Consider the following 521,218-nt stretch of genomic DNA (forward strand, 5'->3'; position numbering starts at 1 on the left):
CATGGCTCTCTGAATTCAGTGCCTCCAAAAACACCAATTCATCCAACCAGGAACAGGCAAGGAATTTAGAAAGTGAAATGAACTTCAATAGAAAGTGACGATTATCAACACTTAGGGCTGTCTGTGTGGAGTGGACCTCCCTCCCTCACCTCTTCCATTCCAACACAGGAAGGAGAATAGAGTGCAGAGGACAATGATAAGGACAGAGGGACAGTTTAGAATTTGCTACAAGGGGTCCTTAACAACACCACACATTTATAAACAAGAATAATTGTGGTTCGCTTGTTCCCCTCTATTCACATTTGCTCCAGAGCTAGAAAGAGATGGCTTTTTCCTTCCATTCCCTTCTCACAAGTCTGGTTCAGAGGAAAAAAATAAAAAATAAAAAAGAAAGAGAAAAAAATTAAAATGCTGAAACAAGGTATTTTTTTTCCCCTCTGGATGAACTGTTTTACAATAAGCTACCTGCTGGGGTCAGGAAACTGAGATCACTGGCCTTCTGTACACACAGAAAATCACGAGGAGGATTCGTGTCAAAGAGCCTTCGCAGGGAGACGGTCACCCACACGCGACCCCTCGTACCTGGTCTGGCTTTTTACTTGAAACCATCTTTCTCCTCTGCTTCTCCTCCTTTCCTCCTTCCCATCTTCCTTCGCAGAAGCCATGCCACCAGCCCTGCGGGAGACCAGCTCCCCGCCAGGCTAGCACGGAACACCCACTGTGCCCACGCCCTGAAGTGAGGTCAGAGAGGAGAGGGCTGGGGTGGCAGCAGGAGAGGAGAAGGGAGGGAAGGGGAGGTTAGGAGCAGGCTGCCCCAATAGGGAGCATATTTTCTTGACGATGAGGTGTGTGTGATGCTCAAAGGAGAGGGGCATGGTCAAAATCAAAATAAATAGCCCATGGACATAGGCGGCCCCTCTCTGGGAATGGTAATTGCCCAGGATGAAAGTTTATCCAAACACACGAGAAAAATGGTTCATGTTGGAGGAACCAGGGAAGGGGGGCAGTAAGGAGGACTCTTTACTGGAAAGGAGATATGTTTACACCATTTTATTTGCTCCTTAGTTTTTAATGTTACTCTGGCCCCAGGTCCTGTAAACAGAACAGCTTTTCCATTCTCCCATGGTGCCACGAGGGCCAAAGATGTCACAGACCATGGGGGCGCCAAAATTCCCGGGCGACTGAGGGCTCACTGTCATGGGATCCCCCACCCAGCTGGGGGTCTGCCAGGGAGGGCTTGTCGGTCTGCAGTGAGGAGGGGCGTGACTGGAAATCTAGGTGTGGAGAGATGAGAAGCCGTCTGGTTTGTGGGTTCCCCACAATCAGCTCTTCTCTCTGTCCCAGGGGAGGAGGCAACAAATGAGGCCCCGCGTCCCCAATGTCCGTGTCTCACTGAGTATTCTATAAGCCCTCCTTAGTCGCTAGAGGCAACTGACAGGTTCTAGAGAGAACTTGGCCTTTGGGGGGAAATGAGTGACTGGTATTAGAGTCAGATGAGATGAAGGTGGTGCTGAGAACGTCTAGAAAGGAGAACCAGTCTTATGAGAGTGAGTGTCCAGACACCACGAACCTCTACACTCAGCTCTATCTGCAAAACCGAATCCAACAACCCAAAGAGCTTACCCACAGCCTACGAGAACCGGACGCTGCGTCACGTCAGGAAAACATGGGTGCCGTGGGCCAGTTCACATTCGGCGTCTCCTCTTCCCACCCAGGCACAGACAGCCTCTGAGCCGAGAGTCCTGTGGACAGGTCGCCATGGCCCCACGTTCCGAGGGCAGAGCTGAGCTCTCCCGTTTCCTGCTCTCGGCTCAGAGGAGGCTCAGCTTCGGTGCGACTTTCCTTGGTCGCCCTGAATCCGGGTTCATCTGACACCAGCTGCTGAAGGTCGGCCCCGACGAGATCAAATCCTATACCCGAGGTGCGCCCGTGGGAGAGGCAGGGCCACATCTGCCCTGGCTCCCAAGATCGGGCCCCCAGGTCTGTCTCCAAAAAAAGCTGGCGATGGCATCGCCAAAGCAGCCGGTGATTGGAAGGGTCTGAGGATTACAGTGAAACTGACAATTCAGAACAGACAGATCCAGACTAAGCCAGTACCTTCTGCCTCTGCCCTGATCATCAAAGCCCTCAAAGAACCACCAAGGAACAGAAAGGAGCAAAACAAAACAAACAAAAAACATTAAGCACAGTAAAAATATCACTTTTGATGAGATTATCAACATTGCCTGGCAGATACAGCACCGATATTTGGCTCGAGAGCTCTCTGGAGCCATGAAAGAGATCCTGGAGACTGCCCACCGTCACGCTGATGGCTGCCACCACTCCTGTGACATCACAGATGACATCAACAATCATGCAGTGGAACGCCCAGCTAGTGAAGAACTACAAAGGAAAATACTTCAACGACAGATCACTTGACAACCAAGAAGAAAAGAAAAAATATGTATCTCCCTGTTCCCAGCATAGTCAGCTCTGTCCTAAGCACCACTGCACCTGCAGTAACTCAGTCCTGCCTTTCACCCACCCCGTGAGGCCGTTTGAAGATATGGAAATTGGATGGAAAGGCTAAGTTACCCCGCGGTGATCCCACAGGGGAGTGGCTCAGGCCCAGGCAGGCTGGTGCCAGAGTCCTTGCTCCTCAGACTGCCCTGTTCTGGTCACCTGCCTCTCTGGGAAGGTGGTGACGATGGAAGATAGGAGCCAGAGTCCCTACACTTCATGAGAAAGGGCCTCTGCCCCTACCCCTGCCAGCTCATGTTCTGCTGAAGGGTAAATGAACATCATCAGGTAAAAAAAAACAAACAATGAGACCTGGGTATTTTGTTACAACAGCTGGCTGTGATAAATACAGTTAGTATCTTCGATTTTTCCCACAATCAAGTGGTCACAGAGAAACTGGAACATTGCACATAGGTTACCAGACGGGAGGGCTGTTGGGAGAATGGGTGAAAAAGGTGAAAGGAGTAAGAAGCACAAAATGCCAGTTAGGAACACAAGTCACGGGGACGTGAAGTCCAGCCCAGGGAATATAGTTAATAACATTGTGATAACTGTGTGTTGTGTCACGTGGGTACCAGACTTAGGGGTGATCACTTTGTAAGGTATACAAATATCTAATCACAAAGTTGTACACCTGAAACTAATATAATATTGTATATCAATTGTAATTGGGAAAAAATTTTTTTAAAAAGTTCAAAGCAGAGGATGGAGGGGACCCACCAGGACCACCAAGCCATGCGCGTGGCCAGTTCCCAGGCCAGCCGCAGCCCTGGAGACAGGCAGTTTTCAGAACAGAACAATGTATCTTCCACACCCTGCTCTCCTCCTCTCCAAAACCCGGGTAATTTATGAATTACCATAAAAAGTGTTGGGAGGGAAGGGGAGAGCAAGCAAAGGAGGAAGAAAAAGAGAAGGATACGGAAAGCAATTAAAAAAAACCCTTCAATAGAGTTTGATAACCTGGGGCACACGGTGATTGGCGCCTGACGGCACACAAAAGCCAAAAGGCAGGCCACAGGACGGGTCAACTTAAGACTTAATGTTTGCCTTCCGCTGAGCAAACTAATAAATCCCCTGCAGTTTTAGCCACGCAGGGCTCCCAGTTTTTATTTACTGGTCAGAACCGTAGGCAGGTTTGTTGCTTCCCCGCCCAGCCGCCCCGACCAAAGAGCAGGCCCCGCCCGTCCTGCCATCAGTCTGTGTGTCTGTTTGCGTTCTCCTTCAACAAACTTGAGTTCAGTGCGGCTGAGGAGTGCAAACAGCTTTGAAGTATTCTTTGGTAATGGACTTCCCGGGACAGCCCAGTGTTTCGGCTTGTGCAGGCCAAGGGAGGAGGAAGGACTGATGAGAGAACAGGCAGACGTCACCTGAGCCAGGCGAGGCTCCAAACTAGACCCATGGGAGTGACTTCAGAGGATCCTCGAGACCAACCATGTCTCCTTCCCCTCCCATTTTGCAGATGAGAACACTGAGACCCAGAGAAAAGGTTTGAATGACTTGCCCATGACCTTGGAAGCAGGCTGAGGCTAAGGCAGGATGAGAGTGCAGGTGGCCAGACACCACCCCTTCCCCCAAGGTCAAGGCTCTGACCTAGGCAGAGATGGGCTCCTTCTGTCTGATTTCTTTCCAAAGAAGAGGTGGGGGAAACGGTCCTGCTTTCCAACAGCCTGGCATGAGAGTCTTGTCCAAGGTCAGTGGCCATTCCCAAGGTCACCTTCATGTCTTTACTCTCCTGAGCAGAGGGACTTTCTTCACCACTAGAAGCTCCTAGCATTCTGTGAACACACAGGTTTCCAGGACCATTGTAAGAGGATAAAAGTCTTCTATGGGTCCAGTGACAATGCCTGGAAAAATCTCAGAGGGGACCTTGAACAAAAACCTTGGGGGAAGAGGGCAGGTTAAGTTATGCTCAGAATGAATTAAAGCAGGACCAGTAGGTCCAGCATGTGGGTGAGATGCTGTTTCATTGTCCTTTGGGCAATGTCTAATATACTCTTCTCACAGGGCACAAAGATAGCAAATCTTTTACATCACAAACTCCATCAAATATGACAGCATGGTGGATGTCAGAGCTAGAAGACCTTCGGGGTACATGTGACCTGACTCCTTTAATTTACATGGAAGGAGCCAAGAGGAGGGATGTTGAGACAGAACTCAGGTTCCCCTGGTCTCCTCACTGTGCTTATCAGCATAAGACACACAACCTGGATCCAGAAATAAGAGATGGGTCCATGTGGAGGAGAGGGCAAAATAATGCATTCGGCTCAAAATCTCATTGAGAAACTGACATGCGTGGCTAGTTGGAAGCCCACGAGTTGCTCTTTAAAATTCTACAGCTCCCCTACCAGGTTGACTATTGTTCAGCCTCTCAGAGTTCTCCCTCACTGTGCCAGGAAGGCTGCCTCTCCAGGGCGGGACGATCCCTTGTCCGGTGTTGGAATGGGAGTCCTGCATTATCTGAGGCAGATACTGCAGAGTGATGCTATAGACCCCTTCACAACCTCTGGGACTTGGGAATTCTTTGTGGATGAGAAGATAAGAGAGAAAGAGGAGATTGTTGTTGGCCTAACAACAGGACTCCTGGAAACAATGACAACATGTGGATATAGATGTTTTTGTTTTTTTCTTATTTATTCATTTTAGAGAAGAGAGGAAGAGACAGAGAGAGAGAGAGAGAGAGAGAGAGAGAGAGAGAGAGAGAAGGGGGGAGGAGCAGGAAGCATCAACTCCCATATGCGCCTTGACCAGGCAAGCCCAGGGTTTCAAACCGGCGACCTCAGCATTTCCAGGTCGACGCTTTATCCACTGCGCCACCACAGGTCAGGCCGACATGTGGATATAGATGAAGGCAACATCTAAAATGAATCCATCTTGGTAAAAACGAAAATGGCACCCCAGGCGCTGGGCAAGCATTTCTTCAGTGGCAGTGAGGGTCAGAACAGAGGTAAAGACCCAGGTGCATTGAAGGGTCGGGATGGGGTCTCCATTTAACACATGAGTAATGGAAGAGAATAGCTTCTAGACCAGTGGTTCTCAACCTTTCTAATGCCGTGACCCCGCAATACAGTTCCTCATGTTGCGGTGACCCCAAACCAAAAAATAATTTTAGTGGCTACTTCATAACTGTAATTTTTGCTACAGTTATGATTCGGAATGTAAATACCTGATATGCATTATGTATTTTCCAATGGCTTTAGGTGACCCCGCCGGGGTCGCGACCCACAGGTTGAGAACCGCTGTTCTAGACGTTTGCATGCTCATCTGTGTCCTAGCATGCAGCGGCCTCCCTGTGGCCACACAGTACACACGATGAGCAGGATGAGCTGAAGACCCGCGTTTCAGCCTCACAGACGCGCACGGCCATCTTTCAGCAGAAATGATGAAGATCTGATCCCTTGGCAAGCAGCAACAAATGCAGGATGGCATGAATCCCGAACGCCTGGCTTTGACGAACCTGAACAGAACCTGTAATTTGCCTTCAGATTGTTCTTACTTGTCATGAACACCAAAAACTGGGCTGGCACGACCTTCCTCTCCTCCACCCGCCACAACCCGCCCCACTGTCTGCTCCTTCCTCCCAGATCAAGTCCCTGTCTGCAGAGGTCAGCGTGAGCAGGGAGCTCCCGTCCCACACTATCTGAGTCGAACGCAAAGGTTTTTCTAGGAGACTTTATAGGGAGAAAGTATACACTTAAGCCCAATTTACATGCCCTCGATATTTTAAAGGAGTCTAGAGTTCAAAAGAATTTCAGGAAGTCCTCTAGCTAACTCCTTTGCTTGCCAGACACCACCATCCCAAAGATTTTAGCTCTTAGTCTCTGTCTAGCCAAGATGAAGAATTTTCTTCTTGGCTTATTGTTCTACATAAAATATGTATGTATCACATTACACACCACTGTCCATAGCACTCTTATAAAGGAAGCGGTCTCACCCGCCTCTTTATAGCCAGGTTTTCATTCAATGTCATACAACCCTACCATTCTGAAAACAACTGCTTTGGTAAAGATTGGTGGCTGAACCAATGATATCTACCTACCAGCTGCCCAGAAGCCAACCATATGACCAGATGCAAAAGTCCCGAATGGCGAATGGCCAAACCAATCAAGATACCAGCCAGCTGCAAAAGATCAAATAGAAGCAGAGCCAGGATCATCAAGTCACCCAGCAGGGTGACCGAGTGTTCTGGTCTTGCCCAGGACTGCTGCAGGTTTAGCACTGGAAGTCCCACATCCTGGGAAAGCCCTGAGCCCTGGGCACCCTCCACTCATCGTGACTGCAGAATCGGGAGCGGTAGATCCTGCTGCTAAGCAGATCGGGACGACCACGGCGTGACCGTTCTGCACTCCCTGGAAACCATCGATAGTAATGAGAACTCTTGAATGACCTGGGCTTCTTGGGAAGGTCTAGTGGGGCAGCTGCTAGGTAGATGGTTTCCTGGAAACTTGAAATACACCAGCATTTATGGAGCGAATATAAGTGGGTCTCTGTTCCTTGAAACCCCAAGGAATCTAACTGATACAACGAGTATGCCTGTCAAGGAAGGAAGGGGAAAACCCTCAAGCAAGCTTGCTGCTTCAAAATCACTGTCTGCTCCAGAAGATCCGCTCACTCGTTTTGTGGGCATCTGAGATGCCAAGAAGGATCCCACTGCTTCAGTGAGAAGACACCAGAGTCACTCAACGGTCACAGAAACACTTCATCTACAACGCAGGGAAGAGGTATATGCCCAGCTTTAATTCTTTCTTACAAAGGCAAGCTATCCACTGGCTTTGGAAACTGAGGGTACAAAACACGTTTGGCTGTGCGTGCTGGACAAGGCGGAGGCATGGTAGATACCTGGGAAGCACTTTCACCCATGCCCATGGCGGCTACAGAGTGAATGCAACAAACAGCACTCGTGTTTCATGCCCACCCCTCCCATAGTCAAGGGTGGGGCTCATCAGCACACACCAGAGGAAGAGGGTCCACAATCCATTCCACCCCCTCTGGTGGCTGGGTGGTCCGTACTGCAGCCCCCACCCTGAGTTCTGGTGTCGACCCCAACGGCCGCCTGAGAGAAGCGGGTCTTCCCAGCTGACCGAGCCTCTGTGTCCAGAGCAGGTGGCTGGCACAAACAGGGTTCACTTCCTGCTCCCCCAGGTGCACACCTGCGTGTGATCCCAATCCAGGCAGCTGAGCACGGGGAACACCAGCCTTCACGATCAATCCGGCTCCCTCACCGACGTGCCTGCCAACATCCCCGAGAGCCCGAGAACGTCACTGCACCGACCAGCGTCACCCTGGAGCTGCGCAGCCAGATGCCAACCAGACGGGAAGGAATGTGTTCCAAGGCTGCTCACACAGCCACACACACACAGTTCCCGAAAAGGAGCAGGAACAAAAGTTAAGATCCTGTTTGACCTGCATGTAGTTAACTATTCACTCTGTATCCGCCAGAAGATAATGGAGCAAACAAGAACTGCTGTACAGCCCACATGCGGACTGGGGGGCAAAACAGGGTGCGGTAAACGGCCCTGGGGCTCCTGGGAGTGGGGGAGGACAGTCAGGAGCCGGTGGGGGCAGAGGGGAGGTCTGCCGTAGGGAGGAAAACAAGGGCTGGGATGGTGGCGTCTTCTCCAAATGCAGGGCACAGCCAGCGACGCGCCTCCCAGCTCACGCAGGTCATAGACTGTTCCTCAGGGCGAGGGTCTTTGCTTCCTCCCTAAACGTCCTCTCAAATCCAGAGCCGTCTTTATTCTCCAAAATAAGAGGTCTCGATCCCATCTAGAGCTCTTGCCTCTCCAGAGGCAGTCGCATCAGAGGCAGGTCCTTCGGTGGGGACCGGCGGCACACGTTGTCTTCACGAAGCTTGCTGGCGGGAAGGAAGCCCTTCACCACTCCTCCCGTCATGGCCTGCAGACCAAAACACAGTGTGAGCGTGAGACCCTGCTCTCCAACAGAGGCCTGCAACAGTGACCACCACTTTGCTGACCTTAGTCCGTCGTGTTCTAGCTACTGAAAATACCAGTCACTGCTTCCAAAAGCACGATTTTTGTTAAGGGAAAAAAGAAAGAAAAAAAAAAAAAAAAGAAAAGGCCTATTTATATATCTCAAGCAACTCCCTGTACACTGAATCATCACCTTCACACAAGTCTGACCACTACACCCATAGTTGGTTTTTAAAAATATACCACTAACAACAGCCAGCCCAGAGGAAGTGGAAAATTCTGTTTTCAGCATGTCACTATTGTACGTCTATGAGATGCGGAGCAGGGAGCTGGAGGTATTAGATCACCCACTTTACAAATGGGAAAACTGAGGCACAGAGGGCTCCCATGTTCTCGGCCTAGAGGCGCCAGGGGTCTGGCCCCTAACCCTAATGTCCGCTTTGGGGGCACGTCTCTCTGCTCTCACAAGTCCCTTAAAAATGAACTAGGAAATTATCCAGAGTGGACAGAAGTCCCTAGGAGGAAACCAGAGAACATGGTTTAACACAGGGGTCCCCAAACTACGGCCCGCGGGCCACATGCAGCCCCCTGAGGCCGTTTATCCGGCCCCCGCTGCACTTCCGGAAGGGGCACCTCTTTCATTGGTGGTCAGTGAGAGGAGCATAGTTCCCATTGAAATACTGGTCAGTTTGTTGATTTAAATTTACTTGTTCTTTATTTTAAATATTGTATTTGTTCCCGTTTTGTTTTTTTACTTTAAAATAAGATATGTGCAGTGTGCATAGGGATTTGTTCATAGTTGTTGTTTTTTTATATCTGGCCCTCCAACGGTCTGAAGGACAGTGAACTGGCCCCCTGTGTAAAAAGTTTGGGGACCCCTGGTTTAACACATTGCTACTTCTCTGAGGCTGATGGCAAATCAATGGGGATGAACTTGGACTCACCCTTCCTGGCTTCCTAATCCCTCTGAATTTCTAGTGACAAATATTTTAGCACCACTAAAATGCCCACCGGGGACTTACTCATTTTAAAATTGATGCAGGCAAGGGGCCGATTCCCAGACAGAGATCATCTGGGCTTCATGACAGAGGAGGCCCACTGGGTCTCTGACTCAGTGACTGTCAGCCTACAAGGGACGCAAGTGCATGCATCCGCTGGTACTGGACCATATTGGATCTGACGCTGTAGACACAGTCGCGACCCAGACGTGACCAAGGCAGGCAAACTCCACTCCCAGGCCGTAATAGAGAGGTGACACTGATCAGTCAGGAGGCCAGCAGGACAGCGATATCTCAGGGACGTGGGCAAAGGATTCTGGGGCCATCTGGGCCCAGAGACCCTGTTCTGTCCCTCTAGACCTCAGCCTGGTGCAACGCTGTCCTCCTTCCTGTGGGCTGTGGCTGACCGCCTGGCAGGGGTGTGTGCAGCTGCCTTGTGTGAAGGCCAGAGAGAAGGGTGCTAAGTGTCAGAGATGGGTGAGTGTCACCCTGAGGGCCGGGGAGATGGAACAGGGAGAAGATGGTAAAAGACATTTCTGTGCAGGAGGACTTTGAAAGGAAACAGTCTGCACATTAGAGTCACCTACCCAAAAAAGCCAGCCAACATGCCTACGCAGAGGTGCTCTGGAGTTCCAGGTGGCACTCTGACTGGTGGCCAAGAGGGACATCGTAAGTCTTCTCCCAGGTGTTGCCTAGGGCCTTCCAGACACTCTCATTTTGAAACTGAAAATACTCCAAATACCCTCAGAGTTCTGCTAACTTTCCTTTCCCCTCCGGGGCAGCAGCCCTTTCTGCTGGCTCAGACAGGGCCAGGAGAAGCCTTTCTTTTCCTCAGGAGATGCACGCAGCTAGCAAATTAATTGGCAGTGGCCAGGTGAATCACACAGGGACTTCCTTCTTGTTGCCCGGCAACCGCATGCACTTGGCAGCAGGACATTAAACACAGAGGGGAATGTTGGGAGGTACTCGCAAAATAAAATAAAAAGCAAAACATACAACACCCCAGACTCATCCCAGCATGGCCAACCCAGCCAAGGAGTGGGGGTGGGGGTGGGGGTGGGGCCGGGGGTCGGGGTGGAGACAAGGGAATCAGCAGAGCAAAGGAAAATGAGGTTAGAACACTACCAGTCTAAGCAGAGCTGACACTCCCTCCTTCCCCACGCCACCAAATTCCTCTAGGTGTAGCAATCATATTTGACCAGACACGCCTCTGTTAACCTAGAGAAAGGCAATAGGGAGCACACGGATTAATAGGCACCGAGAGACTGAAAAGATTACCTAGAAACACAAAGCCCAGAGGGCTTATGAAGTTTGCTGAGGGGACAGATCTGCTGTGCATGTGTCTCCACTGCCCAAGTTAAGTCACTCTGCCACCTCTAGGCAGGGATGCCCTCCCCCTAATCCTTTTCCACTTGAATGTTTTTGTGTGCCCGTTGCTATGGTCACTGGGTGCTGATTAGACAAGCCTCCTAACACACTGCTTTGCCCTTCAGACCCTGTCTCTGGCCTCTTTGAAAACTCAGGAGACAGAAGGGAAATGAACGTGTATATTCTCTGTTTGGAACAGCCCAGGGGAGAAGAGCTGGGGACAAGGACAAGAAGAACAGTAGCCAGTGGGCCACTGTGGCAGGCTGAACGTCTGCCCCCAAAGATAACCGTGCCCTAATCCCTGCAACCTTGAACGACAGCTTCCAGCGCAAGGGGGACTATGTAGATGTAGATCAAGGCTCTGGAGCTGCAGAGATGATCCTAGATGATCCAGGCAGGCCCCTGTGCCATCACTAGAGTCTTTACAAGAAGAGGACAGCGGGGGGACATCTGACCCTGGAGAGGCTGGGACGATTGGGATGGAACCCTGAGGCCAGGCAAGCAGGTGGCCCCCGGAGACTGGAAAGGGCAAGGGCATGGACGGCTCCTTAGCCCACAAGGAACCAGCCTGCCGGCAGCTGGCCTCCTGGCCTCCAGAACTATAAAAGGATAAATTTGTGTTGCTTTAAGCCACTTAGTTTGTGGTAATTTTATAGCAGCCATAGGAAGCTAGTCTTGTTCATCAGGGCTCACCGTGTCTCTGTTTCCCCAAAGACCTGTAGGAGAGGGTATCACAGCACGGATATACGCAGCAATGGAACAAGGCTGGTCAGAAGGGACAGAGTCCATCAGTTGGCGCAGCAAGGTCTAAGAGACCCCTCAGAGGTACAAGGTCAGGTGTCTGAGAGCAGTGGAGGCGAGAAGCAGCCCAGGCTTTGAAGTGGCTTGTACGTGACGTCATTTGTGACTGTACCTTGGGCCCACGGCTTAATCTCTGAAAACCTCTGTTTCATCCTCTGCAAAATAAAGATAATCCTGTCTGCCTTGCAAAGTGTTTAGGATTAAATGAGATGCTGCACACAGAGCACCTGGCACATGGCAGATGCCGAATAAATGCTAACTTTTAGGAGGGCTCTGTTAGTTACTTACCCCAATATCTGTTCTCCCCCTCTTCTACTCAGAAACGTGACTCTGATTTCTGGCTGGCACACTGTGGTCCAGAGTGAAAAGACTCTGTTCCTCAGCCTCCCTGGCAGCTAGCTGTGGTCATACGACTAAGATCTGGCCAAAGAGATGTAAGCAGGTACTGTGGAACTTCTGAGGCGGCTGTTCTCAAGGCGCTGGGAAGAGTGTGATTGTCACCTATCTCCCTTTACTACCTTGTGCCTTCAGTGAGGACATGATGGCTGGTGCTCCAGCAGCCACCTTGGACTATGAGGAGAATTGAAAATGAGAGTCCTGCATAAGATGATTGAATAGGAAGAGGGAAGGCCAGGTCCCTAATAACCCCAGAACTGCCACAGTAGCCTTGGATGGCATTTCTCTAGATTTCTGTTACATGAGAGAATGCTCTGTATCTTCATTATTAAGTCACAATTATTTTAGAGTTTTCTAATAACCACGATGCATTATAATATATCACAGATCTGGAAAAATAGGATTTTGACTCAATCTAGAGTAGTGGTTCCCAGCTTCAGCAGCGTCTGGGAACTTGTCAGAAATGCCCGTTCTCAGGCCCCACCCCAGACCGGCTGAATCAGGAGCTCTGGGAGTGGAGTCCAGCAATCTGTGCTTTAGCATGTCCTCCTGGCGATTGTGTGCGCACTCAGGTGTGAGAACCACGAGCCCAGAGCAAGTCTTCTCAACTGTGGCACTAGTGACATCTGGGGCTGGATTATCCTTGGTGGGGGGCAGGGGAGCTGTCCTGTGCATTGTAAAATGTTTAACAGTATTGCTGGCCTCTGCCCCTCAGAGGCCAGTAGCCACCACCTCTCAGTGTGACCATCAAAAATGTCTCAGACTTGGGCCTATGACTGAGATGGGTGAGATGGGGGGGGGGGGGCAGAATCGCTCCAGTTAGGACACACTGTCTCTGAGTAGTGGTGCATACCTGACCTTGGCTGCATATCAGAATCACTTGGGAAGCTTTTTGAAACTCAAAACCTTAGACCCTGCCCCACCTGTTTAAATCAGAATCTACCAGGGCGGACAGGAGCCCTTACAGCTTCCCAGGTGATTCTCCGTGAGGTCTGGCCCCTGCAGAGGACCAGCAGGCCCCAGGGGAGGGCGGCTCCGCGCTGGGGAAGGCGGTTGCCCACCTGACCCCTGACTCGGGAAAGGACACAAGATGCTCCCGAGCAGAAACTGGAACAAGCAGAACTGGGGCAGGCTTGGGAATGAACATCTAGCTGCCAGATGGGGTGGTGAGATAGGGTGGCATTCCTGGTGGCTGTGTCACCTCACTTCCCTTCAGAACAGGGTGGACGCCTTTCGGTGTGCCCCATGAACAACCACACAATGCCTCGGTTTCCTCCCCTAATAAACAGAGCCCAGGAGCCAGCTCCCACGAGGTGCTGTCAACATTATTTGCTCATTCAACCCGAAGACCTGTCTTTAGACAGGGATCCAGCAGCAGGCCTGTTTAGAAACGGGAGCACAGTTCTCCTTCCCAGTCAGTGTAAACTCCCCAGGCGCTGAAACCGGAATCCTCCCACAAGGACACACTTGAAGCAAGGAGCGGGTTCCCACACAGTCAGTGTAGCCTGAAAGGAAGCTTGGCTAGGGGTCCGTGGCTGGGTCAGGGCAGAAAGGAAGGGAAGAATTACGTGAGAACCCAGGAACAAAGAAAGAAGGTGAGCCGGACAGGTTGATGCTCTGGCTCCTGGAAGAGATGGATGAAGCCACGTGTAGACTCTCTGTCCTGCCAGGCGGTCTCTTGCTTTCCTTGTTCCATCCCCAGCCAGCCTGCTGGAACGCCGAGTCACGCTCTTCCTTCACTAAGTCGAGAGTGTCATTGGAGGAGGCAAAGAGGAAATAAAGCAGGGGAGAAGAGGAGGAAGAAGAGGAGAAGGAAGAGAAGGAGGTAAGGAGGAAAGAAGGGGGGGGACAGGAGGAGAGGAAGACAGAGGGCCTGGAGGACAGACGAGAGAAGCCTGCTGGGTGAATCAAGTCTTCGCAGTGCCAGGATGCACCGGCCTCTCTGCCCCTACTTCTTTCAGTCCCGCCTGGCCAGCCCGGATGGGAGCTTGTGGACTAGGTAGGAGTCTATAATACATACGGAAAAAGCCAGGTCCTGGGAGGTCTCTAGGAGGTTAAGGCTTAGTGGGAGGGAACCCACCAGCACCTTCCCTGCCTTTCCCAGAGGTCCTGCTGTCTGTTCTTCCATTCCACTTCCGGCGGCTGAAAGGAACAAAGTACTAGAAACCCTATCGCTCTGCACCAGTGGTACCCAAGAGGCAAGGGACCCGGGTCCCTTTTCTGTTCCTGCGCAACAAGTTCGGCCAACGAATGCAGGACTCCGCTTCTGGCATCGACCAATTCCAATGCTCCCACCTTCCTCTCCCCACACCACCAACACCCCCACCCCCAGTCAAAGCATGGCTCCCACTGGGCCGAAACCCCTGGGCTCCTTCCAGCCTGTAAACCTCCTATGCAAATGTCCTGACTCTTGCAAATGTGTTAAGAACTAAACCTTCAAAAGCGTTCCAGATGTTCTGTTTGCATAGTGCTGTTTCCCCGCTCCTCTCTCCAGAGGCCAATGCATGGTGTCCAGCATCCTGATGGCCCAGATGGATTAGGCAGCGGCCAAGAGGAACCGCCTGGGGTGGGCGGGGCGGGGGCCCTCCCCCCAGGACTGCTCTCACCATCAACTCTCCCCCGGCAAAGATGAGACTCTATACTTCCCCTCTACTCTTCCACCATCCCTTACACTGTTTCTCCCACTCTTATAGGTCAGGTATAAACCCTTGGGATTTGTACCAGCAAAAATCCTCCAAAAGACCAGAAAGGCGCAAGTCTGAGATTCCCATATAATAAGCTTGCAGGCTTGGTTTTCTCTGAGCACCTACCTCAGGTCTCCCTCAAACTTCTTTGTGACATAGAGCCAAAGGGCAAAATGACACAGAGTACCCCTTCTATGTAAAATGTTAAATAACCATCTCAGGAGCCAAGCCAGCCAAAGGAAGGGAATGGAGTTCATAACCTGTCCAGGTCCCCCAGGGCTGGTGGCCTCTGATCCATAGAAAAGTAATTGCCAACGGGCAGCCTTGTGCACACACAGCCACGCACGCACCCTGCCCAACATGCACACACCTGAGGGTCCAGGACTCTTTGCACAAGGTGACGCCTGCCCCCTTTGATGCTTGCCGGATGTGTTCCCATTGGGTAAAAACCAGACCTCAATAAATCCCGGCATTATCAAGAGGCCGGTGGTTTGCAATTGCATCAGCCTGTTATCTCCGCTGTCCTGGGTGGGGCTGCTTTGTGGTTCTCCACTGAAAAGCATTAACTTCTAGGTGGATCAAAGACCCTTCCGAATCAGCCAACCTGGATCCCTTGTTTATCCCCAGGAGATTGTTCCTGAAGATGGACTTCTAAGATAACAAGGACCCTAGCCTAGCCCCACACTCCCTCGGTCCTCTCCTTATCATTCCTCTCCTTATCATGCAATACGTCCCTCAGGGCTGACCTACTGGCCAATCACAAGGCCCTTCTCTTCTCTTGCTTTGGATGGACCATTTAACAACGGAAATGGGGGATTGGCCAGAGTGTGCCAGCCCTGCTGCCAACAATGGGGATCAAAGGAACAGAGGGATGCCTACTTGGAGCCCCTCCCCCATCTATGATTCATGCCAGGGAGGGGTTCCAGAGAGGAGGGTATTTCCTATACTTTTTCCTCAGGAGGATGAACTGATAGGGTTCCCCTCACCTGGTCCTTGAAGTCGCTTGTCGACTCTCTACCCAGATGTTTGAGGCCTAGCTGTCAGCTTGCAGTGGGGACACTGTGGGACCCTTGAGTTGCCTGGCTCTGGGGCACCAAGAAGGACTGCCTGTCAACACTGGAGAGAAAGGACATGTGCACTCAAGAACTGTGGGTGCTGGCAGGCTTCAAGGCCTCCCTAAGGTTCCTCTGCTCCATGAAGGTCTGTTGGTGGTCAGTTGGAGGCACGCTACAGCTGCCATGTTTCCCTGCTTTGTGTTCAGAGTACCCAGCTTAGTGTCTGGCCCTGAAGAGGTGCATGAATGGATGGATGGATGCATGGATGGATGGATGCATGGGTAGATGGACACATGGATGGATGGATGCATGGATGGATGGACACATGGATGGGTGGATACATGGATGGATGAATGCACGCATGGATGAATGAACACATGAGTGGATGGACGCATGCATGGATGGATGATGCATGGATGGATGGATTCATACATGGATGGATGCATGGATGAATGCATGGATGGATGCATGGATGGGTGGATGCATGGATGGGTGGATGGATGGACGAATGGACGAATGGATGCTTGTATGGATCCATGGATGGATTCATGCATGGATGGATTTGTGGATGGATCGCTGGATGCATGGATGGATGGAAGCATGGTTGCATGGAAGCATGGTTGCATGGATGAATGCATGGATAAATGGATGCATGGATGAACAAATGAATGGACAAATGAATTAGCATCATAGACTAGTCATCTCACAGGTGTGGGAGGGACGTGGGGATGGATACTCATTCCAATAGGAAAACACATGTCACTGGAGACACCTTAACTTAATGGTGTGGAGTCAGATCAAGGTTCCAATCCAAAATCCCGGGCAAGTTACCTCTTTAACCCTTCAGCAAAACAGGAATAATGGTAGTACCTACTCCACTGTAGGGCTGGAGTGAGGGCGGAGTTAAATACTAAAAACTTAATAAGTGGTGTCTGTCATTAGTACTGTATTTCCTAAAAAAAAAAAAAAAAAAATTAGGCAGCACATCTCCAAGGAAGAACAATAAGTCACTGCCTCGGTCATGTTCTGGGTGCAGACCACACCTGAAAGGTATAAAGACACCCTCCAGGTCCCTCTTCCATTAATCCTTTTTTAAAAATCAATAAAGTTGTTCCTAGCATTTAGATGAATCTTACCCCAATTCCTTCCATGTTCCTTCAACCATCCCTAAAAATTCTGAGAACTCCATGAGCAGGGAGCAGGCGATGAAGCCAGGAGTCTGGGCCGTGTGACAGTGCCCACCTACCTCTAAGGAACCGCACGGTGAACAATGCAGCCCCCCGACCCCCACTGACAGAACAGGGCTATCCCCCAGATTCCATTCGAGTGGAAGTGAGTCTGCACTCCAGCTTTGCTAGTACATCACGTGGAAATGCACAGATATCCTTTGTTTTCAAGTCTGATGTCTTTCCCTTGCTTCTCACCCTTCTAAATGTGTCCTCTCTTCCTCAAACCCCTGGCTTGCCTGTTTGTCTCACTCTCGTTAGAGACCCAACAGCCTGAAGAGCCAGGTTAGGCCAACCCAACAGGAAGGGATGCTCACAGGACCCTCTCTGGTCTGCCCGGCCCCGGCACAGCGAGGACAGCATGTGGCGCAGGTGCCAAGGTGATAAAGGAAACGGCCTCAGCACCCTCTGGTCACGAAGAGGCCAGGCTGTTACTCAGAGCTGCAGCTGGGCTCCAGGAGGCCCTAGGAGGTCAGGCAGCAAGTTCACAGGACAGGCCACCCACACGGCACATCAGGACCGCTGGACTGTCCCCGGGGCCAGCGCGGCTCTGGCCCTTGGCCCTGACTCGGAACAACACTCCACCATATGGCCTCCCTTGGGAAGGGTGAAAAGAGGGAAAGAAGTAAACCCGGGACAAGAAAGAGCCGCCCTCCCCCCATGTGGGTGCCAGGAACCCTTCCTGGACTTGTGGGAAGGACAGCTAGAACTGTCCCCAACAGGTGTCAGTGAATGAAATGGGTCACTCTGAGAGCAACACCACCAGAGGAGATCAGGTCAACCTCTCCGCAGCCCCCAGATGTTTCGAGGGGGTGGGGGTGGGGGGAGGTTGAGCTGTACTTCAAAAACCCTGAACCATGGGTTACTTTACACTCTTCTAATTAAAGACCCAAACTGGATTTTCATGTTTGCCAGGAGAGCTCTGACCCAAGTGTAGGCAGCAAAACAGGAAGAGAACTGATCTCTGTTGTTCCCTCTCCTTCTCTCCCCCACCCCTCCCTGTTTTTTTCTCTCTCCTTCCCTCTAAAAGCATAAGGGCGGGGTGGGGGGGGATTGCTGCAAACAAAATCTTGGCAGCATTGGCCTCTAGGTCCCCTGGAGCCTGCCTGTGTCCTGTTGTAAGCTTTTCTCTTTTCTTTGGTCCCATGGACACCAGTACCCATCCTGGGCGATCCAGGCAGGGCCGAGGGTGGAGGGGATCCGGGCGAGGCTCTGGGAATCGAGAAGAAAGAGGCGAAAACCAGATTCCCTGGCACTGATGTCAAGACAGGAGCCCGACCGCCTCATCTGGGCGGAAGGCAACCTTCCCAGGTTTCTGGGCGTGCTGGGACTTGCTGGAATCCAGAGCCCTGGCTGGCAGGCCGAGGTGGACAGCGGACCCAGAATTCAAAGGGGCAGCAGAAGGAGGGGCCCCAGGGGAGTAGAGGGGGAAGTTTCAGTGAGTAATATAAATTAAAGACAGAAAGGATGTCAGGCCACCTTCACTTCCTTCCTCTCCTAATGGGAATTATCTCATTAGCTCTGAGCTTCCTAGAGGCTGACTTTAAATGATTCCTGTAATGGGGATTTCAATCCACAGTCCGCCCCCCCTCCACCACCACCACCACCATCCCATCTGACTCCTAGGAGAGCTAAGAAGGGCTCTTAAAGGGACAGCAGCCAAAGGAGGCTAGTTCCATCTACTGAACCCTGAATACTTTCTGCAAACATGCCACACAATGGTAACACTGCCCTGTCACCCTTTATTGCCACTTGGAATTTACTGGGAGGAAATTGTCATGCATATGATGATAGGTTCAATAATGACAACCCCATCCAAAAAATAATAATAACGATGATATTGATAATAATAATAGTCACAGGGTAAATGTTACCTTACATGGCAAAAGAGACTTGGTATATGGGATTAAATTAAGGATCTTAAAACAGGAAGATTGTCCTTGATTATCCAGATGGGCCCTAAATGCAATCACGAGGGTCCTTATAAGAGGGAGGAAGAGGGAGACTTGTGACTAGAGAGAGAAGAGTGTCATGTGACCACAAAGGTAGAGACTGCAGTGTTTGTAGCTACAAACCAAAGAATGCTGACAGCTTCCAGGAGCCGGGATAGGCCAGGAATAGTTCTTCCTTGGAGCCTGGGGAAGGCATTGGCCCTGCCAACAGCTTGATTGTTGTCTTTGGGGGGTTAAAATCAAGTTTCACTTCAGATTTCTGGGCTCCAGAACTGTTTGAGAATTAACCTGTGTTATTTTACACCAAGTTGGAAGTAATTCATCATCGCCGCCCCGTAAACTAGCACAGATATGAATAAAGTTCTTGTTTATAAGGATTGTCAGCAAAGCCTTATTTCACAACAAAAGAAAAAAAACACATTGGAAAAAAAATCAAAGAACTGCTAAGAAAATAACTATGTCCTAGTCCTACCATAAAATACCAAACCATAAAAATACTGCAGCATTATTTCATAATGAAAGATTAGTACCCTAGAACTGAATATGGATCTTAAATATTTCCCTTGCCTTAACATAAATTTTCCTAACGGTATGAGGCGTGTAATTACTCCTGTCATCAGATAAGTCGCATATTTATTTGCAGGGTGATGAGAGGGTTAAGAAATTTTTGGTCTCTTTTTGGAAACAGAGAAGCAGAAACTGCGGACAATTTCATGAAGGCAGATTAAATGGTCAGAGGATCCGGGGTGGGTACCTTTCTGGGCACTAAAGACGCCAAGTTTCCCCAGCACAGGGGTTCTCCTCCATACACACCTCAGCCGGGCATCACTTTGAGCCCTGCCTCCATCTTCACACCTTCTGCTCTGGGTCTGTTTCTCCTGCTCTTCTCTTATGCGAGGATTTGTCATTGGATCCTTAACTACTTACATCTGCATCTGCAAAGACCCTTTTTCTAAATAAGGCCACATCCTGAGGAGCTAGGCCGACATAAATTCTGGGGGAATACTAGAATTCAGTCCATAAAGACAGCTCGTTCCCCCCCCCCCCCCCCCCCCGCCTCCATGTTTCAGCAATGTCACAAAATCTTCTTTGATTTTTCCCAGATCCCAAAGAGCAATCCCTTTCGGAAACATCCAGAGGCAGAGGGAGTCTCCCTACGTGGATGAACTTCCCCAAAATTAGAGCTGCCAAAGTTAGGTGGGGGGGGACCTCGGGGGAGATCAAGTTCCCTGTCGCTGGAGTGTTCAAGCAGAAAACACCTGTCTGGAAAGACTTAGAGGCAATCCTGGGTCTGGCCGGGAGACAGAATCAGGCGGTCAGAAAGAGTGTGGTTCTATGAGAACAAGAATCGTGTCCTGTCGACTCAACATCGTCCTGGGCACAGAAAAGGCTCCAGACAGATGCTCCCTGCCCCATCAGATGCCCCTTAAACCTCAAAGTCCCTCCTTTCCATGAACGCACGGAATACTACAAAGGAAGCCAAGCTAGGAATCAGACGGATTGTATATTCAGCGACGGCTTGTTAAGAACCTTTTTTTGTATCCCGTACTATGGGATATGATCTGATACTCCTACAAGCCTCTCTCTTCTTTGATGGCAAAAAGGTGACAAACCAGGACAAATCATATGACAGGAGACACCTAAATCAGCACCCCCTACGATGATGTGGACTGAGAAAGGGAAGTGGTGCCACCAGAGTGTCTATAAGGGCTGTTGAAGGGCCCCCCGGGAAAACCTAAGCAGTAAGGCCCTGGGTTCTATTTCTGCTCCCGCCCGCCCACTGGGAAAGTGAGGGAAAGCGGAGGAGCTGTCCTGCGTGGCAGCCGCAGCCGGCTGTCTGCTCCGGCGGGAGCCCGGGCACAGCAGACCCGCCCGGTGGTGATTTATCAGCTGTGGGAGGCCCAAGAAGCTCTTAAGCCACAGGTGGGTGCCTGTAAAGCCACCCTCCTGGGGGAGCACAGACCTCAGGCTCTGCTTTGCTGCTAATCACCTTAAGCACCCCAGTGTTCCAGCCCCAATCTGGGTGGCCCCTGCCGCTCCCAAAGCCTGGGCATGTGCTCAGTGATCTCAGCAGGCCTCACACAAGCCCTGTTGAGTAAGCAGGACAGGTGTTGTCCTTAGTCCCACTTTACAGATGGGGAGACTGCTGGGGCGGTTCGATGGCTTACTCGGGGCCACCCAGGGAGTACATGTCCCAACTGCTAGTACAGCAGCTCCTTCCACAGACCAGGTGCTCAGTGTCCCACCCACTCTGCACTGCCCCCGAGGACGTCAGGGCTTCACCTAGGTGGCAATGATAGCAGGGGACAGCTTTTCCCTCGGCGCTGGGCTTCTCTTGTGGCCGTTGGCTGGAAAGCCTGACCTGCTGAACCTCTCACCTCGTCCTGTTCAGTCAGCCTTCCTCCCCCTAACCCTCTGTTGGAAGAAGAGGGCCATGGACCGGGCCGGGCCGGGCCAGGGCAGGCGGGGTTTGTGCCCAGGCTGGGCTCGAAGCATGCTTCTGAGCCCCGGGAGGGGAAGCTGCCCCTGGGCATTTCTCCAGGCGTGGAGAAAGACAGAGGGCAAGGCAGAGCTGATGCGACAGTCTAGCTCAACGCAAGGAGCCCAGACTTCCCAGCACGTCCTATAGCGGCCCCGGGGGCTGGGCTCTTGGTTTTAGTAAGCTGCCTCAAGCAGCCTCAGGAAGAGGTTGGGTGAGTGCTGGGACAGAACGGAGCATGGTCTGCCTCCTCGGGGCCTCAGGCCAGTGGGGCAGGGGCCTCCATGGCAGATGGCGGGGCTCCTTTCTGGGGGTGGTGCTCGGGACCAGCACCGCCACCCCACCCCAAGGCATTCCCGGAAGAGCTGACTGAGCCCCAGGAGCCAGGTGGGGAGGATGGGGTGGGCGGGGCCAGCCCATCCTCAACCCACTCCCAGAATGCCCAGACCCGGGCTGACACCAGGCCATTCCATTGACGCCCTTCCCCATCCCTTGCACCCTCAAGGGGCACCTTGGGAGACCCCCCACCACGGAGAGCTTCCAGGGGCCCTGCGGCATCAGGGGCCGGGGCAGAGAGGAGCCGTGAGAAGGTGAGCGGACGGTGTGCGAGCTGTGAGGAGCCTGCAGCGACCGGGTCAGCGTCCGGTTCCCATGACACTCTTCCTGGCAGAGTTAATAACTAACCACGCTCCAGACAGGTGCTGGCGGCCCAGCCTTAGGAGTTCTTGTTCAGGGTGGCAAGTGAGTCACTTCCCTTGTACAGTTTGCCGGCAGACTGAGTCACCCGGAGGCTGATGCTTCTACAGGCTCTCACACTTGGGCTACATAACATCCAGGTCCATACCTCCAACCGGCTCCCTCCAGGTCCGCTGGGCCCAGGGAGCTCGCCTTCATGGTCCAGCCCACACAGCACCCCCAGGACCTGGCCTCCGCCCCTCCCGCTTAGCACCCCACCCCTTCAGCTGGGACAGTGACTCCCTGTCCCTAGGGGAGACTGGAGAGATGTCTGACAGAGAGAGACAGAGAAATAGGTCTGCGTTACCTTTGACCTTTACCCTAAACAGCACCCTCACACCTTACCAACGCCCTGCCTGGACTTAAAGACTAGAAGTGGAAACTTCCAGAACTGATGAGCCAAAGGACAAAACTGTGAGGCAGTAAGTCAGTTCCACCACTCTCAGGAAGGACAGAGGCTGAAGAGTAGGTAAACCGAGTCCCATGACTGTGAACACGCCTCCCTACTCCCGGTGTCTGGTGCGAGGCAGGACTGGCCACTGAGGCCACCAGACTCCTCTGGTGGCCCTGGCATACATCTCTCGGATGAATTGCTCAGATAGGTGTCAAATAAATATCACCTGGTAAAAGAAACTCATGTCTCTTCTGGGAGGAATCCTTCCTTCCTCACGTGCTCATGACTTTGTTTACAAAATTTATTTTCTTTTCATTAAAAAGAGAGATTAAGAAAGAGACAAAGGAAACATGCGAAAATTAAAACCAGAAGGGGGGAGGGGAGAAAAACCTCACCAAAATAGTTTGGGGATTTACTTTTTCTTTTTAATCCTCAGAAAGTCCCTCTTGCTACCTGGTTTCTAAAACAGACGATAAACACCAGAGATGACATCAGGTTGGGGCAGCACGGAAGGTCTCCCTGCCAGGGGCTCCCGGCAGGTAGGAGACAGACAGGTTGTGAAGAGATGACACTATTTCTATCCTTAGAAGATGAAAACGGAGGAGGAGAAATGCCAGCAGAGGCTAGGTGCTGGGTGCGGCGGGAAACCTGACGCCCCACCAGACGTCAGCCCTTCGGGTGAACTCCACTTGTCTAGATGGGGCGACACGGAGCTCCTCCCCAGCCTCCAGCCCCAGCGCGCCCTGTCTCTCTCCTCATCTCTAAGGCATCACAGTGCATGTTACCTCTGGGGCACAGGAAGCTGGGGCTTCAGCTATGGGCTCCACGGAGCCCCCGGACTTTCCAAACTGAATTCTGAAACCCTCCTGCTGCGGCAGTGGCTTTGGCTGGACGCTCGCAGACCGCGAGGGCCGTTCCCTGCCACACACGTCTCGCACATCACATCTGAGCAGACGGCCAGCCAGGCGGAGCCCGCAGCCCCACGGGTAGGGTACAGATGCCTGAGGACAGAGACTCCACCCCCAGTGGCTGGCTCAAGAGACCAAATGAGTCATGATGCCTGACCGGTGACCATGATGTCCCAGGGTGCAGTGGGAAGCCTCGGGGACAGAGCCTGCTTGCAAAGACACAAGCCACGGTGACTGACTCACATTTGGACCCGAAGGGAAGTTCCATCTGCAAGTCCTCTGGCGAGCTCTGCCCCCAGCCCTGGGGTGAGGTCACCCCCTGCCGCTGCTCAGAACTGGGACTCGCTTCTGTCTCCCAGGCCCCGGCTGGCTTCTCACTCTCAATTATGGTTCTGGCAGCGATCACCTTTGCAGCCACAGCGCCTCTCCCTCCTCGCCACACACGCATGATGGATGGGCCCGAGGAAAGAGTGTGTCCTCCGCAGGCGTCAGAGTTTTCATCCGTAAAAATAGTTCTCTCTCGCCCTGACCGGTTGGCTCAGCGGTAGAGCGTCGGCCTAGCGTGCGGAGGACCCGGGTTCGATTCCCGGCCAGGGCACACAGGAGAAGCGCCCATTTGCTTCTCCACCCCTCCGCCGCGCTTTCCTCTCTGTCTCTCTCTTCCCCTCCCGCAGCCAAGGCTCCATTGGAGCAAAGATGGCCCGGGTGCTGGGCATGGCTCTGTGGCCTCTGCCTCAGGCGCTAGAGTGGCTCTGGTCGCAACATGGCGACGCCCAGGATGGGCAGAGCATCGCCCCCTGGTGGGCAGAGCGTCGCCCCTGGTGGGCGTGCCGGGTGGATCCCGGTTGGGCGCATGTGGGAGTCTGTCTGACTGTCTCTCCCTGTTTCCAGCTTCAGAAAAATGAAAAAAAAAAAAAAAAAAAATAGTTCTCTCTCCTGATGACCTCACACACGAGCCTTTGGGGCTCCAAGGCCACGGCTCGGACTGCCCTGGGAATGCACGTGTGCTTCATCGATGTGAGAGCACTGACTATGACCGCTGCTAGGCGGACCCAGCCACTGGGCTGCCCTCTCGCTCCACCTCCCAGGGTCACTGGTCTGGTAGTAAAAGAGGACCCGGCTCTGAGCAGCAGCGCCAGTGGCCAGGAGTTTGGCAAGGTCATGGGAAAGGCCCTCACGCTTGGGAGAAATGCCAAGTCAAGACTCCCCTCTGCCCACTGTCTTTTCCTTCTCCAAGCATTTCCAACAGAGTATGTCATCAAGTAAAAGGGGCTCAGGCGACAGTCCTCAGCTAGCTCTTCCGCCATATTGCATGAGTTACAGGAAAGTCCCCCAAAGAGAGACACAAGGTGCTCCCTTATGGGCTCGGTTCTCAGTACACCCACCTTCACAGGACACTGGCCTAAAATCAGCAAGACCAGGTCCTCGCTGAAGTGTTATAACCAAGACGAGATTTCTAATGTGAGCTGTGGAGCCCCCTCCCCTGCCTCACCTGGACGGTCCCTGTGACCGTGGAACAGGGAAGACAAAGGAAGAAGGGTGACATTCCTGCAGTCAGCAAGCCCCACATTGCTGGAGGGAAGAGGAAGAGGAGAAGGAGGCAGGAAGGCGGCAAGGACACAAGGAGAAGCCCTTCAGGGCTTCAGGGAGACCAGAGGCATGCCCACAAGCATCGTGAGCCTCTCCATGATGTGATAATGTCACCATCAGGTGTCCTTTGAGAGCAGCCTGTACTCCTCACTGCCCGAACACAACAGAAGGGAGAAACGGGGCCTCTGGTCTCTCTCCTCCTACAGTGTTTCCAACCCCCTTTACTCTTCCTCTTTCACTTCTGTTCGCTGCTGCTGGGCCTGCAGCCTGCCCATGTGCCCCCTGGCACGACGGAGAGGAGAATGACTCTCAGATTAAGCCATGATCCCAATGCAAGAGGCTATCCAAAACGAGGCAGTCACAGCTGTTGAGAATCAGCCCCCGAGAGGCGTCATCAACTTTCAGTCCATCATCACCATAAAGGCTATTCTACTGCCCTGTGTATCTGAGCGGACAGGAGAGGAATAGGCATCTGCAGTGCGCCCGCCCCGCTGAGCTCCCTGTTCCTCTCAGCTGCCATAGCAGCCCCTAGTAATCCCATCTCAGCACGCGTTGCTCCAACCTTTGCTGTCCCCTGTGGCTCCCAGTTCCCTTGGTGGAAAAGTCCGATGCCCACCCACCCCCAGCCCCCCGACCAGCCTCTCCCTGGTCCGGACCTCAACCCCAGGTGCTCAGCTCCTCCAATTAGCTCCAATGCCACCGGCACTCTTGTCCTCTAACACACCAGGCACACTCCTGCCTCAGCCTCAAGCTAGCTGCTCCCTCTGCAGAAAGCTGTTCCCCCCAAGCACTCCCAGGGCTCGTTCACCTCCTCCCAGCCCGAGTCCAGGTGTCACCTTCTCGATGAGGTGTCCGCCTATCAATGCTGCCACCTGCCCTCCGCTGCTGGCCCAGCACACTCAGGCCGCCGTTCCTACCCATTTCTGTTTCCCCCACAAGCCCATCTGCTTCACGGGTGATAGACGCTTTACTTAGTCACCATTTTTGCTTTCTCATCTACCCTCCCCAACTGGAAGGCAAGGTCCCTGAGAGCAGGGTCGTGTTCTCGCCTTGACCAGACCGGCGCACAGTAGGCATCCGATAACTAGCTGCCAGATGATGAAACGGATGAATGAATGACGTAGTCACTGCCATTCCTAAAGGGTAAGGCGCTATGCACCTGATGGAATGGTATTCAGGCTGGGGGGTCACCTGAGGAGGGAGGGAAGAGGGCTGGCCAAGGCAGAGGGTGCTGTGTTCAGAAGGGCAGTGCCCACTGGTTTGCCTGGAAATCCCCTGGGAGTCACTCATTAACTCCCCTTCCCCCATATACACACAGTCTGACAGCCACCCAAGCCCAGACAGCAGCGTTAAGAAGCATTTAAGCAACCAACTCCCCTTTCCAGCCCATCCTCCCACCATTGTCTGAGCACTGAGCCCATACGGGCTCCTAGAATGAGCACTGAAAAAGGATGGGGTGAATGGCACACCCAAATAACAGACAACAAGGCTCAGTCCCAGCCCCCGCCCCCACCCTCAGGGCACCGGCTGCGAATCTCACTTGGCAGGTGAACTCCCAAAGGTGAGATGAAGTGTCAGGGAAGGCGTGGCCAGTGCCATGGGGCCCCGGCTGTGGGGGATTTTTGAGAAGGTGAGGCACACAGAAGGTGACATGGGGCGCGGGGAGAGGTGAGAATAGAGGCAAGGTGCAGAAATACTCCAGGCCTGGGGTAGGACGCCACCCAGGGGAGCTGGGCAGACGCAGATTGGGGTGGGAAGAGGTGGACGACACTAGGGAATGCCTCCTGAGATGTGGCTGCTGAGGCAATAGAGGGAAATGACTTATTATTATTATTTTTTAAGCACAAAGTGACATGATGAATATCAAGTTTGAGAAAGAGGCTTAGGAAAACACACAAAATTTCTCTGGGAAAGAAAGACTGGAATTGCACAGGCTGGAGCCCCTAGTGGGACTCCTAGATGGTGCTGCCAAAGTCAATGCCAGTGGGGTGGCTGAGAGAAGAGGGAGAGCAAGTCAGGAAACCTCTGTGGGGCACCTGTCAGGACTCAGCGTTCTCGTGGAGGAGCCATGAACAATGCCAGCCACCTTCCTCGTAACTGATCCCTGCAGAGGAAGACGGACGAGGAAGGAAACCCAGAGACATGGCGTCTGGGATGATCTAAACCAGTGGTTCTCAAACTTTCTGAAGTCGGAGCGCATTTAAAATCCTAGAAATAATTGCAGGCGTGCTATATACAAATTTCTGAGAAATATGTTATAATAATTAAGTCAAATATTAAAGAAAAATATATAAAATTCAAGCGTGCTTTTATGGTAATTAAATGAAATAAATATGATGAAATTAAATTTATTCTGATATTAAAAAACAGTTTTATGTTACTTTTTTTTTTGTATTTTTCTGAAGTTGGAAACAGGGAGGCTGTCAGACAGACTCCCGCATGCGCCCGACCGGGATCCACCCAGCACGCCCACCAGGGGGCGATGCTCTGCCCATCTGGGGCATCGCTCTGTTGCGACCAGAGCCACTCTAGGGCCTGAGGCAGAGGCCATGGGGCCATCCTCAGTGCCCGGGCCATCTTTGCTCCAATGGAGCCTTGGCTGCAGGAGGGGAAGAGAAAGACAAAGAGGAAGGAAAGGGGGAGGGGTGGAGAAGCAGATGGGCACTTCTCCTGTGTGCCCTGGCCGGGAATCAAACCTGGGATTCCTGCACACCAGGTCGATGCTCTACCACTGAGCCAACCAGCCAGGGCCTATGTTACATTTTTATGAGTTATATTTTTTAGAATTCGTAAAAAAAAGAGGGGTTAGCCCTGGCCGGTTGGCTCAGCGGTAGAGCGTCGGCCTAGCGTGCGGAGGACCCGGGTTCGATTCCCGGCCAGGGCACATAGGAGAAGCGCCCATTTGCTTCTCCACCCCTCCGCCGCGCTTTCCTCTCTGTCTCTCTCTTCCCCTCCTGCAGCCAAGGCTCCATTGGAGCAAAGATGGCCCGGGCGCTGGGCATGGCTCTGTGGCCTCTGCCTCAGGCGCTAGAGTGGCTCTGGTCGCAACATGGCAACGCCCAGGATGGGCAGAGCATCGCCCCCTGGGGGGCAGAGCACCGCCCCTGGTGGGCGTGCCGGGTGGATCCCGGTCGGGCGCATGCGGGAGTCTGTCTGACTGTTGTTCCCTGTTTCCAGCTTCAGAAAAATGAAAAAAAAAAAAGAGGGGTTAAAAAATTTTAAAAAACAACAAAAAAGTTATCTTTTTATATATGTAGATACATTCTTAGTAAGATTTAGTAAATTCAGCAGGTCCCAGTGCGAATGTATTAAGTTTTTTCATTCTTGTGTTTATGAGAAACATGAGCCTGATGTGTCCTAGCAATTTCTTCAATATTTGGGCTTATATTTGAAAGGCAAACTCTCATTTCCTCATCAATACATTGAAGAGAATTGCTCTTTTTTTTACTCTTAATTGTGTTGAGTGCAGAAAACCCCCACCATACATATCATCTTAACTTTACACCAAACAAAGGATAGAAGAAACTTGCCTCCAGTCTTTTCCGGGAACATGGGGGGTAGTGTAAACAATCTAGCACCACAGCTTAACAGCCTTTTGCAACCTAATCAGGCAAGTGAGGTGGGGGGTTGGGCTGACTGTCAGCTTACAGCCAATTCCCCATAACTCTGTCCCCCAACTATCTAACCTCCAAAAACCCTGTTGATTTTTTGGTCCCCAACAGGCACATATTTCTCTGGAATACCATAGGGCTCACCTGGAAATCTTCTAGGGTGCACCAGTGCGCCCTGGCGCACACATTGAGAACCACTGATCTAGACTATCTGTGTTATCTCATTTAACTTGCAACCTCCCCTGACCACAGGGCATTAGCATCACCATCTTACAGATGAGAAAAAACAGGGGCTTTGCAATTTACCCAACATCATACCTAGAATAATAACAAAAAAACAAACACACAGAAACAACCTTGACACCTGCTGTATGCTTACTGTGTCCCAGGCACTTCACTCTGTGTAGTCTCTCATTTCAGGGATGATCTTTATTATCCCCGTCTTACAGATGTGGATGCCAGAGTCTGGTGAAGTCAAGGGCAACCATCTATGGCCAGCAAGGAAGGAAACAGGGGAAGCAGGATTTGAACCCAGGTCTCCCAGGTCCATACTCTTTGCCTCTGGGCTGCAGCGGCAGTGGAAAATTGGCACCATAACCTGTCCAGCCCTAAAGCCACTTTGCATCACCCAGCAGCCTCTCTCCCAGGCTAAGCAGGAGAAACGAACATGCTTGGCAGCCTCCAATCACATGTGCCCATGTTCTGAGCCACCAGCTACCTTGGCTATACCAACACATGCCTATAAGGGAGACTTACAGCCAGAAGGACAACTGCTGTGGATGGTGGGCTTGAATAGTTGGGGCAAATCCAGCCGCTGTAGTCAGGGAGTGGCCCCATACCCAAATCATGCTTTATTAGGACCACACATAAGTCTGCAGCATTCCAGAAAGCCCTGAGCTCCCCTTCAATCCTACAGTCAGTCTCTGAGCACCTGAAGGTCAGCAAGTGCAATCCATACCAAGACCTGCAGGCTTTGAGCCACCTGCACAGACTGCAGCACCTCAGTGCCCTGCTTCGGACCCTGTGTACAGAGACCAGGCGGGAGTGGATACACATGCACCCAGCTGCTGGAACAAGGTGCTGTCGCTCAGAATGGAGACAGAACACAGTGCTGGTACAGGCTCTGGCTTGGAATCCTGACTGCCTTGCTAAATAACTGCACAACCTCGGGCAAACACCTGTACCATGCTTTCCTCATCTGCAGACTGGGTATAACATGACCGACCTGCTTGGGCTGGGAGAGGAGAACACAGCCCGGCTTGGACTGGTCATGGTGAGTGTTATTGCTGATTAAGTTGTGTCTCTGGACCTTCTCTGATGGCTCCTGCCCACCAGTCTCTGCTCTAGGCTGCAGGTGGGTGCATTAGGGGTGGCGGGGCAAGGGCTTCTGCTGAAGAACAAGCATAACCCCCAAAGCAACAGGAGCCGCAGAAGAGCGGCTGTGCTCCTATTACTGGTGTGCTCAGGCTCACCTTTCCTCTTGCCCTTTCTTGGTTCGAAGCACCTGCCCAGCTTGGCCACCAACCTCTGATTTCACCTAGAAAAACAAGGAAAACAATGCTCAGGAAACAGGATCATGAAGCTCATCTTCCAACTTAAAACATAGAGGGAGTGAGGTCTGTGACTGTCCTACAACTTCCCCAGGATGTAGGGGTTTAATAGCTGTTTATCCTTCAATACAGAATAAACCACATGAATTCAGAATAAAGGGAGAAGTCCATTTCCTATGTCAGTCAAGGACATGGCAAAATCAAGACTACTTTCCAGAAATATAGGGTAATCACCCAAAGAAACTGAACCAAAAATAAACTAAGATGTAAATGGATATTATACTGGATAGCGATTTTTTTCAAGTTATCACAAAACTTTAATTCAACACGGACCATTATGACAAAATCATCTATTGCCAGAGTGCTGAGTAGCTCTGTTTTTATGGAGTCTTTCACTCAAAGGCTTCTATTCTACTCTTTCTGAGTTTTTCTATGTTCTGACCTCATGACATCCAAATTCAGTAAATAGGATAACACATGAGGAACATCCAGTTCTGTGTCCAACTCCTGCCCTGCACTCAATAAATATTAGCTATGCTTTTATTAATTTTACTCCTGCTCATGGGCTTCTAGAGAGCTAGGCAATTCCATACCATCCACATAATTCCTGAGAAGATGTGCACAGCTCTCCACAGTGTTGCGATTCCTGCTAAAATATTTAATCTTTAAATCTGAGCTCTGCTCACCTAATTCAGACACCAGGAAGAGTAGTATTTCAAAAGGTGTTGAAAGATAATAGCCGCATTCTCAGTTTCCCCATCATTAGCTCAAAGAAATCACTCTAGACCCTGAGTTTGGCAAAAGAAAACAGAGAGAAGAAAGAAAAAGAGGGGAAAAACAATACCATCAGATTTGAAACAGAACACTTGTAACCTTCACTCACAAGAGGAAGGATTGTTTGGGTGGCGTTTTGTTCTGATGCTGTGTGCACACACACACACATCACCTCAGGCCTTGGACCGCTCCCTAGTTTCTAGAGTTACTGAGGACAGGAGCCAGGCTGGTCTTCTGCAGCCACCGGCCACCAGATCAGTGTCCCAGCCCACTCTGCCAATCTCAGGGACCCATGTTTGCTGGGCCCCATGCTTTCTCTGCCACACCAACGAACTTTCCCCAAGACCAACCTTGAATGCAATGTGGCGCTCTTGACCACAGGGCAAAGACTGCGACAGTTTTAGCTCCGATGAACCGTGTAACACTTGGGACATAACTAGACAACTTGCAAAGGCCGCACAAACTCTTCAAAATGAAGCAAGCAAAACTACAAGATACTCTCCAAGTTCAACTCCGACCCCAGAAGGGATTTTCCCATTCCTGTTGCAGTTTTATACAAAGCCACTCCCCCCGCCATCCCTACCCATGTTCAGTGTATGAGGTGCAGAGCGTTTGATAAACTCATGGTGTTTGCAGCCTTACCTTTCCAGGGGAGATAAGAAATTTAACACAAGTAAATCTAAACTCACCCAGCCCCATGACACCTCAATCCATCAATTAGGAGCAGACACTGAGAAGGGATTAGTGGGAGACTAGAGGGGGTCTTCTGTAAATCCTATGATGGGGGAAAGACAAGGAGGGGAGGCAGGGTTCAGAGTGGTGACTCACTAGAATCACTGCCCCTTCCCCTGGGACGCTGGAAAATCACACTGAAACCTGGGCCCCGGCCCCAGCAGTTTGGGTTGGTATTAAGTAAGATCGGGGCACTGGGTTTAAGTTTCCTAAGTAAGTCTAATACGCAGCAGAGTTTGAAGATCAACCAGAGATCATATCTAAGTTCAAATTCAGGGGGTCTAGGGTAACAGCCTGAGATTCTGCATTTTTAACAAGTTCCAGTCCTGGTGGTCCACAAAACACTGAGAGCAAGGGCTTAGAAGGGAGCTGTTCAAACACCCCCTCCACCCCTCCCTAGAACTTCAGGCAAACTGACCCCACCTGCTCTCCAGCCAGGGCTTTCCCCTCTGAAGTGGAAACCATCACTTCTCCAGTAGGCCCTGGATACCTGCCCAGCTGACTTCTGGAATGTCAGGTGAGTGAGGGAGATGTCACTTACACCCCAAGAGACAGCTGCCCCCTCTCCTCTCTCCTATGACCCAGTTCCAGGCAATCCAACCTCTAGAACCACTGCACTAAACAGAATGCTTAGTGTCTGCTCTATTCCTTAAGACAGGTGGGAGTCTGTTTCCCCTCTGCTCTGCACGCTGGCCTGGCCACGCAGGGCAGGCGGAAGAAGTGGGGCCACCGGGCTACCTGGATCGGACCCTGGCTCCTGCTCGCTTCCCTCACACTCTGGCTTCAACATTGGCTACATGGAGACCGCTGTGGCCGCGCGCACACCTCCTGCTGCCGTTCCTGTCCTCAGTGCGGACAACGGTGGGGCAGGGAGTGGACGGCGCTCCCTCAGAAGCAGGCCAACAGTGGCACACCACACCCGTCACCAAACCTCTGAGGGAGGCCTGAGGCAGCCACCGGCTACCCACAGCCTGTCCCCAAAGGTCCCTCCCTTCCCACACCCCCCACCTGGCCAGTTCCTTCCAGTCAGCTCCAGGGCTGCCTTGAGCCAAACACCACCTAGCGGTTCTCAGCCCAACCAAGGTAGAAGGGACAGCTCTTTCTAAACCCTGCTGACTGAGGAGCAAAAGGCCTGGTAGGTGAGGCCACAAGAGGACATTAGCCTGGAGCGCGTTCCACACTGACTCGCTGCCTCCTCCAAAAAGTGCCCACAGCCCCTGTGCGAGTGCCCTGCCGGCCACGCAGCCACACGCTGCAGGCGGAGACCAGGGTGTGGAGGGAAAGGGGGCTAGGATGTGGAACTTCAACACTTTATAAGGAAAGCTCCCCAGAATCAGAGGGGAGTGACAAAACAGGCCCAGTTGCTGTCAGGACACCAAACCCTGGGTCCCATTTCTAGGAACCTACCTATAGTTGATGTATCTTTGTCACTAAGCAGTGACAAAGACCCACAACACTTTTCTCCCCATTGATTTGAGAGAGAGAGGGAAAGGGGAAAGGAGAGAGGGGGAAGGAGAGAGGGGGAAGGAGAGAGGGGGAAGGAGAGAGGGGGAAGGAGAGAGAGAGGAGGGAGAGAGGGGAGAAGGGGAAAGGGAGAAGGGAAGAGAAAGAGAGAGAGAGAAAGAGAAGCATCAACTCTTTGTTGCACTTATTGTTTCACTTACTCTATCTGTGCACTCATTGGTTGCTTCTTGTACATGTCACACCATGCTTTATCCACTGAGCCACCCAGCCACAACACTGTTAAGGGCCCATGAGAAGGTTCTAATTTCTTTTATTTACAGGAGAAATGAAATGACTGTAATATAAATGCCTCTATCACCACGAATGCAGCCTGGATGACATTCATCCTTCTACCACCACAGTCATAAAATGTAATTTTAATATCTTTTTTTTTTTATGGGGAAAGGGACTCATGCAGGCAAAAGTGCCCAAGGTCACGAGCATCACAATTCATCGCTGCACTTGCCTACTTCCTTCCAATCCCTGAACCTGCCAGCCTTCGTTCAGACCCTTGGTCACATGCCCCCACTGACCCTCGCCACCCACTGACTCTCTTTCACAAAGACCCTCCCCTAACTGCCCACGCGGGTCTGCCCTCTGACCCTGGCTCTGTTAGGAGCGAGCCTCTGCCTTCCATCCGGGCAGATGCTCCAGCAACTACCGCCCCCGCCCCTTCAGGACCCGCCCCTGCAGGACCCGCGCGCGCAGCCGGGCAGGGCAGAGCAGGACCTCTGAAGTCCAAACACCCTCCCCCAACCCCCCCTGCAGCGTAAACACCAAGCACACATCACACCCGGGCCTATAAAAGATAATTATACAATCTGATCTGGCAAATTAGAGCCATAGAACTGTCTAATTCATACAATGAATTCGAGGGTTGGATCAGCAGGAAAAATTACCCTGGATCTTTATTGGGATTTGCCCCCAGGTCAGGATTACGGTTTATTTATCTTTTTTTATTTTCTTGCTGAGGGGGTGGGCGGGGAAGGCTTTCTGGGCTCCCTCTCCCCCTCTCCCCCTCCCCCTCCCCACCCCACGCTGGTTTTCCGTTTAGACAAGCAAGTCCTCCCCGCCCCTCCGTGTTCTTTCCCACAGAGTACCCTCCTCCAGCCAAAACTCAATAAAACACCAACAGAGAGAGATGATAGATAGATAAGTAAATAATTGTTCACGAAAGTGGAGCTGGGGCATCCCAAACCCAAACCAAGGGCTTCATTAGCTGGCACTGACGCAGTACAGAGTAAACAACAACAACAGAAAAAATTACATGTCTAGATGGCAATTTACCTCCTAATTATTCTGGCTTGATTCTGACATGTTTACTTGGAGAACACTCACATATACATATTTCTTTAAACACACCTCTCTCTCTCCCTCTCTCTCCCTCCTCCCCTCTCCAAGGAGACTTGCAAGAGAAGATGGCTGTTTACAGGAACTGGTGCCCGTCTCCTCAGGCCATTAAATGGCTAGATCACCCAAGTGTGGTGACTACAATGCCAGGACAAATTGACACCAAGCGAGGATCATCCGGCCTCTCACCAAAGCAAACACTGAAAAGGGCAGCAAGCTCTCTCCTCTCCTCCCTTTTGCACCTTCCTAGGAGTTCCTCCTGGGAAAGAGAGTTCCCTACCCAGACTGCTGGGCCAGCCCTGTGAAGGAGCGCGTGTCCCTATCGGGGCCTGAAAGACAAAGCCCAGCAGACACAGAGGTATTCAGCATCGACACCTCAGTTGGCTCCTGCAAAAGAAGGCCGCCCTGAGAGACAGCAGGGGCCCCAGCAGCCTTCTGCACGTTCAATGTCAGTGCGATCTATCTGGGGCATTATGTAAATGTGCCTTTCTATGACACTGACCCGGCTCACAGAAAAAGTGTGTGTTGTGTTGTTCTAGGCTTATGTCGGGGATGTGGGAGGGGGCTACAGCATGTTTGTTCTTTAATCAAGGTGCACGACCCCCCCCCCTTTGAATGAGGATTTATCGTATGTAGGCAACCTCACCTCAAAAATCTACGTACAGACGAGTGTATGTGTGTGTAGACATGTATATAGGCATGGACACAAGAACATGAGCTCATGGGAAAACAAACCAGCTCTAAATAACCATCTTTGACTTTAAAACAATGGAGATGTGGGTTTCCCAGGCCCGGTCCGCAGGATGCTAGGTGACCCAGTTCAGAGGGGTGGAAAGGGTGCTGGAACTTGCAAACATATCTTTCGCTGGACTGCAGTCTTTGTAGACTTCCGGCCAAATCTCAGACTCTGATTCCAAAACGGTGGAGACTGGCACACACTGCTTGGAAGGGGATCAACACCATGCCATGCCGACTGCACTGAGGTGTCCGGGAAAAAGAAGGGAGGCAGCGAAGAAAAGTGTCCCTCTTCCCAAACAGTGACTACGGTGACACAAGGTTTGTTCTGAACTACCCATCCTATCCATTGTATCCATTCTGGGCGTGGAAGGCAGGAAAGAGACTGCCGTGTAGCCAGGAAAAACGCTCAGCACATTAGTAAGCGTTCAAAAATCATGTCACACATGGATGGGTTTGAGAGGAAAAATCTTAATGTGACCATGAACTAGTTATCTCCCTGCACCCCCTTCCTGGCTATCCACTTTCTCAACTGAAAAACGGGGCTAGCAGGAGAGACTATTCCCTGCCTGTAGGAATCCTTCCACAACTGCTAGCCTCCTTCACATCATCCCTTCTATTTCAGGATGTCAAACAGGACTCCGCTGGTCACTGTTTCACAGGCTGGTTATTGGTACTAAATTAAACCATGTGTTCAATTGCAAAGCACATTTCCCAGCTGTGGTAAGTACTCACTAAGTGTTAGCTATTATCGTTATTGTAAAATAATAATAATACACTGCTGAATTGCATAGGTTCTACAAACAAACCTAGAAGGAAAAAGCAAGAGTTGTCCTCCCTGGGTAGTGAGTTCGTGGGTGATCTGTTCTCTTATTTTTGCATGGCTATAGTGAACAGGCATTGTTGGGTGAGGGAAAAGACACACCACAGTGTTTTAAAAAGAATAAATAATAAAATGGACATTCATCATCATTAACTAGAAATACAACTATAAATGCAATTTTAAAAAACCAGTTAAAAGATCAATAGAAGTTGCAAGATTGTGAAATCAGAAATAACTTGGAAATCAGGGTTTGGTAGCTGTATGTATGACCCCAAGTCGGGGGTTCAAGGTGAGATCTGGCACGGATACCCTTGGGATCTCCTGCAGGACCCAGAGTGAGGGTGGGAGAGGCATGCTGAAAGGCAAGACAGCTCGGAGGCGGCCACGACTCCCACTGACAGAAGAGGAGCAGCTCCCACTGCAGTCTCAGTCGTTCTCGGCTGGAACCATGAACTTAACCGAGAATTCTAACCTGGCTGACAGGCTGCAGGCCACAGGGTCGAACAGACCTGCTCGGTGGCATTTTCCGAATACCTGTGCCATTATAGACAGACGGCTCTGGTGACATCCGCGTTTCGGGTCAGGACCTACAGGCCCTGAGCTCTTCCCAGAGCCTGTTACACAACGCTGGGGTGGAAAAAGAGGTCAGATGCCACGACAGCCTGCACAGCCTCCCCCCCCCCCCAGAAAGAAGGGGCTCGCTGCTCCACGTGAGCACGGAGGAGAGTGGATCTGAGCTTGAGAACTATGACCCCGGCACCTCGCCCCAGGGCCCAGGACTGAGGAGCTCTCCCGCCCCTCTCTGGTGGTTCCTCTTCCTCCTGGGTCCAGCACAGAAACAGACTGCAAGGCTCAGTCCTTAGACCAGCTGTAGTCCCACCCTGTCTTCCGGTCCTTGAAGACCCCTGAATCCCCGCCCCCTGACCTTCTTCTTGAGCCCCGTGTGCCAGCTGCCTGCAGGGCAGGCTAATCACTGATTCCCAGAGGACCTGAAATTCTCCCATGCTAACGGGACCTCTTCTGTTCCTCTCAGCGAGGCTTCCCTCAGAGCCTCCCTGTGTCTATGAATTTTTAAAATTATTATTGATTTTAGAGAGGGAGGGAGAAAGGGAGGGAGGGAGAGAGAGAGAGAGAGAAACACCAATCTGTTTCTGTATGAGCCCTGACCAGGGCTCGAACCCAGTGGTGGGAGTCAGCCAGTTCGCACCGGTTCAGCAGAACTGATACCTAATGTTTTGTTGAGTTCAGAGATCAAGTTGTTAAAACGGCACTGGTAATCAGGGCTCTCTCTAAGGTGGGCGCCTGGGCAGCCACCCAATGTGGAAATCACAAATTTACATTCCTTACTCTTTTTTAATGTTCATCTGCGAAACAGCGTGTTCTAAGCACCTGTAGTAATGTTTACCCCATCCATAGGTGAAAAGAACTGCAAGTGAGGACGCCAATCAAGAAGCAATACGGAAATAGCTTAAATAACAGTTCTACTGTCTTTTGTCAGGTATTACTTAAATTTTTTTCATTAATATTTTTAAACTGTTTCTTATAATCTAGTTTAGTGTATCTCTTTTATTTTTCTTATGAAATAATAAACTACCTTTTGGAATACCGTTTGTTTATAGTACTTAAAATGGTCATTAGGGTAGAGAACCAGTTGTTAAATTATTTGAATCCCACCACTGATCAAACCTACAACCTTTGTATATAGGGACCACACTCTAACCAACCAAGCCTGTGTCTGTGAATTTAACTGAACTCTCTTGGTCACCCAGAGGAGAAGCCCTCCTCCACTAATTGAGTTAATGACTGACTGTACCTCTGGTCAGCTCTTCTGGTAACATTGCTCAGGATGGGTCTTAGCTTATACCCCCCCCAGCCTCCTCCCCAGGGCCATGACAATAGACTAAGTAAGACCCCTGAGAACAGAAAGCCTCTGTTTTATTTTCCATTGCATACCCAGAATTCATTGCATGATACAGCCCTCTTTCCACTGAAGAGAATGAATGAATGTTAGCATTCCCCTGTGGAAGATAAAATCATAGACACACAGAAAGATTTAAAACTTCCTCCAGGTCATGTGGCTAGTAAGTGGTTGAATCTACACTTGCACCAAGCTCTTCTAGCTCCAGGGGTAAAGCTGAAAGTGACCTTGCCTTCTACTGTTGCAATCATTCCTCACCTGGGATCCTTGACTTTAGACTTGCCTGTTTCAGTCCGTTGGACATATCGCCCTCCCTCCCAGCTTACCATTTGAAAATATCCACCAGCTCAGCCAAATCCTGCTCAACGGCTCCCTCCTGCCTTCCATGCATAGACCAAATCCTTCTGCCTGAAATCTGAGGCCACCTGTTTCTGACCACTCCTCTGCTCTCTCTAGCCTCATAGAACAATCTAATCTTTGCTCCCCATACTTGCAACACCTCCCTTGCTCTGCCTCTCCCCAACACTTTCCTTTTAAGCCCAGAGCACAAGTTTCACTTCCCCATGAGAAGTCTCTTGACTTTCCAGCCCTCAGTGATGGCTCGCACTCGAGCCACAGTATTACAGCCCGCCCTGAACGTAAGATGACAGAGGGGACAGGTTAGCTCTCCTCTCTCCCCCAGGGGATTGTCACATGTTTTAGGGAGGGCAATATGCCTCCTGTGCTTGGATTCCTACAGCTTAGTACAGCAGACAAATCATTCACGAGAGCAGCATGGGGCTCTCCCTCAATGTAGGCGACCGACCTCAACAGTGGCAACGCTCTCTCAAGCCCGCCAAGCCGGAAGAGCTAGACCTCTTGATGGCTCTCGGACCTCTCCGGCCTTGCCCAACCCACCTCCAGCTGGAGCTGCTAACACTGGTCCATGCTGGAGCTCCCCCTGAGTCTTCGTGTCTCTAACGTGAGCCTAAAGACAGAGCCCAACCCATTGTGCTTAAAAAAAAAAAAAAAAAAAAGCAAATCAAAAGTTTACAAGCCCATTTGGTTGTCTCTTTAAAAAACACATCTTTGCACTCCAGGGATGCCTCTGAGTATGGTGCCATGACCCTCAGAGACACAGAAGGGGCGCGTCCCTCGGAGGGCTGCTCTCGACCTGACCCGCGCCAGGCTGACCCACAGAAGGTGTGCTGGACCCGAGGCCCGCACCTTCACCCCAGCCTCGGCCCCCGTGTGTCAGTTTCACCATGCTTAAATGGAAACTAGCAAACTCAACTCAAAAAAACACTTTTCCAGTGATATTTTAAGGGAAAATGAGATCACAGAAAACCAGGGAGGTAAATTTAAATGGTGTGACCCCAAGCAACATTTTATTTTTTTTTTCAAAGCATTCCCTGAAAGGCTTGTTCACCAGATGAGGGGCAGGGGACACATCTGGGGAGACCTGAGCCCTAGAGACCACCTGGGCAGCGGCAACACTTCTGCTCACATGAAAAACTCTCACGATGCTACGCAAGCCTACACCCTCACTGCCAGCAGCCTCCTCCGCTCCGAGGCGCGCGCAGCCCCAGAGGTCCCTTTGGTTTGTGAAAGCGGCCGACAGCTCCTTTGCCAGCGGGTCAACATTCAGCCTCTGCCAGAGATACCAAATGTTTCCTAAACCCACCCCAAGCCCAGCTCACTGAGTTATGAATAGTTGTTCACGTTAACTTGGGGCATTAATTAAAAAACGTTCAGCCAGGCAAATTCTCATACTTTTTAAAAAGTCATTTGGGTAATTGCCTTTCCATGCCGCAAACTTTCCAAGCGACTGACAGGTTGACATTTCACAATGTTGTTTGTTTTAATCAAGAAAGGGAGGAAAGAGCCAGTGTGGTGCCCAGTTCATTTGTCAGGTGCTTTGATTTATTGATCGGCAAATCCTCCACTAATAGCTGTACAGGGAGGTTGGGGGAGGAAGGCTCCTACCTTCTGGGGTCGGTGTCTGAGCTGGTAAGGAGTGAAGTGGCCCCAGGGCATTGGCATAACCACTCTTCCTTCCTTCTCCCCTCTCCCCATGCCCAGCTCCCAGCTCTCAGCCTGGGCCGTGCTGCAGAACCACCAAGGCCCTACTTCAGCCTGCTCCCCATCCCCACCCCCTGCCCCCTCTACCAGAGAAGGCTATTTCCTGAACCAAATGGGGGAGGGGCGACTTCAGCAAACTAAGGAGTCAGGGAGCAGGGGGCACTAAATTCATAATGGTTTCTCAAACTTTTTTCGAAAAGCAACAGAACCCAGAATCAGGTTGGACCATATATGAGCTTGAATCTCACTGCCACCATTTCTAAGCATTCAACTTCTCTGTGCCTCCATCTGTCAACAACTTGCATAAAAATAGTACTTATGCATCATGTCGCTTGGAGGGTTAAGTACATTAATATTGGGGAAAGCACTAACAGTGTGTAGTGCAGAACAAATGCTATGTGTGTATTCGTTATTTTTAAAGTATCTTTTCCTCCCTAACAAACTTTCATGTGTGACCCCGGCCAGCCAGAGCGTGGAGGGCCGGGCCTCACCCAGTCCTCCTATGCCCTGCTGCCCAGGAACCATCTAGGTGCCCCTAGGCTCAGCATGGTCCTGGGGCATACAATCTGACGGCCACTGCTCATTCTGAGGACTGAGGAAATTCGACTTTCCACTTGACACCATAAGCCTGCCCATACTACAAAGTTTTCTGCAGAAAGACAAGTGAGCTAGCTCTCTGGGAAGGCGACACGAGGAACTAGTCCAGGTTCCCCCACCCTCATCATGTCAGGGTGACGACAGGTGGACAGCCGGGGGCAGGCACGAGGATGTGTGGAGGCGCACACCCAGCGGCCAGCACTTCCTGGGCCACACTGAGACCAGCAGGGCTAACAAACGCCAACAGGGGCCGCCGCACACCCTGGGAGAGAAAGAGGGGCTTTCTTAAGGAAAAACCACCATAGAGCCTTCCAGAAACCTTAAAACAACCAACTACAAGACACAGACAGGCATGGACCTCATCTAAAACCACTGCACACCACATGGGCACTTCTATGTGGATTGAGCATCTACTGTGTCAATTGACCAGACTAGGTACCAGCAACACAGAGCAGAGACGGCGGGTCCCAGAGTCCCCAAGTCAAAAACCTAGTAGGAAAGATGACATCAAAAATAACAGATGCCCACATTTTGTGGTATGTGTTACACATATCACATATACATAAAACAATGTTACGTGTTATATAGTAACACTGTATATTTCATATGTATATTTTAATGTGGTATGTTTATAGTGTTTATGTGTATATATTTTTATATTATGTGTTATATGTTATCTATGTATGAATATAATATGTCTAATATGTACAGTGAGACTGGAGATAAGGGGGCCCCATCTCCCTTGTGGGGGGTGGGGCTATCTGGGCAGGTGAGGAGGTACAGGGGTACAGGGTCATCTGTCAGGGGATTAACATGGTAATGTTGGGCCTATCTGAGTATAAACAACAACTCTGGCACATTTTAGCTGTACAATCTTGGACATCAGAGTTTTTAACACTGTTAGGAGCATCAGTAAAAAGAGCATAAGGTATGGATAGCCACCGGCCAGCAGGCAGTAGGTGATCAATTAATCGCCCAGGAGAGAGGGAGAAAGCTTGGCAGAGGCCGTGTTCGAATGAGGCCGCCGGGAGGGGCTTGGCTGAGCTCAGAGTCAGACGAGCAGGCCAGAGGCCCTCCTGGGAGCCCAGAGGCAGTGCAGCCGACCCTGCACTTATGCGGCGTTATCACTGCCATCGGCAAAATCTGGACCATCGTTCCTCCTTCTTCCTGTCTCCCTGGGATGTCTGGGGACACATGAGAACCAGGCTGAGGCGGGGGTGGGGGTGGAGATCTGAGATTTCAGAAGAAAGGCAAGCCGTGAGCTGAAAGGTTGATTATTTTACTTGTGGAAGCCATGTGTGGGCAATGGTTGTGGGTTTTTCTGGGTTTATCAGAAAATCCTAACAGAAAAGAGGTTATTTAACCAAGAGCAGAAAAGAATGTGCAGATATTTTAAAATATTAAATGGAATCCCTAAAGCCCCATAATATGATGCCTCCCTTTCCAGGCTTGGCTGATTAGAAAGCGAGCTGTGACCAGGGCCTGATAAAAGCAGAAGGTTGTTGAACTTGGCTCTCCTGGTCCCACCCGATGGGCCCCTCTCACGACTGGACAGCCCGGGGGGGGGGTAGTCTGACTCCACACACAATGAGATAGCACTGCCTTCTAAGCCACGTTGGGAGTGTGATTTTCAGAGACATTGCTTTAAACTAAGAGTCGGAGGTAAGACGATGAGGAGCCTCAGTCATCACATTCCAGGTTCCTGATGAGACCCGGAACCTGTCGGGACTTGGGGTTCACTCCCGCCAGCCCGTCGACAGATGTGATTAACTCAGTGGAAGGCCGGGGAAGATGGAGAGCAAAGCAGGCTGGGGGACCACTCGTTACACCAGGACATAAGCAAGCAAAGTTTTACCAACTCACGTAGGTGAAAGGCCCAGTTCATGACTGGGGAGGAGAGAGGGTGTACTCTCTCAGAGAGAGGTAGGTGGAATTTCCACTAGCGAAAGCATCAGCAGGGTATTTGGCAGCTCTGGTTCCCAGTACACACCATCCGGATACATTCATCTCCTTCTACCTGGCTGTCTGAGCGCCCCCAACTCTCTCACGGCTCCTGTGAATTTTTAGCTGGGTCTGTATTATAAGGATTTATGGAGCAGTCTTACTGTCCCTATTAGGATGGACACCCCTTGAAGGCATGGCCCCATAACCACCTCATCTTTTTCTGCTGTTGGATTGACATAAAACCCTTCAGAGTTTTACCCTGAGAAACCACGCTTCCCCAAAGCCTCCTCCACTTCGGAGGGGGATGGAGAGTGGGGGTGTCCAATCCTGCCATCATCACACTCCAGACTATGTCTAATGAATGACAGGCCAGATTTACTTTAACACTAAATGGTCAAGAGATCATTGAGAGAACCAGAGGCTGTATGTAACATTTATCACTAAATGGCTTAGAAGCCTTATAAGTTAACATCTTCTAACCCTTCCCTGGTGTGAGCAATAGCTATTGAATACCTTTCAAAACAGACAGCATTTGCAATCAATCAGAAGAGGCAGCAGGGAACATAGGGACAGACAGGAGACAAGAGCTAAGAGGTCTTTATCTACAGCACGGTTCTCAACCTCCGCAGTAGAGGCCTTTGGGGCTGGACCATTCTCTGTGGTGGGGGCTGGTCGGCGCCCTGAAGGCTGTATAGCAACTTTCCTGATCTCTCCCCACTAGAGGTCAGCAGGATCCCCCAACTGTGACAATAAAAAATGTCATTGTCAAATGTCCCCCTGGAGAGAAGAGGGTGCCAAATTGCCCCTGGTTGAGAATCAATAGGCTACAGTCAGTCAGCTCAGTCACAAATTAGCAATGGGATCTGAAGAGCATCAGGGAACTTCATACCTCAGAGGACATCAGCTTCTCATCCATGAGATGAGGAAATTGGACGGAATAAAAAAACAGGTGCACGATATCACCTGAGGGTACCTGAGATAATTGCTGGTCACACCTAGGCATGGCATTAAGGATCCCTGAGTCACACAGAAATGCGTTTCCCTTTTCTAACTCTTCCCATTCTGATCAAAGCAGGAAGAACTTTAAGCCCTTAGCTTCTCTGCAATTCTGGCTACAAGAAGAGGGCGACAGCAGTGCTCAGGTCCAGAGCCTTGGGAAAGTCACAAAACCTACATCTTTGATGATTTTTTTTCATTGTATCTTCTATTTATGTCCAGTGACCCTGGGTCCCATTTACTAAAGTGATACAGAGTTTCCTTTTAAAGTACGTTTACTTAAGGAAAATATGAAACCACATAGAAAAATATTAAGAAAACAATAGTCCAAGTAGCAGTATGTAAATAATCGCAAAAAGACTTAGGAAGCGCCGGAAAGGTTAACTCTGCCCTGCCCACATAGATGGCTAACTTCCTACTACACATGTTCTTGGGGGCCTCAGGTTAAACCCCAAGACTTGAGGCCACATTAGCAATTTTTAAATCCTTGAAATCAAATTCTCTTTATGGTTCTGTTATATGGGTTGGTCATTTGTCATCTGTAATGGACTTATTAGTGTGCCCCCGCCAAATTCACATGTTGAAGTCCTCAGGACCTCAGAATGGGATCTTAGAAGTAAGGTCAGTGCAGATGTAATTAGTTAAGATGAGGTCACACTGGAGCAAGGTGGTCCCTTCATCCAATATGGCTGGTGTCCTTATAAAAAAGGGAATTTTGAATACATACATGCGCGCGCACACACACACACACACACACAGGGAGAATGTCAGGGAAAGGTGAAGGCAGACACCTGGGTGGGGTTTCTATGCACTAAGGAGTGCCAAGAATGCCGGCAAACTAGCAGAAGCCAGCGAGAGATCTGGGATGGCTTCTCCCTCCTAATCCTCAGAAGAGACCAACCCTGTCACTACCTGATCCTAGACTCCCAACCTCCAGATCTGTGCAACAATAAATTTCTGAGTGGTAAGCCACTCAGGCTGTGATACTTTCTGTTACTTCAGCCCTAGCAAACTAACACATCACCTTAAACAGTCTCTCACTGGGAAGACTGTGTGCTGTACTCTGAACTTCCTTGCGGGGCAGGAAATGCAGACACAGTTGCCAGAGAATTTGTGTTCATTTAGAGCTGGGGAAGTAATGACAAAGGAAGATAAAAAACAAAAACAAACAGCAAAAAAACTCTCCACACCATCTCTGTTCATATACAGCTCCGTATGCTTGCCATATTTACATCTCCACAAATGGAATAATTGAGATATTTGCTCATTGCTCTCTTTTCTCGGGTTACCTACAGTCAATCGGTCAGTCTCAAATGTGAAATGCAGGCATGAAGGGGGCCCCAGGGTGGAGGCAAAGCCAGGCCTAGAACTCAGGTCTGCTAGCACAGATACTATGAACTAGAACTTGGAGCCTGCGGGGTTCACACTGTCCTCCTTCCCTTCCAACCAGAAGACTCTGACTATCCAAGGATACTTGGAGGAGACCCCAAAGTTCCCAACATGTGAGCATCTGAGAATTCATGATCAAAAACAAACTCTCAACTTAGAGGGATGCTGCAGTGACTGACAAAACTCCTAAGCCCTTCGGACCCTCCTGCGAAAAGTGGCAACCCCAACAGAGTCAATGAGCAGCCTCAGGGGTGACCAGGGGCACCTCTCACACAGCCAACAGTGGAAAGAAATAGAGATTTACCTTACGAAGCACCAAGTCAGAACCCAGGACTTTTAGGTTCCTGCCAAGTAGCCAGGAGATGGCAACTCCATCTTTTTGGTTAAGAAAAATGCCCCTAAAATTAATTAATCCTCTCTGCAGTCACAGCAGCAAATCAACAAAACTCATGATTCCCCTTACATTTTTTTTTCCCATTTAAAATAAATCCACCATACTTCCAGCCATCTGGTTTGAGAGATCAATAGGCTTGAATGTGAAAGGGCAATCCTTATTTTCCCTCTGACGAAAGTCACCAAGCACAAACCGAGCCAACAAGGACGTAGGAAGCCAGAAGGCAGAACCGGCCCGACTGCAGATCACAGGCGCGGTTTGACCGACCACGCGGGCCACGCCATCGGCTCCCGTCCCAGAGGCACGAACCCAGACACCAACTGGGCATCTGTCTGTGTGCGGCAGATGCTACGCTGGGAGCCGGGGCTCTGTTGGTGACAAAGCCAACACAGCCTCTGCCAATGCCATTTGTTTGTCTTCCAGGCAGGGACACAGCTCATGAACAAGTAAATACCAACATTTGCACCTGGGTCATGAAACTTCTACGAAGAAGAGCAGGACATGGGGTGGGAAGCCAGTGACAGTGACAGCCAAGTTCCCTCTAAGGAAATGACATTAAGCTGGCCCAGAAGGCCAAGTTCACCATAGGAGTTAACACCGAGAGCTGCACTGTCTAGCTGCACCCTGGGCATCTGTGGGGCGGACCCAGGTCTGAGGACACAGGACAGAGAGCAGAGATTCAGAAAGTTAAGACACAACAAGAAAGACTAGTCCTGAGAGAACACCAGGCCCATGAGGAGACGAGCCAGGGGAACACGCATATTCAGACAGCAGACCTGTCCTCGAGGGGAGGTAAGACACCCCCAGAGCCCCGAGAGCAGTGTCTCTCTCTAGCAACGGCCCCTGCATGGCTCTGGGCTCTGGGAAGGCATTGATGAGGGCCTAGAGCATGGCCACTCAACATTTTATCGCCATGAGTGGAGCCTGGTTACAATTTTTAAAAAGCTTCCTGATTCCTAGTCCCTCCTCGTTGGAACGACCTCACCAAGGCAAACCTGGAAAATCCCTGGGCTGCTCAGCCCCTGGAGCTCAAAGTTCTCCTCTTCCTGGCCCCACCCGCCAATGGAAAAGTACTGGCCTCCCAGTGGCCAGCCTGCTCCTCAGGGTCCCAGCTGGGGACAGGTCTGTGCTTCCCCACCCCACACCTCACTGGGAAACCCCACTCCACTGGGTTGAGCCCCAACCTCTGTCTCTGGCCATTGGTTTCACACCCTTAAATGATGCTGCCCAAATAACCAAGCAGTCAAGGGTGGCCAGGGGCCAGGAAAAATGCCTTGAAAAGCACGAGCCCTTCAGGTCCGATGGTTCACACCCCATCTAGGGCACTGCCTGGCGTGCAAAACAAACGGGAAGTTCTGGGACAGCGAAGAGGGAAAGGAGCCCCCACACCCTGCCGCCCACAGAACAGCAGAGGGTCAAGGCCACGGGGCGCTGGGTGACCCTAAAGGCGGTGCTCCCCGAAGTGTACTGAAAGAAAATGCAGAGGTGGGGCGGGGTGGACACCGGGACCCTCGTGCCTCTTTTCATAAGATGACACACCTGACTGGTCAGGGCACACCTGGACTGCTGGGCAGGCCAAGCTCCCCAACAGTTGCCCACTGTTCCCAGGCGGAGAGCCCTGGCAGCCCGGCTCCCTGCAGACAGGGGGGCTTTCTCCTCCTGGGCGGGCCACGCCTTCCCCGGGCACATACTCCCTCCGCCCGAGGGTTCCGTCCAAGCCCCAAGCTCTGACCACAAAATGTGCCCTTTTCTTTGGCGGGCTCACCTCAGACGTGAGGTCTCAGGGAGCCAAACCACCGGCTCAAAGGACATCCCCAGCACATTTCTTTCTAGTCAGAGGGTCCCTGGCTGGGGGCCACAAACAGCACCTCTCCCCCTTCCCCACCACTTCCAGGACTCCAGAATGACTCTCAGTTCCTGCTCTACTGAAGGCAGACAAGCAGTCACCTGAAGGAGCTGGTGGCTTGAGTGGGTGCTCCAGGCCAACCCCTAGCAGGTCCGGCCAACCTGCGGCCACAGCCCGGCCCCTGCGCACAGAGCCTCCGGTCTCAGCCCTGCCGCGGCTGCGTTCGCTCCGGGATTGCCCTAAAAACACAAAAAACGTAATGGCAAACCCTCCCCATGAGGTGGGGGGCGACCACGGCCTCCACCAAAATACCCCAACGGCGGGACAGAGGGACACTCTTCAAGAACATTTAGAGGTTTAGAGGACTTCTTGTGTTTAAAAAAAAAAGAAAAAAAATTTTTTTGGGTCATACAAAACCTGGTTGTGAAAGGAAAAGAAAATGCCAGCCCTGTTTGACAGACAGCAGATTTATGACCGTTTTTTAAAGCCTCAAGTACGTCACAAGAGCTGGCCCACCCACTGCACTGCCCCAACAGTCAACACGGCCGGGCGCCCACCCCCGCCGCCCCTATCGGGCCTGTGGTCCTCTGCCTCTGAGCAGCCCTTGTTCCCCCGGCCGGCCTCGGGGGGTCAGAGAGATGCCTGGCTGTCTATCTCCGGAGCGTCCGCCGCGGGCTCGGCCGGCAGAGCCGCCAAGACAAACACGGCCGCTCACGCCTTCGCCACCGGCAGGCCGGCCGCAGATGTTCATAAACACGCCGGGGTTGACGGGCTGCCCGTCCGCTTCTCCGTCCACTTTACACCCGACAAGTCAAGAGATCGGCATTTTTTTTTTTCCCCTTCCCTTAACACACGAACTCGGTAAACTGTTGTCAGACTTGGCGATGAATTTATGAATTTTGGCCTCCAGATGTGGCTGGAAATAAAAGTAAATACAGGGTGTGAGGCAACTGCATTTCAGGTTTGCGCCCTGCGAGGCTGAATCTGCAAAAAAACTGGGGCTGGGAGGGTTGTGGTGGTCTTTCTTCAGTGAGACACCAGGAGGGAACTTTCCTAAAGGTAGGGATGCCATTCAGAGCAGGAACAGAGACGTCAAGGACCCCTAGAAATTTTAGGGTGAGGATTAGAATGCAGAGATTTGGACTACTATTTAGAGTCATCCAACAGTCCAAATCCTCTAACCTGCTGGGTCCCAATACAGCCCCCTGACATCTCTGGTCCTCAGACCTGTCAGAGCAAAGTCTTTGCATGAGAAGAACTGAAAAGAATTCCTATCATTAGATCGACTTTCTGGTATCATTGATGTAGAAAGAAGAGACAGGGAAGAAAAGAAGCAAAGAATCACAAGTGGACGAATAGGTCTGTCTATTCCAAACACGAACCAATAGGCTCTATTTGATTTTGTAGATCAATAGACTTACGGGGCTTGGGCATCTTTCAAATCAGAAGTCCAACTTAACTACCCATACGAGAAGCAGGACAGAAAACAACCAATGCACATCTGAAAAAAATGCAACGTGTTATAATTTGGCATTTCTTAGGCATTTTCTTTAGAAGGAAAGAGAGAGAGCGAGAGTGCTCGAGGCACAGTGTCCGACTGAAGTGGAATACCGCATGTCTGTTTGGAGTGTATTTGCTTTAGCAAAGTAATAAAACAAAAATTCATAAGGCAAAGGTTTTCTTGGTAACAGGTCAGTGGAAATATTTGTGAAGTCGTGACCAACTGCACAAACTGAAGATGTTTCCCCTGGAAAAGGCTTGGCAAGAGGGGGAAACTGACAGGCTGGACATGTGTATTAACAAGGGGCAGCGGTCAATACAATCCACCTCTGTTCAGATCCCAGAGAAGTGGCCAGTAAATCATCTCCAAACTCTGAGTAACATAACCACATCTGCATGAAAATCGGACCAAGGAAGCCATTGCAAACTGTTGCTTTGGGGAGGTCATTAGCTATATACTCGGGACTTAAATGATGAGAAAATGACTTGGGTTGTATAACGTATGGGTTTTATATCTTGTTTGTTTGTTTGTTTATTTGATTTTAAAGAAAAACCTTAAAGATGTCCTCTTCTGGGTAAGAAGTCTCAGATTCATCAAATTATATCCTCAGGAAGACTTATGAAGGTCAATGATCAAGTCTCTACTTCTGGACTTTGATGTCATTGGATGCCACAAGGCAGGTGGCTAGCTCACTCATCTGGTCAACCCAAAGCCGGTTTTTATAGCCTGAAGTGTGCTTTAACATTTTTTGGAATTAGATAAGATGAAAGAGGGGATTTTAAAATTTGACATAAAAATCTAGATTTCTGGATGGTCCTGAAAAAAATTAGCAGATCTAGCAACCCCACGCTGGTATTCCTACACAGGGATGAGTAGCCAACGCTGAGAGGCAGCTGCCTCTCTGAGGCAGACCATGCGATCGCCAGGGTACTGCAACCCACACCATTTCAAAGTACGAGATTTATTATCCTGGTTTAAAAAAAAAAATCATCTCTATGACACGGTTCTTATCTGATCTCTCCCATGTGAATGTCAAAGGTAGTTGTTGCTCCACTAAGTCCTCCTACCTACACACATGGCTTTGTAACAAGGCTCAAAGATAAGAGAGGGTTTACCACCAATGATCGGTACTGTAAGATGTTTGCAGCGCAAACCAGCAGAGCTTCAAGGGCTGTGACACTCCAAAGTTCCTTAGCTCCTTGCATTGCTGATGCTGCCTAAGAGGTAGTGTAAAGGGACACGAGCCAGCAACCAACAGACAAAGTCATCTCTCTCTTCCCGCCAACATTTGAGTTACTATCACATGTGGATCACAATATTAATGCAGTCTCAAGTGGCTTACAATCTTTTCAAAGGCTTACAATCTAGCAAATGTCTGTTTGTGCAAGGACACAGGAGCCAGTTTGAAGGGGCTCCCATTGGCCAAATCTGGGATGTTATTATGAGCATCAAAAAAATGAAGTAACCAGTGAATTATAAACCCCTGAATAACTAGGAATTCAGGAGCCTGTGCCTAGAGTAAATAAACAGACTTATAAATAAACAGGGGAGAGGGAGGTCTCTTGCTAACAGTAGAATGCCAAGAGTGAAAGGATAAATGTGGAGAGAGCATCCGAGTTGGAAAATCACCTGCAGTCATCACGGTAAAGACTGGATCAGGCAAACACCATCACGAGATGCTACTTCTAGGAGGATTTTGATGAGGCTCTTTGCTGGACCTTAAAATGTCTACCCCAATACACTGTTTAGTAGTTGCAAGGGAGAAAAAAATCCACAGTAATTGTACACTGACAAAATCAGACAATACCATACACAGGTGGCCAAAATTAACACTGCCAATCACAGATAGACATTGGGTATCTCTAGATGTGACACACTGTGAAAGACCCCATTTCACCTTTCCAGTAGTCTAAACACATACCCTCAACCTAATCACCAGGAAAAACTTCCCAACACTAAATGAGAAATTTCCTATTAACAAAATGGCGGAGGAGAGACGCTGTGTTCTTTTAAAATGTCCATGTCATGAGAAACAGAAAGGCTATGGAAATGTTCCAAATTCAAGGAGGTTAGAGAGATACAACAACTCAAAGCCATAGCTGACTCTAGACTGGATTCTTTGCCAGAGAGACATAGTGCCATGAAGGACATGATTAGCTCAACAGACAAAGCTGGAGGTTAAGTAGAAGTATCCTATCAATGTAAATCTATGAAGGTCATCGCTGAACTCTTCTTGGATGTTGATATCATTTGTATTAGACATTGTCACCTAATTATATAAGAGTGTACACCGCTTCTTAGGAAATACACACTGATGTATTTAGAGGCAAAGGCCCATGGGACTTACCCTCAAGAGGTTTAGGAAAAGACTACAGAGAGAGAGAGAAAACACGTGAACCTGGATAAAGTATGTATGAGTGTTTCTTGTACTATTTTTAGAATGTTTGAATTATTTCCAAATTAAAGCTAAAAAATCCGTGAGCATGTATATATCAAAGCAAGACAGCACACAAGCTCACTTGAAGCACAAATCTATGAGACGGGCCACTCAGAGTGGGAGAAGCAAACACCATGGACAGGAGAAGTTCGAAAGGTTTAACATGAGCCTGAGACACAGGGCGTTCTTAGAGTTAAAAATGGCTGGGCTTCCCAGACAACGGCAACAGCAGGTGCTGAGATCAAGCAACCGGAACCTAAGTGCCTGGTGGGGAAAAATATAATATTTGGCCCAGAATAGACGATCTATGTCAAAGGGGAATGGATCTAAGGCTAGAAAGAGAGCCTGGGGTGGACTTAGGCGGCAGGTTAAGGAGCTTACTTTCAGAAGATAAAGTCTCCCGTAGGAGCAGGAAATCTTTCAACAAAGGTGGTTTATATAAAAAGGTGCGTTACTAGTATGTAGGACAGGCTAAAGGGATGGGCTCTTGAGACAGGCAAACCGAAGGGGAACCACGGCCAAAGTCGAGGTTGGTGGTCACCAGATGGCCACAAGGTGAACGTCAGAGTCCCACAAGACATAGGCAGGCTAAGGGCTGCTAGAAGACTGAATCCAACCTGTCTCACACTAACACGCTGTGTTTTTCAAGTAACTCATAGATAAAATACTAAATCATTACTCAGTTAATAGGAACCTGTGAAAAAAAATGTAGCATTAAATTGGATTTCCACATTCAAAAGGATAAGACATTTCGGGGGTGAGGCGTCAGCCTCCTGTCCATCAACCAACCTCCTGTCCAGAATGAGGCCAGAGAGGGAGGGGGCCCAAATGCTCTCTGCACAAGAGGGAGGGAGGTGCCACCTTCATTCCAGCTGCAGCACAGTGGTTAGAGAGAGCAGAGCGCAGCACACTCCCAGGAAGGGCGGAGAGGAACAAGACAGAGTAACTGTTGCACGCTACAGGTACATATTAAATCCCAATGACGCACTGAATGACAATGAAAAGGTAAAAAGATAATAAAACTTAATGCTGATGATGTCCACACAGACTAATTTACTCTCATGGGGAATGGGAAAACCTGCAGCCGAACACAGCCCGGGGACACTGGACTTCTAGGGCAATGACCTTGAGAGGCAGACATTAAAAAGGACATTCACAGGCCCTGGCCGGTTGGCTCAGCGGTAGAGCATCAGCCTGGCGTGCGGGGGACCCGGGTTCAATTCCCGGCCAGGGCACACAGGAGAAGCGCCCATTTGCTTCTCCACCCCCCCTCCTTCCTCTCTGTCTCTCTCTTTCCCTCCCGCAGCCAAGGCTCCATTGGAGCAAAGATGGCCCAGGCGCTGGGGATGGCTCCTTGGCCTCTGCCCCAGGCGCCAGAGTGGCTCTGGTCGCGGCAGAGCATCGCCCCTGGTGGGCGTGCCGGGTGGATCCCGGTCGGGCGCATGCGGGAGTCTGTCTGACTATCTCTCCCCATTTCCAGCTTCAGAAAAATACAAAATAAATAAAAATAAATAAAAATTAAAAAATTAAAAAAAAAAAAAAAAGGGACATTCACAGAGCTGGTATTGGAAGACCTCTCCAGGCTGCAGAGGTAGGTAGGGAAGTCATTTTTTAAGTGTGGGGTGTGGGCCAAATCCCCGGCAGTGGATTGGACTTTACAGAGAAGGCTGCAGCTCCTCCCTGAGAGCAGAAGGTGGGTTGGGTGGGAGTCTGTGGGTGGCAGTCACTGACCAGTCAAGGGTGAGTTCGGGGAGGAAGAACTAAGAAAAGGTGACTAGATCTGAAGTGGTCTGGAAGGAGCCACATGGCAGAGTGGTGAGAACTAGAGTCAGACTCCCCACAGGAAGGGATGGGTGAGCTGTTAGAATAAGGTGCTGGATTCACAGAAATCTCTACTTCTTTGGGTAAGGGGGGTCGGGGGGAATGTGTCATTGTCCAAAAAAGATTTCAGCTCAGAAAGGTCCCCGTGCCTGTCCTCAGCCAGCGGTGAGAGCATTAGAGATGACAGAGGGACAGTGAGCACTGGTGCCTGTCCTCAGCCAGCGGTGAGAGCATTAGAGATGACAGAGGGACAGTGAGCACTGGTGCCTGTCCTCAGCCAGCGGTGAGAGCATTAGAGATGACAGAGGGACAGTGAGCACTGGCGCCTGTCTTGTCAGGTGCAGGAGTGAGTCTTCGGGCCCAGCTGGAGGGAAGAGCGCAACCCAGGAACCAGCCGGCCAGGCAGGCAGGAAGAAACAGTGCTTGAGTGTATGGATGGGGAGGGAGAGCACAGATGGGGGGGGGAGAGGTGACTTCATCGTCAAGAACGGACTGAAAAGGGTCAAGGTGAGGATGAGGCACAATCAAATCAGAACGCTGTGCTGCTGAGCTCTCTTCCCCGAAGCAAGGTTTAGGAAGGGGTTAAGTGGGATTCGGGAAGAGGAGCACTGAGGGCTGGGGGAGAGGCCGGAAGAGTCAGTGCAGAGAGGCGAAGGACAGGGCAAAGACCAGGCAGAGGGATATTTCATCCCAGTGGGACCCCCTGCCCTTGTCTTCATTCCATTCTATCTGCATATCACTTACCTGGCTCAGTTAGAAACCATGGTAACAGGAAGCCCGAAGGAATGACTGAAATGCTAGGAGGACACCATGCCACATGGGGCCACACTTCTGTTTTCTGTGGAACCAGATCCTTTAGCAACAAAGGGTGAGATGGCAAGCAGGCCATGGCTGACTGTTCCAACAACCGGATTTGACCTTTATGGGACAAATAAGCCAGCAGCAGCTGTGGCCAGGCTGTGGACCAGGGACAACTGAAGGCTGGGTTCTCAAAGACCTGGCAACTCTGGGGCCTTTGTGCTAGGAGCATCCTCCTCCTACTGCCAGCTCACACCCACCCCGCCCTGCTCTCAGGTAAGTAACAGCGATCAGCTTCCTCAAAGGGCACAGGAGGAACCTGGTCTAGACTTGCTGTGGCTCTTGGGCCTCAGTGAGTGTCTATTTGCTCTGTATCTCCTTCCCCATCTATACCAGGTGCTTCATAACCACAAGATCCCATAGAAAGGTGCTACAAGCTAAATGTTGTACTCCACCCCCCCCAAATTCATATGTTGAAACCCTTATACTTGGTCCTGGCCGGTTGGCTCAGTGGTAGAACATCGGCCTGGCGTGCAGGAGTCCCGGGTTCGATTCCCGGCCAGGGCACACAGGAGAAGCGCCCATCTGCTTCTCCACCCCTCCCCCCCCTTCCTCTCTGTCTCTCTCTTCCCCTCCCGCAGCCAAGGCTCCATTGGAGCAAAGGTGGCCCGGGCACTGAGGATGGTTCTATGGCCTCTGCCTCAGGCACTAGAATGGCTCTGGTTGCAACAGAACAATGGACCAGATGGGCAGAGCATCGCCCCCTGGTGGGCGTGCCGGGTGGATCCCGGTCGGGCGCATGCAGGAGTCTGTCTGACTGTCTCCCCATTTCCAACTTCAGAAAAAAAAGAACCCCTTATACTCAATATGAAGGTATGTGGATATGGAGCCTTTTGGAGGAACTAGGTTATGAGGGTGGGGCCCTCGTGATGAGGTTGGTACACTTATAAGAGAAGACATGAGCCTGACCGGTGATGGTACAGTGAATAGAGTGTCAACCTGGGATGCAAAGGTCTCCGGTTTGAAACCCCAAGGACTCCATCTTGAGCTCAGGATTGTCGGCTTGAACATGGGATCTTCGACATGATCCCAAGGTTGCTGGCTTGAAGCCTGAGGTTGCAGGCTTGAGCCCAAGGTCACTGGCATGAGCAAGGGGTAACTGGCTCAGCTAGAGCCCCCACACACACCAGTCAAGGCACATATGAGAAGCAATCAATGAACAACTAAAGTGACACAACTATGAGTTAATGCTTCTCATCCTCTTTCTCCCTCACTCTCTCCATTCCTGTCTCTCTCTCTCTCTCTCTCTCTCTCTCTCTCTCACACACACACACACACACACATTAAAAGAAAGAGACATGAGAGAACTTGCTTCCACATCCTATCCCACCCCTACCCTGCAAAAACATGAAAATACAAGAAGGTAGCTATCTATAAAACACGAAGCATATTCACCAACCTAGCCACACTGGCACCCTGATCTTGAACTTCCCAGTCTCCAGAACATAAGATTGAAATATTGGCCGTTTAAGTTCCCCAGTCTGTGGTTTTTTAGTTACAGCAGCATAAGCAGACAAAAGCAGAAGGTAAAGGCTTTAGATGGGCACACAAACAAGACTCAAAGCAGCCCACAAAGTCCCACGCCTCTGGCCAGTCACACAAGGGTCTCTGTGCCACAAAAAAGTCCATTCAGCCCAAACCTGGTGGCATTATCAACAGAAAAACCTACACTCCTCCCCCTCTGGCCCCAACGTGAAGTCCATTTTCTGACCTGATTTACTCGATCTGTAGTGGAGAGGATTGAAGGGCCAGGAGCACCCCCACGTGTCCACTGGATCACGTCCACAAGAGCCAGGAGACCCAAAGACCCGCAGGGATCCACGGGCAGGCCGAAATGTTCCTGAATCTTGAAGATTTTATTTATTTGTTTGTTTGTTTGTTTGTTTTTAACCCTTGGGAAACAGTTGGACATGGGTGCTGTCACCACGCAGGTTCTGCCTCCCAAGCCCGCCCTCCTCCCTTTTCCCCACGACACCTCCGCGTGGCTCCCCGCAGGCCGGGGCCAGCAGCATCTGGGATGAGCGCACAGGAAATGCCCCAGCGCCCACAGGCACCCCGAGGCGGCTCGCACCATGGTGGTCCTTGTCCACGCGGTCACGGCCAGCAGCCAGACACCCTTGGTCCATATGGCTCTGGCCCTGCCAACCACAGACATCTTCAAACACAGCCCGTGAAAAGAAGCATTGGTTCAGCTCCACACCCACCACCATCCTGGGAAGAAGGGTCCACAAGGAAAATATTTTCTTAAAGTAACTCCCTGGTTTGGAGGGGGAGGGTGGTTTGCCTGCCACAGGGGAATTATTATTATTATTATTATTATTAATATTATTAATATTATTATTATTTTAAGAAAAACATTTAGCTGCCCCTGTAAGAGCTGCCTACAGGGAGTCAGAGGAAAAAAAATGTCACCCCCTCTCTCTCCAGACCTGCCTGAATGTGAGGTTTGGCTCCAGACACCAAGACAGGGCGAGCCAAGAGAAAGGTGTGCCTTGGTGGAGGACCCATCCAGGAGTCCAGTAAACTTGAATCTCAACCCTCGCTGCACCCACCTCCCAGCCCGACGGCCAGTGACTCACGCCACCTCTCCAGCTTTGGTGGCACCCTCCAGTCAAACCTGGGACTCCTGACCTCACTGGGCAGCAGGCACATTAGCTCATGTTTATTATGCGCTTTGAAGATGAAAAAGCCTGTGCCTAACGGGGGCTATTATTATTATTATTATTATTACTGTAACTACCTGTGAAAAATAGAGAAAAAAGATTCCCATCTGTGCCTTAATGATCAGCTCCAAGCACCCAGAAGCCAGACATATGGGCAGTTGGTCCTGGTAGGCAATTACTCTCCGCGGCTCACGCTTCTGCCCACGGCACGAAGAGAGTGGTTCCCAAGTTGGGGATGAGGAACATCACAGGGGGGTCCCATTTTATTTCAGGTGGCAGGCAGATGGCACAATATAGCATCAAATCACAGAGGGAAGAAGCAACTCTCTTTATTCCCACTGATGACATTGACCGAGGAAGGCTCGGCTCAGGGAGGCCCTTCCGGTGACAACTCTCCATGTGCTAACTCGCCCTTCAGTGTGAAGAGGAAGAGAACCTCAAGCCCAGAGGACAGGAGCATCGGCCTATAATTTATACGCATGGTTTTTATTTCAGTGTGCTCGGTATTTTTATATTTGCTTTGTAGGGGAAGTGTCACCGGTTCGCTACATTTCATTTTAAAATAATTCTTCTTTAAACAAGAGTTTGCCTGCCTCGGCCCTCCTGGGACTTGGGGCTGAATAATTCTCTGTGGAGGGGTCTGTCCTCTGCATCGTATGATGTTTAGCAGCACCCCTGGCTTCATGCACCCGCTAGATGCCGGTAGCATCCCCCCACCCCACCCCAGTGATGACAACCAACAATGTCTCCAGACATTGCCCAATGTCCCCCCCCCGGGGGGGGGGCAATTCCCTTCTTCTTGTTGAGAACCATTGCTTTAAATCAACACATTGAAAAAAAAAGATTTAAATAGTAAAGGTTGGAGTAAAACGGCTCTCGTTTGAGAACACCTATCACAGAGAAGCATTCTTGCCTACGTCTGCTCCAGTCCCAGGAACACAATTCCAGGTCCCGAGGGCAGGCATCAGTTCTGGGCCCCCCGTATCTGAATACCATCATTCCACAGGCTCCGTTTTATGCTGACAGATGGACAAGAGCTTCAGCCATTTCTGAGTCACACACGAGAATGTTTAGAAACTACTTATTTCTATTTCAGGCCTCTTGCCGGGGTCATGCCCCGCTTATCAGCTCTCCAGAACTCAGTGGATACCTGCTTGTCACGACGGGTATAACTGCCCAGCAGCCAGAGAAAAGAATGAGATTAGGACAGTCATTGGGAAACACTCAGACATGTCTTGGGGGTTCCAGATGGGTCTTCCAAGACCTCCCAGTTCCTTCCTCCCATAGAGAAACTGAGGCCCAGAAAGAACGGATCTATGATGAGTCCCCAGGACAGAGCCGGTCTGCCACAGAACAGGCGAGGGAGGTCTCCTTTAACCGTGAATTCTCTCCAGTACCACACCATGCCTGGAAACACACAGGCTGAAAACAACATCCCTGCCCTCGTGCTCAAAATAGGATACAAAGGCTTATACACGGGCTGCTTTGAACGTCTAAATATCAGCGGCAACAAAAGGATGTAAATGAAATAATTAGAACCTGCATTGGCAGCCGCCTGCCAGGCAGAAGGGAAGGCTGTCCCATCCCCAGCTGCAGCTGGGCACCCACCTGACACAGCCAGTGGGCAGCCACTACCAAGGCCGCATGGGAAAGCTCCCCCCCCCCCCATGGGATGTCTTCCCTCTCTCTCCCCTCTGGCATTTTCATTCCTCACCTCCTTGTCCCGTGATCACAAGGAAGTGAAATGACCAAACTTCCCGGTTCATGCAAAGTCAAGACCGTCCATGACGTGGACACCAAAAAAAAAAAAAAAAAATCTCATTGTGAAGACTTGGTGTCAGCTCTGCCCAAAAATACTTCTGTCCCAGACACCAGCAGCAGCCTCTCAAACAGTCAGCTCACAAAGGGAGTCTGTCTGGACCATCGGCAGAAAGGACCCGAGAGAAACATGGACGGCCCCACCTCTGGAATCGGAGCCCTGCGTCTCCAGGCTTCCGCGGGGGTGGGAGCCCTGTGAGGACCGTGCTTCCTGCGGTCCAGAGGACAGCCCTGGGAAGCAGCTTTCACTGTCCCCACTGTAAAGACGAGTAACCTGGAGGGCACCCCTCTAGGGCAGTCCTACTTCGGAATTTGGAGAATCAAACCAACACAGGCTAGTAACAGACATTCACGAGGCAACTTACAATGGTCGTATCACCTATGGGCTGTCCCACCAGTCAGGAGATGGATATTCACAGAGCCTGCCTCATGAAAGCGAAAGCCCAGAGTAGTCCTCCCAGGACAGTGGGACACAGAAGCCACAGTCTGGTCCCTGGGAACCTGGAATCCTGGCTCCCTCTTAGAGAGATACCACGGGTGGTATGTGATTCACTGGGAAAACATGAATGGCACAGATTCTAAAGGCGATGGGTGAAGTCAAGAGAAAAACGCCTGGGGGCCGGGTTGCTCTGCGGAAGAACTGAGAAGATCGAGCCCGGTCACTGCTGGCAGGAGAACAGGTGCGGGCAGAGTCCACGAGGTGAGAACACTTAGTGCCGCCTTGTCCGTCGGTGTTCTCTGCAGCCCAGAGGGTGAGGCTGCCCTGCTCTCCCCCGTCAACTGTATGGGGTACTCTCCAGGGTCCCTGAGCATGCGGTATATCCCCTCCAAAAACAGGCACCAGGAAAACTGGACCTGGACTCATTTCTGTTCCAATTTAGAATGTAAACAATTGTTTGTTAAAGTGATCAGTTTCTACTTTGCTTTTCAAGAATGTAGCATAGTGTAACAGGAGACGGCACTTCTTTATTTCAAAAGCATCTGATGGCTCTGGCCAGGTAGCTCAGTTGGTTAGAGCATCATCCTGACTTGCCAAGGCTGCAGGTTCAATCCCTGGTCAGGTCACATACAAGGATCAGCCAATGAACCCTGACTGATGGCACAGTGGATAGAACGTCATCCTAGAGCACCAAGGTCACTGGTTTGATCCTGGGGTCAGTGGTTTGAGCCCTGGTCAGGGCACTTATGAGAAACAATCAATGGGTGCACAACTAAGTAAAACAAGTTGATGAGTCTCTCTCTCTCTCTCTCTCTCTTCCTCCCTCCCTCCTTCTCCTTCCCTTTCTATCTCTATCAAAAGAAAAAGCATCCCTTGCCCTGGCCGGTTGGCTCAGCGGTAGAGCGTCGGCCTAGCGTGCGGAGGACCCGGGTTCGATTCCCAGCCAGGGCACACAGGAGAAGCACCCATTTGCTTCTCCACCCCTCTGCCGCGCTTTCCTCTCTGTCTCTCTCTTCCCTTCCCGCAGCCAAGGCTCCATTGGAGCAAAGATGGCCCGGGTGCTGGGGATGGCTCTGTGGCCTCTGCCCCAGGCGCTAGAGTGGCTCTGGTCGCAACATGGCGACGCCCAGGATGGGCAGAGCATCGCCCCCTGGTGGGCAGAGCATCGCCCCTGGTGGGCGTGCCGGGTGGATCCCAGTCGGGCGCATGCGGGAGTCTGTCTGACTGTCTCTCCCTGTTTCCAGCTTCAGAAAAATGAAAAAAAAAAAAAAAGAAAAAAAAAGAAAAAGCATCCCTTGTTCATCCTAATATAAAGAAAAAAAGAATGCATGGTTAAGTGGAACAACAGATGAATGCTTCTCTCTCTTCCTCTTTTCTCTAAAATATGATAAATATTTTTTAAATTTAAGAAAAAGAAAGCATCTGCTGGTGGTGTCCCTCTTAACTGTCATCTCTTTGCCAGGCCCTAGGACTAGAAGAACAGATCCCACTCTTAAGAAGACTTCAGTCTGAATTAGGGGATATTTGAGGGATGGTGAACAATAAATAAAAATTTTACAAATCTGTACTACAGCTAAGTAACAACACTGTGGTTGAGAACATCACCCTTGCCCACCCCCAACACTGACTAGGCCAATCTGGGTCTTAGAGTACCTGCACGGACATGGTCCCTTTGACGATGGACACAAACTCCTGAGAATGACCAGGGCACTGCAGGCCCGAGACAAAGCCGTCTCTGTCCCTGAGAGAACCGACAGCCCTGGTGGCACGACAGATGGCAGGGAGACAGGCAGGACGGAGGGCAGAAGACAGCCAAGTTTTAAAACATGACTAAAATCGCTGGTTGGCAGTTTTTGTTTGTTTTTTAGTGAGAAAGGGGCAGACAAGAAGGGAGAGAGATGAAAAGCATGAACTCATAGTTGCAGCTCCTTAATTATTCGTTGATTGTGTTCTCATATGTGCCTTGACCTGGGGGGGGGGGTCAGCAGAGTGAGTGATCCCTTGCTCAAACTAGGGACCTTTGGGTTCAAGCTAGCAACCATGGGGTCATGTCTATGATCCCATGCTCAAGCTGGTGAGCCTGCGCTCAAGCCAGATGAGCCCATACTCAAGCTAGGGAGCCTGAGCTCAAGTCAGTGAACTCAGGGTTTTGAACCTGGGTCTCAGCATCCCAGGTCTACACTCTAACCACTGCACCATCGCCTGGTCAGGCACTGGATGGTAGTTTTATGCTCCCTTGCTCACCCTAATATTTAAAAAAAATAACACCGCTCCTGGAATCTCACATAGGTAACCCAGTGACATGGGAAGGACGCTTACTGAAGAGTTGGTCTCGTGTGAAAGAGCTGGGGACAACCGAGGCGCCCATCACCAGGAGAACAGACCCATAACGGCTCGTGCGTGCACTCTGCGCCTGCCTAGATCTAGAGCGGGAGCTGGCAAACTTTTCTCTGGTCAAAGGCCCGGATTGCAAGCCAGGCGATCATGGTCACAACTACTTAATTCTGCTGCCTTCGTGAGAAGCAGCCCCGTGGACAATACAGAAACGAAGGAGGGGGGTGAACGCCAATCATACTCTATTTACAAAAATCAAGGACCAGAGCCAGCTGACCACTGGCATAGAATGTTCTTCCCCCGATACACCTGCCTGGTCTCTGTTCCAACGTTCTCTCCTGAAGAAACCTTTTCCAGTGTCCCACTCTTAACCGCACCATCTCGCCTTCTCGGGTTTGTTCACAGCATTGATGGTGCCTGGATATTTGTTTATCTACCTATAGAATGCTTTCTCTCTAGCAATGGAGAGCAAAGGGTTGTTTTTTTCTTCCGTTTTGCTCATGAGCAGCCCCCGGCACGTCAAAGGTGCTCAGTGACTATCTGTGGGGTGAAGAAGCAAAAGGTGGCCTTACTCATTCAGTCCTGTCACCCAGCAATGCAGGTGTCTCGTACTGTAGGGCGAGGAAAGACCTCAAAGGTCAGCCAGGTCACCAGAACCACCTCCCTGCCCAGGAAGCCTGCATGCTAAACTACCTTACACTCTGGTTCCCCCCCCCCCTTTCTTTCTGGAATCTCCAGAGAATCTGGATAGTGAAACCTCCGTTGATGCCAAGCCCAGGTCGCTGCTCTGCGCTGCAGCGGAGAAGACCCGCTGTGAGCCAGCAGCACGTCCCGTCACAATGCGCCAACCCCTTCAGCACATTCCATGAGTGGGCTTGGAGACAAGAGGGAAAAGAAGCAACGGCAAAGGCACCTCTCTTCTCCGTCTGCCTGCCTGTGACTGCGGGCGCTCACTTCCTGAACTCCAAGCCCGCTTCTCATCTCAGCGCTGACACAGTGAAACCTGCCTTCTTAAGCCTCCAGGGTTTTCCAGCAGCCTAAACCTCCACCGTCGCACAGCCCGCAAGGCTTTGCCGAGCAGATTATAATCCCTACCCCCACACACACACACACACACATACACCCTCCCACCCTGTGATTCACCACCAGGCTAATCTCTACTGACAGATTACGGATCTACTGTTCTGCTCCTCCCGAGGCAGAGGGAGGCCAGACGGGACTGCCGACTGCAGAAAGAAAAGGCTCCCATCTAATCCACACAGAACCACACAGGAGCTCTTCCCTGAAGTGCAGCCTCGTGGCTGCCCCTCCTCCCTGGGCCACCCGCTCCTTTCCCACCTCCCCCTCCTCCCCTTCCCCTCCTCCACACAGGACCTGGAGGACCCATGCAGCCGGCAGCTCCCCCCCACCCCCCTGCTCCATCTCCCTGCAAGAGTGTATGGCCACACTTTCTGTCCAACCGGTTCTGCCCTTTATTTTTGTTTCAGGGAGGATTATCGCCATGGTAATGTCCAGGTGACAGCAACAGGAGGGGGAAGAAACCCACCTACATTCAGCCCTTAATCCCCTGAAGCTTGTCCAAAAGCAGTCGTCTCTGCTACACAAGAAACCCGACTCGAACCTCGGACCTATTGCAAAACAGAATAAACTATGTTGAAAAGGGCTGAGCTGTGGCCTGCAGGCCGTGTTCCTGGAAGGAGAAGCCGTGCATCCAGTGTCCCCAGCAAAGGATCGGCAAATCACCAGCACAGAGGCAGGTGTACATTTTCAACAAGAGAGCGGCAGAAAGGGAACAGGAAGCAGACTGTGATTGGGGATGGGGGGCGGGGAGTGGTTTTCAAATGTGATTCAGATAACTCTCCATGATCCAAGGATAACCACGGCACGTGGGGAGCGCCTCCCACCCAGGCAGGGACGGTCATTTCCACAAGCTGTGCTCACGACGTGGTCGTTCTATCTGCGCCTCTACCCGGAGTGGGTGGGCAAAGAAAACAAAACCCAGTTTCCAGGTATTAGCTTAGCACCCAGTCCACAAACATCCTCCCTCTGCTTCCGAAGAACTCCGGGGCCCCTGAAGCTACGCGCGCATCCGCCAAGAACCCAGGAAATGAGGAAGTCATTAGAGCGTGCCTCCGAGCTGCCCACAGGGACTGTCAACACACTCGCAGAGGACAGCGGGGGCTCAACGGAATGCGTTTATAAATATGAACTCGTAACTGTGGTTCATTGTTTTTAGGGAGCTTTGTTTTGTTTAAAAAAAACAAACAAACAAGGATTGTGTACCATCAAGTGCTGGGTACAGTATATGGCAAATGTGACAGAGCAGGGGACACCCCGATCAAATCATGTTCTTAACGACATGCCTCTGACCCTCATATGAACGCTTCTCAGCTCCCTGCTTTGTTTTGTGTTTTTCGTTTAATTATTAAGGAGGCACAGACCAGATTCCTTCTCTTCTTGGCTGGATTCCCATAAGAGATACCGTGTTTTAAAGGCTTTCTTGTTCTTACTACCCAGGAAGGTAGGGACAAGCCCAGGGCTTTTCAGTAGGAGAACATCACAGGTAAGGAAGAGGAAAGATTTTATAAGAATGTAAAAGGAGGGTTTAATCAGGGGGTCTCCAAACTTTTTACACAAGGGGCCAGTTCACTGTCCCTCAGACGGCTGGAGGGCCGCCACATACAGTGCTCCTCTCACTGACCACCAATGAAAGAGGTGCCCCTTCTGGAAGTGCGGCGGGGGGGCTGGATAAATGGCCTCAGGGGGCCACATGCGGCCTGCAGGCCGTAGTTTGGGGATGCCTGAATTAAGTGATGGCTGGTAGCAGTGCGAAGGGAAGGCCGGTCTGGTATCTGGCAGGCCGGCTGGCTCTCACACGTGTATCAGCTTTGCAAGAGAAGACGCAGTGGTGAGAGGCTGTGGTGAAGTCTGTTACTTCTCCTATGCGCCATCCCTGCAGTAAGAAGGCCTGGTGGGCCAACTTATCTGGAAAATGTTGCCAGAGCGCTCAGGCTGATGCCTGAGAGAAAGTCAGGAGGCCGTCCAGGGCTGGCCTTGCCTTTCTGAAATCAATTAGAAGTGGCCAGCCCTCTGCCCACACGACGTGAGTGTGCGTGCCAAATGAGGAGACATCATGCTCGAATGGGGAATGTTGCGTGCAAATCATGGGTTTGGAGCAGGACTTTGTGGGGAGAGAGTCTTTGAGAAAAATGTTGGGATGGCTGCAGGGAGGCAGGCCATCCATCAGAACCACCTCCTCCCCCTCGGTCGTGCAGACGAGTTCTCACCACCCTCAACGGACACAGAAGCGGTAGCTCTTGTGAGGTCCCAGCATGGATGAGACACATCCTTGAAAACACACACGCACAAACGCACGCCTGCACATGCATCCACTCACATCCACAGGGAGGCTCAGAGCCCCATCTCCTTGGCCTGGGGTAGTTCACACGGAGCTGGGTGTTACCCATGGGAACAAGTTCCTCCAAGGCCACAGGCGGTTGAAACTCCTGCCCCAGTGACAGTGTCACTTCTCCCAGACACTGGCTCCCTTGGGAATGTGTGAGAGGCTCCTCCAGAGCAAAGAGCCACAGCTGGGGTGACTCACAGGCTCACTCTCAGCCAGGTCGGTCACCCATGAATTAGCGGTTTCTACCCATTACTCAGTCTCCTCCACGGGCCCATCCCATGGCTGATCCAGGCCTGCTGGCTGGTGCCACCGTGCAAAGACGGGCATTTGCCTAAAGCAGCCTTCATCCTGTTCTGCCCTCCTTCTCTCCTTCAGTGCTGCGAGTATGCACAGTGCGTCCTATGATGAGCAGGGGGCACCGTGGGCAGGGAGAAAAAGGCAAGAAGCAACGGTTCCCTCTGCTGAAAAATTTGAAACTGAGCTCCAGGTCACCAGTGACACTCCATTCAGCTCACCCTTCTCAACCCCAGCCCCAGGGATTGGTGATTTTCCACATTCAAGAGTCCTGGCTGCCATCACCTTTCCAGAACAAGGTGGAGAGGAGGCAGAGTATAGACAGAGAAGCACATATGATAGGTGAGCTCGAACAAGCTCCCCCGCAATGCTGTTTGACGTGGAGCCACGGTAGAAGGGGGGGGGGGTGAAAGGTGGAGATGTGCTATGTATCCCCCTGTTCTCCTTCCCTTCCCAGCCCCACCCACTGGTCCCGGCCCCTTTAACAACCTGGGGGGCTTCATTCCTTAAGGAAACACTCAGCCCCTGTACACACTGTCCAGAACAGCCAGCCTCAGTTTCCCCATCTACAAAAAATAGGGTGATCTTTATCAACCTTGTGTGTTAATAACACATGAGAACAGAAAGAAGTTTTCCAACTGTGACTGGCTGTCCAGAACTCAAACACAGTTTCCTCTTCTCTTATTTTAAAACAGCAAAGTTTGATCTCCCTTTATTTTTCTTTAAGTGATAGGAGGCGAGATAGACTTCCGCATGTGCCCCAACCAGGCTGGCAACCCCTCTTAGGCCAATGCTCAAATCAACCAAGCTATTTTTAGCACCTGAGACTGACGTGCTCGGACCAACTGAGCTATCCTCAGTGCCTGGGGATGACGCTCAAATCAATTGAGCCACTGATTGAGGGAAAGGAGGTAGGAGAGAAGGGGGAGTGGGAGGGAGACAAGCAGATGGACGCTTCTCCTGTGTGCCCTGACCAAGAATTAAACCCGGGACATCCATATGCCAGACTGACACTCTATCCACTGAGCCAAACGGTCAGGGCCAGTCTTCGTTTCTAATTGTTAGTGGGCTTTATTCCAATCAGCAGTAGGTTCTATCATTTTTGTTCTGGGCACCTACACCGACCCTCCCTGGTTAACAATTAGACCTCTAGAAACAGGATGGCAAACTTTCTGTAAAGGGTCACAGTTTCAACTTTGTGTGTCGCTGAGTCTGTGTCAGAACTAGTCAACCCTGCTGGAGCCGTAGGAAAGCCGCCATAGGCGATCTGAGAACAAACAGGCATGGCTAAATTCCAACAAAACTTTATTCATGGGCACCAAAACAAATACTTCATATCGCTTTTCACACATCACAAAATAATACTTTTTAAACAAATGTTCAGTATGAAAATGATTCTTAGCTCGTGAGATGCATGCAAATGGGCAGCAGGTTGGTTGTGGCCTGAGGGCCGTAGCTTACCAACCCAGTTTAAAATCAAATTTATAGGAGGAAACCCTCAGTAAGGTCTTCGATTTGAAAGAGATATGTTAATAATGATAATAACAGCTGACATTTATTGAGCACTTACTACGTGAAAGGACTCACCCGCGGACAACTTCTTTCTGTTCTCATGCGTTATTAACACACAAGGTTGATAAAGATCATCCCTATTTTTTGTAGACGGGGAAACTGAGGCCGGTGAGCATACTGTTAAGGCCTTGAGTTCATGGAGCAAGAATCTGAACCCAAGAAATCTGACCCCAGACAGAGACACGTGTTCAGCATCCTGAAAAGACAGACGATATTGAGGAGGTGATGGGAAGGGAAGAAGGTTTGAGAAGCCTCAGGTTTGGTATGACTCATTCCAAAAGAAGCCACATATCAGGGCCACTGCTGAGGAGGGACACTACCTCCTTCCTGCACCCATGGCCCTCTCAAATGTTCTCCCAAGTGAGACAGAGCTCCCAGGGGCTCCAGGAACAGTCCAGCCCTGGGGCAGGGGGGCGGGGGGACGCATTTTACAAAGTGGCTCCTGTAGGGTGACTCACAGAAAGAAGAGCAATGAAGGGGCAGACTGCAGGGAGCTGAGCCTCGCATGGCTCAGTATTTTCTGCCCTGGTAGCTCCCTGCCCCCTGACACCATCCCGCAGGATACCCGGAAACGGGGCCCTGCCTCATTCACAGCTCACCGTGAGAGGCCTCTGCCTGCAGCCTCCCTGCTCTCCCAAATCTTCCCTGTTTCTGTCCTCCTCCCTCCCCGCCCAGCTGCCCACTGCCAGCCTCCACCTTCCAGACGGCCTGCTAAAGGCCCTCAGTGCCGAACCCCCCCCTCTGCCACCACCCAGACAGAATTCCATTCAAAACGGGGAACGGAGGGGGGTTGTCCAGGGAAGAGAGCTGGGTGGCTGCTTTCAGTTCCTTTTAGGCCCGCTGCCCAATTTCTTTTCCATCCCAGGCACCAAGGCACATCTGGTGGAAGAGCAGTCCTTGGCTGCCTCTGGGCCCACCACACCCGGTGGAAAGCCAAGGATCCTGGATCTAAACCGACCAAATCGAGAGAGAGAAGCCGGGCGGGCCGCTGGAGCGGGGCTCCCTGCCCTGCAGACACACACGCGGGTTTCCCAGTCCTCAGGACTTCAGGAACCGGAGGCCCCAACCCACCACGGGTTCCAAGAGGCCATCGGTGCAGGAGGCAAGCGTCTCATTATGTAAAACACGTGGCTTCTTCCTCTTTCTCTGCATCCTGCTAGCAATTTTGTATCCGGTTTGGGAATTCCAGGAACATCTGCCATTGTCTTTTCACCCAACCACACATGTGCAAGCCGCCCAAGGGCCGGATCATGTCCCTACCTGCCGGTGCCCTGTCATTAGCCATGCACTGCACAGCGAAACATATAAAACCTCGGCCGGCAACCACACCTGCAGGATTCCACCTCCCTGCCTCATCCTGCTCCAACCAGAGGCACAAAGACCAAGTCAACTTTCCTGCGGTGAGAGCGCGCTGCGGCTCCCGCGGCTCCGAGGGCTTGTTTGAACAGCCAAAGTCCTCTAACCAAACAGACAGGCACATTTTTAACACGGCTTTCCACCCCCACCCCTGGCCTCCCCTTTCATGTTGGCTTTCGTGTGGCAAGGTCAGGGGAGGCCAGGTGGGATAAAAGTGAGGTGCAGCTGAGGTTAAGATGCTCAGAAGAGGCCCTAGCTTGGTTAGTTCTATTTCAGGCCTCCTCAGTGGCCTCTGGTCAGATCAGAAAGTGACTCTTTGGGATTGAAGCACCCAAGATGCCAGAGTCATCTCAGGAGCCAGCGCCCCTCTTCTCGACTCTCTGAGCCTCCATCTGTAAAATGGGGTGAAAACAGTGCCTACCACGTTATTGTTTAATGAACTAACGTAAGTGATGCACGTAATACATTTAGAAGACTCTGTGGCTTACCATCCAAACCGACCAGTGATTACGAATATTCGTTAGTATTATCAGTCCTCGTGTCCGTTATAGAACCCTGTCTTTACAATGCCACCCTGTACACCCTGAAATTCACTCACGTCCCTGCGGCTCATCAGCGCCCACCAACCTTATCACTGGTGTCTCTCCAGGGTCCACCCTCACCCTCTCCTTCATTTCCCAGCCCTCCCACCATGGGCCCACCCAAGGCTACATCTTTCCTGGAAGTGGATGCACCCAGGGTCCCGGGGCCCAGGGAGTCTGGCTGTCCCTGGGCCCCGCCCCACCCTCTGTGCCACACCCCTGTAGTTTTCTCTGTTCAATGCTTATCTCCCGTCAGCTGTTCGCTGGGCTCCAAGAGGAACAGGACCGCATGCGTGCATTTCTCCCTACAACCTGGTATTATCGGATGCAGAGAGGGAACCCAATAAATGATGCCTAAATAAATAAAGCACCACCTCTGGCCTCTCTTCCTAATTCCCAATCCCCGCCTCTAGCAGGGTAAGTAGACACCTTGCCATGTCCAGCACTCAGGCAATTCTGGAAACTCATCGTAACCCCTGCTGGGTCCTCCACCTCAACTAAGGCATCACCCCCCTATCTCAGCTCAGCGCAGACACCCAATAATTTCAAATTAAACAATTAGGAAAATAATGAGGACTGGCCTAACATGAGCTTACATTTTTTACATTGTCTTGGATGCATGCTGTCCATTCCACTGCTCCAGTGTCGCCTGTGTCTTCACCCTCTCCTTGACCACTGCTGAGGCTCCGACACTGACCCTTGCTGCTCGTCCCTCGCTCGCCTGCCACCTTGCCCTCCCTTTTTTGCTGCAAGGGGTCAGGTCAGGTCAATCCCTAGCACCAAAGCCTTCCAAGTTCTGCAAGCTCCCAGGCCTGGCTGTTGAGATCCTCCCTCCTGCTGACCCTACCCACTACTGGAACCCCCACCTAACTCCGGGCCAGCCCTGGGAAGCCCTGCCCAGACCCACCGCTGGCCCTGGGCTCGAATCATGCTTCCGTCTGAAATGGCTGTCTATGCTCTCCTTCTCCAGCCCTGCCGAGTTAGTCCAAGTTCCTTCGAGGCTTCCTCAAAGCTGTGGCTCCTCTCTGACAACTTTCTCCATCTCCCCCAGACACAGCTGCCTGCCAGGTCCTTCCACCCAGAGCCGCGTGGATCGCTCACCTAGCACTCCTAAGTTCCACTTGGTGTTATCCTGGTCTGCCCATCCCTTGAAAACAGGAACCAGACCTCACACTTCTGGGCCTACAAGGGACACGTTGCATGGATCAGGCACTCACATATTACGAACGCATCTATAGTACAAGGGTATATACCTATACTTTTATTTTGCTCACACAGTGACCACTGGAATAATAGAAAATGTACCTGTGACCCTGTAGCAGGCACAGGGTCACATTTGCCCACACCAGGTAGGACTCATACCTCCAAAAAGAAACAGTGAAAAACCCAGGCACATCTCTCTGGACCCTCCAACCCACTTCAGTGGCAACATTCAACCATTCCTCATCCACCGTTTTATTTTACAAGGTCAACTGCCATCCAAAAATAGTCAATGAAAAAAATCCAGAAATAAGTGATCATGACTTTTAAGTCACGCACTTTCCCGAGCAGCATGGTGGAACCCTACACCGTCCTGCCGCGTCCTCCCTGGGACGTGAATCAGACCTTTGCCCATCAAATCCGTGCCATAGTCGCTCCCTGCCTGCGAGTCACTTAACAGTCGTCTGGGTCATCAGATTGATGGTTGCAGTATTGCAGAGCCTGTGTTCAAGTCACCCGTATGTAACTTAAAAAGCACAAGAACAGTGATGCTGGCCGTTTGGATATGCCACAGAGAAACCAGAAAGCTTTCTGTTAAGTGAGAAGGTGAGGACAGCACGATAAGATGATTGGAGAGAGACAGAGAGAGGCCACATTCACTAACTTTTGTTACAGCATACTGTGGTAACTGTTCTCTCTTATTATGACTTACCGTTGTTCCTGTCTTACTGTGCCTACGTTGTAAAGTTAGCTTTATGATAGGTGCGTGTGTGTCGGATGTCTGAAACACTACTTGTGGTTTCCGATGTCCACTGGGGGTCTTGGAATGTACCTATGGTGGAGTCAGGAGACTACCGTTCTTGTATTTCATGCAAGGTTTTGTTTCTACAAAGTGATAAGTAGCTACAATATCTTTTAACTACTAACGTATTCCAACCAATGCACCTTAAACATGAGAAGAGTGAGGCCCAGAGAGGGGAGGTGTTTTGTCTAAAGTCACACAGCTGTTTTGGGGGTTGGGGGTGGAAGCTACCTCTAAACCAGCCAATGCTCCTGCACCTTCCAAGCAAGTCCACGTTCCAGAGAGGGATCCTGCGGCTCACTGAAGAAAAGAACTGCACACAACCTGGGGCTGCCCCAATCCCACACATCGGTTCCCTCATTCATCCCATTTCCATCGGTAGGTAACTCGAAGCTTCCCTTCCAGGCAGAGGGATCTCAAACCCAGCCGTCCTCAGAGACCAGGCGGAACACGGAAATGAGTAAAGCTGGCTGGACCGGAGACTGAATGCGGAGCTGAGAGGAACTGGAAGACCCTAGGCGGTCTAGGCGGTGGCACTCGGCAGCCTCTCAGGAGGAACACTGGCTCAGTCCTCAATCAGTTCACGTTTTCAAGTACAGCCAGAGACACAGAATTTCACAGGAAATACCCACAATCTAAATATGGGCAACTACATCAAACCATTTTAGCACAAGGTATTAATAAAAAAATAAACACACACCCATACCCAGGACTCCGGGGCCGGCCCTTGGTTGGTGAATTCGCCCCTTAGGAATGCCTTTCTGGTCGAAAGATCAGTTAACAGAATAGAGAGAAGCAAGGTCTGAGAGCTGAGCTTATAATGAACTTTGGGTCCTAAAGAAGTATTTCAGCATAACACAGAACTTCTAACAATGAGGCAGTTTTAAACCACCTAAAAATATCCCACACTTGTAGCCATAATACCCATGCAGGGGCTGGAAGCAGGGCATTCTGGGGGAAATGGACGATAGCAGCAACCCAGCCATGTTTTTCTAATAAAACTCCTCTAACATGCTCTCCCTTAAGAAACTGCGGTTCTGATTTTAGAGGAATAATGACGACCATAAATTAAAGAGAGAAGCTCCAGAGGCTTCCAGTGTGAGGCTGCTTGCTTGTAGAACATCCTGAAATTCAGACAGACAGTAAGTAGGAGAAATGACCCTCGTTATCTGGGCCAGCCCATCTCCCACTTCCCTCCGCGTCCCGTCCATAAAACAAGATGATTTACGAAGACATCAGGAGGGACCTCTCGCTTCCCCTCCACAGAATTTATTCCTCTTTAATGGGCTGCTGTGCTTCCCCCTCCTTTCTAATCTCTTCCTCTCCTGTCTGCTTACCCTCCCCAGCGCCGCTCACCACTTGTCCAAGGGACAGTCAGGGCGTCGAGGTGGCAAAATGCTACCGGCCAAACAAAATGGCTCAAGGACCAAAGGAGCAAGCTAAGTTGGCAAGGGGGAGGCAGTGGCCGCAGAATGAAGGGGCTGGATGGGCAGAGGTGGGTTTTCCTAGACTCCCACCTGGCTCTTCTCAAGGGAGGAAGCTTGTCACAGTACATAATCCCCCCTTGAGTGAAAAATCAGAATGTAGCCGACAGTGGTGGCAGGGAGAATTTACCCTCTTAAGGGGGACCCTAATGATTTATGCTTGGGGACTACTGGGGAACAGCATCTAGAATTAGACAGCCTTGGCGATGACTCTAAATCCCTACCCTTTCTTGCTCCTACCCAGTTCCTGTCTTTTCCAATGAGCCACGGCTCTGAGGCATGGAGGTTAGAAAGTGAGGGGAGGTTTGGGAAGTGACATACCTGCTGGGGAAGGTTCCTGCTCTAGACAGCAAGACAACAGAAGGGTCTCCTGGGGCGGGGGGTAAAAAAAAAGCCTCGATACTATTAATAAGACACTTGTTTGCCATGTTTTACAACGCTCCTTCATTGACATCGCTCACTGATCTTTGTGACAGCTCTGCTAGGTCAGTGTGACTCTATTTTATGAACGAGAAACTGTGAGGCCCAGAGAGGTTAAGATGATTTGCCCAGGTCACACAGCTTACTAGGGACAGACCTTCTTAGCCCAGCCCAAGTTTAGAATGATTCCTTATTAAAAATACCTAATAAAATTGGGACAGGAAAAAAAAATTTTTAATTGAAAATAAAAGGGAAATATGCACATATTCCTAGTTAAAATAAAAGACTTAAGGTCAGACTGAAGTTTGGAAAGCCATCTCAGATAACGCTGGGGCAGAGGCAGCCAAGCTGTGTCCTGCTAAGCCACATTCTTCGTTTTCAGCAACAGGAGAGGATTCCCACCCCCACCTCACCCCAATATGGAACTATATTCTCTTTTCCCTCCAGGCCCCAAATGCCTTTTAATCTTCGCAATAGCTCTACAAGGTAGAAGACTGTCAGGAGTGACGGACTCCAGATCACCCATAACTTCATCGGAAACCTTCCGCACAAACTCCCTATCGGCCAAGTAACCCAAATGGCTCCTCTGGGAAGGGGAGTTTTCTCTGGGTGGGGCCAAAGCAAAGTCAGGGCTGTATTGTGGTCTCAGGCTCCAAGGCCTCCAAATGATCAGAAAGAAAAGTGTCCATGGGTGGAATCCTGTGTTTCCACACCTGGACCCAGTATAGACCCACCCTAGTAGACAGACATCTGGGGCCACTTGACTGAGTCAACTGGGAGTGAAATAGCGTATTTCTCAAGAGTCTAAGTCTGCGTGAGCGAGCTGTGAGATCACACAGAACCAGTGATGGTCTGCAGGAAGGCAGAATCCAGACCAGGGCTCCACCCACCCTGAGTAAACTACTCCAAGCCAACCCATACCTTAAGCTTGGTAGACCAATAGGCTGTATTTGTCTTTCTCTTTCTCTCTCTCTCTCTCTCTTTCTTTCTTTCCCTTTGCCTACAGAGACTTCCATATAAATATTGCTCACCGGCTCACTTCCCACTAAGAGCAAAGGAAATTCTGAGTCTTTACCTTTACCTAATGCATGCAAGCTACTTTCTTTGCAACATCAGGAAAGACTGGTTCATTATTCTAGCTTTTAGAGATTCAAGTAATGGGTCCTAAACTAGATTTTACCAGGGCTCTGCCAATCAGAGGGCAGAGAATGAAACAGGACCCTGACCAGGAAAGCACGCCTTCCTTAAAAAAATCAGCAAGTTGTGACATTTAGGTGGCTACCCAGTTCCCATTCCCCCACACCCTCACTCCCTCTGGGGCCCCCGCCCCCTACCTCAAGCACCCAGCTGGCTGCCTGCAAAGCCCTAGAAGGTGTTAACTGATAAGCAAGGTGGTAATTTAATCATTTATATGTCTGAGTGTAGCCAATCCCTCCCAGGGGCTTCTGCGGATTCAAAGAGGGTTCTTTTTGAAAAAGAAAAAAAATATCTTTACAATTCAAAAGAAAAGTGCTCTGACACAGGGATTCCCAACTTTGGCACTACTGACATTTTAGGTGGATAATTATTTATTGAGGGGGTTTGCCTTGTGCATTGTGGGATGTTTAGTAGCATCCCTGGGTTCTACCCACTATCACATGCTGGTAGTAAGTACCTCTCTCCTTACTAAATTGTGGCAATTAAAAATGTCTGCAGGCCCTAGCAGGCTGGTTCAGTGGTAGAGCATTGGCCTGGTGTGTGGATGTCCTGGGTTCGATTCCTGGCCAGGGCACACAGGAGAGGCACTCATCTGCTTCTCCACCCTTCCCCCTCTCCTTTCTCTCTCTCTCTCTCTTCCCCTCCTGCAGTCAAGGCTCCATTGGAGCAAAGTTGGCCCAGGTGCTGGGGATGGCTTCATGGCCTCTGCTTCAGGCGCTAGAATGGCTCCAGCTGCAACGGAGCATCGCCCCCTGGTGGGCATGCCAGGTGGATCCTGGTTGGGCACATGTGGGACTCTTGTCTCTCTGCCTCCCTGCTTCTCACTTCAGAAAGATACAAAAATGTCTGCAGACATTGCCAGATGTCCTCTGGGTGGAGTGGGGGAGATCACCTCTGGCTGAGATAACTTATCTATTGGTTCAGGTGGGAGCAGAGTGAAGAGTAGGAAGACCTATTTCTGAGGCCCCCTCAAATTATAGATCCTGGGCAGCTGCCTTCCCAGGCTACCTACATAGCGTTTTGGAAACCTCAAGGTGATACCAGCAGAGAGAATGAAATGGCCTTCAACATCAGAAGAAAAAGCCAGGGCAAAATCAGATTCCCAGAGTTCTCCATCCGTGGTAGCTCTGGAGGAAAAGATACCACGGCCATGAGAGGAACTCTGGCCTTCCAGAGGGGCCGAGGGCCACTTCTAAAGCCTTTGCCTCTTCATGGAGGTTACCTGTCTCCTTGTTGTTTTGCCTTTGGCTCTTTGTCCACCATCATTATCTCTCCTAAGTCTTCCGACATGTCTGATTAGTAGGAGGCAAGAGGGACAGGAAAGGGCTAAGTTGGTTTTTATTTACCTGGCCAGGTGTGAGTTTGGCCCCTGAAATTATCCTGGGAGCTGGAGTCGAGCTAGGACCCTTATTAAGATGCTGAGAACACAGCAGAGGAGGGAGGGATGGAGTGGGGGGAGGGGACAGCTGATGAATTGAGAAAACGCAGCCATGTTTGAATAAGACTGCGCTGTGGAATGTGGGGCCCTTTTTGTGTGCTCATTCGTTTGAAACAAAAGCGAAGAGAATGGACCACAAAGGGGTCAGTGGGAGGGAAGAGCGGCAGCCAGTGGGTTCCTGTGAATGGACATGGTTTTGGGGGGGCAACGGGGAGGCGGGACGGTGATGGCACTTCTCCTCAAGGCCCTAATGGGCGCTGGCAGATGGAAGTCCGTCCACAGGAGTCCTCCAGCTCATTTATTTTATTCCTGTTCACAATGAATAGTTTATTCCCCAAATTTAATCACTTAAACTTCCTCTCTAGACCCACCCTGCCCGGTGCCCAAGCAGCCGCCATGAGCACTGGGAGCAGGACGAGTCTGTGTGGAGGTAAGTGGAAACTGCACACCGGGTTTCCTAAACGTGGTGTAAACCCAGGTAGACTAGCTCACAAAACGTTTTCATATTGATTGACTGTTGGCTTGATAAGATTGGGGGTAGGCCCTGGCCGGTTGGCTCGGTGGTAGAGCGTCGACCTGGCGTGCAGGAGTCCCGGGTTCGATTCCCGGCCAGGGCACACAGGAGAGGCGCCCATCTGCTTCTCCACCCCTCCCCCTCTCCTTCGTCTCTGTCTCTCTCTTCCCCTCCCGCAGCCAAGGCTCCATTGGAGCAAAGTTGGCCTGGGCGCTGGGGATGGCTCTGTGGCCTCTGCCTCAGGTGCTAGAATGGCTCTGGTTGTAACAGAGCGATGCCCCAGATGGGCAAAGCATCGCCCCCTGGTGGGCGTGCCGGGTGGATCCCGGTTGGGCGCATGCGGGAGTCTGTCTGACTGCCTCCCGGTTTCCAGCTTCAGAAAAATGAAAAAAAAAAAAAAAAAAAAAAAGATTGGGGGCAAGCTGGGTTAGGTAAAATGTAATTAGAAAAATTGGTTTCATCTGTTTCCTTTGTCTTTTTTTTTTTTTCGATGTAGTTACTAGGAAGCTGAACGTTGCCTATATGACTTGTGTTTGATTCCCATGGGACAGCACTGCTCTAGGCTAATAGTTCTCAGTTTCTGCTCTCTCCCTCCTCTCCTGCCTCCTCCCCTTTCTTACAGATCTATACCTCAGATGATCTGACCCTTTCAAAGAGCATATCAATCTTCATTCATTTGCCAAAGATATTCAAGGTATCTTCGGTACGCAAAGGACTAAGTTGGTATTTGTGGGAACCCCAAACTAAATCAGACTCTCGGATAAGAGACTAAGGCTCTGAAGGACCGGATTGGCCCTTTAAGAAGTGAGGTCCAGTGGGCTGGCCCCAGGTGATTCTGCAACACAGAGAGTACAAGCACCCTCCTCCTTCTCCCCAGGCTCAGCCACCACACTGGATTGGGGCCATCTGAGCAGCTGGTGAAGCTTAGCTTTCACCTTCCACACAGAAGTAGCTTTTCTGGCTCTGCCTATCTTCCTGGTGACACTCCCCCTGCCACCTGTTGTCCCTCTATATGTCACAGCTTCCTTTTTTGGCCTTTCCTGGAGAACACAGGATGGTCCACTCCAAGAGAAGGACCTGCATTGGAGGAGACGCAGTGGTGGCTTCCGGCCCCGAGCCCGCCCCTTCCCTGGCCAAGGGCTGCGGTTTGTCCAGGCCGGGCAGGCCCACAAAGCAGTCACGGGAGATGGCTGGGAAAGGGCGGTCATGGTCCCAATCTACTGCATGCACATTGGACAGTAACTTCCTTCCGCAAAGTCCGAGTACGTCAGCCACCAGTACCATGACTGGAACAGGGTTCCAAACTGGGAGCAGTTCTGACACTCTCCGGGGCATTTGGAAACATGTGAGGACCTTTTTAATTTCCGGAACTAGGGAGGGGACACCACAGCATGAAGCATGTAGAGGCCGAGGGATGCTGCTCAACACCCTACAGCACACTGGACAGCACCCCCTCAAAGGGGTCCTCTGGCCCACAGTGCCAACATCCCAAGGCCGAGAAACCTCAGTCTGGGATACGGAGGAGACCAGCACGCCCCCCGCCCCCCACCGCCAAGCCAGAGCTTGCTCTAATCTTCGCATCAACGCACACCCATCGCACCCATCATCCCTCAACAGCACCTTCCAACAAACAGGCCCGGGAGTGCATCCAGGAAACCTCAGGGATGGGGCGAGATGAACCACTGGGAGGCACAAACATGATTAAATAAATTAGCCCCACTAATTATCAAGTGTCTAACTTAGCACCTGCAGCAGCAGCTGGGCCTGCACAGAATTGAGCAAACACCATCCCCGACTCGGGCGGGCTCTGGGCACGCGGACCTGCTCCTCCCTGCCTTCCTCTGGCAAAGCCTCTGCGGAGAACACACTGAGCAATAAATTCTTGGAGCCGAGTGGCCGCCCTCTGGAGGTGGCTGCGATGCCACAGCCGCCCCGGGGGCACCAGCACACCCCGCCAAAGACATTCCCAGAAGAGATGGTTGCTCAAGGCAGTAAAATCTCCCCTGAGGCTGAGGTCCTGGCTGCCCCAGCTGCTGACTTCTGCATTTCACCCAGGCTCCTGCCTCCAGGAGAAGCCTTCACCTGACAATCCTGAAAGGTCCCAAACAGGATGCTGCTGCCCCTCCCCCGGCCTGTCTTCATGGCTTCTCTGCTCTGTTCCTCTGGGTCTGATAGCATGTTTTTAATTGCTCAATCTGGAAGCCCCGTGATTCGTTCTCTGAGGAGGCATTCCCACGAAGACCCACAGCCCTGCATCCCGCTGCTGTGGTTACCCCGCTGGCTGGTAAAGTCTAGCTCGAAGCCCACTGAGCAAGGTAGACTCACCAGGCCACCTGGTGGCCCTGTGTCCCACTGGGCAACAGTCAGACACTGCTGGACCACGCATCTCTCAGTGTCCCTGGCTGCTTCCACCCCGTCACGCAGCGGCAAGGAAGGGGTCCCAGGACCCTGCTCGGGGCCACATCTGAATTTTCTTTAAAATCTGCTGTTCAAGTGATTCTACCAGATGCCATACTTTACTGGTTGGAATGGTGACACCCCCTCCCCAAGATACATCCACATCCTAACCTGCAGAATCCATGACTATGTCCTTATCTGGGAGGAGAAAAGGGTCTTTGCAGATGAAATTCATCCTGGATTACCAAGGTAGGGAGTAAGTCTAGTGACGAGTGTCCTTACAAGAGACAGAAGAGGAGGAGACAGACACACAGGGAGAAAGAAGGCCAAGTGAAGATGGAGGTGAGATTGGAGGGATGGGACCACAAGCCAAGGAATGTCAGGAGCCCCCAAGAGCTGGAAGAGGCCAAGAAGAACAATTTCATCGAGCCTTCAGAAAGGGCACCTCCATTTGGGACTTCGGGCCCCCGGAACTGTTAGAGAACAAGTGCCTGTTGTTTTGCCTAGTTGTTAACAATTAGCTCCAGCAGCCCCCGGACACTAACGCACACACTGTCAACGCCACTCCTAATCAACCATCCTGCCCGGCTACGTGGCTTATGTAGTACCAAACATGGAGCTCTGGGCTTGAGTTGTGCATCCATTCGTTCACATTTTTATCAGATATCTACTTGACCCAAATGTCACCTCCTCACAGGCTTTCAGTGTCATAACTCTATCAAAAATGGTCCTTAACCTAGAGTGTCATGCTCAGTGAAATCAGTCACTCAGAGAAAGACAAGTACCATACAATTTCACTCACATGCGGAATCTCAAGACCAAAGTAAGTGTACAAACAGAACCGATAAACAGACTCATAGACACAGCGAACAGATTACGGTGGCCAGAGAGATGGGGGGGGGGGGGGGGCTGGGTGAAAAGTTTGGAGGGATCGAGAAATACAGATCGGTAGTTACACAATAGTCACAAGGATGTCAAGGCCAGCCTAGGAAACATAGTAAATAATAGTGTCATAACTATGTGTGGTGCCAGGTGAGTACTGGAAATATCAGAGGGGACATGTTGTCAAGTATATGACTGTCTAGCCACTATGCACTACACCTAAAACTAACACAAAATAATACTGAATGTCCATTGTAATTGAAAACTAAAAATTTTAAAGAGAAGTTAAAAAATGGTCCTCAGTCGACCCTCACACATCACTCTGCAGCCTCCTGTCCGTTCCCTCCCTCTCCAGACCCGTGTCACTCCCCAGCACCCTGGGTATATTTGGATATGATCTATCTCCCTCCTTTGATCATAGGTGCCCCAAGGGCGGGAGCTACCTCTGTTCATTTCACACTGGCTCCAAGGATTAGACGTACATCATAATTTGTCTCTGGAAAAAAATGGGAATTTTCTCTGAAGGGAAATTCCTGTACTCCGGATAGCTAAAACACATTGCCTAAAATGCCCCTAAATTTTTCACAAGTGACCAGTTTTTTGCATCCCCCAGATCTCATACTTTCTTTAAGAAACCCGTGTTAAGATGCACAATGGGTGACAATGGGGGGGGGGACAAATGGTGCCCCCACAAGCAGAGGTCATGTTGCTTAGCAGACCTAGGCGCCTTGTGCAGCCAGCGGCTCTGATCATGGTAGACACCCAGGCTTACAATGTCCCTGCACCTGAGAACATTCACGATATTCTCACAAAGGGCAGACCCAGCTGGACATGCCCATTAGGGCCTCCATATCCCAGGACACTCTACGTAAAAAAATTACACCCTTTGGTCAGCAGGTAGCGCGGCCCAGGAGAATACAAATGGGCCGGGGAGCGAGTGCTGGTGTCCCCGGCAGCCACTAAAGAGGCCACCCTTCTTCACTCCTTGTCCAGGAGTGAGAGCTGCTGGTTATGCCCCAGAGTGGTTTTAGGTTTGGGTTTTTGGTGATTTTTTTTTTTTTTTTTTGGAATGGGTTAATAAATAAGCAGAAGTCCCAAGGGTTTTTGATGCAGGGGACATTCACAGGAGGAAAAACTTGGGGTAACAGGAGAACTTGAAAAATTTAAAGAAACTTTGTCCCTTCCAAAGAAAGCCAAAACTATTATTTGTATTTCAGTCTGCATTCATTTGGAATGCTTAAAAAATCCAGTGGGGATAGCGGCTCTTTCCTTAGCTTTGCATTGAAAACAGCCTGTCCACTTTTGTGCTAACCCAGTCTAAAACCACGTTCGGAAAGGAACCTTATCCTCAAAAGATAGAAGAGAGACAAAAAATCAGCTTCTCTCTCCGGGCAAAGGATGTCCCTCAAGGAGAGGTCATCGAAGTGTGGTCTGCTTCACACTGAAACAGAACTTCACACACCCAACCCGCCATCTCTCATCACCTCCCCACGGAGAACTTGACCGTGCACAGACAATCTCAAACACCACTCTGACATCACTCCCTTCCAGCCTCGTGCCTCCCGCTTTGCACAAAGGGCAGCCACAGCCCAAGACAACGGTCCGGCGACAAGCTGGGACACCGTCGTGACAACTGGGAAAGTTGGTGGCAGGGAAAATGACCACTGACACACTGTTTCTTGGCAGGCAGGTTGTGCTGTGGGCGCTAGTGTGTCCCTGTAAAATTCCCCGTGGAAGCTCTAACCCCCAAGGTGACTATATTTGGAGATGGGGCCTATACAAAGTAATAAAAGTTAGGTGACATCGTGAGGATGGGGCCTTAATCTAATAGGATTGGTGTCCTTATGAAAAGAGGAGATCAGAGCTCATTCTTTCCCTGCCACATGAGGACAGAGAGGGAAGGCAGCCATCTGCAAGCCAGGAGGAGGAGTCCACACCAGACCTGACCACGCTGGCTGACCTCAGAACACCATCCTCCAGACACTGAGAAAATTCATTTCTGTGGTCTAAGCCACTCAGTCTATCCTATTTTGTTGTGGTGGCCTGAGCTCACTCACACAGGTTGGATAGTTTGTTTCTTAAACCTTTTCTAGTTCCAAAAAAGAGCTAGCATACCCCTCCTTATAAAGAGCCACCACAGAGCACTAACAAAAACAGTCCTGAGGAGCTTCCAGGGAAGGGGCACCGGCCCTGTGACAGGCAGGCCCTCGACATGCCACACACCACATCACCCCCTTGCTCACCAGCACCAAGCATGGGAGAGGGCGTTGTGGCCCCCTTCCACAGAGGAGGTCTCTGAAGTTGGACAGGAGGTGGAACAGCCATTATCAATTTCTACATCCGGTGGCACTGTTTGGTATCATCTTGGTCATTTCAGGATTCTTCAGACACTTAGCCTCCCTGGGGATCCAAAGCTGAAGACCTTCCCTGCCAGGTTGTAGGGAGGTTTATCTGCTTAACAGAAAGCCTCCTACTTAAAATATGTGTGTACAGTACAGGGGTGGGCAGAGGTAGGTCTACAGTGGTTCATCCAAATAAACAATGCAACAATTAAAAAATAACAATACAAGAATACACTGTGTTTCAGTACTCACAACTTTTGCCCACCCCTGTGTGTGTGTGTGTGTGTGTGCACGTATAAATGCAAAGAATAATATTTAGAGTATACTTTTGGCTAAGATTCAAAATAACAATTCCTAAAACAAAATAAAATCTATTTTCTTCCGGAAAGCAGGAGAACTATTAAATTCTCAAAAACAATAACAAAAATATAAGATCATTTCAATGAAAACTTAAAAAAAATAATAATAAAAACCATGGGAGAAAGTAGGAAAGTCATAAAATTAAACCCAGGCCAGGGTGGGGGTGTCTCAACTTCCAAAACAAGGTTGAGAACTGAAGCTTGGATGTGTTTACCTTCTGTAAAGAGGGGAAATCATCATAAATAGCAATGGTCCATATCATTAAAAGATGCTAAGAAAAGAGTAACTTCAAAAAAATAAGCCTGCCTGGCCTTTGGTCCCCTGGCTCCTGCTGGGTGGCCTCGAGCCACCGCGTCTGAGAGTTCTGCTTCTGTGTCCCTGAAAAGACGCTAACGAGCATTCCCAGAGGAGCAGTGAGAACCAGAGGCTCAAGACCAAGGTGGTTGGTTCTGAAGAATTTCTGGAATGAGCATCCTGAGTCTCAGACACTCCAGGGCCCTTGGCCGGGCACGGAGGAAGAGGAGAATCTCAGACGCCCTCTTCGCCCTCACGGAGAGCAACCAGAAGGGCAGTGTCGAAAGCCGTTCCTGTCGGCACGCTGGCATCTGGGGTGCCCAGTCCCGCCTCCCGCCGCCCGGCACTGCAGCCCCTGAGACTCTTTCCTGGTCAGACCAAGGCACACAGACCCCCTTCTAAGGTTTTCCATGCCACCTCTCCGGGCGGCGCTGGCAGGTCCACACTGCTCCCTGGGGCTGCATAATTAGCGGGCTCCCGGCCGCCATGCCTGGTATGCTGCGGTTCCCTGCTCCCAAACCCAGCCCGCGAGCCTCCTCCTCCCAGGCGCCACTTCTGCCGCCGCCACACACCGTCCCCACCCTTCCTTCCCCCGGCCCCACCCCGCCCACTGTGGGTCCCCACACGGCAGCCCCGGGGCCACCGCCACCCTCACACTGACACGTTCCCTAATCCGCTGGCGAAGGCAGAGCAAGTCCACAAAGCCCTGCTGTCACCACCTCGGAGCCAAATGCAGTCTCAACCCATTTAGAAATGCTCAGTGCGCTGGTGGGATGGCAAACGGGAGGGCTGGCGGGGATGGCTCTCTCAGCCGGGCCCACCCCTGCTCCCCGCTCATCGCCGAGTCCACCACCGACTGCAAGGGGAGATCTTAAAGGGTCCTTTAGTCTATCCCCCTGCCTTGGGCAGGGCTGTACTCAAAATAAATGGGGGAAATGGCTGTCTGTCAAAAGGCCGATGCCACCGTCTTTACCACACGCATAGGCTGCAATGCAGTCAATGTCATGTCCGCGCATTTGACAAGTAACATTCAACACACAACAAAACACCACCTATCCCTGTGTCCACGCCCATGAGGGATGACCACAGGGACACCCTGTCCCCACCCACCCCGTCGTGAATGCCCTCTTCACGTCAGCTGATGCATTTTCCATCTTAAAATGGAAATGTGCTCCCGGGGAGCACACCCTTTCTTTGTGTTCTAGAGTTGGCGTCCAGCTTCAGCAAGCAAGCGGATTTATATATATATATATACATATATACACACACACACACACATACACACATATATATATAATAAAAAAAAGTTATATGACTTTAATTAAATGCACTTATTAAAAGGGTGACATGTTTGGAGAGGCTGTCTCGCGCTGGAGGCACATTTTCCAGCGTGCTGTAGAGCGTCTGCGTCCGTCCGCTCCAGGCAGTTTTTAATGCACAAATAAATCCGCACCTGACGTGCTGACAGATTATTATGCAGTGTGGCAGCCAACAAAAGTAAACACAGGGGCAAGTTTTAACCTCTTGCAGTCACAGAGCTTTCCCCACTGGGCCCGGCTCAGGTGCACCATGCTGCTGGCCGAGCCTCCTCTCCAGCACGCATCTTCCCGTCCTGGAGCCGTCCCGGAGTGTGGCATGAGTGCAGGGACAGGAGACAGCCAGGGAGGGGATGGAGAGGAAGATCGGCCCCCAAGCACCCTGCCTCCCTTCCATCCTGTTTATACTCCGGCCACTAAGATCCACAGGCTTCTGCACAGCGGGCTCCTCAGCACTCTGCCAGGACACTCCACAGGTCCTCCAGCCAGCAGCACTGGCTGTGCCGACAGAGAACCCAGCCAGGTGTTTCTCCCGGCTTTGCCCAAAGTGCAAGAGTCAGGACAGCTCCCAGAAAGCTAAAGGGGCATGGGGTAGCTGCCATACTTTGGACCTGACGTTATGAATGCAAAATTAGCATACAGTTAAGGCATGTATTAGAACTGTTTGTCTCATGTGGCTTTGGGGACAATGCGCTTGCAAAGCGACCCTCCAAAATCCAAGGTTCAGGTTGCACTTGCCTGGCTCATTCAGTGTGGTCAGGGGCTCATTCATCCCACATCCCATCTTTAAGTTGCTATGCTATGACCAGACTTCTTAAGACCAAGGTTTCTTTATCTGTATGATCTATCTTCAGCTAGGGGAGGGGTTTAGGCAGGGGAAGGAGAGTCTTATAATGGAAGGCTGTTCTCCCACAACCCACAGGGGTTGTCATTCTATTATCCTATTACCCAGTGGCTGAGAGCAGACAATGTATTCTGCATCTGTAACAATATAGCTATTGTTAGTATAATTTATTAGGTGTTTGCTACAAAGTATACCCAGTGCTAAGTCCTTTAGTACATTATCTCATTTTATCTCCAGACCCACCAGAGTAGGGATCATTAATCCATTTATTATTACAGCTAATTTGAATAGCTACCCGTGCTTTGTACTATTAACTCTGTCAATTATATGATCTTCAGTTTACAGCTGAGGAAACTGATGTTTAGGGAGAGTACGTTATTTGGCCCAAGGAATCCATAACATGATCCCAAGATGCACAAGTACAGAGAAGCAAACCCCATCAACCTTGAGCAAAAACAGGCGCATATATTTCAAATATAGAGAAGATCAATTATGACCACTGAAGAAATATTCTTTTTCTTTTTCAATACATAAGACTGGGGAGGCATACACATACTTTTAAAATAACAAGAAAATTTGGGCACAATGAAGTGTGATCAAATACGCACGGAAAATTTGGTTTCTCTTTGTCAGCACACCTTTTCCTCTGGTCTAGGAAAGACCAGCCAAATTCACATCAGTGCACTGAGGCGTCCCCCACCAACAGACAAGGATCCAGTTGGCCATTACCAGGCAGACCATCTATCTAGCTTGTGAACACCTGTCAGTCTCCTGAGTCTGGGGTATACCCCACTTCATGAAGTAAAATCTGACATCTACTACCGAAGCTGAAAATGCCCAGTCCTTCTTGTCCCAGCCTCCCTTGTATTTAGAACAAGAGCAACAGGCTGAAGGTCCTGTCATCTGTCACACCTGTGCCTGACTATGAACCTGAAGCAGTAATACAAAGTAGCAAACGTCCCTAAAGAAAGTCACTCTGGCAAGCGTGGGGTCATGATGGCAGAACTGCAGCTCTGCTTGGAAAGGCAGTGGTTCAAGCACTACCTCCTGTACCCAGCCAGTGTCAGTGGTGTGAGCTGTGATGGACATGCCCCGCAGCCGGCGTCCTCAGACCAGCTCTGCAGCGTTTGGGACATGCTCTGGGCTGTGGAGTCTCTAACCCTGGTTTCCCCACCCTCACTCAGTTGCTGACCTAATGTAATCTGCTTTTTTCCAATCCCCTTTCAGCTTAAATTATCCAGGGCTGATTTCTGTTGCTTGCAAAAAGAACTCTGATGGATACAGGATTCCATACAGAAACCCTGGCACTGGTACATGGAACTTATAACACTGTGTCTCCTGGGTTGAGTTTTTGGGTGTGTGTGTTTGGGGGGGTGGGTTTTGCCTTTATTAATCATAAATTTTTATTGCAATAAAATATAGAACAGAAAAATGCATATCTCATGAGAGTACGGCTCATGAAATTTTCACAAAGTAAACATATCCATGTAATCAGTATTCATTCACATCAAGAAACATGACCATTACCAAGTACTCCCAGAAGGCTTCCCTTTCATCACCATCAACCAAGGACAGCCACGATCCTGATCTCTGACAGCACAGATTACTTTTGCCTGTTTCTGAACTTTGTGTATGATCATACAGTCTTTACCTGGTCTATGTATTATGTTTATCTGTTTCTATTTCACTCAATAGTATACTGTGAGAGTCAGCCACACTGTTGCATGCAGCTGTAGCTCATTCCTTTTTCTCTTCTGTATAGTATTCCACTGACTATACCACAGTTGACTTATCCAGTCTACTGTTAACGGGCATTTGGGTGCCTTCTCATTTGGAGCTATTTCTAAAAAGGCTGCTATAAACATTCTGGTACATATCTTTTGGTGAAATGTGAACATGTATTTGTTGGGTATATGTTGATGTTCACAAAGTACACATATGTTCAACTTTGGTAGAGGCCACCAATTTTCCAAAGTGGTCATATCCATTAGAAGGATTGTCTAGAATTGAACTCCTAGACAATTTTTGCCCCAAAGATATAAGATACTGGAAAAGATTGAGAAGAGTAAGGAGAACGGTGTAGGTAAAAACTCATCTGGGGGCACTTTCTCCTTCAGCAATGATCCCACGGCAGATGTATTAAGAAGCCCTGGCATTTGGCACTTTGCCTTTCTGCTTGACTTGGGTTAAATGATTGCTGACAGGTCACTGTGAATGTCAAGGGCACAGCTGGAACAAGCCTTTTGAACTCTCAGCCTTTTGACCCTGCAGTAAAGACTCACAGATTCCTGGAAACTAGCGGCAAAGCCTCCCATCCCTTACCCAGGATCATCCGAGGGTCGATACCCTGTGTTTGGACTGGGAGCACAGGCCTGACTGCCTGCTGGGCCCGCAGTCACTTAAATCAGGCCCAGAGGGCCGGGTGTGGCGGGACCGGGTCAGGAGTGGCGGGGATTCGAATAAATTGAGAGCGAATGTCCCGTCTTAAAAGGACATTTATTACTCCAAGTGTTGATTTTTGCCATATGGGAATGAAGAGCCCGCTCTTGCCAGATTTTCTGACTTTTCAAGGAAAGCTGGAAAACTAGATTTTTTTTATGAGATATTGCAATTTGTAATGTTGGCAAGTACTTTTAAGAGAAACAGTGAACAGTATCAGCCCAGCAAAACACAGCTAAGGATCAGAAGTGGCCCTTGAACCACTGGTTGGCTGTCTATGGTTCTGATGGACCCACATGTCCCACTCATCCTAAGGGGCTTGCAACTGCGGCCCAGGGCAGCGCCAGTGCAAACCCCTGAGCAGGAACGCTGGAGAGCTGAGATGAGAACCCAGCGCCTCCTCTCAGGGCTCCCTCCTCCTGGAAGACCCTTTTTGTTACCCTGATTAGGTCAGCATTGAATCTGAAGCCCCGAACATCATGAACACCTTGGCCAAGACGCCTCACACCTGAGGGAGAGCAGCTCCTTCCATCTCTTCCTGTTCACCTGGCGGCGACCTGTGGTGTGGTCATCACAGGTCGCAGGCTCTGCCCCCAGCCCTCTCTGCGCTCAGGGAATCCATTCGCACTGTCCACACCGGGTGAAGGGACGCGGGAACTTGAAAAGCAGTTTATTATCCAGGGAAGAAGTCATCGACAGGAAGACAGTCCCACTTCAGCAAATCAGACCTGATTTCTAGTTCGCCCAGCCTCCAAGGTGACTTTTCATTGTCTAGCTGAGCCAGCAACCCTGACATTGAGGAAACTGGCCACTTGGCTCTGTCTCTCTATTTTCTTCCACAAATGTTAAGCACAGTTACCACCTCCCTGCCTCTGCCCCCTCTCTATCCAACGGCTCCCAGAAAACACATCTTTCTCTCTCTCCCTCCCTCCCTCTCTCTCTCTCACATACAAACACCCATTCACCAATTCCAAGAGAGAACAGGTAGGAACAAAGCAGCAACAAACATGGATGGGAATACAATTGCCCTGTTTGGTCCTGGCCTTACCAGCCCACTTGCTCGTTCCTCATTAGGCTGGGCACATAGTGGACACTCGGTAAGTGTTTGTCTACTGTCCTGTAGTTCCCAAGACAAATTTGCAAAGCCCCGTGTGAGCTCTTGAAAGAGAAGCAGACAGCTGCTCTGAATGACACGAGTGCCCACCAAGGCTCTGTAATCTCGCCACCCCCCATAAGCAGGTCGAGACAAGTATACCCAGACAAAGAAACAGAGGCACAAAGGGTTGCTGAAGCCACCCGGGCGAAGGGCAGTCGGAGAAGACAGAGAGGCAAAAAAAAATGCCTGTTCCCGATCATAAGCTCCTCAGCCCTGAGTGTACTTCCTGCCCAAGTGGCTACGTGTCAGCCGGTGGCCATGATACTTATTTAATAAATTAAGAACCTAAGTAAGTGCTCAGTAAACACCAGCGACGCACCAGACACTCTAGGACAGTGGTCCCCAACCTTTTTTGGGCCACGGACCGGTTTAATGTCAGAAAATATTTTTACGGACCAGCCTTTAGGGTGGGACGGATAAATGTATCACATGACCGAGACAAGCGTCAAGAGTGAGTCTTAGATAGATGCAACAGAAGGAATCTGGTCATTTTTAAAAAATAAAACATCGTTCAGACTTAAATATAAATAAAACGGAAATAATGTAAGTTATTTATTCTTTCTCTGCGGACAGGTACCAAATGGTCCATAGACCGGTACCGGTCCGTGGCCCCGGAGGGTTGGGAACCACTGCTCTAGGTCATGAACTGAGGTAATTCTTCCAACAATCCTCTAAAGCTCAAATGAAGAATCTTAGCAGGATAAAGAGCTTGCCTAAGAAAATTCCCAAGTTAGTCTCTAAGGTTCTACAGTCAGGGGTTTGGGGCCATGTGGTACAGGGACATTCTGGGTTGTCACAATTCATGGGGTACTGCTGACCGTTTGTGGGCAGGTGGCAGGGATGCTATCTTCATCATACAGGACTCTCTCCACCTCAGTGCCAGCAGCACCCCAGTAAACCCTGGGTTTCTGTTGCATCTGTGTGCGCGCACGTGCGTATGTGTGCGCGGGTGTGCGCGGGTGTGTGTGCGCGCGCACACATTTTAGAAAGGACAGAGCTGGGATCTGAATGTGCAAATCTGACTCAAGAGTCTCTGCCTTTCTCACTTTTCTGTTTTGCAGTCTCAGAGGAGTGCCGACTGCCACGTGGACGGCTTCTCGGGAAACGGCTGACTGTATTTGGGCAACACCTTCTAGTAACTTCAGCTGGGAGAGACCAGCTCTTCACCTAGAACAAAAAAGAGATGCCTACACCTACAGCGAAGCACTGTAGATAGTGTTAGGAGGAAGTATTTAATTTTTTAAGCTGGCATAGCTTCAAAGGCTGCAGTTTCATAGAAGAGAGCAAAAATTAATCGACAAAAGCAGACCAGGAGGAGGAGCACTAAATAATTACCAAAGGTCAAACAAAGTTTGAAGGTTTGAGCACCACGGGAGGATGATCGGTGACTCTAGTGTCCACAGGACACGCCCACAAAGACAGTGGGGCTTAGGCTGGCATTCAACAGACAGAACTGCGTCCAATCAGCAGGAAAGCAGGGCAGGTGACAGCCCCGAGGAGGCGACCTTAGAGGCATCAGAAAGGGGTATACCAAAAGGGAGGTCTGCACGGGATCGAGAGGAAGGATCCCACCTACATCCAAGGAAGTCCACTCTCCGTCTGGTAGGACAGAGGACTCCATCACAGGGTGCGGGCCAGACACATGGCCTTGGCCATTGCGGGAGTGAATGAACCGGACAGGAGTGGGTGGGATAAGGGGTCCGTGGGAAATTCTCTCAATAAACCCACCTGCACTAGAGCCTCCCTGCGCAGGAGCAATGGAAACAGCCAACCCTTTCTCCATACCCTTTTTGGTGTTAGATCTACTGGATAGAAAACCGTGTGAGGGACCTAAGAGGTGGGAAAGGGTGGGACTTCAGGGCCTGTTTTGGAGTCTGATAACCAGAAGAATGATGGCTGATAGACTCTCCTGAGGAGGGGAGGTTAGCCACAGAGCATTCAGGTAGAAAGCTGTTGGGAGGGTCAAAGCTGGGGTTTGGAGACAACCTTGTCCCTCTCAGATACAGAGGGAGACCTCTGCCTGCAGTAGCAACCTCCTGTGCTAATATGCAACATCAGTCACTCCCAGTGAAACTCACCTCCTCATACTATGGCTTCGTTTCACCCCCACCATTGAATTTAGACTGGCCCTGTGACTCGCTGTAACCAACAGGATGTTGCCAAAGTGACATTGTATTAGTTGCAGAGGCGTTCAGTGGCTCTGATAGCCATGTAAGACATCACTGCTGGAGGGACACAGATAGACCACATGGAGAAAGGGAACCCCAGAAATGGTAAGGAAAAACAGAAAGTCCAGGTGTCCCAGTGCCCCCCCCCAAGCTTAGCCCCCAGCCAGCTCTGGCTGCATGAAGCATCCTGAGTAACCATGAACCCGACTAGCTGAAGAACTGCCCAGCCAAGCTAAGCCCAGATTCGAGAATCATGAACAAATAAAAGAGTTGCTGCTTTAAGTCATTACTTTTTGGGGTGGTTTGTTACACAGCAAGGTGACTCACACGTCCCCAAGGCCACCCACTGTGCACGCACGCCCGGCTGGCCCTGTGAAGCTCTGTGTGCAGGCAGGTATACGCCGGTCCTTCGTGACAAGAAGCATGGCTAAAAGCAGCAGTGAGGCCGAGTCCCTGCCGTCTTCAAATACAGCCCTCCATCTGCTGGTACCCAGGCTTAGCACCGAGTTGACAGCGAGATGTACATTCACAAAATGAATGCGTAAGCAGCCAATCCAATTTTAAGAGAAGCCTTCCTTCTTGCAAACCTTCCCAGGAACACATAACCTCCAACGCCAGGAAGTATCCTCGTCTATCTGACCGTAGTCCCCAAGGCTCCTGTGTCCAGCATGGGTGGGTGACGGCCCGTCACCATCTCAGTGCTCATCAGCGCCACACCTTCCTCAGCCCAGCAGAGTCCTCTTTCCGTCTGGAAAGGTGGCTCCTGTGTTTGACTCCAGAACATGCGATTTTCCCCATCTTTTCCAGAGAGGTGTTGAACAAGAGCCTCCCGGAGATCATGTCAAAGTGCAGATTCCACTTTGGTAGGTCTGGGGTGGAGCCTGAGAGTCTGCATTTCTAGGGGGCTCCCAGATGACGCTGTTGCTACCTTTGGGTCACCCTTTGCAGGTGAGATTGAAGTGCAGAGAGAAGGTTCCACCACGGACTTCAAGTCCCTGCAGATAGACAATTCTCACGCAAGTGTCAGGCTTAAGCCAGTGCCAGGAGCCAGGGTGGGGCCTACTCAGCTACAAAAGGCTGGTTTAACAGGACTCACTCGCCAGCCACCTATGGAAAGGCTCAGGCTTGAGAATCGCCCATGGGGCTTCTTAAAATGCATATTCCTGGGCTCTCCTGCTGGAGACAGACCGGGTGTGCGGCTTTGAGAAGTTGCGTTGGGTGATCCTGAGGTACAGCTGGGTTTAGGATGACTCATCTAGACACTTGGGAGGCAGCGACCCCCAAAAAGTTAAGACTCGAAACTATTAGCGAGCCAATCCTTACGAGGAGTTACTCCATTCCAGGCACTGGTCTGGTTTAATCCACAGAAACTATTTAAACTTCAGCACAGCTCTTTACCTGGTAAGTACTATTATTCTTCCCATTTTATAGAAGGCAAAACTGAGGCATAGGGCAGCTAACTAACTCGGCAAATGCCACACCCCCAGGGAGGGCATGGGTCAGGATCAGGACCCAGGTATTCAGCTCGAGTCTGCATCATAAGCCACTACATTCTAGTGCTCTTGTCTACAGTCAAGCTAAGCTCCTTGGAAACTCCCCAGGGTAAACCACTTGACCCACAGAAGCAGAGACTGTCCAAGCAGAAACCACACATCACTGATTCCAAAGCATATTAATACGTGTTCCTCAGGGCGAAAAGGTAGGTGACGACCTGAGTCTGATTTGGGAAACACTTCATTAAAGGAAATCAAACCTTTCTTCCTGCAGAACTTCTCAGAAACACCCCAGAAGACACAAGCAGATGAATTCCCAGAAGGGGGTGCCTTTGGCAACGTTCTCCAAATGGACTGCGTACAGCACCCTTCCGCCCAAGAGCACCCCAAGATATACGGAGGTCAGGAAACTCCCTTCAGGAACCATGGGCCCAGAGCAGAGTGCTTCTCAAACTTTAATGTACACATGAACCCCCTGGCCACTTGTTCAAATGCAGGGCCTGACTCACAGGCCTGGAGTGGGGCCCGGGACTCGGCATTTCTCGCCAGCTCCCTAGCGACACTGACGCTGCCTCACCCTGGGCCTGGCGGGGCCCGGAGAACAGTGCTGGCCAGCCCCGCTCTGCTCAGCCTCCCCAGACAAGCCTTCGTCTAGCTCATCCTCCCCAAGAGAACAACCCAGAGGCTCCGGCCACGGCTAACCTCCCCAAACCGGGAACTCTTCCACACACTGCAAGTTCCACCCCAGGCCCTCGGGGGATTCCAGGCCCTTCCAGAGAAGCCGCCACCCTGGGGTCTGCACCCCAGCCCTCCTCTCCGCCCTCCCATGCCCCGCACCCCCTGTGCTGGCCTCGGAAAGCCCTCAGTGGGAAGGTCAAGTCCACGCAGCGGGCAGGCGGGCGGGCAGCCTCACACCCAGCTGCCAAGGCTGCTGAGGATCCTCGCGCCCGGCAGGGACGGGGACGAGGTGAAAGGAGGCTACGTCGAGAGCAAGGAGGCCCCGTGAGGTCTTGTGACCAACTGGGCCTCCCGGTGCCGCCGCGGAGGCTGTGCCAACGCGCAGAGCTGAAATACTTGGCCGTTCTCCGAAGCAAACACCCAATCTAAACAGGCCCTGGTGTGTCTCCGAACAGACTGTGTAAATAAGGGGGGGGGGAGGGAAAAAACCCCAACTGGCCACAGATCCCGCTTTCAAACACGTCGAAACAAAATAATCCCTCTCTCTGCCTCTCTCTCTCCCTCTCTCTCTCTCTCTGCCCCTCTCTCTCTCTCTCTCTCTCTCTAATTTCCACTGGTGCTGAGGCCTCGCGGAGCCTGGCTGGCGGCTTGTTAGAGCCCGCGGCGTACCTGTCCTGCATAGGAATGAGGCCGGGAGGGGTTACCTGATACCCGGCTCCGCAGGCGGGCGGGCAGGCCAGGGACAGCAGCTCCGCAGTCAGAGTCCAGGAAACAGTAAAAGCTGTTCTTAGAGCAACACTGAGAAGGGACCGGGGAGGGGGAGGGAAGCGAGCTGCAGGGGGGCTGTCCAATGAACCTGGCTGTTCCCAGGGCAGCCCAGTCCCCAAAACTAAAAAAATCAAACCCTGTGTCCCAACAGCAAACCCGGCAACACAACACACAGGACACAGGCTCCGCAGAACACAGCACAGCAGAAGGCGCTCCGCCTGGGCCGCTCGCCCCCAGCGTGGCTCTGAACTCCCAGTGTGTGTCCAGACTAGGGGGCAACGTGCTGTGGTTTGATGCTGGGCTGGGATTCAGCTTTGCACTAAAGGCTGGGTGGGTAGATGAGTCATTTGCAGACTAGGACCCATCTGCCCCCCATTCCCCAACCCCTACCCCCCTCCTCTGCAAGTTGAAACAATGGAGTTGTCTTTCCCAGGTTCCTGCCAAGGCCTCTTACGCAATCTTGGATCAAAAGGGTGGTGGGGAGGGAGACAGGGAGGGACTCCAGACAGGGCTCTGCCTGTGACATCAGGCTCAGCTGTGGGGACGCAGCGTGGCTATCTGACCCAGGAGGGAGTGCAGGATGGCAGGGCAAGGTGGGTGAAGAAATGGTGTTTGATCTGTGGAGCCCACGGATGTGACAGGTGACCCTGGAAGAGGGCGGGGCCCGGGGCAGGTGGCCTCCCCGGTCCACATCTGCCTTGTACCTCTCAACAGGCCCCTTCCCTGCAGGTGTTTCACAAGGCGGTTATTTCCGATCCTCTTTACTCAGGAGAGACCAGACTCAGCCGGTGAGCCCCGACAGCCCGCGGCTCAGCAGGAAGAGAAGTCCAGGTCTCAACTCCAAGGATATCATCAGATCCTTAGGAAGCGTCTGTTGTTGTAATTTAAAAACACTGGTTTGAAGAGAGGCTGTCTGAGATTATCCGGGACCATGGGCAGAGCCAACCCCGCACCCACAGTCAGGTTTATGCTTCCTCTTCAGTATTAAAAATAAATAAATCCCTTATACATTAACGCACATTTAACATGGAGTGTCCATTGGCATACAGTCATCGACTCAGCACTGTCCATAAGAGCCCAGAAAAACCAGACCAGGCATCATGCTAAGGACCTTCTAGGCAGGGTTCTCATCCCACAACCACCTCCCCCATCACACAGATGAGTACGTGAGGTTTCCAGGGTGAGGACACGCAAGGTCAGGCAGCCAGCAAGCGGCACCTGCTGGTTTCAACTCGCAGAGGAGGGGCGTGGGTGGTGGGGAGTGGGGGGCAGATGGGTCCTTCTTTCCCCCGCGGCTCTCATGGCACTGACCACTCGGTACCTGGAAGTCGGCCACTTTCATTCACCTTCTGTCCCCAAGTCACAGAGCTCCCAAAGGCCAGACACCAGGGCTCACTGACTTCCAAATGGCCCTCAGCCTCCAGCTTAGCACCGCGGGAACAGGAGACCCCTGGATAATGTGGACAACCAGCGATGGAGGGGGGAGACAGCTCTGTCCCTTTATTAGGGTATTTACTGAGCATCTACTATGTGCCTCTCACTCTGTTGGACATGGGGACCTCGCTGCGCTGGGAGAGCCCAGGGACAGGGGCTAAGACTGTCACGAGCCGCAGGAAGGAGCGACGCCTGTCCCCTGGGAAGCGGACAGAGATGCAGTCCTGCCAGGCACATGCTTGTCAACTAAGCAGAGAAAACTGGTCCACGAGAGAGGGAGGACGATGGAACCAGAAAGCCCTACTTTTCTGAGGGAAAGGAAGGCTCCAGAGGCCAAACCAGAGGTCGGCTGCCTCAGGAAGTCCTTCCGTCCAACAGAATCACCGTTCCTGCCACGTCAGCCTAATCCATGTCTGAGCAGAGGCAGTGCGCATGACGTACAGTGAGGACGTGAGGTGCCACCACACACCCACCTGAGTGGCTAAATGTAAAAAGTGACACAACCACATGTTACCGAACTTGCACGCCTGGTTGGTGAGAGTGTCTCCAGGCATTTTGGGAAAAAAGTCTGGTGGTTTCTTCTAAAACTACAGAGACACCCACTCTAGGACCCGGCGCTTACACTCCAAGGGCTTCACCCGAGACAATGGAAATGGGCATCCTCAGACAGTCTGATCAAGAACATTCATGGTACATTTATTCAAAAGCCAAGCACAGGCCGGAGAAAGGATGAGCTGACCGTGGGAGAGCCACCCAAAGCGTCAGCCCTCGGCTATAAAAAGGCACAGACCCCTGACACAGGCGGTACCGGCCGAGTCGCAGAAGCACTGTGCTCCCACAGGGGAGCGAGCCGGGGTGCTGGGGGCGTCTGTGCCATGGACCCTGCAGATTTGCACAGAGCATGCAGATTTTACCTCCTGCCAGACAAGACAGCACTGCCGCCAAACACTGAACTCCAGTTAATGATACGCAAGCTGTGGCATCTGGAGGGAAGTCCACAACTTACTTTGAATGGATCGAAGACAAGGGAACAGAGAGACACCGGAGGACCAGCTGGCTATGTGACAGAGCAAGTCCAACAAAGTCAGTTATGGATTTGGTAGTGGGTATTCGGGTGATCACTGTAAAATTCTTCAACTTTGGAGTGTTATTTGTAAATTTTCATACTAGGTTATGGGGGTGGGGGAAGAAAAGGAGAGGGCATCCCAAACAGCTCCATGTGACAAGGACACAGGTACAGTGAGTTTTCAGAGCTGTTTCCACAAACACAGGGTGTACAGGTTCCAAAGGTTGGGAAGAGGAAAGAGGGGAGAGGGAAGAAAGGGGAGAGGGGAGAGAAGAGGAAAGGGGAGAGGGGAGAGGGGAGAGGGGAGAGGGGAGAGGGGAGAGAAGAGGAGAGGGGAGAGAAGAGGAGAGGGGAGAGGAGGGGAGAGGGGGAGGAGGGGAGAGGGGAGAGGGGAGAGGGGAGAGGGGAGAGGGGAGAGGGGAGAGGAGAGGAGGGGAGAGGGGAGAGGGAACAGGGGAGATTAGAGGGGAGAGGGGGGAGGGGGAGGGGAGAAGGGAGAGGGAAGAGCAGAGGGGGAGAGGGGGGAGGGGAGAGCAGAGGGGGGAGAGGGGAGAGCAGAGGGGGGAGAGGGGGAGGGGGGAGCAGAGGGGGAGAGAGGGGAGGGGAGAGGGGAGGGGGGAGAGCAGAGGGGGGAGAGGGGAGAGGGAAGAGGGGGAGGGGAGAGCGGAGAGGGGAGAGCAGAGGGGGTAGAGGAGGGAGGGGAGAGGGGAAAGGGGAGAGCAGAGGGGGGAGAGGGGAGAGGGGGCAGGGGGGAGGGGAGAGAGGAGAGGGGAGAGCAGAGGGGGAGAGGGGGGAGAGGAGGGGGGGAGAGGGGGAAGGGGAGAGGGGAGAGGGGCAGGGTGGCCAGGTACTGGAGGCACTCAGGGCCAATTTCAAGCCACCCGATATGGAGATTCACTCTGGGGTCTGGGTTAAAACCAAAGTCACAGGGGCCTGGGTCTGCATCCAGTTATTCCGCACAGGATGCAATTTCCTGTTCCCCAGGATTAAGCACCTCTTGGACTTGAAATGCCTCTCACTAAATAGCATTTTGATGAGTTAAGTGTAAATGAATCAGAAACAAATGACTTAAGTTTCTCAGCACACAGACAAGACTGAAGGGGAAAGAGAGAGAAAGAGGCAGAGAGAGAAGGGGACATCATGGGGGAGGGAGGTCCCTGTTTCAAACTGGGCACAAAAACCACTATTCTGTTCACATGATTGATTGACTTGCTGATCTCCACCAAGGGCTTCTGGGCCCAGCTCATTAATATTCAAATGACTTTGAAAAATATTTCTCCTCCTGGAAAGCAGAGGGGGAAAGGAAACGCTTTGAAGTCGTCCTCATTATTTTATTTTTTTTTTCAAAGGTAAGGCAGTATATTTTTATCCAATATTAAATAAATATATATATATTTATAATACATTCAAAGCCTTTAAGCCTCTGATGTCGGTTCGGGATGTTTTTTGTTTTGGGTTCTGGAGGGTGAGCGAGAATGGTGTCTCTTCTTGCCAAATGTTCTGAAATCACAGGACGTCAGACCCAGGACGACATGATGGCAGAGAGGGGTTCAGACAGGCTCTAGGAACCTTTCTCAAGAGGTAAGCAGTGGCCTAGCTGGGGTCAGAGTGCAGGTGACACCATTTCCAGGGCCATGCACGGAGCCCACTAGCCCTAGGACAGCAAGCACCAGGCTCTGGCTTACAGTTGACCATCCCCGAGGCTACTTTTCTTGGACATGCAAATTTATGGTACCATTCTTTTATCAGTCACCACCAGGGAGGGTGACAATGGGACACATGGAAACTGCTCTAGTACTAAGAGGTAAGGTAGGGCAAGGACATGTGAAGTCAATGGACCTTTATGAGAGAATCTGGGCTGGGAGAAAAAAAAGTCACACCTACAAAGAATTTTTTTTCAACTGGCCTAATTTAGACACAACATATACAAACAGAAGCCGCAAAGATTATTTGGGCACTGGGCACAGGACTGCGGGGTGCGAATGAGAGTCGCATAACCGTGATTCTCAAACACTTAATGTTTGAGTAGCAGCCCATAAATTCTTATTAAGTGAATTAACAAATAAATATAATTCACACTCTCTACCATGGAAGTGGTCACGATTAGCATAAAAGTTTTCAGAAAAGATATGTTCTGGGAAGAAATGCAGATCATTAATCAGGCTGCATTGCTTTAATTAGCTTTGCAAATGGCCTTATGAATGCGAGGTCATTAAACCCATTGTACAGACTTTTTTTTATAAATAAGTCACAAAGTAACTAACTGCCAAGGCCCAGATCTCTCCAATTCTAATGTCATGCTCTTAACCATAGCCTATCTTGCCTGCCTGGCATCCCAAGAAGGGTGAACTTCAACCCTGAAGGACTCATGAAGTCTAACGGAGAGACAGACAGGCTAGAGTCTCAGAACAATGATAACAAAACAATACTGGAATGCTACTTTCTTTCCCCAGAGAGAATGAGCTATATTGATTTTTTAACATAAAATAATTTTCATGGTAAATTAGATAATCAAGATCACCTATAATCACAGCACTCAGAGGTAATCTGTTCATCTTTCATGAAAAATTCTCCAAAAACTATAACTGGCTCATATGCTTTAAAAAAAAATTGGGGGGGGGGAATACTTTTAGATACACAAAAAAGTTGCAAAGATAGTCCAGACTCTGGTATATCCTTTATCCATGAAGAACAAAATGTCACGAACACTTGACAGAACCAAGGCATATTGGTCAAAACTGAGAAGTGACCGTGGATGGGTACCTTACTATTCCCTACAGATTTTACTCGGATTACCCCAGTTTTTCTGCCAATGTCTTTTCTTACTGGTCCAGATCTGGTCTGGGATAGTGCATTGTAGCACACTCATACAGGCCTTAAACAGATTGTTTTTATTCAACAACACAGCACAAACTTATTTCTACATCAACAAACAGACGTCTAAACCATCATTTTCAGCAGCTTCACAGTATTTCACTCTATGGAGGGGCGACACCCTCATCCTGAAGGGCATTCCCATTGCTTTCTTCTGTGTATTGTTGTATAAACACGGGATGGGCCAATTTACCTACATGGTGCGGACCTATTCTCAGGATACACTTTTAGAAGTGCCTGGAGATGAGTCAAGAGTCTGTCCTTTGAGGCTTTTAATTCCTTTTCCATACTTACCTCCAGAAAGCCCAAACCCCCTTGCCTTACCACCAGAAGATCAGTAACTGGAACTTAGATTCACATGAGATAAGTAACTCCTCATTTAAACTAGCTCTTCCAATATGGTAGAGAGAAAACTGCGGGATTGGAAAGAGTTCATGGACTTTCAAGACAGTATATACCTCCTCCAACCCCCCCCCCCATCCAGACTCATCATTTTAAAGAGCCATCCAGACATTAACCCTTCATTCTCTTCAGTTCAGGCTGTCTCCACTGGGTCGGACAGACAGATCTTTGGGTCACTGGCATTTCGATCATGGGATCACTTCGGAGTTCAGGGGTAACCCCCACCGAGTTTAATTTCCGTTTCCTCCCTCTGTCGTGTCTACTGACACGGCCTGGAGGAAGAGCTCTGAGCAGGCTGTGCAGTAATGCAGGCAGCAGTGGAAAGGACAAAAGGAGTTGACAGTCAGCAGAGTTCTATGCCTTTTATTTTATTTTGTTTCTTTTTATGATGACAGTGATGAGGAGGAGGGGTAGGGATGACAAGGTTGCTGGCCTCTCTGGAAATGGCCCACACTGAGCGTGAGCCAGGAGCCTGCCCAGCATGCTAACTGTGGCTGCGGTCTCTCTCCCAGAAGAAGCCCATATTTTATTTTAAGACTCCTGTTCTTCAATGCAAAACATTTGGTCCCCATGCCTAGCGCTGGAGAATGCGATATATTTGAGACAACTGGGGAAAGAAAAGGTCGCAGGGTAAGTTTAGAGAAATGGAGACCAACCTCATGCTGGGGAATTCTTAAGTGCCATCCTGGCTTACAAAAAGAAAGAAGAAGAAAAAAAAAAGAAAGGAAAGGAAAGGAAAAGGAAAAACAAGCTACTGGTCAGAGGGAATGCTCTCCTCTGCCAAGCTCAGCTTGAATTAATACACAACACAACCTCGCGAAGGGGGAAGCACTGCGTTAAACTAAGAGTCTCTTCTCTAAACACCGCCGATTAATTAAACAACAGGAAGCGGGGCATATTCTGGAGGAAAAGGGGCTGCGACACGAGATGCTCTCATCGCCCTGGCGTTTGCGATCTTGTCGCTCTGGTCAACCACACCCCCGGATCAGGAGGGACCAAGTCTGGGAGGCAAACGGTGCCAAGTCCATTTCGCCAAGAACAATGCCCACGATCTCGAGTTTGTTATCTCCCTGGGGCCGCGAGGGTCGGACTGAGCGGCTGGTGGACCCCATTTCACTTCTGAATTCTGCTCACAAACCACAGGAGGTTCCTCCCCAGGGAGAGAAAACTCTAACTGGTCACAGAGATCCGGGGTCTGCCCAGACAACAGTCACGTGCCCCCTTTCCTACACAGTTTTCCCTGGTCACCAGGGAGGAGAGGGTGTCAGCTGAAGGACAACATATAGAATCTCATGGCAGGAGAGGGAAAAAAAAAGAGGCTGTTAAAACAAAGGGGACACGCCCACTTTTCAGCTGAGAAAGTAATCTAGTACCCCAAAGGACAAGCTCTGCACAGGGAGCCCCAAGCCTCAGACACGAAAGCAGCATTGTCCCAGGGTGTCTTCCAGTGCGAAGCAAGTGCATTTCTGTAGAGGGAGCCTTTTTAGGCCCATTTGGGGGGCTCTGACGTGTGGGTAGGTCCACCTATCAACCTTCAATCCAAACCCGAGCCGTGACAGACCAGACCTTGGGACTCTGGCTGTGCGTGTGCACGCGTGTGCCCATGGGTGCTGGATCATGAGATGGCACTAGCCAAGGGTGGCCACACGTCCCAAAGCCCCAAACTATAAGCCATACTCCCTCAGGGTTGTGGGCATTTTGTTTTCTTTTCATTGTGAAGGGTTATGCACAGACCGTAAAAGCGGGGGGCTATACGAACAGACCTTTGTACTGTAAATAAAGCATGCTGTTGGGATCACATAAAACCAGCAGCAAACCAAGCCTGGCCTGAAGGGATCACCTTGGTGTTACTGCAGGATGCAGAACTCCAGCACAAAAGAGAAACCTCACAGAGGTGACTCAGCGGACACCCTGGGGGGTGGCGGGGGGGGGGGGGAGGGAGGAGGGAGGAGGGAACCAGGGAAAGCAGAAAACTCCCTGGAAGTCCCTATAGACTGAATGACAGAGGCTTCAGCCAGGACTCAAGCTCAGGCCGGATCCAGAATGCCAACTCGGTGCTGGGTCACAAGATAACGAAACTATGTGTCTCCTTTGCTGAGGGGTTCTGATTCCAACGAAGGTAGGTTGGATGCTGAAGGTCCCAGAGGTGGCTTGGGAGCACCTGCTGGAAGGACCTCATATGTCCCCTTCCTCTCTGTGTCTGCAGGTCACAGAACCCAGGAGATGTCATTCAAGGGCAGCTGTGGCCCTCAACCCTTAAAGACCATAAATGCCTTATTGCCTTCATATCACCTGTAATCCCTCCAATTACCATTTACTTTTATTTAAAGCAGACGCCTGTAAGAACTCGAGGGCGTGTTCAGAACTCGGTTTCATTGTTTCATCCAGTGTACTTTCCTGGCTGGCATCAACCGTAGAGGTGCGTGGGGTTATATGTATACGCACAGGCTTCCAGAAACCCCAGGCCTTCCCCCCTCGCCTATTCCCAGGTCCCCCTGCTGCAGGGACCTGGGGCGGCCACCGCATTTCCAGCGAAGAAAGAGCACGGGCAATTTGGGAATATGGGGTGCCTGAGGAGAGAGACATCGAGGCTATCAAAACCCATCAAATCACAAGAGTGCCCAGTGCTCCCGGGACAGCCAGGCAGATGGGAGCAAGGAGACCAACTGAAGTGGGCGGGCAGCAAACTCAAAGGCTGAGTCACAGCTCCTTCCTGCCCCTCCGTCCTCCCGGAAGACAGGGGGAATGATTTCACTCCTGGGGCCCTCTCGCCAGCCCTCACTACTGTGCTTATCTGGAGGTGGACAGTGAGAGGAGGAGGAAGGGAAAGCCATGACACCTCTGGACTGGCCACCAGGCTGTGACCAGGGAGGCTGTGGGTGACAGATGGCAGGGCTGGTTGCGAGCTGTGAAGTGTACTGCTAAACAGCCATGCCAACTTCAAGAGAGAGTTGATCTTGGCCACCCATGTTCAAAGGGCTTTCTTCCACATGTGCCTGGGCTAGACAGGAGTTGGGGTCTACCAAATGGCAGAAAGGTCTATCTCCTGTGGGTTTGGGGGTCATTCATTCATTCATTCACTGTCAACAATTAAAGAGGCCTCTCTGTGCAGGTACTGGAGATACAGTGTGGGCCAAAACCACCCACCCTCCCAGTCTAGGGGAAGGGATCAACGGGATCAACTTTAAACAAACTGACACAGCAATGTATCTATGGCTGCAAATTGTAATGAGACTTCCAGGGGTTGGGAACCCAGTTATATGAGCCTCTGACAAATGAACTTGGCCTACAAGGTCAAAAGCCTGAAAAAAAAACCTGCTGGATCTGCTCTTGACTTTGCATGAGTTCCTTAATCCTCCTACCAAGCCTCACTTTCCCCATCTGTAAGACGGGCCAATCTAGATGTGTCTCTTGGGAGGCTTCAAAGTGAGAATGCATTTAAGGACTTTGCTAAATGAAAACTCTCAATAAAATTGTTCCTTGGTTTTATCCGGAGTTCCCCTTAGAATAAAGGTATCACTCCTAAGCCCATGGGGTCAGACCTTGAGGCTCACTCAGCAAAGCTGCAGAGACCCCCACTCACCTCTTCCCCAGCAGACAGGCCCAGGCTTTCCCGGAGTCTCAGAAAAGTCTGACCCTTTGCATTCCCTGGTCCAGCTGATTCTAGCGAAAACCTCTAACCGCTCCCATGATTTCAGTCCTGGGTCTCTTTAAGCAGCCCCTGCCAGCCCTGTGGGGGATTCATGGTGACTCAGCCCTGGCCCCAAAGAAGCTGGAGGCACTATCGCTCAGCCAGGATGTGGCTGTGCGCCCGTGAGCTGGAGACAAAGCTGCTCCCTGGGGCCTTCCAACGCTCCCCCCCACCTCCCCTCTGCTTGACAGGCACAGTGGCGCCGTCCCCAAGGTGGACGCTCAGGGGCTGGCTGCAGCCCGGAGGGCCCGAGGGCGAGACAGCAGGCCACCTAGCCCCAGAAGAGAAACCAGCAGCTGGTGGGAAAGGCGGGCGTTCCTGCAGCTTCTCCCTTTCTCGTTCCACAGCAGCTTCTTGAGCACAGAGTTCTGCTCCTTTCCCCCTCACTCGGGAAGCAGGACCGTGGAGGAAACCAGGAAAATGAGGGTGTAACGTCGAGCTCAAATCTGGCAACCCCAAGAAGTTCAGAAGCCCCTCCGACATTGTAATCGGCCTATTTCCCACCCATTCCCAAGCAAATGTGCCATGCGATCCATTGGAACCATATCACAAACCAGTGACAGGAAAACGCCTGGGGATTTCTCTGCCTCACACTCTGCGCCACAGTGCAGAGGGGGCTCAGATGTAAGGGAAAGAGGACATGGTCTCCGTCCAGAGCCCGAGGCCCCAAGAATCTCCTTTCACAGCTGAGAGAGAACATGCGGTCCAGTCTCTGTGAAGGCAAGATGAGGTCACCCAGTGAGAGGCCAGGACCAGGCAGCTCCCTCGGGGGGGAGTCAGTGTCCACCCTCCCTCTTCACGGGTACCTGGTGGGCGCAGCTGAGGGGCCTTCCAGCTCAGCGTTCACAGCCACACTCAGTCTCGGGAAGTCAGGGCCAGTCCACCTGAACCCTCTCGGCTGGTACAGAATTCACCAACTCCGCTCAGCGCTCCTCTGCTCACGGTCTTCCTTCAAACACCCAAGCCATTGTTACTTCATTTCTCCGACAGAAAAATAAAATCAAACCTTTCACCTGTTTGCAGCTGTCTCCCGAGGCCCACTTTCCCATTATGTCTGAAACCATTTCATCTCAGGGGTTGTACACAGAGGGCTGTCTTCCCAGGTGTTCAAACCTTCATGTATCTATAGTCACCGAGCTCTAAACTGAATTCCTAGGAGTATTTCAAGAAGAGAGTCTTGCATTAAAAAAAATCAAAATCGGCCCTGGCCGGTTGGCTCAGCGGTAGAGCGTCGGCCTGGCGTGCAGGGAACCTGGGTTCGATTCCCGGCCAGGGCACACAGGAGAAGCGCCCATTTGCTTCTCCACCCCTCCGCCGCGCCTTCTTCTCTGTCTCTCTCTTCCCCTCCCGCAGCCAAGGCTCCATTGGAGCAAAGATGGCCCGGGTGCTGGGGATGGCTCTGTGGCCTCTGCCCCAGGCACTAGAGTGGCTCTGGTCGCGGCAGAGCGAAGCCCCGGAGGGGCAGAGCGTCGCCCCTGGTGGGCAGAGCATCGCCCCTGGTGGGCGTGCCGGGTGGATCCCGGTCGGGCGCATGCGGGAATCTGTCTGACTGTCTCTCCCCGTTTCCAGCTTCAGAAAAGTACAAAAAAAAAAAATCAAAATCCAGTCAAAACTGAATAGGATGAGCTTCCCTGTGTGTCAATGGGACCTCAATAGACCTAACATCAGGAGGAAATGCTCAAGTCCATCCTTCCTAAAGAAACACACACACACACAATATTAAGGAGAAAAAAGGAAATTAACATCTTTTTGCTTGGCTGGAGTACACTACTGATTTTTTTCATTAAAATTAAAAGCTCCCTCCTTCAGAAAACAAAAGCGGGTTCGGTCCCAAGGGCCAAGAAAGTGATGGAACCTGCAGTTGGAAGGCGCCCGGCCAGATTCTGCCCGGCTCTCCTTGAAAGGCCCGCGAGTGCCAGCCCCGAGCGGGAACCGGGGGAGCGGCCCACTCCCTGTGTCCGCACCGCAGGGCTCCCACGGGCCCGGGGCCAATGATTCACAGACGGGAACGGAACAAAGAGGTTACGCAACTCACTGATCACAACAGCCCCAAACAGAGCCTGACGTCAGGTGCCCCCAGCACTGCCACCGCCTGCCACATGCAGTCACATAGTAGGTGTTCGAGAAACCCGGACCTGTGCTGGGCCACTAATAAAATGAAGCCACTTGTCCCCGTAGCCCTGCAAGGAACCGGCCCTCGGAGGTGCATATTAATTGACCCTTCCACACTTTCTGAGCCTATTTGTGTCACCATCGTCCCATGGATCGGCCTCCAGGAAGGGAAACATGAAAGCGTCGTGAATAGCCTTAGAATGGGAGAGATTCCAAAAAATGGTGGAGCCAGAATAGAAAAAAAAAAAAAAAAAAGGGAACAGTTTGTTTTGTTGCTGACTTGGATGGAGACAAGGTTTCCTCCTTGTCACGGACCAGACCAAACGTTTGGAGCTTTTCAGAATCCCGACAATCAGCAAATGCATCTAGTTAAACCACACACCAAAGCCCTGTACAGTTTCTAGAACTTGTCAGAACTCTAGAATAGCAAAGGTTAATGGGGGGGGGGGGGGGAGTACGGCACTGATTATTTTTATCCTAGATTTTATTAACAATAACCAATTACTGTACACATCAGACATGTCAGGTATCACAGAAAGTGGCTTACGGTAACTATGGCACTCAATCATCACACGATCGTCACAGCCCTGAAGGATGGCCTCTGTCATCCCCGTTTATAGCGGGAAAAACTGAAGTCGCGCAGTGAGGCCCAAGTCCACACCCCAAACGTTGTTATGCTGACTGATCAAAAGTGAGGCTCTTCTCTAGAATGTGCTGCTGACCCGGTTGTCTAGAGAGGAACTGGTCCCTTGGCATGTCAGATTTCTGACCCACATGGTCATTGGCAGTGGCACTTGGCCAGATCACAGGGTGAAGGGTGCTCAGGAGGGGTCCCTCTCCACGTAGCCTTCCCCAGGCCTTGGCCACACCGGACCCTGAAGCCCGCTTGTCCCTGATCAGCCTGGCATACAGGGAGGGCCTGGTGGCTTCAGTGAGAGTCCAGTTGGCCTCCCCAAGTAGACACTGCTGAGTCTCCAGGGGGCTAGCTGGCTACTGGATGGCGTGAGCAGAGGCTCAACCCTGCCAGGAACAAGGGATGGCGACCCCAGAAGTGCCCGGCAACTGTCCCACGGTCCCTCGGAGGTCATGGCACCTCTGACTAGAAAACCCTGAGCAGAAGACAGAAGTGCATCTCCAGCCCTCGAAGGCACGATGTGAAGACATTGTGTGACTCTGTTCACACAAGGGCTCCAGAATCGGCAAGCACACAGAGATGGAAAGGAGAGTGGCGGTTTCCAGGGGCTCCGTAGAGGACGGAGAGATGCCCAGTGACTACCGAATGGGCAGGGGGTTTCCTCTGGGGGTGACCCAAAAGTCCGGGATCTGGATAGCAGTAAAGGCTGCACAGGTGAATGAACTCAATGCCGCTTGAAAATCATTTACAATGGTAAATGCTATGTTACATGTATTTTACCATAATTTGGGGAAGGGGGAGAAAAAAAATCAATCTCCAAAGAATCGTCAGGCAATCCTTAGGCAATCAAACATGAAACCCAACCATAGAGCCAGGTCTTAGCCTCCAGAAGGCGTAGAACTGGGTGTTCCCCGAAGACCCTCAAATTTATAAACTCAGTAGTATTTAAAGAGCGGGTGGAGTGGGCAGAAAGGGAAGGGAGAAGGCGTGTGAGGCAGCCAGGCGGCCCGGGCCAGACTGCTGGCTCATTATGAAGCAACCCGGGGAACAGGGAGTCAGGCCACCCTCCCAGCAGCCTCCCGTGGACCCTGCCGCCCGCCTGGCCGCCCCCTGTCCACCTGGCAGGCATCGCGGTTACTTTCTTGGGGTCAGGAGCCCAGTGTCCTTGGTCTGCATCACAGAGTCAACAACAATTTATCTGCCCTGGGCAAACAAGGCTGCAGTAAGTGGCGGAACTCTGACAATATTTAATGACTCGGGGTGGCAGGGGTGGGGGGGCCGTGCAGGAAGGAGGGGCAGACGGGGAAGGAACTGGAGAGAGCAGGCAGAAAACTCCGGGGGAAATTCCGTGGGGGGAGGGGAAGATAAAAGGGGGCTGTAAAGCAATTTTGACAGGTTAACAGACAGGTAATATTCCAGCGGTGTTGACTTAACCAGGCTAGCGCTCCATGCGGCACCGATTAGGCCCAGGCACCGGAGCCTCGGCAGCTCGGGCTTTCACGGAAACAAAGGTCCAGTCAGAGAAAACCAAACAACAGCCCAGCAGATGCAGGCAGCCTGGCCAGCCGCTCCCCTCCGTCGGAAGCCACCCGGAGATGCTTCCTGGAGACCGATCTGGAGAGATAACTTCCCGCGAGATGTGTGGCAGGAGCTGCCACCTGGGGACACTGGGCCTGGCTTCCGACAGCTCTGAGTAAAGGGCAGGGCACAGATGACCAGGGCAAAATGCCCCTCATCCCTACAGGTGAAGGCCGACCAGCCCCACAGCTCCTCGTCCTGGGAAGACAGCTGGCTAGGCCCACCTGCTGTCCCAGGGCTGCAGGCTCAGGACAGTTAGTCAGCAATGCAATTGCAATGCAATGCAATTCATGCCCGCGCCCAAACAAACCCCAATGGACTCACCCAGGTTCATCCCCAAACGGTCACCCACGGGGTAAGTTCCTTAACCTCTCTGGGCCATTTGAATTGCCTCATGTGTAAAAAAACCAGGACAGTAACTCTCACCAGGCTGTTTAATGAACGCATTACCACTTCCATGTTCACAGAGTGAATGTGCATGTTAATATTAAGTTGAAATTAGATAATTATGAGGACTAAATAAATACAGTCATCTCCCTTATCCACAGTTTCACGTTCCATGGTTTCAGTTACCCATGGTCAAACGCGGTCCAAAAATATTAGATGGAAAATTACAGAAATAAACAAGTCATAAATTTTAAATTGCACCCCAATCTAAGGAGCATGATGGAAATCCCACATTGTCCCTTTGCATCTTTCCTGGGACCCGAACCGTCCCTTTTTCCAGCGTCTCCATGTTACACACGCTCCCAACCTGTTGGTCACTCAGGAGACATCTAGGTGACCAGGTCAACGGACCTAGTATTGCAGTGCTGTGTCCAAGTCACCCTTACCTTATCAGTCATGGTCCCAGACCCACTCACATACTTTCATTACAGTCTGTTGTGATAACTGTCCTATCTTGTTCTCTTAGGCACTGTCTCTTCCTGTGTCTACGCTGTAAATTAAACTTGATCGTAGATACATATGGACAGGAAAAAACAGTATATTCAGGGTTCAGCACTGTCCGTGGGTGTCAGGCATCCACCGAGGCTCTTGGGGGTGTCCCCTGTGGATAAGGGGGGACTGCGGTCATGTGTGGGCATGCACACGGCCTAGACCACAGTAGGTATTAAAGACGTCCTAGTTCTTCTTTGCAGCTGCCTCTACCATGCCCCTGCCCAGATTAGGAGTGTGGTCTTTTGAATACCGCAAAAGGAGCACATCGGGAAGTGCTCGGTTCTTTTCAAATGCAGGAAGGCTGTTCTAGGTCCACCCATGCTCTCGTGGATTGGGGACAGAGCTTCTTCTAAGAACCAAAAGAGGCGCCATGCTGGCTCAGGTTCCATGGTGAGACCCCCAAGACACCCCCCGCTCCCTGAGACCTTGGCAGCCACACTCAGCAACCTGATACGGTCCCCTGCACCCCGACTCCTCAGAGAGCAAGAAAGCGTTCAAAGTCGCAGAACCGGTCCACAAGGGGGCCAAGACTCTGACTTCATTTCCTACAGGGTGCCCTGGCCTCCGTTACAGGACGCTATTTTGAAGCTGGATTATATATATTTTGGGTTATTTGGAAAATCATTGTGGCTTTAGATAATAAAATTCTGAGTGACATCTGTCAGCCCTGGTCACCATGAGTGGGTTGGGCGGCGTTTCCTTTCTTTCTCGTTTCTAAAAGAGCAATGAAGTAAGTGTTACCAAGGAAGGTTTGTAAGAGTCTGCAGGGTTATGTATTAAACACTCTCTTGAAATGGGTCCCAGTAGCGTGTACCTGAGCCCTCGTTACAACAGGCCTGCAGTGGTGTGCCCAAGAGCTGAGCCGGCCAATGCTGGCAGCGACACGGAGTCAGAATCAGAAACACCTGGCCGGAACCACAGGGCCATCTGGTCAACCACCTTCCTTTCACCAGCGGGGAAGCAGAGGCCCCAGGAGCTGGAGGCGAGTGTTCCCAGGCCCCATCCCACCCTCTCCAAGGCACCTGTGAGAGCCCTTCCTTGCTTCGCACTCCACGACATAGAGCAGCACTCCAGCGAGCAACAGATCATCTCCTGCTAATTTTACTAAAAAGGCATCTCACGACAAAACCCCTGCACATGAATCTCAGCCCCACCTCTCTGTTTTCAGGAGGCAATTGCTATTCCCTACTCAGAACAGGGTATCTCTGAGGACTGCCTTTTGGTTATTCGGCATGTCAGTCTTTACCTAGGATGGGGCCAGTAGCTTAGGAAACACCTGGGCTGTCCCAGGGTCAGTGCTAGGGGAAGGGGCCATCTGCAAAACAGACTGTGAATGTCTGGGTTCTTCAGCCCACAGGAACCCCTGACCAAAAGCCATCATCTTCGCTGTGCTCTCTGCTCCTGGCAGCCCCCCCCCCAAGCCCTGTGTGGCCATTATACATCGACAGCCCCGTTTGATAGAGAAGCTATGGAAACACAGAAAGGTTGTTTGTGTCCTAGACCTTGAGGTAGTATCTATATGTGCCAAGAACACACTAGACACTCATCCAAAAGGGACGAAGAGTTAGAAGCAAAGTTGGAACACGCCTCTGGTCATTATAATAACCTGCTGGGATGACTTCACAGAATCTTCCCCCCCCAAGAAAATTTGATCAACATATATTTAAAGTCTGAAATTTTGTTCAGCCTTTTCTCATTAGAAGCTCAATTTGGCACCTAGCACCAGAAAGACATCAATGAGCATTTGATGAAGAGATGAGCAAATGTGGAAGGCAGCAAGCCTTCCGGGGAAACTGCAAGATGAACAGATGCACATAACATAGGCACACACTACTCTCTATGACGAGGGCCTGGAGATGAGTTGGGAGCTCCATTCAAACTGAGGGGGAATCTGCTGTAAAAGTTCCTGGTTTCAAACCATCTTCTCTCGTCCTGATCCTTGTGATGTAGGGAAGGCAGGACTCTTCTCCCCATGCGACCAAGGAGAGAACGGAGGGATACAGACAATGAAAAGCCGCCCCAGAGTCTCAAAATGAACGAACAGAACTACCATTCAACTCATTCCTCTTCCACGCTGTTTTTGATTCTCTTGATAAGAGTATGCTAGAGCCTTAAATCTCTCAAAAACTGCATCTTGCACATCATACCGGAAGTTCTCAGACAGATCTAACTCAGAGGACAATGAAATAATCTCACATCCTAGCGGCCTTGCCAACGGCTGGTGCTTAAAGCACGTCACCATCTGTGGCCTTGAAGCCCAGGAAAACAACCCTAATCGCATTCTGGAAGTCTAGGAAAGGTGGCTTGCCAGAAGAGAGAAGTATGAGATCACACCTCAAAGCTTTCTGGGCAAGGAACACTAGAAATGAGGAACTCTGTGGGATTCTCCCCAAAGATCCCACCTTTGTCTTGTGTACGTCTGTTTTATCGCCAGGAACACCGAAACTATCCCCACCCCCCCAATCAAGACCATGAGCACCTGGTCAGAAGCAACGTCAGTGCTCCATACATGGGAAATTAAGATTCTGGATCCACAATGCACTGGCCTTAAAAAAAAAAAAAACTCTCTGCTCCAAATGTTGTCTAGCCATTCTGGAATATTACTCAGCCTTCAAAAGGGAGGAAATCAAGACTTTACTTTCAGGGATCATTTCAATAGTTTGTTACTAAAAAGAAAGGAAATCCTTTCGCAGGTTACAGCAGGGGTGAACCCTGACATGGACATCGCGCTCTGTGACATAAGCCAGTCACAAACGGACAAACACTGTATGACTCCACTTACAGAAGATTCCCCCGAGGAGTCAAATCATGGAGGCGGACAGCGGAACGGAGGTTGCCGGGGGCTGTGGAAAGGGTTAACGGGGAGCTGGCGTGTCCTGGGCACAGAGTTGCAGTTTAGGAAGATGAAAAAGCTCTGGAGAAGGAGGGTGAGGTGGCGGCACGACAACGTGGAGGTGCTTGACGCCACTGAACGGTACACATAAAACTGGGTAAACTGGTAAATTTTATGCTATGGATCTTTTATCACAGTTAAAAATAAATAATGATTTTTTCTAAAACAAAAACCTCTGCTCAAAGTGTAACTGGGGTTTCGAACTACCTTCCCCCCAATAGGACGAGGATGTTCAATGGACATCATTTCAAAGTCACGGTGCCTATGACTCTATCTCTAACTCTCCAAACATAAGACGAGCAGCCAACAGAAAGGACAGTCAAGCCGCCCCCAGCACTCTGACACTTCATCCTCCAGGTGACGCGAAAATCATCTCATCACCCATCCCGGGAGAGCAGGCTGCCAATCTGAACAAAGGGCCTCGGGAATATCAACATGGATTGCTACACATCGATTGTCCAAAGTCCAAAAAGTTGCCACTCTTTGAAGGAGGCCGAGAAGAGAGAGAACTAAAAACCAAGAAGAAAAGCAACAAAGGTTAGGTATTAACAGGCTCCAGGGAAGGCAAAGGTAAGCCATCCGGCATGAGACGGGGGCACCAGGGCAGAGCCGGGCGGGAGGCCTTGCCCGCGTCCTCTCTGCTGCTGGGCAGGCGCTCAGTCTCTCCAGAGGAGTAAGTATCTTTAGCTCTTCTCTGTGATGTCGGCTCGAAGAAAAAGAAACTGTGTTTAACCAGAGTCATGGAATAGAAAGGGCAGCCGCTCTTAAAACATAGGCCATAAAGGTGCTGGAAGGTTGGTTCCGCCCTTAAAGGAAATAAAATTTATGGTGTTTCAGATAAAACGCTCAGGATGGAAACCTGGCCCGATAAAAATCAACCAATGAGTAAAAAAGTTGTCTTCAAAGACAGTGTCCCCATATTTCAGCCACAGTAAGGCCCTCAGACCCACCACGCTTTGTTGGCCACGCAAACCCAACCTAGACACATCTCCACCAGCACCCAGTCCTTCTTTCTCCGTCAGACCCACAGACTGGTCTGTTGACCACTTGGCTGAGATGGTAACCCTTTCCGTTTGCAACAGTAACAATACCATTAGTCATAAAATGGTTATCAGGTGGTGGAGGGAGAAATTACTGGCTGAGAAGTGACAAGACACCTTCCAGACTGCCAGGAATATTCTAGTTCTTCATTTGGACAGTGGTCAGGTGGATGTAGACATATGTAAAAATTCATTGAGCAATGCATTTAAATTCTGTTTATAGACATTACTCTTTAGTTTAAAAGTATACATACACACAGAGATTTTTTTTAAAAACCATAACATGTTTATTTCATGTCCAACTAGAGTCAAGCTGTTAGGGCCCCCGTGGAATACATTCATTCCCTCCAAGCTCCCACCTCTTGTCCTCTGAAACCCCCAACTCCTGTTCCCTAAGTTGGCTTCTCCAACAGGTCACGCAGAGGAGAGGAATCGAAACAATTCAAGTAGCTCATTTCCTGTTTGGATGAGTGTTGCAAGGTGGTTGACAGAAGCTCATGACAAAAGTTAACTAGAGATTCTCAACAAATCCAATGCTCCCCACATTGTGCTGAAATATGTCACTCAAGAATTCCCTGCATTAAAAAAGAATATGGGCCCTGGCCGGCTGGCTCAGTGGTAGAGCATCAGCCTGGTGTGTGGAAGTCCCAGGTTTGATTCCCAGTCAGGGCACACAGGAGAAGCGCCCATCTGCTTCTCCACCCCTCCCCCTCTCCTTTCTCTCTGTCTCTCTCTTCCCCTTCCGCAGCCAAAGACTCCATTGGAGCAAAGTTGGCCCAGGCACTGAGGACAACTCCATGGCCTCAGCCTCAGGTGCTGGAATGGCTCCGGTTGCAACTGAGCAATGTCCCAGATGGGTGGAGCATTGCCCTCTGGTAGGTATGACAGGTGTATCCTGGCACATGTGGGAGTCTGACTGCCACCCCGCTTCTAACTTTGGGGGAAAAAAAATATATGGGTCCTGGCTAGTTGGCTCAGTGGTAAAGTGTCAGCCTGGTGTGTGGAAGTCCTAAGTTAGATTCCTGGTCAGGGCACACAGGAAAAGTAACCATCTACTTCTCTCTCTTCCCCTCCCCTTCTCTCTCTCTCTCTCTTTCTTCTCCTCCTCCCACAGCCTGGCTCAATTGATTCGAGTGTGTTGGCCCCAGATGCTGGGGATGGCTCCATGGAGGCTCTGTGTCAGGTGCTAAAAATAGCTTGGTTGTGAACATAGGCCCCAGATGGGCAGACCATCAGCCCCAGACAGAGGTCACAGGTGGATCACTGTCAGGGCACATGTGGGAGTCTGTCTCTTTATCTGTCCTCCTATCACTTAAAAAGATAAAAAAAATACAATAAAATAAAATAGAATATAGAATGAACATTCTTCTCCACACCACAGGCTTTCAAATACCAAAACCAGTTGGCAGTCTCCCTTCAGTCACCTCTTGGTCAAGGCATTCCTCTGTTCCACACGTAACACCTCGGATGACAGCAGTATGGTATTTCTTACATGGCCCCCTCTCTCTCCTGGCTCCCCTCCTCCAAACACACTCCAACCCACAGGACCCCAATATAACCAACTCCCCTTGTGTTCTCTGTGTGTTTTAACTTCTTAAGCCCACTCCTATAACACTTCATTCATTCAGTAGGCGGTGTTCAACTTCTCTTTTCATTGGTAACCCCCTTTAAGGGAAGGAAAATACCCCTGGGTCAACGCAAGCTCGCAGCATCTCACCCGAGTTACTAGCCCGGCTCTGGTTCAGTCTGGACAACATTGGTGCTTTGCTGACCCTCCAAGAAGCTCTTTCTATATTTGTCAACTGCGATGCTAGGACCAGCCCCACAGGTTCCTAGCCCAGGGCCCAGTACTGCAGGCGCTCAGCTGACGCTCACTTTCATTACTGTACCTGCTCCCATGGGCCGCTCCCAAGCCCACCTTTGACAAGTATTCTGGCCTCAGGAACCCACAGGTGCCATCCACAGGAAGCCAGGGGGGAGGACTCGCAGCCTTTCTCCAAGGCCTCTGTGGCATCACCTTGGAGCCTCGAGTCGGCACCAGGAAAACAGCCCGACGGGTAAACAGTAGTTCCTGGAGCCCCCCACCCTCTGGCAGCCCCTCCCAGAGCCACCGTTCCCAACCTCGGCCTCTTGAGGAGACCTGCCTGCCTCATTTACTACACAAAATAGAAAGCAGCCCTCAGGTTTCGGTCTAAGGCATTCATTTGTGGTTTTTATTTATAGTCCTGTATATATTTGTGCACAAACAGATACGCCAGCCAGAAAGCTTAGGTCCAGGTACACACACACACACACACATACACACACCAGGAAGAGCAGGATCTATTTGCACGTATGCACAGCCCAGTTAAAGATAAGCCCATTTGCTGTTTCTAGAAAAACAAGAATCTATTATACTTCACATTTTCAATTCCATCCAGAAACACCCTCAAAAGGACCATCTAGTCAATGCAATCAACTCTCAAAGTTCCACCAATTAGTTGAGTACAAATACTAGCAGACTTTCGCCCTTTGCTCTTAATTAACCTGAGAATTTGAAAAATGGGGGGGGGGGGCAAAGAGAAGAACACCCGGCCTCCAAAACTCACCCCAAAGCCATCTCTGACAGCGTACGACTGTCTCCCTTTACTACTTTGCTACCAGCTACCTCTCTACAGTCCACTAACTGACCATGTCGCCCGCAGTAGCAGGTCCTGAAGTGTGTTCGGTTCATCTAACAGGGGTAGAGGTGGGGCAGAGAGGAAATATTCCCAGTGATGTAATTCATCAGTTGCTGTGGACCAAGAGGCAGCAGGACAGGTAAGCTAAGAGCTGGCCCAGGATAGATCCTTTTATCATTCTTTGCACTTTAAAATATAACCTCCCCACTAGCAAAATTTCCAGAATATCCTGCAGCTAACGTGATGGCTGAAGTAACCGTCTCTCCCACATTTGTTTCTTTTTTTTCTCTCTCTCTCTCATTTTGATTATCTCCCAGGACATCAGCTGCCCTGGCCATCCCTCCCTACCAAGGATTCCAAAGTCCCCTCCTGTCCACTCACGCCCACTTTATGAGAAACATCTCCACAGTAGCGATCTGGGCCCATGGTGCGGTGAGAATAGCACCTGCAACAATGTTGCAACCCAGAAGCTACAAAAATCATGAGAAAACTTTTTATTGCGCACAGAAGGCAACTGGAAGAGAGGGGAAATGTTCTCTGGCTAGAAGGGTCTGTGCCTGGACCCACAATTTACTGTCGCGGGAGGGCGCTCGGGAGGGAGGCACCCTTCGTGACTTCTCGGGGAGTGCCTGGGTTTGGACCAGGGGGACGCTGGAAACTCATGTGCGTGATGTGCAATGTGCTGTAACGAGGGTAGAATAAGTTGCAAAGTTCCCAGGATTTTTGAGAATCTCTATGAAGGTGAGTTCCAAGAAATTTCCATGCCGGGCCTTGAAGGAATATTTAGGCCACGTCTCTAGACCTCCTAAGAGTATTGGTTTAATTCTGTGTCTAAATCTCTAGAAAGGCTTTGGTGTCAAAACCTGAAAAAAAGCATTTAACAGAAAAGAATGTATTCGGCGCCTTGGTTATATATAAGGGTGGGCAAAAGTGGGTTTACAGTTGTGAGTACCTGAAAGTTTATTCTTAATTATTATTTTTTAATTCTTGTATTTTTGTTGTTGTTGTTGCATTACAACTGTAAACCTACTTTTGCCCACCCCTGTATCTCGCCCTGCATCCACTCTGACCTTCCCTCCAACATCTGCATCTGTCCTCGGCCCCCTAAGAAAACCTACACACTCCGAGAAGTGGAGCCCTGCCGTCTCAGGGGTTATTCGCCTGAACTCGGTGTACATGAGAACACAGAAGGTGTGAAAGGAAATCTCAAAAACACATTTCCTTCTACAATCCAGACACGTTGGTCATCCATAATTTCATGTGGCCAAACCTCCAATTCCAGCCCTCCACTCAATCCACACCGAATCACAATCACTCCTCCAAGGAGCCACGCCGCGCCCATTCAAAGCAACACAGCATATGAATATGCTCAAACCCAACCTTTCAAATATATTTACGTCAAGTCTCCCTTTGACAAAGTTTCTCATCTTACCAAGATTGAGGATTTGATCCCGGGTCAGGGCACATATGGGAAGAAAACAATGAATACGTAACCATAACTAAGAGGAACAACAAGTGAATGCTTCTCTCTCTCTCTCTCTCTCTCTCTCCCCCCCTTCCTGCCCTTTCCCCTCTCTGTCTCTCTAAAAAGCAACAAATAAAAAGTTTCTCATTTTATCACAAAAAAATAAATAAGGACGCAAATGAAGGAAAAAACATTCGGACAAGGAAGCAGAAGGAAGTGATGTTATTATCTCATTATTAGAAAGATGAGTTGTCTTTTGTTTGTTTGTTTGTTTGTACGCTGCTTTCTGGCATTGAGCTATGCGTGGTACCTGCAGTCTTTCGTGTTCTCTACCCCAAGACCTGTACCCCAGTATCCGCCTAACTTCAATATCACCATCACTTAAACACACACTTGTAAGCCTCTGAGCAGTAATACATACTGTTCCCTCTGCCAGAGACACCTTTCCTCTCACACTTCCTCCCTGAAGCATTCTTTGAACACCTCTTATCCTTAAAGTGAATGTGCCTTATGAGGTCTTCCCTGCGCCCACGGAGTCTCACATCCCTCCTTGTGCCCCTAGAAGCCCAGAGTTCTCTTCAGACCCTCGTGGCAAGCCCTTGTCTGTCTAACTGCTCTATAAGAACTGTCCCCAAGGGCACTTAGTCACAGGAGACTTTACAGCCCCACCATGCAGAACAGTACCAGGCAAACAGGGATGCTTAACAGGTACCTGTGGAATAAATTAACAAGTGAATGTTTCTCCCACGAAGATCTACAGATAAGAGCTTTTATTCTTTAAAGACAAAAACACATCTCAAAACTCATTCCAGATGCCGACATTTATGAGCATGAAGACCCACACCTCAACCTCAGGGCCATCTGAGGAGACCACATCCAGCCCGCAATGTACCTGAGAAAATGTCTCCCCTGTGCGCTTTGCCCAACCAATAATCACTTCGCTTTCTTGCTCCTTCCCACTTACAGCATTCGGACAGTGAGTCTCAGAGGCTCTCAGGAAGGGTGGGAATGCAGGCCTAACAGTATCCACCTGACGTTTAGGTCCTAAACCCAAGCAGGGTCATCCTGGCTTCTCACCCACCAGTCCAACGGGAAGAGACGCCTTGGCTCCGTCTCAGCCCGGAGCAAGCCCTGCCTGCCCGCAGGAGGCCGCCCGGCCGCAGTCAGCGGGGTGGGAAGGGGCGGCCGATAGCAAACCTGGAACAGCGACCTCTCTGCCTGCTACGTCAGAGGTGGGTGGACTAGGTGTGTGCACACGGCTGTCACCATGTGGTGAGTGAGCTATGTCCTGGATGCTTTCTGCTTGGAGAGCCTCCCGGGAGGCAGACACCCCAGAGGGGCCCAACCACAGCACGTAGCTGTCCAGCTGGTTCTCATCCAGACAGCAGAGATCCAATATCGAGAGATAACCACAGGCCCCTGTGTCCTCAGCCCGGGGGCTGTTCAAGCCCACTTCCCCCCTCCGATCGTCCACAGGCAGCCGGGGAACAGGGATGGGGCTGCTATCTCACCCACCGGCATCCTCCACTGGAGCAGGCCATCTAGATAGAGAACAAGTCAATCATTTGGATTCTCTGAGGCCTGCCTATGTGTCTTCCCCCAATCCCAGCTGGAGAGGTGGGCTGTTCCCTGCCTGTAGATCTCGGTATCACCTGGAACTGCACAGAAAGGGAACTTACGCCCTGGAAGGGACCGCCTGACGAGGTTCACGTTCCCAGCTTTGCTCCCAACAAGCTGTGTAACCTCAGGCAAGTTACTTAACTTCTCTGAATATGTTTCTCCATTCACAAGACAGTGAATAAGACTGACCTGCCAGAATCGTGGAAGGTAGCAGGATAACCTGTACAGAACACCCGCTCAGCAGAGCATGTGGTCGATAAACAAAAGCTAGTGTCTAAGACAGGGGTCAGAAACCTATGGTTTGCAGCCAGATGTGGCTCTTTTGATGGCTGCATCTGGCTCACAGACAAATCTTTAATTAAAAAAAATAGTAACGTTAAAAATATAAAACATTCTCATGTATTACAATCCATTCATTTCCTACCGTACATGTTCATGGTTGTGGGTGGCTGGAGCCAATCACAGCTGTCCTCCGGGACAACTCCAAATTTTTATTGGATAATGCCTAATGTATACGGGTCATTGTATGGCTCCCACAGAATTACATTTTAAAATATGTGGCGTTCATAGCTCTCTCAGCCAAAAAGGTTCCCGACCGCTGGTCTACGGTATTCACACAGTGTCTGACTATAAGCCCCTGGAGGGCAGGCAGTCGTCCGCAGTTCTTGTGAAGTGCTGGTCTCAGCACAGCCTTAGCACAGGCAGCCTTCCTGGGAACGCCGGGCTGCCTGCAGGCGGGATGTACCCCTGCTGAGACACACCAGTGAGGCATGGAGGTCTCTGGGACAGCAGACCAGGGGTCCCCGTCCACGACAGCCAAGCTCACACAAGGTGAGCCTCGCCACTCCAGAAGGAAAGGAAATGTCAACATTCACACACCCCCAAACTATCGCCACCGGTTGAGCTAAAAGAAGGGCCAGTATCTTTACCCAGAATCCACGGGCCAGCCCCCAGCATCATACAACTAAAATAACAAGAGTCACCCGGGAGATATTGGGGGATTCGGGGCCCCGCATACGTGAGTATCCCCCCCTCGATTGTAACATGGGGGGCAGGTTCAGTGGCTCATCTTCATTTGTCTGGGGGCCACTTCTGGCTGTCAAAGGTGGTAACTGACAGCCATCTTCGCTGGAGAGCTACTCTATTAACAACCTGAGTGAGTGTGTGTCTGTCTGTCTGTCTATCTTCTAAAGCTGTACTATGCTTTGCCACACAGGGTGGAAAGATGCCTCAGTAGGAGACCCTTGGGAAAAAACTCCCTTGATCCAAAAGGGAGCTGCTCTGACTGACACCTGTCCATCAAAAAGCCCCTCCTACAGGCCCTGGCCAGTTGGCTCGGTAGTAGAGCATCGGCCTGGCGTGCGGAAGTCCTGAGTTCGATTCCCGGCCAGGACACACAGAGAAGCGCCCATCTGCTTCTCCACCCCTCCCCCTCTGCTTCCTCTCTGTCTCTCTCTTCCCCTCCCGCAGCCAAGGCTCCATTGGAGCAAAGTTGGCCCGGGCACTGGGGATGGCTCCTTGGCCTCTGCCTCAGGCGATAGAGTGGCTCTGGTTGCAACAGAGTAACGCCCCAGATGGGCAGAGCATCGCCCCCTGGTGGGCGTGCCGGGTGGATCCCGGTAGGGAGCATGCGGGAGTCTGTCTGACTGCCTCCCCGTTTCCAGCTTCAGAAAAATACAAAAAAAAAAAGCGTCCCTCCCTACAAAAAGTAAATGGTGTCACCCTGCCCAAGTCAGGTCCTCACGTTCACTGTGTGTCCTCCTTCCAACAGGCAGCAACCCTTCACCACACATCAACCTCTCCAGCACAGACCACTCAGGCTCCTGGTGCTCACGCGCACCCCAAGGTAACTCGGGCACTGCCTTGCTAAGCCTTCCCCCGAATGTCAATGAAGGGACTCTCTTCTTTAAAGAAATCTGAGGAGCCACAGCAACTTAGAGACAGAAGGCACTTAGGCAGGGTAGCCCCGGGAGTCACCCCAGACCCTGCGTCCTACCCTGGCTCTCTCTTCCTCTTCTCCCCACTCCCCGCCAGCCCCCGCCTGCCTGGGGAGGTGCTCCGTGTCACTGCATCGCCTCTCTGATGCCCAGGGCCACACTGTCTAGCTCTTGTGTTCTTTCCACCTCCGGGGTACATGCACACAACACACTTGCAGCCCTGAAGGAAGGTGCCTCCACCACAAGACATGGTGGAGACATTTTTTTCCATGTCTAATGACCACAGCTGTGCATATGCATTTTTGAATGCTTCATTCCTCTATTCAAAGCCCCAGGGTCAATTATTGAACAGTTTCTAAAATGGGAAACGGGTCCCAGGACATCTAGAGGAAGAAATCCACGCAGCTCTGGAACAAAGGTCCTTGGTAAGGGGTGGGACGAGCCTCCATCTGACCGGACACTCCCACGTCGGAGCACTGACGAGGTGGTGGGTGAAACGGGAAAGGGTAATGTTGGGGGTTAGGATGATGGCCAGTCAGCAAAATGGGTCAGCACCGAGCTCCTTCCAATTCTTGCTCCAGTGCTGGACATCCGGGTGACTTTGGGCACCGTGCAGTGACCTGTGCCCACCACTGAATTCCTAACAATGCCAGGGTCTTGTGAGGATTAACTGGAAGAAACTAGGCAAAGCCCTTAGCACAGCGCTGGACTCCTGGGAAGGACTTAGTAACTACCAGCTTTTAAGAAATCACCCTCCCTTATCTCAACTTTCTCTGCATCCACCCTATGGAATGGTTGGCATTTACCCCATTTAAGGGATAAGAAAATGGAAGCCAAGAGACAGACGAAACCAGAGTCTGTGCACCGGGCAGTGTGGCTGCAGCATGCCAAGCCCCTGGCCTCCGCAGGCCTGGGGACCCGAATGCCGCCTTGCCTGGCACATCAGGGCTCTGGCAACTGTAGTGACCCGTTTCCTTTGTCCCTGTCCCCTGTGGTTTCTTTCCAGAGTCCTGAGAAACCACAGGACCCCTTGGGAGACAGCCAGGCAGTGTGTCCAGAGACCAGCAGCAGCAGGAGAAAAAAGAAAAGAAAAACGTGTTCCTCCTCCTGGTGGTGGGTGCCGGCATGGCCCTGAGAGGAGGGGGCTGCTCCACGGCCAGCCCCAGTCTTCATCCAGCCCCTGCTCTCTGCGACCCTAGGTGGGACCAGAGGCTTGCTGAGTCCTGCATTTGGATGAGCCCTCCCTCCCTGGGAGCCAGATGGTCAGCTCAGGCTGGCCAGATTTGCCTGCCCCGGGGAGGGAAGGAGGACCTGGGAGAAGCAGCAGCCTGACCCCCCCTCCAAGGGCCTTCTGCATCTGTCTTAGAGTCCTGCAGAGGGACAAGGGCCTGCTTCTGTGACCGCTGTGCCCTGCCTCTCGGCACCCAGACCGCAGACGCCTGCGCAGGCTGCTCTGGGTGTCCCTGAGCTCTGCTGGGTTCCAATGAGGCTGCTCCCTCTCCAAAGCGAAACCGGGCACCACCGCCCAGTCCTGGCCTCCCTGGCTGCTTCGGTTCGGTCATCCTCTTCCCCATGTCTGCCTCACCGCCTCGGTGGGACCTTCTCACACAGCAGCCCAGCTGAGAGCCATCTGCACTTCGACCTCATACATGGACCTACACAAACCTCAGATTCAGAAGCCAGCTTGCCAAGGGAAAACACATCCCTGGTGAGTCACATTAACAGTCAGGCAACCAAACCAATGAATATACGGATCCCATCTGGGGGTGTAGGGGGACAGATCTGTGCCATGACGGTGCCTCTCAGACTGAGCTACCGAAACAGAAAAGTGACTTCTGGATGAAAAATCACAAAGCCTTTTTATCTCTCTCTGTGTGTCTCAGCATTTTGTAAAAGGGCCCTGCCAAACGTTTGGCGTAGAATAAGAAACTCACTTTTGAATCAAGCCTCTCTTTTTTTTTTTCCTTTTGGATTTTCTCCTTTTGCATTCCATGTTCGCCAGCTTTCTTGAACTCGGTGCCAAACACCTCCCTCCCCAGGGAGGCGCTGGAGCCCCAGCCCAAGCCGAGACCCAGCCTGCGCCCCAAGAGGGATTGTTTGGAGCAAAGTTAGAGCCACCATCCTGGGACAGCCTGAACGGAGGAAACAGACCAGCCGGGCCACTTCTCCCTTCAATTCCTCCCCAAAATCAGAGTGGAAATTAAATTAAATTGTAGGTCTTCAGCATGCCCCGGGCTTGGGGTAACTGCCCTGGTAAAGAGCTATTGGTAAAACTGCACAAACAGTGGTTCGGGCAAAAAAAAAAAAAAAAATCAAAACAAGTAAGAAAAGAAACATGTTTCAAGGAGAATGAAATCAGTGGCAAGGATCCTCTGAATTTCCAGGCCAAGGAGAGGGATAAAAAACGACCAAGACCCAAGCTTCCTCCATCGGGGGTAATAACAGCAGGCGCTGGACTCGGAGCAGGAGGAGCTCCCGCTGCCGGGCTGAGCCCCTCAGGCCCCCAGAGCCAGGCGCCTGGAATAACCAGGCAGGACCAGCCGGCGGCGGCCAGCAAAGGCGCGCCCGCGCCCGGTGGAGCCACAGCGCCATCAAGCGGCCGCTCGGGGAACAGCCGCACAGGGCATAGGGAAGAGGTCCAAGGCTGGAAGCCTCCGCGGGCCCTGAGGGAGGGTCTGGAGCAGGGTCTGGCCCGCCAGGCTATCACTCCAGGCCCTGGGGCAGAAGCCTGCGGACGAAAACCAGCTGTCCAGGCACGCTACACAGCCCAGGACAGGCCTGGAGCTGGCTTCCCGGGAAGACGTTCAGGGCTGCTTTTGCAATCGGGGACCCACTGTCCTCCAGCAACTTGCTCCAAGTTAAAAAAAAAAAGTTTGTTTCCCAACAAAAGCGGGGTCAGCAAAGGGAGATCTGATGGGCAGCAAGACTGCCGACCACACCCTGAGGCTGCTCAGAGGCGGGCACGCACGCACACACACGCACACACACACGCGCGGCCATGAGTCACATATGAGGCCCCAGGCCTGTGAGATGGGCTGTTGGGTACATGAGCTTAGGTCACCACCCACAGCCCTGCAAGGTCCCCACACCTAGGACAGATCCCTCTCTACCAGAATATGGCATGTGACTTCATGTGCTTCCCGGGATAGAATCTGGACATCGGAAGCAAATCAACTCAGGAGATGAACATATAACCTCTATCCACAGTCCACTGAAGGAACCCAATGGGGGAGGGGGCGTCCTTAACACCAACCAGGAATACACCTAGTAATGCGAATACTATATAACAGGAGAGCAAAAGAATCCAGCGTTTGCTATGCGAGCACCACTGTGCTAATTCCTCTATGCACATCATCTTATGGAATCTTAGCCACCACCTTAAGAGATGGGTGGCACTTAGACAGTTTTTGTTTTAAAGAAAAGAGATGTACCCAGGGTAAAAAGGCTTGCCCAAGTTCTAGGCTGGTGAGTGGCAAAGCCAGGCCTGGACCTCCCAGCCTGGAGCCGCTCATTGCACAGTGTTCGCAATCCCCACTTCCATCCAAACTCCTCTCCTGGGATGGGTCTAGGCTTTGTGGGGCCTAAAGCTTATACATTTTTCTGGAGGGAGGGGCAGCTTCTCTAAGAAAATATAAACATAGAGCTAGGTACAGGGGACTGTTGTTTCATTACCTCCAGGATAGACCCCCCTGTGCTCTCCAGCGCCCCCTTGTGCTGGCTTCCCTGAAACACGCTGCAGTCAGTCAGCCCTTCCAGCTCTGGACTCTGCAATCGGCAGCCGTGCCCCTGCTTGTTCCTGAAACTCCTTTGACTCCAGGCCACCAGATGACACCCACTGCCAAGCACAAGGAGTGTGCTGCAGACCTTCCCCCGGAGGGGTCTGCACCCCTGACATTTCCAGCCTGGACACCATGCTTTCCTGGTTTTCCTCTCTTTTTCTGTGCTCCTCATTGGTGGGATGTCTGTCACCTGCCCCTTACATGTCCAGGTGACTGTGGCAGAGGACAGAGGGTGACCTCAGAGACCATCACACCTGAGGTTTCACCCCTGACCCTTGGGTAAGGGCTATGCGACCGTCAGCAAACAAGTCACCTTCTGTGAGCCCTTTTTCTCTTCTGTACAGTTAAAATTATATACAAGTTCTTTAAAAGATTAAATGAGACAATACACATAGTTTGTTTAGTAGGACGCTTGATACACAGTAGGCCTCCACAATCGCCACCGTCAGCCCTGAGTTCCAGTCCATCTCTGTCTCCTGGGCACTGGATTACTATTTCCAGCCCCTGCAGAATTATCTTAGCTGTGGGCCACTCCCAGGAACTCATCTTGTCTACAAGTGCCCTTCCCACCACTGTGAAGCCTGTCCCTCCCTTTCTTTCTGCCAGTTTCTAAAAGGCACCATTGACTAGTCAGGATGGAGACAAGAAATCCAGGACCCATCCTGAATCCACCTTCCACTGCACCAAAAATCTCCCTGGGTCCACAAGGGCCCTCCCTCAGTCCCCCACCCCCTCTCCCTTGTGCCTTGGGGCTGTGGTGCCCCTGATCTAGCACTTGGACCTTTGGCCAGCCTGCTGAATGATGGGCCTTCCTGCTGCCCGCAAGCCGTCCTCCTTGCCGGGAGCGTGAGCTTCCTGAAACACAGCTCAGACCCTGCTGCTCTTCTTTCTCAAACCCTGCAATGTCTCTTCTTTTCCATCAGTATGACGTTCAACCCAGGATTCGCAGGTTCTTGTCGCCCATGTGCCTGCCTCATCTCCCCCTCAAACTCCGTGAGGTACTCTCCTCAAGGACCCTCCCCTAAGGGACCCGCTCAGACATCCCAAACTATCTGCATTCCCCGGACCTGGCACCAGGTGCCGTCCCCCTCCGTGCCTGGGTACACACTACTCCACCACCTGGAACGCTCACCTTGTTCTCTGCCAACCACCCACAGACCCCAGTTCGAATGTCACTTCCTCTGAGAAGCCCTCCAGGATGGCCCTCGAAGTTCAGGACCAATTCTTTGTGCCTACGCCGATCATAGCACTATTCCAACCCTATGACCTTAGCGTTCCTTTCCTATTTCCCAGGCTATGTGTGAGAGCACCAACACCTTGAAAGGCAAAAGAATGCAATGGTCCAGAGGGCGGGTTCTGGAACCAGATACCCTGGGGACAAATGCCAGCTCTAACTATCCCTTCACCCACAGCTGGGTGAATTGACCCCACCTCTGGGTGCCTCTACTTTCTCATCTATATCACGGGATAGGATGGGCTCTCCCTGAGAGAGGTAGAAAGGATAAAGGAGCTTAGACCAGCGCTCGACCCAAGCCAGCACTGACCAAGGGGAGTGTCACGCCAGCCCCACAAGTAATTTGAAATGTTCTAGTAGCCATGTTGGATAGCTAAAAAAGAAACAGCTGAAATTTACAACATGGATGGACCTTGATAACATTATACTGAGTGAAATAAGTAAATCAGAAAAAACTAAAAACTATATGATTCCATACATAGGTGGGACATAAAAATGAGACTCAGGGACATGGACAAGAGTGTGGGGGTTACGGGGTGGGGGAGAGGGAGGAGAGGGAAGGGAGGTAAAGGAGGGTCACAAAGAAAACCAGATAGAAGGTGACAGAAGACAATTTGACTTTGGGTGATGGGTATGCAACATAATCAAATATCAAAATAACCTGGAGATGTTTTCTCTGAACCTATGTACCCTGATTGATCAATGTCACCCTATTAAAATTAATTAAAAAATTTTTTAAAGTTAAAAAACAATATGTATTTTCAAAGCCATGAAAGTATTCTTGTAAATTCAAACGGTAGTCTCATTCACATTATTATACCGCATCATACAAATTAAGATCCGCTTTGCTTCCTACATTTTGTGATATGATTTCCGTCATTGGCTTATTTGAATGAGAAGTCACTTCCTCTGGCTTATAAAATCTGCCCCTCATATCAGAGCTTCATTTTAGGCCAATGTCAGGGCTTCATGTGAGACAACGAAGGAACTGCCAGCTTCGTATCCAATGATCTGTTGGATTGATTTTTACCTGTGGGACTTCCACTGACCGTCAAGCAGGAACTCCTTTTCTGGGTAAGGGCGGGACGCATCAGTTTGCTCAAGTTTGAATTCTAATTTGAGGTTGTTTTATTAAATGCTCAGGTATTACTTGAGCAAATACATTTCATAAAATAAAGTATTCCATTGGGGGTTAACTTCATCACAAACAAAATGCTACACATAAAATAAAGAAACAGCTGAAATTAATTTTAATAGTGTTTACATATCCCAATATATCTCAAATCTTATCATCACAACGTGAAATCGATATTTGAAGAATTAAGCTAGCTCGCGTTATTTTCTTCATATTGAGGCTTTGAAATCCATTGTGCGTTTTACACCATGAGCCTCTCAGGTCACACAAGCCCTGCGTGAAATGATTTCAGGCCGTGTGGGGCCCCCGTGTGGGGCTCCCAGTGGCCGAGCGGCCTGCTCAGGACCCCTTCCCTGGGCAAGGATGCCTGGAAGCCTGCGCCCCGCGCCTTTTCTCCCCTTGCTGCTCTGCTGTCCGTCCCTCCGCGAGAACCAAGCATAGCTGTGATCACACGACTGTGCTCAGTGCCTGAGCCCCTCCGAAGGAGCCGTCGGATCAACTCCCTGCACTCCTGGTTTCTGCGAGGACAGTGTCTCCCCAGGTGCTGGTCTGCTAGGCCGGGGCCCCTCCCAGCTCCGTGCACTTCCCACTCCTAAGGCAGAGCTCAACCTTGACCTGCCCCTACTGGATGGAATGATCCGTCTAAATAGCTGAGCTGAGCATCAAACAGAGGGGGCCATTTTTGCTCATCTCTGCCCCCAAGATCAGCATGTCCCTCTGGAAGGGAATTAAATATCTACTGACTATTAATCCCATATACTCTCTGGCCTAATTGTCCTCATATGTGAGGATACGCTACGCAGTGGAGAGGGTTTAGTGCTGGGGCACCACAGGCGGGAGTTTTGATGAATTCCTCCGCGACCCAGGTGTCACTCCTTCCATTTCACTGGTGGCTCACACTTTGCCAAGGTCGCTCGGGACATCCTGCCCAAAACACATTTATTACATGCCAAACACTAAATACTGTTATTTTAAAACAAACAGAAGGTGAGCACGCCACGCCCAGGTTGGCTGTGCGGCGTTTCATGGTGCAGGCACCGAGAACACAGCCTCTGTCAAGGCTGCTGTATTAAAGGGCTGACTTCACCTGGCTGGCCCGCTCTCACTGTCGCTCTCTTTTAGCCGGCTGCCACGATGTGACCTGCCCTGTGGAGAGGCCCATGTGACAAGGAACTAGGGCCCTCGATCCAACAGCCTGCACGGAACTCAATCAATCTGGCCAGCAACCACTGAGTGAAGTTGGAAGTGGACCCTGCCTCTCTCAAACCCTCAGGTGACTACACACCCCCACCCCAGTCACCACCCTGACCAGTAAGCCACATGCACATTCCGACCCCACAAGAACATGGGTCACAGATGTTGCTGTTCTGAGCTGCTACACTGGCGGTTACTTGTTATGCAGCATTAGATAACCAATATAACAAGAGACGTACAGAGAACAGTGCCTGCCACATATTAGGTACTCAGTTGCTGAATGAGTCGGTGAAAAGAAAGAAAATTGCATGCTAAGGGGTTGACTGACTACTTCAAATACCACTTAGATTCAGGCAGAGTATACATTAGTAGTTGTAGAAATGCCAACCTCTCCGCCAGGTCTGAGCCACCCCCAGCATGCCAGGCTGCTACAGTCACCTCCGACGGGCCTCTGCCTCCTCCTCACTGCTCATACGCTCCCAGACAGGGTGCAGGCGCGTATTCCCAAAGCCCCCGTCCAGAGCTTTGTCAGCACCAATACCAGCAATGTCAAGGCCCAAAGCGGAGAAGGCCCTCCCAATGCCGCCCTCCCATGCCCCCTGCCTGCCGGATGTCCACAAAACTACGCAGGGCACCCTCAGGCTGTCCCTGAAACTCTCCCCCTGCTAGTATAAGACACTCTGGTTGCAGCTCAGAATGTCCCAAATTAATCCTTTTTTTTTTTTTAATTTTTTTTTTTTTTTTTTTTTTCTGAAGCTAGAAACTGGGAGAGACAGTCACACAGACTCCCGCATGTGCCCAACCGGGATCCACCCGACACGCCCACCAGGGGGCGACGCTCTGCCCACCAGGGGTGACGCTCTGACCACCAGGGGGCGATGCTCTGCCCCTCCAGGGCGTCGCTCTGCCGCGACCAGAGCCACTTTAGCGCCTGGGGCAGAGGCCAAGGAGCCATCCCCAGCGCCCGGGGCCATCTTTGCTCCAATGGAGCCTCGGCTGCGGGAGGGGAAGAGAGAGACAGAGAGGAAGGAGAGGGGGAGGGGTGGAGAAGCAGATGGGCGCTTCTCCTGTGTGCCCTGGCCGGGAATTAAACCCAGGACTTCTGCACGCCAGGCCGATGCTCTGCCGCTGAGCCAGCCGGCCAGGGCCCCAAATTAATCTATTTTTATGGGCACCTCTAAATTGCTCTCTATCTCCTCATTAAATTAAAGCCTTTCCCACTATAATGAGACGAACTCCTCACGATGTCTGAGAGGCGACCCCACGTCATTCGGCTGGCAGGCTCCCAGGCTCCCTCATCGTTAGCCAAGCCCCAGCAGGCCAGGACCCTCCTCTCGCCCTCCTGAGCATCTCACCCCCAAACCTCAATGCGTGGCCCCTGGATAAGGGGTCTTCTGGAATGCCATAGTAACCATCCCTAACATCCACTGCAGAAGCCATAGTAACCAGTGTGTATACAAATGTCCCCATTTAAATAAACCAGTGGGCTATGCCTCAACTTCCCCTCCCAGCAACCACATTGAAACCCCACTTGTGAACCCAGCTCGTGCCTCCTTCCCTGTCCTCACTGAGTGGGGAGCCCCTCTTCTCCGTTACACATCTCAGTCCTGCGCTGCACGTGCACAGCCTCCCAGGAAGCCCTGGACCAACCCCTTGTAAAAGGGAGCATCCCTCCCACTCCTGAAACTCCCACTTCACCCGGTTCTCCCCTCACATTTTCTCCTTTATTGTCACCTGCACACAGGTGTGTACATGCACACCTGCACACACACTCACAGCCGTGCTTCTGTCCCACAGCTGACGGCCTCGCCACAGAAGACAGGAGTCCCTCAGCAAAACGCGCTTGTGTTTAACGGGACTCAGTGACCTCTCAACCACAGGAAGACACAAAGGGCTAGCTGGGGAAAAACCTCTGTGTGTGCGGTCCATGGGGGCATCTCCCAAAAAACTTAAAAGATAAGAAAAGTCATTCGTGTGAAGAGTCCAACTAATTAAATCAGCAGATAACGAGAGGAGACGGAGCCCTGTGAGTGGGACTGTGACACTTACGGGTCACGCTGATGCACTGCATGGACGCAGCGGCCTCCGTGCACACTACTGACACATGAGCGATCACACCCCCACGTGCACACACGCACTGTCATACCTGTGCACGCGCACACACTCCCACACCCAGGGTGGAGGCCGAGCCTGGTGCTCCTCCCACATGAGACTGCCCACGTTCCCCCTACGACTGGAGTATTGGGGGGGCGGCCACCAACAGAGGTCACCGCAGAACTTCGTTCTCACTGTACCAGAAGACCCCACCTAGTCCAGACCCAAGTGGGTAATCTGACACAATCATTACTGTGGGCTTTTAAAAAGGTAGAGATAAAAGAAATGACAAAGGACTAGCCACTCAAACCCGAATATCCCTCCATGCTTGAAAGGAATTACATGGTCAAGACAAGGAAGAATATGAGCCCACAGCGATATAAAGAAATGACTGAATAGACAAATTAATGGGCTGGGAGAAAAAACAAAATTCTTTTACAGAGAAATTCCAAATAATATATGTAAATACCTCCCCTCCAAGAAACGAGCTTTGCCCTGGCTGGATAATTCATTGGTTAGAGTGTTGTCCCCTTATTCCAAGGTTGTGGGATCAATCCCAGGGCACATACAAGAATCAACCAATAGGCCCTGGCTGGTTTGTTCAGTGGTAGAGAGAGCATCAGCCTGGCATGTGGATGTCCCAGGTTCAATTGCCGGTCAGGGCACAGAGGAGAAGCGACCATCTGCTTCTCCACCCTTCTTCCTTCTCTCTCTCTCTTTCTCTCTCTCTTCTCCTCCCACAGCCATGGCTCGATTGGTTCTGGCAAGCTGGCTTTGGGCGCTGAGGACGGCTCCATGGCCTCTGCCTTAGGTGCTAAAAAAAATGGTTCCGTTGAAATGGAGCAATGCCCCAGACGGGCAGAGCATCGCCACCTAGTGGGCTTGCCCGGTGGATCCCGGTCTGGGCACATGCAGGAATCTGTCTCTCTGCCTCTCCTCCTCTCACTAAAATAAAATAAAAAATAAAAAGAATCAACCAATAAACACATAAATAAGTGAAACAAGTCGATCTCTCTCTCGCTCTCTCGCTCTCCCCCTTCTACCCTCTAAAATCAATAAATTATTTAAAAGAAACGGGCTCCCTTCCCCTTCTGTTGAGTGTGGGCTGGTCTACATGGCTCTCTTCTCATGAACAGACTATGGAGAGAAAAATAATAGCAAGTTGATAGTGGAGAAACCTGGCGGACAGCACAGCATCTGAGAGATCCAGGTCAACATCACCAGGGACAGATCATGTTGATACCGCACGCCCCTGATTTGATGCAATAAGCCTACATCACACCTGTGGTGTTTTCCCCCAAACCCCAGCCTATTATGAGAAAACATCAGACATGCCAAAGGGCATTCTTCAAAACACATGACCAGGACTCTCCAAAACCGTCAAGGTCATTAAAAACAGAGGAAGACAGCGAGACCCTGAAAAGACTAAATGCAATATGAGATTGGGTTAAATCCTCAAACAGAAAAAGGTTATTAGTGAAAAACAAATAAAGTCTGTAGTTTAGTTACAAGCATTGCACCAATGTTAATGTCTTAGTTTTTATGATACCAGGGTTATAAAAGATGTTAATAGTATGCATAGGGGCGTGCAGAAACTCTCTGTACTAACTTTGCAACTCTAGGGCAAATCTAGAATTATCCCTGAATAAAAAGTTTATTTTAAAAAATGTGTTTGATATAGCAGGTGCATAACTGGTCAAAACCATCATCCACTCCCAGGAATTATAGAACCGGATGATGTCAGGATCTGTATACAGTTTCACTGGCAACAGATCTGTGGTCCACCATGAAATGCAACAGAATAGCTACCGTGTTCCGGGTGCTTTACCTCTAATTCCCCAAACTGGTTTCATGTAAATGCACAAAATCTTGGGCTGGCCTCAAGCTCACATTGTCTACCACGAACCCCAGTGCCCTTTCCGAGCCTAGAGGACCACCAGCTCTTCCCATCAGGGCCCTTGGGCTCTGCAAGAGACCGGGGAGGGGTCCTCTGTCAGACGGGCTGCACATTCACAGCATCCGCCCCTGGAGGAAGACTGTCTTTAAGAGCTGATACAGAGAAGAACCACTAGGTGGCGACAGACACCAGCAATGTCAAGGAGAGGTACTCCCTCAAGGACAAAGAGCAGAGGACGAACCTAGAAATTTCCTCTGACAAGATTATGCCTTGGCGACATGGGAGTCCAGAGTCCCCAGACATCTCTACCAGTGACAGCACATGGACAATGTGACCTAACAAGAATGGACAGAACTGACCTAGAAAGCTCTAGACTACTCTAGACCCTATCAATGTCATCCTTGGATCCCAATTACATAGAGATTATAGCAGACTAGTTCATTTTAGCTTTCTCCATGGTTTTGCCATATATTTTCTACTTTTATTTTCTTTGCTTATAAAAACAAAGTTTCAAATAAACTGCCTTAAATCCTCTTGGTGGAAAGGTCCGGTATAAGTAGGCTTAACAGTCTGCAAAGATATACGACTTTTTAAAAAGAATGTCTGGCTGAGGTGAGAAAAGGCAGCCTCGATTTTCAGATGGTCAGCCCTAATCTGGAATTGGTGCATTTGTAGACGCACTTGCAAAATCTTACTTGAACACTAGAGGGCATCGTAGCCCAAGAGTCCGGCTAGCCCAGACCTGTGCAGGCTCCACAGGAGGAAAACGCCACACTGAGAAAGGACGCCCTCCGGACCCCATCACCATCCCAGGTGCAAGATGCTGCAAGATTCAGGCCCTCCTAGGCCTCTGACCTTCCAACCCCCACTTTCCCATCTTCGTCCACAGGGGTGGTCAGTAAGTAGGCGCCTGAGGACACGGAGCTACAAACCCCAGCCATTCAGTCTGCACTTGTATTAAACCCCTCATGCCACCAAGAGCTGGAAAGAGATGGGACCACTGACCATCTGCAGAGCACGTGACTTTACAGGACATTTTCTCCCACTCACGATGCACACGTACACACGTGTCACCAGCAACCTGAGGACGGTCCCATTAGCCAGTCTTGCAGGTGAGGGACCTGAATCCCAAAAGTGTGAATGACTTCTACACCGGATGTCAGGGCCAGTTGGTAGCCGGTTGGGAAGTCCAATTCAGCCCGGAGAGTTTTCACTTTAGTGCAGAAGCTCCCCAAAGGGAGACAGGAACCTGCTGTCTGTCATGTTCTCAGTGACCCTGAGCTGGGGCAAACCTGCGGCCAGTGCTGCTGGCCAAGCTCGGGCTGGGTCCCCACTCTAAGAGCTGTGACCACTCTTCAGGGCCTCAATCTCAGAGCAAGGGGCTTGGCCGTGGTCAGCTGGACACAGGGTCACAGTGCCCAGGCCTACGGTATGTTTAAGGGCCCGTGAGCCTGTTTTATTGTGAAATTAGAATTAAAATGAACACAGCCTTGGCCAGTTGGCTCAGTGGTAGAGCGTCAGCCTGGTGTGCGGGGGACCCGGGTTCGATTCCCGGCCAGGGCACATAGGAGAAGCGCCCATTTGCTTCTCCACCCCTCCCCCTCTCCTTCCTCTCTGTCTCTCTCTTCCCCTCCTGCAGCAAGGCTCCATTGGAGCAAAGATGGCCCGGGCGCTGGGGATGGCTCCTTGGCCTCTGCCCCAGGCACTGGAGTGGCTCTGGTTGTGACAGAGCGACGCCCCGGAGGGGCAGAGCATCGCCCCCTGGTGGGCAGAGCATCGCCCCCTGGTGGGCATGCCGGGTGGATCCCGGTCAGGCGCATGCGGGAGTCTGTCTGACTGTCTTTCCCCGTTTCCAGCTTCAGAAAAATACAAAAAAAAAAAAAATGAACACAAACTTTAGACTGAAGAAAATGTTTTCATATATAAAATTAGTATATTTGTGTTTATACCAACATTGTTATTAAATATAATTATTTTCTTAAGGAGGAGGGGGCCCAGGAAGGCACAAGTGCCTACGGCTCCTGGAAGTCTGAATGCAGCCCTGAGCAGCCTGGGGTGGCGGAGAAAGCAGGGTCCCTGATTCAGCACTTGGTTAGGGGTTCTAGAAACAGAGACAAGCTGGGTGTCCCCTGTCTTGGCCATGAACCCATTCCACGTGACACTGGCAAACGCCGGCTGCTGGACTTCTGACCAACCTCATCCACGAACAGCAGGAGGAAGAACCCAGTGTCCTGGGAAAACGAGCTCAGGAAAGGGAGCAGGGCAGAGGGAGGGCTCTGCCTGAGTGGAGGACCCGCATCAGCACTGAGGTGCCATCTCCCCTCCCAGTGAGAGCTCAGGAAAGGGAGCAGGGCAGAGGGAGGGCTCTGCCTGAGTGGAGGACCCGCATCAGCACTGAGGTGCCATCTCCCCTCCCAGTGAGAGCTCAGGAAAGGGAACAGGGCAGAGGGAGGCTCTGCCTGAGTGGAGGACCCGCATCAGCACTGAGGTGCCATCTCCCCTCCCAGAGAGAGCTCAGGAAAGGGAGCAGGGCAGAGGGAGGGCTCTGCCTGAGTGGAGGACCCGCATCAGCACTGAGGTGCCATCTCCCCTCCCAGTGAGAGCTCAGGAAAGGGAGCAGGGCAGAGGGAGGCTCTGCCTGAGTGGAGGACCCGCATCAGCACTGAGGTGCCATCTCCCCTCCCAGTGAGAGCTCAGGAAAGGGAGCAGGGCAGAGGGAGGCTCTGCCTGAGTGGAGGACCCGCATCAGCACTGAGGTGCCATCTCCCCTCCCAGTGAGAGCTCAGGAAAGGGAGCAGGGCAGAGGGAGGCTCTGCCTGAGTGGAGGACCCGCATCAGCACTGAGGTGCCATCTCCCCTCCCAGTGAGAGCTCAGGAAAGGGAGCAGGGCAGAGGGAGGGCTCTGCCTGAGTGGAGGACCCGCATCAGCACTGAGGTGCCATCTCCCCTCCCAGAGAGAGCTCAGGAAAGGGAGCAGGGCAGAGGGAGGGCTCTGCCTGAGTGGAGGACCCGCATCAGCACTGAGGTGCCATCTCCCCTCCCAGAGAGAGCTCAGGAAAGGGAGCAGGGCAGAGGGAGGCTCTGCCTGAGTGGAGGACCCGCATCAGCACTGAGGTGCCATCTCCCCTCCCAGTGAGAGCTCAGGAAAGGGAGCAGGGCAGAGGGAGGCTCTGCCTGAGTGGAGGACCCGCATCAGCACTGAGGTGCCATCTCCCCTCCCAGAGAGAGCTCAGGAAAGGGAGCAGGGCAGAGGGAGGGCTCTGCCTGATGAAGGACCCGCATCAGCACTGAGGTGCCATCTCCCTCCCAGTGAGAGCGCTGTAGCTGGAACTGAGGAGTGAGCAGAGGAAGAGAGAGCAGCCCCGAGGAAGAGCAGCCAGCTGAGAGGGCCCCGCCACCGCGAAGGCCAAGTCTATGGGCTTCCATGGCCGCCCCACCTGCAAAGGCCTGGGTGAGATGACCGGGAAGGGAGCACATTTCTACTGTCAGCGTCTTCCTACTGCTCGATAGTTGTATGAAGCCAACTGTGGTGTCAGTTTTGCAGATGACTGTTCAGGCATTAAAACTAAAAGCAACGACAAGGAACAGAAGAGCACAGAGAAACAAGAGCAACAGGTGAAGTCGGAAGTGAGAACTGCATGGTCTGAGAGTCCGACTCTGCCAGACCCAGTTCAGGGCCAAGGACAAAAGAGACCTCCAGAGAGCAGATGCCTGGCGAGGAGGCGGGAGTCCAGGGAGAGCTCCTCTTTAATATCACGTTGTTTTGAATAACAGATATGGCTTAAATAGTGGTAAAAATAGAAACTCACAGAGCATGTCACAGAGAGAGAGCAGCAGAGAGAAGCATCAACCGTCCACACGCTTCCCCCAAGCCCACGGTCAAGTCCATCCAGGCCAGTGGTAGTCAACTTGGCCCCTACCGCCCACTAGGGGGCGTTCCAGCTTTCATGGTGGGTGGTAGCGGAGCAACCAAAGTATAAATGAAAAGATAGATTTAACTATAGTAAGTTGTTTTATAAAGATTTATTCTGCCAAACTTAGCAAAAATCCAACATAAAGTACTTGGTAAGTAATTATTATTATATGCTTTAACTTGCTGTAACTCTGCTTTATAAATTTTATAAAGTTACTTCCCTACTTTATAAATCACCATTACTGTGGAACCAGTGGGCGGTTAGAAAATTTTACTACTAACAGAGATACAAAAGTGGGCGGTAGGTATAAAAGGTTGACTACCCCTGCTCTAGACCATGGGGTGAGGATCACCCATCGCCCCTCTTCCTCCCCTGACTGCAGGTGAGAGCAGCCTGGTGGGACATCTGCTGCCTCACAGCAAAGCTTTTCCACCTTCTCTGACTGTGAGGGGGCCACGTGCCTCTGCCCACACCTAGTCCCCTGGGTTCTGTGTCCACCTACATCTTGACCAGTCCGAGTAGCAGGCACACTCGTCCATTCTGCACGTACTCACTGCCCACAGGTGTTCCCCTCACCTCTTCTCTTTGGCTCCCAGCTTTGAGCCTCACACCTGGGGCTGAGTCTACCTCACCTCCCTCCTCCCCTGCCTGTACCAGACCTTCCTCACAGGTTTGCCGAAGGAATCAATGGCCCAGCTTCGAGCCTCACACCTGGGGCTGAGTCTCCTTCACCTCTCCTCCCCTGCCTGGACCAGACCTTCCTCACAGGTTTGCCTTTGAAGGAATCAATGGCTCCTCCCTGTCTCCCTGGATTGGGGCTGGGACAGCGGGGAGGGATTTGGGGAGACATGCAGAGGGGAGGGGACAGTCAGATTCTCCCAAAACCCCCCTTCAGGGGAGCAGAGAAAATACAATGGGAAAGGCAAGTCCTTCCTGGCTGGAAGGAGTGCTAGACCAAATTCCATCTTCCACTTACTTTAATTGCCAGGAAACAGACCTTCTCCATCTGTCATTATGACTTAATTGAGTCATAACAGCCAGGAAGGAGGAAGCCAGGTCCATTAAAACTGGCTGGCAGTGCGAGCCAGTGCATCAGGAGCCCAGGCAGGAAGCACTAAGACCAGACACTGCTCAGACCCCAGGGGCACCCCCAATCCCACCCCACGCCACCCCTGCTCCACCCAAGCCACCTACATGGCATGTTTCCTGTTCACCCAATTCCCTGCCACGTATTAAAATCTGGGCACACACGCACGACTCACTGAAAAGTCAGTCACTTTCTCAGAAACACGCCCAGTGAAGGAAGCCAGGTACACAAGACTATAGACGTGTATGTCCATGGGTACAAATGTCCACAGAGGGTGAGTGGACACAGCAGACCAGCACTGGTCCAGGGCTGGGCCATGGGGGTGGGTACGGACTGCCAACAGGCACAAGAGAATCTGCTGGGGCTGCCGAACATGTTTTCAAACTGCATTGAGGCGACAGTCGCACAACTTTACACATTTACACGTTTACTAAAATTCACTGCCTTGTTTGTTTACCATAGGTGAGTTTTATAGCATGTAAAGTATACCTCAATAAAGATGGCTTAAAATAAACAGCGTGGGCCCGGGAGGCAGCTCAGAGGACAAGAATCAAGCATCACTCTCAAACCCGTCACCTGTTGGCAGCAAGCCTCACCAAGAATGTCCCCTGTCCCCAGGCGCTGCCAGCCCCGGCTGACCGTCAGTGGGCTGGACAGACTACGGGCTTCAAGGTCAGACAGACTGAGCCCCTCACCAGGTGTTTGATCCTGGGCATGCTTCCCGACTTCCCTCAGCCTCAGTGTTCTCATCTATGAATCAATGAAAATAGTATTCATTCACCCACAGGGTAATGTCAATTTAACAAGGACTTCATGAGACTGCAGCAGTGAGCCCGAGACTATGCTAGAAGCTTTGGACACCAACAGAATAGGAAAAGCGCTGTTTATAGGTTTACAACCTTGGTGATACACTTTAAAAGCAACTTGAGGTAGTTGAGGGTGAAACCTCAACACCAGGGTCTAAAACAGAGGTCCCCAAACTATGGCCCACGGGCCGCATGCAGCCCCCTGAGGCCATTTATCCGCCCCCTGCCACACTTCCAGAAGGGGCACCTCTTTCATTGGTGGTCAGTGAGAGGAGCATAGTTCCCATTGAAATGCTGGTCAGTTTGTTGACTTAAATTTACTTGTTCTTTATTTTAAATATTGTATTTGTTCCCGTTTTGTTTTTTTACTTTAAAATAAGCTATGTGCAGTGTGCAGAAGGATTTGTTCATAGTTTTTTTTATAGTCCGGCCCTCCAACGGTCTGAGGGACAGTGAACTGGCCCCTGTGTAAAAAGTTTGGGGACCCCTGGTCTAAAACGTCAGGGCCTGAAAAGCCCAGAGGTCAAGCTGTGGCCTGGAGGGCAGGGGTCCCCAGGAGGGCTTCTCCGGGGAGCTGGGGGCCCTGCCAGCACGGATGGGAGACAGGAAGGTCAGAGAAGAACATGGCTTTCTGGTCCCAAGCCTGGCTTACAATCTGGCTCTTCCTCTCGCTGGCTGTGCCGGTGAGATCAGAGCAAACGAAATCCCTTCCAGGATCTGTATCAGAAGAAAGAGACAGCACGGAATGCCACAGGGCCTGGCACAGAGTGGGTACTCAGTTACCCCTGGGCACCCTGGGCCCTTAGAGCTGCACACTGGCGAGGAGGAGGGAAAGCATCAGGCAAGAGAACACCGAGTTACCATGGAGATGAAGACGGCCTGTGGAGGGGCCGTAAAGGGATCAGCCTCCCAAATGCCTCCTTCTCCCTCAGAAGACCTCAACGCGGCCAAGCCGGCCAGGGATAACATCCCGGTCCCTCCACCTCAGCTCCCGGTCCCTGACAAGCAGCAGACGAGGCCCGGAGCCGGCCCGACCCAGACAGGGAAGGTGAGCACCATCTTCTCCAGGGAAGAAACGGGTCCCACCTGGCACCTGTCCCCATGTCCATGGGCCATCCTCAGGAGCCTGGTGTGTGCTAATAAATGAAAAACAAGGGAGGGCCCTGGCCGGTTGGCTCAGTGGTAGAGCATCGGCCTGGCGTGCAGAAGTCCCGGGTTCGATTCCCGGCCAGGGCACACAGGAGAGGTGCCCATCTGCTTCTCCACCCCTCCCCTTCTCCTTCCTCTCTGTCTCTCTCTTCCCCTCCTGCAGTGAGGCTCCATTGGAGCAAAGATGGCCCGGGCACTGGGGATGGCTCCATGGCCTCTGCCCCAGGCGCTAGAGTGGCTCTGGTCACAACAGAGCGAGGCCCCAAGATGGGCAGAGCATCGCCCCCTGGTGGGCGTGCTGGGTGGATCCTGGTCAGGCGCATGTGGGAGTCTGTCTGACTGCCTCCCCGTTTCCAGCTTCAGAAAAATACAAAATAATAATAATAATAATAATAATAATAAAAGAAAAATGAGGGAGGACCAACAGGAGGAAAAGAAAAGGGAAATCACATTGGCAACGTGAAGCCCCCAAGCTGGGGCTGGTGGGCAGCCAGAGCCAGCAGGGCCTCTGGGAACCTGGGGGCGGGGGGAGGGGGAGGGGCAGCTCCAGAGAGGCAGGGAGAAAACCCCTCCTCCTCCCACTGCTCAGGAGGAGGACACAGGGATGCACCTGCTGACTTCCCCAGCCCCTCTCTCAAATGCAAAAAATACATAAACTCCTGTAAGATGACTTGTCAATAAGTGGCAGGAACCCTCTAACTTTGGGAGGGACCGCCACCCTTTAGAGTTGACAGAGCTAAGTGGCAAGTGGGCGACCTTGAGCCAGTCATTTAACCTTTGTGAGTTTTAGGCTCTACCCCGGGGACCCAGAATGAACAGCAGCCCTCACCAGGCTATCAGGACGGCTGACACGGCCACGGATTGCCCAGCAAGCGGCCCTCCCTGTCCCTGGCAACGTGGCCTACTGTTTAGCCTAGGAGCCAGAGGGCTCAAGTTTGGAACCAGGTGGAACCACTTAATCGCTGTGTGATCTTTGATGGGTTACTTGCCCTCTCTGTGCCTCAAGTGTCCACATTGGTAACACAGGGCCCATCGTCATACCTGCCTCCCAGCATCATCATGAGGAATAAGTGAGTACACGTCTGTGTATGCATGCACGCCCGCATGTCTGAGCGCACCTACATGTTCAGTAGTCCCCCTCACCTGTGGTTTCATCCTCCATGGTTTCAGTTAACCATAGTCCGAAAAAATTGAAATGGGAAATTCCAGAAATCAACAACAACTCCTATGTCTTAAATTGCATGCTATTCTGTCTAGCGTGATGAAACCTCTGCCCTCCCACCCCATCCCACCCAGGACATGGCTCACCCCCTTGTCCCTCCCGCGTCTCCAGGGTGGAGGCTCCTTGTCCGCAGTCACTTCACGGCCGTCTCGGTCAGCTTGACTGGTGCTACCACAGGCTTGCATTCAAGTCGCCCGGTGTGCCCCATCATGGCCCCAGGGCACAAGAGTAGCAATGCTGGCAATGTGGACGTGCCTAAGAGAACCCGTAAAGCGCTTCCTTTGGGTAGAAAGGTGTGTGTGGAGAAAACACGCGGTACACAGGGTGCGCGGTACCATGGGTGGCTGCAGGCATCCAGTGGGGGTCTTGAAATGTATCCCCTGTGGAGGAGGGAGGACCACTGTGTGAATGCACATGGTTGTGTGTGTGTGTGTGCCTTAAAACAAGAGATACTTGGAACACAGAATTGCCACCGTGTTAGCAGGTACCATCATTAGCTAATACTATTACACTTGTTGACTCTCAACCATAGTGGAGGTCGTAATAACCTTGACAAAGCAGAACGACTTTCCTTAGAATGTACGCCTCTCCTGAGGGAGGATGGCCCCGTGTGACCCGACACCCCAAGTGGAGTCTGTCAGAGCTGAGCGTGCACACCCCACACCAGGATTCTCCCTCACGGCTCCCACTGGCTGGCGGCCAGCAGTCCAAGTTCACCCAGCACAGGCTTCTTACGGGTGGTCAGGGCTGCAGTGCTGGGGACACGTCACCAGAGGGACGGCCGCCACCCTCACTCTCCCAGGGCTGCTGGGCACGGTGAGTCCTCACACCCATGCACGCATAGCATGAGCGAGGCCAAGCTCACCAAGGACTACAGGGTCCCGACAGAGAGGGCAACCTTTCTGCCAACAAGGGAAGGATGACCAGAACCAGTCAGGGGTCCTCAAGACCCTCTGGTTTAAAAGCAAAGATCAAAGCAAAAGTGAGCCACTGGGTTTGGGGATACACGCTCACTGTGGGCAGCAAGAGAGTTTGTTTGCAGAAAACATAAAACTGTGGGGAAGTGTCGGGGGGTGGTCTCGGAGGGCTTCAAGAGGGAAGCACTCCAGAAGGAAGGTCTGTCTGCCTGCTCCTGCAGCCTCCATGTCCCACAGGTCTCTACCTATACAGGGTGGCCAGCTGAAGGGTGCCCCACGAGTGTCCTTCTCCCCAGATCCCATAGCTGTCTGTCTCGAGGCTCTGGGGGCATCACTGTGCAGCCTGACTGTGCAGCCATGCTGAGCCGGAAGCGAAACGGGAGCCCACCAGGGGCCCGCGAGTCAAGGCCGAGCCCTCCACTCACCCGCGCCCCCAAACCCCAGGGACAGTCTCCTGTGGTGTGTCCTCTCTCCAGCCACCCCAAAGGAGCTTAGCCGATCAGGAGGTGGTTCCCCCAAACTGCCCGACACGCAAAGCATCGGAACCAGCCACCCCAGAACCTCGGTCCCCCGGTCACCCTCGTGAGGGCCCAGGTGCCCGGGACAGCAGCTGAGATTTTCCAGCACCGGAGTCCTCCTCACATGCCTTCTCCCTGCCCCCCAGCCCTGACCTCCCTGAACAAAGGTGCTTTTCTCACTGCCGCTCGGAGCCACCACACTCTCGTCAGACCTCTGCTTGTTTTCCTTCTGCTCGGGCCCATCTTGGCGGGCCTCCCCAGGCACCACCGTCCCCTGGAGACAAACCCCGTATTGTTTTCAGAGCCCTAATAAATGACAACACTCCTCCACCTCCTGCCACGAGCTCGGCCAGCCCGCCCGGCCCCCCCTTCCCGGCTCAAGTCAGCCTTGTGCTCGAGGGCCGCCCTCCCCCAACCAGAAGACAGGGGTCCCGTGTTCAGGGGAGAGAGACCGGCCGTGCTGCAGCGCCCCCTCCCCGGGCGTGTTAGCAGGTGGAAATGTGGTCCAGAGGTGGGTGACGTGGGTGGGAACATCCGTCACCCAGCCCCCGCCCTCCCACTCAGCCTGGAGGTGAAGGGGCCGTGGGAAGGCGGTAATAATTCACAGCACCAGCGGTAAGACAGAAGGGTGTTCGGTAAATTTCCCCAAATCCGGCTTTCATCCTCCCCGGCCCTTGAAAACATCAGTGATGTAAAAAACAGAAAAGGAATTAAGTCAAGCACAGACATTTTCCCCCCACTCATCAAATCAACGAGTTTGATCTGGGGCGCTCAGTGATTGTCGGGCCCAGGGGTCATTGATTATCAATAAGGGCTTGTTCTGGGCTGTCTGAGTATGGGCTGCACTGGTGTGCAGGGGCAAGAAGCCAAAATGGAGAGACATAAGTCTGCTGCCGAAACAGACACACACACTCTCTCTCTCTCTCTCTCTCTCTCTCTCTCACACACACACACACACACACACAGAGACTGTTCCAGAATGTACAGAACAGTCCCCAGAGCCTCCAGCTTTCCTCTGGTGACGAAGAAGACAGAAGGGGGTAGCAGCCACCCCAACCTCTGCAGCCGACAGCTCTGAGCCCTGACCTCACGCTCAGCACTGCGGGTTCACCAACCACCTGGGAGGGGAGCGTCTCGACTAATGATCTCAATCCGACCTCCAACAGGGCTGCTTCTCCCCACCCTCAATCAGGCTGCATGGGCCAGTGGGCGCTCACATCCTCATGGGCCACCACTGCCAGCATCCCACCCTCCTCTGGGCAGGGATGGAGGTGGAAGTGACATACTAACCAGGGCAGGAGCGACCTGAGCCACAGGGAGGTGAGAGAGAAGAGCCCAGTGACAAGTTAGTGCCTGCACACACCCAGACACAGAAGCCACGTGTATGCACACCCTCAAGCATGTGATTGCTCTGTTTAGAGCTGGGCAGGACTTTAGGACACATCCCTGGTACTTTGCCTTTGAAATAAACGGAGGGGCAGGGCCATAGGGAAACCTGCCCAAGATCACGCATCTGGGACGTTAACAAGCTAAGGTTGAGACCCAGATCCTCTGACCTTGGGTCCAACACAATTCTCACCATCTGCCTTTATGTCACCAATATACAGGCTAGTGAGACTGAAGCCTCTATTACACGGTAAGTGGGTCCAGAACACACCTGTGTGAAACAAGGGCTCCCCGTGTGGTAAAGGTGAAGAAATCATCAGGGCACATCTGTTAGGGTGGCCACCCTGCCAGAGTGAGCAGGGAGGGTGTGGGGAAGGGTGGATCATCAGGGCACATCTGTGAGGGTGGCCACCCTGCCAGGAGTGAGCAGGGAGGGTGGGGGAAGGGTGGATGAGCACCGAGTGCATCCCCGTCCGCCGTCTGGCCCTGCTGGTGGACACTGCCACTGTGGCGTGTGGCCCTGCTGGTGGACGCTGCCACTGTGGCGTGTGGCCCTGCTGGTGGACGCTGCCACTGTGGCGTGTGGCCCTGCTGGTGGACGCTGCCACTGTGGCGTGTGGCCCTGCTGGTGGATGCTGCCACTGTGGCGTGTGGCCCTGCTGGTGGACGTCTGGCCCTGCTGGTGGATGCTGCCACTGTGGCGTGCGGCCCTGGGCATTATCTCAGTCCCTGGCTGGCAGGAACTTCAGGCCAGAAACTGCCTTTTTTTTTTTTTTTTTTTACAGAGACAGAGTCAGAGAGAGGGATAAGATAGAGACAGACAGACAGGAATGGAGAGAGATGAGAAGCATCAATCATCAGTTTTTTGTTGCAACACCTTAGTTGTTCATTGATTGCTTTCTCATATGTGCCTTGACCATGGGGCTACAGAAGACCAAGTAACCCCTTGCTGGAGCCAGTGACCTTGGGTTCAAGCTGGTGACCTTTTTGTTCAAACCAGATGAGCCTGCGCTCAAGCTGGCGACCTCGGAGTCTTAAACCTGGGTTCTCCACATCCCAGTCCAATGCTCTATCTCCGCCACCGCCTGGTCAGGTAAAACTGTCCTTTTCTTAATCCTATCCTGGGAGACTTGTCCAGGAACACACCAGAATGCAGAGACCCACCCTTCTAAGTGTCCAAGAGGGGCTGCCACTGTCCCTCCAACAAGTCTGACATCTACCTCCATTCCACATTCTCATCCTTATCATCACCACCCTTCCCATCCCTCCTCTCCGAGACCACAGCCTTGGCTCCTTCCTGCTCCGTCCCAGCCTCCCAAGTCCCCCACTGGCTACCTCTCCTCTGTGCAGTCCTCGGAGCCTGTGGGTCCGTATCACTCACTGTAGAACAGAGTGTGGCCTCTCACATGACCCCTGTCAACTCCCCCTGAATTCCCAGAACTCCCCTCCCTCCTGCCTCTCTGCCCAGGCACTGGCTCACGGTGCAGGGTGCTTCTGAGACGGTCTCCTCCTACAGGATGTCCCTCTGGAGGGTCCAGCAGTGTCTGCCGCCCGCACGAGGTCAAGTTCTCATGGACATCTCTCCTCCGCCACTCCCAGCGTTTCAGGGCGATCCTCACTCTCCCAGTCACACTCTAGGCAGGTCCCGGGTGGGATGACCTCAAGTCCAGCCCTCTCAGGATAAGACGGGCTCAGCCCGACAACGGGATGGCCAGGAGCCTCCTGACATTGGAACGCCGGAACGCAGCCGTTGACAGCACTGGCAGCCGTGATGCACAAGCATCTCTCTGAGCACAGCCAGGATGCCCCCCTGGGAGGGCCCATCAGCGCCCCCTGCACCCCCACAGTGCTCATCCTGGGAAAGGGAGGGGAAGCAGGGCCTCACACAGGCAACCTGGGGATGTCAGAAACCCTCCTATCTCCCCAGCCACTCACACTCACACTCACACACACAGGCCCATCCCCAGGGCCCAGCACTTGCCCTGAGAAAACAAAATCAGAGGACAGAGTCAGAGTTGGGGCTGGGAGCTGGGTCAGGGTGGCCCTCTAAGAATCCGTGGGGACAGGTCTTTCTCGGCCATGGCTCCGGCAAAGTCCCCCAGTGCAGTTTGGTTGACGAAGCAGCCGGCACCTCCTCCCAGCCCCTACTAAGTTGCGGCAGCTCCAGCCTCTCTGCTGTCTCCCCACTGGAGCAGGTGCGTGTGGGTGCTGGGCCCTCCAAGGGACCATGTACTGGGGACACAGGGCAGACAATGACATGGCTTCAGCTCTCGAGCCCCTCAGTGACAGATGTCCAGCCCATGCCAGGACCGTCAGGCCAGGAAACACAGGGAGGTAGTGGACAAGTCCAAAACCAAACCAGCACCAGAAGTCAAGGGCCTGACCATGACCTCCGTCCCCTAACACTTACATGCCCCTTGGGCGACCCTTGGTCCCCCACTCCGGTCCCCAGCTCTGCAGCAGGCGGACGCCTTCGACAGACACAGCATTGCCATCCTTACGCCCACCATTCCAGGTCTGTAGAACTGTTAAGAGTTGAGATATGGATACAGTGCAGAGCACTTAGTAGGTATTCAACAAACATCAGTCCAATGTGAAGAGCCAATCATGGAAATCCCAGGTACACATGACTGAGTGGAAGGCCGTATGCCACGTACAACAAAGGCTATACCAGATAATTATGGCTGGGCCACACATGGGAGTCAGGGGTTGCCCTGACACACCCAGGTGGGGCACACACAAACATATACATGCCCAGGTGGGGTGTGCACTCACACACATGCACACACACACACCCCCAGGTGGCCAAATTTACCCGTGATGTTTCCCATTAGACCAGAGGTCTTTTAAAACACAGCGACGCCTGGCCACCAAGCAGGTGAGTTTTTCCTTATCCAAACAGACAGCGCAGGGAAACTAGGGCTTTCTCTCAGGCAAGCCAAGGGCAGAGCTGCCCGGGACCCCTAATGACCGAGAGCAGACAGGGGAGGTGGCCTCTCCCCTAAGAAATGAAATGACAGGATAATAACCTGGAACGCTCTCTGCACCACACACACAGACACACACACACACACACACGCACGCACGCACACACACACGCACACACACACGCACACACACACACGCACACACACACACGCACACACACACGCTTTGCTCAGATCCTGGACTACACTCTGATCTCCCTGCAGGGCGGGCGAGATAAAAGGGGTTTTGTCCTCCCTGCGCGGGTCTGCGTGAGTTTATCTGACACTCCAGCCCTCTTTGTAAGCAGAGTGTCCCAGGATAAACGCTCCCTTAAGAGTTGCTTGGCTGGGACAGAGGGACCCTCTCCAGAGGAGAATGGGGAGCTTGTTCCGATGGTCTTTTAGTACAGGGGGCGGGGTGTCACCGAGGACAGGCCTCCAGCAGACTCTCACAGAGGGTCTCTGTCCCGGGGCTACAATGGAGGGAATTCTTAAAGACCCAGATGCTGACAGGGGCGGGGTTTCTTTCTCCCCTACGAGGAGAGGAGGGAGGTGAGGGCAGGAAGGGGAAGGCGCGCAGGAGGACTCCTGGCTCGCCAGGACGGTTCGGGTTGAAACAAGGCATCTCAGCTTGAAGAGCAAGCAAGTAGAAGGCGAGCGGGTGGGCAGAACTCCACCTGGTGGCGGTGCGCCCTGCAGCTGCCCATCGGCCACCCACACCCCGGAGGGAACCCACCAGTGGGCAGAAACGGACCTCATCTCTACCCCAGTGCAGGGCCACTGTTCCACTGGCCTGAAAGAACAACCTTTACAGGCGGTGTGTGTCCAAATTTCATCCTGGAAAAGGGGGAGGCAGACACCCTCAGTCCCTTAGACAAATAACATCCTCTCCAGCCACAGGGCAGGGAGGGTAATTTACTCTTGTGGTTGTTTATGTCACCCCAACAGATTTCTGAAGGCATCCCAGATGGTCATACATGATGTTTTTGTTTTGTTTTTTGAGCGTGGGTGGGGGAGACACAGGCGGGAAGGGAGAGAGATGAGAAGCATCAATTCTTTGTTGCGGAACCTTAGTTGTCCACTGATTGCTTCTCATATGTGCCTTGACCAGGGAGCTCCAGCCAAGCCAGTGATTCCTTGCTGAAGCCAGTGACCTTGGGCTCAAACCAGCAACCATAGGGTCATGTCTACAATCCCATGCTCAAGCCAGACAAGCCCACACCCAAGCTGGCGACCTTGGGGTTTCGAACCTGGGTCCTCAGAATCCCAGACCAACACTGTATCCACTGCACCACCGCCCAGGCAGGCCACACATGATCTTTTATAGAGACTGCCCCCACGAGATGGTCCCGTGGTTGGATTTCCTTGATGTTTAATTGAGCATGTCTCCGAGAAGCCGAGGGCACTGCTGCGAGCGCTGGGCGCGGTGTGACCTCTGGGACGGTCGGGCGTTTCTTCCTGCCTGCCCTGCTCTTGGTCATCTGCGGAAGGCCAAGAAGCACAGGGAGACGGCCTCCACGCAGCCATTAATCACGGATCGTCCAGGACATGCCAAAGGTACGTGGGAGGAAACGCAGGCCCCGAGATGCGGGGTAACTTGCCCACGGCCTCAAAGCAAATAAGGAGCAGAAACTGGGCCAACACCAGGGCTCGTGGCTGAGCCACCAATTGTGGCACGAGGGATAGACGCATGCAATGCTTAGGACCGCTCGGAGCAAAGACCGGGGATGCCTTCCATAGCAAGGCACGTAGCTGTTGTTCCAGTGGACCGTGCCGGGACAATCCAGCCAGAGTCCATGGCCCCAGCAGCCACAGCCACACGGCATCACAGTGGCAGAGCACTGTGGGCTACCAACCTGTCCAGTCGTGGGGTATGAACATCATCTTGACCGGTCAGAGTCAGGACAGGCGCTCTGAACTCAGAAATGTACACCTCTGGTTTCATTGAAGAAAAAAGACCCATGCATGCGAAACAATCATGGTGGTAACTAATATTAATTAACAATACAATATAATCCTCTAGGTCGTTAGCACTATGGCTCGGGGAAGGGAAAGATTGGCCGAAAACGAAAATGTTGAAAAAATCGAGGTTGGTATTCTGATGGTCAGTTTATTCAAGTACAACCCGGGCAACCACTAGACAATACCAGATTCTATGTCCCCTCTGCATGTGAGTGTCACTGCGTCTGCCCGGAGAGAGGAAGGAAGGGGACAAAAGTGACAGCCCCTGAGGAAGGAGCAGTCAACAGGTCTCAGGGAGGAAGGCACTGACACAAGCCCACTGCAGACCCCAGAAAGGCAGAGCTAACCCTCTCCCCCTACACCCTGCTCCTGGCTGCCCCCTCAAGCCAACAGAGGTTCTCAAGGCTAGTCATGCACCACATTTGCTCTGCCTGTTAGAGTGTACACGCCGCCTTTGAATAAGCCGTGTCACTTTAAGCCAGCAGGGGCTGCAGCCCAGATTTGACACTGCCAAGGGAAACCGAGCCATAAATGGGACCCCTTGGACAGAATATGGACTCTTCTTGTCCAGTGAAGTCCAGCCACATCAGCGCAGAGACGCAATGAGCCCAAGCAGAGGCGGCCACAGAGCGGGTCCATTTCTTTAAGACGGACACCGGGTTTAAACCAAGAAGGGGAGAAAAAATAAAAGGGAGGAGGACTCTAAGATTCAGTCCAGTGAATGAGACACAATCTGCCTTCCTTCCCCCTTCCCCAATCACAAAGCCACACAGGCTCCAGTTTCTACCCTCCCAGTCACGTCAGTTTAAAGGGTCTTTGTGCAAAGAACAAATTCATGGTGGTTGATGGGAGTGCAGCTCAGATGGGGCAAGGGTTTCTCACCTGGCCCTTATCCCCTTGGGGGTGATGTTGGTACAGCAACCAACAGCTCTCTGATTTCCAAGCATAACATCAGAAGGGCCAGCTGAGCCACAGGTCTGACCCTGCAGGCTCCCCTGAGCTTGGCGCTCGGGGAGCAGAAAGCCCACAGCACTGTCCTAGTGACTGAGAGTCAGCGCCTGTCATCACAACGGTACAGTGATGCCTCAGGAACAGACCCGTCCACCTCCCTGTCCCACTGGCATGTGTCCCAACCTTACAAACCTTCTTCAGCGCGGATGCTACAACCTCCCCCAGCACCGTCTCCCAGCGCCAACGATCACAGGAGACAAAAATTGTGGAGGAAATTCGGCTCAGTCTGCTCTAACCCCAACACCCTTCATGGGGTTTCAACAAGACGGGGGCTGAGGATGCCAGCGCCTGTTTTGGGGCCCATGTGCCTCTCCTGGGGGAGGAGACAGAGGCAGGGCGATGCTATGGGGGAACGCACCGATCCTAAAGACAGACAGACCCATCTCTGGACCCCGACTCCATGCTTGCTCGTGGGAGAGGGGAGGCCATTATGGACAGTGCACCAAATCAGCTTTCCCATCTGGAGAGAGGAATGGGGGGGTGGCCAAATGGAAGAGGTAGAAAGAGGGGAGAAGCCTGGACCCTGGGATGCAGTTCGTGAGAGCTCCACTTCAGGGAAAACTCTGGGAGACAAGCCTTTCAGTGCACGTTGATGCTACTTACTAGAGCACTGACTTCCTGTGTCACCCGCGAAGGATGGCGGAGTCGGCTTCTATCTCACTCCACGCCCAACGGGATGCAGGCCTTGGCCCACCGGGAGAGGGAGGAGGGAACGGCTTTAAACTTGCCAGCGGGTTACGGGGAAGGAAGACGTGAAGGATGAATCAGAGCTCTAGAGAGACCTGATCAGATCCCCTTGACTTGGGGCATCCAGCACTTTCCAAGAAGCAAGGGTCCAAGCCTGCGCCTAGGAGCTCAGTGGGTGCAGTCAGTATGTGCCCACGGGGAGGCTGGTCAAGGTCGGGTCCTGCTGCCCAGCAGGGTAACTCTGGACAAGCGAGTTAAGCTCTGGGACCCTCAGCTTCCTCACCAATACAAAACCATAGGTAGCAGGCTTCCTAGGACACCCTTCTGTAACACACGGTGACCACCCCTCTCCTCCCACTTCGCCGCCCGCCCTAGAAAGGCCAGTCAGACTCAAGTTTCAGAGTAGAAACAGTCCATCCCCATACCGTGAGCTTCTTCCTCACAAGGACAGCTGGTGACACCTGCCAGGGCAGCAGGCTTCCTTGAAGAGCTCACACCACCCACAAGCATGACTCACTGTTCCTCAGACAAAGCCTACCTGTGTGACATACGGACAAAACAGGCAAACTAGGGTCCCCCACCTTGTACCCAACGACCTGCAGATCAAGGCCGCCTGTCTAACAGGGAGTCCCTGAAAGTGAGGCCATCTGTTGGCACATGAATGTGTGAAGACAATGGAGCCATCTAAACAAATCCACTTTTACTCAGTCTCCTCCCTGGGTGGCCAAACACAGGAGCCCAGTGAGGAGTCTGCACACACCTATTAGCCCCTCTCCCATCACCGGGCTCTTCAGACCAGGAATGGGTCACAGTTGCCTCCACAGGTGGAAGAGATCAACACCACCCCCTAGAGAAGCTCAGAGTAAGGGAAGGGGTTTCCTTCGCTCTGGGAAAAATCTCGGGTGAGAGATGCCATCCCAAGCATCAAGTTATTACAATAACATCTCATTGGCATGGGTAGTGAGAACCCAGCCATGGATCATCTACTGCAAGGCTGCACTTAGAGATGCAAGAGTCAAATCCCCAGCTCCCCGGAGGGGCAAAACAGGCTCTCAGGTTCAGAGATTCAGAGGAGGAGGGAAGCACCGTTGAAGTTCATTCATTTACCAACACTCCCTGAGCACTCACCGCCCCTGTTCTCACCTAGTACTCACAGGTACCAGGTGTACAGAGGCAAACAAAGTAACTCCCTGCCCCCACCACGCATTCTGCTGCATCACCCTGAAGCCCAATTCATTCATAGTCAGCATCTGGTGTTTCCCTTCATCCTTCCCAGCTTCCTATGGGCCTCAGTTTCCCTTTGCAGAATGCCAGTGGCTCTGGAGAGGAAAGCTGGTACCCCCGCAGACCCAGGTAGGAGACGCATGACCGCAGGAGAGCCGCAATGCAGCCACCTGCTGGACACAGGGCCGGTCCAGGTCGGCCCTCGGGAACTCTGGCACTAGCCGTTCTCTGGCTCTGGGTCTGTGGCTCTGGGTCTGTGGAAGCAGGAGGCCTGCATGTTTCGTCTCTTTCCACTCTGACCAGGGAGGGAAACGTAAAGTGAGAAGAGGTGGAAAAAACCAGAGAGCCAACAGGTCACCCAAATGGCACAAACCCTGACTTCAGTTACGTGAACAAGCAAAACCTCAACCACACATGCCAGTTAGAGCTCGGTTCTCTGTAACCTGCCACTAAATGCCCTCAACCTAAATATACTCTTTTGTCACGGATGAGGAATTGAGCCCAGAGAGGCCCAGCAACTGGTACAAAGACACACAGACACAGGTGACGGGGCTGGGATGGGACCAGGTGTCAGATACGAGCCAACACCCGAGTTTAAACCATGGCTCCATTCTTCTGAGCTTCAGGGCTTTAAGAATATCCCGTAAAGTCTCTAAACCTCAGGCGTCAGAAACCGTAATACCCGCATCCGGGCCCCAAGGGATCGAGGGAAATGGAGACCAGAACCAGCTGCCCAGGCCAGCGGCAAAGGTTGGCTTCTCTCTCCTTCCCAACGTAACTGCCCCTTGGCACGCAGCACCTCTTGAATCCCGACACAGAGACACTGAAGGATCAGGGATGGGATGTCGTTTAAGGAACAGCAGGATCAAATGGTGTTTGACTGGTAAACTGTGAACGCCTCCAGACAGACAGCCGTCTTCCCCAAGCTGGTGCCTTACAGACAGAGGGCGAGGATGACAAGGGCAGAGAGAAAGGGTTTGGGAAAGGGAGAACGGGCCAGGGTCAAATATAATGTGGGAGGCGTGGGGAGGGAAACAGGAAAGGGTGAGGAAGGCAGTCCCAGTTCCTGCAGAAAAGCCCGTGGGGGGGGGGGTGAGAAACCAGGACCATTTGGGCTCTCTGGTGGACCACATTCCTGGTTCCCGCCTTAGAAACAATTAAAAACCCAAACATCTAAATTTACCAACTGGCTTGCCCATGGCCACATATTCCCTTCATTCTGAGACACAACTGTCCATCAGCGTGACCCTGGGGCCACTAAACAAGTCTGGTGTGAGGCCATGGGCAGAGGTCACAGGGAAGGTCACACACAGCAGGCAGCCTCTTCTCCTTCCCCTGCCTCCTCCCAGAGAGAAGGAAGCCACAGGCTTGGGACATTGTGGTCCATTCTGTCACGCCACTCACAGGTTCGTTTCTTGCTGCTTCATTTTTAAAATAAAAAGAAATAACATAATGAAAAAATAAATTAAAATGAGAAAGAGGGTCACTTTCCTCCCGCCATGTGGGGAAGCGTGCAGAGGCCCTAAGAGGCAAAGATATGCAAAGCTGGGGAAGGGACACACCGGTCCCCCGGAGCCGACAGAACCACTGCCTGCCAACACCTGACCCCACCATGAGTCCAGACACACGTCTGGGAATGCCCGATGACAAACCAGAACAGACTGAGCTTCAGGGTTCACACACAGCTTCAGGAAGAAAACCCTAAAAAGGAGGTGACATTTCTTTCTTAAGCCACTCAACTGTGCCGAAAAGAGTTCTATAGAAAAACAGTTTTCAGTATTTTTCAAAACAAGTCACACTCACCAAACTTCAGATTCGAAATTTGATGAAACAGGACATGTGGGCAGAGAGGACGATGCCCCCTAGAGTTCTCTCCAATTGTGACTCCAATCTCCATCTTCCCAGCACTCCTTACACCAACACTTCCAAAATGCTCACTTGTCAGAGTGCACCACATGAGGAGTTAGGAGTTCCCCATCTACCTACACCACCTTCCTCACCTGTGCCTTACGTCCACTTCCAGAAACTGGGAGTGATGCCTGACTATTTCATCAGGTTGAGGGTGACAGATGGGATGTGGACACAGAAGCACTTGAGAAAAAGTCCAGTGCAAATGTTCGGGACCTACAGAACATGCTAGAACACCAAACCTTTTAATTTAGAAAATACAGACACAGCAGAGGGACTGGGAGCTGAGTCCCCGCGTGGCCTCCCCTCTGCCGCTCCTTACGGCTTGAGTGAAGACTCCTCCTCAAAGAGGAAAAGGAAATCCCACAGGTCCCTGGAGTGTCCACAGGAAACACTCTAACCATCCCGGTCAGTCTGCCTTTAAAATTAGTTAGTGGGATTCCACTTCACAGTCACTGGGACGGCTGTTCTCATAAAGAAAAAAAAAGGGAGGAAAAAGGAGAAAAAAAAAGAAAGAGGAAGGAGGAAGGAAGAAGGAGCAAGAAGAAGGGAGAAGGAAGTAAGGAAGAAGGAAAAAGACAGGGAGGAAAAAGAAAGGAAGAAAGAAGGAAAAAGGAAGGAAAGAAGGAAGGAAGGAAAAAGGAAGGGAGGAAGAAGGAAAAAGGAAGGAAAGAGGAAGGAAGGAGGGAGGAGGGAGGGAGGGAGGGAGGGAGGGAGGGAGGGAGGGAGGGAGGGAGGAATGCAGGCAGGCGTTGACACAGATGCAGAGAAACTGGAAACCTTATGTACTGTTAAGGGGAATGGGAATTGGTACAGCTGCTGTGGAAAACAGTACGGCAGTTCCTCAAAAAATTAAACCTAGAATGACCTGTGCTCCAGCAATTCCCCCTCTGGGTGTGTACACGGAAGAACCAAAGGCGGGGACTCAGGCAGGTACCTACACAGCCATGTTTACGGCAATAGGTGGAAGAAACCCGTGTCCCTCCATGCATAAACAGACGAACACAATGTGGTCTATCCATACAATGGAATATTATTCAGCCTCAAAACGGGAAGAAACTCTGACACCTGCTACAAGATGGATAAACCTTGGAAGAGGTAATGCTAAATAACATTAAGTTAGATACAAAGAACAGATGTTATATGACTCCACTTAGATGACAGAGCTACAGTCCTCAAATTCAGAAATTCAGGAAATAGAATGGAGGTGGCCCAGGGCTGTGGGAGGGGACAAGGGAATTGGTACTGAATGGGGATAGTGTTCTATTCGGGACGAGGATGATGTTCTGAAGGTGGCTGATGGAGAAGGTCACACAACAATGTGAGCGGACATCATGCACACTTAAAAATGGTGAAGATGGTAAACTTCCTGTGATGTGCATTTTACCACAATAAAAAATGGTTAAGCCTGACCAGGCAGTGGCGCAGTGGATAAAGCGTTGGACTGGGATGCGGAAGACCCAGGTTCAAGACCCCAGGGTCGCCAGCTTGAGTGCGGGCTCATCTGGTTTGAGGGAAATTCACCAGCTTGGACCCAAGGTCGCTGGCTCAAGCGGGGGGTTGCTCGGTCTGCTGAAGGCCTACGGTCAAGGCACATATGAGAAAGCAATCAATGAACAACTAAGGTGTCGCAATGCGCAACGAAAAAAAAAATTTTTTTTAATTTAAAAAATGGTTAAAATTAAAAAAAATAATAATAATAATTGAGCAAAGAAGGTACAAACGCAGGAATGATCACTGTCACTCAGAGTTCCTGCGGGCGTCACTCACATATTGAAGAACGGACCCCCAAAGGCCAGCCTCCCCGATACCTCTGTCTCATGCCTGCAGCAGAGCGAACCCCTCCCCCACAAAGACTGCTGAGTCAAGTCTGCATCCCACGGGCCCAAAGACCACGAGAGCCCACGTACCAAAGAACTGACATGATGTCACCATCTGAAGAAGCACCCAGCCAACAGTTGATATTTGTAGAATTAGTAGAATTAGAGAGAAGACATCGAAGGCAAATGATTGGAAAGGCATCTATAACAAATCAGAGGAAATACGCCACTGATGGCTCCAAAGCCATCCGATGGGACTGCTGGACAGGCGGGGGTGCTCTTTCCTGTCCCCCCCCCCACCCCGGCTTCCCAGTCCAATGAAAAGAAAGGGAAGGGAAGGAAACCACTACAGTAAAATGAGGTCAGGCAGGGGCCCACGGTTCAGGCAAAAGAAGTGGGGCTGAAAACCATTCAAACCAGACCATGTCAAGGGCATTTCCCACCTACCAGGAGCCTCCGAGACCTGAGGGGAGAGACATGGAAGGTCCCATTTATTTCAGGAGACCCAGAACTACTGCCACATTTATCGTTCACCCAGACGTAGCTACTTCCGTCTTCGCCAACTACAAAAGGCACCCGGTTTCCAGACTTCTGTGTAAAAAACCTGTACCAACAGACCAAATATGGGAGGAGGTGATGATTCACATCACAAAAAAGAACCCTTTGACAGAAACTCGCCACTTCAGCATTCCTCCAGTTTCATGTTCCTCCAGGCCTTTTGCGTATCAAGTCGATCAACCGAGATTGGTTTGGCGTAGACATCTTTCTGGGCACAGACCTAGTCTATAAGGAAAGGGAAACTGAGCGATTTGGGACAGAGCTTCTTTAGCCAGTGGCCCCGTCCCAAGGGAGGAAATTCATCCCAAACCATTCTGTCCTCATATAAAGTGAGCTGGGTGCATCTGTCATGTGAAAGGGTGCTAACTTGGTGTGGAGGACCCGAACCAGCTCCACGGTGACAGGGGACATCACTTAAGATGAGGTCAGCCAGAAGTAGCAGTGGTCTTCATAGGCACATGAACACAGGTACCAGAAAGTTGTCAAAGGGCACTTCCCAAGCTCCTGTAGAACTTACAATCCCCCAGCCCCCAAGGAGAGAGATTGCAGAATATAATTTATTCCTCAAGCCCAGAAATACAGTTCCTTTATCTTTTGCCCAAATATAGCCATTTCTGTCTTAACCAAGTACAAAGGGCACCTGATTTCAAGACTTCTATGTCAAAACCTTCACCAACAAGCCAAATAAGAACATGTGGAAACCCAGACCAGGTGGTAGTAAGCCAGAAAGGCTTCCTGAAGGAGGAAAAAAAGAGAAGCTTTGTGGCCAAGCAAGCTTCAGCAGGAAGATTCAATGTGGGCTTTAGCTGACCAAGAATCCAGTCAATTCCCCGTTTCTTAAAGTGTCCATCTGTCTTGGAGTGGCCTGGGCAGCTTGTGAAAAATGCAGATCTCTGAGCACATTCTGTCCCTACATATACCAAAACAGAACCTATCAAATTGGGGCGGCGAGCAGGGATGATCGTTAAGAACACTCATTTTTACCAAGTTCTTTAAGCAATTCATCCCAAACTGAAGGCCAGGGGGCCTGACTGAGCAGCTCTGAGTGGCCCACATGAATCTGGGAAGAGCTGCAACTCCTGAGAAGGCAGGACCTAGGAGAGGGGACGAGGCAGGCGTAGGCAGAAGACTGTCCCAGAACCATTCAGTCGCAACATTCCCTACCCCTGTCCCACCGAGACTTCCTCTTATGATCCTCACTGGAGCTGGCTGGTTATAGAAGATGCTGGTGCCAGTGTGGGAGAGGGAAGGGAAGGGAGAGGGGACCAGGAGAAGCCGGAGCAGGGGACTATCTCTCAGCTTACCAACTATAATAGGAAGACTGGAGACGTATCAAAGAGGAAAAGAAAAACCAAGCCTGGTTGACCCATACCCTAACAGTAACAGGAAAACTCTCTGTGGACAACAGAAGTCCGTTGTATTGAGATTTAAGGAACCTCAAAACTTCCACATCCCAAACAAACATCCCCTGCACCCTGGGGGTGACCACTCCGAGCAGATGCAGACAGAGACTAGAGGCAGACAACCCCAGAGACTAGAGGCAGACAGCCCCAGAGACTGGAGGCAGGCAGCCCCAGAGACTGGAGGCAGCAGCCCCAGAGACTGGAGGCAGGCAGCCCCAGAGACTGGAGGCAGACAGCCCCAGAGACTAGAGGCAGACAGCCCCAGAGACTGGAAGCAGGCAGCCCCAGAGACTGGAGGCAGACAACCCCAGAGACTGGAGGCAGACAACCCCAGAGACTAGAGGCAGGCAGCCCCAGAGACTAGAGGCAGACAGCCCCAGAGACTAGAGGCAGGCAGCCCCAGAGACTAGAGGCAGACAGCCCCAGAGACTAGAGGCAGGCAGCCCCAGAGACTAGAGGCAGGCAGCCCCAGAGACTAGAGGCAGGCAGCCCCAGAGACTAGAGGCAGACAGCCCCAGAGGCTGAAGGAAGCAGACAGTCCCAGGTGCACCTGTGTCTTGTGCAGGAAGGTCGGACTAATGGGGCCTCTGGGGTGGGGGGCAGGACAAGAGTCTTTTTCATAGTTTTCCCCAATTTCTCACAAGTCTCTCATGCAAAGCCACTCTATCGCCATCAGTTGCTCCTCAAAACCTCTCAGGCTGGCTCTCCTCACCCCTCTCTGGAGAAATAAATCCCGAAAAGAGACGTGGGATCATTTCTTGACCCAAGATGGTTTGGCAATACCCTAAATCCATTCTGATGTGAGAGTAGAAACCCGTGTTCCTTTAAATCTGCCCAGGTAACCAGGATATGCTCTTGGCAAGGCTTGTTCCCCAAGCACCCGCCACGCCACACCTGCTGCTCCCTGGCGGCGTGAGTCACCCGCACGGCACCACGGCACACAGGGCTTGTCAAGGGCGACTGGCTACTCTCACGCACACCAGATGGCATCCATCCACCTACCCCACGGAATACATGTCGGGACAGATCGGATTGTAACCCAGTTTTTATTGAAAGACTCTTCCCAGTGAAGGTTTGTAGAGAAGGAAGGAGGAAGGGACACAGAGATGCTCCTCCCACTCAGGGTCAAGGCTCCGCTCCCCTCCCCTCTGAGCCTGGAAGGTCTCATTGCTCTGCTAGCCATAGATGCGGAGGAGGGGCGAGTTTACCTGGGGAAGAGGTGTGGGGGCTTCTCAATTGTACTCCTCCAGAATAAATCCCAGGCTCTCCTGTACAGGTCAGCGCCTGGAGTCAACAATATTGTACTGTATACTCAAACATTGGCTGAGAGGGTAGATCTCTTATTAAGTGTTCTAATCACACACACGAAAATAATAATAAGGTGGGCAGGAAAAAACTTTTAAAGGCAATGAGTAGGTGTATGCCATAGATTGCAGAGTTTCATGGTGTATACTTATCATGAAACTCATCAAGTTGTATACATTAACTATGTTCAGCTTTTTGTGTGTCATACCTCAGTAAAGAGGTTTAATAAAAAGAGGCCCTGGCCAGGCAGCTCAGTTGGTTAGTGTCATACCAATGCACCAAGGTTGTGGGTTACAGGTTCTGTCCCCAGTCAGGGCACACACAAGAAACAACAAAGGTATGCATAGAGAACTGGAACAAGTAGATCTCTCTGGATCTCTCTCTTTCTCTTCCCTGTCTCTAAAATCAATAATATCCTTTTAAAAAAAGGAAAGACGGTCTGCTGAAACCCTCTGAACTCCCACTTTTGTACAAAATAGCATGTTCTGCAATGCAGGATCCTGAATCACAAATCATTAGCAGGACAAATGAAGAAAACTGAGTAAGGCCTGGAGCTTGATTAGCAGTCAATGTTCACCCCCTGGGCTTGGGCACAGGGCTTCGGCTCTGTAAAATGTCAACATTTAGGGAGGCTGGGTGAAGGGGATAGGGGAAACCCATGTGCTATTAAGGCAACTGTCCTGTAAATTCAGATGTATATCAAAATCAAAAGTTAATTTTTTTAAATAATGACAATATTGTTAATCCAGCTGCCTAGTAAATTTTAACCCATGGAATCGCTAACATAATTTACATCTTAGTCCTGAAGGCAAATTTTACCTATCTCATACCAATGCTGATCAACTCTTAGATGCAGGAAAAAAACAAAACAAAAAAGCCACAGTATTCTGGCTCCCAGACATAGGTCATCTGATGGGTAGGTGGAGCGCTCTTCCAGAAAGCCCACCTCAGAAATGTGCGCCAAGAATGACATTCCTCTGACTTGAGCCATGACTCAGATTTAAAGCAAAGATAGTGATTTCTAGGAATCTTCCAAAGGTAATGATCCCAAATGTGGACAAATTCACGTGTACAAAAGATGCTCATGAATGCATCTCTTCTAAGGGTAAAACTTTGAAAACACCTTAGTGTTCAACAATGGGGAATTGTTGGAGCAAGTTATGATTCAATGCCTGGTGCAGAATGCAGTTATTACAAAGGGAACCATCCAAATAATATTGGGTGAGGAAGGAGCAGGAAACAACGTTGTACATATTGCAGGCTTTCAGCGGGGAGGAAATAATTGCCAGCATCACTGTGGGAATTGAGTAGTTTTTCCTGATTTTTGCACTTTTTTGTAGTTTTCTATAAAAGAGAGGAAGACCAGGATTGCCTTTAAAATCAGACAGGGTGCCTAGCTGGAGCAGCAGGTCCTCTCAGTAGGACAGTTTCAAAGGGGCCTGGCCTGAGGGTGGGTGGGGACAGCCACCAGGAACATTGCTTTGCCAGCTGGGCAGTTCCAGGGACCCGGTATGGCCAGAGGCACAGCTCCTGGGGGAGCGGGCAGCAGCACACATTCACCTTTTTCCTTCCTACGGTGCCAGGCCCTCCCCTCTCCCCCAGGCAGGTGCGAACTGGAGGAAACAGTACCCTGAGCACAGATCAAGGGAAACCCTTGGCAGCTGCCAGAAGTTTTCTATGCAGGAGGGACTTCTGGGCTGGAAATGGCCCATCACAGACAGGCTGCCAGTAGGGGTGCGGGGAGGGGAGGGAATCCCACATCTGGGAAAGCATCTCCAGGAAACCATCCTCAAGGGGGAGGGAGGCCCTGGGGTTGAGGACAAGCGCCCAAGTGGGAGAAGGCAAAAGAGGACCCCGGTTTATCTGCATATCACAGAGGACCGGGGGAGAGCGGACTGGCTCCCTCATTCATTCAAGGAACATCTATTTCGCGCCTATTCAGTGACAGGCACCGTGCTGCCCAAAACAGCGTGGACACAAAAGGCCGAGGAAAGCAGAGACCATGGATACAAGAACGGTTTGCTTTCAGTTCAGGACTCAAGACGAAGCCCCCTCTCCGTGCTGGCCAGGAAGCCTCTTCCAATGACAACTTAGGTGGAGGTTGTGCGGATGGGGACGGCGGGGAGGAGTACGCACTAGACCGAATTCCTGCCACCTTCTATCCATTCCGAAACCTGCCCACACCTTCTTCCCAGTGTCTGCCTGACTGGTGATGCAGTCCTTGCAGTAAAGCCGACCAGGGACATCCAGAAAGACATCTGTCCTTCATGCCCAGCGGTGAGAGAGGCTCGGCTAGGTCTTTTCCGCAAGCGCTGCGCCCCAGTCGCCTTCTGAGTCGCCAGTGGCCAGACGCCAGAAGCTTACCGAAGCGGCTCCGCTCCCTAAGTAACGGGCTCCGGAGGGCGACAGGGCGCAAAGGTAAGTGCACGGGCCGCGCAGTCTTTCTCCTCAGACTGAGCTCGGTCCCGCGGGGCAGCCAGGAGCTTAGCGGCGCTGGGGGTTGCTGGGCGAAAACCGAGAACACCTGAGATGGGCGCTGACCACCGAGACCTGGGCGATCAGCTCTGTATGGAGACAGAGGGATGGCTAAAATGTCCTCTGAGAAGAGATCAAATACAAGAAGAAAAACTTCAACCCAGAACCCCGAGACCTTCAGAAAGCGACGCAAGGTAGTGGGGGTAGGGAATCAAATTAAACCCTTCCCCCGAAATGCAGGAAAACTTACCTCCAAGTAAGCGCCCCGAGTGTTAGATAGAATGAATCAATCCACGGATGGACACGAGGTCTTGAGCCCGGCTGATACGCACCAAGTAATCCACGTTAGGGGTCCAAAGCACCCACCCCATTACCCATTTCCCATCCAAGGTCTAAGAGCTGGTGGCCGGCCCCTGCGCTCGGGTCCCGCGGAGATCGCGGCGAGTTCAGGGGCTGGGGTTTCCAAGGGCCGCATTCCCGGGCCCGGGGGCGGACGCATGATTCCAGCGGGTGCCGGGCGTCCCGCGGACCCCGGCGAGGGTATCCCGCCCCCTCGCTCTGGGAAAGCATTCAGCCCAGACGCAGCTCCTTGCCTTCCTTGGCTGCGCGCATCGCTAGCACCAGCCTAGATTCCCGCCGGAACCCCTCTGCCAAGCCCAGGAAAGCTTCAAGGGCAAATCCGCTCTCCGCCACGAGTTTGCAGGTCTGCAGAGTCCAGGGAGCGTAGAGTGGGTGCCCACGGGATTAAAAGAAGCTCGGGGGTGGGCGAGTGCGGAGCGGCGGGTGCCAGCTGTGGTGGCTGCTTCCTGCGGGTTCCATTGGCTCACTGTGCGCCCGAACCACCTCCGCGTTCCGTCCCGGGCCTGGCCATTCGGCCCTTTATATACCCGCCTGTCCCAAGGAGGGGCGGCCTGGGGCGGGGCGGGGAGGAGAGCCGGGAGGGGCGTTAAGACGCCGAACTGCTTCCTGGGAGCTGTAGTTCTGTTTTCCTAGGCACAAATGCAGAGCAGTTGTTAGAAGGTTAGGGTCCACGCGGAACAGCCATCCTCCCTTGCGCCCCTCCTTCCTAGATAAGGCTGGGATTCCAGCCTCACTGTCAACTCCGTTAAGTCTAGGCTGGTCTTAGTGGCATAAGGTGGGTCACATCAAATCCCTAAATGCCTCCTAGGATGGCAAACCTTCTAGTTCGGGAGTCAGACAAACCCAGCTCGGTTGCAGTCCCTGCCTGCCATTAACTGGCTGTGTGGCCTTCATGGAGGAGTTACCACGGATCCCTCAGATTCTTCATCTGACGCAGAGGATAGTGGTGTCTGCTTCCACAGAATTTTAGCGAGACCACGGTCATCGTTGACCCATGCAAGATGGCCTGATCTCCCCACTTCTGATAGGAACAACTGATTTCCTTATACTTGTTCCCTACACTTGTTGGCCAAACAAACTGGATCTGAAGGCTCCACTTCCACAAACCAATCGCCACTCCGAAACCCTCCTGGATTAAAGTTCTAGAGCTTGCCACTGCCCTTCTGCAGGCTTCAATTTCTGCAGCTGCCTCCTCTTTTATTCAGCGCTTGAGCACCTGTGCACATTGGGTGTGTGAAGGAGCTCATAAGGACTGAGAGGAAGGAGGGGCATTGTGATAAATGGGTGGACATGAGAATGTATGGACCAGGGGCACCTAATCCTGCCTGGGACATCAGCCAAAGAGGCCAGTGGACAGGTGTCTGAGCTGGGTCTGGAGTGGGTAGAGTTGTCCAAACTAAAAGACAACAACAAAGGAAGAGAGAGAGCTGTCTGTATGGAGGAAACGCTGAGGCTATAAAAGAGAGGGGACATGCTGAAGAAGAGGGCAGGGGCTTAGTTTTCTAGGGCACCTGTCCAAACTAGGTGGCTTAGAACACTGGAGTGTATTGTCTAACAGCCTTGGAGAATATCTATAGATATGTGTATAGACATGGGTTACAATACATACATGTATCTATCTCCCTGTTCTCTCTGCAGAGAGGATCTATTGAATAGAAGCAATAACACACCAGGAGCAATGAGCACTAGATCCATGTTTGCTTCTAATACTGTTGTCCACTAAAAGGAAATAGGGCTCCTTAGAGAAATGGCTGATTCTAGGACTGGGGTAGAAAACACATGAGCCTGGAGCATCCTGTAGAGCCAGACAGTAAGAATATGTGAAAACACGTGCACACACACTCACACACACTCACCGTGGGGCAGTTGTTAGGTTTGCGCACTGGTATGCCGGCTGCAAGCGCTTTGCTTGATTAGTGCGTGAGCACGTGTGCATAGCCTATGTAAGGCTCTGGGTGCTTGCACTCAAGGGACTGTGGATGGCGGGTTGTGGATTGCCTGCTCGTCACTGTGAGGGGCCATTTTTTGCTGTTTGCTTTGCCTGAGAAGAGGTTTTCCTCTGCCTGTTTGTTCATCCGCCACTGTGAGACTTTATTAAATGGTAATGGCCTAACATTTTCTAGCTCCGCAATTTCTCTACCATCTGCCGAAATCCAATGTGGCCCTGCCTGGCTTCAGCCACCAGCATTATACTCACATACCCACTCACGCACACACAACGGGCTATGTCAGAGGGACACAGAGACCACCTGAAAATGGCCAAAGCTGGGGAACTACCTGAGCAAAAAAATGAGTGCAGCAGCATTGGATTATAACCCAAAGTACAGAATAAATACTCATGAGTCCATAATGATATCATTAGGTAATTTATATTTTTACAAAAGTATATGAGGGAAAATAAATCAAAGCTAGGAGCAATTAAGCAACGTGATTAAGGTACAGAGCAAACAGCAACGCCAGGGCTCAAACCCAGAGTCCGCTCTCAGCAGCGTCTCCACCCTGCTCCACAATTCCACACAGCATATCTGTAGATTTCCTGGGAGCAGATGCTGAGTCTTTCTGCACTGACCCCTGCTGCACCGGGCTCGTTCCAGGAGGAGTAGGTGCTCAACATGAGCTGGCAAGAGATTGTGGATAAGCAGGTGGAGAGCACCCCATGCATCCCCCGTCCTCTTGTCCGTCTTCCTGCCTCCTGCCTGCCCAGCCTATAGTCTTTCATCACCTATTCTACACTCCCCCTGCTAAGAGGAGATGTCTCCAAAGAGCCTGTGACGGTGACAAACAAGGTGCTGGATGTAAAAGGGCTGGAGTGCAGCAGAGAGGGGCCAGTGTGATGCTGGGATCTGGCTTGGGACACAAGTGCTCAGAACCAGATAACCTGTCTCCATCAATTCACATACATAAGCCGTGGGAGAGGGGCACTGGATTGTAGGCCATGCCTTTGGGAGAGTCTAAGTTTCCACTGTTCCCCCTGTTAAAATGGAAAACCTATGTAGGAGAAGGTCCATTTCGAGGCACTAAAACATCAGGTTAGGTGTGAGCCCGAATAGATCCTGGGTTCAAAGCCCAGCTCTGTTACTTTCTAGTGGAGTGACTTAGGCAAGGTACTAACAAGTCTGTGTCTCAGTGTCATCATCTGTAGAATGGGGATAATTCATAAGGCACAAGTGTGTTAATTCCTGGGAAACATTTGGGATGGTGCCTGGCCCAGAGCAAGAACTCAGTAAATATTGGCTGCACCTAGACAATAATAAGACCACCAGGAAGCTTCACTTACATAGTAGACATGAAAGAGGTCCCTAAATCACAATATAAGTGTGAGATAAGGAGTTATTATTATAATTATTGTTGTTGTTATCATCATTGTTCCCACAACATGCAAATCCTGAAGAGGATACAAGAGATAAATAAAACATAGTCCCAGCCCTTGAAAAGTTTACTACTGGGAACTGCACTGTCTCATACAGTAGCCAGGAGTTTAATTTTAACTAAAAGCAAATAAACTTTAAAGTTCAATTCTTCAGTTGCCCTGGCCACATTTTCGGTTCTCAGTCACAGCGGGGGTCTGGTGGCTGACGTTTGGACAGTGCAGGTACAGGACATCCTGTCACTTCAGAGTCCCACTGGAGCTTGTTTCAAAGTGCAGAGCCCCGGGCTGCACCCCGAGCATCAGCGTCTGCATGTTCTCATGCACATTTTTTTTTAAGTTTTTAATTTTGCAAGTGGTCTTAAGTATGTACATAATCCTGCTTTAAAAAAAAAGAAATCCAAACCTCTTGGGCAAAATGTTTGTTTTAAACAAATGCCCCATTCTGCAACGTTCTTTTTCCTATTAGCAATATGTTTTGAAGAATTTTCACAAATCGAGAAGTTCCAGGGAGATACAGTAGTCGCCCCTTATCGATGGGGGATGCATCCGAGACCCCCAGTAGATTTCTGAAACTTCAGATAGTACAGAACCCTGTATAGAACATGTTTTTCCTACCCATACACACCAACGATAAAGTTTAATTCATAAATTGGGCACAGTGAGAGATTAACAACAAAAAATAATAAAATAGAGTAATTAAAACAACATACTGTAATAAAAGTTATGTGACTGGCTTTGTTAAAGGATTCAGTAAAACAAGGATGACTTGAACACAAGCTTGTGATACCGCGACAGTCCATCTGATCACCTACATGGCTACTATGTGACTAACAGACAGGGAACATTCTACATCATAGAGACACTGGACAAAAGAGATGATTCACATCCCTGGAGTGACAGAGCAAAACGGAGCGAGATTTTATCACCGTGCTCAGAATGGCCAGCAATTAAAAACTGATGCATTGTTTATTTCTGGAATTTTCCATTTAATATTTTCAGACCACAGCTGACCGCAGGTAACTGAAACCAGGAAAAGAGAAATTGTGACTAAGAGCAGACTACAGGACAGCCTGCAGAAACGGACATGGAGGGAATGCACAAAGCCCCAGACCGGCCCGGTGCCCCACGGGTGACGCTCAGATCACAGCACGTGCATACTGACCAGTGGAAATATGCAGATGAACTTGGTGCTGATGTTCAAAGAGAAGTTTGCCCAGGGAAGAGCACATTTCAGAAGTGAGAAGGAATATCTATGAGCACTAGTTATAAAACTCAGGTTGCTGGGTTTCCTATGTTTGGTGCACAGACTGACTAAGAGACAGGCGAACCCAGACAGATTTGAGTGCCCCAGAACCACCAAGAAGTTTCAGATAGGGTCAGCCCCGCCATTAGATTTCTGGCACATTCCATACATATAATCATGTGAGGGCTCATTGGAGCCCAGATCTCTCTCTTTTTCACATCATAAGATTATTGTCTTCTTCTTCAATTCTCAATGATATAAAAAAATTTTTTTCATTGAGCACTTACTAATTGATGGGCTCTATGCCAACCATTTAAGCAGTTAATGCTTACAGTAAACCTAAAAGATATGATATAATATCCTCGCTGTCTCACAGATGAGATGCCTGAGACAGAGCAATGTGCCCACGGCCAAACAGCCCTGCCACCATCTTCCTCCCGCCATCCTCGGCCTCTGCGGCTTCTGGGACCTTGTGCATGCTTTCTTTCTTTCTTTTTATTTTTTTATTTTTTTTTTTTTGTTGATTGTTTTTAAAGAGAGAGGAAGAGGGAGGGAAAGACAGGAACATAGATCTGTTCCTCTGCGTGCTCTGACCAAGGATCAAACCGGCAACCTCTGCGTATCCAGACCTCACGCTCACTGACCGAGCTAGCCGGCCAGAGCTTGTGCATGCTCTCCCAGCTTCATCCCTCTGCGCTTCCTTTTGCTTTGGCAGCCAGGTCTCTGCCCCGCTGACCGACTGACCGTCTCTCCCTGCTCCCTCAACACGAGATACATCCCAGGCTTGGGTGGCTGTTGACTCATCTCCCCCCTTTGACATCTGCCCATCTCACACCCAATCCTGCCCACTGTGAGGCTGGCAAGACTCCGGGCCTGTCTCCAGCTAGGAAACATCCTGCCTACCTGCTAGATGCTTCCACATCCCACAACCTCGAGCTGTCTAAGAACCAGCGTCTTCACCGTGCACTGCTGGTGCCTCACCCAACATGCCCTAGCTGCCCAGCTCCCCGTCAGTCCAGGGAGCTGTTCTAGAAAGTGCCTGCTTCCTTTCTCAGCCAACTCTGGTTCCTGTTTGTGCTCCTTATGCACCTGGGGCTTGTTCATCTCTTTACAGGAGCATCTCAGGAGTGCCAGGGTTTAACTCCCCAAGGACAGCCTCCAAGCAATGAAGGAGGGGAGTCGTTGAATAAACCTCCCATCTCATCTTTTCCAGCCTTCAATTCAGCATCATATAAGGAGGCGGGGGGGGGGGGGGGGGGGGGCAGACACCAGATACCAGGTGCATATGGGCTGAGGGTGGGGGGCTCAGAGCTTGGGACTGGCAAGGGCTCCCTGGGGTTAACAGGAAGCCCTCCCAGGTTTTGCAAGAAGCTTTGTGATGCAAATATTCTCAAAAACCTAGGTTCAGGTAGGCCCAGGCATTCACCTGAGATGCCCTCTCTTCTCCCTTGGGTCCTTTCTGCCATTCCAGACAGCATGTCAGATGGGAGGGAGATGCAATTGATCAGGGCTGGGAAAATGCCTCAGCCTCACCCTGCTCCTGCCCACAGCCCCAGTAAGGAAGAGGCGCACAGGCGCGCCCCTTGGAACACTGAGGCTTTGTCTGCGGGAGGTTCTGAAATCAGCCTCCTCATTTTAGCTCATTGGGCATTGAATGTGCCGACTCTTCCTTCTCCTCACTGAAGAGTTGGGAGGGCAGGAGGAAAGTGGGGGCGAGGGGCGGGAAGGAAGCTTAGCAAGGCTGACATGCATAGCCAAGCCTGTCCCCCAACATCGGTGAGGTGGGCCCGTTAGTACCCTACCTCCCTTCCAGGTGAGCAGGTTGGCTTAGAGAGGCCGAAGAACTTGACCGAGGTCATGTGGCGGGTAGATGCCTGAACAGTCTTTGAACTCCAGTCATTCTGACTGTAACCTGTGGGTTTCCCCTTGACATTCCCTGCCTCTTGGCAGGCCAGACCTCAGGGCAACTGAAGGGGTGGGTCTCTACTGAAGAAATCACAGGTGCAAGGAAGGAACAGGCCCAGATTCAAATTCTGGGCCAGCCCTTAGCAGAGTCCAGGTTTCCTACAGGAAAGGAAGGGCTGGCCTCGTATCATAAGTCATCAGGCTTTTCCACGGGCTCCACAAAAAAAGGTCCAGGTGATGAAACAGAATAACAAACCATCCTTTTAGTTAATTCATTCAATTAAATATTTATTGAGAGGTTTCTAGGTGCCACGCCCAGCATAGGGAGAAATGACAAGAATATATCCTTGCAACCTAGAAGCAGAAGGCACATTCCAGAGGAATTGATTCAACACTTCGTTTCACAGATGTGGCAAGTGAGGCCCAGAGAGGGCAAGTGATTCACCCAAGGTTACACAGCAAGGCAGCTGCAACTTCCAAGTCCTAGGGAAGGGAACTGACCAGACAGTGGAGCCTCTGAGTAGCCCTGGTTCTCAGGAAAAGGTAGGAAATGTCATTTGGTCCAACCTAATAGTCATGTCCTAAATCAGTGGAGCCGGAGAGCCAAAGCTCCCTGATGTCCCAGGGAAAAGGAACCCGCCACTGACACTTCCCAGAAGCCAGCCTCCCTGCAGGAGATGCTCTGATGCAGACAAGGCCCAATTAGGAGCTAAACGTACATTTAGCACCTGAAGTTCTGATGCCGGGAAGCTGCACCTCCAAAGATCTTTGAGCTAATCTGGTATTTCACAGGTAAGATTTCCAACCAAAGAAAAGGAGGCTTGGTCTGACTACCCAGGAATAGGACCTGGTGGGTATCTCAGGGACTGCCCCTCTTACTTGGCAAATCACCACCTGACCTGTCCACCTGGCTGAGACCTCCCCTGAATAAGAAGTTTCTAGCAAAGAAGCACAGATGGTCACAGAAAGCAAGAAATGCCAGGGCTGGGCCTGGCTGGGTTGCTCAGTGGATAGAACATCATCCTGGTGCACCGAGCAGGTTTGATACCTGGTTAGGGCACATACAAGAAGCAACCAATGAATGCACAACTAAATGGAACAACTAAGTGGAACAATGAATTGATGCTTCTCTCTCTCCCTCTTTCTCTTTCTCTGTCTTTCAAATCAATGGAAAAATTTAAAAAAAGAAAGAAAGAAAGAAACATCAAGGCCATGGAGGTGGGCACAGGGCTATAGCATGGCAGAACATCAGGTGTCTGTCCAAGTGACGCCTGCCCTGCCCCCTTTGAGAGTCACTGTAAAACGCGACCCATAGAAGCATGTAATGCCCCAGAGAGCAAGTTTGCATAGGAGCCTTGATTTTCTCATTAATAAATCCCATAATTCCCCTGGAGAAATTCTGATTCAAGACACTAAACAAACCAGAAGGAAAATGACAGGGCAAATAATGTTCAGGCCACTCCTGATCAGTCTCTGCAGCGAGGTGGTCATAAACACCCCAAAGCCATGTGTATCCGCGGCTGTCAGTGAGAGCTCAGGGACTGGATACTCAGCTCTCACCTGAGAGAGTGTGTCTAGGAAAAGCAGCAAGCTGGACAGCATGGCCTGCTCTGCGCCCCAGATGCCCAGAAAGGTGGAGTCTGCATTAGAAAGATTGGGTGGGGAGAGAGAGGAAGGGACAGGATGACGTACCAGTGGGGCAGCCGCTTCTGCCTGGGACACCTTCCTGCCCCAGACCTTTGCACGCCTGGCTCACTCATGTCACTCAGTGCTCTGCCCAAATGACACCTCCTTTGAGGAGCCCTCTTTGACTACCCTGTCAAAGTCCTCTCCAACTTCACTATTGTCTTCTAACCCACCAGCCCACCGGCTGGAGGGGGTGGGGATTGACTACCCTGTCAAAGTCCTCTCCAACTTCACTACTGTCTTCTAACCCACCAGCCCACTGGCTGGAGGGGGTGGGGATTGACTATCTGTCAAAGTCCTCTCCAACTTCACTATTGTCTTCTAACCCACCAGCCCACTGGCTGGAGGGGGTGGGGATTGACTATCTGTCAAAGTCCTCTCCAACTTCACTACTGTCTTCTAACCCACCAGCCCACTGGCTGGAGGGGGTGGGGATTGACTATCTGTCAAAGTCCTCTCCAACTTCACTACTGTCTTCTAACCCACCAGCCCACTGGCTGGAGGGGGTGGGGATTGACTATCTGTCAAAGTCCTCTCCAACTTCACTATTGTCTTCTAACCCACCAGCCCACTGGCTGGAGGCGGTGGGGACACATCCTTGACTTATCATGTGTGGATGAGAAGGGACCTCCATCGCGTAACACTTCTGACCTCTTTCTCCACACCATCCTCAGGGCAAGTGGGCTGAAGGGTGGGTGAGATGGGTCCAGGTATTTCGAGTGGGAGCAGCTAATCCACTTAAGGAAACTGAGGATCTGAGATTGAGTCCCAGAAATGATAGCCCTGCTCTGAAGATTCAAATGTCCCCTCTGAGGTCTGTCGGGAGGACTAAACTGGAAAGGGAATGGAATTCTTAGGGGAGCCAACCTGGTTACAACCCAGCCAGCTCTGTTCATTATAAATCTAACGCTGGCACTCTACCTGTGTCATTCCTGTGTCCATCTCTCCATTGGTTTAAAATCAGGCAGGGGCCCTGGCCAGTTAATGCAGTTGGTTAGAACATCATCCCGGAACACCAAGGTCACAGGTTTGATCCCCAGAAGTGAGTACTGAATGCACAACCAAGTGAAACGATAAAGGAATGCTTCTTTCTCTCTCCCCTCCCCACTTCTATATCTCTAAAATCAATTAATAAAAAAAATTCAGTCAGGGACCACCTTAAACTCTTTCTACATATTCCTTTACTTCAGTCTCTTTCCCATTAGAATACATATGACCACCAGAGCCTGGTTTTGCTCACCTGTGTGTCTCTAGTCCCTAGAAGAGTACCGAGCACACAATAGGTGCTTATCAGACATTGACAGGGGAAATGGATAGCCATCATTAAGGGTCTATTATATGCTAGGCATGTGATGACCCTGACCCCCTCAGCACCCTCTGAGGCAATGTGATTGAACCTGTGTTTTTACAGATGAGGACACTGGCATTCAGAGTCAGGATGACCTCCCCACAGTCACACAGATGATAAGTAGCAGAGCCAGGCCCTGAAGGCAGGGAGAGGTCACATTCTGTGGTCTTACCCCTAAAAACCACATTGGAAATTCAACGCTGTCACAGCAGTGTAGTCGTTCCAAATGGAAAGAACAACTCTTTACTTTATTTGAAAAATTGACCTTTCACCTATCTATTTCCAAAAATTATTTAAGAAATAGAATATCTAACTGGACTATAACAAGCAAAGAGTTTGAATTAGTAAGTAAAAAATAAAAATAGGCCCTGGCCAGTTGGTTCAGTGGTAGAGCATTGGTCTAGTGTGTGGAAGTCCCAGGTTCAATTCCCAGTCAGGGCACACAGGAGAGCCGACCACCTTCTTCTCTACCTCTCCCCCTTGTCTGTCTGTCTGTCTGTCTCTCTCTCTCTCTCTTTCTCTTCTCCTCTGGCAGCCATGGCTTGATTGGTTCCAGTGCATCACTCCCAGGCACTGAGGATGGCTCCATTGAGCCTTCGCCTCAGGTGCTAAAAATACCTCAATTGCAAGCATGGCCCCAGATGGGCAGAGCATTGGCCTCAGATGGTGTTGCCTGGTGGATCCCTGTTGGGGTACATGCAGGAGTCTCTCTTTATCTCCCCTCCTTTCACTTGTAAAAAATAAATAAATAAATAAACAAACAAACAAACAAATAAATAAATAAAAATAGTTATAATAATAGTAAAAACCTCACACAAAGAAAACCATGGGACCAGATGGCTTCACAGATGAGCACTACCAAACATTTAAAGAATTAACACTAATCTTTCACAAACTCTTCCAAAAAATAGAGGAGGAAGAATTCCTAACTCATTCTATAAGGATACCCAGTAATACCCAGTATTACCTTGTTACCAAAACAAGACAACGATAACACAAGAAAATTAGAGACCAATACCCTTTATGAATATAGATGCAAAAATCCTCAACAAAATACCAGCAAACCCAATCCAGCAGCAAATAAAAAGATCACACACCATAAGAAAATAAGATTTATCCCTGGATGCAAATTCGATTTATCATGAGGATTTCAGTCAATGTAATATGCCAAATTATACTGCTCACAAAAATTAGTGGATATTTCAAAATGAATATGAAGTAATAAAAAAAGAAGCATTTGATTTTTTTTTTTTATTAAACAAGAACATCAGTAAAGCAAACAAGTCAAAGAAAGTTGTTCGATTATGCAGGTGAGATGCAAAACTAACTTATTTCATTGATGAAAATGCACTATACAAAAGGCTGAAAGTTCTGGAGTGTCTGCACATTCCCTGACCCCCTAATTTTATGAGCAAAATTAATTGAAAAATAATTGAATCAAGGGCAAAAACCACATGATCATCTCAATTAACACAGAAAAGACATTTGACAAAATCCAAAACCTTTTCATAATAAAAACACTTAACACACTAGGAATGGAATGGGACTTCCTCAACCGGATAAAAATCATCTATGGAAAACCCACAGCTAACATCATACTTAACTGTAAAAGACTTGATGCTTTCTGATCAGGAGCAAAACAAGGATGTCCACTCTCAGCACTTCCATAAACATTGTACTGGGGGTTCCGGCCACAGCAACTAGGCAAGAGTGAGAATATGGGGAAATTGGAGCCCTCATACATCATTGGTGGGCATGTAAAAAGGCATGATCATTTTGGAAAACAGTCTGGCAGTCCTCAAGTGATTCAACATAGTGTTACCATATGACTGAGAGTTTTCCCACTCCTAGGCATATACCTGAGAGAATGGAAAACCTATGTCCACACAAAAACTTGTACACATATACTCACAGCAGCATTAGTCAGAATAGCCAAAGGTAGAAACAAACTAATGTCCATCAGACTGATGAAGGGATAAACCGAAGTAGTCCATTCATACAGTGGAATACTATTCAGCAAAGAAAAGGAATGAATTACTGATCCACGCTCCAACATAGAGGGATCTTGAAAACCTTGTGTCATATCAAGCTAGACACAAAAGGTCACTTATTGTATGATTCAATTATATGAAATGTCCAGAACAGACCCATTTACAGAGACAGAAAGTAGGTTGGTGATTGCCAGGGACAGATGGAGGGAAGCAAAGAGCTAAAGGGAGAAGGTACAAGCGAGGTACCCTAATGTAACGAGAACGCTCTCTGTGTGATGGCATCATTGCATTCCGACCTTCCAACTGAACCTCAAGAAAATAGGTGCTTTTGGAAATCACTGTAATTTCAGTCTTCCCCATAGTGGAAATGAAATAAAACCATCATCACTAAAGACCTTTGAAACAGTTGGAATATAATATTTAATGGAAAATTGTGAGATCTTGAGATTTCTAGCACAAGCCAGGCACCAAGAAGTGACAATCTGCCCTCCACGCGTGGCTATCAGAGCTTGTCTGTTGAGGGCCACTTCTCCGTATGCACTTGATTGCATATCAATCACCTATTGCCTTTCTACTTCACTGGGTGGCTTTTGGCCGGGCATTCAAAACTTATCCACAAAAGGAAAGGGTGGGTGACATATTCTCCTGTTCTGAACTCTATGACCACTTGGGTCAACACCGGCAATCCAGAGCCTATGAAGCATGCCAGACTCTCTCTTTGTCCTTGAAGGGATTATATTTCTCTTAATGGCCACAAATTGGAAATCATAAACAATGGACCAAGCTATCAAGAAATAATATATATTTTATACCTAAATGCTAATTTATTTATTTTTTTTCCTAAATGCTAATTTAACAGGGTACCAAACTAGGTGGTAGGAATACACAAAAAGAAAAAAAGAAAGATGCAAATACCACCTCTTTCATTCTTCGCTCAATGTCCCCTTTTCAAAGAACTTTGAGTCTCTGTTTAAAATGTCAAACATAGCCCTGGCCGGTTGGCTCAGTGGTAGAGTGTCGGCCTGGCGTGCAAGAGTCCCGGGTTTGATTCCCAGCCAGGGCACACAGGAGAAGCGCCCATCTGCTTCTCCACCCCTCCCCCTCTTCTTCCTCTCTGTCTCTCTCTTCCCCTCCCACAGCTGAGGCTACATTGGAGCAAAGATGGCCCGGGCGCTGAGGATGGCTCTGTGGCCTCTGCCTCAGGTGCTAGAATGGCTCTGGATGCAACAGAGCGATGCCCCAGAGGGGCAGAGCATCGCCCCCTGGTTGGCATGCCAGGTAGATCCCAGTAGGGCACATGCGGGAGTCTGTCTGACTGCCTCCTCGTTTCCAGCTTTGGAAAAATGAAAAATAAATAAATAAATAAATAAAAATAAATAAAATGTCAAACATGCTTAGATATGGGTTTTTTTCTCTCTCTTTCTTTTCCTTTGGAAAGCAGGACCACGTGCTTTCAACTGCCAGTAGCCCTCATGCAACCATACTTGTGGTCAGCCTTAGAATGAAGGCAACTCAGGGGCTGAGAGAGCTAAAATCAAAGAATCTGGGTCCCTGATGACATCAGTGACTCATTGAATCAATTAGTCCTGGAGCCCGTCCTATCTCCAGAACAGATCCTTGGTTTACACTCAGGACTACGTCAGGTTTTGCGTCACTTGCACATAGAGCCTCCTTGACTAATCACTAGTTATGCTGACTGCTCCAGGCTCAATTCAAGTCTGGGTGCCCGGCCCCCTTTGTTATTGACCATCCTGTGTGATCTGAGAGAAGTCACTTAACCTTCCTAAACCTATTTCTTCCATCTCAAACACAGGGTGAATTTTTCCAAGCCTTTCTTATTTTGCAAGGTGACTTTGAACAACGATGGGATGCAAAGGGCCTGTGGGGCACTGAGGCAATCAAATTAGCATCACTGTATCACAGCTTCTTACCTCTTGGATCTTAAAATCCTAAGAGGCTTTGCACCGTCCTTTTAATACAAACAGGACATCATTCCAGCTTCACATCTACACCAAGAAGTAACGAGTACTGTTATTCCCCTGTTTGTAGATAAGAGAACAAGGTCAGGCATGTTGAATGACTTGCCCAAGGTCACATAAGCTGGGCTCAAACATGTGTCATCTCCTTTATGGCCCATTATCACACAGCCTCAATCACCGCCTTATCACATAAATAAAGCCATCTATCAGCAATCAGAAAATAACAAGGTGTTCCTACATCGACATCACCATTACCCAGTTTATGTATTTGCTTAACTGATAGCTCTGTCTGTTAAATTGTGAACATGCCCAGTGGTATCAAGGGAGCCCAGTCTCTTCATGAGGATCAGCTTGTTTGGAAAAATAATAAGCCGTTTCACAAAGCCTGTAATGAACATTAAGGTGCCCAGTACCCTCCCTTCCTTTGAGAACAACTGCTCTTCCCACCACATGAACAGAGTGAATCCACGAGAGAGAAGAAAACTAACGTGAAGAGAACAAGTTCTCCACGTGTTCTGAAGATGGGCTTCATTCTTCCCTCCCTGCTTTTCGATGTTTCATTCTTTCATTTGGATTTCCTTGGAGCCCCAAATCCTGCAGGTCAATTCCTCTTTGGGTCCGTGCCACTATCCTTTGGGTGTGTGTCACTTGGCGACTAAAATTCAGTGCCGAAACCGCACGCCGAGAGGCCGGGATGAAGAGAACTACAGCAGGTCCTGAGGTTGGACAGCGCTCCTAGCACACTGTGCAGGCGCTTAAAAATAGAGGGGTGCTATTTTCCAGCGAAAATTTCTCTGCTCTTTTGGAAGATGTCTTAATAAATGTGAACAAAAGGCACATTTTCCTGCTCAGAATTCCTTTCTGCTTAGATAATGCTGGTTCCTCTACAGGTGGGCCCACCCCAGGGGTCTGTGGGATGGAGAAAGGCCATCTCTATCAGCACCCTGAGACAGAAGGCTGATGCTGCTGGAAGGGTGTGACTGTGACCTGGAACGGCACCTTACCTTGGTGTCCCACAGCCTCATGTCTTCCCCTTTCATGTATCTTATACTCCATCGCCTGATGGATCTAAAACATACCGAGGATCTTGATTTGTCTGCCCACAACTTAACCAACCCAGCCCAAATGTGCCCCATGCTCACCTGCCTTTTTTTTTTTTTTTTTTTTGCTATAATTTTTCCTCTGCTTGGAGGAGGGGCTCCCTTCATTTCTACCTCCCAGGACCCCACTTTCCTTCATGTGCCCCAAAGAATGTGCTCTTTCCCGACTCCCTGCCCTCCTGAAGTGTTTTGCTTGTCCCCCTCCTATGGCATACATCCCATCCAACCTTACATAACCGTCACCCAGGCACATGGGCTCTTCCCTGTTTTCCTCACCATGTTGCAAACTTAAAGCTCACCCTGTTTCTTTCTGTAGTTGCCCCTAGTACCTAGCCAAGCAGCTGGCTTGTAGTAGGTGTCTGACACCTGTATACTGAAGAAATGGATGCAGCGACCACCTGTGAGACTGTCCAAAGGCCAGTGTGCGCTACATTTCTTTGTCTGTCTCTCTTATCCACGTAACAACATAAATCAAGTATGGCCCTAATAAGCCCCATGTTAATAGTGGGGCATACGACTAACCCCATAATTTACTTGAACTGCTTTAGGAAAACACTTTCAAATAGCTTTACAGCATATCTAGGCACTCAGGCTGGGAATAGATTATCTAGAGATTTATTGGATCATCAAATGAACTAGAGGACAAGCAGCACTGTGTTAGTCTAACACAGTGACAGTGACCCAAGGCCCCTAAACCATCCACATGTGAGAAATCAGCCATCAGGCTCCATGTCATTTACAACTCACGGGACAAAGTACCCCCAAAGTTTGAGTGAACCTGTCCTTGGGTTCGTGGACGCAGTGGGAAGAGTCTGAAAGTCTGAAAGTGGTGATAATGGGTGTAGGGGGGGGCGGCTGCAGGGGGAGGTTGGGGGAGGAGAGAAGAGAGGAACTGTCAGAAGTGCAGTGATTGAGTGTCTGTCTCTTTCTTCCTCTCTCCCTCCCTCTCTCGCTCCCTCCCTCCCTCCCATCACCCTGCCTCTCGCACAAGGAACTATTGAGAAGGGACAGAACAAACGCTCCCTTATGCGGCTCCCACAGTGTTGCTGAGTTTGTCCCAGACAGCTGCCTGTAGCACGCTATGGTTACTCATTACCCGGGTTCCCAGGCAGGAAAAGGAGCAAACTTAATAGACCCGAACTAACCCTCAGCTCAAATGCTCCAGCCGTAAATAAATAAATAAGTCAGGTGGACTGGGACTAGGGGAGGGAATGGGGGAGAGGAGGACGGGCAAGAGGACCGATGGGAAAAACCCAGAGTTTCTGTAAGGGAGGGGGAGGAGGAACGAGCAAGGAACTCTCCCTCTGGAGAAAGGACAGAGGGGCGTTTGTGCTGCAGCCTGTCCTTTGCCGGCAGAGTGGACTCAGTCTCAGCTGGTCATTCACAGGCTTGCAGAGAGGAGGACTTTGATGGGAGAGGAAGGAAAGTCCCATGTCTCCAGCTCCCAGGCTCCGACCTGCTAAAGAACCCCTTGCTTCCTGGAATGACCAGCTGCCACCGTTTGCTAGAGGCTTGGTGACCTGAGGCGTGGGTTGTGCCTTCCCTCTGACTCTCAGAGCAAATGCATTAGTCCACCATCAGCACCACTTCCACTGAGCAGAGGCACAGGTGGGGATTGATACAGAAGGCCAAGGGACTAAGAGGCGAGGTGACTGGGTATGCAGGCAGTCATATCCCCCACTGAAAAACACCTGTACCAGTGGTTCTCAACCAGGGGCGATCTCTCCCCACTCCCCCAGGGAGCACTGGGCAATGTCTGGAGACATTTTGGGTTGTCACAGCTAGGGGTGGGATGGTACTGGCATTTAGTGAATAGAAGCCAGGATTCTGATAAACATGCTACAATTTGGGACGGCCCCAAATGTCACCATGCTGAGGTTGAGAAATCCTACTCTAGATCTGTGTATGGCTCAGAACCCAGGCCACCTCTAACTTTGCAGATGGCTTCAGTCCACAACAGTTCCATAAATCCACCCACTCATCCAAAGTAAATCAGGGAGGAACATCCTAGAAATGGCACATGCAATAATGTGTCCATCTCCGTTTGACTAACTCTGGGAACAAAACCACAGAACAAACAGGACACCCACCAGGGAGAAGAAGAGGGTCTCCATCAAACTCGTGTGCCTGGTCAGTAAGCAGACTGATTAATTTCAGTACCAACGGGCATGGAAACTTATCCCTTTGTCTTAGAATGTGTGCTGCCCCTGGCCTGCTGGGGGCCCGGGAGGTTGCATTTGCGGTTTAGTTTTCTCCCTACTGAATTGGTTGCTCACCAGTCAGATGATCTTACAGAAGACTCATTTAATAAAGTCAACATCTCAAGACCACTGCAAAGTTTAGTGAGCTCTTTCAGGAGTTTAAAGGGCTTCCGGAAGGACCTCCTGCAGAGATGGTGCATGACCCAATTACTGTGGCCAAGTGTGCAGTAAGTGTGGACAACTTCAAGGCCACTGTGAGGGTTGTTTTCCAGTGTGGCTATGGCGACCAGTGCTGGAGGGCCTAGCACAATCACGGTGTATTCCAGGAAGACCACCAGCTGCCCTGGGAAAGAGAGCCCGCCATCGGGCCAGTGAGCCTGCTGCAGTCATGCAAGTTCCTCAAAGTATGTGTGGAGGTGGGAGAGGGTGATGTGTGTGTGCACGTACATGGCATATGTATGACATGTGTGCATGTGTGTGGTTAGGTATGACATGTAGGTGCACATGTGATTAGTACGTGTGTCTATATGCACATGTTGTGTATGTGCCTGTGATGCACTGATATGTAGAATGTGACGTGTGAGTGTGTGCCACGTGTGTGGTAGGTATGATGTGTGTGCATATGTGATGGATGTGTGTTGCATACATATGTTGTGTGTGTGCATGTGTGTGGCCCACCAGCTGATTAATGCCAGAACAAGAGGACCAAGGAAGATTCCAGAGCTAAGTCTGTGCTAAAACATCCTTGATTGATGGGTACTTTTGGGGAGACAGGATACCTGAGTTCAATTCCAGTCTCTCTACTTTGGAGCTACATGACCTTGGGCAAAGTGTTTAACTTCTATGGGAGCCCAGTTTCTCCCTCTCTAGGAAGGGATAATAAAAGCACCTACCTTGTGGTTACAGGAACCAGAGACTTCACGTAAAACACCTCCGCTGGGTGCAGTCTAAGCACTCAGTAGATGTCAGCTGTTCTGACTATCACTACTTTAGGGGAAAGTTCTGCCTGGAGCCTTGCCTAACACTGCCTGCTCCCTCCCCTTCTTCCCTCTGGGCTGGTTTCAGTGTCTGCTTACCAGTCCTCTCTTGACTTCAGTTGCCTCTCAAAGGAGGTGTCAAAAACTACAGCTGTCCCTCATCCATCTGGCCCAGACAGGAAGGAACAGGGTGAGCTGATCACCAACCAGCCACCTCAAGGACCCAAAGCCTTCCGTGGCGGCCCAGCAGACTGTGAAAAACACCTGGCTGGGGCTTCCCCCCTTCTGCCAGCAGCTGACGCCAGCCTCCCTAGATCCCCCAGATGCCTGATGACAAAGTTATTGCCACAATAAAGCCATGACGGCCACTATCAACACTCTATCAGCCTCTCCTGCCCTTCACAGCCGGTTTGTCAAAGCCGCCCCTCCCTTCCCGTTGTTAGCTCGCAGCCCTCTTATCTGCTGCTGGAGACAGAAGTCTCTGGTTTAATTGTGGCAAATTAATTATTGAACTCCATCGCCAGCTCCTCCCCACTACAGCCACTCCCCTGCAAGGCCCAGGCGGAACCCAGGGCATCATCCCAGCCCGGCTGGGCCACCACACTCAGTCGCAGACCCAGAGAGGGGCTCAAGGCCACCAAGTGAAACTCTTCCTCCATGAAGCCTCTCCCAACCCTTCTTCCCGGGACACCTCAGGGGCAGCATGTCTTTGTAACAACACTGGATGCCTTAAAACTCCTTTCTCGGAAATCAGTAAATGGTGTTAGGCCACATAACTCCCCAGCTTATTACCGCTGAGCTGTATTAGCCCCTGTGCCCGGTTCAGAGCAGGTGCTTAACCAGCTGAATTGTTGAACGAGCACAGGTCAGCATCCTCTCCGATTCAGTCCAACCGATTGGACAATAGTTAATGTATAGAAAATACCACAGGTAACTCATTCATCTAATCATCACTAATTGCACTTTGGTGTCAGACACTGTTTGAAGCACTTCTACCAAAGAACCCTAGAGGCTGCCTTTGATCTCTATTTCATAGATGAGGAAACAAAGGCTCAAGGAGGTTAAGACCTAAATGAGTGGCAAACCAAGAGTCCACCCCGGACAGAGCCCACACGCCTACGCGTGACATTAGGCTGCTCCTTCAGAGGGTTTTACCTGGGAGTGCAACAGCGACGTGAATACCTGGACTACGCCACCCAACTTAGGATCTAGAACACAACCAGTACCACTGGTGTTCTCTGCACAGTGCTCCCCAATCGCCATCCTCCCTCATCCCCAGGAAGACAAACATGCTTCATTCTGTGTACTATTCCCTTTATTCTCATTGTGGTTTTACTACATAATCATGGACCTCTAAACAACATGCTGCCTAGTTAGGTTTCTAAACTCCATCAAAATATTATGTTACAGGCCCTGGCCGGTTGGCTCAGTGGTAGAGCGTCAGCCTGGGGTGTGGAAGTCCCGAGTTCGATTCCTGGCCAGGGCACACAGGAGAAGCACCCATCTGCTTCTCCACCCCTCCCCCTCTCCTTCCTCTCTGTCTCTCTTTTCCCCTCCCCGCAGCCAAGGCTCCATTGGAGCAAAGATGGCCCCGGGCACTGGGGATGGCTCTATGGCCTCTGCCTCAGGCGCTAGAGTGGCTCTGGTCGCAAAAGAGCAACGCCCCGGATGGGCAGAGCATCGCCCCCTGGTGGGCATGCCAGGTGTATCCCGGTAGGACGCCAGTGGGAGTCTGTCTGACTGCCTCCCCGTTTCCAGCTTCAGGAAAAAAAAAAAAATTATGTTACATGCAGCCTGCCACTTCCCTACCCTGCAGCCACGAGCATTCTTTCCTATATTTTCTTCCCTACTCCCTCCACCTCAGCACTGCTGGGTAGCATCGAGGTCATTTAAATTTCTTTTTAAGGATATATTGTTTACCAAGTGTCCCAGAGTTTATAAATAGTTCCTCATCCATCATCTTTTTTTTTGGCATGTAACCCTCACTCTTTCCTTTTTCTAGAAGGCTCCCTAGGATGAGGACCATAAAATGGGCTCTAGGTTGGCCAAAGGGTTTCTGGGAATTTCTGGGCAGCCTAGGAATGGCACTGGGCACCCCAGTCAATACTTCCTGGATGTTTCACAGCCTGTAGAAAAGAGCACAGGATAGCAACGTGGTTAAGGAATGGGCCTTGGAGAAGCCTCTAGTGGGTTTGACTTCTGCTGTATCGGTATATGTTACTGGCACAATTGTTCTACAAACAAATCATCGGAACACTCAGTGTCTTACAGCAAGTGGCATTATTCCCATATTAACAGGCCAACAGGCTGACTGTGGTCTTGCCAAGCTGGGGTGGACTCAGCTGGGCAACGTGGTTTGAAGTTGCTTGTTGGCTGAGCATGGATCCCAGGCTATGAGTTGATAGCAGTTACATGCTGCTGCATAACAAATTGCCCCAAATTGAGTGGCTTAAAACAACAATGATTTTTTTCTTTCTCGTGGTTCTTTGGGTTGGCTGGGTAGATCTGCTGGTCTTGCCTCGGCTCACTCATCTGGCTCGGATCCAAGATGGCCTCACTCATACATCCTGCAGTTGGTGCGGGCTGTCCATTAGGGACCCTTGGTTCTTTCTCACGTGGCCTCTCATTCTCCAGTAAGCCAGACTGACTTCTTCACAACTTGGTGGGCTCAGGGTTCCCAAAGAACAAGAGTCTAATATGCAAGGCCACTTACGGGCTAGGCTGTGGGACCCTCACGCATCACTTTGGTCACATTTTACGGTTGAAAGCAAGTAAAAAAGAGTGGCCCGCTCAGACTCAAAGGGAAGCAATTAGGATCCCTCTTGTGATGACACAAATGACAACTTCACATTGCAAAGGGGCCTGGATTCAGGGTGGCATGATTCATTTGTCAGGTAGAGTTAATTATTAACACAATCCACCGCAGTTCGGAGGCAGGTCTACTCCACGTGTGTTTCTTTCTGGAGCCAAGACTGACGGGCCAGCAGAGACCCGGGACGGGCTCTTCTGAGGTGAGCCCGGGAGCCCAAACCAAGCCACACTCTGAAGCCTCTGCTCCTGGCACGATGACTAACATCCCACCTGCCAAAGCGAATGACATGGCCAAGGCCAGTCTCCATGGTGCAGGGCTAGTCGGAGGGGAGGGGAATGGATATAAACTGAAAAACAATCCCACCTATGACGGGCCCGCTGTAACTTCCAGTATTTAGTTCTCGCCTTAAACACAGGGGGTAACTGCTCCCTTGGATGGTGGTTTTCAGGCAGAGTGACCGACTCGTCCCAGTGTGCCTGCATCGTGCCTGGCTTGAGCACAGAACATCTTACATCCCGGGAAAGCCCTCTGTCCTGGGTGAACCGGGATGGTTTGGGCACCCTGTTTGGAGGAGTAAATGAGATCTTCCTGATAATCTCCACAAACTTTCTTTGTCTCGACCATCCCCACTCCACAGAAGTGAAAAACAACTCCTCAGCAGCCTCACAGCATTGGGGGAAGAAACACTACATGAACCTGGCCCTCTCCAAGCCGCCATCACCTGCTCCCTCTCCCCTCCCTCCCCTGCCGCGGCCCACGCCCTGCTCTCCTGAGCTCCTCTCTCCGGGATCTCTGGAGGAGAACGGGTGCTTTGTACAGAAACTGAGGCCCAGAGAGGTTAAGCGGGGTACCTGATGAGGAACGGAGTGTTTGGGCCAGGTGGGAGCAGAGGGTGCACACAGGAAATGGGGCTACTGATGGAGACAGAGGGGCTAATCTCTGGAACAGAGACTAGCCTATAACCAGGCAAGTCCTCAAGGGGCGGGAGGATGCCCGGCACAGCCCCCACGTGGCCTGCTCCCTGGCTGGGCTTACCCGGGAACGCCTGAACCTAGGCACTGAGCCTCCCAGCCTCCTATAGCTTTGGGCCTTCAGGAAAGGCCCTACACTGATCCACCAGGGCCAGAGTCCAGTCCTGTCCTGGCCTTTGATTCACTTGCTGTGTGACCTGGGGCAAGATGTCCAACCTCTCTGGGCCTCAGTTTCCCTGTTTATGAATTATTCCTGACTTCCCAGAAATCACTGGGAAGGTGAGCAAGGGAGCCCCCTGGAACTGGGAGGTACCATTACAGGTTACTTGTTTCAGGCCATTAGCATCAGGCACTTTCCACTGACTGTCGGGTCAAATTAGATGGGAATGCAACTGAGGTCAGGCAACGAGAAGGTGCACACACAGGGGGAAGGGGAAAGGGGGAAGGGCAGGATGGGGGCCTCTGCTGGAACATCCCTTAAGTGGTGAGAGAACTGCCCCGGACCGACTGGATGATGATGAGGGGAAAGATACTCCGGAGCTCCCACGGTTTCTCCCGCTTCCCTCAGAACCCCAGTACTGAGAGCTGGGGTGGCCACTCCCGAATCCTTGTCCCGGATTCTTTCCTTTTCCGAGGGCATCGAGAGGACAAACACCTTCTGATCGGAATGTTTTTCCAAATACTCAACATCTGGAAGGACCTGTTACAAAGGGCCCCTTTGTGCAGCCGGGAAATGGGCTGGCAATAAAACAGCTCCAGACCCTGCAGAGCTGGGGTGGTGGTGGGGGCTGGGGGAAGAGCGGATGAGGGAGGGGGCGGGTGGGGGAGGGGGCGGGGGTGCTGCCAGGAGGACGCTTGAGAGAGTGAGCTCAGCAAGAGGTGTACCCTGTGGCACAAAGCACTGCATGATGGCCAGCACTTATTTAGGGCTTCCTATGGGCTGGGTGTTGTTCTAAGTGCTTTATCTTTAGTGTCTTATTTATATAAAAGAACATTTAAGAGATGGTCACAGAGAGGAGGACAGACGTATCTGAGAAGGCAGAGAGATTGAATGGAACAGGAGAGTGGTGGAGAGATGGAGGAATTCACACAATAGGAGGGAGCGTTTTCCACATCAGGGCAGGGCAAGGCCGAGAAATAATCAGACTTAGAATGTGAAAAGGTGACCACATCCCAACTCTATTTCTAACTAGCTTTACTGCCCAGGTCCCTGGAACTGTGTGCTTGGGCGGCAGGCATAGTACCTGTGCAGAAGCCTCTGGCCCCTTCATTCCTGCAGGTGGCTGTCCGTGAGTGTGTGCACGCCCACGGGGTTCCAGGAACCTGTGATAGCAGACCATGGAATGCGTTGTTCTTCACGCCTATCCTGCAATAAACAAGCAATACTCTGCCTCCAGCCCCAGGGTAGTCCGAAAACACCACAGGAAACACTTCCCACTTTGTGGAAAGTTCCTCAGAGACTCAAGGCCTGGTATGCCAAAACCCCTATCAACAATCTAGAAATTGAGAGCCTTCTCCTGATTCTTTCAAAAAGTATCTGGAAATCAATTCGGGCAGCTCTTGCAGGTCTCAGAATCTTGAGACTGGAAAGAGTGTCAGGAATCGGTTACAAATTTGAAGTGGATGGACCATCTTGATGGGCCGTGTTAAAATGCAGAGTCCCAGGCCCTGTTTCAGACCCAGAGAGTGAGCAGGGGTGAGAAGTGGGAATCTGGGAATCTGCATGTGGTAAATAAACTCTCTGGTGATTTTTTTTTAAATGCACATTTAAGTGTGAGAAATATTGGTCCAAATCATGACCCACCTTTTGGGAGAGCAACACTTACTAATCTGAGATACATGGCTGTTTATTCAATTCTTAAACATCTCTAAAATTATTTCTCATATTTCTCAGGATTCAGTGAATCTTTTCCAATTTTCATTTTTTCACATCCAATTTTACCTTTCTAAGCTATGTGCTGGGTGAGTCACTGAATATTTTCTTATTTAATATCATGACATGCCTCTGAGTTAGGTATAGGATGGAGGCAGTTAGAGAGGCAGGAAGAACAAAGAGAAGGGAGATCACAGGAAAAGGAGAAGACAGACATGAGAGAAGACACTTCCTTGTCCCCTAGCTTTGGAAAAGCAATAAGGGGACTTCTTAGTGTATCCTGGTCATTTTTATAACCAGAACATGGACCTGTATGCACCCGACCAAGATCCACCCGGCATGCCCACAGGGGAGGGGGTGATGTTCTGCCCATCTGGGGTGTTGCTCCACTGCAACCGGAGCCATTCTAGTACCTGAGGCAGAGGCCATGGAGCCATCTTCAGTGCTTGGGCCAACTTTGCTTCAATGGAGCCTTGGCTGCAGAAAGGGAAGAGAGAGATAGAGAGAAAGGAGAGGGGGAAGGGTGGAGAAGCAGATGGGTGTTTTTCCTGTGTGCCCTGGCCGGGAATGGAACCCAGGACTTCCACACTCTGGCCCAATGCTCTACCACTTAGCTAGCCGGCCAGGGCAACAAAATTCTCTTCTTTTTCCAGATTCCCTTGCAGCTAGGATCGACCATATACACATTCCTGACCAATGAGATGTTACAGGAAGTTGGCTGAGGTGCTCCTAGGAAATCTTTTGCTTTCCTGATAAAAGGGAGGAATGCAGCTGCTGCTGACCCCCTCACCTTCCAGCCTTGGATAGTGTATTAGTTTTTAAGGGCATCCACAACAAGTTATGATAAACTTGGTGACTTAAACCAACAGAAACAAATTATTTCCTAGTCTGACAGCCAGGAGTCTAGAATCAAGGTCTCAGCTGGGACATATTTCTTCCAAAGGTTCTAGGGAAGAATCCTTCTGGGCCATTTCCAGCTTCTGGGGGCTCCGGACATTACTTGCCTTGTGGCAGCATCACCCCAATCCCAGCCTCCACCTTTATATGGCCTATGTCTCTGCATGCCCCTTTCTGTCTCTCCTATGAGCTTGCTCACTGGATTAGGGCCTACACTAATCCAGTACAATCTCATCTTGATCCTTACCTTAGTGACATCTGTAAAGACTCTATAAGGTCACATCTAATTGAGAAACAGGAGGGAATTATGCCGTATTTCATTCAAAATGTTATCACGCTGTTTAGGTTATTAAGCTTTATTTATCCAGTAATTAATAAGAACAGAATTTTAATTTAAAAAAATGACCAAAAATAGTTTGGAGCACTATGGCAACAACCCAGAAAGTATAAGGCAAATGCCCCTGGCTGGGGTGGGTCAGGCTGGAAAGTCTCGTGGAAGACAGCAAATGCTCCCTCCAGGTGCCAGCGTGGAGCATGGCCAGAAGGGGCTCTCTCAGCCTTGGCTCCACAACGTCCAAATTTGCCTTCCTTAGTGAGGATGCCCAGTGCCCTACTGCTCCCCAAACTCAAAAGGGCAAGGAGTGAGGACAGGATCCAGGCCCCCATCTCTCACAAGGTGCTGCTTTCAGGAGCAGAGCTCAGAAGAGCAAGCTGAGAGAAGAAAAGTCAGGGCACAGGTTCCGGGGAAAGGACAGTGGCCACGGCTGTCCCTCTCCGCACATCTGCTTCTCTAAGTCTGGCCCTGGAGAACAAAGCCAAGATCTTAATCACCCAGCATCGCTCCGGCATGCCGAGTGTGTGATACACCTGTCTCCACCGTCAGGCAAATGAGTGGGTTCACAGGCAGAGGCCTGCCCTGCCAAACAATGCTCCCCTTTGTCCCTGCCCAGAGCTCAGGATCAGCAAGGAAGCCAAATCCATCAGCACTTGTCAGGGCCCTTGATACACACAATGCAAGTTGTGATCCACATTCTCCAGCAAAGCCCCAGGCTTCAAGCAGGCAGCTCTCACTGACACGCAAAGTGTCAGTCAACCTCCTAAAATCCAGGGTGGGGACCCGGTAAAGGGGGGCACTGGGTTCTCATTCCAAAAAGCCAACCTGGGCCAGGGAAGGTGCCCCTGAAACTCTGACACATCCTTTCTTAAAACCAGGCCCGAGAGAGCTGCTTTAAGGAAAACTATTTCGCACATTGGCAGAGGGCTCTTCAGCTACTTCTGCTTCGGTGACAAACACGAGGTGCCTGGGTGGGGCCTGCATGTCCCTGGCTCACATGACCAGCAGTTTAAAGGACTGAACCCCACCCACCTGGGGAGGAGGAGGATGAAAGTAGAAGTTCCCAAATAGGATTTGCTACACATGTGACAATAGCCACAAAGGTGTGACACCATCCTTTGCAGCCAGGGAGGCTGCAGGCTCTGCAGAAGTGTCCCCCCAGCCTGACCAGGCAGTGGTGCAGTGGATAGAGCATCAGACTGGGATGCAGAGGACCCAGGTTCGAGACCCCAAGGTTGCCAGCTTGAGCGCGGGCTCATCTGGTTTGAGCAAAAGCTCACCAGCTTAGACCCAAGGTCGCTGGCTCAAGCAAGGGGTTACTCGGTCTGCTGAAGGCCCACGGTCAAGGCACATATGAGAAAGCAATCAATGAACAACTAAGGTCTCGCAACGAAAAACTGATGATTGATGCTTCTCATTTCTCTCCGTTCCTGTCTGTCTGCCCCTATCTATCCCTCTCTCTGACTCTCTCTCTCTCTGTCCCTGTAAAAAATATAAATAAATAAATAAAATGCTTTAAAAAAAAAAAAGAAGTGTCCCCCCAAAATCCCCATTTTGTGTCCTAAGAGAATCTGGAAGTGGTCCTGATGGGTGCTGCCCGTGTTGTTACGTGCATTTCGTGACAAGTCCTGCAAACCACTCCTGGCTGTCTTATTCTGTCCGGTCATCCCCCTCTCTTCCCACCCTCCATTGACACGACCGCCAGTCACCCAGATCGGAATATGCAAGCGTTTTCCTCCGACAGGTTCCTAGATTGGCCCTAGCACTCAACGCAGAGGGAGGGCACAGGAGAGACCTGTCCCTCTGGGGGGGGGGGGGGTCACTGCCACCGTCTGCCTAGGCCACAGGGACCAGGCACGTTCAGAGCTATGATTCATGCGGACTCAGCCATGGCCCTGGGGTCTCCTGCCCTGCGTTCACCCCAGAGGCGTCCCTATGGGAACGAAATGAACTAATGAATGAGTTTCAAGCAAAGCACAAATTCCCTTAGAAATACCAAATATTATTGTTGTTGCCAAAGGCCACAGCTCAACTTATAGGGAAGAAATAAGTTGTATGCAATAATTTAAAGTAAATTACATAATGCCACTTATTTTCTTGTTGTGATAATAGTTTCAGGGTAATGTGAAAAAAAATCTTTTCCTTTTTGAGATGCATATGACCTGTTCATGAATAAAATGATGTGATTTTTTTTTTAATAATGAGAAGGAGGGAGGTATAGGGGCAGACTGGTAGGGGATGGGGGCTGTTGGAACTGGACGATGGGTACACGGGGGTTTGCGCCACCATTCTGTTTACTCAAGTGTAGGTCTGAAATTCTCCATCATAAAAAGTGAGACAAAAATAAGTCTCAAAGAAACAGAGTAGAGCATCAATCTGCCAACATTACAACTTACATATGCGTTGTAAAGCCAATGATCCGATCTGGCCTCGCTTTTATTTGTTTATTTTTAATTTTTTTCTTCTTTTTCAAGTGAGAGGAGGGGAGATAGACAGACTCCCACATGCGCCCTGACCGAGATCCACCCAGCAACCCCTGTCTTGAGCCGATGCTCTGCCCATCTTGGGCCATGCTCACAACCGAGCTATTTTTAGCACCTGAGATGGAGGCTCCATGGAGCCTCAGTGTCTGGGGCCGATGTGCTCTAACCAATCGAGCCAGGGCTGTGGTTGGAAAAGAAGTAGATGGGGGTAGGAGGGGGAGAAATAGATGGCTTCTTCTCCTGTGTGCCCTGACTGGAAACCGAACCAGGGACATCCACACACTGGGCCAATGCTCTACCACTGAGCCAACTGGCCAGGGCCTGGCCTTGCTTTTAAATTGTAGCAGCTAAAATAGTTTTGGTTTTGCTTCTATTTTTTTTTTTTCTCCCTCAACCAAACAGTAAAAAGGTGAGAGTCAGCGCCTGTCGGAGTCAGACGATAAACCACTCACCATTGCGGGGAGGGCTACAGAGCAGCATTAGTGACATTTACGCCCCTAACACTGGTGCTGCAGGACCAGCTCTGTCACACGATAGGGAACAGGTGGGCTGAAGATGGCCGCCATGTCTAAACTCAGGATACACTGCGATCAAAGCGATGGGAATGGTTTAAAGGGAGTCTGTCGCAGAAACGCCATGAGCAGAAGGAGAGGCAGATTGGCTGGCTGGCAAAAATCATTTTAATCACCTACATTCTCCTAGAGAAAGCTTGCCCAAGAAGGGCATCGTTATTCTTTGTGTAGGATGATGGAGAGGGCAGCGTTCCCATTATTAACGGGTGTGTTGCTCAATGTACTGGTATCCTCTGAGTCTTCTCTTGCTATTTGTATTCTTAGAGGTTAGAGAGGTGATATAAAAAATACTAGTTCAATTGCTGAACCCTAACTGTCACATTCAAGTGCATACGTGCTATCTTTCCTTCTGATTTGCAAGATCTCATCTCCTGCTCAATTCACGTAAGCACCTAATGCCCTGGGCTGGTGCAAGTCCTCTGTGTACTTGCCAACAGACGAGTGGTGCTGAGCCACTCGTGGGACGTGGGCAACACAGGAAGTCAGAGCATCAGGTGTTTCCAGATGATATCTCCAGGGGCCAAACAGGTGGGACCAGCCTCCCTGAACAGTAAAAGAGAAAATGGAAGCTGAGCTCGTGGTGGGAGGAGCCTCGGTGTGGGTGGCGGTGGAGCCCTGGGCAGGGAAGGGCATGTTACTGAGGCAGCCTTGTGCCCTACTTGTCCGCTGCACTTTACCAAACCACAAAGCCCGCCTGGCGCTCCTCTGCCAGCTGATCGCAATCTGCATGCTATCAGCATTGTCATCTCTCACTGAGACACGCAGTTAGTGCTGCGAATTCAAAGGCACCTAATCTAATCCTGCCTTTTCCGAAAGCCATGTTGTTTGGCCACCCAGGTCTGCCGGTGCTAACAGTGCCAGCCTTCATCCCTGTTACTTTCCCTCTCCCCTTCTCCCTTAGATGCCACTTGCACCCCAACCCTACCCCAACCCAAACCTTCCACCCTCGTTCTTCGTTTATTTCACAGCTGGGAGATGACGACACAGAACGACACTACCCCTGACCTTCCCTTTAACTTTGGTGGCTGTGTCATCTAGCCCGACTGTCCCTGTGTCCGGTGCTGGTGCCTGGACCTGCTGAGGGCTAAGCAACGTGGCTGACTGACGGAGCTGTGAGGAAGATGACCAGAAACTCACATCAGCATTTCTGGTCTGTGGAAAGAGGATTTTACTTTTAGCACCTGCTGACCTGACAGAATTGCCAAGAATTTTCTATTTGCCGAGGGTTCTACATTAAACACACATACACACCCCTACCTCACCCCTCTTCCAAAACAGACATCACTTATGGGGTAAGGAGACACCTTTTGCGAAGGAAGATGACATGGTTCTCAAACCTTTCAGGTTTCCAGATCGTTATCCACTCTAATCTCCACCAGACAGCCTGAAACATCTCCCTTACATTCAAGTGTGAGTTCTAAAGCCAGAAAGTGAAGGCTTGATTTCGACCACCAAACTGTGTGGTTTTTTTTGTTACACAAGTTGATTAGACAACTTTTGAATACATAGATATATAAAAAAGTCCTGGGAAGACTTCTAGGTCTGTACGTTCTCACAGATCCGGTAGCAGACTCCAATTTTTGGTTACTCTGGTCCTGGGGCTTTCCTTCCCTTTCTTCTGCCGGCAAAGTATGGCCAGTGGCTGAGACTTAGCCATCACCATGGATATCTTTCTAGGAGTTGGTTTGTAAAAGTTACTAGGCCAAACTAAAGACAATGACCAAAATGTAGCCATCTCTACCACATTCCAGTGGGTGTCAGCATGGGAACAGTGACTTGAATCTACAACATGTTTACAGTGCACTCTGCTGTCTCAATGAGAGAAGTGGGGGAGGAAGGAGGAGACTGGCAGACGCTGCTCCCCATGCCTCCAGCTCCTGCGTCATGTAAAGAAGTCAAGAGTTGGGCACAGGCCGGACCCAAGTTCTAAGGGATCAGCTCTTGGAAAATCCTTAGAGAAGACAAGGGCAGAAAGACCAGGATTCATTCCCCAGGGCTCACGCAGCACTGCCCATCTCTCTCGGGGGCTGCCTTTGACTCCTGTCTCCTCCCTGTTCACTAACCCTTCTGTCTTTGCATTGCACCACTCAGAAGTGCACTTGCAAAAGGGAGAATAAAAACAGGTCATGCCCTGGCTGGTTGGCTTAGCGGTAGAGTGTCGGCCTGGCATGTGGAAGTCCTGGGTTCAGTTCCCAGTCAGGGCACACAGGAGAAGCGACCATCTGCTTCTCCACCCTTTCCCCTCCTCCCCCTCTCTCCTCCCCTCCCTTCCTTTCCCACAGCCATGGCTCGAATGGTTCACACAAATTGGACCTGGGTGCTGAGGATGGCCCCCATGGCCTCACCTCAGGTGCTAAAATGGCTCGGTTGCCGAGCAATGGAGGAGCAGCCCCAGATGGGCAGAGTATCGCCCCTAGTGGGTCTGCTGGGTGGGTCCTGGTCAGGGTGCATGCAGGAGTCTGTATCTCTTGCCTCCTTGCCTCTCACTATATATATATATATATATAAATAAATAAAGAACAGGTCACACCTACATGTAGTTTATGGTGTCATACTTATCCTGATTTATGAAACAGATGACCATGAACTGATGAAATCAATTTGTGTGACCTAAATTTATGGGCCAAGGGAATATGGGCTGTCACTGCTATGACTATGTCATACCATGTAAGCCTCCCTCTTGCTAGCAATCTTACCAGGAGGCTGGTTTGATAACATAAGCAGCCATGTTGGGAAAGTCTACATGCCAAGGAACTGTGAGTAGCCTCTAGGAACTAAGGAAAACCTTCAGCCAACAGTGAGCAAGAAGCCCGGGCCCTACAGCTGCAGGGAACTGAATCCTGCCAATCACCAGAGCGCTCTTGGCAGCAGTCTTGCGCATCAAGCCTCTGGATCAGGGCACAGTCTAGCCAACAGCTTGGCTGCAGCCTTGAGCTTGTGAGACCCTGAGCATAGAACCCTGTTAAACCATGTCCCGACTCTTGACCCAGAGAAACCAAGATAGTAATGCATGTTGCTGAAGCCACTCAGTTTGTGGTAGATAGAGTCTGTTATATAACACTAGAGAACAAATACAGTGACCATCTTTTGCCGAATTACCAAATATAACCATCGTCCACATGGAAGAAGTCTGCAGATTCATGAACCATATACTTAAGACTGTTTTTTTTTTTCCTTTTAACTTGCATTATAGGCTTTTCTTAGTAAGTGAAAAAATTTACTTTTCTGTAATTCCACATATTGATTTCAATCAGCATTTCACTAAATGAGCAGAAAGGGGGCAGATTCCTATTGAAGACAAACTTTGAAATCTAAATGTAAGTGCTAATCTTAAATTAGTCTACTGCTCTTCTGTATGAGAGACCTTCCAGTGGGTAGTAGTGACCAAGTGCATATTGCACCCTAATCCTAAAAGGCAAAGGTCAGAGAGAAGGGGTGCACCACTAACACCTTCACTGCACCCCTACAAAGCAGAACCAAACTTTGGCCAAGGGCCTCTCCTCTCTTTGTACATTCCCCCCCACCCAAACCTGTCCTCCATTTTCACTTCTCCCTGACGCATCCTGGACTTCTTGGAGGTCATGGCTCTTGCAGTCAGTGAAGGGAAATATTAACCTGGCCTAAAATCCCAGCACTGGGTCCTCATCAACTCCGAACAGCTAGATCCATACGCCTTCCTAATGGACAGAGAAGAGGGGCAGTGAGGGACTTACTAACTTCATAGATCATAGTTTGCCCAGAGATCCCACACAGTTTCCGGCATGAGCTTTTAATTTGGGGGACAGTCATGGGGCGCAGGGGTGCTGAGATACTGACCACGAGGTCTACCCTGTGCAAAGAACCATACATATACCTTCTGTGGGCCAGTGCAGTCCAGTGGCCGTCCAGCTCCTCTGTCCACTCACGTCTTCCATGTTTTAGAACAGAGGGCTGTAGCCCCATGTGCTAAGGACGCCTGAGGGTCCTGAGGCTGTGGAGGTCTCAGTAACAGCTGTCGCCTGGGAATGAAAAGTGGCCATGCAGAGCCCCCTTTGCCTTCAAGCCAGCAGCAGAGCCTGGGCACTGACAAGATGATGGGACATAGAAGGGAAGAGGGTGGAGTAGATTCAGGGGTGCTGTTAGCCACAGCTCTCATTGGCAGCCCTGCTGGAAGGGGGAGGCGACAGCCCCTTCCCGGTTCAGTTCTTCCCGCTGGAGGACACAGCAGCAGCAACAGCAGCACTGTGAGTTGTGCTCCCCCAGCGGGACCACACTACCACCCCTTTCACAGCTGCAGGCTGGGCTGTGTCCAGAAGATGACCAAAAGTGAATTCACTACAGAGGGCTCCTGCAGCTCTGCCGAAGCCTGGAAATCCCGCGGCCCTGCAGGCCTCCCTGCCCTGCCCCGCCCTCAGATGGAGCGATGCCAAAGCGCAGGACCCAGGTGAATTTAGCGTAAAGCCCAGCAGCCTGAACAGCACGGAGGCTGCTTCACAGGCCCCCCTGCCAAAGCGCTGGGCCTCATTTTGTGCCTGTACTTTTGCACTGTTTTTGTCAAAGAGCGCTCCTGAAATGGTATAAACTTCACATTGCCCCAAAGCCGGCCTTGGAAGGGACAAGCTGGGAGCGACCACCCAGTAGAATGACGGCAGGGAGCCCGGAAAGACAGGGGTCCCCTTGGTGGCGTCGGGCTGGCCTCGCTGTGTGCCAAGCGGGGTGACAGAGGATGAGGGTAATGTCCCTCCACAGGCCAGCAACCAAGGGAGGTGGGTCTCCGGAGCACTGCCCGTTGCGTGCAAAGCTGGGCGCCGCCGCGCGTCCTGCCCCGCCCCGCGGCCCCGCCCCGCGCAGGTAAACAGCACCGCCCGCCCGCAGAGACCGCCCGCAGAGACCGCCGGGGCGTCGTCCCCGGTGCTACGCCAGGGCCCGGGGAGGTGGGGAGGCTGGAGGCCGAGGCCCTGAGGCTCCACCTCCCCACCCCCGCCCTGCTCCCCGGAACGTGAGCTCGCGCAGGCAGCCGGCCTCACCTGGCCCATGCGCCCGGCCGCGTTCTCCTTCCGCCGGGCATTCCGATCACACCTGCGGGCCGGGCTAGGAGGGATGGGGTTGACCAGGCCAAGAGGGCGGCAGCGTAGGTAAAAATTGATGGAACGCTGTACCCTTAAGATCTGTGACTTCGTTACATGTAGTCATCATACCTTAATGCCAAAGGACGGGGAAACGACAAGCCCTGGGCTGTCATTTGCTACCAACCTTCTCACCAACATATTTATAGGGGGTGGAGGTGTGGCAGGAAGTTGCTTCAGGAAAGCTTTGGGGAGGATGGTGGGAGGTCGATTTCTGCATCCCCTGGGTAAACAGAGCCATCCTTGCCCCTGGCTATGGCCACCTGGGCATGTAAGACTTCCTGGGTTAATGGTATGGAAGTCAAGGAGGGTTGAAGGAGGTTGTGAGAGAGGTGGTCAGTGTCAAGTTCGTTCCCATCCAGGACTGCAGTTCTCTGAGGGGTGGTGCTCAGGCCGAGGGACCAGCACTGGAGGCCATGGCTAATGCGATGGGGCCATGATGATCCCAGACCTCCAGTTTTCTTGATAGATATCTAATCAATGTTCAAGCCTGTTTTGCCCGTAGACCCTGTGAGGTCCCCAGAGCCTTCCGCTGGGTTCCTGATTACTGTGGTTTGCAACAGGGAATCTAACTCACCTTTCCTAACTGAGCTCTTTCCTTTGCTTTGACTGGTGTTAGAAAGATGCTAGGGCTAACTTTTCAGCTGGCTCTTACATTCACAAACCTGGAAAGAGGCAGCACTGAGAAGGACTGAACACAGCACAGGTTGCCCACAATGATATCCCTTTTATTGATATTAATCACAGTTATGAGGTCTCATTCCTCAGAAAGAAGTTTGCATTACATAGAACTACGTATGAAGACCGCACGTCATCCTAACCAATCAAGGCCCCGGATGTATCTTCCATTCTGATCGTCAGTGCTTCGAAAAAACAAACCTTGATCGGCCCTGCATGAGGTTGGCCTGTGGGGGTCTTAGGGCATTCACAGAACAGCAAGCAACCAAACATGTAAACTCAGGGCAGGTGCTGACAACACAATGCCTGGATGCCTGGCTCCCGGGCAGCCTGCTGTGTCTGTGGAGCCCACTCAGGGTCCTACAAGCGGCTCCTCTGACCAGTGAGGGCGGCAGGCCTCAGCTGTGCTTGAAGCAGATAAATTCTTTCATCCCTACTGGAGAAGCTATGTGTATGGAAGAATGGATTGGCTTCTAGTCTAGGTCAAGTTGTTGTCTGGGGTCATTTCAGAAGGAGGACTTGCTGAAAATTTACTTTAAAAAGGGAAATGTAAAAAAAAAAAAAATTCTTCTTTTCCTACCTGTTCTTCCTCTCATCCTAAGCACTCTGGCCAAACTCCAGCAAAGCTTGCTATAGCTCCAGAGTTCTGGGTCACGTTACACGTTACCAAATGGCCAGCAAGAGAAGGACCCATCACAGATGCCAAATGTCTTCAGTTAAATTAGCTTAAGCAGCTCTGTCTATAACAAAAGGACGGGTTGGAGTTCTAGCAGTTGGCTGGTGTCCCCAAGTCTCTTAGGAGAATGAAGGCTATAAACTTATCAAAATAAATGTCGTGGGATTTGGAAACCATGACAAACCACTTATTCCATACACAGCAGAGGTCTCTGATCAAAGCTACCATCTCTTCTTTTCACAGGGCTCGCTGTGTGTTCACAGTTGTAGTAATTCCCTAATTCCCTTAATTTCAAAATGTCAATCTTTGCACACACACACACACACACACACACAATTAGAGAGAGAGAATAGCTGATTTTCTTCCCTTTGTCTGTGTCCCAGTCTTGTTCAGTGTCTCCCTCGGGAGGCAGAGGAAGGTATATTCCTCCTGGGACTGGGTGGACCTTGGCAAATAGTAGGTGGCTACACACACGATGCTCCCATTCCAGATTGGGACTGACAGACGAGAGATCCTGGCCATTCTGCTCTGAGTCACTAAGCAAAGTGCTTAGGAGACTCCTTTCTGGGGAGCTTGCTTCTGTAGGCGACCTTGGGAGTCGCCGTGGGGTCCAGCGAGGGAGACTGAGGGCCGGGAGCAGAGATTTCCGTGCACGGGAATCCCACCGAAGGAAGAGTCCATCCAGGGGCCAAACAAAAATCTGTAGTTCCATTAACACCTTGAGATTCCAAGAAGAAAACCAATAGCTCCCTCAAAAGAAAAGTAAAAACTGTCACATAATCAGAGTTGATCTGGGATAATGAGATGAAAAGAGAAAGTAAAAATGTTTTAATGTGAACGAAGAGGTTCGTGGTCCCACGGAAGCCGAGCATTGCCATGTCCTCGTGCAGCAGGTTCCTGGGGTCCGAAGACTTCACTCAGCACTAGCCCAGGCCAACGTCCAGGGACATCATCACGACAAACCCCACGATGGAGGCCCAGGATGCCAGTTTCCCATTACCACTAGGAGGGAAGGAAAGGAAGAAAAGTACGACCTTAGTATGCACTCTGGGACACTGTCCACACTGAAAGCATCCCCTGCAAGGTCTAATTCCAGTAGAAAATCTCCTACCACTCTTCAGCATGAAAAGATTGATAGTTAACATTTATTGGGGCTTATACTATGCCGGGCAGGCCGATTAACTAACATGTGTCATCTCAAAAGGTGACCACGTGATTCTTCTTCTCGGTTCACAGATGTGGAAACCAAGGCTTGCCAGAGGTCACCTAGCTCGGCTCTGGGATCCACGCTTGAATAGTTAAGAGTGGTAATTAAGTTCTTGACGATTTTATTTAATCTGACCTTGTAAACTACTATAGCTTCAAAATCATGCTGTTGCAATACCAAAATGAAATAGAGAGAGGAAGCCCTCAGTCTCCCTGATACCTGGCCTGTGGACAGACAATGAGACCGTGGAGGTATAGCTTTAGCTAACAAAGCTCCCCTCTCTCCTCATTTCAGCCCCAGGAAAGTCGAGAGAAGGTGGAACAGAGGGAGGGAGAGAGGAAGGGAGGGAGAATATTAAAAAATAAGTCTGTTTCATGGGGGGGGGGCAGGCGGACAGGCAGGGCGTATATGCCACTGCCTCATATCACAGGGTCTGTCTCTCCACCCACCTGCCTGTTACCCTTCCCCCCCTTTCAGTTTCAGAGCACACAGCTGCAGGGGGGCTGAGGATGATCTTGGGAAACGGTAGGAAGGGGTGGAAATAAAGAAAGGAGTGCCAAATGCAAAAAAGGAGGGGGGGGGGGAGATCTGGATGGAGGCGAGGCCCTGACTGGGACAGACACAGACGGCAGGGAAGCTCTCCAACCTGATCTGAGCTTCAGGGATGATGTCGTCCATGACTACGTAGACCATGGCGCCAGCAGCAAAGGCCAGGGCGTAGGGCAGGAGGGGCTCGGCTAGAACCACGGCAAAGGCCCCGAAGAGCCCGGCCAGGGGCTCCACCATGCCGCTCAGCTGCCCGTACCTGCGGAGAGAGCAGAGACACGTGGCACTCACCGCAGGAGGGCCAGCAGCACTCAGCACTTGCAGCTGGCTGACTGATGCCAGAACGCGATGCGTTTACCCCACGCCATCCCTGAGCGCGGCAGCATGCAGGCGCCTCACCAGCCTGTTCACCACTGCCATTTCCCTCCCCACAACCTGCTGCAGTGCAGTGCCCCACCCCCGGGTTGTTGGGTTTTAGAGTTTTGAGTCCTCTGCATTGTTTTCTATAAAATAACAGCACTATTGAGATCTAATTCCCATGCCACAGGGCACACCCACGTCATGTGTGCAGGTCAGTGGTTTCTGTCTACTCATAAGGCTGGGCAACCATCGCCACTATCTCACTCCCAAACACTCTCATCACCCCAGAAAGAAACCCTACCCCCATTAGCAGCCGCTCCCCACGCCTCCTCCCCGAGCCCCTGGCAGCCACGACTCGACTTTTCATCTCCATGGATCTGCCTGCTCTGAACATTTCACAGAAGTGGAATCACACACTGCGTGGTCTTTCCATTGACATCTGCACTCAGCTCATAGTTGCAGGGGGCACTCCCACGGGAACACGCATCGGCACTGGATTCCTCGACGGCTGTCTCAAATCCCTTTGTGTGGATACATGTTGTTTGGCCATCCATCACTTGATGCCTATGTTGTCATTTAGAGGCCAGGACAGTGATTCAAAGAGGTAGGGACATTTCCCAAGGACAGTGTGCCTGGCACGTCTGTGGGCTCGGGCCACAGCTGTACCCCTGCTGAAAGAGCTGTGCCCATCCTCTTCTGAGGATGAGGTGTCCCACCTGGCAGTGTTTGTATGGAGAGGCTGCACCTACAACCTGCATCTTGGATTAAGGTGAGATTCTCCTTTTAAAAAATCCTTTCATTTGCACTAGGGAGAGTGCGTCTCTGTTGCTTACAACCACAGAAGTTCTGAATAAAACAGCAGCCACAGGGCACGGAGAGTTCAGGGAGGAAATAATCCCATACCTGAACTCCACAGTTGAGCCCCACCGGCAAGAGACACCAACAGAAAAGGAGTTGGGACAGCCTTCCCACTGTCCCTTGCTGTGGGCATTTGGGAACACACATTGCCTGAGCCTCAATCCTTCCATCTGTGAAATGGGAGTGAGACGACGTCCCCGCCCAGCCTCCAGATGACAAGATGGTAACAGGGCAACTTGTGGGGCCTGGGAACTCCCCCCTCCCTGCTTCCCCCTGGCTGGCAGCAGGCGGTGGGCATGGGGTGGGGGCTCGGTGCTCCTGAACCCTCTAGAGGCCGTGACCCCGCGTCTCTTTCAGGTATCTAACTCTTGGCCTTGCTTCTGCCACTTTGGGGAAAAGTAGGTTTCATGTCAAACTCAGACTGGAGGCAGAATTTTTAAAAGTTTAACCTCAGGGTCTGGACGCTGACCACGATGCCCCATTCCACTGTATGAAATGACAGTTACAACTTTCAGGCTCATGGAACTTGCATTTAAAAAACCCTCTAGGCCCTGGCCAGTTGGATCAGCGGTAGAGCGTCGGCCTGGCGTGTGGGGGACCCGGGTTCAATTCCCGGCCAGGGCACATAGGAGAAGCGCCCATTTGCTTCTCCACCCCCACCCCCTCCTTCCTCTCTGTCTCTCTCTTCCCCTCCCGCAGCCAAGGCTCCATTGGAGCAAAGATGGCCCGGGTGCTGGGGATGGCTCCTTGGCCTCTGCCCCAGGCGCTAGAGCGGCTCTGGTCGCAGCAGAGCGACGCCCCGGAGGGGCAGAGCATCGCCCCCTGGTGGGCAGAGCGTCGCCCCTGGTGGGCGTGCTGGGTGGATCCCGGTCGGGCGCATGCAGGAGTCTGTCTGACTGTCTCTCCCTGTTTCCAGCTTCAGAAAAATACAAAAATAAAAAATAAAAAACCCTGTAAGGCCATCTTGCCCTGCCCTTCACTCTAATTCTCTATTCCACAGACTCCAGCAGTGGGGAAAGCGATCACAGAGGGTGGAGATAAAGTAATCTGAGTGTGTGTAAGAACTTGCAGGTCACAGGCCCTATACAGTGGGAGGCATTTTTATTGTTGCTGTTGCCAGTCCTTTTGCATGCTATTACATCCATTCTAGAGCAGTGAATGCTTTAACGGAGAGGCGTCCCAAGGCTCAAAATCCTCAGCCGAGGGCAGAGGTCAGACTTCCAGTCTTGGAGTCACCATGGATAAGCCGGGTGACTTGAGCTGGTCACCCACACTCTGGGCCATGGTTTCCACCTTGGAACACTGGGAACCCACCTTCCATGTCACCAAAAAGGTAAAATTAAGGAACAGACTAGAAAGCCCTTTGAAGACAATGAAAACGCTAGACATCATCTCCCCAGACACTACTGACATAATCCTGGTCTTCACACTGACAAAGGTTATGATAGAAGCTATTATAATGACTCTTGGGGACAAAGGCCGTGGTGATATGAGTCCAAATGAAAGGTGACATAAAAGAAAACATAAGGGCTGCCACAGTTCTTCCCACCAGAGGGGGGAAATGCTCAACACGGAATGGATGTGGCGTGACTCCACAGAGGTGTTTTGCAATAGGAAAGATGGCCATTTGGATTAGTTTTATGGAAAGGCTAAAGGTCAAGCGATGACTTTTTTGAGGTCCCCTCACAGCTCTGGAGGTGTAAAATTCAACCAGACGGTCACATGTGACCAGAAGCTCAAGGTTTGCTTCCAGGTCAGGAGTGACTGGAGGCAAGAAGCCGGCACAGAGGACTGCTCTGGGCTTCACGTCAGCCACCACCCCAGCCTCCCGACAGCAACCCTCCCTAGCACTTACCAGAAGGCTCTCCAGTTGGAGAAGCCAGCCCCTCGCAAGGGCAGGCTGACAGCAAGGCCCTCGGGGAAGTTCTGGATCCCGATTCCAATGGCTAGATTCCTGAAAGACCCACAAGACACATGAAGGCGGTCATCCAGACACAGGCACCCCACCGGCAGAAGCCCAGGGCCTTGGCCCCATGCATCCTGTGGTGGGAGAGATCCAGGCAAGGCTGGGGCCGGGGGAAGAGGAGAAAGGTTGGGGCACGTGTAGCACAAGGAGAGGAGGGGGCAACATGGGTCCATCACCCCTTCGTGCTGTCCTTGGTCCCTGGGGACACTCCAGTTTTATGTTGCTACAGTATAGCAGAAAACATGCTGGCTGGGTGGTAGGATGGTCCCAGTCCTGCCACTTAACTGTACAGCTTTGCATAAATCACTTCACCATACCTCAGGTCGTCGCCTAGAACAGGAAGGGGGTAAGTGGGGATTGCTGCACCTACCGTAGAGGCCTGCTGCGACCAGTGACCTAATGCCTATGAATGCCCAAGGCGTATGAGCTGCTCAGTGCATTCTGGTTCCCATCCCTCACGGCGTGGGGATCCGACACATCACATTCTATCAAGAAGCAATTTCAGAAAGGGAACAAGAAAGGATGCAGAGTCAGACAGAAACTGGGTCTTCTGGGTGGACTCTCCATGTGGGTCTGGACCTGGCCCCACATTTCTTTGTTCCCCATGTGGCTCACTAGGGTCCTCTCTCCTCCTGCCTCTGCAGGACACTGTGCTGTGCAAACTGGTCAGCTGGTCAGAGCCAAGCCTTGAGAGCCCGCTTCATGCACAAACCAGGTATTGGGATGCAAAGGGAGGGAGCGGCAGAGACCGTGCAAGTGCAGTGTGTGACCTGGGAGGGAGAGGCACGCACATCAATGGAGAAGCCCCGTTATGCACACTGCAAACTACTGCAAGGGAAATGAACGTCAACTTTCAGAGGAAGCGGAAGCGTCAGTCTGAATGCATCGGAAGGCAGTGTTAGAGGGTCTACCTTGGGGACAGGTCCATGGGGCAGCCCCTCCACAGAGGACCCACCTGATCACCAAGGAGCTCAAGGGTGTGAGAAGAGGGTGCGACTTGGCAGGCAGTGCCGGACATGCGGCCCGAAGGCTGTGGGTAGGTGAGGTAGAGAAGGGAAGCTGCACCATCACTCGGCAGGCAGTGCCGGACATGCGGCAAGAAGGTTTGTGGGTAGGTGAGGTAGAGAAGGGAAGCTGCACCATCACTCGGCAGGCAGTGCCGGACACGCGGCCCGAAGGCTGTGGGTGGGTGAGGTAGAGAAGGGAAGCTGCACCATCACTCGGCAGGCAGTGCCGGACACGCGGCCCGAAGGCTGTGGGTGGGTGAGGTAGAGAAGGGAAGCTGCACCATCACTTGGCTTTCTAGTCCATTTGCTCATGCCTGTCCCTCTTGCTAACAGGAATCCACCCATCAACTCTGGACAGCGACAGTACTCCACCCTGTCCTCCTGCTCTTTAACCGCCCCTGCCTCCTGGGACAAGGACACACTTGCTGCCTTGGATGGTCCCGTTCGGCCAGCCCTGGCCATGATCTCCTGTTCTATCCTCCAGCAAAGAGCACCAGGGACCATCCTCAGTGTTTAATATTGAACCTTTTTATTGGAACTCAGCCTGTACTGTCTTTTATCCCCCAACTCACACACATAAGTTTCATAAGAGGCTCAGGCACATGGGAGGCTACAGGGTTAATGTCTGCCTGGGACACATAGGAAAACACTGACCTTACCAGAATCATGCATGTATTTCATTTACCGAACTCTCATCCTGTCCCTTCTTAACAGATTTACACTTCCCCCCTACATCCAACCATTAGCTCATCAAAGTGATGGCATCTGGAAAAATTATTAGTTCTTTAATAAAGGAAATGTTCTGGTATCTTAGGGACGAAAGGTCGCTCGCTTGACAACTGTTCATAAAATGAAACGGACAGACAAGAAGACACCCTGGTCCACCCAGCCCACGGCGTGTCCACCAAGGGCCCCTGGCTACCTCACTGTCTGCTGGCCTCTCTTGTGGGTGTGTTTGGTTCCCGCCCATGTTAATCTAAGGCAGCTCTCTCTTTTTACTTCTGAGAGAGGAAAGGTTCAGACAAATGCTGACCTTATCCCATGATCCACGGGGCACACAGGGAAAGTTTGTAAATATTTTAGGCTTTGAGGAGACTGGGTCTCTGTCACTGTAGTGGAAGAGCAGCTAATATGTAAGCAAATGAGTGTGGCTGTGTTCCAATAAAACTTTATTTACAAAATGAATGTCTGGTAGTGGGCTGGATTAGGCCCAGAAGTGGTAGTTTGCTGATCTTTGCCCTAATATCTCAGTGGCTGCAGAAAGATCTGACCACATGGGACCAAAGACCCAATGTGGGTCCTCTAATGAGCAAGGTCAAGGTGTCTGACCAGATCTCCAGGACCTTGTCAGATGTGGAAACAGCACACTTGGCTGGCTTGCTGTCCATTGCCGTCACCTGACCTCATGTTTACAGACGAAAGCATGCCTTCTCCTGGTCTGACCATGATGAGTTACCAGCCCAATGTCCAAAGTCCTTGCCATGACATGGCACCGACTGCAGCCATCCACCAGGCGGGCTGTGGAAGCCTCCTCCACATCCTGTCCAGGAGCCACCATCCTGATAAGCAGCACAGAAACTCTATTCTTCTATCCCTGGCAAGCCAGGTCACCTCTGCCCTGCCCCAGCTCTGCATGGGGCTCCCAGCCCAGTCAGGTGCCCCGCCCCTGGGATCCTGCCAGGCAGCTCTCAGGGCGCCGTCTCACCGCTGATCACGGAATCTCTCCCCAGGGCTCCTTGGCTCCTTTGCCCAACAGCAAGGGCTGGACCACAGCTTCCCTGTCGTTCCCACCTGCATATGTCTCTTCTTAATTTGGCTTTCCTACACACACACACACACACACACACACACACACACACACACACACCCAGCATGGTATGGTCCCTTGCTCCATTCTAGGCCATGCATCTGTTAGGGGTGACCTGACGGACAGGCTTAGTTCCTTCCACGCTCTCTGCACCCTTTCCCACTGGCTTCAGCTCTGGACCATGAATTAAACCCAGAGTTCTCCTCCCTGGCTCCACATTCCATTCACCATAGACCTAAGACGTTACCAAAGGGGATGAGGATGAGGATGATGACTGCACTTGCGTCCCTCTCAGGGGCCCCTTCCTTGCCATCCTGACACCCAGCTGAGGAGCTTCTCAGGGTGGCCCCAGCTGTGAGCCAGGGACGCCAGTGGCCACTTGTGAATGCATCAGGCGGCCTGCAGACAGGGTGCTTTCTGGGCACAAAACCCGATTTGGAGAGACTCGGAGGGACCTTTGAAAACCAGGAGCAGGGGCATCAAAGCAGAGGGTCACTGTGGAGACAGGACACATTAACAACAGTGATAAGATAATGGCCACTCTGTGCCCAGGGAGGCAAGGAGCAGAGGGCAGCAGTGCTCCAGTGGGCAGGGCTGGTCCCTCAGCAGTGGAGGCTGGGAGTTGACTTAGGAGCAGTGAGGACGTGGAATGGCGAGCAGGGATGGGCACCGTGCCACACTCACGCCCTCCTGTAGTCTTGCTGGGCTCTCCCTGCAGCCTCCACACCAATGGGACTTCCTACAGACACCCCAAGGCAGTGGAGCCTGGTGGGCCACCCCTCCACTTTTAACCTTGGGAAGCAAAAGCCCAAGTGAGAGGCTATGAAGATTCAAAGCAGGACTCCAAAACAGGGGAAACCCCAAACTTTGCCCTCAGGGACAGTGGAGCCACTATCTCTGTCCTGTCATTCCTGGCCAGAGCACAGAGACACCATTACCAGTCTGGACCACGGCAAGATAGTGGCAAGGAGAGGGAAGTAGGAATGAAGGACTCTTTGAGGGGAGAAACCATTGGCTAGCCCCTGACTGCATCCCTGCCCTCTGGTGGGGTCAAGCAAAGCCCAATGGTGACCTGTCACCCAGGCTCAATTGGGAGTAACAAGGCAGGGGAACCCATGGAAAGGGCCAGGAGGGCCTCCATGGCAGAGGAGGGGCAGGGGAGGAGGAAGAGTGTGTGTGAGGGGGGGTACAGGGCGGGTCTTACTGTGGGGCTGTCACTGCAGGGCATGGGGCAGACGGCGCCTGGGGGCTGGCCTGCAGCTGCAGCAGCAGAGCAGCCTGAAGAAGTCTCTCCCCGGGAAAGCAGAGCCCAGGGACTGTGTGGGAGGGTCACCTCTGGGGAGGAGCTGGATTTAGCTTAGAGCATTCAGAGGTCTCCTTTTTTCCTTTAAGGATCTGAATTTGCTAGGAAGGCGACCCGGTCAGTGTTAGGGAAAGTGGGGCTGTTTTTAAGTTCATATCCTAGGACTCTGTAGTTTCTGTTTTGTGTGTGTGTGTGTGTGTGTGTGTGTGTGTGTGTGTGTGTGTGTTTTAAATGCCACTCTGCAAGAGCGAACGGCAAGCAGGAAGGGGACAAATGTCAGTTTGCTTCTTTGACTTGGGCCGGAGGTGAGCAGCTGTGGGCTCTCGCCACGGAGCTCTCTCTTCGGCAGTTAAGCAAGTGTGTTAAGAGGTCAGAAGTCCCTGAATGCTGCTTGAGTTTTGTAATGGGCACCAGGGTGCCCAACTGCGCAGGTCTGCCTGGGACAGAGAGGTTTCCTGGGACTGTGGACAGTCAGTGCTGAAGCCAGGAAGTCCCAGGCCGTATGGATGACTTGGCCATCCTCAGAAGCACCCAGAAACCCCACGGAGGGAAGAGGCAAGCCTGGGTCAGAATTCCAGTCTGCCACAGAGGCTGGTCACACAATTCTGGGCGCTGGGCAGGCGCTTTGTAAGAAGGCCCTATCCAGCACTTCTGATGGGTCAGCACAAGCTTCAGCCACCTCTGGACCTGTTAGACGTGTCTCACTGCACCCTCACCAGCCCCGTGGGAGCCACGTCCGTCTGTGTGGGTCTCTCGTCTCCAGCCCAGCCCTGAGCTGGCCGGGTCCGGCCGGGGCAGCAGTGACAGCGGCAGACACTGTGCTCTCTGTCTGGGGCAGGGACCCAGGGGCGTTTCAAGCTGCTTAGGGCAGGAGGCAGAAGGAATGCCCCAGGGGTGGGGGGACCCAGGAAGGAGTGGGGACGGCACCGGACCCTGACAGGTGTGGGCGGCCGGGCCCACGACGGGTGCCAAGGAGGTGCAGGCCGGGAGGAGGTGCCCACTCTCCAATCGGATGCAAGGGCAGAAGCAAAGAGCCCGAGGCTGCTTTCCAGTGCCTCTCAGGGACAGTGCTGGCCCTCAGCCTGCTAGTTAGGGACCCTAAGAGGTGGACCACAGGAAGAAAGGCCACCCGGTGGGCAGGTTCCTGGTCTTCCCGGAGGCTTGGAGGCAGCCAGAGGCCTGACCCATGTCTTCCGGGGGCAGGGCGACCTTCTTTCCTCCCGCATCCTCCCCCAGTTCAGCCCTGGAGTGAAGTCAGAGAACATGCCCTGGGCCTAAGTGGAGGCCCCTTGTTCAACACCTTCGCTGTTAAGGTAGAAAACAAAGGTACAGAGAAGTTCACTGTCTTTGAAGGTGATGTGACACATTGTGAGTAAGAGACCTGTGACTCAGTACCACCTACGAGAAGCCTGGCCTTCACTTCATCTGTAATATGGATATGAAACACCCCGCTCCCATCCTCAGGGTTCTCCAGGGGACGGGAGGCGATCACAGTGGAGTGCTGGCCATAGCTCACAGCCCAGAGCGGACGCTCCTTCCACGGTGGCTTCTGTGAGTCAACCCTGTGGAGCTCCCTGAACGCCCGGCAGGCGACCTCCCCGGCCTCGCGCTCTCTCCTCTCTCGCTCGCTCACGCTCCTCAGCCTTTTGGTCTGTGGCTCCCTGCTCAGAGCTGGGGCCGAAACAGTAGCTTCCCAGCAGTGACTCCTGAGCCCCCCACGCCGCCCCGGGCCACGTTCCAGAGCTCCCTTTGAGGACTTTACAGCCTGAGAGAGGCCAACGAGACCTGCCCACGGATACGGACAGGCCAGCGCACCCGACCCATGCCGTAAGAGAACTGACTGCGCAAGGCCGCAGGACAGCTCTGGCAGAGAAAGGGGATCCAGGAGAGAAACTGACATCTAAGGTGGACCCTGAAGGATGGGGGTCGTTCTACCAGCTAGACAGAGACTGTCTACCAGGGCGAGGGTTGGGGGGGTACATTTCCTACAGGAAGAAGGAACAGTGTGAGCAAGGGTGTGAGGCAGTCGGCGAGGGGACCTGGGTCTTCCTTTCCGTCTCCTTCCCCAACGATGTAAAGCCAACAACACGAACACAAACAAGAAATCGCAATGGAGTCAAAGCCCTCTCTCCTGGACACCGCCTTCCCGAGAATCCTCTCCGGGGACAGCCACGTCTACTGGCTTTTGAGGGAGGACCTGAGTGCTCACTGCAATGGCCCAGCCCCACCTCAGGGGCCTTCCCAAGGCCAAGTGTGAGGCTCCACCCCATCTTTGGAGGCAGAGCCTGTGCTAAACGAGATGCTCAGAAGGGTTCCCTTGAAATCCATTAGTCTGCTGTCTCCACTCAACCCTTGCATGGGAACACCTGGGGCCCCGGGCCGGGAAAGCGGTCAGCCAGGCACCGGCACCAGGAGCCTGAGCCTGGGCCTGGGGCAGCGGGGGGAACGCAGACCCGCCATGACCACCGACTGGCGGCCAAACCAGCTCACCTTTCCTTACCACACCCCGTGGGAGGGAGCCGGAGGTCCTCGGGCTAGAGTTAAAATGATGGCAATCGTTGCTGCCATTTATTGAGAGTTACTAAGCGCCAGGCATGGTTGTAAGCGTTTTACCTGTGGCAACAAGCTTAGCCCTCTCCAGCACCTCCTACCATTATTGTCCCCATTTCACAGATGGGAAAGAGATGCCTGAGGAGGTTCAGCGACTCGTCCCAAGGTTACCCAGCCACAAAGTCTAAGTGGGGGCTCCTACCCACTGCTGTCTATGCTTCGGATCCTCTGGCCTTACACAGAGCACTCCCACCATCACAGAGAGATGGCTGCCTGGGCTCAGGTCCCCAGCAGAAAAGCAGGTACTGCCTATGCCTGCCCAGCCAGTGAGCTGAGGGTCTGGCCCGCTCTGGAAGAAAAGGAGAACAGGCTGGATGGGGGAGATGTTAACCAGAGGCCTCAGGGTTAGTGGGGTTCCAACCATTACATCTTGTTTAGAGCGGGGGTTCTCAGCCTCGCCACTGCGACGTTCTGGGCTAGGTCATTCTATGTTGGGGGGCCTGTCCAGTACATGGGGGGGGGGGTCTTGAGCAGCATCCCCGGCCTCCACCCACTGGATGGCGGTGGCTTCTTCCCAGTTGCGGCAATCCACAGTGGCTCCAGACATTGCCAAGTGTCTCCTGGGGGCCGAATCACCTGGTTGAGAACCACTGACCTAGACTAAGCAACAGTTTAGGCAATCTTGCTCCCTCAGCAAATATCTGAACACCAGAAACTTCTCAGACCCGACAAGGAAAACCCTTGATCTCATGCATCTTACTGAGAATTTTGAGACTCAGTAGAGTTAGGTCTTCCAGGGACCTTAGGGGCAAGACTGATCCCCGGGATTCAAGGTAAACACAACACTCGAGACTCACCGGGCCTCTGTGCCCTCATACGGAAGGCAGGAGCTCTAGAACCTCAGTGCTGCCTACTCCAGGGCCCCCTGCACGCTGTGGTCTGTGAATGGCACCCCCTGGAGTTGTGCAACGGCACATTCCTGCTCCAAGTCCACCCACTGGTTATTGCTCCGTGGAGGGCTCAGTTCTGGGGTTGGAGGCAACAAGTCCTGGGGAAGGTGGTGGAGAGCACCGTGATTTCTCTGAGAACGGGCGCGTGAGCGTCCACACCACATGCAGTCCTGCTCTCTGGGCTTCGGTCTCCGGCAGGCAGGTTATGAAAGAAGGGCGGTGTCCTCCTGACAAGCCTCGCCTCCCCCTCTTCTTTTGGACCCTCCCCTGTGCAACAAGCGTGCGCGTTCTTGCGTGGCAGGCCCTGACATACTGTTTTGATTGTTATCATCCTGCCCTGAAAGGCCTGATTGTTTGGGCTTGGCGGTGACATCACCGGCTTCCCACTCGGGCTGCCTGCTGAGGTGTGTGATGAGCCCGCAGGTGGGAAGGGGCTGGATGTTCCCTGAAGGGCCACCAGCCCTACCTGCTCAGTGGAACTGGCTTAGCATGCAAGGGATCCTCCCTCACCCCCGACCTTCAGTTCTGGGAGGCTTATTACCACAGGCTGGAAAGAAGAGATGACCGGCCCATTCCCTGCAAATCTGCCACCTTGCTCAGAGTGGGCAGGGTGGAGCCCAGGAAGTCAAACCACAAGGCAGGCTGGTATCTGAGGGTGACTCAGGCCGTCGCTGTGTACCTCCCCTTGCTGAAAGGGAGAGCAGCCTCCCAGGTATATCTGGGACCTCCAACGCCCTGAGGGGTGTCCTGGGGACCTCATCTACTCAGTCCCCCAGCACAGCCCAGGTTGGAGGCCGCCAGTGTGATATAAAAGGCCCCTGGGGTTATCTCTCTAAATGTAACATGTCTACACAGCTATTAAAAGATGCATACTAGGAGATGCACAGGAGCTCTACCAATAATAGCCCCCAGAATGTAAACTAAACAAATGCTCATCGACAAATGAATGGAAAAACTGTGCTCCCTCCACACAGTGAAGTGCTATGTACAGCAACGAGAGTGAACAAGACATCTCAGAGACACGACGTGGAGTGACATGGACACACAAGAGTCCAAGTGGTGTGATTTTATTTAACGCAGAGTGAAATGGACACAAGAGTCCGAGTGGTGTGATTTTATTCACATCAAGTCCTGAGTAGGCCAAACCCGCTCTATTCAGTTGGGTGTCAATGGCCAGTGGCAACCATTTGTTGGTTAATTCTCCTTAAGGTATTTGGGATTTTAAAAGCAGTGCTTTTGAGCTGGCAATAAAGAATCTCTACAGGTAGGAATTCAGGTCCTACGTGGGGGAGGTGGGTTACCTTCTGGGGAAAGAATAACTTCCCCATGCCTTTTAATAAAGATGTTTTGTTGCTGCTGACTGACTATGTAGAGAAGATTCTAAGTGCTGTGCTTTATGAATTTTTAGAAACTTGATGGATTTCACGAAACCCACACCCCGATCAAGAAAAGGAACATCACCGGCAACCCCAGAGCACCTCAGATCCGGGCATCCTGCTCATCACTTCCCGGCAGGACCCCCCCCCCCCAGGAAAATCAATGCCCTCACTTCTGGGGCACAGAGGAATCGCGTCTGCTTCTGGACTTCAGGTAGATAGCTCAGCTGGCCCTGGGAGGCCCTGGGAGAGGCCACGTGAGGCTCTGGCTCTGCCTTCTCGCCTGCAGACTTGGCCTGTGGCTACTTACTTCCCTTTGGCCACAGTTTTAGAGTTCTTCTACAAGGTTTGTTCTCAGGATCCCTAAGTTCGTCACCCCCGACGTCTCCTTGCACCCCAGTCCCTTACTGGTCGAAATGCTAGAGCCAGTCCATCGGCGGGATCAACACTTTAGGGGAGGGGCTGTGAAACGACACTCGTTCTCCCGAATGCAGAGTGCTCCTGCAGACCACTGGGGCACCTTCCAGGGCACACGCTTCCAGGGAGCATCAAGTCCCGTCAGAGCATCTGTTCTTTCCTTCGCTTAGGAGGCTTCAGTGCATTTTCCATGTTGTAGACACAGCCACCAAGGCCACAAAGGGGTGAGTGACGACCCTGAGAAGACAGCCGGGCACTGCAGTAAGGGGCAGGTGCTGCATGCCAAGGCCCTGCCTCACCGCAGCTCTTCCTGTAAAGCCGCAGAAGGCAGGGAGAGGACTTGGCTGGCGACAGACCTCGGGGTCATTCTCGGCTACTCTATCATGCCTCACACAATCTGACAGGGAATCCTGTGGATCGATCCTCAAAACCTGCCCAGAATCCAGACACGTCCTCGCTCCTCCAGGGCCATGGGCAGGGGACGCCCCCATCTCCAGCTTGATTTACTGTGACGGCCTCCCTCGGCCCCTGGCTTCTCTCCTTGCCCCTCCAGCCTCCTGTAGGCACGTCTGCCTCGTCAGCCCACGCTGCTCCTCTGCTCCTGTGGCTTCCCACTTCACTCCAAGCGGAGCCGTGACCTTCCCCCGCTGCAGTGACCTGCGTGTGCCCATCCTTACTCCTCTTCCACGTCACCTCTGGCTGCCATGCTCACCCACAAACACGGCTGCTTACTCCCACCGTAGGGCGTTTCCATGGGAACATCTCTTCACGGATAGCGGTGTCTCACTTCTTTACTTCTTCCAAGACTGGGTCATGTGGCTTTTGTTTCCAAGGCTAGGTCACAGAAAACATTGTGACTTCATGTGTGTCTCTTGACTGCCAGCTCTGGGGGAAGCTGGCTGCCACTCCATAGGAGCCCTATGGAGGTGCCCATGCGATGAGGTGTGGAGGCTTCCTGCCAACAGCCGCGTGAGGGCGCCATCTCGGCCGCGGATGCTCCAGCTCCCGCCCAGCCTTCAGAGGAGCGCAGCTCTGGCTGAGCTCAAGGGAGACCCCGAGCAGGGCCCTCAGCAACACTGCTCTTGAGTTCCTATCCTACAAAAATTGCGAGATGTTTTCCTGGTTTAAACCACCAGACTATGAGCTATTTTGTTATATAATAGGTGACTAAGAGTCACTCTCTCAATGCCATCTACCCTTTCTCCCTTATCTACACTTGTAAACCATCATAGCACTCCCATTCCCCCTTAACCCGTCTCCTCATCCTTCTCCACCTTCTCCTCCCAACATTTTCGGATAGCAATTCTTACATATCAACCTACTACACAGTATATCCATTTATTACGTTTATTGTTCAATCTTTCCCCCACATCTGGCATCAGAACAAGCTAGGAATCTTTGTTCACCAACGTGGCCCAAGCCCCTAGCAGAGTGTCAGGTGTACACAGCGCCGAAACAGACGTGCACACAGACACGGACCCGTGAACCCTAGCGAGTAAGGTGTCATCTCTGTTCCCAGCTGCGGGTAATCCATCAGTGGCAAGCATGTCACACCCCACTGGGCCTTAGTGTCTTCGGCTGTAAAGAGGTTAAATAAGCTCTTTTTCAGACCCTGCGTCTTGGGATTCCTACACAACAAGGGCATTGTGGGTTCTCCAGGTTCCCAGGGCTGCAGAGACAGGCCCCTGCCTTTGCCAAAGCTCGCTTTCCTCTCCGTGCACATCTGGAAAGCCAGCAAACAAAACCATCACATTGTGCACATCTGGACAGCATAAACCAATCACTCTGAGAGGAAACTCTGAAACGGCAGCTCAGCAAAAAACGCAGGGCAGGCCAGGCAGGAGGGGCTGAAAGGCTCCTTTCTTCTCTGCCCGCAGAACAATCCTCTGGGCACGATCTGAGAGGCACGCTCTGCTGCGGAATAACATACGCTCTCAATCGCCCCCGCCTGCGGTCTCTGTCACATCGCACGCTCTGCCTGGCTCCTGGCCAACACAGAACTTACAGAAGAGGGATTTCTGCCTCCCCGCCCTCCACGGCCCCCAACTCTGTTGTTTAGGCCAACTATACCTTCACTTATCCTTGGGGCATATGGACCAAGTTCAAAGCTGAACACCACCTGCTCCTCCTCCTCCTACAGGGAGAGTCATTGAGCTGCACGCCTCATGCAAACTGAACAGAGAGCTCTGAGCTCTGCTGAGAAATTGCTGGCTATTTGCATGCAGTGGGAACGGGCTCCCCTCCTTCTGTGGCTGAGAAGAACTGCCAGTCAACACACAGACTATTGTTTGACAACCAGCCCGGGCTCCCAGAACAAAGGGGAATGATATTCCTTTGCAAATGAAATGAGGTTCAGGGGCCCCGCACGCCCTGCTATCTCTTCAGCTAGCAATGATGGGCAGTGCAGAGAGGGAGAGAGCATGCGGGAAAATGGGGGGGGCGGGAAACATGGGCTTCCTATCCATGTGCCACTTCGCAGCCAGTGACATCACTGGCTCGATGGCCAAGACAGCTTGGCACGCTCAAGACACAGGAAAGCTCAATGTGCAACAGGGAGCCTTTCGGTCCATGTCCTGTGAACAGTAAGGGATGCCCGCAAGGAGGGAATGAAGGTGGGAGAAGCCGTTGGGGTTGGGGTGTTGGGTCATCCTTCATCGTCCTTCAGACGTCTCGTAAGGCTGCAGGCAAAGAGGTAGGAGCAAGACACAGAAAGTGATCACCTTACAGCCCAGCCCCGCACCTCGCCCTCAAACAACAGCACCTCCCCGAGACTCAGACCATTCCGCACCGGTGCGAGCACTGCTTTCTACTCCGAAGCCTAGCCGCACTGAAGCAGAGCCCGCAGCCGGCAGCCCCTCGGCCTCCAAGTGCAGATGGAACCTGAAGGAAAGCAGGCGAGAAGCTGGGAAGAAGTCTAACAACAAAGACATCTCTTCCCTCTAGGTGCTGTGTATCTAGGGCGTGCTGTCTAGCTAGCTGGGGACTTGGAGCTCTGTGGCTGGGGGAACCAGTGCTTTCGTCTTTTCCATGTGGACAGCTGGGGGTGGGTGCCCGGCGCACTCCGTGAAGCCAGTGTCCGCGGAGTGGGCTGGAGAGAGCCAGCAGCCGGGAGGTTTCACACCTGCTGCTGTGCACACGCTTCTGAGGCACCCTAGTCAGAGTGGCTTTTTCCAGAAATGCCAGGTAATGATCCCAGAGGGGCCGGGCCAAAGGCAACCGTAGCAAGTGCCTCAGCACAGCTCACAAAGCCCCTACCCTGTATCAAGTCCAATCATCTCATTTTACTCTGGCAGTTACCCTATGCAGGAAATGTCTTCAACCGATTTTATTGATGAAGAAACTGAGCCTTAGGGAGAGGGTTACATATCTCTTCCATGTTCATCAGCCTATAAAGAGCACAACTGAAATCCCAGCTTGGATCGCTGATTCCAGAGTCCAAGGGCTTCGTGCGTGTCCAGTGCTGCCCACTACACTCCTACAGAAACAGTGCAGAGGGTCAGTCTTCCTGTGATCTCAGCATATGAGGGGAAGCCTGTGCTTGTGAGCAACATTTCACACCGGGGAGCCATCTGTTACCAACTTCCCAGGGCAGGCTGGTGTGCTGGGGGACCCAGCACAGACATTGTAAAAGATCCCGGTGTACTTAAAATAGTAGTGTTGCTTAATTATCTTTACAAGAAAAAGAGGGCCCTGGTGTTCTCAAATGAATGGCTGGCTTCTGACACCTGGTGTCCAGTTCTTTCCTGACCTAGTCAGTACTGCAGAGAATTCCTTGGCTATACGTAGATGTCAGTGGGCACGGATGGGAGACGGGTGCCGGCCGGGGGTGGCACAGAACATTCCAGAGGTATTGGGAGTTCCCAGCCTTTGTCTACGGGGGAAGATTAAACACTATCGTCTCTGGCCCTCCACTTCTTTGATATGTATACCTGAAACCTGTGTGTTCCTATGGGCCAATGTCACTCCATTAAATTTAATGTCTAATTAAATAAATGGAACCCTGCTCACGCCCCGTGATCTTCAGTGTGTGACTTCTCTCTCTTAGCAGTGTTTCCCAGGTTTGCCCACACTGCATTGGGTATTATCAGTTCTTCATTCCCTTTTCAGGGCTGAATAAGTATTTCATTGTATGAGCAGACCACATTTTGTGTCCCCATTCACCCACTGATGAGCATTTGGATGGCTTCTACCTTTTGGTTACTGTGAATAGTGCTGCTGTGAGAACTGGTGTACAAATTTCCAATATCCGGGGTGTATAACAGGAGTGGAATTGCTGGGGCAGTGGCTAAATATTTGGTGCTTGTGTTAGGAGCAGTAGACGCCATCTGAGTAGGAGCCATGGGATGAGAAGTGTGTTTTTAAGCATTCGCTATGGCCAGTGTGGGTGGAGGGTCGGAGGGAGGCAGGAGTGGGCAGTGGGGAACGTTGGTCCTGGAGGGAGACCAGGTGAGGGTGTCAGGGGGAAGAGGGAAGTGTCAGATTCCACCTCCCTTGTCACCTTAGCCTCTACCATTCTTTCAATCATAACTGTGGTCATCTGACCACAAGGGAGAAAGAACCATTTTCCCCACTGACATTTTCTTATGAAATGACCAGTGAGTCAACAGCAGAACCCAGTGTGGTTGAGACAGGATTGGCGTGCCAAGCCAATCCTGAACTCTTCCCAGATACTTTATGCGGAACTCACTGCCCACCCCCACTAAAACTTTCATGGTCTCTTCTAGCTCCGAGCCCCCAGTATGTCTGTGGGAACCATCTCCTATAACCAGGCTGCAAGCAATCTTGAGGTGATTTCCACCCCGAAGGAAGCCATTTATTCAAATGGAGCCTCAGCTATCTTATCAGCGGGTATTTATATAAACTGCCTGACTGATGAGTCAATTTCAAGCACGGGGTAAAAGTGCAACCCTGAGTAACCTTAGGGACCTACTGCATTGCCTTGAGGTCCCCATTTAAAACACACAAACAAAATGTCCGCACAACACACTGAAACAACAGCGGTCCACCTCCCCACTCTGCAGGGGACCAGCTGGTTGGACAGGAACTCTCGCCCAGACTTCACATGAGCTTTCTCCATGCTTATTCAACACTGGCGGTGGTCCAGGAAGTGGGCGCCCTCCCCTCAGACTGCAAACCTACCGTGTGCCCAAGTTCTCAGGGGCTTCTCAAGAAGGATTGCTGCCTACAAAATCTTCTGGGTCACCCCCACATTCTAATTCAGCACAAGCAACCATTGGCAAAAGACCCACTTGGACTCTACCTCAGTAGGTCCTGGTTGGGCAGGAAGGGACAAAGGGTGGGCATGTGAATGGATACAACAGACACTCCAAGGGAGAAAGAAGTAAGATGTCCAATGTCACGACTCTTCCTTCATGTTTGCTGCTCCACTCACCCAGTGGAGAGAGCAGAATTTTCACAAACACATGTCACGCCCAGCTACTTGGCTGATAGAAGTTTCCACTGAGAGGCAAAGGGTTGATCTGGTAGAAACCCCATTTAGGTAAACACGCTGCCAATAAACCAAAGAGCAGCTGAAAGGCAGGCTGTGAGAGGTCAAGCTCCTTGGCCACTCCATCATTAGCACTTCTTTTTATTTATTTATTTATTTATTATTGATTAATTATTATTTATTTATTTATTATTATGCCGGGATCCACCCGGCATGCTCACCAGGGGGCGATGCTCTGCCCATCTGGGGTGTTGCTCTGTTGCAACCAGAGCCATTCTAGTGGCTGAGGCAGAGGCCACAGAGCCATCCTCAGCGCCCGGGCCAACTTTGCTCCAATGGAGCCTCGGCTGCGGGAGGGGAAGAGAGAGACAGAGAGGAAGGAGTGGAGGAGGGGTGGAGAAGCAAATGGGCGCTTCTCCTGTGTGCCCTGGCCGGAAATCGAACCCGGGACTCCTGCACGCCAGGCCGACGCTCTACCACTGAGCCAACCGGCCAGGGCATCACTAGCACTTCTTAGCGAAGACTGCGGCCTGGGATTCCTAGGAGTTCCGGCAGCTTGGGGATCTTCCCAGGCTAAAGGCAGGCCTTCCTCCTGCCTGCCCCCCTTTAACAGCACAGCTCACAGCTGCTGGTGGAGGGCCCCTTCACTCCCGGGGCAGTGCCATCGGAGGGCTTAGAAGATTACACAATCAGACTTTTGAGGGTAAATATTTGCCGTGACTCACAAAGTTTTCTGCTTTTGTTTTGGCCCCTGAGAAGCCCCAGGGCTATTTCCCTGGGCCTGTTAACATCTCCAGATTATCTGCAGGCTACATCCAAAGAATCTGTCAGGATCCCTGGACAGCTCATGACTCAAGAGCCTAGGTTTCCTGAACCAGTTTCCCTTCCAAACCCCGGGGAAGTAGCCACACTCACCATGCCAGAGGTCAGCGGAACGTTCAGGGCACCACATCCTGCTAAAGTCAATGGTGTGAGTGTTCGGCTTGTGGCCTGGAGGCTCAGTCAGGCCCATGAGACAGACAGACAATATACGAGCACAGTAACTGGTCGTAAAAGCAGCAAATGCAAAAGAGCTAGCAAGGCAGGACAGAAGACCTTTCTCTCTGACCAGCGAGCTGACAGAGCCACCACTGGGGTTGGGACAGTCCTGCACAGCCAGTCCTGACAACAATGGTCAAGGGTAACTCCTAGGACTCTCCTCCAGAGCTGGGCTGCTGCGGCCTTGGTCTCTAGTGGCTTGAATCTGTCAGCACGCCTGCAGCACAGGGGCTTTTCCAGGCCACCTAGGGGTTCCAGTGATACATTAAGCTCAGGGACAACGCAGCTGTCACCCTGTGACTTCTGACTAAGGGTGGGCCAAGCACGAGAGAGGAGTGGTGCTGAGCAGGAAAAGGACCTTCCACTGAACTCTGCTGAGCATTCTTTTAGTCGATAAACATTTAGTGGGTCCTGGCCGGTTGGCTCAGCGGTAGAGCATCGGCCTGGTGTGCGGGGGACCCGGGTTCGATTCCCGGCCAGGGCACATAGGAGAAGCGCCCATTTGCTTCTCCACCCCCCCTCCTTCCTCTCTGTCTCTCTCTTCCCCTCCTGCAGCCAAAGCTCCATTGGAGCAAAGATGGCCCGGGCGCTGGGGATGGCTCCTTGGCCTCTGCCCCAGGCACTGGAGTGGCTCTGGTCGCAAAAAGAGCGACGCCCCGGATGGGCAGAACATCGCCCCTGGTGGGCGTGCCGGGTGGATCCCGGTCGGGCGCATGCGGGAGTCTGTCTGACTGTCTTTCCCCGTTTCCAGCTTCAGAGAAAATACAAAAAAAAAAAAAAAAAATTTAGTGAGCGCTTCCTAGTGCCAGTCCATACTCTCAGAACACAGGGAGCAGACATGACAAAAGGCAAGTATAAGAAGCAAGCAAGCAAATACTTCCACACGTGTGGTTAGTGCTAGGAAGGGCACATCCTTGTTGATCTGGGAGGGAATTTCAGGAGGGGACCTAACTTAGAAAGGGTGGTTAGAGATAAGACTCTTTAAAGAGGTCAAATTGAAACATGTCTGAAGAATGAAGGGGAACTGGACACATTTAGAGAGTGAGTGTTGGAGGAAAGGAACATTCCATGCACAGGGAAGAGCCAGAATGAAGACCCATAGCCTAGATATGCAAGATCTTCGTGTGTTCAAGAACTTTTTAAAAAGTCCTGTGTGGCTGAAGTCCACTGAGTGAGGGGGAGGGTGAACTAAAACTTTATCCCAAGAGCACCGACCTCAGGAACACGGCAAGGTCAGTCTCGTGATGGGTCTGAGCCAGGCTCCTCGTGCTGTTTGCGTGGCTTCCTTCCTAATACCCCTGGAGGTGCGAGATGAGCAGCTAAGATTAGGTCATGACTTAGGAACACGGGTGACTTCCTGGTTTCAAAACAAGCCAGATTTCCACCCTCTGCACCAGCTCTATCCACCCTGGACCCCTTGACCCCCACCTGCAGGCTCCATTCTAATCCCCAGGACCAATCCTGGGCAATACAAGATAAGCACAGGAGTTTCTAGTCCAGTAATGCAGCACTCAACACCCCCTCTTTGCTGACCTGCAAACAGGGTATCTCTTTCTCCTAAGCTTGGGCGAGGCCCTGCCACCCAGCTCTGTTGCTGGTATGCTTCCTGCCTGACGCGGAGTTTTTCTAGGATTGGAGCCTCATCTGGCTGGTGCTGTGTCACCTGTCTCTGCTCCAAGAGCCCAAGTGCTGCCTGAACCATCAACCAGTGTCTCGAGTCCTGCTCTGGGACAAAACTCTCCAGAGCTCCCAAAGCTGCCTGCGATGTGCTGCGTCCCAACAGCGCCCGGCCCTGGGTCCCACCACTGCCTTGCTCCACCTGCCACTAGGACCCCGTGTTCTGCGTTGCTCTTGGCTGGTTCTTGCTGGTAAAGACCAGAGGTGGATTAAGGTCGGTTGAGGCCCTGGGCACAGAAGAAAATATTGGGCCTCTTAAAAAAAAAAAGAGAGAGACGGAAAATAAAAATACATGTTAACCATATTTTTAAATAAATAAAAAAATACTATGTACTATTAATGTTAAAATTGCACATACGAAACCAAACTTGGTGTCATTAGAAAACAGTGTCAAGTTGGGGTTTTGCGGGGCCCTTCAGAAGTCGGGGTCCAGGGTGTGCGTCTGGTGCACCCGCTGTTAAATCCGCCTCTGGTAAAGACACCGCACTCCTCCTGCCTGGGGCCCTTCCCTCCAGATCCTGGACCAGCCAGGCTGGTGGGGCTTCCTCTAGGCATATGCACCTGGGTGCTTCTGCTAGTGAGGAGGCTGAGTCCTAGGGCCAGACCCCTGCCCACCTCTGGTCCAACAGCTGCTGTGAATGCCCAGATGTGGCCCAAAGTATAACTGCCCAGGGTGCCCATCCATGATACGAGCCTTGGTGTGCCCACAAACAGGAATTAGGGTATGCATTCAAGTTTCCACGGGGAGAGTAAAAGCAGACATCCTTCCTGAATATACTTATCTTGCAGCAAAAGAAGTTTAAATTCGAATGCCACCAAATCAGGGGCTTAAGGGGAACTCCACAGGTCACTGGGCCCATCCTGTTGTTGTTCGCCATGAAAGGGAGTGTCGTGGTCCTGGCCGGTTGGCTAAGTGGTAGAGCGGTGGTCCAGTGGGTGGAAGTCCTGGGTTCAATTCCCGGCCAGGGCACACAGGAGAAGTGCCCATCTGCTTCTCCACCCCTCTCCCTGTCCTTTCTCTCTCTCTCTCTCTTCCCCTCCTGCAGCCAAGGCTCCACTGGAGCAGAGTTGGCCCAGGCGCTGAGGACGGCTCCATGGTCTCCACCTCAGGTGCTAGAACGTCTCTGGCCACTATGGAGCAACACCCCCGATGGGCAGAGCATCGCCCCTAGTGGGCATGCCGGGTGATCCTGGTCAGGTGCATGTGGGAGTTTGTCTGTCTGCCCCCCTCCCTGCCCCTTCTCGCTTCAGAAGAATACAAAAAATAAGGGGGAGGTGCTGTGCTGCCTGGCAAGGGGTCCATCCCAGTCACGCCAGCCTCTCTCAGGGCATTCACAGATGCACGAGAGGCTCCTAGAACAGCTACCTTCCAATTCATCAGGCAGGGGAATCCTTTCCTTCCAGTAAAGTCTTGGGTAAAAGCATAATGTTTAAAACAGAGGGAGCCACACCTGGCTCCACACCCCACTGTGGAAACAGTGTGGCTCTGCGGGAGAGAGTGTGGAAGCCGTGGCTCAAGTCCCAGGCCCCATGCCGTGCAGGCAGAGACCTTAGTGAGGGCGGGCACGGAAAAGGGGCAGTCCACGGTGCCAGGGGTATGGGCAAGGCAGTGACAGTCCGTCACTGTTAATAAAACTCCACTGCCGGGTGTGGCAAAAGTAGGTTTACAGTTGTGAGTGTGCAAAACAGAGTTTATTCTTACATTATTGTTTATTGTATATATTTTTTCATTACGAACAGCTGTAAACCTACTTTTGCCCCATCCTGTATATTTTTATCTACATAAATACTTAAAAATATTCTAATACTACCTTTTTAAAATAATTTTTATAAGACCTTTTAAAATTATATTTTTAATAATACCTTTCACTAAGCAGGTATATGCTGAGACGGAGCCATTTAAAGACTCTATTCTGCTGTGGAACCTCCAAAATCTCTGATAGGCAGGTATAATTATCCCAGTTTCACACCAGCAGGAGCGAGGCTCCAGGAGGCTAAGTGCTGTCCCCAAGGCCACTTGTCTCCTGGGGAGGCATGACTTGAACCCGGATGTGTGCTGCCCACACCCAGGCGTGTCCGAGGGCCCCTCTGTGTGAGGATTGCATGGCTCCCTTCGCACAGCCTGGCTGGTTACAGATCAGGAAGCGGCCAAAAGCTTTACAGGCCGCTCGAGCTGACTCAAAGGCTCTGGGCTGATTAACTTGAACTGAAGGGAAAGACATGTGTGCTTTGACTCCACAGCGCTTCACAGGCCTGTCGGGGCCTGTTTCCGCCCTCTAAATGAAGAAGTGCGCTCTGCCCGGCGCCTGGCAGAACAGGAACGGGCCGCGAGATGCCTGGATGAAGGACGCAGGGAAGTACAAAGTATTGTCATTGTTGGAGATGAAGCCGCTGCCTGGCTCCGAGAGGGCCCAGTGGCCAAGCATCGCTGCAGGCAAGGAAAGATGTTCAGATTTTCTGGGCAATAATGCAACTCTTCTAACTGGAAACCCTGTGTAGCCATGACCTTGTGCTGGACAACCACGTTCATACAGGCCAGGCCACCACTCAGTGGCTGCCAGGCCATCACAAATGCCCCCTCCAAGAGCTGCTTCCCAGGCAGCAGGGGATGAGTCAGCTGTCCCCTGGGTGTCCTCTAGTCGCCATGGGAGGAGATCATTAGGGCAGTAGCAATTCACAGATACATTTCACAGAGGCCCCGCATAGCTGAATCCCTCTCCCCAGGGCAAGGGGTGGTTTCAGGCAGACCAAAGCAGCAGGGGCCCAGAGGAGGGGATTTGCACCTGCTGGCATGTGGGCGTCCCTAGACCCCAGCTGCTGGCTCTGGGTGCTCAGAAAGGGTGCTGCAGTTACTCCATCCCCACCCTTGCTCCACAGGTGAAAAAGTCAAGTTTACCTGTGACCCCTGACCCTTCACCCTATGAGTCCTGGGCACCCCATGTCTGTCTGCTGCACGGCTCTCTCTGGTGCCAGGGCCCCTCCTGGAGCAGGCATCCAGGTCGGCCAGCAGGTGCCCAGGGTTCAGCCGCCTGTGTTACAGTCTCCTAACCTCTCGAGTCAAAATTTTGTAGAAATTTGGTGTCTTCTGCATGGTGACAGCCTTGTAGGTGACCGACCAGGTACTGAGTTTCATGCTCAAGTATTACTAAGTGATTCTAAATACAGTTGACAAGATAAAAATCCCACCTCCTCTCACTTTCCTAAGACAGATAATGGAGAAGGACTTGTCTTTTCTAAGAAATTAGCCAGGCCTGACAAATGACCATTTGACAACTTTCAGCTGGGCCCTTGAGCAGCTGTGCAGGTACATGCGAGGCCTAATGCAGCTCAGTTTATAAAGAGGAGGGTGCGCATAGAACCACCGTGTGACCCAGCAAGTCCCCTCTGGGATATACACCCAGAGAACTGGAAGTAGGCTTCAAACAGATACTTGTGCACACACGTCTCATGACCACGAAAGGTGGAAACAACCCAAATACCCATCGACCAGCGAATGGGTAAACAAAATGCGAGATACACACAATAGAATAGTATGAAGTACAGATAAATGTCGCAAGGTGGATGAACCTCGAAAACACTGTGCGCAGTGGAAGAAGCCACGACATAGTCACATGTTGTGTGATTTCAGTGACAGGAAATGTCCAGAACAAACCCCCGGAAAAAGAAAGTAGATTAATGGTCACTTGGGCTGGGGGGAGGGGAGAATGGGGAGTGACTGCTTAATGACCACGGGGTTCCCTTTCAGGGGAAGTTCTGGAACTAAAGGTGGTGGTTGCACATTACTGTGAATGCCAGTGAACTGCTCCCTTGAAAATGGCTCATTTTGAATGCAGTCAATAATATCGTAAAAACTGTGTATGGTGCCAGGTGGGTCCTGGAAATATTGAGGAGATCACTTTGTAAAGTAGGTGATTGTCTACTTAACCACTGTGCTGTACACCTGAAACTAATACAAAATAATACTGTCAACTGTAACTGAAAAATAAAAATGACAATTCTATGTTATGTGAATGTTAGCTCTATTAAAATAGAGGGGGGGTTCAAGGAAGGGCAGTGCCAAGGCTCTGCACGAGGGGGGCCTTGTGGGTGTGGGGGAGGAGGGGGCGCACTCTCCTTTCTCCTAAGGTGTCATCCAAGAGGGACCTGCTGGGGAGGGCGTGGCCCGTCCGCACCCGGGCCGGTCAGGAAACAGGGGCGGCTCCAGGAGCCCAGTCTGGACTATCCCATGAGTCGTGGGTTAACAAAGAACACTGGGAATCCCTGGAACTTCAAGGACACGTGCCCGTGTTGGTCCTGAGCACCTATAGCTGGGAAGGGGGACTGGAGCCAACCTGGGGGGAAGGCCTGGGAGGGCTTCTAAAACTGGGTAGGAAGCAGAGGGTGAAAGCAGGACCACTGGGAGAAGAAGGGAGAAGGTTCGGGAACAGGGTGGGGTGGAGAGCTTACACAGGCCCCATGTCGGGGTTTTAGCTCCTTGGGTACCTTCCTCTTGGAGTACAGAAAGAGTCCTGTTTCGTGAACACCTTTGTCATCTCTTCCCCTCCTTTACTGCAATGCCCTTTGGGTTCCCCAAATCCTTCAGTGACCCTTGACATGCCAGAAGTGCCACGTGTGGTGCAGGACAGGAACAGAGAGGCCGAGTTAGCAGGAAAGTCGCCAGCTCATAGTCTCCACTCCTCTCTCTCCTTGCAAGCCAAGTGCTCAAGAGGGTCACAGCAGGATCCTGAGGTAGCCAGAGTCAATGGGGCCGGGGCCAGGCCCAGGGGCAGCTGGGGGAGGGGGGTCAAAGAGCCCCAAACAGCAGCCGCTCCATGGAAACCTCCGGAGCAGATCAACCAGGCTAGCTTTCCCAAACGTGCAAGGTTGAGTGCTCTCACGGGGAGGGGCACGTATAAACCGGGCCGCGCGACTTTATGTGAAATCTCCTCTCCCATCTCAGCACATCTCTCAACCTCTCGAAGCCGCATCTGGAAGGAAGGCAGAGGTGGACTTAACGGTGGGCACACCGGGCGCACGCCCTGGGCCCCGACTTCTGAAGGGCCCCGCAAAACCCCAACTTACACTTTTTTCTAACGACAAAGGGCCCAATATTTTCTCCTGTGCCCGGGGCCTCAACCGACCTTAATCCGCCTCTGAAGGAGGGATTCTATAAGTAGAGATGTCAAGCACAAATGCAGCCTGTAGACGAAGCCTCGCGAGTCCACAGGAGGATAGGCGGCCGGGGAAAGAGAACAAACCTTCAGCTCAAGTCTTGGTTCCATAGTCTCTCAGAAGTGACCTTGTATAAGTCACTGTAGTCTCATACCTGTTTCTGTGTAAAATGAATTGCACTGTGTTCTAAGCATCCTCCACACAGCGATGGCCTACCGCACCCTCGGGCAAGCCCCACTGAGACTTATTATTTTTTTAGGAAATGGCTGGCTAGTGCAGCCACTCTGAAACTGACCAACCATCCGGCCAGCATGTTTACATTCATCTGTTAACAGATGTCTCATGATCACCCATTTGTGCTGGAAATGCAAGAGAGCTGATGTCTTTGTCTGCAGAGAGCTAACATGCTGGTGGCTGCCATCAGGAGATCTTGATATTTGAAACAGTCCATTAAACAGTTTCAGCTGTTGGGAGGTTAAGTTCACTGCCATTGCAAAAGCCAACCTGTGGCATTTGGGAGAACTGTGCACAAGTGAACACTGACTATGACTGCACCTGACTCACATTTGAGTCATGTCTGTGTGTAGACACCTTTTGTTCCCGAACGTTATCTCCAAAACATTTCCGGGACCTTGCAAACATACGGCTTTCTGGACCTGGTATTTCTGTGCCAGCTATGACACTGTCAAATTTTGGCTAACGGGGCTAATGGGACTTCAGCCTGGAGGCATCAGGAGATAGGGAACAAGCCCCTCCCACTGAGCCCAGGAGCTCTGGTCTGACCAGGGAGACTGCGATCTGCCCCCTGCCTAACCCAAGTATATGTCTACCCATTTGTGCTGAGTGCACTTTGTAAAACTGTTCAAACCCTAAGGTCATGAGATGGGGGTGGGGTGGGTGGGGTGAGGAGAGAGAGGACAATGTAGGTTATACATCTTAATCTCAGTGCCCATGAGATACCGCACATTGGTTAGCTGGGGGCCGGAGGGGAGGGAGAAGGAGAAGCAGAGACAGTGGCATTGAAAGGTCAGGGCCACATTTCCTAGCATCTTGTGAATTCACTCATCCTTGTTGGAACTGGGCTCTGAACTAACCAAAGTCTGCTTTCTCAGACAAGACCCAGTTTGCCAAGAAGAGCTAGTGTTACATACAATCTGGGCCCATCCAGCACTAAGAGAATATTACATTCTGTCAGCATTCTGTGCCTTTTATCAGATGCCAAATATCCTCACATAAACGAAACATCTGGATCAATTTTAAATTAGATAGAGTACCCAGATGGAAATAGAAGAGAAAAAAAAAACCCAACTATGAATGTTAGAATTCAAAGGTATCCCCAATCTAGGGCAAAAAGCTGAGCGCCCAATGAGGCATGAACTTCAGCCACCCCACACCTGGGCGCGCCCCATCCTCCAATTGTCCCCTGAGCCCAAGAGGATGTGTGAGCACTGACTCCTCACAGGTCCCACTTCCCCAAAGCTGTGTGGGCCACTGGCTGGCCAGCATGCTTGGCCCTGGGGAACTTCCTCCCGCTCCGCCTCCCATCTTGAATCAAAACAGATGTGAAGATTGGCAGAGCTCTTTAACCAGTCAGCTGCCTAGATACCAGGTGGGGCCCAGTCTAGAGAGAGCTTGCAAGCCTTGTAGGCATTATTAAAACACTTTGTTTAAAAATCAGATCCCTGGCCCTGGCGGTTGGCTCAGCGGTAGAGCGTCAGCCTGGCGTGCGGGGGACCAGAGTTCGATTCCCGGCCAGGGCACATAGGAGAAGCGCCCATTTGCATCTCCACCCCCCCCTCCTTCCTCTCTGTCTCCCTCTTCCCCTCCCGCAGCCGAGGCTCCATTGGAGCAAAGATGGCCCGGGCGCTGGGGATGGCTGTGTGGCCTCTGCCCCAGGCTCTAGAGTGGCTCTGGTCGTGGCAGAGCGATGCCCCGGAGGGGCAGAGCATCGCCCCCTGGTGGGCAGAGCGTCACCCCTGGTGGGCGTGCCGGGTGGATGCCGGTCGGGCGCATGCGGGAGTCTGTCTGTCTCTCCCCGTTTCCAGCTTCAGAAAAATACAAAAAAAAAAAACAAAAAAAAAACACACCAGACTCCTAAGCCGCCCGTTCTTTGGGTGGCTCCCGAGTAGCAAGCACCTTTCTTTTCAGAAGGGCGTCAGACCCCTCACTGTCTCGAGAGAGCTGCACTCTCAGCCACAGAGTCCAGCCACCTTTGTCCCCAGAGCCTGAGCAAAGGCGGGTCCAGTCTTGCCTGCCCCGGGCCAGACTCTTCCACAGTCACCTTCCCAGAGCACACGATTGGTCATTGCCGTTCCCCTGCTCAAAACCTCTCCACAGCTCCCTACTGTCTACAGCAGGCTTCAGGAAACGGTGTCCGTGGGCCAAACCTAACCTGTCCTGTTTTTACACATAGAGTACATTGGAGCCCAGTTGCACCCCTCTACTTATGTCTTAGTTATGGCTGCTCTGGAGCTACAAGGGCAGAGCTGAGGGGTTGCTACAAAGCCTGAAATGTTTACTGTTTGGCTCTTTAGAGAAAAAGATGGCAGACCTGGTAAGCCCTCCAGCCTCCCCTGACGCTCCAGGGACTATCGCTGTCTGTGTGTCCACACACAGGGCCTCTGGGGAAGGAGAGGAAGAGGAGATGGAGGATGTGGTGCCTGGCTCCCAGCCTGCAGCCACTGCCCAGGGAAGCAAAGCTGGCAAGTGGCCGAGAGCGCTCGCACTGGTTCTGCTGGCACAAGAGTGTGGGCACTCTCAGGACTCGGCCTCCAGGTGCTGCGGAGCTGACCTCACAAAACCCACCGTGAGGTCACGACCGGGCTGTAGAACAGGTACATTTAAACTGAAGATACTGCTTAGATCTGAGGTTGCATGATTTTCTTTCTTTAAATTGTAGTCAGAAATCTGACAGTGGCTCCTATGGGACACTTGCCTGAGCCCTGGGACCCGGTGCCACTTCCTGCTCTGGCTTCAAAGGAACTCTCTCCTCAATGTCTCTCAGGCAACACAGTCCCCTGTGACCTCAGCAGCTCGCCACTCTGTCACCTCTGGGATGGGACGCCTCCACAGTGCTCCCCAGCCCTGCCCTAGCCACCATGGGACCTCATAGTTGGGCCAGCTTTTAAATTCCTCAAGACAGAGCTAAGGGCAGACCCTGAGCCAGTTGAAGCTCGGCTCCCCCCAGTCTGCGAGCTGCCGAGCCCCGTACACTGTGGGGTAGCAACCAGTGCTTTGTGAGGGGAGGGGTGACTGGGCACCCACGAAATATCACTATCCCTATCCTGCCCTGGTTGTTTCCTGGCTGGAGCTTTCTTCTCCGCACGCTTACCCACCACCTGACAGTCATGCTCATCTGTTCCCTGTCTGGCCCTGCCCACTGGAGGAAGGTGAGCTCCGGGAGAGGAGGGCACGGCCAGGGTTACGCGTGGCTGGAGCCTGTGTCTGGAATGATGTCCTGCAGCACGTGGCACTTGGCAAGTTGTTACTGTGGAACATGTCTTTACAACAGGAGAACCTCGCACAAAAAAGTATACAGTGGGCTGCATGGCGGACCCAAGAAAAGACACGCCTGTGTCCCAGAACCTGTGAAAGTGTCCTCATTTGGAAAAGGGGTCTCTGCAGATGGAATTTAAAATACGGAGATGGTACCCTCCTATATTACCTGGGAGGGCTCCAAAGCCAATGACCCATGTCCTTACATGAGACAAACGGAGCAGACAGACAGACAGAAGAGGAGGGTCCCACGATGATGGAGGCAGCCTGGACGCATGCCGTGCACAGCCGAGGGCTGCTCGGCGCTACCCGAAGCTGGAAGGGGCAGGAAGGTTCTCCGAGGACAGGCGGCCCTGCCGACACCTCAATCCCACATTTCCGTGCCCCGGAACTGAGAGGATCCTTCCTGTTGCTGCAAGCCACCCAGTTTTCGGTAATTTGTAAAAGCAGCCACAAGATTCTAGGATAGAGGGGGGTGGGCATCCATAACACCTGGACGCTGGGCATGGTGAAACAGACCCTGGTATGGGGCAAAGAGTCTGCGAGGGTAGACACATACTAATTAAGCAAAGAGAAAAGTCTACATAATTACAGCTTGTGACAGGGCTGAGGAAACAGGTTGGCTGGTGGGATTGAGAATAAATGGGGGTGGGGGTGGAGGTGGAGAAGGAGGCAGAGGAGTCGGCATTTCTGCTGAGGTCCTGGGGGGAGGGGGAGCAGTGTGGCTTAGGTCTGCACCTGGTCCTCCCCTGGTCCTCACCGGGATCCCAAGCTTGGCCTCTGCTCCTGCCTACCATCCACTCTCATCCTGTACCCCACTGACAGATGACCTTTTTAAAACACAAATAATGACAGTCACTGTTTCAAAGGTGCCTACCAGGCAGGCAAGTGCAGGATGTGAGCTGGCTAATGCTAATTCCCAGTCTACAAGTTAGAGACCTGAGGCTGCTGCATGAAGTGACACTCGCGAGGTTAAACCAAGGTCAGACTCCAAAGTCCGCTCCTCTTTCCACTGGGCTTCGTGGGCACTTCTCGCTGTCCTGTCTTGTTCAAAGTCTCTAGGGGCTTCTCAATGCCTAACCTTAACCCCGCACTCCTTAGAGGAATACCTAGTGCCCCAACTCTCTCATTTCTATACAAAGTTTCTTCTAATCTACTGCCGCTCCCCATCGGGGACCTTCCAGTTTACCCACAGAGACCGCCTCGCCTCTTTAGAGCACTATAAATTACACTATATGTTGCATTATGCATACATATTATCAGAATATTGTTATTACCATTGCCTTCCTTCTTTGAGCTCCTCCTTGTGTTCTGCACGGTGTAGCTGTTTTACACATACACTGGGAAAGGTTTTTTTTTCATTTTCTGTTGCATGAGGTTTTAGAACTGTTTCTATATATTTCTGCATTGCTAATTCCAAATCTGAAATCCGTTTTTGGTGCATGCTCTAGTTTTTATGCAATTTTAAATTTTTTCTTACAGTTAATGGCATGCATTGTTTTTTAAATTGGAGTTAAAGGGCAACGACTCTTGGATTGAACATAACCACAAGACAATTAATGCTTTACAAACATCACTTTTACATAACTGTAGTTGTTTTTAAATGTAAAAAAAGTATTATCTGATAAAAATACCCTCTTATTTTAAGATCGAATCATGGCTTCTTCGAGTATGTGTAAATGTAAGAATAGTCCTGACACCTTCTGTTATATATGTGGCTGTTTACACACTTCAACGTCAAAGGTGCAATATTTCATCATTTGTGACATGTGCATATATTGCCTATTTTCAGCGGTTCCAATTGGTTATTCAACTCATCTGTGAGAAGATTATAATGACATAAAAATTGTCCTCGACTTTTGAAGTATGAGGAGCATAACTGGATCATTTGTGTGGATCTTAAAGTGGTAAATTTCCTGCTAGGACAACAGAGAGGTTTCACAAAGTATCCTTGCTTTCTGTGTTTGTGGGACAGCAGAGCTCGGGAAAAACACTGGACACAGGAGTGACCGAAACATGAAGCTCTGGAAGTAGGGATACAAAATATTGTGAGTGAACCTGTAGTTAATCAAGATAGGATCATTTTCCCCCCACTTCACATCAAACTTGGCTTAATGAAGCAGTTTATTCAGGCTTTGAATAGAGAAAGTGAATGCTTTCAACATATTATTTCTGCTTTCCTGCCTTGTCTTTCTAGAAGATAAAAGCAGGTGTATTCAATGGACCTCAAATTTGAACCCTCATATGTGACGAAGAATTTGCCAGGAAGATGAATAAGGAGGAGAAAGCAGCATGGCAGTCTTTTGTGGCAGCTACAAAGAACTTCCTTGGCAACAAAAAAGCAGAAAACTATGACAGTATCAAAGGATACTGTTGGCTTTCCGTGACATTGGATGTAACATGAGCATTAAGATTCACTTCCTGAACAGTCACCTTGATAAGTTTCCCGAAAATCTTGGAGCTGTTAGTGATGAGCAGACTACTGCTGGAGCATCAAACGAGATTGTCCTCAACAAGTACACAAACGCAAGAGCTACAAACGCAAATTTATGCCTGAATAGAATTTAAATAAGTTTTGCACAAATTTTATGATTAGATAAGTGTTTTAATATGTGCTATTTTGAAATTGTAGACAAATTCTGATGCAATAATATATTTTAGTGTATTAGTGTATTTACTGCATTATATAAATTATTATATTTTCACAAAGATGATGCATAAGAAGATATTCTACTTCATTATGTTAAACTAAATGTTGAAAATTTTACAGTAAAATGAAAACCTAAAATCTTGAATTGCAAAAAAACTGTAGCTTACAGAGAAAAACTAATGTCAGATTTGAGCTCAGCACACTTGAATTAGGTAAGAACAAGTGTTTTTGTGGATGCAACAAAAATTTTCTTCCCCAGTGTTATCAGCTTTCGAGATACATTTTGCCTTGTGCATTTTGTACGAGGAAGTCACTTAGGACCCCAGCCCAAGGCTGCGGACGCCTGTTTGAGCCCAGCGTGTTCACCAGACTTTGCCCACAGGGCCTTTGTTCCTTTCTGCTAAGAGTAACTTCAACTTTGACACGGTCTTTTATGATTTTGCTGAGGTCTTTTATGGCAAAATCTCCCCCGACAGCCCCCAGATGAAGGAGTCTCATTTCCGTGGGCTCCCAGTAAAGACCCAGGATACGGCTGGGTTGGGGGTGGGGGAAGCTAGGGAGAGGCCTTGGCCCACCCAACCTCCCATAATCTCCATTCATGCCTCTCACCACCAAACCATCTCGAAGAAGCCAATATTTCAAGTGCCTGGAACAATGAGTTGGTTGTACCACAGCACAAATCCCAAAATCAATCGCCCCAGCTAAGTAAGCTCTCCCTGGAAGGGACACTGAGTCACGGCTGTGTACGTGTCCCCCAGCAGGGACCATGTCCTTGAGGGCAGAACTCACCTCTGCCTACGCTGACAACTGGGATGGGACTCAGCAAGGGGCCCAGAAATTTATTAGCAGACAGGAGCCACACAATCTTTGTTATCACAGTTACAGCTTTGTCTAGAAACAATGTTGCCTTTCAAATTGTTTTCTGCCTGGGACAGTGGATTTATAAACTGAACTGGTGACTAGGAACAGAAGCCTCAGCTGCAAAGACTACATGCCTTGTTCTAAGTGGGCCTGGGTTAGCATATCCTGATAAGATAAATACAGATAATGAGCTGCTGGAGGGGGTGTGCCTGTATACATATATACATGCCTCCAAGTATGAGTTTAGGTGCCCATGGGGCCACCGTTGGGGCTGCTCTGCAGATCAAAGGGTGGGGAGAAAAAACCACTTACTGGAGCTCCTTCCAGAAAGGAAGTTGGATCTAATTCTAAGATGTTACTTTTGTCTCAACAGCTTGGAAATATCCTGACGTGGTTACTTCTGAAAGGGGGGCCCTAACACACTGGCTCGGGTGTTTTCAGGGAAAGGGGGCTGGGTTACCGCTGTTGAAGCTGGTGACGATGTGTGCATGGGTTTATTGTAGTTGTCTCTCATTTGTGTGTATGTTTACAAATTTCCAAAATAAAATCTAAAAAAAAAAAAAAAAAAAAAAGCATGTTTGGCTAAATAATTACTGAAGCTGGGTAATGGGCATATGTGGTTTATTACTATAGGAGTCTCCTTCCTATGTGTTTGTGTGAAATGTCACACGGTAAAAGAAAAAAAAAAGGACTGGCAGAAAGACAATGGCTTAAAACACCCTTCCTTCTTGTTCATTCATTCATTCATCCATTCATCCATCCATCCATTCAGCAAATATGTATCTGTGCCACCTAGTGTACTAGGTGCTTAGGTTACAACGTCAGACAGGACAAACGGGGTCCCTGGCCCCTGGAGCTGACAGTATCCCCACAGTCCAAATATCTTGCCAATAGGAACACCCACCTAGGCTTCCTCAACTATGATGGGCACCTCTGGGGTTAGGATTGGTGGGGGTTGGGCAGGGGGAGCTGTTCTGAGCTGGCATCTTAGGAACATCCAGTCTGTCACCCCTAAGAAGGCTGGAGCAGGATGGAGGCAGCGGCACTCCAGGAAGTCCCCACCATGTGTGCTGAGATCTATTTACTCACATCATTCTCCACTAACAGCTGCCCCCTTGTCCCTTCCCTATAGGGCTGAAAGGTATTTCCAGAAGGGTTCAGCCCACCTGCTGTAAAAACTCAGGATATACAACTGTTTTAAAGGTCTCTGGGGACACAGCAACTCTGAGAGCAGGTCAGGCAGGAGAGGCCAGCACTGTGAATGTTGTCAGCCGGGGACCAGGGGACAAAAGCCTCTGTGCTACCCTCTGCGGCGCTAACTGCGCCACACGTGATCCATCTTACTTGGCAGGGGACAGGCAGCCAAAACCCTGAAGTCACCAGGGTTTGACACCTAAGTTCTCCCTCAGAAGGCATTGTCAGAATCTGGGTTTTGGTGGAGCCCACACCTAGAAATCAGCCCACGAGCAACCCCAGGAGGGGCTCGCCTGCCCCAGAACCACACCTCCGATATCCTACCCAGGGCCAGACAGAAAATGAGCCACAGGGTTCCTGCAAGGACAGAGCTCTCTTCTCTGACTAGGCAGTGGTACAGTGGATAGAGCATTGGACTGGGATGTGGAGGACCCAGGTTTGAAACCCCGAGGTCGCCGGCTTGAGCACAGGCTCATCAGGCTTAAGTATGGGCTCACCATCTCAAGCGTGAGGCCACTGGCTTGAGCGTGGGATCATAGACATAAACCCATGGTTGCTGGCTTGAGCCCAAAGGTCGCTGGCTTGAGCCCAAGGTTGCTGGCTTGAGCAAAGGGTCACTCACTCTGCTGGAGGCCCCCAGTCAAGGCACATATGAGAAAGCAATCAATGAACAACTAAGCTGCCGCAACGTAGAATTGATGCTTCTCATCTCTCTTCCTTCCTGTCTGTCCTTATCTGTCCCTCTCTCTATCTTTCTGTCACAAAAAAAAAAAAAAAAAGAACAGAAGCTCTCAGGAGAGGAAGGTCAAAAACGTGAAAACCTCGGCGTCAGGGCACCATGTCTCCACATGCTCTTCCAGTAGCAAGAGCCATGAGGGCCCTGCTTCCTTTGGCAGGACATGGGCACGGTTTGTGTTGGCTCCTTTGTTAAACGTAGAGCTCATGGTTTGCATCCTGCACTTGCTCTGATGAGTTTGATGGAGACAGAGAACTTTATTTCTATTTTCCCGGCAGTTTTCCATCAATGCCATGGGGAGAGGTGATTGTAAGTCTCAGAATCAGGTCACTTCTATTGATCTTTGCTTCTAGACCACACAGTTTGAATGGAACTTAACACCAGGGGTACATCTGACTATTTCTATACATTAACATCCAACAGCTAGATGGAGTTACTGATTTCTGAGCCTCTCCCAGAATGGCACAATCCCTGTCCTCAGCTTCTCAGACCACAGTGGGAGAGACCCACAGAGAGTCCAAAGTGAGCCAGCTGAGGGCCAGGAAAGGGAGACAGGGAGGTGGAGGGTGCGTGTATCCGCCCCACCACAGCCCCGCAGAACTCTCAGCCTGAGTTCTCAGTCAAGCACAGATGTCATGACACGGCAGCAAGACACTTGAACGTTCTATTCTGGTGGCAGACTTGAAAAACTTCGGAAGAACTGGCTCCATTCTGTAGTTCTTATCGAGATGTTTGGCACAGTTTCGGCATTACCCACAATGCCTCCCCGGAGGTTAGAGACCTGGAATTCCGCCTTGAGAGAAGGAGGTGGGGGGGAGGGGGGAAGACAGGCCAAGCCTCTGAAGTGTGGCTCCTCAGGGAAACAGGGAGCAGCTGTTCCCTTCCCACTGGAGAGGGCGTACAAGTGGCTTCGAGGGTCAGCAAAGCAGGAAGGCCTCGGGTGAGCGACAACTCTTTCAGAAAACAGTAAGTAACGCAGTTTAGGGAATACAGATGTTTCTCAGGGCGGACAGATCACTAACCTACTCTGCCTGCACCTACTGTGTTATGTGCAAACACTAATTACAAGCTCTCTGCGCTCTGTTGTCTTGAGTCTTCCGTCCCAGGCTAGAAACCTACTGTTTTTCCCTTACCCAGCACCTGGTGCAGAGCTTGAACGTAGGAGGCCTTCAAGAACATACTACTCAGGGCAGTGGTTCTCAACCAGTGGTTCTCAACTGGGCAGTGTCTGGACACATTTTTGGTTGTCATAGCTGTGGGAGGGGGTGCTTCTGGCATCTTGTAGGCAGAGGCCAGGGAATCTACTAAAAACCCTACAGTGCACAGGGCGCCCCGTGACCAAGAATCACCCAGCCCCAAATTGTCAGTTGTGCCAGGTTCTGGCAATCACGTTTGCACGGCAAGCAGAAAGGGTGCCTGGGAGAGGATGTGGATGTCTCTTTTCCAAGGAGTGGATTCCAGCTGTCCCTGTGGGTGTGCGGGTCTGCAGAGCACAAGACCTCACAGGGCTGCTCGATCTCTCAGGCGCCCTATCGCCCTGTCCCCAGGCACGGAGGCCGGGGTTGTCACCTTCTCCTTCCCCTGTCCTCTTCCACCTCCTCGGATGCGTGTCCTGGGCTCTTCCTCCCGTGTGTGGGGATTTCCACCAGGAGTGGATCCTTTCCAGACCGTAAGGCAGTGAAAAGTCCTGCCTGCGGGGCTGAGGTTCCTGTTGTGTCTACATGTCAGGAAGGTGGGAGACAGCAGTGCAAACCCTGTTTATCAAAACCAAATCCCTCTAGATGCAAGCCCCAACCTGCAGAGACTTTTGCAGCCAAGTCATAGGATATGCCGGGCAGATGGCCTTTTTAATTATAGCAGTTCTCCAGGGGGTCAGGGAAGTATTGTAATCAGAATACATGGCAAGCAGAAGAACTGCTAAAGGGGCATATTCCTGCCAGGGGGAAGGTAACGGGCACCAGGGCCTCAGAGGTAGGCTTTGGGGCCACCTCTGCCGCACAGGGCTCCAGGCCTGTCACCTCCACTTTTTGTCTTGACAGCAGCACACAGGGTAAGGTTTCTGGTTCCTATTTTTCTGTTGAGCTGAAGTGGTTTTTCTCAGGCCAAACTGAGGACCAACAGTCTTTAAATCCTTTTCAGAAAGCGGTAAATTTTGCCAACCAAGATGGACTCAGGGTTCTCAGAGACCCAGGCCCTGAACGAAGGTGGGGAAGGCTGGGAGCTACCTTTTCCCCCAGTACCTCTTTGGGAGATGCTCAGAAATTAATGTTTCTGTTTGATGATCCCTAGACAGAGGAACCCACTTCGTAATAGTAAAAGCTATTATTTCTACCAGAGGGTACAGGCTACATGCCAGACGCTGTTCTAAGCATGTGACACACATTAACTCGTCGGTCCAGCGGAGATACCCTTATTGTCCCTGAGTTACAGATAAGGACATCAAGGCACCGAGACCTTGAGTAACTTATTCAAAGTCGCTGGCTAGTCACTGGCAGAGATGAGACATGCACCTAGGAAGTCTGGTTTCGGGGTCCGTGTCTGCAACACTGTGCTGGGCTCTGTCTCTGGAGAACCACTCCCTGAGTTGTCGGACGTTTGGACTCAAGAAGCAAAGGCAGCAGCTATGTATATATCACAGGTCCCGCGGAATATACTAAAAGAGGGCTCCAGTATGCAAAGTGCCCGACAGTTTACAAAGCACTTTTCTTCGACATGATCGCCAGGGGGTCCTGCGAGGCTGTGGATGTGACAGTAGCACACAGTAACATCGTGACAAAAAAAGCTAAAGCACCCTCTCTCTTTGGTCAGTATATTTAAGAAGAACCAATAATATTAATCACAAAGGACCAAGAGTGGAAGGCCCCCTCTGGCACCTTAGGGTGACCAGGCAATTCCCCTAGGGAACCCCCTGTTCTGTTCTCAACCCGTGGGGTTCAGCCGAGTTTCCATCCTGAGCTCCAGGCCCGATTTTACTCTGGACAATGTATATAATTTCCATCCCTCGAGTCACAATAATTGATTTGTTCAAGATAGAGTATGTGATATGTTTGTCTAATCAGACCCAAAGGGAGCTATAGAGAAGAGGGCCTATTTCTGTTGGGCTTGAACCTGGGAGGACATAGAGCTACAGCTGTTAGCAGGAAGCCAGCCACCGGGCCCTCATGCAGAATCTGAGAATCAAACCGACATTGAAGACAACAGAGCTGAGGGAGAGAAAACAAGCAGAGGTCTTATGATAGGATTTGTGCCCCTGGATCAAGCTGTGCCTGAAGCCCATGTCTCTAGACTCTTCAGCTCTGTGAAGAACCAGTAAATCCTCTTTTTAGCTTAGGACAATATGACCAGTAGTTCTGTTTCTTACAAATATTATAAATGAACACTAAAAAATGTCTCATTAATGCTACACTAGTAGTATGACATAGTGCGAAGGTACACTGCACTAGTTAGGAACAAAGAGAGGAAAAGGTTGGCCATCAAGCTCCTGCTCCCTTTCTCCACACCTGTGTCTGAAAGGGGAATGTGAGCTTGGGGTGAACAGAGGAAATGTGGTTGACTGTATAACAACCATATGATAAACACAGACTGATTATCTGTGAGTGTCATTAGTAAATTCATGGAATTTGTTCCTCTGTGAGTCACTCACCGAACTGTACCAACTCTCTCCTTCATAGTCACACTGTCCCCTCCCAGCCATTCGCAATTATAGGCTCTGGGGGACAGACTAGGGGGATCAGAGTGGACAAGTTGGCCCTTCTTCTCTATCTGAAGGTCTGCATAAAGGTTGAGCCTCCTAGCAGATGGAGGGCTACTAGCTCAGTGGTAAAGTCTGGACAATGCGCATCTTCCCAGCACGTTCACTAAAGCAAAATGCTTTAGCCTAGGACAGTTACTTCTTCTTCTTTATTATTATTATTTTATTATTATTTGAGAGGAGGGGAGAGAGATACAGAGACAGACTCCCACATGTGCCCTGACTGGCTCCACCTGGCAACCCCTGTCTGGGGCCAATGCTCTGCCCATCTGGGACCATGCTCACAACTGAACTATTTTTAGCACCTGAGGCAGAGGCTCCACGGTGCCACCCTCAGTACCTGGGGCTGGTGTGCTGCAGGAGAAGAGAGAGAGAGAGAGAGAGAGAGGGGAAAAAGGGGGGTCGCTTCTCCTGTGTGCTGACCAGAAATCGAACCCAGGACAGACATCCACAATCCAAGCCGATGCTTTACAAGTCAGTGAACTGGCCAGGGCCCAGTTACTTCTTCATGGATTCTTGACTGGGACCATTCAAACAGACTAAAAATCAAGCAAGCATCACATTCTCCCATTGATTCTATTCTCCATATATTTTTCTCTGGTTCCACAGTCCTCAAGAAACCCCCAGAGATTTTTCCGTTGCTGGATCCGAGACCCAGGACTTCTGGCTCTGGGCTGTCCCTGGGAAGTCCACTCTCAGTGTGAGGAACCAACTGGGCAGAGGGGGCCCTGGTGTGTGTGAGCTGCTAGCACTGGCAACCAGCTGCCTGCCAACACCCTGGGTTTCAGATGTGGGGTGTCATCGTGTTTGTTTTCCTGATGATTGAATTACTCATGCTTCATCTGTCCACTTCCCTGAAACAATGATTTTCTGGATGCATCTGGAAACCCGAGTCTCTGCGGTTTGTCGGGACTGGTTTCTATTTGCGGAGAAGCGGACCTTGCTTGTCTAGGGCAGAGACCAGTGAGTTGTGCTGAACTCTCGATATCCTGGGGGTCCTGCAACAGAGATTTCTGCAGCCACTCCAGGAATCAGGAGTCCTTGTGGAAGACTTCTGTTCCTTTTGGGAGCACCCAGTGGAACACGGAAGTGGGGGGAACATCTTGCCAAAGCTTCAGTGTTTTTAAATGATTCTCAATTCTCAGGGAACAAGAAATACATTGCAGGCCTAAAGGGCAGCAGCAAAAACAAATAATGGCTGAGCCTGTTGGTAAACAGACCCAGCAGAGACAAGAGGCTTGTTCACGCTTGCCTATCAGACAGAATTTAATACTGTCCCATTTCTGTTTTCCTTTCACCCGTGACCCAAGTTACAGCTTGCTTAATTTCTGTTTACAGTGTGAGTCTCACAGGGATGAGAAGAAAGAGCGGTCTGGTCGGAGGTGGGGAAGAGGGCAGCCTTTCCCAGAAGACCGGCCGGCAGACTGGTGGTCCTCCACCCGGAAGGCACAGCAGTCACCTGCGGAGACCACGCCCCACTCCAGCCCAAATCAATCGGAGCGGGCGCAGGGGTGGACCTGGGCATCTGTATTTTAAAGCTCCCCAGGTGATGTCAATGTGCAGCCAAGGTTTAGAAGCCCTGCCCGAGAGCTATGCTATCCAATATGGCAGCTGTGAGCCAGGCATGGCCATCGAGCCACTGAAACATGGTAAATCCAAATTAAATGTGTTGCCAATGTAAACACACACTGGCTGTCCAAGAGCTAGCACAATAAAGAGAATGCAAGTTATATTGATTATAACTGAAAATGCGGGCTGTCCAGAGTGACAATGTGTGTTTGTGTGTGTGTGTGTGTACAGAAAAACGTGAGTGGTGCTGTGGGGTAGATCAGAACTTGATAAGGAATTACTCAAGGAAGAGGAAAACAGAAGAAAAATGTGGATGTCTTCAAGTACCTCTTAAGCAATCATCATTTCCACTGATAAGAAGACCAAATGCCTAGTCATCTCCCTTGGCACACCCATACCCCCACGGACACGCATGCTTTTTCTGGTATATCGTCAGTAACTCATGGTTCATTTTCTTTCCACCAAAGAGAACATGAGTAGGAAAGCAAAAGGCTAAGGTGTGGATAATAGTTTCCAAGCAAAAGTCAAAGTTCTACCTCAAAACCTCCTTTTATCCATTCTACTCAAGAACGACAAAAATATCCTCAAGGTATAATCAACGGTAAAGGTTAATCAGCAGGGGGCAAGTCAACAGAATATAAAAATAAACACATAATCAATGATAGTCTTTGCAGAACAGTAACTAACTACGTGGTAATAACCTTGTACCAGACATGGTGGTCAATTTGCCTGCTAAGTCCACTGCAGTGAGCCAGTCTACTCTACCTCAGTTCCCTGTGGTCCTGCCTGAACTCTGGAACCGGGCAAAGAATTTCTTGAGCAGCCCCAGGAACTCTCATGTGTGACAGTTCATTTTATGGGTCTATGACTGGTCTATGGGGTGCCCAGATATTTGGTCAAACATTACTCTGGGTTATTTCTGTGAGAGTGTTTCTGGATGAGACAAACATCTTAACCAGCAAAGTAAAGCAGATTGCCTCCACAGTTGGTGGGCCTCATCTAATCAGTTGATGGATTTAATAGAAGAATAAAACAACTTTCCCCAGAGTGAGAAAAAATTCTCCAGCAGATTGACCTCAGAACAGTACTCCACCACTGGTTCTCCTGGGTCTCAAGTCTGCTGGCCTACACTGCAGATTTGGACTTGCCAGACTTTGTACTTACATCAATTCTTTATAGTAAATCTCTTCCACTTTATATATATACCCTATTGGTTCTGTTTCTCTGGAGAGCCATGACTAAATACATCAGGCCATTCCTCAAGTCTCACCTGCAGCCATCACTCCTGAACAGTGCGGATGGTCTCTGGGAGAAGTAAGGGCTCCGTTTCTCACTCACGGAGGCTGGACCCACAGCTGCTGCCTGGAGGAATGGGTAATACAACTTGAATGCATGAGGGAGGTGGGCTTGGACCCAACAAGCAGGAAAAGGAAAGGCATCCTGAGATAACTTGCCTCTCTTTTCTTCCTCCACCTCCTACCAACAGTTTTGAGACTTAGCCATTCCATTCAGTCTCTTTGAAGACATTCCTCAACGATGTTCCTTGTGGCCCGTGAACAAGCACTGAGATTTATTTATGGAGGGGCCACCACCCACTCACTGACACTCCTTACTACGAACTTAGTCTCCGGCCTTCCCCACGCTGTTCACTTCCTTCCAAGCCCTGTCGTGTGTCAACATTGCCTCAGGCTCTGTTTTCTCAGAAACTAAGACTCAGACACTGGCCTTTTCCTTTTTTCAATTCATTTCTTGACCAGGAAAGAGCTGAGCTCTTTTTTTGATCGGGGTCCCCATGGATTGGACCAGGGGGGTCCAATATCTGGTTCGAGGTGAACTGATATACAGGCTGGTAGTGCTTTACCTGTTGTCTGAGGATCCCTCCCTGAACAGAGATGAGCTGATCTACTCAGCTTCTCTCTCCCAGTTCATTAAAATTTAACCAAGAGAGAGGTGTGCAATGCACAGTGGCTGGTGGGCAAAGAAATTATGAACCAACTGCCTTATTCAGCTGTGTGGAAAAGTGAAGGAAGTATGTTTGTGTGTGCATGTGAGTGTGTGTGTGAGAGAGACAGAGAGATAGACATTGATTGAGACTTTTTTAGGCCCAATTTCATTTGTTCACCAGGCTGCAGGTGTCTCTGACCCTAATTTCCCATATGCTCTAAACCAGGGGTCCCCAAACTTTTTACACAGGGGGCCAGTTCACTGTCCCTCAGACCACTGGAGGGCCGGACTATAAAAAAACTATGAACAAATCCCTATGCACACTGCACATATCTTATTTTAAAGTAAAAAAACAAAACGGGAACAAATACAATATTTAAAATAAAGAACAAGTAAATTTAAATCAACAAACTGACCAGTATTTCAATGGGAACTATGCTCCTCTCACTGACCACCAATGAAAGAGGTGCCCCTTCCGGAAGTGCGGCGGGGGCTGGATAAATGGCCTCAGGGGGCCGCATGCGGCCCGCGGGCCATAGTTTGGGGACCCCTGCTCTAAACCCCTGATGGCGTACCTTTTTATAAAAACCGCCCACTTTTGCAGTGCTGGTCAACCTGGTCCCCCCACCCACTAGTGGGCGTTCCAGCTTCCATGGTGGGCCAATCATGGCGCCAAATGGTTGCTCTGCTACCACCCACCATGAAAGCTGGAATGCCCACTAGTGCGGGAGGGACCAGGTTGACCAGCACTGCAAAAGTGGGCAGTTTTTATAAAAAGGTTCGCCATCTCGGCTCTAAATGAACATCCCTTTTCACTTGTGCTGACTGCTGAGCAATCTGAATTTAGTCTGTTTATGAGTAACCTGCTTTTCCTCGTTGAGTGATTTTGCACCATTTTCTTTATCTCTGCCACGCAAAGAACCTTAGGGTGTGTCTACTTGCGGGTTTCCTTTTATTAAATTCACCCAAACGGGGTGAACTCTCTTCAGCTGTGTCCTCAGCTATCCTCCCCTCCGGGACCCAGGTGTTCCACTTCTTCACGATAACTTTGACAGTGGGTCCTGTTCAAATAGACCTGGTTGTTCCCCAAGCAACATCGCAGGATGTCTGTTCTGCCAGCCACACCTCCTGCTGGCCCTCTATCTCATTTCTTTCTATCCTCTCCCCCTTCTAATTTATTTTTTTAAAGAGGAAGTTCATCCGAAAGGCAATATGGAGAGAACGTTTGCAGGATGAACAATCTGAACAACAGGAAGATGTCTTCACCCTCCTAAAATACTGGATGCAGCCCTCCCAACAAGCACTGTTTGTGACGCTGAAGTCTGAGCTTTCGGTCTGTTTTGAAAGGTCTCCGAGGCCCCACTGGGTGATGTGAGCAACCTTGCTCGGAGCTTATCAGTAACCCTCCCCTGGAAAGCTCTGCCACTTCCTCATTTCTCTATCAACAAAGACCCTTGGTCAAGAGATATGCTTTCATGTATTTAATAAAACCGTAGAGGGAAATAAATTGAATTTTAACCTTGAAAGTCAAAACCACAGGTCACTGTTGAGATATAATCAACAGCAGGATGGGACAGGCCAGAGAAACCCAAGACCGACGACATGGACAGATTAGACACTGTGGGCCTCACGGGGAGAGGTGAGGTCAGGTGGTATCAAGACAGAATGTAAGAAGAGTTATGTCCTGCCTGACCAGGTAGTGGTGCAGTGGACAGAGCATCAACCCAGGACAATGGGGACCCAGGTTCAAAACCCCCAGGTCACCGGCTTAAGTGTGGGCTCATGCAGCTTGAGCATAGGCTCACCAGCATGAGCATGCGGTTGCTGGCTTGAGTGTGGGATCATAGACATAACCCCCTGGTCTGTGGCTTGAGCCCAAAAGTCTCTGTCTTGAGCCCAAGGTCACTGCCTTGAGCAAGGGGTCACTGGCTCAGCTGGAGCCCCAGGTCAAGGCACATATGAGAAGAAATCAATTAACAACTAAGGAGCCACAACTATAAGTTGATGCTTCTCATCTGTCTTCCTTCTTATCTCTCTCTCTCTCTCTCTCTCTCTCTCTCTTACACACACACACACACACACACACACACACACACACACACACAGAGAAGAGTTGCATCCAGGTAAGGAAATACAATTCAAGAACCTGAAGTGAAGGGGACAACAGGAAAAGGAAGCACCCGTGAGGAAGGATGGACCAGCAGCTCAAAGCCCCAGCAGATAAGAAAGTCGAAAGAGTCCAGGTGAAGAGAAAGGTCGGAGACAAGAGGCAGGCTCAGCAGGCAGAACTGGCCCTCAGAGCCTGGGAGACAAAGCTTGGCGCCCCTGGTGTGCAGGGTGAAGACCCTGTAGCCACTGACCAGGTAGGAAATGGGGTCAGAATCCAGGCTAAAAGAATTCAGAGCCAGACGCCTAGAGCCCATGTCAGAAAATAAGTAACAAGGTGGGAGCCAAGCCTAGGTGAGGGGTCCGAGAGCAAGTTTCACCCTGATATTGGGCACGAGTCTTATGCCTCTGACACAGCAGGCACTAGACCTGCACTCCATGACCGGAATGTGACGCGAGTTTCCAAGAGGAGGTGACAAGCCTACCAAGTGTCCTAGAGAAGGCGGGGCTGTAAAGCACCCTTCCCTAATACAGATGAGCAGTTCCTAGGTTAACGGGGTAAAACTCAAAGTGTTCTTACACTCTGCTCTGAAGTTAACCATCAAGCTCCTCGGTCTCTCCTCCCTCCCTCAGAGTCCCAGTCTCTGTGACAGGCACTAATCATCTACCTAGCTGTGTACATCAAAAAACCGGGGGTCAGGGGCTCTAGTCATTTTCATCCCCCATATCTAATTAGACTGCAAGTATTACCCTGATACCCAAACCAGACAAAGACATCACAAGAAAATAAAATGAAAGGCCAAGGCCTCCTGTGAATACAGGTGCAAAATTTCCCAACCAAGTTTCAGCACATCAAATCCAGCAACACATAAACAAGAGATTATAAATCATAACCAGGCCCTGGCTGGTGAGAAAGCTCTGGGCTCACAGCTGGGTCCCAGTGCCATGTTGAGTCGAGTGGCACTTTGACATCAGTGAGCAGAGGGGCTTTGGGCAAGGCACTTAACTTTCATCTTCCTCCTGCGTAAAAATGTGGATCTCTGAGGTCTCTCCCAAGGGGCATGCAAAGTTGTAAGTCTTTACCCTTAACGGGCTAAGTAAGGCCTTTTGGACCTCAGCCTCACGGCGTCTCCTATTGCTTCTCCCTCCCCTGGACTGAAAAAATACCTAGCTCAGGCCCTCTGCCCAGCCCCCCCCCCCCAGCAGGCTGGTGGGGCCTCTGGCTCCCCAGCCTGCAGGCGGGCGTGAGGTAATGCGAAAGGGGAGCGGGCGGAGGCCACACAGATGGTCCAGGGAGGGCCCGTCCCTCTGCTCTGGCCAGAACTGAAACCTGACGACCTATCTGATGGAATTACCCTGAAGAAAGGAAATTTGTCTTTAAGAACAAGTGAGAGGCTGATGACTGAAGTCCCAAAGAATTCTGTGCTTGGACCTTTTTTTTTCTTTTCTGTTGTTTGTTTTCTGGCACAATCTGCCTCTGTTTCCGAGCCGAGCGCCGCGCTCCCCATGACAAAGGCCTCTTTCTTGCGGCCATTTAATAGCTCCAATACGGGGGACAGCCCTGGCTCTCCCATGGGCCGGCGTCTGAAGGCGGCCGCTGAGAAAGGAGACAGCCACCGCTTTCCTCCAATTTGGTACAAATTGAACTGAGAGAGACCTAAGGGGGGAGGGCAAACCAAAACAGAACCTTAACTTCCTCCTGAAATAAAAAATGAAAGCCACAAAAGGATGGAGGAGAACCAAATGCAACTGGGAGGGAAAAGAATATGGATTTAAAAACAATGCCCAGGGCTGAGAGTCCGCCATTGACGAAAGCCAAGTGCAGGTGGGAGGGGGTGGGAGGCCCTGGGCATGAGTTTCCTGTGGCCGCGGTAACAGAGCACAGCAGGACTGGGAGGTTTGAGGCCATGGAGATTTAATTCTCACGGCCCTGAAGGGCAGGAGTCCAAAGCCAAGGGGCCAGCAAGCTGAGCTCCCTGCAAAGCCCCTAGGGAAGGCTCCTTCCGTGCCTTCCTCTCCTGGGGCGGCTGGCCACCCTTAGCCGTTCTTGGCTTGTGGCTGCATCACTCTAATCTCTGCATCACTCTAGTCTCTGCCTGCCGTTCCACGGTGGGAGTGTCCCTCTGTGTGCCTGTGTTTCCTGTCACCTGGTGTACTCCTCAGCGTGTCTTTTCTCCTCATCTCATAAGGACACCAGGCATAGGGATTTAGGACCTACCCTAATCCAGTATGGCCTGATCTTAACTGATTATAGCTGCAAAGACCTTATGGCCAAGTAAGGTCACATGCACTGGGGGTTAGGACTTCTGACATGCCTTCCTGGGGGACATAATTCGACCATAATACCTTCGTTCTAAAAACCCAGGGTTCCTACTCAGCTGGCTACTGCCTCCCGTTCTGGAACCTGCGGCACAGGGAGACTCTCGCTCTGGAACTCCAGCCTTCCAGTGACCCGGCCGTCCCTCTGCTTCCCAGGAAGTGGGGTCACAACAGAGACCAACGAGATCATCTCAGTATCACCTCTTTGGAGTGTGGCATCTCACTGCGCGAAGGACCCAGCGAGGGTGAGGGTGCCGTCTGGAGTGAGGCTCAACACAGTCTTTAGTGTGAACACTTGCTGCTAGTGAGACTGGCCAGAAAGTCTATTCTTCACTGGGGAGTTTTTCTATTCTTCTATTTCCCAACCTGCCAAATGAGGTGGGATTTTAAAGACACATTTGACAGTGAAATAAGAATTCCTACAGCCGGTACAAAAGCATCCGCAGTGGGAGGTTAGACACTTACAACTAAGCTGATCCCACTTCCTATACCACTTTGGGGGCAAGTTCTCAAGCCCCTCCGGTCACAGCAGACACATAATGCCTTAGGAGGCAGGCAGGAGGAGGCACTGGTTACAGTCACAGGCTGCAGGGCCAGGCTGCCTGGGTTCAAATCCTGCCTCTGCCCCTTACTATTCGTGTGCCTCTGGGTGTGTTCTACATCTGTACTAAGTGGATACTCATTTATCCCTTATGGTGGGGGGGGGGGACCTTTAAGGATTAGCTAATACACATGAGTTGATGAGCATGGGATCTGCACAGGGACTGACCTCAGTAAAGGCTGGCTTTTAAGCCTGTCCTACCCGGTGGTTGCCAGAGGCAGGGGTGGAGTGAGAGAGCCGGGCGGAGGTGGTTCATGGGCTTCCGCAGCAGAAGGAACTTAGTTAAACCCTAACCCTGCCAGTGGCCGTATTCATGCCCTCAGAGAAAGCCCCCAGGCTCTGGGCTGCCCTTCTCCACTCGGGGGTGGCAGAGAGACCAAAGCGACGCACGTGAACAACTCGCGATGGCAGCTGTCCCAACTGGTCCCACACAAAGCACTCCAGATGCCTTTCTTCGCTGGCAAGGCTGAGAAATGCAGACTGCCACCCCAAGGGGCCGTTGGCTGGGACTCCCTTGAGGGCCCTGAGCTCCGGAAAGCGTGGCCGCTGTCTGCCTTGAGTTCCTTGTCCCAAGCTGTGCGGGAGGGAGGACAGGGCAGTGATGGGAACTGGGAGAGAAGAGTGTGTCATCTCGAGCGCCGGGGAAAGCCACAAAGAGACCACGCTCCTGTTCTCGGAGCTCCGTGGGCTCTGCAGCTCCCCCCCCAGGCCCGCTCCGGGCTGAACAGAGTGCACGTTGTGTAGAGAGCCAGCCCCCGTGCCAAGATGTCAGCCTGTCGCCAGAGACCTGGGTGGGGGCGGCTGGGGGCGGCAGGGTGGGTGGGGAGGCCGCAGCATAAACAGCCCCTTGTGCAGCTGGCAGGCAGAAGCGGGTGCTCAGTGCTCGGCAGACAGCGGAGGCAGCCGGGTGTCTCCCTTCTTGTTCTGAGAGCATAACTTGTGTGGTCACATTGGAGGGGCCTGAAAGTGAGTCCAGGGAATTCGGGGTGGCGGGGCAAGAAGGGGGCAGCTCGTGCTGCCAGGAGGGGCTGCCCACTGTGAGGCTGCCCTCACCTGTAGGGTTCCAGACCACCAGTGGCCCCGCTGCAGAGCAGACCGTGCACTACCCAGTCCTGGGTTTGCTCAGAGAACAGAGAGGCGGCCCAGGCTCCCTCCGCTCCAGGTGAGGGTGCAGGGTGGGAAAGGCATGCACCACACAATGACAGCGAGGACACTTACTGAGCGGACCGAGGGAATGGGCTGTGCTGAGACACACACGGTGGCAGCAGCATCCTGGGAAGGCTGAGGGGGAAACTGAAGAAAGAATGCCAAGGCACAGAGCACAGAGCCCAAGACACAGGACGGCAGAAGTGACACAGGTCACTTCCTGCCCCAGGCTTCTGGCCTGCATGCTGGTTCCACGCAGCCTGCGCAAAAGGCTCTTGCAGCGATGATGTTTGGGGAACGGACCTTTCAAGGTTAAAAGGTGTAGACCCTCAAAGGAGTCGAGAGTAGCTTCCTGTCCTTGCACTGTCCCTTTCGCATTCTTTCTTCCTCTCTGTGTAGGGTCACAAACCACTTCTCCTCTTGGGTGGGAGCCCGGTGTCCTGGAACCCAGGTGGGGATGGAACAGGCTGGGCCTCTGTCTGCAGCATCCGCCATGGGCGGGCCAATACGCAAACACAGTAAGCTGGAGTCAGAACACTCATCATGACTGGGGCTCAAGTGCTAAGATATGGGAGAGTGAACCCGCAAAAGGCTCTTGCAGCGATGATGTTTGGGGAACGGACCTTTCAAGGTTAAAATAAGCTCTTGCTCTAATCTGGTTCCTTTGATTTTTAAAGCTCCCTTTCTCAAATCATTAATAGAGTGACCTTGTGACTCAGCAATCCCACTCCTAGGTATGAACCCCAGAGAAATGAAAGCACGGGGCCACTCAAAACCTGTACACGAGTGTTTCACAGCACCTGTCTTTATAGCAGCCAAAATGTGAAAATGACCCACATGTCCACCAATCAATAAACGGATTTACAAAGCGTGGCCTCTACTCGGTGGGCTCAGTAACATCTCTGTGGTCAGAAGGGACAGCTGGATGGGCAGACAGGTTATGACCGGACTACCTGTCTCAGCCTGGCTCTGCCGAGGTGTCCGGCAAGCTTCAGGCCCTTCCTCTTCACTTCTGGGGAGGATGAATACATATTATTTTTCAAAGGTCATTACAAAAATAAATGTGTTATCCCTAAAATGACATAAGAAATTTTATTGATCTGGGGGTGGTCCTTCTCCTACCTGGTGTAGACCCTCAAAGGAGTCGAGAGTAGCTTCCTGTCCTTGCACTGTCCCTTTCGCATTCTTTCTTCCTCTCTGTGTAGGGTCACAAAAAGCTACGTTGTTCTTCTCTGACACAGTAAAGTGAATAAGACGATAATGGAAATCTGTTAAGTGCCGAATTCAATGAAGGGTGAAATGTCAGGGCCAAAAGAGCTGGAATATGAAGAGGCTACTATTTCGAAAGTGCACAGAGCATTTTTATAAACTCGCACATATAGGTACGTGGTCCTTAACTCCTGCAGTTATGACTTCCATATAAGCTGCACACTGTCTCAGACATCTGCACCTCTCACTTGCCTTCAGCACAACTACTTTTGTCGTGGTTTTTGTTGTTGTGTAAGTCGCCGACCAAGCCATGACGTCGAACTCCCACATGGTGGCGCTGTCTGCCTAACCCTGCCTGCCTGCCTACCCTTCCAAGCTCCACCACCTCTTAATAATTCAAGGTAAGGCTATCTGCGTGTGGGAGGACTGGAGAGAAACTGAAGAGGAGCTGTGAGTAGAGGGCTCTAGAATTCCAAGCAAGGCGGTTTGATGGTTTCAAGAGAAGGCTTTGTTTGCATACAATAAAATCGAGAGCTCAATCTGCCACTGCAAATAAACAAGAGCACAAAACTTTACCTCTAGTTCTGCTTCAGTGACTGAAGGGCATGAGGGAGTGGGGGACGAGGACAGTGTGTATCATTCAGCAGGGAAAGGTGCCAGAGTATCTGGATCCAGGTGTGAGAGTATTTCCTCCCCTGGGCACCCTCCGGTCTTCATGCTGGGGTTCCGTTCTCCAGGGAGACCAGGCTGGGCTCTGGCTTCCCTGGGGAAGAATGGACCCAATTCACTGGGCAGAGAGGTCACGACTGGCAACCTGGAGGAAGGAAGTCTCCCCAGAAGTCTGAGAACTTGCCCCACTGCTGGGCACCCTCAGAGCAGCTTGGGATATGGAGGCAGCTGTGGCAGCTTGCACCTTAAAAGATGCTTGACTGAGCAGTGAGCTATAATAAAAACGTTTTCATTTCAGCTAAGACCCCTCTCCACAGCTGTGATGAAGTTTCTCTTAAATTTCTCTGAATTTAACTTGCAAACCCGTTTTTGGAAATATACTGGAACCAAAGTAGGGGGTCTACTTGGATGCGCAGACGCAGAGATGTAATAGAGCTAACACACACAGGTGTACCCATCACCAGCTAGTGCTGACTAATGACCAGGGAACTGTGTTTATGGCCATCTTCAGTTTCTAAACAAAGAGGTGCTGAGTTGACTAATGGCTGCCATCTTCAATGACTGTTAATATATTAACATACATACTGGTTTCTGAGCCAGGCAAAAGGATGTATCTGACTTACATTTTACTCTTGGATCCGGGAGGCAAACATACACTTTACAATTTATTTTAAGGTTACCCATGTGAATGCAGTGAGCTATCTTGTGTCCAAATGCAGGCTAATCTACCCAGCATCCTTTGCGGTGTGTCTGGGTGCTTGAGAGCATGAGCTGGTTGGGGGTCTCAGCAGGAAACACAACCAGGCGTACGGCAGGGATGTGCTCTGTGGGTTATTCACAGCACACCGTGAGGTCCACAGCCAGCAGCACCCCCCCTGGCCCATGTGACACGCAGCCTGCTCCAGGATGCCTGTTGCACCTATCAGTCAGTGAGTGACCATGGGTGACAAACGCCTCCTGACATGTGCTCAGCCAAAGCTTAGAAAGGAGTAACACATGAAGCTGAACGTTTAGGCACGAATAACCGTGTCCTCCCCACTGGTGTGAATTATGCCCGCCGCGGAGTTAAGTGAGAGCTGAGGACATGTTTCCTGTCTGGAAAACATGTTCTCTGGAGGTAATGATGTTTCAGAAAGGAAAATCGCTTAAGCAGCCAACTCCCCGAGGGACGTGCGGTCTGAAGAATTTCTCTGTAGTGAGACCAAAAGAAATCACGAGGGTCCAGTTCAGAAAGAAGAAGGCTGTGTTTCCCTTGAACTGCGCTGCCCTTTGCTGGCTGGGATTCTTCATCATGCAGGGGAAGCTGAATTGTGAATGAGTGTCCCCACGCAAGCCATCTCACTAGGAAGGAAGGTGGTCGGAAGGGAAGAGAATGTTGGAGAGAGGGCGCCACAAAGATGGTGAAGTAACAGCGTCTGGACTCTAGATGGCAGCAGCCATACACACATTCTACACCAGGGCCTACCTGTTGTCTTTCCCGGTAAAGGAAATTGCAGGAAGAGAAGACAGGGCCTTTCTAGAGTATTTACATTTCCTTTTCTTGTGAATGGTTATGATGCCACAGATGAGAGAAGAGAGCCTTCTGCTTCCAGATGCAGAATAAACAGTAGGAAGTGTTAAAAAAAATTATCACTAATAAATCCGAACTAAAACTAGAGGCCATGTTGGCTAAATTAGGGGTCTGCACTTTTTCCGTGAAGGGTCTGAAAGAAAGATACTGTGGCAATTACACAACTCAACCATTGCAGCACGACTCTGGCCCACGGACCATAGGCTGCCGACTCCCACCCTAAATGAACAGGACAATCTCCCTGGCTCAGCCACCTTGGTCCACGTGGACCCCAGGAACATGCTGAGCAATGCTTTTCTTTTCCCGAATCCATGCAAATCCAGTTTCCTCTCGTAACCCCCTTCCATGGCACTATGAGATTACCTCTGTCTTTTGGACACTTGAACTTAAAATCTCTCCCTTCTTCCTTTCACACAATAAAATCAGCGGACAAATGCCACCTGTTGGTCCCTGCATTTAATACCTCCTCCTGCCATCGGTCCCTCTTTGCCCCCCCCCCCCCCCCACTGGCACATCCCTATCTGCTTGTAGCAGCTAAAACACACAGCAGCAGGAGTCTGTTTCCATGAAGATGGACCCGTGCTTCACGATGTTCCGTCCACCTCCTCCTCCCACACTGCCCCACGGGAGCCGGGTGAGTGTCTGAATCTTCTCTCGGGCTTTGTCACTCCCTGCCTCAGCACCGTCACATGGCCCAGCCTATGGATCTTCCCTTCCATGAAGTGCCATGGGAACTCTGTCTTGGTGATGTGCCCGGCCACCGGCCCTGAAAATGCTTTGGGACCTCCCTTGCTCATCGTGTTACCTGTCCTTACCACCTCCACCTAGCCAAGCTGACTGTCCCCACATGCCTGATGAAACACACCCACTCTCCAGAGGCCTGAGACAAGGGAAGGGCGTGCCCTTCGCCCACTGGTTCCTTTCAGAACTCGGTTTATGCCCTGCTCATCTCATGGAGCCTCCAGGCTCCGCTGCCCACTGACAAGTCGCTTTGGCTACGTCATGTTGACTTTCAATTATTACTGCACTGAAGTCAGAGATTGTGGTCTGAACAGTGGGGATCTGGGGTGACGCTGACCTTCTCTATGGCTCAACACTCAAATCCAACGGTTTTCAACCTTTTTACACTTGGGGATTGGTGAAAATAGGAGAATTTCTTCAGGACTGCTAAGGCAGAAATTACCCTGAGCATACGTGAATTAGAAGATCACTGCATCTCTATTCTCCATACAACACCAGGGTGGTTGACTCGTTCACAGACTGGCATGAAATTTCTGGTAGATCAGTAGCTGATAAATATTGCTCTCATCAATTTGGAGAACATGCACACTTTGCCTGAAAAGAATGTAAGTTTCCCAGTTGCTGGGTTAGGGTCCTCTATGTCCATTAAACACATCTTGTTAATTTTTATATCCATTTTATCAGTGCCAGAGAGCAGAAGGACACTTGCCCACCCACGTGACAGAGGTTTCGCCTGCTTTTCCTCCCCACTCTGACAAGTGTCCTCCCCCCCTCCCCGCCTTGGAAGGCTCAGGCTGCCAGACGCACACCAATGCGCGGTGTTGTATCATCCCACCGCGCCAGCTCTCCCGTCATTAGCTACTGACCTTTATTCTGTATGAGGCTCTCCGCCTCCAGGGCTGTTTTGTGATACTAAAATTGTAACTAACACCCGCTTTCTTTTGGTCAGCATGCACCTTGTACCCTTATCATCCCTTTACTTTGAAACTTCTTTCAATGCCGTGGTTTGAGGTGTGCACTTCTTAACCCTATAGAGCTGGAATGTGAAAAGGCAAAGCCTATCTCTCTCTTTTTTTTAAAAAAATTTATTTTATTTTTTGTATTTTTCTGAAGCTGGAAACGGGGAGAGACAGTCAGACAGACTCCCGCATGCGCCCGACCAGGATCCACCCGGCACGCCCACCAGGGGTGATGCTCTGCCCACCAGGGGGCGATGCTCTGCCCCTCCGGGGCGTTGCTCTGCTGCAACCAGAGCCACTCTAGCACCTGGGGCAGAGGCCAAGGAGCCATCCCCAGCGCCCAGGCCATCTTTGCTCCAATGGAACCTTGGCTGCGGGAGGGGAAGAGAGAGACAGAGAGGAAGGAGGGGGGGTGGAGAAGCAAATGGGCGCTTCTCCTATGTGCCCTGGCCGGGAATCAAACCCGGGTCCCACACACACCAGGCCGACGCTCTACCGCTGAGCAAACCGGCCAGGGCCAAAGCCTATCTCTCTTAAAAGATGTGTTTAGTCATCGGATGACTGTGTCTGCCACTCTCCGCTCTCCCCTCCAGCAATTAGTCTCTCTCTCTTTCCTCCCTCCCTCCTAACCTCCAGTGGCCATCTTCCCAGTAATCCAGGTTCACAGTTCCAGCTAAGGGCAGGGAACTAGTCTTGCCTGGGGGCTGTTCTGCATTTGACCAGTCCAGTGAGATCAAAGGCATTCAGGAAGGAAGAACCAAAATCACGAACTAGACGTGGCTATGTAAGAGAGGAAAACGGCCTGAAGGGTAGGGTATGCTGGAGGGGACGCTCTGTCCCAGCCTGCGTCCTGCATCACAGGGACACTCCACACACACAGCACGCAGGACACAGTGCTGACAGTGACACAGCTCTAACAGCCCTGCCCCACAGGCTGTGACGGGTGGAGTGTTGGGGCACGGAAGTCTCCCAATGATGCTGTCTAGCAGAGAACTTTATGTTTTGTGTTTTTTTAATTTTCCACTGATTTGAGAAAAGAAAGTGGGGGAATGGGGGAGAGAGAGAGAGAAAGAGAGAAAGCAAGAAACAGGGAGAAAGAGAAGCATTAACCTGATCTACTTAGTTGTGCACTCACTGATGGCTTCTCGTAGGTGCCCTGACTGGGGATCAAACCTGTGGCCTCAGTGTGCTAGAATGGTGCTCTATCCATCAGCCACCCGGCCAGGGCATAGCAGAGGGTTTGGCAAGGCTGAAAATACAGAGGCTGTGCTCTGGTCCAGTCCCCGTTCAAGGGTCCTGAGGGTTTATGTAACTCAGACAGGATCTGCTTGGTTAGGGGAAAGGGAGGAGACAGGTTGAACAGGCTTTTGCTCTACTTTCTTTAGAAATATTTATAAGGCCTGGCAGAAAATGCAAGTGACAGACAAGAGGGGCATCAGAGTTGACACTTTGATGTCACGGGAGATGTGGTGCCACCAGACAGAGAGCCTGGCCTGTGTGCACAATGCCTGGGGCAGGACTGTCCCTGGCCGTACAGACCTTCTGCAGTGAGGGGCAGCCCCGGCTCCCCTCACCCCTGTGCTTTGGGAGGACCTGGCCTTTGACTGCTCACGGGGTCGGCCCCTCAGCCCCCGGGCACTGCTCAACTCCCAAGCTGCTCATGTTCTAACTGAAGCCAAGATCAAAGTGGTTGTGCCAAGAGACAAAGAGCCCAATTCCCCACCCCGTCCGTGCCCGGTGCTGGCACAGCACTGCCAGGGCACTGTGAGTCTGACTAGCTCTTGATTTGGTGATTTCTTAATCTAAAGGTCCCTCCCCACCTCCTATCTGATCTGATTATCTCCATAGGCATCAGGTCAATGGATAATGGGGGTGCGGAGTGAGGACGTGCCCTGGGAGTCTGATGGGCGGGAATGAGAAGCGGAGAGGGGAGAATTTCAACCTAGAACACGCCAGTGCTCATGCATGTGTGGTCTCCATGGAGCAGACACGGCCCTTAGCATGTAGCATTAGCATTCAGTGGCCATGCGGGACTACACTTCCCACAGAGGGGCCCCACACAGGCTCAGTCACCAGGGAAGAGTGGAAAGGGGCTTTACGAGACATCAGCTCCTGACCACCATGGTCAGCAGACACAGGGCTGATTACTAAAGGAAGTGGTACCATCACACACACACACACACAAGTTTTTAGCCTGACCAGGCGGTGGCACAGTACATAGAGCGTCAGACACGGATGCGGAGGACCCAGGTTTGAGACCCCGAGGTCACCAGCTTGAGCAAGGGGTTACTCGGTCTGCTGTAGCCCCACGGTCAAGGCACATATGAGAAAGCAATCAATGAACAACTAAGGTGTCTCAATGAAAAACTGATGATTGATGTTTCTCATCTCTCTCCGTTCCTGTCTGTCTGTCCCTATCTATCCCTCTCTCTGTCTCTGTGTAAAAAAAAAAAAATTTTTTTTTTTTCATTTTTCTGAAGCTGGAAACAGGGAGAGACAGTCAGACAGACTCCCGCATGCACCCGACCGGGATCCACCCGGCACGCCCACCAGGGGCGGTGCTCTGCCCACCAGGGGGCGATGCTCTGCCCATCCTGGGCGTCGCCATGTTGCGACCAGAGCCACTCTAGCGCCTGAGACAGAGGCCACAGAGCCATGCCCAGCGCCCGGGCCATCTTTGCTCCAATGGAGCCTTGGCTGCGGGAGGGGAAGAGAGAGACAGAGAGGAAAGCGCGGCGGAGGGGTGGAGAAGCAAATGGGCGCTTCTCCTATGTGCCCTGGCTGGGAATCGAACCCGGGTCCTCCGCACGCTAGGCCGACGCTCTACCGCTGAGCCAACCGGCCAGGGCAAAAAAATTTTTTTTGAGATTGCATCAGTCATTAGGCACTAAAATAAGCCAGAAACAGGTATCAGAAACTGGTGGCCCCTGGGCCATCTCTTTGAACTGTTATGTTTTTTTTTTTTTTCTTCTGAAGCTGGAAATGGGGAGAGACAGTCAGACAGACTCCCGCATGCGCCTGACCGGGATCCACCCAGCACGCCCACCAGGGGCGACGCTCTGCCCACCAGGGGCGATGCTCTACCCCTCTGGGGGGGTCGCTCTGCCGCGACCAGAGCCACTCTAGCGCCTGGGGCAGAGGCCAAGGAGCCATCCCCAGCGCCCGGGCCATCTTTGCTCCAATGGAGCCTTGGCTGCGGGAGGGGAAGAGAGAGACAGGGAGAAAGGAGGGGGGGTGGAGAAGCAAATGGGCGCTTCTCCTATGTGCCCTGGTCGGGAATCGAACCTGGGTCCCTTGCACGCCAGGCCAATGCTCTACCGCTGAGCCAATCGGCCAGGGCCTGAACTGTTATGTTTTTAAAATAACTGAATTCAAGTGCCGTTAGATCGTGCATGGGCTATCTACTTGAGGTTTACCTCTGTCCCAACCACACCCCACTGTCTCCACCCAACTGTCCCCCACTCATCTTTGCCACCCCTTAGTCCCCTGAAGGCATCTGAGTTGGCTCTCCTTCAGCCTGGAGGCTGTGGTGTTCATGGTTTATGGGCACAGGTGGACCAGGGAGAGCACCTCTTCATGACAACTAAAATACAGAGGCCTGCTGCTTTTTGTTTTGTGTTTTTTTAATTTTCCCTTTATAAGCCATGGTTGTCTCTGGCCTTAGCAAGGCCCTGTTTAACTCAAGGAAGGGGGACGAGAGGAAGAACACACAAGGCCTGGTGATGGCCTATGGAAGATAAAGGGAAGTGGGGGGTGAGGGCCAGGCGAGCTCGGCTCCGTCAGCTGGGTGCAAGGAGGTGACGGGGAACCCTGGGGCGGGGCAGGCACTGTGTGACAGCAGACAGAGACTGTCAGCTCAACTCTGGAAACTCTCCCTGTGAGGATCCTATCGACCACCAAAGAGATGCCTGGAAGGGGTAAGTTCAGAAGAAAAATCGAGGCTGAAGACAGCTTGGGCACCACCAGCAAATAAATGTTCCATTTATTTCTCGAGAACGAAAATGGTCCCTCAAGGAGGGAGCGTTAAGTGGGAAGAACAGATGCCCTAGAGACAGGTCTTTGGGCAGTCTTGGCATTTCGGAAAGGGCCTAGGACGAGAAGGCCGCAGAAGAACCTGTGAGGGCAGACATGCATGGGGGAGGCAGCCAGGAGAGCCCAGTGCCAAGACAGAGAGAAGGGCTTCAAGGGGGGGAGCTGGGAGCGCTCACTGCTGCCTGTGATGTTTCTTGTTTTCAGTCTTTTGTGTGTGTGGAGTCGATTGGCTGATAAGATTATATAGGTTTCAGGCGTACGATTCTATCCTGTATCATGTGTATTGCATTGCGTGTTTACCGCCCCAGATCCGGTCTCCTTCTGACACCATGTATTTGAGCCCCTTTGCCCTTTACTACCCCTCCCCGTCTTTACACAGTTAAAGGGTTTAGACAACCGCATGCAACTACATCCACGTTGTGTTTTCAGAGCAGTTACCCATCACGTAGCACATTGGAAAAGTTGGCATCAACCTGCTGCTTTGAGGGAGCACCTCTCTCAGGCACGAGTTTCACCCGACCCCCTCCCCGCCATCACCAGTCTTGGCCCTGGGCGGCCGGGGGCGCTCGTCCAGGTAACGAGCATTTCCAGGGCACTGCTGGGTACAGGGCGGGGCCGTATGCTCAGGCAGCAGGTGTGGCTTACCTGGCACTCTCAAAAGTGGCAGATGCCGTCTTTTCTATAGCTCCAAATCCAACTCCAACAGCAAGACCCTCTGAAACAGACATAAAAACAAGAGGTTTAGTGATAACTTTCCAATAGCATTCGCTGCCATCACTGTGTTAGGTGAGGTTGCAGGAGGCTACTGATAACAAACATCCACACAGTAGGAGCTTAAAGAAGGGGTCAGCAGACAACAATAGCCTGATGACCAAACCTAGCTCACCGCTTATTTTTGTATGGTCTGCACGCCAAGAACAATTTTTACATTTTTTAAGTAGTTGAAAAAAATTCCGACTATATTTCATGACACGTAAAAACTATATAGGCCTGACCTGTGGTGGCGCAGTGGATAAAGCATTACCTGGAATGCTGAGGTCAGTGGTTCAAAACCCTGGGCTTGCCTGGTCAAGGCACATATGGGAGTTGATGCTTTCTGCTCCTCCCCCTTCTCTCTCTCTCTCCTCTCTAAAATGAATAAAATTTTTTTAAAAAGTTACCTTGAAAAAAAATTATATAATTTTAGTGTGCCTCAATAAAGTTTCATTGGTACCCAGCCATGCTCATTTGTTGACCAGTTGTCTGTGGCTGGTTTGGCGCTATATCAACAGAGACGAGTAGTTGTAACAGAGGCCATATGAACCAAAACTCTAAAATATTTAACATCTGGTGGTAATATTGATGACTCCTGACTTAAACATTTAGGATTTGATTAGTTCATGAGCAAGAAGTCCAAGGTAGATATGGTGGCCCAATGATGTCACTAAAAACTGAGATGGGAGAGACTGTCACAGTTTACTCTGAGATAGGAAAGCTATCACCCAGCTGGAAGCTGGGGGATAGAGAAGGAGATTTTATAAGTCCCTTCCAGTGGAACTTGTGAGCTTGCCAGGTTCCCAACACCGGGACTATGATCGAATATGGGAGATGCTAGTCTATGATATCTGATGGAGAGGTGAAGGCTACGAAAAACAAAGTGCAACTGTCCCAGTGGCCAAGGACCAATGGGGTAGAAGCATAATGTTAAGACACTTCCCAACGTCTATGGGGGAATTCAGTCTCCCTCCCAATAGGAAACAGAACTACCAGTATTGGTCAAGTTCAAGGTCAAGGGCTTCTGGGGCTAGGAGGAACCTTTGTTATGAAGAGGGGAGAGGGCAAAATCTCCTGAGAAGGGTTTGTCTTCTTTTGGGACTCACTGTCCCTCTCAACTCTGTTTTTGTCCTTGTGTTCTGCTTATAGTGGGCCAAGGACACTGGGACTGTAATAATGACTCCAGGAGGCACCCTGGGACAATAGGGCCCCCTCAGTGTAACCTGTGCTAAGGTGAACAAGTTCACCTGAGATCCAATCTGGTTCACCCAAGACCTGCTAAGGCACAATGTGTTCCCTGGACTTCATTCTCCCTGTGGGGACCTTACAGGGTGACTGTGACCACCAGCAGTTGCTGGTTAAGAATATGGAATTCTGGTGCCTCACCGAATATCTTCACGTATTTCTCAGAGTGACCAAGCATGGAATTCGGAGCCCTGGGACTACAGAGGTAAAGGAAACTGCAGAGACCATGAGGAATGACTTGAGCCACATCAGACTCAGGAGCCAGAGGCTTGGGGCTCATTCTGAAGCCAGGGCACAGCACTGAGGTCCCCGGGCCCAGTCTCCCACCCAGTGTGCGGGACTCGCAGCACAGAGGGAAGAGTGAAACCCCGAGATACCCTCCCAGGAGCTCGCAGCTGAAGTGGCCAGCTCAGTCAACGCACTCAGAGCCACCTGACTTTTCAAAATGGAGGGTTTTCATTTTTATTTAGTGTTATTTATTTTTAAGTCTCCTGACATCAGTTCTTAATAAAAGCTGTCTTCATTTATCATGTCTTTCTCTACTCAGATGACTTTGGGTTCCAAATTTTGCCTTGTATTCAAGATCTCAGTCTCCGTGGTCTTTTTCTTGAGAATTGGTGTGGGGGTGGGGGTGGCCCTTTTTATGCCAGGCCCTGGGCCAGGAGCCTTCTACATGCATCAAAGGTGAGCACTGCATCTCTGCTTCACGGTCAGACAGGAAGGGCGAGCAAGGCTCTGAGAGTCCAGATGGACCGTGATGCTGAGGCCCAGGCTCTCCGCTCTCCAAAGCTGGTTGTTCTCTTCCTTTTTTTCCAGAAATGTCCCTGAGGGTAGAAGTCACAGCTCCAGGGAGGGGGTTGAATATACAATGTTCACCATTTTCAGGTTTGCCCATTGTACCTGTACCCGACAAGCTTCAGAACAGGGTGGGCAAGGAGTGTCCCAGGGGAAGTGCCGGATATCAGTGAAAACTGAATTTCAAGATAGGCTACGCCTGGTAGGTCTCAGGGTTTTAGATATCCCTTCCACCAGGGGGAAGGCAGCCTCTTTCTGTGCAGCCCCGGATCTCAGGAGCACCCCACGGACATAGTTGCAAGAATACAAAGTCAAGGACATCGGAGATGCCCCCGGCTGGCCACCTGCTGCCTTTGGGGAGCCCAGCGTTGACAAACCTACTATTCTCGAGCTTGATTTGAACCAACAACCCACTCCTACCCATAACTGTGGGTCTCCAGGCGAAGGTGGCCCGTTGGGACAGGTGTCAAAAGCTAGGGAGGCTCTGAGGGCTGTTTCCTGATATGAGAGGGGCCAACCCCTCCCTCTGAAAACATTTGCTGTTGTTGTTTTCCTAAATCATAAACAATAGCTGATTGGCTCTTTTGTTAAAGATTTTGTTTTAATTAATAGTTTAAATGTAAGTGACAGTGCAGCCCCGAGCAACAGGACCCATGGTAATTAGCTAACTAGCCCTTTCTGCTTATTAGCATGCAGCCCAGCACAGCGATTTACATAAATGTTCCCAACAGGCTGGGAGGTTGGGAAGGAAAGAAAGGGCCTGCCCAAAGCCAGGCCTTAAACCTGTCTCCCCTCTCTCCCTACCCCCAGCTCGCTGGCCTTGGCGGTGGCTTTCTCCCAAGTGCAGGCAGCTGGAGCTAGCACCTGAATCTGTTCCCTGAGGAAATCAGGACAAAGCCAATGCACTGTCTCTGCGCCCTGCCCTACACCTTAGCCAGGATAATGTGTGCCTTGGCCATCACGTTCTGTGACAGATGGCCAAGGAGCAGGTCCTTCCTCCCTGGCTCTCCTGTGGCTCTGGGGGAGGGAACCCCCACCCCCACCCCAGAAGCACACACTGCCATGGGAGGCAGCCAGTGCCCTGTGATTTAGAAAGGGGACCAGGAAGAAGAGGTAATTGGGGAGAAACTGTAGCAGTTATCCTGCCTGAGGGTGGAAAAACACCTGTGAACCAAACGAATGAGAAACTGAGGCAAACTCCCTGTGCGGGAGAGAAGCGAAGTAAGAGAAGGAGGGCAGACACCGAGGAGCAACAGATGGTGGCAGGCACCCTCCAAGTGGAGAGGAGCAGCGAAGTGCCAGCCAGAGCTCACACCCCAGGTGTCCCAGCAAAAGTGCAAACGAGGAAGGTAATTACGACAGAATCCAAAGGGACTGGCATATTATTAGTAAGCCACCCCTGTTCACAGCTACTGCCATTAACTTGGGCACAAAGTGGGGGAAACAAACCCGGGACCTGGTGGCGGAAGACCAACAGGACGCAGGGAGGGGCAGAGTCTGAGGGCGAACTTGACAATCAGCTCAAACACCTAGCCAAGCTGGCCCAGTTCGGGCTTCTCCTGTGGCTGGAAGGTGGCTGCGCCTGCTCTCGCCATCTCCCCTCCCTCCTGACTCCGCCCCCGCCTCATCCTCCACTGGGGAAGAGCACAGGGCCCCGGCTCACACCCTGGTGCATTATCTAAGGTTCTTGTAAAAACCAAAGCAGCACAGCAGTGCTTTGCTTACAGGGTGAAGTGCTCAGGGCAGGTTTCCCGCTACTGACGTTCCGCTGTACGAGGCTGACCTGCACACGGTCAGATGTGGGGCAGCATCTCTGGTTTCTACCCACAAGGTGTTGGGATACAACTCCCTGCCCCCCACCCCCACCCCAGCTGTACCAATCAATCACACAGCAGTGCTTTGCTTACAGGGTGAAGTGCTCAGGGCAGGTTTCCTGCTACTGACGTTCCGCTGTACGAGGCTGACCTGCACACGGTCAGATATGGGGCAGCATCCCTGGTTTCTACCCACAAGGTGTTGGGATACAACTCCCTGCCCCCCCCACCCCAGCTGTACCAATCAATCAAGTCGCCAGACACTGCCTCATGTACCCTGGGGGGAAATCGTCCCTGGTTGAGCACTACCCACCTCCGATAAAGGGGTACCTTGAACACGGTTATTAAACTATTCTAGAGCACTCTTAAAGAGTTGAAGTAGGTAGTAGGAAAGCGAAGTTAAAAACTAGTGTCTAAGTCCATTGAGGCTGCTACAACAGCATACTATAACTTAGGAGGCTTAGATACAGCAGAAGTTTATTTCTCCTGGTCCTGGAAGCTAGGAAGTCCAAGATCAAGGTGCCAGGAGATTCCGTGTCTGGTTCACAGACAGCATCTCCTCCCAGCATCCCCAGGTGGTGGAAGGGGCCAGGAGCTTTCTGGGGCTCCTTTTATTAGGCACTAATCCTATTCATGGGAGCTCCACCCGAAGTCCCCACCTCCTAATACCACCCCTTTGGGGGACAGGATTTCAGTATATGAACTGGAAGAGGCAGTGACACATTCAGACCATAGGAACTAGTATTTTCTTTTTCAAATGAGGGCTAACCAGCTCTTAAAGGACCCTGAGTGGAGCTGTGGGGCAGCTGGGTTAGGCTTGCTCATGGGGTTATCTGATGCAAGCACTTGCCTGATTAGTGCGTGAGTGGCTGCGCCACATGTGTATGGTCTATATAAGGCTATGGATGGTTGCGCTCAGGGGGATTGCGGATGCGTGGACTGCCTGCCTGCCACTGTGAGGGGCCATTTTGCTGTTTGTTTGCCTGAGAGGAGGTTTCCCTGCCTGTGTGCTTGTCCGCCCTTGAGAGACTTTATTAAATGGAATGGCCCAACCCTTTCTGGCTCCGCAGTTTTTCTACCATCTGCCTGAATCCAATGTGAACCTGCCTGGCCTTGGCCATGGCATTATATCTGGCGTAGTGGGCCAGGTTCAGAGCAGATTGGTATGGAGCCGCCACCACCCTTGAGGGGTGGAATAGAGAAATGGCTGTTCCTAGTGGCTCTCTTGGTGGGGACCATGGACTGGCTATTTTTTACAATCCTGCAAGAAGAAACCAAGAGCTCTGTGCAAGAAGCTGAGCGAGGTCAAAGCTCCAAGGCTGCAGACTGAATGCCAATGACAGTGTGAACTGGAGCGAGCACTGGAGAGCGAGGCCGACTGGGTCTGAGAGTGGCAATGTGAGGTGCAGGCTGAGAGCCAACAGCACCTGGAACAGGAGCAGTCTCTCAACAAAGAATTACAGCTTTGCGAGTTGCAGTTTGCCCTGGAAGCTGAACATCGGCAGCAAAAGCTGTTGGAGAAACAACTACAGGTTCGAGAGCTCGAGAGTTAGCTTTAGGCCAAGAGCCGGCTTTAGGCTGAGAGCTGGCAGCCACAGGAGCCAAAGTGGGCGTGGAAGATGGAGCTGCATTCCTGACAGCAGAGTGGCTCTGAGTCGGTGGGAACTGGTATTTTCAACTCTTCTGAGAGGGAGGCTCAGGCTGCAACTGCCGTCTCCCCAGGTAGTAGAGCACTCTGTGGTCCAGCCCTATACCTGGACAGAGCCAATGGAGCTGGGAGTGAAATTCACACAGAAACCCACTGAGCCCCTGGCAGCCTGCTTGTGCAGCTGTGGGGCATAGGGGTGGATGGCATCATGGTCTCCGGAACAGAGATCGACAGTAAGGCTGTGAGGGCTGCTGCCCGTGCTGCCCCCCAACTAATAAGAGAAATGGGTCTGTGAAAGTTACCTGAACACAGATGTGGGTAGATTTGACTGCAGCCAGGGCAGATAGAGAGAAATTAGATGGCAAACCTAATAGTCTTGTTGGAGCTTTGGCAGCAGCTTGAGTCAGGACAGAGGTTCCAGCCGCTGAAAAAGTGGGGGAAGTGGGTGACCCTGACATCTGCCAGGAAAATGGCTGGTGTTTAGATTACAGGACCCCCAAGACCTGTTGTCCCAGTTTGAATAGGGGGAAGGGAGAGGACCCATCTAACAGGGATGGGTGGGGTCCAGAGGCCCCGTGTGAAATTGGCAATCCACTGGTCCCCTTCTGGTGTGCAGCAGGTGTGGGCATTAGCAGGTAATAGGTGCTTTTTTTTTTTTTTTACAGCAGCAGCTAAGAGAACTGTTAAGGCCACACAGGCCTTGAATGTGTTTGATGCCACCAGGCCCTGTGCGCTTGTTGAGGGGTTTGGATGGGGCTTGTGGCAACAGACAGCACACTATGGAAAGGTGCTGAGGTCCGTTAATAAAGAGCTGTACGACTAGTTGCCCGTAACAGACCTTTACCTTGGTGATTTGCTCAGACAGCTGGGCTGTCTATCGTGGACTGACTCTTGGACTGCGACCAGAGGGGGGCACCGGCTCCCATGATAGATGGACATGTCGCTCGTGGACAGTACTATGAGAGACCCTGATGGGGGGGCATGGCACCTGTGCTGGTCCTTCTGTACTGGTTCTCATCCAGTTGCAGAGATGCACCAAGGGCACCTTACAGTTCCCATGGACACAGCCCTGGACTATAGAGGCCCTCCCACCTACCACGGGGTAGGAAGTTAGAGGTGGGCCCTCAGGTGACACCTTGGGCAAAGTGCTCAGAGAGACATTGTAAAGGGCACTTTTGTAATTATTGTGTAACTTTTGCTGTTTCCTGTCATGTAGACTGTGATGCAAGCAACCCTATAGGGGTGGAATGTGGGACAGCTGTGTTAGGTTTGCTCACGGGGTTACCAGCTGCAAGCACTCTGCCTGATAGGAGCGTGAGCGCTGGCTGCACCATGTGTACACAACCTATATAAGGCTACGGGTGCTTGTGCTTGAGAGAGACGGAGGACTGTGGATGCCGGATTGCCTGCCTGCCTGCCTGCCTGCCTGCCCGCCCGCCCGCCAGCCAGCCACTGTGAGGGGCCATTTTGCTATGTTTGCCTGAGAGGCGGTTTCCCCTGCCTGTGTGCTTGTCCGCCACTGTGAGACTTTATTAAACAGAATGGCCCAACCCTTTCCGGCTCCGCAGTTTTTCTACTGTCTGACCGAATCCAGTGTGGACCTCTCTGGCCTCAGCCACCAGCTTTACAGGAGCTCCCAGGTCTTCTGTAGGGGACCCCGCCAACCTCCAGAACAGGGGCTTGAGCGTGATTTCAGCTCTGCCTGACAGACCTGGCCGCAGGTCCCGGGTGGACAGAAGGGACACTTGGGTGGGGCAGAGAATGTGGTTATTGTGATTCAGCTGAACCCCTGCTGGGGTGGGCCAGTCCACTCAGGGCTGCTGTGGGCACACCCTTAGGCCTCCGCCCAGTCATCTCCTCTGGATAAGGGCCGGCCGTCAGACAGCCTCCACCAGAGTGCAGCTCTGACACAGAACGTGGCTCGCACCCTGTGGGGGCCAATACATATTAAACACAGCCACCAGCACCACCACCAACAAACTGCACAGGCGGAAAAGTGGCGTGAAATGGGACGGCTTCCTCATTCCCATCTCTACTGAGGACAGAACCAGAGGAAGATAACCCAAGCTGCAGCCAGAGGGACTTAGGCGGGAGGGACACGTGTCTTGAGTGAGGAGGGTACTGAAATACACAATGAGTTTGGTTCTGGAAGGCTGAGAATATCCTCCCTGGTGGAAAGTGGTCCTTGGTGGCAGCGCGCTGTTGCCCAGGCAGGGACGATGGGGATGGGGACAAAAGGAGGACAAGGAGAACGGAGGAGTGGCTTCATGCTGGCCCTCCGCCTGATGATGCTTCAACACTCCATGGACACAGCTCTAGGAGCAGGCTTACACCTGCACTTACACATTTCCAGGCCCTGCCGGGTCACTCATTACACACACATAACCAGGCTGCAGCTGCCGCTGCTGGAGGAAACCGTGGGGGCTGCGAGGCGGGGGCATGCCCACCTCCAGCAGCAGCAGGAGCCTGCCAGGGGACGGGGCAGGCTCAGCCCGGACTCCTCCTTTGCTCCTGCCCACCTGACCTCTGTCACTGACCTGGGAGAGGCATAACCTACTGGGGGAGGGAAGTGTCAGCCAAACTACATGGGTATGTTGCCCTATGGATTTCCTGGCCTCCGGCTGTCGGGAGGGCCACCTTCTCTGGCTCAGACACACCACAGGGCAGGCTAGGTCTTTATTCCTGCTCTGACCCCACTGCACGGCTGAGCCTTCCGGGGAGATTGGCCCACGCTACAATGATCCCTGCTCCTAACCTGTCTTTGGCCTCCAATGTCTGGCAGGAAGAGAAATAGGAAGGCAAGAACTCCGGGCACATCCTGTGTGTATTAAATACAATGGTGTTTTAAACAGCAAGTGAAGGAGTCTTTTTAACAACCATATCCAAGAGTCTGTATCGATCTGCTTTCAACAATTTATTTTTGACAACCAGACAAAGATCAGATCCCTGTGCTCCCGCAGAGAAAGGCCTTTGCTGGTGCAGAAACACGGAGCTGGTCCAGCCGACAAACATGGTTTGTGCCCAGACTCGCACCTCTGGCCCACTCCCTTGCCCATGGGCACTGTGGCCACACCTGAGTTTGCCGTCCACCTAAAGGATGAACCTGCAGGCCCAGGGACGGGTCAGGCTGGCGAAGGGGCTGCACAGACCCTATGGTCTGCTCCCTGAGCCCTGTGTCCAATCAGCTAGCCAAGATCTCCCCTGCCCACCCCCAAAGGCCCCGGCTTGCATGGAAGCGTCTGGTTGTTCAGGTCTGACAGATGCCAGGATGTAAGGGGACGAGGTGATGTTCTGGGAACCCTGCAAGGTAACAAATCCCGTTGGGGCTTTAGGAAGCCCCGGCAGCCCGAGAAGCTCTGCAAGCCCGAGGCAGGATGATGGAAGGAGGACGTCAGACAGTCAAGAGGGTAGCCTGCACCGTTCCTCTCCAAACAAGCACTCCCTGCGACAACTGGCTCCAGGCAGCGGAGGCAAGCTCCTGTCACCCCCAGAGACCCGGACCTGCAGGCGGGGCTCTGAGAAGAGCTGCCCCACCCGTCACTGGTGTGTGAGTGGGACTTATTCATGGTTTTATAATTCGTGTAAACGTGAGGACATAGGGCACTGGGAAGAAAGAACTTTGTTAACCCTTTTGGAGAACTTGTGAACAAAATTAGACTCTGGCAGCTCTTTTCGAGTGAGGTTTAACCTGAGACACAGATTCATTTATCCCGTCCCAGACTTGAGTCCCACAAAAGTATTTCTTTAAAAAAGCAGGCGAGAGAAAGACTTTGACATCTTGGATCATTGTTTTGTTTTGCTACACTGATGGCACAGGTGTATAATTCAACGCATGGATCTAAGGTGGGGGGGGGGCTTCTTTTTTCTCGTAGGGAGTAGTAGCATTTCACAGGAAGGCAACAGGAGAAGAAAGAAACTGCCTGCCTCCCACACCCCAGTTCAGCCACGGCCAGGCGCTACGCAGTGGGCTCCTCAGGGCGGGTCCCATGCAGTCATGGCCTTGATGCGTGAACCTGACCTCCTGGCCATGGCTGGCTGAGTAACTGGCCACATGGGCCCAATCAGAGCTGGGTGTTCCCAACTGAGCCAGGCGGGAAGAGAGCCAGGCAGCCACAGGGCGGAAAGGGCAGGAGCTGTCATCATACCGACTGTTTCTCGTTTAAGCTGGGCTACACAAGGCGAGAATGTAGCAGGCATGTGAAGAGCGGCCATGACAGATAAACACATGTGGGCCCTGGCAGGGTTTGCGTCTCTGCTTCACTCATCCCTTCGGCCTGAAGCCTGACTGCACCTTTGTCCTTGCGGGGACGTGAGATGCATCAACAACCTTCCGACACTTCGCTTCTCCCCTAAACTCTTATGAGTCCTCGCTCTGCAGTTTGCAACCAAGAGACTCAACAATTTAGCCAAACTCTGTCCTGGGTTAAATCTCTAATTTAACCCTATCCAAACCTTGCAAAATTAATATTTCTGTTTGTATGTTCCAGTTAGGTTAAATAGGTGCACCAGGGTTAGAAACGGTCAAGCAACCTGCCCAATGTCACACAGCTCATAAGACAAGGTGGTCAGCCTCTCTAGGGAACAGCCCACTGTCACAGGCACAGAGCCGCAGCCACGGTCTGGGTGTGCAGGCGTGAGCTCACAGACACACCCAGGGATGCAGAGCTTGGGACAAGGGAAAGGGAGCATATGCAGATGTGAGCAGGCATGCACCCAGACACACAAACCCGCACGCCTGTGCAGATGCAAACAGACTGGAAAGGTGGCCCAAATACACAGGGAAAGTCTGACTCAGTCATTTAAATGCTAACACACAGACCACCCCTCCACAAAGACCACCTTACTCTATGCACTTGACACCTCAGCATGCAAGCAGAGCCCAGCTGTCGTACAGAGACTCAGTGCTGGCTCCTCTGATCAGGAAGGCCGAGCTCAGGACCACAGCAAACAAGGGCGCTGTACAGAGACTCAGTGCTGGCTCCTCTGATCAGGAAGGCCGAGCTCAGGACCACAGCAAACAAGGTGCTGAGGGAGGAGAGAAGAGCCGGTGAGAGGCGCTGGTTTCAAACAGCTGCTGGGATCGACGAGAGGAATGAGAAAAGGGCAATGCATTTGTCTGGGAGGGAGGTGAAGGAAACTTTGCAAGTAAAGTTTCAATACAGAGACAGAGGAAAGTCAGATTGCAAAGGGGAGAAGGATGGGAAGTCAGGCAGGGGAGTACGGAGATGGGGAGGTAGGTGGGGAAGAAGGAAAGTTAAGACTAAACCCATCAGGAGGAGGCGACGGTGTCTTTGAAACCAGCGAAGAAAAGCAGGAAAAGCCAGAAAACAGAGGCGATTCTCAGCAGAACAGCCTCGGGTCTCATTAGGAACCCATAACAGATCAATGACAGCTGGCTGAATGCACGCCTCCCAGCAAAGAGCAGCACAGAGGCCCTCATAAATCACCACACAGCACTTGGCAAATGTAAAGTCCCCTGTAAATGCCAAGTGCTCATAAAATATGCACCTCATCCAGCAAGGTGCTCAAAGCCCAGAGGCCTTCTTTTAATTAACGCCAGATTCGATCCAAGACAGAACAGCAGGCACTGGGAGAATCTTCCCGGACCAGCTTCATCACCAGCCCCGCACACCGGCTGTCCTGTCACACCACACCTGTGCCCGGCTCATAGACCCTGTGTTTCTGATGAGATGCAAAGCAGACGAGGGCCGTCTCTGGAGAGCAGGGAGCCAGGGGTCAGCTGACAGAGGAGGGGAATACGGCTGATGTCAGTGACCTTGATCCCAATAAGGCAGAAGTAGGTGACTTGGATTCCAATGAGCCAGGGGTTAGTTGACAGAGGAGGGGATTATGGCAAACTTCGGTGACCTTGATCCCAATGTGGATGGTGAGGACACTGCAATCAGCCAACAGATGGAATTCTTTTTCTCTGGGGAGTAATGGCGATGGGATCCCCAGACCAAACCCACACTTGATCTTAGACAAGTGGCAAGGGCAGAGACTTGGGGCTTGACAGATGGGCATTCAAAGCCTTATATGACCTGGAGCAAGTTGCCTGCCTTCTCGAGGACCCAGCTCTCCTATCTTTAAAATGTAGACATGGCTTACATATCTGCACCTCATGGTGCTGGGCAGGGTTGTACTAGAAAAACGTAAACCCAGGTGTCTTGAAAGTAGCAAGCGCTCCAAAGCCATGGCCCTCCCCCTCCGTTACTCTGGTATCTGGCACTGCCCTGCTCTTACTGAGATGCTGAAGCGGAGGGCCCGGGAGCCCGGGGTGGGGAGGGGTTAACATGATGCTTTATTCTGCTTAATTCAGGTGACATTAGCTGGGGCCCGCCCTCTACAGTTTGTACTGTTTTATAGATTAGGTCAGGACAGAGTGTTGGGAAATGAGGGATACAATGGCCATTGATTGGACAGTTGTGTGATGAAGGGGCCCTTGAGCTGCCAAAGGGATTCCAGCAGAAAGAACAGTCAAGTGGGAGGCAGGACAGGCACTTCTGCCAGAGAATTACAGTCCGGGGTTTTCCCAGTGGGGAAGCTGAGGCAGATCTGTGGGGTGACCCAGTAGCTCCCAAGTGACTGAAGGAGGTGGGGATATGCTGGACAAAAGGGGATTATTCATGTCCTGGGCGGGATGGAGCAGGATAGGGTGAGAAGGGATAAGATTTCATCACTCTGCTCAGAATGGCAGGAATTTTTTTTTTTTTTTTTTGACAGAGTGAGTCAGAAAGAGGGATAGATAGGGACAGACAGACAGGAAGAGAGAGAGATGAGAAGCACCAATTCTTCGTTGCAGCATCTTAGTTGTTTGTTGATTGCTTGTTCATTGATTGTTTTCTTATATGTGCCTTGACCAGGGGGCTACAGCAGAGCAAGTGACCCCTCGCTCAAGCCAGCGACCTTGGGCTTTAAGCCAGCGACCTTTGGGCTCAAACCAGCCACCATGGGATCATGTCTATGATCCCACACTTAAGCCAGTGACACCGCGCTTGAGCTAGTGAGCCCACACTCAAGCTGGATGAGCCTGCGCTCAAGCTGGTGACCTTGGGGTCTCAAACCTGGGTCTTCCGCATCCCAGTCCGATGCTCTATCCACTGCGCCACTGCCTGGTCAGGCATGGCAGGCACTTTCAAACTGATGAATTGTTTATTTCTGAAATTTTCCATTTGATATTTTCAGACCATTGTTGATAGTGGTAACTGAATCCATGAAAGTAAAACTGAGGATAAAGGTGGGGCAGCTAATGTTCAGGAAACCTGCTGTTAATCAGGGAACAGAGCTCCACTGCAGGATAGTTTACGGGCAGATGCAGACAACAGAGGTAGACAAGTCTTTGGAGAGACTAGGATGCTACAGAGATAAGCAGTTACCTGTGATAAGGACCCAGGAGACCACAGATGTGCTGCTGCTGCTGGGGTTCCCCCAAAAGAGAGGTTAGTCACATCCACACCCACTGCAGACCTTCCCACCATCCCTACACACCCCTCTTCTTCAACTACTGACAGACAACCAGATGTCCATAAGTCCCAGCCGAGCCTGACTGGTGGTCACGTTCATTCCTGCTCTCTGTGGCTCTTTCCACTTTTAGGGCCTAGCCCAGCTAGACTGCTGCTTGGTTGGGATGAGAAATAGGCCCTGGCCTCCAGCAGCTACGTGCTTGATCTTCCTAAGTATTCTCTCCCTAGACCACGGTTTTCAGATGGCTACCATGGGGCCGGGGGACAGTCAGACCTCAAGAGAGAACCTCAAGAGAGAATGTAAACTGAGAAGAGGCCTTCCATGTGTACGAACAGCCCACCCTTTCCTCCTCAAGTCCCTTCTTATTTCCACAAGGAAAACCAATGCCCTAGATCAATGTTTTCAAAATTGAGTTCCATGGAGCACCAATAATAATTTTAAAGGGTTCTAGAGTCAAATATTAGGTTGAAACATCTGAAATCAAAGCTATTTAACCACCATCTTTCTTTCTTCTTCTTCTTTTTTTTTTTTTTTTTTTGGAACTACAAAACAGCAATACCTTGTGGTCCGGCCTAATGGGTTTAGGAAACCTCAAATAGCCTCTTGATGATTCAGAATCCATGTTAACATGTTCAAGGCACGAAGAATTCCCCTGCAGTCAAGAAACCTGGCCTGACCAGGCGGTGACGCAGTGGATAGAGTGTAGGACTGGGATGCAGAGGACCCAGGTTTGAGACCCTGAGGTCGCCAGCTTGAGTGTGGGCTTATCTGGTTTGAGCAAAGCTCACCAGCTTGGACCCAAGGTCGCTGGCTTGAGCAAGGAGTTACTCGGTCTGCTGTAGCCCCACGGTCAAGGTACATATGAGAAAGCAATCAATGAACAACTAAGGTGTCACAACAAAAAACTGATAACTGATACTTCTCATCTCTCTCCATTCCTGTCTGTCTGTCCCTATCTATCCCTCTCTCTGACTCTCTCTCTCTGTCCCTGTAAAAAAAAAGAAAAGAAAAGAAACCTGTACAAGTTTGCTTCCCAAATGTATCTGACAACAGAACCCATTTACTAGGTTATGCCTGTTAACATCTTACAGAACCTGTGTTTTATGGGACTAATTTTGCGGAGCATTGTCTTAAAGAATTCAACGTAATTCAGAGCTTTCTGAAACATGCTTCTCATACCCGTTTTCCCCACCACATCACTGTGTTTGAGTAAAAGCAAATTCACTCATCTGTGTGTCACTTCTTCAACATACAAGGATGTACTTTGCTTAGAATGAGGGACGTGTTGAAATGTGAGTCTTCTGATCAAGGAAAATGCACTTTAAGGTGGGAAGGCCAGCTGGGCTTGGAGGAGTCAGAGCTGCACGGAAGAAGTGAGTTTTGAACTGGGGCTTAATGGAATTCTCCAGTACCGGAAGCTGGTGGTCACCGCCCCGTCCAGAGAGGCAGCCCCAGTTCACCTGGTCACACCCTGATCCACTCTCACAGCCTGCCTCCCCTTCAAGGTAAGTGTGATTATGCCTCAACAGCTCCCCTGGCCTCTGCATGTCTTGTCCTCTCCTGTGTTCCTCAACAAAGGTTTATTCGACTGCATCTGGGTGGAGTGCCCGATGTCCTCCAGGCTCGAGCTATTGTGCCCTGTGCCTGAAGGTAATGGGGAGGGTCCGGGTCACAAACCACAGACTCTTCCACATGATTCTTTCCCTCTGTCTTCCTGTCTCTCTCTGGGCCTCATTAGACAGAAACCTGGCTCAGGATTGCCCCATGTGGCCGAGGGAGCGGCTGTCACAATGGCTGACCTTTTGGGGATGTGGGAGACAGAAAGTGAGGTCTCGGAAACTCACCCATAGACAGGAGAGAGTCCAGGGAAGGGGCGTGCTGCTCTGTTCCCGGTAGTTTCCAAACCCTGGGCCCTCATAGTGGTATAGCTATACTTGCCCGCAGAAAAGGGGGATTTCCACAGTAGAGCAATGCTGTCCCACCCCCAGACTGCCCTTGGTTCATCTGTAACAACTGAAGCGGAGACCCCTGGTGGGCAGTTGGAGGCGTGGTTGTGGGCACTTGGTCGTTAGGGAGAACAGTAGCTTTCCTCTCCTGGTTCTAGCCCCTTTGACCCCCGGCTTTCCCAAGCAACCCCCGGGTCTGTCTCATGCAACCAGAGGGGCCTAAATGCAGGCCAGTGAGACAGTCCATGGACGGCAGGGCTGGACAGGGGGGGGGTGCAGTACAAGCTCCAGGCATTCTGGAGGGCATGTTATCACAGACTCTGGTGCGCCCAGCTCAGGAGTCTGGGTCTAATCCTCAATCTCGTCAAAGTTGTTCTACATTCCTGCCACTTGTAGCCCAGAAATAAGAAAGTGGATAATGGCGGGGTCCAGGGCAGGCGGCTCAGGAACGTGCTCTGCAGACCCACCACAAAGAGCCATCTGTCCAGGAGTCAGGTCAGTCTGTCGGGGGTACCCGCCACTGGCAGCCACAGCCGGGTGCTCCCCTTCCTAGGGAGATCACCAGCAATATTCCTCAGCAGCCACAACTTGTAAAAGCAGGTCATCTGCAGACCAGCTGTTTTCTAAGCTGATCACGACGTATTTGTCAATTTTATCTTCCTCTGGGTGTCTAAGGCTCCCCCAAAGACAGATTTTATTTCCCCTCCATCCTGCAGACAAGTCTGACTCAGAACTTGACCCAGCGCTGGAGATAATGGGAAATTTTCCATCAACCCTCAGAGCCCAGCTGGCGTTCCGGACAGCAGTCGGCCAGGCTCCTCCACTTGACAGCTGGGGGGGGGAGGGCACAGGAGTCACCGAGCTGCTGGGGATGGGTGGGGGGAGGGTGCAGGAGTCACCGAGCTCCTGGGGAGAGGGGGGAGGGCACAGGAGTCACCGAGCTGCTGGGGATGGGTGGGGGGAGGGTGCAGGAGTCACCGAGCTGCTGGGGAGAGGGGGGAGGGCACAGGAGTCACCGAGCTGCTGGGGAGGGGGGGGAGGGTGCAGGAGTCACCGAGCTGCTGGGGAGGGGGGGGGAGGGCACAGGAGTCACCGAGCTGCTGGGGACGGGTGGGGGGAGGGTGCAGGAGTCACCGAGCTGCTGGGGAGGGGGGGGGAGGGCACAGGAGTCACCGAGCTGCTGGGGAGGGGGGGGAGGGTGCAGGAGTCACTGAGCTGCTGGGGAGGGGGGGGGAGGGTGCAGGAGTCACCGAGCTGCTAGGCGCCTCTTTTAGCAAAAAGACGCTACAAGGTCCATGGTGGGATGTGGGATGTCGATTTAAGATGGAGGCTGGTGCCCAGTGGCCTGAGGTCACTTATCAGCTGAGCGTCCTTCTGTGAAGCACTTACAGTCACAGGGCCCCCGTGGCCTCAGAGCAGCACCAGGAGGGTGGTAATAATGCCGACCCCACGAGGCAGAGGTGAGGGCTAAGGGAGAGGAGGTCCGGAAAGTGTTCCCCTGACTGTAAGCCACGCTCCCTTGTTCAGCTGCAGGGAAGGCGGTCCTAGGGGAACCCAGATCCCAGGGGGTCTAATTACAGCCCTGCCCCTCCCTGGGGGGAAGAAGAAACCTCATAAGTCAATCCCTTTAAACATATTTTCCAAGTAAATGTATTTTCTAGACCCTGGAACTTCTGGGTCTCGCAGAGCCACTATCTACCAAGAAGAGAGGTAAAGAAATCACCATGCTTTCACCTTCTCACTGACGAAGGGCCAGAGAAGCTGGTTTGAGCCCAGCCAGGCAGGTGGTTCCACATGGGAAATGGGGGTAAAAGTAAAGATGGACTGATCGATCTGTCAGAGATGCCCATGCATGGCCTGACCTGTGGTGGCGCAGTGGATGAAGCATCGATCTGGAACACTGAGGTCGCCGGTTCAAAACCCTGGGCTTGCCTGGTCGAGGCACATATGGGAGTTGATGCTTCCTGCTCCCCACTTCTCTCTCTCTTTCTCTTTCTCTCTCTCTGTCTCTCCTCTCTAAAATGAATAAAGTAAGTCTTTAAAAATTAAAAAAAAAAAGAAAGAGAGAGAGAGATGCCCATGTATGCCAGACCCCTGGGCTGGCTTGGCCTTTGCCTCCCTGCTGCTGACCAGGGCTATGTACTCATCTGAGGCAGGCACTGGGGTCAGCTTTCTCTGCCTCCTCCACCTCCGGGCCTGCCAACGCCACCCTCTGCGTACTCTGAGCCTCTCCACCGCTGGCATGAGGCACAGTCATCGGGGCAGCTGGATCCCACCCACCTCTGGGAGGTGACCAGGTGGGAGCCAGCCGGGCTCCTGCTTGGCTTCTAGGTCGGATCTCTCAAATGCCTTGCCCTGAGACACCCTTCCCTGCTCCCTGCCCTCCCTAAGTGGCCTGCAGTTCACACCATCAGTCAGGTGCTGGGACTCAGAAAAACACCCTAACGCTAGGCAGTAAGATTCCATAGCCCATGACAGCCAACAACCCTTGGCCCTGAGGGGTATCTGCCCTTTCAAGGCAGCTCTCCTCTATGATTCATCAGAGCAGAGGCCCATACCTTCAAAACCCATTAGTTATACATGATGGAATACTGTTCAGCTTTAGCAAAGTCTGACACGGGCTACAGCATGGACAGACCTCGAAGCCGTTATGCTCAGTGAAACAAGGCAGTCACAAAGGACAGACACTGCGTGATGCCACTTATGGGAGGTCCCTGGGTAGCCAGATTCATGGAGAGCAGGCAGGGAGCGGTGAGGGCGAAGGGGAGGGGGCGTTACTGTTTCCTGGGGACAGAGTTTCAGTTTGGGAAGATGAAAAAGTTCTGGAGACGGACGGTGGTGATGGCTGCCCAACAATGGGATGTGCTCAATGCCACGGAACTGTACGCTTAAAATGGTTCAAGCGGCAACTTTTCCATCTATTGTGCATAGTTTACCACGTTAAAATGACACAGGGTAGGAAAAAAACATGCGTGGCCTCTTTCAATGTAAAATTTATACTGTATCTAATATTATTGGAAAATTTGAAAGAAATTAGCCCCTTGATTAAAGAAACACCAAGGAAATAAAACAGAGCCTGCTGTATCTTCAGTTATCACCCCAACCCTTGACCTTTGTGAAGAATCATTTTATAGATAAGATCGGCCAGTGGTGAAAACTGCAGGCACAGAGGGGACAGGGGTCTGCTCTAAGTGCCTTGGCACTCTAAGTCTCCTCAGCACCAAGCACTGCCCACAGGGAGACACTCAGCAAGTCCATGAGGAAGTCAGGACGCAGGTCCAGAGACTCGGATTGCTAGGGACATATCTTAGGCACTAAATGGCAACGCCCACCAAGGAGCTTGAGATAGTGGGCCAGGAGCCAAAAAACCAACAGTGAATTCTCAGATCCAGCCACTAACAAAATGATGGTGGTGGTGGTGGTGGATTAGACATGCTCTTCTGGCTCAGAAAAAAAAGCCTCCGTTTCCTCATCTGGCAAAGGGTTGTGGCAAATGTACCCAGTGTTTTCCTGGGAAGCCAATGTTCCTAGGAAGCAGAATTCAGTACTGGGGCTGCTGGACAATGCCTCACAATCAGTCTACGATAAACCCTCACCAGGCCTCTAACTCCCTTCCCACCCCATCCACCCTCAGGAAACACAGAGTCCCTGGGTTCCTTCAGAGGAAGCCTCAGCGAGCACACCCAGAGCTCTGTCCCCCGATTACACGTTGACTAATGGCCCCAGCTGATGCTCTGTAGGACTCATCACCACATCCCTCTGTCCCCAGTTGCTCCAGCCAGTGACTAAACATGAGGGGTGGGGGTGGCAGGGACCAGGACCAGTGCAGGACATGTACTCTCCTTAGAGAGCACCTTTGGATCAAGACCTCCCTCTACTATGCCTGGCCAAATGTTCTTGCAACTGTGCAGTGGTCGGAGTTCCTCCCCAGGCCTCCTTCCTTCCCCTTTCCTTTCACAGGTGCCAGGTCTGCATCGCAGGCTAAGGCCCTCTCTGCCACCTCCTGCTCCCCCCTCTTTGTCCAAACTGGCATGTTCCCCAACAAATCTCTTGCACATCTACTCTGATCCTGCATCCCATGTTGGGAGGACCTGAGCTGACACACCATCCCACTGGCTAAGAGTAAGCACCCTGCAGAGCAGCACATGCATTCGGGACTAGCGCTGTGCATTCCGGAGAACAGCGTGAAACGCCTGCAGCTGTTTCAGACCTTCCAGCTTACAGTCAACATTGTTCATTCAGAAACGGCTCACTGACCCCTGGTGATGGCAAACACACGCAGATCCCACCCTGCCAGGGCACACGGGCATTCTCATCCATGCTCTGCACGTGAGTGAACCGTAAGGGGTTGTTAAAAATGTCTGGTTATAATTAGTGATGATAAAAATAACAGTCAACATGATGCAGCATTCACTAGCTGCCTCGCGCTGTTCTATAATGTAACGTGGTGCTCGTTTCAGCAGAATCCTGAAAACAGCCCCACACTTTAGGGAACGGAGAGCAACCAAAAGCACGGTGTGCGCCGAGTCCCTGGCATGTTAGGACCTGTGGGAGCTGACCTGGAGGAGGAAACGGGAACCACAGCACACCTGGCCCTGCCCGCTCACCGCTCCGATGACTCAGCCTGGCCCCAGACCCCAGAGCCCCTGCGTTGAGAGCCTCCGCGGTCTGATGGGTTATCTTCACAGTTTCCCCACAGACACCATCGGGGACAGGACGTGACTGGGGAGTAAAGCTCAGGGTTTAGATTCCTAACAAAACAAGATGGTGCTGTGATGCGCCCAGCAGCCACGGAGGAGCCCAGCTGCATCGTAGAAAGGAGGAAAATCAATGTGTGGCTTACAGAGAGAGGGATTTTTATCTCTTAGATGTCAGACAATCAAGGAAAATGCAAGGTCTCATGCTGTGCTAATTTTAAAAGCACAATGAAAGAGTCACGAGGAAAAGAAATGCAGATGGTGTCTAAGGCCTGGAAGGAAAAAGAAAAAGAGCAAAAGCAAGTTCTCATCCTAGTTCCCATCTGTCCAAAAAGGTGGGCTCACCTCCCTGACCCAAGGCTCCCTTTCCTGCAGGGAGGGGGGAAGCTTCCCTCCACCTGACCTCCTGGCCTGCTCCCTCCCCACCCTTCTCACTGAAGTAAGTACCCGTACACTTCCTTCTTTCCTCTTCAGTCATTCACTCACAGGCCTGGTGACACGCCTGCGATGAGAAGCTATTTCCTGGTCTCTCCCTCCTTCCCCTTGAGCCCTGGACCACGCAAAGAAGGGGCTGGCCAACAGTCCTTCGCTGCTAGGCTGACCTTCAGGAGGGCTGAACAGGGGGAGGGCTGTGCGCAGTCATTTTGGAAGGGGGTGTGCTTTACTCCCTGACCCCTGCTTGAATCTGCTGCTATTCCTCCGCCCCAGTGAGGGCAGTCATCGGGGTCCCCACTCTCAGGCCACATTTGTTCCCTCCTCGTTATACCTGAGCACTGTCCCCTTAGCAAACATCCAAACCCAAGACCTTCCAGGACACCCTAGCCCATCAGTGCCCCAGGTTAAGCACAGTGACATGCATCAGGGGCCGTCCTCTCCCCCTCCCAGGCCTCTGAGCTGCTTGGGGTCAGAGACCACAGCCCGGCCCTGGGCAGCGCCTACAGCCCCACGGCTCTGGAAGCCACACAGTGAGTGTTCCAGTTCCAGGACGTCCTAGCCCATCAGTGCCCCAGGTTAAACACAGTGACATGCATCTTTGGCCGTCCTCTCCCCCTCCCAGGCCTCTGAGCTGCTTGGGGTCAGAGACCACAGCCCGGCCCTGGGCAGCGCCTACAGCCCCACGGCTCTGGAAGCCACACAGTGAGTGTTCCAGTTCACCCGTAAAATGATGGGCCCCGCTCGAGAAGATGCTGTTTGGGGTTCTGGTGGAGCGGCCGAAACCAGTCCCCACTTGGCGGGGCTCAGCTGTGGGGACAGAAAGAGAAGGTTAAGTGCGGATAAGTCTCAAACTTATTGTGTTTAGCCTCCTGTTTCTCACCCACACCACCGACCTGCTGCTCATCTCACAGACGTGGCTCATGGTGAGTGAATGAATGAATGAACAGAAGGAATGATCAAGAGGACAGAGAAGAAGGGGAAGAGAGGAAAAGGCACACACATTCTGGGATTGGAAAGACCTGGTTAGAGAAGCTATGCCTCGGCCTCACTGGACTGTCCTGAAATTCACTGGAGGAGAGGCATGCTTTAGCCCGAGACTGCTTTGCTAGTTTGAATTGGATCTCATAGACAGGATGAGGTCTACTTCTCCATCACACACTCATGGGGACACTGTGGTGTGGTATCCGCTGCCATGGCTGGGACCTGGCGCCAGGCTGACCACAGCTCTGAGCACCTCCATAAACACTACACTAGGACCTGAGCAATTTTACCACCACTGGCCTACAGACGTAGAAAATGTTCTGGCTTACCCATGAACAAGTTCAACACTTCTGTGTGTGTGTGTGCACGCACATTAGATACAGAGAGAGCAGTAGACAGACAGGAAGGGAGAGAGATGAGAAACATCATTCTTCGTTGCAGCACCTTAGTTGTTCACTGATTGCTTTCTCATACATGCCTTGACTGGGGGGGCTACAGCAGACCGAGTGACCCCTTGCTCAAGCCAGCGACCTTGGGCTCAGCTGGTGAGCCTTGCTCAAACCAGATGAGCCCCTGCTCAAGGTGGCGACCTCGGGGTTTCACACCTGGGTCCTCCACATTCCAGTCTGATGCTCTATCTACTGCACCACCACCTGGTCAGGCAAAGTCGACACTTCTTCAGGAGGGGCAGGGGCTAGAGGCCACAACACCAACCTTCCCCAGAGCAACTGGGTCCTCAGATGGAGCCCACACTAGGGGGCACCTTGATTTCTATCAACCTGTAGATGTGTACTTTAAAATTTTAGCAGTAGAGCGGACCTGGCCGGTTGGCTCAGCGGTAGAGCGTTGGCCTGGCATGCAGGAGTCCCGGGTTCGATTCCCGGGCAGGGCACACAGGAGAAGGGCCCATCTGCTTCTCCACCCCTCCCCCTCTCCTTCTTCTCTGTCTTTCTCTTCCCCTCCCGCAGCCGAGGCTCCACTGGAGCAAAGATGGCCCGGGTGCTGAGGATGGCTCTGTGGCCTCTGCCTCAGGTGCTAGAATGGCTCTGGATGCAACAGAGCGACACCCAGATGGGCAGAGCATCGCCCCCTGGTGGGCATGCCGGGTAGATCCCAGTTGGGCGCATGCGGGAGTCTGTCTGACTGCCTCCTTGTTTCCAGATTTGGAAAAATGAAAAAAAATAAATTTAGCAGAAGAGCAAGAGATGATATTAACAAGGCCAGAAGGGCTGGTGGGACAATTTATAGGCTAGAGCTGCTTGGACTTCCAACTAACCTCTCTGGGCCTCCACGTTTCTTTGGTTGTAAGATGTCACAGCATCATTGCTGGTTTCTGCTGTTCTCTAGAAACACAGCCATCTCCACACTGCACGGTGTCTTGGCCCATGAAAATGCAAATGAGCAAGGATGCTTGTGTAATAGACAGCTGGAGCCAGCAGAGGGGACCAGATGGGCCGTGCCCTTTGCAGGGATTCAGGTTGCCTGTAATGGGACAATTGCCACTAAAATCTCCATCTTCCTGCTCTACTGGGTTTATGCCTGGCTCCTAAGAAATTTATGACTTGGGAGAGCTGATGGCAGCTGCCTTGCCTCCCCAGAAGGGCTTGGGGACGACTTGGGGTAGTAAAAGCCCTAGTTTCCAAGCAACCAAATAACAGGTCTTCCGTTATCACTCTTTGTTTTGCAAAACAGTAGCTCCAGAGCAGCCCGTAATTAAATTGGCCAGGACAGCCATCTCCCTGGAATAACCTGAGCATACTAAGACCCTGTGAAGACCACTTTTAACCAAAAAGAAAGGTTAACAAACCAGTCTGAAGTCGTGCCCAGTGGGGGGACTCCCCATCTTGCCTAATTGGTTGTGTCAGTTGACCTTAAAAATCCAATAGCAAGGCAGTGACCCACTCAACGGCTGACAAACAAGCCATTTTGTACACCCTGTTCTTTGGCTTAAAACATTTAAAAGTGCCTGACCTGTGGTGGTGCAGTGGGATAAAGCATCGACCTGGAACACTGAGGTTGCCAGTTTGAAACCTTGGGCTTGCCTGGTCAAGGCACATATGGGAGTTGATGCTTCCTGCTCCTCCCCCCCCCCTTTCTCCTCTCTAAAAATCAATAAATAAAATATAAAAAAAAAAACATTTAAAAGTGTCTTTGAAAAGGAAACGGCAGTTTCTAGTTTGACCATCTCCCACCTGTCTGGATCTAGCCATATACATTCAACATGTAAGCTGGACTGCCTCCTTCTTCGCTCTAAGCCTAAGTCGGGTGTGTATCCCATTAGCCCAGGGTGGCTCGGAGCTCAGAGAATGCCCTCTTCTCCCTTACGGCTCTCCCCATCAAGCTCAGACATTGAGACAGCTCTCTTTTCTATTTCACTTCGGCTGCATCTCTAACTTCTAGGCGTCCACTGTCAAGGCAGTGATGGTGCCTGGCTGATAACAAGAAAAGCCCCAGCTATGCTGTGTGTCTGCTTCTCCTACCACCCCAGCCCTGCCCTTTGGCCCCCTTTCTTTCAACAGCTCCACGTCCAGCCCCGAGACCCACTGCGGGGCTCGCCACACCTGGCGCCCTCCCTCGACAGCAGCTTCTGTAGCTCTGGAGCCCCACCCAGGACCCTGGACCCTTGCAGCCCTGTTTCCAGGGCCTGAGATGACCCACTGGCCACCGTCCTTCAGCCGCTGGTCCTTGGATGGGCTACATCTGAATCCTCTGTGGTCCTCTTCAAAAATACACACCTCGTTCCAGTGACAGGAGGTGTGTCAGGTTGATTCTAGTACTGCCGACCGGAGGCAGCAGGCGACCAGGTCTGGGCACAACTAGGCAAGGTACAAAAGTGAGTTCCCTGAGCTGTGTACAACCGACCCAGCAGAAAAACCTCCAGGAATCAGTTCTTCCTGTAAGACGATCGTGGGGGCAGGCACTGTACTAACCAGATTCAGTAATGTACCTGGGGCAGCAACAGGGAGCCAGGCCGCGAGGTAACTGCCAATTTCAACGGGTCACCCTGGAGCCTCAACACACAGAAATCTCCCTCTGCTTGAAGGACCAAGCTAACTGTCTCTCTGGAGTTCAGTGATCAAAGTACCCACCACAGAGACAGGCTAGAAGTTATGAATAAGATTTTAGCCCTGCTCTTTCATGTTGTACCAGCGCTCATTTCTGAACGCCCATGGCCACTCACACAGAACTCCTCCGCCAGCCCTTTCCCGGGTCTCCTATGGCTCCGAGTTATTTATGAAACTTCCTTTTCCAGCTGATCCCACAGGGCTGGCACATGTTACTTCTCCCTAGTTCAGGCGGGTCTGAGAAGAACCAGGAAAGACTCCTGGGCTAGACTCCCTGCTTGGGAGAGATGTGATTATGAACAGCGGGACTGGGACATACTTGCCATCTGCAAGTGACAGATGGCAGAGTGGAGTTACCCCCTGCCCTTGGAAGGCCACTTGGTGCTCACCCCAAATCAGCGGTCTCCATTCTTCCAACCCCCACAAAGCCCCACCACCGCACTTGACACTTTCCAAATATAAACACCGCCACCACCCAGGATCATATAGGGCAGTGGTAGTCAACCTTTTTATACCTACCTCCCACTTTTGTGTTTCTGTTAATAGTAAAGTTTTCTAACCACCTACCAGTTCCACAGTCATGGTGATTTATAAAGTAGGGAAGTAACTTTACTTTATAAAATTTATAAAGCAGAGTTATAGCAAGTTAAAGCATATAATAATAATTACTTACCAAGTACTTTATGTTGGATTTTCGCTAAGTTTGGCAGAATAAATCTTTATAGAACAACTTACTATAGTTAAATCTATCTTTTTATTTATACTTTGGTTGCTCCACTACCGCCCACTATGAAAGCTGGAACGCCCACTAGAGGGCGGTAGGGACCAGGTTGACTACCACTGATATAGGGCAAGCAGAAAGTAAAACTAGGAGACCAGCTGATACTACAGCTGCTAGACAGAGGAGAAGAGATCCCAGCGCGCGCTGGGCAATCCGCAGCGTTACTGTCACGTGGTCTGATTTAACACTCACAGCAGCACTTCCCAGACACTGCCACTCCATTCTACAGGTGGAAACGTTGTTCTGAGAGGTGAAGTGACCTGCCCAAGATAACAGCTGGTCCATGGTAGAGCAAGGATCCCACCTCTCAGCTGGTCACCATGTGTCACAATATCAGGAGTTAAGGGCCCTGGCTTGAAGTTGACTGTTAACTGTACTTTTCTCATATTAAGACATCTGGCCTGCCCAACAGCTCTGGGGGTCTGTGAGGATCAGCTGAGGCCATGAGGACCAGCTTTGTAAACTGCATTATTAGGACTTAGAATGATGCCTAAACACATTCATGCCCCAGCTTCAGTAATTACTGAGTCTTAAAACAACAGCATCAATCTCACTGAACTACCTGCATTTTAATAGAGGATAAAGCTTTAAGCCAAAAGAAAGAAGTTCCACTAATGAGGCTCAGGTGTCATGTGGCCTGCAAGGTCAGAGGGGACTAGGGTGAGGAGGGAGGAGGGAGTTATATACAGGGTGTGGCAAAAGTAGGTTTACAGTTGTGAGTACAAGAAACATGGAGTTTATTCTTGAATTATTATTTATTAATTACTGTAGTACTTCCACACAAACAACTGCAAACCTACTTTCACCCCACTTTGTATAGGCAGTGACCCTTCTCAGAAAATTATAAAGTGCACCAGAGAATAGATTGGGTTGAACTGTACCCTCCCCAACCTCAAAAATTCATGTTCATCCCAAACCTCAGCATATGACCTTATTTGGAAATGAGGCCTTTGCAGATGTAATTAGTTCAAATGAAGTCACACTGGACTAGGGTGGTTCCTAAGCTAATCACAGACATCCTTATAAAAAAGAGAAGACAGGCAGACACTGGGAGCAGCCAGCCATGTTCACACAGTTCTGCAGAGACAGCAGGACTCGTAGCCTGATCGTCTGGCCTTGGTCTTTTCCACCGGCCTAGCCACACTGCTATGGAGAGCCCTGTGCACCTTCTCCGTGCAGGCCGCCAGGATGGCTATGAGTGCCCTAGTGGAGTGAAACTCAGTTACTCACAACCACAGGGGAGCTGGTCTAACAAACATGGCTTTTCCTACCGCAGGGGTCTACCCTTAAGCATGGTATTTTCCTTTATTTTGATGAAAGTTATTCTCAAAGGCAAGCCTCATTTTTCTGCACTGATGACTCAGAATCATGTCAGAAACACTTATTACCCTGTGAGTTCATGAAACATCACAACCTCAGACATCTGGAGGCAGGAGGGCATGTCAAGTCCTCATTAGAGCTGCCCCATCTAGTCTGGTGACCGAGGTGGCATCTGTACGAATGACATATGGTCATCGATTTTCTGTCCTACTCATGGTCATTACGGCATCTGCTTTCTGGTCTCACGGTTGTCAGGAGGCCTGTGTGGAGCTTGACCTTTTCCATTTCACGTTGCATTTGAGTTTTCTTCCTCATCTAATGAAGGTTTAGGAAGCAGAGACTAACTGCAGGTAGTATCCTGGACAAAAGCATTCTCGTATGGGTCAAGTCCACGTGCTTCAGGATTTTTCTGAGGTCTCTCGTGGACTGCAGAGGCTTTTTACCCCCAACGTCCTGTGATCCACCTGTATTCACACTCACTGGATGTCGGCAGTCCTGCCCGGACCCCGCTGAACAGAATAAACACCCACTTTCCAGGGCAGAGAATGAACGACATCAGGCTCCCAGCACAAAAACCCGCTGCTCACTTGGTGCCCACCTGTTTCGCTTCTGAATGGGGTAGTTTGGTCTGAGCAGGCATGTGAGGGGCTGGCCTGCAGACCCTGCTCCAAGTCCTGGGATGTGAGATGTATTGACTAAGTCCCTGCCTGGCTTCTGCTGCTCCGGCACAAGTGCCAGAGGGGACAGCCCATCTGATGGCACCACCCCATCAAGCCACCCACTGCAGCTGCTGGGCAGAGGGAATGCCACCCACACCCCCGCCCTTGCCCACTCAATAGTATTTACTTTCCTTCGGCTCATTCTTGCTGAAAAGTGGGGTCCCCAGCTGCACACGTAATTTACGGCGAGGATTCACACAGACCCCGAGCTGCTTTCGGACACGGCCATCAGGCTTGCTCGCAGCCCTGCACGCAGGAGGCTCCTTTATGAGTGCTGCAGCTGCTCCCATCCCAGCAGAGCGAGGAGTCCCTGGGGCCCAGGAGGCATGCCTGCCTGTAGTCCACAACCCCTTCTACTCCAAGTATGTGGCATCAGGGGGTCTTTTCCCAATGACCCCCTTACAAGCCAGCATAGACCTCTTTCTTGCAGTGGTCAAGCACTGACCATGCCGCTAGTCTGTGAGCCCACGGCTGACCAAATGGCCAAGCTGAAGAAGGACTGACCCCTACTTTTTTGATTCGACTCATATAGTTTGTGGACTCTAGCATGCTGGGGGGGGGGGGGCGCAGAAGAGAGAGCTCCGAACAGGCCAACGCTGTGCAGAGATAGTGGTGGGGAGAAACAGATTTAACGGCAGGGCAGAGGCTGGGTCCATCATGCTTTTCCCGAAGACAGCTCCCAAGCAAGACCTACTGTACACACCCTGGCTTCTCTTGCTGGCCCATGGGCTGACTTGAGTATCCCTGAGCTGAGCATAACCACATCGTGGGGAAATACAGCCTTTCTGAGAGTTCCAACAAGAACACCTAAACTCTGATCTTAGAGCGGACAGTCAGGATGAAAAAGCATGTTCTATTTGCAAGCATTTATTACATGTTAACCATATGCCTGGAACAGTAAGGGGCCCAGGGGGCCCAGAAACGTGTCAGAACCACCCCTGGACTCACAAATTCATTCTTCCACCAAGACCACGCCCACTCTTTCCCCTTGACCTCCTCTCTATATTAGATCAGCACTCTTCATCTCTTTTTTAAAACTCTTCCCTACATTAATGTCTTCCTTCCTACCCCACCCTCATCCCCAGCTCTGCTCACCACACTAGTCTGGCACTTTCGGCCTCTCCCCTTTCCTGAGCTCCACATGTACAATCATCACTCGAGTCTGAAGCGGAGGGAAGGCCGACAGGTAGCCTGTGACCTCATTTAAGTCAGAGGTAGAGAGAGGAGTGCGGGGGTGCTTCCACCAAAAGCCTCAAAGCTTTAGAGAAATTGGAGACTCGATCATCAGAGCTGAGGGTGCAGGGCCGGTGGAAGGACTTTGGTGGAGACTTTGACTCCCTGCTCCCAGGAGGGAGGGGAAGAGCTAGAGGACCAGCAAGTCCAGAAATGCCGGGCAAACGGCTTTCATTTCTCCCACGTGTTTCTCGCACTCCCGGTGGATGTAAAGGGTTCGAGAGTAAGGAACATGTGTATCTGAGTCTTCTTGGTCTCATCATGCAGAGATGCTACGTGCATTCCACAGAGAGGTATGAAGAAATACCGTGGGCCGGACAATACATTAGCTTGTCTACTCATGATCTTTGGTGCTCCAAAACACATGTAATTGGATTGGTCAAAGCTCATTCATTCATTCCTCAGACTACTGAATATTCATTTTCTTTATCTCATCAAATGAGATCCTTCCCCACCCCCCATCCAGGGATCACAATGGGGCAAGGGACCAGAAACCTACCGGAGGGTTGGGAACACGCTCAAAGGGCAGTGAGCACTGCTGAGACCACGTGGTACAACCTTGTGTTTGAGCAAGTTCCTGGACGGAAAACCAGGCGTGGGGTCTGCGCACCAAGGGGGGACCTGACAGAAACCTCACCTTACCCCATCCACAAACACACGGGGCGCTTCCGGGAAGACTCTGAGCATGCCAGACAGCCCACAGAGCTCTGTTCTTAGTTAACACTGTAACTACAGCTCCTCTGATCCTGGCTTTTCTAGACAATTAACCTACAGCCTGCTCCAGTGACATTTTTACTTATCTTCCTATCTTACTGTAAACAACCCAATTTCAAAGGTAAAATGCTCTATGTACCTTCTCACACACATCTGATTTTATACAACACATCTTGCCTTTCCATCAAGAGGAAAGTAGTCTCAGATACCAAGATAAGTCCCACCTCCTCCCCATGCCTCAAAATATTCCATGTTATAAGAACAGAAGATTTTGGGACAAGTTCTGGGGTGTTTATTTGAGATAAGAACACACCCAAGGGCCTGGCCGGTTGGCTCAGTGGTAGAGCGTTGGCCTGGCGTGCAGAAGTCCCAGGTTTGATTCCCGGGCAGGGCACACAGGAGAAGTGCTCATCTGCTTCTCCACCCCTCCCCCTCTCCTTTCTCTCTGTCTCTCTCTTCCCCTCCCACAGCCAAGGCTCCATTGGGGCAAAGTTGGCCCGGGCACTGAGGATGGCTCCATGTCCTCTGCCTCAGGCGCTAGAGTGGCTCTGGTCGCAACAGAGCGACGCCTCAGATGGGCAGAGCATCAACCCCTGGTGGGCGTGCCAGGTGGATCCCGGTCGGGCGCATGTGGGAGTCTGTCTGACTGCCTCCCCATTTCCAGCTTCAGAAAAATAAAAATAAATAAAAATAAAATAAAATAAAAAAAGAACACAACCAAGATATTCCTGGATGGCTGAGGAGTATGCAGCAACTTCCTCATCTGTCTCGGACCACTCCCTTCTGCATGGGTAGGAAGTGGGAGGTACAACAAGGTGGGCAATGGGATTAGGGGTTGGGGACACTGGAAGCAGTGCTACATAGGACACTATGGACTCAGGCCCAAAGGCAGCCTTTAAGTACAGAGGCAATCTCATGTGTTTAAGATACAGCACACGGTACCTGGTATCAGCTTACTGGAACAAACACAACTCAAGAGGTTCCGAAATAGCATGCCACCAGAATGTGCCATTTACCACTTCTGCCATAACCACCCAAAGGTTCCAAGGCGATTCTCCTTTAGGTTGAAATGTTGGGGATCTGTAGCTGCTTCTCCTTGGCTTAGAGCCCTCCTTTCTAACTATTAAGAGAAGGAAACCGAGGCACAGAGATGAAGTCACTTTCACAAGGTGTTCTGTCCACCTCCTCCCCACCCTCAATAGTATGTGGTGACCAAACCCAGACACCTGACACTGGACGGATGTTGCAACCGTGTGTTAGTCACATCTACCACAGCCAGGGGAGGGGACGCCACGTGCCCTGCAGGGTCACTGGGGGTTGTACTCAGGAACAGAAGTGAACCAGCAGGAGCTACGGGAAGCAAGCAGGTTATAGTGATGACAGGGTGAGGTGGCTCTTATTCCCGGAGAAGGATGTAAGTGGCTTGTGTGACTAGCTCTGCTGGCTGCAGGGAGGTAATCATTAGGTTAAGGACCACATGGGGTGCAGCGGGTCTGGCTAACTGGGAACCCTGTCCCACCATGTGGGAAGCATATCTGATGAGACCAGGGAACTCAGCTAGAACTTTAGGGATACAGAGTCTCAGGCTTCCAAATGCACAAGATCACAGGTGGAAGGTGAACAGAGTCAGGATTTGAACCCAAGCCCGTTCCAGAGCCCAGGCTCTAGTCTTGATTACCGTTCTGTCCTGTCGCCCGTTGCCATTCATCAAGCCGCATTGCACACCGCTGCTAGAATCACCATAATCCATAGTCCCTTTTGGGCCAACACGCACCTGGTCAAGTGGCAGGTGGGTCAGGGAGGCTGTGGATATCGAGGTCAAAGGTCTTCTTCCACTGTGTTCAAGTCTCCATCAGGCTGCATTTCCTTCCAGACCCCGCCACACCCCCCACTGTCAATCGGTAAGAGCATGAATCCTGTCCAGTGCCCAGGGAGTATGTGAGCCCATTCATTCTCTCAACATAGAGCACTGACTCTTTTTACCAGGGACGTGCCCGGTGCGAGGCTGCAAACGCAACTTCAAAACAACGAAATGCAAAAGGCTCTCTCAGCTGAGCAGGGGAAACTGAAGCACGAATGCTGCACTTGGGGAAAGTTACAAAGAGCCTTTTGTTCATCTCCGAGATGTTTAGCCTGCATCCTACAGGCTCTGGTGAGTCAGCAGAGGCTCTTAGTGGGAGATTGATGGGCATATTTGCCATTTTAGGAAGACAATTCTGGAGACAGAGTCTGGGGAAAGCTAGACTGGGAATACATTTACAGCAAGGCTTCCAGACAAAAGGCAGTGGCACAGCCCGGAAGAGAGAAGTGGGATGGTCATCAATCAGATGCAGAGTCCCAGAGTCCCAGGGTGCCAGCCAAACCGGGGCCATGGACAGGACACAGAAAGCACACTTTAAGAAATCTATAGCTGGGCAAGCATCTCCAGTTGGCCGCAGGCCCCACTCCTCCCTATTGTCTTTTCCTAGATAGCTTGCCTTATTTATAAGAACTGTCTGGTCCACTGAGGTATTTAGATCTGTAACCCCCAGGCTGAACAAATTTTTCCTTTACTATAACAGAAAAGATTTGATGGCAGAATGAACTGTGTAAGAAGATAAGGGAGGATAAAAACTAAGGGTAAGAGATGCACATGGTTCTGTGGGAACTCACGGGACAGTGTACAGTAAAGGAATAACCAACGTGGTGAACAAGCTGCGCTTCTCTGAGATGAAGGTTTGGGGTAGACCTCAGCAGTTTCCGAGCCTGAATCCCAACACCCTCTCTAAACCTCTCACAGCGGGGCCAGTAGAAGCAATGCAGGCCTGGTCTGCAAACTGGACCAGACCTCTGTGTCTCCCAAACCGCAAGCCCATCCTCAGGTGAGCTGCGCGGGCTGGCGCACAGGAAAATGACAGTCTTCAGCCTGGGAGGAAGCTCGAGGGACCCACAGTCTTGCCTCCAACTGGTGACAGTGGGCTTCCCAATCTAGGTCGCTGTGAGCACCCAGCCGTGCCTGAGGCTTGTGGCATCCTCCTGAGAGCGCCTCGCCCATCGCCCATCCCTGGGAAATGAGACTGCACCCCAGAGCTAATGGCAATACTGGGAATAGTCACCACATGCTGCTCACAGTGGGTCTCGGCACCTCCCTTCACCTAGAAAGGAAATTCAGGAACTCGTGTTTCTAAATGAAGCCTGACTAAAGTCTTTACTTCCCACCACTCTCAAGATGAAATGCAAAATAGGTAGGGTAGTCCCTGGGGCACTGCAGCCCTAGCCTCACCTCCATCCAGGCCTCACCTCAAGCCACTCCCCTGCCCCCTCTACCCTCTAGCTGCCTGGGCCTCCCTTCTCCTCCTGACCTCATCGTCTCCTCTCAGGGGCAGGGCTCCTGTGCCTGCTGTGCCCTCAGCCAGCCATACATTCCCGCTAACTCATGGCCTCGTCACCTGGTCCATTTCTTCCCTTTCTTCAGTGTAATGTCCACTTTCTCAAGCAAGGCTCCCCAGCATCCCCCCTCCTTCTCTCTGCCTCTCGTGTTAGTTATCGCCGTGTGATCAGTTACCCCCACATCTAGCAGGTTAAAACCACAAACATGTATTATCTCATACAGCTTCTGTGGCTCAGAGAGCAAGATACAACCACCACACTGGACATAATCAATGAATGCCTTCACAATTCTAAGGGAAGAGGATTTCCAACCATAGGGTAGAATTCTATACACAATCAAGCTGTCGGTCCAAAGCGAGGGCAAGTAGGGTATCAAAGAATTGACCTCCATCATACTCCATAATATTCATCTACTGCTGTGCAACAAATTACCTGAAACTTTAGAGCACGTATGAGCTCACAGTTCTCTGGGTCAAGTGTCCAGGAGCAGCCGACCTGGGTGGTGCTGGGCCCTGGGCCAGCAGCCACCCTCTCGGAGACTGCTTCATCTGAAGACTGGCCCGGGGCTGGAGGATCCACTTCCAAGCTCGCTCACGTGGCTGTTGTCTGGAGGCTTCACTTTATTACCACCTGGGCCTCTCCAGACGGCTGCACATGTAACGGCAGTTGGCTTCCCTCTGAACAAGTGACTCAAGGGGAAAGAGGGCAACAGAGTGACCAGGGTGGGAGCCACACAGACTTGAGGACCTGGATTCCTGATCTGCATCCCACCACTTTCGCTGCTCCCTCGCTGTTAGAAGGGAATCGCTGCACTCAGCACAGCCGAGGGAGGAAGATTAAAGCGCCACCTCTTGAAGGAAAGAACAGTCACGAAACTTATGGACATATTTTTAAAGCCAACTCATCCTCTCCATATGTGAGGTCAGAACTCCTTACACCACGTATATTATAACTTGATTTCAAAAAAAAGAAAGTATACAATATCACTGATTGTCATTTTAAAGCTTTGTTAGAAAAGGTATTCTGAGGAATAAAAGATCTGCGGGGTTTTTTGTTTGTTTTGTTTTGTTTTTTAGAAGCCTACCTGGACCTCAGAGCTCAAGGGAGGAGCCGGGCATCTCTGCATCTCCCCATTGCAGGAGTGGAGGTGTAACTAAAATATATAGCTCAATCCTCCTCCTTGCTCAGCCCTGCGATCAGAGGTGGGAATCTTTGGCAAATCACACTTCCTCTGAGCTTAGATCAATATCCTCTTAAAACAAGGGGGGACATACGTTATCTTTGAGGCCCATCCCAATTCCAAAACTCTTTGACCCCGAGGAAAAAGTTGAGATTTAAAAAGAAAAAAAGTATTCTCTCTCTCCCCTTTTTCAGTCAGGCACACATTTTCTTTGCTCTTATCCTCCAAACACTGAACGAATAATACATCCTGAGTTCAGAGACCGCATCGCCCGTCTTGAGCACTCAACTAGTTCAGTGAGACAAATTTAGCAGGTGCTGTTATATGAAAAAGCCTTATTTTGCCATAAAACATATTGGATCTAAAGCAAAGCCTTGTATCTGTAAAGGTCTAGAATTGCATTCACAATAAAAAGTTTATCAGCAGAGCTGTCTAACAATACAAGGCTTTAAAGAGAGTTAGTATTTCTACCAGCCAACATAATGGGCCACTGAATAGGCCTTCTCCCCCAGCCCAAATTTTGGCCAGGAAGAAAAAAAAACATTCTCTGTTTGGAGAGAACTGCTTCCCAAGGTCATTTTAATTTAACCAAGACCATTTCTTTTTTCTTCAGCGAGAAAACAGGAGGCAGAGACAGACTCCCTCATGTGCCCCAACCAGGATCCACCCGGCAAGCCCACTAGAAGTGATGCTCTGCCCACCTGGGGCACTGCTCCGTTGCTCAGCAACCAAGCTCTTCTTAGTACCTGAAGTAGAGGCCATGGAGCCTTCCTCAGCACCTGGGGCCAACTCATTCCAATCAAGCCATGGATACAGGAAAGAGGGAGGGAGGGAGGGAGGGAGGGAGGAAGGGAGGGAGGGAGAGAGAGAGAGAGAAGTGCAGGAGGGGAAGGGGTGGAGAAGCAGATGGGCACCTCTCCTGTGTGCCCTGACCAGGAACCAAACCTAGAATATCCACACACTGGGCTGACACTCTGCCACTGAGCCAACCGGCCCAGGGCCTACCAGAGACCATTTCTAAGGGAAGACAAGTGTCAGGGCAGTCCATCTGATGGGCAGACAGCCTTTTTTCCTTCAGCAGATCTTCCTCAAGTTCAAGAATTATCACCACTGTACCCCGGACATTTTGGTTGCTGTTTAAGATCAGAGCAACAATAAAAATTAATGTGAACGTTGAATGATTTAGAATCTAGAGTCTGGGGTTGGACACAGTCTACTATAAAGAGGCCTAAGCAATTTAATTACATCTGTAAGATCACAAAGGAATGGCTGACCACACAAGAAGACAATGTGATTTTGGGCGACTGATAAACATTGGCTGATGGGTGGGGCAGAGCAGTACAGATGCAAGAACACCTGCTTCTGCTCCCCTTTCTGCCATTACCTAGATGGGGAGCCCTGTATAAGTCATTTCTGGAGCTGCAGAGTAAGCAGATTAGGATAAACTGTATAACTCCCAAAGCCCCCTTTATATGATCAACTTTACTATCCTACGATACGTGGATAAAAATTGCAGTGATGAATCACAAAGTCTGCTCCTATACCTCCTTCCTGTCTGTGTAACTACTTAAAGAGACACTGTGTTTGGTGGGATGGGGGGGGAGGGGGATTCTTAGTTCTTATATGCTCAGCATTCCTAACCCTTCTTCTTTTTGGAGACAGCACTAGGCTTTTCTTTGGGAAATTCCCCACCAAACAAGGGCAATCAAATGTTCTCTTTCAGAACGAAACCCTGAGCTGAATGAGACAGGGGCAGATAAAGGCTGTCCCTGAGTGAGTCTGGCGTCAGCCCCTTCAGGAAACCGCCCCTTAGCTCACATCGGTCACTGTAGATTTTGGAAGCCTTGTTGTTGGATTCCGAAGTGTACCCACTTTCCACTTGGTTCTGAGTTGCTTCTTATGCTTCTGATAAACTCCTTGATATGATTAAGCTGGCCAGGCTGGGCCTCTGTTGCTTGCAACCAGAGAATCCTAACTGACACAGAAGCTTTCTCTGGTCCACTGTGGGACCTGAATTTATACTTTGAAGTAATAAAATTGAATTCATGCTAAAGTACTCAGAAGGTTCCGGAAGGAAGGCAGGAGAAAGGGGCACCCTCGATAGGACAGTAGGATGCCATCAGCCCATGAGGAGGCGATGGCAACAGTGCAACGCTAATGTGACGTGGGTGACCGGCTGCAGGACGCAGACCCCTGGCCGTGGGAGTGCCGGGACATCACCTGCATTTTACACCAAGGAAACGAGGCTCCCCGAAGTTCAAGTTCACGAGTGAGCAGTCAGGGCTGGATCAAACCCAGGTGGGCGCTTAACCATCACATGGCCGCTTCTGCAGGAAGAGCTCTTGAGTGGGGGCCCCTTTCCAAGAGGTTACTTAGGTCCACCACTGCTTCTGAGCCTGACTGACCACTGTGTGTGTGTGTGTGGGGGGGGGTACAGAGGACACTGTCGTCTTCCAATAGTCCCTTCCCTTAGTAAGGGGTACTGTGTACTAGACCTTCCCAGAAGACAAAGCAAGGTTTGAAGCTGTCCTCCTCACGATTATTTGAAGGAAGGAGCAGTGACTGGAGCCCCAATGGTGATCTCAGACTAGAGCCATTGGCTAGGCAGAAACAACAAGGGGTCTTGTCCCTACATATGTCTGTCTGGTGGTGTTCTGTCGCTGCCGTATCCGGGTGGGACTGCCTGCCTCTGGACTCCTTTCAAATAGGAGAAGAAACCATTGCTTCGGGTTTTCTGCACATGCAGCCAGCCTCTTACCAGAGCTGGATGTCAGGGAGCTCAGGAGGGAGGTCACAGGCTGGTCTTCAAAGGCCCATATGCTTTGTTCAAAATCACCTGCCCACAGTTCTGTAGGCTGAGGGTAGCTCCTGAAGGTAGCTGCCCAGCTGTAGCCTGCAGTCATATTTCCATGACAATACTCCCCAGACCGGACTTGAACCTGGATATCCCTCCACCTCTAACAGGAGTGAACTCTGAGACACAGCTTTGATCACTGGTGGCAGCAGAGAGTTATTTTCTTAAACATCTCTTAGCTATTACTTTTGCTTTTCATCCCCCCCCCCCCACACACACACCCCTGTCCCTGTGCCAGGGAAGAAAAAAAGAAAAAGAAAAAAAAATTAGCCAGGCAAGAGTACATCCAATTCCCTCTCTTAATTAGAAGTGAAACATTTGGAAAGCGGTGGCACACATTGGCAAATTATCTATGGGAGCAAAAGCAGCATATTAAGGAAAGCCACAGGGGTCGAGGAGCACGTTCCAGGCTGGCGGAGGTGAAGCAGATCTGCAGATGGTCTGTTAATTAGGGCTGGGGTGGGGCAGGGGTCCTAATCCCTTCCCTCCTCGGCTGCGCACGGAGAAGGGCCCATGTGAGATAAAGCAAAACCAACGTATCAACAGCACGAATATGAGACCTGTCATCCCAAACTAATGCTCCCGAGTTGCCTAATGGATTTCAGAGAGACGTGCAAATGAATAATCTTTCCTGGGAGCGGAGATTAGATTTCATACCCCCATGGTCCAGCCCAAGCTTAAGGGGAGAGAGAGGAAGAACAGAGTTCTTTCTCCACATGAAAAACTTCACCTCTCATCCACTAATAAACAAGTAATTAGTCTTTTCCATGCTCTGGTCTGGGGAAGAAAGTGATTAGCCAGATCGTCAGCGTTTTCTGACTTGCAGGGTTCCAGGGAGCTGGCTGTATTCTATCAGACGCAGCAACGAGTGACTGTCGCAGATCCCGGGGTCTGTTTCCCTGGAAAGTGTGACGAGCAGGTTGGTGCACAGCAAGTACTCCCCAGATGGTGGTTATGTTGGCAAGGACGATGTTGCCAGTGCCCGAGACAAACACAAGTATTTCCTGTTGAGTTGATTCTAACTGTGAAAACACTATTCCTTATACTGTGCTGACATCTACTCCCCTGTATCTCGTCCTTGATTCTACAAACCCAAGGACAAGGTGGTCCCTCCACAACAAAGTAGTTTGTACCACCGATATCTTCTTTCACCAACCTACAAGGTCCAGCCAGTCATCTTAGCTGCCGTCCTATATTCTAGTTTCCAGCCTGGTGAGCTGGGGGTTCTTTCTGCGAGCCCAAGGGTGTGGGGCCCCCTTCTCTCCTGGGGGTCTTGGAAGAGGATGCCCCCTCTGGGAGGGGGCAAGCAACTGCAGACAGAGCAGTAGCCCTGAAAGAAACCATGTTCACGAGGTTGACTCAGACACACTGGCTTCCCCATGCCACCCAGGGAGGTAGCGAGCAGCGAGTACTTAAATCAATAAATGACTGAATGACTGATTATGCTTCTTATTGAAATCCCAGATTCCTCTTCTTGCTCCTGAATATGCTTTTATCACTTGCTTGGGATGGCAGTGGGGGGGCGTTGAGGGCGAGGATCTAATTTCGAGACTCTACTTAGGCCTGTGTTTCTGTTCATTTACACCTTGAGAGAGCTTGTCAGAATTCCAGCATGTTGACATTGGCCCACAAATTACCTATCCCTCTCAGCCTCATGTCACCTATGGATAAAGATGAATTGTCATGCCAACAATATACACAAATTTTTAAAAGACAAGCATCCTTTGGTCTTTTTGGAAGGAGAGTATTGTGGGCTGAACTGTGTCCCTCTCAAAATTCCATATTGGCACCCTAACCCCAGGACCTCAGAATATAACCTAATCTGGAAACAGGGTCAATGCAGATGTGATAGGTTACGAGGTCATAAGGGAGGAGAGTGGGTCCCTAATCCAATGTGGCTGGTGTTCTTATCAAACAGACACAGGAAGCAGGCAATGCGAAGAGACCTCTACAAGCCAAGGAGAGAGGCCTGGGTCACATTCTCCCGCCCAGCCCCGAAAGGAACCACCCCTGCTGACACCTTGATTTTGAACCTCAGTGGCCTCCAGCACTGTGAGGCAACACAGTTCTGTTCTTTAAAGCCACCCAGTGTGTGGTCATCTGTTCAGCAGCCCCAAGACACTGATACAGTGGGAAAGAGACCAGATGGCCCCACCCCACCTCTCTGTGTACCAGCGACAGTCCAAGTCCTCCCCCACTATAGGGGGGAAGGGGAGCACAAAACCAACCCTAAGATCAAGAACAGCGAGCCACTGTCTGCAAAGGTGTTGAGAGTCCAGAAGCCTACAGGCCTGCCTGGGAGGGTAACAGGTGCACAGACAAGTTAACAGCGAGCTGACTGCACTTCAGGCTTCTCCAGATGGCTCCCTTCAAACCACCTTGGGCAGTGATTGTCTCCATTTTAGAGAAGGGGAAGTGAAGCCAGTCAGAGCTGGCTCCAGAGAATGAACAGCCCACAGCTGTGGGCTTCTTACCACCCCCTCACTCGTTCCATAGACAGTGACCAGCTCTGAACGAGGACCTAGAGGTGATGCTGCTGTCAGGTTTCCACAGAGCGTACAGCCTCCCGTTCTTCCGTGCGGCGCTGTCCACAACTCAGTCCCAGCCTTGCGCCAGGCCCCGTGTTCCCTGGGGGCCTGCACACGTGCTCAAGGTAGGAGGGCTCCAAGGAAGGCAGGCAAGAACCCAGCCCGGACACACCGGCTCACTTTCAATTCATAGGTGGTTGAAAGCCAGAAAACAAATGACTTCTGTGACATCTCTGTTTCCAGTGGAGTTGGGTGATAGGACACATGGCGAATCACAATGAAAGCGGGCCTGTTTCCTGTTAGAAAAGGTGGGTCGGGGAGACACTGCTGGCTGTAGAAGCATCTTTGCCTATTTTCCCTTCTGGACTTTGAAATTGTCTTCCAAGTAACAGAATTTTATTACAGCTGAAAGGTCATCTGGAAACCAAAGTAAGCTATCAGGATGACCCGACCTCATGCACGTATTCATCCTACACAAAGTGAGACAGTCCTCCAGGGCCTCCTAGGATGACCCGACCTCATGCATGTATTCATCCTACACAAAGTGAGACAGTCCTCCGGGGCCTCCTAGGATGACCCGACCTCATGCATGTATTCATCCTACACAAAGTGAGACAGTCCTCCGGGGCCTCCTAGGATGACCCGACCTCATGCATGTATTCATCCTACACAAAGTGAGATAGTCCTCCGGGGCCTCCTAGGATGACCCGACCTCATGCATGTATTCATCCTACACAAAGTGAGACAGTCCTCCGGGGCCTCCTAGGCTCCTCTGTCCGTTCTCTTTATACCTCCTCCTCTCCCTTGCTGTGTCCTGACAGGTCGGGGCACCCTCACAATGCACCCCAAACTGACAGGCAGAGCCACGGCTGTGGGCTTCTTACCACCCCCTCACTCGTTCCACTCACAGATCTCAGCTCAGTGCCAGGGGAGACAGCCAGGAGTCAGCACGACCCTGTCCCAGAGAGCCTGTGCTCTTGTTGGATGAAGTCACCATGAAACAGGGTGAGAAATGCAGCTTGGGGGTAGTCCAGAGTGCTGGGGTCACCTGGAGGGGCCATCGAGGCACCCTGGGCAGGTGAGCATGAGGTGGGATCAGGTGATATTCCACGAGGAGATGACACTTGAACTTGGCACTGAAGGTGAGTAGAAATTGGCCAGGTGAATGGGGGGGACAGAAGAAGGCAGAGGGAAAGGGAGGGAGGTGGGGGGTGGCAGCCTGTAGACAAACCAGGAGCGGGTTCCCGAGCATCCTTTGTTAGGGTGCGAGCGTATGAATGATGGGGTAGGGGTGCTACATGGGAGGAGGGGTCACAGGGAAAACCTGAAGAGACACAGCCACAGCTCCGTACTGGAGGTCAGACAAAACAGTGTTGCCACTCAAGGGAATATTTAGCCAAGAACAACTCACGTGTTGGGTTCCTGAAAGGTTCTGGTTCCTCCTCTTTCTCCCCTTTTCTATTCATCAAATCCTCTGCATCTTTTACTGTCTACCTACTCCAGTCTGCCCTCCTGCCCAGCCCCCACAGACACAGTACTCACAGCCCCGACACAAAGTCACCTGTCCCCTCCCTAAGCACCTGGTGCCCTTCCCCCAAGTGATTAGAGTTACAGTATCAGCCCCCTCAGTGGTCAACTTTCAACATCCCCTCACATGGTTACGCAACCCTCCAACTCCTCCATGGAGAGGTGGGGTCTGAAGCACCCCGAGGACTCAGTCAAGGGACAGACCTGAGTGTGTTTAGGAAAGTCACCTGCTGGGGCAGCATATCCGTGCAAAGTCAGGGGATGGCACAGGGAGACAGGTCAGAGGGACTCAGGACACGGTAGTGCCACTCAAGAGGAATAGGAGGGCGGGAGGGAGGGAGAATAAGGAAGAGAGCCACGGGTCTGTTTCTTAATTCTAACAGACAACTAGGAAAAGGTATATGGCCACAGAGGTAAGAACTCTCTCTCTCTCTCTCTCTCTCGACTCCTCAAGTCCCCAACAGGCTTTTAGCATCAGCAGCTAAAATCCCTCCCTCTGATAAGTGAAGAACCCTTTCCGATGCTGGGGGAAAGGCAGTTGCAGTATTTCTCCTGGACGTGCCCCCTCCGATGCTTCAGTCCCCTGGCACAATAGCATGGAGAAGACACGAGCTTTTGTGGCTTCAACAAGGACTCCCTCGAGGTTGAATGACCCTTGTAAGGCCAGTGGCCGTGGCCAGGCAGATGCAGGTTCCCACTGGATTCGAGCAGATGGTAAAAGAACTGTGGAGCCAGAAAATGGTGGGCCATTCCGTTTATTTAAGTCTCTTGTAACGGCGGACGAGCAAACAGGCAGAGAAGACTTCTTCCCTTTCTCCCATCTCAGGACCCCACCGGTCTCAGCACTCCTCAGCCAAGCAGGCCGGGCGGAAATCAGGGCTCCTGCAATGCCGGTGGCCACTGTCATGGCCAGGGAGGTCCACACTGGATTTGGGCAGATGGTAGAGAAACTAGAGCCAGAAAGTGTTGGGCCATTCTGTTTAATAAAGTCTCACAACAGCGAATGAGCAAAAAGGCAGGGGAAACCTCTTCTCAGGCAAAGAAACAGCGAAATGGTCCCTCACAGTGGCAGGCAGGCAGCCTACCATCCACAATCCCCAATCTCTCTGAAGAGCAAGCACCCAACAGCCTTATATAGTAAGGTGACCAATCGTCCTCCTTTAGGGAGGACAGTCCTTCTTTTGTAAGTTCCGTCCTTCCTTGAAAAGTGTCCTCCTACATGTCTTCCTTTTTGATATTGGAAGACAAATATGAAAATTTCCATATTCGATTGATGCAGAGTCGATACACTGCGTGTGATGTGACATATTTGTATCTAAATAAGTACTTTTTCTTACAATTATTATTAAAAATTAATAGGCATGTAAGCATAATTACAATATAAAATATTACAAATGTTTTTATTATGCATTTATCATATGGTATATTACTGTTGCAATGAATAAAATGTTTCTTTTATTTACGATATTGTTTTCTTCAATTTACTTTTGTCCTCCTTTTCATTGTAAAAATGTTGGTCACCTTATTATATAGGCCATACACACGTGGCGATGCCACACACTCACATACCAATCAGGCAAAGTGCTTGCAGCCAGTAAACCAGCGAGCAGCCTAACACAGCTGCCCCACATCTCCCAAGCCCCACCTTGGTCTCTGGTTCCATAACCCGGACTCATTCTTCAGACACACAGGCCCCATCAGCCTCAACACCACCAGCCAAACAGGCCAGGCCAAAATCTCGGGACTCCCAAGCCCCTCAGAACTCTCCGTCTCTGTACTGTACTCTCTAGCAAGACAGGCTGGGGAAAAAACCCTTCCCCAGCAAACAACAGCAAACCATCAAGCCTCCCCACCGGCAGGCAGTTGCAGTTTGCAGTCGCCGCCCTGAGGGCAGGTACCCGTGGCCTTCCACAGACTATTCACACCCAGCGCTGCTCCAATACAAGCGAGCAAACCTAAAAAATAATGTGGTTGTTATCGCAAACAGCAGAGTGAAGATGTCCAGGTTTGTTGATGACCACCACCTGAAACAGGCACCTTCCTCCAAAGATGGAGAGTGAAAAAGGCTGCGACTGCGAATCTCAGTGCACGGAGAGAGTGGGACGGTCCATGAAAACTCAGAATCAATAAGGCTAAGTTATAGATCAGGAAGGGCTAAGTCCTGGGGTCCACACGTCTGAAAATAAATCAGGATTAAATGGCTGTTTAATTCTGTCTGCATCAGAAAGCGCTCCCTTATATTTTTAAAAAACAACACACAAAAAAACCTCAACACCCTGTGTAATGCTGGTGGCTGAGGCCAGGCAGGTTCACATGGATTCGGGCAGACGGTAGAAAAACTGCGGAGCCGGAAAGGGTTGGGCCATTCCATTTAACAGAGTCTCACGACGGCCGACAAGCACACAGGCAGGGGGAACCGCCTCTCAGGCAAATAAACAGCAAAATGACCTCTTACAGTGGCGGGCAGGCAATCCGTGCAACTATGACCCCCCTAAGTAAAAGCACCCATAGCCTTACATAGGCCATACACATGTGGCACTGCCACGTGCTCACACACTAATCAGGCAAAGGGCTTACAGCCGGTAAACCAGCAAGCAAGCCTAACACAGCTGCCCACACCGTGTTTTTGTCAACATGAGCACTAACTCGGCTATGTCCTAGACAACACATCAGTTTGTTGAAAACACACACAGAAAGGAAGAGACTTTTCTTCCAGTTGTCAGGACAAAAATCTTTTACGCTTCTGTCCAGCAACCCCAAGCAAAACAAGAGAATTTGTGGCTTGGTTTCCTTGACAACCATATCTTCACTCCAGGCACCATCTCTTGTCTCTAAGCAACAAGGCACTCTTCAGAATTACTGGAGGTTATCAGGAGCCCTTGAGAGCCAAACAAGTCAGAATAGAGCTGCTAGTCCCTTGCAGGCAGAGCCCAAGGGCCATAGAAAGGTAAACAGCCCCGATAATCTCACCAAACCCCATACACACCCCGTCTTCCCCAAGTCTGTGTGCCTGGCTGTCCATCTGTCCACTCTCCTCCCCGAGGCTTATACCTCTGTCCTCTGGAGGGGTCAGTGACTCAGCTCATCTGCTGGCTTCTCCCACGAGCCCCACACCTGACAGAAAAGCCTGACGTGGCTCTAATATGAAAGGGGAGCTGACTGTAGAGACCCGGGCAGAGGAGGGCAAGCTGAGACTCCACTGTGACTTACTGATGTTATAATAAACAAACGGTTTTGCTGGAGAAAAGCATGACTAAAAGAGCATGAGAGACAATGCCTATATTGACATACTGACATTTAAGAAGAGTTTGTTTGCAGGCAAAAAACAAGATTCAGAGATTTATTCCCCTCCATCAGCATAACCCTACCTCCTCCCGACATCTCTGCTCCTGGAAGGGTTTCTGAGAATAAACAGAAGAGGAGCAAATGAACAAGGTATCTGGAGAAGACAGCCCTGAACTTTAATCAGAGCTAAACAGAGCTGAGGAGCGCCAAGCTCTGCAGCTCACCTGAAAGGAAAGGAAATTTGGATGTGGGAGACCCCAACCAACACTGCTTCTAACTGCCCCGTCCAACAATCAGGACCACTGCTGTTTACCTGCTGCCTTTAACTGTGGAGCTGGCTGTGTCCAGGCCGGTGTTTTATCCTCATTCCACTTGTGAAGCAAGGACGTGCGGGGGGTGGAGGGGTGGGGGGAGGACACACACAATTATTCACCTTCTTCCCCGGATCTGGAAGTGACAGCTTAGAGAAACTGTCATACATACAATCATACAGCCAGTTATTCTCAAAATAAGATAAAAATTGGAGATTCTGATTCCTAACTCGTATTGATTCTGTGGTCATGGGGATTTGGGCTAAACTGCTATAATTCAAAGGCAGTTTCCAAGGTTCACTGTCTTCCTGAGCTGTGAGTTATTTTCTAGTTAAATTTTTTTCAGTGGCTTATCAAAAAGGGGGATCCATTGCGATTCCTCTTCTGGTTCCTTCTCCCTTGAGTAGAATGACAAGGTACCAGGGAGTCAGTTCATTTTCAAGCCCTCCTGTGAGTGCCATTGACATAGCTGGCTTGCTGGAGCTGGGGACCAATGGTCTACAAGGCTGAGAGGGGAGCCTGAGCCATGGGACCATGCATGGGTCAGGCTGGCTGCAAGGATCAACTGCTTGGGGGCCACCTGCAGGGTTAGGAAAGGTAAGAAGGGGGAGAGGGAGGAGATAAGGGGGCCAGGGGTGTTATCATGCTCTAGCAACTGGTAAAATATTGGGGCCAGCAAGTTCTGGCACAAGACCCAAGACAACAAGACAAAAGGAAATGGGAACATATGTACACTCCTAACAGCTTACCACCCACTGCAACAGCAGGCAGGCTCACAACCGATGAGGACCAGACCCTGCCAGAGGATGTGGTCCTGCCCCTCAGGCAGCGAATATGCAAAAATCACAGGCCACAACAGGTTGCCAATCCCCGCATGTGCTGAACCACTGAAGGACCACTGAGGAGCTGAAATGGCTTAGAAATCTAAGCGTTGGACGGAGGAAGCTTGGGTCCATCACAAGCCCTGCAGTGGCTTCACAGAGACCCCACCTGCAGATCATCCACTCCCTGTGGACTCTGCGGGGAGCGACCTATCTCTTCCTTTTCTCTCCCAAACCCTAACGCACAGTGTGTCACCTCTGAACAGGTCTCCGTGTCAACAACAAGCCAGGAGGCGAAAGCAATGGAAGCTGCTGAAGTCATGACACGTGTGTGCTCAGTGGGGAGCTCAATTCTAGCAGTCAGCACCCTAGAAAATGAGACACTCCCACAGAGCGAGGATCGAACCTGGATGTACATGTGGGTGTCATTTCGCTCTGTTTTTAATCAGAGAAAGGGAAAGAAATGGAATTTCGATTTCAGAATTCATCCTTGATTAATTGTTGTTTGCAGAACACAAGTAACATTTTAATTATTTTTCAACTCCACACTATAAGAGCTATCAAGGGAATGGAGGCAAAATAGAATAAACAGGGACTTATTAAATCCATAATTAATGTGCACTAAAATTAGCATATATGAATACGGATGAACTGGGCCTGTTATAAAGTATGCATCGCAAAACATTATTGGCTGATGAAACTTGTTATCTGCTACAGCTTCTGAACAAAGGAGGCCCCCTCAGCCAGCAAGACCTAGCAGCACCTGAGATGGTGTCCTGGTAAACAAACTCTCTCCTGCTGGCGAAGGTCCAGCTACGTCCATGAACCAAGTTTCGTTAAAAGCTACCATTCTCTCCACAGTGAGGCAAAGACAAGACAAGCTCTTGTCAAAGGTCATTGTGAAGCCCGCGTGGGTCAGTGGGATTCTGCAATGACTACTTGGTGACACGATACAGTGTCTGTTTCCTGAGACGGCAGCCACTGGCCTGTGTGCAGTAGGGACTGTCCTATGTTGCTTCTCCAGGAGGAGGGGAAATGTGTCTGAAGGTACCGTCGTCCCCACTTATCCTTGGGGGATACATCCAAGACCCCCAGTGGATACCTGAAGCTGCAGATCGTACTGAACTCTGTATATAAATGCTATGTTTTTTCCTATCCATACATACCTGTGATAAAGCTTGCTTCATCAATTAGGCACCAAAAAAGATTAACAATAAAACAAGTATAACAATATACTGTAATAAAAGTTATGTGAATGGCTTTGGGGCCGAGATTAGGTAACACAAGGGCAACTTGAATACAAGCACTGCAATACTGTTACAGTCAATCTGATTACTGGGACGGCTACTGAGTGACGAGAGGGCAGGGGGAGACACTGGACAAAGGGAGGACTCAGATCTTGGGTCCACAGAGCAGGATGGCTCAAGATTTCATCACAGTACTCAGAACAGCACTCAGTTGAAAACTGATGAATTGCTTATTTCTAGAATTTTCCCACTAAACATTTTTAGACTGTGGTTGACCACGGGTAACTGACACTTCGGAAAGTGAAACCACGGGAAACAAAACCGCAGATAAGCAGGGAAGCGGGGGTGGGGGGACCCGCTGCATTTCTCATTGCAGCCTTGGCCTTGGGTGCAGCTGCCCTGCTGGGCAGAGCAGCAGTAATGGATTCTGGCAGAGAGGACAGCCGACTCCCGACACAGGCTGATCTGCTCGCGACACATGGAGGCAGGTCTGTGCTGTGGCTACGCAGTACCTCCTTATTGTTTAACTGGGAGGAAGAAAGAGAACAGTCTGAAATCTGGCCAGTGGCCTTGACCCTCCCTGCTGCCCCCTCTGCTCCCCTCCTCCGTGGATGGAAATGCTGGCAACCCGTCCTGCAAGGCCTGGGTTCAATCCCGCCTCTTAAAGCAGAGACTGTTATTTTTAAAGTGCAGCAGCCAAAAGAGAACTGACACGCTTGCCCTGAGGATTTACACGTGCGGTGTTGGCTTCCTGTGACGACGGACTCATTCCACATTACGCTTTGTGGAGTGTAAACTTCCCTCTGTGGGGCTGGAAGCTCTCTGAAGGCAAAGACTGTATATATTTTTTTATTTTATTCTTTTTTTTTTCTGTATCTCTCAGAACACCTAGATCCGTGCCATTCGATGAGTCATCTGTGAAGCACTTGGAATTGGGCCGGCGCGACTAAGACATGAACTATTCTATTTCATTTTGATTAATTTAAGTTTAAATTTAAAAACTGAAGATACAGGAAATATTTCTTTTCCCCAGCTACCTAAGCTTTGTTTTGGTAGGACTACATTTCCCACGAACCATTACAAGTTTAGCATCTAAACTGAGATGCACCAGAAATGTGAAATGCCCACCGGATTTCAAGGAAAAAAAAAAAAGGAATGTAAAATATCTCAGTATTTTATATTGTTTCTATGTTGAAAAAATACTATTTTGGCTATGTTAGGTTAAATAAAATATATTTTAAAAATTAATTTCACTGGCTTTTTACTATTTTTTTTTAACATGGCTACTAGAAAGTTGAACATTACCTAGATAGCTTGCATTATATTTCTATGGACAGGGGTGAGCAAGATATTTAGCATGTGCTAAGTCTGAACAGATTATTCTATCACCTCCCACCTGGTTCCCAGACTCTGTTATAACCACAGAAAAGCATGTTTCTGGCCAGTTATCTGGATCAGAAACATAATCTGTGCCCAGGAAACAAAATGAAGAGATCGGCGGCAAAAGAATAAAATCACATGTGCCGATTAATGAGTAACCTCCCTTCCTTCTGAAATGGATCAAGTGGTAAACGTGACGCTGAAGATGAAGGAGAATTCACGGCGCCCGACGGGAGGGCGGCAACTCATTCTCATCTCCACCACAAACGAGGCTCTGAAAAAGGGGCTGCTCCTTGGGAGCACTGGGCATGATCTGGGTACTGTCCCTGGTGACAACTTCTAAATGCTGCAGGGATGCTCACAGGACAGAGAATGTACTTCCTTCAAAATCTGAGTTGATTCAGGAGAAGCTGTTCCGAGAGGAGCAGAGCTGACACAGACCAGCCACGTGGCCTTGCTCAGCGGATGAGCACGTGTCTGCCTGCAGAGAACACAGCCCCCGGAGGAGAGGAGGAGGGACCCTTGCTTGGAGCAGCTCTACGCCCCCCCCCCACATCCTCCACCCCAAAATCAGACAACAAGGACTCTACTGAACAATCCCCCTGAGCGAGCCGCCCCAGCCTGTGTGGTCCCCCACTCAAGAACTAAGAGAGCGGATCAGAACCAGACGGAACAAGAGGAATGGCATCACAGAGATCACTCTGTACCATTCTTAATTTATTTTTAAAAATTATTTAAAATTTTTGACATTTAACATTTCTGACTCATGACCTACAACAGAACTTTCTGTAAAAATGGCACTGCCCACGTGATAGCCACTAGCTGGCTGCGTGTGGCTACTCAGCTCTGGAGGACCTATATTACATTTTATTTCATCTCATAAGCAAGAGTAAGGCATTTGCTGGTTGCAGGATCCCACCCGTCATCTCCCCCCACCCCTTTCTGATCCTAAAGCCTGGGCCTGTCCATCCAGCTCGTAGCTGCTATATTAGACGGGGCGGGTCTAAAAGGTCTTACCAAAACCAGGTTCCAGCCAGCACGTGCCCGGCCATCCTTAGAATGACAATTGGAAGTTACTAGGAACATTTGAGTCCTAATATAAAAATGTGTTCAAATTCTCCTGCTTTTAATATTTTTTTTCTTAAATTTACATCATAGAGAGGAGGATGACAGAATCTGGTAGACGGGAGAGTGAGTCTTGATTCTAGCCCTCTTCTGGGTGCAGCCTTAGGTGGTGGCCTACTTGATCTGCAGGCCAGAGAGTCAGGCAGGGGAATCTGTGTGTCTGGAGCCCCTGGCAGGAGCGGGTCTCGTCTCCAAGTGGCCCTGTCACTTTGTTTTGTGATTCGGCAGGGATCCCAGAGCGGTGACTTCACCCTCCGGGCGCCTGTGCCAGTTCTCACGCTCAAGCCCAACAGCGTGATTCGGGAGCATGCTACCAGCTTGGCGCACACCCCAGGAGCATGATACTCTGAGCAAAATATCCCAGGCTGGAGCCTGCGCTAATTATAATGTCAGGCTTCCTGTGGAGATGCAGATCATTAAAGGAGCATATTACACTGTTTCCAAACTCCTGGAGGAGGGGAGAAGCGTCTTCAAAAGGAACCTGTTGGAGATGAAAAGTCAAGAGATCGGAGACAGTCCCACTCAAGGACACCAAGACCAGAGCCAAACGGTCTCAGGGATCCAAAGCAGAGTGAAGACCAAAGAGGTGGGAGAAGGGGGCGGTGGGGAATGAACAGTTTTCAGGTCCCGCCGTGATCTAGGCATTGTGATATGCACTTCATAGCAGGTAACACAGTGACACTGTCATCTGACTTAATACTGGACTGCAAGATAGACATTTTCTTCACTTCCCTGGTAGGAAAACTGAGACGCCCACAGTCTGACCTCAGGTTGTCCAGGTAGAGTCTTGGCTCCAGGACCCAAATCCAGGCCTGTCTGACTTGACATCCCGAGCTTGTCCCGTCTCTGCATGCCACCTTCCTTGATGCGGTTAAAGGGCTGACCACTTTTAGGTCCTGGGTTGTCTTCACCTGGTGGCAGCAGTAGTGGGTGTGTGGGGGCTGCAGGGGTGCTCATTTCTACACAGATCCACAGAGCGCCCACAGTGGTGGCTCTGTGCATAGATGAAGCTTCTGTCCAGGTTGCCCCCTGCCCCCATGCATAAATCTCCTTGCTGAATGGGCCCATGCCTCTGCAGGGATGGCCATACCAGCATGCCAGTGTGGTGCTGCAGATGTGAGTAGTTAACGTGGCAAGCATCAAAGGGTGGGAGGCGCCTCCTGAATTCTTCCGTAGCCATCTCTGAAACACTTGCGATCCACTGGAAGAAAGGAAGCCAGCTCGCCAAGGCTCGAGGCAGACTGGGGCAACATCCAGACACAGCAGCAGTCAGCTCCACCTGTACCTGCTTGTTTGACCTTATGCTTAGTCTTTACCCCCTCTGGGTCGCAGTTTCTAAAACGTAAAACAGGGATACAGCATCTAAAGCATACACGTGGAGCGCTTTATGTCTGGAACGTCGAAAGGCCTCAGGAAGTGGCGGGCTCTGGTATCACCACTGTATTTTGTTACCACCCATGATTTATACCTTTGAGTGGTGCTCAGAGCACTCATCAACTGAGCCTCAGTCTCTGGCTACAGAGAGAACACCTCCAGTTTCTGGAAGCAAAGCAACGGGAAGTAGAGGTCGCATCAGTGTTTTCCCTGGAAAGGTGCGTGTCTAACAAAATTTTCTCTTTGGTGTCTTTGTACCAGGAATGTTTAGAATTGATAAGTTCTTTCTAGCCATTGGGTCCTCCTTGCAAAGTCTAAGTGCTGCCCCTCCGAAGCTGCCTCAGCAGCACGTGGAGACCAGTCTGGGGTAAAGAGAGTGCCCAGGCTCGCGCCACCAACAACCCCAGAATCTGGGAAGGTTGCCTTTTATGACAAAGGACTGCGATTGTCCTAGATTATCTGGGTGGCCCCTAACTGCAATCTCAAGCATTTTTATAAGAAGGAGGCAGAGTAGATTAAACACTGAAGAGAAAGCAAAGTGACCATGGAGGCAGAGGCTGGAGTGATGTGGCCGCAAGGCCAGGAATGCTGGCAGCCTCTAGAAGCCAGGAGAGGCCAGAAGGGATTCTCCCTGGAGCCTCCAGCAGGAGCACGGCCCTGCCAACACCTTGACCTTAACCTAAAATGAATGATTTCAGATTTCTGGCCTCTAGAACTGAGAGAGAATAAATCTGAGTGGTTTCAAGCAGAGGCAGACTTAAAGGTGGGCCCACCGGGTACACACCCTGGGCCCCGACTTCTGAAGGGCCCTGCAAAACCCCAACTTCACACTTTTTTCTAATGACACCAAGTTTGGTTTCATATGTGTAATTTTAACATTAATAGTACATAATATATTTTATTTATGTAAAAATATGGTTAACATGTATTTTTATTTTCCCTGTCTCTCTCTCTTCTGCGCCTGGGGCCTCAACCAACCTTAATCCACCTCTGGTTTAAAGCTACAAAGTTTGTGGTCATTTGTTACGGCAACCATTGGAAGCTAATACAATACTTCATTTTGTTTTCAACCTGCAATTCAAACAGCCCCAACAAGATTATCTCAGGCATAAAGAAATATTTCCATACGCACTCTTCTGTGTATGTTAGGGATTGAGGTATTGAAGTGGTTAGATGACAGAGGTCTCCCCAAAAATATTTTTATCTGACTGCACGAATCATAAATATTCATTACAGAAACATTAGAGTTATAAATCTCACAAAAACATGAAGAAAATAGAAATCAGCCATAATCCCATAATCCTAGGAATAACCAACCACTATTAATATTTTAGTGTGTGAATGTGTGGAATTTTGTTTTCTGAAACAAAATCACCTCTGGTTAAAACCTCAAGCATTTCATTGGGAGGAAATGCAGTCTATTAGAAGCTGTTCAGGAAGACAAGTCAAATAATTAAAATCAACTGCTGTGCTGTCCCAGGGACAGAGGCGATGACCCCAGCTCTCTCTCTGTCATGGCAACACACAGCAACGTGAGCTGAGCTCCTGACTCTAAGGACAGAATATTGAGAAGCGGGCCCATCCAGCCTCGTCTATGACCTTTGCAAATAATTTCAAACACAAAGGGAAGCCCACCATACCGTGGAGATTCATGGAAGTCAAACGCCATCCCTCAGCCCACCTGGTGGCCAAGGTAAAGGAACCGGGACACCTGCCTCTTGAATGACCTGTCCCCTCCTAGAGTGGCGGTTAGGGGACCAGATGCACCAGTCAGTGCAGGTGCTCGAATACCTATTGCTCTTCACTATGAATGGTAACCTGGGACCCCCAAAAAAGATGGCAAGGAGCCCATCTCCCAGGGGAAACAAACCTGTTTAAATAACTTCCATATCATGACAGAGCAAAGCACAGGACACAGCGAGGTGTCACAGGGGAAGGAGCAGTTAACAGTTTTAAATCAATGAAATTAATAATGGACTCTCTGTGTTATTTTTCACCATATCACCCAATGCCGAGGCTGCAAGGAACCACAGGGGCGACTTCGCATGCCCCTTCCCTAAACCTTCAAACAGAGCTGAGTTTGAATGAATTACCTCTCGAGTCCCCTTAAGTTCTAATGTAAGTATCTCATGTACAAAGCAATGGGTAGTGCCCTGTGGAGACCATAAGCTACTCATGAAGAGAGATTAGTGGGAACTTGATTGCTACTTGATTTTTAATTCTGCTCAGATACAGAAAAAGGGGCTTTTTTTCCTCGGGCCCAGGAATCTCTGGAAGGCCCAGAGCCCCCGAGTCTGGAATCTCCTGCATGCAAAGCACTTTAAGAGACCCTGTGTTCAGTCTAGGGTCACTGCCATAAGAAAAAAAGTGTCGTTTCCTTGGGACAGCACTTTCCAAAGGGCTCGTGCGCACCAGCCCACTGCCACCAGGCAGGACCGTGGAATGAGGAGGGTGCAGGCACTGCCACCCTCAAAAGCACTTGCATTCACCCAGGTGCCAGCAGGGCTCGCAGCCACTTGCCTGCATCAGTCATGACCATTTCTTCCTGAAACATACACAGGGCTTGCACAGCGACATGTATGTTTCTCTAAAGTGGGGGTTCTTTCCTGCTCTAGAGCTGTGAACAGAGAGTCTCCATGAGGTTTACGAACACCCAAAACTGCCTGCAAACGACAGTGGGACGGGAGGGGCCACAGTTCCGATCAGCTCAAGAACTGCGAGCCTCAGAAGACTAAGGATGCATCTGTCCTTGTACACAGGAATTAAATATGAACCAGGTGCCATGCATGTGTGCACATGCCATGTGTGCGCTCCCACAGCCAGAAACCTCCAGGAGGCAGGACACTCACTAACAGGATTTCCTTTTTACTTCCACATTAAAAAAAAATTTTTTTTTTTAAACTAAAATGTCATACCCAGGACTTATAAAACTGAACCAGCCAAGACAAAAAATCTTCACACACAAAAAAATCAATTATCCATTTAGTCCCTGTGAAAAGTCTATCTGAAAACCCGGAGTCTCAGGGAATGTCAAAGCTCTAGTTAAATATTTAATAAACTCTGAAGGATGATGGTAAAGAAGAGACCTTTTCAAAGCTAAGCTGGCGACAGACAAGCTCTTGGAACAGTTCTCATCAAAGGGGGTGAAGCTGCCCGTGGAAACTGGGTGAGGGAACTTCCCTCACGTTGAACCTGGATGCCCAAGACTCCAGGAAGGAGCCCCAGTGGGGTCTCCAGAGACTCGTCTATTTTGATCCGTGGTGATTTTATCCAGCGTCATGAGCTGGAGAAGCATTTATGTGCCAGTGATTCACAAATGTATCCCTCCAGTCCCCAACTCCAAACTGACACACCCAACTGCCTTGTCCGTGTCTCCTCTCAAATGTCTAACAGCAGCCAAACCCCAGAGTCTAAACTGCATTCCTGATGGTCCCCCTTAAACCTACTCCAGCTGCGAATGCCCCCTTCTCAGCTGACGGCAGCTCCATCTTTGCAGCTAGCTGGTCAGCCCTGAAACCTCAGGATCCTTCAATCTTTCACACTCCATGTCAAATCCATCAGCAAATCCTGCTGGCTCCACCTTCAACAGACACCAGGAAGGAAGGCCTCCCCCCCACCTCCAGCACAACCGCCCGGTCTAGCCACCTGCTCCACCTGGATTCCTGCAGTGGCTTCCTCAAAGGTCTCCCTCCTAAGTACGGTCTGACTTCAGGGAACAACTCCTTCTGAGCACATGGAAATACAGTGGGCTAGCAGCAGCTGTGATATGAGAAGGAGTCCGCTGCTATGAAATCTGGATCCTAGAACACTTCCACTCTGCAGGGACACAGAGTCCCCACTCAAGCCAGTAGAGTTCTCTCGTTTGGCTCTAGACCCACTGGACATCTCTTTATTCTTTTTCAACTGGTTAAAGAAGGGGTCCTGATTGGCAAAAAGACAACGTAAGTAACTTCTCTAATGATTAGCTTTGAACAGGTGGAAAAAGATCGTAGAGGCTTTTGAGTTGCCCTCTGTAATGCCCTTGGTCTTCCAATGAGCTCTTTAAGATACTGGGGGTAAGAGTGACCAGACCACCCACCAGGGCAAATACACTGTGGTCAGCTCTGTGCTGACCCCATAAGACTTCATCTCAAGACATACTCAACAGCAAGTTCTAGACAACCAACCACAAGAGTTTACTTATCACCCAAAGAGCAAAGGTCAGAGGGAGTCAAGAAACAGAGGCTGCGGAAACAGTTGGGCAAACTAGCCTGTGTGACCACATGACAGACATTTCTAGGATCAGAGCAGATAGAATAGAGAAAAGTGCTCCTTGTCTAGAAGAAGATGAAAAAAAGTGATTGCGCAACATGGGTAGGTTCAATGTACACACTGGAATTCATAACATATTGCCATTTTCATTCTTTAAAGATAAGCAAGAAAACCCAGTCTTCCACTTCCAGGCAAAAGAATATCAAGTTTGCCCCCGAGGAACAGACTTGGTTTGGCCATGGCCTTGGCTTCCACAGGATGGAGCCAGGAGATATCAGATGACATCCCTAACAGCTTCAGAGAGAAGTGCAGGCCTCTGGCCAGCTCTGCCCACTCAAGTCATTGCTCCTGTAATAGGATCGCAGGTTGACATTATAAACTCGACAAAGACTTAGGTAATATATCACCCATGGACAGTCCCTGAGTTTATTGCTCCAACTCCAGTTCCAAAACAACCAAAGATGGATCAGAATATTTTAAGAACTCAAGACTGAGGAGGTCACAACTGGAAAGAGAATGGGAGTACTGCCAATGCTAGTAACAGCTACCATTTTTCAAAGGCTCATAGAGCCCAACTACTGTACCAAACATATAAACGTATATATATGCCTGCATATCTAGCATCCTGTTCATACATATATAGCATATACATATACAGTGGTCCCTCATCTGTCGCGGGGGTTAGGTTCCAGGACCCCCAACGACAGGCGAAAATCCGTGAAGTAGCGACCTTATATTTATTTTATTATTTATATATATTTTAAGGCTTTATAAACCCTCCCCACACTCTTATAAACCTTTCACACACTGTTATTATTCACCTTTCCCACACTCTTATAAACACTTCCTATGCTCTTAAACACTTTCTATACTCTTAAACCTATGTAATTTTAACAACATAAAATTCTATATGGGTACTCACCAGTGAATACTAATGTAAATACTAATATGTTTTAATTAATATTTTTTATATTGCTTTCAATTTTTTAGGCTAGAAAATGCTAATTTTATCACAAAAATTATTAAAATAATAAATATATAAAAATATCTATATACCGCAAAATCCCGCGATATAGTGAAAAACCCATGTTACAAAATTAGACATATATAATTTAAAAATCCGTGATACAGTGCGACCACAAAAAGTGAATCACAATATGGCGAGGAAAAGTCATTTATCATCTATATAGCACCTTATTTAATTGCCAAAAATAAAAGTAGTTTATTTTGTAAAGAATATGCCACTTACCTCAGTAGCTGCATTCTCCCCATTTCACAGATGAGAAAACCAAGTGAACCCCAAGTAACCTGGCAAGACTTCCCAGCAAGTAAGTAGTAGAGGTGGAATTCTAGAAAGTAACCCAAGGAAGGGGTTCCCCAAATTTGTTTTTTATTAATACTATTCTTTTTTATTTCTATCTGTGTTTTCTAGTTACACTAAATAAAACATATTATTTCCTGAAATAGAACACCAATAAATTTGTTTCCAACTAAAATAAATCCAAAGACACCAAACAAATTCCTCCAAAACGCTACATAGGAAGGACTGGTAAGAACAGTTCAGAAAGACGTCGGCACAGAGAAAGCAGGAGAGACAAATGGCAATTTAAACTGCAATGAACTCAGTACTTTTTTTAAGTGAGAGGAGGGGAAATAGAGACAGACTCCTAAGTGCACCCCAACCTGGCCATCCCCGTCTGGAGCCTATGCTCGAAACAACTGAGCTATCCTCAGCGCCCGGGGCCAACGCTCAAACCAGTCGAGCCACTGGCTGCGAGAGAGAAAGAGGGAGAGAAGGGAGAGAGGGAGGGGGAGGGAAGCAGATGCTCGCTTCTCATGTGTGCCCTGACTGGGGATTGACCCCGGACGTCCACACACCAGGCTGACACTGTATCTACTGAGCCATCCTGCCAGGACCTAAACTCAGTATTTTAAAAGAGCCTTCAGAGGAACCAGAGACATCCCAAGTTTATGAAAGACTCATTCCATGGCAGCCAGGCTACCAGTCATGAAGTTACACTCCAAATGACTTGGTATTGAATATGTAAAGAAAGGAACGTACTCTTTGATGGAAACAGGAGTGAAGTTGTTTGAAGTGACTGGAATGGGACATTTCAACATATAATGATCAATCCAGAAGAAGTAACCCCCAAAAGAATGTCAAGAAACACTGGCACTTCCTCCCCACACCCTTTGGAAAAGGATAGCATCACAATTGCCCAGCCCCCCTTTCCAGCCAGGCAACTGAGCTGGCAGTGAGGTCACCTTCGGGCAGGTGGCAGGACCGCACCTGGGATGTTGTGGATGGTGATGGCCAGGATGAGCAGCACGATCCTCCTCCAGCTGCTGCCACTGGGCGGGGCCTGGTGCCCTTGAGGAGGTGCGGGGACAGCTGGGCCCTCTGGAAGGCCGGTGGCCACCGTCCTCTTCCTCTGGTACGCCTCGCCATTCTCACTCTTGTCTGAGCAAAAAGAGAGGGACGGAAAGAGAGAGTATTTAAACACAAGCAAATACTTTGCACTTGGACAAGCAGCAGCAGGCAGAAGCTACTCCTCACTTCCTGATGGACCATGGATCCTTCTGGGTGCTCCTTCCTTTCTTCATCCCTTCGCTCGTTCATTCATTCGTTTCTTCATTCATTCATTCAGCAGTCACTGAATAGGCATTCAGCACCCAATATAAAGACAGTGAAAAGGTAAGAAAGGAAGAAAATAGGGTATGTTAGCAATGCCTATTCTAGAGATGCAATGCCGAGGAGTGACCAGAAGCACAGACTCTGGGACCAGACTGGTGGCCGAGAAGCTGTTTAATCTCTTTGTGCCTCAGTTTCCCGATTCACAAGGTGGGAGAACAGTCCCTGTTTCATAAGGCTGCTGTGAGAATTCAATGAGGGGCTGCGGGAAAATGCTTAGACGGTCCTCAGCGCTGAGTGTGTGCACTGTGGCGGTTGTCACCTGCCCTCCTCCCCACAGCACCACTATCACATGTGTCTCAGCTCTGCCGGTCACACTGACTCACGGGAACTGATGCAAATGCCAGGCTCAGCCAGTCAGATTCTCCCCGTGGACAGGGGACAGGGTATTGGCATGGGGAAGGACCCTGGGACTCAAATGTGGGTTCTGAACCCGAAAGGTGCCACAATAGAAGGGCAGCCATGATGCACCGTGCCCGAATGGAACAAGGAAGTGGCTTGGCAGACAGACAGAGGATGCAGATACTCACAGACAAGTCGAGATGGGAAATCACATAACCAGAGACAGACAGAAAAATGGCAGCCTGGGTGCTGTAGGACTTTCTGACCCTCATGCTGACAACAGTACCCTCCCTTGAGTTTCATACACTAACCCTCCTTTTAAAGAGTCCCTCTGGGCATATAGTTAAAGGATATCATTTCTCAGGGCCAGAGTATCCCAAATATTCCCCTGGCCTCCTAGGTCATTTGTTTATTCCTAATGGAGGTAAAATGCCTAGATTAATGAGGGTGAGGCTGAACATCCAGGCTGGGGTTCACGGCACGGGTGGATTGTGGGAGAAGCCTCCCAGGGTAGAGTGTCTTTGGCGAATTGTAAACACATGGGGGCACAAACGGGGGGAAAAAAAGTCTTTCTATCATGTGTGAGCTTGAGAACACACAAAACATAACTCAAAGGTCACCAGAACATGTCCTCAGGATACCAACCATGAGCAGGGTGACCATGCATCCCAGTTGGGCTCGCTATCACGGGGTGATTAGTGCCCCTTTCACTATCAGATGCGTCCTGGTCTGGAGGATGGGTCAGGTGGCTCCCCAGGCTGGGGACACCATGTAAGCTGTATGGATCCCCTGCCCACAGGGCGACACTGCTCACTGAAGTCAGTGGTCATCACCCTGAAGGGCAGGAGGCAGTCTCTGTGTCTCCACTTCTCTTCTCTATTCCCAAATTTTCTACAAGCAAAAAGATTTCTCACCTCTAAGCTGACAGCTGCAGGAAAATTTCCCAAAGTCCAATTAAGAGACAAGGGGCAACTCTGGGGATTTCTTCCTCCTTGACCACGCTCCTTATTGTAGCCCAAGGCAAGGGCGGGTTATCCCACCCTCTCGAGTGCTTCAGGAAAGACCAGAATCTCAGTCTATAACCTTGACCACATCCCTGATGCCCTTTTCGGATGAACCTGCCTAAGTGAAATACTGTTTCATACAACTCACAAAAATTAGGGGATCAAGGAATGTGCGGATACTCCAGTACTTTTAGCCTTTTCTATAGTACATTTTCACCAATGAAATAAGTTGGCTTTGCATCTCATTTGCATAATTGAACAACTTTCTTTGACATACTTTTCTGATGTTCTGGTTTAATTTAAAAAATCAAAAATTTTTTTTCACTTTATACTCATTTTGAAATATCCCCTAATTTTTGTGAGCAGTACACATTTCAAAAACAGGAAAAGAAAAAACACTTCTGAAAATCACTTTGTGTTTGTTTCCTCAAATCAAGCCACTAGGGCAAGTGTCCCTCACATCAGCTGACTCAGTTCTGTTAGAGAGAAGTGGCTGGCCGTCTGTTGATCTTCTGAGAGGTGGGTCTGCCAGCCCTCCCATGGTAAGCAGCCTCAACCCACTAAACCGGCCCTGGAGGAGAATATAGCTGTCTCAGCTGGGCAGCAACCCCTCTAGACACTAACACTCACTGCAGGGCATCACCTTTCTTGCCTCAGGCATCACACAGCTTTCATGCATGTCTACATGTGTGTGTGTATCTATACAATTCAGGCTGACAACGTCTAGTAACTCAGGCTGCCAGGCCCGGATGGTAAATTGAACTTAGTAGCTGTGATGTCAAGCCCATGAATGCCAAAGACATGAGCAGAGCAGAACAAAGTATTGTGTGGCACCAAGTGCACCGTGGCCAAGGCTCGCAGATGTCCCCGGACCAGCCGGGGGACACCACTGACTCTGTGGGCCTCCTCCAAGCATGCAGGCCTGCCCTGGACGCTCTCCTGTGAGAGTTGATAAGAGGGGAAAAACACAACCCTAACCTCAAACTCTTCCATCTAGGATTTTATAGTTTAAAGGATGACAGATAGGGAAGACAAGAATAAATTCCTTTAACTCGGAGTAGCGGTGTGGCACGGCCTCTAAACACCAAGGCTGTACTTATCCCAGTTCGTGACGCATGCAGACGGGTCATGCTCGGGACCTCCAGCACAGAGGCCCAGAAAGCAACCGAGATGGGGCACCACCAGCAAGTTCCAGCACCGTGCATGGGTTCACAGGACCGTCGAGAAGCAGAAAGAGTCACAAACCAAAGTAAGGAAGCTGGCTTCACCTTGGGTTCCAAGGTATGAGCGCCGATGTTGACGCCTTCTCCAGAGGGGCGTGGGAGGCTGTGCACACCTGACAATTGCATAAGCCACCTCCACAACAAGGAAAGATTCATCCGAAGAAACCATGACAGAGAGCACAGAGACATCCAGAGCAATAAATCTTCTTGCCTCCCCTGGATAAGACTGATTAAACCACCACACACCCTCAGGTAAAATGCCCCCTCCCCTTAGAGCTTGACCCCCCTCCCCTGCTAAGTCAAAAGTCCTGAGGGCTCCTGATCAGTGTTACCTAAACCATTTTGGATCAGCTACTGCTTTTGGAAGCTACGTCTAATAACTCAGAACAGAGCAAAAATAAAATTTTACTTTTTCTTCTCTCCAGAAAAAAAATTAAAAAGAGAGTGAGAGAGAGAGAGAGAGAGACACTGACAAGATGATTTGAAAACAATTTTTGAATCTTTATGGATTCAAGGACCTCAAAGGCCATGTTAACCTTCGCATAAACCTGTGGGCTGAGTCCCACCAGAACACAGGATGTTTGCTGTCCGTGGGATGAGGCCAAATTTAACAGGTCTCCCAGGAATGCCACAGCACTAATTAACATATCACCAGCCACGAGAGCTTTAAAAACACCCCCAAGACTCACTGGAGATGATTTTGTTGAATTGGTACAAATAGGCAGAGCCTCAGCTGCTAAGTGCCGGAAATGTCAAATCCATGGAAAAACACCTTCTCAGGAAGTTAAACCCATTACAAAACAGAAAACAAAGAGCGGCTGGTGATATACGTTCACTGTGCACCACGTGTGCGCCAGCAAAACCAAAAGGCTGACCAAAAGCCGGGAGAGAGGAGGGTCTAGCAGGCGTCCCCAAACTGTGGCCCCCTGAGGCCATTTATCTGCCCCCCCCCCCCGCACGTCCGGAAGGGGCACCTCTTTCATTGGTGGTCAGTGAGAGGAGCACTGTATGTGGCAGCCCTCCAACAGTCTGAGGGACAGTGAACTGACCCCCTGTGTAAAAAGTTTGGGGACCCCTGGTACAGACTAACGTTTTTCCTTCTTGTTTTCTAGAGAATCAGAATAATTTGGGGGAAGAAATACAATCATCCACATGGGTGTGACCACATTTGCTAAGAACTTGGTTCTGTTTCTCTGACCATTTATGGCATGAGTTCCTTTTATATAACTTACGCTGAATTTGAACATGATAAATTAACCACCCAACGTCAGTCAGCATGAACGTTGGCCAGTAGAGGAACCAAGGCCCAGGAGGCCCTTGACAGTCACATGGGAAGTTAAGGAAGAGCCAGGGAGGTTCTCCTGGTCTTGGTGGAGGACCCTTCAGCCTGGAGACATCTAAAACTAAAGCCTAAGACTGCCTCTAAACCTATCCACAGAGCTCCTACTGTTTCCTTTTGGTAAAGCTATAAGCATAAGCACATTAAGGACCATTGCCCAAAGATAAAATGTTCCCAGTCTCCCAAATGCAGCAGCTGTCTTTGCTTCTACCCCGTGTTCAGTTCATGTATGTTGATGTTTTGCATAATTGCAGTCAGTGTACATGGTGATGGGAATAGATGCTGGATTGCACAGCTGCAGACAAATGCTGTCTCTGTGCCTCAGTGCCACTGTGGTAGAATGAGTGTAATAATAACATTGACTTAGTAAGGTTATTATGAGAACTGAAATATAGATAAAGCACTCAGCACAGTGCCTGGCACATGGAAACCATAATCAAAGCTAGTTGTAACTATTGATTATGTTTTTTACTGTACAGTTTCATATTCAAAATGATAGAAAAATTTTCTAGATTTCTGAGCCTCTCTGACTCTAGTTTTTTATTTTATTTTATTTTATTGTATTTTTCTGTAGTTGGAAACGGGGAGGCAGTCAGACTCCCACATGCGCCCGACCGGAATCCACCCGGCATGCCCACCAGGGGGCGATGCTCTGCCCATCTGGGGCGTCGCTCTGTTGCAACCAGAGCCATTCTAGTGCCTGAGGCAGAGGCCATAGGGCCACCCCCAGAGCCCGGGTGAACTTTGCTCCAATGGAGCCTCAGCTGTGGGAGGGGAAGAGAGAGTCAGAGAGGAAGGAGAGGGGGAGAGGTGGAGAAGCAGATGGGCGCCTCTCCTGTGTGCCCTGGTCGGGAATCGAACCCAGGACTCCCGCATGCCAGGCCGACGCTCTACCACTGAGCCAACCGGCCAGGGCCTCTGACTCCAGTTTTTAATAGCTGAAGGGCATTTTGCTTATTTCTAAACCTGTCCATTGCAAAACCATTTCCTTTTTATTCAAGTTTGAATGGTCCCTCTTTTATAGATGGTAAAACACACAATGCCTAGCTCTTGACACATGGGGGTAATACTCTTTCTGCTCCCTCCCACCCACAATGGACACCCACCCTGGGGACAAAGTTCCTGCCTTAACTTCATGCACTAAATCTTTGTTTTATGGCTTCACAATTCAGATCCAGCACTGAAACATGTAAGAGGGGCTGAGCTACAGCAGGAAACAGCATAGCACGTGAGAGAAAGTCCCTATTGAGGACTGGGGGAATCTGCAATGATTCTTAAATGTTTCACAAGCTTGCCTATAACTAATTGTGGCCCAATTAGTTTAGGTTTCCCAAAATGGAACCCTAGAGGGGCTGTATCACATGTGTATTTTACAAATGCAAATGCAGGTATATGCATCTGAAAATGAACAAGAGGCAATTCCCTTCCTTTGCTCCCTTCCCAACCTCCCACTGGTATATCTTCCAAGTAATGTTAGCTTCAATTTCCTTCAAACCCCCCCCCCAAAAAAGGAGGGGCATCAGTTGAAATGATGAGCTAAACAGAGTAAATTAATTCTTGGCTTTTGCTCTTCAGGGGGTCCTGGTGGTTTAAAGGAGACAAAGAGCTTTCAAAGGCGGGATTTGGACTCACAACATTTTTGCAGTAAATGCCCTCGTTAGAAACCACCGGGCACTGGAGACCTGACAACTGTCAGGGACCGGGAAGGTGGGAGTGCTGGAGACTGGCAATGTAATTCAGCCTGTGGTTTAACAAGAGACAGGGAAAGAGGGAAGGGAAGTAATGCCCATGCCTCTTCATGAAGAAATTCCTTCTTCGCTCCTCTGAGCCTTCAACGGCTACACACTCAGAGATGTCCTTAGATCCTCTGGGAGCCCTCTGAACTGCCAACACACAGGCTGCAAATGTGAGGTCCTGGCATGGAACCAACAGCAGAGCATTCATGTAAACTCTCCTATCAGCTTAATAGTTTTAATGGGCGCGAGAGGTCGAGGGAGGTTCTGGCCAGCCAGCCCGTCCATCTTGCCTTTGGGCAAGTGTCCGAAATGAAACACTCCTGCCAGTAAAATCATCTCTGATTATAAAGATGTAGAATGTGTCCTGAAGCAACCCTGGAAAACCTCAGAGTATGCAGGAGAAGATATGAAGCACCCGCAATCACATCACTCAAAACAAACAGTGGAGTTCAGGGAGTTTCATGTTACGGAGATACATCATGCGGCGACAGGCTTCTGTTCCCGCTAAACACCACACAAGTGCAGCCCCCAGATGATGGATCACCCTTCCAAGGACTTCAAATAATACAAGTTATTATTTACATCATCTTGACCGTTGGGCGTTTAGGCCATTTCTATTTTTTTTTTTTTTTCTGTAAAGGTCACTGCAGAACCTCTAGCCGATATGAACAGCAGATATTTGGACAGTTCCCAGAAGTTGAACTCTAGATCCAAGGGGCCCGGTGCATCTGTCTACATAACTTCTAGAAAGGCCGTGCCATTTGTACTCCCGTCAGCCGAATGTGCAAGGTCTCTGCAGGCTGCTCCTTAGTCAGCCTGGTCATTCTCATGTGAAGATAAATGTTTTCATTTACAGGGGACATGCTATCTCCCATCACTGGTATTTCTCTGACCACAAGTCAAGGTGAGTATTTTCCATAGTTCAGGCTTACTGTCTTTCCTCATTTGTGAGAGGCCCTCTATCCCAGTGAGGCTTTAAGTAATGATAATGGGATTAGCTAACTCCTTACAAACATGGGCAATTTTCCTGTGATCCACTTCTGCCAGTGATAATGAGGCCCAGTGGGGAGCCACAGGCATGACCCCCGCCTGACAGCTGTGTCGACCTGGACAAGCTGGACTTTCAGTCTCCAGTTTTAAATTCCTTTCTGAGATTCCTCGAGACAACAGACTGCCTTTCCTTTAAAAAAAAAAACAAAAACGGGTTACCTGCTCTCTGCATGCCACTTACTTCTCCTCCCTATAACTATCCACAAACATCACCATCCATCATCCTCAGCCACAGCCACACGCGAATCAGAGGGCCGCCTGCTGCCTATGTAAGGGGGCTGATTCGATGCCCTTGTCATTTTTGTCCGTACCTAGTTCCTGTGCACTGAAAGCAATCTACACCTTTCCTTTGCTGCTTATGAATAAGCAGTTGCTTAGTGACCACACTGACTCAAACAGGCCTGCATAACTGGTAAAGATGAAATGCACATCAGGAGAAGAAGAGATGGGTTCACTATTAGCTAAAGATTTCTCATCCAGGAAGCAAACCACCCACTTACACGGTGTTCCACCCACATATCTAAGGAAGTTAATACTGTCTATTCTCTGCCAAAATTTCCAAGATCAAAATGTTCACCTCCCAGGTTAGCTCTTCCAGTTTACAGGCACACAAAAAAATTTTTTTTATCCGTATGAATTCACTCCCGATTAGCTGATTTTGGTCCAAGAATAAATCCCCAGTGGGTTCTAGAGCTGTGTCTATAGTTCTCCTTAGCTCACCTTGCACGTGTGTTCAACACAAACACCATGTTGGGAAAGACACCATCGTATCTTGTTGGAGGGCGGAGGTCCACCAGCAAAAAAATGATGTTTACTTCAAAAGAGCCCAACACCCTTGCTTTAAAAAAGGGCATTCTGAAGAACACTGATGCTTAGAAGAACTGTGCAGAGCACTCAACCTCTCCCACAAAGATGGGAGCTCTCCGCTGAACAGACATGCTCTAAATGACCAGGAAACATCCCAGAGAACAACGCCCACTTCAGGGCTCTGTCCAGTGGCGAATGTTAACTTATCTGCCACTTGGCTCACTTCCCTCTTTGAGGAAGTGCTGTTCTGCTATCTTCTCTGACTCTGAGAATAAAAATTAATTGCCTGGACCACTATATGCTCGAACACTGGATAATCACTGGGGACAACAAAAAAAGAAAAAGATAAGCACACGCCTGAGGGTTAGGTTTTGCTTTCTGTCTCTGTCACAAGAAGGGAAGAAGCTGGGACTTTATTGGATGCAAAGGAGAGTTTGAGTCCAGGCCCAGAGTCAGTAGGAGAATTTATCCAGGGCAGTCCACAGGGGTGGGCCAACTCATTCATCAGAAGGGTACTCAGGGGGTCATGGAACACACCTAGGAGGCCACAGAACTCATCATGAAACCCAAACACAGTTGAGGGAGACAAGACTTCCTGCTCTACCGATAAAATGCCACCTCATCACCCTTGGGGCCACATCTCTATCCCGACACTGGAAGCCAAATGTCCCAGATTAGGTCACTGAATGGTGGCCACTCCTGCTGGAACCACTGCCCCTTTTGCTATCAGATCCATCTGGTCAGGACATGGTTGCCCATAGCTGCAGGAGAGGCTGGGAATCCAACCTCTATCTCAAAAGGCAGGCTCTGCCTTCCACCAAACTCCCAAAGTTAGGGAAAAGGTGAGTTCCAAACATGGTCAAGAGATCTGGGGGCTAAGCAGCTAGAGGGGGAGAAGGAGGGAGAGAGAAAAGGAAGGAAAGAACAGGAGAAGCTACTATGGGGAAGCTTTATTCATGTCCTCAGACATCCATGTCTTCACTGTCTTCAACTCTACATTAACTTGCACCAGATTTCCCTCTCCCTTTAGAAAGACAATTAAGGGAATGAAATCCATGACAAAGAATTCTCAGGCCAACTCCATCTTCCATTTCCTGTGTGGAACTTGAGGAAAGTCCCACCCTCTAAGAGTCTGGTTTCTTCCAACTGTAAGTAAGCTGAATTAGGTAGGCTTTTAGGGCCTCTTCCAGCACTAACACTCTATGCCTCTAGAGACAGCCCTGGACATAGGCAGCCTAAATGATCACTCATCCCCGGTGAAGAGGAGAGAATGGCTAATTCCAGTGCCGGGGTTTACAAAACTCTCTAAGAAAGTCCCCAAGGTGAGCTTCAGGGAACAGCACATTTCAATGATTCACAGAACAAGAAACATCCACTAAGTGGGGAACAAATTCATTAGCCCAGAGTAATCAACATCTCTTTGTGCCCTAAAGTAAAGGTACCATGTTCCCTTAAAATGTATTAAAATATTTTCTGACAATTATAAAAATTTGCACACATTACAAGAAAAGGAGAAAACATTAATTAGCACAAAGAAAAACTGAAAATCATTCGCCACCAGAGGCCGCCGCCTTCAAAAAATCCTGATAATCTTTTTTATCTGGATACTGTGCATATAGATGAACACACACACATACAATATACAATTCTTCCATTTGATTACACTGTTTTGAAAACGACCTTAAATAGCAATAAAGCATGAATATAGTCCACCTTTTACATAGTCTCCGGATCAATGCTTCTCTACTCGACTTCCATGAGCTAAAGACGGGCACAATGCAGAATTTCTAGTAGCCAGAGAACTAAAACTACACACTCAAGCCTTTTTCCTGTTAGAAAAAAAAAAAAGAAGATATTTATTGTCCAAATCATTTCAAGGTCAGGCACAATCGGTTACCTTCTGGGCCACTAGCGAGCTCTAGTGTTTGTAATAATAAAAGCTAGCTGGACAGAATTATAAATCACCAATTAAAAATTGGCCAAATGTTGGTGGAACTTAAAAGGGCTGACATTCCTTGCGCGAAGATTTCTGTGACAGAAGCGCTACCTTTGTGAGCCGCTTCTCAGCTCTCCCTTCTTTGGACTCAGTTTAAAGGCTGCATGGGGAAGTCTCAGCCCCTCAGCCTTGCCTAGATCTCTGCAAGAGCCCTGTAACTCCAAAGTAACTAGCCAAGTTCAGGTGACTGTTTGTTCTGGAGACTTCACCCCTCTTGACAGAACAAAATAGACAGCTGAGGGCAAAGAGGACTTCAACTTGGCCTGTCTTCTCACCCGAGGCTCGCTGCCCATACTAGTTCCTCACAATGGTCTCCTGACCGTGAAATCTGGCCTGACGAACCACTCTGCCCGTGAAAGCAGTCAAATCTTCTTGATCTGGCCAGTCCTGGTCCTCAGTCACCCACACTTCAATCCTGTCCAATGGCCTATCCAGACAGCAAGTTCAGGGCGGGAGGACCCTGGAGGAGCCTGGGAAAGAGGCGCTGGGTGCATATGGGTACAGGTCACCCTGTCTGCTTCCCCTTCCTTCCCAAAGGTACACCCTTTCTCACCAAGACTCAAAGCTCCGTGACACTGATCACATCCCAGAAAATCACATAAAGAATAATAACAAGGGCCTGACCAGGCTGTGGCGCAGTGGATAGAGCGTTGGGCTGGGATGCAGAAGGACCCAGGTTCGAGACCCCAGGGTTGCCAGCTTGAGTGTGGGCTCATCTGGCTTGAGCAAAAGGCTCACTAGTATGGACCCAAGGTCACTGGCTCGAGCAGGCTCAGTCTGCTGAAGACCCGCGGTCATGGCACATATGAGAAAGCAATCAATGAACAACTATGGTATTGCAACGAAAAACTGATGATTGATGCTTCTCATCTCTCTTCGTTCCTGTCTGTCTCTCCCTATCTATCCCTCTCTGACTCACTCTCTGTCCCTGTAAATAAATAAATAAATAAATAAATAAATAAATAAATAAAATTTTAAAAAAGAATAATAACAAGGGACTCTTTGTGGAGTTGCATCTCAACAGATGAGCTTACTAACCAGGAAGAAAGTCCAGTACATAATGCAAGTGGTGGGGGCAATGGCCCAGCGCCCCTCGAGAATCTTCTGGGGGAGAGGATGTCGAGTCTGCCACAGGGAGCCTGCTCCGGGGACAGCACCCATATTCCTCCAAGTAGAGACAAGCCCCTGTGTCAGCCTACCCTAAAAAGCTAGAAAGGTGAGGTCACCTAAAGGCTCTAAGGCACATTCATGGGTTAGGCGGGCTCATTGCCAATCAGCAGAGGGCTTATAGGTAAGGCTCCATTAACATATCATTGAGATGCAAATAACTTACACATTATGTAAGTACAGCTAAATATTAGCCTCTAAATGTTTGTTTTCTTAATTAGCTAAACATTTCCCCAGCAACATGCTCACACTATGAATCTGTTCAAGAAACAGCCAGAGTGCAAAGGTAAACTTCAGCACAGCCAGCCACCCTACAAGAAAAAACAACTCTGCGAGAATCCGGTCCCCAGTGATGAAGAAAAACTACCCTCCCAACCTGGGTGCTCTCCACGAAAAAGAGCATAAGCCACGTCACAGATCAGGAGTTCCAACAATGAACTTGTGTTGCATCAGAAAAATACAAAATTAAAAAAAATAATAAATAAATAAAGGTGAACGAGTGTCTAGTACATCTAATTCATCCTGTATTTAAATCCAAAAGAGCAGGAGGTCCGTGGTGGAGGAAGGAAAATTAGATGGTAAGCTTAGGTGCAGAATTTCTAAGTACAGCAAAATCTCAATTCTCTGGGTTGGTAGCGTAGAATCACGCCTTGTCTGGAAAGGGAATGCTTTTTTTTTTTCATTTTTCTGAAGCTGGAAACAGGGAGAGACAGTCAGACAGACTCCCGCATGCGCCCGACCGGGATCCACCCGGCACGCCCACCATGGGGCGATGCTCTGCCCATCCTGGGCGTCGCCATGTTGCGACCAGAGCCACTCTAGCGCCTGGGGCAGAGGCCACAGAGCCATCCCCAGAGCCCGGGCCATCTTTGCTCCAATGGAGCCTTGGCTGCGGGAGGGGAAGAGAGAGACAGAGAGGAAAGCGCGGCGGAGGGGTGGAGAAGCAAATGGGCGCTTCTCCTGTGTGCCCTGGCCGGGAATTGAACCTGGGTCCTCCGCACGCTAGGCCGACGCTCTACCGCTGAGCCAACCGGCCAGGGCAAAACACCACTCTTTACTCCCTAGTCTGACCATAAACACAGGTAAGAAGGGAAATGTCTAGTAAGAAAATCAATTTCTGGAAACTAGTCAGCCCACCAGAATGCAGCTCCTGGAAAGGGAAACACACCTCTTTCTCTACCATTCTTGGTTAAGATCTGGGGGCCACCACATCTTTGTGCAACAGATCGAGAGGCACATGATGGGCAGATAGATGCCCAGCCGCCCTGGAGAGAGCTGCACGTGAACCCCAGGGCAGGGGCTGGGGGCTGAACTCCGGAGCCCTCTGCTCTCCAAGTTGGAAGCATTGTCAGAAAAGAGACTGACAGGCCAAGGCAACTGTCCTGATCTGAGGCAGCTTGGAGCCAGCCGAGCGAAGAACAGAACTGGTTCTGAGAGAGTGGGAATAAAAGAAATGGGAAATTAAATGATGTGAGACTTATCAGCGGAATCAGCGTGGAGATGAAGGAGGCCCGGCCTGGTGCAATGATAAGATTTAATGGGGCAGAGCAGAAACGTCTGCCAGGCAGGGAACACACTTTCGCATACAGCTCCTACTCAGACAGCGACCACCGAGGACACAGGAGAAATGGCTCGGTTCCTGGTGGGAAAACAAATGGCCCCCATTCGGGGAAGGGGGAAGATGTGGCTGGTGAGAGTTCTGCATCTCTCAGCTTCAGCAGAAAGCAGACACACTTTGCCGAAAGCGAGGGCTTCAGGAGGCATGACCCTCTGAGTGACTTTCCGATGGTTACTGACCTTTAATGTGGAAAAGGACCACAGACAGAGCTGGCAGACAGGGCGGCAGTTATCCTCACCCTGACTGCAGCGCCTATCACCCCAAAGAGGCAGGGGGCCCAGGTCAGGCAAGTGTGCGGGGAGCGGTCCGTGAACGGCGGGTGGCAGAGGACCTCACTAACTGAGCCCAGGCCAAGGTTAGAGTTTCATGGCGGTGTTTAAACTTGAGCAAGCAAAAATGAATGAATGAATGAAGTGTAGAATCTGGGCTCATTTCGGCAGCACACATACTGAAATTGGAAAGACACACAGAGAAGATCAGCATGGCCCCTGTGCAACGACGACACCCGAAGTGGTAAAGTGTTCCCTAGTTTTGAAATAGAAAGCCACTCATCAATGGGCATAAAATTTCAGTTCAGCAAGATCAGTAAGCTCTAGAGATCTGCTGTATAACATTGTGCCAATGATCAACAATAATGTACTGTACAGTTAAACGCTTGTTAAGAGGTGTAAAGCCAGTAGCCACGGCCACCATCACAGCCGCTTGGCCCACGCAGGTTCGCATTTGATTCGGACAGACAGTAATGAAACAACGGAGCCAAGAACTGGTGGGCCATTACCTTTAATCCTATCTTGCACCTGGTGGGCAAGGAATATACACAGTGGGAAACCACTTCCCTTTCCATTCAGGGCTCCCAAAGCCACTGACTCATCCGAGTTTCCTAGAATCAAAGGTTTCTAGCTCACCAGCCTTATTCACCTCGGTTCCCCATCTCCTTCTCTCTGCACAAACTTGGTTTCTCCTTCAGCACTCTGCCATCTTGGCTGCCTCTCCTCTGCAATGCTGATGGCAGATCTGAGTGAGAGAGCCCCGGATCTGCCTTATTTTATAGTGTAGAAATTAAAGCCTTTAAGCCAATATACAAATAAGGAAGTCTCTGATACAAAGCCACTTATCTGAGGCATAAATAGGATTCCTCATAAGAGTGCACCACCTCCTATCAGGCAACAGTCAAGGATGTGGGAAAAGCTTAGTTTTGAGAAGATCTTAGTATTAAAAGGGTGGAAAAGGCTTAGTCTTAAAACTAAGCCTTAGGCTATAAGGACCTTGCCAGCTTACAGCCTGTCCCCCACACCCAATGCGAACTATAAATAAGAGAGCAAACATGTACATCATATTTACAAACGTATTTCACCAACAAGAGGGTAGACTTCTCCCTGGCCGGTTGGCTCAGTGGTAGAGCGTTGGCCTGGCGTGCAGAAGTCCCCGGTTCGATTCCCGGCCAGGGCACACAGGAGAAGCGCCCATCTGCTTCTCCACCCCTCCCCCTCTCCTTCCTCTCTGTCTCTCTCTTCCCCTCCCGCAGCCGAGGCTCCATTGGAGCAAAGATGGCCCGGGCGCTGGGGATGGCTCCTTGGCCTCTGCCCCAGGCGCTAGAGTGGCTCTGGTCGCAACAGAGCGACGCCCCGGAGGGGCAGAGCGTCACCCCTGGTGGGCAGAGCGTGGCCCCTGGTGGGCGTGCCGGGCGGATCCTGGTCGGGCACATGCGGGAGTCTGTCTGACTGTCTCTCCCCGTTTCCAGCTTCAGAAAAATACAAAAAAAAAAAAAAAAAAAAAGAGGGTAGACTTCATGTTAATTATTCTTACCAATAACCCAGTTAGAGAAATATCACCTAAATAACTTTTATAAAAATCATATTAAAAAAATTTTTAAGTGCAGATTCCTGGAACTCATGGTAGACCTAGGCAGGGCTTGGCAGTCTGCACATGTAACAGGCACTCTCAGTAACATCACTGAGAAGAGAAAGGACACAGAAACACACAACGAAAACCTATTAAGGACTCCCGAGGTTGTATGTCTAGTCCAGACTTCTTGCCAACTGTTTACTAAGAATCTTCATATGGGGTGGGGTGGGGTGGGGCTTACCATCATTTTGCTCATCTTGTACCAAGTGGAATAAATCACCTCATTCCTCTCCGTAAAACCTCTCTCAGTATGCCCGACTGGATAGCTCAGTTGGTTACAGCATCGTTTGGACGCACAGAGGTTGCTGGTTTGATCCCCACTCAGGGCACATACAGGAAAAGGTAAATGTTCTGTCTCTGTCTTTCTCTCTCTCTTCCCCATCCTCTTGTAAATAAATAAATAAGCAAACAAACAAATAAATAAATAACACCTCCTTTAGTATGACAGATTCCATGACCTCTTCCATTTACCCACCCAGGAGCATGGGAACAAGTGTCAGTGCAGAAACTGTTCTGGGAGAAGCCAAGCACTCAGTGGAAACCAGAGACAGACACTGGATGAGTGACAGCCAAGGGGAGGTGACAAGGCAGTCCTTCTCCCATGGGCGAACCTGAGACACCTTCGCTCATCTGATTTCTAATTCCAAGGCCAAAACACATGAGCGGGAACAGAATGTGCCACCCAGAAGAGCTGCCTGGCATATTTCTTGAAATTATCAGAATGTAGCATTTCCCTACCATAAACCAACTGAAGTGGCAAGTTTGTCACCTCCCCCACCAAAATCTGTCCCACATTATGCCACTGCAGCCCTAAGCCTGCGAAGAAGTCAGGTCTAGGCTCAGGGAAGCTTGGAGGACGGTCTGTGCCAAAGACTCGGAGCAGGGTGGGTTACAAATAGCAATGCGCCTGCTGCCATGGCAACCCACAATCAACCAGGGATAGGGAAGAAGGTGCTCTGTTTAATTGAAACCCAGGCAACGTTTTAACACAAACCCTAAGGAAGTTAATGCTCAGTTAGATTTTTCTCCTGTCCTCTTCCTCTTTCTTTTCATGTCACAAAGTGGCTTTTAACCATCCCTCCCCCAAATACAAAATCACCTCCAAAGATGAGGCTTTTTATAAACCACTGAGCCAAATATCCCTCTCCCACACCACACCCTAGTCTAGCACAAAGCAATTAAGATCTCCGGTTCCCTCTGTTTGTAGCCTATTCATCCCAAAGAAATTCTTTGACCCAGAAATTCTTAGGACTGTATGGGCTTCACCATCACCATCTCACTGCAGGTACCCGGGACAAATATTCTCACACTGTAACATGACTGAGAATCACCTGGACGACTTTAAAGGGCGATTCCCAAGCCCGTCCCGAGGAAGCTGACCTGGGCAAATCAGAGGTGGGGCACAAGCATTTGTATTCTTTTTCCTAGCACCCCAGCAAATCCTGGTGTAAACTGATCAAGACCCACCCTGTGAGAAATATGGACCCACAAATGTGGGCTTTTCCCATAGATCTGACCTTTCTAGGGCAGGCTGAGTTCAGTGAAAGCTGGACATCTCCTGGCCTGTGGCTCACCACACCAGCTGTGTACTGTGAAGGGGTTGACAGGAGACACACCCCACTACAGCAGTGAGTTCCCTAGCACATGGTTCTGACTGCCTCTGATGCACATGGAAAACACCTGCTGGAGTCCTTACTACTATCAAGGCATGCCTTCTGCAAGGTGCAACGGGCTCATAACCACAGAACATTCAGGAATGACTGCATCTAACTGAAGCCGTTGGCCCGCTTCTTACATCAGTCTTGGTGGTCGTGAACAGTTGCTTGTAGTTTCATTCTATTGTCAAATGTATGGACACATCAGGTCATGCATCTGGAAAGAGATACACGTTCGTGAAGCCCTGGGAAGGGCCACTGAAGAGGGGCTTATTGCCCGGCAGACCAGGGCCGTGCAGGACCTGGCGAGTGACTGAAGAAAAAGTGTAAGCACAGGCATTCCTGCAGATTTACATTTCTACTGCAGATATGTCTGTTTGCAGCAAGATTAAAGCTTAAGATAAAACCAGAATCTCCCTCCACAAACACCTAGAAACGATGGAGGAAGTAAACAGAAAGGGTTTAACATGCAGAGCTCAGCTGGCAGCAAGGACAGCTTGCAACAAGGATTATTATTGATAAAGAAGCAGTGAGTCAGAGTCTAAACACAGGTCAGAAGCTGCCTGAGGATTAACAAGGATTCCAGGCAGAGGCACTGGGCGCTACTGGCCACCTGGGGCAAAGGTGAGGCCCTGAGCCACCGAGGCAGGACATGACATTCTATAAATGTAAGAGTCATGTGAAAGAATAGACTAGGGAGGGGGGAATCCACCCAGCATCACAAAGAGACAAAAAATAATAATCGTATGTTCCTGCCAGTCTCTAGAAGAAGAAGAAAAAACCTGTCTGAAGAACAAAAGCCATGGACTTCCACCTTGAACAAGGCAGAGGTCTGGGTTTCCACATTCTGCGAGAAAAGTCCCGACCTAAAAAGTACGTCCACACAAAACCCACAAGCGGATGTTTACAGCCGCTTTAGTCATACTGGCCAGAGCCGGAAAGCAACTGCAGTATCCTTCAGGAGCTGAATGGATAAATGAAATGTGGTCCATCCAGACAATGGAATGTTTTTTGCACTGTAAAGAAATAAGCTATCAAGCTACAAAAGACATGGAGGAACGTTAAATGCATATCACTAAGGGAGAGAAGCCAGTCTGAAGAGGCCACAGATATTGCATGATTCCAGCTGTATGGCATTCTGGAAAAGGCAGAGCTATGGAACCCAGTAAAGAGGTGAGCGGCTGCCAGGTGGCAGGGTAACAAAGGGATGAAAAGGTGGGGCGGAGAAGGCTTTTAGGGCAGTGAAAACACTCTGTGTGATGCTGTCATGGTGGACACCTGTCATACACTCATCTAAGCCCGTAGAATGTACACCAAGAGTGAACCCTAATGTACACTAAGGACTTTGGGTGATAATGACGCGTCAACTGTGAGAAATGTACCACTCTGGTGGGGGCTGTTGATAATGGGAAGTTATGAATCAATGAGGAGGGGGAGGTATGGGGAATCTCTGTACCTTTGATTCAATTTGGCTATCAACCTACAACTGCTCTATAAAAAAATGAAATCTATTTGTAAAAAATAAACAATACCAGTGACTGACTAATCTGGAGGTATCAAAAATAAGTGGAACTAAAATATTAGAGGAAAAAAACCCATGGAAGATGTTTAGGGGTGACAGAGTGTAGGAAGGTAGATAAATATAGGGGGAACTAGTGGAAGATAAGGATTGTTTTAATAAGGTCTGTCACATAGCTTCCTCCTGGTGCCTTCTCTGGGCTCTAGGGGCCTCGGTTGATGAAGAGTTCTTGCCTTTCTGGAACAAGTAGGGTCCCTTTTTCACAGGAAGCTTTTACATTCTGTTCATAAGCACGAAAGAGGTCAAAAGCCCTTCCTGCACCTGCTGTTTCTATGTGTCTTTGGCCCCAAAACCATCAATATGCCGAAGTGGCATGTTTTGGGGTGGTACGCTCTGGACCCCCCACTCTCAACTACCCGCATCCATGTTAAATACGGAACCCTGGGCTCCTTCCCCGAGACGCTGGTGCCATGAGACAGTGGCAGATTTATTTTTTTTTAATTGTATTTTGGAACATTGATTTTCTTAATACAAAAAAGTATAGAGAAAAATAAATAAATAAATGGTACGTAATCCCAGATGTAATCATCTCTGCTGACATCGAAAAGCCTAAAAGCGACACAGATGCGTGGGTAGAACCGCAAACGGAAGATAAAGGGTGGGAATGAAAACTAGGTGTGCCCTGCCTGCCCCAAGTCTCTGCCCAAGGTAACCACCAATCACAGAGTCACATGGATTCTTCCAGGAAAAAGTGTTACATTATTACCAGGACACATGTTCTTTTCAACAGGTGGTGTTTTTTTTTTTCACCAAAAAGAAATGATATTGTTTCTAGGATTGCAGTTTTTCTTTTTTTGCTTAAAAATGCCTGCGGATTTTTTCTGCACTGCCATTTTAAAAACCAACCTCGTTTATTTAAATAGGTTGAAAGTAGTGAAGGCATCGGATTTCCAATCAGTGCTTCAGGTAATCCTGGTTGGGAGGTCCACCAACCAGACTGACCACAGGAAGCAACTGGACCTGGAAGGCAGGTGCGGCATGGGGAATTGCCCGGCTGTGACGTTGGTGAGGGTAAAGGCTCTGGAAATGCCTTCCGTATCTCCCTAATGAGCACTGCCCTAGAATTCCTCTCAGCATCTTGCATGTAGGCACATTTCTATCGAGACTCTGTTCATCCACCTGCAAAGGTCTCAGAATAATTGCTGGAGGGTCAGGCAGTGCTAGGCAGGAAATTACTCTTGCCTTTACCTCTGCAAATGTTGTGCCCAGAGGCGATTTGTTCATTTGTGGAGCGTGGTGGTGGACCACTCAATCATTTTCAGTCTTGGTTCATTGCCAAAGCAGAGGGAGCAGCCAAGAGGCTGCTGGTCCTGCACAGCCCAGAGGCTCCCAGATGCAGGGGCATCCCTCTCTCCTTCCTCCTCTGGCCACAGGACTGCAGATTTTTGGCTGTCAAGTGGCTCCAGCGATAATGTTGCTGCTGATTGTCCTGAAGCATCATTTTTCAGTCTTTAATTTAAAAAGGTTTGCCTGCTAACGAGCCTATGTATGATATACCTCACTTAATTTTCTCCAAAACCTTCTGGCAATCCCCCTTTCCCAGTCAGCCGGCGGTCTGTCTGTAGGTGGACAGGGAAAGAGCGATGCCCATGGTGGTGTTTCTGCTCCTGTTCAAATGCGGGGTGAAGCAGGTGATCTCACCTAGCTGACAGAGTCCTGGAGGTGAAGGGAGCTGGGAGCCAAGACCCACACCCCTAGATTCATAGCTCTTCTGGGGTGTGCCCCAGCGCTCTGCTCATCCCCACCCCCCCCTGGGGGGGCTCCCTCTACGCAGGAGAGCCTGGGATATAGGAGAGTTCTAGGATGCTCCCCACAGGTGGTCACTAGGACCAGGCAGGTACCACTCACCCACTTTGCCAGATTCTCAGGCTCAACTGTTCTCTTCCACTGTGGATGCAGCATTGTGGGAGCTAGGGGCAGCCCTTAACGGGCTCTGGCACAGATGGGTGTTGGGTAAACAAATGTTTTTTAAGTTTGCTCGCTTGTACTGGGGCAGCGCCATGTGTGTATCATCTGTGGAAGGCTGCGGGTACTTGCCCTCAGGGCGGCAGACTGCAAACTGCATACTGCCTGCCGGTGGGGAGGAGCAATAGTTTGCTGGAGAGGGTTTTTTTCCCCCAGCCTGTTTTGCTGAGAGGGCAGAGAGAAAGAGTGGGGGGAGTGCTGAGGGGCTTGGGAGCCCTAAGAGAAAGGGAAGTGGTCTTCCCTGCGTGTTTGCTCATCTGCCGTTATAAGACTTTAATAAACGGAATGACCCACCATTTTCTGGCTCCATTGTTCCTTTACCGTCTGCCTGAATCCAATGAGAACCCGCATGGCCATGATGGGGGCGGCCACTGGCCTTACAATGGGGCCGCACGTTTACAGAGAGAGAAAGCCGAAACGAGAGGCCTTGGTGAGGAAGAAGAGAAGAATGAACAGCCATGTGCCATCGGCTTCACGCTCACAATTCCAGTACCCTGTGCAGTCCAACAGATCTCAGTGCCCTTGGGGCCTGGGGCCTTGAAATACACTCTGTCCTTTTTCTCCAGACAGGCTGAGGTGGGTTCCCCTCTCTTTCATCCACAAGCTCCTTCCTCGGCCAAGACAAAACCACAGCGGCAGCAAAGTCTGCACAGCTGACGTTGGAACAAGAGAACAGTGGGCTGGAAATGGCCACGCATGTGTTTGCCTGAGGCAAGCAGCCTCTGGGACAGGGGGTATGGGTGGTTCTTGCTCCAAGGCAAAGAGAGAAGCCCGGCGTGCCATCTGCATGCCCTGCTGGACACGAGGACATCTCTCCGCACTCTCTGCCCCACCCCAGCCCCTACAGTCCCTTCTCGCAACATTGCGCCTAAAGCCAGGGAAAGCTTGCACCCAGGCAAGGCTGTGCGCTCAGGGGACGAGGAGCTGGGAGTCTGTCTGCAAGGCTGTCATGGGCACGCTGAGCAAAGCCCGGGCACCAGGAGAAAGAGGACAATCCCTCTGCCTGGTGATTCAAGGTTGTGGAAATCACTCCCGTTTTGCAGATGGAGGGGCTGATACAGGAGCCAGATGCTATCCGTTCAGAGAAAACTTCGATGTCTGTCTCCTGTCTTCACCTTCAAAGCCTCACTTCCAAAGAAACCACCAGGGGCAAGGCTGAGAGGAAAGTCATGGGAAAATGCGCAGAAGTGGTCAATGCGGGGAGGACGTGGTAGCAACTGGGGATGCCATCTGCACTGGCCACACGTCACAGGGGCCCCATCCTCTGCTCTTCTCCAGGAGAAAGAGCACAGCCAGGGTCTCCCAGCCTTCTGTGGAAGAAAGAAGTGGGACAAGGAGACAGTAGAGTTTGCAACCCAGTCATTTCTAGCTCCCCCCCCCCCCGAAAACATGGCCTACTCACTTCATACTCCAAATACAGCTTACGAAGGTTACGGCAGCTGCAGACTGAATAGCCTGGGAGGAGAGAGGAACCTCACAATCCAAAAAACCCAGGCAGGTAAATACATTTCAAACACAGTAGGGGAGAAATGGCCAATCTCTGTGGAAAGGCGGAAGGAGGCGCCAGTGGCTGTTCTGAGAAGGAAAAACTGGTGTAATTAGAGTGGGTGCTGGAATAATATTTTGAAGGTGGGGGGAGGTTCAGAGAAATGTAATTAAGTGAACGATATATGCTATTTTTAAATGCTGTTTGCGTTAACACTGTAAAAATTCCACTTAATTCATCATTATTGGATTGGCTAGCAAAGCTGCAGGGTGAAACTCCAGCGCCAAGTTCAATTACACCCAGGCAGAGTGGAGCGTGTTCCCTGTCTGTGAGCTGCCAGAGGACAGCGCCCGGGAGGAGGATGTTTTATTGCGGCTCCGAGGTGGCTCATGTTTTCAGACCAAGGCCACGTGACTGATCAGGACCCTGTCTTCATTCTGAAAACAGCATGAGTGGCTCCCTTGGAGGACCAGGGCCACTCCCGGGCAAGACAGGGAGCTCCAGGAGACACGTTCGCCATCACACCCACGCAATCAGCTTCTGCTGCCACTGGATCCTCACGTTTCTCGGAGAGTTCAGGACAAAAGGCAGCCGTTACTACATTTTCTTCACATTTTTTTTCCCAGAAAAATACACACGCTTCCCAGCCGGGGGGTGGAGGTCTTCTTCCTCTTTGAATAAACGGAGCCTTCTCCTACCTTGGGCTTGTATTTCTGCTTTTCCCTCTCCAGCTGGTATTCTTGTCCTGAAGGCAAGACCAGCCCATGGCTTCTCTCCATGAACAATCTCAATACCCCATTGATTACCTGGCTCGCCAGTTCCCACGCATTCTGCTTTTTCACTCCGTCCATCTTGGTGCTCCCAAGAAAAGCACAAGCTCTAGGAGTGCAGGGCGCTTGTCAATTTGTCCCGTGGTGTAGCCCCGCTGCCTGACACCCAGACGCTCAAGGAACACTCACGGAATGAAGCAATGAATGGACAGAAAGTAAACCATTACAAGGCAGCTCAGCTGCTCCTGTATTTGCACCAGCAGCATTTAAAAATGAAGACAGAGTCTTACACATACAGCCTCCTGGGGGCTGGGGGCGGGGGCAGGGGGAGAAAGTCTCAATGCAGAGGAAAAAAAGGGATGATCTCAGGGGATAGTAAGGAAGTTCATGAAGACGGTCCAGAAATAGGAACTTGTAGCATCCATATTCATGGAGGGATGAGACAAATTTTGGCTTCACAGGCTGCTTCTTCCATCTGTTTCACGTAGATACATGAGAGAATGACACAGAGATTTTGGTTTGTTCCTAGAAGTGGTTCCTAAATAGCTGGGGGCGGGGGGGGGGGTCACCCTTGCTGAACGGTAGTAATATTCCCTCAGCGTCCGTGGACATAATGCCCATTTGGGAAGCAGCCACAGACAGAGCAGCGGTGGTGCTTCAAGGTGACTCGTTTGTTTTTAGCAACTGTTTTTTTTCTCACTTTCAAACCCTTCTGTGCTAGGTAATTCTGCATTCCTCCTGTGCAACTGGGGTTAAAGTAATTTCTACCCTTCTCTAATAATGAATGTGTCCTGAACGTTCTTAGCACCTTAACTGGTCTGTACTGTGGCTCCTTACATTTCCATTAGGAAGATAAATTGAGAACTCTAAATGTGAACATATCAGTGGTTCTTTCCCCTATTCATAGACAGCAGGGTGGTCCTGAGACTAAAAAAATTAAAATGCATTCCATTCATCAAGAGTTCTGCTTTTGGTTTGGGGTATCAGCGGTACTTGTTGCTAGTCTGACTCGGGCGCCCTGGAGCTGATCCTCAGAATGTCCCTGTCTCCAAAGGGGGCGGGGGGTCGTTCCTGAAACGATCAGGACTTCGCTTCTCATGACAGTAACCTAACAGATGTCAGACTGGGGGGCAGTGCCTGAGAAACATGGACTCTGATGAGACCATCCAGCGGTGGTTTCATTGCCTCTGTGTTGATACCCTGGACTCTGCCCACGTGGCATCGCCTGCTCCGCAGCCTCCCGGAAGCTCAAAGAGCAAAGGCAGACAGCAAAGAGCAGATGGCCCGTCAATACATGTCACCTCATGTCAACAGGGCGCCAAATAAATATGAGCTTTCACCTTTTCCCAGATGGCTCGCACATCTTGTCCTTAAAAAGGCGACTACAGAGGTCCTAGAGAATGTGATGGAAGGCACCGGCCGCTTCTTTAGAAACATGTAATAGACACGAACATTTCTTGCGGCTCCAAGTGCTTAGAAATTAATCCTGGGTTAATGACTCCTGTCCTAGGGACAAAGAGGTTGTAGGAACAGAAACACTAAGAGGCCGTGGGAAGGGGCTCCTGGCCAGTGGGACCCCCACCCTTTCTCCACATCTCAGAGCGAATGCTCAGCTGACTCTGATCCTGTAGCAAGAAAATCAACACCAAATTTGGATCAAAGGAAAGTTCACTTCATATGGAACTTTAAATTTTTCCCTGGACTTGAAATTTAAATCCAATGAGAAATGACTTACAATAAAGTTTAAATTGTTCTGGGTTGATAACTTAGGCTTTCCAATATCAGCTCCTCCTTAGGTCTAAAATATGTAAGCGATGCAAATATGTACAACAGACCGAGTGGAAGGGCAGTGCAGTGGGTCTGGAACAGCACCTGCGCAGCAAACAACACAGTTTAGAGACACGACGGTGTCACACGGCAGTTACTCTGAATCTCTGCCAGTGAAAAGTAAAAAAACCAAAAAACAAACCAAAAAAAGCTCCATATTCTCACATTCTTAAAAACATTCTGTTTTATTGCAGATTGGCTGCCCCTGGAAACCTGTGAGAGGAAGGTGACAACCTCCATTTGGGAAGACATCACAGAGAAAGAGTCTTCTTTAAAGCATTATTTAAACAGGGAGCAAAATATTCCCTGCTGAACCTTCAGTGGTTGATATCAGCATGCACCACCTCTTCTGAAAACAGTAAACAAACAGATCTTAACAACAACCAAACTTGACCTCATTCTGCAGAATTTAAGGGCATTGAGAGATTTTGACATAAACTGCAGCAAAGCTGAGCCCTCGCCGGGAGAAAGTGACCGGGGAGAGACAAGCGGCCTGAGCATCTGTCTCAAACAGGCCACAGGGACACGCCGGGCCCTGTGCAGCCAAAGCACCAGTCCAGACGCAACCCACGCAACACAGGAGGACCCCACGTGGGTGCTGCCCTGACTGGGTGGAGGCTACTACATCAGGGACTGGTTGATGAAGCTCTTTGATTCATCCAGTCCTCTAACGGTGGCAGGCACACTCAGGAGGCTTTGCCTGTGTTTGCTGGTTCTCCAAACACCTAGGTCTGCACGAGGGAGAAGATGTGGTCCTTGAGTGCCAGCCACTGTTCCAGGTTTGTTGGAGATGGAGGGGACAGACACCAAGTCACTGCCTTAAAAACACTCGTCACCAACTAGCCGGTGTTGGTGCAGTGGATAGAGCATCGACCTGGGACACTGAGGTTCCAGGTTCGAAACCCCAAGGTCGCTGGCTTAGTGTGGGATCAACATGATCCGATCCCAAGGTCACTGGCTTGAGCAAGGGGCTTGGCTTGAGGTCCACTCCCCTACCGTCAAAGCACATATGAGAATCAATCAATGAACAACTAAAGTGATGCAACTAAGAGTTGATGCTTGTCATCTCTCTCCCTTCCTGTCTCTCTCACTCTCCTCTCAATTGAAAACAAACAAATAAAAAACCACTTGTCACCTAGCCCGTCTGGCGGAAGGGAAGAGGAGTACATGGAGGGTTTTAACATGAGACAGTAAGACCCGTGTCAGGTTGGCTGAGATACTACAGTAGCAAGAGAAATCATGCTCTGTTCTGCTGCCGCAGACCAGCGCAGCTAGTGATTGTCCAGATTCTGAGTGAGAATGGTGCGGAATGAAGAAATAAACTCAGAGAGAAAAAGGATGGGATCAGGAGGTCTCTGCACAGCCAACAGCTTGCAAGAGCAAGTCTCCACCCCCAAACCGCTTTATTTACAGGGCAGAGCAAAGTCATTAGCAAATCAAAGAGATCTCTGATACCAAGTCACATTTCCAAAGGCAATCCAAGAATTCTCCCAAGTGCAGAAAACCCTCCACCCCATATAACATCATAACTTCACAAAACAAAGGATAGAAAGAAAACTGCCTTCCGTCTCTTCTAGGAAATGGGGAATGGGACGAGTAGAAACACGGCTAACTCAGAGGTGTGAAGAAGAACTTAGCCTTTTGCAACTTAAGCAAGCAAGTGAGGTGGGGTGATGGGCAGCAAGGACCCTGTCAGCTTACTGCCAGTTCCCACACCTCTGTCCCCCACAAATCTAAACCACAAGGACCCTGACAGCTTGCAGTCTCCAACACTCCACCTGGCAAATGCAAGAAGTCTTAAGATTAGAAGAGAAGCCTGAACCATCTGGAAGCATAAGAGGTTTTCTAGACAGAAAGGACAATAAGGCAAGGAAATGTAAAAGAATGAGATGCTTTGTCTGGGCCCACATGCAACACAGAGTGTGTAACAGAGAAGATAAGATAGGATGCTAAAAAGACAGAGGCAAGAGACAGGTCACAAAAGCTTTTTATGTCGTGCTGGGGAGAACATAAAACATCTCAGACTTTATCCCCCAACTGTTGGAAATTTTAAGCCTTGAAATAGGTAAGTCACTGCATCAACTCTGAGTTTTTATTTAAAGTTCACATTCACAGCAGAGTGAAGGATTAGAGAGATAAAATCCAGAGTTCTGATATCCAGTGAAATGGGCCTTGGAGGTTTTGATACCACCAGAATAAAGGCAAAAGGATATTTCAAGACCGAGATTCACCACAGATGATGTTCGACTGAGAAAAATATACAAAGAACTCATAAAACTCAACAACAAACAAACAAACAATCCAATAAAAAAATGGGAAGAGGACATGGACAGACACTTCTCCCAGGAGGAAGTACAAATGGCCAACAGATATATGAAAAGATGCTCATCTTCTTTAGCTATTAGAGAAATGCAAATCAAAACTGCAATGAGATACCACCTCACACCTGTTAGATTAGCTATTATTAACAAGACAGGTAATAGCAAATGTTGGAGAGGCTGTGGAGAAAAAGGAACCCTCATACACTGTTGGTGGGAATGTAAAGTAGTACAACCATTATGGAAGAAAGTATGGTGGTTCCTCAAAAAACTGAAAATAGAACTACCTTATGACTCAGCAATCCCTCTACTGGGTATATACCCCAAAAACTCAGAAACATTGATACGTAAAGACACATGCAGCCCCATGTTCATTGCAGCATTGTTCACAGTGGCCAGGACATGGAAACAACCAAAAAGCCCATCAATAGATGGCTGGATAAAGAAGATGTGGCACATATACACTATGGAATACTACTCAGCCATAAGAAATGATGACATCGGATCATTTACAGCAAAATGGTGGGATCTTGATAACATTATACAAAGTGAAATAAGTAAATCAGAAAAAACCAGGAACTGCATTATTCCATACGTAGGTGGGACATAAAAGTGAGACTAAGAGACATTGATAAGAGTGTGGTGGTTACGGGGAGAGGAGGGGAGAAAGAGAGAGGGAAAGGGGGAGGGGGAGGGGCACAAAGAAAACTAGATAGAAGGTGACAGAGGACAATCTGACTTTGGGTGATGGGTATGCAACAAATTGAAAAACAAGATAACCTGGACTTGTTATCTTTGAATATATGTATCCTGATTTATTGATGTCGCCCCATTAAAAAAATAAAATTATTAAAAAAAAAAAAAAGAAATGAAAAAAAAAATGTGTATGGGCCCTGGCTGATTGGCTCAGTGATAGAGTATTCACACAGTGTGTGCAAGTCCCAGGTTTGATTCCCAGTCAGAGCACACAGGAAAAGTGACCATCTGCTTCTCCACCCTTCCCCCTCTGCTCTTTTCAGCCATGGCTCCACTGGCTCGAAAAAGTCAGCCTCGGGTGTGGCCTCTGCCTCAGGCACTAAAAATAGCTTAGTTGCTGAGCAATGAAACAACAACTCAGACACGCAGAACATCGCCCCATAGGGTGCTTGCCAGGTGGATCCTGGTCAGGATGCATGCAGGAGTCTGTCTCTCTGCTTCCCCTGCTCTCACTTAATTTTAAAAAAACAAACAAAAAAAAAGTGTCTGGGACATTTTTTCCCCTCATGCTCAAAACAGAAGCAACATCTTCCTCAACTACAAACTTGACACGTGAAGATTAAACGTACCTATCACATCCATTTCACGTAATGAAAATGCAAGAAACTAATACAGTGGTAATCATTCAAGTAAACCTGCACTGTATTAATTAAAATCATAGGGCTTCTCAACCAAGTATACAAACTATCATCTTATTTTTGCCAATATATATTCTATGGAACTAATGTCCTGTGAGGTTAACATACCCAAACCAGGAAAACTAATTTTCATAGTCAGATAAAATACGTTTAGAAGCTTCTGTCTATAGCAAAGATGAAAGAACAGAGACAAACTGTACGAAATATATAGGAATATATGAACACAAAATATATGAAACACCATTTTCAAGTGGGCAGTGGGCAATAAAAGGCAGAGATCCCAGAGAGGGGAAAGAAGTGAAGTGAGCCCTGTGATTTTCCCAGCTCGGCACCTTGAGACAATTCCCAGGATGCACAGCAAGCGAGGGCCCTCGGGTGGAACCCGGGAGACCCCCCCCCCAAGCTGGGGAGTCAGAGCTGATGCCACATAAGCACAGGGAAGATGACCAACACCCTCAGTCACTGGGCAGATGAGGATGACAACCACAAGGAAACACTACCACACGCCCATGAAGCGAGAATGATAAAGACCGTAGGCCCACGCAGTGGTGAGAGTGTGGAGGAGCTGGAACCCTCGGACCTTGCTGACTGCGATACAACACATTAGAACCACTTTGGAAAATAGTTTGGCAGAGTCGTAGATACTTAAGACACACACCCACCACATGACCCAGCCATCCCAAAAGAAGACGAAACCTATGTCCATACAGAGACGTGAATGGTCACTGTAGTTTTGCATTTGTAATCGTTCCCAAACTGGAAACGACCTAAAAGCCTCTTGGTAGTGAACAGACAAAGATTCTGGATGGATCCATACAATGAAATGTAACAGCAATACAAGAAAGTGGTTGTGGTGACGGTCTCACATGTGCACAGCTGCGTCGAAATTTGCCAGGCTGTACCCGTTAAATGTGTGCAGTGCATGCATGCATGCCAATTATTAGTTATTAAAATTATTAAAATCATAGGGCTTCCCGACCAACTGTGTGAACTATCATCTCATCTTTGCCAGTCAAGTTATTAAAGGTCTTTGAAAATTTCTGGGTGAATAATGTTAAGTTTCTTCTCTGTACGCTTGCCACAGCCTCTCCACGTTGAGTATCGTTACTTGGCCAAAAGGGGACAGAATACATGTCATTTCCTGAACTTATTCTGCCACAGGATCTTCCCTCTTTTGTTATTTTAATGAGGGTTATGAAGCTGGCATGTCATGGGTCACTCTGGGAAACAGGACAACATCTGTTGATTTTGAAATTTCCAAGTGGCAAATTATGAGAAGACGCACTCTAAATCGACTTCAAAACAAGAGCGGTCCCCCGTTTCATAATATCAGCTCTAGTACGTGTGAAAACATCCCAGCTGCCCAAATCCACATGTACCCTTGGTCCCCCAGGCTGTAGAATGACTTCAGCTACAGGTCACATTTATGTTTTTCTTCAGTTTCTATTTAACAAGAAACTAGAATATGTCAAGTCTGATTTATTTCTCTGTCCCACATCAGCTCTTGATTGTCGTGGTGGCTGCTGTTGTTAGTAACAGTAATGCTGGACTGTCTGACCACTCCAAGGAAGCAACCCAAACGGCAGCTGTAGTCACCCCAACAAACCCAATTTAAAAAAACAGCAGCTTTAGTCACCCCAACAAACCCAATTTAAAAAACAGCAGCTTTAGTCACCCCAACAAACCCAATTTAAAAAAAACAGCAGCTTTAGTCACCCCAACAAACCCAATTTAAAAAAACAGCAGCTTTTCCAACTGCTTGAGGAAATACTACACAGACAGTCGCTGGCATCCCCCCAACCCCACCTGCGGTTTCCCTTTCTGTGGTTCCAGTTACCTGTAGTCATTCAGGGTCCAAAAACATTAAGTGGAAAATTCCAGAAAAAAAATGTTTCATGTGTTTTAAATTGTGCACCATTCCAAGTGGTGTGATGAAATCTCGTGCCGTCCCGGTCTGTCCCACCTGGGATATGAACCATCCCTTTGTCTAGCATCTCCATTGTGTACGCAGCTCACCTGTCCGTCACATAGTAGCCATCTTGACGATCACATTGACAGTCACGGCATCACAGTGCTTGCGTTCAAATCACCCTTATTTTACCTTTAATAACGTCCCCAACGCGCAAGAGTGGTGGTGCTAGGAATTGGAGATGCCAGGGAGGAGCTGTGCAGCACTTCCTTGGAGTGAAAAACATCTTGATAAGCTAAATAAGGCATTTTCACACCTCACATAGTCACAGGAAGGGTGAGTACCGGGCAGTAAGATATTTTAAGGGACTGAGAGAGGCCACATTTACGTAACTTTTATTACAGTGTATTATAATTGTTCTATTTTATTACAGTTGCTAATATTATTGTGCCTGATTTGTAAATTAAGCTCTATCATAGGTAGGCCCTTGCTGGTTGGCTCAGTGGTAGAGTGTCAGCCTGGCGTGTGAAAGTCCTAGGTTCGATTCCCAGCCAGGGGACACAGGAGAGGCACCCATCTGCTTCTCCACCCTTCTCCTTTCTCTCTATCTTTCTCTTCCCCTCCCTCAGCCAGGGCTCCATTGGAGCAAGGTTGGCCTGGGCGCTGAGGATGGCTCCATGGCCTCAGGTGCTAGAATGGCTCTGCTTGCAGCAGAGCAATGCCCCAGATGGGCAGAGCATCGCCCCCTGTGGGCATGCCGGGTAGATCCCAGTCGGGTGCATGCCAGAGTCTGTCTCTGCCTCCCGTTCCTAACTTCTGAAAAATACAAAAAAAAAAGAGATAAACTCTATCATATATATATATATATATATATTTATAGGAAAGAAAACAGCATATATAGAGAGGTTCTCTGCTATCTGTGGTTTCAGGCATCAAATTGGGATCTTAAAACATCCTCCCATTGATAAGGGGGGACCATGGTACCCACAATTCAATAGAGAGAGAGAAGAGGTGCACTCAGGAAATCTAACGGTGATGACATTCCTGAGCCATCTATTATATTGTCACTTGGACTGTTACTTGTATATTTTCTTTGCTGACTCCAGGACTGAGGCTATGAGGTACAGCCTTGTATGGATGTCCTTAAACCTATCATGGTATGGTTTTATTCATTTAAATCACTTAACTCAATCATTTATCTTAGCAGTCTCAGTTTCCTCTGGAGCTCCGATCATGGGTGAGAAATAATGTCTGACTTCAGCAGGACTGGGTCGACTGCTTTCCTTGATGAAGGACCTCCCAGGCTCTGCTCGAGGTAGAAGATGCTTTTAAGTGGAATTATCAGAGGGCTCTTCACTCAGACCTGCACCACTCAGGCAGGTTGGCTCCATGCCTCACACAAGTGTAAGTGAGTGAAAACTGCATAAAACATGGTCAAGGCCTGAGTTCTGCTCAGAGCACTCCGCATACTGTTAACACGAGCACAACAATCTACCGGGCTCGCAGATCAAGCTGTCTGCACCAGCTCTGTTTCCTCAGGACCACTTCCTCTTCAAACCCTCTGTTAAGGCATAGAGGGCTGTTGCCAAACATGTGGACGAGAAGCACGGAGACTCACCCTGGCAGGATAGGTCAGTTGGTTAGAGTGTCATCCCAATGCACAGAGGTTGCCAGTTCAATCCTTGGTCAAAGCACATATATATGTTTCTCTCCCCCCCCCCCCTCTCATTCTCTAAAAGCAATTTTTTAAAAAACTTTTTTAAAAAGAAAGAAAATCACAGAAACGGCCCAGAATGGCATCTTCTTGATCCCCAAGCTGGTAAGGCATACTCCTGGGTAATACTGAAATGGTGCAAAACTGATGATCAGGCCTCATTAATACTGAAGCTTTTTACAGCTCAGTGGAGGTAGGAGCTAGCCAGTTAGTTACAGGGAAGGTATGCTGGGTGCCAGCCTCTGTTCTCCTGGTGACAGACTCAGGGTGAGGTAACTACCCTTTCTGAGGCTTGACTGAGAAATGACCACTGTTGCAGCAAGTTGTAAGAGAGAAACAGTCAATAAAAATGTGTTCTGGCCTCATCAAAAAGACCTGGTCCGGCGGAAAGCCATGAAGATGGCTATCATCTATGCCCCTCCCCCCTCCTGGTGGAGGGAAGGAAATGCTATCCTCATATAGTGTAGATCAAAGACAGAAGGGCGACCTTCTCCTGCCGATCCAAGATACAAGTTCGGCGCATGGGCAGGAGAAGCTGTTATAACTGACCACAGTTATAACAGCTGTGGACTGGCCCCACAAAGCAGTGGGGTGGCCCCGTGCAGCGACGGTCTGTGTACCGTGAGACTGCTGCCCAGCCATGTGCAGTGAATTATTTCAAATCGCATTTCAGACGATGAGTCCTCAGAAAATTATTTCCCTTTACCCTGGTCTTCATCTACTGCAGCACAAGGCTGTGCTCAGCATCTTTAGTTTGTTTGTCTTTTTGTTTGTTCAGAAAATAGCCCCAGATGCAGAACTGTAGCAAGGAGGACTGACTACATGGAAGTGCTCAGTTTTATTTACTGTTCACTATGAAGAAGCCGAAGACCTGTTAATCTGCCTGTGCCATATCATATTCGGTACCTTAAAGTCCAGACCATATTGCTATGGTGGGATACATAAACAGGAAAGTTCTGTGGGTCTGACTTCAACAGTAGCTTTCAATACAAAATAAAACACAAGACCAGTTGAAATATGTAACATAAGAAATAGATGAAGAGGCATTCTGGGTTCTTAAATAGAAAGTTCGCAGAACATTAAGCTACTCTTTTCAAATGAATAACTTTAATACAATTGCAGTCAATATAACAACAGAATTTTAAACTGGATATAAAGATGCTGGGGGGAAAACTGCACAATGAGTGGAACTCCTCACAAAAAATATGACAATACAGTAATAATTAAAACAGCTCTCTCTTGCTGTGGAAGGTTACTTAGCTTTCCTCAAAGTTATCATCACATTAAAAAGCCTATCAAACAAAAGTACCATAGCAATGGAATGATTTTCTTGTGTGTATTTCACGAGTGCTATCAAATCAGGGTGATTCTTATCTGGTTTTCTCAAGGACTTCTCATGATACTTGGAGGTTATCAAAAAAGAAGAGATTCCCCATGGGTTAGATCTGGATTCTAAAATCAGCCTCCAGGTTGTGACCTCATTCCAGACCAGCTATTTTTTTTTTTAGCCCTGCTTCCTCCCTACCTTCAGATTAAATACTTTGTTAGAGAACTTGGAATGTCTATGTGCCTGCATACTCACTTAAGTGTCATAATTATTCAAAGTAAGTGTGGCAGTCTGTGAATCTGTTCCAAAGCCAAGCCTGATTCCATTAGAACTTTGGTACACTCCTCTAATACCATCATTAGCTAAGGGGTCATCTCTTGTAATCATCTAGTTCTCCCCTAAACCCTTCCCCCAATCATTAAAGATCTAAGCACCATAATTAAGGACGTCAGTATTCACATAGATAAACTACCTAACCACTTGGCTTTGGTTCCTTATTTGGTCCCGTACCTGCCTCACCTCCAGAGAACGTGTAGCACACGCCATTTCAGCCACTGACCCCAAGGATAATATGTATAAGGGAACTACCTGTCTAACCTCCAAAACCTCAATTCCAGGCATCCCGGATGGCGACCACCTGCCTCCTATGTTTGCAGCTCCTTGCTTCTGAGCCTTCCATCCCATCATTGTTGGGTTCGCTGCCCCTGACTGCATCGGCCCAACCTCCTTGTAACTTTCGACACTCACCTATGTTCTCACTCACCTCCCGACCCAGCAGCGGTTCTGCCTCATGACCACCCTCCGGCACACACCTGCACACATACCTGGTTAAGCAGGTATGTTCTGCGGGTCTGTCTTCAACAGTAGCTTTCACTGCCATCTTCCCTGCACCATGCTGCCCGGCCTGACCTGAGTTCACTCTGGGCTGAGTGGTTTCTACATTCCCCTCGAGAAGATGCAGTCCCCCCAGCACAGGTGTCTGCTGCACACTTCCACTCCCCCAAGTCTTCCTACACCTCTTCCCCAGTGGACAGTCTTTCCTTACTTCCAATTTCACTGTGAAACGAAGAACTTCCTCAGCTTGCCACCACTGAATGCATCGTGTCCTTGTTTCTGTGTCCCCTGCTCTGCCTTCTGTCCTGATACACAGATGGACCATCCATACCCTATCCCATCCCTTCTCACTACACACCAATGCTGCTGCTCTTCAGTTCTGGGTCATCAATTTCCCCTCACTACTGGATTATTCCTATTGGCATACGCCTTCTAGAATGAATCCTTTAAAAAAAAAATCCTGCCATAGAGTTCACATCCCCTTCAGCCTCTACTCTCTTCTCCTGCCCACCTTTGTACAAAACTCCTCAACAGAATCTTCTATAGTCACTGTCTTCACTTGACAATCTCTCCTTTTTTCGGCCCATTCCATCAGCCTTTCTCCACCACTCCACTGAAATGGGTCTTATTACGGTCATGCTGGTCTCTCTGTTTGATCCAACAGTCACTTCCCAGACCTCATCTTGCTTATCCTCTCAGCATTTCTCATGGTCACCAATTCTTCCTTTATCTCCATTCCTTATTTGGCTTCGAAGACATAGGTGTTACTATGGTATCTCTGGCCTAAGCATCTCTACAAACTCCAAAATCATGGCTCTACCTGCCTGCTCAATGCTGCCACTTGGACAGTCACAAGGCATACTGGATACAGAACTCTTGCTGTCGCCCCTTGCCCAAACCTGTTCTTCTCCACCCATTCTCCCAGTCACTCCATCTGAAAGTCCAGAAGTCCTCCTGGGCCCTCTTCCCTCTCTCATAGCCCGCACCCATCAGCAAATCCCATCAGTTCAACATTCAAAGCCACCACAATGTCTCCAGTCTAAGCCACCCCCTCCTCCCTACAGACGTGTCCTCCCAGCCTGGATGCCACTGTTGTCCTCAGCTCCCAGAATCTACTTTTCACATGGTCACCAGAATACTTTATAAGTTGAGTTAACTCATATAACTCTTCCGATCAAAACTCCGGATGGCTTAGTGTCATACCTGGAGTAACATCTGAAGGCCCTATTGGTCCGAGGCCTGTCCACCTGGCTGGCTGGCTGTCGTCCACATTCCCCTTATTCATTGGTCTCCTGGCTGTCCCTCCAGGACACCAGCACTTCCGAGCTGTAGGGTCTTCTCACTGATGCTTCCTCTACCCAGGATGCTCCCACTGAGATGCTCCCTCCAACCAAAACTCCCTCTCCACAGACATGCTGATAGTCCCCTGCCTCCATTGTTCGATCTCATCTCAAAATCCACCTCCTTAAAGAGGCCGTCTGTCCCAACACAGCCCAAGCTCTACATCGATCAGGCGTTCCCGATTCGACTTCCCCGGCAGTGGGACACTCCTTCTTTAACAGCAGGGCTGGCAGCCTCTTCGAGACTACTCCTGAAGCAGCTCTGAGGATTCTACTTATTGGAACCGAGACCAATTGCCACTGGAAGAAAGACACGACCGACATACAAGTTAGTTGCAAGAATCACACAAGCAGTTTATTACACAAATCCTTATGGAGTGCCTGGGTACAGCTTAATGGGGCCCCATCGGCATGCTCCTCTCGGCTGTTCTTGGTCAGAGCGGCGTGGAGACAGTCCACGTTCAACGTTGGAGTCTGGGCGACTACTGCAGCGGGGGGCCCCTCGGCTTTAGTGCCTTTTTCTGGACTACGTCTTCTAATAGGCGTTAATCTATTCTACAGGATTGTCACATCAAGCCACTTTTAGGGTATTCCTAGGGAAGCTTCTTTTTTATGTTAACCTACAGAGTTGTCACATCAAGCCACTTTTTATGTATATATAACTTCACACACACACTAACTGGGCCCTGCGCAAAAGGCATCGTTTGCCTATCTTATCTCTACACACTACATTAGTTCCCACCCAGAGGGCATAGCCTTATTCACTTGCCTTAATGGCTTTATAATATTATATCCTAACTTATTTCTATATATCTTCTATATTTTTCTATATTTCATTACTATAACATTATATTACTGTAACACCATCCCTAACCACCTTTATCTAAAATATCAAGCCAGTCACAATTTAATCCTAGTACTCTGCTTGATTTTTTTTCCTGTAGAACCAGAGAACATTGTATTTTACATCTTTGCCTGTTCCCTGGGTCCCCCATTAGAAATAAGTCCGTTAAGGTCAGGAGTTTTGTCTTTTTGGTATACTGATATATAGCCCCAGAGTTTAGGAAGGCACCACGTAGATACTCACCAAATAGAGTGAGTAATAAATGAATCAATCAGTCAATCAACTGACCATCAACGGGAGTTAGGAGCTGTGTCTTTGGTAAAGTCGGTCTAACTCTACCACTCTGTATCAGGAGAGGGGCTGTGCAACAAGGCAGAGGAAGAACATCAAAAACTGTTTGAAGTCCACAGCCTCAGATCCTGAAGGACACATCAGTGAAGACCACGTGCATTTCTCCGAAGGGTTGTGTGTTCCTTCCCTTTCATCTGCACCGTCTTCCCTGTGTCTGTGTGCGCAGCAGGGGGCTCTGAGCGGCAGAGGGCAACGTCATCCTGCAGAGCTGGAATGCCTGCCAGGGCCTCAGCAGCTCCCTTTCTGCCTGCGTGATGAGATCGGCTGCAGCTGCATCTATAATTTCCCATTTCGGGAACATCTTATTTGCATGCTGCCTGAGACCACGGCCTCTTTCCTGTTACTGACGTACAGGATTGCTTCTTTCTAATTATGTTGCAAGCACTTGGGGAGTTCAAAGAGCAGAAAATATGTCGGGAACAATCTGCAAATTGTGGCTATGTGCGTGCCCGCCTGCCTGGATGACGGCAAATATAGAAAGGGGAGAAAATCCTCATTAAAAATCCCCGCTTTCCTCAGCAAATCTCTGCTCCCATATGTTCTTTCAAATACAAACCTAAACCCTCCATGTGAATGTGCTTGTGAAAAAATTATTCTTCCCTAGCTCTTGGGTGTTTTCAGTGGGAGCTTAGAAATTCAACTCTCCCCAACGGCTCCCATCCCACCTTGGAAACTCCACTGCCTCTGCTCTAAAGTCATCGTATCTAATATGCCTGCATCTGGTTGTTGTTATTTTTCCATCTGTGTTAACTGAGCCATCTCAACAGCTTGGGAATTCTTTCCAGGGTCATAGAGTTGGGATGAATTATTCTATGGGCATTGAGAAGAAGATACCTTGCGTGAGAGGGAAGACCTTCACGCTCATCTGAACACTCCGAGACCAAGCCTATGTTTGGTCTATGTTGTTTCCTACACTTGAATTCCATTAAATTACAAAGTGCCCAAAGGCCTGAAATCTGCCTGTTTCTCTGGTGCCTTACCACAGTGCCTGAGAAAGGGTTATACAGAACTCTCAACTAACTTTCAACCTAGGAACTTCCACGGATGTGAACAAAATCACGCAGAACTCAAATACGTCAGTTCTACCCACAACCAGCAGGTGGGGTTAAATGCTTGCTTGGTGACTTGGCTTTGGGAACAAGAGGTCTTTCAAAAGGTCTTCTAAAACCTTCACTAGCCTCAGCAGAGAAGCTAAGCATCTTACAAGGACTCAGAAGCTAAGCATCTGAGTCCCATGCCGCAATATCACTTTGCCTACCTGATCAGCTCTACGTTTGCTTCATGCGAGGTGGGTGTTGGGGAGCAACTAGGTGTAGCCAGAGGCATGGTGCCCTAGAGTCCACACACAGTCATGAGAAGGCCTACCAAACAAAATTCCAACAAACTTCCCTAATGCCCCAGAACACCCTGACTCTGAATATAGGGCAAATCTCCATTTTGCCATTCAAGGGGGCAGAGTCAGCCAACTTGAATATATAGACTTTTGGAGATGCCGCTGCGGGTAGAACAGTCAAATATCTACCTACACACCATTCATTCATTGAGTTATATATGACTATTTTTAGGTAAAGTTTTATATAAAATATCAACTCAGAAATGATTTTTGCTCATTCCCACACTTCACGGAATGGTTTTATCTCTGTCTCTGACACCAAGGTTATGGCCTTCACAGGAGAGACGTCCTGAGCCATTGAGCAATTTTCAACAGCACGCAAATCCTGACTTTCATCTAAGTTACTTAGATTCAGTTCTTTCCTAACGCACACTCGATGCTGTCACTGCTAATTTTATCCTGAGCCCCAGTCGCACTGCACAGCACAGCACCGAGAAGAGTGGTTCTGTCACATTTTGTTGTGATTCGTCCTCTGGAGAATACTGGCTGGGCCACCCCATGTTGGGCTGCTCAGCATGGCGGGGTATGCTGAGGGGCAGTGAACTGTGACCCGGGAAAGCACAGTGGGTGAGAGACGGGGCAAGACCGGTGAAGAAGATATGCTCTAAGAGCCCCGTGGAATGGTCTAGGCGAGCGACGACGGGGCATTCTGTCACAGCAGGGACAGCAGGCAGGGGTTCAGGAAACACGTATGAAGCAAATCCAGCAGGGCTGGGTAAAGAAGTGGATTTGGGGGGATTAGGAAAAAAAGGAGAAGTGAAAAATGACAACGTGGTTTGAGACAACAAGAAGCTCTGGTTCTGCTGCATTCCTCCCGGTGTCAGAAACAAAGGAGACAGAAAGCTGGGGTCAGGGAAAAGGAGACCAGGTGTCTTGGTTTAGACCCACCAAACACAGGGGCTGTGGGATGAGCACATAAAGCTGCCCAACTAGAGGGCACACATGTGACTCTGATATATACATAAAGAAAGTTCACCTCGATTAATTGGGAGCCTCGGCCCACGAGTTCCCTGCTGCGCGCCTGAGTGAGGTCCCCAGCAGGGGACATGAGTGAAAAGTGAAGAGGGCTCCTGGCGAAATGCCAGGACGGAAAAGCTGATCTAATGGATAGAAAAGGAAGCCCAGAGGGAGGCTAGTAAGATATTGGCAGAAAGAAAGGATGACACTGGGAGGGAGAAGGATTGTAGAAGCCAGGAGAAGGTATTTTCAACAAGAGGCAAGAGGCAAGAGGCTCATCGTTGCAAACGTCCTGGGAATTCCAATCCAATGACACGATTTCCCGTTGGATTTAACGTTCAGGAGGTCACTGATCAGGAGGTAAAGCAATGAAAACAGATAATGAGACGTCTATTTTCAGAAGTTTTGTTAAAAAGAAGAGAAAAGAAAGTGACAGACAGCTAGGGGTCGGTAACAGAGTTGAGAAAGACTTTTTAAAAATTTTTATTTCCGAGATAAAGAACAGATGAGCACGTGTAAACTGACTGAAAGAGCCAGGAGAGGAGGGGATGGAGAGGAAACGGGGAAAGGGAACAGCTGACGGAAGGAGGAAGGGAAGACGACCAGGCGGAAGCACAAGGAACTGAAGTTGAGCTGCAGGGGATACCTCATCTTCTAGGGCCGAAGAAAAGGCGGCGGCTAAGTTTGAAGCAAGGGGAGCAAAGCAGCTGAGGGTGTCCTTGCCTTACTGTCTTTTATGAAGATGTTTGCCCGGAGGGCGGAGGCTGAGAAGAGGCCTAGAGAAGCCTGGTGAATCCTTGAATAATCACGGAATACACCACAGTAAGAGCTGACCGAGACTTGAGGGCCCGGCGGGGCCGGAGCTCTGGACCCCGGAATGGCACCAATCTCTGTGATGGAGTGTGACTTCTCCAGCAGCCCTGGACACCCCAACACAGGGCAGAGATGGCTCGGCAGGTCGGTTAAGGCTGAGGTAGGAGGACAAGGTGTGAGAGTGCCGGATAGAGGACAATCCAGTCAATCATGAGAAAGACAGGAAACAAGGAAAGGAGGGGTGCTGACTACAGACAAATTAAAAAGTCCAAGACAGGGGGTCTCTGAGGAACTGAAGTAGCAAGGGGTGTGGAAAAACAGGAGGCTGAGGTCAGAGGAGAGGCTACTGAAGTGCATATCTGAATGAGAACAAGGCTCAGGGAGTGACCACAGGGAGGGCCCGTGAAGAGCACATCACAAACTGTCCACATGGAAGCTGACAGCTCCATGGGAAGGGAGGGAGGACTGCTATGCATTCACCAAACTCCATTTCCTCTTCCTCCTGGGCGGCCAGGTAGACTGCACTTCCTAGCACTCCTAGGAGCTGGGTGGGCCATGTGACTTGTTTCCAGCCAACAGAATGTGGGCGGAAGAGATACACATTTCTAGACATAGAGGCTAAGAAACTTTTCCCACATCCTCCTTGCTAATTGCTCCTTCCTCATTTGCAGCTAAATGCAGAGGCTCTAGGGGAGAACTCTAAGATTTGGCAACCACGAAATGAATGGAGTCTGGGTGCCAGCCTACAGCAAAAAGCACAGAACAGGGCACAGAGCAGAGCACACCTCCCAAGGTACCCAAATGAGACTGTGGCTAGAGCAAGAAATAACCCTTTACTGGGGTTTTAGGAGCTGTTTGTTATAGCTGCTAGCGTGCACTGACAGATGCAACAGTGCTAAAGGGAGAGAACACAAGCCTAAAGAGAAAGGGCTTTTAACTGCAAGTTAAAACAGGGATGATATGAACCCTGCTTCTTAGAGGCATGGCAAGAGGGGAGGGGAGTTGAGAGAAAGAGCTTTAACTTGGACAGAAAAACACATAGTAGGTGCTCAATAAAGATTGGCTGACATGGGAAATGATGACATCGGATCATTTACAACAAAATGATGGGATCTTGATAACATTGTACGGAGTGAAATAAGTAAATCAGAAAAAAACAAGAACTGCAGGATTCCATACATTGGTGGGACATAAAAATGAGACTAAGAGACATGGACAAGAGTGTGGTGGTTATGGGGGGCAGGGGGAGGGAAGGAGGGAGAGAGGGAGGGGGAGAGGCACAAAGAAAACTAGATAGAAGGTGATGGAGGACAATCTGACTTTGGGTGATGGGTATGCAACATAATTGAATGACAAGATAATCTGGACATGTTTTCTTTAAATATATGTACCCTGATTTGTTGATGTCACCCCATTAAAATTAATAAAAATTTATTTATAAAAAAAAACCCAAAACATTTCTATAGCATTTGAACTGTTGATTGTGTTGTATACCCATCCCCCAAAGTCAAATCATTTTCCATCACCTTATATTTGTCCCTCGTTACATCCTTCCCCCCATCCATCTCCTACATCCCCCTTACAGTAATAACACTTCACTTTAAAAAAAAAAAAAAAAAAAAGATTGGCTGAGCAAATCAGGACCAACACAGAGGTGAGATTTTGATTTTTACCAAGGACTGCTCAGGATGAAATGAGCTTCCATGGCAATAGAAGGGAAAGCATTTATAATTTTCTTTTCTAATTATAAAAGTTATCAGGAGACCAGAAGAGCTAACCAAAAAGGGAAATACCGAATCTCCTTCTCTTGAGAGTCCTAGGAAAGAAAAGAAATGAGATAATCATCTTCCTGGGGTAGAAAAAGAATGAAGAGAAATAGTTTAATAATACTGTACTGCTCCTTCCAGATGGAGGAGTCGATTTCCCCATCGATTTGAGCGATTCTTTTTCCTATCTTTTCTAAGTGAGCAGCAAACTAAACTGAATCTCTTGGTTCAAGGGCTAAAAGAGACTATAAATTTCTGTGGCTGCTGGGTGAGCTGAGCCAACACAGAAGCAACTGGTCCACAAACCCAGCACAGGGCTGAAGCGCACACGACTTCTGGAGTTAGAAAGAGCTCAGTGTGACACCGTTCAGGAAGATTTCTCAGCTACTGCCTACCTAACTCCTTTCTCCAACTGACTGACTCATTGGATCCAAGAGATAAGCTTGGAGGGAAGGAGGGGGACAGTGTAGCTTGTCACTCACTGCCCACATCAGTGTATTTTCCAGGTTTTCCAGAGCAAGTTCTCTAAGAGGCAATTATGGTAAATCAATCACCAGGAAATGAGGCTGTCATAATGATAGCTGTGACTTTGATTTCACATACCGTGCCAATCAGAATGAGAGTTTTTGTTCCCTTGTCAAAATGATCGTTTATACAAAGTTCTAAGACAATACCCCCTACCACCACCCCACCGCAGCCCCCACAAAAAGAAAGAGAAAGGAAAAAAATGAAAGGAAGAAGAAACCGATACCATTAAATGATGACATGTGGATCACAGAAGCTCAATACAGCAGTAAGTCTCAGATCACCTATACTGCAAATTTGTTTTCTAAACCTCATTCCTGCTAGACTGCCTGAGAAACTTATGTTGAAAGAACAATGAGGCCCTGGCCAGTTGGCTCAGTGGTAGAGCATCAGCCCGGCGTGTGGATGTCCAGGGTTTGATTCCCAGTCAGGACACACTGGAGAAGGGCCCATCTGCATATCCCTCTCTCACTTTTCTCTCTCTCTCTTCCTCTCCCGCAGCCATGGGTCAACTGGAGCAAGTTGGCCCCAGGCACTGAGGATGGCTCCATGGCCTCTGCCTCAGGTGCTAAGAAGAGTTTGGTTGCTGAGCAACGCCCCAGATGGGCAGAGCATCGCCCCATAGTGAGTTTGCCAGATGGATCCCTGTCCTGGTTTGAAAACTGCCTACATGAACTAAATGCTTCCCTAAACATGCTGCTGTCTCAGGGAGCCTTTGCCCACCCTCCCTCTACATCAGCGATTTTCAGTTGGTGTGATACAAGAATTTTAAAAATGCACTACCTGACTACTTAGTCAGGGGCACTGACTTCTTTTCCCTTAGATTGTCAAATAAATAAATGACAACAGCCAACACAATGATAGCTATCTGGTGTGAATGCCCTGTCTTGAACCATAAATATATAGGTCATATAAAAGAACGGTATCTTATTGGTTACATCGCATAAGGTTTCATCTCATTGGCTAATTCTTGGTACCAGAAGTCCTTATATACAAGTATAGGCATCTGATATTTTAAAAGTCACTCTGGAGCAAGAGTAGGTAATTACTATTATTATTCTTTTTATAAATCAAAGTTATACCGGTTTTATTTTTTTGGTGTTTTTTTTGGTCAGATGGGCAAAAATACAGTGTGTCCATTAAGTCATAGTGCACTTTTGACTGGTCACAGGAAAGCAACAAGACGATAGAAATGTGAAATCTGCACCAAATAAAAGGAAAACTCTCCCACTTTCATACCTATTCAGTGCAGTTCAATGTGGGCTCATGCACAGATTTTCTAGGACTCCTTAGGTAGCTATCCCGTATAGCCTCTACAGACTCGTCACTGACTGATGACCTACCAGAACGGGGTTTCTCCACCAAACTGCCGGTTTCCTTCAACTGCTTATCCCACCGAGTAATGTTATTCCTATGTGGTGGCACTTTGTTATAAATGCGCCGATATTCACATTGCACTTTGGTCACGGATTCTAATTTAGCGAGCCACAGAACACACTGAACTTTCCTCTGTATTGTCCACATCTCGACTGGCATGGCAGTGGGCTGCTCCACTGTATACATAGTGTTACGTCATCATCTGCGCATGCGCACATGCTGCCACATCATCCTACAGAAACTGGGAGGGTTTTCCTTTTATTTGGTGCAGATTTCACATTTCTATCATGTCTTTTGTTGCTTTCCTGTGACCGGTCAAAAGTGCTCCATGACTTTACGGACACACTGTATATTTTTTCGTGTGCTGCAGAATCGTAGTGATCAGTTTATAGGTGCCATGAAATGGGAAAGTTAGAAAATCTCTGCCCTGCACAGAAAAAGGAGCTCAGCTGCCAGCTCCCCATTGTCCATGACAACTCTCCATTTCTGTTCCCCTCTTTCCTGCTCTCTTATCCTCACATCTGAGTCCATGCCCACCACCTCTGCTTCCAGTTGAAGAAGAGATGATTCCATTTTAACATTACATTCAGCAGAGCTGTGTTGAGAATATTCAATAGACTCTCTCTCTGGGAAGAACAGTTGGAAAGGGATATTGTATTTCAGCAAATGCTTTAGTTAAATGAAAATTGCTAATATAGATCACATACACATTACTGATTTTGAAAGAATTAGTGCGTAATAAAGTGCATAATCCCAAAGGCCTAGTAAAGATTATTCTAATTTTGTGAGTGTGTGTGTGTGTGTGTGTGTATGCATGATTCAGTGTCTTAAAATCAACGATCTTCAATGACTCTAACTTATTTTGTGGTCCTACAAAAACTCAGTTTTCAAGTTACATGATTTTTCAATAGATGGAATTTTCACAACAAACTATCAGAAGCCTGTGATGTACTCCAAAACCAAAGGGACCACATTCCAGGAGTCTCCACATTACTCTGTCTTCTGCTCAGTAAACACCAGTGCGGTCCCCACACAGGGCACTGAGTAGTGAATAAACCTCAAGCTGGTCCTTCCTTGAAGAGCTCATAGTGCGACACACAGATCTATTTGCAATAATATTTATAGCACATTGGTAACTGTGCAAACAGCAGTAGGAAGAGACACAGAAATAAAAGTGCCCAATTTTGCCTACTGATGGGAGTGAGAGCAGGATAGGGCCAACTTGGGAGGGGATGCTTAGGAAAAGCCCTAACAGGTACAGCAGGAGCCCGCCAAGAACACAGATTAGGAAAGATCAAAGCATGGACACCAACTTGGAAAGTGCTGTGATCATTCCTGGGAAAGAGACCAGAGGCCTGAACTCAGGGAATCCCAATGGGGACAGATGGGGACCAACTAGACCCTGGAGGTAAGGGGAAGGAAGCCATCTACACTGTGTCGTCCAGTACGGGAGCCACCAGCCATGTCAGCCATATAAACATAAATTCCTTAAAATTAAACAAAATTAAAATTAAATCCCCTGCAGTAGGCATATTTTAAGTGCTCAACAGCCACATGTGGGTAGCGGCTCCACACTGGACAGTACAGTTACAGAACATTTCTATCATCACAGAACGCTCTGGACGACACTGGTCTAGAAGAGCCAGGTGTTTCAGGCTTGAGGCAAATAAGTAAGTGCTGGTGCCACTAATTCAGAGGAAATGGCAGAGAAGTGATTTATATGCATGCATATGCATACTGCATGTGTGCACACACACTTATTCGTGTGTGCATGCAGACAGTGTGCGCTGTACAGGTGTCATGCACACATGTGCGCACAGGCATGCACCCACACACACCACCCTTGTCCTCTTTTCTCTCCCATGGTGGGAGGGCCAGGTCCATAACCCAGATCTCCCAGCTCCAGTCAAGCAGTCTTCCCTCCAGAGCACCTGCTCAGCTCTCAGGGAAGCAACCTGCTAAGGGAATGCAGAGAAGGGCAGGAGGTGGCATTTCAGGGCTATGCAGTGCACAGCCTGAAGTGGTGTGCTAAGTGTCCAGAACTGTTTAAATAAAAGCCACTTCACTGATCCCTATCAGCTCAAGTAATTGGGCTGCACTCTGACTCCATCTGGGAACAGTAATGGCTTTTTACAAACCCAAACAACAACAAAAAGAAAACAGTGCCTGCCTAAGTGGACATTAGCTATGCCGCGCTAATGGTGCCCAGGCTGAACCGCCCTGCCCAGGCCCAAGCTCAGTAATGCAAAGCTCCACGGCCCTGGCAGCACCCCCCACCCAGTGTCCCACTAACCCCCGCTCCCACCACCATTCACAGAAAGGGGACAGTTAGGGGACAGGCCAGCCCTAGCAACCTGCCTCCTAACCTGAGCGACAGCCTGACTCCTGCTTTGGCTTTCTCATCCTTACACCCGATAATCACAACCATCTAAATCTTCTTCAATCCCATGTTCTCTGTGCTGAATCCTAACTTGAGCAGGGGAGAATGGGTCTTACGGAGAGGAAAGTGTGGACTGACTTAGGGTCTCTTTCACTGCCTTTCATCACTTCAACACTCGCCTCCCCTGCACCAACAGTCACCACCTATACAGTGCTAGTCTCATCCCTGGGATAGTGGCGATGGGCAAAAATGGAGAGATTCCACGCTCTGGCAGAATTTACACTCAGGTGGGGAGATAGACAAGAAGCATACATGGAACAAGATGTCCACTGCTGTGAAACGGCAGAGAGGGGTGCCACAGGGCAAGGGGACAGCGTGCCATCTGAGCCGACAGGTCCGTAAAAGAGGAACCAGCCCGTGGACAGCCAGAGAAAGGGCTGGAGAAGGCAGGTACAAGGGCGTGTCTGAGGATCTGCCAAATCAGGATGAGTCAGAGGGACAGAGAAGAGGTAGACAGATGTGGCCAGAGGGGCAGCCGGGAGCCTAATCCTAAGAGACCTTTCAGCCTGTGGTTAGGTCCATGGGCCCGGCGGCTATGACACAGTCTGATATGCATTGCTATAAGGTCACTCTGGTGGCTGGGCAGGGAACTCACTGTGGGAAGGAGGGTGGGGGAGAAAGGGATCAGTGAGAGGGCAGGCACAGCCCTCCGGGGCAAAAACAGTGGCCGTGAGTAACTGGAAACTCATAAACAGCGAAAGCCTCGTCTGCAGTTGTTAACGCAGTGATGAACAGCAGAATCCACGCTCACAGGCACTTCTGCGCCACTGTGCTGGGGAAGTGAACACTAATTATGACACTACAGCCATTAGAGAGTCAAGCCCAGCGTCCAGCAGCAATGGCGCAGAGGGGGCCCTCATTATCAGCACCATCCTCTTCCTAAGCTTTAAATGGTCTCCATGTCTGTGCATACCAGAGAAAAGAAGCACGTTGCCCTCCACAAGGACTACGTAGCAGGAGGTTGTAAAACCAAGGAAATCCATTAGAATATCAACAATGCTGATACAATTTGAACAGGGTTTAAAACAAGTTGGAGAGAGAGATCCCTTTCGGACAGCGAATGCTCAAAGCCAATGGAGCGGCCTCGACACCCAGAACTGCAACGTGGGCTGGCATGGTGAACAACAAAGCCCTTTAGTCCCAAGTACTGGACCTCTCAGGTGGGCTCTTCTCACCCACAGCCCTCCCTCTGCCCGGGTGAAGGCCCACTGCGTCCTCAAGGTGATCGGTGCATGGCTCCATGTCCGATTGCCAGACAATTAGAGTGTGTGGGCTGCAGTGGGAGGTGGGAACTGGCAACAAGAGCCCTGTCCTCTTGGGCTGAGGACAAAGACGGCAGGATCAGATGTGCACTGACCGTGCATATCAGAAGCAGAGGTCTGGACATGGTACAGATGAAGATGAATGCCTGGATGGGAGGGCCGGGAAAGGGGACCATAGAGGAAAGGCTCAGGTTTGCAACAGTGTTTGCATAGTGGCTTCACCATTGTCTTCCCCTTGAGACTGTAAGTTTTAGGGAGGCAGGGCCATGTCTGCATTTGCATGCTAACATATTCCCAGGGCCAGCACACACTGACCTTTCTGATGAATATCAGCTGTAGTGAGTTAAAGGGCAACCCCCTAATTCATGTCCTTTCGGAACCTCGGATGGTGACCTTATTTGAAAGTAATAGGGTCTTTGCAAAACAAAGGTGAGGACATACTGAAGTAGAGTGAGCCCCAAATGCAATGAATGTATCCTTAGAAAGAAAGCAGACACATAAAGGAGACAGCCGTGTGAAGACGGAGGCAGAGATGGGTGATGCTTCTACCAGCCTGCAAAGCCAAGGACCGCGCAGAGACAGCAGGAGAGGAGGGGAAGCAGCCTCCTCCCCCAGAGCCTTCCAAGAGAGCCTGGGCCTGCTGACGCCCTGACTTCAGACTTCAGGCCTCCAGAACTGTGAGAGAAGAAATGTCTGTTGTCTTAAGCATTCAAGTGTGTGGTAATTTGCCACCGCGGCCTTAGAAAACTAGGCACTGGAAAGAATGGATGAAGGGGAAGCTGGTTCCCACAGGCACACCATGAACAAGCATATGTAGCTGGAATAACTGGACAGTTTAGAAACCAGTGAAAGAAGAAACAGTTAACCCACATCTGGTGGAGATAAAGTAGAAGGTGTCATACTAGCTTAAAAACCTTTCTTCAGGCCCTGGCCGGTTGGCTCAGCGGTAGAGCGTCGGCCTGGTGTGCAGGGGACCAGGGTTCGATTCCTGGCCAAGGCACATAGGAGAAGCGCCCATTTGCTTCTCCACCCCCTCCCCCTCCTCCCTCCTCCCTCTCTGTCTCTCTCTTCCCCTCCCGCAGCCAAGGCTCCATTGGAGCAAAGATGGCCCGGGTGCTGGGGATGGCTCCTTGGCCTCTGCCCCAGGTGCTAGAGTGGCTCTGGTCGCGGCAGAGCGACGCCCCGGAGGGGCAGAGCATCGCCCCCTGGTGGGCGTGCCGGGTGGATCCCGGTCGGGCGCATGTGGGAGTCTGTCTGACTGTCTCTCCCCGTTTCCAGCTTCAGAAAAAAAAAAACGAAAAAAGAAAAAACACCTTTCTTCAGGTGGGCACCGCTCTGCCCAGTATGAACACTCCGTGGGATCCAAGTACTTTGCCTGGTACCCACTCTCTCTCCCTGGGGCCACTGGGGAGTGAGTGGATCTGGCCTTACAAGTAGGTAGCAGGACCCAAGAATTATACTGGTTCTTTTCCCCTTAGTCCAAGGTGATAAATCGCAGTTAGGAAACGATTGAGGAAGAGGTTCATTAAGAAACCCCCTGGGTTGAACATGCGTGCAAGGGCTCGTCTAGCTTCTTGGGCGGACGGTCCACCACAAAAGCCCAGGTTGGCCCCAGATGCTGGAATAGTCGCATCCCAGTCCAGAATAGTTCCTAGTTTCTAAGACGCCTCTTGTCAGGCACAAGAATAATAACCACTGTCTTCTCGGGCTCTGCATGTCAGCTCATGCTCTCCATGACCATGTGTAATGATTCCAGCGACTGTAAGTCCCTCAGATGCTTGACTTGTGGGACCACGGTCCTCGGAGTCCTGAGCCAGCCGCACAGCACAGGAGGGCAGCCAGCCTTGGAGTAATTAGCAGACCCCAGACTTCTCAAAGCCAGGGAGCACCAGATCATTCATCTTCCCCCCCTCCATTAATTTGAATGGAGAGGTAGGGAGAGAAGATAATGGAGAGAAATAATCAGAATTTTTCAAAGTAATTGAGTTTGATTGGTCTTTTCTTTTTATTTGTCTGGAAAGAGTTGTCTGCCTGCAGGAAGAGGAGACAGAAGATTCAGAGGTCTTGCTATCCAGCTCCCTCCTATAACCTGTACACTCAGCTCTCTCTCTCCCTGAAACCACTGCCCTGCCTCCCTCTGTGCTCCTGCCATCTATACGCTGGAAGCCGTGAGCTCTTGGGCAGGGACACGCCACTGGCTGCGATCCTCGTCGCCATGCACTGCTGGGACAGATGCCGGAGACTCACTCAACAAATGGCGGATGCTGTGCCGGGCATACAGGCCCCTGAGACGATGAAAACACAGCTCAGACCTCACTGGGGAAAGGGGTAGACGTCACACACCAGTCATTACCAGCAGTGCTTACTGCAGGGAGGGTAAGACATGAAGGAGCAGTGACTGAGAAAGGCTCCTCCAAATACAGTAGAGGCAATTCCTGGAAAGAACCTTCCGGGAACAAATGTTTGTGTCTCCATAAAATTCATCTGTTGAAACCCAATCCCCAATGTGATGGCATTTAGGAGGTGGGGCCGTTGGGAGGCGATTGGGCCCCCTTGGCCTTCCAGCCTCCAGAACTATGAGATACAAATATCTGTTGTTTATAAGCCCCCACCCCAGTCTATGGTATCTTCGCATGGCAGCCTGAATGGACTACGGCAGAGGGCATTTCGGGCAAGAAAACGTGATACCTTCTGTGTCTACAGCATTTCCCCTGTACAGTGCCTGGGGCAGGGAAGTCAGCCAGACACCCACTCTGGTGGGGGTCAGTGGGTGGAGGAACGTGGTCAGACGTCAAGGAAAGGGGGATTCTGGCACTCTCCCTCCTGGGAGCACGGAGTGCCCTCCTGCTCCTCCTCCCCTCTTCTTCCCCCAGGCATGGCTTCCTTGCCTCTTTCTTTCTGGTAAGTTCTAAGGGACCCCAAGAGACTTGCATCCAAAGGAGCAGTGGGCAGCGGCAGCTCATCCGAGCTTCACCTCCTGAACCTGCCTCCACGGCCCTCTCTCCTCTGACTTCTAAGTGAGCCAACAACAGACCCGCCTAAGCTCATTCCTTTCCTATAACATTTCTAAAGAACCAAAACAGCCTTGCCTAGGCTCTCTCTCCTGTTGCTTCTTTAATCCTAAGCCCTTCCTTGTTTCACTGCCCTAGCTCTAATAAATGTCCTTTCAAAAATCAAGAGAGAGAGAGAGAGAGAGAAAAGAAAGATTCTTGCTAAACTGGCTTAATGGGGTGATGAGACTTCAAGGATGGGAGGGTTCTTGCCAAGGTGATGAGACTTCAAGGGTGGGAGGGTTCTTGCCAAGGTGATGAGACTTCAAAGATGGGAGGATTCTTGCCAAGGTGATGAGACTTCAAGGATGGGAGGGTTCTTGCCAAGGTGATGAGACTTCAAGGGTGGGAGGATTCTCCAGAATGCAACTCAGCCAGAGTCTTTGCTAAACCCGGGCCCAGCAGGCCAAGGCCAAGGGTCCTCAGTTATAACTGACTGAAGTGTGGTCAAGGAGGCAGTCTCTGTCACTGGTCTTTAGTCCTTCATACTCTGGATGCCTTAGGTTGAAGCCTGGGGAGAATGGCCACTAACTGCAGGGAAGGTGACAGTGGCCCACACCACTCTGGGTCGCAGCTGCTCGAGGGTTAGCAGGAAAGCTGGGGGCTGCTGAGGACCACGGGCACCTGGCTTCTCCTCCATCATTCCCAGGCTCGACCACTGTGATGTACGCTCAGGCCCGCAAGCTGCGGAGATGCCCTGGCAATCACGAGTAGAGTTTTTAGGGGGGCATTTTCCCAAGAATTCTGCTTTCTGTTCCCGTCTGTCACTCCTGTGAACATCAAAGATAGGACCGATGGGCTCCCGGATGAACACCATGCTGGACTGCCCGCCCAGAGGGGACAAACCCCAGCTGGACGTGCAAACAAGCTTCCTTTCCCACCCCTCCTCCTTTTCACTAGGAATAAGCCTCCCCTGGACCACTGAGAAGGCCCCTGCCCAGAGGGAGGATACATAGAGACAGAAGCAGTGCCCAGCTGGCCTCACATGAGCTGCGATTAAGAGAGACCGGGTCCCAGTCCCAGCTCTGCCAGTATTGTGCACGTCACTTGCCACTCACATGCCTGTGAATGAAGACAATCTGTGTTTGTTAAATAGTACAGGGGTGTGCTGATCCCTTATATGCCTTCAGGAAAATCATTTCATCACTAGGTTCTGGTCCACTCAAAGCTCTTTATATGAGGCACTGCAAATATTCCAGGTGTCCACTCGGCCACAAGCACCTTGGGAGCGAAGGCACGTACGTAGCACAGAGCACTTCAGGAAACGCTTCTCAGAGTCACTGGTACAAATGCAAATGCACATCTCCATGGACACACAGTGTCAGGCAGCCCCCATTCCAAGTCATCTCAGCTCTTTTTCTCGGATAAACTTCACCTAATCTGACTCCAGCAGGTGCCGGTTAGATCTGCATTTAAATGTCACTTTGCAAGACAGGCGCTTCTAGGCCTCCTGTCGTCACCTGTCCTGGCAAACACACCATTCCCATGCTACTCTGGCAAACATCTAGTCTCAACCCCAACCCCTGCAAATACCGTTCTTAATGCTAAGAGTGATACTTAGAGTGAGACTGTCTCGATACTTCATGTTTGTTTTTGCGCTCACGACCAGAAAGATCAGACCCAGAAGGGCCAGAACGAGAAGCCTGGCTACAAGACACCTAAAAGTCCCTGGAAGTCACGCAGGAAAGAGACCAGCTCCAAAGAGGCCAATGATGGCCAAGGAAAGCAGACAAGGAAGGGGGGGAACTGGCTGTGCGGGTCACGTCCAGAGCCTGTCTGGTAGTACAGAGGAGGAGGTGACGTCATCGGCCAGAGGTCTGCGCCCACGTGCCCAGAAGCCAGGCCAAGGAGTCTCACAGTCGGGATGGAGACGCGGGCACTGCAGGTGAGAAAGGCACGCTGCCTCCGGAGGCACTGTCTCCTTCTAGACTTCCTTCCTACCTAATACCAGAGCAGGGCTCGGGCTGGGCTGCGCGCACAGAAGGAAGACAGACAGCTGGAGCAGAGGGCTGGGTGGGCAGGGTGCCCCCGCCAGGGACATTTCAGTCGGCCTTTGTGTTGTAAGAATGCACACGAGTCCTCCTGACTCTGGCTCATAACAGAAGGCAACTCACTGGAAACAGGCCTTGCTTAATGAGACGTGGCTTTAATAGACAGCTCAGAATAATGTCCCTGGGCAGAGCTTCCTGAAATAAATCTCATTAAAGGCCTAAAATCAAAATCCAGTTATGTCCCACATAATCCCTGCCTGCCCTCGAAGGCAAACTTTACAGATCACTGTAGTTTCTTCCCTCCCACCTGATTTAATGTTCGCCTGGAAGCCTACCAGGCAAACGTGACAGAGAAAATCCAGACCACCCTTCGAGTGACCAATCCCTCCAGCAGCGCCCACGAACCAACTCCTGCCACCGGAAGCCAAAGCCTGCTCCTGCTCGAGAGGCTCCCGTGTGGAGACGCGTCCCGGACACACGAGACAGGCTGAGTCTAAGTCCACACTCACAGAAGGAGAGGGCTGGGGAGGGGAGCTGGCATTTAGGAAGTAGTGACATTTCCCGTGTTTTCACTCGGAGGGTCTCTCCTGCTCACATGTCTCTGCGTCCTGGTGGGGGTGTGGAAGGAAAACACCATCAGAAGAGCATGAGTCAGGCCTGACCTGTGGTGGCGCAGTGGGATAAAGCGTCGACCTGGAACACTGAGGTTGCCGGTTCGAAACCCTGGGCTTGCCTGGTCAAGGCACATATGGGAGTTGATGCTTCCTGCTCCTCCCCCTTCTCTCTCTCTCCCCTCGCTCTAAAAATCAATTAAAAAATCAATAAAAATAAAAAATAAAAAAAAGAGCATGAGTCAGGAAGACGGCATCAGATCTCCCTCCTACAGAGCTGGCAAGACCCAAGTGGGAACCAGCACCGCTCCTCTCGCCTGGCAAACGCTCTGAAATAGCTGTTCCTTCTTCCCGTCCCCTGAAACAGTGAGCAGAGCCAGCTCTCCCCATCTCTCTGCCACTCGGGTGCTCCAGCTCTGGTCCCCCAAAGGGGTCCGAGCACATCTTCACACCATGGATAGGCAACTCAAAACACTCTCCAGCTGAAAGTCCACACGCAGGTCCTGTGCGGCAGACCACACCCCAGCAAGGGGTGGCCGCAGAAGTGAGGGGCATGCTGTTCTTGGGCATGGGAATGTACATGACGGGGGAAGCGGCAGTGTAGTTCATGGACAACAGGAGAGAAAGAGCTGTCCACAGCACAGCTCTCATCTGTCCATAGAGCACTCAAGCTCTCTGAAGCAGTCCCTGGTAGAGCCTCAAGTACCAGTGGTGTGGAAACTTCCTTCTGTCCTTTCTCTCTCTCTCTCTCTCTCTCTCTCTCTCTCTCTCTCTCTCTCTCCCGGGCCAGCCAGGTGAGGCCCAAGGAGGCCCTCTGGCATCCCAGGCTTATCCCTTCAGTGGCTGTCTTCACAGAAACCCGAGACTCCTGGGGTCAGCCCGCTGGGACAGGCGCTCTCTGCCTCCTAGAATATTAACCATCCAGCCCGACAAATCCACAGGCGTGAGGCAGAGGAGCCTGGGAACCTCCATCCTTTCTCAAACAAAGAGCACTTGAACATTATTCTTCTGGAGGCTGAAGGCATGAGGAATCAGCGGAGAGAGATTTTGGGGGTAGGCGAGGTCTTCGAGTCCCCCTTGAGTCACTGCTGCCACCTGCTTACCACAGGGACAGGGACAGGCTCACCACTGCAGAACCTAAACATGGTGTATTTGACCAAGACCATCTGTGACTAGCTGTGTGTGACCACCAGGCCAGCAAGGAAACCTTGGTCAGTGGAGAGCTGGAACACCTTCATGAGCAACAGAAAGAAATCGACGCGGAGGGTACTGTCATAAAGGCAGTGGAGGAAAAGCGAAGCACTGAACTTGACCATCTGCAGTGTCATGGCCTTGGGTGTCAGCTCTCATCTCCTCGGGATGGAGAGCCAAGGGACCCGGCAGGAAAGGACCTCTGTCTGCATCTGTCAGAACTATCTTCTTACCGTATCCTGTCACTGCCCCACCGAGAAGGGAAAACGGTAAATCTCAAGAAACCTGCCCATCAGCATTGGAAAGTGAGAGGGGTGGCAGGAAAAGAACAGGAAGTCCACATAGAAAAGTCCGAACACCCGAGCCTTTGCTCACGGTGGGCTTCGGGTTTCTTTTGTTTTGTTTGCCACTCAAGCTATTCCACTGCTGTTTCGGCGGCACGGCGGGGTGAGCAGGAAAAGTGGGCTTTTTCTTTCTCTGTGGATGTGTTGCTGTCCTAACCTGATCTTCCAGACTGTCTCAGTTGCATCCAACCTTGACAGCCTGCTGTTGCACCCCCCATGTAGTATGCAGTATGTTTTTTATTTTCTGCATCTTATGATATTTTACATTTCGGGGGCCTTATAGACCGGAGAGACTGCCCATCCCAGGACTAGCTAATTCCTAAAGATAGTAAACAGCTTATCTGGGAGCATGCTTCTCCCAAGCAAGCTGACCATGGCCTCATCAAACTCTCACATGCCGAGCCAGTGTTTCCCACTAAGGCATCTCAGGGCCAGGTACCGGGTGGCTAGGGGACAGCTCCTGTACCCACAGCTGGAATTCAGTGGTTTGTCCCACCACCTTGCCTTTCCCATGGAAACCCCGATACAGGCTCTGGCCTGGGCGTTCCCTTCACTCCCGTCCTCTGCCTCCCGATCACCCTGACGTTTTCCCTGTGGTCCTGTGTGGCCTGGCATGCCCCCTCCTTCCGGGGAATGTCAGTAATAAATTCTTCTTTCCGTGGCGTTGGCCTCTGCCATGGCATCATCATTCAGTCACCTCCATACACTACAATCTCATGGGTACAAATGGGACACCCCGCTCCGCTCCCCACCCTGAAGCAGCCTGTCTCCAGCTACCTCCCCTGCTGCAGGTGCCCGCACACTTACTTCCCATGCTTGCACCTTGCTAACCCTGCAGCGGGGGAAGGCGACGAGAGGCCACATGCCGGGGACCCAGGTGGTCCCACCTCATCAGCCGGGAGCAGCTCACACCCCAGTGGTGTGAGCTCCTGTAGCCACACCTATGTGACTACATTGAACTAAAATATCCCTGAATTCATTTTTTTTAAGTCTGCTAAGTAGACATTTTAAAGAAACATCCACTTTCCGTTTGTGTGAACACCAGCCAGCCAGCTACACCCACATAACCATATGCTGAAGACTAGTGCAGTCGACTGAATCACGTGGCCACGCGTCTGGACTTACACATGAGAACTCCGTACGCAAAAGGGATTCTGCCTTTGTTTTTCAAAAGGGGATCGTGAGGGGGCACTCCACCTCTGGGAACAGTGGAAACGTCTGCTCTGTCAATGAGGCAGCACTTGCGTTCACAGCACTGGAATGCTCCACTCGTTTCAACACTGCCTTTAACCTCCACGGTTATAAGCTGCATTCCTGGTAGTGAGATGCACTCGTATGTGTACAGGCACAAAAACACGTGAACACAAACATGTGCACACACACAAACACGGAACTGGGAGAGGGAAACAAGAAGACATCATTTGATCACCTTGACCATAAATATAACCGTATGTCACTAACTCTTGTCACACTGGCTAAGGCAGGCCTCTGGGCTCTGAGAAGTATTTGTGGGGATCCCCACGCCATTCCTAGAACTCCAGCGATGTCCCACACTATGCAAGAGCAAGTACCGCACACTCCTTTCCTCCCCTAGCCCTCTCCTCTGGCCTCCTAAGCAGAGCGAGCCAGACCCAGCTGTCACCACCGCAGCAGCTACGCTGGCCACAGCTGCCACCCCTGCAGGACAGCAGGACGTCGCTTCTTCTACCGCACCAACCCTCATTCTCCCACCTCTCTTAGTACTTGGGCAGCAACCCAACAGTTGGACTTGGACCAGGGGTCAAGGTCAAGTGATAGACCCAGCCTTCCCCTGGCCACTGATGCCGTCCTCCTGGGCCCGTGTGTCTGCTTTCTCTTTACCAAGCACAAAGTCTCCCAGGAGGCGCCCCCATCCCTTCTGCACCTCGATTCATGTCTAGCCCAGCTGATCGATCTGTCAGACGTGCCCAGACAGGGCTGCAGCCCACTGGCAGACACAGCTTAAGCTCTAGCTAGGAATGCACACGTGTTCCACACACAGAAGGAGTCTTTATATTTCTCCATACTGTGATGGAATCATACGCTTCTTGGGACTTCTGTAAATAAGAGGGGGGACATGAGGAAGTTGGAGACGGTAGAGAAAGACTGGGCATGAGTACAAATGTCATTATTTGCTAAGGGCTGCCCTCCCTCACCTCAGTGACTAGATAGGAAATGGCCCCCCACCTTTGGTAAAATGATGCTCAAAGAGGGGGAGTTCCATGTCCCCACTGTGATGTCTCGCCCAGGGCATGACACAGAAAGCTGCCAGGTGGGGCCAGGGGATTTCCCACAATCCACCACCCACCCACAGATGCACAAGAGTTAAACACTCTCTTCCCTGCTTCCTGGGTTAAGCCCAAAGTCACTGAGAAGAACAGAAACAACCAAACCACTTTACCATGACCCTAAAGATGAAGAGAGAGAGAGCAAAGGGGAAGGGGAGGAGTTCACAGTCAGCGGCAACCTTGATGGGCAGCCTGGCAAAGCTTTGGTAACACATACAGAGCCCCGGGGAGCCCAGAAGTGGGTCCTCTTTGCAGACATGAAGAGAAGGTCAGCAATGGACAACCCCCAGGGAGAGAAGTCCGGGGCCCTCTGATCGTGAGGACCCCAGCGGGGGTAGGGACTGAGCTCCAAGGGTGGCCAGGCAGTGCAGCCACTAGGGTCGTGTCTGTGACCCTCGGGTTTACCTCTGTGTCCCGCTGGGAATGCACCATCTAGCCGCCATGCACTTTCAGAGAGCTCGGCGGACAAGGACAAACTGGTTTCCAGGACCTCTTCACGTGTTTGTACTGCTGCACACTTTCTCTGGACTGGATGACGCTGTGACACGCGGACCGAGAGCTTCGGTCATTTTCCAATTTGGTAGACAGAGGTGGTGACAGTAATAAATTTGGCCTATATGGCCATTTTCAAAAGGTTTCACTAAAATTTTTTTTTTAATTTATTGATTTTAGAGAGACAGACAGAAGAAAGGAGAGGGGGAGAGGGAGGAGAGAAATAGAAGCATTCATTTGTTGTTCCACTTACTTGTGCCATTCATTGGTCACTTCCCATGTGTACCCTGACTGGAGATCGAACCCATAACCTTGGTGTTTCAGGATGATGTTCTAACCGACTGAGCTAACCAGCCAGGGTCTCACTAAATATTTTATAAACTTATTTATGATTCCCCTGCCCACCGAACATTGCCAGAACCATTTAGACATAGGTAGGTGGAAATACCCAGAGCAAGAGGAATCATGACAGCCAGGATAATCCTCTTAACACTTAAGTCAGAGCACGTTCAAACCCTCCAGGGGCTTGTCAGACCCCTCTGCATAAAAGGGCTTAGAAGCCAGCATCTTCCTGGGTCTCAGGAGGCCCTCACTTCCTCTCCCGCCTCCCACTCCCACCACCCTTCTCTGCGTGGGCCCACATACTCCACGTGTGCCTCCATCACAAGGCCTAGGCACTGCCGTCCCTTCTCCCTGGAAAACTCTTCTCCTGCAAAGGTTGCCTTGGTTTGATCTCTCATCTCCTTTGGGTCTTTATATAAATGCCACCTCTCAGGTGTTCCCTAACAATGCCACCTAAATGTTCAGCAACCTCATCCCAAGAACTCAAACCACATCAGCATACCCAACAAAGACATGGCTCCCACTCCTGCAGACCTTACCAACAAGCGCAGTACAAGAACTGCTCATAATCAGCTGTACTGGGAGACACGGACAGGTAATCAGAGTCGAGCACGACATAATCACAGAAGCACCCAGCTCTGTCAGCAGCAGTGCTCCCGACAAACTTCCCCAAGCCCAGAGCAGAGCGCCCCGTTTATTATTCTAAGCAGCCTCTGCTCTTCCATCAACTTCACAGCCTCTCTGACTTCAATAAACAACTGTTAAGTGGAGTTTAATGATCCAGAACAGACAGTGCTCAGTGTTGAAAGTGGGATTTAGAGACAAAAAGTGCATGTTTCCCTGTCAATCTTAAAACACATCCCTGTCATCAAAGAATTAACCAAAGAAAGTTTTGAAAGATGGGGGAGGGGGTAAGCACGTGCATGCACACACGTTGTAAGGGTGTGGAAAAATAGGGTTTGAGAGGAAGCACCCGTCACATTAGGTATTGTCAGAGACAGGGCATGCTGTCACTCCCCGAAGGTGTTTTTAGGAACTCAGTGAGTCACACCGTACCTGGAGGTAATGGAAAAAAATCTCTCCAAGACCACACTAATCCCCCAGCACATGCACCCTCTTCTAAATTTTGCTTAGTTTGGAGACATGCAGTGACTTTATCTTCAGTTCTGGTGTCCTCCTGCAGCTCTTCCCTGTCATTTTGTGTCTAACACTGGTAGTAGACTGCAATTATTTCTTCACGATCACTCACCACCCCCCTTCACTGTGGGAGAATTATCCATCTTTGCCCAATGCCACGTAGTCTGTGGGGCTACAGGCTGCCTACACTTCCCTGCCTGCGCATTGTTGGGGATGACATGTGAGCTGCTTGGGCCAATGGAACAGGAGATGTGAAGTACACAGAATCTGAGCAGAACCTGTAGGAGGAATCACACACAGGTGTGTCCGACGGGGCTGCCCCTCCCACCTGAGTCTCAGAATAAGAACTCATATAAAGCAGGACCAGAGTCAACCTGCAGCCTACAAATACTGAGAGCCTCCGAGACGAAGGATGATGGTACGGTGCCCAGCAGAGCTGACAATTACAAAAACTAGTGGCAGAAGCAGGGTGTGATATGACAGAAAAACCTAAAACATGAGGGGATAGGAAAATAATGACTCTTGTGTTAGCGCAGTGACATTTTGGAAAAAAGTGTCTCCTGTGATAACTTGAATGGCAGATGGTATAGCTAATGGATGTGCGGTTTTAGGAGAAAAGGACACAAAAGAGAGCACCACTAATGTAACAGGTTATTATCAGGTGCTTTCCACAAAGTACATACTACAAGGAAAAGCAGGCTCAGAAAAGACTTGGCTGATGTTCCAGCAGGGTGGAGATGGAAAAAAAAGAACATCTGGAATGTTATATATAGAAGATACAACTGTTTCTCATCTCCTATCAATAGAGCAGGGTGGAAGGGGGAGAATCGGCTCTGCAGAAAAGGCAATTGAAACTTCGCCCCAGGACACACAAAACCAAGGGCATGTTAAGATCTCTAAGTGTATTAAAATAGGGCCACCCCCCTCGCCCGCCCCTGGTAAATCCTTTTAGCCGGACAAAAAGGCCACAGGAAAAGTGATTAGTGGCATGGTCTCACAGAAACCTGATAAGCTCAAAGTGCCTATAATCAAATCTAGAGAGGGAGGTGTGTCTGGAAAAGAATTATCTCAAAGAGAAATGTGAATGTGGCTATTGGCCCATGGAATAACTGAAATCAAAAGGAAATTTTTTTTTTAAAAAGGAGATAAAAATGAATGGTGGTTTAGAATGAGTTATATCGCCAAAAGAGACACGAGCCTAGAATAAAAGAGATCATGACCACTGGAGATCTAAAACAAGCTTTAAGAGTCCCAAATTTCTACCAGCAGGAAGCAAGCTGAGAAAGTCTCTATATACCCAAGAAAGGCACGTGCTCTAACACTTTTTCAGATGCATCCATAGAGGATCATCAGGAAGGGAGGACCTCCCAAGGTGAGAAGCTAAGAGTCATGGAGAACAATGGAACCCACTCAAGACACCCCCCCCAGGGTCGACCACATCTGTCCAATGGGATTTCAAAGCTGCTATGTGTCAGTGATGGCCATATGGCTTCCATTCTTCCTCTTTCCAAGTGGGGAGGTGTCTACCATGGTGGACACCGGTCACAAGTAACTTATGTTAGTTCATAGGCCTACAGATCAAGGGGAACTAAATCCAGACCTAATGAAGAACCTATCATGAGATCCTGAAATCTAGACCTGACTCAACAACAGGGTGAGAATTTTGATGTCTACTCTTTTGAGTCAGAAGTGAACTTATTTTGCCTGACCTGTGGTGGCGCAGTGGATAAAGCGTTAACCTGGAAACACTGAGGTTGCCGGTTCAAAACCCTGGGCTTGCCTGGTCAAGGCGCATATGGGAGTTGATGCTTCCTGCTCCTCCCCTCTTCTCTCTCTCTCTCTCTCCTCTCTATAATGAATAAATAAAATCTAAAAAAAAAAAAAGAAGTGAACTTATTTTGTGTATGGGAGGAATAGAAGTGATTATTTGTGATCAAGAGGGAAGATTGAAGCAGGTTGTAGTATAGTCACTGTTGGTCAAATAAGTTTATAAATATAATGTATATGTTTGCTTGCTTATAGTTTGCATCGGGTGTGGGAGACAGGCTGTAAGCTGGCAAGGTCCTTATAGCCTAAGGCTTTCTTTTAAGACTAAGCCTTTCCCACCCTTTTAATACTAAGATCTTTTTAAAACTAAACTTTCTCCCACACCCTTGACTGTTGCATGATGTGGGGTAGTGCACTCTTATGAGGAATCCCATTTATGCCTCAGATAAGTGGCTTTGTATCAGAGACTTCCTTATTTGTATATTGGCTTAAAGGCTTTAATTTCTACACTATAAAATAAGGGGGGGGAAAAAAAGGGAGACCGGGGCTCTCTCTCTCGGTTCCTGAAATTAGTATTGCAGAAGAGAGGCAGCCAAGGTGGCAGAGTGCTGAAGGAGAAGCCAATTTGTGCAGAGTTTATGTAGGAGAAGGAGATGGGGAACAGAGGTGAATAAAGTTGGTGAGGTAGAAACCTTTGATTCTAGGAAACTCGGATAAGTCAGTGGTTTTGGGAGTCCTGAATGGAAAGAGAAGTGTTTTCCCACTGTGTGTATTTCTTGCCCGCCAGGTGCGAGCTAGGATTAAAGGTAATGGCCCATCAGTTCTTGGCTCCGTTGTTTCATTACCATCTGTCCAAATCAAATGAGAACCTGCACGGGCCAAGTGGCTGTGATGGTGGCCGTGGCTACTGGATTTACAGTCACAATTATTCAGGCCTCCCTTCCCTACAGAGAATTTTTACAGCCCCACCTGGACTTGCAGTGTCTACCTAGTGGCTAAGTGTACCGCCCACATAATATCAGGAGTAGCCAGGTGGTCTGTTGGGCAGCAGAATGGGCATGTATATAAACACACCGTATCCAAGCAAAACTCTGAAAGGGCATCACAAGTTTCCACCAGATCTCTTGCTCTTCCCTCTATTAGGCCACTGGATTTCCCTTGTAGGGGCTGTTTTCTCAGCCCGGGATCCAGAAGGAGACAAAGGGAGTAGAGACATAGCCACCCCGCAGCCTGATGTAACTAGAGAGCCCAAGCAGCCTGTGTGATCGGAAGGCTCTGAGATTGGGGAGTTAGTTGTGTGATCAGGCAAAGCTGATTCACACAACCCGCTGCACTCAGATAAATTAAGTCAATGTTAAAACTCTTGGAAGCATACAATTTAATGCAAGGAAATACACCTGGAGTCCCATATGAGCCCTCAGGCCTGTAGCTCCTCATTTTTCTGGGAAGGACCCTCAGAGCACAAATTCTGAGTCAATGCCATCATCATTGTGAGTCATCTAACAGTGAAACTTGATGAAAAACAAAAAGCCAAACCATGACTTTTATTTTTTTCTACCAGCCATGTTTTGGATAAGAATTGTGCCTAGAGCACGTTCTCATCTCTCTTCTCATTGCACCTGGACCCTCTCACGAACCTCGCTCGCCCCAAGACCAGGAGAAGGCCAGCTGAAGCCACAAAGGCCAAACAGACATGAGGCAATGTCCTGACATGCAGCATCGGGGAGCGGGCGCCTGGGAAGCCCTGTCCCTCCTCTGGGGGGCAGCAGGAACAAACAGGTGAAGGCCCCTCTGGATTTAGAATAATTATTTTGAATGCTTGGGGAGATTATTTTGAGAATTTGATGTTGCTAAAATAATGCCCAAACACACACACACACACACACACACACACACACACACACACACACATCAAAAACCCAACAATCTGCTTTTCCTCAGGTGCTCTCCTGCCCACAAAATGGTCAAAGCAGACGTTCTGAGGATGCTGGGTTGGGGAGGGTCCTCATGTCGGGCTCCAAGTAAGGAGAGGTTGGTAGCCACTCCAGGGCACTTAAGCAGACATCACAGTCACCTTGGGAGATCTGCTACCTGATGTTGAACCAACATTTCTATTTCAATTTCAAATACTGACAGTTCACATTTTTAATGTGAAGCTACATCTCTAGTACTTTTTTTAGTATTTTTTTTTTTTTGTCTTTACAAGAGTTTATTTGAGCCAGACAATGGCCAAGATCTCACATGCTTTGGTACCTCTATTTCCTCAGGGAAGGGAACCAGGCGTCCAGGCCCTTTGCAGGTCACAGCAGATGACACCCTCATCCTCCAAACCCTCTGGTCCTGGGGTCTCAGAGCCCCTGGAGACTGTGGGTCTCACTTCCATTCAGCACCCTTCAGATTAAAGACAACAACTGCTGATTGGTTCAAAGAAGACATGGTGCTCGGCAAAGAAAACATATCTCTCTGTATTTAATGAATGGTGCTGAAGGGTCCCCTCCAGGGAAAGGCGATGTGCTTGTCGATCTGCACGTCCCCAATGAGGTATGATCCTGAGTGTCCCTGACCTGCACATGCAACATCAATGGGGGAGCAGGGTGGGAGGAAATGAAGAGAGGGGCAGGGACCAGCCTCACAACCCTCCTCTCGAGCTCTCCTAATCAGGCTTTTGGAAGACAGGTTGGTCAAACGTCCTGCCCTGCCTGTCCAGACAGATGAGCAAAACGCCTTTGCACAGCCTTCCACACTCAGAATTTTAAAGATGCGTTCGGGGCTCCACAACTTCCCAGTGGTGGCCGGCGGGAAGCCAGCAGCAGCTCATTAGTTCTGGGAGAGCTCCTTCCTGTTGCAGCCATTCCTGCATCTCCCTTTGATGTGAAGCTATCCGCCCACAAAGGCTCCACTCGCCCAGTCCTGAAAATTGGCTGACAACAGACTGCCTAATCCAATCATTAGTAAAGCTCAGCTCTGAGGTTTTGGCCGGATAATAGAATCCTGTTAGATGCCACTGTGCAGTCTCTAGCCTCATCCCTACTCCTCCTTTCTGGGCCATGACAGGCAGAGAGCAGCACAGGGACATGCACAGTACAATCAGATGCCGCAAGTTGAACAGCATTGCAACATAAGACCCTACAAAAAAGAGAACTGATATGGCAAATCTTCTCCATCCCTTGGCTGCAGCAGACTTCCCAGGAGCAGGTCCAATTTGACACTGAATGGTTATTAACTCTTTGTAGGGGTGGATGGCAGGCAGGATGAAGGCAGGTCCCCGAGACACTAAGGAGAAGGACTCCGTGGAGAAGCTCATTCTCCACAATAAATCTCAAGGGTGTCTAGACTTGTCATGGGGCTCCACACCAAATGGATGGCGGGACCCTGACAACATATCACTTGGATGAGTTTAATTAGCACTGCAGGGCCCTGGCCAGTTGGCTTAGTGGTAGAGTGTTGGCCCAGTGTGTGAATGTACTAGGTTCAATTCCAGTCAGGGCACACAGGAGAAGCACCCATCTGTTTCTTCATCCCTCCCCCTCTTGTTTCTCTCTCTCTCTCTCTCTCTTCCCCTCCTGCAGCCATGGCTTGATTGGTTCGAGTGCATCACTCGAGGACTGAGGATGGCTCCCTGGAGCCTCCATCTTCAGGTACTAAAAATAGCTCGAAAGCCCAAGCAATGGCCCTATATGAGCAGAGCATCGCCAGAAAAGAGCTTGCTGGGTGGGTCCCAGTCGGAGCGCAGGCAGAAGTTAGTACCTCTGTTTCCCCTCCTCTCACTTAAAAAAACAATAGCACTGCAGGTTAGTGGGGTTCCACTCTGGGAAGCCAACCCAAACCAAAGGCCTGGAGGAACTTTACCCAGATCTGATTTTCCAGGAGGAGTGGCAGCCGCCCACATGAGTCTCCATACACAGAGGAAGACAGGGCTTCTGCCGGGCTCCACCGCCCAGGAGCGCTGCGCAGGGGCTGCCAACAGCACCGCGAGGCCCAGTAGAGCCCCAGAGAATTCCCCAAGGACTGCCTGGGAGAGGAGGTGAAGAGGGATGCAGGCACAAAAGGGATGATAGCAGGAGAAAGAGGCAAGTGAGAGAGACCAGGAGAGATGGAGAGATGGAGCAGACGAGCTGAGACGAAACCAGACAAGGGCAGACACCTTGTGAACCAAGCTGAGAAGTGCGCTGGACTGCAGCTAAGAAGGTGAGAGGTTACCATGGCAACACCTTGCCGAAAGCACAGGTCCTGCAGCTAAGCCCAGGGGTGACTCTTGAAGCCCCTGCTAGGATGGCTGTACCTGCCACTACTGCTCACCTGTGAGCGTGTGCCTGCAAGCATGTGCACGAGTGCCCATGCTCAAACTCCAAGACCTCGGGCCAGAACCCACTGCCCCAGGTTTTAAGGTCCCATGAGCCCTTCTCCTACAGGCCAGGGAGACGGAGGAGGCCTCTCCCAGATGCTCTTTGTAGGCACATGGGAGAGGGACTATGAAGCAGGAGTATCTTCGCCCTACACAGACAATCCCTCTGACCATTTGTCACCAAGCTTGTACTTGAATTATTGCAGTGATGGGGAACTCAGTCCATTCATGATTCCACGAGCCTGTGTTACTATCACATCTATGGCATATTCCCACTCTACCCGCCCCCTCTTAAGGATTTTTTCCTTAACCACACATTTATGCTTCTTTGATTTATTTAGGGATTTCCTTTTCCTCTGAGACATCTCTTCATCCATCTTAGTGACAATCTGTTCTTTTCAAGTTGGCGACTACACCCCTGAGCTGACCCCAGTGTAACTGCTGTGCGCCTGTCTGACACTGGAGAGCACCAAGGGCCCGCACACGCTCAGTGATCAAAGAACCCATTCCCACACTGTATCATTTCAGGACTGTGACATCTTTCAGGAACTTGGTGGCCTTCCAAATACATATGCCTTTCATGTACCATAAACTCATAGAAAACATCATATTTAATAGTAAAAGACAAAATGCTTTTTTTCGTATGACTGGGAATAAGGCAAAAATGTTCTCAACACTCCTATTCAATGAAACGCACACAGATGGCCAGGGAGAAATGAAACTGTCACTCTTCAGACATGACCCAGAACATCCCAAGGAATCTACCAAAAGACTGAGAACTAATCAACAAATTTAACCAGATAGCAAGATTCAAGACTAACCCACAAAAATCAATTCTACTTCTGTATGCTAGCAATGAAAAATCAGAAACTGAAATTCAAAATACAGTATCACGTATAATAGTGCCACAAAAGGAAATACTTAGGAATAAATCTAACCTAATACGTGTAGGCTATCCATGCAGAAAACCACAAAACATTCATAAAAGAAATTGAAGATGGCTTAAGTATAAATAGATATACCATGTTCATGAACTAGAAAACATTATTAAGATGTCAATTTTCCCCAAATTGACTTAGAGATTCACTCCAATTCCAACCAAAAGCCCATCAGATATTTTTGTAGATTTTCACAAGCTGAATCTAAAATATGTAACATAAAGGCTGAGAAACTAGAACCAAAACAATTTTTAGAAAGAATAAAGTGGGAGGACACACAAGATCTGACCTCAAGACTTAAGATAAAGTTATCTTACTTAAGAATGTGTGATATATACACTCTGGTTTCTCTTCAGATCGCATAAATCTTTCGCCTTTTAAGAATGTGTGATATAGTGCCTTAGTAAAAGGATACAGAAAGATTTGAATCTCCTTGAGAGCAAGTACCTCCTGATAGTTGTCATATGCAGGACAGGAGCCTTACTCCTGGAAAGAATACCAAGACCAACACGAGGATCAGTGCTATGCAATCTCCAGGTGAGCCTGGTCTGTGAGGGAGGAGAGCAGGACTTCTGGCCCACCACTGTAAGAGCTGCATCCTCTTCTGCTATCATCACCAGATGCCTCTGTTCCCCAGCCAGCTTGTGATGAGTTCGGGGAAATGAAGGAGTCCTGGGAGTTAGTTCGTTTTGGTGTAACCAACTGGGAGTGGCTGACACATCCCTTAATATCTTCAACTCCCAAATGCTATAACCCTCAAAAGCATGTTTCCTCAAGACAACTGATTCAGTGTAGAGATACTGGGAGCTCTTGTCTTTCTCTGGTCCCTGGAGGGAAAATGCACTCAAGACAAAAAAATCAGAACAAAATGCCTGACTGCATGCAGCCCAAAGAGGATACGGGACATTGAGCAGGCCGTGCATGCTGACCAAGACAGCCCAGGTTAAACAGAGCTTACCATGCACTCCTTTTCTTTCAGGCAGGGTCGTACCAACCCCATTCCAGATGCCTGAGGCGCTGCTGGTGACTACACAGGTTCAGGCCCCAATCCCTCCCCTTCCCCTCGGCCCGCTCCTTCTCCCAGGCTGCCTATCTCAGGCAGGGGCATCGACTGCCTCGCTGTTCCACGGGCTCTGAACCAGCTTCCATCCCTCATCAGGCACTTTCCGTATGAGACAAAAGGAACAAAATGTAAATAAAGACTTGTGATCTTAAATACTTGAAATCAAAGTGCCGTCTGCCTGTGGTTCCCCCAGTTTAAGAAGCCTCTGCAGAAAATTACATCAGAAAAACAAAACAAAATGATATGAAAAGAGCCCAGATTGGCAGCGGCCCCCTAAATCTCTGGGTAATAGATGCCTGGCAGGAATATAATAACAGGGGCTGGTCCTGCCCAAGTCACTTGTCTGCTATTTCCCAAAAAGCACATTAAAAACACATTTCCTGGTTTAATAGACTCATGAACTGAAATGAATGTGGCAGAACTCTTATAAAGATGATAGAACCTGCTGGCCCAGCAAATGTTAAATTTTGCATAGGGAGACAGGATCCCTAACTCCTCAGTACACACATCATGAATACTGCAAACAGAGAGCCCGGCAGATGCTCCAAAGGCTCCTGATGAAGTAAATGGTTTATTTTCTGGTTTTTGTTTTACTGACAGGATTGGCCTCCTCTTGTGTCCTCTCATTTTCTCCCCCTCCCTCACTTGTACATGAGATACAGACTCCTCCAGACTAACCCAGGGATGGAGTGATCAGAGCATGGGGTTGGTCAGTGTGTTGGTTGAAAAGCATTCCCCAAATTCATGTCCACTCAGAATCTCAGAATGTGACCTTACTTGGAAAAAAAAAATCTTTGCAGATGTAATTAGTTAAGAAGCAGTCATGTTAGATTAGGGTGGGCCCTCAAACCAGTGACTGGTATCTTTATAAGAAAAAGAAAAGGGAAGTTCAGACACAGACACACACACAGGGAAGCAGGCCATGTGACAATGAAGACAGACTGGAGTGATGAAGCTACAAGCCAAGGAATGCCGGGAGCCATTAAAAGTTATTAGAGTCAAGGAAGGACACGCCCCTGGAGCCTTCAGAAAAAGCATGGCCCCAGTGACACTTGGATTTCAAGATTTCTACCTCCAAAACTGAAAATATGAGTTCTTATTGTTTTAAGCCACACCCAGTTTGTGGTGTCTTGTTATGGCAGCCCTAGAAAATGAATACAGTCAGGAGAACATGTCTACACACTCAAATGTATAATAATATCAATCTCCCCAAAAGTTATCTTAGTCTATCATTTCTTTTATTTTTTAAGTGAGAAATGGGGAAATAAAGAAACATACTCCTGCATGTATCCCGACCAGGATCATCTAGCAACTCCCATCTGGGGCCGATGCTCTACCCATTTAAGGTGGATGCTCCCAACTGAGCTATTTTTAGCACCTGACCACAGAGCCATCCTCAGCACCCAGGCCAATACACTCAAACCAATGGAGCCAGGCTGCAGGAAGGAAAGAGAGAGAGAGAAAAGAGGGAGGGGGAGGGAAAAGAAGCAGATGGTCACCTCTCCTGTGTGCCCTGACCAGGAATAGAACCCAGGACTTCCACACATCGAATCGACATTCTACCATTGAGCCAACCAACCAGGGCCATTTCAAGATGGTGGCAGTGGATAGTACTGCCCTACAATTTCATTAGCAGAGATTTTACACATGCCAGTCTTAAAATCACATGACTGTCTTTCTAGCTGCTCTCACTGAGTAACTTTTCAACTTCATTCAACTCTTTCCCATACTTCTTCCTCAGCATCCCCAGCTCATCCAGGTCTGAGAGGAACAGATAAAGAGAAATACAGTGAGAGAACCTATAAGGCAGAAAGTAACAAAGAAAACTCACTGGCCACCTGGCATTCTTTTGGGTTGATTACCATTCCTGGGAAGACAACTTTCCAAAAAAATTATTGTATGCTGTTAAAAGCTGAGTTGTGGGCCCTGGCCGGTTGGCTCAGTGGTAGAGCGTCAGCCTGGCGTGCAGAAGTCCCGGGTTCAATTCCCGGCCAGGGCACACAGGAGAGGCGCCCATCTGCTTCTCCACCCCTCCCCCTCTCCTTCCCCTCTGTCTCTCTCTTCCCCTCCCGCAGCCGAGGCTCCACTGGAGCAAAGATGGCCCGGGCGCTGGGGATGGCTCCTTGGCCTCTGCCCCAGGCGCTGGAGTGGCTCTGGTTGCAACAGAGCGACACCCCGGAGGGGCAGAGCATCGCCCCCTGGTGGGCGTGCCAGGTGGATCCCGGTCGGGCGCATGCGGGAGTCTGTCTGACTGTCTCTCCCCGTTTCTAGCTTCAGAAAAATACAAAAAAATAAAAATAAATAAAAAGCTGAGTTGTGCACCTCTCAGATTCCTATGCTAAAGGCCTAACGCCTCAGAAGTTAACTGTTTGGAGATACAATCTTTAAAGAGGTCATCAGGTTAAAATGAAGTCTCTCAAGTGGGCCCTAATCCAACATGACAGGCCAGAAGATTAGGAGCCAGGCAGGCGGAGAGAAGGCTGTGTGAGGACGCAGGGAGAAGACACCATCTGCAAGCCGAGGAAGGAGGCCTCAGGAGAAACCGGGCCTGCCAACACCTTGATCTCAGACTTCCAGCCTCCACAACGGTGAGAAAACCAGTGTCTGCTGTCTCAGCTGCCCAGCCTACGGTGCTTTATTACGGCAGCTGAACCAAGCTCAAAGAAGTGCCAAACTGCCTCTAGGCCAGGGCCTCATGAACACGCGCTCCAAAATGACAACCTGGCTTAAACAGCTGGGACTCAAAAAAATAAAATAAAATAAAATAACCGCAGTCATAACAGGCCCAGTACATAGCAAACATGCTATCTGAGTACTAATTATTAGTGAGCCAAAAATATGACACTCTTCAGGAACACAAGGATCTATAAACTATACCCACCTAATACTGTCTCCACGAGCAAAGACACAGTCACAGTCACTCAAGCCACCCACACAGTGTGCCCTGCAAGAGACGGGATGATGTTTCAATAATGTAGTTAGCATCCACGACGCTAAAGAGCTCCTGGCAGTTATCGTTACTGAACACTTCGCTCTTCACCTTTACGCCAAATATTTCTGTATGAAAACGGGGCACATTTTTTAACAGCCTCGGTGCTATTGCCATGTGCCGACAGGTTTGGCTCATTCCCAACCTTTAAATGAAGAAAGGAGGTGGCAATGTCAGGACCTGCCTGTTTCTCAGTTCCCAGACAACTCCTCTCAGTTAGGCTGGGAGAAGATTTAAAAATGTCTCTGAACTAACCAGGCACAGGGCAAGAAGAAGAGAGAGAGAGAGAGAGAGAGAGAGTCTAATTGCTAAAACCACATGCCAAGACATTAAATCCATAGGAATAACTGGAAAGTTAGTCTCTCATCTTTAGAGACCCTCCTGATAAAAGAGTCAGAATTACTACCATTTTGGAGAGTCCCTCAACGCACTGTTTTGGAGACCTGATTATAAACACTCGGAATTTCTCCCAGGAGCTGCTACAGACCCTTGATCAAAGTTAAGTTTGCTCAGTTGTGCTGCAAGTATCGGTGGTGGGGGGAGCGTCTCCTTCAGGGAAGACTTGGAAACTTAGAAAACACGGAAGAAGAGCCTGACCAGGTGGTGGCGCAGTGGATGGAGCGTCGGACTGGAATGCGGAAGGACCAAGGTTCGAGACCCCAAGGTCGCTAGCTTGAGCGCGGGCTCATCTGGCTTGAGCAAAGAGCTCACCAGCTTGGACCCAAGGTCGCTGGCTCCAGCAGGGGGTTACTCGGTCTGCTGAAGGGCCACAGTCAAGGCACGTGTGAGAAAGCAATCAATGAACAACTAAGAAGTCGCAACGCACAACGAGAAACTGATGATTGATGCTTCTCATCTCTCTCCATTCCTGTCTGTCTGTCCCTGTCTATCTCTGCCTCTGTAAAAAAAAAAAAAAAAAAAAAAAAAACACGGAAAAAGAAAACAGTGATTGCCACAGGAGCCTTGGAGCTGTTTCCATAGGTCCCTTCTGGCTGCCTAGGATTAGGCTATGCCAACAAGTAATTTCAGTGCCAGGGAAACCTAGGGGTGGGCAGTTGAGTACATGTGGTTGGTGTTACAGAAAGAACAGGCGGCTGTCTTCCAAGAAAGGGTTTCACGCCTCTCAGCCTGGCTGCCTCCCGCAGCCCCACCCGTATACTGAAATATAATCTTCCTAAGGCCAACCAGGGTGAAAACCCATCCACTGGGTTCACCACGCAGCTACAGAAACTGTCCCCGGTTCAAATGTAAACGCACGAGCAGGGCCAAAACGCTGCCAATGGCTAGTATCTTCACGTTCGTTCGTCCATTTATCAAATATTTCCCCAAAGGCACTTCAGGGAGGCTGTTGATCGGGGGAAATGGGGAGAGGAATGGTTCCAAGTACAGGATGAGAAGAGGAAGCACACTATGATACCTGGAGAACTGAGGGTGCCTTGAGGAGGGAGAAGGACATCAAAGAACACCTGGTCTTCTGAATGGGACAAGACCTACAGGCGCTAATCCAGGGGCCCAGGCACTTGGGGACCCAGAGTTAGCCAAGGCAAATTCTTTCCAACCAAGACCAGGTCTATTTCCACAGGAGGATGCAACCCAGCAACTCAGTAGCGTAGCCAATACAGAGGTGGAGTTTAGACTAAGACACAAACAAGTGTTGCTCGTGGGCTGGTGACACTAGCTTCTCCAAATCTATAAAACACGTAACTAGGTCGGCACCGTTTTCATTTTACCAGCCATGGTTTCTGATCTGCCAGGCTGTCTAGGTAGTGATGACTGGCAGGTGAATTCTCTGACAATAAAAGAATAGGGCATTAAGGAAACACTGGTTTCTAAGCAGAGCTTCTCACACATTGTGCTCCCCTGACTTAAGTACCCATTTACTTTTTCCTCCAACAAGCTTTGGAATGATTGAAGGAAAATAAATAGCCACTTCACAACTAAATAATTCCCTAAATTAAATCCACCTCTTTCTCTACTGGAAAATAGTGCCTACTCCTGTTCCTTCCATATTTACACAAAATTACAGACAATTCTCCATTTGCCATGCTAATGGATCGATAAACAAAAACCCTCACTCTTGAAGAGTTTCCACTGCCTCTCTCAAAAAACATACTGAAATAGGACAGGTAATTAGTAAAAGAATGGATTGATTCACTTTTTTTCTACCTTCCTGTAGCCAAAAGAGTGCTAACAAGAAAGAAAATGTCCCACTGGGCACCTGAAGTTTGGGAGAGGTGGACACAGTGAAGGTCAAGATCAAGATGAACATTGGGGTTTTGGGGCCATCTGAAGTGTGATGGAAGTCATAGATCTCTGCCTTCCAAAAAGCACTTTTTTAAAAAAAAAAAATTTTCTGAAGCTAGAAACGGGGAGAGACAGTCGGACAGACTCCCGCATGCGCCCGACCGGGATCCACCTGGCACGCCCACCAGGGGGCGATGCTCTGCCCCTCCGGGGCGTCGCTCTGTTGCGACCAGAGCCACTCTAGCGCCTGGGGCAGAGGCCGAGGAGCCATCCCCAGCGCCCGGGCCATCTTTGTTCCAATGGAGCCTCTGCACGCCAGGCCGACGCTCTACCACTGAGCCAACCGGCCAGGGCCACACATTTTTTTTTTGCATTAATTGCGAGGAAGTTCATCCTCTGATGCCCATCTATGGACCCCAGATATACAGAACCTTTGGCATCATTTCTAGAATTTACTCGAAAATATAATTGCCCACAGAGTTATATGTCTAAAAATGCTCTCTGCTACATTCTTTATTAACAGCAAAAGATTGGAAACAACCTAAGGGGCCATCAACAGGGGACTAAAGTAGGTAAGATCATGGCCAGTAATGAGAAAGGGAGGACTTGATGAGTGGCCCGGAAGACAAAGATCAAACTGAGCGGTTACGTGAAGAACACAGGGGCCAGCTGTAACGGAAAACATCGCACTTCTGAAAGGATATAAAAGAAACTACACAGAAGCAGTGCTTGTGTCTGAGATGGAAGCCTGGACCATACGGAATTTGAAGTTGGGAGAAAAATTACTTTTTAATTTTTAATCAATGTTATTACCTTTTTAATGAAAAGAAAGCTAATTGGAGAGAGATAGTTGAAGAGAGAGGGATAAAGAGAGAGAGAGAGAGAGAAGACAGAGAAGAGAGAGAGACAGAGAGACAAAGAAAGAGAGAGGCAGAAACTGATAGTTGTAGAAGAACTTATGGTCTAGCTAAGTCCCAAAATAGCCCCAGCCTTGAGAATAGTTGATAACGTAAAACATTTGGCAGAGACGTAAATAGGAAAGTATCTCATAATGCTTTTCCCAGCCTGGGCTGCGGCTGCTGCTGCTGCTCAGAGCAGCTGAGCCCTCTCTCCCACCGTGTGGCTTTTCTGGCTTTTCCTCTTGCAGAACCAATTATGGGACATTATAACAGCAGTGACAATATTATTTTTTAAAGGCTTATGTTGCTCACTAAATACCCATTAAACCAATCTCCTTGCCCCATTTACAGCAAGCTTAAGGGCAAATCCAGATGGTACAAATAATGCATATTCAGGCTTGATCTGCATGAGGCCAGTCATCAAATAGCCATTATCAGTTTTAGAGGCTCCAACTGCCTCACACCCCCAGGTGTGTCCAGGTGAGGACAGAGACCTCTCCAGAGATGGCTGGGCTCTCTCCCTCTTGGCAAACCATCTTCAAACTCCCCCATGGGCTACATTTGCTTTTGTATCTAAACAGTTAGCAACAGCAACTGAAGGTTGCTCGGTAACCTGGTAATGAGCTGTGTCTAGGTGCTCCTGAGCGGAGGACAGGACTGCATCTCCCTCCCACACAGCCCTGGCTCAGCGCTTCACCCTGGGTAGCCAAGAAGAGCCGGCAGTCCTGGGAAACTCTCCTGCAAAGCCAACTCCCAATGGCTCTATATTCCCACGGCCCTACTGGAAAAGGTCCTCAGAAGGGATAACCACCCTTCGCCTTTTCTGATTGACAGGCACTGAACCCTCCGCCTATGACCTTAGGATAAAAGGGGTGGGGATGGGATAGAATAAAACTGGGCTAACTTTCTCATCCTCAAGAAGGCTCAGGACCAGAGCCTCCCCGGGACACACAGCATCACTAGCCCAGTATAGCCTGCGAGAACGGACAGGAAGCTCTCTGTCCTCGCGTTCCCACGGCTCGTCATGAGAAATGACACGCTTCACTGGAGAACGCGGTCCCATCTTGGTCACCAGCCAGTTCCGGATGCTCCAAGGAAAGAAGAACAACAGATGACCCCTGAGTCGCTCTGATCTGAGTATGAACAGTATGTGTGACTGAAGCGGGGGGGGGCAAACTTTTCGTGCTAAGCCTCCATTACTTGAGCTCAGGTTAGATGACTTTTTATTTCCTGATTATATCCCACATAGGATGTTGTGGGAGGCTGTGAGGATCAGCCCAAGTGGAGAAGATATTCAAGCTCCCCATGAATAATTTATGCAGGATGTAATCGGGACAAAGGTAAATGAGAAATGGCTGGAGCATCACCGTAATTTTCATACACTGACTCTCCCCAAGGTCTAGAGATCCTTGCCTATACACGGTGAAAGTATCAAATTAAAATGCCAGCACGAGAACGTGAGAAGACTCTTCTCCCTGAAATCCCTCCTGCAAAGACAGTGACAAAGTCACCAATCAATTTCTCCTCCACTCAAGAGAGAACTCTGGGCAAAGGAGGAGGCACCCATTCTCAACATCATTTGCACGGTTTTAGGTCCTAAGTTCATGGTTTACATAGACTTAGAAGTCCATGGGCAAGGCAGTGGGGAGGGCAAGGGACAAACTTTTCACAGGGCCGCACGTGGAATGAGGGCCTTAAATAAACTCAAAGAAAAAGAAGCACATCTACCTCTCTTTGTGCTAATTGGCCCTTAAAATAGCAAAATGCCCTGAACGAGCCATGTCTGGGCAAGGTGGGGGTGGAGGAGTCTAACACTGAGATTGGAAAATGTCATCTTTCTTAGAACACCTTCCCGCTCAGGGGGCCATGCCCCGCCTGCACCTCCCGATAGAGGGGATTCAGGAACTGCTATCTGATTCCTCTCGAGAGATGCACTTCCTCTAACCTAAAGGGCATGACTTTGCTGCGAGAGTTTTTAGGATTTCTGGCTCCAGGGAGAGAAATGGCCATAGTTTCCCAGATGAATGGAAAAGGTGAAAGTCTCATACAGGGGAAGGATCCTTCAGGGTCCGTCAGAGAGGAGGCGATAGAGAGGCAAATGCCCATCCATTCTAAGCCAGTCGGCTTGATCCCATCAGAGGGGTCCTTGTCCATGGTCCCAGTGGGAAAGACAATCAAAAGGTAGTGTTGCCTGACCAGGCGGTGGCGCAGTGGATAGAGCACCGGACTGGGATGCGGAAGGACTCAGGTTCGAGGCCCCGAGGTCATCAGCTTGAGCGCAGGCTCATCTGGCTTGAGCAAAGAAAAAAAAAAAAAAAAAAAACTCACCAGCTTGGACCCAAGGTCGCGGGCTCAAGCAAGGGCTTACTTGGTCTGCTGAAGGCCTGCGGTCATGGCACATATAAGAAAGCAATCAATGAACTACTAAGGTGTCACAACGAAAAACTGATGATTGATGCTTCTCATCTCTCTCCGTTCCTGTCTGTCTGTCCCTATCTATCCCTCTCTCTGACTCTCTCTCTGTCCCTGTAAAAAAAAAAAAAAGGCAGTGTTGTCTCCTGTGCAGCCAGCAGCTGGTCTGGAGGATCAGTGACACAGGAATCCCAGGGCCAGAGGCCAGCTCAGCCCTCTGCATGGCAGGGTAAGTCATTTGGGTGACAGGACAGAGCGCCTGGCATTTCCCATCATTCCTCCTGCCACGAGCCCGCCCCAGCCCAGTCTATCCTGTCCAGCTCAGCCCAGGGTCTGCAGCAGGGAGCTTGCCTGAAAGAAGCCCAGCTCTACCTATCCGGATGGAGAGTTCACTCTCAGGGAAGAGGAGCCTGGGACCCTCGGCATCACACTTCTTCATCAACGCGGGGTCCAAGTTCAGTGCCAGGGCCATCTGGGGGTCTTCTGCTGCACCCTGAAACAAGAAGCAGTCACTGTAACACCTCTGCTACCTTCATCCCCCCGCCCTGCAGCTCAGAGCTGCCCGGACAGCCTGCACATCTCCACCGAGAGCATAGGGCTACCGAGCCGGTCCCTGGGACATTGGGAAGAGGACAAGCTTCCTGGCTCTAGAACTTTTCAGGTGACATAAAGAGGATCTGCGGGGTCAGTGCTGATCCTAGAAATGGGAAAAAATACACTGAAACCCCAGTCCACAGAGCAAATGGCACTAAGGACCTGGTCCCTGAACCATCAAAACAAGCCCATGCGGGCCCTGGCTGGTTGGCTCAGAGGTAGAGCGTCGGCCTGGCGTGCGGGGGACCGGGGTTCGATTCCCGGCCAGGGCACACAGGAGAAGCACCCATTTGCTTCTCCACCCCCGCCCCCCCTCCTTCCTCTCTGTCTCTCTCTTCCCCTCCCGCAGCCAAGGCTCCATTGGAGCAAAGATGGCCCGGGCACTGGGGATGGCTCCTTGGCCTCTGCCCCAGACGCTAGAGTGGCTCTGGTCGCGGCAGAGTGACGCCCCGGAGGGGCAGAGCATCGCCCCCTGGTGGGTAGAGCGTTGCCCCTGGTGGGCATGCCGGGTGGATCCCGGTCGGGCGCATGCGGGAGTCTGTCTGACTGTCTCTCCCCGTTTCCAGCTTCAAAAAAAAAACGAGAAAAAAAAAAAAAACCCAAAAAAAAAAAAAAAAAAAAAAAACAAGCCCATGCGGCAAGTTCACTTGGATGGCAGGCAGCCCCGGTACAAGAAGCAAAATCACCATCTTCATGTTTCTCATGAGATCAAAAAGGAAAGCAATCCAAGCAACAGCACCTCAAAGAAGGGGGAAGAGTGGACATCGCGGAGGACCCAGCATATGGGGAGTTAAGTCCAGGTGGCCTTAGCACAGCCACGTCCCCCTCTGCTTTGTCTGGCACTAATTAAGACTGCTTTTGCATTCACTAGGCAAAGTCTTCATTTTCATCCCCACATTTACTTAACAAATACTGACCACCAATTTCGTAGATACTTGGCAAACAAAACAAGACAAAATCCCAGCTCTTGGAGTCCAGCTAAGAGCAAACAGATGAATCCAGAGTGGAGCTGTGAGTTTCTGTTCCCACGCATCCACCAGGACCCCCACTTCCCCCGCCCCAGCCCAGCTGATGGCCTATAAATGCACAGGGCCTCAAGGGGAACAAGGAAGAGGGGTGACCCCGCCAAAAGAGGGGTGACCCCGCCAACAAAAACACCTTCACTTTCATCCCATCACCTGGATGCTAAGGGAAAACAAAGAGAATCTCTTCAATGGGCATGAAAACAGTAGATCCTTTTGGAGAACCAGGCAAAAAGGGTCCAAACAAACCGTTCATTAGAACATATTAAAAATATGTGTCTCTATTATGGGAGAAGAAAGGGTTTATCATCCAGTCACTGAAATGCAGCCATTTCCAAGCAAATGCTAAATCTGTTTTTTTGGGTAAGTTTCTCTCATGACGGCATCTCACTCAAGTTATGCTTGGCTGTGTCACACACACATACACAGGGATCAGAAAGAGAGTCAAATGATTCAGTCATTTTATTTTATTATTTCTTTCCAACTAAATGCTACAAACAAACAACTCCCCCCCCCCTCACATCTTCTCATTCGTCTAGTACACCGATATTGTTCGAATCACTTTTTTTGCAATGTCCACTATAATGCACATAAGGGTGCTGACACCTCCTGTAACTCTGTTTTAAAAGGGGTGGGAAAAGGCCTCATGGCTCTCAGGTCCCTCTGCAGATTCGGTCCTAGGGGCCACCGGATGTCACCTGCTCCATCACTGGGCAAAGCACAAAGAGGCCACCTGTCACACTTGTATCACACTCAGGGCTGATGCTACAGATGGATGGAACCCTGGGGACAGAAGGAACTTGGGAAAGGCCAGTTTTTCCCCTGCAGACACCCCCTCCGGCCGCCCCCAAATGACAGCTGGCGCTGCGCAGTGTGCGGTATCACGGGTTCTTTGTGCAGTGGGCTTTAATTATTTCCAGTCCTGCGTCTCACGCTGACACCCAAAGAACTGCTGCAGCAATAAATGAGGTGCTTCTCTATGAGAGCACGTCAGCTAATTGCCCTCCCTTCATCTGCCTTCTTTCTATAACATGATTGATGTGTGACCTGGGGAAGGCCATGGGAAGAGAACCACTGCATTACAGCAAGATGCAGCCGCGTCAGCGCACAAAGCTGTTTATTTGACTGGAGCCCGATTAGCAAGAAGAGACCTAAAGAGACCCTACTTTAAATTGAGAGCAGTGATTTTCAACTGAGGTGACTCTGCTCCCACCCCCCCACCACCACCCGGAGACATGTGGCAATGGGCATTCTGTATGGGGGGGGGGGTGTGGGGGGGGACAGTTGCTGGCACCCAGCGGAGAGGCCAGGGCTGCTGCTATACAACCTACATGCGAGGCCTGCCACTCTCTGGGAAGCCTGCTGCCTCCATGTACTCACGCACACTCCAGCAGTGTTCATTTGAGCTGGGGTAACTCTGTCGTGACTCTGAGCTTCGGTCGACCCATGGCAGGTAATCAACTTAACTGAAGTCTGTTAGCAGGTCAGCACTCCCTGACGAAGGGCCAAGGGAAAGTTTATAGACTTCACTGGTATCCCCTGCCAGCCATAGCTAAAGCCAGGGCTGAGTTACATCTCAGTGGAGAAGGGAAGGGGGGCTCAAAGGGAAGTCACCCCTCCCCAACCAGGGACTTGGAGCCGCTGAGGCTGCAGAAGGACTCGGCCTCCCTCCTTCCTCCCTCACAACCTCCTGTTTCGCTCACCATCCCCACTTAACCCAGACACATGAGGTGACATTAAATAATTGATGCTGTGGTTATTACTGAGAAATGGCAATAACAATGACACTTGTAACACAACCTTAAATTATTCCACATAATGGAAAAAAAATTAAATGTCGCCCCTTATCACCAGCCAGAATATGGATGAAGCTTACATAACAGATGCCCTTCTCTCCCAGGGAGCCCGGCAGCGGCCTGCTGCCCAGGGTCAAGCTGGCTCAGGGTGACAGCGGCCAGCCTCAGCGCAAACAGAAACACAGAGTGTCAGAGACACTCAGGCGGAGGGTACAATCCTGCCTCGGGGTCTATCAGGTGGGTCATTGCCACCTTCCCTGTCTCAGTTTGCCTACATGTTCAAGGATCACAGGTCAGAGCCAGGAGCCCAAAGACAAGGAGAATGACAATTCAAAGTACTAGGTCCCTACTGGTTTCTGAAGCAAAATTCACCCTGCCCAGCCTGGGGCACTGGGATTGCACCTCTAACTCTGCTTGGGTCCCTCATCCCTATAGCAACAGGATGATATCCAATCAGTGGCCAGCAAGGCAGGTGTTCAAGCTTATCATTGTTCCATCCTTGATGCTTTTAAACTCCTGGCTATAGAAGCCCAAGCTCCCTCCTCCAGGAAGCCTTCCTGGATAAACCCAGCCTACCCTGGATTAAAGATGACTCCCTCTCTGTGCTACTCTGAAATCTCACACATGCTTCTATCACAACATTGGCCAAACTGCACAGTAACTTTCCATTTCCTTGGCTATCATGAAGCCACCAGAATCTTAAAGCAGGAGCTGTGTCTTCCAGCCCTGTTGTCAGGGCCCAGTGCTGCGTCCGTGTTCAATAACTAAACTAATTTACTGGAATGAACGACAACACAAAATCTCCAAAATGATGTACTACACAAACAGCAAAGATCCAGGTAAGCATATATGTTTAGGCCTTGAGAAAGGAGGGAAGAAAAATCGGTGCAGAGAGGGAAGGAAAGGGACACAAAAGTATCAAAGACATTCTAGCCAATGGCAAAAAGCATGATTTCTGTCCACCACACAGCCTCTGCCCTCCTGACGGCTGTGTAGGGTCTTCAGTATCATCCCTAAGACCACGTGAGGAGGGGGAGCTACCGACCCATGACTCTCAACTGCAAGATTCTGCCCGCTTCCTTCTTGGTAGAAATACTCAGGGGCAGCCCAGCTCACTCCTCTTGAAGGTGAATTCTTTCCACCATGAACTCCATATCCCTCCAAGACCACAACTTTCCTGCTCCCTACCTGTCTCCCCCACGACCTTAGCATGAAGCTTCGCAATAAAGAAAGTTAATATGGACTTCTAGCCATATTTAAGCTATGTAAGTAAGCTACTACTCAAACAATCTTGTTAGGGACAAAATCTTATTTCTGATGCCAAATACTACTTATAATCAAACCTATTTAATCATGTAAAACAGAATTTAAAGCACCACACAGCTCCACAAAGATTCAGCTCTGTGAAGAGTCTACACAGATAGCCCTCCAAATAAGTGTTCTAGGGAAGCAGCTCCATGCTGATGTTCCAAAGAGCTAGGTCTCCCATGAGCACGGTAACAGAGAGGGGACCCTGGCCAAGCTTTCCAAACAACTGTGTTTTCTCTTATAACTCGAAATAGAATGTCACCTTAAAACAATACAAATCTAAAGGGATGTAAGACTCTAAGTAAAATGAGGCATTTTCTTTCTAATCCTCAATGACTACCCATCACTCTTATGCACCTCCTAGACCTAGTCCTCGAATTCACTACAATACATCCATATAATCCACTCAGAGCCTTTTCTGCCTTTTCAATAGTTTGAGAACCCCCAGCTGGTCTTTTTCAGGCAACTTTCTGACCTATCTCATCCTTTTGAAGGTTAGCAGGTACTCCCAGAAATCTGCTAAAAGACAAGATTTCTCCTCCCAGGAGAAAATCATGTGTATCAGACACTTGTTGCTAGGTGACACAACACCCCAAAATTCAGTGGCCTCAAAGAACAACCAGTTATTCCTGCTCCTAAGTCGACAGTCGTCTGGACGCTGCTGCGGATCTGCAGAGGCTCCACTAATATCGCCGAGACCCACTTTCGCACCTGTGGTCAGTGCGCCGCTTGCCTGGGAGTGGGATGGTCCAAGATGGCACATGCATCTGGCAGCCAGCCAGTGGGCTGTGGGCCCGGAGTTGGCAGGCTCATGGCTAGGAAACCTGGATTCCCCTCATGGGGCCTGCCATCCTCCAGCAGGACATTCTGGGCTCATTCATGTGCTCAAATTCATGGTCACAGGGGCAGCAAGAGAAGCCAACATGCATGGTCAAGCGCTATTCCAGTCTCTGCCTGCACTGCACTTTCTACCATCCAACTGACCTCAGCAAGTCCATGGCCAATCAGATCAAAGGGGTGGATAAATCAATCAACTATACCTCTTGTTGGGAGGACCCCGTGTCACTAGAGTGTGAAGAACAACAGGGGAGGAATCTGGCCATTTTTGCAATCTACCACAGCACTTAGTTACACACCAAAGACATACATAACGTTGCGTGATGCCTCAGGGCACCCGTGAACTCCACGCGGTTCTGACTTACACACAACTGCTCTAGATTAAACCCACAAACTCAATCTCATTTGCCTAAAGCCATGCTTCTCCAATGGGAACCCAGGACACATTCTCAGTGGTCGGAAAGTATTCTATGAATTCTTTTAATTTTGTATTTTCAAAGAAATGGTCATCTAAAAGAAAAAGAAAGAAAGAGAGAGAGAGAAAGAAAGAAAGGGAGAAAGAAAGAGAGAAAGAAAAGGAAAAGGAAGGAAGGAAGGAAGGAAGGAAGGAAGGAAGGAAGGAAGGAAGGAAGGAAGGAAGGCTACCAGCAATCTGAATCACTACAGAGACCCCTGTATAACCAGAGCCTACTGCTCGACAGCAGAGCCTTCGCTTGCGTTGGTGTTGGCTGAGTTGGTGTCCAAGCAGTCCTGCCTTCATTGCTGAGAGTTTGCTGTTGAGAGAGGCAGGCTCAATGGATGGATGGCGTTTCTGAGCCAGGCTCGGTCCAAATCACTTCATGGAACCTGGTGCGGGTGACGGAGGTTTCCAAGTTGCCCTGGAACAGCCACGGGGAGAGCTGACTCCATCTAGCAGCATTCGTGGCCGTCGGTGCCACTGGCACTTGCAACTGGTGGCTTATTTTTAGCAAAAGATCATCTGCCACGGCAACAAAAATGTTGTTGGTTTTGACTTTGTAGACTTCAGTGCTTTATGTGATCTGACAAGAGACTCTTTTTAAGACTTGATTCATTTTAGAGAGGAGAAAGAGAAAGAGAGAGAGAGAGAGAGAGAGAGAGAAGGGGAAGGAGCAGGAAGTATCAACTCCCATTTGTGCCTTGACCAGGCAAACCCAAGGTTTCAAACCAGTGACCTCAGAGTTCCAGGTCAACACTTTATCCACTACGTGATCACAAGTCAGGCAACAAGAGACTGCTGAAGAGCCTAAAGCATGAGGCCTGACATAATGCATGTGCATATTTACACATATAAAGACACACAAAACAGTTCGAATCAAAATTGGGAACATGTGGGTTTTATTTCCTTTAAAATGAATACACAGATTAGCGTAACAGGAAAAGCACTCGCCTACAGCTGGAAACAATGGATCCTCCTCCTCTGGTGTTCCCTTCCCTATCTACCGCCATTTAAAACATCGCCAGTTCTTCCCTCACATTCTGTACAAAGAACTGAACAGTCCACAGTGACCTAACGACTGTTTTTCTACACTCAAAATAATGGAAACCCATTTCTACACTCAAAATAATGGAAACTCTGTGCCTCCTGTAGTCAAAGTAACAACCATTTCTACATGGATAGTAACCTCTTTAATGACTCTTTTTGTCAATTTCCCAGAGATCTCTGTTCCGGGAGGTACTCCCAGAGAAAGGATTCCACAGACCAATATGAAAACTCTGGGGAAGTCTGCCCCCAAGCAGATAAAGACTCTGAGAAATCTAATAGCAAGAAAGGGGTTTTGTGTAATCCCACATCCCCCATGCTGGTTTGGCCACATATAAAACCTATTAATATGTAACAGATGAAGCTTTAGGGAACAGTAAGTGCTAGAAGGGATCTTCCTCTGTGTCCAATACTCAGAACATTCAGAAAAATATTTCTCTTTACCCTGGAACATGATCTTATTTTATCCAGAAAAATAAAAAGGGTGGATGGACTGCCTTGACCTCAATTACCTATCACTTGTACAAATAAAGATCTGTTTATCATCCTTAAAGATGAGTCAGTATAATTTACTGTGCATGTGTGTTTCTCCCCTGAGTCACACCGGCTACAAAAACCAAGAAAGTAATTATTTGATAAAACCCACCTTTCCTTCACCACAATGAAATAATAACAAACAACCCATCTTTCTATTATCAGTGCTGCAGAGCAACCTTTATCACGGCAGTGCTGAGGAGAAAAGGCTAAGGCCCGGCTAGTCACAGATCTCTATAGCTTTCCCAACCATAAAATGAATGTTCTTGACTTGAGGAAAATGAGAGAGGGGGCGAAAGAGGCTTTACCCGTAGACAGTCACAACCCACAGAGGGGACTGATTGTTCAAGAGGCCTTCCCATAAACTTCCAGTGATGAATCAAAGTACTACAACAATGCAACTCCAGATCCAGGGTGAGATGAGACAGAGGACAGGCTGGGTTGGAAAGGAGTATCATTGGCATTGACCCCTGCATTACAGAAAACAATGTCGCTGGCACAAACCCTTTTGTCTATATCATGCTCGGCTCCTAGGATGCCTTGTCTTGTATTTGTATTTTATCATCAATATCTTGTGATGTAAACTGAAAGGTAGCAGCACTACCCCTCTTATGAGCTGAATGGTTTCCCAGCCCTAAAATTCATAGGTTGAGGTTGTAATCACCAGTATCTCAGAATGAGACTCTATTTGAACACAGGCTTTTTAAAGAGGTAATTAAATTAAAAGGCAGTCGCTGGGATGGGATCTCATCTCATATGACTGGTGTTCTTATAAGAACACCTGCAAGCCAAGGAGAGAGGCCTGGCACAGACCCTCCCTGAGCATTCCCAGATGGAACCAACTCTGTTGACACCTTGGTCTTGGGCTTTTAGCTTCCACAACTGCAAGGCAATCCATTGCCATTGATTAAGACCCCATCTCTGGTCCCTGTTATGGCAGCCCTAGGAGACTAATACACCTCCCATTTTACACTTGAGGAAACTAAGCCGTGTAAGCTAATGTCTTACTTACATCAAACCACTGATCAAGTGCCAAGCAGAATTTGAACCCAGAACTTCTGACTCCAAACTCCACTGCTCCTCGCAGCATCATGCTGTGGTCAACCAGCCATGTACTAAGGCAATGTAGGCTTCTCAAAGGAACCCCACTGATATCAGCCCAAGGGGTGTGTGTACACAGCAGGCACAGAGTTGTGTGCCCCAATGTTCAGGGGCAGTGCTGCCTGAGCGGGGCGTTCGGACAAGGGGGCTGTCAGCGCTCCTATCTCTCCAGTCCTGGCAGAATCAGAGATATACAACCATAAACCTCAACTCCTTCACACTTCCTGGGTGCAGACAAATGGAAACTAATGCAAGATTCTATGGACTAAGTGCCCAATCTGAAAATCAGGTCTCCAGGCTACAAGAGAAAAATTGGGTACAGTTACTGCTGGTGTTAAAGATAGCCTAACATGGAAAGTAGACAGAGAGAGGTTGGTCATCAGAAGGGACAGAGGTCCCCTAGGCGCCATGCTGGGGCACTAAACCACCCATCAGACATCCATCCAAGCAACCAGCATCGAGGGAATCAGAGAGACAAGGACCAACTCCAACAGACCAGGAGGAAGGGATCACAGCAGGGTTGAGATGTCAAGACCGCTTCAGTTTCTCTCCCAAACCAAATCAAGCAAAGCATGACTGTGCCCCCAGTTCCCTGAAGACAGGGCTGGACGGACAGAGTGGCCTGGGGCAGGACGCTGGGGGGCACTGGGGTGTGGGGAAGACTTTATAGCACGGTCACTGCCTCTCACTCCCAGTCAGCATCCCCACCAACTCCTCAGCCTCCAGCCCCTGCTCTCTCAGCAGCCTCTCGTCCCAACAGGGCCTTGTCCACAAGGGTATGAAACCTTAAACCACTTCGGAAAATGGTCCTTCTGCCTCCAGATTAACTGAGGCCTGCAAGGCTAAGACACAGTCTCCTACACAGAGGATCTGGGTATAGAGCATGCACAGAGCCCCCGGGAAAGGCGACGAATTAGAGGGCAAGGGAGATGCTGCAGATCAGGGTGGAAATCCCTGTGTAGGCGATTTTTCTTTTCTTCCTTTCTTTCTTTTTTTTTTTTTATTTTTTAGAGCACACTTATTAAAGCTGGGGACAATGAAACAAGGAAGGACTTAGGATAAAAGAAGCAATAGGAGAGAGACCAGGCGGAGCTGCCTGGGCTCTTCAAAAACACTATGGGGAAGAAGTGAGCCAGGGCGGCACTGCTGCCAGCTCGCTGGAGAGTCAGCGGTTAAAGGGGGCCTTGGGGACAGGTTCCGGGGCAAGTCTGGGATGAGTGCTGCTGCCCGCTGCTCCTCTGGTTGCCAGTGTTGCGAGGCCCCTGCTAAGATGCACGCCTTTATGGGAAGGAGAGGGGGGTGGGAAAGGCGTGGGCGTGCTCCCAGGAGGGAGAGCGTGCTCCCTGTGCATTTTTACACTAATGAAACTGTGTAAATGGCATGCAAAACCACTTCAAAAGCCAAGCTGCGGCTCTGAAGAACATACCATATTTTCATCCAAGGCATCACTCTGCTTGATGCAGACTTAATTATGCAACTTATCTGGGCTTGATGAGGAGTTGGCAGCAGAGGAGGCACTAAGCAGGTGGCTTCAGAGTGTTTTCCAGCTTCCTGCCGTGGGCATGTGGGGACTGACATCGTCCCTTTCCTCTCCTCTCTCAGCCTACGTTCCAGAGCACGCCACCAAGCTGAGGACACCGCAGGCCCACGTCAGGTTTCTGTTCTGCGGCACAAACCGCCGCGAGTCCAGCGGCAAGGCGATGCTCACGTCTCATCTCTCAGTTCCCACAGTCAGGGGATCCAGGAATGGGTTAAACTGGGTCCTCGGTGCTTCGCTCAGGGATTCACTGGGTAGAGATGAAGATCACAGCCGGGGCAGCGTTTGAGATCTTGCTTCCTCACATTGGCCTCAGTGGACTCAGATATTATGTTTATAAAAATTCTCAAAAGAAAAAGGGGGTCACAGCTGAGGCTATGATCTCATCTGAGGCTCAGGGCCCTCTGCCCAGCACCCTGGCTGTTGGCAGAATTCAATTTCTTGTAGATGAAGGACTAAGGTCCCCCTTTTCTCACTGGCTGCTGGCCAGGGATGGCTCAGCTCCTAGAGACCACCCTCGGGCCCTTGCCTGGCGGCTCCCACCAGAGACAGTTCACGGCATGCTGTTGGATTTTTCAAGGCCAGCAGGAGATGCTGTATCCCTTCAAATCCCTCTGACTTCAGGAAGGGCCTGGTCCCTTTTAAAGGTTCACCTGATTAGGTCAGGCCCACCCAGGGTCATCTCCCTTGTGAGGGACTCAGTCAACAGATAGATCACCTGAGCCATAACACTGGGAATGAAATCCCACTGAGGGGAAGAGCTTCTACAGCTTAAGGGCCATCTTGGAATTTCACCCACCATCGTGCCTGCAGGACACATTTGCTCCTCTTGACACACTATCACCCTGAGGTTCCTGATCTAAGTGATCCCTTCAATAGCTAAATCAGGAGTCATGTGTTATGAACAAGATGCAGTATTCTCCACCAACTCTTTGTAGCACAAACTCCATCAAAGCCCAAGCTCCCAGAACAAATCCAGTGCCTCCTGACACCAGTAAACCCTGGTGAGGTGGGCGCTCAGAGGTCCGGCCAGGCAGAGCTGCAGCGCAGCCACCGTGGGGAAGAGAACTGCAGGGGCCTCAGGGCCAGCTGATCCACTAAGCACAGGAAACACAGCGCCTGGTCGCCCAATTTTGGGGCCCCTTAAAATGGTTTCTTTGACAATCAGAAGGGGGAAAATGAATGATAATGAATACAAAATAATGAACCCAACTTGGGTTACATCCATTTTTACATCAACATAGCTGGAAAATATTTTTCGTTCTTTTTTGGTGGAGGAAGGGGCCCACCAAGACAAAGCTCCTATAACCCACCCAAGTCCACAGATGGGCCTGGCAGCAGTGCCCCTCTGAAGGGCACTTCAGTGCCCCCTGCGCAGCTCCAGGCAACCCCAGAGGCACCTTAGCCTGTCTCAGAAAGAGGAGTCAGCCAAGCCTGAGGTCCCACAGCGCTGACCTTTGGACTAAATGAACTGAGAGCTAAGGGCCAGATCAGGATAGCTCCCAGACCTAGCAGGACAGTGCTGACATGATAATTAGCCTGATGGGAACAAATGAGCCTGAAGTTATAAACACAGGGCACATAAGGCCATGCTGGGTCCCTGGATGAGTCACGCAAGTAGTGTCTGAGTCTGTGGTTGTGGCAGACCCCTCATTCTCATCAACTACCTCCCCTCCCCGCAAGGAGTGGACAGCCTCCAGGGGGAGGGAAAGATATAAAGGAAGCGACTCAACTCCTTCTCAAATGCCAGAAAGTGGGCATAAAACTGTTACCAATGATGGCAATAGAATCACCATCCTATAAAATAAAAAGAGAAAGAAGAAATTGCGCGTGGCACTTGGTGTCTGGAGATAAGTATCAGTGTGGAAATGCTTGGGCGTGAGAATGAAAGGGGGGAGAAAAACGCCAACAAGAGCTGAGGGAAAGGAAGGGAGGAAAGACACTGAGATGGATGAAAGAACAGGGAAGGAGAAGAGGCTTAATGGGCGGGTGGGAAACCAAATGAATGACAACAGAAAGAACAGAGATGCCCAGGTGCCACGCCACTGCAAGAGCTGCGGAGCCTGGGCAGAGAGGAAGGTCTGTTGATAGCATACTTCAACTGTGGCTCGTAAACAGGGAGGCTGACACTGCATAACCCCTAAGGCCTGTTCTACACCCCGCCTTCTATAAATCTACAAATTCCCCCTTCCAAACAAAGGGTTGATGTGTACACAGGCACCTGGAGGAGGTGAACTAATTTAGGGGGGAAAAATCACAAGCATCACTCCCCAGACGAGAAGGAGGAACCATCACGAACAGCGCCAACAGCCAAAGGAAAGAGCCCCTCGCAAAGAACACACACCTGTCCGAGGCATAGGTACCGATCACTTTCCTCCATCACGAAGCCACGGCGAGACCCCATATTCCCACATTGCGCCTTCAGAGTGGATGCAGGAGGCAGAAAATCAGCCTTGAATTAACCAGAGGACCCAGAGGGCCAGCTGGAGCAAAAGTTGTTGCCAAGATATGTGGGATCAGCGGGGGTTAATGCCAGGGTTCCTTGCGTCCCTGTCCCTGCGTCCTGGCCCCTGGACCATGTATCTAAGGAGAGTGCTCTCTGACTGCTCGGTTCTTCTCAGCTGTCAGTTCTTTGCTCTTGCCTCCGCATGGATGTGGACAGCTAATGCCACTCAGACCCCTCCACTCCCCTTGTCCCTGCAACATCATCTGTCACCTAACTTGTAATATCATCCCATAAAACCGGCTCAGGATCAGGGAGAAAGATTAATGCGCTCCCCTGGGGGCCTGGAAAGCAACATTCGGATATGATAGTAGGAACAAATGCATACTGGGAAAATTAGCTGTTGTCCAAGAAACCTCATAAGCTAAGGGGCAAGCGGGAAGGGAAGGTATCCGTCACTGAACTGAGAGGTGTACCCTGAGATGGTAAATACTGAGAGCCAAGGCTTAGTACAGGAAAAAGTTTGGAACCAACTCACTGCAAACTGGCTGCTTGATGTTGTCCCCCCGCCACCACTTCTAAAACCAGACAATTGTGTGGAGGGCCTACATGAGAGTCTGAAGGGCTGCTGGCTATGCATAAGATCACATGCGAAAAATGACTAATGGGCTCACAGGTACCCCACTCATCCTGACCTGCCACCCACCTGCCTCTGCCCAGAGCCACACCTGACCTGTGGGTACAGGTGGGTGGGTTGTAGGTCAAACAGCTGTGGTTAGGCTTGCTCACTTGTTTTCCGGCTGCAAGCATTTTGCATGGTTAGTGCGTGAACACGTAGCAGAAAACCACGTGTGTATAGCCTATATAAAAAGACTATGGGGGCCCTGGCCGGTTGGCTCAGCGGTAGAGCATCGGCCTGGCGTGCGGGGGACCCGGGTTCGATTCCCGGCCAGGGCACATAGGAGAAGCGCCCATTTGCTTCTCCACCCCCCCCCCCACCTTCCTCTCTGTCTCTCTCTTCCCCTCCCGCAGCCGAGGCTCCATTGGAGCAAAAATGGCCCAGGCGCTGGGGATGTTTCCTTGGCCTCTGCCCCAGGCGCTAGAGTAGCTCTGGTCACGGCAGAACGTCCCTCCCCCCCCCCCCCCCCGGAGGGGCAGAGCATCGCCCCCTGGTGGGCAGAGCGTGGCCCCTGGTGGGCGTGTCGGGTGGATCCCGATCGGGCGCATGCGGGAGTCTGTTTGACTGTCTCTCCCTGTTTCCAGCTTCAGAAAAATACAAAAAAAAAAAAAAAAACTATGGGTACTTTCCCTCAGGGCGGGTCACTGGCCTGCCCCCGCAAAGGGCTCAGTTTTCCTGATCACTCTCCTGCTACCACTAGGGGTGGTTTGCCTGGTTGCTTTCCCACTGCCACAAGAAGCGGCTTTCCCATGCCTGTTTGCTTGCCTGCCATTGCGAGAATCCAATAAATGGGATTGCCCCAGTGCCTTTTGACTCTGTGGTTCTTCTGTGGTCTGCTCGAATCCAATGTGAACCTGCCTGGCCTCGGTCACCGGCATTATAGTAGGTGAAACAGAGGGACGCGTGATGTCCACAGAGGCCCCAGGGCCCCACTTTCCATGCATACCTATACATTTGTGCCAGAACTCCAGACCACAAGCAAGAAGAGTCCAAGGGAGGGGCATGGTGCTTACCCCTACTGAGAAAAATGCCAGAGCAAGACGTGACCATCTCAGCCACAGAATATTCTACATGCAAGCTGAGGATGCAGCCCTGGGCATCACAAAGAGCTAACCAGAAGGGAAAGAAAAATCATTTATTTGTTTATTTAATTTGTTTTCGGGCTGACTTTCCAAGCCGGGATTGTTCTTATCCTTCACCATCCCCTGCCGGAGCAAAAAATCAGAGTCTAGAGGCCTTGGCTCCCTCATCTGAAATGCAGAGCACATGTGTCACCACAGGAAGCCAGGGCCACGAGGGGAGGTCCCAATGTTCCCGGTCCCGGAAGGAGACATACCAAACTCATCTCCCTGGTTCCTGGAAAAAAGATACTCAAAACAGATGGTGAAATGATGATGTTGGTCTTATCTTTAACAATTTTTAAAAAATCCTAAAGGCCAGAGGGCATATGTGACACATAGAGGCCACAGTGAAGCGAGTTTATCCCTGAGTAGCGAGGCCTACCCACAGCACCAGGGCAGAGCACCCTCCTCCTAAAACGGAGTCACCCTGTCGGAGTCTGAGGACTGGTCCCCAGGGAGAAGGAGCCTGGTGAGGGCCCGCACCAGCTCACAGCTGTTGAGCTCAGCCTCCTGGTGTCCACAGGGCACTTCCATCTTAAAAGTGTCTAAACCATTTAGCCTTTATACCAGGGGTCCCCAAACTGCGGCCCACGGGCCCATGCGGCTCCCTGAGGCCATTTATCCGCCCCCGCCGCACTTCCGGAAGGGCACCTCTCTCATTGGTGGTCAGTGAGAGGAGCACAGGATGCGGATGCTGGAGCACTGTATGTGGCAGTGCTGCAAAGCACAGCATCGCTCACATACAGTACTACTTCCGGTGACGCAGGACACACACGTCACGGCTCCGGAAGTGGGTCATATCACTTGTTACGGCTAGCAGTGACAAATATGGAACCGGACATTGACCATCTCATTAGCCAAAAGCAGGCCCATAGTTCCCATTGAAATACTGGTCAGTTTGTTGATTTAAATTTACTTGTTCTTTATTTTAAATATTGTATTTATTCCCGTTTTGTTTTTTTACTTTAAAATAAGATATGCGCAGTGTGCATAAGGATTTGTTCATAGTTTTTTTTATAGTCCGGCCCTCCAATAGTCTGAGGGACAGTGAACTGGCCCCCTGTGTAAAAAGTTTGGGGACCCCTGCTTTATACTTTCAATAGTTAAAAGACCAGCTTTTTACAAAATCAGCAGGAAAAGCCACTACTAAGTAAGCCAGAGTCATTCCTGGGGTTAGTGAAAATCTATCAACAGCATTACACTCTCTCTCCCTCACTCCCAAACCCATCTGCCCCCCCAAAAAAGGAAGTATATTTTTCCTCCGAACCAGGAACCAGATGCCTAGTTTGCAACGTCCTGCTTCTTGGGGTTGTCACTTTCTCACCTTCCCATTGGCAACACTATTTCTTTGGTCTGGGAAGTAAGCTGATGACAGGTAACAAGTCCTTCATCAGAAGTGACCGTATTCAGGAACCAGCTAACACCCGATTTCCCTGAAACAAAGAGAATCCTGAGCATGTGTGTTGTTGAACTGCCAGGGACACAGGGACAAGAAGCCGCTTAAGTGTAACAGCCCCATCAGCTTAATATCGCCATGAAAAATCAAGCGTCTGACATCTCACTGAGGGCACACTCGCTGATGAGAATTAAGTCAGCTGTAATACACCAGGACATGCCCCTGAAGGCTCTCGGGGCTTTCTAACTATTAAAAAGGCAACTGGAGGATTAGCTAAGAGAATGGCAACCCGGGGGAGGAGGAGCCTGAGTCAAAGGACCCGTGAGCCCTGGGGATCATGCTGGGCAGCTGACCTCCCCAGGGGGTGAAAGGAAGCACCTCCACTCCCCGCCCAAATCAGAAGCAGAGCAGAGAACCAAAGGGACCTCATTTCTCCTGAATGGGCCCAGTGTGCTCACAGCCTGGCTCAGCAGGCTCTCCCTGTGCTCCCCCCTCTACCACACCCCCGCGGGACGTTTGGGACTCAGCGTCCCCGCCGCCTCTCTAGTGCTCAGGACACAGGCTGACTGTCACCTGCCCTGCGCTGCCGGAGGATAGGACCTACAGGCTGATCATCCTGCCTCTGAATCACACAGACCTCCTTGTTTCAGCATAATGTGCGTTGTGGTCAATGCCTGCTTACCAAATAGTGAGGCAGGAGACGGGAGAAAGCAAAACGGAGTGATCGGGTGTGAGAGTGGTTGAGAATGTGAGTTAAAAATGAGGTTTTTGGTGGTGAGTTACCTCTAGAATCTGCTTACAGAAATAAGGTTTGTGTTCCCCATCCTCATTTTCTCTTTTTCTCTGAAAATCACTTGATTTCTCAGGTGGCAAGAAAGAAGCCCTGGGTGGATTATTCAGCTCTACCTCCTGTGGCAAATGGTACAACACCCCCAGTCTTAATGACAACCTCAGCCCTTTATCTCCAAACCCCTCCTGACTGAGAACGTGCTTTCTCCTCCTCTCTGTCAGGACGGAGAGCAAACATAAACATGGCGAGAGTGAGACGCCATCAGTCCTTGCAATGGACAGCTCAGTAAGGACATGTGCCAGAGAGCCAATTCAAAGTGGTTCTGAGTGGCTCCCATCCATCTGGGCCAGCATGGGCATGGGTAAAAAACTCTTCCTTCCCAAGGACGACTGCTGTCCAGAGCCCATGGCTCCCGGAATGCCCCTGCCCAGTATAACTGGGCACATAACACCTATGCTGGTTTACAGTTTGTTTAACTGAAGACAAGCAGCTTCAGGCAATGGAGAGCCTGCCGACCTCCCATTCAGCCATTTGGGGAGACAAGATTATATCTACAAAGCACCTATAGTTTGCAAAAAGGAGCCGAAATTCTGACTCTGGGAGAAAGCATGCTTCTAACCTGCTGGGACTTGAGCATCTCTCTAGAGTGAGAATAAAGACATTTATGTAAGGAGTTTAATAGGACACCTGACAGGGAATAGCCCTCAATTAATATTAGCTGTGATCACCACCGTCATTATTATTATTATTAGACAGAAAACTATGACTGGGCCTGTCTTAGCCATGCAAGCAACAGAGGAGGGGAAAGAAAAGGGACTCAGTATTGTAACAAAAACTCAATCACTCAGATCTGAGTGAGGGAGTAAGAGCATATCACCCAGTAGAATAAAAAGCCAGTTGATGATGGGGGTGTAAAGTACAGCTTAGGAAATATAGTCAATAATATTGTAATAACTGTGTATGGTGCTAGGTGGGTACTAGAAATATCAGGGGGACCACTCTGTAAAGTATATGATTGTCTAACTCAGGGGTCCCCAAACTTTTTACACAGGGGGCCAGTTCACTGTCCCTCAGACCGTTGGAGGGCCAGACTATAAAAAAAACTATGAACAAATCCCTATGCACACTGCATATATCTTATTTTAAAGTAAAGAAACAAAACAGGAACAAATACAATATTTAAAATAAAGAACAAGTAAATTTAAATCAACAAACTGACCAGTATTTCAGTGGGAACTATGGGCCTGCTTTTGGCTAATGGTCAATGTGCTCCTCTCACTGACCACCAATGAAAGAGGTGCCCCTTCTGGAAGTGCTGCGGAGGCCAGATAAATGGCCTGAGGGGGCCACATGCAGCCCACGGGCCATAGTTTGGGGACCCCTGGTCTAACTACTATGCGACATACCTGAAACTAATATAAAATAACATTAAATGTAAACTGTAATTGAAACAAATTAGTTAAAAACATTTTTAAAGACATTTTATGCTTATCGGTACCATCACTGTTCCCTGTCACTCTAGGGAAGCAGAGGGTGAGAATCCGTGGCGGTGAGGGTGGGAGAAGGGGTCACAGCCCCGCCAGGTTTGGAAATTACAATATAGACTGCTCCTCCCTCCCAGCCTTCCACTTGATAGATTCACTCTGCAGTCTCCCCATCCAATCATGAGTCTAATATTTACCCAGTGAAAGCAGTATTTGTGTGCATTGCCACCTAAAATCCAATAAGTATGGACAGAAAAAAAAATAGCCTGCTTATGAAGCATGAGGGCAAACACAGCCAGCTCTTTAAAGAGCCATTGAGCTAATCAATACCCTCTCCATTTCCACCCAGGGGCCCTGGGCCAACCAAGACTTAATCATTGTTTTCCACTATGACATCCCTCAGAGAAACTTACAAAGAAAAGGTCGCTGTTTCTCCACTTGTTCTCCTGTATTTGCAAACATCGACTATTTCCTGGGGTCCCTGAAACTCCCTTCCCTGTGTCACCCAAAGACTGTCCACACTGTGTCTTTGGAGCTGACTTCACAAACAGGACATTGAAAATCACTTTACTCATCACCTTCAGCTGCCTCACCTCTTGTCCCCCATTATCTCCGCCAGGGTCAGGTTTTGGACAGACCTCCTTGTGGACATTCTTTTCCTTGGTCTAGAACTCAAAAAACAAATGCCAAACTCTGTGTAGGTTGGACAGGAAGGACGGGGACTCTGTAGGCTGCTAGACACAATGACCAGTTCCTTCGACCTGACTCATTCCTCTGCTAAGACCACACAGGCTTCCGACTCTTGTGCGCATGATGGAGTCTTCCAAGCTTTATTCTGCTTGTCCTTTTGCTTTAGGGAATTTGAACTAACAGTAAAATGAAAAAAATTACAGAAGCCCTTGATCCCACACACAGAAGTCGTCTCAAATAACTAGTTAAAATTAGGCTTGATTAGAAGAAACACAAAACCCTACTGCAGTGTCTTATACACAGAAAGGGTTTATTTGTCTCACCCAACAAGAAGGTTGGGAGTCAGCAATCCAGCTGGTACAGTGGCCCCAACACTGCGGCTCCCTGCCCTGTCACCCTTAGTGATGGGCATGGCATCCCAAGGGGCTGCTGTGCTATCCCAGGAAGGAGAAGGGCTGAGAGGAAGACAAGAAGGAAAGCCATCCCTAAGCACTGCTGCTGACCCTCTCACATGGGTCCGTCTAGCTGCAAGGAAGGCTGCCATATTGAGGATTCATAGCTGGGCATATGATTAGATCAAACAAAATTGGGGTTCTGTTAGAAAGCAAGAAAAGGGAAACAGATATTTGGTAGGGTATCAGTTCAGCTGTTGTAACCAAGATAGAACATTAGCAATGGCTAATGTATGATAACAGATCAGTTCTTAGGAAACAGCTGTCAGTTGGTCCTGCGTAGACATCAGCAAGGACTCGGACTTTGAGGGAGTGAGGGAAAAAGGGCCAATGCCTTCACACTATTGCTAAAGTTAATTCATTTTTTTAAATGAGTCCATCAGCTACTATTATTTTAACCTTGAAGGTCCCCCAAAAAGATCTTGGGGAACTTCCAGAAGTCCCCAGCCCACACTCTAAGAACCCCCACATTAGGGATATCCTACCTTAACAAATGAACTAAGGTGCCCAGACATTGCAAATAATAACTTGGTCTCCAGGTCTAGCACTCACTGTCTATTCCAGTTTCCCACTTAGAAATATTTTAATAACAACTGACATGTTAGAGGAAATGTCGGTCCCCCGTTGGCAATCACCGTTGAGAATACTATACTGGAGGAGAAAGTCTCAATTTGCACAAAGGCAAGGAGATTTTTCTGTTGAGTCTCTGGAGTATTGTTGACCTTTGAACAGCAGGATGAGGGTCCACTTATATGCAGATTTTTTTTCAATAAATACAATAAGTGTATTTTGGCTTCCTTATGATCTTATTAATAACATTTTCTCTTCTCTAGTATACCTATTATAAGAATACAGTATATAATATAGATATTGTTTATAATACAGACAAAATGTGTGTTAAATAACTGTGCTATCAGTAATGCTTAGGTCAACGGGAGGCTATTAGTAACTAAGTTTTGTGGGAATTAAAAGCTATACATGGATTTTTGACTGCATGGAAGGTCAGTGACTAACCCTTGTGATATTCAAGGGTCAACAGTATCCATTCCAACTCCTGGGCCAGAAGTGCCAGGCGGAATGCTTTAAATGACCCCCAAAGATGTCTTGTCCCAATCCCCAGAACCTGGGCCTATACCAATTATCAGTCCAGGATGGTGGCATGTTGTACAGCACAGCTGACCTCAGGGAGGCAGATGACCTGGGTGGCCTGATCTGGTCATGTGAGCCCCCAAGCACAGAGCTGTCTGTGGTGATGTCAGCAGATCCGAAGGTGAGAAGGAGGCAGTGTACCACTGCCAGCTGAAGGCTAGGGCAGGCCATGTGAGGAACAGGGGTGGCCTTAAGGAGCTGAGCGGCCCCCCACGAGCAGCCAGCGAGGGAATGGAGCCCTCTCTCCCACAATCCCGCTGACTTCTGCCAGCGAGTATGAGTCTGGAGGAGCAGGCCAAGCTCCAGCTGAGAGAGCTGCCAGCTGACATCCTTCTATTTAAATTTGATTTGTTGGGGTGACGTTGGTTAATAAAACTCTACAGGCATCAGATGTACAATTCTATGACACATCTTTTGTATATTACACTGTGTGTTCACCACTCCAGGTGCCAGCTGACATCCCGATTTTAGCCTCAGACCCAAGCGGAGACCCTCACCTCTGTCCAGACCTCTAAGCTACAAGTCTCTGAGCTAATCAATGGGTGCTGTTATTATCGGCTTGTGTTACTCTGTTATGCAGTGAGAGAAAGCTAACCCTTCAGGGCAGAGGAAGCAGAGTGGCCCCGGGGGGCCAGTCGTGCAGGATGAGGCCTGTCTTATAGATCACTGAGGCAGGACACAATGTCCCCTCGCCTGGCGAGGGGAGCCAGTAACAAGATTTAGATGAACCACCTGCAATGGCATCAAGAACACGAAGCAGCAGAGAGCAGTTTCCCATGATGCCCAGAGAAAGGGCACAGGAAGGGATGCGAACAATAACCACGGGGTGCTAGCACCTTACATACACCGGCAGAGATGCCCACATGGTGACACTGAGCTGGGGGAAAGGACTGCCCCGTCGGTGGTGATGTCCAAAGAGCAACAGCTCCCCAAGAAGTGAACGCCTTTATTCAATAAAGCAACAAAGCAGCAGAGATGGCGTCAGCCCTCCAGCTGCCATGGAGAGACAAGGTGCCTGGGAAATGGACTCCACTAGCATTTGTTCCCAGGCGCCTCTCTCACCAGCAAAGCTGTGGAAATGAAAACCAGTGCTGAGTCACCGGCCACCGGAGGAAAGCTAACAAAGCGTCAGTCCCCAAGGCTCTCCGTCATCACCGGCTTTCTGGCTGGGATGGCTATTGGGAGGCTTTGGGGTCAGAGAACCCAGCTGCCCCTCACTCCCTGGAGCCGGCCCCCATCTGGAAACCCAGAAATAGCCCTCATCTTCCTGCCTCTGGGGTTTTCTTCCCTCTATCATCAGAGATTTATGAGCATTTACTGGTGTCAGCCCCTGTGTTTGATGCTGGGGGTCCAGCTGAGGACAAGCCTGACAGGTCCTTGTCCTCAAGGAGCCTATATGCTGGTGGGGCAGACAGACAGAAGTAAAAGCACAAATACGCATGGAAACAAACTAGATAAAGAATGATGATGCCAAGTTCTAGGACGGAAATGAACTGGTAGAGCGGACACGTGGCAGGGGGGTTGGTAAGGGAGCACAGAGCTGCTGGAAGCATCAGTTTGAGAGAAGGAACAGCAGCTCAATGGCTAGGAGCTGGGACCAGGTTCGACCAGCTGTCAGGCTGCAGAAGGCAGGCGGCAGAGCTGGAGAAGCTGCCAGGGAGGATCACGTGCCATCAAAGGCACAGGTGACATATGCAGGAGCCTGGGCTGTGCGATGACATTTGTCCTTAAAACTAAGTGCAAAGAAAAGCCGTCAGAAGGTTCCAAGCAGGGGTGGCATGCAGTGACGGATGCGTGTTAAAGAGTCTCCTGGCTGCTCTACAGAGAATGGACTGGACAGGGGTGGGCCGTGGACACAGGGAGACTGGAAGACCTGTCAGAAGGCTCCTGTAGAGGGAATTCCAAGAAAGAGCGCATGGCGGGTTGGGATGTCAGCAGTGCAAATGGAAAGGAGGCAATGGATTCAAGAGACCTTTAGGGGGAAAAGCCAGTAATACATATAGCAAGCTCAGACTAATGCACTCACATGTGTAAGAATGAAATGAAATGAAACAGCAGGTCATCTCATTCTCATCCAGTGCTCACCACATGCTGGCTCTGGTCACAGCACTGCCCTCTGCCCTAGGCTATGAGAGGTCTGAGCCCTGGTTCTTGCCTGCCAAGTGGTGACCATCGAGCTAGAAACATAACAAAGATTTTAAAAAGAGGAACTCACTTGGGGCCCAATAAGTAACACTGATGCCGTATGCCACACAGAGTCTGAGAGAGGAGGAGTGTGACTTGGGGCCCAATAAGTAGCACTGATGCCGTGTGCCACACAGAGTCTGAGAGAGGAGGAGTGTGACTTGGGGCCCAATAAGTAACACTGATGCCGTGTGCCACACAGAGTCTGAGAGAGGAGGAGTGTGACTTGGGGCCCAATAAGTAGCACTGATGCCGTATGCCACACAGAGTCTGAGAGAGGAGGAGTGTGACTTGGGGCCCAATAAGTAGCACTGATGCCGTGTGCCACACAGAGTCTGAGAGAGGAGGAGTGCGAGCTCTATGAGCGCTTCTGCTTGGGAAAAACTTCACCCATCCACACCCAGCTCTTGAGAAGCAGCAAGGGGACAGGAGAACGTTCTAGAAAAAGAAACTGGGAAGATGTGGAACCATTCAACCCTGTAACCACCTGCTTCCTCCCTACTCAGTCGACTGCAAAGAGGCCATCTCCAACATCAGACTAAACAAGTCATATCTAAAGTAGGTGGCATGCCAGGAAACTAAGGCCTCGGACGAACCAGCCGGCAGAGTCTCAAACCACGGTTGCTGCCCAAAGCAGCCCACCCACATGCTGTGGCCACTGGATCTGCTGGTGTGCACACTAACTCTCCAACCGGCCAGGGGCCCTTCCTTATCCTCAACCAGCCTGCCCTGTGGACCGTGACAGCCTGTTTGCATCCGTGACCCCTTCCCATGAAAGCGGTGCTGGGATGCTGGCGGGGCATACTGAGCCACCCAGAAGAATTCACCAGAACCAAACCCAGCTCCCACTAGAGTCCAAGCATCTCTGCTGCATACTTTCCTGTTGCTGCCTCCCCATGGGTTCTGAGCCTTTTCAGGTATTGACACTTGCCTGAGCTGGCCCAGACGCCTCATGTCCCTTTAGACTCTGTGGCTCAGTTACCTCGACAACCTTTTGGAGAGTTTTGTTTAAAGCCAAGTTCACACCTACCCTCTCCACCATACATACCACGTCCAGCTTCCTCCCTGGGCCACTGCCAGGCCAGGCCTCTGAAAGTCCAGAACAATCTTCAGCTCACTCAAGGGACACAGAAGGAAAGCAGTGTAACTGCTCCCGACAGAGCTGGACTAAATCCTCTAAAGCTTTCAGAGTCATCGGTCTCAGTCTTAATGTGCGCCAGAGTCACATGGGGGTCCTGCTGAACCCCGAGGCAGCTCAGGGGCTCAGCGCCAGGGCCGAGAGGCTGCACTTCTCACAAGCTCTCAGTAACACTGATGGACAGGTGGGGGCCACACCTTGAGCGGAAAGGTCTTTAGACTAGAAAGTCCTTTTCACAATCCTCATCCACCAAGTTTAAAATAGCGCCCTGCCTACCCTCTAATACAATCCCATAGATATGACATAGTAATACATATAGCAAGCTCAGACAGTAATATATCCTCTTGTCCTCACAAATATTTGAAGTCACATAAGAAATGAGGGTTCATGTACCAAAGACGAGCCCTACTGAACATAAGGCTAAAAAAAATTTAAGCAGCCCCTGTTCTTTCCCTCTTCTGTTACGGCTGCCCACCAAGCTCCCAAAGCAAAAGAACCCTCACACTTGAACTGTGCCATGCTTATGCCCAGCTTTGAGAGGCATAATTTATGCTTCCTGGCAAGGATGTAGTAGGACCACCAACGGGCACCACTGGACTGCTTCCTTAATTATTACAAAATCTCTGCAGGAAACATACGCTAAAACATCACAGGCCTGGGAGGAGGCTGCAGGCTCTCCACCGAGTGACCACTGCAATGGCATTAGCCAGAGAGAAACACTCAAGTCATTGTACCACAAGCCAGAGTCCACAGGGCTGACCAGAAGACTCCAGCAGGGAGTAAAACAAAGTCAACAGAAAAAGTACCAGTAGGAAAGCTGGGAGCGCTCGTGCACACCCTGAATGATGACAGTCACCCAGCCTGACCACCTTCCTGTGTCTGTAAGATAGACTAGGGATGCGATAGTCCACTTGTCAAAATATTGTCACCCTCAAGGAGATGCAGACCCAGAAGAAACACTAGGAACTGCAGCCCCCTCTCTGCCATGCTGAGTCACAGCTCCCCTCACCGGCTGGGCTTCCAAAGTGCCAATGCAGAGCACAGCCAGGACCCTTCACTAGATCAAATGCCAGCCAGTGTGCCTGGGGGAACAAGTGCTCTGACCTCAAGCAGAGAACCAGCAGATACAGCAGAGGGGACTTGGAGAAGTCAGGAAAAGGAATAGCTATGTGGGTGCGACATGTCCCACTGTGAGGTCCCAAGTTTCTCTTGGTCATTAACCCTCTGAAGTTCTGGCAGCGGAAGGAGACCTTCCAGGCAGAGAAAATGTTCCTCACCCTTTGGGGTCTTTCACCTTAACGGGCCCCCCTACAGAAGAAAGTTGGGAGGAAGAACAGAATTAAGTCAAAATACCTGCAAAGTTGTTCTATACTTTGGGGCTAGACTGTAGGCATCTCAGTTGTCATGGGGGGAGGGCAAAGGTCCCATGGTCCTGGGTGTGAACTGCACTTTGCAAAGTTGTTCTTAGATTCTTAGTCATTTCCCTGTTGTCTTCTGTTGGTAGTTAACAAAGTCTTTAAAAATGTTAGCCCAGTTCAGCAAAGAATAATCAGGTATTTGGGTCCATACCTTTGCATTAAACTGAGAGTGACAGTAATCAAAAATGAAGATTGGGGAAAGAGTTGGACTTCGCCAGGTGCTTGGGATGGAGGTTCCCTCCAGTCTGAAACTTCAGGGCTCCAAGTTTTGCTTAAATAAGAAGCCAGTCATTTATGCTAAAAAAAAAAACCCTCTCACTTAAGATAACAGTTAATATTAACTGAACATCAGACACTGAGATTATTTCTTTACGTGGATATTTTTATTCAATCCTCTCAAACAACCCTATGCGGCAAGTGGTATTTTTATCCTCGTTTTACGAAGGGGAAAACTAAGACTTAGGGACCTGATCTAACTTCCTCGCGGGCCCACGGTGAGTCTTGGAGGAACCAGGAAAGAAGAGCCTGCAATCTGACTGCAGCCCTCTGCTTTCTGACCACCAGCACGCCACCTGCCACCACCCAAGATGCCGTAACAATCATGACTCTGGCTTCAACATTAACTCTGAAGTAAAGGAAGAAGGTAGGAGAGTAAGGCACATAAAGAGGACATGGTCGCCAACTTTGTCAGAAGCCCTCACAGGACCCCAGCAGAGCCAGCCTAGAAGATGTTATGGACTCGGAATGAGCTTGTTTCCTGGTCAACCCTTGCAGTACAAAATGCAATGATGTGCCAGGCTTGGACGTCTGGAGTGTCACCTCATTGAGGCTTTGAGACCCACCACCGCAAGAGCCCACCGTCATTAAATGAACCAACACTCACTGAACCCCTTTCTGTCTACACTGGGCATCCCATTCCGATTGCAATCAGGTGAGTCTCTGCCAAAAGAGTCCAAGAATTTAAAAAAAGGGGGTACTCCAAAAATGGCAGTGCTATTGCCCCTTTGATACTCAAGCCCAGAATAAGTCAAAGAAATCATGTCAAATGGCTAATTTCTTTCCATTAAACATATTTACTCCAGCTCAACGAGGCTTTTGTCTGGTTGGCATCTGAGACACTTTTGCATTTTCGGTTCCTCCTCTGCACATACACTGCTAAGTTTGCTGAAAGTCACCGACATCTTCAAGAGGTACAACCCTGACCTGTTTCCCAGCTGCCAAAATGCCTTCTGTCCCTTGAGGGACTCAGAAAGCCTGTGGCAAAGGAAGGTTACTGCTGAAGTCAGGAAAGCCTCAGGTGGAAAAACAGAGAGGCAGAGTCCTTACAAACATGTATTTCTCAGTAAGCACATGGAGTCCCACCTCCAGCCCAGAGTATGAAACCAGCAGCCTGGGAAGAAACGAAATGCCAGGAGGTCTTTGGGAGTCCCCTCTGCCTATGTTCTCTTTCAAGAAGATCCCACAAGAATTGAAAGAAAAAGAAATCATTTTCTCTCAGCATCAGATTTCCTCTGACCTCCAACTGGTTAGCCAGAGATTGTTCCCACCATGAAGACTAGGGCATTCAGCAAAAACACAACTCAAGTCTGCTTCCCTACTTGAGAAAGTGACTGCTCAATTGCTCTGAAGAGCTCTCTGATCACCGTAAGCATGGTGCCAGGGACAAGCGAGCAGAGCTTTTGTGTCGCTTACCTTAGAAGAAAAAGCCATTCACTGAAGCCAAATAGGAGTCTAGAATCTATTTCTCACCTTCTCTTTTGTCCCACTCCAGGGCCTCATTTTAACAGACAAATGAAAAGACCACCTTACTCCAAAAATTGCTCAGAAATAGAATTTGCTGGTGAAATGCTAAGTTTCTAGGTCACAGAACTGTCCCAAACAGAGATGACCGCCTGTTAAAGTCAAAGCCAAGATTACTGTGCTGGGTGGAACATTCGACTGGAGGCCACCAAGTCACTGTTGCCTTCCAGTGTCGTCCTGCGGTTCCCATCGCCTCCTCCACTGACTGCCTCCCCACACACAACACGTTCTCAGCTGCTTCCACACTCCTTTCACTGATATGCTAGACACACATCCGCCCAACCTCCTGCAAGGCTGGTCCCATTGATGTGAACACTAAATTGTCACCACTGTCCTGAAAAAAGAACTCAGGGTTTTGAAGTCCAACAGAACTGGGTTCAAGGCACAGCGTCACGATCATTTAGCCATTTAGTCTGGAGTACATTATTTACCTCCTCCAGGTTTTACCAACTGTAAACCAAAGAGAGTATTGCCTATGGTTCTGAAGTTTAAATCAAGTCGCCTGTTCACTGTGTTGCTCACAACGCCTAGGCATGGAGAAGGCCCATGGTGGGCACTGTTTCCTTACCACGTTCCTCCGAGCACCCTTCTCCACGCCTCCTCCTACCCCATAGGTTGCTCTAGGGACAAAACAGCACGTGCAGAGGGAGCCCAGTCACATAAGCTTACCTAACAACTGAGGCTGGATACATTTTGGCAATTCTTCACGCAGCCATCAACTCCAAGACTTAGTCCCCACAGCAGCTGATGCAGACGTTCCCCTCTCCCCTTTCGCCTCCAACTGATGATCAGTTATTTGCTGAACGTGTAGCATTCCGAAAGCGCCAAACTTGAAGTCGTAGGCAAGACAAAGACGGGTACAGCCTGTGCACATGCAGATGAAAGCGAAGCAAGAGCAGCATCTGACAAGGCCTAGTGACTGGGACAGAAACGAGAAATCCACTGGAGGTGCAGAATGGGTGAGACCATCAAAGAAGGTTTTCAAATGTGTCACTCTGCTTGGGTCTCAAAGAAAAAGAGGATTTCCCTAGCTCAAGTCCAGGGACAGAAGAAATCAAGTGACGGTATAAAAATGGGAAAGCACAAAACAACGTGGAATTTAAAGGCCTGTTGGGTTCAGAAGTAGTCACAGACCACCTGATCTTTTTAAAAAATAAAACAAAATAGATTCTGTGACTATCCACTAATAAGCATTGCATACTGTTCATCCTCCAAAAATTCAAAACCAGGTGTCACAGGTCAAATGCCCAGGTAAGAAACCTAAGAGCATACTTTAATCACTGTCTGAGAGCTGATGGGGGTGGGGCAATGAGAGAGGAGTTCAGATCTCACCTGGAAAGGGCAGCAGCCACTCTGTTTCAGTTGAGTGGTACCAAGCTAGTGGTACACAGCCTGCAAGGTGTCAAGGCAAGAAAGATCAAAAGTTAAGTGTATTGTCTTGACTTACTTGATTTTGACACTACTGGCTCACAGAATGGCCGAATCAGGGTTAAAACAAAAATATTCTTCTAACAATCTGAAGCTGCACTAAACTGGACATCACCCCTTAAAGTAGAGAGCTCTCCATCACTGTTCAGAGAGAGGTTGCCAAGGATGCTATCAAGATTTCTGAAAGGATTACAGATGGGAGCAAAAAGCACCTGGAGGCCCCTTCCGGTTCTAAGGGGCTCTTATCACATCCCCCCACTTAATAACTGACATTGCCCCCAGCTGTGAAGAGAACAAAGTAGAGCTGCCCTGTGTTCCATGCCCCCATCATGTGCCTTTCTTGCCCTCCCACCAGAAGGTCCCCTCCCCTTGATTAGCCACCTGCAAGTAGCACTTTTTTTTTCTTTTTCTTCTTTTTATTCCTTCTTTTCCAAGTGAGACAAGGGGAGATAGAGAGAGAGACTCCCGCATGTGCCCTGACTGGGAGCCACCAGCAACCCCCATCTGGGGTCGATGCTCTACCCACTTGTGGCCATGCTCGCAACCAGGTTATATCTAGTGCCTGAGGCAGAGGTTCCACAGAGCCATCCTCAGGGTCCAGGGCCGATGCGCTCAAACCAAGTGAGCCATGGCTGTGGGGGGGGGGGGGGGGGGAGAGAGAGAGAGAGCTCTCAAAGGGGGAGAGAGGGATGGAAATGTAGATGGTCACTTCTCCTGTGTGCTCTGACCGGGAATCAAACCCAGGACTTCCACATGCTGGACCAACACTCAACTACTGAGCCAATCGGCCAGGGCACAGGTAGCACTTTCCCTCGACAGAGCTGTTCCCCAGACATGGACATCCATTCCCTCCTCTTGGCCACCCAGTCCTACACTTCTCCTAGGACCCCTGCTGTCCACAATCTCCCCTCTGCTCAAAGATGCCCAAACACAGCACGCCTCCGTGCCACACGTGCAAGCCTTCTCCCTCTGGCCCTCTCCCTCCTCTGGGTGTCTGGGTTTTCCTCCTCGGAGAGTCTGCACACTTCTTGAGCATTTGGACATCCCTGTTTCCCACTCTTGTTTTCTCCACCATGTCTGGAACGGTGCTAGGTTCAATTATTGCTTAAACAACCCATAAAATATCAACTAGGTCCTAAGAGTTAAACATGGAATGAGAGGTTAACCTAGAGAAGAGACAGGCCATCACTTTCTCAGTCTGGCTGGAAAGAGAAACAGCCCTACAACCCCTAGACCACATGGTCTTAAACAGCCTAACAAAACCATTAATGTTCACACAGAGCTACTCAAATATAAAACCAGTCTGATTCTTTAAAAAACAAACAAAAAAGTGTTGTGCTAATGAACTTCCCCACATCTGCCCTGCTTCCACATTACAGACTTTGAACTACTGGGTTATATTCCAGAATTTCACTGTATCCACAGGTTGTCTACTGTTCTCAGGCAGCCAGCCCCATCTCTTAGGTTCATCTTCAAAAACTACACAACACTGAAAATAAACATCAGCTCTTCACTGAGAGGGCAGCAGGAAGGAGAAAGGACAGAACCTGGGAAACAGAGAATATACGTCATAATTAAAAGCTGGGTCATCCGTGCAACACGACGAGAGAGAGAGAGAGAGAGAGAGAGAGAGAAATGAGACGCGAGGTATAGAAACTGTGGGAAAGTAAACCATAATCATTTAATGAAACATTACTGTATACAGACGAATCTCAGAGACCCATCTCCAGAACAATTTCAAATAATAGCAGCATTCTGTTTGGTATTTCAGTGCAAAAGTTTGGGGGGGGGCGGAATCAATAGTTTCCCTATGCAAAACAATATCTCCAGATAGAATATATTATAAAAGAAAAGATCCCATTTACAATAGAAATAGAAGGAAATACAATACCCAGGAATACACGCAACCAGCAATATGAAAAATCTGTAAAAATAAAACTAAAAGGTCCCGAGGGACATAACTAGTGACTTGAATAAATGGGGTGGCATACCTTGTTCTTAGATAAAAACTTTCACTGTCGTAAAACTGTCACTTCTGCCCAAACTAATCTGTAAATCTCAACCTAATCCTAGAAAATATACCTAGGAGATGTTATGGGAAGTAGGAAGCTGACTCTAATGTTCATGTGAAAAAGAGGCTGGAAGAACAACCCAGACACTTTTGCAAAGGAAAAGTAACACAGGGGGATGAACAGATAATACAACAAGGTCCCAGTCGCTGAAACGGTGCAGGGCATGACCAGGACGGAGAAGCTTAAGGCAGCACGATCCAATAAGAATACAGGAGCCACAAATATTCCAAAAGTAGCCACAATAAGCACAGTAAAAAGAAACAGGTGAAAATTAACCTTAATAGTATATTTTATTTTACCCACTATATCCAAAATATTACCACTCTAGTACGTAAGCAATATAAAAATCACTAATGAGGTATTTTGCATATATATGTATATTTGCAATAACTTCAAAATCTGCTGTGCGTTTTACATTTAAAGCACATCTCAGTTTGAGCTAGCCACATTTCAAGTGCTAAACAGCTCCACGTGGCTAAGGGCTAGCACTTTATTCACCCTAGGTCTAAAGAAACCCAGAAATGAATACATAAACACACTCTCTAATTTAGGAAGTGATATAGGTGACACTTCATATCCACAGAGAAAAGATGTATTCAACAGATTAGGTATCAGGACGAGTAGCAGCCATCTGGAAGCCATCTGGTCACATTCAAATCCTTACCTCACTTAGACCGAAATGGATTCTGGATGGATCAAATGTTTAAATGTAAAAAAAGAAAACAAAGTCAGAAAAAAAAATAATAATATTTTAAAGTCTCATGGGATGAGGAAGACCTTACTAAGTGTGACTCAAGAAAAACTAGTAAGTTCCAATACCTCCAAATTAAAAAAAAATCTATAAACTCAGAGGCACCATAAATACTCCTAAGTGACAAACTGAGAAAATAATTGTAATACTATGACAGATAATACCCTCAATATCTAAGCAACTCAGAAACGATAAGAACAACAGCATGTTATTTTTACTAAAAGTTATTTTTTTCAATAGAAAAATAAGAGGAAGACACAGTTCAGTCTTTCTTAAAATAATTTTTTAAAGATTTTCTTTATTTTAAAGAGAGAAGAGGGGAGTAACAACTCATACTTGCTTCACTTTAGTTGTTCATTCTTTGCTTGTCCTATGTGCATTGACCAGGCAAGCCCAGAGTTTCAAACCGACAACCTCGCTGTTCCAGGTCAACGCTTTATCCACTGTGCCACCACAGGTCAGGCCACACAGTTTTGATAAAGAGCCTCGGCAGTGGGAATGAAGTCAGGAGTGAAGTGGGGAGGGCTGAGAAGGGGTGAGTCCTAAGAAAGAAGAGCCCTGTGATCCACCCCCACTTCCTGGCCAGGCCCCACAGGGGTGGGGAAACCACAGACCACAGAATTGCCAGGTGGATCTGAGAATCAAAGATCAGGGGCCCCTAGGGCCTCCCTCCTGGGTGAGCCCAACAAGGGTGGCAGGGGGCATCCAGGCAGAGAGAACATTAGGCAGCTTCATGGTTTCTTTTGACCCACGGTGGTACTGGGATCATGGAAACCCCCTGGGAGCCTCAAAGCCACACTGACATGGGAAGAACTGGGGGCAAGACCAATAAGCCTCCACCGCTGGGGAGTGGATCAAGCCAGCATGAACCAGGGCTTTGATGAGGACCTGGGGCAAGCTGAGTGGAAGCTAGAAAATGCCTAGGCCCATCACCAGTAAATGCACGATTTGCAACACAACTTGCTAATGAAGAAGTGGGTGAGTTGGCACTTCTTGAAAACTCTAAACACAAGACACTTTTCCTTGGGAGTTTGGGGCACACATAAGGTCTAGGCACATTGGATCCAAAAGTTTCACTCCTGAAGGCAGCAGTTATCCAAGTAGGGTCCCCGGGCCAGCCTCAGCAACACCCCTAAACTCGTGAGATAAGCAAATTCTCAGGCCCCTTCCAGATCTCCTGAACCAGATACCGTGGGGGTGGGCCCAGCAGCCCAGGTGATTAACAAGGTGAAGTGTAAGAGCCACTGCAGTGAGGCAGAGCCTTTCATGGGAGCCATGAAAAGCAGTCACATGGTATCTGGTGGCCAGTCCTTTGTGCTACAAAGTATTTCATCAGGCCCTGAGTCATCCACCATGTCCCTCTGGAACGAGAATGCTAAACAGACACTAAGGAAGGCCATTTGTTTATCTGAAACATGACAATATCCCAAGTCTATTTCATTTACTTCTACAGCTAATAATACTGCTAAACCAATAACTCCAGCCAATTGTGTGAGCAGCAATAACCCTCTTACAGAATTGATTTTCTCTGATTAGGAACAAAGCAGTCGCTCCCTCTAACAATTCAGCAGCCTGCCTTGATCCATTCATCAGAGCACTAGGAGGCCCAGGCAAGGGGCCAGGCAGAAGCACATGAACGCACCCCCACCCAGGAGTGTGCCCACTCGGCATGGCTGATGCTCCTCCATCAGGCACCAGGTACAAGGCTGTGATCTACTTGAGCTGAGGTGGCCCAGGGAAAGACAGCCACACCAAGACTGGGCAGAAAAAGCTGGAGGTTCCTGTCAAGGAACAAGCCACACCATCACTCCCTGAATGACTGTCCGTAACTCCGCTGACAGGGCTGGTCACCTAACCCCACTCAGTCAAGTGGCGCTTATGTAAGATGATCATGTCCATCCAAACACTTATTTGCATAGGGCCCCAATTTCAACTTCCCCCTATACAAGCCGTCTGTCTGCCACTTTAATATTGCATTTGTTAATCCTGCAGCTGTCTATGCCCTATGTCCCTATATGGGTTGAAGTGTGTCCTCCCAAAAGATGGTATAGACCTACCCCATAGTATCTGTAAATGTGACCAGATTTGAGTCTTTGCAGATGATTGAGTTAAGACATGATCACTGGGGTGGGTCCTAATGCAATAGGCCCATGTCCTTATCCAAAGGGGAATGTGGAGACAGAGACACACAAAGGGAGAATGCCACAGGAGGCTGGAGCCACCAAAGGACCAGATGCCGGAACAGAGGCCTGCAGCAGACCTGCCCTCGAGCTTCCAGAGGGAGGATGCCCCGCCCACGTCTGTTCTCAGACTAGCCTCCAGAATTGACATGCTCAATTTCTGCTGTTTAAACCACTCAATTGGTGGCACTTTGTTATAGGGGCCCTAGGAAACTAATATACTTTCCAATGAGACCCTCGGTTCCCCCAGAGGCAGGTGGGCCCGGGGAGCTCCCTCTGAAAGCAGGACTTCCCCGTCTCTGCTGCGTACCTTCAGGGGGCGATACTGAAGCGGTGATTCACACCACAGCTGAAGAGCTGGACTGAACAGGCCAGCTCCCAAACCAGGCTGTGTGTCCAAAGCCCCTGGGCAGCTTTTCAGCGATACAGATGTTTGAGCTCCAGCCCTAGGTCCTAAATCAGAATACTGCACAGTCAGTCATGAGAGGCCACCTGCCTGGAACTGACCTAGAGTACCTTCTGGGGCCTCCCCAACCTGCGACTCCATCGCTGCTACACCGCTTCACCCTCCACGCCTTGGCCACGCCAGGTGGGCTCCACAGACCAGCAGTGTCAGACTCACCTGGGAGCCTGGGAGTCATAAAGAGCCCAGCGGCCCACCCCAGACCTGTCACATCAGGCAAATGGTGTGCACATGCAGGTGTGAAAAGCACTTGGAGATGCCGGATGAATGTAAGACAAGTGATTATGAGGAAAGAATAAATATATACATGAGAATCATTTGAGAGGCAGCATTACATTCACAACGCTTGTAGCTAGACTCCCTCAGGTCACTGCTCTGGGATTCAATGGTTCGACCAATACAACGGGGAGAATGCAGTACCTGCCTCATTGGAGCGAGGACTGAATGAGTTAATATAGAGTGCCTGGTGCAAAATAAGAGCTCAGTAACTGCCATCTAGAGAAAACAAAGGGACGGCCTCGCTACTGTCTTCCACTACAATGACTATAGTTTCTTTTCTTTTCTTTTTTTTATTGAGAGGTGAGGAAGCAGAGAGACTCCTGCATGCACCCCAACTGGGATCCACCCAGCAAGCCCCCTACCAGGTGATGCTCCGCCCATCTGGGGCCATTGCTCTGTTGCTCGGCAACATTTTCTTATACAAGAGGAGGAATAAAAGGATATGGTACTAAAAGCTCTGTGAGGACCCAAAGTTAGGTCCTATTCGGTAATAACCAAATGGACTTGTGTGAAGTGTATCCAACTTGATTGAATGAGCACTTAGCAAAGATTCTTGAATCTGTGATATAAATAAAACAGAACAAACAATAAGCTCCACTATCCACTAAAGAAATGAATGAGGGGAATCTACTACCTCCCGTGGCAGATTTAGACATGTTCCAAGTGCTCCCCTTGCTGCCAAAAAGGAATGGAATGGGCTATTACGGGAGCATGAGGATTGCACTAGATTTCTTTGGAAATCTTTGAAAGAAAAATTTTCTTTTCTTTGGATGAAGACAAAGTCCTGAACCAGAATACCCTGTCTTTTTCCACACCAGGTCCTTCCACTTTGTTCCTGCAACACTTTCCCACTCCAAAAATTCATGATATTAACAGCAAAAGGAGAAATCCTGAAGTCAAGCAGACATAGATCCCCCTCACCCACTCACCCACCCACAAGTGACACCTCTTAAAACTACTGGGAACTACTTTCCTCAAGCATATACAGTATTACATTCGGCCCATGGCAAGGGTGGTTTAAAAAGAATGTCTGTAACCAGAAGAGACCCAACCAAAGGATGGCGACGAGTTTCTGCTGTGCTTCTGCTTTTTGTGAGCTCAGCGGTTCTAAAACAAATGAAAAGATCCCAGGCCTTTCTTTGTTCTAAATAGACGAGGGTTCATTTTGCAAGGATAGCTATCTTTTGTTTTATGAAATCAAAGCTTTTTTTTTAAGGTTAACCACAAACAGTTGATTTTTTAACAAGAAGATCCTATTTTGCCTCTAACTTCCACTTTTAAATACACAGGTGCCATTTTTTTTTAAAAAGTCCTGCCCCAGTAAATTACACAGGAAAACAGTCAACAACAACAAAAAATCAAATAACCCTTAAAAACAAAGAAAAGAACTTGAATAGACATTTCTCCAAATACGATATACAAATGATCAACAAGCATATGAAAAGATGCTCAACATCGCCAATCATCAGAGAAATACAAAACCACAATAATCTCACACCAATTAGGATGGCTACTATTAAAAAAGAAAAGAAAACAGAAAATAACAAGTGTTAACAAGGATGTGGAGAAACAAGACTCCTGTGCACTGTTGGTCACAGTGTAAAATGGTATAACTGCTATTAGGGAAAACAGTATGGAAGTCCCTCCAAAAATTAAAAATAGAACTACCAGAGGATCCAGCAATCCCACTTTTGGGTTTCAGAAGCAGGGTCTCAAAGAGATATCTGCACACTCATGTTTATAGCAGCACTACCCACAATAGCCAAACCCAGGGAACAACCCAGACTGTCCAGGAATAGATGGATGAATACACAAAATACGGTCTATACATACAGTGATTACTCAGCCTTAAAAAGGAGGAAAATTCTGACACATGCTACAACATGATGAACCTTGAGAACATTATGCTCAGTGAAATAAGCCAGTCACAAAAAGACAAATACCACATGATTCCACTTATGTGAGATATCTAAAGGAGACAAATTCACAGAAACAGGAGGTGGAATGGTGGTTAGTTACCAGGAACGGAGGGGAGAAAGTGGAGAGTAGTGGAATGGGTACTTTATAGTGTATCAGATTATAGCATATCTGATCTGTTCGATGAAAACGTTCTGGAGAGCAGTTTCACAATAGTGTGAATATACTTAACATTACTGAACTGCATGTACACTTTAAAATGGTTAAGGTAGTAAATTTTATGTTATGTGGGTTTTTTTTTACCACAATAAACAAACAAAAACAAACAGCAAAATAAGAAGACAGTCAGCCATCCTCCCTAAATGCTAGAGGATGAAGTTCAACAGCATGGCCAGACCTTGGCTGTGTTTTACAGTATTTTCCTTACTTGGGTATCTCCTTTCCTCTAATTGTTTAATCCTTTTATTTGCAATGAGATGATTTTGCCATGATAACAGCATGCATGCAGTACCAGTTCCTCTTAGATTGCCTAGAGCAACTATCATGCCTGCTAACATGATTACAGCAAAGGGGACAAATATCCCATTCCTGTCAAGTCACTCTGTTTACACCATTCCAAGATGTGTCTTAAGGATACAGATCACCTTTAAACAATCCCAGCTGGTATCTTTCTTTTTGCCTTTTAGTAGAATTTTTAAAGGGCATCCACTCTTCTAAGAAATTACCATTGAACTTGGCAAGTATGTTAACTTACAATGACAATTCATCCTCACCTTCTGGAGTTTTATCAAGCCAGGCTTTGAGTGAAGACAATTTTCTCCCCCCCTCCCCCCTCCCCCCCCCCCCCCCCTCCCTCCCTCCCTCCCTCCCTCCCTCCCTTCCTTCCTTCCTTCCTTCCTTCCTTCCTAGAAAGACAGAAGGGAGAAAGATGAGAAGCATGAACTCATAGTTGCGTCACTTTAGTTGTTCATTGATTGCTTTCTCATATGAGCCTTGGACAGGGAAGTGAGGGGACTCCAGCGGAGCCCTGATTCCTTGCTCAAGCCAGCGACCTTGGGATTATGTTGATGATCCCATGCTCAAGTTGGTGACCTGCGCTCAAGCTGGTGACCTAGGGGTTTTCTACCTGGTACCTCAGTGTCCCAGGTCGATGCTCTATCCATTGCACCACCACTGGTCAGGCAAGACAGTTTTAATTTCACTGCTCCAGGATGTAGAGCTTTACATTCAAAAAGAGAAAACTAACAAGTTTCCATCTTGAAAATTAAAAACAAGCTACTTCATAGAGTCCCAATCAGTGTTGGGAGTCCTGGGGTACTGCTCTTCCAGTGGGGGGCTTCACATATGGGTATCACAGAACTTACATATTTGGGGACATTCTTGCCATCTAGGATAAAATGAACATTCTCATAAGAGGCTCTCCCGTATTTTCTTCTGTCATCATCAGTAGAGCAATTTTCTCTTTTGAAGAGAAGTCACTGAAATTACACAGTGGAAAAGTGATAACGCCACACATTATCAGACTGCTCGCAGGTGACGCTGTAAGTGGCTTATCTGCCCACTACACAAAAGGCACAAGTCACAGATAAGAAGCAGGCATTTGGCTGGAAACTTCATTAAACAAACAGAGCAGCGGTGTGTACGACCCTTATGTCCTGGTTAAATTTACAAGTGAGAACACGGAAATTCAAACCAGTGCAGGACCTTGATGACGACTCTGAAAAATCTCTTACTCCCACTTACAAACCCAAAGACTGCCAGATCCAGACAGTTTGATAGTCAGGAGTGACCAAAATTAGAAAGGTGACAGTAGTAGTACAAAATGACCGGAAAGAAAACCAGGAGGGTTTCACGTATAATGGTGTAAATATGGTCAAGGTAGGCACTTCCTTTAAATATTGAGATTTTGTAATAATCCTCCCCCTCAACACACATACACACACACACACACACACACACACACACACACACAAATCTTACAGATATTTCAATATCTTATATACAAGATTTTAGAGTACTTTAATTATATGACTATGCAAGGCCACAATTAACTACAAAATGTGGAAGAGATATTTTGGTAACTATCACACAAAATCACAAAGTCCATTGTTCCAGGGTCAAATACAATTTTTTCCCTTCATTTTGATCCCACTTGATTTCATTACTGATAATTTTATCTATAGTTGGGGTTTTTTGTTTTTGTTTGTTTGTTTGTTTTTCTGAAGTTGGAAATGGGGAGGCAGTCAGACAGACTCCTGCATGCGCCCGACTGGGATCCACCTGGCATACCCACCAGGGGGCAATGCTCTGCCCATCTGGGGCGTTGCTCTGTTGCAACCAGAGCCATTCTAGCGCCTGAGGCAGAGGCCATAGAGCCATCCTCAGCGCCCAGGCCAACTTTGCTCCAAAGGAGCCTTGGCTGCAGGAGGGGAAGAGAGAGACAGAGAGGAAGGAGAGGGGGAGGGGTGGAGAAGCAGATGGGCGCTTCTCTTGTGTGCCCTGGCTGGGAATCGAACCCGGGACTCCTGCACGCCAGGCCTATGCTCTACCACTGAGCCAACCGGCCAGGGCCTTTATCTATAGTTTTTAAGACTCCTTCTTTAAAGAATGTCAGAGATAAAGTACAGAGACTAACAAGATAAAAATCCATGTACCTCCCACTCAAATTTAATGAAGGTTAACCTTTTAGCAGATTTGATGCAGATTTTTAAAATGAAATATTGCAGAAAGAATTGAAGCTCCTCTCTCCTCCACTCCCCCCACTGCTCAGAGGTGCTAGATAGATATATACCTGGAAAAGCTCGTGGGCATCCTCCATAGCTATGTTTTTGCACTTTTAATAAACATGCTTATAGCCTGACCAGGCAGTGGCGTAGTGGATAGAGCATCGGGCTGGGACACAAAGGACCCAGGTTCGAAAACCTGAGGTCACTAGCTTGAGCTCAGACTCACCAGCTTGAGCGTGAGTTCAATGGCTTGAGCGTGGAATCATAGGCATGACCCCATGGTCGCTGGCTTGAGCTCAAGGTCACTGACTTGAGCAAGGAGTCACTCACTCAGCTCTAGGCCCCGTTCCCCATCAAAGCACATATGAGAAAGCAATCAATGAACTAAGGTGCTGCAACAAAGAACTGATGCTTCTCATCTCTCTCCCTTCCTGTTTGTCTGTCCCTATCTGTCCCTCTCTCTGTCACACACACAAAAATAGATATGCTTACAGAGTTTTACATACTTATGAAAATATGTAATGTTATTCTACAGAATTTCAAACTTGAGTTAACTAGTAAGAATAAGTGTCCGGTCTGTACTTCAGCCCTGAGAGGGTCTGTTTCCGCCCCCCCCGCTTTGCCCTGCTTCCGCCTGTGCCCTCCTGTGGGAACACGTGCTGATTCCCTGCTGGTCCACAGGTGTGTGAGTGAACCCACTGCTCTCAGCTGGGTTGTCCCCACCAATGTGCAGACAGCTAGGACATCAATCCTGATGGACGGCTGTGTGTCACTGAGATTTTGTGGCTGGTTGCTATGCAGCCACTGCTAACTAATACCTATGCTTTTTACCACAGCAACAATGAGCCAGTCAGCCTGCCATGGTCTATCTTTAGACAAGATCATCCCCTTTGTCTCAAACCCATACCCTACCACCGCCTCTGGTCAACACCATCTACCTGACAAATTCCAACTTAACCTTTAATTCCGAACTGAAGCACCCATTCCAAGAAGCCTTCTGTGGCTCCCCAGGGAGACTTAGTTACGATCTATCAGTAGTCCTGTCTTATGCTCCTTTCCATTAGAGCAATTACTGCTGGGTAATTGTTTGTTTATATAATTATAAGGCTTTTGATCCCTGGCACTAACAAAATGCTTAGTACCAAAATTCTGCACTAAGTGAAGAACAGAAAAAAAAAAAAAAGAACTGGTGGGAAAAGGGCAGTAGGAGCTGAGGAGGAGAGGGGAAGAAGAGCTGGGGCCTCGAACAGATGACTGCAAACACCTGCAAAAGTCAGCATGTCCAGACGTCCAGCGCCATGGGATTCTGACAAAGGTGACTGCTTTGGGGGACTCCTCATAGCGATAGAATCTCATCTAATCACCGAATCCAAGAACAGAATAAAGGCACGTACCCAAAAGTCACCGATCTATACTGAGCTTTTAGATCTGCGACAGACATCAACCAAAAGCAGCAAGTGGGTCAGTCAGAGGAAGGACTCCCACTGCCAAATCCCTTCAAGGGCACGGAGCAACGGAATGAAGGTGCAAATTGTGTTAGTTTCCTGTGGCTGCTAAACAAATCATCGCAAACTTCATGGTCTAAAGCAACAGAAATTCATTCTCCCAGTTTGGAGGCCAGCTATGCAAAATCAGTACCGCTGGTCTGAAGTCCAGGTTTCAGCAGGACCACGCTCCCTCTGGAGGCTCTTAGAAACATTCCATTCCTAGCTTCTCCCACCATCTAGTGGCCCCTGGCATTCCGCGATTCCATGCTTCATCACCCTAACCTCTGCCTCCATAGTCACAATGCCTTCTCTTCTGGGGTCCCATCTCCCTCTGCCTGTTTCAAAGAGACACCTGTGATCACATTTAGGATTGACCCAGGTATGAAAGCTTGATCTCACCTCAAGATCCTAAACTTCATCACATCTGCAAAGACCGTTTCCGTACAAAGTAATAACCACAGGTTCAGGGATTAAAACCTTGACCACACAAACCAAAGGTGGGACATGTGTTGGGGCCTCCTAAGTCCAGATACCTAAGTAAGTATGTCCCAGTTATTACAGTGTTCTACCATGTCTCAATTCTTTCAAACTCGTGATGCACCATAACCTTTATGCAAAATATCTGCAAAGACTGCCCCAACTACATGGGCCCAGAATCATTATACTAGAAATTGGTGTGGGAGGGGGACAGTTTTCTAATGCCTTGGACAGGTCTGATGACCCTTTGTGGCAGAGCCCTGGGTAGGAACTGACGGAAAAGGAGAACCCTTCCAAAGAAGCTGGAGGGTCGTGGGCAAGAAAGGGAGGACACTGACTCCTGTTTTGGGGAAGGCAGACTAGGTTCTGGCTTCTGAACCTAAGAAGGCAGAGGACACAATCTGACCCAACATTAGAAAAGAGGCAGGAGGACACTCCACAGAGATGCCCTAGGGCTGAGCTCTGGACAAGCAACGACAGGACCGATGAGCCAGGGTGGAGGTGGCTGTAGACCAATGCAAGGGGCAAAGAAGGAATAAGTCACCCATGATTTTGGACAGTAACTATAGATTTCACCACTGTCTTAGCTCCAGCTGCCATAACAATGCACCACACAGTGGGGGGCATAAACAACAGAAATGTACTTACTTCTTGCAATTTCTGGAGGCTAAATGCCTGGCAAAGAGCTCTTAAAACTCTTTCTCCTACCTGACGAGAGCTATCAGGATGATTTTTTGTTTTGTTTTGTTTTGTTTTATTTGAGAGGAAGGAAGAGAGTGAGGCAGACTCCCACATGAGCCCTAACCAGGATCCACCCAGAAACCTATCTGGGCCAATGCTCAAGTACTGAGCTATTTTTAGTGCCTGAGGCTGATATACTCAAACCAAGCTACCCTCAGCACCCAGGGCCACAACTAGACCAATCAAGCCACTGGCTGTGGGAGGAAAAGAAGGAAAGAAGTGGGAGAGGGAGAGAGGGAGAAGCAGATGGTCACTTCTCCTGTGTGCCCTGACTGGGAATCGAACTCAGAACATTCATACACCAGGCTGATGCTCAGTCCACTGAGCCACAGGCCAGGGCCAAGGGTGTCTTAATACTCCTAGCTCCTTTCCACCACACCTGAGCTTATGTTAAGAAAGTGACCTTTGCTCTCTGACCGCTTGGATCAGTGGTAGTGCGTTGGCCCAGCATGTGGAAGTCCTAGGTTCGATTCCTGGCTGGGGCACACAGGAGAAGTACCCATCTGCTTCTCCACCCTTCCCCTCTCCTTTCTTTCTATCTTTCTCTTCCCCTTCCACAGCCAAGGCTCCATTGGAGCAAAGTTGGCCCAAGCACTAAGGATGGCTCCATGGCCTCTGCCTCAGGTGCGAAAATAGCTTCGGTTACAACAGAGCAACACCCCAGATGGGCAGAGCATCGCCCTCCGGTGGGCTTGACGGATGGATCCCAGTCGGGTGCATGTGGGAGTCTGTCTCTCTGCCTCCCTGCTTCTCACTTCAGAAAAATACAAAAATAAATACATAAATAATAAAAAGAAAGTGACCTTTGGAAAACACCTAAGGATGGGGGCTGGTTGCCAGGAAACAAATGATATAATCAGAGGGCTAGAACTTTCAGCCCCACCCTCACCCCAGAGGTTGAACCAATCACCAATGGCCAATGATTTAATCAGTAGTGTCTCTGTAATGAAGCTTCCATGACTCCTGAAAGGACCAGGTGGGGAGCTTCTGGGCTGGTGAGTGCACGGGGACTGGGGGTGTGGGGGACGGAGAGGATACAGAAGCAGCTCTGCGTCCCTTCCCCATGTCTTGTCTGTGCGCCTCTTCCACCTGGCTGTCCCTGAGTTATATCCTTTCATAATAAATTAGTAATCTAGTAAATGAACTGCTTTCCTGAGTTCTGTGAGCCGCTACAGTAAGTTAATCAAACCCAAGGACAGGGTGGTGTGGTTTACAGCTAGTAAGACAGAAGCACAGTGATAGTCTGGACTTGAGATTGGCATCTGAAGGAGGGGAAAGCAGTCCTGTAGGACTAAGCCCATAACCTTTGGGATGGGATGCTGTCTCCATATTGTTAGTGTCAGAAGTGAGCTGCATTGTAGGACATGCAACTGGTGTTGGAGAACTGCTTGCTGGTGTGAAGAAACACACACAACAGAGTCTCTTCCTGGCTTACAGATGGCTGCCTTCTCTCTGTGTCCTTACATAGCAGAGAGAGAGAGAAAGAGAGAGAGAGAGATCTGGTTATCTCTTCTTTAAAGGGCACTAATCCTATCCTGAGGGCCCTAATGACCTCATCTAAGCCTAATTATTTCCCCAAGGCCTCACCTCCAAATACTATCACATTAGGGTTTAGGGCTCCAACATATAAATGGAGGTGGGACACAATTCGGTCCATGGCAACGACCGAGGTGTCACATCAGGTGGACAGCCTCTAGCAACCTGCTATGTGAGTGAAGTAAACTATTTAAAGCTAGGATACCAGATAACTGAAGTTCTCTACCTCTCCTGGTCAAACCATTTGGTCCCTGAGTGGCCAGGTGGTCATTCTTACTTTGAAAAATCCCTCTGAGAGAAAGGCACCACAGGAGAAGTGGCAAAGACAGACAATGGTCCTAATGGGAGAGGCAGATACGGGGGACCTTCTGCTCATGAGCTATCCAAACATCTTACCTTCTACAGCACAGAAGCAAGGCCCGCAGACATAACGATAAGACCCTCCTCCTTTGAAGATCATAGCATACCAAACACAGACACACACGCATGCACACAAATGTTTTTATTAAGCCTGAATCTAGAACTCGTGAAAATAAGAAACATGATCAAACAGTTATCCCCAGCAGCTTGCACAGTTCCCGATTTTAGGAGAGTGAATTTTATGAAACCCCCACTGGATGCTGGCCAGACTGGGTGTGAAGTGCTCTGTCCACTTCTCACTGTGTCATCTTAGTTCACCCTCATGGCCACCCTCCCAGGCAAGACTGCGGCTATCTCACAGATAAGGACAAGGAGGCTCGGAGAGATGACGTAACTGCCTCACCTTACAACACACCGCCTCTACAGAAGCTGCATCCCAACCTCCAAGTGTAGATGTGGATGAGGAGCATGGGGGTACTAGAAAGAATTAAGATACAATATAGATAATGACGTATTATTAGAGTGCCATTATGGAATATCATTATAATATATAGTATCAGCCTATAATATTATATAATATAAACAATCCACCTCCACCCCCAACAGTGATGCCCGATGCCAAACTATCTCTCAGCAAATAAACCCAGCATTAGCATGCACTGCCCCAGGCTTGTTACCTACAGCTCTAGCCCTAAAACACTTCTGCCAAGGACTCCAAAGGGGAACTGTGGGTATCCTCAGTGAGCCAGTCTCCTGGGACTCCCAACAGCCTCTGGCTCTACCACCAAGAAACCTGAGATGCAAACAGCTTCCAGCAAAATGGGGAGTGGTGAGCAGTCAGGATCAGTGCCAGAAAAGGAAGACTATTGCTGTTAAGAAGCTGTCAAGGCCTGATCTGTGGTGGCGCAGTGGATAAAGCGTCAACCTGGAAATGCTGTCAACCTGGAAATGCTGAGGTCGCCGGTTCGAAACCCTGGTCAAGGCACATATGGGAGTTGATGCTTCCAGCTCTACCCCCCCTTCTCTCTCTCTCTCTCTCTGTCTCTCCACTCTCTCTTTCTCTGTCTCTCCCTCTCCTCTCTAAAAAATGAATAAATAAATAAATTAATTAATTAAAAAAAAAAAGAAGCTGTCAAGAGAGCAAGGGGAGGAGAAAGGCAGCTGGACACACCAGTGAAAACATGCCAGCAAGAGCCTGGAGCCCCTGACAAAGGAACAGACAACACACACTCAACCACACTGCAGACACCCTGAGACCGGGTCCGTCAGGGACAGGGCCGCCAGCACCGCTCTGCAGCTCTCAGGGCTGTTCTGGGACCCCCTCACTTTGGGGAGCACAAGAAGCCCCCAGACACCTAGTTTAAAATGCAAGTTCCTGGGCCTCACCCCCAAGAGCTTGTGTGTCACTGAGTCTGAAGTGGGGCACAGGCATCTGCGTCCTTTAAATCTCCCACGTGACCCGGGTGTGTTCTCAAGTCTGTGACCCATAGAACCAGAGCCTTTCCCCTTCTCATCTTGACACTGTCCCTTCCTCACCTGCAGCAAGTCCTTCTCTCCTTCTTTTCTGAGCCTTTTGTAGTAGTGAGACTTTGGCTTCCAAGGCACAGAAGAGGGTCCCTGAACTGCAGTAAATCACCCTAAACACAGCACCTGAACAAAAGCAAGCTTAAGTAGCCTTCAGTGGGCAGTCACCAACCTTGCCGAACGCCAGCCTGTGTGCAGATGTTGTTGTGATACTCAGGCCTCACCTTGGACACATGGATCAGAACCTCCAGAGGGAGGTTAAGGTGTCAACATTGTTCTAAAGCACCAAAGGCAACTTCCATGCTCCTTCCCACCCGGCCCTGCCCCGCCCCGCCTCCTGCTAACCCACTTCCTGATTGCACGGCTCAAACAAGGCTCCTGCTATGGAGGTAGAAGTCTTTAGTTCCTTAGACAAATGTAATTAAGGAAATAAATAAAGCATGGAAAGTCATATAACAGATTTAAATTTCAGATTGTTTTTCTATTTTCTGCTTGCGTGTTTGGTCATCTGTGCCCCGTGTCTGTAGTGCCAAAGACGTGGTCAATTGCAAAGGGTATGGATCTGTTTCTAGAAAACAGCTCACCATGTGTAAAGCATTTTCAGCTTAGAAGTCACAACGAGTTTTCATAAACAGGCTCTCACTTGATTTCCCAGCACCTCCAGTCAATCATTCATTCATTCATGCACGCATGCACCAAACCCCTCCTAAACACCCACTGTGCATTAGGACATTGGGGACTGGAGCAGAGCAGTCCCTTCCCATGCCCTTGCCTACAGGCCACAGTGATGGGGTCCACAAGAAATGACAGCACAGGGAAGAGAAAGGCCAGGATGGGGTAAGTGCAAAGGGAAACCGAGACACGGGGCAGTGAGGGTGGCTTTCTGGGGAAGGAACACACAGACTGCAGCCCGCAGGGCACGAGGAGAGTCTGGCCAGCACTGGAGGAAGTGTCCTGAGCTGTTCACCACTGCCATCGCATTTGTAATTATCTGCTGGTTCGTGCATTACATTCAGCATATCTCCACCTCGCTCAGGTAGAGATAAGGCAGGTCCCCCCATTACTTGCCCATGTCTTTGGAAAAAGGATGCTCCGAATGGGTCCAGCTGTGATTGTGGACACATGGTATGCTTCTGACATACTAGGATGAAACCCCCTTCTGCCTTGGCTGGATAGAGCATCATCCCGATATATCAAGGTTGCGGGTTCGAACCCTGGTCAGGGCACATATAGGAACAGATCAATGATTCTGCCCCTCTCTCTAAAATAAATAAATAAAATTAAAAAAAAAAAAACCCTTCCCCTCCAGCAGCCATAGAGACTGAACAGGGAAAGGACCCGTAGACACAGGGTAGCACAGAGCATCTTCAGAGGGAGGTGCCATCTACTACTGTTCCTGATATGCCTTCTGTCATTTGTCCCCAGGGCTCTAAATGGAGAGAATAATGTTTCAGTTTTTCCAGTGATTTAATCCAACTCCCTCCTAAGAACTGGCCAAACCACATCTATCTCTCTTACCAAACTTCACTTCTCTTTTCTTCTCTAATGTCAGAACCTTAACCTTCCCTGGGACTTTGATTCCCTAGCCTTGGGCCCTGCCATCAACACTACCACCACGGCCACCACAGTCCAAGAGATGGACAACCCGGGCCCAGCGAGCACCTTCTCTAGTGGGCAGTGATGCACCAGGCACCCGGCTGCAGTGACTGCTGTGAGCCAGACAGATGTGTCCCACCACCCTTGAGAGGAAAGAGTTAAGAGTCAGTGCACAACCAATTCTTTAGTCATCTGTCTTGTGAATCACCCTTGCCAACCATTCACCAGTTCAATAAATCTCCACAGTGGCTTCTGTATATTTCTCAGAAACATATTTCCTGGCTCAGCAGAGGGCAAGAGGAGACAAGGAGGATTCAGTCCAAATGAATAAAGAAATCCAAGTCCTAGAGGTTCCAACCACACCTATTTGCATATAAGAATCCCTGCCACTTTAATACAATAACAAGAACCAGTCAAGGCATGGGGAGTCCCCTTCAGCAAGCCAGCCTATACTGAAGTGGCAGTGTGTGTGTGTGTGTGTGCGCGTGCACATGCACATAAGTGTGCATTCATGAGGACCCACTGAGGATGCTCCGGGAGCCACAGCACTATAGTGGTGCATTTCTGAACCCTGGTCAGAAACCAGAGAGCAGGTGCCCCGAGCTGTTCCGTGTTACTGGCTGCAAAGCCATGGGTATTTTTCCTGTAGCCTCAACAGGCCAGATGGTGTGCACAGCTCACAAACACAGGCGTACAAATGGGTAGAGTAGTATTCAGCACCTGCCCCAGGAAACAAAGAGAGCATATGGGCGGTGAGGAAGAGGGCAGTCACGGTCTGCATTCCCAGCAGCTAACTGTGCTCTGCAGGCACCCACGGAATGGTTAAATCTGCTGCTTCTCCAAGGATCAGCAAGCATACCACATCACACCAGATTGCCTATGCACCCTTTTAGCACCTCTGCATGCCAACAGGACCACAGGACTCCTGAGCATCATCACAGAAAGCACAGGAGGCTGCAGCATGCATCAAGAGGCAAGAGAAACAACTTCGACCGCAGCTTCCCCTTGCACCTTTGAAATGGGTGCTTGGGACCTGGGGGCCCTGAATGCCACTCACTCCAAATACCACATTGTGAAGGGCCTGCAACATCAATGTGCCAAGAGTCCCTGGTATGATGAAATAACCTGTGTGTTTCACAAAAGATTCCATACTCCTCTCCTTTGTCAATGAACCCCGTCTAAGGACAAACTTTTCAAATGCTCCCCGCTGGGACTCAGCAGCTGCTGCCGCCGTCACTGGCAAGCCCACAGGTTTGCTCCATTTGAAATCAAGGATTGGCTCTGGCCAGTTGGCTCAGTGGTAGAGTGTCAGCCCGGTGTGTGGAAGTCCTGGGTTCAATTCCTGGTCAGGGCACACAGGAGAAACACCCATCTGATTCTCCAACCTTCCCCTTCTCTCTCACTCTCTCCCCTTCCCACAGCCATGGTGCATTCGAGTGAGTTGGCCCCAGGCACTGAGGATGGCACCGTGGACTCACCTCAGGCACTAAAAAAAAAATGATTCAGTTGCTGAGCAACAGAACAACGGCCCTAGATGGGCAGACCATAGCCTCATAGGGGACTTACTGGGTGAATTCAGGTCGGGGCGCATGTGAGAGTCTGTCTCTCTGCCTCCCCACCTCTCTCTTAATAATAATAAAAAAGAAGCCAAGGATCAATCAACGTCATATATTCGTGAGTGCTTTGCTGGTAGGACAAACCCAGTTACCTGCCCACTCAGGTGCCAGGAGAATAACAGCTCATGTTCAGAACATCCAGTGCCCAAGCTGATGGCCACCAACGACGAGGAGCTCGCTCTACTGTCACCTCGCAATCTTAGTACCACAGCTATCGAAAGAAACTGAGGGGGTGTTGTTATACAGTGAACTGTGCCCCCCAAATTCACCTGTTAAAGCCAGAACCCTCTGTAGCTCAGATGTGACTGCATTAGAGAGAGAGCCTTCAACGAGGTAATTGAGTCAAAATGAGGCTGTTGGTCAGGGCAGCCCTGATCCCATCTAAGTGGTGTCCTTATTAGGAGAGATTTGGACACACAGACACACACAGGGACGGGCCCGCACAGAGGAAAGGCGACGTGGGGACACAGGGAACAGGCAGGATCTATACGCCAAGGAGAGAAGCCTCAGAAGAAATGGAACCTACCAGCACAGTGATCATGGACTTCCAGCCTCCAGATCTGAGGAAACACATTTCTGTTGGTTTAGCCCTCCCAGTCTGTGGTGTTCTGCTATGGCAACCCCAGGAATCAGCACAGGTGGATGGACGGTGAAGCAGAGGCTCGGTCTGCAAAATCTCGTCCCTCTCTGACCCAGTCCCCAGACAGTGTGACTGCCTGACCCACCCCTAGCCCAGCCTCTTCTGGTGACACAGTCCTGTTCCCACTCTGGAGAAAATGCCGTTGCTCTGCCGGATCTCTCCAGTCCAGCCAAAACGTCAACAACCGATCGGCCCCAGGATGCACCGAACGGTACGAAGTGCTGTCTATCTCGGACCTCACGAAGCATGAGAAAGGAGAAAACATTAAAATTAGGCAGAGGGCCAGTCCCACTGGAGAGGTAGTCAGGTTCCTCTGACATTAGGCTCGTGCTACGAACTCTGCATTTTCTCCCTTTTGTTTTCTGTAAGGTGTTCTTGCCATCTCTCAGTCTCTCTCTCCTGTAAGGCATTCCTTCATAATGCAAATCAGAATGTTAAAGATGGAGAGACTCTCTGAAGGAGAGAAAAACATGCCAACACCCCTCTAGGGAGGAAAGTAATCACCTCCTGCAACATCCGTCACTCCCCTCCTGTCACATGTGGACCCTCACACCAACTCCAGCCAGCCCACCCACACTGACAGCAGGGGAAGCTGGGTGCACGTGAAAGGTGTGGGCACGCACTGCTTGTCTAACTTTGCTGCCGAGGCCTCTCCTTTGCCGCCATGAAGAAAACCAAGAGAAAGTGAACAAGTGGAGGGCACAGAAAAATTGAGAGAGCCAAGAACAGTAGCGCCCCTACTGCTTGCCCATGTCCCCCAGAGCCTGCCTGGGCAGGATGACCAGCCACGCTGTCCCAGATGGGACAGTCTCAGAGTCACAGACACCCGCTCCCTGCCCGGCCCCCTGCACACCTGGGGCAGCCTCGGGAGAGGTCAAATCCTGAGAGAAGGCGGGTGGGGGTGACGAGGCACATCTCGCAGCCGAGCAGACTGCTAAGATGTAAAGCAAGCGGGAAGAAGCATGCGGCAACAACACAGACAGTGTGTCACCATTTGTTTCTCGGAAAACACAAAGCAATTATTAATACATTCCCAGATGCATGGAGACACACATGGACAAGCACGGGGCAGGCTACGCGGTGACAGGGAACTGTCTGGCGCATGGCCCGAAGACGGCCGGGTGCTGTGTAGGTATTAACATTACTGTACCTAAAAGCCACTTCACTGTTAAAAAGAACACACTGGAGAAGGCACAGCCTGATTCCAACTGTGTAAAAATGTGCACACACATAAGTAAGAAGAGAGAGCTAAAGAAGACAGGGTTCATATTGCTATCAAGTTGACTTAAAGCATACTTGAACAACATGAGTAAATGGGGAAAGTGTTGGTATTTCAGTATCTAAAAGACGCACATAATTTGTTTTCTTAAAGGAAAAAAAAGGAAGGAGAAAAAATCTGGAAGAATACGCACTAAACTGACTGCAATCATCGACTGGCGCATCTGGGGGCAGAATGGGAAGAGGAGAGTGTCTCAGTCCATTAGGACTGTCATAACAAATTAGCACAGTCTAGGGGGCAGAGGCTTACAAACAACAGAAAGAGATTTCTTCCAGTTCTGCAGACTAAATCCAAGAACAAAATTCTAGTAGATCTAGTGCCTGATGAGGGCTTCCTTCCTTCTTGCTGCGTCCTCAACACAGTAGAAGGGAGCATTCTGGGGCCCTTCTAAAGGGCACCAGTCCCATTCACAAGGGGTCCACCCTGTGGCCTGAGCAGTTCCAGAAGGTCCCGCCTCCCAGTACCATCACACTGGGGATTGGGTTCAACATATACGGATTTTAGGAAGACACAGTCTATAACAGGAAGGCATTTTCATATAAATTTTTTATTTCATAAGGTTTTGTGTTGTACTGCTGTAATACTAATATCACTAAAAATAGGACAAGGGGCCTTGTGGACACATGCCCTGCCCTCCTTCCCCACCCTCCCCTTCTGCCTACCAGAAAAAAAATGCCTCCTTTAAACTGAAGGTGAAGCTTCCCGCCCGCCGTCATCCTCAACTTCATAGGGGGCGAAACCGCAAAGATCATAAAAATGTCAATATCTTTGACATATTTCTCATCCAAATGTCAAAATGTCAATGTCAATAGCTATTCAATGTCCTTTCTGTTTCTCCTTGGGGCCATCCTAGCGGGGAAGGGGACACTGGGCTTGGGCTGGCCAAGTCTCATCCCCCACCCCCCAGCTTCTTGCCAGCCCCCTTCCGGGGCAGGCAGGTTACACCCTCCCTGCTCCCCTGCTCCTTTCCCCCTTTCACAGAGCCGCCATTTGGCAAAGCCGCCACAAATCTCTGGCAGTTCATTTCCAATTAATTGCTACTGCATGAGCCTTCTCTACTCCATTGCCAGATAATAAATAAAACCAATACCCAGTTTTCAGAGATGCTTGATGCATCTTAAGTTAATAAAGTCACGGTGGCTTTGACCAGACAGGCTGTGATGAGTAAAACCCCTTCCATGAGCCATATTTTGCTTTGGATCCAAAAAGAGGACAAATGAATATCTGAAAGGCTGGATGAAGGGTGGGGGAATCAGAGAACAGAGTCTTCCTTAACCATTTCCATCCCACCAACCCAAGAGTCTTACTGCTCTTCAGGTCCCAGATCTTTAGAGATACCAAGGGAGGGAAGTTCTGGCACTGGCAGGCAGTGAGACAAATAAGCCAAGGGCAAGAGCTCAAGTCAGGGAGTTGCTGCAGAATCCCTCCAGCTACACCTCTGTCCCCTGGACCTCCTCGCTGCTGTTTTCTCCAGGGGAAGTAGCACAGAGACCAACCTACCTCCTCTCACCTGGCAAACTCCATGCACTGTCCAGAACACAGAAAGGAGGTCCTAGGGCAGTGGCTGGCAAACTCATTAGTCAGCAGAGCCGAATATCAACAGTACAACGATGGAAATTTCTTTTGAGAGCCAAAATTTTTTAAACTTAAACAGTGTGTCCGTAAAGTCATGGTGCACTTTTGACCGGTCACAGGAAAGCAACAAAAGACGATAGAAATGTGAAATCTGCACCAAATAAAAGGAAAACCTTCCCAGTTTCTGTAGGATGATGTGGCAGCATGTGTGCATGTGCAGATGATGACGTAACACCGTGTATACAACGGAGCAGCCCACGGCCATGCCAGTCGAGATGTGGACGGTACAGAGGAAAGTTCAGTGTGTTCTGTGCTCGCTAAATTCAAATCTGTGACCAAAGTGCAACGTGAATATTGGCGCGTTTATAATGAAGCGCCACCACATAGGAATAACATTACTCAGTGGGATAAGCAGTTGAAGGAAACCGGCAGTTTGGTGGAGAAACCCCGTTCTGGTAGGCCATCAGTCAGTGACAAGTCTGTAGAGGCTATACAGAATAGCTACCTAAGGAGCCCTAAAAAATCTGTGCGTGAGCCCACATCAAATTGCACTAAATAGGTATGAAAGTGGGAGAGTTTTCCTTTTATTTGGTGCTGATTTCACATTTCTATTGTCTTTTGTTGCTTTCCTGTAACCAGTCAAAAGTACACCATGACTTTACGGACACACTGTATATAGGTAGGTACACTTCTTATCAAGGTAGCGCCTGCACATGGTATTTTGTGTAAGAGCCACACTCAAGGGTCAAAGAGCCACATATGGCTTGTGAGCTGCAGTTTGCCCACCAGGGTCCTAGGGCTTCCTCCAGGCAGGCCCCCCATTATCCCACGGGCCCTCCCTCAGGGCTCCAGCCAAAGCCTTCTGCTCCCACAATTCCCTCCTGCTTGTGGGCCATCTGCTAAAGAGTGAGGCTTTACCGTAAGCTGGAATGACCCAGAAATGGAAAAGATCTCAAGCTGGATTTGCCCACAGAATTCCCCAGAGCTTTTAAGTCACTGCCTCATAACCTCCCAGGGCAGTGAGCATCCTGAAACCACATTCTGGCCCCCAGAAGACTACATTCCCGTGGGCGCTTAATTTGTGCTGGACAACCACACGGACTCAAGGTCAAAACTGACACACTGAGACTCCACGAAGCATCTTCCACAGATCCGGCTGCTGCCCGTTATTCTGTCTCAGAGCCGTGGCGGACAGGCTGTACCCCTCCCCCAAGACAGCAACACTGGTCGTCAGTGACTGTGGCAATCAGAAATAAGTCTTACCTATTTATAAGATCCCCCAAGACAAATTCCCCTTCCCATATCAACAACAAGAATTAATTTCTTCTCACATGTCCTAGAACAGATATACATACTTAGGGTCAGTCTGATCTTTCTGCCAACTGGCAAGATTCTGGGCATTAATGGTTACTTCGCCTTTAGATCTCTTTTCATTCTCTCCTTAGGTGTTCACTCACCATTCCCAAACCATTCCTAATTTTTTGTACAGTCTATCTAAAACTTTCCCCTGGGATCATCACCATAGTCAAAAGCATACATTAGAACAAACAGAAAACAAAAGAATAAAAAAAAAAAGGCACTGCTGTACAACTTGTACAGTACAAATTGGCCAATGACTATTTACACTGCCCAGAGAAAGCCCCTCCACTCAGATAGCTAATCAAATACACCTGACCCCCTGCACATACCCCAGGACCAGAGAATGATGACTACAAAGAGATCTCTGCAAGATACTGTCCTAGAAGCCTAGCGAGGCCCAGGTGCGAAGGCACAACCTCACAGGGGCTGTGAAGAGCCACCGAGCCAGCCATTGCCTGCGGATGGGAACTAACGCCACTGACCCACAAGATCTTCCTGCCAGAGCAAGCAGGATACCGCCCAATATCAAGTTCACACATTAACAGGGGCAGTTTGCGAGCCCAATATGGCCGGCCATATAGAAGACCACTCAAAGCTATTGTCACAGAAGGGAAGCCTAGCATCCAGGAAGTAGAAACTGACACGGCCATTCAAGCTTTAAATGAAAGAAAAAAAAATGATAATATGGTTTTTCCTCTGAGACCATCTCATGGCTTCTTATCCAACCATCATATCCAGCCGTCTGGTCCAGAGAACGGTCCTTCTGTGACATGAGTCATCAGTTTCTTGTAAGCCCCAGGGCCAAGTTCCTAGGAACTCTTTTTTCTCTTTCTCCCATTGGGAATTTAAGGCAAGAAAGAAGACAGGTAGGCAGGGAAGAGAATGCCAGCATGTACCCTCTCTCCCAGGGTACATGTTTAGCCAAGTCCAGTGAGCCTGACCCGATCCCCGATCACCCTCATCCAACAGCATAAACGGCCTTCGACCCCACTGTTCCGCACAGGGTCTCTCCTGTGCCTGTTCCCTTTGTTCCCTTTACGGGTAACAGAGGTCTCCCGGGGGGCTTCTGCCCACCTCCAGCACTTGTAGGGACAGCGTCTGACAGGCTGCCTGAGCCCGCACTGGGCTCTGATTGATGCTGGTTCTTCCCTACTGATGGCAGTGCATGCAGACAACCCAGTTTTAGTCAACGGCCTTCAGTTAGAATCTCACGGGCTGGCCCTGACTCTCTCTTTAGGGATCCCAGCCAGACATCAGGCTGCAGTTCCCACTGTGCTCTTTGCACAAGCACAGTCCCCAAGCACAATCCACCAGCCCTATGCCGGTGCCTTTTCAGATGTTTTCATTTTGACTCAGCTGCCATAAAGCAAGTTATCCTCAGGTTACAGGAAGGAGAGATGGAGCTAAGGGACACACAGCCAGTGAACAGCAGAGGTGAGTTCCACCCAGAGCCCTGCAACCCAGGCTCCCCGCCTCACCCTCCTATTAATAAATCCTTGCTGATGTGGTGTTGTCTCAATGGTCCTACGCTATAATCGAGTGTGTTGTCATCTCCCTAGTGACATCATAAGCTCTCTAAGGGTCAGAGTCATGATCACGGCCACTCACTTCTCCACGGAGCCACACGGTGGACTGTCAGCTGCACTCTGCATTTATAATGAAGTCTGACATTTAAGAATTGAACTTAGCAAAATGTAACCAAAGGGATGATTACTCACATTACCAAGAGCTTATTTCCTTTTAGGAACAATATCAAATTCAATTCCTTTACATAAAAGTCCTGCATGGCTTGCCGTCTCTGTTTCAGTATCACTGGCTATTTAACGGAGGCATTCGTGCCCGTCGCACCAGGAGACCAGTACTCACCAGCGGAGGCATCAGGAGGTCGGCCAAGTAGACGAATGAAGCTCCGAGGATGAAGCCAACAGCCACGGGGAAGAAGGCAAAGGCACCAAAGCCCCCAGAGGACGTGGCCATCTCAACCGCTGGGGCCAGGAGAGACCAGTAGGAGGCTGCTAACATGACCTGCAAAACCACAGGGAGCAACAAACCATTAGACCAACCACAGAAGGCCTCCCAAGGAGGGCCTCCAGTTGCTCTCTGTGGCCCAAACTGAGCCCTACAATTTCACATGTGTTGTTAAGCCTTTCACCCTCCATGGTAGGTACCATCCCAAGCCAAAAGCCACCATCTGAATTCCTTGTAACTAATGTTGTAAGAACTCAATTTGGGGTAGAATGGAGTTGACTTTGAGAGGATGGAGTCTGGTTTTGCTGCTATCTAGCCTCTGTTTCAATGGTTCTCAACCAGGGGCCATTGTGCCCTCCAGGGGACAATTGGCAATGACTGGAGACATTTTTGGTTGTCAGGAGGGGCATCCAGAGACTTGAGGCCACAGATGCTTGTAAACATCCTACAATGCATAGCCCCTGACAACAAAGAATTATCTGGCCTCAACTGTCAAAAGCAGTGTTGAGAAGTCCTGTCCTAACTAAATACTTCCAGAACACACTGCTTCATGAGCGCTGAGGCATAAGACAAAGGTCTTCCTTATCTCCCTTCTGTTTCTACATATTAGCTCTAGGCCCACTCTTGGGTACACCCTAGGATAGGCCTTTCCTCTGTGATATGTGATATAACCTTTGAAACATTTCAGGACAACCCGCAAGTCAAGGTCAGCTTGGTCAATTCTCCTATTGCTGAGAAGGAAGCGGGAACTAACATTTAATCTGCTGTTTCCACGGAGCAAGGCTCACATTGGCTACTTATTTTACCATCACAAAAACCCTGAGAGGTAGATACTGTTTTCTCTTGCTATTTGTAGATAAAGAAATTGGATCTCAAAGTAATAAGGTAATTTGTTCAAGATCACAGAGCCAGCTAAGTGGCAGGTTCAGGGAACTGAGCCAACAGGACCAAAATCACCTCAGTGAGGGGACAAATACAAACGGGAGGTGGAAAATGGTGCTGGAGCCCAATCTCAGTGAGGTCAAATCAATAAAAGATTTTCGTGTTGGGGCAAGTTGAACAGTCATCCACAGTAATTTACTCTTATAGACGCAGGGACATCATGGCTGGAGTATGCCCACCACCCATCGTAACCACATGACAGACATCAATGACATGTAAAATGTTGAATGAGTTTCTAAAAATGACTTAATTTTGCCATGTCTTTAAAAAAAATACATCTGCATCATCCATCTCCGATAATAAAGTGAAGGAACCAAGTGTTACAAAAATCACAGTAAAGAACAAATCGTGCAGAAAAGTGATTTCCCTCCTGCCAATCCTCATCCATCTGCACACCATTCGGTGCCCTGGGCTAGATTCTCCCTCCCAGCACAAGTCTCAGTGCTACTCCCAGAAAGCTGCAAATGCTTCAGAAATTCCAACAGAGAATGAAAATACCCCATCAGTTCAGTCCCATGAGACCACTGAAAGAAGCCCGTGGGCTCCTCGTCCATGTCCTGGTCTCACCCATCCCTTTCCCGGACTGCTGTCTCACTGGCCTGACAATTCAACAGTCCCTGGTAGCTGCCATTCATGGTAAACTCCCCACTGAGGGGACCTGCAGAGAGCACCTGTCCAGCAACCTCTCTCCCACATCCACACCACCCACAAATCTAAATCCATGATCCAGGTAAGCACACTCACTCATCTCATCCTCCAGTCCAGTCCCTCCCCGCATTCCATCCTTATCAATGTAACTGTCCCATCACACATTCAGGGATGCCCCCCACCCCACATCCCCCACTGCCCAGCTAGGAGTAAGGGTATCATCATATGAAAACAGGAGGAGACCACAAAAGTCTATGTGCTGCATGGGAGTGACTGACAGGCTCCCATATCCCAGCTCCGCCCCTTCCCCAGCCCCACCCCACCCCCACTCCCTGGCCACTTCTCTCAAAGCATGTTCCCTAAACTCCTTGCTCAGGAGTCCCCATGTCAGGCTCTGCTCCAGGGGAAGCCTGCTGAAGACCACCTCCCAGGTGCCCTTCTCAGGAAGAGATTCATGGGTGTGTTTTCGCAGTTAGGAGGGAGCAGAACAAACAAGTCGGGGATGGGGAGAGCAAGGAAGGCAATCCCCAGGCTGGTGGTGAAAGAGGATGCCGGGAGCATCAGTTCAAAGACCCTGCGAGCCAGAGGCAAGAGCCCAGGGTCAGGGGGCTCCCAGGAAGAGTGAACTGCGGAGCCCTGATAGGTCTGAATGAAGTGCAAGAGATCTGCACTTCTGGGTGGGAGGCAAACAGTGGGCAAAGCAAGAACGTGAGACCTTCACTAACTCTGAAAAACACAAAAATTGCACCAGAAAGGAAACAAATGAATAATATTTATGGTCTTAATGTGAGCTATTTTTATGTATCATTAATTTCCTTATTTATTACAGCTATGTATATATATCTCACATTCACTTTGCCATTATGAAGTCTACAACTCAGTGGCACAAATTATATTCAAAGTGTTGTACAACCATCACCACTATTTCCAAATCTTCCCTCCACCCCAAACAGACGCTCTGCAAGCATTAAGCAGTAACTCCCCATTCTCCCTCCTCCCAGCTCCCAGGAACCTCTAATCTACTCTGTCTCTATGAATTTGCCTATTGTAGATATTTCATATAAATGGAATTAAACAGTCTTTGCCTCTTTGCATCTGGGTTATTTCACTAAGCATAATGATTTTGAGGTTGATTCACATTGTGACATGTGCCAGAACATCATTCCTTTTTATAGCTGAATAAATATCTCATTTATGAAGCTGTGACTATTGAACTAACCTGAAATACACAAATACACATACACACACACCCGCACGCACACTGTTAACAGTATAGGATGCAAGTAGGAATAAAAGAGCCAGATCCTCATCTTCCAAACTAGAAAATCATTAGAAATGTTTAAAGCTGAAAAAGTCCAGAACTGGCCAAGTTAAGTCTCCAGGTGAGACATGTGGAGACAAAAAGCTGAAGAAACAGCTAAAAACGGCTGCTCATGTTCATCCCTGAGAAACGGGACTATGGGGCAGAGCAGGTCCGCAGATGCCGGGTTTTTGTCATAAGCCCAGTAGAACAACCTGACTTTTTAAACTATGAGTGCATATCTTTGGGGGGGGGGAAGGTTTAAAATAAACTGATATCATTTGAAAATATACAAATATACAGAAGTAAACATTATAGGTAAACTTATAATTTTGAAATGTTTTAATAATAAAAAGACCCTGATTTCCTAATGAAAATGCAACAGGGGAAAGCTCCTACGTACAAGAACTCAATTTCCAGGAATGTTTCTACCCGATCATGAGACAACCACTTGGATTGAGTATTTTTGTTAAAAGTACCTATATCATAGTCTTGACACCAGAAAACAGAAAGGGACGGCAGGAAACCCTTAAAATCAGCAGATTATTCATAAGCTCTGAGAAAAAAAAAATCCCCCATTTCCCTTCAGTTAAGTCACAAAACCTAGCAAAACTCATACGCTCCTTTTTCTCAAAATATCATACAAAATACCACAGGGATCCATACTTTATAATGCTATTAATTTCTCTCTGGTGTCAGAGGTACCAGCACAGAATAATCAAAAAGAGATCAGCTAACTCCCTCGCCTACAGCAGTCAAACCTTTTCATTTCTGTGTAAGTGCTCATTTTGGGACAATTTCAGCTCTGGAAGTAAGAATAAATTGGTAAAGAGTTCCTAAGGGATAAAGACATTTGAATCTTCAGGGGCATTTAAGCATCTCTTTTATCATAGTAACGACAGCCTAAAGACTAGAAGAAAATCCACGCCACAAAGTAAAATTTCCCTCTTAATAAAATGGGGAGAGAAAAAAGACTACACACTGCTCACTTAGCATGCACTGAATATCAGTAACTGTGATTCAAGGACAGTATCTCTCTAGATCGGGTGCGTGCAAGTCCACAGAAAACAGGAACACCGATTCAAAGTAACAGCACCCAACTCGGGGCCCACCAGCATGGGCCCTCCGTCAATGTGTGTTGAAGCAAATGGACATGGACTCTGACCTCGAGGTCGTTGTATAATTTAGGAGGCACAAACTTGCAATCCGTATAAATCAAGGCGATGATTACTCCCAAAGTACAGAAGTCAAATAATGGGATGGAGTCTTGTCTCCAAATCAGATATAAAATTAATTTGTCAAAGTCAATTTCTAAAGTCCTTAAGTAATAGCTATTACACAACCAGCATGACGCTGGGCCCTAGGGGGCTGAGAGGCAGGAAAAATACTAACGCTGGTCTGGGTCCCACCTTGGAGGACCTGGCCATGGGCCAGCATAAGAAAGGATACAGGAGATGTCTGATGTGATAGATGGAGAAGGCATTTGAAACAACCGAGAAAGTCTGTGGTCATTTCAAGGAAAGAGATGGCAACGTTGTAAAATTTTTTAAAAAATTAAAAATATAGCCCCAGCGGTAGAGCGTCGGCCTAGCGTGCGGAGGACCCGGGTTTGATTCCCGGCCAGGGCACACAGGAGAAGCGCCCATTTGATTCTCCACCCCTCCACCGCACCTTCCTCTCTGTCTCTCTCTTCCCCTCCCGCAGCCAAGGCTCCATTGGAGCAAAGATGGCCCGGGCGCTGGGCATGGCTCTGTGGCCTCTGCCTCAGGCGCTAGAGTGGCTCTGGTCGCAACATGGCGACGCCCAGGATGGGCAGAGCATCGCCCCCTGGTGGGCAGAACGTCGCCCCATGGTGGGCGTGCCGGGTGGATCCCGGTCGGGCGCATGCGGGAGTCTGTCTGACTGTCTCTCCCTGTTTCCAGCTTCAGAAAAATGCAAAAAAAAAAAAAAAAATTAAAAATATAAAAATAGAACATCAAAGAAAACACAGTGACAAGCTCTTGAAAGCTGGACATGGTTTGGAAAAGAAGATGAGGTGAGAGGAGCTGGGAGGAGCAGTGCGGGCGGTCTGGGAGGCAAACAGTCCCAAAGCTTATGCTGCAGGGTGATCAGCCTGGCTGAAAAGGAGGCTGTGTGTTAGGGTACAACGGCATAGTTGGGTGGCTTGTTTATAACTTTGGGGGGACCCACTAGAATCACCTGGAGTTTCAAAAATACAGAAGCTATGGCTTCTCTGCAACCAACTGAATCAGATGCTCTCAGAGAGGAAAGCAGAAGACCGGCTTCTGGGTCACTGACAGAATCTACACGGGAGGGAGGCGAAGGTCTGACCAGATCGGAGGCCCAGGGACAGGGAAGAGGGAAGACACATGCCTGCAGCCCTTCAGGATGAGATCGCCCCTGTCTGTTCAATACCAAGCCACCCATCAGAAAGCCCTGAGGGCGTGTCAAGTATTAATCATGTCTCAAGCATGAGTCAAATTCATATGGGGGCTATCTCTGTACCTAATTTGTTTTTATCAAAAAGTCCTCATAATATACCAGCTGCATGTAATTTTACAGAACTAAACCTAACAGCTCAAAGTAATAACCATTTAAATTCAGCTGCAATTACAGTAATTAATTGATGCAAACCGACCTCATGAAAGTGATGGGCAGGGGCTCGGTCTATAATTATGTTTGTGTGCATTCTCCAAACTAGGAAGGAGAATTTGAACTTAAAAAACAAACAAACAAAAAAAAAAACACCTAGGCCCTGGCCTGTTGGCTCAGTGGTAGAGTGTCAGCCTGGCGTGAGGGGGTCCCGGGTTCAATTCCCGGCCAGGGCACACAGAAGAAGCGCCCGTCTGCTTCTCCACCCCTCCCCCTCTCCTTCCTCTCTGTCTCTCTCTTCCCCTCCCGCAGTCAAGGCTCCTTTGGAGCAAAGTTGGCCAGGGCGCTGAGGATGGCTCTGTGGCCTCTGCCTCAGGCACTAGAATGGCTCTGGTCGCAACAGAGTGACGCCCCAGATGGGCAGAGCATCGCCCCCTGGTGGACGTGCCAGGTGAATCCTGGTCGGGCACATGCAGGAGTGAATCTGTCTGACTGCCTCCCCATTTCCAACTTCAGAAAAATAAAAAAAATTAAAATTAAAATTAAAAAATAAAAATTAAAAAACCCTACCCTACGACCCAGTGATTTCTCTCCTAAACAGATGCCCCAAGAGAAATGAAAACACACAGCCACACTAGACTTACACAAGAATGTTCACAGTAGCTTTATTCACAGCCCAAACCTGGAACCAACCCAACCATCCAGCAGCAGCAGAATGGATCAACACATTGTAGTGCATTTATATTTACAAAACAAAATACTCTTTAATGTTAAGGGAAAACTGGTATCACAACATAGATGAATCTCAAAATCATTACACTGGGTGAAGAAACACTGTGTTTATATATCATGATTCCACTTAAACAAAGGAATATGCAAGACTAATCTATGGTGACAGTGGTCATAAAGTAGTCACCCTAGAGGAGGGGCAGAACTGACTTAGGTAATAGAAGCTATTTCTGGGGTGACAGAAATGTTCTCTACTCATTTGAATGGCAGTTACACAGGTATATAAAATTGTCAAAACTCATTTGGCTGACACTTTAAGATCTGAGCATATATGTCAATTATATCCATTTTTTTAAAAACCTTGGGAAGGCTGCCCCACGTCCTGATGAGCCACATTCACACTATGAAAAGTATTATCAGGGCCCTGCCCAGTTGGCTCAGTGGACAGAGCATCGACCTGGTGTGCAGGTGTCCCAGGTTTGATCCCTGGTCAGGGCATACATGAGAAGGGACCATCTGCTTCTTTTCCACTTCCTCTCCCCCTTGTTCCTCTCTTCCCCTCTCACAGTCAGTGGCTCAACTGATCCAAGCGTCAGCCCTGGGCACTAAGGAGAGTTCAGCTGCTTTGAGCATTGGCCCCAGACAGGGGTTGCTGGGTGGATCCCAGTTGGGGCATATGTGGGAGTCTGTTTCACTATCTCCTTGCCTCTCACTTCGAAAACAAACAAACAAAAAACATGTCTCAGAAATCAGGTTCAGTGTGTGGGATGCCCACCTGGACTGGAGAAATGGCAGTTACACCTAAAATAAGACCACTGTACTCCAAAGTCAAATACCATTCAGACTCTTTGTTGGGGTTCACCATTCCTCTTCCGAAGACCCCTTATTTGACTGATGGAGCAAGAATACTAATTACTTGAGTCCTTTCAAGATAGATTCACACTAGTTAGATGTCAAAACCATTAACTCTATGCAGATTTTAAAAAGAGGGGGAGGGGCATCCTTATGGAACCTGTTCACCAGCTGGTCACCAAGACAGTGAGAACACGGTACTGCCCAAAGCTACCTCTCTGTGGCATCCAGCCACCAATCCATCAGCACCCTCTCAACTTCAGCCTGTTGACAGACAATTGCACCAGCTGCTCAAGCCCTCCCCACCCAACACTACCACCCACTCACGCTGTTCCAATCTGTCCGGGGTCTGGCTGCTAGTGGAGCGGCCCCTGCCGACATCTAAAGGGGGAGAAGAGTGAGCCCATTGAGAAAAGGACGCAAACACCCAGGTAGGAGAAGTGTCTGACCCGCTTCCCTGATCTCCCTTCAGAAAGGGGACAAACCGCCCAACCACCAGTTTAGGCCTCTCTCTGCTCAAAGGAGAGGCTTTGAGGCAGGTTCTCCATGGTCAAGGAGAAGGGAAACGCCACCCCTCATTCCAGACCAAATCACGTTACATTTTCACCACTCAGGAAAATGTGGGTTGTCAAAGCATTTCCTGTCCTAACTCACCTGAGGTATGCAAGAGACTGCCCTCAGTATGGGGAGTCTCCCCGCCCTTGGGAGATAGAGGCCAGAGATCAGGAGTGATGAGTCAGGACCTCGGGAAGGAATTCCACAAAGTATAAAAAGTTCCCCACCTAGGTTTTCCTGATTTAATAACTAAAGACACAGGAAACAGTTAAATTTGAATTTCAGATGAAAAATTAGTAGTTATATTTTATTTTAGGCATGTTTATACTAATAAAAAAAAAGTTACTTATCCGAAATTCAAATTTAACTGACCATCTTATAATTTATCTGGTAACCCTGGCTAGCCCCACCAGCAAATCTGGGCAGATCTGCCATCTCTTCTTTTTTCCTCCCCCTCCCACTTTATGAAAGACAATCATCACAGAGGATAGAAAGCATGACTCAGGAGTCAGACTACTTGATTCAGACCTAAGCTCCACCAACTCCAAGCTCTCCACTAGAATACCTAGGGTGAGAGTCATCTCTCCAGGGCTACTATTTCTCCATATGGAAAAATGGAAATAATAGTAGAAATGGTGACGTTCAAAAGTAAAATGAAATTAATAACAATAATGGCATTTGTATCAAGACTGACCATGTGCCAGGAAGTTTCCTGATCCTCCTGGCATTAAGAATAAGGTGTGTTGGCCCTGGCGGGTTGGCTCCATGGTAGAACTTTGGCCCGGCATGTGGATGTCCCAGGTTTGATTCCCAGTCAGGGCACACAGGAGAAGCGCCCATCTGCTTCTCCACCCCTCCCCCTCTCCTTCCTCTCTGTCTCTCTCTTCCCCTCCCGCAGCCAAGACTCCATTGGAGCAAAGTTGGCCCAGGCGCTGAGGATGGCTCTGTGGCCTCTGCCTCAGGAGCTAGAATGACTCTGGTTGCAACAGAGCAACGCCCTAGACCCCTAGATGAGCAGAGCATTGCCCCCTGGTGGGCTTGCTGGGTGGATACTGATTGGGCATATGCAAGAATATTTCTCTGTTTCCCCACTTCTCACTTTAGAAAAATACAAAAAAAGAAAAAGAAAAGAGTAAGGTGCGCTATCCCTACTTCACATATGGGGAGATTGAGGAATGGAGCAGGTAGGTAATTAACAAAACCTTGCAACTAGTAAGCGGCAGAGCCAAGACTCGATCCCAGCCAGGGTGGCTCTCGAGTGCCTGCTCTTGACCTACGACCGTCCCCAAGGTGGTGCTTATCTCCCAGAGTTTTTATAAGGACTAGATGCAATAAAGCCTGTAAAATGCTTAGCATACAAACTGGCCTAAAGACTTGAGTGCTAGATACTGCATGTGCGTATGACGTGTCTCTCTCTCTCTTTCCTTTTTTTTTTTTTTAACTATTTTTAGAGCAAATGCTATGTGAGAAAATAACCAAACAGGAGAAAATCGAGGACCTCAAAAGGAACCAAGGGAAGTCAGGGAGGGAACATGTATAAAGAGAAAAACGTATTATTAATATGAGAGGGATATGAATACGTGTAATAAACCTATGAAAAAGGACAGGATGCTGGAGGAGAAAAAGAAAAAAACAACAGGAAAACAAGGAAGATTTTTCAGAAACTAAAACTATGGAAACAACTAAAAAAGAACCATTGACTCTTTTTATAGAGTTAATAAAGTCAATGAAATTTCCCACCATGCAGAATAAAACAGCAAAGAGATTTAAAAATAACCAGGAAAGTAAGGGCCCAGGAAGTCCAAAAGCCATCTAATAAAGACTAATAAATAGAGAACAGAGGCCCAGCGAGGGAACCATTAAAGGGACATAAAATAACATTTGCCAGAATTGAAGGGCACTGGTTTCCTAATCAAGAAACTGCAGAATAAATTTATTTAGAAATGTAGGGGAAATTTTCTCAAGAAACAGACAAAAGTGACTACTTCTAGATAAGAGGATAGTGTCATAGAGGATGGTAGGAGGACTACATTTTTCTTATTATTATTTTTTTATTCATTTTAGAGAGGAGAGAGGGGGAGGGGGAGAGAGAGAGAGAGAGAGAGAGAGAGAGAGAGAGAGAGAAGGGTGGAGCAGGAAGCATCAACTCTCATTATGTGCCTTGACCGGCAGGCCCAGGGTTTCAAACTGGCGACCTCAGAATTTCCAGGTGGATGCTTTTTTCACTGCACCCACAGGTCAGGCTACATTTTTTTTATTTTTATAGGCCTTTTATTAATATCTGTACTTTCTAGATGGGTTCATCGATTACCCTGATATAAATGAACAATGATTCCAAAAAATCAAGCCCAACTTCAATGTACCACATGTCATTAGTAGAAAGCATCAGGGTCACGTGCAGCTGAGGGTGTATAATTCAGTTACACCTCAATAAAGGTGAAAACAAGTGTCACGGTCAAGTTGTGTGATGAACTACCACACATCCACCAATATAAGAAAGAGTGCAGGATATGTTCAAGGAATGTGTTTTTAGACATCATGTACAGTATGATCCCATTTTTAGAAGTTATATATAAACGAGAAAGTAGAAAAGTTCATGCCACTGAGATGAAAGGTTTGGAGGAGTTTGTGTGGAAAAGATAATCAGTTGGGGATGAGTAAGAAGGATCCCAAAGCATAATACCCAAGTTTCCAGACTACACCAATCCCAAATTCCTCACGTGTCCTACACCCATTTCCCTTAATGTCAGATAATAGTAATCAAGAGGGATCAGGCATTTACTAACTGCCAATCACTATGCTAAGTCCTTCAAATATATTTACTGATTCATCTGCACAACCACCCTGTAAGGAGACAACTGTCCACTTTACAGATGAGACTTACACAGTCTAAGTAACTAGTGCAAGCTCACACAATTAATCAATTAAGAAACCAGGATCAAACCCAAGCACGGTGGCTCCACAGCTCATCACAATAGCAGAGCACATATCCATCAGAGAAAGGCCCCACCTCTCAGTGCCCAATGCCCCCCTCCGTCTTTAGCTCAACCCAGGCCGCTGGCTGTTTCAGACATTTCCTGGCATGACCACATCCTGAGACATTCATCATAATTAAGTTGTAAGGAAATTTTCAAAGTGCTTCAGAGATGTAATGCATTTACATTCAATTAGTTTCTTCCTTCACTGGGAGAACCAGAAAGACCGATTTCCCTGTAGACTCGGTGGAGAGTGGTTTCTCACTGTTTACTTTTTGAGGTTTCATTCTGATGTGGCAGGGATGCAAACCGGTACACACAGGAGATCTGGAGACACTGGGTGGACCTAAAGGCAGCCGGCCCCAAAAAGACTTCTAATGTACACACCATGCTCAGTCAACACAACTTTAAAAAATATTTTTGAATGTCAACTATGTTCTAACCCCTGTACGAGGGACCAGTGCTCAGCAGTGAATAAGACAGCCCCCGCCTTCTAGATACATCAAGTTTGAGAAGAAAAAAGTGAACAAGTAATTAGAGGCCACAGACAATTGCTATACAGAATAAGAAGAGAGGTACAGATGCTCGTCAAGGTAGACTATGATGGGGGGAAAAATGAGATGCTCAATTTACGTAAGGAGGAAACTCTCCATGGCTAGGATCTGGGAAGAACCATGCTCCCAGAGGGAGGGGAAGGCAAACCCCAAGGCTGTGGGAACTGGGTCCACGGTAAGAAGGCCAAGGTGGGATACATGATAAGGCAAACTCTCCCTCGACCAGCTGGCAACAATTTACTTCCCAGCTCTACACAGTGCCAGGAGCACTTCTTGCTCCAAGCCATCTGGATGCTGGCTCTCTCCAGGAGGAAGGGGCTCCCCCCTCCCAAGGGCCACATGAGATGAGTTCCCACTTAGGGTACTCCACGTTGATTCATGGTATGGCGTGGAGGAGCATGAAAATATTTAGGTATACTAAGACTCTCGAAGAAAGCACAGGTCTGTAGGAGGTAGGACTCTCCCTTCTCTTGCTTTAATCCATCCATCCATATTCTTTTACGCATCCTCCATCCATATCCTATTGTCTATCCATATTTGTCCATCCACACATACACAACCATCCATTCATTCATCCATCCATCCATCCACCCACCCACCCATCTATCCATCCATATCCACTCATTCATCCATCCATCCATCCATACATACGTACATCCCATCCATCCATTCATATCCTTCCACTCATCATCCATCCATATCCATCCATCCATTTGAGCACTTACTTGTTCACTATATAAAAAAATAATAATTACCGTGAGCCTCCTACATGTCTGAAATACTTCCTGAGAAATACTTTCTGATTTATTCTTTTAAAGACTGCAGTGCTCATAACTCCCTCCCCCTTTCCTTTATGGTTCTCCATCACACGTATCTGTCTGACATGCTGCATGTCTTATGGTACAGTTTGTTTATCATGTGACTTCCTGCTAGAATGGTAGTCCCACAAGGGCAAGAATTTTTTTTTTTTTTTTTGTATTTTTCTGAAGCTGGAAACGGGGAGAGACATCAGACAGACTCCCGCATGTACCCGACTGGGATCCACCCAGCATGCCCACCAGGGGCGACACTCTGCCCACCAGGGGGCGATGCTCTGCCCCTCCGGGGCATCGCTCTGCTATGACCAGAGCCACTCTAGCGCCTGGGGCAGAGGCCAAGGAGCTATCCCCAGCGCCCGGGCCATCTTTGCTCCAATGGAGCCTTGGCTGCGGGAGGGAAAGAGAGAGACAGAGAGGAAGGGAGGGGGGGTGGAGAAGCAAATAGGCGCTTCTCCTATGTGCCCTGGCCGGGAATCGAACCCGGGTCCCCCGCACGCCAGGCTGACGCTCTACCGCTGAGCCAACCGGCCAGGGCAAGGGCAAGAATTTTTGTTTGATGTTTAGTGTTTTGTCCACAGTGTCCAAAACTGTGCCTGGCACACTGGGGTGGGGAAAGGGCAAGGGAACCCCTGGCGGCTCTCTTCTTTTCCCTGCTGCCTACATCCATGGCCACGTCAGACAAAGGAGTCCAGCATGGAATGCAACACAGCCTATCTATTACATGCAAATAACAATCCTACAGCTACAGGATTATTGTGAGGGTCAGATGAGGTAATGGAAGGGAGAGTGCTTTGGAAAATATAAAGCAATAAACCAATGACATATAATATTTGGGGCTCGTGAGCCCATAAGATGCCAAGTGTTCCCTGCAGTCAGTTATGGATGCCCCCACCTCATGGAATTCTTCCTGCATAATTGCAAAGTGTCCCACAAATTCGAATTGGTAATCTACTTAAAGCCTATACACAGGCTGTGATGCTGTACCTCTTCCTCCTGCCTTAAATACAATACTAATCTGTTTTCCCCTTGTTTATGTGTTTAACAGATATAAATTTTTTCCACCACTCCCTCCCCCCCTCCCAGAACTAACTCACTCAGCCCCAGGGCTGTTGTGGTAAATTTCTTCACAAGAAGACCAGAGCTTTGGAAACTGAGAGAGGTTTCCAAAGAAATATTACAAAAAAGTCTGTGCACAAGTAAGGAAGGTTGCCCTTCACTTGCCTGTCAAGTGTACAAATCTCCCAGAGCGGAATCTCCATCGGGCCTGAGGGCTCTATTCTGTTAGCTGTTTGGCCAGTCTGGGGAAAGAGCTCGTGGTGCCGAGCCAAAGTCAGATGTGGCATTAAAAGTCAGCAATGATCAGCTTCCACCAGCACACTATTAGAAAGCGTTTGCTTCCCTGGTATTTTACTCTCTGCTCCAGAAGGTACAGAAGCATTAAACAGTCGGGCAGGATTTTCCTCTCACTATATGCAAGAGGAAAAGGGGGGAGGATTTTGGTCTTGGTCCCGGTGGAGCTGTGAGAAACCTGGAAGTAAGAGGACTAGCCACTAATCACAGGGCTTGCAGGAAGCTCACTAGAAATACAACCAAGGGCTCCGGACTCCCTGTCTGAGCCCAGACACTCTCCTTATTACTAGAGCTCTGCTTCCTAGCCTTGGCCTTAGCTGCCCAGATTGGGGGTGGGTGGGGGGGGAGCTCTTCTCTGCATGGAAAGCTGCAGTATTACAAAGGCACACCTAAGGGCCTACTCCTGGGGGGGGGGCACCATGGAGGGGAAGAGAAGTGGAGTAAGGCTTAGCTCCAGCCTGCACCCAACCCTCACCCGGCCCTGGGAAAGGCAGCCAGCAAGGTTTCTTGGCTCATGATGACAGCTCCATGGCCTCCAATTTGTCACCATGCTCATGGGGACAATGAAACAAAGAGAAACCTCAGTCTGGCACTGTCCCTCTGCTCTGCCCACACTCCTCCCCCTCCCCCGCCCCAGAAACACCAGGATGGGCTTTCTCTCCACTGCTCTGCCCTCAGCCAAATGCTCTTTATACCCATAAATTATATTCATATAATGAGGAGACTCTCCTACAGAGAGGAAAGAAAACTGAAGCCTGAATTTGAAAGAGAATTTTTATCCTTAAAAAGAAAAAAAAATCAAAGACATACAGGTGGTTAACCAAACCAAGCAATGCCAAAGCATGGAATGTATGACATGGTGTTTCTCTCGGCCCCATTCAGGGCCACAGCCTGGACGCACTCATGCTCAAGAGGGGGAGTGACAAAAAGATTCAGGGAGGTGACATTACTGTTAGCCACAGAATGCCACCTCGCCCAATAGTGCATTTTTGCTTCCAAAACAGCACAATCCTGGTACTGAGAAGAATTTAGACCAAACCCTCTCCTCTCAGGAGACCAGAACACCTAAGACTAACCTGGACCCATAAAGGTTTTTTGCTTCTCTGCTGCTCAGAGAACAAATTAAGCTTCACAGGGTCTTCAGATTTCTTCCTCAGGGGATGGGGAGGCGATGGGGGGGGAGGAGTTAGCAAACTGAATAGAAACTGAGAAAGCCAGCATTTCCTTTCAGCAGGTGGGAGTTGGGGCCCAAAGGGAAGTGGAGAAAAGACAGAGGGAGAGGCCATACAGAGGAACAGTGACTGCTGGCAATGGCAGCAATGAAGGCAGGAAGATAACAAAAAAGAAACATGGATCCTGGAAGGTTAAGCTGTCAGCAGCCATGGCCTCTGCAGAGGAGGTGGCACATGCTGGGGCAGAGCCACCATATTTTGCAGGCTCCTCCATCAAGAACTGTAAAGTGTTTCCCCACCCACTAAATCCAGGTAGGTCTTGTCACTTGCTTTGGCCAATCAAATGTGACAGAAGTGATTCTGTGTTATTTCCAGGGTCAAGGTCTCCTGGAAATCTTGCAGTTTCCACCTGAACCTTCTTGGAACTCTTCCAAGTCATGTAAGAAAGCCTGGACTAGACTACCGATCTGTGAGCCACTGTGTAGACAGAGGCCCAGGCAACAGTCAGCATCAAGGCCCCAGACCATGAGTGAGGCTCTCTTACATCCTCCAACCTAGGTGAGCTTCCAGATGTCCACAGCCTCAGGAGGGACTCTAGGCAAGGCCAGAAGAACCACCCAGCTGAGCCCAGCCAACCCACAATCATAAGAAATAATCGATTGTTGTTGACATAAGCCACTAAGTTTGGGGTAGTTTCTAACTGACATAGAGGTATGGGGGACATTTGCTGTATGTTGGCTATGCAACATCTATTACATTTCTCCCTCCACTATTAGAAATTTTATCTAATGGGGGAGGGGAGACAGGGCACAAGGCCCAGGCCAGCCCAGTTGACATACCACATCCCCATGGCAACAAGGATTAGCATTCAGGGATGAGCACATAACCCAAGTCAGGACAGCTATTCTTTGCCCATCAAACGCAATTCCAAGGCCATTTGAGCTAAAAAATAAAGACTTCTCCTTCCACCGAACTTGAGCCTAAAAGGATGTAGACAGACTATTTGAGGGTGGAGCCACATAGAGAAAAGAAGGGCCAGGAGATGGAAAAACCCAGATCCTGGTGATATTGGTTGATCCACAGATTGTACTGGTATCTGAGGACAGTTCTATGTCTGAAAATTTGAGACACAGAACATAGATCATACATGTTCTTTCTTCCTTATGGCAGACCATGTTTGTTTTTTAATCACTTATGAACCTGGCTGATACAGAGATGGAAGAATTTATTTTTTATTGTATGCCCTTTGTACTACTTGAATTTCTTACCAATTTCATTGAGTATGCCTCCATGTTGAAAGAAACTAGTTAAAGAAAGAAATAATACAACTCATTTAAAAAATAGCATATAAAAAATGTGCACAGAGAAGATGAGTCAATAATAGTATTTGGGCTCAAGTTCCCTCTGCACTAGGTTATGCGGCTGAAAGCATTAGTTGCCTGCTCCAGTTTCCATTCTCCCCTCTCCCTCAGCGACAGAATCACAGTGTTTACCTGGGCAAGTTACGTCACAGCTAAAAGACCATGTATCCTAGCTTTCCTTGCAGCCTGATGAGGCCATACAAGTAAGTTCTGGCCAACAAGATGTAAGTGGAGCTGTCATTCAGGACTTTCAGGGAACACCCTCCCTCCTGCTGCCTGGAAGGCAGATGTGATGATCTGAGTTCTAGCTGCCATCTTGGGCAAGAGAGACAAAAGCTTGAGTCGGGGGCAAAGCAGTGAGCAAACGAGGAGACCCCTGCTGACTCCATGGACCTACTTTCCCAGCCACAGTCTCTGGATTTCTTCCACCCAATAGGAGTCTTTCCAGTTTACTCTTTTTCAGGTTTCAGTTACTCTCAATCAAGCCTAATCCTAAGCAAAGCAGCAGGAAACATCACCATCAGTACAACTAGCTGTAGGTAACTGGTTGCTATGGAGACCACCCAGATTCCAAAGTACAAACCCACTCACATGAGAAAGCCCTGATGTGAACCTCAGAGACTTCCACACTCCTTCGCCTCCCCATTTCTGGTAGAGTCACCCTCAGCCCATACCCAGGTGGATGATGCCAAATCCTCCAATAGCCCCAGAGGAAGTAGCCCCAGGAGTCCAGCACCTGTGATAGGCTTACACCTCTTTGGCTGCTGTCACAATCAAAGGATTGCCAATCACTCTCAGTTCTCCAGTAGGAGTGTCCTTCGTTCTCTTCCTAACTCCTCTGCCTCTCCCCAGAGTCAAGGCTCTGATAAGTCAATGTACCCCCTAAAGTAATACAAGAGTCTCCAGTCTGCCTCTCTACCACAGGCCTCCCCTGCACACTCCCAACAGGTGTGCTATTGACTACCCACAAAATTCACTTCCTGAAAGTACAGCTCTGATTATGTTACTGTAAGTCCAGTATCCAGGGCCACCATCACAGGTGCCTGGCCCATGCAGGTTCGCATTGGATTCGGACAGTCAGTAAAAAACAATGGAGCCAAAAACTGGTGGGCCATCATCTTTAATCCTAGCTTGTACTCGGCGGGCAAGTAAAACACACACTGGGCTCCAAAACCTACTCACATTCAGTGCTCACAAAGCTACTGACTTATCCGAGTTTTCTAGAATCAAAGGTTTCTAGCTCACCAGACTTATTCACCTCTGTTCCCCATCTCCTTCCTTCTCCCTGCACAAACTCAGCACAAACTGGCTTCTCACTCAACACTCCACCATCTTGGCTGTTTCTCCTGGCCTCCTCTACGTGGCCTTTCTCTGCTCTCTCCTCTAATGCTAATCTCAGGAACCGAGAAAGCAAGCTCCCAGTCTGCCCCCATTTTATAGTGTAGAAATCAAAACCTTTAATCCAATATACAAAATAGGGAGGTCTCTAATACAAAGTCACTTATCTGAGGCATGATGGGATTGTACCACCCCACATCCAAAAGAGTGGGAAAGGCTTAGTCCTAAAACCAAGCCCCAGGCTACAAGGATCCTGCCTGCCCACAGCCTGCCCCAACACACATTAATATCACCTGGGCGATGGCTTCCACGTGGGCAGCACCATCTTTAGCAAAGTGAGCATAATATATTTTATCTGCCCAACAGTCACCTTCTCAACCTCTCCAGGATCTCCCCATCAATCTGGAGAACAAAGCAGAAATTTTGTTCCATGGGACTCCAGGATGTCCATATCTGGCCCAAACCAACTTCTCTGGCCTCTCCTTCCAACTGAATCAATTGCCCTTCCTTCAACGGCCCTGTAGTTTCTACTCTTAGTGCTTCCAATTTACTGTTTTTTCTACTTATCATTCATTCCCTTTCCCTACTCCCTCTCGACATCCTCAAAGTCTTCTATTCTGTCTAAAGAGTCCCCAACTAGAAGTAACCTCCCAGTGCCTGGGTTCTCATCACCTTTTGCCCTTTACCATCTTACAACCACATTCTGATCTGTCTCATGATTACAGGTGAATGTGACTTCTCCTCCCTGCCCTACCTTAAACACTTTAGAGGAAGAAATTATATCTTGTTTCTTTGCATACTCCCCACAATGCCTTGCACACAGTAGGTGCTAAGTGGTTGATGGTGGCTTGGACTGAAGGCAATTCTCTCCCTGCTCCCACATTCTGGGCTGGCACTCTCCAAGGAAGAAAACAAATGGTTATTCTGCAGACAGAACACACATCTGGGCCATTTCTAAAATTGCACGGGCCTTTGATGAACCTTCAATTGCAGGCTTTTCTCCCTCCTTGTGAGCAAGTCACTTGGAAAAGCAAGTCTATGCCATCCAATGGCAGCCTCTCCACAAAGCACTTGTGTCAATAATGTTTTGTCATGCAAAGGTTGGAGGGCAAAATTTAACGAATGTTAATTTTGATCTCTTGCATTCCGAGTATCTTTCAAAAGAGCTGACACTCAATAAAAGCTTTTTCCTGTGATTTGTACTAAGAGGCCTATGAGAAATAATGTCAGCTATCCTATTCTTTAAATTGCAGCAGAAGGTATGTAGATTGATTCTAATAAAAGACTAGCTAAACACTCGATGATTAGGTTACCAAAAAGGAAAAAAAAAAGGTGCAAAGTCTTGCTTCATAAAAGTCTTTGGGAACAAGCTAACCTCCCACCATCTGTCTGGATTCAGTGAAACATTACCTTGTCTGACAGCTGAGGGGTGCCTGAGATGACTCCCAGAAGGCCCTGCCAGTCCTGAGATTTCCCCGACACAGTATGTGATCCAATGAGGATTGCGCACCAAGTTGAACTCAATTCAAGCTCAAGTTCTCCAAACGGTAAAGATCCCGTCTCTCATCTTTCTTTTGCAGGACCCAGGGAGCCCAGAAGAAGAGCCTGAGTTCCCAGCAGGCACCTGTCCAGTATCACCTGACCACTAGGGAAGGAACCTGATGTGACAAAAAGTGCCCCTCCCTCCCATCCCAGGACGCTATGAAAACCAACCAGCCTTGGGAGCCAACACCACTGCTAAGTAGGTGGTGGCTGCCATGGGAGCCTGCAGCACACAAGGCTGTACCTGGGAACCAGAGCAGGGCCTCCCCTGGACTTCCCAGTCCAAGTTCCAAGGCCCCATTCTCCATGTCCAATGTTCCTCTAACCAAGACCCCAACCCTACATATTCGTTCAGTTGTACTCTTAGCCCCAGAGCTACATGGACCCTGCTTTTTCTAAACACCAACTTATCCTTTATTAAACCACAGTCTTCACTAGAACAGTGGTTCTCCCATTGCAATTACCTGGGCACTCCACAAACTATTAAATCCTCATCCCTCCCGTAGATGTTCTGATGTAGTTAGTCCAGGGTGTGCCCAGGACACCAGGCTTTTTAAATCATTCCAACTGATTCACATGCAGCCAGGGTGCTGAAGCACTGCATCAGAAGGAAGGGGCTTCCCCAGAGCTAGTGAGTGCCCTTAAACCAAACTGCGAAGGGCGTCGGCTGGGTTAGCTTGCTGTGCTAGCCCATGGATGCTGACCGCTGCAAACTTGTTTGGTTTGAACTGGGAAATCCAGTTTTACTTCACAACCTCGAATTGCACACTTTGCCCAGGGCCCTCTGACTTGACACAATGTGCCTTATGTGACAAGGAGAATGCAATCAAGGGTCCATATAACACATCATGCTTCACTGCAAAGCCAAGCCCTGAAGATTCTTCAAAGGCCCGTGCCAGCAAAGGGGGAGCAGGGGCAGCTACTTCATAAGCAAAGGCCAGGCCCCACCTCTGAGAGGACCCACCACTAAGCCAGGCCCCCAGAAAATCACCTACTCGGGGACCCCAGACATTCCAGGGAGCATGATGAGGCCTCCAGCTGGGGCCTTGCCAGGCACACAGCTGTGACGCCGATGGTCACAGGCTGTTCACACTGCTACCCGGCCTCAGGAAACCCTGCCATAAACCAAACCAGGGGTTGGCGAACATCTATAAAGGACTAGAAACTAAATAATTTAGGCTTTGCAGGCAGCACAGTCCTGTCCTGGCTACTCAACTCTGCCACGGTAATGCAAAAGCAGCCCCAGACAACACGTACACAAATGGGTGTGGCTGGGTGCCAATAAAGCTCTGCAGTGGTTCCCCTCCTTACCCACAGGGTACACACCCAAGACCTCCAGTGGACACTGAAACTGCAGATAGTACAGAATCCTATATATACTATGCTTTTCCTGCACCTACAGACATATAATAAAGTTTAATTTACAAACCAGGCATCGTCAGAGATCAGCAATAATAGCTAATAATAAAACAGAACAATTATAACAATACATTGTAATAAAAGTTATAACAATGTGGTCCCTTGGTTCAGGGGATCCCTGCTGAGGTCTCCCCAGAGGCTCAGCGCTTGCTGGTGCAGCACGCGGCCATTGGTCAGAACACATTTCCTATGCGTGTCCTGCCCCACAGGTGCCTTTTCCATCTTAACGAAGCCTCCCTACGCCCTGGGACTGTAACCTCTGCAGTCAGAGCCACGACAGCAAAACCAGCACAAACTTCTTCACAGTTTTCCAGGGCAGAAGACTCGTTCTTACTGCAGATCTTTGGAACCTCAGCACACCACCTTGTTCTTTCCTTATCCAGAACTTTCACCTTTCCACTTCGAGGAAGCACTTTCCGGCTTCTCTTCGGAGTATCTGAGTCACCAGCAGCACAACTCTTGAGCTTTGGGGCCACGATTCAGTAAAACAAGGGCAACCTGAACACAAGCACTGTGCTTCCACGACTGTGGGTCTGACCACCCAGATGGCTACTGAGTGACCAGCAGGCAGGGAGCGTCTAACAACAAGGAGATGGTGGACAGTGGGATGGCGCACGTCCCGGGCAGGATGGAGCCAGACATGAGACTTCATCACACTGCTCAGAACGGCATGCAGTTTAAAATGGATGAATTGTTTACTTCTGGAATTTCCCATTTAACATTTTTGGACTGCAGCTGACTGAAACCATGGAAAGCACACTGCGGATAAGGGGAACTACCGTATCTACAAAGCCAGGTGGGGGCCGGATTTAAATCCCCGGAGTAGTGCCCACCTCTCGACTAGATCAGGATTTCCTTAAAGACAGAGACCATCTCCTAGCACTTCTTCAATCCTCGGCACTTGGCACAGTGCCTGGAATACAGCCAATCCCCATTAACTGCCAAATGAATGAATGAATAAATGAATGAACGAATGAAACAAAAGTGTGCCAATCACCTTAAAAAGAGTATCTATGCAACATCTGCCTGCTTCTACAGAGGGATGTATAAAAAATATTGTGATTCTGAAGCAGTCACACCTGATGGTTTAATCTCTAGGCCCTTTGTAATTTCCTGCTCGTGGCCTTCCTACACTCCCAGCTCTCCTTCATGGGAACAGGAGAAGAGGCTTCCCAACAGAGAGGAACAGGCATTCCCACGGAGGACACCCTGGTACAGTCTGCACGGCAGGCCCAGGCCTGGGAGGAAAGGGAACAGAGGAGACAGGGTTTCCAGGCCAGGAATATGAAGGCTACCTGAGGATACAGGTGGGGAGGGAGGGGAGCACGGATGGGGAAGGACTGTCCAGGGGACTCTGGGCAGCCCTCGCGGCCACATGGCCCTAGCTGCTCAGCAGAACAAGAGAACACATGTGGGCTCTTCCGCAAAGACAAACACCGTTCCTTTCACCCATGCTCTATATCATGTCCTCCCCTCCCGTGCACTGTTATAATGATACTGGAAATCTGAAGCATGAAATTAAAAAGGGAAAACACAATGATAAAAAAATAATAATAACCAGTCTCCCTCCTGAATGGTTTTCTTCCGTTCTTTTCCCCCCTCTCAATCCCCACCCCTAACCAGTCTCCCTCCTGAATGGTTTTCTTCCGTTCTTTTCCCCCCTCTCACTCCCCACCCCTAACCAGTCTCCCTCCTGAATGGTTTTCTTCCGTTCTTTTCCCCCCTCTCACTCCCCACCCCTAACCAGTCTCCCTCCTGAATGGTTTTCTTCCGTTCTTTTCCCCCCTCTCACTCCCCACCCCTAACCAGTCTCCCTCCTGAATGGTTTTCTTCCGTTCTTTTCCCCCCCTCTCACTCCCCACCCCTAACCAGCCTCCCTCCTGAATGGTCTTCTTCCGTTCTTTCCCCCACCCCCTCTCACTCCCCACCCCATCTTGCCACAAGGCTGCTTTCCACCCAGCACGAAGCCAGAGCGAGGATGTGCTGGAAGGGATGGTCCTCACCTTCTGCGCACATGTTGTACAGGATGAGGGAGGGACCTGGGGTAGTGCTGTCATCACATAGCTTCTGTGCTCATAAGAACCACTACTGTTTGGGTGCTAAGAGCACTGGGCCCAGGCTCGTCTTCCATGATGATGTGTCCAGTGTCCCCTGCCTATGCCTGGCATGATGTGAGGAAATTCATTTTAGCTAAGACAGTTTCTCATTGCAAACTGGCAATTTGAGACCTTTAAAAGTATAATGCCTTGGCACAAGAACCTTAAGGGTCCCAACCCCTCAATCATGAGCGTTTAAAGTGTCAGCGTCTTGCAGCATCATTATGCAGGAAGTCCAAAGTGGCAGAAGAGGCAGGTGACCCTCATCAACTGTGCCAAGAGTCCTGGAGCAAGGCTGTGACAGCCCTGCTTACAGACAGGCCCTTTCTCACACTGCCTAAAGCACCACGCCACACTCAGCTTGGCAGATGACACCCTGGGAGTAGGTAGCTTAAACTCCCACCAGCCTAACCCTGGTAGACCTCCCAACCCCTCACTGAGTGCCCATGAAAAGGGCAGCCCTACCCCTAAAACACACAAACATCACCTCCCCGGTCATTGCATCCCAGTGCAGAACAAGCCACTCACAGAGTAGAATCTAGGAGGCCCTGGGACTCCCCAGATCTTGACAAAGCAAATTTAAGAGAGGAGCTCCACTGTGGACAACCGCCCCAACACTTCCAAGGTGATTCGTCTGGTCAAAACGATGCTGCACTGGGCTGCGCTCCAAGTCCGCGCATGCTCAGCATCCCGGGAGGTCATGCAGGAGCCCTCTGCTTCTCTCAGCCTTATAAAGAGGAAAGTCCTGGCCAGAGAAACAGAGGCAATGACCTCTGCAGGAGCCTCTTTAGTGCCTGTTTAACGCACTCCCTTCACACCATGTGCTGGTACTCCAGCTGTGACCCAGCACATTTCAGTGTGGTCCAAAAGACTTCACCTTAAAAATCTCCATCAGGACACACCAGGTTTCCCTACCTCTCAGACAATAAGAAAAAGAAAAGGTAATAGGAATGATTACTTATCAATCAGGATCTTTAGCACCAGCAGTGTAAAATCTAGGATTACTGAAGACCCAGTTGAGTGGGGGGGGACCCACTCCAGCTCTTCTCTCTCTCCTATTCAGAATAAACCGTTCCAGTGGATCTGGCTAAAATCTCCTCCCTGAATCCCTCATGCTAAAATGAAGTCCATTTCTTCCCATTTACTTCTCCGTGGAAATGGAAAACAGCTGATCAGCATCATCCCTCCAGACTCAGGGGCCATCACTGGAGAGCATCATTAATTTCCAACTGTGAGACAGTTATTTGCAGAAAACATTATCCACCACTTGCTGCACAAAAGTAGACCCGGCCAAAATCTCCTTAAGAAAATCATGTCGCCCTGGCTAGGGGGCTCAGTTGGTTGGAGCATTGTCCCAATACACCAAGGTTGTGGGTTCAATTCCCAGTCAGGGCACGTACAGAAGTCAACCAATGAATGCATAAATTGGGTGGGACAACAAATCAATGTTTCCCTCTCTCTCAGCCTCCCTTCTTCTCTCTCTCTCTCCCTCCCTCTCTCTACCCCTCCTTCCCTCCCTCCTTCTCTCTCTCCCTCCCTTCCTCTCTCTCTTAAATCAAAAACTAAAACAATTTCTTAAAAAATCCTGTCTTTCATAAGAAACCAGCTCCCTCTGGGATTAAATAATAGCTACTAAATTGCCTTTTCATGCCTCGAAGTAAGATCAGTAGGCTGTCTTTCTCTTCTATAGTTTCATGGTCCTATTTATCCCTCACAAGTGCTTCTTCCTTGATGGAATGTGTATTGATTTAGCGATCCCTTATGCATTCAAGCTACACCAAAAAGAGACATCAGAGCCAAGAAAATTGAAATGGTGACCCTGGACGTTTCAGCCTATCTCCAAATTCATCTAAGCGTTTCTCTCTGGGGACAATGACTTCTTTCTCATTCAGATAAAAAGATATCAATTACAGGTTTTAATTTACCATTGAATAGGTGAGCTGATAAACAGGTGAGGCTAAAAACTAACTGCGGTACTTCACTATCGCCTTACTACAGAAAGATCACGCTAACTTTTGCTGCAGCCCACGCCTTGAAATGTGCATATCCAAGTAATTCTCAACATCAGCCTGGCCCTGGCAGGTTGGCACAGTGGATAGAGTTGTCAACCTGGCATGAGGACGTCCCGGGTTCAATTTCCGGTCAGGGCACACATGAGGAGCAACCACCTGTTTCTTTTCCCCTCCCCCCTTCTCCTCTTGCAGACAGTAGCTCCACTGGTTCAAGTGTCAGTCCTGGGCACTGAGGATAGCTCAGTTGATGTGAGAATTGGCCCCAGACTGGGGTTGCCGGATGAATCCCAGTTGGGGCACATGTAGAGTCTGTCTATCTCCCCTCCTCGCATTTAAAAAAAAAAAAGAGTATCAGTCCAATATCTTCAGTTCTCAGTCAAGTCAAACGAGGTCCAGAAAGACTATGGAGCTTGCCCAAGGTCACACAGCTAAATGCTGTCAGTCCCTGGCTTTGCAGGGGTTTGCTCTGCCCCCTACCCGGCCATTTCTCATTCTGGATAAGCCATTCACTCTCTCTGGATTCGTTTCCTGTCTGTAAACAGAGGGAGCTGGGCCAGACATCAGCTAGAAGGCACGGTGGTTTAAATAGGGGGAGCTAGACAGTCAGACTGTGGACATAGATCCTGGGTCCGCTCACTGTGTAATCCTGAACAATTTGCTTGTAGTCACTGTGCCTCGTCTGCAAAGTGGGGTACATAATAGTACCTGGTAAATATACCTCATAGCTGCTATGAAAATTAGACCATCACAAAGTGCTTGGCAGAGCACCCTGAACACAGTAAGTACTCAATAAATGTTAGTTATCATAATCGTCTAAAATCTCTGCCAGCTTTAAAGTTGCATTACTCTAGGGCAGCGGTTCTCAACCTGTGGGTCGCGACCCCGGCGGGAGTCGAAAGACCAAAACACCTATTTCCAATGGCCTTAGGCGACCCCTGTGTTTTGGTCGTTGGACCCCCGCCAGGGTCCCGACCCACAGGTTGAGAACCGCTGCTCTAGGGCTTTAATAGGGAATAATGACTATCTTTTTTTTTTAATGGTAACATTTCTCCCCATTAATTTCAAGCCTAAAGCAAAAATCAAGGCCAGACATGGATACTGAGAAGAGAAAGACAATGATTATCAGAAACTTGAAGACTGATTTAAGGAGTCAGGACACAAACAAGCAAATGGCTTTTAAGAGGAGGCATTTAAGGAGAACTGATTAATGTTTCCAATGTCCCGCTAATGAGAAAAAAAAACAAACTATAAAAGATATTGCTAAGCACATTTAAAAAACATGACTCTTGTGCCTGGAATTTCTCTTACAGAAACATTTGTTTCAGTGCACAATTATATAGTGTATAAATATGTCACTGTGCATTATATGAGATATGTATTTCAATGCACATATGACACATACACAAATGTATGCACAACTGACTATAAAAAGTGACATCCGTGCAAGGTACAAAGGGACCCCACTTTGATGGGTGGTTTTCCCTTTTTCAAGTTATTTATTCAAAGTATCTCAGAGCTGTGCTGAAGAAGCAGTCTTTAACAGACCACGTACTACCTGACCAGTGGCGCAGTGGATAGAACATTGACCTGGAATGCTGAGGTCCCAGATTCGAAACCCGGACGTCGCCTGACCTGTGTTGGTGCAGTGGATAAAGCATTAACCTGAAATGCTGAGGTTGCGAGTTGGAAACTCCAGGCTTGCCTGATTAATGTACATATGGGAGCTGATGCTTCCTGCTCCTCCTCCATCTTCTCCTCCCACTCTCTCTCTCTCTCCCTCTCTCCCACCCCCAAAATGAATTTTTTGAAGTTCTAAAAAAAATAAATACGTTTTTAAAAATTTTTTTTAAGAAATACTTTTTTAAAAAACCTCGATGTCACCGGCTTGAGCATGGGCTCACCAGAGTTGCTGGCTTGGGCATGGGATCAAGACCATGCTGGCTTGAGCCCGAAGGACACTGCCTTGAGCAAGGGGTCACTGGCTAGGCCAGGGGCAGTCAACCCTTTTATACCTACCGCCCACTGTTGTGTCTCTGTTAGTAGTAAAATTTTCTAACCGCCCACTGGTTCCACAGTAATGGTGATTTATAAAGTAGGGAAGTAACTTTACTTCATAAAATTTATAAAGCAGAGTTACAGCAAGTTAAAGCATATAATAATAATTACTTACCAAGTACTTTATGTTGGATTTTCGCTAAGTTTGGCAGAATAAATCTTTATGAAACAACTTACTATAGTTAAATCTATCTTTTTATTTATACTTTGGTTGCTCTGCTACCGCCCACCATGAAAGCTAGAATGCCCACTAGTGGGTGGTGGGGACCAGGTTGACTACCACTGGCCTAGGCTGAAGTACACCCCCCCAGGCAAGGCACATATGAGAAGCAATCAATGAACAACTAAAAGTGGCACAACTACAAGTTGATGCTTCCCATCTCTCTCCCTTCCTTTCTCTCTCGCTAAAAAAAAACAACTAACACTAAGACATGTTTAGTTGTCCTGATACTCTCCAAAGACTATTCTCAGGGTTAACACTGTTGACCTTTGCACACCAAGGGCGAAAGGCAAGGGGGCTTTCTTCTTCATTTTTTAACTTTAAAAACATCTGAATTTTTATACCTTCCACTCTGCAACAAGAGATGACACATCAGAATTCTCTAAACCAGGATTTCTCAGCTTGGCATCACTGATGCTTGGAGCTGGGTGATTCTTTTATGGGAGGAGGGAGAGGCTATGCTGTGCATCATGGGATATTTAGCAATATTCCTGGCCTCTAGCCACTAGATGCCAGTTGTGACAACCCAATATGTCAAATGTTCCCTGGGAGGCAAAATCGCCCCTGGCTGAGAACCACTGTCCTAGCCAACAGAGTAACTATATTAAATACACATTAATGCATGAGAAGTACAAGCAATTATGACAGCTCAGGCCACCTGGGGTCTACTGCCTTTCCCTAGTTTGGGAAGCACTTATGAAAATCCATTTCTGGTCACTAATGCCATTGAGATTTCCTGTGTTTGAGACCCAACTACCTTCCATGTCATGCTCTGATTTTATGTATCTGGTGACCTGCCAGGAGTTCCTTTGTACAATTAGCTCATATTCAAGGTCAATTTTAGAAAAACAAATGATTTACATTCAATAAAAACACATAAATAACTTTCAGAATCACCACCACCACCACCAACTACTGTAAAAATCAGAAGTAAAATTATTTTCAATCCTCAGTTAAGTGACCAAATTCCCTAGTCTAAATACACTGAGGTTTCTAAGGAAGTCACATCTTGAATGTCTGTGTTTTAATGCTCCCAACTTCATTCTTATGTCCTGAAGACAAATACACTCTGTTTTTGCTCCTCTGTTTCCCTCTGTTTGTTGTCTTTGGCTACATAAATCAACAATGGCTTTTGGCCTAAAGGAGTAAACTAGAATTGAACACCCAAATGCCATGTCAGAAGCAAGAAGCCAGCACAGAAAACTTTCTGCGCGCCCCCTAGAAGAATTTTGAAAAACTAGGTGTCTCATGACTCCTTTTGAAATTGACATCTAAAAGGCTTTCGTCTGAATTTATGGGGCTGAAAAAGATATCGTTTCTGGTACATAAATACTGGTGTGTTTAAACAAAACTGTCTGATCAGTCATTCATATGTATCTAAACAGCATAGAGATTTGACTGCCACCATTGTCCACCTAGAAGTGCATATACAAACAACTAAGCTGTGAGCTTGTTTCATGTACCTTTCTGTCCACGGTTATACCTACACACCCCCAACATGCATAGGCAAGCTCTTCTTCAAAAGTCAAAAAATGTACATCATTCCTTTTTCTCCCACTTGTATCTAATTATACCTCCCCCCAGACTTTTATCCTACAGCAACTCATCTTTTAGACTGGCAGGTCTTCTATTGATTTCTCTATCATACTTCTCCTTCCATGTATTTATATAATTTCAACTCAACTTTTAAGAATTCTGTGAGCCTAGGGCTCTAACTGCTTAAATAACAATTTTGTGGACTGAGTTATATTACAGCTATTGGTGGTAAAGAATTGATTCATAACAGCAAAAATATAATACCTGATTTATAATTATTAAACATTAAAAGGTAAAAAAAAAACCTTGGGTATGCAAATTTCCATGGGTGTTTTTTTTTTCAATTCATCTGTGTATCCATGGATAAACAGTATTTAGTCACTGCTATAAAAAGACAGTTAGGCATTAATTTATTTCTATTTTTCTTGTCTTCGTTTTTCTTTAGATGGAAGATGGGGAAAAGTAGATATTTTGTTACAAAATTGTCATTTTTGTTCTTTTAACTCTTTCCAAGTTACAGGCCTAAAATCTCATTGTGGTCCATCCTGAAAAATTACTTCTAAGGATCTCTCCACAAACAATCTGATTAGGTTCACATCAAAGGACAGGACAGCATCTGAACGGCTCCGGGCCCTGGGCCCTGCGCCGCTTCGGCAGCCCATACACTAAAGCTGGATCTGTGCCCAGTGATTAGCGATCAGAGTCCTGCACTTTCTCGGCACTGACCCCAACAGGCCAGGGGTCCCCTGGTCTATGCACAGAGACTGTTGCCCAGAGACAAGGAAATGAGCAAGAATGTGTCTTCCTCTGTGACCAGGAAGAGGGCAGCTGTGCAAGGGAAGCTGGGAAAGGGGCACTGGCTGTCTGGGTGTCAGGCAGTGCAGCTTCAAAAAGGAGGACAAAACTGGAAGCTGAGGGCCTGAAAACTCATTTTGTTAGCACTCTCGGTGCACCTGAGTAACCCCTGGTGCGCCTCCGTGTGCTCTCAAAACTAGACTCCAGTTTGATGCTGCTGACGCAGAGCACTCTGGAAGATGCCACCCCCAGGCTGGTCTTCGTAGATCACAGGAGACAGGAACTCAATCCTCATCAACCAAAAGGGTACATGACAACATGCTACACACCTTCTGGTGTGACTCACACAACCGAAATACAAAGTAGCACGCTGACATGTGCACACCCGTAAACAGGATCGGAATTCGTCAAGCCTCTAGGTCTCGCTCGGAGCTCACAGCAGCATGCAGGAGATGTGGGGGATGGAAGAACAAGCTAAATAGCAGCACAAGGACGCAATCAGCCAAACTCAGAATGCAGGACATTCAACTGACAACAGGTCCAGTTTCCTTAACAAATTACCATTGTGAGAAAAAGAAAAATTGGACTATTAAAGAATAAAACAGATTCAACAGTTACAAACAAATTCACTGTGAAAATTTTGTTTGGATCCAATTCTAACAAAATCATTTTATTTATTTTTTTTAAATGTATTTATTCATTTTAGAGGAGAGAGAGAGAGAGAGAGAGAGAGAAGGGGGGAGGAGCAGGAAGCTTCAACTCCCATATGTGCCTTGACCAGGCAAGCCCAGGGTTTTGAACCGGCAACCTCAGCATTCCAGGTTGAGGCTTTATCCACTGCGCCACCACAGGTCAAGCAAACAAAACCATTTTAGAAGACACACTTGGGGGGAGAAAAAAATGGAGGAAATTGAATGTGGACTGGGTGTTGGACTATAGTAAGAAATTATTGTGAATTTTGGTAGGTGGGACAATGCCATGGTGATTGTGCTTAAAACATACAAGGCATTCAGTTAGAGATGTGTATTGAATTTACCAAGATTTGCTTTTATATACTCTTTCAACCTCCCAAGAAAGTCTGGGAGAAGACAGATGAAATGAGATTAGCAAAGTGTCCACGATGATAGAAGTCAGGTGGCAGGTATGGGGGTATGGCGTAGAAGTCTACTTTTTTACATTTGAAACTGTCTACAACAAAAGGTCTTTTATGGCGGGAGAGGAGGAGAGAAAGAGAAGTTTAATTACTGCCACCAAAGCCCTGTCGTGAGGCCCTTCCCAAATATAACTTTATTTTACAAGTCCTCAGGCGCTGCCCAACAAGCCTCCTCTCTGTCTAGAGAGGCAGGGGCAGGAAACACAGTGGAAATGAATGGGGTGGGTGAGGAGAGAGAACCCTTGGTACCTGGAGATCAGAGATGCATGCAGGTTACATGGGGAGAGATGGGAAATGCCTTGCAGCTGAATAATGTCAGAATAAACATGTCTCGATTTACATTCCTCCTGTAACATGCTACTTACCCCTGCAGCAAAGCCAAGACTTCCATCTAAGATCCGCCTCTGAAAATGAAAAGACGAGGTTTCAGTTTCTAAGGAATATTTCCTGGGACGAGAGGAAACCATAACCCTTACGAGAGCCATGTGAATAGGGTCTGGCTCCCCTGGAGTTTTCTAACACCCCCGGAAGCCTGGCTCCAAGTTTTCATAAAATGGACCAAAAATTAAGGGGTACAAAACATTTTTTTTTTGTATTTTTCTGAAGCTGGAAACGGGGAGGCAGTCAGACAGACTCCCGCATGCGCCCGACCGGGATCCACCCGGCACGCCCACCAGGGGGCGATGCTCTGCCCATCCGGGGCGTCGCTCTGTTGCGACCAGAGCCACTCTAGCGCCTGGGGCAGAGGCCAAGGGGCCATCCCCAGTGCCCAGGCCATCTTTGCTCCAATGGAGCCTTGGCTGCGGAAGGGGAAGAGAGAGACAGAGAGGAAGGAGAGGGGGAGGGGTGGAGAAGCAGATGGGCGCTTCTCCTGTGTGCCCTGGCCGGGAATCGAACCCGAGACTTCCGCACGCCAGGCCGAAGCTCTACCACTGAGCCAACCGGCCAGGGCCACAAAACATTTTTTTAACCTTCCATCCATCCCACAGCCAATAATCAGAGTCTTCTTTCAGCGCGGTGTGTGGCCTGCAATGGCCCACGTGTCACCTCTGACTTTCTCCATGAATTATGACCATGAATCTTTAGTAAATAGCTAGCCCAACAGAGGGAAATGGACAAGTGTTGACGAGGAGAAGGCAGGCCAACCAAAACCCTCCCACACGGCCGGTGGGGATAGAAACTGGCACAGCCACTGAAAGTGACCAGAGGCACACCCCATGACCCAGCAGAGCCACACGCTCCTGAGTCATTACTTAACACAAACGCATACTCGAATTCACCCAACATGTGTACAGAAGTGCTCTCAGCAGCACTGTTTGTGAGAACTGGAAACTAGACATGACCCAATTGGGCACATCAATTAGGATATATTCATACAACAGAGTACCACACTGCAAGGAGAACACACACACAATTTATATGAATGGAACTCACAGGCAGGGCCACCCAGTAAACTGGAAAACAAACACGTGAAGTCAGCCAGACACAGAAGAGCACATACTGTATGATTACTCCATGCATATAATGTATAAAACCAGAGAAAACCCCTCTCTGCTGTTGGAGATCAGGAGAGAGACTGCCTTTCACTGGAGTCTGGGGTGTGAGTCATGCTTAAAAGGGAACCTAAAAGGCTGCCAGGGGTGCTGGGACAGGTCCTGTACTGGGCCTGGGCACTGTTTCCATGGGCACTGGTGAAAATTTACCAAACTATACACTCAAGAAGAGTGCACGGTACTATATGCATCTTATATGTCAATCAGAAATTTCTTTTTTAAGTAGCTAAATTAGGGATATAACCTATAGCCACATAAACACATTACAGGCATGCTGAGGTGTGAAGCATCACATCGGCAAGACTCCCACTGAGGACTGGGTAGCCAGAGTGGCCCAGGTAGTGATCTCCAGCATTGGTCAACTTCTGCCCCTGCCTAGACAAATGACATTCTTCTCTAGGCACAGCGTGACATTAGCCAACTTCATCTAACTAACTAATTTAACTAAGCCGGACAGATACAATAAAGAAGTCAGGTATCATCATCCTATCAGCATTCACCTGGAGCCTCAAAGGAGAAACATGATACTTTTTTTTAAGGTCAATAAACCTGTTAGTCCACTTTTAGACATTTATTTTAAGAAACTAATCAGATCTATGCTCAAAAATTTGTGTTCATCATCAACCCTTTGAGTAGTACGAATGTTCATATACATCCTCGTGCCTCCTGACCATCCAGAGTACAATCATACAAAAATTTTTATTTTAAAAATGTGTAAGGCAACATTAAAAAGGGGCAAATGTGTCCTGGCCAGTTGGCTCAGTGGTAGAGCATCAGCCCGGAGTGTGGAAGTCCCAGGTTCAATTCCTGACCAGGGCACGCAGGAGAAGCGCCCATCTACTTCTCCACCCTTCCCCCTCTCCTTCCTCTCTGTCTCTCTCTTCCCCTCCCGCAGCCAAGGTTCCATTGGAGCAAAGTTGGCCCAGGCACTGAGGATGGCTCCATGGCCTCCACCTCAGGCATTAGAATGGCTCAGGTTACAGCGAAGCAATGCCCCAGATGGGCAGAGCATCGCCCCCTGGTGGGCGTACCAGGTGGATCCGGTCGGGCACATGTGGGAGTCTGACTGCCTCCCTGCTTATAACTTTGGAAAAATACCAAAAAAACAACAAAAAACAAAACAAAACAAAATGCAAATGTATGTTCTTCTTGTTTCCATAAAATGGTTATCAAGCAAACATGATTTTAAGTTAATAAAACTGAAACCAATTTCATTTTTTGAAAAAAAAAACTCACTCTCGGGGGTCAGCAAGCATGAAAAAAAACTCACTACTCAAAGAATTAACACTATTTCTAAAGGCAAAGAAAAAAGGACATAATCCAATGGTCCAACAGTTCAGGATTAGATAAATAAATTTTAGTACATCTTTATGATGGGAAACTATACAGCCAACTAAGTAATCAAGGTAATCAAAATAATCAAAAAAAATTTAGGGATGTGGGGGGGGTCTGTTTATGCTATCAAGTGAGTAAAGCTGGTTATGAAACATACAATCTGATCCCTACCGTGTAAAGAAAATACACATATACACACGTACTTACGCATACCCAAATGCAACTTAACAAAATCGAACACGTTTTTTCTTTCTGAGAAGTTGGATTAGAAACTTTTAAAATTCTTTCTTTTAGCTTTTCCATATTTTACAAGCTTCCTAGAATTAAAATTTTTTTTTAAAGTCAGGAAAACAAATTTGGAGAGAAGCTACACTAGTGTTGATAACGGCAGAGGACAGATGTCTGAGTGCCTCCCATCTCAAGGGACCCTCACCACAGCCCCCATTTCAGGTGGGTGACAACTGAGGCTTGTTCCAGGGGACAGAGCTCATCTCTGTCTCCCCAGACCGTGCCCTTGCCCTCCTCCCACACGTGCCCCCTGTGAAAAAAGGGTTGACACAGCCCACCTCAGCCTGCTCTCTCCCCAGCCCGTGCCCTTTCCCTCTCCCCACACATGCCCCCTGTGAAGAAAGGGTTGACATAGCCCACCTCAGCCTGCTCTCTCCCCAGCCCGTGCCCTTGCCCTCTCCCCACACATGCCCCCTGTGAAGAAAGGGTTGACACAGCCCACCTCAGCCTGCTCTCTCCCCAGCCCGTGCCCTTGCCCTTGCCCTCCTCCCACACGTGCCCCCTGTGGAGAAAGGGTTGACACAGCCCACCTCAGCCTGCTCTCTCCCCAGCACGTGCCCTTGCCCTCCTCCCACACGTGCCCCCTGTGAAGAAAGGGTTGACACAGCCCACCTCAGCCTGCTCTCTCCCCAGCCTGTGCCCTTTCCCTCTCCCCACACATGCCCCCTGTGAAGAAAGGGTTGACACAGCCCACCTCAGCCTGCTCTCTCCCCAGCCCGTGCCCTTTCCCTCTCCCCACACATGCCCCCTGTGAAGAAAGGGTTGACACAGCCCACCTCAGCCTGCTCTCTCCAGAAGGTCCTACTGTCAAGGCTGGTCCCTCGTTGGCTTCTGGGAACTCTGGACTGAAATTGCTCCCTCCACCCCTAACTGATAGGATGGGTTACTGTGCTTGCTTTACAAACCCAGCGACTTATGCAAGACACTTGCTTTCCTTTCTTGTGAGTTTGAGATTTTGGTGGTACCAGCAGCCAGTGCCCAATAAAAACTTGAGTCTCTAATGAGTGCCCCTGGGTGGACACATCAAAACGTCCTGGGAAAGGAGTCCTCTGTGCCCAGAGGAGGGCAGGAGCATCAGAGGTCTGTGCATATATTTCTCCAGACTGTCTGTGTCTTTCCCTTGTGGACCCTGTTGTGGGTCATTTTACTGTAATATATCTTAGCCACGGGGACAACTACATGCTTAGTCCTGTGGGTCCTTCTAGTGAATCAGCAGATGTGTGGGTGGTCATGGGGACCCCCCCCCCATATGCCTCAACACAAGGAAAGGTCTCAGCAATTCTTCCTCTAAAGGGGAAGGGGGCCCCTCTGGGATGGCTCCCCACTTCTGAAAAGCCCCATAGCATTGCCCAGGGCCACACGGGCTATGAGGTTCTGCTCATCACTGTGCTGCATTTAACTCACATCTCACGGGCCAGCTAGTCCCCACCTAGTGCAACTCAGATCTCTCCTTCTAAAAGCGGAAGAAACTGGGAATGGTGAAAACATGGACTGCTCTGCCCCAGAAGGCACAAGAACAGAACCCCGGGAAACCTGGTGTGGTTGTCATGAGAGAGGAGGGGGTCCAGTAACCTGGTCTCTCTCCCTTAGGGAGTGGGACTCGGGGTGCCAGTGTGTCTTGAGTTCCGAGTCTCCGCCAGCCTCCGAGCCTCGCACTGAGAAGGGGAGGAGGTGCACAGGGGAGGTCTGATCTTATCTGACATCAATACCCACTTGACTGGTCTCCAACACAACAGGGACCGGCTTGCCAACTTCCTAGACGTGTTTTAGTCCAGCCCCGCCTCACAGCACATTTAACTAGGTTTTAAATCACTACCTTGCTTAGCACTCCTACAATTTCTAAGGTTGCACTCATCACGTTATCCAGGGCTCTCTCCGGGCCTGGGGAACCAACGGAGTCCAGGGGTGTGAAAGATAAGGACTTTCAGGCCCGGGAGCTGGGCGCAGGCCGTTGGGGAGAAGCGTGGGACGTGTGGAATGTGGGGGGAAGAGTGTGCGGTATGAGGGGTGTGGAATATGTGGAGGGGTGGGGGTGTGACAGGATGTGTGGGCTGTGTAGGAGGTATGTAGGGTAAGGAGGAGGGACAGAAGTGGGGTTTTGGGAGGTACAGGGGTACATGGGGTACAAGGGTACAGCAGAGTAAGGGTGAGTAAAGGTGGGTGGGGTGGGATGAGCAGAGGTGGATGGCAGGCCCACGGTGAGGTGAACTGAGTATATTTATCCCAAAGGGAGTGGGAGAGGGAATGATGAGCCCTGTTTGGAGTAAAGGAGTGGGGACAGAAACCCTTCCTTCCCCCCAGGTCTTTCCAATCATCCCAGCTAGCTCAAGGCCATGGGGCAGGGCAGTGACAGCCCAGACCTATTGTTCTTTGGCCACGCACATCCCCACTGGCACCAGGCCTAGAAGAAACTGGACGGAAGATAGAAATCGGACAGAGGCTCCAGGAGGATGAATCTCTGGGCTCCTCACTCCCTATCCGTTAGAATCAGGAGCAAAGAGGCAAGAGATGCCCGGGCTGCAGACACCTGCTCTCCAATCCTGGCAGGGAGATGGGGGGGTCAAATGAGAGGACTGAGGACAAACAGCACCCACAACCTAGAGGTGTGGCCAGTGGCATTCGAGAGTCAGCCAACCCGCAAGTGTGGAGTCAGAGCCGCTAAGGGAGTCCCCACGAACTTCCCAGCACTGGATCAAGACAACTCACCTGTCCGCTAGAGAATATGAACACGAGAGCTGCCCCCGCTGCTGTCATCCCCCAGGTGAAGAAGGTCCCCAGCAAGGCCTGGACTATCGGGCTGTGGCCTTGCAGCATGCTGGATACGGCTGTGTGTGGAGCAGAAGGACAGGGTCAGTGCCAGCGGTCCCTTTGGTGACACTCACATATGCTAAAGCATTCTAACCCCCTTCTCCTGAGCTGGCCTGTGTCTAGGCTGGTGTGTGCACCTTCCCACCATGCTGCCCCTCAGTGAAATCATCTAACTCTGGGGAGAGAGATGTGGGGACCCGTGGGAGACACCAAAGACGCCATGACTGAAGTTACAAATTGGGAAACAGTTCCAAAAAGAAGAAGCTCAAAGGTTCCAAAAAGAAACTCATTTAGCCTAAAGGAAGAAAGTGTCAGGTTGCTACTTCCCTATTCCTCCCGCCCTTGCCAAACATCGGTTCTGTCTTGTCCAAATACAGGTGACTGGCTCAGGTGACCTCATGAAACTCATCTACCTAAGTCCTGGTCCAACTTTCAGTAGCTCCCTGTGGAAGCTTCCGTGGTGGCTTCTGTGGCCAGCCAGGGGCACACTCTATCTCAGGGGTCCCCAAACTTTTTACATAGGGGGCCAGTTCTCTGTCCCTCAGACCGTTGGAGGGCCGGAGTATAAAAAAAAACTATGAACAAATCCCTATGCACACTGCACATATCTTATTTTTAAGTAAAAAAACAAAACGGGAACAAATACAATATTTAAAATAAAGAACAAGTAAATTTAAATCAACAAACTGACCAGTATTTCAATGGGAACTATGCTCCTCTCACTGACCACCAATGAAACAGGTGCCCCTTCCAGAAGTGTGGTGGGGGCCGGATAAATGGCCTCAGGGGGCCGCATGTGGCCCGCGGGCCGTAGTTTGGGGACCCCTGCTCTATCTACTGACCTTCAACTAACCCATCAAGTCAAGCCTGCATCTCCATTACCACCATGCCCTTCATGGGCACCAGCTGAACCGAATTATTGATGGCACTGGGAACAAGCCCCACATGGTCCTGCTCCAAATCTCTCATTACGTGGTTCCCTCCCAGAATGCCTTCCTTCCCAGCCTTCAGCCACCACACCAGAACACCTTATGGTCCACCAAACACCAACTTCGATGCCACGCTTTCCGACCCCTCTCCACCGCCATCCCAGCACACACCCTTGGCGCCTCCTGCATGGCCCGCCCTCCTCCCCCTTTCACATCAGTAATTGCTTAAGAACAAGAGTGATGTTTTTTCACATTTGGCACCCTGTCCATAGGGCTCTTTGGCACCCAAAAAAGGCTTGCTGAATTATTTATGGCACCTTGGACAAGCTTACCTTGATAGGACACTTAGCGAGGACAAGGAAACGAAGCCCTAAGTCACATGTCCCCCAGTCAACTGCTGAAGCTGAAGTTATGCCACTGCCCACCGAGGAACCAAAGGGAAGTCCCCTCTTGTTTTTGCTCAGAGAGCCTCCTCTAGACTTGAACGTGTTCTAAATCCTAGTTCTGGGATGATAGGGCATCAGGCTCTCGCTGTGGAAAGTTACAGGGCAAAGAAGCCCATTTGTTGAAAGGCCCTGTGTTCTGGTACACAAACATTGGGGCCCAGGGCCTCCTCATCTCAAAGGGCTCATTCAGCTCCGCACTAGTCTTCCAGCACCCACAGGGCTGGACATGGCCCCACTGGGCTCAGGCGTGCCTGGCCCCAAAGCTCTGTGCAGAGCCAGCAACTCTGGGCTAAAGGCGCTGCCTCCCTCTGTTGACCCTGGAAGGAAACCATGACAGAGTGTGCGAGGGGCCTGCAGGCCATGGGGCTCAGCAGCACAACTAGGATTCACACCTAGTAAAGCTGTGGGTCCAGCTGAGCCCAGGCGAGCCCTGGCTCCGCCCCAGCACCAGAAAACCTCTAAATCAGCATCTAAGGATTTAGACTGTGTCCCCATAGTCTAAATGGAAGTCAGGATGGTGACTGCACCAAATAAAGAAAAAAAAGTCATTTTTAAAAATGCACCCTTTACATACATCATCTTAAGTCACCCTAAAAAGAGTGATTATTTGTTTTTAAAACCAGACATCTGGATCATGACACCAACAGTCTATTTCTAGCTGCTTATGAATAAAATTTCAAGAAGCATTTACGAAGAAAGGCACACAGCAATCATCCTCTTAGGATTCATCATCCAAGACAGGTCATTAAAAAAAAAGAAGAAACTTTCTCCACCCAGTATTGAATGTGCCTTTTAACAGCTACAGAAAAGAGGAACCCATGTGTACTTGCCAAAAGGCCAAAGTCAACGTGAGTTTGGTTTTGGCAGTTTGTGAGTGTTGCTGGGGGCCAGTCAGAGGGCAACACACTCTTGTTAGCCTGTTTATTTACAGCTGAGCATCCTGAGATACAAGAGAAAGGGACACACAGGGAAAACCAAGGCCGCTGTCCTTCCCATCCCAACCATTGCAGCATTTATCACTGGCAACGCAAGCCCAGAGCCCTTCGGGAAAGTTCCTGCCGTTTGCCATCTTAAAAGGGGTGGTCTGAGAATCAGCAGTGCTGGTCTCCCTTGGGAGCTGGTTAGAAATGCAGAACCTCAGGCCCCAACCACAGGCTGGATAGGAATCGGCATGTTATCAAGTCCCACGGGGGAGTCTTACACATTAAGAAAGCACTGGTCTTAAACTAGAACAACTTCTACGATACCTAGAGCTGGAAAGGGATTCTCCTGCAAGGCCAGGGGTCCCCAAACTTTTTACACATGGGGCCAGTTCCCTGTCCCTCAGACCATTGGAGGGCCGGACTATAAAAAAACTATGAACAAATCCCTATGCACACTGCACATATCTTATTTTAAAGTAAAAAAACAAAACGAGAACAAATACAATATTTAAAATAAAGAACAAGTAAATTTACATCAACAAACTGACCAGTATTTCAATGGGAACTATGCGCCTGCTTTTGGCTAATGAGATGGTCAATGGGCCGGATAAATGGCCTGAGGGGGCTGCATGTGGTCCGCAGGCCATAGTTTGGGGACCCCTGTGCAAGGCCAACACAGAGTTCGAAGAGAACAGTTTTCCCCAGTAGTGAGACCAGTAGCACTGTGGGGACAGGGAACACCAGCCCTGGCACCTCAAAAGCAGCTTACTCAGGGGGGCCCAGACTTCCTCGTGGGCTGCATGATACATAAACATTGATTCGATTGCAAGGCTGGGGGTTATTCTCTGCCCATCCCAACTTTAGAGATGCCAACCCCTGAGACGCTCCCACCTGATCCTGGTTTTCTTTCTCTCCCTTTAAAACCTGTTGCGTGCTCCTAGGCGTCGCACGTTTCAGCTGAGAGATGTTGGTGAAGCTGCAGAGGTGGACACAGCACTTAATGGGGTGCACACACAGGCCCTGACTCCAAGGCAGCTATAACTGTGGAAAAGTTCTCCAGGACCTGGCTACTCAAAGTGTGGTCCGCAGCCCAGCCGACCTGGGGAGTGGTGGGCAGTGCACAATCTCAGGCCTGCTTAGCCGGATTCCCACTCAAGTTCAAGAGGTCCTGCTGACCCCCAGAGCCCGTGGGAGGGGACATAGAGCAGCTGGAACTGTGGCCACCTCCACTCCCAGGGCTCCAGGGTTCCGGCATGCTCACCATAAATGAGTGAATGAAAAGGATCTTGGAGAAGCACGCCAAAGGGAGGCAGGTCGACACCGTGCCTGGGAGGCAGGTCAAGGTCCCCTTCTGCCTCCTCTGCCACCTGCCAAAGCCAACCTGCTACCCCTCCAACCCTCGCCGCTCCCCAGGGGCACTCCCTTCCAAACTCCGCGTGGCCCTTCCAAGTCCCACACTCTGGTCCTGAGGGCCGCGGCACCACCGGGCCTCCAGTCCAACCGAAGGCTCTGAAGGAGAGAAAAGCCGACTCACTACGGTGCCCTCTCAAGCCCCCACTCCACTTCCATCAGCCCCCGCTGCCGCTCGCTCGCCGGCTCACTCCCGAAGTCACTTCCTGCTTCCCTCCCAGCACACGTGTCCCTCCACCCACCAGGCCCCGCCCCGCCCCGCTGTGAGTGGCAGATCCTGACGGAAGAATAAATTCTCCGGTTCACAGCCTTCTGCGGGCTCAGGAGCAGATGGGGCGGGTAGAACAGAGCCCTGGGGCCAAGCGGAAAGAACATTTTGCACGGGTAAGCCTCTGCAGTCTTATCTGAAGCCACAGAAACCCAAGGAAAAAGTGTCTGGGACATCCCTGATATCATTTATGTCACAGCCGAGTCCCATGCCCTGAAGGAGCAGATTAAAATGGGTTTGAGAAAGTCGGGGGGTGGGGAGAGGCTAGAATCAGCCACAGCAGCCTCATTCTCTAATGATCCTCAAACCACAGTTCCCATAGGAGCCACCAGGAACGATGGCAAAACACAGAAAAGCAGCCCTGGCTGTGTAGCTCAGTTGGTTAGAGCAATGTCCCAACACGCTGAGATTGCAGGTTTGATTTTGATCCCTGGTCAGGGCATGTACAAGAATAAATCAATGAATGCATAAATAAGTGGGACAACAAATCAAAACCTGTCTCTCTCTCTCATTCCCTTCCTCTCTTTCTATAAATCAATAAAACACAGAAAGCTAGCACCCTGAGAGGTTCTGGTTCTGGAATCAGTGGGGCCGAGACTCTCTGTTCTGAACTAGATGTTGCTGGGATCACTTTGAAAACCTCAGGAAGGCTCTGTGGTGACCCTCAGGTTGACAGGTGTAGTGTGGGAAGCCAAGCCCAGCTGACTCCAGAGATGGTGTTGGGACACTCAGGGCTCACAGCATGGGACTCACACCCTGATCAGCAGAAACTCTCACTTCCCTTAAACCATACCAGTCCCTAAAGAGGGGTGGCCAATGCCCAGGAGACAAAGTGAACCATTTCCCATGTTTCACCATGAACATTCCACACACACACACACACACACACACACACACACACCATACACACCAACCCAAACATACAAGCTGCCTCTGTCTTCCTCACATTCCCTTATGTTAAGAAGCACCAGAATGTTGACCAGAGAAGAAAGAGTGGTTTCCTCAAAGCTAAGTGCACTGGCTCTTTCTTCCAGTCAGCCCACCCCAGGCCCAGGCCCAGTCCTATTCTCTCCCACAAGTGCAACCTGCCCTGCAGCCCTGATAAATTGGGAGAGGGGAGGAGGGATGGAGTGTGCAAGAACAGCCCAGAGCAGTCAACCTGACCAGGCGGTGGCGCAGTAGATAGAGCGTCAGACTGGGATGCCGAGGACCCAGGTTCAAGACCCCAAGGTCGCCAGCTTGAGCGCGGACTCATCTGGTTTGAGCAAAAGCTCATTAGCTTGAGCCCAAGGTAGCTGGCTTGAGCAAGGGGTTACTTGGTCTGCTGAAGGCCTGCGGTCAAGGCACATATGAGATAGCAATCAATGAACAACTAAGGCGTTGCAACGTGCAATAAAAAACTAATGATTGATGCTTCTCATCTCTCCGTTCCTGTCTGTCCCTATCTATCCCTCTCTCTGACTTTCTCTCTCTCTCTCTGTCTCTATAAAAATAAATAAATAAAAATTTAAAAAAAAGAACAGCCCAGAGCAATGGCTCATCAAAAGGAGGCAGAAAGAGCTGCCTCCCAAGCTTGGAAAGGTCTTGACAATCAGGGAAAGAACTGTAGGCCAGGGAATGGTGGCCCTTTTTAGAGGCATCACTTCCTCCTGAGCATCGGGGTGAGTGAGCAAAGAGGTGACAGCTTTGTCTTAGACCCCGTTGGGGAGACAGAGGAGAGATAGGAGCTGGGCACAAGAGATCCAACCCAGGGAATCCTGGAGCTCCTCATGTTTGCTTCTCTCATTCTCGCGCTCTCTCTTTCTCCCTCCCTCTCTGAGATGAAGTAATTAGAAAGTAATGTAGCCATTGAGAACAGGCTTTGGAATCAGATGGCCTAGAAGGAATCCCAGCTTGGCATGTGACTTTTCTTGGATAAATTCCCCAACCTGCCCCAGCCTCGGTTTTCCCATTCTGTGTCTGGGAATATAACAGAGGATGACTTCCAGGTTCCTGTGGCTGAAGGAAAGCACCCAGCACCCAAGCCAGCACTCATCATGGCAGCCTGAATGATTAGCTTCCCTCGAAGCTCTCGTCTTCCCTCATTCATTCATCCATTCATTTATCTACTCAACAGACATTTTGTGAGGCTCTGTTCTGTGTCAGAAATTCTGCTGAGCCCTGGTATATGTAGATTCACTAGACACAGGTGGCTTTACCTCTCCACGGTTTCTGGCCTTTTATTTCTTCCCCTTCCCTGCAGTCTGACCACTGAGGCCGAAGGAAGACTGAGATAAGCCTGGGAGCATGGGGCAGCCAGTTCCTTCCCTTCACAAAGTATGGGCGGTAACTCCTGCCCCAGACTGGCACTCAGATTTGCAGATGGGATCATAAAAGTAAAAGCAATAAGCAGTTTATAGAAGTGCCTCTGAAATATAAGGGGGGAGGGGTTGTTGTTTTTGTTTAGGGTTTTTTTTAAAGTATCCTCCACCCATATGTCCAGAATCCATCTTCTCTCCATCTCCACTGCTGCCATGCCCAAAATAACAGCTTTGACTCAGCATCCTGCCTGACCACCTGATTAATCCTCCTGATGCCCCATTGTGCATCCCCCCAACACACCATTCTTTAAACCACAGCCAAAGTGATTAGTTAACAATACAAGTCCAATCACAGCTGTCTTACTACTGCAAACTCTCAGGAGAGGGCTCTTCATGGCCCCTGGAATACAACTCAAGCTCCTACCTTTAATCTGTGAGACCCTATGCTACCTGGCTGTGCTCACTCTGGACCCCTTCATCACTCTGCTTCAGCCTAGCTGTTCTGCCTTCTCTGTAAACACCAAGCTTACTCCAGCCTCAGGGCCTTAGCACTTGCTTTTCCCTCTGGAACAGGTAGGTCCTAGAGACCCTCTGCCTGCAGTGTCTATCTCTAGATTTTCACCTGGCTGGATCCTTCTTGTCATTTGGGTCTCAGCTCAAATGTCACCTCTGCAGAAGAGGCCTTCTATGAAGACCCACTCTAGTACAGACCTTCCACGCCCTTTTATTTCCTTTACAGCACTTCCTGATATCTGCATTCCTATTTATTCAGTCCCCTAAATGCAAGTTCTGGGAGAGCAGAACCTGTCTGCCTTTTGTACACGCTGTGTCCCAGTACATGGCCACGTGGTAGATGCTCAATAACTCCTGAACAGATAAGTCCCTCAGCTACAAAGATGTTATTTGTTGGCAGTACTTTATATATTAAAGGCCTAACTGAGAGTTTTGAGAAGAACAATATTTGTATATTAGATCAGATTGTCCCAACTACTTCAACTGTACTTTGATAGTCATCCAGTGCCTCTCACTCAAGGGCAGTTTTGCCCCACAGGGAACAAGAGGCAAGTGGGAGGGTGCTAGTAGGTAGAGGCCAGAGATGCTGTTAACTCTCCAACTATGCCCAGGACAACCCCTATGACAAAGCATTATCTGGCCCAACATGTCAACAGTGCCAAGATTCAGAAACCCTAGTGGATTCTCATAAAATAATCTTCTTAGTATGAAATAATTATAAAAATCACTCTAAAATTTAACATGCCCTTCAAGAAGCAGCTGGCCTCAATCAAGACACCAGGTAGCATTTGATTCACCCTAAAATGCAAGAAAGAAGAGAACCAATTGCCCAAATAAGTTTTATATCCCAGCACAATGACTGCACCCATATATATGTACAGTCAAACATCCTGGATGCTCAATTTCCTCTACCCCATTGGGTCTTGATTATGGAAAGTTCTGATGATATCATCTGGACACTCTGATATCGCAGGGCCTCCTAAATGGATATGCCTGGGAGGCCTTTGGCAGTGACCACCCGACAGGTGGAACAGATCTGTCTGTCCTTGACATCTGCTCTCCAGTATGAATGATAAACTGATGAGAGGACATTACTACCAGCTTTTCCTAAGAACCATCCAAAGGAGCCAAGAGCATCTTGATGCCGCTTTTCTGAGCCTGGTACAGGAAAGAGCTGCCCCCGAGGGCTCGAGGGAGAAACTGAGTCAGCAATCAGGCCACTTCTCACCTTTGTCTAAATGTTTGATTCTGAACCTGCATTTCCTGTGCTCAAGCTGGGGCATAAAAGTACAGGTTCTACTAACTTCATACAGATCTATTGTCGGGAGAGAAGTTTCCAGTACTGTGACAGATATTTAAAATGCAAATCTCTTGTTCAAGTGCCAATTTAATAAGATAAGAAATTGCTAAATAAAAACCACCGCTAATGAAATTGAAATCATGCCTGTCTCTAAGATAATAATCGGCATAAATCAGTTTCCCAAATTTTCCACATTTGCTTCAAACACGTCTTCAAGCATATCATAAATAATTCTATGGAGGCCATGGGGTTAATCTCATGAAGGGGAATTGCTGAACAAGTAAGTTCTCCTTCGAGCCTATTCCTCTAAAGCTACTTGGGTCAGATGAAGGAACTGTTGATCCATTCAATCACTCAGCAAATGGTACTGCATACCTACTATGCAATAGGCATGTCTGAGGCACTGGTGCACACCAATAAGTGAGACAGACACAACTTGTGCCCTCACGATTTTTCCGGTCTCCACGCTCTGGGCATTGCGTTGACTGTGTGTTATCAATTAAGCCTTATTGTGGAAGCTATGGTGTTATTCAGCTCCTCCTTTCCTTCTCTTAGTCCTCAGGAAGCATCCACACCTTCCCCTGCTGGCAGTCTCTCCAGCCAGGGAGGACAAATGCACAGGAGACTACCCCTCCTTTTGGTGGAGAGAGAGGTCACCTTAGGGCCCCACCTTCAGGGGGATTGCTGGGAGTGGTGAATGCTCTGGGTGGGGAGCAGACCCAGATACATAGCACCATTGCTGACCACTGCTGAAAGGGGGCTCAGAAGGAAAAGGCCTCAGTCTAAGTCCTTGTGATTTCTTTTTCCATCTAAAGTAATATTCAGCCTGACCAAGCGGTGGCACAGTAGATAGAGCGTCGGACTGGGATGCAGAGGACCCAGGTTCGAGATCCCAAGGTCGCTAGCTTGAGCACAGGCTCATCTGGTTTGAGCAAAAGCTCACCAGCTTGGACCCAAGGTTGCTGGCTTGAACAAGGGGTTACTCGGTCTGCTGAAGGCCCGCGGTCAAGGCACATATGAGAAAGCAATCAATGAACAACTAAGGTGTCGCAATGAAAAACTGATGATTGATGCTTCTCATCTGTCTCCATTCCTGTCTGTCTCTCTCTATCCCTCTCTCTGACTCTCTCTCTGTCTCTGTAAAAAATTAAAAAAGTAATATTCATTTTAATAATAAAATTTCTAATTCCTTTTTCTTAAGGAAGACCCTTAAAATTGTATAAACTTCAGAACCCCCAAAACCTGATGTACCTTGGTAGATGTTTAAAGACGGAAGCTGGAAAACAACTAGCTTCCTCTGGTAGGCAGAACATTGCCCCCTGCCCCGCACAAAAGTGTCTGTGTCTATTCCCTGAAATCTGTGAGCAGGCACCTTACACGGCAAAAGGGTTTCTTGCTGGTGTGCTTAAGTTAAAAAATCTGTGAGCAGGCACCTTACACGGCAAAAGGGTTTCTTGCTGGTGTGCTTAAGTTAAAGATCTTGAGATGGGGCGATGGCCCTAGATTATCTAGGTGGGTTCACTATAATTCCAAAGGTCTTCGTAAGGTAGAAGAGGGAGGCAGCAAAGTCAGAGGAAGAAGAGGAGATATGACCATGAACACACAACATGGGTCAGAGCAACGCAGTCACAAGTCAAGGGAGGCAAGAAGCTTCTAGAAGCTGGAAAAGGCAAGGAAATGGATTTTCCCCTAGAACGTCCAGAAGGAACATGCAGTCTTACCAACTTTAGCACATCTGACATCTGGAACTGTAACATGAAGTTGTTTCAAGCACTACATTTATGATAATTTGTTTTAGCAGCATTTGGAAACCAATACACTTCTTTTTGTCTAGAAGCATTGAAGTTCCGATGCCTTTCCCCAATGATGCCATGAACCACCAAGACCCACCCTTGGTCCTCACTCACTGTCATTTATAGGCAAGACTGGCTACGTAATTTGGCTGGCCAGGTGCAAAATGAAAATGAAAGGCTCATTACTCAAAAGGCAGGAATAAGGTGCCATTAAAAGTACAAAAATATAAAGCTTTTTCCATTCTTCTGGCTGCCTCATCTGCTCACTGCAGATGCCACTGTCTCATCAAACTTTGCTTACAAAACACCAATTCCAAGACAAAACTTTTAGGAATCTCAAGACAGTGACAGCAGAGTGTTAAACAAGTGCAGCGCCTTTCAGAGCACAGGGCACTGAGGGACTCTGGAGGGCTCTGCCATGTGAGGCCGGCTGTCACTGAGACAGTGGCAGGGCCAGGCAAGGCCAGGGATGGTTATTCAGCAGAAAGGTCCACAGAGAGAGTCAGAACTAGAAGGTTCAGGATGGAGGGAAACTATAGGTGAGACCACGACTATACTCAAGTCCTGATCCAAGCCATTCCAGGGAGGGACACAGCAGGCAACCCACTGGGGAGGGGGGAGCCAGGGTTTGGGAAAGAAAAATCCCGATTCCTAGTGGGAAGGAGCAACTAGGCAAGGAAGACAGTAGGGCCCTCTTGGCAATCAGAAACTGGCAGACAGTATCTGGGGTCTCCAGGTTTTCCAGGGGCCTATAAAATGGTTAAAATTTTTAAAAAAGCCCTGGCCGGTTGGCTCAGCGGTAGAGCGTCGGCCTAGCGTGCGGAGGACCGGGGTTCAATTCCCGGCCAGGGCACACAGGAGAAGCGCCCATTTGCTTCTCCACCCCTCCGCCGCGCTTTCCCTTTCTGTCTCCCCCCCCCCCCCCCCCCCCCCCCCCGCAGCTAAGGTTTCATTGGAGCAAAGATGGCCCCGGGCGCTGGGGATGGCTCTGTGGCCTCTGCCCCAGGCGCTAGAGTGGCTCTGGTCGCAACATGGCGATGCCCAGGATGGGCAGAGCATCGCCCCCTGGTGGGCAGAGCGTCGCCCCTGGTGGGCGTGCCGGGTGGATCCCGGTCGGGCGCATGCGGGAGTCTGTCTGACTGTCTCTCCCTGTTTCCAGCTTCAGAAAAATGGAAAAAAAAAAAAAATTAAAAAAAAAATTAAAATATTGGATCTTGGGCTACAAAAAAAACTGTAGAAATTTAAATTAATAACTGTTTAACTCAATGCCTGTAAAGCCTTGCTAATTGTTGACTTTCGTATTCATGAAAATTTAATTACATTCAGAAAACAATCTGAGGCTTAACTTTCCTCGCTAAAGAGAACTCCTAAGGATGCGTAATAATGGCCAAGAAATCACAGCCAGTCATAAATTAAATAACCTGAGAGCCAAATAATTTCAAAAGCAAATTTATAAAAAAAAAAAATCTGATTATTTTTATAAAGGGAAATAAAGGGCTTAATGTGGAATGAGGGAGCATTTTAGTATGCTTGGAGCAATATGGGATGAGATCTCAAAAAAGCAGTTCTTTAAGGGTTTACAAAGATCCTAAGAGGCCCCGGGGAACACAGAAGGAGGCGGCCTTCCAAACAGCTTTATTCCTCTCTCCAGGAACCCACAGAGGACTGGATGGCGGGTGAGAGTGGGGAGGCTCCCCAAGTACAGAAGAGAAGAAGATAGGTTCCCTCGACTGTCTATAGTCAAAAAAGAGGAGCAGACCCCAAAGCTCCCAGAGCCCCTCAGCCTGAGCCGGGTGGCCTGGCCAGAGCTAGACACCTGTGGTTGCTGTCTGAAGTCCATCTGAGAAGCCCTGGGTAGTGCACTGAATGGTGCCCCCCCCTGCAAAAGATATGTCCAAGTCCTAATTCCTGACACCTGTGAATGTGTCCTCCTATGGGAAAAGGGCTTTTAGAGATATAATCAGAGATCTTAAGATGAGGTCATCCTGGGTTAACCAGATGGGTTCTAAATTCTATGACATATGGACTCATAAGAGACAGAAGGGGAGAAGGCAGGACACAGAACAGAAGGCCCCATGAAGATGAAAGCAGAGACAGGAGTGACATGGCCACAAGCCAAGCAATGTCTGGAGCCCCGAGAAGCTGGAAGAGACAGAGAAGGATTCCGCCCCAGGGCCTTCAGACAGAGCATGCCCTGCTGACATCTTGATTTCAGATGTTGAAACTTCTGGCCTTTAGAACTGTGAGAAAATCAATTTCTGTTGTTGTATTTAAAAAGTTTTTTGGATTTTGTTTTTTTGTATTCCTAATTAGAGAGAGAGAGCAAGACTGTGCTAACGGGAACTATCCCAATCTAATAGGGAGTCAACCAAGCCTCCTAATTCAGTCTCTGTGGGTTAAATTCAGCTTATGAGTTAAATTGCATCCCCCACATAATTCCCTTAAAGTCCTAACCCCCAATACCTCAGAATGCGACCTTTCTTGTAGACAGAATCTTTATAGAGGTAACCAAGTTAAGATGAAACCATGAAGGTAGGCTGTCCTCCAACATGACTGGTGTCCTTAGAAAAAGGAAATGTGGATAGACACGCACAGAGGGAAGGGGATGTGAAGAGACACAGGGAGAAGGCAGCCACCTACAAGCCAAGGAGACAGACCCAGACAGATCCTTGCATCACGGCCTCGAGAGGAATCTACCCTGATGGATGCCTTGATTCAGGGCTTCTGGCTTCCAGAACTCTGAAAGAGTAAGTTTCTGTTTCTTAAGTCACCCTCTCTGTGGTATGTTGTTAGGCAGCCTTAACAAACTAATACAGGGCCAAAGATCATCATAGCTTACAACATTTAAAAAAATTATTTTATTGATTGATTTTTGAAAGACAGAGAGAAGACCTAACCAAGCAGTGGTGCAGTGGACAGAGCATTGACCTGGGACACTAATGACCCAGGTTTGAAACCCCAAGGTTACCGGCTTGAGTGTGGGATCATAGACATGATCCCAGTGAGCCCAAGGTCACCGGCTTGAGCAAAGGGTCACTCACTCTGCTCTAGGCCCCTCCTCCTGTTAAGGCACATATGAGAAAGCAATCAATGAACAACTAAGGTGCCACAACTATGAGTTGATGCTTCTCATTTCTCTCCCTTCCTGTCTGTCTGTCCTTGTCTGTCTCTCCCCCCACACACACACCCTTGCTAAAAAAAAAAAAAAAAAAAAAAAAAAAAAGACAGAGAGAGGAAAGGGGAGAGAGAGAAGAATTCATTTGTTGTTCCACTCAGTTGTGCATTCATTGGTTGCTTCTTTTGTGTACCCTGACTGGGCATCAAACCCACAACCTTGGTGTTTTGGGACAACACTATCCCATTGAGCTAACCAGCCAGGGTGACATCATAAAATTGAGTGCTGGAAAGAACCTCCAAAAAGCTCTGGTCCAAGGCTCTCACTTCGCAGATGGCAGCACGACCCTGGACACGGAGCTGGTCGTGCCAGCGTGGCGCTGGCACCCACATCTCCCCTTGGCCCCATTTCTCCCACAATTCACACATTTGTGAGTCCCTAAACATCCTAAACTGTCGGATTAGAGTCATAGCTTTCCACCTCAACCATGAAAATGATTATTGTAAGCAAGGCTACAGGGAATAGCTCAGAACACCAACACTAATAGAAATGTTTCAAGTACTTTCCAGGCACGCCCACTAAGGAACGACCAAGGTCCCCATTCTACATTTCACACACCCTGAAAATAAGGAAGTATGAATACTACACAATGATTTTCATGATAAATCTTCCATAACTATCTTGAAATAATTTGTCGTTGAGACTTTGTACAGACTCACAATGACCTCTTTACCTGATGTTGCCGGAACTAGCAAGGCTTCAGAGTCTTTCCACGCGGTCAGGAATCCTCAAGGGGAGCTGCGAGATGATAACACAGAAAGCCTTGACATTAAAAAAAAAATAACTTATCAAATGTAACAGAATGATGGAGTCTCCAAACTGCACAGTGCCTTCTGTTCCTGCTAATGGGGTCGGCCCATCAGAATGATTTCCTAATAAAAGTATTTAAAATATAGGGGGGGAAATGATATTGATTGCTCTGCTACGCAAAAGGAAGTTCAGAAATTACAGAACATAAATGCAGTCAACTTTATGCGGTAAGTCAAAATAATAAATACCTTATCAGCACAGGAAATATTTATGATACTGTCTTTTGTGAAAAAAAGCAGTATACAAAATGAAATGCCGGAGCTCCCGTGGTGCAATTGGTTAGCGCACAGTACGTATATAAAGCGATACACCATTTGTTATTACAATGGTCAAAAATGCAGGTCACAGAAGACTGAAAGGGAAGTCATACAAATTAAAGTAGTTGAGACATTGGATGCTGAGAGTGTAAAAGTTTATTCCCCTTTCTACAATATTATGTCCCTTTCATAATCTAAAAATTGTTAATGAGGTATAAAAGAGGGTGAATACAGAAAACAGGCTCATTGGGCTTAAATAATAAGACTCTAGTCAGTAGTGACACTCCTGATCCTCACCCCAAGAATCTTGGTTAATAGAATAGACTCTCTGCACTTATATCTAAAGCCACCTGGATGTTGAAAACACCTAGCTCCTTAGAAAGCCAGGTTCCCTTGAAAACATCCATGATTTGTTTTAATCAATCATTTCCACAGAGTTTTCTGCACCTCATTAGCTCTTCCACAGGCCAGCTGCACAATGAGATAGTCTCCATGAGAGGAGGGCCAGAGGGCCAGTGAAGGTCCCTTCTCTCTCCCACTGCCATGTGCTCCTCCAGGAGCCCCTGGGGACTGCCGGTCACTACCAGACGGGCCTGTCATACTGCAGTCATACTCTTGCCTTCCAGTTCACAGACAGATGGCTGGCAGGGCCTTGGATCAGATAGGACCTCCGAGCCCTGAGATGCGCACTGATGTATGGGCCCCCACCACCTTCCGGAGACCCTGTTCCTCTGGCCATCTCAAATGCTCTGCAGAGACGCCTGGGGAACCACAGGTTCAGGGCAAAGTGTTCAAGGCTAAGGCTTCTTGTGTCTTCCCACCAGCCCCGGAAAAGTACAAAAGAGCAGGCCTTCCTTCATACAGAGCCCCCACCACCACCCCAACTGCCATCAGGGGGACACATGGCAGCTGGACTTCAGAATGTTGTCTCCTGAGCTGCCTGCTCTGGAGTTGAGAGTGCCAGGCCTACTTCTTCCAGAACCTTCTATACCCAGAGTGGGGAAGCTCTATGATTTTGTTGATACCAAAGCACTATGATTTGTTGATATTAAAACCTACTTTGTACTCATTTTAACAAGCATCAATTCTCTAACAAGTCATCATCTCTGTACTAACTATAGGTCACCCATTATTATTTCTCTACCCTCACCCTCCTCAAAAAAAATATAGTTTGAAAGAGTTTTTTTCAAACAAACTATGTGAAGCAAAAATGAATTCTTTCCCCCATTTTTATTAATCAAAGACACATTAGGTAACTACCAATCAGAGCTTCCGATCAACATGAGATGCCAGAGCCAAAGAACTGAGAGGCTGTCACTCGAGCCCAAAGTAATAAAATTGGATTTTAATTTGCCTTTATGTCATCTGTTTCTTGGAAGTATAAACAATCGACAAACATAATGCCAGGAAGTGCCTTCAAGCTCAGGACCGGAAGCTTGGAATCACAGCTGCAGGGGGTAGAAAATAGAAACACGGCCCTGGCCGGTTGGCTCAGTGGTAGAGCGTTGGCCTGGCGTGCAGAAGTCCCGGGTTCGATTCCCGGCCAGGGCACACAGGAGAAGCGCCCATCTGCTTCTCCACCCCTCCCCCTCTCCTTCCTCTCTGTCTCTCTCTTCCCCTCCCGCAGTGAGGCTCCATTGGAGCAAAGATGGTCCGGGCGCTGGGGATGGCTCCTTGGCCTCTGCCCCAGGCGCTAGAGTGGCTCTGGTTGCAACAGAGCGATGCCCCGGAGGGGCAGAGCATCTCCCCCTGATGGGCAGAGCGTCGCCCCCTGGTGGGAGTGCCGGGTGGATCCCGGTCAGGCGCATGCAGGAATCTGTCTGACTGTCTCTCCCCGTTTCCAGCTTCAGAAAAATACAAAGAAAAGGAAAAAAAAAGAAAGAAAATAGAAACACATCATCCTTGGCTTTGAAAGGCCAGGAAAACAATAATGTAAATGCATGTGAGTAGCTCCCAAGCCTTCTCCATTCCTTATGCTAACCCATAGACTAATCAGGGTTTCAACCTAAAGGGAATTACTACTGTGTGCTCTCCCTCTGGTGAATAGAGAAGACACTGAATGGATATTTGTCAAATAAATGAGCAGTGACCTACATTTTTTTTGAGACTCTTCATTTATAATAGGCCGTACTCCCTGACAAGACTTCTTGAACACAATCCCACAAAAATCCCTAAATGCAAAATTAACCAAAAAATCAAGTGTGGCTGCTGCCCCAGGAGGCTGATGAGACCTGAGGTGACGAGGCTAGAAGGGGGCCGGGGAAGGAGCTCACCCTGAGATTGTCTTCCCACTGAAGTACTTATTCATTCTCTTCTCTCAAAGTGACTTCCCCATCTTTGAACCCTTGTTGGGCCAGATGGGTGACTATTCAGTTGGAAGACAGAGCCATTCAGACTCAATGCCAGAAGTCCTAGAGTTGAGAGCACTAAGGGCTGGAGGAGTGAAGGGGACAGGAGGGCAGACAGGAAAGGAGAAGACATTCTTGATCGGGAAACCAGTTTAAGCAAAGGCCCAGGGGCAGAATTAACCAGGAGTGTCTGGCCCACCACACGGAAATGGGTCAGCCACATCAGGGAGGGTTCAGACAGTGAGCTTACCATTCTACCCTGGTTCATCTGCAAATCCACATTAACACAGACCTTACAGCTAGCACAGTGGCCCTTGGTCGTATAAAATCTTGAGCCTTTTAAAGAAAAGATTCATGTATATTTGTCACCCACTGAGAATACAATCCATTTAAATGTGTGGAACTATCTCACACATTTTGTCTACCAACAACAAAATTTCCTTGAGAGCAAAATCCTTGAGAGTGCTACCAGTCAGGAAATACTGAAAGATTTAGAGTAGGGGGCATGGCCTGTTCAAAGGAGGTTAGAGAATCTGAGGTCAGTGAGGAGCAGGGATGGGAGGAAGAAGAGATGGGAGATTGGGGGAACTTGGTGAAGAGTACAAGTCACAGCAAAAGGATGCGAAACACAATCCATCTGATGACACAAAATGTGGCCTGATATAAGGCTTCCTGATTTCATATCTGCTTCTAGAATTGGAGAGACAGAAAAGAACAAAATAAAATGCCTACTTTGAATCTCCAATGCAATGAGACTCAGAGCCTTCCTCGTGAAAGGAAGTTTGAAAGGTCTTGCCGTGCCCTTGCCCTAAGGATATGGCAGAGCTAGTGGGATGACCAAACTGTCCTGGTTTCAAAAGACAAAGCGGTTTCCTGGATGCAGAACTTTGGGTTTCACTAGAATAGTCTGCCCAAACCAGAATGAGTTGGTCATCACTCTGCATCACATCACACGTGTATGAAGGAAACCTGACCATTTGTGCACAAGCTTTATACAGGGTTTTCCCATTATTTAAACTTAAATGAATAGTGGGAGCCACAGTCCTAGTCCCTTAACAGGCTCAGGAATTCCATGGGTCAGGGTAGCACCTTACTTGTCAACCAATCATGTGATCTCCGCACTTGCAGCACAAGCATCCTCAGGAGCTCCCAGGTGGTGAGCCTGGTAGTTATGCACAGTCTCGGGCCTCCCCGCAACCTGATGCACCAGACCCTGCATTCTAACCAGATTCCTGAGCCATTCCTGTATTCCAGTCAAGGGTGAGGAGCACAGAGCTTATGGATGAAGTCTGTCCCTTCAGCAGCCTGACTCTGTGCATGTGCTATTTCTTCTACTGTTTCAAGATCAGGGAAGCCACCCAGAAGTATCAAGTGCATTATAGCCTTTGATTAGCAATTACGACGTTTCTCTGCGGGAAGGCTGTGGTGGGTGCTGCCAGGGAAGATTTTATTTCCCTTTCTTCCTTTCTCCTCTCCAGATTTCAAAAGAGAGAATGCAACAGTCCTGAGCAGCACCTTGCACTTACTGGTTGCTTCGGTTATTAGCATGCCTCAGCCTTGGTACTACTGACATTTGTGTTGGATCATGCTTTGTTAGGGGATGGGGGCTGTCCTGTGCATGATGGGATGCTGACGTGGCAGCATCCCTGGCCTCCACCCACTAGATGCCAGTAGTACCCCCCCTCCAAGTTGTGACAACCATTAATGTCTCCAGACATTGCCCAGCGCCTCCTGAAGGGGAAACAGCCCCCAGTGGAGAACCACCATCTCAGACAAAGAAGAGATGCTCTTAAGGCAACAAGGACCGTGTGGAGACATTAGGATGCTTCTCCCTGCCAAGGGAGTTCGTTAAAGTTTCAAAAACTAAGCCAAGCTGATCACTGCAGGCTCCCAGAAAGATCCATCTGCGTGACCTAAGGGCCCACTTCGTGTCTAAGGTGACGCTTTTCTGCAGATGGCGCTAATGAAAACAAACAGCCCCCTGCCCTTTCATTTACAGCTGTTTATTATTTGACCCGCAGAGCATCATGGGACAGAACTTTCTCTTTCTCATTAGAGTGCCAGGCTGAATGGTACTGGAGGATTTCTAACAGCACGGTTAAAAACAAAACAAAACTGGGCAGTTTCTGTTAGAGCCACCAAAGGAAACCATCTGGCTCAGTCCTCAGCCCTGGCAATCTGAGAAAGCATAAGGCCAAACCAGCTGGGGCTCTGGCAGCTCTGTTCCCTACTGTCCCCAGCACTGTTTACTGTCCCAGTAGCCCCAGAAGGCTTGGGGACTGAGGGGAGGCTCCACTCTCACTCCAGGCATGTAGAGAAGATTAACCGCTGTATTTCGTTGATGCAAAGATGCACGAACCACCACCCTGCCCCGACTTGGGCATCTCGGAAACCTGATCCTTCCTGCAATGCCACAGCAGTAAGGTGACAGTGGGGAGCAGCCTTGGTGGCCGGGTCATGCTCCCACATGGAAAGCACGGGCACAAACCTCACAGCAGGGCCTCAGAGGTTGGGAAGAAGCAGAGGGGGGACTCTTCCGGCCCCTGGGAGACAGATGGTCACTGGAAACATGGGAGAATATAAGCAAGGTATACAGTTTGGGCAGCACGTGTGTCTTTTTCTTTCTGGAGGGCTCACAAAATAACGGGGCATCCTCAGGTTGATGGAGTCTTAACGTCAATAAAATGCAGGAGGCTGCTATCCAGCTGGTCTCACCGAACTTTCCCGTGATGCAGTTAAGCCCTGTCTTCAGCAAGGCTAGCCGGCAGTGAGTCACTCTCTTCTACGCAGTAAGTGTTCCAGGCTCCACGATGATGGATGGGCTTTTCTCAGCTCTGTTTGCCTCCTCCAGGCTCTTCCTCAGAGCCCACCAGCAGCCGCATTTCCCAAGTCTCTCAGCATCACTGTGGCTTTCCTCCGAGTTCCCTCTAAGGAGCTGGTGTTTTTCTTCAATTATAGTGCATCTATCATAGGCATGGGGTAAGCTGCCAGCCTAAGGAAGTTGGACGGCTGGTCCACAGCTGCACACTGCTGGCAGAGGCTGGCTTAGACCCCTGGAAATGAGCCAGGGTACAGGATTGGCAAGGGCCTGAGAATCCCTATGTAGTAGCCAGTACCCCAGAGAGGACTGTTAGCACATCAGCATGACAAGCAGCTTCAGGTGACATCTCTGCTACTCAATGGTCCTACTTTTACCTCTGGAGCCATATACTTCTTTTTTTTTTTTTTAAGTTGAGAGGAAGGGAGACAGAGAGACAGACTCCCACATGTGCCCTGACTGGGATCTATCTGGGAAGCCCCCTGCTAGTGATGCTCTGCCCATCTAAGGCTGTTGCTTGGCAACCAATCTAATTTTAGCACCTGAGGTGAGGCTCCACAGAGCCATCCTCAGCACCGGGGCCAACTCCCCTGAACAAATCAGGCCATGGCTGTGGGAGGAGAAGAGAGACAAAGAAAGGAGAGGGTTGGAGAAGCAGATGGTTGCTTCTTCTGTGTGCCCTGACTAGAAATTGAACCCGAGACATCCACATGCTGAGCTGATACTCCACCAGTGAGACAACTGGCCAGAGCCCACCTGTATCTTTTTCCTGTAACCTAAAGGCTATACTCAGGTCATCCCAACTCTTCCTTCCTCAAACCTTAATATGGGTTTTTTCAGCTGTTTGTCTAATGGCCCAGCCCCAGGCCCTCACCACCCTGGCCATTTCCTGGGAGTCAAGTACAGCTGAGCAAACACCCTCTCTGTGCTCACAAGGATGGGGCAGGTCAGCCCACCTGCCCTCCTTGTGGCAAAAAGCTGTCTATGCAATCTTATTGATTCTTCCCAGGCCGTGCCTCAGTGAGGTCTCTTCCTTCTTTACTCTTTAAAAACACAAACAAAGGTGAACACCCCTAGGCTGTTGCCATTCTCTCCCTTCTGTAGGATCTTCCAAAATCCTGCTTAACAAGTCCTTAATTTCATCTTCACACCCCTAGGCATCCAGTCCATCCGGGACACGACTGCTGTAGTTCAGTAGTGCCAGCCAGAACTTGTTCTACGTCTTCGTGGCCTCTGGCGATTATTTAATCCCCATCTCCTGTCCCCACACCTTAGCCTGCACTTCCATAAATAAGGATTTGCCATGAGAGTTGTACATGTTGTCATCCAACTGTTAACCCCATTCCCAAACCCAGAGCCATGAAACAAGAGGCAGCACAATTAGCCACCCAAAGAACAGGCTCTGCCAGAGAGGAGGCTGGTGTTGGAATTGAACAGGGCCAATGAGCAGCTTCATGATGATTTTCCACAGGGTGCAGTGACCTTTCGTTCTGTGTTTATTCGGTAATGACCTTTAAAGAGCAACCAACAAAAATGAAATGCTTCAAAGGAATAAATTAGATAATGCAGATGTTCCCCGGCGGTAAGTTATGCCCAAGGAGTACAGGGACACATAAAAGCAGCCCTGACCCGGGAAGCCATCTTCCAGTGTGTCCATTATTAGACTAATATGTGAATACAGAGTTCTCAGAAGCCTTTTCAATCAGAGCACCGACGATCTGAAGCCAAGGTGACCTGGGCAGAAAACATTATTATTTCCTGAATTGAATCCAAAATGCCAGTTGACATTTCAGTTTGATTCTACTTGGAGCAGAGGTAACTCGGGTTACCTGGATGCCCAACAAGTGATTTACCATTTTGGGGAGGGGGACGTCCCAAAGGTCTAGGTCAGGAGGCAGCTAGGTAACATCTGCATTCCAATGGAAGACATCATTCATTTAAATCAGTGGTTTTCAACCAGTGTATCACAAAGAATTTTTAAAAACAAGCAATACCTGACTATTTAGTCAGGCACTGACCTCTTTTCCCTTAGATTATCTAATAAAAATATGACAACGACCAACATAACAATAGCCTTCTGGTGTGAATAAATCAAAATGATACCTATTTTTTGGTCACATTGGCAAAAGATATATTTTTGGTGCGCCCAGAATTTTAGTAATTAGTTTCTGTGTATCATGAGATGAAAAAGGTTGAAAATCACTGATTTAAATCAACTGACTTTTTACTGAGCATTTATTGCACAGTGAATGTACTAAACGCCATTGAATCATTCATTTAAAATGTTAATTTTATGTTATATAAATTTCATCCCAATTTTTAAATAAAAAGTATGTGTTGAATTGGCCAACAGTGGCACTCCAACTGCAGGTTCCTGAGATGCTCGTGCCTGATGTGGGAAGAGTCCCAAGGGGGAATACTTCCTCCACTTGTACCCTGTAGCCCCAAGACCACTTCCCTCCCCCCAAACAAGAGAGCTTACTTAAACTCTTCTCTTATTTCTCTAGTAGAATTACATATTTGTTATTGACCATCTCCCCAACAAGACTGTAACTTCAACAGGGCAAGTATCTGTCTGGTCCAGTGAAGTAGCCCAGTGACCAGTGTCGACACTCTATACACACATTTTAATGAACGAGGGAATGAAACTACTGTAGGCTAAACTGTTTGCATTTTTTCTGGGGTTTTTTTTTTTAAATAAAAGCTATCAATATGTGGATGGGAATGTAAAATGATGTAACTGCTATGAAAAACAGTATGTAGGTTCCTGAAAAAAAATAAAAATAGAATGACCATGCAATCCAGAAATCTCCCTTCTGGGTACACAGTGGTCCCTCGTCTGTCTCGGGGGTTACATTCCAGAACCCCCCACGATAGGCAAAAATCTTCAAAGTAGCGACCTTATATTTATTTTATTATTTATATATATTTTAAGGCTTTGTAAACCCTCTCCACACTTTTATAAATCTTTCCCACCTGCTATTAACCTTTCCCACGCTTACTTTGCTTATTTTCATGCAAAAATAATTGAAATAATAAATATATAAAAATCTATATACCACAAAATCCTGTGATACAGCAAAAAACCTGCGATACAAATTAGATATATACAATTTTAAAATCTGCGATACAGTGAGACTGCGAAATGTGAACCACGATATGGCGAGGGACAACTTATACCCAAAAGAATTGAAAACAGGATCTTAAATGGAGATCTGCATTCACTGCAGCACTATTCACGGTAGTCAAGAGGTGGGAGCAACCTAAATATCCATTAATGAGTAAATACATTAAGAAAATGTGGCCTGTCCATGCAGTGGACTATATTGTTCAACCTTAAAAAAAAAAAAAAAAAAAAAGAAGGAAATTCTGATACAAGGGAAACATGGATGAATCTTGAGGACATCATGCTAAGTGACATCAGCCAGTCACAAAAAGACAATTACTATACCATTCATTCATATGAGGTACCGAGAGGAGTCAAAGTCTTAGAAAGGAGAACAGTGGTTATCAAGGGCTAAGGGAGGTTGTTCAGTGGGTATACGAATCCAGTTTGCAAGAAGTGCTGGAGATCTGCTACACAGCAATGCGCAGACAGGTAACAACGCTGTATTTACACTTATGAATGGTGAAGCTGGTGTATTAGGAAAATCGTCTTCCCCTCCAGTGTGTCTCCTTTACCACTCACATCAAATTCACTTCTAACACTCCTGTCACCAAATGTGTGTGGGTTTCCCCCACCCACCGATTCTCCCAGACAGCAGCTGGCTGTCCCACAACCTAACTCAATTCTGACACTCTCTACCTGAAGGAAGTGGCAGGTCTCACAGGTTAAAGGCTCACTCAGTCCCACAGTATTGTCCCCCACTTCAGATACCAACTGCAAGCAGTGGGTCCCCAGGTCACCCACAATTTCTGTCTAACTTAGCTACCAATCAGAGGTTGCCATGACTCCCTTGGGTTTGGTTAATATGCTAGAGTGGCTCACAGGACTCTGATAAATACTTATGACATTCAATGAACGACATGACCAAGGATACAGATGAACAGCAGATGAAGAGACACACAGGAGAAGGTCTGGGAGGGTTCTGGGCACAGGAGCTTCTGTTCCTGTGGAATTGGGGTGTGGCACGTTCCTGGTACGTGGATGTGTTTGCCCACCTGGAAGCTCTCCGGACCCCATATTAATTGGGATTTTATGGATGCTGCCTTACGTGGGCATGATCGATCATTAACACCATTTACAGCCCTTCCCTCTCTGAAGAAGGGCCAGGGGCAGTGGTGGGATTTAGCCAGGTCACACCGGTTGGGCAGAACTGATACCTAATTTTTTGTTGAGTTCACTGAACTGGTTGTTAAAATGGCACTTGTAATCAGGGTTCTCTCTAAGGTAGGCGCCTGCACAGCTACCCTATGTGGAAATCACAAATTTACATTCCTTACTCTTTTATAACATTCATCTGAGCAATAGCGTATTCTAAGCGCCCGTAGTAATGTTCATTCTGTCTGTAGGTGAAAAAAATTGCAAGTGAGGGTGCCAATCAAGAAGCAATATGGAAATATCTTAACAGGTTTATTGCATTCTGTCAGGTATTATTTAGTATTTTTTCATTAATATTTTAAAACTCTTTCTTACAACAATCTAGTTTTGTGTACCTCTTCTATTGTTCTTATTTAAGTATTGAATGCATGAAATAATAAACTACTTTTTGGTGTATCTTTTTTTATACTTAAGACGGTCATTAGGGCAGAAAAACAGTTTTTAAATTATTTGAATCCCACCACTGGGCAGGGAGACTGAAAATTCCGAGCTTCAAATTACGACTTGGTCTTTCTGGTATCCATCCCCATTCCAGAGCCACCCAGGAGCCCAGAGTCACCTCATCAGAACAAAAGATGCTCCTGGTGACTTTATCACAGGCAGTCACAAGGGTTTTAGGAGCTCTGTGCCAGGAACTGGAGGCAGAGACCAATCTATATATACTGTTACCCAATAGATGGTAAATTTTGTGTTATATTTTTTGCACAATTTAAAAAATGTTCTCACAATTTTTGAAACATACAGATGAATGCATAATTACGTATCTGTAATTTTCTTTCATAGATGGTTCTGAGAGGGTGGCTGCACCCACAAGAGCCCTGCTGCCTGGTTTTGAGTGGGGACCATCCTGGTGGGTGAGATTTTGGGGCAGCAATGCCTTTGAGTCAGTCCTGGGCTCCATCTTCTGTCCCCAGGAACCCATCAACACAGATTGGAAAAGCGTCATATAGCTGGATGGAGTTGCAAGGGGACCATCCAAGCAGGCTTATGAAACAAGAGTCATTAACGAGAAAAGTCAACTAAAGCACTCTTTGCCAAGAACGAGGCTACACAAAACACGACCCAGAAAAATATCAAGTTCAATTTACAATCCAAGTGAGTGTCTCCTAGAAGGCAGTGGGACCCCAGGAGGCACTGAGTGGAAGTCACAGGGCCCATGTACTTGCACAGTTTGAAAGTCTCCAAGGAAAGGAGGAAACAGGAGAGAACTGGGTCCTCAGAAACTTTAATTCAAGGGTAGGTACATTACAACTCAGGGGTGGAATCAGTTCGCCACCTGCCTTTTTTGTAAATAAAGTTTTATTGCAACACAGCCACAGTCACTCATTTATGACTTGTCTGTGACCATTTACAGAGGGAGTTGCTGACCTCTGCAGCAGTGAAAGAATAGTGTCCTATTGGGGAAGGCAGAGCACTTTGCTCCCTTTCCCAGGGCCAAGTCCCCTCTCCCTTTTGTTTTTTTCTGCTTTTCTACATCCTTGTGCAGCTGACTCCCAGCTGTGCATGCCACGGCACTGAAGTCCCAAGCCACAGATAACGCAGGAGCATTTATAATTGGTTTTCAATGCTAATATGAGTCGTCCATCTCTCTCCACTTCCCTGAGCTGATTTAACCTTCCTGATCATGCATGACTTAGACTGATGCTGAGGTGCACCCGCACTCCCAGAGCACCCCACCACCCACCGACTGCAAGGTGGGGCGGCTGAGAGGAGCTCAGAAATTATCTAGAGGGAGTTGAACTCCAATGGGACAGGCCGAAACCCCTGTGATGAGGAGACCCAGGGCCCAGTTAGAGTCAAAAGGCAAATAAAAAATTGGAGTTGTCCCTAGAATGACACTCTTCCACTTCTTTATTTAGAAACTCCCTTGAGGCTTCCCCCCCAAAATTGCAAATGTATATAAACATCCTAACTTTGCATATAAATTCCCGGGGTATCACACAATGCCATGAAACCTGTGTATAGATACCAGGCTGTTAACCATTCGTCTAGACCCAGAGACTTTCATTGTTCTTTTCAGGCAATTGAATAAGATCTCACAGGGAGGCCTAATATTCAAAGTATCTTAAAGCAGGGCTCTGTCGCTCACACCCCTCCCTCTGTCACTGTGGCAGCTCCTGAGGTTGGTCCTTGCAGAGCCATGCCACGGGCTGACAGCTTCTTGGCTGGTGGTCTGACCAGGAGAGGGCTCTGCAGGCTCCCCCAGTGGATGCTCAGGGAGAGGGATGGGTGGTGGTGTTTGGAATGTATTCTTCATCCAGAAGATTGGTGGGTTCTACCTCCCAGAGGACACCGAGGTTCTACCTTGCAGCTCCTGAACCTAGAAGGACCATTTCTTGTGAACTGTGGGCCATGGCCCTGGAACTCAGGAAGTTTACAGATGAAGCAGGGAGTCCACAGAACATCAAGGAACACTACAAAAGCCCAGGGAAAGGAAAAAAAAAGAGAAAGAGAAATGGAAGAGCTATGCCAACAAAGTCAACGAGAAATTGCCAACTAAGTCACCTCAAATCTTTTATGGAATGAATGAAAGTATAAGAACTTTGTTTTCTTAATGGCCAAAAGAAGAGGTACAAGCACATGTACTAGGACATCGGAGGAAGGGCAGCTGGCTTACAGTCAGAGGAGCCCTCGAAGGTCTCTAGACAGGCAAGAGAACGGACTGGAACTTGGGGTGGGCAGGACAAATCATTTGGCCGTTCCAGATAGTCAGTGTCTGTCTACTCTGCCACAGGTTCCAAAGCGTCACCTGTCAGAGTTGTTTCACTAGCAACCCTCAGCCTCTCCTCCAGCAGAGCTTCTCCAGGCCCAAGAGGAGGAGGAGCAGCCACTTAACCAGTCAGTGAGCTCTGATTCTGAGCTTTCTTGTCCAACCCTTAAATAACCTCATAGTGTAAGTTTTATCTCCATTTAGAACAGTGTCCAGCACGTTATATGTGTGCACTGATTAATTATTTCTTTAATAAGTTAAATAAGTCCCATTTGCACAAGGAGCAATGGTAGGGTTGCTAGATTGAGCAAATAAAAATACAGGACACTCAGTTAAATTTAAATTTCAGATAAATAACAATTTTTTTTAGTATAAGCATGTTCAAAATATTAGGACACTGGGTGTCCAGTATTTTATGTACCAATCCTAGAAGGCAGGCACTGGGGGTGAGAAACTTGCCTAAGGTCACACAGCTAGGTAACGTCAAACAAATTCAAACCTAGCTAGTCAAACTCTGGACCAGGTTTGATGGGCCTCTACCATGCTGCCTCTCCCTTCTTACCTTTCCAATAGCCCTTTGAATATGTCACTAATAACACATTTAATATATTGCATAGTAGTTAACAACCATACATAGAGATTTTCTCTCTCAGAAAATAAACTCATCCTATCCTTTATAACCGCTTGGGATGGACACAGCTAGTGGCCTTCAGAAAGCCATTCTCCTCTTCATCCTCAATTTTAAAAAAACAATCTTGGCCCTGGCTGGTTGTCTCGGCGATAGAGTGTTGGCCCAGTGTGTGGAAGTCCTGGGTTCAATTCCCGGCCAGGGCACATAGGAGAAGCACCCATCTGCTTCTCCACCCCTCCTCCTCTCCTTCCTTTCTATCTCTCTCTTCCCCTCCTGCAGCCAAAGCTCCATTGGAGCAAAGTTGCCCGGGCACTGAGGATGGCTCCATGGCCTCTGCCTCAGGCACTAGAATGGCTCCAGGCGCAACCCAGCAACGCCCCAGATGGGCAGAGCATTGCCCCCTGGTGGGCATGCCGGGTGGATCCCAGTTGGGCACATGCAGGAGTCTGTCTGACTGCCTCCCCGCTTCTAACTTGGGAAAAATACAAAAACAAAAAAAAATCTTTTCTGAGCACATGGTCATCTGGGATAAAGACTATGTTTACCAGGCTCCCTTACAGCTCTGCCAGGTCATGTGACTAAGCTCTAACCAGAAAGTGTTCTAAAAGGAAGAAGCAGGTCCTTTTTCTCTGCTTCCTCTCCTGCTTGCAAGAATGTTATGGAATGGCTGTCATTGTAGCAGACCTTGTGGACCACAAGGGACCCCATGGATGAAGCAACCATTTGCAGAGCAACAAGACAGGAGGAGCTGGGTCACTAATACTGTGGTTCACAATACCAGCCCTGGACTACTTACAGACTTTTTCTTCCTAATTTAAGCCACTGTTCTTTTGGGTTTCCCATTAGAGTTTAACTTAATTGTAATTCATGGCCTTAGCACCTAGGGCAGGGAGATGCTAAAACACTTCAGAAGAATTCCGGGAAAGTTTGCTGAAAGGATGCTTGCTACATATGGGAACAACTGTCTGCATTCTAGATTGTAGCCTGTGAACTTCCCTCACTATCCTCATGCAAAACTCCCCCAAAATACACAGTCAAAAAAATCACAAAACCCTTGACCTACATGCATCTATATGTAGTGTTATACTTTTATGGAGGAGAGGATAAGTGGAAAAAGAATAATTTCTTTTTCTTTTTCTTTTTTTTTTGATATTTCAAGAAATATCAAACACTGCGATTTCAATGATGTGCAAAGATAAGTTATTAATAATATAATATGGGACTAAATGAGCTAAAAGTGCAGCAACAAGGAAAATCAAAAGACTTCAGCACAAAACTCCTACCATTATGTAAATGCACTACCACTTGGGAAAATGACTAAGTATGAGATTCATTGTAAGTAATATCCCAACCTTCATGGCCCTTGGAAACTTTAGATATATGATCCAATTTATTAGCTAAAAAGAAAAGAAAAAGATTATCCTAGAATACTTTTCAGTGAGTTCCATAAAATTGTAAGCTTAAATCACTCATAAATTATAAATCATGAAAATATTCTGTATTAATTTTTAAAGCCCTGAAATTCTGAAAATATCTCTTGATCCTTAATGCATTTCCTGGCCCTGCTATCATTTTATTGTTTAAAGAAATTATTGGATTAAAGACGTACCCAGTAAATATATAGAAATAAATGGTAGCATATGCGCATCCATCAGTTTTTAGTTGCATGTAATAGGAGCTAACTCTGATTTATTTAAATAGAAATACAATTTATTAAATGGTTATTGAGTGACTTGCAGAATGCTCAGGAGGAACAGAAGTAAACAGCCAGGTGCCACTCTCTATAATACCATAGAACTAACCCAGTGAGGATAGGGGTGCTGCCACCTGCATCACTGGCACCCTGGGCCCCCAGATACCACTTCCATAACCATTCCCACTGTACCTTCTGCAATCTGGACATAATCCCTGCTGTTGCTGTCACCCTTATCATAATGGACTCAGCATGGTCCCTGCTTCTTTCTGTCCCTGGCTTCTCATCCAAAGCCATGTGTAGGGACATATAATCAGCATGGCGCCCACACCCCAGTTTTAATGGAGGCTGGGAAATCCCATACCTGGTTATTCCAGAGGTGAGCTTTGTCTCAGAAGGGGGCAGTTCCCTGAGTACAGAAGCCGGTTCTCACGATGGGCCACCGCCAACACGTGTATTCAGTACAATGCAATGGGGTTGAATATCATTTTGTCAGGATGACAATCTGATCCACACTACTGTCCCAATGTTTTCCCCAAGTACTAGTAATTCCAGAACATTCTGATGTGGTGTTATAACACTTCATTTTGTCTGTAGTTTCTTTTTTTTCTACTTTGTGGTTTTTTTCGATAATTTCCAGCTGTAAATTAGAACCAGCCTTGCTGCCCATCAATTCATTACAACGAATTAGGGTAGGTTACCAAGTAACATAGATACCGACATAGACACAAATATATATAGTTGGCTTTTGTAACAATTTAGCAAATTTTGTAAATTGACAAAGCAACGCCAAACAGTGAAGCAGGAATAATGAGACAGAGGGTTGGAAATTTTTTAAACTCCTTGCATTCCAAAAAAATTCACTCTCATCTGATTTTTTTCTCTACTTTTATATAATTTGGGTTTTTTTCCCTATTGCAAAATGTGCATGTTAAAAGTAAGAAAATACAGACAATAAAATGAATATAAAAGCACCCACAATCTCACCACCCAGTGACAAGCAGTGTTAGCTCCAGGACAATGGCTTTCAGCACAGACTCTAGGTTTAAATTGTCTCAGCTAAAACACCCATGACCTTCCCCAAATGGCTTGGCCTCTCTCTGTCTTCTGCTCTCTTATTTACAAAAAAAGTAGATGTTAAGGTCCTTTCCCTGCTAGGGTTGTCATGTGGATTAAATGACATAGGCCAACCAAGTCCTGAGCAGACATTCAGTATAAACTGAGCATCTGAACCTCTGGCTGGTATTTCAGATTCTTGTGCATGCATGGATGTAGTTATTCTTACAAAAATGGTACATCTCATCAAGCCTCATCAAACCAAAGTAGTCTCCAAATGTAATGACTGCAACAGTCCACAGCAGGCATAATTTGACAAAAGAAAGAAAGAAACACACAGAAGTTTTTAAATAAGGAGGAAGTCTCAAAAGAAAAATTCTGAAAGACAAAAATCCTTTTTGAAAAAGTTTGTGAAATCACCCCTATGGTCCACCAAAATTATCAATACAAACAGGTACCAATCAAGCATCTTCTCAGATCACAATGGCATGAAACTAAAAATCAACTACAATTTAAAAACACTCAAACACTTGGAAACTAAATAGCATGTTATTAAATAACAAATGGGTTAACAATGAGATCAAGGAAGAAATAAAAAATTTCCTTGAAACAAATGAAAACAAACATACAACAACTCAAAATTTATGGGACATAGCAAAAACAGTCCTGAGAGGGAAGTTCATAGCATTACAGGCATACCTTAAGAAGCTAGAAAAAGCTCAAATAAACAATTTAACCCTGCATCTAAAAGAACTAGAAAAAGAACAGCAAGTAAAGGCCAGAGGAAGTAGAAGGAAGGAAATAATAAAGATCAGAGCAGAAATAAATGACATAGAGTCTAAAAAAACAATACAGAGGATCAATGAAACCAAGAGCTGGTTCTTTGAAAAGGTAAACAAGATTAATGAACCTTTAACCAAACTAACCAAGAAAAAAAGAGAGAGGACTCAAATAAATAAAATTAGAAATGAGAGTGGAGAAGTAACAACTGACACAGCAGAAATACAAAGGATTGTAAGAAAATACTATGAAGAACTGTACGCCAAAAAATTAGACAACCTAGGTGAAATGGACAAATTCTTTGAAACATACTATCTTTCAAAAATCAACCTGAAAGAATCAGAAAACCTAAACAGACCAATTAGAACAAATGAGATCGAAACAGTTATCAAAAAATTCCCTCCCAACAAACAAAAGCCCTGAGCTAGATGGCTTCACAGGCGAATTCTACCAAATATTCAGAGAAGAACTAACTCCCATCCTTCTCAAGCTATTTCAAAAAATTCAAGAGAAGGGAAGACTTTCAAGCTCCTTTTACAAGGCAAGCATAATTCTGATTCCAAAACCAGGCAAAGACAATACAAAGAGAGAAAACCATAGGCCAATATCCCTGATAAATTTAGATGCTAAAATTCTCAACACAATATTAGCAAACCAGATCCAGCAATACTTGAAAAAAACCATACATCATGATCAAGTGAGATTTATTCTGGGGAGGCAAGGCTGCTACAATATTTGCAAATCAATTAATGTGATTCATCACATAAACAAAAGGAAGGAGAAAAATCACATGATAATATCAATAGATGCAAAAAAAGCATTTGATAAAATCCAGCACCCATTTATGATCAAAACTCTCAGCAAAGTGGGAATACAGGGAACATACCTCAACATAATAAAGGTCATCTATGACAGACCTACATTATACTCAATGGGCAAAACTTAAAAGCAATCCCCTTAAGGTCAGGAACTAGGCAGGGGTGCCCCTTTTCACCACTCTTATTCAACATAGTTTTGGAAGTCCTAGCCACAGCAATCAGACAAGAAGAAGAAATAAAAGCCATCCAAATTGGAAAAGAAGAAGTAAAACTATCATTATTTGCTGATGACATGATACTGTACATAGAAAACCCTAAAGTTTCAATCAAAAAACTATTGGACCTGATAAATGAATTCAGCAAGGTGGCAGGATATAAAATTAATACTCAGAAATAAGAGGCATTTTTATACACCAACAATGAACTGTAGAAAGAGAAATTAAGGAAACAATCCCCTTCACTATTGCAACAAAAAAAATAAATAAAGTACCTTGGAGTAAATTTAACCAAGGAGGTTAAAGATTTGTACTCAGAAAATTATAAAACATTGATAAAAGAAATCAAGGAAGATACAAACAAGTGGAAGCATATACCGTGTTCATAGATAAGAAGAATAAACATCATTAAAATGTCTATATTACCCAAAGCAATTTATAAATTCAATGCAATTCCCATTAAAATACCAATGATATACTTCAAAGATATACATAGAACAAATATTCCAAAAATTTATATGGAATGAAAGAAGAACACGAATAGCCTCAGCAATCTTGAAAAAGAAGAATAAAGTGGGTGGTATCACACTTCCTGATATCAGGTTATACTACAAGGCCATTGTACTCAAAAGAGCTTGGTACTGGCATAAGAACAGGCACATAGATCAATGGAACAGAACAGAGAACCCAGAAATAAACCCACACCTTTATGGACAATTGATATTTGACAAAGGAGATAATAGCATACAATGGAGTAAAGACAGTCTCTTTAACAAATGGTGTTGGGAAAATTGGACAGCTACTGCCGCAAAAAAATAAAACTAGACCACCAACTTACACCATTCACAAAAATAAACTTAAAATGGATAAGAGACTTAAATGTAAGTCGTGAAACCATAACCATCTTAGAAGAAAACATAGGCAGTAAGCTCTCCGACATCTCTCGCAGCAATATATTTGCCAATTTATCTCCATGGGCAAGTGAAATAAAAGACAGGATGAACAAATGGGACTATATCAAACTAAAAAGTTTTTGCACAGCTAAGGACAATATGAACAAAATAAAAAGACAAACTACACAATAGGAAAACATTCATCAATACGCTTGATAAGGGATTAATAACTAAAATTTATAAAGAACTTGTAAAACTCAACACCTGGAAGATAAACAATCTAATCAAAAAATGGGCAAAAGAAATGAGTAGACACTTCTCCAAAAAGGACATACAGATGGCCAATAGGAAGATGAAAAAATGTTCAACATCACTAATCATTAGAGAAATGCAAATTAAAACCACAATGAGATATCACCTCACACCAGTCAGAATGGCGCTCATCAGCAAAACAATACATAAGTGCTGGTGAGGATGTGGAGAAAAGGGAACCCTCCTGCACTGCTGATGGGAATGCAAACTGGTGCAGCCACTGTGGAAAACAGTATGGAGATTCCTCAAAAAATTAAAAATGGAACTGCCTTTTGACCCAGCCATTCCACTTTTAGGAATATATCCCAAGAACACCACATCAATGATTCAAAAAAAAATGCACCCCCATGTTTATGGCAGCATTGTTCACAATAGCCAAGATCTGGAAACAGCCCAAGTGTCTGTCAGTGGACGAGTGGATTTTAAAGCAGTGGTACATATATACACAATGGAATACTATGGGACCTTGAAAAAGAAGGAAATCTTACCTTTTGTGACAACATGAATGGACCTGGAAACTATTATGTTAAGTGAAATAAGCCAGGCAGAGAAAGAAAAATATCATATGACCTCACTCATTTGAGGAATCCAATGAACAATGTGAACTGAGGAATGGAACAGAAGCAGAGGCAGGATCAAAGGGACCAGAGGGAACGCGGACAGAGGGAAAGGGGATGATAGGAAGGGATCAGAGAAGGAAAGAAATTGGTGCAATTATATACACATTACACAGCGTTATAGAGAGCAGAAAAGCAAATCCTAGAGGGAAGAGAGGAGGGCGTAGGGGGGAGGGGGGCAAGGGGAATGTAGAGGGGAACACGGGGATGAGGGCAATGTGTTCAGTGGGACACTTGAATCTATGTAAACACAATAAATTTAAATCAATAAAAAAATACAAACAGGTACCACATATGCCATAAACACGACGCTTGGAGATAATAACTGTCCTCTCAACCCAAGTGCTTCTGACCAGGTTGCAGAGTCCCACTGTTGCTGACCTGACCCAGAAAACTCCAGAGCCCTGGGCAGAGACCTGGCTTTGCAAGGAGCTAAACCATTCACATCAGACCTGTGGAAAATCTATCCAGCGTTGCCCCGCAATGCAGCCATCAGGTAGGCTGCCCCTTTGGGTCCTGCAGTCACCTGCCGCTGGATACCTGCCCAGCACTAACATATGCAAACAGCAGCCTGGCACAGATGGACCACGGGGCATGATCCATGAGTGCGGGCAGGGGTGATGCAAATGAATGACCGACTGGAGACATGCACACCGGAGCCCAGCAAGTTGGCTTGGAAGGCTCTTGTTTGCTGTCTATACCCAGTGAAGATCACTGTCATCTGATAATGGGGGTAGGGGGAGAAGAGTGAAAAATAAATAAGTTCTAGATGCCTGGTTTCTCTCCCCTCCTCTCTGTGACTCTTTTCCAGCCTAGGGCACATTTTCCTAGTGACAGCTGGTCAGGAAGATGGAGTTGCCGTGGCTCCTGGACCATCTGTTAGCAGCCCCCTTACAAAGCCCCTCCCTCCTCCTCCAGGGCTACCCACCCCTGCAGAACCACCTCTAAAATCTCAGAGCCCTGGGGACTGGGGGTCAGGTCATCTTTCAACTCGGCTTCCTGGACTCAGTTCTGTTTGGGGGTCTTTCCATTAGCTTCAATATACATTCTCTGTGGACTTTTGGGATTACCTTAAGTCTCAACTTGGGCTCCTTTGTGATCAGTGAAAGGGATCACATCAGGAGTGTGGGTTTCTGAGTCAAAGTGACTCCTATTCTACATTCATTAGCTGCGAGCACTGAAGGAAGTCACTGATCTCTCTGGGGGGCGATGAGAGTTCAGTTTTCCCAGGAAGACCACTTTCTGTCCTGTGTGGTTGATGGGACTGGAAGGAATTCTGCACCTAAAGCCCCACCCCTGGGCAAGGTTCGGAGAGCACAGAGCCAAGATTTATATCTTGTCCTCTCTCATCAAATTCGATCTCTATGCGCTCCAAAGTTGAAAATCTATGAAGCACCCATTCAGCCATCTCTGGTAGGATTATTAAATGTGGGACTTTAAAATATGGCCTTGCCGACATGTTGAGATGGCAAGGGGGCTGTTACTCTGTCTTACAGTGTAATATCTAAAACATGCTGCCAGCTTCCTGCCTCCCTGTCACTTCTTAATTCAACAGAAGTGGCCATACCCCCAAGTTCTGTAGAGGTGAACCTTTGGGTCAGCTGCTTTTATCCTGGGATAACCTTGAAGAACACCTTTGCTCTGTCAAAGGGAGTGAAGGGAGCAATCTGCTGGAAAGAGCAGTCTCCAGACTCCTGCCCTGGAGGGTTTGCAGCGCAAACTACATTTGCATGGAAACAGGATATGTCCTAGGTTGCAAAGCAGCTCATGTTTATTACCCCAAATAAAACCATAACTCTCCCCAGTCACTATCAGACATGAGAATGGCAAGTAGTGGGTATGGCCAGCCTCTCTGCTCTTAACAAGAGCTTGAACCAAACCTGTTTGTAGACTTCACTCTCTGCTAAGGGGAGAGAGGGACAAAGGGGCATACCCCCATGCAGAGCTGTTTCCTTTTCTGTTAGCAAAAGGAAACTAGGTCTTGGATCTTTCTCACCTGGTAAGTCAAAATTTCACAATATTAATACAGAAGATGTCACCCTTCCCCCAGCCCTTGGACAGGAAAAAGGAAGATGGAGTCTTAAGTGTTGTTGGTAAATCACGTGGCATTGTCAGCCTGCAATGTGTGTCCCCAAAGACAGTGACCCCTATGGAAGGGGCGAGCCGGGGAGCAGGCAGCAGGTGGGCTGCACAGATGGGTTTGGGCCCCACAGAGCGAGTGGGCCAAGGAGAGTGGGGAGCATGCTGAGAAAACCAGGCTGCTGGACGCACTGGGAGGAACAGGGTGTCTCTACAGGAAGCCCCGCCCTGCGCAGAAAGGACCGGAGGGCCACACACAGCGTCTTTACAGAGGCTGGGCTGGAGTGAGAGGGTCATCCAGTTTTTGGTGTTTTTAACTGGGCTTTTCTATGTTTTCCAAGTTATCCTTGTTAAGCATGCAATTCTTCTTGTTATTAAAAAATAACAAGTTGGTTTTGTTTTGTTTTAAGAAGAGATGTGTTCCTATGAGCATGCTCACCAGGACAGTGGGTATGGACAGGAGTGGGGGCTGGGAAGGAGGAGGGCAAGGAAGACACCTTTTATAAATGGATATGAAAGGCAAGACTGGTTTTCCCACCAACCCTATTCACCACTACCACCCAAAAATAATGGCCAGAACCTCAACTCCCTCCTGGGGTGGTGCTATGAATTCAGTGTTTGTGTCCTTCCAAAATCCATGTTGAAGGCCTAATCCCATTGTGATGGTATTTGGGGGTGGGGCCTTTGGGAGATAGTTAGGAGGGTAGAGCCCTCATGAATGGGATTAGTGCCTTTATAAGAGGAGACACAAACAAGATGATCTCTCTCTGACATGTGAAAACTCAGCAAGAAGATGGCCACATACAAACCAGGGACAAGATTTCTCACCAGACACTGAATTTGCTGGCACTTTGATATTGGACTTCCGGCCTCCAGAGCTGTAAGTAAATAAATATCTGTTGCTTAAGCCCTTTGGTCTGTGGTGTTTTCTTATGGCAGCCCAAACAGACTAAACCAGGTGACATGAATCGGGAAGAAAGGAAAGGGGGTGGGATAAGGACGCGGGTCCTACCTGCAAACAGGAACGGAAGCTGCCATGGTTCATGTGCTCGTTGCCTGCTACACACCAGGCACTGGCGGACTGGCAGGCGGCATGGGGGGTGGGGGATTCTGTAAATATAGATTCCTGAGTCCCTCTCCACCATGAAATTAGGAAGTCTGGGGTTTGGGCCAATATCCTAGGCCATTCTTGGAAACACTAGTATTTGAGGACCAACAAAGAGAAAAAAGTGAAAAGAAACAGCTGATTGTGAAGGACCTACCTGCAGACCTTGCTCCCCATACAAAAGAGGGGCGTGCATTTCTGTCACGGGGGCAGAAGGGTGCATTAGGAAGGCTCCTCTGAGAACTGGAGTGTGTGCTCAGATGCTTCAGGGACAGAGAGACCTGGCTCTGTCACTATATTGGTTGGTAGGTTTACTCAGACATTTTAAATCTGTATTTCCCCTCCTCCTTTCTGTATACCTTGGAGAATGTTTGTTAAAGAAACAGCCTGCTCGTCCCATAGGATGATCTTTTTAGGCACAGCCCGGTGGCATTGCTCCCTTACCTCAAGTCCTTCCCTGACTCCCCACGAACACAGACTGTTCTAGCACTTCAGCAAGCATGAGAATCACCTGGGGGCCTGCTGCTGTCCAGTTCTTTCCTCGGCCTCTTCTCCAGAGATTCCAGTCCCAGACGTATGCGCAAGGGTCCTGGAATCAATACTGTTGGGAAGGCTCTGGTAGATACGCAGCGTGTGGCCCACACACCAGACACACAGGAAACTTGCCCCTCCCCCAGGTAACATCCAATAGGACATCTATATTAGTTTCCTGGGGCCACCATAACAAGGACCACAGACTGGTGGCTTAGAGCCAAAGAAACAGATTATCTCATGGTTTGGGGGGCTAAAAGTCTGAAATTGAGGAGTCAGCAGGAACGTCCTCCCTCTGGAGGCTCTAGGGAAGAATCCTTTGTCTCTTCTAGCTTCTGGGGTTGCTGGCAGTTCTTGGTGTTCCTAGGCTTGTAGATACCCACTTCGCATCTCTGCCTCTGCTGTCACGTGGCCTTCTCCGTTTGTGTTTGTGCCTCTGTGTCTCATCTCATAAAGACATCAGTCATAGGCCCTGGCCAGTTGGCTCAGTGCTAGAGCATCGGCCTGGCGTGCGGGAGTCCCGGGTTCGATTCCCGGCCAGGGCACACAGGAGAAGCGCCCATCTGTTTCTCCACCCCTCCCCCTCTCCTTCCTCTCTGTCTCTCTCTTCCCCTCCCACAGCCAAGGCTCCACTGGAGCAAAAGATGGCCCAGGCGCTGGGGATGGCTCCTTGGCCTCTGCCCCAGGCACTAAAGTGGCTCTGGTTGCAGCAGAGCAACGCCCCAGATGGGCAGAGCATCGCCCCCTGGTGGGCGTGCCAGGTGGATCCCGGTCGGGCATATGCGGGAGTCTGACTGCCTCCCCGTTTCCAGCTTCAGAAAAAAAAAAAAAAAGACATCAGTCATAATGGATCAGGATCCATCCCCATGACCTCACCTTACCTTGTAAGAGATTGAAAATGCAAACAGACAATGGCCAAATCATATACAAAAATAGCATCTGTGATTCACAATCTGCAGGCAATTCAGGGAGCCAACCCATTATACAACAGGAACTAAGACCCTTTAAACCTCGAGCTTGACTCTGTCTACCTTTCCCTCACCCATACTCTATTTTTTTTTCATGCCAAGCTACCTTTTATGTTGTGACAGTACACTTAGGACATCACACTGAAACTGTGTTGAATGAGATATCTGTGTTGAATGATGGGCATACCACCTCATTTGTCTTAATACAGTGTGCCTAGAACAGAGCCTAGTGTGTGCAGGTGCTTGATAAATATTTGTGCTTAAACTGCATGGCCAAACATGTGCTTTCCCCCTTGTCAGCCTGGAAAATTCCTTCTGATCCTTTCAGACGTCACTCCAGGGTGGGCATCAGAGTCATCTGGTGAAGGCTTCCTGGCTCCATCCCACTCCAGGAAAACAAAGGCAGGATCCCCCCACATTTCACACACTTGACCATGAATGTCTGTCTGCCCCACTAGGAGTGAGTTTGAGTGGGTGTTGCTCATCTCCTTATCTCTGGAGAGAAATACGGTGCCGGGATTTGAAAAAATGTTCCAAAGTGTATTGGTTATACGAATGACTGTTGGACAAAAAAGCAAAATCTCTCAAATTACTCTCGCTTCCTCCATATGTGCCCCACACCCACACCCACACACCTGCTAACAACTTCAGTCACTTCCCATATGTAAGAGCTTCTCCAAACTCAATGCAAGAAAAGCCCATCGCTGTTCAAGTCCGTCTTCTCCTCATCTCTGCAGTCCCCCCTCCCTCTTCCCCTCTCCTGTTTGTTACATATATATAACATGTATCTCCTGTCTAAAAATCCCTCTTTTCAGCCATATGCTTTCCTCTAACCAGTGTTTCTTCCCCCTCTTCTCAAACTCAGCTGCTGAAAGAACTACACTTGCCTCCTCTACCACCTCTCCATCCTCACCTCCTCCCCGAGCACTCTGCCATCTGCCTTCTGCCCACACCACGTCCCAAGGTGCCAGTGACTTCCTGGATGTGAAGTCCAACATTCACCTTCTCTTCCATCACCCTCCTTCCCAACCCTCCTTTAGTCGTCCAAGATGACAGTTGGGGCTGTTCCTGCTTCTCTCTCCCTCCTTCTCATTCTCTCTCTCTCTCTCTCTCTCTCTCTCTCTCTCTCTCTCTCTCAGGACCCAGTTCTTAAATGGTGGCATTCCCCATTCTCTTCTTGCCCTTATATTCACTCTGGGTGACCTCATTTACCCCCTCACTTCCAACTATTGGCTGTAAATAATAACTCCCATATTTAAACGTCTAGCTCAGTTTTTTCTCCCGAAGTATCTAGACTCAGATCACACCCTTTGCTAGGCACTCCCTTTAGCTATCCCAGAGGCATCTCGGACTCAATACACCCAAGGATAACTCACTCTTCTGCCCACTGTGTGGTCTCCTCTAGTCCTTTTACAGGAAAGGTACTGCTGTCCATCCATCCAGGTACTGAAGCCAGCAATCTGCTGATCCTCATCTCCCCACTGCAGCCCCGCCCCTCACTCTTAAATCCAGTAAGACACTAAGTGCCCAGAATCTTCCCTCTTAAAGCTCTCAATTTGTGGTCCTTGTGTCACATCCTTTGCGAGAATCCAAGCCTTCCACAGCACTCTCAGGATCACCCCAGCAGCCTTTTAACTGGTCCTCTCGCTCCCCCAACCAGTGACATCCACCCTTCCACACTCAGGCTAGTTGTCTCAATAAAAGGAGAAATCGATTGCATCACACTCCTGATAAAATCCTCAAAACCCCCCTACTTCCCTCAGCATACAATTCAAACTCGTCAGCAGGACCCAGAGAGTATGGGCAACCTCCACCTCTTCCATCTCAGCTCCTGCCATTGGTCCTCATTTACCCTGGTGCCCAATCACCAAAATTTTCTGCTTGTCCCAGACTCTTCCTCATCCCTGGGCCTTTGCATTTATTGCTCCCTCCGCCCAGAACACCTTTACCTTCCCGCTCTCCTCTTAAATCTCCTATTCATCCCTCAAGTCTCAACCCACGTGACCCTGCTCTGATATTCTTTCCCTAAGTCCTGCACCTCCAGCTCAAAGCTGGCTGGGAGGCCCTTCCTTTGAGTCTCTGTGCATATATCATGATGAATGTGTTTATGTCTTATTCAGACAGGAGCTGGCACATAGTAGGTGCTCAACAGATTTGGTTGAATGACTAGATGGATAGATGAGACGGGTCAGAGGCAGAGGAAAGAAAACAGGAGAAGTTGGCAAGGTGGAGGGGAGGTTCAAAGAAGAGAGAGAGCTTCAGAAGTAAGAGGTAGTCCATTACATTATCTAGTCCTGAAGGCCAGTTGACAAAGAACTGCCATATGTAGGTACCCTAACTAGAAAGAGTTACATTTCCACATGTCTGAGGAAGCCACCCCACTTTGTTATAGCCCCAACTCCAGCAAAGGATTATGTTCATCAGAGGCTACGTCACTCCAGAGTGAAAAGATAGGCACCGTACCAGTTCTGCTCTGGGCTGGGCCCATCAGTGGCCAGCATCCCACCACCACCAGGTTAATGAAGGTGAGCGGCAGAGCAGGCAGCAGACCCAGGCGCAGTGACACTTAGCAAACTAAATCAATGACCAAGTTCAAAGCTAACCAAGTCGTTAAATATTGATACTTAACTGGTTAAAAATGACCAGATAAACAAACACTAAAAACATCACATAGATAAGCAACCATAATAAAACCAACCAAACAAAACACTTAAGTGCAGACTACCTGTACAGACATCTCTGGAGTGACAGACCACCACTTCAGTTGTATTCTATTGGTCACACAGATTGGGCCCATCCTGATACAGTGTGGGAGGGGACCAGGAGAAGGGGAATTTTAGGGTCTCTTGCAGGCTGGCTACCACATACCCTTTCTCAAGGAGCTTCTGGGGGCAATGCTCCCCTAAAATAAAGAGGTAAGCCAGACACAGAGCTAGATAGAGGGAACAGAAAACATGGAAAACAAGAAAGAAAGTCCCTAGGACGGTGGTGAAGAAAAGGCCTGAGATGCGAGCAGGACAGCAGACAGAAGAGTCTGAGCTGAGCCGAAGGACAGAGAGGTCCAGGAAGGACACCTCCAAGTCAAAAATGAAACCAACAGGTTGAATACATTTAGAGAAGATTTTCAACTCCATCAGAATTTGGGGATGAATTATTGACGGTTACGTAGATAAAGTAAGCAAAAAATTTTAAAGAGGTAATTATTAACTCCAGAGAAAACAAAAGGCTCTACAAGAAAGAATTGGCCAGCAGAGAATAGTGCTTATCTCAGCTTAAAGTACTATTTACTTAGTTATAATAATGCAAACACTGACCACTGATTTGACAAAAAAAGATGTTAACTACCTGGAGAAGGAAGGGGGCAGGGAAACTCATTGTTCAAGTGGTGAGTTGGGGATTTTTTTTATAGTAGTTAGTTGAAAGAATCTGAAACAGGAAGAAGTGTGTCATTGTAAACGTGGGAGATTACAACAGTAGAAAAAAAAAAAACAGCCAAAGGAATTGAAGTGTTTGCCCTTAGGGAATGTATCAGAAATGGAGAAGGGTGTAGTTTGCTAATTTTCATTAGAAGTTTAGTTCTATTTGACCTTTTGAATACATACATACACACACACACACACACACATATCACTTAATAAAAAATAAAAATAAGTTAAAAATAAAAAGATATCACTGACCAAACAAATCCTTCTCCCAGATTGTACGAAAGATCAGCATGCATTATTGGCCATATAGCTTACTATCTGGACTTCAAATTACAGAGAATGGTAGCCTGTTAGAGGAAATTAACCAGGGCCAGTAATTGGAGCCCACCAGGCAGCCTCCATCTACTCAGGGTTCCAGCATTGCCCAGGACCCTCATTAAGGAAATGTATTGAATGCTTGGAAAGTCAGGCACTGCTAATTGCTTTTTGATGGAATGCCAGCTTTATGGCAAGATACCAAAAAAAAAAAAAAAAAAAAGACAGTCTTAGAGGTGATAACCCTATATAGCCTCTTTCCTGGTTGGGATAGAAGAGTCTACGGAGAAAAGAAAACAAAGGTCCACAGAGGCACTTCCGATGCCATCTTCACGGCGCCCTCTTACTGAGCACCTGCTAAGGACTTAGAACATGAGGCGGAGAATCTGAGCTCCCTCCCCCTGAGAGGACACAGTTGGAAGTTTGATCACAGAGCTTAGAAAACCAGTTTTCTCCCCTTTTCTCAGATGCACTCTTTTCATTTGCTGAATGAAGGAATGAAAGAATGAATGAGCATGCACTTCTGCGGGGGGATCATGTACAGACGTAATCTGCAGAGGCACAAGCCCTCTGTCAGGTGCCTGTTTTACATTTTTGGTTTGTTTCTTTGTGCTGATGACATTAGAACCTGACATCAAAGGGCTCTTTCTACATAGTCTAACAGATTTCTAATAGTGCTACAAAAAAAGTGCCCATCTTGGAACACTAAATATGCATTCAGTATTGGCGTTGCCAAACCATTTTTAGAACTCCTTTTTAAAAATTTCACTTTGGAGTCCAAAGCAGAATGTTTAAAATAGACTCACTGGTGCCAAATCATCCATCTTCTTTTTTTTTTTTTTTTTTTTTTAGGGATGAGTCTGATTTTTAGAACCAGTCATAGTCTAGTAAGTAGTTTAAATTTTGTATATGCCTTAAACACATAAAAAAGTTGAATGGAAAAAAAAATAAGTCCTATTTAAATGAGGGTATTTACTAGAAGAATCCTGCAGTGAGTCCTTCTGCAATGTCCCTCAGGGATGCCAAGACCCACGTCCCCAGTCACCTGCTCTGTCTGGTCAGGTTAGGGCCCCACAGTGGGCTTACCCATCTGTACTAGGAGCAAAAATACCTTCTAAGTACTGAATACAATTATTCAAAAGAGCTCCCTTGGCCCTGGCCGGTTGGCTCAGCGGTAGAGCGTCGGCCTGGCGTGCGGGGGACCCGGGTTCGATTCCCGGCCAGGGCACACAGGAGAAGCGCCCATTTGCTTCTCCACCCCCCCCCCTTCCTCTCTGTATCTCTCTTCCCCTCCCGCAGCCAAGGCTCCATTGGAGCAAAGATGGCCCGGGCACTGGGGATGGCTCCTTGGCCTCTGCCCCAGGCACTAGAGTGGCTCTGGTCACGGCAGAGCGCCGCCCTGGAGGGGCAGAGCATCGCCCCCTGGTGGGCAGAGCGTTGCCCCTGGTGGGCGTGCCGGGTGGATCCCGGTCGGGCGCATGCGGGAGTCTGTCTGACTGTCTCTCCCTGTTTCCAGTTTCAGAAAAATACAAAAAAAAAAAACAAAAAAAAAAAACCCAAACAAAAAAAGAGCTCCCTTTTCCAGCAGGCTAGAAACAAAACCCAGGAATTATCATGCTGCTCAATCCCAGGGAGAGAGATTGGGAGGTCTGGAGTGGCACAGAGAAATTACAGTTTCAGGCAGTGGCCACGGGATCCACACGTCAGAGAAGAGATCAGGTGCGGGAGAGTGGGGTGGGAGAGAGGGCAGAGGAGGAGGAGCGCTGGGGGCGGGGCGGGGGGTGGGGGCACCCGAATGACCTGTGGGGCCTGAAAGCCTCGGATCCCCTCCCAGCCCAGCCATCTGCTCTGGGGCGGGTGGGCAGGCTTTGCAAAGCTGGGGGACTGGCAGCCCCACCGGCAAACACAGCCAACAGGCTGGCTCCACCCCCGCAGGGAGCAGCTGCATGTGCTCTACTCTGACCTCTCAGTCACCACTGGGGCCTCACCTGACTCAGCGAAGCCCTCCCCTCGCTGCAGCTGAAATCCTGTCAATGCCCACGGGTCTCCTCTTCCAGCAGGGAAGGGAGCTCTGTCCTCTTCCCCTTCAGACACTTCAGCCCCACTCAGCAACAGCCTCACTAGAACTCCAGCACACAGCCCAGGAACAGGCACAGGCTCCCTGAGACACCTCTTCAAGGCCCTTTCCCAAATCCCTCTGACTGTAAAACCCCCTCTGCAGAATCTGCCTCTGCCACCAGCACCTCCTCATCTCAGCCCGAGGAAAGCTGCAAGGAGCTGCCGCTGCCGAGTTCCCTCCCACGAAGACCACCCTGATCTCTTGTAGGGTCCAGGACAACGAGGACTGTCCCTGTCGGTGATGCCAGAATGGGCACACCTGCTACAGAGGAGACAGGCAGAGACTGCCTCTTCTGAAGACTTCAGCCTGCTGCAAATGTGTGGGTCTCCTTCCCTGTGATCAATTTGATTCTATCCGGTCTGTATCCCATCCCCGGGTGGGCAGGATGATGGGGAGGAAAGAAAAAGGAGAAAAGAAAGGCAGAGGGGTGGGCTGCTGGGCTCCATCCCACAAGGCCTGGTGCCCAGGGCAGCAGAGGCCAGACCGGCTGCGAGTTCTGTGTGCTCACCCCACCCTGGGGCCAGCAGAGGAACTGCAGCCTTTGGAACCGATTTACATCAACTGCGGTTACTGAATTAACGCCTGGCTTTGGTCTCTTTGCACAGAGATCCTTCAGCAGCTGAAACCCCCTACTCTAGGAACAAGAACTATACCTTCTGCCGTCAGAGAGCCGCCTCTTGGAGGGCGGACCCCTGCACCGGCGTCAGGCCCGCATCTCCATTGGAGATCCTCTCCTACCAGCTTCGGCCCCCCCGAACACTTTTAAAATATAACTATTCTATGTCCCATGAGGGCAGGAAGAAAAGGACAATTAGAATGTCCAGAGCCATGAGGAGTTATTAGTTGAGGAAGGACATGGTAGGAATCCTCACCCATGTCCCAGGCTGCTGGCGACACACAGACACACAGACACTGGAGGGAAGAGGCCAGAAGTAGGTGGTCAGGCTGGGGCACTGATTCTCTAACACTGACCAGGATGAAACCTGGTTGTGCTCGTCCCTGCTCCAAATACAAACAAAACCACTCAGACAGGCCCATCTTCTGGTTCCAGCCCATGTGTGCAATTGCTGGCCACCTCTCAGAAACTGTTGCATGCCTGCTCCTACAAGAGACAGTGAGCACACGCCAAGATCCTGCCCCATCTCACCCTGATGTCCCCCTATGTGACCAGGCGTGTGCTACTCAACAGTTTTTCCTTGTTCAAGGAAAATTCAGGTTCCGTCGACCAGGAGAGCAGGGGCTCCCAGGCCCAATGTCTGCACAGACCCTGCCCCACGGCTCCATTTATCTGAGTAACAGAATTCCTGAGGAATTCACCATGGGTCCACGTGGTCCTGGAGTAAAGAGACTGAGTTGTTTGTTGTCTGACCCAAGTCAGACTTTTCACTTTCCTGATCCAAAGTTCCTGCACCACTAACCTGACAGTGTTGAAACATCCGTGGCTCTCGGCTCTGGCCAACATTAAACTCATCTGGGAAGCTTTAAAAAACTATGTGGGCCCAATCCCAGGTCCATGATTCAGAATTGCTAAGGGTGGATCACGGCATCTTTTGTTTTTAAAACTGCCATCGGATTCTGATGTGTAGCCTGGTGGGGAGCCCCAAACCAGGTGCTCTCTGAAACCCATTTGGCTTCCGGGGATCCATAAATCCAATGCTAAAGACGGGTCCTCTTTCACAGGATGAAGCCTGCCCAGGAGCAGGCTAATTGGGTGATTCGGCCTCGGGCGAGCACAACAGGGGAGCACGAAAGAGTGGTTACCTGGCTCAGTCTGACTTGTCAGCAGATGCCCTGAGGGATGAACTGGAGAGAAAAAAGCAACAGAGAAAAGAGCTTAAAACATCAACGTTATTCATCAGGAAGAGTGTAGATACATAGGTGTGTTCAACGCAAGACTTCTCAAAACAACAAATAGTAATCAGAATGGTAGGTACCTCAAAGGTTGCGAGGATGAACTGAGATAAAGGATGTGAGAAACGGTTGGCTCCCCCCACGCACGTACGTAGGTACGCATAGTACGTACGCATACTTAGTCAATGGACCTGCGAGTGTTAGTAATCAGCCCGGTGGATCCTTCTCAGAGGGAAGGGGCGGTGTGCGTGCCGAGTCTCCCAGACTTTTTGTGCCCTTTTTCTACAGAGCATCTGGTAGAATTGGTGCTCTGGGAAGCATACTCTGGAAGAAAATCTCCTGGGGAGTGGCCACATGCTTTCCAACTCCCTTGTCAAGGGACTGACAAAGAGGACTTAGGTCACGATGAGAGCCACAGTAACTGGTCACCAGACTGTCACACCCCATGGGGGTGGTGTCCCTGTGGAAGGGGCATTTGTCTGCAGTCCAGAAGAGCTGATTCAACTTCTTGACCTTTCCCACTCTCTCGCTGGGTGACTTTGGGCAAGTTACCAGGC

The 521,218-nt window shown here is 49.6% G+C and overlaps 1 protein-coding gene, 1 long non-coding RNA gene, 1 other non-coding gene and 1 pseudogene across 5 annotated transcripts; 2 read left to right on the forward strand and 2 right to left on the reverse strand.

Moving 5' to 3' along the window:
* Positions 1-7,185: 7,185 nt before the first annotated feature.
* LOC136308586 (uncharacterized) lies at positions 7,186-159,356 on the reverse strand. Its single transcript, XR_010726130.1, has 3 exons — positions 158,754-159,356; positions 30,096-30,160; positions 7,186-8,391 (listed from the first exon to the last, which is right to left on the reverse strand). It is a non-coding gene; the product is annotated as an uncharacterized lncRNA (long non-coding RNA).
* Positions 109,866-109,953, forward strand: LOC136309696 (small nucleolar RNA U3; annotated as a pseudogene).
* A 33,061-nt stretch (positions 159,357-192,417) lies between the features above and the next one.
* Positions 192,418-478,876, reverse strand: SLC39A11 (solute carrier family 39 member 11). Of its 3 annotated transcripts, none has more exons than XM_066236012.1 (10): positions 478,765-478,876; positions 474,831-474,949; positions 469,314-469,352; positions 438,833-438,991; positions 384,359-384,479; positions 309,431-309,601; positions 252,924-252,993; positions 197,891-197,989; positions 194,918-195,076; positions 192,418-194,066 (listed from the first exon to the last, which is right to left on the reverse strand). In XM_066236012.1, exons 2-10 carry the CDS (start codon positions 474,936-474,938, stop codon positions 193,988-193,990), a joined length of 1,005 nt encoding a protein of 334 aa, XP_066092109.1. In that variant the 5' UTR covers positions 474,939-474,949; positions 478,765-478,876; the 3' UTR covers positions 192,418-193,987. The 3 variants fall into 3 exon arrangements, with proteins under 3 accessions (XP_066092109.1, XP_066092108.1, XP_066092110.1); XM_066236011.1 differs by having other exon boundaries at positions 384,338-384,479; XM_066236013.1 differs by lacking the exon at positions 478,765-478,876 and adding an exon at positions 478,492-478,725 and having other exon boundaries at positions 384,338-384,479.
* LOC136309755 (U6 spliceosomal RNA) lies at positions 322,539-322,647 on the forward strand. The gene has a single exon (XR_010726404.1). It is a non-coding gene; the product is annotated as a U6 spliceosomal RNA (small nuclear RNA).
* Positions 478,877-521,218: the final 42,342 nt, after the last annotated feature.

Source organism: Saccopteryx bilineata, chromosome 6 (genome assembly GCF_036850765.1).
Source record: "Saccopteryx bilineata isolate mSacBil1 chromosome 6, mSacBil1_pri_phased_curated, whole genome shotgun sequence".
Classification (NCBI taxonomy): Eukaryota; Metazoa; Chordata; class Mammalia; order Chiroptera; family Emballonuridae; genus Saccopteryx; species Saccopteryx bilineata.

Coding starts and splice junctions, on each gene's coding strand:
- SLC39A11 (XM_066236011.1), bottom strand. CDS start 474,938: ATGCTGCAAGGCCACAGCCCGATAGTCCAGGCCTTGCTGGGGACCTTC. Junction 469,353..474,830: donor TCATATTCTCTAGCGGACAG/GTGAGTTGTCTT, acceptor TTTCATTTTCAG/AGGCGGATCTTAGATGGAAG. Junction 195,077..197,890: donor TCCAACTGGAGAGCCTTCTG/GTAAGTGCTAGG, acceptor CTCTCTCCGCAG/GTACGGGCAGCTGAGCGGCA.